Here is a 576,716-nt window from a genome sequence, read left to right on the forward strand (position 1 = left end):
TTCTGCATATTTCGACCCAGAGGGCAGAACGATTGGTCTAAAATCTGCTTAGTTGGGGTTGGGGATTTAGCTCAGTGGTAGAGCGCTTGCCTAGCAAACGCAAGGCCCTGGGTTCGGTCCTCAGCTCCGAGAAAAAAACAAAAAAACAAAAAAGAAAAAAAAAACCCAAAATCTGCTTAGTTGATGACTAATTTCCATCCACTACGGTGTGATTCTAGGTATAAAAAAGGACATTTACGTCTTTCAGAGTCTTCCGCTCAGCCCTTCAGACTATTACCACAGTTAATAAGGGTACTGACAAACTGGCTGAATTTACCTTCAAATGTCATTATAAAAACAGAACGATGGCTAAAACTAAAAATATTTTTTCTCGAAAGTATGTTGAGCAAATCAATTGTTTTCGCTTTTTAAGTAAACTGTTTTGCTGAATTGGATTTCATGGCACATTTACACAGAACCTCTACAAGCACACATCAGATTGAGGAAAGGCCCCGGGTTGTAGCAATGCGACTGGAGAATTGGATTGGAAATTTACAAGAAAAGTGTTTAGGCCTTTAAGGCCCCTTTTGACTCCACATATCCACACAAATATCCTAATTCTATACCGTATTCGGTTAAAAGCCACTAATTCAAAACAGAGAGGAAGGCCACCAGGTGTGTTATCTCTACAGTCAGTACTTCAGAGATAGGCTCAATAAAAGGAAGAAACGTGAAAGTGTGTGTGTGTCCTCAAGACATCACAAGATAATGACCATAATTCAACAATTCTGCCTCTGGAAATAAACCCAAACAAACTGAAAAGAGAGATTCAGACATACTTAAATGTTCATGCTTGAAGCAGGCACTATTCATTTTCCATACTAAGGTTATTACTGAGGAACAAACATAATACATACATATAGGGAAATATTATTCACCCTTTAAAAATAAAAATCTGGCACATGATACTAAGTAAATTGTCACAAAATGACAACCATTCGCCTTTATGAGATATCAGTGTTGTTGAAATAATAATGATAATGATAATAATAATAATAATAATAATAATAATAATAAAAACAAAGGGCCAGTATGATGGCTCACAAGGTAAAGGCACTTACCACCAAGCCGGATGACCTGGCTTCAACCCAGAGCTCACATGGCAAAAAAGCAGAGAATTGACTCCTACAAGTTGTCCTCTGATTCACACACACACACACACACACACACACACACACACACACACACACGAAAGAGAGAAAGTAGAAGGGTGCTCACCAGGAGCTTGATGAAGAGGAGAAGACTTTAACTGTTTCGTTATAGAGTTTCCAAGGTGAAAAGAGGCCCAGATATTAGTTGTATGATAATATGAATATGCTTAACTAAACTGTGAACAAACCTGATTAATGGCAAACTTAATAGTAGGTGTGCACACAATTAAATTTTTTTAATTTTATTTTAAAAAAAAAAAGAAAAGAAAAAGATCTCCATAAACTGACATAAAAGCAGTTTGCAAAGAAATGGCAAGTAACATTTCTCTGGCTTCGGGAAACTTACTCATCAATAGGCTCTCTAGCAAGACTTGGTGTCAGATCACAGCACGCAGGAAACAGACAGGAGAGCAGCACAAGTTCAAGGCCAGCCAAGACTGTATAGTCAAGTTTCCATAGGTAAAGTCACACTGTGCAGAGGAACCTTCGAATAAACCTTGCTCATCATTTTCCTACCTGTATACTCACCTTCCAGTTTCCCACCATTAGATCCTACTTTCAATTCCTATCGATTCTCCATAAATTGACTGTTCCCTATTGAAGACGGTCTGTAAGCCAGCACTCTAAGTCACTGCTTAGTGGGACGGGGACTGTGCCCTGTGCCTTCCTCTTGCTAATCCGTCTTCTGTTAGGTCTGTCCCTACTGCAAATGTATAAGCATTGAGGAACTTGTATTTCTGCCCTAACAAGATGTATGGTTTTTTTCCTATATTATTTTTTAAATTCTATTTTATCTATATGAGTGTTTTGCTTGCATGTATGTCTACGCTTCAAAGGAGGCCAAAAAAGACGTCAGACAATTGTTAGCCTCCAAGTGGGTGCTAAAAAAAAATCAAATGTTAGTCCTCTGAAAGAGCAGTCAGTGCTCTTAACCTCTGATTTATCTCTCCAGCCCCTGTATTGTGTTTCTTTTTAATTAAAATGTAGTTTGGAGAATGGGGCTGGAACTTGCTTTGTAGACCAGGCTGGCCTCAAAGTCATAATAATCCCCCAGCCTCCTGAATGTTCTAATTGCAACTAAATGCCACCGGGCTGACTCAAAATGTTTTAAAGCAAAACTTTCAATGACAAAAAGTTACATAGTACAGCAAATGTACTTCAACAAAGGCCTTGTAAAGGTGCCTTTGGAGAGCACCCTAAACATCAATCACCATTTATCTTACAAAGTACCAGAAAAAAGAAAAAACCCTGAGGTGATTACTGTGTTAGTCACTGAACTATTACTGTGAAGAGACAACATGGCCAAGGCAACTTTTATAGAAAGAAGGATTTAATCGGGACTGGCTGACAGTTTCAGAGGTTTAGTCCATATCATTGCGGTGGGGAAGGTATGGCAGCATCCAGGTGGGCACTGGAGCAGTACCTAAGAACTACATCCTAATCCACAGGCAGGAACACACACACACACACACACACACACACACACACACACATACACACACACACACACACACACACACACACACACACACACAAAACAGCACTGTGCCTGCCATGGGCTTTTGAAACTCCAAAGTTTTGAAACTGCCGCTCCAAATATATGAGCCTATGGAAATCATTCTTATTCAAACCACCGCACTTACTCTTAGTTTTAGCAACAGGGTGGCCTTACCTGAATATTCACATTGTATATTTTATAATGATTTTAAATTAAGTAAATGTTTATTTCCATGACTATGACTATAGCTGTAAGTTAAACCAATTTTTTTTCATATTTTCCATCACTACATTTTTAAATGTGTGCACACATGCGCACACACACACACACAATATGAACTTTCTCTGAGGGCAAGTGAAATAGGGCACCAACAATGACTAAAGCAAGGAAAGGATTCTACTCAGGAGAAGCTTAGAAAACCACTGAGTATAGTCGAGATTTTTTTTTAAAGTATGAGCAATGCTGGTCAGCTCCACCACTGAAGAAAAACAAAATGTTTCTCTCAGCTTCTCAGGAACACCTCCCCTGTCGTGAGACTGGGCTGTTCTCTTTGAGTGACAGAAAATCTAGCCAATAGACTCAGGAGGGCTTGATATTGATGCAAAGGTGGCAGAAAACCAACAAACACTGGGGCTGTCAAAGTCAGAGGCCACCATTGAGTTCCTGTCCCACAGACCCTACCAAGGAAACCCAGTCAGACTGAAACAGTGGACAAGTGAGTGCAGAAGTGGAGCACTTCACTGAATTCCCAGTAAGGAGGCAGAGGTCCTGAGAGCAATGTAAAGAGGGTAAGCCAGAGCTGTCCAAGGGTGGGCCGCCATTGTCCAGCTTTTTGCCTGTTTGTTTGTTTGTTTGTTTGTTTGTTTGTTTTAAAGGGGAGAGGGCTTTCCCCATTGATACATCTACAGTGCAACTCTACTTACAGGGTTCGGGAAAAATTACATGACAATTTAGATAAGGGCACCAGCAATGACTAAAGTAAGAAAAGGATTCTACCCTCTCTTCAGTGTCAGGGACCAGATTCGGGATCTTGTGTATGCTGGACAAGCACTCTTCACATTGACCTGCATCTCTGGCCAGTTTCCCCGTATTTTGGATAAGCAATCAGGAAACTGTAAAGGAAAAACCATGGAGGAGAAAATCACAATTTCTATTTACCTTCCCTGGAACAGTGTTGCAGAAAAACAACAAAGAAACAGAACAAAACAACAAAACAAAAACAAAACCCAAGAAGTAGAAGAGGTAGAAGAAAGATTGTACAAGCCACCAGATCAGGACATGGACTTCAGGATCAGGTTTTCTGGAGATGGAAGGGAAGTTGGGCCCATGAAATCTCAAGGATGTGGTTGCTTGAAAAAGACCTGCATAATGACACCAGCAGACATCCACCATAGATGGGGAAATTCCACAAGACCCTGCCAATAGAGGCAGGAAATGAATGGCCGCTAAGAAAGGGAGGAGAATCAGCTTTCTTTAGGAACAAGCCCCTCAATAGGTCATCCAATCCCACATGGTCAGCCCTAAACACATGGGCAATACTAAGCAGAAGCAGTAAATCACATGCACTTATAAATAAGTGAGTAAGTAAATAAATAAATCTCTTTTAAAACGATTTCACACACTTCTGACACTTATCTCACAATTACACAGTCGCATATGTCCTGGCTGTTTGGTTGTTTTTCTGTGACATTGTTCCAGGAAAGGTAAGTGGCTCCTGGGATCTTGCCCTGTCTGGTTTTTCCTTTACTGGTTTCTGATTCCTTATTTAAAATATAAGAAAATTGACTGGAGAAGCAACCCAGTTAGAGTGCTTGCCTAGCCTGCACTAGATCCTGAGTCCAGTCCCCAACACTGAATAGCAGTAGACATCATGGTGCACACCTGTAATCCCAGAACTCAGAAGATGAAGGCAGGGATGGCAGGACTACAAGACCAGCCTCGAGTGCATAGCAAGGGCAGGAACGGCTAAAGCTACTCAAGACCTTGTCTCAAAAAACAAAACAAAAACAATTTTAAAAATGTTAAAAAAACATAAGGTAACAGATTTACGAACCCTAGTTCCCCCACCCAAATCTTCAGAATAACATCTATACTCACAAAAACACAAGGGTCCCCACCCATCATTTGTTTTCTGTGATTTTTGTAACCAACTGCCAACTGAAGTCCAAAACTATTAATATTTGTCTTGACTCTTCCAGATAGTAAAACCATGGAAATTTATTTCAGTACATCGTTATAGTTGTTCTATTTGACTAGTAATTGTTGTTGACCTTTTACTGTGCCTAATCTATGTGTTACACTAGATCAGAGCTCCAAATGTATAAGGTAAGCATGCTATATATGGAGTAGTACAACATGGATCATGAACTTGAAAGAATTAAAGTTGTCCAGTGGTTCTCATGTGCCACGAGATAGGCCCAGATGCCAATGGAGGACCGATTTCATGCAGCTCAAACCCGACAACTTACGTCACAGACAGGACAGTCCCACACGTTTTCTGGTTGTTATTTCATTTTTTTTCTGTAAAATTATAACACTGTTATAGGAAGAGAGAGAAACAAGGTGGTGATGTCACACGCCTTTAATCCCAGCACTCGGGGCAAAGCAGGCAAGTCTCTGAGTTTGAGCCCAGCCTGGTGTACAAAGCTAGTTCCAGGACAGCCAGGGCCACAGAGAAACCCTGTCTGGAAACAAGCAAACAAACAAACAAAAGAAAAAGGAAAACATCTTCTATTAGAACTTATTGAATTAATCAAGGTTCTCTATAGGAACAGATCTGATAGAATAATATATATATATATATATATATATATATATATATATATATATATATGGGAATTGATTAGCTTTGCTTACAGAATATAGTCCAGGTAGTCCAGCAACTTTCATTTTTAAATTATTATATGATCTAAAATTTTTTGTATTAAGGAAAAGTGAATTGAAAGGTACCTACACAGTAATAACTTTCCGTGCGCTCAGAGAAGCCAGAGGCACTCAAGACTTCCACTTGTTTTCCAAGTAAAAATAAAGGCATTTATTCTATTTCCCCTTCCCGTTAAGTTGTGTCTCCAGGATTATTTAGAGAACAGATTCTCTAAAATAAATTCAAACGGATACTAATCATTGAATCCAATTATATTAAGAACCTAATTCATATCAGTTCATGTTTACTGTCACTAAGACTGAACCATAGCAAAACTCTGTAATATTAACATATGAGAAGACATTCATATGATCCACGTGACTTTAACTCATATGAGCTATAAGTAATATTAATATGCTTAACAAAGCTCTCTCCAGTTGCTAGTGCTATATAAAAACTTATGGGGGGTATCAGCATCAGCAGGGTGACAGTAGCCCAGAGCAACCCCTAACAGCCTAAGAATCCCCCCACCTTAGGGACAATCAGATAATGCTGGATACTTGACTTCCCTCAAAAAATGTTCCAGGAATTTTTTCTCCAGTGAGATTCTGGATTTAGCCAGAGTAAAGTCAAGTTAGTGAGTTTATCAAGTATTTAGGTAGTGTCATGTAGGAGATGAACAGAATACTAACCAAAGACATCGGTTCAGATTTCCTGAGAGACAGTTGTCCTTGGGTGTCTTACACACACACACACACACACACACACACACACACACACACACACACACACACATTCACATATATAATCAAAGGGTGTAATTTACAAGGCTAAAAATTAATCAAAGCTTAAAATTTTAGAATGTTTAAAGTTAAGTGAAAATATATGAGTCGGAATGTTATTTATCTATTTTTATTTTGTGCCATGGGTGTTTTGGCTGACTGTATGTATATAAACCACACGCATACGGTGCCTGAAGAAGACAGAAGGGGATGTCAGGTCACCCAGAACTGGGGTACAGACAGTTGTTAGGGTGCTGACTGGGAACTGATCTGGGTCCTCTGAAAAGACAGGGAGTGCTGTTAACTGCTGAACCATCTCTTCTGTTCTCATACTTATGTTTTATATTATTTTTTCTTGTGTAAATGAAATTGTAAGGTGGTCTTATGAGGTTTAAACTTAGAGATGAGAAAGAAGGACTAATACAGTAAAACTCGAGCTTTCAAAAATTCTGGCTCTAAATAGACATGGTTCATTGTTGTGTTCAACACCCTTGTTAGAAACACCTTTAGGAAAACACACGTTCTCTCTGTTGTCTCTCTTGATGTTTCTTACTCTCAGCAGGAAAAGTAAACTAGATTCCAGGGGAGGGGCATTCTTCCTTTCTCATGTCTTCTCGCCTTTTCATCCTCACGTCTCCCACACCTAAGAATTCTAATATTGTAAAAAGTGCTTGAAAACTCTTCTCCTAATCATGTTCAACTTCTACACTCTCCTCGGCGTGGAAACGCCGCTCACAGTTTAGTTCGCTCCTGGCCAGCAGGTGGCAGCAGAAGATTAAGTGCCGCTCTCCCCTTGGGTTTGGATTCTATTTGCCACGGAGCACTTGGTGTGTTGGTGAGCTGACCTGTCTTGTCCTTCTACATCATTGAACCTCTGAGATGTTTGCAGTTAGTACTCTTCACATCGTCTACATAGTTTGAACTGGTTTTTTCCACATATCTTTTTTTTTTTTTTTTAACAGCACTCAGGAGATGCCACACATAGCTGTGTTGGTTACATACGCGATCTCTAAGCATCTCCCAACTTATTTTCCAGGGGATGAAGCTCATCTGAGCAGGTGATAGAGCTCAGTCCGCAGAGAGCTTGCCTAGCTTTCATGAGGCTGTGGGTTCAAGCCCCAGCATTACACACAACTGGGTGTGAGGTGCATGCTTGTAACTACAGCATGGGAAGCTAGGGAGGCAAGAAGTTCAGGGTCATCCTTGGCTTCATAAGAAGATTGAGACAAGCCTGGAAAGCATGAGAGACCCTGTCTCAAAGAAAGTAAGTAAGTAAACAAGCAAACAAAGCAAAAGCCTGCAATCTAAGAAGGATTGAATGATATTCAAGAGGATCAGCCACCTTATAAGTGAAGACTCACACCGCGGGGACCATACATCGAGAGAAGCTTTTAAATGTCCTTTGGATAAATTGCTGGAGACCCCTGTAGGCTATCGCGAGACAAAGGACGCATTAAAGGTACCAATAGCATCGAAGGTTGGTAGAGATGGACAACGACAGGCTCCATTCACCGCCGAGATGCTACAGTGTTACAGCTATTCTAGAAGACAGGCTCTTAGAAACCTACATAGTCTCAGAACATACAATCCGGCCATCGCACTGTACCCAACAGATTCGCAAGCTGATGTCTGCACAAACACCCACAAACGTTTAGAGTCATTGTTACAAGTCGAATCTGAAATGTCCCACAGACTCACATGCTGAAGGCTTGGCCCTCAGCAAGTAATATTATGAATTAATTAATTAATTAATTAAAAATATTTAATAATATTATCAAACTCAGAGGTTATGGAAAAACTTAAAGGCCTAGCCGAAAGACGTCCGTAACTCCAGGCAGGAAGGGGAGATTTTGGAACCATCTTGTCTCTGCCCCTTCCTTCTGTCTGCTTCACAGCCTTTCTGAGGTAAGCAACCTCCTCTGTGTAAAGTCCTGCCACCATGACAGTCTGCCTCACATCAGGCCGAATTACTAGATACAGATACTTTGGAATGAAACTTCTCAAACCGTAAATTAAATAAATTTTTCTCCTTTTAGAGAGTTTCTTTCTGACATTTATAACAGTGACCACCCCCACCCACTCCCCAAAGTAGCAGGTACATTTTTCATATAACCTATAGTAGGTTAGAATAGAGATTGAGAGCACAGACATCCTCATCATGATTGATGCTAAGTAATCCTATCAAATGATTATAGTATGGTATAAACCAACCTTTGAATCTGCACAGAAAACCAACAAACAACACAAAATACTCTTCTCATGTAAGACCATTTACCCTTAGCACCAGTTGGTTCGGGACCAGCTGAATAAATAGTTCAGTGGGTGAAGATGCCCACTGAGCAGACCAAGTCTGAGTTCAATCCTTGGGACCTGCTTGTAACCACTGAGCCTTCCCTCCAGCCCCCATAATTAATCCACTATCAACAGGATTCTGAAGTAGGCATCTGACAGGCAAACTGACACACTTTGAACAAAGAAAGAATTAATAACTTTCTTAAAATATAAATTAGGTCTGCCCTGGGCAAAAATGGGACACTCTGTCTCTACTTAAATCACTACAATGACTATTATAGTAAGTCTAGTGACATTGTTTCAAATAACAAAATGTCAATTTTTTAAGTAGAGTTTGAATGCATGAACTCTATCCTCTATCAAAATCCCACAGTGAAATTAAACCTCAAATCATGAAGTATTTCATCTTATTACTTAATGTAGATGATAAGACCCTAAATCTTAAAATTATATTTAAAATGCCAAAGAGTCCCTCCTCTTAGTTTAACTTGACATGGGTTGCTAAGCTGGACTGAACATAATTATATCCTAGGACAGACCTAAATTAGTGCACCCAACACCATCTGCTTTAGCCGCCTCCCCACAGCCTGGCAATTATGCACTTTCCTCTATCTCAAACTTTCCTGTTTTTAGTAGATTTGTCCCTTTGCTTTTTCTTTTTATAGGAGACTAATACAATTAAAGCACAAGTTACCCTGATGGGCTGTTATAACCCTGCCATTCCCCTCTCCTACAAAAGGAAGAGGCAGGTGTATTAAAACCATTTGCATATGCAGAGTGAATTAGGAATTATATAATCCTACCACACTGTAACTTTGTCATCCACACGGTGAGATCTTTATGAGCATGCTCAGTAAGTCATTTGCCTGAACAATTAAACATCCTTAATGGAAAGTCTTGTAATAGTCATCTGAAAGAGTTTTAAGGGATCTGCACATAACCAGGGGTGATTTTGAACAAATATATGCAACATATTTATAGATTGATATAGATATATAAATATATAGAGATCTATATATGTGATCTATATACAATGACTGTATATATGATATATATGTATATATCCTATCTATCCATCCATCATCTATGCATGGGAGACAGCTGCATGAACTGGCACCCGGAGACAGCATAAAACTGCCTGTAAGTCCCTGAGGGCAGGCCGGAGGGAATGCCTGATTGCTAACACAGTCACTTTTTACTACCTATCTTACCACCAGCCCTGGACCTCTTCTCTCTTACTTTTCCTTAATATCTGTCCTTGTTCTCCAGCCTATTGTCCACTCAGGAGTTAAAGTGATCTGGTTAAAGTCCAAGCTATATTAGTTCACTCCTCTACTCAGAATTCTCTCAGGCTCATGGTTCTACACAGCATAAAAGGGAAAGTCCTTACTGTTGACTTTTGAGTGGGGTGGGAGAGGGTCCAAGTGAATGCTGACACTGATTCTCCGGGACTGAGTTTATTAGAAGAGTTGTTAATGCTGTGGACTGAGAGGTAAAGCTGAAACAGTGTAGCAGGGCTCCCAAGGAAAGCGGAGGCCCCACCACCAGGAATAGGTGGTGCATGTCAGTTCTCTGAAGAGAGTCGACGTGGCAGGAATGGGGTCTGTACTTACACCTTTTGAGGATGGGAAGGAGGTTTACCGCAAGAGTCAGAGCCAGGGTAGACTCCCTGATCCAACACCCCTTTCCCCTGGGCTCTTTCTAGGCAGGGAAGAGGGTGGGGAGCAGGGTATGCATGGAATAAATGGCCTTTGAGATTAACCAGCTTCCCAGGTGTGGAGCCCTGTCCACAATGTGGCCGTAGGGCTTCAGTCAGTACCTGGGAGGTGGAAGCCTGCTGTGCACCAGCTGCTAGAGTCTGTCTACCTTTGCTTTCTTACACTGAGGACCTGTAAAGCCTCACACAGTCTGCTGGCACACTTTTACCCCTCTAAAGACAGTGTGCCCCTGGGAAGCAGGCTCTAAAAATAAGGTGATGAAAGTCTCAAGCAATAGCCAACCTTATTCAGAGTGTAAGAGTCTATACTCTTAGGGTTAAGAGTAGTCGCCCGTGCCTGGTTGGAGATTTAGCTCAGTGGTAGAGTGCATGCCTAGGAAGCGCAAGGCCCTGGGTTCTATCCCCAGCTCCAGAAACAAACAAACAAACAAAAAAAAAAAAAAGAGGAGTCGCCCGAGTTAGGTGTACAACCACAAGGTCAAGCAGCACGTGGCAAAAAACACATTTTTCCATATGGGTATATAAGCAACAGCAGCTAAAGTAAACTCACTCCTATCTGCTATACCCAGGAGGAAGGAGTGTAGAAACACATTCCAAGAACAGTTCTATGTTTTGAAGAAACTTAGGTCACAACACTCTTGTTGGAATTTTTTGACAGGCTCTCGAAATACTCAAGAGCGCCACTCTTAACTGTGTTCTGACAGCATGCCATCTCCCTGACCTCATTTTCCAGTCCCCCTCACTCCCAGTCTCTGCCCAGCCACACCACCATCTATGCCCATTCTTGAACTTGCCCTGAGCACGCATGCAGTCAGCTGTTTGCATTTGCTGCTCCTTCTGAAGCTGGTATGGTTCAAATATTTTCCCCATAATCACCTTTCACAAAGGCTTTTGACCCTCCCACTGTCATCCTGACTTTACATATTCTTCTGACATATTTTAATTGCTTTGTCCCTAGAATATAACATACCTATAAATTTCCTCAAAGTTCTATTGGCTTCCTGGGAGAAGGAATCCATTGCTGGTTTACTCTTTGCTGCTATATGCCAGGGCCTATGGAGCAGATGAAACACACTGAGTGCTTATTGATGCTTTTTTCCCCCAAAGATTGATTGATTTATTGATTTATTGATTTATTGATTTATTTTATGTAAGTACACGGTCGCTATCTTCAGACACATCAGAAGAGGACATCAGATCCCATTACAGATGGTTATGAGCCACCATGTGGTTGCTGGGAATTGAACTCAGGACCTCTGAAAGAGCAGTCAGTGCTCTTAACCACTGAGTCATCTCTCCAGCCCTTCTTTATGCTTCTTAAGTAGATGTTGAGTGAATCAGCATAGGATCCAAGAAACACGCTAAGGGGCACTAGAGCAAACGGAATGAATGCCTAGTCAATCCAAGTCAAAGTTTCTTAGATGCCTCCTCACTTTGGTTCTCAGAGCCCAGTGACCAATCAGATCTAGACCCAAAGGCCTGCTCCTGGGCAAAGACCAGAGCTCAGGTGCCGTGGTCACTGCTGAAAAGGGTCTCAGACATTTTCATCTGATTTCATAAAGGAGCCAAAGTCCTATGGGGAATGTCCTTCATCACTGCTTTGTGCCCCTGTGTCAGTGCAGGTGATCCGTCTGCCCCTCACAGTGAAACAGCTAAGATGGCCCTTCTGACAGGGGCTGCCTTCACTGTAACATCCCTACCCTTTGGGCTTTGTCTTCCTGTCACCTTAATGCTGAATTGAGGGAGACCTGAATTCTCTGATGACCAGACACTTTTATTCTGCACTATAATAGCTGCAGGATTCCTCAGGACATTTTAGTAGGCTGATAAAAATAAATCAAATCTCCCAAAAGCAATATGATATAACTATTTCTAAAATTTATTTGATCATTAATGCCATCTCTCTGAGTCTCTTTATTACAGAACAGAAATGCCTCTTGGAAAATTCTGTAGCACATAATCATATACTATATTCCAACATTGCCTATATTACTGTAATAAACTTTTATGCATCCATTACACAAATGTGAGCTCTCTTCTCCCTATTTAAAGCTGACTAGAATCTTGATTTCTCCTTTAAGTTTCTCTTGGTCAAGCCAAGAAAGAAGATAAGAAGATTGGGCAGCACTCACAGAAATATTTATGGGTGCCTGGGTGGGCAGGGGTGGAATAGCTTTATTGTGATGTGACTCAGTGTCATACAATTTATTCATTTTAAAGCACACAACTCATGAGTTTGAATGTTTTTTAATGACTTTGGGTGACTTTGATTATTAATGCCATTTCTCTGAGCCCCTTTATTGCAGAACGATTACCGAAATTCACATTTCGATAATCACCGCTACAATCAATCTTAGAACATTTCCGTCAGCTCTAGAAAAAAACCTCAAACCCTTCAGCCAGTACCTCCTCATATCATCATATTTCCTAGGCCTGAAACAAGCATTCGTCTTTCTATTTTGGAATATTTGCGTGTTCTTCATATTCCATGTCAATAGAATAATGCACTATACGGCCCTCTATGGCTGGTTTCTTTCATAAAGATCTCCATTCACCTGGATATCACCCGTTCATTCTTGTGGACAAGCAACATGCTCTTGTACTGACTAGCCACCTCTTGTTGCTCTCTTCTTCAACTGATGGACATCGGGGCCTTTTTTTCCTCTTTGTAATTAAGTATATGAAAATTCCCAAATGAGTGTTTATTTGGGTGTTGAAGACAGGATTCTGTGGAAAAACAGACCCTCCAGAATGTCTGTGTATGATAACAGAGGTTTCATTAGATTGGCTTATACTGTCTGCATACTAGGGATGCTGAGAACCCAGCCTCTGCCCAGTCTTCTCTCAACCCTTGTCTGGTGCTGAAAGCCTGGACACTCCCAGAGGAGTTGGAGTCTGATGTTAGTAGAGATGGCAGGAGCATCAAGAGGTGCAATGGCTCAGACAAAAGGCATTGAAGGCAAGCCAGCACAAGTCAGTGTTCTTTTAAACCACTTTATGTATGGACCACTCTTGTAGAAGATGCTACCCACTTTGAGGGTGAAGTCTTTTTCCTTAGTTTCCTTTCTTGATACACACACTGTGACCATATGCAGTGTGTGTGTGTATGTGTGTGTGTGTGTGTGTGTGTGTGTGTGTGTGTGTGTGTGTGTGCGCGCGCATGCCCTCACTGTCTCCTAGGTGATTCTAAATCCCATTATAGTGCTTTACTTCTCTTGCAATATATGCTTAGTTCCATAGTATTAGAAGACAAATTGAGTTCATTTTCCTGCTTAAACATCTTCTTGATACACTTGTAATAGAATCCAAATCCTTACCAAAACTTGTGCAAAGCATCACTGCTTAATAAAAGCCTGTTAGACTGTTAGCTTAGGCAGGAACTAGGAGGTGGGAGTTCCATCAGAGAGATTAGAAATCTGGGGTAGAGTCAGGTGGGGGAGGGAATCACCCCCAAACTCTGGGGAAAACAGTCCAATGAGACCGAAAGCGAGGTAAGCAGCCATGTGGTAACCAGCGTGACTCGGGCTAGTTTAAACGGGATAATTGAGTATAAGCTAGCAGAGTGAGCCAGAGCCATGGGCCTAGGCATTTATTCATATGTAAGAAGTCTCAAGTCGCAGCGGGAAAAGCCTGCAATTACAAAAGCTTTCCGGATGTGCTCATCCTCATCTTGGCTCTATCTAGTTCCCCTCTGGCAATGCCCACCAAGCTTGTTGCTGTTGGCTTCTGAACTGTTTCTTGTTCTCGCTCTTCTTTAAAAGTACAGTTGGGTAAGTCTCTGATCAAATGGACTTCAGTCCCAAAGTCACCGTGCTGGTTAGTTTTTATGTCGACTTGACACACTCTAGTATCATTTGGGAGATCCATAGGGCATTTTCTTGATTGAAATGGGAGGGCACAACTTACTGCGGGTGGTATCAGTCGCAGGCAGGTAGGTGACCCTAGGTGATATATGAAAACAAGCTGTCCATGCTAAGGGGGACAAGCCAGTGAGCAGCAATTGCTGTGTTTGAACCTACTTCTTCCAGGAAAGCTTAACCTCCTAAATGTTCTACAGCTTCCCGAATCGCACCACGAGCCAAGGAGCAAGTGTGCAATACACGAGTCTGTGGTGTGCATTTTAGACTCAAGTCATAATAAGGTATATACATGGACAGTATGGTCATTCTGTTTTTAGTGCCTCACGTTCAATAGCGAATATACTTTAAATTCCCAAAAAGCACGTGTAAGGGTTCCTTTCCTCCCCATATTCTCTCCTGTTTTTCAGTTCTGATTCTTTGATGGGAGCTATTTTGTTGAGAATCAGATACAATTTTATTGTAGTTTTATGTGTTTCTCTCATCCATACTTTCTTGAATCCAGGTAAATATTAAGAGATAAAAGGAGACTCCTTTCCTTAACCCACTTTTATTACCGGATTTACTCAAGGCTCATTTACTCAACATACAGCATACCTCATTGTGGGGACATGGACTGTGTCAGGAAGCTTGGTGAGGTTAAGTGGGTTCAGAGACCCCATCATACAGGCACCCATCTGAGATACTAGGTGCCTCCCTGCTCCCTATCAGTTTCCTGGCCTGGAAACATCATACTCCACACATTGATCACATAGCCCATAGCAGTGTTCTCCATGCTAATGAGGTATCTAGAGGCCCTGAGGATTTAGCCAATAAGCTTCCATCCTCAGACATTCCTTCTTGCAAAAGGTATTTAATCTCTGGTCCATCCTGGGGAGTTAGTATGCACCCATTTTCCACGATGAGCAATCAGTAAACAGTTTGGAACCAAGGACTGTCTCATCAAGAACCACCATGGAGAGTTTAAAGAAAGCCTTCGTCTACAGAACCATGCTGTCTAAGTCTCTCACAGAAAGCCCTCTCCACTCCCAATCACCACTGTGCTAAGGACAATTGCTGAAGAGCTAAGCCTGAGTTCCCCAACCCTCCCCTCCCCCTTGCACAAGGCTCCTCAGCCTACAGACCCAACTCCATTCCCAACTCCCCTTGACCCAGCGGTGTCTGGATGTCCAGGAGTTTGGGAGCTCCTAGCCCAGGGCTCCTCATTGCAGGCCCATGGACCCCCAACTCTCCCTTCCTAACTCCTCTGTGTGGTTTCCAGCTGCAACTGGACACCGGGAGTCAGGAACCTCAGCTTTGGCCTCCCACGTCTTAGGCTGCATTTTCCCACCCCATGTGGTACATCAGCACTTCTCTCAAGCCCATCACCCAACCATGGGCACAGGATAAATGCAGTCTAACACCTCCTGTTTTGTCTGCCCGAGTGACATTTCCACACCCCAGCAGCAGGGTGAAAGGCAGGATCACTCTTCATTCTCTGTGACGTATTTCAAACATAAAGGCAGCTCATGCCTGGAAAGCCCATGAAATGTGGTAAAGCAGCTGACATAAAATGTACAAACAAAACAAGCCAATAAACCAATCTCAGAGTTGTTAAGTTTGGGTCAGTGTCATGTTGAAGATTTGTAAAAGGAGACAGAACTCCATTCAGGCATAGTAAAATATTGATTATACTAGAACCAATTACAGCCTCAGCTATCAGTAAGAATAAAGAACATTTAAGTATTGCCATAATCTACTTCCTTTCATGTACAATTTATATAGTGTTCTTTTCTTTCAGTCATATTATAGGAGAAAGTTCTGAATGTTTGTCACTTTAAGTTTTAGAATCTATTACACTGGATATTGTCAGACATTTATTTACTGAGAACAACAAAAATTGTATTACACTAGGTATAACATAAAACATGCGTGTGGGTTGAGCACCACACTAACATGGAGTTTGTTTGCTGCTTGTTCTCTTGCTAAAGTTCATACTTGGCCAGGGACAGCATCAAACCATACACTACAGTAACTGCTTCTGTTTGTGGAACATGAGCAGTGTGGTTTATTTACAGTGGCTACCGGGGCTGGTAACTATACTGTGGAATAGGTCACCATGATGCCTAGAAATGACACATCAGTAATTAGATATACCAGGGCTCTTACAGTCAAGAATCCTGGTCCAGGTGGATAATGGAGATGGAGGGAGGTAAAAAAATAAGTCTATCCACTATTCAAGGTGAACCAAGCAAGCTCATCCCTGTGTTTGGCAATGATCTGAGCAGTAAACTTTATAGCATATACACGAGAATTATGAGATAGTATGCTTTAAGAGACACGTTCAGGAATCACACCAGTGACTGCTTTCTTTGGGGCATGTTGCTGGCCAGCATTCCATTCACATGACTTCTCCCCTGACAACCTAGAAACAGAACCAGAGCTGTTAACCATTTCATACCACAGTTGGAGGAAAGCAGGACAGAAGAAAGTGCTTACTTACAAAGAGGCTGCCGCGCACTATAACCTGATGACTTGTGTGGATCAAAGTAGACATAAACCAATTCTCTGGACACCTGAGCAAGCACAGCTTACAACCATGGTGGTTATACGAAAATCTCAGGTGTGCAGTCTCAATATTGGATTGGAAACACCCAACCAAGTTGTCGTCATGATTGTGCTGTGGGAAAGCTGAGGGAAAGGAGAGCTTCCTGGGATATCTGCCACTAAATGGAGAACAAGCCATAAACCAACACAGATGGGGCTCTAAGAGCAGGCAGAGTGGACAAAAGAAAAACAAAACAGAAAGCAATATCAGCTACGACAAAAGCTGAAGTGAAGGCTGCAGAGATGGCTAAGCGGTTAAGAGCACTGACCGTTCTTCCAGAGGTCCTGAGTTCAAATCCCAGCAACCACATGGTGGCTCACAACCATCTCTAATGGGAATTCGATGCCTTCTTCTGGTGTATCTGAAGACGGCAGACAGTGTACTCACATATATAAAATAAATAAATAAATCTTTAGTAAAAAAACTGGAGTGAAAAAGTTCAACCCACAATACCATAGTCGTCAAGGGAACTTCAGCATGGAGCTATGATACAGAGTATCATATGTCAGGAGGAAAGTTACACAGTATCTGTTTTTATGAGCTATGTTGTGAAGTGGGAGGAGTTCAAGTCTCAAGAATCCAAGTATAACTAGCATGCTAATAGTAAAGTACATGGATCTAAGTCAAGGTTTCTAAGGTATCTGATGGCCTCATGGCATGATGTGGCTCGGGCAATCCCATGTGGCTTCTCCGCAGGCTTGAACATGAGTTGGTCTCATCAGGAGAAGAGAGAACCATCAGGCCTGGTGGCTTCTGGCCTGGCAGGTGTGACTCTAAAGGAATAGGTTTTCCTAGTTTTCAAGAGAGAAGACAGTGTCCCAGACAAAAAAGATCAGCCATCTTTATTGCACAAACGCACTTGTCTACTCTTTGCTTTTACTATGAAATTGAAGAGTGGACCAAAGGCCATGTGCATGCTGTGCACAGTAGGCAAGCACTCTAGCACTGAGCTACATCCCCAACACTTTTTGTACTGGGGGCGGGGGCGCTGTAAGGGTTCAGACAATGTCTCTCTCTGTAGTTCTGGCTGTTCAGGAGCTCACTGTATTGGTTAGCCTGGCCTTGAACTCCAACATCCTTCAAGATACATCCGATGTTAACACCATTTGTGTCTGTATAGAATGTTTAACTGTCTGCTTGCTTTGGATTTTTTTTTCTTTATTTCTATTTTTTTGAAACAGAATCTTCAGAGGCTTCTGGAAAGAGAATCTGAGAGGTTTTTGTTTGTCTAAAATGACTCCATTCCCTCTAACATTTTGTTAGATTGTATAAGAGAAATGGAATTCTGGCTGGGAGACCATCTTCCCTTGGACACTTGAACACGGTGCTCCCCAGGCTTCCCAGAGGCCTTTGAGAGACGCACCTCCACTTTGCTCCCATTCTTTGTAACTGACACAATTATCTGTGTCACTCTTCTTTCCTCGTTACCATTAGACTGTGACCTTGCAGAATAATCCCATCTTCCCATGAATTGTTTTCATCCATTGTGGTGATTCCATTAGCCAGGAAATAATTGTCCTTAAATTTATTTTAGGTTGTTCCTTGGGTAATTTCTTGTCCATATTTATCTGTTTTCCAAATTCCTTTTGACATTTTGTTCTGGTTTATGGATAATTTCATCTTTCAACCCTTCGTTGAATTTATCTTACACATTATTTTCCAAATTTTCACTCACTTGTCTTATAAATGTTCCTTTTCTTTGCTTTTAAGTTGTATTTATATTTACTTTTTTATATAGCCAAGGATGCCCTGGACCTCCTGATCTTCCTGACTCCACCTCCAAGGGCTGGAATTACAGTCATACACCACTAGATATGGTCCATTTTCAAACTTTGGAACAGAGTCTTACTATATCGACCAGGTTAACTTCAATTCATGGCAGTCCTCTAGCTTCAGACTCCATAGTGTTGAGATTACTGGCATGGGCCACTACATCCAGCCAAATGTTTTTGTCTTGGTTTTTGTCTAATTCCAGCTTCCTGGACACACTTTAAAATATTAATGCTATTCTGAAACAGTCTTATTGTACAGCCCAAGCTGGCCTTGGACTTGCAGTCTTCCAGTTTTTCAAGTGCTAAAATTTTAAGGTGTGTTAGCATTCAATTTTTTTAATTAGGATTTTATATGCAGAAACATGCATGTAAAAATACATATAAAACACAAATTCTGTTCTATTTGCCTCTCTCAAATCTGCATTTCTTTCCTCTATAATTATCAAAAATCTCTGTCTTTCTTGTTAAAGAATGGACTTAAGCCTGGAAACTTTGGTGGTCCTTCTCATTTGTAAGAACATGGATTAGACAATGAACTAAATGAGGCACAGGTACACACAGAGACAGGAGAGTGGGAGGCGAGTATCTGAAAAGAAGAAGGGATTCAGCATGAGATGGAGGTGGGCCAGAGAGAACAATGAAGGTGAATCTAGTAAAAAAAAAAATACATTACATACATGCATTAATCTGTCGAAAGTCACACTGTCCCTCATTAAATGTGTGCAATTAAGTCTCAACCAAAGTAAAAGTGAATGCACAGCTTTTAAAATTTTTAATAAACTGACTCATTCACGGGAGGGGTACACACATGTTCATGGAGGTCAGAGGACAACTGGAAAGAATCAGTTCTCTCCCTTTCCCATGTGCAACTACAGGATCAAACTCAGATCTGACTCAGGCACAGACGGTACACACATGGGCAAAACACTCATACCATTGAAATAAATAAATCCTTATTAAAAACAACAACAACAACCACACACACACACACACACACACACACACACACACACACACACACACACAAAAACAATTTGGCCCGGAGAACTTGAGCTGTGCTTATCAACTGTTGGGCTCTGATGTGGATTAGTGACAGAGCTCCTAAACTCGCTTTGTTGACTTGGAGCTGAAAAACATGCTCTCCTGAAGGCTGTCCTCTGCATCTTGGATGTTTAGCAGCATCCCAGCCTCTGCTCCTTAGAGGATAGTTGCAAGCTTCATCTGTGACTGCAAACACGGTCTCCAGTCACTGCCAGTTATCTAAGGTGTCTCTTTTCAGAACCACTGTCCTAGACTGGTCTGGGTAAGGTTTGGGTGGGCTCCAACCGTCTGCCATTTTCCTTTCTCCCAGGGGTGGGGGGAGGGCAGCTTCTCTTGCTTTCCTGCAGATCTCCTGCCTGGAGATGATTGCCCGGGTTCCAGAAGAAGTTCGAGTCCTCCACAACTGTATGCTTACTTTGCACCGTCACCCTGCTCATTTTATTACACTTTTGTTTAGTGTGCATGACCATGTGCGTGCGTGCGTGTGTGTGTGTGTGTGTGTGTGTGTGTGTGTGGTGTGTATGTGTGTGTGTGTGTGTGTGTGTTTGTGTGTGTGTGTGTGTTCTTACATGGGAGTGTGTGTATGTACTCATGGAGGTCAGGAATCAGTTCTCTCGTTCCGTGTGGCTCCTGGGGGCATCAGGCTGCACAGCAGTCTTTGTGGATTTCTGTCATGTTGAGTTCTAAAAAGCTATGCCATTTTAGAAACATTGTAAGTTTTAGTAAGATAACCAGGCTTTTTGACAACATAGGGGAAAAAAAGTACTCCAACATTTTTCTATAACCTAGTTGGTGTGAAAAACTGTGTGTCATCATGCTATTGCAGACTTCCGGTGAAGTCCGCCAGAGGCTGGGGCAACCAGAAAGGGAACCTGAGGCACAAGTGTTTCTGATTATCTAGGACACAGGTTGTTGCTGTTATCAATGCTGCCCACTGCTGAACTTCTCTTTGTGTGTGAGCCTTTCCTTCAGTATCTGATGCTGCTTTCACTGAATGCTCTTTATCAGAGATTTGTGCTAGTAGAAACAGGCCTTAAAAAAAAAAAAAAAAACAGCTATACAGAAAGACAGAAGTACTATCAGTGGGATTGCCTGCCTTCAAAGACTTTAGCTCAGCAGTGTGTTTCCAGTTCCATAAGTGCGTTTCATTATTCACTGCGTGTTAAACTGAGCTGCCAGCTCCCCACCCACAATAGCAAAACAAGAGTGGATTAGCAGAAGGCAAGAAGTGGAGTGGAGATTGTTATATGGAATGTTACATGTCATTGAAGTTTGAATTCACATCGTTTTCTGCTTCAGGGTGGCAGACACCCAGCAAGTGAGGCCCTTCTCAAACTTTCCAAAGGAATCTAAGAGAGCCAGTCAACCAGACTTGCTCAAGTCTGAAAGCGTTGATGCTGCCATTCTGGCATACAATGCCTTCCCTACTGCTCCAGCCCTGGCTTTCAAAACATGACTGAACAGGAAGGATCTGGAAACAGCTCTCCACGGGCCTACATGCCAATATAAATGCTGCGCCCAGAAAGCACGCTAGACGGGTGTGTTGGTTCTTAGGGAGGTTTACCTTTAACAACAGTGCCAAGCACACCATGGGAACATCTCCAACATGCCAGTCCTACCTCAAGCGAAAGACTTTGGTGATGAGTCAATGAACATATGTTGGCCTATTGGCCTGGTACGGCCTATAACCACGATGACAGCACACTTGGTGCTAGGAACAAATTGATACAGCCACGAGTGGAGAAGCCAGATGTTATTGAACAGACTCTTCAAGTTTGTGGCCTGGAGTTTTGGAGCATAGGACTTTGAACTTCCATATTTTCACTTCAGTGGTAATCCCACAGAATTAATATTAACATTGTTCTAGACACGTCTGTGGCTGGGATAAAATAGTTTAACCAGAATTAACTTTGGGGGATGAAAGAATTTATCTGGCCTACACTTTCAGGTTACAGTCGATCACTGAGGGAAGTCAGGGCAGAAACAAAAGGCAGAAGCTTGAAGACAAAAACCTTGGAGAAATGCTGCTTGCTGCTTACTTACAGGCTCAGAGTTTGTTGGCTTTTGTCCTGTGTTCTTTTTTGATGTGGATGTGTCTGCATGAGTTTACATACATCTGTGTGTGGGTTCCTGCAAAGCCAGAGCATATTGGACCCCTGGAACTGGAATTATAGGAAGTTGTGACTGAGTGGTATGGAGGCTAAGAACCAAGCCTGAGTCCTCTGCAAAAGCAATAAGCGTGCAAAACCACTGTGCCTCCTAAGATAGGTCTCTCATCCATCACAGGACCACCTGCCTATGGACGATGTGGCCTGCAGTGGGCTGGGCCTCCATCATTCTGCCAGCAAGCTTTGGCCTTGTTCCAATTAAATAATGATTATTTTGTTAGGGGTTGGTTTTATTGGTAGTTTTGAAACTTTTGTTCCATGGACTCTAAATTGATTTTTATTGAGAGGACTACTGTTTTAACTAATTTATCCTTTTAGTTTTTTTTTTTAAATCTGTGATTGGAGCCAGAGGGAGTGGTTAAGAGCACTGACTGTTCTTCCTGAGGTCCTGAGTTTGATTCCCAGCAAACACATGGTGGTTCACAACCATCTATCTATAATAATGGGATCCAATGTTCTCTTCTGGTGTGTCTGAAGATAGTGACAGTGTACTCACATACATTAAATAAATATATCTTTTTTAAAAAAATGTGATTATCTCTTTAAAACGTTTTAGATGTTTTGTAATTCTTTGCTCTGAAGAGAAATGTGTTTTGTACCAAAGAAACTTTCTTGTATTAATTAAATTTTCTATTTTTGTGATAAAACAGCATGGCCCAGATCTACTTATGGAAGAAAGACTTTATTTCAGCTTGTGGTTTCAGAGGAATTAGAGCCCATCTTGGTGGGGAGGCACGGCAGCGTACAGAAGGCAATTTGATGGAGCAGGAAGCTAATAATTCCATCTCAATCATAAGTATAAAATAGAGGCACACAGTGGAAGTCGGGCAAAGTTATGAGCTCTCCATGCCTGCCCTTGGTTATGGACTTCCTTCTGCAAGGCTGTGTCTCCTTAACCATCCAACCAGCACACTAACCGGGGTCAAGTGCTTCCATATCCACAACCATGGGCGAGTTTCTCATTTAAACCACTCTTTCTGAAACATTATATTTTAAAATATTCCTTTTCTCACCCTTCCTTCTTTCTTTTGAAAGTTCTTATTAGATAACCAGTGGCCGTTTTCCTGTGTGTGTCTCTATATCTATTTCTATCTCTGTCTCAGACAGGATCTCATGTAACACATGTTGCTTTAATTCACTATGTAGCTAAGGATGACCTCAGATTCCTGATCCCTCTGCCTCCTCCACCCAAGTGCTAGCATTCAGAGGTGTGCTACCATAGCCAGTTCCTCAATATGAGCTGTCATAGTTCCCTTTCTTAAATTTCCCTTTGAAATTCACCTTCTAAATATACCTCCTTGATGTGTGTAATTTAGGCCATGAATACAGGATTTAAGGAGTTAAGTTTTAAAATGTCAGTTGTAGTTTTCAATTTTATCTTTAGAAAACTCTGAAAGTGACCCTTGGGTAGTTTTTTTTATTTTCCTGTGATTTCTTATCTCCAGCTCCTTTAAGCACACTTGTTTTATGGGGCAATAATCTGTAGGTCTCTGGAGGGAGAGCCTACATAAACCTGCCTGCTGTTGGACCTCTTATCTTACACCTGGTGGATTACTTCCTGCTGCGTTTGTCATTTTTGCAGTTTGCGCTCAGCCTCCGTGGGAATCATTCTCTTTCCGCATACCTTTAGATATGGGAGCCCTCCTTAGCAGCTCCCTTGGTATTTGATTTTTGCATCCTCTGTGCTGTTGGGCTGTTTTATGTCAGGTTTGGGTTGGGATGGATCTTCCTGGGCCATGCAGAAATTACCAAATCTATCTGTTCTTAAGTTGGTAGTTCAGACATCAGCTCTGCCGTGAGGAAAATGTAGAGTTTTTATTTCTTGGAGAAATAGATTGTTCCCCTCCCAAAGCCCAAGACCGGAGCAAGTCTCACTGAAGCCTTTGCATGTGACAGGCCAGAGAGATTTCCCAGTCTCTCCCTCACACGTTTCTATGACTCTTGCCCACACTTATGCCTCAAAACCTTATTTTTACTTTCAAAGCCTGTAGTTGCCTCTGCTCACCAAGGCTGCTGCAGGTTAAGCTCGTGAGTTTACCACATGGCACGTGGCATCCAGATCTTTTTTCCATTGTTGACGTCTGGCATTTCCCGTTTCTCCATACAACCATGCATATATATAATGCAGCCCGTGTAGTTCTGTTTTAGCTCGCCCTCCAGGGTTTGCAAGAGAGGATTCTGTGCTAGCTAGCCCTCACTGTTGGAACTAGATGTCCATCGATGAACTTTTTGACTTGAAGCTGCTTTTAGGTAACACGTTTTATAATAGAAACAACTGGTTTGTATGCAAAATAGTGCATGTGTTTAGTTCTTTAGCCGAACTGAATTTCTCTTTGTATTGTGTTAATTCAAAGTTCAAGGCCATTTCATAGGGAAAAGACCACAGTTTCACAGGAAAGTGGATCACCGAGGCGTTGGTTGGCAGTGTGAAGGCCAGATAATGCAGGCGAGCCCTAGGCTGCCGTGCCAGAGGACGCAAATGTAACTCGGGACTGATGGATCGGTCCGTTCCCAGTGGAGGCTTAAAGTCTACATGAATGAGACATTTACAATCAGCGAGAACAGAGACCAGCAGTTCGAGAAGCACTGAGTCATCGCAGAGTAAATTCTGTGACAGGCAGGTTGTCATCGGGGGACAGATGTGCTACACTCAAGCTCACCTCTGTATGTGGAAACTCCAACACCGTATGGGTTAAATAAGTGATCAAGAAATTTCTTAAGACTGACTTTTATTCATTTGCATTGTGTTAATGGATACAGCATCGATAGAATATTTTATTAATGCAATGATTGGTGATATCATTATTTTATTGTCATTATTGTTATTGTTATTATCATCATCATTTTTATTAAGTAGAATCAGAAAATTTTGACATTCGAGGCTGGACTTGGCTAAACCTGAGCTACAGGAAACTCTATCAAAATTTTAAAAAAGACAAACCCTCCAAGGGTTGGGGAGGTAGCTTACTCAATAATGCATTTGTCACGCAAGGCTGTGTAGACTGGAGTTCAGTTCAGATCCTCAGTATCCACGTAAATACTCAGTGGGTGTGGAGGCCCTCCTGTAGTTCCAGGCCTCAGGAGACAAGAGAAAGGAGCTAGTTAGACTAGATGAATCTCAAGCTCTGGGTTCAAGTAAGGGGCCGTGCTTCAACATAGAAAGCGGGAACTGACTAAGGGAGACGCCTGTAGCAAGCTCCCACATCCACAGGCATTTGCACATACATTATGTCCTCCCCACACATGGGAATACCACACATGCATTTGCACATACATTATGTGCCCCCCCCCACGGGAACACCAAACACATAAACTTGCAAAAATAGTTTGTATGTTTTATTTTTTTTTTCTTTTCATCAGTAAAACAATATCCTCTGTCAGGAGCCCTCTAGGAGAGGTGAAGGCCAGCAGATGATTTTCCTGGTGATGGCCCAGTGCATGATCTGCAGTGGACGAGCTCTAAGAAGCAAGGTCCCAAGAGATTCATCTCAGGATTGCTTCTTGCAACTGGATATGCCTTTTCCTACCGTTATTATACAGCCTAATGATTCCTGGGCATTACCCCACCCTACTGATCAGATTTCCTGCAGATCAACAGAAAGATGAACTTTCATGAATTAATGATGTTTATATTAATTAATGATTTTATAGAATTCCTGACGAGATTCAAATAGTTTTAGGAAGAACGTTTTTAAGAGATGGTTTTAGTTGTTTTGCCAGAAAGAGACAATAAAGTTAGAGTCAAGAATAGAATGTTCTCCCTCCTCATAAATCGTAAGTAAAGGATGCATACTGAAGAGTACAGTGAGCTTTCACAATTACACTAAAAAGGGAAATAGTCCTGGGACAAATTTGTGATCAAGCAAAAACACTCTAGGTCAAGTCCAAGGACGAAGCCACAGGTGTGCACTATGATAAAGTGAGGTCAAGAGAGGTCTGGGAAACAGTTGCTTTGACCTTATAATGAAACACTGCTTTAAACCTACTATTAGCATCCTTCTGTAACTCTCTGTGTAACATTTTATCTGTGAAGGATTCTTCTAAAGAACTTTTGTCTTAGAAAATATAGAAAGAAAAAAAAAGAAAATATAGAAAGGCCAGAGAAAAGAAATAAGGTGGTGACATACATCCACCAAATGTATATCTGTTCATATACATACGTGTGTAGGCATGTGGATGTATGTAAGTATGCAAGAACACTTGTGGAGTTGATGAGACAAATGGTCAGGCCTGGGCTGACTCTGTGTGTGTGTGTGTGTGTGTGTGTGTGTGTGTGTGTGTGTGTGTGTGTGTGTGTATGGTGTGTGAGAGAGAGACAGACAGAGAGACAGACAGAAAGTCAGAGAGAGACAGAGAGAGCCTGTGCGTATTGCCTGCGTAAAAGATTTAAATTCTTTTCCTCTCTTCTGGTTCACAAAGAGTTTCCAAGCTCTGAGCCTCTCACCTGGCCAGTGAGGGGCTCCTGGCTGGCTTGCCAGAGAAAGGAGCCCTAACAATAAATCTTTTACTTAATTCCCTGCTGCTAAACAACATGTGTTAATCACCAGAAACCAGTGTTGATTAAAGCACAGGGAGTTAAGAGTGAGAGACCAGTGCTTATGAAAGCACAGAGAGTTTCAGGGTAAGAAACCAGCACGTGTTAAAGCACAGTAGTAAGAGGAAAGGAAACCAGCACTTAATAGAGCACAAATAGTAAGATTCTAAGGCCAAGGTTCATTCAGTCTTCAGCCTTCATCCGGTTCTGTGTTCCCCCTCAGCTCCTTCCCTAAAGGCTGGGCAGCCCCTGGAAACCCTCTAGTTTGTTACTTATGTTGATAAACTGTGGAATTTTTTTCTTTTTAATTTTCTTTAATATAATTTTTAAATTTTAAAAAATTGCTCACGGTTAATACATGAATCGTGAGCTTATGAGTAACCTTATGTTTATACTTTTTTTTGAAGTGGCATTTAAATGAAGGTAAGTCACCATTAAAGAGACCCACGTAAGAAAAAACAGTTATTACTAGAGTAGGAGGCAGGAAACTGGCATTGTTGTCCTCTACTTTCTATACATTGAGACATATAGAATTACTGTATGACCTCTTATAGTAATTGCTTTTGCTTAGCTGTGATTAAAAATACCTGAAAGAACGACTTTTAAAAAGAAAGGTTTACACTGCTCACACTTTCAGACGGTTCAGTCAGGTCTGCTGAGCCCACGCACTTGAGCCGTCTGTCACCTTGACAGAGTATGGCTACAGAGAGGTAAAGAGCCTGAAGGTATGGCATATGGCAGCTTATTCAACTAATCACTTTGGTTTTAAGCCTCTCCCCTGGCTTCTACACTTATGTTGTCTACTAAAACAAGAACCTACAAGTAGCTATGTAAATGTAGTGGGTACTTTCCTCTCCCTGACCCAAAGCTGTGTAAGCGTCCATTGCCCGAGTGTCCAAGGCTCTTTATTCATGATCTACAGAAGCAGAGAGCAGGGAGAGGACCGGGGACCAGATATAACCTCCAAAATTACACCTCCGCTGACCTGGTTCTTCTAGCGAGGCCCAAAATTCTAGAGTTTCCACCACCTCCCAAAATAGCCTGTCTATCTTGGAACTCACGATGTAGATCAGGCCGGCCTTGAATGTACAGAGAACCACCTGCCTGAGTGCTGGGATTAAAGGTGTATGTTGTCAGCGCTAAAAATCTTAAAAAAGAAGAAAAAATAATTAAAAGCTGTAAGATATAAAATATCCATACACAAATCCATAGGCACATGTATAAAATGTATAAAGCCTTACTCAGAAAGTGCGGACACACAAAAGGCAATTGGAGGCACACAAAGGAAGAAACAGGAAGGCTGTTCCTTTTTCTATGGATCACAAAGGATTAAGAAGCACCACCAGATGTGGTGAGTCACATCTGTAATCCCAGCACTCAGGAGACTGGGAGAGGATGGTTGTCTAGAGCCGGGTCAATCTTGAACTCAATAGTGAGTTCCAGATAAGCCTGGACTACAGCGTAACCAAAAAGGGGGCGTGGGGTTGGGATTAAGGCCTGCTCAGCAAGGTGAGCCAGCCATATTTGCACAGGACAGTATTTGTATTCAGTAGTGTCCAAGGTGACACAAAATTCAATCCAGAGTCCCAGGTTTGGGGCTAATGAAATTTTCTCAAGAACCAGCCTTGGGCAGTCATGAGAATTAGGTAGCACGAGATTTGATTTCTCAAGGGGTTGATGCTGCCATGAGTCATATTTATTATAAGGTGACTACTGTCATGTTGGTGATGCTGCCTATTTTTTTATTTATATGGGACTATGAAGAAAAATGAAGTAGGTTTCACAGTATAAACAATTTTGAAATTTTAAATCTTTTTATAAGGTCTCTCTGCTTGATTCTAAATAAGGTTTGAGTTGTAGGATTGAGATTAACTTTCTCAGAAACTCCAATGTAAGCTGGACAAGATGACTCCTCAGGCAGACAAATACATGATGAAACTCTTTTCCACTCAGGATGCATGTGTCTCGTGTATTTTAGAACATTCTAAGAAAATAAATGTGTTTAAGAGAAATATTTCTTAATGTTAGGAGGGCCCTTTCTTCTAAAACTTAGATAACTAAAAATGAGTATACCATTGTGCATACATACTAACACCTCTAATCCTTAAACAGATGCTCCACACTTAGTCTTCAAATACAACTGGAATTCTTTTTGTGTGACAGAGACATGGTCTATTTACATAGCTCTGGCTGACTTGGAACTCACTATGTAGACCAGGCTGGCCTTGAACTCATAGATACATTTGCCTTGCCTTTGCCTCCCATGTGCTAGGATTAATATGTCGCCTTACCCCATCTACCCCTGAGTTTCTAAAAGTTTGTTGTCATATATGTGTGTATGTATGTAGTATGTATGTATATATGTATGTATGTATATTACTCTAAAAATGTACACATAGTCCATCAGGGTTGGAGAGATGTCTCGGTGGTTGAGAGGGTTTCCTATGCTTCCAGATGGTTCAAGTTCAGTTCAAGCACCCACATGAGTGGCTCATAACCACTATAACTCTACCTTCAAGGGGATCTGACACTCTGTTCTTACAAAGGGAAGAGGAAAGAGGTGTCAAACAGCTTATGGCATTCCCCAACTGGCTAGAACCATACAATCATGCTCTTATAAGCATCCAGTTTACGTGGCTTCCATTTCAGCTGACTTTTACATTTACCCAGAATTCTGCTGTAAAGTCATTAGCTCTTCGTTAACCAGATCCAACCCCAAGACTTTTCATCAGATCTATACCTCTGGTATTGAAACAAAACACACAAAGGAAAAGAATAAAGGCCTTGCCCCATCTACACCCTCACAGGGTGACTCAGTTTTCATGCCTACATATGACAGCTGCACTCTGCAGCCTAGTAAGACCGCATCACCAGGTAGAGCTTCCACTTCTCACTAACCACGGAAGTAGTCTCGCTCTGATTCCAAGTCACCTTCCCTCTTCTGTTCACTTCCTATTGGCATTCTCTCTCTCTCTCTCTCTCTCTCTCTCTCTCTCTCTCTCTCTCTCTCTCCTCCCTTCCCCCTCCCCCATACCCAACTATGAAGATCCGCCAACACCCAGTATTCTTAGAGTGTATAGGGGGGCATTGAACTGGGACACAAAAAGTTTTCCTTCTTTCAAACGTAATGGTCTTAGTGGTGTCCTTCTCTTAACCTTGCTTAAAACAGAAAAGCAGAGGACTGGTTAAAAAACTCAAGGGGCTTAAAATAGTGTGTAGAAATAAATAAATAAATAAACAAACAAACAAACAAACCTTCAAAGTAGTTTTAACAAACTTGGGGTACTTTTCCTAATCCTGGACATTTACTCTGATGGTAAAATGCAGAAGCCCTGGGGACTAGCTGAGGATTTTTGATGCCAAATTAGGAGTGCATTTTGGTTTAGATCAATCAAATGTCATTGTAAGAAAGATCCTGTTTAAACCCCCTAACCTAGCCAACTTACCCTTTTGTTTTTTGTCCCTTCAACAACATGTGGAGTTTTAAAGGGCAGACAAGTATCCTGGGCTACTGGGATAGCATTATGTTGCTTGGATACTTAAAGGTAGAGATACTCTCTCTTACTATTGCTAATTCAGCCAGGTACACCACTCACGCTCTGGAATGTAGTCACCTGGCTGTCACGGTGAAGATGTTGACCACAGCAAAGAGGAAGCAATCTTTCAGGAGAAACCAGGATGCATCCTTCTACTTAGTCAACACACACACAAAACTGGGTGATGACTCACACAATACCAATGAAGCAATGGGTAGACAATAGGATTTAAAGTTAAACAGAAAATGTGAGTCACCTCGGTCATGCTTTAGTTTGAATATCTAGGTTGTTTTGCTTCTTGGTTAAATAGTGGGTAGCAATTCTTGCCTACAGAAGAAAACAGAAGACACAAATTATCTGGTTTTTAAACTTAGATGCTCTTTATTCACACACACACACACACACACACACACACACACACACACACACACATCTGTAGTTTCAAGGCTATGGAGGAAATGAAGTGACTTGTTTTATGGTTTCTTTATCCCCCCCTCTCCTTTTTAACACATTTCTAGGAGTTATTCCTATACAGGACTAGCCTCTGAGCTCAACTGCCACCATCTTCACCAGCCCTCTGTGCCAGTCTGCAAAATATCATCACAGCTGGGCTGGTTGGCTATTGATGTTACCTCTTTTTTTTTTTTTTTTTTTTTTTGGTTCTTTTTTTCGGAGCTGGGGACCGAACCCAGGGCCTTGCGCTTCCTAGGTAAGTGCTCTACCACTGAGCTAAATCCCCAGCCCCTTGATGTTACCTCTTAAAGGGTATGGAGGGCTGCGGAAGGAAGGATGGGAAGGCCAGGGATACCCAACACTCTTTCCAACAAGTTGTACGCAGTTGTGCCGTGATTGCACATGGCCTCTGTGAAGGGATAGAGTATATAGGAGAGAAAAGGCTAGGAGACAGGGCTCCTTATACATAGCCATGGAGCAGTCATCATCCAAGCTGAGTACAGACCTTCCAGTATGGGTGAAGGTCACTAATGCTCCTGCTCATAGCCCCTCATCCATTGTTTGGTAAGTTTAACATTGGTTCCTCAGGGTGAGGTGTGATATAATCATGTCTCACTTTGCAGTTTGGACCTTAGGAGGACGGGTAAACATTCTTTTGTTTTCTATCAGGGAAAGAATTTAGCAAAAGTTATATAATCACTCAACTGCACATTCCTCAAGTAACAGGCCCTAAATCATTGCGAATAGCTACTAGAAGGGAAAAGAATTGAATTTTTACTGTAGGAAAACATCTCGTACAAACAGCATAGCAACCGTTCTTGAGGTAGTATGAATTGTTACCTCTTAGGAAATACAGTTGAAAAAGCATGGTCACAATAGTAAAAGAACCACAAAGTAACAACAACAGCAACAACAAGAATGATGTAACCATGATTGATAAACAATACTTTCCCCTATCACTTTAACAGGAAACGGGTTGCTCTTTTTGACAGTTAACCCTTTCACCCTCTGTGTAGATACAAGCATGGTGAAAGCTCTCTTTACCTTAGTCGTGATGGCTTCCCATAGTATCTTCCACACAATGGGTGTGTAGCACAGATTTGACACATGAATAGCTGAAGGCATTAATGAGTTTCTCAACTTTGAAAAGCCAGACTTCTTAGAGGTCTTCTGAACAGAGTTCTTAAACTGTTTTGACACCCTTCTCTAACACTCCTGTTAAAAGCAGCTGTTTCTCAGCCTACCTGTTGACCTTGAAGGTTGTCAAGTAAACAGTGCTCACAGACACACCCCACAGGCATGACCTAGACTAGACTCTTGCATCGCATTCTAGTCATTTTTGTAGAGGTGCTGCTCTGTAAGACTCTGTGTGGAGTAAGAATAAAACATAAAGCAAATTCCTTCCCTCATCAATGATGACAATAATGTCTTTTATCATTATTAGTCCAGTCACCACAGTGCCTGGTAGATTTGCTATATAAAGAGCAACTTCAAAGAAACCATGCAGCAAAAAAAAAAAAAAAATTAGGCTATGCATACTCTGTTGTAAGTTAACTTCTCCAGTACAATAATAATTCACTTGGTATGTCTGACTGTGTGTGCACGTAACACCCCCAATATTGGCACCAACATCACATCTTAAATTGTGCTCTTTACAAGCTAAACCCTGTGTGCTCATCTTAATCTTATTTGTGTTAAGGGCCTATATTTCTCAGTCCAGAAGTGGAAAGACCTTTAGTTTGCCCTGATAACTTATCCAAGAAGGAATAGCTTGGCCTCTCTGAACTATGAGCTCAGAGGTTTCTGTAACTTATGAATTTTCTTAGTCTAGACACTTCTCGAACCATCGAGTAACTCTTCACCATATTACTGAACCACTCATGAAAAATGACAGGTTTGTTGGCTGGCCTGTGTCTTTCCAATGATGTCAGGAAATAATGTTCTTGAAGGACCACCATTGACTCAGAATCTCAGAAAGTGTTTTTTAAGGAATAGTTATCCTGTCCCTCTGGGGCTTCTTGGGCATTTTTAATGCACCTGCTGGGAGACAGGGCAAAACTGGTACAGTGGAAACATGGGATATTCAGACACCTAATTCAGCATCAATATGGCCTAAGTAACTAGAGCTGGCAAATACAACAGTTTCATGTCTGGTTGAGGTGGCCTGAGGAAAGCCACCTACCATTTAACACAAAAGACTATAACGTAAAAGAAGTATATGAAAGGAAGAGATTTTCATTATTGAATTCTTGTTAATAAATATAACTTTGGTTCAATAGTATTCAATAATAGTGAATAAATACATTTCATTGTTTTTGTATATTGGAGTGAGGAATCCACAGTCATGGGAACTTCTGGGGATCTGTCCAAAGAACGTTCTTTCCCATAGATACGTGCCCATCCATGTGCACTGCTGCTGTATTCACATGGCAAGAAAATGGAGTCAGTCTACATGTCTATCAACTGAAGAATGGGTAACAAAAATGGGGTACATATACTCAGTGGAATTTTACTCCACTGTAAATAAAAATGAAATCAGGATATTTGTAGGAAACAATGCAACTGGAAAATATATTATAAATATATTTATCTTAGTCAGGGTTCCTATTCACACACAAAACATCATGACCAAGAAGCAAGTTGGGGAGGAAAGGGTTTATTCAGCTTACACTTCCACATGGCTGTTCATCACCAAAGGAAGTCAGGACTGGAACTCAAGCAGGCCAGGAAGCAGGAGCTGATGCAGAGGCCATGGAGGGATGCTGCTTACTGACTTGCTTCCCCTGGCTTGCTCAGCTTGCTCTCTTATAGAACCCAAGGATACCAGCCCAGGGACAACACCACCCACAATGGGCTGGGTCCTTCCCCCTTGATCACTAGTTGAGAAAATGCCTTACAGCTGGGTCTCTTGGAGGCATTTCCTCAATGGAGGCTCCTTTCTCTGTGATAACTTCAGCTTATGTCAAGTTGACACACAAAACCAGCCAGTACAATATTATAAAGCAAGGTAATGAAGAAAGACGAGTATAGCCAGCCTACAATTTCAGCTCCAGGAAAGAAGGCTAAAGTGAGGGCAAGCTCACTTAGCCAGACTAGATGTTTCATTGAGCTCTGTGTCTGACTGAAAGATCCTGTCTCAATGAATGAGGTGGAGTAATTAAGGAAGATAACCAGTGGCAACCTCAAGCCTCCACAGAAAGTGTACACACGTACATATGCACCTGCACACATCCACATACATGCAAACGTGCGCACACACGCATGCTCACATATACCACATGCTAGAGTCATAACTTTGCTACTTCCTAGAAGCATGCTGGCACATTTGTTTTTAGCTATTTTATTGGGTTCTTATACCTCTAACTAGCTTCCAACCCTTATTCCTCCCTAATCCCTTCCATCCACCCAACGCTAGGTAGAGAAGAAAGAAGGTTACAGGGGGAAGGGGAATAGACCTCCGCAGGCCACTTCCTGCTGACTAGGGGCATTGCATTCTTTGGGTTAAGTCCAATCTTCATCATCAAAATATCTCCAACTTTTCACTAATGCAGCAACAGGAGCAGCAACCTACCCTGACCCTCTCAGGACCCTCTCCTTTAGACCCTCTCCAGAATCTCCAGATTTAAACCATCTGAAGCTAACAAAAATCATGCCCCTGCTGGGGCACGAGGCAAATCATAATCACCTGCTGTGAGGCAGCCACTTATCCCATACCTGGGGTTAAAAACATATTCCACAACATAACTGAATTTTTAAAGGAACCAAAACTCTCACTGAAGGATCTTTGACTATCTAGAATAACACAAGAATCCCTGACACAAATACACAGGTCCCGCTGTCACTGGAGCCGAGAATTGTTCGTTTGTTTTTTTTTTTTTTAAACATTAGCTACATTTTTACGAGCCCTAGAAAAATAGAAATTAAGAATCAGATTTTGCTTCTTGAGTCAAGAGTCTCAGTATAAGCATTCAGTTCAGGAATCACATTGTAAAAGAGCTAAGGAAGAATGTAAAAGAACTAAAAATAATGTTCTAATTCTAAACTCACGAAATGCTAATGGAATGAGCACACAAAGCTATGATTTTTAGAAACGATTGTGGGGGAAGCAGTTGGGTGCCACGGAAAGTGAGTATGGCTTTTAAAAAAGAAATAAAATTAAGGTCACATTGAATTCATCCACGAACTGCCTTTGTCACTTTAAGCAAGAAGCTAGATGCTTCTAAAATTGTTTCTTCATCGAGAGGAAAGCAATGAAATACAGTATTATTCTCTCTAAATTTCAATATTATGTAAGGGTCATTGTTCTCTCATCTGTAAGTAAAAGAAGAAACATTAGCAGGGCTGGGGATGCAGCACCACTGAGAGAGAGCTTGCCTAGAATGCAGGAGTGCCTGGGACTGGTTCCCACAGCCCTGTAAACGCCTGCAAGATTCACAGGCCCAGGAGCTGGAGTGACACTCTGTAATCTAGGACCCAGAAATCAGAGATGGGAGGATGAAATGTTCACGGTCATCCTTGGCTACACAGTGACTTCAAGACCAGCTGGGTTTACCTGAGACCCTGTTTTAAGAAAGAAACTAAAGGATTGCCAATTGCACACAATGTTTTCCTGTAATATAGAATTTGTATTCTATATTTCTTCTTCTTTAAGATGGGGTTTAAGATAGACAAGATTATAGGGTTGTGTCTCCTTGTCCCCCTCTGATATCCCATACTTATTGAAAGAGCTATGTAAACATATTTAAAAGGTAAAAGAAAAAATCTTAGAAAAATACAATGTTAATATTCCTCAAATATGGCATAGTGACTTTGGACTCTGTCACAGTATCCTTACCTCTATGAGCCTCTATGTCATCGAGAACATTGATGATATTCATTTCTTTTGTGTGTGTGTCCACATGTATATATGTGCCTTACAGGTGCATGAGTAGGCATGTGCACATGTGTATGTGTGCACATAGAAGCGAGAGGTCAATCTCAGATGTTATTCTCTAAAGCACTCTCAACTTTCTTTTTTGAGACAGAGTCTCTCACCGGGACCTGGGACCCACCAATAGTCTAGGCTCCTTACCAGAGAGTCCCAAGGACCTGTTTATCTTCCAGCACTGAGATTATAAACATGTATTGCCACAGCATGTTTCTAGGGATTGGACTTAGGTCCTCACCGAGAGAGCGACACAATCCTGTTGATGCTCATTTCTTAAAAGACATAAGTGCAAGTGCCTTCAAGATTTTCTTACAAGTCCTGTTTTGATGTTGTAACTTTCATGCCATGAGGAGCAAGGACCAAGCAGTGACAATTTGCATGAGTTGCCTGTGGAAGGAACTATGCTATATCATCCATGATATGACATACTCTGAATTCAGAGATGTTAGGTATGGAAAAAGTACGTCTTAGCACCATGAAGTTTGAGTAACACTTGAACTGTCAAAAGCCTACTGGAAGGAATAACAAAATATATTAGGAGGTTTAATAATATACTAGCATACACAAGCAAATAGCCACTATATTACAGGAAACAGGAATGCCAAGCTCCTGGTCTGACTCCTCTCCACGGTACCAGAACATTCTGAACTAAGTTATTAAAAACTTTGAGTCTTTACTACCCTCAAGGTTAGTATTTAAATCTAAAGTATTGCCAAACAGAATATCAGTTCCATTCTTTCAGCCCCTCCCTCCAAAATAACATACCACAAAAAAAAAAGAAAGAAAGAAAAGAAAAAAAACCCTCATGGTTCTGTCATGCAAAAGCTGGGCAACACCATTGCTATGTGACCCTCTCTTCCTTTCCTGCTTCCCAACTTCCCTTCCCTGCTGTCACGGATATTGTTCCCTGCTCATACACCATGACAGCAAGATGGCCCCAGACCTATTGTAAGTAGCCTTATTTAGAGAGCCAGGTTAGGCAAATTGCAGAGAGCTGCTATCAATTAAAAAATTAAAAATTTCTTTTGAAAGTGAATACAGAATAGCCACAAGAAACCTTCTGGATTTTATTAGCTGACTTGGGTGTTCGGTAAGGAGTCTGAGGATTCATCAGCTGTAGAAAGAGATGGGAAGAGATTCCCCTCTGAGCTTCTCTATAGAGAACAAGGCAATGGTCACAGCCTGAGCTTGCTTTGCTCCCTCCACTTAGGAGGTCATATCTTCAGTATAAATCCCCCAGCGGGCTCTAACTTTTCATACAGGCCTTGCAGCAAACTTGGATCAGGGCTTGGAGTGGAAATATTCTGAAAATACCTGCTAACGGGAGCAGGGTGGTAGGTGGGGTCTAGACAAGGGTCACACACCAGGTAGGTCAGGCAAGGCAAGGTCAATTAGGTCAAGGTTTCTCAATCTCGCATTACTGTCATTTTGGATGGAATAATTTCTTTTTTGCAGGGAGGGCTCCCTGAACATTAAAGGAAATTTATTATCATCACTGGCATCTGTGAAACTAGATGCTAGCAGTGACCATGGGCCATACCCTCACCACCATCCTATAGTTAATGACCATTGAAAATGTCTCTGGACATTACCAAGAGGTCCCCGAGGAAGGGCACAAAGCTATCCCAAGTAAGACCCACTTGATAACATCAGCAAAGGTCATGAGTCTGAATGAGGAGGATTAATTCAGGCAGGAATAGCTCTCAGAAGTAGCTCTGGACTCGTTCGTTCTCCTCTCTCTCTCTTGCATTTATCCTCTTATTCATTCCTTCTTCCCCTCCCCCTTCCCCGTCTCCCTTTTTCTCATATTGAAGACATGACTTTGGTATACAATGAGTAGTCCTTTGAAACAGAAGTTTTTGCAATCTGTGCTCGAGCAATTTTAACATATTTTTTATACTTCTGTGTGTATACGTTTGCATGCATGTGTGGAGGCCAAAGGTCAACCTCAGATGTTGCTCCTCGGTGCCCGCCACCTTGTTCCTTGAGACAGGTTTCTCATTAGACCAGTGAGTCCCAGGGATCCACCAGTCTCAGCTTCCCTAGTGCTGGGATTATAAGTGTGCACTGCCACATGTGCACTGCCACAGCTGGCTTTCTCCCGTGAGGGCTGGAGATCCAACTCAGGTCATCATGCTTGCCTGGCAAGCTCTTAACAGACTGAGCTATCTCCCCAGTCACCCCAATCCTCTTCGTTCCTGGAGAAAAGGTGCAAGAAGGAGGACCCTCTCCCTTGTCTACTCGCCAAGTGTGTATTCAACCGCAGAGAGAAAGAGTACCAAAGAACAGCTAAGTTTGACTGGGGAATTGAACATTCCTGATTCTAGGTATTAGCTTATACTGAATTTTCATGTTTAAGAATCTAGTGAGCACAAGCATATTTTTCATTTTGTGATATAGCATTGTGAAGTGATAAGCTATTGTTTTAGGAAGAAAACTGGAACATGAAAACCTTGGCAGTGGTTACAACCCTCTGTGTTCATAAGCCCTGTCTTGCTGTCAAATGCAGGTGCTACCACTGCTGCTCACTCTAGTTCAGGAAGCCTGCGTGAACCCAGTGGCTTGTTCTCTTAGCATGAACTCACTTGACTCTGGTCTTCAGATAACCCTTCCGATAACCCTACAGATAATACCACTACAGAACAGAGATTAAAATATTAGTATGAAACTAGATAAACGTGCGTGATTTGCCAGCAATAACAGATTACAACTTTCTTCGCTGAAGATAAGGTTTTTAAAAAAACTTGGTCTTCAAGGGAGAACTCAAAAAAATAATAGGGCAGACTCCTAGGGCTATAGATATGTCTCTAGATTTGATTTAAGGGAGGTAGCTGGCAGGTGTCTCAGTTCTTGTTTGATGCAACTCTGGGTGGAGGTATGAAAGATTAGTGAAGGGGAGGGATTCCTCACACCACACGGATAAATCATCGTGTGAGGAAAGTGGGTAATTGCTTGGCGTTTGGGTCATTATACATGCAAATTAGAGGAGGGTATATATATGAGCCAAAGGAAGCAAAACAATTGTTAGCATATTGAGCCACCATGCCGGTCACACCGTCGTTGCCAGCTGCCAGCATGTAAGTACCAGCAATGGCATGGGTTTCGGTTGTTGGATGCTGACATCTGCCTATGGAAGCAGCAGTTTTCTTTGGAGGGTGCTTTGAACGCTAAATGAGGGGAAGTGATTTTTTTTTTCTGGTTGATTCCATATTTCCCCTACACACACACACACACACACACACACACACACACACCACACCATTTATTGTAAAGCCAAATAAGTTTAAAAAAAATAATTCTTATTCCTAAATTCTTGGGGTTTCTTTTGGTTGTGATTTTTATTTTTTCTTTAAAAATATTATTATTGAAATTTTAATACTCAGTGTTAATATCGACTGTTCCCAGCATGGGACTGTGGGGTTTTTTTTCCCTACAACTTCTTTCGGCTCTTCCGAGAATGTGAATGACATCTGGATGGAGACAGGAAGAAGGAGAAATTTCTGGAATCTTCAGGTTTACGTAGTCTTTCATGTTTGTGTTGTGTCTGTTGTCTGATGCAGCTGTCACCAATTCAGGGGATTTCTGCTTTTATTTCTAGTTCTCGTCTACTTCTGAGACTTAGTGGCTCAGAGTCCCGGGTAGGCACCGCTTATGATCACTGTGGTCTGTGAGGATGAATAGCGATATTCTCCAGGATTTTTAAACTTGAAAAATAAACCTATGAGTGGACCCAAAGCACTGGATTTGGGTCAGAGAATATGAATCTGATAAGAAATGATTATGCTAGGGACTCTGCATCACAGACTCGAGGAAGAACCGCCGGTGCCAGGAAGAGCTCTAGGTTCAACAACGAAGACCTTGTACGGTTGAGTTGTGCAGAAGGCTGTTGCCAGGCGGAGGTGAATCATGGGAGGAAGGGCGGGGAAAGGCTTGAGACACAAATGAGTCTCAGTTGAGTGTGTGGTATGAAAACTGCCACCACGGGATTAACACCAAGGGCTTTTTAAAAATATCTAGATAAAGCCTGAGTTTAAAAATTTCTGGAAAAAAAAATCAACGAGCAACGACAGTGACACTAATAAAAGACATTAGGAAAGTGGGATAAATCAGTGAAGAGCAGACACAGAGGGATCCATGAAAGATGTTAACGACGATGAACCAAGTCTCGGAAGGGGATGTAGAAAGACAGTGGGGAAGACTGGAGAGCACAAAACCCGGAGCCCGCGAGCAGAGATGACTGTCCTGATGTACCTGAGTGTTGGTGAAAACACTCCCCTCCTTTACTCTGCTGTCTCCCAGTCAGAGGAACCACTCTACTGGGACTACCTGGAGGACCTCGCAGCAGGGTGATCAATTCACCCCGGAAACCATACCTGAAAGCCATAGGCAGTGAAAGTTTCTTGACCTGGAAATCCTTGGGAGCATGCGTCACTATCACACCCCTTTCCTCCTAGAATTGGGGAGGGGGGGTGATGGACCCAGTATCTTCCTCCCAGAAATCATTTATCGTCTTCTGAGACCTTCATCTTCTCTTGCTATCTCACCCCTTGTTGTCTGTCCCATTGACAAGCTAAGAAGCTCATCCTGTTTCTCTAACTTGTCTGTTTTATGATTTCTAAAATTCACTTCATTATATAAAGATTTCCCATACATTTAAAGGCCTTTGTTTGAGATTTTTTTCTTCTTCATTTAGTCTCAAACTGATTTTGCCCTGATTTTGTGAGTTTCCTCTTTTATTTTACCACAGAGAGTGGTGGCTTCTCGTATTACTGACCCTTGATACAGGGGTCTCAAGACCCTCGAGGACTGGCATTCTCCTAGTCCTTCGTGTGCAGGCCCGCGCTCGCGCACGTGCGCACGCGCGCGCGCGCGCACACACACACACACACCTTTCCTAGCCAATACATTGTTTCAGTAATTTGTTCTTAACCCTAAAGTCCTCTTCTCAACAGCCCCGCCCTCCATCAATAAACCAGGACTCAGAGCAGAGGTGAGTTCAGACCTCATTAGGGAAATCTGAGTTTTGATTTTCATACTCAAGATCAATATAGGAAACACAAGATTAGAAATGATGCAGGATAAACTGGAAAAAAAGATTTCTTTAATTAGCAAAAAGATTTAGCTCCATCTTTCTTGATCAAAAATAAGTGTCTTTCCAAAAAAAAAAAAAAAAAAAAATCTAACACAGATTGACTGCTCCCAGAATGTCCCTTCTGCTCTGACCACCAGGTACACCTGTGATGTTTCTTCTCTCATAAATAAGGCCTGATAGCCTTCCCAGCATCCTTCTGGGAGCCCAGCCATCTTCTCCCTCCTTTCTCTGAAATCTGTTGTATCTGTGCCTCTTAGAACCAGCCTTCGCTTCTTCCAGGTCAACCCAGGAGGATGCCTTGCTCCTTGAGGCTATCAGGGCTTCTGAGGAGCTGCCCTCCACCCATCTGTGGAAATCCGACCTGTGACAGCACTCAGACTCACGTGGGGCAAGCAGGCTGTAATTGAGAGCAGACAGCTGTGTCTTGCAAGTGTTTCCAGTGCTGTGCCTTGACACTGACCTGATGAACTGAGCCCGTGCTTCATGTTTTGGGGAGACTGGATAAATAACTGTAGTGTCTGACGTACTGAGGTTGTATTGGACTATTCTCTACACTGCCTGGTGGATAAGGTTTATAAGTTTATGAACAGGGACAAAAATGGTCAAATGCAATCAAAACAACTTTTATAGAGTATACTTATAATTGTTCATTTTTTAAGTAAAATATTCAATAACATTTAATATAATCACAGTGTTGTACAATTACCACTTCTGCCTACTTCCAAAAAAATTAACTACCCCCAAATGAAAACCATGTACACATGGAAACTGATTTACATACTTGTAATATCTGTTACATTTCTATTTTTTTAATCCTACAGATCCAATATAATCCATTTTAAATTAAAGATATTTTCACTGAAATAAGAATATGATGAGTGTTACAGGAGAAAACCACTGTATTTCTAGAAAACTACCAGATAACCTAAATATATATAGAAGACACTCTTCAAAAAAGGATCTGTAGCCAATAAAGGTAAAAAAAAATTGCTGTAAATGATCAAGGCAAGAATTTGGGGGAAATTAAAGTAAAAACAGAATTAAACAAAAGAAAACAAAAACAACTAGAGAGCAGTGCCCGTCATGGGCCGAGTGAGTGTCTGTGGAATGAAAGGATGAACAAAGTGCATCCAATAGCAGAAATGGAGGATAAGGGCTGGAGAGATGGCTCAGCAGTTAAGAGCACTGAGGTCCTGAGTTCAATTCCCAGCAACCACATGGTGGCTCACAATCATCTGTAATGGGGTCTGATGCCCTCTTCTGTGTGTCTGAAGATAGCTACAGTGTACTCATATAAATAAAAATAAGTAAATCTTGAAAGAAAGAAAGAAAGAAAGAAAGAAAGAAAAAAAGGAAGAAAGAAAGAAAGAAAGAAAGAAAGAAAGGAAGGAAGGAAGGAAGAAAGAAATGGAGGATAAATGGCTGCCTGAGAAATGGTGGGGGATATGGGTGGTGTTTCATTCAGAAATGTGATAAATTTTCCCATGAGGGAAAAGGTTTTTTTTATGCCCCTTTTTAAAATTGGACTTTTTAAAAATTTATTTACATTTCAAATGTTATTCCTTTTCTTAGTTTCAGTCCATAAACCCCCTACCCCATCCCCCTCCCCATTTTTCTATGAGGGTGTCCCCCCACCCATCTACCCACCCCTTTCCACCTCCTTACCCTGACATTCCCCTACACTGGGGGGGGGGTCCAGCCTTGGCAGGACCACGGGCTTCTCCTCCCATTGGTGCCCAACAAGGTATCCTCTGCTACATATGCAGTTGGAGCCATGGGACTGTCCATGTGTACTCTTTGGATGATGGTTTAGTCCCTGGGAGCTCTGGTTGGTTGGTATTGTTGTTCTTATGGGGTTGCTAACCCCTTAAGTTCCTTCAATCATTTCTCTAACTCCTCCATTAGGGACCCTGTTCTCAGTTCAATGGTTGACTGCGAGCATTCATCTCTGAATTTGTCAGGCTCTGGCTGAGCCTCTCAGGAGACAGCTCTATCAGGCTCCTGTCAGCATGCACCTCTTGGCATCCCCAATAGTGTCTGGGTTTGGTGGCTGTATGAGTATGGGCTGGATCCCCAGGTGGGACAGTCTCTGAATGGCCTTTCCTTCAGGCTCTGCTTCAAACTTTGTCTCCATATCGCCTCCTATCAATATTTTTGTTGAGGGAAAAGATTTTAAGTGGTTCATTGGGTCCTTACAGTTGACTACCCCTTAGAAACAAACAGGCAAGAAACATAGAGACCTATGATTCTGTGCTCAAATATTTATACAAATGGGACAATGATTGAAGCTTTTGTAACTTTTGTTATTATCGTATCTAAAGACTAGAGATAGAATATAATTTTTAATTGGCTTTTTAAAATCAGTCTTTTATGATAACATTTGTTGTTGTTGTTGTTGTTGTTGAGCTTCTTTCTGTAGCCTCAACCCCTCCACCCCGCCTCCTCCTTCCTGCCCTCTTCCTCCTCAATTGTTTACCTCCTGATTTCATGTAACATGCACAGCACAACTTTGAAGGGAAAAGGACTGAATGAATTTCAGTACTTGAGACCAGAAGTAGAAGGACCTGTTTTGCTGTATAAATCATTGTTAATAAGTTTGGACTGTGCTCCATGTGGCTGTAAATTCATGTGACTGTTTCTGAGTCAATCTTGGGAAAACCATTCCTAGTTTGTATCTCTTAATGTGTTAGCCGCAATTTTCTTCCTAGTGACTATTAGTTGAAATATGTTATTAATTTTCAAGTTTGGTCAACTCCTGGACCAGAAGAATGTCTGGAATGACACATATCACCATGTAACTATTGGAAGTGTAACAACATTAATTAAAGCACTGACATATTTTCATCAACATAATAATTAGCTTAATAGGGTTTAGCAAACTCTAGAAATTCATCTATTTCAGTTCATTTGTGCTTAAAATGTCCATCAGGGGCTGGCAAGATGACTCAATAGATAAAGGTGCTTGCTGCCAAGCCCGATGACCTGAGCTCAGTCTCCAGGCATACACCATAGAAGGAGAGAACCAGCACACACAAGTTGTCCTCTGACATCCACGTGAGTGCTATGGGGCTAGCATGCTCACACATACAGATATGTAGCCATGCACACAATAATACATACAAACATATACATGCATGTTTTGAAAGTGAACAGGGTCATAGAAATGGCTCAGCCTGTAAAAGTGTTTGCCATGCAAGCCTGGTAACCAGAATTCAATTCCTAGATCTCACGGTGGAGGAAAAGAATAAATTCCAAAAAGTGTCCTCCAGCTCCAAGGGATCTGACGCCTTCCTCCTTCATCCACAACATGTGCATGCAGATGATGCACATGAACTCATGCAGGCATGCATAATACATACATACATACATACATACATACATACATACATACATACATACACACATCAAAAAATAAGTAAACACTATTAAAATTAACACTTACATGAGGCATTCTAAGTCAGGGACAGCAAGTGCATACAGAATACATTTTGTGCATCAGGAATATCCTGCTCCCTAAGGAAGCCCACACACCCCATATTACTGGTCATTCTGTGGATCCCCAAGCTCAGCTTTAGAGCCTACACTGTTTGTGTCATCCAAATTGTCTCTTGGCAGTGAACCACAGACAATTTGAAACAACCTATTTAACAAAGGAATGGGTGATGTGAAGATTAGACATTTGTACACTTCGGGTGTTATTTGAAGCTTGCCTCATGAGTCAAAATAAATGGGGAATAAAAGAAGCAAGAGGCTAAAAGCACAGTTCTTAGAATTCTTCCAGGTTACATTCTAGAGGCCATGATCAATAAAGGCAGACCTGGGCTCAGTCCTGATGATGAACTTAAGATCAAGAAACCCAATTGTCCAATCCTATTTCATGGAAATAGGAATTTGTCTACACGAATCCCACAGTACTAAAGAACCCCAACCTTGGTTCTGTACAGGTCTCATTGAGTGAACAATAAGTGTATTTAGTTTAAGACCCGGGCTCTTAAACAAAAAAGTTTAGTGTTCATGTACACTAATTTAGGAATCACAGATAAGGCTGTAGTGTGTTCAGTTGGTAGAACATTATCCAGCATGCTGGAAGCTCTGGGTTTGATCCTCAGCACCACACAAATGCGGTGTGAAAGCACACACCTGCAGTCCTAGAACCTGGGGAATGGAGGCATGGAGTTCAGGAAACCCAAGATTGTCTTGAGCCACAAAGAATTTGGGACCAATCTACATAAGACACTACTAAAGAAAAAAAAAGTCACAGGGAGGAAAAAACCTCCACATTTGATGAGCTGCAGGTGGCATTTTAACTAATTGCAATGATCCCGATAATTGGGGGTTGAAAATAAACTGTTCAGACCAGTGAGGAGACCACAGATGTGGAAAGAAAACCATATCCAATTTCACTTCTCTCTTCCTGGGTGAACATTTCTTTGATGAGAAAAAGAGCCTGAGTTCTAGTCCCCTCCACCTCTGTTTCTCCGTGTGTAGTATGGAAACAGTGTGGCTTCCCCTCTCTTCCCACTAGCTGTATACATTCCAAGTTGTTACCTCATGAACTCAGGGCAAAAGTAAGCTTTAAACAGCAAGCTGGGTTGGCTACCTAGACCTCCAAAGTCTTCCTGAGAGCAAGCTTGGCATTTTCCCCTCTACTCCATCACTGTAGGGGAGAGGGCCTCTAGCTTGCCCTGCTCTCTTTTTTCTTTTTCTTCTTCTTTTTCTCTCTTTTATTGGATATTTTCTTTATTTACATTTCAAATGTTATCCCCTTTCCAAGTTTCCCCTTCAGAAACCCCCTATCCCAACCCCTCTCCCCCTGCTTCTGTGAGGGTGCTCTCACCCCACCCATCCACTCTCTCCCTCATCCTCACCCTGGCATTCCTCTACACTAGGTCATCAAGCCTTCACAGACCAAAGTCTTCTCCTCCCATTGATGCCCCACAAGGCCATCCTCTGCTACATAAGCAGCTGGAGCCATCAGTTGCTCCATGTGTACTCTTTGATTGGCAGTTTAGTCTCTGGGAGTTCTGGGATATCTGGTTGTTTTTTCTATGGGGTTGCAAACCCCTTCAGTTCCTCCAGTCCTTTCTCTAATTCCTCCACTGGGAACCCCATGAATAGATACTCCAACATCTAATGAAAGATTTATTTGCATGATGTAACCTGATGTGCACACAAAGTTAACAAGCAGCTTTTAACAGTCTTCTAATAAGACATAGAAGCAGGCACAGTCTCCAGAAGGAACAATGTTCAAATAACAAATACCACAGGATGATAGCTAGGTACTAGGCACTATGAAATCAATAATTTTAATGCTGAGTGGGAATGATAATTCATGACTCTAATCTCAGATTGGGACAGAAAGGTTGCTTGCTATAAGTTCAAGGCTGGTTTGGGATGCATAGCAAAGCATTGCTATAAAAATCGGTTTCTGTAAAACACTTTACAGCTCCCTGAAAGGGGCAATTGAGATGGCTCAGCCTATAAAGGTGCTTGCTACCCATATACCATGGCATGTTCATGCATGCACATGTGCCCACATGTGTGCACATGCACATATTAAAACATTACAATAGAGTGCTCTCTACAAAGTTTGAAAACATTTTAAATCCAGCTAATCTGGGAACTCTACAGAGATTTTTCAGTTGTGATATAAAAAGGCTTTATTGGCTGGGTGGTGGTGGTATATGCCTTTAATCCCAGCATTTGGGAGGCAGAGGCAGGCAGATCTCTGAGTTCAAGTTCAGCATGGTTTGCAGAGCAAGTTCAGTGACATCCAGGGCTACAAAGAGAAATCCACCCAGCTCAAAGAAAGAAAGAAAGAAAGAAAGAAAGAAAGAAAGAAAGAAAGAAAGAAAGAAAAAAAGAAAGAAGGGAGGGAGGGAGGAGAGAGAAAGAAAGAAAGAAAGAAAGAAAGAAAGAAAGAAAGAAAGAAAGAAAGGAGGGAGGGAGGAGAGAGAAAGAAAGGAAGAAAGAAAGAAGGGAGGGAGGGAGGAGAGAGAAAGAAAGAAAGAAAGAAAGAAAGGAAGAAAGGAAGAAAGGTTTTATCATGCCTATCTTGACTGTTCTACACATGTGTTCAAATATGATTATAGCTACAGCTATGTACGGTTTTGGTACTGCATTAAACACATTAAACATAATATTTTTTATCTAGTTTTAAAATTTGATTGCTTTTTCCCCATCAAAATGAGAGAATACCCAACTATTCTTGCAGACTCTCTTTAAACTGCACAGTGAGGAAAATAAAACTTCCGGTTTAGTTTGAGCCACTACTAGATTAGAGGTAAGTGGTATGTTAACAGCAATGGTGCAGTTAATTAGAGTCTGCACTGTGCATGGGGAAAGGAAAATGGAACATTCCATCTCCCACACTGCACACACAGAGATAACACAGACACACACACACCCACATACAGCACTGTAGAGAATGTCAGGGTGATAGTCAAATATGGGAACCGTCTTTACACACACACCCACGTACAGCACCTCAGAGAACTTCAGAGTGATTTTCAAACATGAGAACAGCCCTTAGTTAGGCAAGATTATACCACCTTTTTCTTCTACAGTGTTTGTATCATACTGTGATTTCTATTTAAAACAATATTAACCAAATATCACAAATGATTTAGGGTGAGTTCTTCTTCTCAGAAGTGGAAACTCCTTCTGCTTGGAAGCAGAGAAAACATGTCGTCTAGGTATTCTTCCTCATCCCAGTATGGGCAAGCTGTGGGAACAGAGTGAGGGACAGTAGAATGGAATCCAATAGGCCACCTGCCTGGAGAGAATTGTTCTCTCCCCACCCCTTTTCTCTCCCTGTTTCTTTTTCCTATCCCTTCTCTCCTCCTCTCTCCTTACACATACATCATCAGATTCATTCTGCATCCTGAGCTGGGCTCCATCATCCCCTTACCTGACAGATGAGGAGGCAGAGCCAGCCCAGTCACACATCGAGAGTTAGAACACAGGACTCCCAACTCCAAGCCCATGCCCTTAAGACATGATCTAATCTCTGGGGCCTAGTCTTCTTGCCTTATCAGACCCACATGCATGTCTGCAGTCTTCTTTAATGTCTGTTTACCAAGGTCTATAAACAGCCCAGAGGATGCCCGTCTCTCTCCTGCCTAGGTGTCTAGATGTTTCCCTCTTCTTAAAAAACCCTTCTGGCTGTCTCAAGGCTGTACTCAGACACCCTTCATGTGACTGCTTTCAGAGTGGGCTTTCTCATTACTCCATGTAAGGTGTGTCCTCACCTCCTCACAGGACCTCCTCTGTCATTTTGCATTGGTAGTCTTCTAATCACACTTAGAAAATATATTGCCTGTCTTTTCCTCCAGAAATGCAGACTCAGAGGATAGTTTGGTTTTGTAATTCTATGTTTTGGGATCCTGGCATAGAACTCGACACAGAGCAGTTGAGGCCTTTAGTCCCTAAACCACAATATCTGGGGCAGTAGATTATTTCTTACACGAAGGTTTCAAAGATTCCAGGGACAGTACCTGTTTACTCCTTACCGACATTTTATTCAAACATGTGTCCCTTTGAGGATAGTCACTTACTGGTTTTGTGCAAGTCTGGCTTCTTATCCTTTAGTTTTGACTCAAATGGCACCTTGTCATTGTCATCCAGCCTCTCTCTCCCACCCCTACACTCCCTGTTTATTTGGATCACAGTTCTTTTCACACTCTAAACTTATATTGGCTTCTTCTCCTCTTCTTTCTTCTCTTTTCATTTCACCTCTCCCCATTAGAAAGTAAATAATGTTCTTGGGGACAAGAATATCTTTTCTGGCTTGGTGATGGTGGCCCACACCTTTAATTCTAGCACTTGAGAGAAAAAGAGGCAGATAGAACTCTGAGTTCAAGGCCAACCTAGTCTACGGTGTGAATTCTAGGACAGTCAGAGCTACACAGCAAAACTGTCTCTCAAAAAAAAAAAAAAAAAAAAAAGGAGGAAAAGGAGGGAAAGGGGGAAAGGAAGAGGAGGAAGAAGAAGATCTTTGCTGCAGAATTTCCAAAATGTTTCCTAACAGACATTCATAAATATTTGCTCACTGATCCAACTCTGGCCACTTACACGTTTCTTCTTTGTTCTAATTGTTTAGCTGTTTTAATAGTTTGCTATTGTTTGTATGTTTGAGACAGTGTCTCACGTAGCCCCCAGGCTAGATTCAGACTTGCTATGCAGCTGAGCCTAGCTTTGAACTCCTGATCCTTCTGCCTCAGCTTCCTGTTTGCTGGGATTACAAGCATATATAGCCACACCTAGCAGTTCTAATAATTTCAAAGTGGATTTCTTTGTTTTTCTAAGTTCATAAAATCCATGTCTAATCAATTCCCCCCCTGAGAGTTATAACTTACTGCTTTTCTTTTTACTATAGTAACTAGTAGAACCATGATAGTATGAGACTATACAGGTAATACTGTATCTCTTTGCTTTGTCATTAATTAATCACTACTATGACATTGCTAATAGATGAAACAAACTAATCCTCATCACACAAAGCAAATTCCTTGTAAGACTACTTTACTGAGCTTTTTCTTTGGCTGGGCAGTTAGTTGGGGTTGTTTTGTTTTGCTTTGTGCTGTTTTTGGACAAAATCTTGCTAAGTAGTCCAAGCTAACATCAAATTCATGATCCTCCTGTCTCAGTCTCCCAAGTTCTGAGGCTTGAGGCATGTTCTACCACACTTGGTAGTAAGGATGATGAATATAATGAAGATAGGTTAGTTTTAGCCAAAAAAGCCATCTTGGATTTTAGAAAGAGCTTTTGATCATAGAGTTTTCTTCTGATTTCTTGACGGGGTAATTCTGCAATTTTGTTAATATTGAAATATGATTGTGGTGAAAGGATTCATATAACCCAAGCTGTCTTTGAACTCCAGCTCTTCCGGTACCTTCCAACAGCTAGGGTTATAGGCATGTGCCCCATATCTGGCTGAAATAATCTTGTATTTCTGGAATAAATTCTATTAGTAATGTATTTAAGCATTTCTGTCTTCTTTTGTTTTCTGGCATTTTGGGATTTTCTGAACATCTGTGGTCACTAGGGTGATGGTGACATGTTTATTGGGTTTTTGTCTGTTTATTGAGCTGACCTTTTTCACGTTCTGCTCTCATGGTAACAATGGGCTCGTGAAATACACGGAGGTATGATACTTTTCTGGGTGTTTGTACAAATCTCAAAAATCTATTGCCCTCCTCCTCCACCTTTTGAATGTGATGATGAGGGCTGAGCTTCGAACCACAGGGAAAAGCATGTGCTACTCAGCCTTGGGTTTTGTCAGGTTCCTCGTGTTTTGTTTTGGGGAATGATGCCAGATAGGATTTGTTGTAAATGTTGTGGTTTGATTATGCTTGCCCCAGGGAGGGGCACTATTAGGAGGTGCGGCTTTGTTGGAAGAAGTGTGTCACTGTGGGGTGGGCTTGGAGACCCTCCTCCTGGTGCCCAGAAGACGATCTGCTCCTGGATTCCTTTGGGTGAGGATGAAGAGCACTCGGCTCCTCCTGCACCACGCCTGTCCAGATGCCGCCATGCTCCCCACTATGATAATAATGGACTGAACCTCAGAACCTGTTAGCAGCACCAAGTAAATGTTGTCCTCATCTTGTTCCGAAAGCAAACAGGGCAAGACTGGCTCCCATGTGGCTAGGAGGAGGTTCTGAAAACCCTCCCCCACAGTGACACACTTTCTCCAACAATGCCACATCTATTCCGACAAGGCCATACCTCCTAATAATGCCACTCCCTGGGTCAAACCACCATAGATATAGACACCAACTCTATTAAACCCTGACATGAGTGAGCCAGAGTCTCCCTATCTTTACTTCGTCTGGTGCTTTGGGTTCCCAAATCATATACTTATGCCATTTGTCACATCAAGACTCAGAACTTCGTTTTTTTTTTGTTTTTGTTTTTTTCAGAGCTGGGGACCGAACCCAGGGCCTTGTGCTTGCTAGGCAAGCGCTCTACCACTGAGCTAAATCCCCAACCCTTCAGAACTTCTTTAAAGGCCCCAAAGTCCTTATGACTCCCTTATGAAGTTCAGATTACTCAAGGGTCCAAGATATTGCATTGTCCTAGGGAAGACTACAGAGCTACGCAAGGGACACTATATATTGTAGGACACTTTCACATAATGTCACTTCTAAAAGTCCAAACAAAATAATTATATGAATAACTAATATACTCAAATAGCTAATAGAGTTTCAATCTTTTGTGCATTCTTACACTTACACACGATAAACATTATCTAAGGAACACCCCATCATTTTTCTGAGGGGATTTCTAGGGTTGTAGTTTCACTGAGCCTCTATACCTAAGCAGTACTTGTGCTTCCCAGGGTAGGTAGAGGAATAAGCTATCTGATTGGAACAGTAAGAACATGACTTCTTTTATGCATGCTTTTTATGGGGTGATGCTCCTCCATTAGAAAGCCGGTAGCACCCGGTAGTCACTATCTCCGTCACACAACCAAAGATGTCTGCTTGCAATGCAAGCCTTGCTTTGGATTTCCTCCTCAAGGCAGATTTGGAAGCACGGGCAGAAAGAAAAAAAAATCAACCTGCAGAACTAAGCCTCATTCTTACAGTAAACCTCAGCAATAATCGTAAACCCAAGACTTACGTCTCCATCGGTGACAGTTCATTGATTATCATCTTGTGTGGGTTTAGCACCACAGCAGAAACAAACACCTGGATGGATCTGTGAGGCCATTTCTGTGGCACAAAGTCCAGGCTGAATAAGACAGAGAGATCAAGCAGAGCACCAGCATGCGTTTCTGAGTTTCCTGACTGTGGATGCAATGTGGCCAGGCTCTGATAGCCAACAGCTAGGGACACTCTTAGCTGCACATCTTCCATGTTTTGACAGGCCCCGCACTCTGAGCCAAAGGGAACCCTTCCTTCCTCAGTTGCTTTTCTCAGGCTTTTTGTCCCAGCTGCAAGAAAACTAACACAACTACAGGGTTCCCACATTACGGTTTCAAATTCTTCTCAGCTCAACAAATGAGTGTTGCTTCCACAGCCAACAGGCTTTCACGTGTTCTTTACATGGTGTGTTTCTCTGTGTCCAAAGAGATTATTCATGGAGGCCATTTCTTAAATATAAGCTGTGTGGGTTTCTCTGCTTGTTGCTTTATTTGTGTTGCCATTGACGTTTTTACAGAAATCCTGTGTGACTGGTTCTGCTATGATCTTCATTTCATAAGTCAGAAGAGGAGCAAAGGTTTAGACAGTTTTGAATATTTTTCATGGAATCGTACTCCATTCATACAGGTTTAGGACTGAGCCTCAGGTGGGACTGAAATGGAATCACTTTCTATCTAGGATTGTAAAATCAATTGCCAAACAGAACAGCCAAACCTGGAGTGAACGATCGTACAGGCTCTTCTCTGAGCTTTACATCCCCTCATTACTAATAAAGGCCTGTCCCCAACATCTTATTTTCAAGCTGACATGTATTTGCTTGTTAAACTGAGAGCTGCCACCAAGCACACCCCATAATCTGCTGTAGAAAGAGATTGTCCCGGGAGAAGAGCCCAAGTAGGTAAGAAAGATATAACAGTGAGAAAGCTATCCCTGACCCCAGAGTTGCTTCTCAATGGCCCACCAGAGTCCAAAGTGGCTTCCAAGGCAAAAGTTGAGACATTCAATTAAATGATATGATCTGCCTTTCTCTTGGCTAAGTAATTATCAAGAATCCTTCTGCTGGAATTTGGCCAACAACCTGGAGAAGGTAGACTATGGGAGGTTCCTGAAGTTTTTTTTTTTTTTCCTCTTTGCAACTGTTAGTATTAAAATTCATACTGATGAATATCTGTTTAGCTGAAAGGCTGGGCAGGGGTTGCCAAGGGTTACCAGATGCTAAGATTGCATACAGATGGCTGAATAAGAAATAGTTTTACTTTGGAATGCTGTGGTCCTAATCCCAGTGAAAGCATTCTACGCATCCTGTGTGGTTTGCGGGATTGACCCCCCATCCCCAAAAGTTCTCCATGTAAAATATCAGGATAAAAGTTCCCCAATAGTGCTCCCTACAGTGCCATGACGGAGGATGAAGCATGACTCGGTGTTAATGATGGGGTTGGTCACTGAAGCCTTCAGCCCAGTCTTACTCACTGTGCACCCTTTGCCGTGTCCATACTGTTTAGTCTCAAGGCTTTTGCAACCAGGTTTAAGTTCATGACTTCTCTCTCCCTTCTCCAGGTGTCCAGTCCTTGCTGGATATTGCCCTGTAGATGAGTGGCAGGTACTTAATCTCTGTATATGCCTTTCATCCTCTGTCCACCCTTCCTTGTCTCTAGCCAACAGAGTCATCTTCCAAAAGTTCAGTTCCAACTATGTCATTGTCCCCCTCAAAACCTGAGCTGGCCCCTTGCTGTTCATATAGTAAAGAGTAGACTCCTTAGGACAACACTCACAATAAAACTCAGCCCGTTTTATTCTCCTTGTGCTTTTGAATGTGCTGATCCAGTGCTCCTAAACCTTTCCTTACTGTTCCTCCAGGAAGTCTTTTTAAAATTAATCCCCCTTCCTGAAATGTTATCTACCTATGTGCTGTATGCATGTCTTTGCTTTATATATAAAAAGTAACCCCCACAGGCATTGGAAATGTATGCTCTAGGGTGAGTGTGGTGGTGCAGGCCTACAATCCCAGGACTCATAGAGCAGAGACAGGAGCTTCAGACATTTAGGGGGCCATGCTTGGCTACAAACATCAGCTACAAGGATTTTGAGACCACCTAGGGCTACATAAAACCTTGTCTCAAAAATAGGTAGGTAATAGGTAGGTAGGTACATAGGTAGATGATAGATAAATAGATAGATAGATAGATAGATAGATAATAAACAATAGATAAAATGAAATAAATTATATTTTAGCCAAGCAGATCAAGTACCTACTAGTTCTCGTATATGCCTCTGTACTTTTTAGCTTCAAATTTGTGCTCATCATGGCCACTGATCAAAGGAACCAAACGGATATGGGAAGACCCCAACGGCGCTTTTCTGTGATCTAGCCCACTGTTGTTCTCCTTGCCTAGCATAGACTCATGTGTCTTCTCCCACCTCCCGCTGTTTTCTTCTTGCTCAAATCTTCTTCTTCATACTTCATCCCAAACTTCACTGACCCACTTAGCTATACCTAATTTCTTTTGTCTACTCCATGGCACTTTTATACTTTCATTATTTTTAATAAATGTATGGGTGTGTGTACATGAGTACAGGTGCCCAAGGAAATCAGAGGCATCGGATGCCCCTGAGGCTGGGATTGCAATTGGTTATGAGCTTCCCAACATGGGGACTGGGAACTGGAGCCAGGCTCTGTAAGAATGGCAAGTACTTTTAACTTCCAAAGCAGTTTTCAAGCCCAGAGACTTCTTTTTATTAAGTAATTATATCTCTATCCATGCTAAGCCCCTCACTGGATTACGAGAAAAGGACTATGCTATTTAGTGTGTATACAATGACTTCATGGAACAGGTTCCAGAATAGGTTAGCTGCAGTCCAGTTCTCCACTAAAGTCAGAGAAAGTCAGTCTGTATACCTCATAAAGGAACGTGCAAGAATAAAGAAATGGAGGATAAAGGCTGGAGAGATGGCTTAGAGGTTAAGAGCACTGGCTGCTCTTCCAGAGGTCCTGAGTTCAATTCCCAGTAACCACATGGTGGCTGGCAGCCATCTGTAATGGGATCCGACACCCTCTTCTGGTGTGTCTGAAGACAGCTACAGTGCACTTATACAAATAAAATAAATATTTTAAAAATGTAAAAAAAAGAATAATTGAACAGTGTGTACATGACAGACTTCCAAACTGCCATCATTAACATGGCGACAATCTATGAAGGCATTCTGTGTAGTTCAATACTGACATGTAGAGTGGATCCCCACTTCTTGCAGATAATAGACACCCACAAAAAGTTATTTCAAAGGCTGTCTCTTCAGACATGCCATGAATGGTAATTAAGATAAGACAAGGGACCAGAGGCAAAAGCAGCCATGTTTTACTTTATGGTTTTGACCGTTTTCCCTTTATTTACCATGAAAAGGTGGTATTTGTGGACATACCTCGTAAATACCAGTGGCCATCATAATCACATCAGGAAGAACTAAATGAAGGGTCTTAGGGCACGTGTGTCCATCAGACAAATTGTTTTTATGTAGAAAGCAAGTTTTCTGGAAAGACATTCATCGTTTTTAAATCTTTGGAAATACCTGACTTTATTATGTCGTGGAATAATTGGCTTTCTAGGAAAAAAGCACTTTCTGTGGTTGCACAGGATTGTGATTTGCCTTCTAAAATGCTGTAAGTGGGGCTTTTTGTTTGTCGGCTTTTCAATGTCTGAGAGCGACTTTCTATGAGACAATGGGACTGTGTGTGGGAGGGAGATGGCAAGTTTGGCAAATAATTCATTTCCAAGGGTAGCCTAATGCCAGCCCCTCTGTGAGTCCCTCTGAGACAAAGTGAGTTTAGGCTTCCCTGGTCTTTTAAATAAGGTAACACTTCTACGGACTCGAAAGCTCCTACCAGTTTTCCTGTTCTCGATCTTTGACAGGATTAGTCGTGAATCTTTTTCCTTCTCAGTCTTTCTTCCAGCCAAGCCAAATTCTTCCCGCAAACAGCAACAGCCAAGCAAATACTTTGGGGTTAACACTTAAGGGTAAGCCTCTCTTAGAGACAGAATTATGTAGGCTTGTTTGCTTAACAAGTCACATAGAGAGTGGGAAGGGAGAGGGGAAGAGAAGCTGCAAAGCCCGCCCCGCCCCCCAAACGCGATTGGCTCCTTGTCTGCATTTAGTCACTCACTTTGCATCTCGGTTGGACAAGTTGAGAGAAACATGTCATTAAGGTGTTGTCAAAAGGAGCCCTGTATGTGTGGGCTGGTCCCGAGGTTTGTGGTTTTAGCTTTTCAAAGGCGCGGAGCTATTATGGGCTATGGGATCAAGTTCGGGGAAAACTAGTCTTTATTATCTTGAAAAATGGCTTTGTAACAGGAGGCGCCAAGGAGCTTAAGTACACATAGCTCGCACACGGGAGAGAAAATGAAGAAAGTTCCTCAAGGGTTTGATTTTAGTTTCCTAAACGAGGAAGAAGCCAGGAAGATCCTCCAGGTACTGGAAAGAAATGAGGAACTCCGGAGGGCAGAGAAGGACAGGATCAGGTACGAAGCGAACTCCGAACTCCTCCTCTTGGGCTGGGCCTGCATCTTGTTAGTTTCCCAGGGAACCGAGGGACACCTGCTGGGACCCTGTGCAGGTGCTGCTTGGGGTGGGAAAAGGGAGCCTACGTAGTTCCTCTGGGTTTCCAGATGCCTCCTGGGGCCTCTCTCCAGGCTCTCCATCCCCAGCGAGGTTGGCGGCGAGTCCAGAACTCCGCAGGGAGGTGGGAGAAAGTAGCTTCTTCTTTGCATTTCTCTGTGCGTGGTCCCCGCTGTTCAGGACACCTGGGCTAACCTCTGCTGGGAGGGGTTCAGGCTCCGGTGCGTCACAGGCTACTCGGGATAAGGTCGGACCGTTTTTGGGCACGTGAGTTTTTGTACGGCACTCCCTAGAACTGGATCTTGGCAGCAGCTCCCTCCAAGCCAGAGGCCCAGGGCCCGAGAGAGATCGGGAACTTGCCAGAGGTCCTGTGTGTGAATGGACTTAAGACAACGTGGGGTTGGCTGTGGTGTGGTGCTGTAAGGAGGAGTTTCTACGGGATCTAGCCAATGGCCTTATTAATAAATGCAATGTTGTAGGTGAGAGAGGAATGGAGGAATAAAAAACTAGCAAATTGAGTCCAGAAGTAATTCTTGGGAGCATAAGTTGACTTTTTTTTCCCCTGCCGGAGCACGGGCCCACAGACCTATTCAAGTCTTCTGCAGTGAAGTGTGGGAGGAAATCCAAGATATCACGCAGCCCACAGTGCATGGCATAAGCTGGAGTTTAGAGAGCTGCCTTGAAGTCATTCTGGTTCCCAATTCCAATCAGCCCCTCCCACCTCCACCCTTCCCTCCCTCACCCCTAAAGAAACCCTTCCAAGGACAAACTTCCAATTATGGGACCCTCTTAGTCTTTGCAGAGACAGAAGGCACCAGACACAAGCCTCCCCCCTTCGCTCTTTCTCCTATATGACTCTCTCGGGAGGGCGGGGGCAATGGCGGTTAAAGTTTGAGAATGGAGAGTTCATCACACTCTGCTTTTTAAACTCAGGCTCAGTCCCCTCCAATCACATAAAAAGCCGCTCACTCCGAAAGCACTGGGTTCACCCTCACCCGTGAGTGCCGGTACATATGCACATTGGCCACACAGGGTGTCCCCACCCATTCAAAGATGAACATAGAAAACCTACGGCTGACTTCGAAGCATATGCAACTCGGACGCTCCCAAACTGTAGTGCTCAGAATAGGATGTTCCTTGTCCTGTAAAGGTGGCCATTATGTATGAGGGGACAGCAGGGCAGAATTAGGAAACAGTGAGAGGGAGGAGGGCTCACACTTAGGGATCAACTTGAACCTTTTAAAATTATAGTCCTCAGTGAGAATGGATGTGCTTTGGGGGTTCGGGGGTGACCCCTTCTCAGAGAAGAAGGGGGTGGTTGTGGGAAGAGCTTGGAGAGGAGGGCTGATATTGGGGCGTAAAGTGAATAAGTAGCTCCAATGTACAATCTGTTGGCACACGGTATTTATACAAGCTGCAGTCTTAGAAAGTGATACGACTTATTTTAAATTCCTTCAAGGGAATTTCTTCTGTACTGTATTAGACTTACATAAAATATGACAACTGAAGGAAAATAGATAAAGGGTATAGAGGACCTCTTTATGCTTTTACTATTGTGTATATATTGTATGTGTGTGGTGCATGTGTGTGAAATATATACACATGTGTATGCATGTGGACAGTCATGGAAGCCAAAGGAAGACAGCTAGCGCCTTACTCTATCCTTCTCTGTCTTATTCCTTTGAAACATTCCTTGAGCTAGGCAGACTGGTGGCCAACAGTCCCCAGCAGTTCTCCTGCCCTTTACCTCACAGCTCTGGGTTATAAGCGTCTGCCACAGCTGCCTTTTTCTATCCAGTGATGTCAAGATACAACCTCGAATTGTGTCTTGGGTCTATGCACACATGGCAAATGGTGAAAGCTTAGGTGTCAGGAAGACTAGAGCACATCTTGTGAGTTCATGGTGCTCGTGTCCTGAATGAAGCACTCGAAGAAGAGCCACATTGCCAAAGCAAAAGCAAATATTATAACTGATAAACTACTAAAGTAATCATCCAGTTTAAAACCTCACCCCCTGGTGCGTAAAAGCACTTTAGGGAAAGTGGGTGACTGGACCAAATGCCCAAAGTAACGACCCTGGCTCCTTCGTTTTCTTGGTTACTTCCTGGCTCCCACCGTTGAATACCCACATCTTCCCAGGATTGCCCCCCTGCTTCAGGACTGTGTTCATTCATCTCTGACGCTGACACTGGCTTGCAGAAATGGCCCAGGGTAGCACACGAGCCAGCTGCCTCTTCCGCTCATTATCTTGTAAAGTATGATCATTATATTTTCCAAATAAAATCTCACGGTGCATGACTTATGCAATCCCAGACTGTAACTTCAGAAACAGTTCAAAGGGCCTTTCTGGGAGATGCTAGGGCCTATGTAGCTCCTTAGAACCAGCTTCTTGAAGTAGGGCTCCCTTGGGTAAGACAGTAAGGCACTACTAGATAAAGGCACTTGGCGAGGTAGCTGAGAGATATGATAAACTATATTTATGATAGAATTGAAATATCAACAAGACAACTAAAAACAATTCCTATGTTAGAAAAAAAGGTGACTATTACATGGGGCCAACAATGTCAATGTGAGTGCCGTAGGAATAGTTGAAGTCCTAATGTAGGAGACAGAACTCCCCAAGAGTTCTTAATCATGTAGGGACAGGGACGTCTCCTGATCTTCATCAGTACTCAACCTCTTTGCCTTCAGTTTTTAGGGGAGGATTTACATTTAATATAATAATGTTTCTAACCCATAAGAAGTTCATTCAAATTTTAATCACCAAGATTCAAGTTGGTAAATAGGCAAAAAATCAATCACACTTGAATATAGGTAAGCAGTAAACAAAAAATGGGGCAATGTTGAGTCACAATAATAATGGAAAATTAATTTTGAGATGCCCTTGGCATGCATGTTGTTAGTGACTTAAGTAGATTTCAAACTTCCCCTAAAAGGTTTGTTTTTATTATTTTTAATTGTCTGTATATACATATTTTTGTGTGGGCATTTGCATGTGACTGCAGGTACCCATAGAAACCAAAAGAGGGGATGGAATCCTCCAGAGATGGAGTTATGGGTGGTTGTAAGTGACCTGACGTGGGTGCTGGGAACCACGGTTGGGTTCTCTGCAAAGGCAATGTGCATTCTTGACTGCTGAGCCATCTGTCCAGCCAATGCTAAACCTCACAGTGATCAAGAGCACGATTTGCATACACCTGGCCTTTGACCCAGTTATCCACTTCCTAGACATGTGTTAGTAGGAGGCTTACCTAAGAGGAGATCGCTGGGGCAGCCTTTATTAGGTACTACCTCTTATATAGCTATGGTAGTTACTGTCCTAATAATAACAGCTAACATTTACTAGGCACCTACTGTATACTGATCATTGTCCTAAACGTGCTGTACAGAGTAGATGAATATCCCAAGGAGCGTGCTAGGCACCTTTTAGTTTCCATTTCACAGAGAAGGAAACTTACATATAAAAGTTGACTGTCTTGGTAAGTAGTAGAAGCAGAATTCAAATCTAATCTATCTTAAAATTATTTTGCCTGTCAACATTGAGCAGTAGTCACAGCAATTTCTTGGGTCAAGTATTATGACATTTAACATGGTCAAGAAACTTGCCCAGGGTATTATAGTTCACAACATACGAATCTAATGTGAGCCAAGATCAATTTGGCTCTAAAAAACTTTTCTCTTTCCCACATTGAATGTATACACATTTATCTCTACATATTTACATCTGCATGGACTTTTATGTGGTTGCTTTTATTTTCATCCTAAATCTGGCCAAGCAGAAATCTTTATTTTTATAAAGCTAACAGTAGGGGCTGGAGAGTTGATTCAGTAATGAGCACTGGCTTTTTCTGAAGAAGATCTGAGTTCACTTCCTTACATCCACATGGTGGCTCACAGACAGGTTACTCCAGTTTCAGGGTATCTGACACCTCCTTCTGATTTCCACAGGCAAGGCACGCCTCGCTAATAATACCTCCAAGGATCCAGGTTCAGTGAGAGACCTTGCCGATAGATAGATAGATAGATAGATAGATAGATAGATAGATAGATAGATAGATACATACATACATACATACATACATACATACATACATACATAGACAGATAAATAGATAGGCAGAGGAGGGATTAAGGAAAACAGTTAACTTCAGCATGTATATCCACTTATTTATAAAAACATACATACACATTAAAATGCATATTGTGCATTTAAAATCAGTATCTTACATTTATTTATTTATTTATTCATTTATTTATTTATATTTATTTATTTGTGGTGGTGTTGGTGGTGGTGGTAGCATGTGCATGCTACAGTACATGTGTGGAAGTTAGAGGAAATGCACAGAAGTTGTTTCTCAGTCCACCATGTTGGTCTTAGAGATCAAACTCCAGTGGTCAGACTTGTGGGCAGACACCTTTACTCAATGAGCTATCTCTGTCCCTATATTCATTTAATTTTTTTACAATTGTTTGTCTACATGTGTGGTGTGGTGTGTGTATTCGTGTGTGCACTTGTGTGCGTGGGTTGTGTGTGCCCTCATCCTAGTACTTACATGAAAGTCAGGCAACAACTTGAAGGAGTTGGTTCTCTCCAGGAGCTCGAACTCGAACTCGGACTGTCAGGCTTGGGGGCACGTGTGATTTCTAGCTGAGCCTTCTTGCTGACCGTATATATGCATGCATTTCACAGGGCTATACTCCTAACTGTTGAAAGGGTTTCCTTGGGGTTGGGGATTTAGCTCAGTGGTAGAGCGCTTTCCTAGCCAGCGAAAGGCCCTGGGTTCAGTCCCCAGCTCTGGGGGGAAAAAAAAGAAAGCGTTTCCTCTTAGGAATAATATTTAATGGGAGGTTAACCTTCTCGTTACTATTTAATTTGTTACAGTTACAGGTTCTTTAAAAACTAATTGCTTTGTTTCGGTAATAAAGCAATGCAGACTTTGATTATTTTTGCCTTAATGTATTTTTATTAATTATTTATTATTTTATTATTTATTATCTGTTTATTTACTTTACATGTAGTATATGCGTATGGGTGTATGCCCTCCGCAGTGGGAATGTGGAAGTCACGTCACAACTCTTTGCACTTCTATCTTGCTTTTGAGGTCTCCCTTGTCATTCCTGCTGTGGGACAGCCCAGGCTAGCTGCAAGCACTGCTCTCTCTGCCTCTCATTTCCATGGCAGTGCCTGCCTGCTGAGCACACAGTCTGGCCTCTCTGTGGGTGCCGTCCTTACTTGAACGGCTTGTAGCCACTGAGCCATTTTCCCAGCCGTGTTTCTTTTTGAGACTAGCTGGGAACACACTACATTGCTTACTTAGGCTAGCCTTGAACTTTTGGCCATCCTCCTGTCTGAGACTCCTGGGTGCTAGGATGGGAGACATGAGCTCTGCTCGCAGGCTGTAAATACTTTCTTTTAAAGGAATGTCTAGTAACCTGTCTGCCCTTGTCACTGTCTCTGTAGTATTATGGAGAAGTGTTGATTCCTGGTGGTCAAGGATTATTTTGGGTGGAGTTGGACACTTGGTAGTCAGTCCATGCCTAGCTACACCAATGGAACCACCGTGTAAAGAATACAAAGTAAGGGGGAGAGAGATGTGGGCAACCACATGGAAACAGAAAGTCAGATTGAGGCTAGTCTAAAAATATTTTCTCATTCCCACAGATGATCTTAAAAACCAAGAAATGAACGTCAAGGCATGGGGGGGGGGCAGTCAGGCTAGGTCAGTATGAGCCTGTTTCCCTTTTTACTCTCTGCAGGGGTGGTGATGGTGAGACTGTGCCTTCCACACCCAGGGGAGAAATCTACCGCAGTCACACACGCGAGTGCGTGTGCAGTAAGTTGCTGCCCAGGCTGTGAATTTGAGAAGCACAGCTCATCTCCTCCCACTCCTGCCTTCCAGAATCTTTCCTTGTTGACACTGCCAGTGGCCCTGCTTTAAAGGCTGTACTTCAGTCAATTAGCACATCATAGTAGTCCGCTTCCCCAAGCCCTGTGTTAGGCTTCTAATGGTGGAAGAATTGGAGGGCTGTTGTGACCAAAGACCCCACCGCCAAAAGACGATTGTGATTTTTTTTTTAATATTAGCATTGACTTTGCCTTAATTTAGCTTTTAGAAAGCACACTCAACAGTAGTTGAAGGAATAGGGGGATGGGAAAAGACTAACGGAGGCATGTGACCTACTCTGGCTGCTACTCTCCCATCCCTCATCACGCTGGGTTTACTTTTAAATCTATGTTTATTATTTACATGAAAACGGAGTCTATAACCCTTGAGAGTGTCTTCCTCAACTCAGAAAGGTGCCATACAGATGTCGCCAGTTGTTGTATACACCAGGAATCCGTTCCTTTGCAGGGCTGAGTACTACTCCACTGCATACATGTACCATAGGTGATTACTTCACCCACTGAGGAACATTTTAGATTATTTCCAGATTTGGGTGACCTTGAATAGAAGTCCTACAAACATTTATACACACTATTGTATGAACATAAGTGTTTATAAGGAACGTTCTTGCCAGAGTCTGTTTTTGAATTCAAATAGTATTTGCAAAGTTATTTTCCCTAATGGCTGTAATATATTGTATTCCTATTAGTAGAATATGAGAGTTTTGTCTTAGTTACTCAGGCTACTATAATAAAATAGTACAGTATAGATAATCTATAAGCACAAGAAGTTTATGTTCACAGTTCTGAACAGTTCTGGGAAGTCTAATATTGATTATTAAATGTTTTCACTATTTTTATTTTACCCTATTTTATAAGCATGTGATATTATCATATTCTATTTTGCATTTCCTAATGACTAATAATAAACACGTTCATGTGGTTGTCCACCTTCCATGTATCCTCTTTGATGTCTCTTTAAATTTCTGCATATTTTTAATTGAATTGTTTGTTTTCTTACTGTTGTGGTTTTTTTTTTCTTTATGTATTCTGGACACTATCGTGGTGTAATACACTTTTACAAGCATTTTCTCCCAGATGTAGCTCCCCTCATAGTATCTTTGTAGAACAACAACAAAGTCATTTTTATGACATCCGATATACAAAGGTTTCTCTTGTGAATTATGCTTTTGGTAACAGTCTGAGAGCTCTCTGCCAAACGCAAGAGCACAGAATTTTTCCCCTACTCTTTAAAGGGCTTTTCTTTTGAGTTTTATGTCTTGGATAAATATTTTCATGCATAGTATGCAGTTTAGTTTGGGCCCTATCTTCTTTCCTAGCTATGGATGCCCAGTTATCCCAGTGTATCTCTTAGAAAGAAATTCCTCCTTCACTGACTTGCTTCTTTGCCTATATAAAAGTATATTTTGGGATGTGTTTCTTGACTCTGTCCTACTTTATTGTCTATATGCTATTTCCTCAATAAATACTACATGTGTTTGGTTCCCATGAATTTATAGTAAATTTTAACATCAAAATTATAAAAATAGGGGCTGGAGAGACGGCTCAGTGGTTAAGAGCACTCAGTGCTTTCAGAGTTCCAGAGCTCAATTCCCAGCAACCACATGGTGACTCACAACCATCTGTAATGAGATCTGATGCCCCCTTCTGGAGTGTCTGAAGACAGTGACGGTGTATACATAAAATCTTTTTTTTAAAAATTAGAAAAATAACTATTTGCCTGTTATTTAGTTCCTTTACTTTTCTGTGTCAGAGTTTTAGATTTACCTCATGTTATTAGTACAACAATGAGGATCTTGTGTCCCAACACTCTGCTAAACTCATGTAGAGGTGGTTTTATTTCCTCTTGTCTGGCAGGTATGTCTTTCATCCTTCTTGCCTAATGTTAGTTAAAACTTCCAACATGGAGCTGGAGAGATGGCTCATCAGTTAAGAGCATTCACTGGCTGCTCTTCCAGAGGACCTCGGTCCAGTTCCCAGCACCCACATTGCAGCTCACAACTGTCTGTAATGCCTGTTCTAGAGTATTATGCGCGGGCACACACACACACACACACACACACACACACACACACACACACTTCCAACATGGCATTGAACAGGGCTGAAAAGGTACACATCCTTGCCTTGACTCAGAACTGCCAGTCTTCTGGTGTTACGTGTGGTATTGCTTAATGATTTTCTGATGGATGCTCTGATTTAATTTCTTGCTGCTAAGGCTTTTGATCAAATGCTTTAGAGACACCACTTAATGCGCTCATGTGGTTTTGCATCTTTAGACCTGATACAGTGTTTACAGAAACCACTTCTAAAATACCAAATCAACATTGCTATTGCAGAATGAACTTTTTTTAAAACGTACGCTGGTCTGACCTGGGTTTCTCAGTGTGGCCTTGGAGAGAGGACTATTACATAGATAGTTGACTGAAAAGGGGATCACTGAGGTGCATCCTACTGTAATGAGGCTGATATCCTCATTTAGAATAATCTGGACACAAGGGGCAGGCATAAGAGAAAGCCATGTGCAGACTGCCATTATAGTTAAACAAGGAATGAATGGTCAGGACGGGGGATGGTCCTTTGGAGGAAGCAGGACCCTGTCCTACTTTGACCTTGACCTCCAGAACTGTAGGGTCATAACCCATGTGCAGCCACACAGTTTCTTTATTGACACTTTATTGCAGGGCTTTCTTACCACCAGGCCAGCACTCAGGCACACTCTCAAGGCACCCCATTGGCCATAGTTAAAATGTGGTTTGATAATGTTTCCTTAGAGGTTTTGGCGTCTGGATTGGTGAAAGATACTGATAAACTAATATATGTCTCTTGTCGCTTTGCTTTGTTTTTGAGACAGTCTTATGTATCGCCCAATCTATCCTCATATGTTGTAGCCCAGGCTGGCCTGAAACTCCTGGTCCTCTTGACTTGTCATCCGAGCATTGGGATTGCCGATGAGCCGCTATGCCATGCTTCTGGGTTTTGTCTGTTTAAACGTTGAGTAAGTCTCGCTGTGTTACAGATTCTCTTCTGTTCCTGTGAGGGGTGGTGTAGCTTCTTCTGTAAACAGTTGGTAAAAGGCCCTGGTACTAGAGTTTTGTTTTCTGTAAGTTTTAAATAATAAATTCAATTTCTTTAATGATACCCGGCTTTTCCAGACAGGTTACCCTGCATAAGTTGTGTAGTTGATGGTTTCAAAGAAATAAGTCCATTTCGCTTCTATTTTCATATTGATGTGTACGAGATTCTTGTATCGTGTTTCTGACAGGCTACCTTAATAGCGTCATCTTTTTGACATGCAACTTCTATCACGATGTGGGTGCACTTATTTAGGTCCACCATGCTGTTTCCTCTTCATTATTTTTATACTCTCCTGCCTGCAACATTAAACTATTTAAATATTTCTTTATTATTTTAATATTTAAAATTATTAATTATTACTTATTTAACATATTTATTATGTGGAGAAGGGTATGCACATGGGCCATAGCACACAATGTGGAGGTCAGAGGATGATTTGACTGAGGTGGTTCTCTCCCTTTACCACTCGGTTCCCAAGGATCAAACTCATGCCCTCAGGTGTCAAGTGCCTCTGTAGCTGAGCTTCTCACTGCCCCCTTACAGCTGCTTTAAGCATTTTTTTCAAATTTGTTTACTGAAGATTTTGCTGTTTATGTGTTTATATGTTTTGGTGGTTGTTCTGGTAATACACACACACACACACACACACACACACATCTTTTCACAGGTAACTTATAAATCACTATTTAACATGAAATGTAGGCAATCACTATTACAGAGGTCAGTTTACCCCCTTATGTCTGTTTTACGTGGTGTTTGCTTGATGTATTAGAACTATGTATAGTGGAAATCCTATCAAGTGATGGTATGATTTTTGCTTTTAGCGTTCAAATATACTTTATGGAGCTCATTAAAATATTAATTTATTTCATAGTTCCTTCTGTCTGTGAGTTTGTACCTATTGATTTAACAACCTAGCATCTAACTACATCTCCGTACCCATCCACCCACCTATCCATCCGTCCAGATTGAAGGTCAGCCAGATGGCTTTGCCCTACACTGCTAAGTGTTGTTCGAGATTCACTCCCAGCCCATGGGTCAAAACTATAAAAGGGAACTGTGTCTTTACTCAGTGTATGCATGCATTTTCTTATCAATATTCTCTGAACAATGCATTAAAACCGTCATATTTTATAGCATTGCATTGCATTTGGTGTTAGGTTTTTTTTTAATTCCCTCATGATTTTCATAGTACTTTATACAGATAGGAGTGCTCATGTGTGCATTTGCTCTTTATTCCTGGGCTCCTGGCATCTATGCAGATAGCCTGCTGATGACAAATGCTGCTTCACTTCTTTTGCCAGTGTCTTTCGCCCTGGTTCCTGGGGGATGTTTCACTGGGCAGGGCATTGGAGTGAGCTATTCTTTTCCCTTGGCACTTTACTGAGTCACCCCTGAGATGTTTCTCTCTATGCTGTCTTCCTTATACATCATGTTATTTCATTGAAATAAGGCCTCATTTAGCCTAGGCTAGCCTTGAACTAATTATGAGGCTAATGCTGGCCTCGAAGGCCTGTTTGATTCTCCTGACTCTGCCTCCCAAACCTGGGGTTACAGGCATGTGCCACCATGCCTGGGGTCTCTTCATACCTTTTAGCTCCCTAGAGCCCTTTCTCAGTCCTCCATCTTCCGGTAAGATGCGGGGGGCGGGAGGGGGGTATCAAACCCAGATAGGGGAGTTGCCATACAGTCTCAGAACCACAGCTCCTCTAGTCAAAACAGTTTCCTACCCTTAGTGTTTTAGCAGTGTGCATGTTTGCTGTCCCTGCCTTTGCTCCCAGGAGACCCTTTTCCTGCACCTCCCCTTTTCCTACACTTTATATCCAAATTAGAGGCACCTTCTGGATATCCCTGGCTTATTCCAGTTCCTCCTCTAGGAGTCAGTTGGAATCCAGCTGAAAAACAGAAGGTATTCTGTGTGTCAGGTAGAATGGAGCACAGTGAATTGGCCATGTATCCACAGAGAGAACCAGCAAAACAAATGAGGGACAGTGATGGCCAGCCAGAGGAGGGCAGTGCAAGGAGCCTGTAGCACAGAAGCTGCAGAAGCCATAGCATTCTGGAAAGCAGTTCTTCTCAAGTAGTGGGAAGGAAAAGACCATTGAATGTAGGTTTTCTTGTGTTGGCCAAGTTCAAGCTAGCAATAGTTATAAACAATCAGCTTGCAAAATCCCCAATATTTAATAATGAGAGCCCGTCTAAAACTCACTGTTTAGAGACAAAAAGGGGACTTGCTGGTGTTCTCCAAGCCTCTAGCTCCTTCAAGAGAAGCAGGAACTATGGCATGTGTGATCAGGGGTTTGAAGATGGCAGGGTCATTTGCAGAAGTTCTCCATAGTAAGTCAATTGAGGAAAGGGAGCAAACCTTTGACTTTCCTCTTTCCTCCAAACCCACCGGTTCCTGCAGGATTACAGTAGGAAGCAGAGGGGCAGGTTATGAGAGCCTGGGAAGTGTAGCCTGCAGGTGTCCACTCCCAGTAGTGTGTCTATCCCTCTTTCCCTGCCATGGCTGTCCCATCCTTTGCCCTTTGTTCTTTCTTTACACTCTGCAATTTGGGAGATTCCTATCCTATTGTGGCTTCCCCTACCTGCTCCCTGCCTTGCTCCCTTCTGGGAGGAGCATTCCCTTCCCAGAAAGGGACTGTGACCAGGTACTGTCAGACATGCGAAAGTCATCGTCTTTGAGCGTAGACTCGGGGTACCTTAGGTACTGGAGGTTCTTGGGGCTGAAACTGAAAACTGAAGGACTTGAAACTGGGAGACTTCCAGGCACAGGCTGCTCAGAGCCCATTCCCACTCTTCCCAGGGTGCCTTTGACTCTGAGTATCTTCTGACTGGCTGATCCTCCTTGGCTCAGATTCTGGGTGAGGGACATAACCAAGCCCGTTACTTACACCCACGATAGGCTGCCCTAAGCGAGGACAGGCACCCACTCTGAGGTACCCCCTGTATGAAGCTTCATGTTGGGCTGTCTAAGCAGATACTGCAGACCACTGGGTTCAGCTGAAATGATGCAGTGCCGCTGTGGTGGGCACGAGACTCACCTGCCTTCTCCACTTACACGCAACTCCTCCTCTGTGTGTCTGTTCCAAGGCCATCAACACGTCTGCTGAGTATGGTTCACATCTGTGATGACGTGTCTTCAGCTGTGGTGAGTCTTAGCTGTGGCTGAAGTGAAAATGATTTACGAAACTCTCAAAACTACCAACCTCAGGATTCTCTCTCTCTCTCTCTCTCTCTCTCTCTCTCTCTCCTTTTCTTCCTTATTTAATATCTGAGGTTCTAGGATTCAGGTCCCTGCTCAGTCCCTATTTGCCATGGATGTGAATTTGAGTTCATGAGGAAGCCTCAGAGTCTTGAATGTAAATTTTTATCAGGGAGGCTAGGGCTCCAAGAAGCCTACTGGAAGCTTCAAGGACCCAGTACGCCGCATGGGCTGGGCTTCTATTAGGAACAGCTCCACACAAGCATCAAACACATTTACAAGAAATAGAGGGTTTGATTATAGACCACCAGGGAGCACAAAGACAAAGGGATAGGGATAGAAAGAGGTGGAACTATAGGCAGCCCACGCGTCCCATGAAACACACATTCCAGCACCTGAGCTGGGAAGCCTGCTTCCCAGACCCTTCCTCCTGTCCTTAGTGTGCCGAGGCTCAGCCTGCTCCTAGGTGCCGAATGTGCCTTTCTCTCAGACACTGCTGTCTGCAGCGTCCTTTATCCTTTGGCGATTTTATTCACGTATACAAGATATTCTATCCACCCCCCACGCCACCTCCTCCTGGACACATGCCAAAACGGGCCCCTCCCACATGAATGCCCCCGCCCCCACCCCAGCACCCACTGAGTCTAGGTAGCACCGCCTGCTGGAGCGTTGACTGATCTTGTCGGTTTGATCTTGTGCAAGTCTTATGCAGATAACCACAGCGGCAGTGTGCCTGTCAGTTCAGCAGACATGTTGTGTCTGTAAGGTAGTATTCACAGCACATTTTCCCATACTCTTACACTTGCTTCCCCGTTTCGGCAGTGTTCCGTTAGCCTTTGAGGGGGTGATGCACGTGTCATTGTGTGGCTGTGCACTTGCTTATTCTCAGCTCTTTGTTAATCCGTGCTACGGCACACGGCAGTAAAGGCCTCCCTGGCCAGGGTTGAGGGCAGCACTAATCTTTGATTATAGCCATACATATTTAGAAGGCAGTTTCTAACATGTCCATTTAGCAAATTACCGTTACAGCAGTAGCTAACCCCCTGGGCCTGTGACCTATTGACCATGGAGCACTGATCAGATTTACGGTGCATCCAGGTATGTGGAGCATCCTTTTGAAAGCTCCTCAGGTGACACTAATGTATACTGAGGGATCTGACAGGTCCCCGGTCACTTGGTTCATGTACTTCATCTGTCCGGTCTTTCCTACACTCCACTCCTTTGTGTGAGTTTGAGAGACTGGTAATATTTCAGGAAATCCTGTTCTAGGGAGGAAAAAGTCTGGGGTCCTGCCATGGACCTGTTGAAAGGGCTGTGCCTAATGCAACATAGTGAAATTGGTGTTTGGTATTTTTTCATTTTAAAGTTTCCTGACAGGATCAAAGTTACCTTCTGCCCCAAAAGCCGCTTAGTCAGGCAACTGGAAGAATCACCTTTTGCTTTCACTGTTTTTATCTCACAGATCCCCTTCCTCCTGAGCTCAGGCTGCTGTACACACAGAGGCTGGAATGGCCACAAGCTGCTTAGGTTCTGGCCTTAAGAACTGACTTCCTTAAGCCCCACTACAGGGTGTGGTCGTTCTTCACCTTGACTGTTGAAAGTTTGAGCTCAGTACCTATTTCTTACACGGCTGCCATTGTATCCTGTGGCTCTCTTCTCCCGAATGCCATGAAGATGTAAAAACTGAGTATATATTTATATATGTGGAGGTCGTTTTAACTTGTTAGCGGGATTGTAATGTCTGTACTTGAGCTTGCACTTACGTTGTGCCTTTTCCTGGGGTGGATGAATATCTATTCATCCTAATTAAAGCACTAGCAAATGTCAAATAAATAACCCCAGCAAGGTTGAGCTTAGCAGACTGGGGAGTTAGCAGGACTAGGGGTGAGGGATTAGCTACAGAGTGTGGGTTTCTGAAGGCAGCTGCAACACTGAGAAGCTCACACCAGAACGAGTGATCCCCAGAACCTCCGAATGGCTCGCTTCGCAAGAGGTCAGTCTCCTTTCTTGGGTAGTGGTTACTGTTTATATAACCTTAGGGAGGCAACTTGCTGTCTTGTAAGTTTTAGGAGCTTCCTGGGCTTATGAAGTTCATTTACTTCCAGAGTCTTCAAAGACATTTGTAGAGCCATTTGGAAGACAAGGCTATACAATTTAGAAGTTCCTCTGTAAGACTAAGAGGCAAGATCTCTGCTTGCTAAGAGTTGTCCCTGAGTAGCTGTTGGCACTTTAGTCCTTGATGTATAAAAAGAAAAACTCCTATATGCATGGGAAGTGGTTGGAAATGGCCCTGTTCTCCACTGGGAAGTGTGTAAGCAAGAATATGGCTACCCCTTCAATGTCATCAGGCAGTCTCCCTACCCACTCACCACTGTTCAGTCTTTTTTTTTTTTTTTTTTTTGGTTCTTTTTTTCGGAGCTGGGGACTGAACCCAGGGCCTTGCGCTTCCTAGGCAAGCGCTCTACCACTGAGCTAAATCCCCAACCCCTGTTCAGTCTTAACTACAGATACAGCACTGGCTCCAGAGAAGGTAACTGGAAAGGCCAATAAATTAGGTCATGTCTATCCACAGCTGTTTAATTACCTAGCCTCTGCCATCCAGGCAGATACCTTTAAACATTTATGAGTAACATATCCCCTCCAAGCTGTCTCTTCCTTCAAAGCCACCTTCTCCAGGTTCTGCTGAGGTCCACTTCTAGCTCTCTGCACATCACCACCCCAGCGTTCTTCTTACTTTCTCATATGTTGACATTTAACACGTTTTCTATGCTACTGAGTTTTCTGAGGGGAGTCCTCTGGGATAATCCAATCCATGAATGTATTGTGTGTACATGTGTGTGCATGTGTGGATGCATTTTTGTGGAGGTCAGAAGTCGACATCAGAAACTTTCACCAGTTGCTTTCCACCTTATGTTTTTCAGTGAGCCTGGAGCTTGTCCACTTAGCTAGACTGGCTGGCCAGGTTGCTTTGGGGGTTCCTGCCTCTATCCTCCAAGCACTGGGGTCACTGGGGATGCCATGCCTGCCTGGCATTTGCCTGCGTTCTGGGAAGTCAAACTCTGGCCTCGCTGCCTGCATGGAAAATGCTTTTCTAGCTGAACTATCTCCCTAGCCCATGTAAGTTTTTATTAAAACAATTTCCACATATCTAAAAACCAATTTGTAAGTATTATAAATACTACAATTTCCAAACAATCAATGACCCTTCAAAATAGAGATGATTTTCATTTGTGTTTCTCCTTTCTCTCTCTCTCTCTCTCTCTCTCTCTCTCTCTCTCTCTCTCTCTCTCTCTCTCTCTCTCTCTCTTTGTGTGTGTGTGTGTGTGTGTGTGTGTGTGTGTGTGTGTGTGTGTTTTATTGAAGGTCAGAGACTAACGAGGATAAGGAACTGTTTCTCAGGAGTCATTTGCTTGGTTTTGAGACAGTCTCTTGCTGGCTGGGATCTGAGTAGACTGTCTCTGCCTCCCCAGGACCAAGATTACCAGTGTGTGCCACTGTGTCTGGCTTTTAAAAGATGGGTTCTGGGGAGTCAAATTTGGTTCCTCATGGGTGTAAGGCAAGCATGCTACTGATGGAGCTGTCATCTGAATCCCGGGGATGGTTTTATGACACAAGTGGTACCAATGTCTTTTGTCTCCTGCTCACTTCGGCTCCACTTCTTTGGTACTGCAGGCACCCACTGGTCACAGTCCCCTCACATGAACACTGTACCTCCATAAGTAGGTCAGGTCAGGAGGTGACCCAGAGCCTGGCTACTTCTTTACCTTGGATATTTTCTTCCTGGGAAGCAGGAGTTTGGGAGTGTAATTCAGGCAGCCATCAGCATTACAACTTCACTTCCTTTCAGAGCTGACAAGTTTGACTAGCACCTCTATCTGGTTGTTACAGCAATTATCTTTGGAACCTGTCACAGATTCAGGGTTCAGGTTCCTCCTGTTAGTGCTTCAGTGCACCAAGGACAGGTTGGGGAGCTCTGTCCCTCTCTTTCATGACAGCACCACGGGATGGATGTGCATCGGAATTTAGCAGCACTGCAGCAGCAAGCATTTACTCTGTGGTAGGTCTATCTGAGCCCTTGCTGGGCCGAGTTGCAAAGATACAAAAATCCCCTCTAAAATCTTTCAACCTGGTGAGGATTTAAGTGCCATATAGTCAGCAATCAATATCCATGGGGGACTGATGCCAGCACCTACCTACCATAGGGGATTGGTGCCAGCACCTACCTACCATGGGGGATTGGTGCCAGCACCTACCGTCAGATGTCAAAATCCACAGATACTGAAGTCCCCTATTTATGTATATGAGTACACTGTAGCTGTCCTCAGACACATCAGAAGAGGGCATCAGATCCCATTACAGATGGTTGTAAGCCGCTATGTCATTGCTGGAAATTGAACTCAGGACCTCTGGAAGAGCAACCAGTGTGAAGTCCCCTATTTAAAATGATGTGGGGCTGGAGAGGTGGCTTAGTGGTTAAGAGCACTAATTGCTTTCCAGTGGTGCTGAGTTCAATTCCCAGCAACCACATCTAATGGGATCAGCGACAGTGTGCCCATATTCATAAAATAAATAAATAAATCCTTAAAAAAAACAAAAATAAAATGATGTACATAAGCATTTATCTACAATATGTGGCCACTCTACCACTGTAAGTCCTCTTTGGATACTTATAATAATATTTAACCCGATTTAAATGCTATGAAAATCATTATACTCTACTCTCTAGAGAATAATGACTAAAAAGCATCTGAGTTTCATACATATTTAAAAATTTATTTTTCAAATATTGTTAATTGATGGTTTTTGTATCCCTGGGTGTAGAACCCAGGAATGGTGAGGGCCAACCATACTCACTCCTATGTGGTAAATGATGAGGCAGTTATGTCTAGGAGCCCTGATGTCATTGAATACCGCACTGGAGGAGATGATGATTGGGCTGAGTCTGGAGAGAGCTGAGGGCTGGGTAGAGGTGGAAAGGGTCCTGGACATACAATGTGTAATGTTGGCAAGACTAGGCTTTGTGGAAAACCACAGTGAGATGCAGCCAGAATTCACAGGCCAGACCACCAGGATACGAAGTAAGAGGCAACCATGAGAGTTAGGACACAGAGGAGGATCATGGGAGGCCCCTGTGCCAGGCCAAACCCTGGGCTTGATAAAGCAGAAGGTGAGGGGGAGCCCGGACACAGTCAGAACAGCAGAGTAGTGAAGTCGGCCTTTCCTTGTGGGTAGTTAGCGCTGCGTCACGCCTGGATTAAGAAATTTTCTGTATAAAAGTTTAATGCCTTCTAAAGTTCCTGTGTCAGGAATTTATGTGTCAGTGCTGTAATGCTGGGAGGTGGAACCCTGTAGAGGTGACTGGGTCATAAGGGTTATGTTCATCTAAATAGACTGTCATCATTGCAGGAGCGAGAGAAATGGAGTAGAAAAGCAAGTTTGGGGCATGGGAGCTCAGTGGGGAGAGTGCTTGAAGCCCTGGGTTCCATCCCATCCCAGCACCACAAAACCCAGGCACATGACAGAGAGGGAGAGAGAGAGAGAGAGAGAGAGAGAGAGAGAGAGAGAGAGAGAGAGAACAGCACACATAATGCTCATTATCAGAAGATAGATGTGTGAAACCCAGTAATTCAAGGTCATCCTTGGTAACACAGAAGTTGATGTCAGCCTGGGATACATGGTCCTTATCTCACACACGCTTCTTTGTTTTGAATGCTCTCTCATGCTCTTTTGCCCTCTACCATGGGATGACATGGCACAAGGGTCCCTGCTAGAAGCTGATGCCCTGCACTTGGACTTCCCAGCCGCAAAAAGTATGAGAAATAAAGCACTCTGCTATAGCAACATAAAATGGATAGAAGTCTTGGTTAGGAACTGAATGAAGAGGAGAGATTCAAGAAATATTAGAAGCTCAAATCGCAGGACTTGGTGTTTCACTGGCTAAGGAGGACAGAAAAAGATCATGCATTGTCTTAGTTAGGGTTCCATTGCTGTGAAGAGACACCATGACCAAGGCAACTCATAAAGGCAAAAAATTTAATTGGGGCTGGCTTACAGGTTCAGAGGTTCAGTCCATGATCATCGTGGCGGGAAGCATAGCAGTGTGCAGGCAGACATGGTGCTGGAGGAGCTGAGATTTCCACATCTTGATCCGAAGGCAGCAAGAAGCCTGTCTCCTGTAGGCAGCCAGGAGGCAGCTCTGGCTCCATATTAGGCAGAGCTTAGGCACAGGAGACTTCTAAGCCCATCCCCACAGTGACACACTTATTCTAACAAGGCCACACCTCCTGATAGTACCATTCCCTCAAACACATGAGTCTATGGAAGCCAAACCTATTCAAACCACTACATGGATAATCGAAGGTTTGGGGCTTTGACAAAGTTTTGGTGTCCAGCTCACTGTTTACATTGAATGTTTAGTCCAAATAGACTGCACACTTGAGTCTAAGAATGGCCAAGAGAACTGTATTCCAAAGGTTATCTCTCTGAAATATCACTTCTTGGCAGTTAAGATCCGGTCTCAGACCTGTGACTAGGCCTGGAGATGAGGGTAAGAGTGAACCCATATCCAGGCAGTGGAAGGAACCCATATCTGGCAAGGAAGCCTGGAACTGTTCCCCAGTTCCAGATGGCCTGGTGAAGGACTTGAGAGGAAGAAGCGGAAAGCAGACACCCAACAGTAGAGAAGGGACGGAAGCTATCACAAGTACCAGCTGTGGTGAACAGCCTGTCAAACAGTGGGTGGCCAGCCAGTCGGAGGAAGACACAGGTCTCTTCATTTCCTCCCCTTTGTCTTTGGACTTCAGTCAGAAACTTATTTCTCTCTAACCAAAACTAATTAAGACCAACTAATTGACAGAGCTCCCCTCCTTCCATATAAAACAAGCCAAAACGCCCAGGACTCTTTATTCCAGCCCCTTGCCCTCCCTAATAAGCAACAAGCTTCCGCTTGAGCAGCTTTCTCCGTCCCTTTACAGATAGGATGGACAGAAGTGCAGTTCATTTCCAGAGAGTGGGAGACCCCCCCACTTCAGTACACCCTGCTCCCTGGCATGGAGCACTATATGGATATCACTTTCGAAACTCACACAGAGTCACTGAAGAGAGAGGCAAAGCGGTCAGTCTGTGTGGGCACCAGCAGCAGACAGGTAAACTGCTATTCATCCGTGTGAAAGCCCCAGAGCACTCAGGCTGTGACTCGAGACTTAGCTCAAACGTATTAAATGCACACGTGAGGGGTCAAAGCAACACGTCTAAGAACGAGGTCCAGCAGACATGGTGAAGAGATGCCTACTTCAAGTTCTTAGCATGCGCGTTTGCTTAACTTAGCCCCAGTGTTTTATGGAGTCAGGATGAGCGGCATTTTTACTCCTATTAAAATATGAGGTCCTTGATAAATATTTTGAGGACCTATATTTATATAAGGTATGAAACCTAATATTGTTAACGCAAAATCCAGGGTCCAAGAAATGTATACTGTATTTGGAAGACAGACCATAAAATTTTAAGTAATTTTTCCTTGTTTGTTTCCTTGTCTCATTCTGTAACCCAGGCTGTCCTAGAGCTCACTGCATATCCCAGGCTACTTGTAAAAGTCTGATGATGCTCTGCCCTTTGACAATGTATATACTACTGGACCGATGTGACTGGCAAGTAGGACAGACTGTGGTGATGTAGGGCCTGGGACACAGAGAGCCACAGATAGGAACTAAGTTTATAAGAAAAGGATCTGCAAAGCGGCTGGCCGTGCGGGCTCAGCTCCGGTGTGGATATATAGAATGTGGCTGGAGAAAATGATTACTAATTATGGCTCGTTGCTCTTCCACTGAATGGAATATCACACTTACCCAATTTTAGTTCATAGTTGGAATATGTAATCTTCAGAAAAAACTAGTCATGTTCCTATCAGAAACTGAAACCCTAAACGGAAGACTTCATGATTGTTCTGTGTGAACTGCTGTCTCCTCCTCTCCAGAGCCTCTGCTCTACCTGACTCTCTCTCCTCTCAGCTTCCCTGCACTCCACCCACCTTCAGTAACTATTACTAAATGTTCAATAATTTTCAACCAGCTGACACATAAAGAATGAATGGATTGTTTCATTTTATGTTTCAACTCTGTAAATTTTAAATAGAAAAGAAATTCAATAACCTCTGACAAACTTCGCATATGTTAAAGGTTTTGTAGCATCTTCCTCCAATTTCTGGCTTTCTGTTGAATCAGTTGCTCTAGAAAGCAATTTCGCAGAATGCTGACGATTTCCTATGAGTGAGTGGTTGACAGGGCACAAGAAGAAAACTTGTCCCTGCTACTCCCCTACATTAGAAGTCTCCAGAAGTTTTCCATGACCTTTCTGTTGAACCTTCTTTAGTACCTCATTAAGTAGCCAAGAAAATTTAAGAGTTTGGAGAAATCTTATGTATAGCCTAATAACTTGTGAAAATATTAATAGATAATGACACGTTTGGACAGCTTTTGGAAGCAGGGCTAGCAAAATGAAAACTATAGACATCCTGTCACAAACAAAGCAAATCAATCCCAAACCATCTCCCCTTTCTTTTCTTCCACTTCAACTGCTCTCTGTGGGGATGGCAGCCTTTACCTACAGCCACTAAAATACTTTCTTCCAATCACTGTGAATGAGCATCACAGCTGGCAACCACAGGCAGCTTCAGATGCTTTTTCTAACCGAGTTCAAACCCCAGTAAGACCGGTTCTGTCTTGAAAGAGTCATCTTTGTATTAGCAAGAGTGAATCCTACCTTCCTTTGTGACCCTAAACCAAGAGTCTCGGCTTTCTATTATGCACGGCAGGTTCCACCAATAGATACTAAATTTCTCAGTGTCTTCATACCATCGTTACAAATATTAAAGCTTGTTATGGTTGAAGTGGCTTTTCTCCCTAGTCAAAAAGACATTTTTAAAAATTTTAGCTAGGTGCCAGCACTGAGTCAGGTCATGGAACAAAGGAATTCATAAAAAGGGCATCGCAAGCAAAAAGAGAAACTTGGAAGGTAGCCCAGAGGGCATGACGAAGTCTTTAGAATGGTTGGCAAACAGGGTTTAAATGAGAGGAAGGGTAAACAAGTTCAGATAAGTAAAAGCGGGGCTGGGTACAAAGACTGGAGTCCCAGAGGTGAGGAGAAAAAAACGAGACAGAAGTTATTTGATCAGTCCAAGTAACAAAGGGATTAGTGCCGGGCCCATGAGTGCCCCAGCACCTCGATGCAGCCTCCTCCCATCAGCTCAGACAGTTACTCCCACACTAGTCTGGGACAACGAGCTGGAAAGAGATGGCCATCTTGTTTGGTGAGAGTATCTGATAGTATCGTCTGCAGAGCTGGACCACACGAAGCCTTCCTTCATACTTAGCAGAGGAGCCTGAACAGGAAGAGGCAAAGAAACATAAAAAGTAAGCGGACCGGATGTGACATTCAGCACGGGTCTGTGACATGCTCCAGGGCTAGGGCATGGATACTTGGACCCACCCACGAACTACTCAGCAAATATCCGGTGTTGCCAACCCCACTGTGTGTTCTCTTGGTGCTTTATCTGGAACATCAAAGGACCAATATTATCAATGGCACTTGGATTAAAATAGCAAGCATAGGTCTTGAACAGAGGCGCCATAACAGAGACTCTTGAATAGACGGCTGAAGGAAGACTCAGACCCAAGAGCTCTCGAAATAATGTTCAACTCTTTGATAAGGCAATACCGAAGGACAGACAAACTCTGTCTTTGGGTTTATCTGATAAGCAAAAATTAAAAGAGTGTAACAGCTGGTGGGCTAGAGAGGATTTAAGAGCATTTGCTGTTCTTGCAGAGGACTTCGGTTCCCAGTACCCATGTGGCCGCTCACAACTGTCTGTAGCTCCAGTTCAGAGAATCTGATCTCTGGTCTCTGTGGGTACTAAATACACAAGTGCACAGATATACATGCAAGCAAAACACCCACACGAATTAATTTTTAAAATGGGACAATGATAACTAAGATGGGAAAAGGGCCCTTGCATGGAGACAGACTTGATATAATCTTTCTCCACAGTAATTTGATGATGTGTTTCATAAGCAACTAAAATAAGTCCCTTCTTTGACTTGCCACATCTACTTCAAAGAAAGTTATTCTGAGAAAATCATGAGAAATGTGCACAAAACCAGTTTTAAACTATGATCATGTCAACATCGTAGCTGTGAAAAATTAAAAAATGACTCATGTATCTGACTATAAGACAGATGTAATGGTAGAATATTGACACAGTTTAACAATGTTCTTAACTATAATGCTAAATGGAATTGTAGATATACTGCAGTATTTACAGTGTGAGAACTTTTTTTTAGCACAAAAGTAGCACATTAAGCAAGTAGGGAAACAATATAATCAGAAAAGCATCTTTTGTTTTACCTCCTGTGATCCTTTCAAAAGTTACTGAACTAAGATCAGCAGCGCTGCCATGACCTCTCTCCTTATGTGTTGCTTATGGCTGGGTGATTTACTTGTCAAGTTTAGGTGACAAGGAACGAGGTTTCCCATAAGTGGTAGGTGGCCCATTGTTTACCTTACAATGGGAAGTGAGGAGACAGCCTGGGCCCCTGTGCAGCCAGCCCTCAGGAACTTAAAGTTGACAGTGCTGTCTCTGGCACCAGTCAGTGAGGTGAGAGTCCCAGGTCTGGGGTTCAGAGTTTCTCCTCTGCTTCTCCTTGTTTGCACCCATTTCCATGACTGGTTTCCTTCTCACACCATCTGTCTCTGCCCCTTAAGTAGCATTGCCGTCTCTATGTGGTACAGCTCAATGCTGCTCCTTGTGTTTCTCTCAGCCTCTTATCGCTTTAGCTAGTTTTAATTGTCATGGTTTCAAGACATGGTGTGGCATGCTTAAACTGATGTCGCTCACCAGAGTGGAGTGTATCAGCTGCATGGCGTTCTTGCTCCGGTTTAGCTCTTGAGTGAAGCACAACTTGCTAGTATGGTTCATTAAGTTCAGGAATGTCAAAAATTTGGGATCCTGTAACTCACAGCATAACAGTACAGCATAGCAATCATCCCACTTCTGTACCGATGTTTCCCAACACACCTTGGACTGCCTATGGTAGCCTTTAGTCTTAGGCAGATCCTCCTGACTGCATTAATTCTGTGGCTAGGCTATGTTTTGTGATGTTGATAAAGAGAATAGATAGAACAATTATTTTTTTTTTAAATTGCTATCATATTTTTATTATTTTGAGGGATGTTTGTGTATATGCCACGACATGTGTGGAGGTCAGAGGAAAACTTGCAGGAGCCTGTTCTCTACTTTAACCATGTAAGTTCCAGGGATGGAACTCAAGTCCTAAGTCTTGATGACGAGTGCCTTTAGCTGTTGAGCCATCTCAGCAGCCGCAGAATGATTTGAAACAAACCAAAACAAAAGGTTGGGACAATCAGGTGGCTCAGATATTTTCTTCTGGGCCAGATATTACTTTATTCTAGAAGAAAGAGCAGGAGGAGGAGGAGGAGAAGGAAGAGGAGGAGGGGGGGAGGAGGAGGAGGAAAGGAGAAGAGGAAGAGAAGGAGAAGGAAGAAGAAAAAAGGAGGAAAAGAAGGAGGAATAGGAGGAAAAGAAAAGAAGGAAGAAGAGGAAGAGGAGGTAGAAGAGAAAGAAGGAAGGAAAGAAAGGAAAAGAAAAAGGAAGAGTGAACTAATTCAAAGCTGAAGAGATGTTAACACATTAGCCACACCCATTTGCAGGTGCCAAGTGAACATCTATTCTTACTGCTGCTTCTCTTCGCTAAAATACGCTTGGCGTTGACTTTTTAATTCTTGAGAAATGGGTTGGTTGCTTACACATTAAGAGAGATTATTCTGCACCTATTCACATCAAAGACATATTAGATTACAGTGCTCTGTACGCCACCAGGATTACAGTGTCATTTGTACTATTCAACAATGTCCACTCAACGCCTTTCTCCGAAGACCCTCTGAGACTCTATGAACACGTATTTAATACACCCTGAAGAAGGAGCCCAACGTCTATCTCTGAGATTCTGAACGAATTTGTATACTAGCATCTAGCCAGGGGTTGTGGCACACACCTTCAGTCACAGCACTCACTGGGCAGGGTCAGGTAGATCTTCTGAGTTTAAGGCTAGCCTGGTCTACAAAGCCAGTTCTAGAACAGCCGGGACTGCTTGAAGAAGTTCTGTCTCACTAAGTAAAAACAAAAGCAAAACCAAAAATAGATAACAGCATCCAAAAGCTAAAATCAAGTCAAATAACCACAGTGATGTTACCAGGAAAAAAAAAGTCTTTTAAAAAATATTAATATGAGGGTCTCTGTTTTGTGAGTCTGTGAGGTGCTCAGTGGGTGAACGCACCTGCTGCTGCTGAACCTAACAGCCTGAGCTCAATCTCTGGAACCCACATGGTAGAAGGAGAGAACGACTCTATGAAGTTGTCCTCTGACCTGCAAGAGCACACTGTGGCATGCACGCACCCCAACAGCTACATAGGCCTACCCCACACACTCAGGCTTTCATACACTTCCAAAGACAAGTTACGTAATTTACATGCACTTGTATTCCTAGCACTATTACTTCATTTTACTTCAAGTACAGATTTTATTTTAAGGTTAAAATAAGATTTTATTCCAGCACTGTTTCATGGAAAGATGATTTAGTTTTTTAAAAAAAATTGTAACTATAACTAAAAAGAAACCTTAAAGTCTCATGGATAAAATAACAAGTGGAATAAATTATCAGCAAAGTGATAACTATAAGGATCACATCTTATCTTTAAAAAAGCTCAAAGCGGGGAATACATTCAAAGTTGCACTCTGGGTAGTTTCAGAGGATTCTCAATACCAGGTCCAACACCTGGTTCAAACCTTGTTTGTCACTGGATTTAAAAAAAAAATCTGTGTAACCACAACACAGATCTCTGTGAGGCTGCTTCTAGAGAGCACGCGAAAAAAGACAGCAATCATTTTAGTAAAGCTTCCTTCAGAGCCTGAGCTCTTCCTGAAAATGCCCTGCACACTACTCCCAACCCATGAGCTCTAATGGCCCCCCAAAGCTCTCTGCCAGTGACTCCTGCCATGGACTGTGATTGCATGACTTGCATTGTCCCTCATAGGAACCCAGAGAGCCATCTCTTCATGGCAGTGACACAGGCTGCTTTCTTCACAGTCCTAGAGGAGATGCTCAGTGGGACATCTTCCTCCTGGCTTGCGTGCTTGATCTGTGTCTGAGGGCAGCTTGGGAAAAGGAGACATCACACATCTCATATGAGATGCTAAAAGTGAAGCTAATGCCAGGCAGGCTACAGACAGTGTCCTAACACCTTTAGGATTCACACAGTACAGAGCCAAAGTGGTTTGAATATGGTAACCATGCGTCTTTATCACAAGATGAGAGGTGAACTCTGCCTAGACCCAGAATGAGTCTAGGAGAAGGCGGGCTTTTTGCTGGCTTGTGAAACCGCCTCGCTCTGTCTTCTTTTTCTGGCAGGATGTGTCTAAGAATAAGCATTGCATTATATATGGGAGCGAGGGAACATGGCTTTCCTTCTTGTTGCTGTAAAGGAAGGCGGGATGCTGTGGATGTGCACAGGTGGTTATAGCCTGTTACCTAACTGTATACGTACCAGTACAGGGGATGTGGTCAGAATTTAAGATGTAGTTGTCTTTGGAGAACAGCCACAGATAACAAATAATAAAGGAATCCAAGGGGTTGAGATCATGCACTCTGCCTGAGTCCTTTATGTGCATCCCTAGAATCCCAACACTCAGCTTGTGAGTCTTAGTGGAGGCGTCAGAGCAACCGTATAAAGGGAAGTAAGAGGGACGACAGCTAACAACTTTAGTTCCTAGTTCCCTTGTATTCCTCTGCTGATTAGTCAATAACACTCATTCACTGCCTGCAGGCTGTGCGAGAGATCTTGCCTTTGGCTTGGGGAACTGACAGTCTATGAGGAGAGTCAGTCAACACGAAAAAGGTTTAGAGACTCTGCAGAGTGGTTTAATTCTGGGCAAGCATCGAGTAGCTCAGGCTCCAGGGTTTCTATAGCAAACTGGACATCATCTACCCACTTAACAAAAGAGGTTTGAAGTTAGTCAAAGGGTTACTTACTTCACTCATCCTTTTACAACCTTGAGTGGCTTATCTTTCAGTTTTATTTCCCTCTAGCATCGGGATCTGTGGTTATCCAGGGGGTTAGCTTCAGGATACCCCCACACACACTTATATACCAAAATCAGAGACACTAAAGTCCCATATGTAGAATGCCATGCTATTTGTATATATCCTGCAAAAATCCCTCCAGTTATCTTTAGATTACTGAGAATAACTAATACAATGCAAATGGTATGTAAATACAAAATGCAAATGATATGCAAATATACAACAAAAATGACATGTAAATACCCACTGTGCTACCTTGCTCAGGGACTAAAGGCCAAATGACACCTGCACAGGGGAAGCCCAGCAGCATTGTTCTTACATCCTTACCTCCCGTTGGTTGAAGTCAAGGATAAGGGCACCATGGCTATAAAGGACTGGCTGTGTTATAGCACCTCCCTCCCTGGACTCCCATGGTGACATGAGTGTCTATGTGGACCCAACGTGGCAGTTGTCACTTACCATAAGCTTAATATTTCAGCTCCTTTTGGGGTAGCAAGGTGATGTTACTGTGTATAAGTTCTCAGGGTATTGAGTTGCATTATGAAGAAATAACACAAAATTGTGCCTTCGTCTACCCTCAGGCCCTTGTCCGTGGGAAACAGTGCTGTCTTTTAGTTGTTTCATTTAAATTGTGTGTTTGATCCAGAGAGAAACCCCAAAGAGAAAGGACAAGAAAATGAAAGAACAGTGGATACCAGAGAATGGTGTGAAGATTTGTCTAGAATACAGAGGCCCAAAGAAGATACGGGGTTGAGATCTCAGATAGAGCTAAATGTGGACTAATTCAGCACATTCTCTCATGAAGGTTGCCCTCCCAGACCTTTGTAAATGTTTGCATAGAGTCACAGCAAGGAAACTGGCCATGCAGTCTCGGGTTCAACATTTCACACATGAGGATCAGCTTCAGAGAACAGAGCTGTTCCCACATTCATGTCCCCTCCTTTGTCCTCCACTTACCAAGAGCTTACTGAGTCTGCCTGTGTCAGGCATCATCCAGAAAACAAAACAAAAAAAGGCCTGGATCTCATGGGCTGCATTTTGTGAGGACAGAAGAAGACACTAAATGAAGCAAATAAATGAAGATTGATGCAGTTTAAACACATACACACACACACACACACACACACACACACACACACCACACATCAAGAAACTTGAGAGACAGTGACTGCAGTAGGAGATGGAATGGTTAGTTTTAAAAAGCTAAGGAAGGGAAGCTAAGGAAGGGCTCTACAAGGTTGTGAAGTTTTACCAAAGTCGTAAATGAATGCCTGTGCAACAAAGTGGGGTGGGGGAGGGCGTAGACAGCTAGTGTAGTGCCCAATGGGAGCTAGCTTAGCTCCCTAGAGGAAAGAAAAGAGACCAAATGCAAAGAAGAAAGGAAGACTTTATGACTAAGAGTGTTCAAATTGGCAGAGGGCCAGTAACATACAGCTTCAAAGACTACAGGGTTCAAGTCTGTATGGTTGGCAGGGTAAGAAACTATGGAAAGATTTGACCGGAGGAGTGGTCTGAAATAGCCACATGAGGAACTTTTCCTTGTTGCCCTGACAAAGTCCTTGCCAAAAGCACCTTAAGGAAGGATAGGTTTATCTTGGCTCACTGCTGGATGATGTGGTCTGTTGAAGGGGGAAGGGAGGGCATCATGACAGCAGGAGTGTGAGTGACGCAGCTGGTCTCATTGCATCCACAGTCACCGAGCAGAGAGAGATGGATACTGATCTCCCCCCCCCCCCGCCCCTTTCTCCTTGTCATTCATGGACCCATCCCACCCATGCGATGGCTCAGTTGATGAAATGTTTGCTGTCAAAGCAGAAAATAGGGTGAGATCCCCAGTACCTGGGTAAAAAGTCAGGTATGGCCACTTACCTCTATAAACCCAGCATTGAGGAAGTAGAGACAGGAGGCTCCCCGGAGTTCACTGGCCAGTCAGACTAGCTGAATAAGTGAGATCAAGATTCAACGAGAAACCCTTTCTCAATAAATAGGATAGAGGGCAAAGACACCAGCTATTCACCCCCATCCTCCTATGCTGTAGGCACTTCCTATGCCCAGCATAGATCTGTATACACCAACTTACTTCGTTCTCACAGAACCTCAGGAAACATCATCTATCTCATCCTCATTTTATAGATGGAAAAACGTAAGCACAGAGATTGAATTGTTGGGGTCCAGGAGTCACCACACACCCACTCAGACTCTGGGTCTCAGTTAAACAGGGCTGAGTATTGAACTCACACCCCAAGATTGTTCAACCAGGGCAGTAGCTTAGACTCGGGAACTGAAAGTCATGACTACAAACGCTGTCCAGGGTTAGTTTATGTAAGGAAAAAGCCATAATGAGCTCATAAGATACAGAGGCGGGGGCGGGGGGATGTGCTGAGGGTGGGACGCCTTTTTCCAAGTTTCTTCCATAGTTTAGATAGAACAGTTCAAGCTGACCTCTATCTTGCTTGGCTGTGGATGAAGACTATGGTTGGGGAGTTTCCAAGAAGAAGAAAAAGAAGCCTCAGTACATAACAGGGTGTGTGGGCAGTTTGACCCTGCTCTGAGTGAATCTGTTTTTCTGTGTTGATGACTGACAGGCATGGAACAAAATGGTTACAGTTATAAAATGGTTACAGTTGATAAAGGTTGGCTCAGTGTTCAATCCAATTAGTATGAATCTCCTCTGGCAGTTGGTGATGGCTTTCACATGGTTCTCTCCATATGCACTCTCCTTCTCAAAAGACATCAGCTGAAGTTGTTTGTTTGTTTGTTCATTTATTTATTTGTTTACACTGAGGTTCCCATGGCACAAAAGGGAGAAGACAGAAGTTGCGAGATCTTTTTTGAGGCCTGGCCTTAGAAGTCTCCAGTTTTACATCTGCCATATTCTGTTCGTCTAAATAAGCACTGGGCCTGCCCAGAGGCCAGAGCGCTGTGGAAGAGCCCCCAGCCCTTGATAGGAAGAGTGAGAGAGTCACAGAAAACATGCATTTCCCCCTTTCAGGCAGGAGTGGAATATAGAGGCAAACAGTCCTACAAATGAAAAAATAAAAGTCAAGAAAGTTAAATATGTGACCCTGGTCATCCATGTAGAACTGACCCAGGCCCTGTGGTCTTTCTACAATCTAAAAAGTCTAGCCATGTGTGGGGGCACAGGCCTTTAATCCCAGCACTGGGAACCAGAGGAGGCTGGATCTCTGTGAGTCCAGGGCCAGTCTGTTCTATATAGTGAGTTCCAAGACAGCCAAAGTTAGGTAGAGAGACTGTCTTAAAGGAAACAAAGAATCAAGGAGGAAAGCAGGGAAGGAAGGGAGGGAGGGAAGGAAGGAGGGAGGGAGAGAGGGAGGGAGGGAGGGAGGGAGGAGGGAGGGAGGGAGGGAGGGAAAGAAGGAAAGAAGCAAGAAGGTAAGGAAGGAAGGAGGCAAGGAAAATGACTAGGAAGGGTCAACATGATAGTCACCGTTCAAGGATGCAAACTACAGAAAAACTAAAATTAACTCAGGAAGAGGAACCTTAGGAGATGTGGCATGGTTAGGAGTGCCAGCATGGAGTCATAAGCAGCAGGGACAGCGTGACCCAAAGACACTTGGGTTTGGAACTAAGGGTTGGACCAGCAAGAAAAGACCCGATCTAATGTTGTCTGGTTGATCACCCTGAGGGTGAAACAAATTAGAAGTGTAGACAGCAGTCCCCTGTGATATGTTGAGTCAGGCAGGGCTAATTAAGCAGACAAGCTGTGTCCTAGTAATTTACCTCGATGTGTGTCATTTCTAACCCTGGGGTTCTTCTGATTGGCTTAAGTGGACGGTTCGCCCTGATTGGTAGCCTGGGTATATGACAAAGCAAAGCAGGACCTGAGTCTCCTGTGGGCTGCTCAGGAATTCCACTGAGTTCTGCTCACAAAGGCTCCACGAGAACAACCAGCTGAAGTAGAAGTTTCCGTCCTGTTTAGAGTGCCCCTGAGCCCTCCCTTTTATGTTCAGGGTTTCTTCTTACCTGTTCACGGTGTGTTACTTGGTATTGTATGTTTGAGGTAAACGCATAACTTCAGACCACGTTGACTGAGTGGATGCTGTGTTCTTTTCAGTCAGCTGCCATGGTGTGCAAATTACACTTCACTGCCTACAAACTCTTCCCTCGTCAAGACTGGGGAGGCTAGCTCCAGGTCCTCAGCAAGTTTAGCCTTTCAGCCCAGGCTTAGTCTCTTTACTTCCACTGCCTTTGTTCCAAATGCCAGAGCTAATGTCCTTTTTGTAACAGTGAACACAGTGCCATCTTTGACAACCTGACCCTTGAACTTCCTGGCTCCTGACCATGCATGTTCAGCCAGCTGTCCTGTTGCCAGCCCCAATCACCCTCGCATACGTGTGCTTCATTTAAATGTCTCTGCATTGTTCTGAATCACGGCATTACTGCAGACGTAGATATCACTGCTTCCTGAATTTTATTTCTTATTGTCTTCAGGAAACAAGTATAGTTTTATCATAAATATGAAGTATACCTGCTTCAGCCCTGGCTAGAATTGTAGTTTTATGACCCAGCACCCAAAGTTTAATCAAAATAAAAGTCAAAACTCTATTTTAAATAACTTAGAACACATAAGGAAAATCAGGACTTTTTAAAATGTCTGATTCCAAATAAAAGGTCTTAAATCATAAAATCACAGAAAAGCATCCAACTGCCAAAACACAGAGTGTAATCATGTCACTGCTTAGAAATGGGGCACATACTAATTGAATAGGAAACAAAAAATGTCAAAGCAAAATTTAATTACTGACAATTATAAATGAGGAATCTTTAAAACATTACACAAGGAAAATAAGAATAGTTGAAATAATTATCTGTAGTTTTCTAAGGAAGTCTTGTACCTTGTAGCTTAATTAGTGACCTTTGAAAGACATTTTGGTTTTATGTATAAAGAATCACAAAAATGCTTTGACTCTTTAACCTAATCATTCTATTTCTGTCTGAGACGCTGGAAAGGTAGAAACTGTATGTTAATTACGTCGGTGTTTACTAGAGGAAGGCTCAGTGGCTTGTCTCAAGGGGATGGAAAATATATTATCTTGAATATTTAGTGATTTCTCTGAAAATAAGCAATGTTACAAGTGGGGTGTGTGTGTGTGTGTGTGTGTGTGGGTGGGTGGGTGTGTGTGTGTATCTAAGCACCAAGACACATGTGGAAGTCAGAGAATAATTTGTGAGAGTGTTTTTCACCTTCTCTACCATGTGGGTTATGGGAACTGAACTCCAGTTATTAGATTTGGTGACAAGTGTTTTTTCCTGCTGAGCTATCTCATAAAATGTTGTTTTACTGTTAAATATGCTTGATCTCTATAAATTGCATCTTCTATATCTTATACCAGTAAGAAATCTAAGGGTCTTCCTTGACATGTACTTTTAACCCCAAAATCATTCCATCTCTCTAAAAATTCTATTTTTCTTCAGCTCCACCATTACCAACCTGGTTGAAATAAATAGCTTCTTCTTCTTTACTCTATAGGTGCTCTGACTGGTCTTTAGTCCCATGCTGGAATCTAGTCTCTGCCTGCAGTTAATGCAAATCCAATGTCACACACACACACACACACACACACACACACACACACACACACACACACACACACCCCATTGCTTCAAATGCCTACCACTTTACCTGACCCCAAATGCCACACAAAACTGTAGCTGGTTCTCTAGACTCTCCTCTCATTGCCATACTCTACCTAGGCAGTTATCTACAGCTGATAACCTTCTGCCTAGGATGCTGTTTTCTGCCTAGGACACTGCCTACAGTTGACACTCCTCTGCCTAGGATGCTCCCTACAAGAACCTTACCTCATCCTCCTTACTACTCTATCATCTCAGGGAATCTTCTTCATTGCTTCCCTAGAGCATGTCCCCTTTTCACACTCTCTTGTGACCTCTTTCCTTTTTTCTTATTTATGACTCAGACATACATAAACGTCCTTAACCCCAGAGGAATTTAAATTCCATGAGAACGGGGAATTGACTTGTTCACGGTTCTTTACTGAGAGTTCAAATGTGTACTAAATGCCTAAGTTGCACACACCACTGTTGCTTAGCTAAACTGTGTCTCTGGGATTCTTGTGGCTTTCTCCTTCAGTTACCTGAGGAGGAGCCATCCTACTGTAGTAGTCCAGTGTTGACACAGAAGGAGGCCATCTCCCAGTGTATATCTGATAGACTTACCATAACTATGTAAAAACACAGAGAAAAGCCACGACAGCAGCAAAAACTGTTAGAATTATAAAAATGTAACTTCTCTCAAAATGATAGAGTAATAAAAATTCACAATTAAACATAAAGAAATCACTCGTTTAATTCACTGTAATTATAGATTACATGTAACAAAAGGGCTAACTGTTGACATAGTAGTTATAATTATTCTACTGTAAAAAATTAGATGTTTCTATTTTCCTCTAGTGTATCCAAATGGCTGTGTCATTTTCACATAGCTGTAATCATAGATTAAATTCTATGTTTTGTTTCATGCTGTATTTATTTTCTTGAGATTCTACATTTGCCTACATAATTGTAGTTAGCAACTACATGGTATTCATTTACATCAGCGTACTTGAGTGGAATAGAATTCAGAGTGTATATGTATTCATGGAGAAATATAGATTAGGAACTTCACTGGCCACAATATGGTGATGGTCATGGCATACTTGACACGGGACTGGCTGTGATTATATTCTTTACAAGAGCATTCACATGGCACCATGCCTACACGGAGAAAAATCCCTCTATCTAGGTTTATGCAGGGAACCCTAAGTCATGTAGCTTCTGAAATAAGACAGATATGCTTGGCGTGGAGGGGGGCACTGGGTTTGGGGAAAACTACAATTAGAGATGGCTCTGAGAAAATGGAACTGACAGACTTATGAGGGGCATTTTAAGTGGAATGCCGATATTGGTTAGAAGCAGATCCTGGGGGTGTCTTTATTCCGTTAGTGCCAGAGACGGCAGTAGAGTCAGGACTGACTGAACAGTAACAGGAAGTGACAATAGTAAGAAAAGAGGCACCGCTGCAAATCTGTAGGCTGAACATAATGACGCTGCTGCCTAATGCTTTTCAAAATGCAAGTCTGGGCAGGACCCTGGCTTCTCTAATACTTTTTATAAAACAGCAGTATCGTAGCCCCAAGCAGGAGCGAGTTACAGCCCTCTTGGTTCATTGGTTTTAACTCCAAAGTGGCCAGTTGGCCATCATCTTGCTTGCCATCTTCTTAGCAATACAAAACCCCAACACTAGAGCCAGACACAGTGGCTCAAGTCTATGATCCTAGCACTTAGAAACGGAAGCAAAATGTTTGCTGTGAGTTCAAAGCTCCATAGCAAGACCTCATAACAAGACATAATACAACGTGCACAGAGAGAGAGACACACACACACAACACACACAACACACACACACACAACACACACAACACACACACAACACACACACACAGCACACACAACACACACACAAAACACACACACACAACACACACACACACACACACACACACACACACAAAACACACACACACACATTCATCCCAACCACCCTAACACCTCTGTTTTGCAGAGGACCTTGGACAAAGGGTTACGGTTATCGAACTTGAAATAGTTCCCCAAACACTAGAAATCCCCAAATTTGGAAACCAACAAGCCCAACATTTTTGTCAGTGCTAAACCACCTGCTTTCAAGATTGGCTGTGCTCACCCAGGGTACCTCTCTTTGTGTTAAGCACCTATTACTTCCAGAGTGTTCTTGAGAGACAGTTAACCTTGGAGAGGAATTAGTTAAGGACTTAAAACAGCTGTTCTTTGGAAATACAGATGAGTAAGGAAAAGCAGGGGAAAGAAGCCATGCTAGGAGTTCAGGTATAGAATCTCGAAAGTATAACCAGGTGCAGACATTTGCTTTCCGGATGGTACTTTCATCCATCTCCAAGTTGACCATCCTCAATGCCCTGATCGCTAACACCGTTCTCATTCATGGTCTCTTGTTTCTTTGCATTAAACAAGTTTCATCATCTAAAGCCATGGACTACGGTAACAATCCACACGTTAGCTTTAGCCGCTGACCACTAAACGGAGGAGTACGGGTCCCATCTGTTACATTCCCCACAGCCTACACGGGACCTCAATAAGCATTTAGTTGATTAATGTTGCCCAATAAACACTTATGTATTAATGAATAAGCGAGTGAGTAATCAGAACCAGAATATTCCGGTTTCTACCTGTCATTAGGACATCTATCATTTAGTTGTTTTATTAGACCAGGTCTTAACACATTGCTCAACTGGGTTTCTTGTCATTGACTCTGTGGTTATTTTAACAACCAGAAGAAACCTTTTAGGTTGTCATGATATTCAGAAGACTACACCATATACAGAAGGACATGTGGAAATACGTACACCATGATCAAAAAGGGTTCCAACTGTGACGACTTCTCCTCAGGTTGTTCGCCTAGACCACCTCTCTAGAATCCCAAGCTTAGCTCATTACATGAGTCTGCTCCAATTAGGGATGGATTTGAGTGGCGCATTGATATTTTTGTTTTATTTCAGCAAACTTCAAAAGACAAAGAGGGATATCAGGTGGCTTCAAGGAGCAACTGGTGAATGGTTTGAAGAAATTCAAAGAAAGAAGTTTTGCAATGAAACAGATGTTAACCAGATGTTAAGACCACCACTTACATATAGGCTACAGAAGGGGATGGCAAAAAATGGTGAGAAAGAAGATAAATTTTGCTTTAAATTATCTTATCCTTGCTTTGTGGTATATCATCATAGACAATGGATCCATGCATCTGCAATCTAACCAATTTATGGCTAAGGACTGTTATAAGGGTCTAACATTTGATATGATGGCATATACTGTACAGAGTTTAGGTGAATGACAAGATGCCAGATTCAGCTCTCTGTGATTATGGTCAAATTATTTCTTGATAAACTTCAATATGGTTACCTCTGAGGATTCAATAAAATTATGTATGTTAAGAATTAGCCTAAGGGGTGTTGGGGATTTAGCTCAGTGGTAGAGCGCTTGCCTAGGAAGCGCAAGGCCCTGGGTTCGGTCCCCAGCTCCGAAAAAAAGAACCACACAAAAAAAAAAAAAAAAAAAAAAAAAGAATTAGCCTAAGGACCAAGGACACCACTCTGCAGGTAAAACATTTACTGCACTAGTGTAAGGATCTAAATTCAAATCCCCAGAACCAATACACACACACACACACACACACACACACACACACACACACACACACACACACATATATATATATATATATATATATATATATATATATATATAAAACGGTGTCTATAATCTCAGCTCTCCTGTGGGAAAAGAGGGAACAGGGACAGGAGAAGCCTCAGGAACCTCTGAACTGACTAACCTGTCACACAATATAGCAGCAAAATACCAAGAGAGGGTAGAAGGGCAAAGACTTATCAATTAAGGTTCCCCCTGACCTCCACAACCAATACATGAAAAATTTCAAATAAAAAGAATTAACATGAGATGGTTGCGATGGCCTCTGCCTTTAATCCCAGCACTCAAGAGGCCGAGGCAAGAGGATTGTCACAACTTTCAGGCCCCTCTGAGCTACAGAATGAGGCCTTGCCCAGCCCTATCCCACCCCCACCCCCCTAAAAAGAAAGAAAGGTAGAGAATTAACCAGGCTCATAGTAAGCAGTTACCTCAATGGGAAGATGATGAAGAGGAAGAGGCTGAAGAAGAGAAGGCTGTGGGTTTCATAGCTGAAAGAAGAAAGCTGACACCACCCTGGAATTTCAGCAGTCTCCAGAGTAGGCTGTAGTGAGAGCCTGCGGTAGTTAGTTAGTGAGAGCCTGCCGTAGTTAGTTAGTGAGAGCCTGCGGTAGTTAGTTACTGAGAGCCTGCTGTAGTTAGTGAGTGAGAGCTTGCAGTAGTTAGTTAGTGAGAGCCTGCTGTACTTAGTGAGTGAGAGCCTGCTGTAGTTAGTTAGTGAGAGCCTGCTGTAGTTAGTTAGTGAGAGCCTGCTGTACTTAGTGAGTGAGAGCCTGCGGTAGTTAGTTAGTGAGAGCCTGATGTAGTTAGTTAGTGAGAGCCTGCTGTAGTTAGTTAGTGAGAGCCTGCCGTAGTTAGTGAGTGCACACATGGCTGTCATTGTCAGCCTGTTACTTGACTTCACCCAATTTGAATGAGGGTCATGAAACCTGTTTCCACAGGATAACTGTGGGTGTGGCAAACATTCAGAAACAGTAAGCTCTAAATTAACCCCTGTTACCAAACTAGTCTTGTGGACTACTTTTGCATTTGCTGACATTAGTAACATCCTGAAACGGGCAACAATATTTCTGAATGTATAGATGGATGATAAAATCTCCAACTCTCATAATGAACCAATCAATCTAAAGGAACAAATTGGATTTTAGTTGTATGATAGGTGTGTGGTAGTGTTCTGTGGTTAATCCCAGCCCCAACCCAAAACTCACATTTTTAGGTTGAGCACGTGTATGCCATGGTGGCTTTGCCTTATCTTAAACTATAACATTTATAATTATTCACACATTCACAATATTATTCACAAAAGGATTATGGCATTATGGCCTTATATGTTGATGGGCCTTCAATTTAAAATTGCAAGCTCTTATATAAAGTTATATATTATATAAGTGTTAGATAAATATATCATATATACATATTACATGCGTACATGTAGAAGTCACATATATATATATATGTATACGCACACACACACACACACACACACACACACACACACATACTCATATATACATCACCTACCACACCAGAATAGATTTTGGAAATAAAATAAGAAGCACTCTCAATGGTTTTATTTCCCTTTTATTTACTTTCTTTGGGGGAAAAAAGTTACATGAAAATTCTCCAAAGTTTCAAAGAACTGAAATTTTCTAAAACATACTTGGAACAGCAAGATATGAAATGAGTGTGTCCCCTGACTTCTAGCTTGGATGTTGGACATCCGTGAAGAGCTGGCACTGTGCAAGGAATCCTATACAGACTATGGCCCACCACACGTCCTGAAAAACACCCTGCTTGTCCCTGAAGCTTTCTTTTCGCAGCCCAGCAGAACCACTGGAGCACAGAGCCCTGCGAAGCACCCCTGGCTTCCCTTCATTTGATGAAATATGAGGTGCTAACTACTTAAGGACTTCAGAAGGAGAGGGAGACAGCAGCGACACCTTCCTTCTTTCACAAAGATTAATCAGAAAGCCAAGCACAGCAGCAGATGCCTATCACCCCAGTACAGAGGCAGGAAGATTGCAAGTTTGACATCGGCCTGCTCCCCCCGCCCCCACCAGACTGAGCTTTATAATAATAAATTATCTCAAATTTAAAATGACCCAAAAGTCCATTAACTTGATTTTTAAAAAATGGTCTCAGGTAGCACAGTGGGCCTAAAATTTAATGTGTGCCTTGAGCTTTTCGCCTGCCAGCCTCCACCTCCCAAGTGCTGCGATTATAGGCAGGCGCCACTCTATCAGGGATGGGGACAGATGCAAGGTCTCTGTGTCTGTGTAGGCAAGCATGCCGCAAACTTCCGGTCTGCTCGTCTGCAAGCTTTTAACGATGCTTTTTTTTTTTTTTTAAAGATCCGATGGAATTACAAACATCAAGATCTAAAAACCTAATAAACCAAAAACCATCTGTTTCTTCCCGAATGAGCTTTCGGTCATCCTTCGCTTCACTGTTCTCATTCAGAAGATCTGGGAAGGAGTCGCAGAGACCAAGCAGGTGAGTTTAACTCAGGTCATGTGACAGCTTCCTAGGTTTTCTAGTACTGCAGCGAATAGCCTGTTTGGTGTTCAGAATGTTCAATGTTGTTCTTAGAACTGAAGCCTGGGTAGTCCCAAACACTTGGGGACATTTCTTAGAGACTGTGAAACTTGGCTCAGCTGAAGGTCAACTTTTAAGCAACTGCTAACACCCCTCATGGTGAACCTGGAGAATCACGGGTTAAAGGTTGGGAAAGAGTTATTGACAGTTGTTCTGCTGAGCCTGGAGCAGAGTCTGTGCCTTGGCTAGGAATTTAAATTTAAATCACTGCTTTTCAGTGACTGTGATTTTGTCCATAAGTAGACCTGATGTAGAAAGATGAGAAGAAAATAAGTGTCAGGTGAGTAAACGAAGGGAGAAAAATCAACTCCCGAACAGAAAGGAAAATGAATCTGAATTTCAGAAATGCTAGTGCCACTGTTCTTGAGTGGTTGCCCAGAATTTCCATCTAAGGAGAGGGAGGGGCCGCAGGCATCGGTGGGGACGTTCTGGTTGAAGGGCTGCAGAAATTGGTCCCCCTCCACTCCGAATGTCATTGTGTTGTTTTGTGACAAATGAGCGGCGGCTGAGCTGACTCCTGAGTATTTTCCGCATGTTTTTCTGGTTGCGAAGCTTCCCACCCTCTTAAGGTGTTGGCTTGGCACGTGATGTGTTCCCTCTCTGGCGAACCATTAAGATTGAGTTGCGGCGCTAAATCAAAGGTGTTGGAGGTCACTGTCCCTGAAAAACAAGCTGCAGCAAGCAGCTGCTGGGGCTGTGACGAGGCTCTGGGACTTCACCAGAGCTCCGCGAGCGCCTGGACGGTTTCCTTTCGGCTTTCACCTGATGGAAAGAGCTGAGCAAAATGTAGATCTGTGGGACTAAACTTACCAGACCCTGCCAGGGATACTCTTCGTCGGTGAGTGGCTTTTTAAAAAGCAAAACAAAACATTTGGGGCAATAGTAATTCTGTTGTTTGGAAGATTTAAAACTGAAAAAATACTTCGTGGTTGCTAGGAAGCATTCTTTTGAAGAAAATGAGAAGTTGATTGCCAGCAGATGGGAGATAAAGGATTTCACTGTGATTTGTATCTTAGGGAACTGTATTTTTTTTAAAGGGAGAGTTTCATAGAGCAGAAGGAGATGGTTTAGGAAACCGGAGAAAGTGGGAAAAACGTGTTTACTCCATAGGCAGTTTTTTTGGTTTTTTTTTTTTTTTTTTTCCAAGCTCTGACTGCAAGAGTTGATCAACAACTAGAAAAGATCTAAAGATCTGGGATCTTCATTCTTGGTATGTGCTTTGGCCAGAGGGCAAACAGAAAACTTGCAAATTCTGTTAGGCAGATGTCCTTCTCAGATACCAAACTCGTAAGGCAACTGACAGGGAGACAGAACACAGCCTGAGATACGCAGCCAACGTCATTACTTCAGTGCTGCCCAGACATCGCCAGCTTTAAATACATCTTTCTTTTAAAAACAGTCATTTTTCTATCGCTGTCCATATAAGAAAGAGAGAAAGACAGAGAGACGGCATGCATGCACCATGGCGTGCATGTGGTGACGGTCAGTGGACAACTTCCAGGAACTAGATCTGTCCTACTGTGTGGGATGAGGATCAAACTCTGTCAGCAGCCTTGGCAACAAGCACTTTTACCCAACAAACCATTTTAGCAACCCCAAGTACATCTCATTTTCAAACTTTAAATGATAATATTTAATATTTGTCTTAACAAGATCATTAAGCATGTCTTTTATTTATTTACTTGCTTTTTTTTTTTTTTGAGACAAGGATATATACTGTAACCTAGGCTGTCCTGGAACTCAGGTAGCCCAGGTTAGCTCACACTGATTCTTCTCCTGTCTCTACCTTGACAAATATTTGTTCTAGCAGGTCAGAATATAGTGAAGGATATACACTAGTGTTTATTCCTACAAGGTCTCACAGGATCATGCAAAATGAGTAAGCTATTTTATTTTTAAATTTGAACTTGACCTCAATGTTTGGATAGAAATCTAAATGTGAGGGAACAAACATTTTTTATGTTGGGAGTGGGAAGTGTCATACCAGACAGCTAATAAGAGTTCATGGCCTCTCTAATCCCATGTAGCCTTTAACTTTAACAGTTCTGATCTTTAAAATACAAAACACGTTTAAAACACGTTCTAACACAGAAGCTGTTTCTTGTCTGAGCTCTGGGGAGGGACTGACAGATCTGGGAAGGCAGTTAGTTACCCAGCACAGAGCACTTTTAGGTTCCTACTTTCTCAAGCCATCACGGGCTTGCAAGGGCTTGACTGTCATACTTGGTGCCCTGGAGAGTAAGTCAGCAAAGCAACTTAAAAAAAAAAAAAATCCCACTTTAACGAATCATTTTAATTCCTTCTAGTATAGTTTTTGCTACAATGTTAATTTTTAAATCAGTATAGTTTTCAGTTTATTTATTTTCACCTTTTCCTTTATCAAATCTTATTTGTGGTTATTGTAACAGATATTTGAATATCAGGCCCAAAAGCCAACATGGTAGTTATTCATATGGCCATAAGATAAGCATGAATAATACAGAAGTGTTCACGCCTCTGGCAGATAGTCCAGAATAGCGCATCTTGACTTCACTTTCCAGAGCAGTGTTTGGAGGAAAAGTAACCAGGTCAGACAAAGGCAAAAATAAAACACCAAACTTTATATGCAAAAGATGAGACTCTTGATAAATTCTTCTCCTCTGTTTTCTCCTCCTCTTCCTCTTCCTCCTCCTCCTTTTCATCCTCCCTCTCCTCTCCTTGGTTTGATTTTTGAAGCATGGTCTCTCTATGTAGTCCTGATGTCCTAGAATTTGTTATGTAGATCAGGCTAGCCTCAAACTCAAAGAGATCTTCCTGCTTCTAAATGCTGAGATTAAATGTGTATGTCACCACTCCGGGATTATTTTCTTCTTTTAAGCTCTGGGGGCTTGGGGATTTAGCTCAATGGTAGAGCGCTTGCCTAGTAAGCACAAGGCCCTGGGTTCGGTTCTCAGCTCCAAAAAAAAAAAAAAGCTCTGGGTATTTGTTTGTTTTGTTCTGGTTTTGAGATGAGATCTTTTTGTAGAGACCAGGTTAGTCTCAAATTCACTATGTAGCCCAAACTGACCATACACTCCCAATTCTTCAGCCTCCTGGGTTCTGCGATTATAAAATGTATCCCATCATGCTCAGCCCTGTGCTTTGGCTTTCCCTCAGAAATGACACATTGGGGAGTAAACAAATCTTCTCAGAAAATAAAACAGGGAGGGGATTTCATAGTTTAGCAAGATATCCTTGTTTTACTTTAAGGCCCAACCAATAAAATTAGAATAGTCTCCCTCCCGATTCTCAACCCTGATCCAAAACTACAGCAGGATATGGCGAGAAGCCTTGAAAGAGAGAAATCTAGATTCATGTAACTCTTACTAAAGTATAGCGTGGCTGTCCAAGTTTGTTATTATTCATTAGTGGTATCTATTCCTTCATATGCATAGCATATGAATCAGGCATAGGTATTTATGTACAAGAAAAATAAGGTAGCTAAAGGGTTTTGTACCATCTGTGGTTTCCAATAGCCACAAGGGATCTTAGAATGTATCCCCCACACAAGGATAAAAGAAACTACAGTGTATGGGGTGTTGGTCATGGTGGTAGTATATATTGTCTTTTCTTGTTTTGCTTTGTTGAGAGTGAGTTGCACACTGTGGCCCAGTCTGACCTGGAATCCATTGCAATCTTACTACCTGAGCCTCCTCAGTACTGAGGTTCCAGATGTGAGCAGCCAGGCCTGGCAGTACGCGCGTGGAATCATGAAGTTTTGGTTTATTTCTTTCAGTGAACCAAATTTAAAAAAAAAATCCATGAGAACACAGTGATCTCATACATTATAAAAAGTCAACACAGTTTCCATTTCTGCCTCAGACATGCCTCTTCCTCCAAAACTCACTGCCCCAGATCTCCCATTATGACTTTCATGTTACTTGGAAAGGATTGAGCTGACCCAAACCCTCAGGAAGAAAGAAACACATGTGTACCTTTTATTTATTGCTATCCAGTATACTCAAGACAGTCTAATGTAATGCATGCAGCTCTTGTCAACACTTTCCTGTAGGTGGGGTTTCCCAGGTCATGTTTTAAGGTAGCCATTGTATAGGACCTGTGGTGCTCAGCCCACACCACAGTTTCAGGGCCTCTGCTGGCCCACGGGCTCCCTCCATAGAGTTTAGTAAGTGTCTGTGGTATACACCCTGGGCGCTCTGGCCTTCAGAATAGCATCCTTAGCTATTCCTTTCTTGGTCCAGATTCCCAGTTACAGAAATGACTCCCTCATTACCATGATGAGGCAATATGTTCCAGCATGCTCCACCAGGAAGTCACGCCTTCAGGGAGCCACCAACCCTCGTCCACCCACCATCTGAAAGCCACAGCCATATGCTCCTCCTGGTTTTGGCAATTTCAGAAACGTTGGGTTTTTTTTTCCATTGCTCTTTTTCTGTGGTAGTCCCCAAATGGAAACACAGGGGAACATGTTTGCAAAGCTCGTGAATAATGTGTACAGTTAAAGCCTCCTTTCCTTAGCGAATTCCCATAGCGTATGACATACTGGTGACTACACCCAGCATGGTTACACGTGGACTGATAACTGTGACTTTGGGATGAGAATTGAAGCCCACTCTTCTGTTCCTTAAGGATGATTTAATTCCCTTCAGAGGTGAGGAGCCTTAGTGGATCCACCTAACCACTTCTCAGACATGCCCAAATTTGCCTGATCCATAGGGCGTACACAGTTTGGGCCGTTCAGCTGCGAACTCTCTTACGTAAGCAGAAAAGTCAAACACTACTTTGGAAAGTTAAAAGGCACAATTGTATTTTCCCTGAATTTATATTCCCTGTGCCTCTTACCCCCTCTTCCCTTCTTCCCCTCCCCATTTTCTAGTTGAAAAGTCTGAGCTGGAATAGAAGACTCTAAGTCCCTTAGCAGAGGACTCAGAGTAAAGGACACATCTCCGCCTTAGGCTGGGCTCCCTCTGTGGCGGTAGGTGTGGTGCAAAAAGATGAGCAGTTGGAAGAAGCAAGTTGTGGGGAGAGTCTCAGTGTCAAACTGGGCAGCCAGTGGCTTCCAGTTGATCTGATTATGAAGTCTATGTCGCACGAACAGTTTTACACAAAGAGAAGGTCAGATCCTGGCTTTGGAATCTGATTTAGGTGGCGCAAGGCTGGGAACAGGGAACTTTATTTTTTATTTCTCCAGGATAATTGGGAAACCCTGTAGCTCCTTCAGAGAAAGCTAATGGCCGTAACAATTCCCGTCAAGGGTGAGAACAGGTAATAGATAGCTTTACTTTTGTGTACTGTCAAGCTTCTAACAAAGTCCCAGCCAGGGTCAGACAGTGCATTGAGGAAAAGTGTGGACTTAACGCCAAGTCTTCTCCAGGAGGACTCTGTAATCTGATTGGCCCAGACCTCAGAACTGTTTGGTTTTGTTCCTTTGTTTTTGCTTTTGTTTGTTTTGGTTTTTGCTTGCTTGGTTTGGTATGGTTTTCCAGACAGGGTTTCTCTATGTAGCTGTGTAGCCCTCCCTGGCTGTCCTGAAACTCACTCTGTAGACCAGGCTGGCTTCACACTCAGAAATCTACCCGCCTTTGACTCCTGAGTGCAAAGATTAAAGGCATACACCACTGAATCTGTTCTTTATTTCGGCTTCCAGCAAATAACAGTCAAGGGTCTTAAGGAAGTTGTGTCCCTTTGAATTCACACAGGGATCTCATACGGCCTAGCAGTAACCTAGGTAACAGCAGATACCTAGGATGTATCACATGGTGAGCATCTGATGACCAAGGATCTTCCCTCCAAGGGAACCAAGAGAAGAAGTTCTTAACATAAACTAGAGGATCCAGGAAGCTTCCTGGAGGAAGAGGACCAAGTTAGGTGACTAAAAGACCAGAGGCTGTACCAAGCAAGGATGTGGGTAGCCAGAAAAAAGGAGAAAAAAACAAAAATAGGAGAAAGATTAGATTAGAATCAGTAGCAGGAATGCTGGCATGGTGGTACATACCTCTAATCCCCTTTCAGTTTAGCCTCAGCTGCATAGTGAGTGTTTTAGTTAGGGTTTCCATTACTGTGAAGAGACACCATGACTATGGCAACTCCTATAAGGATAACATTTAATTGGGGCCAGCTTACAGGTTCAGAGGTTCAGTACATTATCATCAAGGTAGGAGCATGGCAGCACCCAGGCAGGCATGGTGCTGGGAGAGCTGAGAGTTCTACATCTTCATCTAAAGGCTGCTAGAAAACTGTCTTCCAGGCAGCTAGAAAGAGGGTCTAAAGCCAATACCCACAGTGACACACCTACTCCAACAAGGCTACACTTCCTAATAGTGCCATTCCCCGGGCCAAGCATATACAAACCATCACAGTGAATGTGTGACCAGCTTGGGCTACTTAAGACCTTTGTCTCTAAAAAGCAAAACAAAATAAAAATGAGAGTGAAAAAAGACCAAAGGAGAAGGAGATTTATAATATATAATCTTAGTTACCAACTTGACTGGATTTAGAATCATCTAGGAGACAAACCCCAGGGTGTCTCTTTAACCATGAGCCAATAAACCCTTAAGTGTCTTTCTGCTGGGTATTGGTCACAACAAAAAGAAGTCTCTACATTCCTGGGATGGCGAATGTGAAAACGAACAGCTCTATACAGGTTTGAGTGGAATCATGACACCATAGCAGTTGGGTGTGTTGGGTGAGGAAGAAGAAGTGAAGGTGGTGTTTCTTCTATTCTGCCTTGGGGAGCTAGGTGAACGGAGTTGGACAGCGGAGGAAGAGTGAGTATGTGAAGTGGAATGACCCCCTTCATTCATTTACCTAACCAGACTACACAAGACCAACACTGGCAGTGCTCACCTTCACACGCTTCATTTCTGTGAGATCAAGACAAAGTCAGAGGCCAAGAAGAGTGGCCACAGTGGAGAAGACCTATATGGTGTGGTTAAACTCCACATCTGGGAGACAGGGAGACACCTTTCTAGAGAAAGTCTGGTTCAGTCTTCTGGAGTGAGTGATAGCTACATGATCCTTAGAGTGTAAGACAACTGTCCAGGCCCAGGAATGGTGGAAAAATGCTTCAGGCAAAGAATGGTATGTGCAGAAGCTCAGGTGTCTGTCAAATTTCCTCTGACTGAAGGGACATAAGGAAGTAGGGTGTGACACCACACAGCACGTAGAGACTAGGTCGTATAGGGCTTCACAAATGCAGGAATTAACCACATCTTTCACTGGAAAGGGAAGAGGGCACAGTTCAGTCTGTCCTGACCACTCAAGCTTAGGTACAGAGGATAGTTTGGAGCAAGCTTGGAGACACCAGGGCAGTGAAGGGCTACTGCACTGAAAGGGTATAGTGAGTGCGGGTAGATGATTCCAGAGAGAATCCTGAGCTTGAGTCAATGGGGTTTGTGACCAGGCTGGAGAGACAAGAAGTCCATGGTTAACCTTTGGGCTCCGGACTGCCTGTGAGCCCATAGATGAATCTTCTCAGGGGTCAAAGGGTTAGAAAAGAATATTCTTGTATTCTTGAGTCCTGCCCTTCCTTTTGCATGGGTATTTCAGAATGGCATCTGCAAAGGTGTGGAAAGGCGAGAATAATTGAGGTGGAATTAAGTTGACAGGTTCAGAGATGCCTAGGAGAGCTGAAAGATAAGGTTGGGTGGGTGAGGTGCTTAAGAGGTTCACCAGGTAAAGGAAGAGCCCTGGGCTAGTGAGGTGTTTCAACAGGTAAGGACACTTGCCACCAAACCTGATGACCCAAGTGTGATCCCCAGGACCCATGTGATGGAAAGAGGACAAACAACTGCTAATTGTCCTTTGACCTCTACATGTACACATGTGTAGATGTGCTTGAACATACACTAACTAAATAACTAAATATATAAATGTAATAACAAAAATATTCTTTTAAAGAAAAGCTTTGTATCATGTTGAGATTCTGAACAATTCCTTTCAGGAATTTTTAGACAAGGGTCACAGTGATAGAATTTGAATCTTACAAAGATCTCTCTGTTGTTGGCATGAAGGGTGGAGGGGATTCCAGAAGAGAGAAGGTGGATATCAGGCAGGATGGTTGAAATGGGAGGAAGGAGAGTATTTGGGTGAGATTTCTCAGCAATTACATCATCAGGGACTTGGCAATAAATGCAGAAGATGAGCTATTCTTGCCAAGGCTAGAGGGCTTTTTCCAACATATCCTTCATGACATTGATGGTGCTTGTGAAAGGCCTGAGGGGCCTGCAGTAGGTGCAGAGATGTGGGCCTCCAGGCAGCTGGAAGTTCCCCTCTTACAAAGTGAATGGTATCGGGCACAGCTGAGCATGCCAGGCGACTATGTATCCTACTCTGTACACCTGTACTTGATGGGTCTGTGATACAGACACCCTCTGTCCCTTCAGCCCTCTTCCCCACTTATTCAGCCTTCTCAGCATGCTGCCCTGGTTGCACTGACTCTAAACCAGATAGGAGACCAGGTGAGGTAGTGACAGCTTAGCTGTTGGGATGTAGTGAGGGCTGTAACCAATAGAGTTATAAAAAGAACTGACACAACCTGACTTGTTCCCTTGGCTCAAGGCTAACCGAATTGCTTGCCAGTCTCCACCCAACCTGGTAACATTCCTATTTCTAAGCCTTTGTTTTGGGAGTAGGGCATTCATTCATTCATTCATTCATTTGTTATTTATTTTTAAGTTTATTTATTTATTTTATGTATTTATGGGTACTCTGCCTTCATATATGTTTGTGCACCATGTGTGTGCCTGGTGCCATGGAGGCCAGAAGAAGGTGCTAGATCTCCTGACTAATAGTTGTGAGCCACCATGTGGGTACTGGGAACCGAACCTGGGTCCTCTGAAGAGCACCAGTGCTCCTGTTAGCATCTTTCCAGCCCTTTATTGTTTGCTTGTTTGCTTGCTTGCAAGTCAGGGTTTCACTACCCAGGCCTGGCTGACCTGGACCTTGCTATGTAGATCAGTCTGGCCTCTAGTGTGCGTGATCCTCCACTTCCTCCTGAAGGCTAGGAGTGCAGGCGTACACCATGCTCCCAGCTTTGGCTCACCCTGCCCTTTCACCTCCATGACAGTTCTCTGCCACCTTCCCCCTGCTGCACTCATTTCTACTCCATACTGTTGACGCACTTACTCACCACTCTTATTTTCCTTTTCAAGGCTAAAGTGGGATCTCAGCTCTCTATGATCCCTTTGGTTAACAGCACTCCGTCTCAGTCGTATTTGTTTTCTTCAAAGATTTCAAAACAATACTGGTTTGTGTGCACAGTTCGTAGGAGGAACACAGCTTCAACAAGTGTAGACAGAGGAAGAATAAACGTGGGGAGACCTAACACACTCCTGTAATCTTGGGAGGTGGAGGCAGGATTGTGGCAGGTTCAAGGCCTGGCCGATTTTCACAATGAGTTCAGGCTAGATGGAGCTGCATAGCAAGACTGACTCACAAGGCCAAGTGAATAAATTAAACAATGCATACACCCCTAGTCCAAAAATCCTCACGTTTTGCCAGTCCGACTTGGCCATGGCAGGGACAGTATGGCATGGCTCCCACCACTGGAGCAGGAAAAGAGCCAGCAGGGCATGGGGCTCCATGAGTGTCCATGGTTGCTGTGGATGTAAGGCTTGTTTATAATATATATATATCTTCATGTTCTTCCTTCAGGAAATATTCTCCCCGCCAAGGTTATTGGGGAGAGTCCTCTCTGCCAAGGTTAATGACTCCATGATAATCAGAAACAGAATGAGTTTGGGAGGTGAAGGAGTATCTAATGTCTCAGCAAAATGGTAAATGCTGAGACCTTCAGGACAGCCCTCAAGGCTCTGAAAACCTGAACTCAAAATATATAATTTCTCAGCTATGCAAAATGTAACAATGCAACATGAATTATATGAGGGGCTTCATAGATCTAAAAGAACAGAGGCAGCTGCACTGTGAACCAGCTTGTCAGCAAGATACAGGGAAACCGGTTCCTGAGTCCAAGGTCACCCTGAGAAAGTACATTTAGATCCCTGCATGGTTGGAATGGTAATCTCAGGACAGCATCCCACCCAGCTAAGTTTACAAAAGCAGGCAAATCACTGAATTCATTTGCAATGTTAAAAAAAGGGGGGGGGGGAAACACTTGATATCCAAATACTAAGAGTCAGGGGCCTAAGATCATGGAATGCTGATTTGTGGGGTGGTCAAGAAGGAACCTGGACTTTTGGTCTGCTTGAGATGAACTAGCAGAGAGTGATAGCTGTTCTACTTTTAGGAGAGCTGAGCTGTCTGGAGATCTCTGGAGAGCAAACACAGCCAGTGAATTTTTTTTCTAACAGGATTTCTGTCCTTGGTTGGAAATCCCAAGAATTAAGAGTTAACACAGCTCTTTTAGAATTCTTTTTCTAGAAAATCCAAGATTTTTTTCATAGCAGTTTTTCTGGTCAGAAAATCCATGAGCTATCCAGAGAGCTTTTTTGAATTTTTTTTTCTAGCAAGAGAGGGCTGTATTGAGCAGAAAGCTGTCTTGAGCAGACTACAGAGCCAAGAGCTATCTACAAAGAGCTGTCTAGGAAGCCATCTTGAGCAGAGCACAGGCCATCAGCTTGCACCCACCATTTGAATTCAAGTTGTTTGTTTTGCTGCTCTCAAACACCCCTTCTTCCAGGACCCCTGAGAGTCAAGTAATTCTGACAAGTAAGCAATCCTGACTTGTGTTTAACATGCAGAGTGTTATCAGTAGGACTAATATTTAAGGATAGCATGAAAAACTATCCATGACTTAATTCAATTTCTGTTCGAAATTTCTGTTTGAGATCAACTATAAAACAGCTATGGATATCTTTAGACTATAAACTCTCTCAGCTTTTAGGGTCAACTTTCATGAACCATATAGATGAAGGACAGCCGTTGCCACTCTTGACTGCTCCAGTCCTCAGTCCCAACTTGTGTAGCTCTTGATCCCCACACTGCTGCTATGTGGAGGAGGTAGCCTGCTTTCACAAAGAGCTGTGACTCATTACAAGTCTACAAACCCTGAATTAGGATCCGGAAGAGGACACATTGGCATAGGATTATAGATGGATGAGCTGACATCTACGCCTTTTTATTTTCGTGCTTATTTATTCTGTGTAAATGTTGGGGTACATGCATACCACAGTGTATGTACAGAGGTCAGAGCACGATTTGCAGGAGCTGGTTCTCTCTTCCCACCATGTAGGCTCTCAGGATCCAGCTCCAGTTGGCAGGATGGGTGACAGGTTCCTTTGCCTGATAAACCATGTCGCCAGCCACATCTCAACTTTGGACTTAGAAATGGTAAAGTGTTCTCCTTATTGTGGAACTGAGAAGAGCTGTATAAACAGTGAGAACACACTTGCTCACCTCTGAATAATGTCACCCCAAACTGGGGTCTTTATGAACAAAAGCACCCAGAAGCAATGTTGCTGAGGGTTGTTTTTTAAATGGTTCTTATAAATTTAATTAATTCTGGCCCTGATGTAATTGTTCTTTAAAATGTAAATACCAAGACACAGAAATGTTTCCATTTACAGAGAAAGCCAGTGCTCTCTGCTGGTTAAGGATAAGGATAATTCAGGCAGCCCCTTACCCAGTTTCTGCTCTTCATGCTCACTGCTTCTTGAGCTGTGCTTCCCAACTTTCCTGTACTTTACTTTACCATCTGTGAAATGGGAACACCCGTGATCTCTGCCTCGAAGGTGTGGGGGTATCTGCGTGAGAGCAGTGCCAGCCACACAATAAACGTCGTGCTCAAATGCAAATCCACTTGGGTGGCAAAAATATTAATACCAGTTCTAAACAGTTGCAGGAAAGTTTTCCTGAAACGTTGCTCGGTGATACACTAACCAAGAGGCGTCCTCCTGTGGAGCATTAGAAATACATCTCATTCTTCTTGATATTGTCATGTAACGGTAAACGTGCTATTGGCTATGTAAATGGTAAATGTGCCAATGTGCCATCAGCCTCTTCAAAGAAATGATTTCAACTTCTCTCTGCAGGTGCGATGAGCATGTAAGACCTCCAGCATCTGTGAGGGGAACAGCCTCGGTAAGTAGCTGGAGGACCACAGGGGACTCCGAACACCTTCCATCTGTGTCACTAGCCCTGGCGGCCCCTCTTCAGATTTACATTAGAAGTTCAGACTTCTTCCAGAGCATCCAAGGTCTCTGGACCGTAGATTTCCAGCTGGCTCTGGCAAAGAAAGGCTCATAGTCTAGCCTCTGCAGGAAGAGGTAGCCATTGTATCCCCACCACACTAAAGCTGGCACCTCTGCTATCAGCCACTGTCACTGTCACTCCCAGTGATGGGGGAAGAGGCATGGGGCAGCCATAGCCACACTTCCACCAAGTGGATTTTAACTGGATTTTTTCTGAGTAAAGACATCTTTTTATTTCAAGTGGAAACCACTGAAGTATGAGGTATGTGCAGCTGGAGAAAGAGCTTCAGCACGCATGGCCCTCATTCACCAAAAGCAGAAATTTCATTATTTTTATTTAAATTACTTTATGCATATATTTGTTTTTGCTGCATTTGCAAGCTGGTTATCTGGGCACCACTTGCAAGCAGTGCCCTCAGAAGCCAGAGCCACCATGGGGTGGGAGGGACACTGGTGATCATCCTGGGTGCTCTTAACCACTGAGCCATCTCTCCAGTTCCAAAGGTTAAAATTTCAGTTTTCCACTGTTTAGGACTATGTTCCCATAGTCTTCAAGGTTGAGAATCAAACCTTTTCTATTTCCGCTTTTTTTGAGGTCGTCTGTTTTGTGTATGCCTACAACTTTCTACATAGGTTATGATTTGTAAATAAAAGGTAGGCTTTTGAGGGGGCCACTGAGAGGGTAGGAAGAGGGCAGAAGCAGTTTTGGCTTTACCGTAGCCTGAGCACTGGCTTGCCCACTCCCTACCAAAAGTGTGGATTGAGTTGTGAGGAATGTACCCCAGCAGAGGTCCTCTGCGTAAAAAAGTGGACTCATCTCCCAGGTAATGATATTTTTTCTGGATAAATATACTGAATATTTGGGGCTACGGAGAGAGCTCTGTCAATACAGCTTTTGTCTTCCAAGCCTAAGAACATGAGTGTTATCTGCAGAACTCACAAAAAAAAAAAAAAAAAACCCTGGGTGCCAGGGAGTTGGCTTAACAGGTGAAGCATGAAGCACTTGCCATTCAAGCCTGATAACCTAAATTTGGATTCCCCAGAACCCAGGTAAACGCCAGACAGTGTAACACAAAAACCACGAATGGCTGTGATCCCAGCACACCCCTTCCTGGGAGATAGGAGGCAAAGATAAGACAATTATCAACCGCTCACTCAGAAACTCCTGGGTCAGCTAGTCTGAAACAACAAGGGAGTGAACAAGAGAGACCCTGTCCCAAACAGATAGCAGCTGGGGACACTCAGGGTTGTCACTGTAGCATTTGTTCTCCCATGCTCACTCAGAACCAGATGTGGTGTGTGCACTGGTCATCCCACGGCTATGGAGGTAGAGCTGAGTGGATCCCTGGGGCACGCTGGCCAGCCAGCCTTCTCTACTTGACAAGTTCCAGAGCAGGAAGAGAACCAAGCTTAAGAGGGTGGCGGAATCTATCTAAAAAATTTAAAAGTGGACAGCGACTAAGGCATAATGTCCTCCGTATCCATGTACACACAGACACCTGCACATACTTGAATACACACACACAGATAACAACACTGAATCTCTTTCTCACCGCGAAATGCTTCAGTCCCAGCTTGGCACAGCACCGATAACTTCCGTCCTCCAACAATAAATCACCATACGTGTCACTCATATTTCATCTCATAACCCAGATTTAAAAACATCTAAGGACTAAGATACTATCACTGTCTCCACTTTAAAGAGGAGAAAAGTAAGGTTCAGAGAATTTCAAAAGCATGCTCATCGTCATACTGGGGAATCCCAGGGTCAAAGTAGAAAAGCCACGATTGAAATGTCTGAAACGCCACAGCTCAAAGTCAGTTCCCCCACTGGCCAACCCTGGTGACAGACCCCAGTGCGCTGCTATGGGCAGTGAGTGACTCCACCTCAGCCATGACTGAAGTGGTGCACGCTCTGCCTCAGTTTCCATTTCCTAAGAAGACAAGGCCAGGGTTCAAGACGCCTCTGTGCTCCTGATTTTCCTGGAGTAGCGTTCGAGCAGTCTCCATTGCTTATGAGTCTAGGGATGTGAAGGAGTCACAAACGTCATAGAAAAAGCAATGCAGGCGCCTGTATTATGAAGTGGCGGGGGTAACACGGCATTCTTGGGTTTGGTGCTCCAGTCTGAGGACCAGCAGATATTTTCCCTTGGTACTCCTACCAGCAGCGGTGGCGTACTCCTGGAGGTGGTACAGTGGAGGAAGAGACGAGAAGATCTGCGAGTCTACAGAGCAAGTTCCACGGTGGGAAGTTACACAGAGAAACCCTGTCTTGAAAAAGAAAAACAAAATCACTCTGGTTGCCATTTTGAATGAGCTGTGAGCATGTAAGGGACTTGCCAGTGAGCCTGTGAGAGGGGCTCCCACTCCCATCAGTGACCAGAAGAAAAACAATGGAAAGATCCCCCTAAGGCCAGAGCTGTGTGTGGCAGCCTGGGAGCTGGTGTTGATGCCACAGGGATTCTTGGCCAAATCCGAGGTGATGAGTTTCCCATCACTAAACTGTCAGGAATGATACAGGAGGATGTTAATATTTTGCGTGAGGTTTACTGCATGATTGAATGACCCTCCTCTGACTAGAGATGACAGTCACTAATTAAACATCTGCACGATTAAAGAAATGAATCATTTCAGAAACCCCAAATGCTTTTGGTGCTAGATGGAAACTTAAGAGATCACCGAGTCCTCAGACTCCACCATGGATATGAACCATGCTCTGTGAGGATGGCGGCCAGTATACTGAAGGACTTGTAACAGCCTCACCTCTGCCTAAAGGATGCCAGGATCTCTCCTCCATTCATTTGTGATAGAGATTGCCAGATGTTCCTGGTGGAACATGGAGCCGCCAGTTGAGAACAGTTCACTGACAAGAGAAGAATCTAAAGTTAAAGTCCCCCTTCACGGACAGAGATGTCGCTCAGTTGCTAGAGTGCTTGCCTGAGTTCAACAAGGCAGGCCTGGACTGTATGAGACCATATCTCAACACACACACACACACACACACACACACACACACACACACTCACACACACTCTCTCTCACACACACACACACACTCACACACACTCACACACACACTCTCACACACACACACACACTCTCTCACACACACACACTCACACACACACACTCACACACACACTCTCACACACACACACACACTCTCTCACACACACACTCACACACACACTCTCTCACACACACACACTCTCACACACACACATTCACACTCACACACACACTCTCTCTCACACACACACACACACACTCACACACACACACACGCTCTCTCTCTCTCACACACACACACCCTCTCTCTCTTTCTCTCTCTCTCTCTCACACACACACACGCTCTCTCTTTCACACACACACACACACACACACACACACCCTCTCTCTCTCTCTTTCTCTCTCTCTCTCACACACACACACACACTCACACACACACACTTGTATATGCATGCACCAGACAAACCCACTGTGTGGTGATACATGCCTATAATTATATCACATAGGAGGATCAGAAGTTCACAGCAGCCTCTGCTATAGCAAGTTCAAGGCTAGACCAAACTACATGAGATCCCATCTCAGGAAAGAGAAAAAAATACAAAGAAATCTGATCTGGGCCAGCTAGTTGCTCTTACTTTCCCTGAACTTAGCTTACTACAGCCAGCATTGTGTCAGGAGGGACACACCTCCAAAGTGGGACTTACCAAGTAGATAGCATCTCTCATTTCTCTCTGCCTATCCCTGCCTGGTATAGCCTGTGTGTCCGGAACCAGAAAGCAGAAATGAATACGTGATGTTAAGCCACAGGGCCCAGAAGACATTGCTGAATTTGATTTCTGCCAGAGATCAGGCACAGAACAAATCTGGGAGCACCTGAAAATGTAATTTGTTGACTTTACCAAGGCATTTGATCGTATCAGGCACCGTGGGTTCCCGCTCCCTCAGCCACCCTGCAGGTTTGGCCACCTTAGGAAGTTCTCAAATGTTCGAAGGTTCTCTCCTCCATCGTCTGACAGGAGCTGTGTTTGTTTAGTTATGTCAACACTGCAGACTGTATCAGGAGAGGGCATTGGAGTTGTGTAAAAGGCCTTGTTTATTCAGCGGCTTTTATGTTCACTTCCTGAAAGCCAGCACCTGAAAACTCCGGTCTCATACAGTGTCCTACTGGGCATCTGCCTAGTTCATGAGGTCTCAGATGTTCTCCAGAAAATTCTCTAAAACCCCAAAGAACAGCAACAGTAGGCAGGGAGGCCTTGCTAAGGCCCAACTTGTTCTCAGTGGCTCCCAGCTCTTAAGTCAGTCAATCTTCTCAGCAGCCCAGACAGGAAGTACTGCTTTGCTATTGTCCTTAGTGTCATTTTACCAACAAAGTCACTACAGCACAAGAACGTTAAGTAATTCAGGCAGAGACGTGCAGACCAGTGGTTCTCAACCTTCCTAACGCTGCAACACTTTTTTTTTCTTTTTTCTTTTTTTCGGAGCTGGGGACCGAACCCAGGGCCTTGCACTTGCTAGGCAAGCGCTCTACCACTGAGCTAAATCCCCAACCCACGCTGCAACCCTTTAATATAGACCCTCATGTTGTGGTGACCCCCGACCACAAAATTATTTTCATTGCTACTTCATAACTAATTTTGCTACTGTTATGAATCATAATATAACCATCTAATATGCAAAATATATTATTGATGTTTGATACCCATCCCAAGGGATCACGACCCTCAAGTTGAGAACTGCTAGGGTAGACATCCCTGGGAAGAGTCAGGTCCCCATATGTAGCGTTTATAAATAACCACTATGCTAACCTCCCTCCAGCAGTCTTTTCAGGGTCCTAATAGAGAACAGTTCTTCTTTTTTTTCCCTCAAGACAGGATTTATCTGTGCATTCCTGATGTCCTAGAATTCATTCTGTAAACAAGGTTGGCCTCAAACTCAGAGATCTGCCTGCTTCTGCCTCCTGAAAATGGAAAACATTTTCATTAACTCAGTTATGTTACAATTTTTACTTGTAACCTTTCCTCTGTGATTTTCTGTCTTGGGGTGTCTTAAGTCAGATCATAACTAACATGCAGGGGTTGGGGATTTAGCTCAGTGGTAGAGCGCTTGCCTAGCAAGCGCAAGGCCCTGGGTTCGGTCCTCAGCTCTGACAAAAAAACAAAAAACAAAAAAAACAAAACAAAACAAAAAAAAACTAACATGCAAAGTGTCACTCCTCACAGAAGGGCAGGGCGTGTTTAAGGCAAAGTTCCTTCTTCCAGATGGGTTGTCTTGTAGATGTATGCATTAGCCAAAGTTCCGGTGGAAAGATGAGGGTTTGAGATCAGGTCAGATGGGTGTGAATGGCCACCATCGCTATATGCCACTCATGTGATATCAGTATGACACTTATCTGAAACTTGGTTCTATCTCCAAAATGTGGGTGATAAATCCTTAACTAGGCCACAGATTTGTTCTAAGAATATGAGGAGAAAAGATGTAAGTGTGGCATTTTAAAAGTAACTGAAGGCAGCAAGATGGTTGAGAGGTTTACAAAACAAGGGTACCTGCCACGAAACCCAAAGACCTCGGTTTTACCCCTGGAGCCCACATGGTAGCAAGTTGTCCTCTGACCTCCACATACACATATCCTCAAATAAATAGTTTTCTGTCTAATTGTTTTTACCTGTATGTATGTCTGTACACCACATGTACCCACAGAGATAAGGTGTTGGATCTCCAGGAACTGAAATTTAAGACAGTTATTAGCAGCCATGTGGGTGTTGGGAATTGAACCCAGGTCTTTGAAGGAATAACCAGTGCTGCTAACCACCGAGTCACTCTCCAGCCCTATAATATCTTTTTAAATGAGTGAGTAATTTTTAAAATATAATATGTTGATAGCAAACGAGTAAACAAAACAGCAACAACAAAAGCAGATGTATTAGCTGGGCTACGGAGATGGCTCAGTGGGAAAGCACACTTGCTGTGCAAGCATGAGGACCTGAGTTCAAATCCTCAGCTCCTACATAAGAGTCAGCTTACAAATGAAAGACCCCCAGAGTGGGGAGACCCTCTCTCAAGTCTCGGGATGACACGACCCCCCAAGAACTCACACAAGACCGTCCTTGTTGTAATCACATGAGGTTTATCGATAGCAACCAGTGCACTGGGGTCGAGACTCGTATCCCACGCAGGGGCAGTGGAGTTCGACCCCGAGAGGCTGGGAGAAGAGGTATTTAAAGAGAGAAACCACAACCCGAGGGGTCAGGGATGGCGCATTGGAAAGTGTGTAGAATAACAGTGAAAAATCACAAGGAAGAACTCTCTGTCCCCCAAGATTGTTTCCTAGGAGAAGCTGTCTCCTACTTCTCAGATTGTTTAACTTCATGGTCTGCTAGTTCCTAGGAGAAGTTGTTTCCTGCTTCTCAAGATTGTTCTCTAAGATTTATGGTCAGCTAGTTTCTGGGAGAAAGCTGTTGAGCTGGCCAATGTAATTATCCATTCTATAGCCCTAGAAGAGGCTTCTTGGAACATACAATTCTGGGGCCTAACCTGTTTTTTTTTTCTGCTCTAAATTTTGTGTCTAGGGGGGCAACTTTAAAACTTTTACCTTTCACAAAGACAGGTGGTAGTGGCACTCAGGCGGCAGAGGCAGGCAGATCTCTGAGTTTGAGGCTAGCCTAGTCTACAGAGGGAGTTCCAGGATAGCCAGGGCTACACAGAGAAATCCTGTCTCAAGTAACCAAAAACTAAAAAAAGGAGCCAGATTACATCCCTGCAACCCAGCACTGGGAGATGGAAACAAGGATTATGGGAGCCCACCAGCCAGCCAGTTTGAAAATGATGACCTTCAGGTACAGTGAGAGACCCTATCAAGAGAATAATGTGGTATGTGATAGAGGAAGACAAGAAAGACATCCTCCTCTGACTTTGGTATATGCACACAGGGTGCATACATCTGCACACACACACACATAACAGGTACACCCCATACTCCCACTTCCACACATGAATTTTTAAAACTGGTTTAGAGAAGTCCAGAAGGAGAAACTATTACTATAGCAGGAGAATTTGGCATTAATCAGCCCCTGTAGAGTGTGTATTATATTGATTTTCACAATGCAAATAAGAAGGCACTGCTTTCTTGTTCCCTTTGGAAGTTTGCCATCTCTAGGACCTGACCATCTGTTTTTGAATCCTTTGTTTCCTTAAAAAGAAGAGAGAGATCTTTGGTAGATAGAAAGGAGAGAGAAAGCTAATAGCAGAGCAAAAATAAAAATAATTCAAACTTTGGACATGATGCTGTAATGTGCAATTTTATGTAAATATAATATTGTACAATGTAATGTTATTACAAATGTAATATGCAATATTATGATGCATGTAAATGCAACAACAAAAGAGTATAAAAAGCATGGTGGGAATGCCTTCTGCTTGGGAGGGTTGAGGACAGGTTCCTGTGGAGAAAGTAGTAATACAGGACCTGGACTTTGAAGAATGAACAGCCATTGACAATGACCAGCCTCAGTTTAGAGAGGAGTTCCTGAGAAAGGGATGTTTGGGAGTGGCAACAGAAACACTTGAAGTCAAATGTGGGTACAAGCTGACAGCTCTGTGTTCTGCTTGAGCTGGCTCTCCAGACAGCTCTATAGATAGCTCAGCTCTTGCAGACCGAAGCCCAGTCTTTTATTTACATATAAATTCAAATCATTCTCCTGGTTCCCTTTTGATTATCTCATGAATCAGCATTTTATGACCTTAACCTCTTGAGACATCCAGTACATATTTTTAATATCGCAAATGAAGTCAGATATCTGCCCACCTTTGTAAGCACAAACAATAAGTTTAGCTGGGTGGGTTCTCATTCTGAAATTACCATTCCCACCACACCTGGATTTAAACTCTCTCTGCCCCAGGCTGACCTTGAACTCAGGGATGTACCTGCCTTTGTATCTTTCTGATGAGCTGGCTCATTAGTGCAGCTGCCTTTGTTCTTTTAGGTCCATGAAGACCCCTCATACAATTCATAGTGCCTCCCTATATTTTGCATAGTTGAGAAATTATACATTCTTGAACCCATGTTTTCAGAGTTTTTTCCTACAGCCTTAAGGGCTGTCTTGAAAGTCACAGCACTTAATCATTTGCTGAAGAACACATTTTCATTTCCCAGACTTGGGCTGTTTCTAATAACATGGATTTATTAAGAGGGAGAGCACTCCTCAAAGGAGGAACATTAAAATATGTACATTATTATATAAACAAGCCCCATGCCTACAGCAACTATCAACACTTGTGGAGAACTCAGGTCCCGCTGGATCTGCTCCAGGGGCAGGAAACTATGTCACAATGTCCCTTCCACTGGTTATACAGGACACAGCAAACCATTTCAGAAAGAAAATATTGAGAAAGGGCAAAAAATCAGGGACAAAGGTCTAGAAGTCTATGATATTTTAGGCATTGTTTATGTCATACCTTGGAGCACAAGGAATCTGTACTGAGAAGGAAAGGCTTACACCGAAGTTGGGAAAGGGCCTTTATATGATTTTAATGCAAAGGCATTTAAACCTCATTTTCCAAGCCAGGAATGGGAAAAAGACTTCTTGTTTTATGGTGACTCTGTAGCATGGAGGGGAAGAGTGAGCCTCAAATGAGGATCAATATCTGATCTGGGTCACAAAGCACTGAGGCGTCTCTCTCATGATGCCATGAGGCCTGTGTTTAGCTGAAGAAAACCCCTGTTACCTGGATACAGTATTCTGATAGACCAAGAACTGTGGGATTCTGCTAGGAGCAGTGAGATTCAGTATGAGTTCTAAAATCGAACATACTGAGGATGAATCCTCTCTCCACTTCCAGCAGGGTCTAAGCAAATGGCCTGGCCTCTTGAAACTTTAGTTTCCTGAAGGTGGGGATGATATAAATACCAACTTCCTGGGATTGATAAAATACTCAAAGTCTTTAACATAACAACTTTAATAATCTGCATTAACTTGCTTCTGGTAAGAAAACAATTCTTGATCATAGCTCACATGCTGCTTAAATAAAAGGGTCTGTAGAGCAGTGGTAATGCTCCGTCTTTACACCTGGTACCAGCCCCAGACCAGCTGTAGAGCTAAAGCTCATGTTAGTAAAGTCATGTTTGGTTTTTGTTTGTTTGTTGTTGTTAGCCATGCGGTTCACATAGCTCTGTGTCAGAAGCATCCTGGATATGTTGGGTGTATAGGATTGGTCTTAAGAGAGCCTGGGTCCCTAGATAGAGGGACCTTTCAACCTACAGATACTCATCTCTCACTTGGTCCCTCAATGCATGAATTTTTCATTTCATTATGTTTTCTATGCAAAATTGTGATGCAGGAGGAGGCCACAGGCATTTACTCTGGTGTGCACGGAGGAAATCTGAAGTGTGTTTGGGTGTTAAGTGCAGCCCAGTGGGGACACATGCCTTTAACTAAATCCCAGCACTCAGGAGGCAGAGGCAGGTAGAGCTCTGCAATTTCAAGTCCTGCCTGGTTTACAGAGGGAGTTCCAGGGTAGTCAGGGCTACACAGAGAAACCCTATCTCAAAAAAACAGAGAGAGACAGAGACAGAGACAGACAAGCAGGCAGGCAGGTAGACAGAGAGAATCATGATTGGTGACTTTTATCTAGTAAGTTCTTTCTGAACCAACTACCAAAACTACAGGTTTTGGAATGATGGATTTTATAACATCTATAACAAGTTGTTAATAAAATGGAGAAATGAGCCAGTGTTGTAGACTGAGACAGGAAAATTTGCTGTGACATTGAGGTCAGCCTGGTGGGCTATCTAGTGAGTTCCAAGTCAGCCTGGGCTACAAAGTAAGATCCTGTATCAAAACAACAAAACAAAAATAGAAAACAGAAGAGAACAGAAGAGAAAACAGAAGAGTGTGGAAGAGAAGCCTCTTCGTAGTCCAAGGATAAAAGAACTAACTTTAAACAATTTTTTTCAAGTGATTAACTCTCAGTTTTCATATCTCTAATGGTTATCTATAATCAAAGTTCTATTTGTTTACCTTAGATTTTTATATTTGTGTGACAGATTATATTCAACAATGAATAAATGATCATGGGAATATTGTTTCTTCATTGATAAGCCTCCTTTGTGAGTATTCACTTATGCCCATAGGGCTACAAACACAAGTCAATGAAATCTGGGCAGGCTTCTGGGGGAAAACAAGGGGGGGTGTGGGGGGTGTAAAGGGATCTGGACTCTTAGCCAGGGCCTTGGCAAGGTTAGACCTCTGGCCTCTGACTTTATAGATAAGATGTGATATGAGGTAGAAGGGAGACACTAGGGAGCCAAGTACTCAAAGGCACAGACAAGACTGGGTAGCAAAGTGACCTACAAATAAAGGGAAAAGGACCAGAGCTGCCAGCCTTGCTCAGGAGTCAAACCCTGGCAGGGTGAGCCGAGGCAGGAGGCAGGACTGACAGCCAGTTGGACAAAAGGTATACAGGAGGAGTTGTGGCACTGTAAAGGGAAGACGGGTGTGGTAATCCCCCCAAGGTTATAAACCAACTCGAGCTTGAAAGTATGACAGTGATTGGGTTTGATATCAACATGAACACTTGCTAGGTTTTGTTTTTAACAGAATACAACTTCAGTTTTATATCTGCCTCCTAAATCCTTTAAAAATAATAGTAGTTTTAAAAGATATGCAAGATCTTACCTTTCAGTGCTTTGTTTCAGAATTATTAAATCTACTCACAGCGGTGTGTGTGAGGGTTCTCTCTTCTTCCTCCTCTAGAAATGTAATTTGCTTTTTTTTTTTTCTTTTTTTCGGAGCTGGGGACCAAACCCAGGGCCTTGGGCTTGCTAGGCAAGCGCTCTACCACTGAGCTAAATCCCCAACCTGTAACTTGCTTTCAAAGTCTTCATAAGTGTGCTAGGCTCTGGTATGACGCGTCCACTGGTTTCTTTTTCCTGTCCTCTCCTTGCCTCTGCCCTCTGGTCCCTCTCCTCCTTTCTCTTTTCATGTCACGTGTATTTGATCACCCTCCTTGTGTTTCTATCAATCAGAATGACCTCTAGATAGAAACACTCTCCTTTTTGAAGCCCTCTGAGCTCACAAAACTCAAGGTTCACTTGGATAGCTGCTAAGATACTCTTAATAGAAAATGCAAAGTCAGGAAATCCAAAGTCCTAGCCATTAGCACCATGTAGACAATATTCCCAACTTGAGAAAGGAAACTCTCTTCTACCATAAGGCTGTTTAATTCTGAAGGAGTCACAGCGTCTCCCTGAACATTGTTATTATAAGAATTAACATACATTGAATTATGTGTAAGGGCTTGTACATGAGAGAGAGAGAGAGAGAGAGAGAGAGAGAGAGAGAGAGAGAGTGTGTGTGTGTGTGTGTATGTGTCTGTGTGTGTGAAGGTATATATAGGGGAATGTACATGAGTGTGCATAGGAGCATGTGTAAATTGAGGGTATGCCTAGGTGGGCATATGTAGGGGAATGTGAAGATGAGATGAGGATGTGTATAAGGGAACATGCATATGAAAATGTGTGTAGGGTTATGTGTGTGTGAATAGATATAGAGAGATGATAGATGATAGATGATAGATAGATGATAGATGATAGATAGATAGATAGATGATAGATAGAGAGAGAGATGATAGATAGATAGATAGATAGATAGATAGATAGATAGATAGATAGATGATAGAGATGATAGATAGATAGATAGATAGATAGATAGATAGATAGATAGATAGATAGATAGATATGATAGATAGAGAGAGAGAGGGAGAGAGAGATGATAGATAGATAGATAGATAGATAGATAGATAGATAGATAGATAGATAGAGGGAGAGAGAGATGATAGATAGATAGGTAGATAGATAGATAGATAGATAGATAGATAGATAGATAGATGATAGATAGATATGGAAGCATGCATATGAGGCTTTGTGTAGGTGTTCATGGTCCACTGTAAACAGCAAAATAAGGAAACAGTAAACAGAGAAACAAATGTTGGGAAAATTGATCAGTAATTCTTAAGCTAGCTGGAGAGATGGCTCAGTGGTTAAGAGCACTAGCTGCTCTTCCAGAGGTCCTGAGTTCAATTCCCAGCAACTACATGGTGGCTCACAACCATCTGTAATGGGATCTGATGCCCTCTTCTGCTGTATCTGAAGACAGCTACAGTGGACTCACATACATAAAATTCTTAAGCTAGAACCTTTGACCTTTTGGGAGAACACGTGAGTATTTTAGCTAGAGAAGATGTAAACTGATCTTTTTTTGTTGTCGTCGTTGTTTTAAAATTGACAGGCAAAACTGTATACTTCACCTGTTGGGAGTCAACCAGTTGCCAGTGTGTTTGTTCCTAAGGCAGCCATCATGAGGGAGGAGAGCGGCATGCCCCCACCCTGGGACGCTTCCCTGCTGGAGAGGGAGTTTTTCCAAGGTAAGCTCATACACCAGCTCTCCCTGGGAACTCCGGGAGGGAACTAAAGAGAGGCAAATGCTAACTGTAGTTTGTACTACATGCTCTTAACAAATCAAAGCCTGAACTCACTGCCTTCATCTGAGGAGGATTCCATTCTATGTTATAAACCCAGATCTTGAATCTTATGGTTACATATAAATCTAAGCCAATAATCTGAGATCAAAGAATGACAGACCTATGGGCTGGTAATAATGTTTAATATTTTACCTTGGGTTAAAAAGAAATGCATCTATAAAGCTTGCTCTTCAAAGTCTATTCCTGATTAGGGCATAAATGCATTGTGATAAAATCTTGCAGTCATTAAACCATTCACTGAACTGACTTAGATTCCAGAAGTACATAATATACAGGAATCTTATAATTGATGCCATAGTTCAACTTCCATGTGCTATTCTGGATCACAATTGGCCTGGCCACTAGGAAAGTTAAGTCAGTAGCCATTCAACAGCTTTACCGTGAGGAAACCTATTCAGCTTGCAGTGAAGTGGAACCAGTGGTAGTCACTCACGAGAGCGTAGGCTCGGCTCTGTCTAGGAACACCCTGGGACAAGATGGAAAGGGACCTGGGGAAAACCTAATCCAAATGAAGCTTTTGTTTGAAGAGGAATGATTCTGGCATACATCTCTGAAAATAAGGTAGGAGACAGTGCACTAATTTCTCTAGCCTCTTGAGTAGTAAGAAAAGCAGCCCTATTAATGTGACATTCTGAACATCTTTGAGTTGGTGAATTTTGTTATGAGTAGGAGTCCAGGTGTCCATGATCTCTTGTGTGTTTTCTATTCTATATGTGTTTTGTAGTTAACATGGGCTTTAATATGTAGAGGGGCATAGACAGCTCAAAGATAGATTTTTACCATTTGTTTTAAAGACAGATTTCATTAAGTCTGTAGAGTTTTCTTTTATTTTTATCTTTTTTCCCTCCCTTATAATCTGGCATAGTTTGGTAATTTTATTGTGAATTGTTTCAGTGACTAGAAATCAAGTGGCTTTTCATTGAAAATCCCTTCCTCATGTGATCTTAGTGATCAAGATAAGCTGTTGCTGGAGTTGTCAGCTCAGGAGACTTACAGAGAGCAAAAGAGAAAAGACGCCTTTAGTGCCTGCCCAGATGTGACTGGCACATTGCTTGTATGTCCCTATATGACACTGTATGTACTCGGATGCTGACATGTTCTGCTTTCCATGATTCATTAGTTAAAAAAAAAAAACACTAACTAGCAAGTGATATAACTAAAGAGGGTCGTTAACCCAAGGAAAGATTTCTGTCAGCACTTTGAATATTACTTATTTCTGTTTCCTGTCTGATTTTTATTAGGGAGTATTTCACCAATAAATGCATAATTGATTTGTATTTATCATAAAATATCTACACTGATATGTCTGTTATAAGGCAAAGTCTTAGGAAAAATCTAAACACCTTAAAGAGAGTGCAGTTATAATACTTTAACGGAGGAAAATGTTTTCTATGATTAAATACAATGCAAAACAATGCCAGTGTTAAGCCTGAAAATTTCAAAAAGACCAAATTCACGACCGTGCAATTAAAGCAAGCTGTATTTTGAAGTGTACTTGGGACAGGTCAGCCAGCTGTTTTACCCCAAGACAACAGCCTCTGCTGGCCTCTTGAAGTCCCTTTTATAGGAGAGATAAGGTATTCAGAGGTGAGAGAGAGCTGTTATACACTGTTAGAAAAATACAATGAAAGAGAAGGATCATGGGTAAGGATGTACATCGTGTGAATGGGATTGCAAGCAGTTTAGTGAGATCTAAGAAACAGGGACTATTAACTACAAATAGAAACCTTAACTTGCTAGGACTTAACACAGGACAAACAGAAACCTTAACCCGCACAGGACAGACAAGAACTTCTTACAGATAGATACCTTAACTTGAAAGAATTTAACACAGGACAACCAGGAACCTATTCTTAACTATCTTAATTGCAAACAGAACCCTCAACCTGCAAGATACATTGCTCTGGTTTTGGTCTCCCATCAGCTTGCAAGATACATTGTTTCTGTTTTGGTCTCCCATCAGCTTGCAAGGTGCATTGCTCTTGCTTTGCTCTCTCAGCCAGCAGCAACTTGAATGATGAATGGTGGCTTATCTAAAGTTGCAGACTAAGGTACTTTTGGTACCCTGGGTCTGAGATTGGCCTCCATCCTTCATGTTGTAAGGAGATCATTGGGCCCTGGTTGGATAGCACCCTCTCGGAGACTTTGCTCATAAGATAAATGTCAGCACTGGTTCACAACAGCAGCTTTCCCTCCTAATAAAGCTGTACATCGTTTGCGTGGCTCAAGCCGTTGTATAATGAGACCCAGGAGACAGTGACTGGGTCCAAATCCCTGCACTAAGTGACCAGGGCCTTATCTCAATTTCTTCAGTATCTTCACTTATAAAACAAAAATAGTAAAAGTGCCATCCCTGTAAAGTTTATATACGTATTTACTAGTTAATGTTCTGTGCCTGGCACATGGGAAGTGCTATATTACAGTATTTTTCTTGAAAAATAAGTCTATAGTTAACATATCATCTGATAATATTGTATAGAACTTTAAATTCCGCATATCATCCAAATTTGTCCAACTAAGTGTTTATACATTAAATGGTACTGCTTTTGTCTGCAATGCTATTTTCTGAACAGAATAGCTGAGAAATCGCATACCGTGCACAGACTTATTTGTATTACAGTCTCATGATGTGAATAAAGGTTGAACTATTACCGTAACCTTGTGATGAAAGGAGAGACGTGAATTAATAATCCTCGGCTCGCCTACTCTTCAATGGCACACATTGCGATCTACATTATTCTCTTCTGTCATTAGTCCATGTCGCGCAGAGTAAGCAGACCTTAGATACACAGAGAGGACCTGGTTAAAACTGATTAGGAAAAATGTAACTTTGTGTGTATGTATGCACACATGGGTGTGTGTGTGAAGGTTTGTGTGAAGGCAAATGTGTGTGTTTGTGTTTATGAGTATGTGTGTGTGTGTGTTCATTTGCATGTGGAGGCCATACTCAGGAGATTTTCACCTTGTGTTTGTGTGTATGTGTTCATATATGTGTGGGTGAGCATGTGAGTGAGTTATTGTGTGTGTGGTGGCCAGAGATCATTATTGAGTGTTTTCTAATTGGCTCTCTACCATTTTATTCATGTATGTATGTATGATTGTATGTATGGTATGTATGAGTGGTGTGTGTGCTTGTTTGTGTCTGTGGGGTGCACATGAGAGTGCACAAAGCTCACCCCTAGTGACACACTTCCTCCAACCAAGCCACACCTCCTAATAGTGCCTCCCTGGAGGCTTATGGGGGCCATTTTCATTTAAACTGCCACATTGACTCACTGAGCTCTCTACCTTTCAGAAATCATTTTCTATATAGTATATATATATATATATATATATGTGTGTGTGTGTGTGTGTGTGTGTGTGTGTGTGTGTGTGTGTGCACGAGTATAGACGTGAGTGTGCCGTGGTGCTCATGAGGTCAAAGGTCAACTCTCAGGAGTCTTTTGCCACCTCCCACCTTATAAAGCAGGGTTGCTCCCACTGTGCAGTATCTTCCATGGCGCCCAGCTGACAAGAGCTCTTACCTATCTCGTCTCCACTTCCCCTCTTGCTGTAGGAGTCCTGGGGATGAATGCCACCATACCCAGCTTGTTTATATGTGTTCTAGGGATTGAGGTCATCAGGCTGGCATGACTGCTGAGCCATCATCCCAACTTCTGCCTTAGTTTTTGTGGCTGGTATCTCTCTCTGAACCTGGAGCTCACCAATTTGGCTAGACTGGTTGTCTACTGAATTACAGGAATCCCTTATCTCTGCCTCCCCGGGAATAGGATTACAGGTCCAGGTCACCACACCTAGCCTTTTACATGGGTACTCAGGATCTAAATTCAAGTGTTCCTGTTTATGTAGCAATCAATCTGACTGACTGAGCTGACACTCTGATCTCTATCTTGTTGTTTGAGCCGAGGTCTTCCTGGAATCAAGAGATTCCATTTAGGCTTGGGTGGCTGGCCAGCAACCTCCAAGGTTGCTTGTCTGCTCCCACTTGTCTGCTCTCCGCTCCCCCACTGCCGAGATTGCAAACTCATGGCATTCTTCTGGCTTCTTTCTGGGGAGTGAATCCAGGTCTTCATGCTTGTACAGCAAACATTTTACTGACTGAGTCATCTCCTTGCCCCAGAATAGAGCTTTATAGCCTTAAAGATATGATGAGAAAAGAAAGAAAATTGCATTACAGTCTTGTAAAAGTCATGTTATCATTTAAACATAGTCAAGATTCATGTCATACTAGCCAGGCACACTCCTTTAATCCTAGCAGCTGAGGGGCAGAGACAGACAGATCTGAGTTTGAGGCCAGCCTGGTCTACAGAGTGAGTTCCAGGACAGCCAGGGCTACACAGAGAAACCCTGTCTTGAAAAAATCAAAGTGGAAAAAAAATTAATGTTATATTTATAATAACAAAATATGAGTCTCAGAAGGGGATTTTAATGACAGCTAATTGTTATAAAACTACAAAATCATATACAAAAACTAATTCACCGGGGGTTGGGGATTTAGCTCAGTGGTAGAGCGCTTGCCTAGCAAGCACAAGGCCCTGGGTTCAGTCCCCAGCTCCGAAAAACAAAACAAAACAAAACAAAACTAATTCACCTTCTCCTTTAGTTTTAGATGACTTGGACAGCAAGCTGGCTGAGGAACAATCTACAGGCTCAATGAATGCCAGAATTCCATTCAACTACGGGTCAAGAACACAGTTCAAGCTGTCTCACAGGACCAGGCAAGATCATGGCACAGGAAGGCATCAAAACTACCATAGCGAAACTTCCAATATGTCTATCTATGACATCCTAAGACCTGGGACCCCTAGAGAAGGCTTTAAAACCTTTTCTCCTAGGACCAAGACAATTTATGATATGTATAGGACCAGGGAGCCCAGGGTCTTGAAGGAAGACTTCACACTAAAGAATGCATTTGGTAGCGCATCTCTGTGCTTCGACAGCCGGCAGAGATCAGCGTCACCTGTCACAGGGCGTTTTACTGCAAGGAGTTTACACTTCCCAGCCAACACTCAGAACAAGACTAGTTTTACGCCAGTGAGACACCAGCAAAGCCCCAAAAGGACTCCTTTATCATCCATCATATGGAATAGGCCAGATGCTTCTAGACACGGGCAGGATCAGGAAGAGTCCCTGGGGATACCAGCACCCATGGACATTGACCCTGCTGAGCAATATGTCTCTCCTAGGTACTTTCAGGAAAATAGGAGGTATGAGGTGTGCCATTCACAGAACGCCTACCAAAGCTACCCTTTTAATGTCCCCGTGGATAACGCAATGAGTCCTGACGCATTGGAGAACTCAGAGAATATGCCATTCTACCGTCAGAACAACCTGTTTGCAAGGTCTTTCTTTAGCAGTACCTTCAGACAGAGTAGAGAACAGAGATTTGGACAGAATTCTTTTTGGAGCCGACAGGAAGAACATTCTTCCTGGTCTGACTTTCCCCAGAGCAGGAAGCCATTCCCTTGTTCTGACAAGGACTTTGAGATGATTTCTGTTGACGCAAACAGGGTGCCATCTGTTTACAGCCATGGTGTCCCTTCTCAGCACTGGAGGCCACGTTCTCCCGGCTGTGGAACATACGTTTTCAGAGGTCAAGAAGATGCACATTGCTGGCGATCTGAGTTTCGAACATGCCCACTGGAGAACATGGACACCTCACATGTTAATGAGAACCAGTTTCCACCCCATTTGGTCACACCGGATGGGTTTTCTGTAGCTGACTCAAGCTGCCCCGTCCAGTCGTCTGGGCTGGACTCTCAGCAGGGTTACTTCCCTGTTGAAGAGGCTGCAGATGAGGACCCTCGTTTGTTTGGCAAGACTCAGAATCCAGTTTCTTCATTCAGAACTCCCTTCCCCCTGAGTCCCGATGACAGAAGGGAGTCTCGGAGTTCCAGCTTCCAGAATTCCACAGCTACTTTGCAGAAAATAATCCCCAATAAACCAGATTCGCTTCCAATGAGAAACTGTGTAGACGTTCCTGTGGCTTGTAGCCATTCTGCTGAATCACTGTCTCATACTGAAACCCAGCCCAACGTCCCAGTCACAGAAACGCACAGTGAGAAAGACATGGATGTGTCTATTTCAGAGGATGAACAGCTGAACAAGATGGGACAGAAGAACAGGCCAACTGGGTTACCCCAATCTGTTTCACGGACAGTGATCTCTAATGACGTACCTGATTTCCAAAATGCCCCCTCCCAGGACTCAACCCCAAACGACAGGTATGGTTTTAATGCACCTGCCACAGAACATTCCAGAAGATCACCCAGGCTCTTTTCCAGGAAAGGTACTTCCCAAGTTCATACAACACAAAGAGATCAAAGCGATGAACTGAGCAAAAGTAAATGTTTTTCTGGGGGCAGGAGACTTGACTCAGCAGCTTCCCTGCCTTTCATCCAAGAAAGTGGAACATCTCTTCCCAGCCCAAATCAAGGTTGTCACCAGAAAACCGGAGGTGATGAAGACAGTTCAAGCACCATTAAAAATAGCCATTGGTGCTTTGAACCCATCACTAACCAAAATTCACAGCCTCCAGAGGAGACTATTTTAGATCTTGGACGACAGCAAGGTCCTTCCACTCATTCCACTGATGGCAGCAAGCTGGCCGCTGGGCACAGCGTCTCACGAGATCCCTTGCATGTGTCATCAGATGCACCCCAAGATTCTTTCCTTAATGCTCTTCTGGTGCCTTCCACTGCAGTGTTCTCCAGGAGCCTTTCAGACCAGGATTCAGGTCAAGAACAAAGAGAAGAAAAAGCTACCAAAAGCCAAAATAATCAGCTGGCTGTCAATCCTACGGACAACCAAGAGAGTCACGATGGCCCTGCACTTCTGCATGATGCTGTTCACTGCCACCCGTACTCTCCCCTCAGGAGCGGGAGGGGGAAGGGAAGAGTAAGGCGCCGTGTATCCTGCATTGAGAAGTTAACCAAGACAGAGAGTAGAGAGGCACCCACAAGAGAAGGCAGTGGCTGTGCTGAGGACCAAAGCGGCAGCAAATCTCCTGAGCTCAACACAGTCTACTGCACCCTGCCAAGAAAACCTGCCAGCTTTCTCCTACACAGCGGACAGCGGGAAAGTAAGGCTGCTTCCGTTAGGAATGGGCCACTTCCCTTCCAAATAAAGAATAAGGCGGATGTTCCCACTGAAGAGAGCACATCTGACAAACCCCGTCCTCCTGAGTCAGCGAGTGATGCTGCAAATTCAGTCATGGGGACACCCAAAGCCACCAAGAGGATGACAGATATGAAAGCCATTAGATCGGCCTCCGTTAGGAAAGGACCACTCCCTTTCCTCATCCAGAGGGCGGTATCATGTCCTTCGGGGGAACCATGTACCTTGGCTGAAAAGTCCCCAGTCCTGGACATGGATGCTTCTGTAATACCCAGGCCTGGAGGGAGAATCTTTAACTCTCTGGAAGATGACTCATCATTTAGAGAGAGCGCTTTCTTCGAAAAGGAACTCGTTCAAGAACACACGGGGAAGAACAGTGAGCCTCCAGCCCCCAGAATGAGCTCGTTTACCGTTTTAGACAAAAACTCTGAACCTTTTTGTGCTGTTGGATCAGGAAGGGGGAGTGGGAGGGCGTTGCACAAGTTTAAGACAACTAGCGTGTTTTCTGTCTCTGGCAATGAAGAGAACATAAAGTGTCTTGAGGTGGTTTCGATATATTATACTCTACCCAGGAAACCTAGCAAAAAGTTCTGCAGCCTCCTTCAGCAGTATGCACAGGGTGCCGGTTCCCTTAGCGATGCTTTTCAGGAAGAGACTAAAGGGTCTCCTAATGCTGTAGAAATCGGTGAGCTGAATTGTCCTACACAGAGGCTCTCAGGAACACCTCCACCACAAGACCTAAAGATGCAGGTTGACAGCCCTGAGAGTGAGACTGTCTCCCAGTTGACAGACAGGGAGGCTTCCAAATCTACGTTAGAGGAAATGGCTTCTGTGGAACCGGATGTTTCTCTTCATAGAAAAGAGCCTAAAATCGAAGCGATTTCCCCAAGAAATGTATCTAAGACAACTGTAGATGATTCGCTAAACAGGGGAAAAAGAGGGAAGGAACTGGTAAGACAAATCCTACAGACCCCATCACTGCTTCAGGAAAAAGATGCTGGAGAAGAAAAGACCAAGAGTCATCAACAGCCTTCGAAAGGAGGAAGCAGTGACCCCTCTGGTCTCCCATCCCACTCAGAAGGTAATGTTGAAAATTCCCAAACTAGAAGAGATTCAGGAACGTGTGCCCGTGGCTTGACCACTATCTCAACAGGAAATGGATGGTATGCTTGGAGAGATCACGTGGCTGCAGCTGTAGGTGACCGTTCTAGTAGGTCACAGCCTAGGGAAACCAGTGGGACAACTGGGTCAGACTGCCAAAACCTGACCGACAAAATGCTCTCTGACTCAGAGAGCCAAGCCTTTGCTCTAAGGCCAGCATTGCATAAGCAGCAGCTTGCTGAAGAGGCTCAGACTGGGGGAGCAGGTCTGCAGTCGGAACCCAGGCAGGCAGAAAGTCAGGAAATGAATACAGCAGAGATGAGGAAGGTTGAAGATGGAGAACAAATGTTGTCACGGGATCAAACTTTACTTCCTGGAGGAAATCTTAAAAATAAAACCAACACGGATGACCTAGAGACAGGAGACAGATACTCAGGTAAACACAGATTGGCAGCCATATCTAAAACAAGCAAAAAGATCCCAGCTAAGGATTTAAGTTCTAGAAAACATGTAGCTACGATCTTCTCCCGAAGTGAAAGAGGATCTGGCTTTAGGAGGTTATCTCTTTGTAGACCAGAGGGCAACCCACTGTCCCCTGAACCTACTGTAAAACCCTCAGAGCCCACAGACAAAAGCAGCGTGAGGACCGTGGACAAATCTGAGAGCCTTCTCCAGGCGGCCACAGTATCCAGCCCTGGACCTCCTGGTCAGTCCCGCAGTCAAAAGTCTGCTAACATTTTGCAACCGCATCTGAATGGGTCACACGGTGTCTTAGAAACACCCCCAAAGAGCGAGGACTCTAAAGCACAGATTGCAGGAGAATTGGTAGCCCCAGCCAGCCCCTCGGGGAAAAGCTCTGGCCTTCAGCAGAGGTTAAGTCCTCCTTCCCCCCTAGAGGCTACACAGAAACCTACAGTGAGCTCCCACTGTCAGCTGTTGCGGCACACGAGTGCCCCATCCCCAGACTCAGAACCCGAGCCACACCTCTACAGGTCAAAGAGTTTAAGAAACTTCAACGTGCAAAGGGACCTGTTGTGTACAAGCCCTCCTCCCAAAGCCAGGGGACGCCACTTCTCTGAAAACACTTCCATTGACAATGCCCTGAGCCAACTGTCCCTCGAAGATGGCTCCTTCCCCAACAGCGGGTACAGTCGAAGATTCAAATCTTTTTCTGAGCTTCCTGCCTCTTACGAAAGTGAAAGTTGGTCTTCATATAACAATCAGACACGAGGTCCCAAGTCCACCTCATCCATTTCCAGGCCGATTGACTATGGAATTTTTGGGAAAGAGCAGCAGTTGGCTTTCTTGGAGAATGTCAAGCGCTCACTCACACAGGGAAGATTATGGAAGCCAAGTTTCCTCAAGAACCCTGGCTTCCTCAAGGATGAGGTTCTTAATGCTGCACAGTCAGAGCTGCTAAATTCTCCTGAAGGTCAGGCTCCGGAGGACGGCTTATTGCCAAGTGAACCACTTAATATCTACAGGGATGACCCAGTGGACCCACTGGACTCAGACTGGGACACAGACACCACCACAGATGATGAGTACTACCTGGATGAAAATGATAAAGAGTCAGAACTATGAGACTTTTGTGAGAAACTGCACAATATAACCCTTTCACGTTTTGCTTTTTACCAAAACCTTACCGTGGAAATTAGTCCAATAATTATAGACAGGTCAAAGAGATCTGGTTTGGGTAGTGTCCGAATCTTTTCTGTTCCATTTGTTTTCCCTTCTGAATTCTAAGAACAGTGCTCACTGTTCTTGAAGGGTTTTGTGTGTGTGTTTTTACTGCTATGTTTTTCCTGGTGTGTTTGAACTTTGCCTTCCTTGTCTCTTCCCCCAGCCTTATCTCTAAGCCACTTTCCAATGTTAGCACAATTGTCCTCATCATAACTTCTCTTACCTCTAATAGTTTGGGGACGTGTTCGACCTTGTAAACTTGTTCATTACCCAGCACAGATGCAAAACTGAATTTCCTCTCTCTGTCCACAGCCTGAATTGAAGATATGAAAATATGACATAGGGAAGGCAATAGTGGGGTAAAATGCTGTCACTGTGTGTGCATATGTTTATGCAGTGTCTACAGAGGCTAGAAGAGGACATTAGAGCCCCTGGAATGGGAGGAGCATATGGTTGTTAGAGGTCACATGGGCGCTGGGAGCCACAGCTGGGTGTCCTCTGCGGGAGCTGCAAGTGCTCTTAGCCACCGAGTTCTCTCCAGCCATAAGACACACGGGCATCCCTGTTATGCCCTATTGTGTGGGCATCCTTGCACTTCTGTAGTGGACACATTTGAGGACACGTTAGGTTATAAATGAAGGGTGAGTCCTATTAGTGCCTACAGGGATTTCTCTGAGACAGTTTGTGGTGACTGGCTGAATTTTTAAGGGCTAAGTTTTCACGCTTAATGCTTGGGTGAACCCCAGATGACACGAGCAGTGTGGCTTGGCCACAGAGACATGGCTGACAGATGGAAACAAGCAGACAGTTCTTTATCGGGCCAGCGTTATTGCTGCTCTCTCCACACTGACTTTTCCCATCTCCCCCAACCCCCGCCTGTGCATTTCTCATTTCCTTATTTATAGCCCAGCCTTGGGCTTTGTAAACTTTTCTCACATAATTTATTTATAGCCCAGGCTCTATAGTTTAGGGATTTTTACATGATGTCAGATATATACATATATAAAATAGGTATGCAAATAATTCACTGATAACTCAAATTTATTTTAAAAGTTTTCTGGCTTACACACAAATTTACCATTTGTTTAAGGTAAAAACAGACATACACCAATGAGTTAGTTATATCCGTTTGTCTAACACAGTCTAAGGACATACTCAGGTTACCCACACACTGGGAAATAAAGGAGACTTTTAAAAGCCTTTGTTGTCTGTAATTGCATTCCTATATGAGCAGAAATCTTCGCGTGCACAGTAAAAACAGTACAGTTCATAACAGAAGATCAGATCTCGTCCTGCCCCTTCCTCTTCCTCTTGTCCTGCACTCTTTCCTCTTCTTCCTCCTCCTGCCAGCACAAGGTGCATGCTGGGTGTTTGAGTCAAGGCTGCAGTGAGGTCATATCATGCACATGGGTAAACACAGCCAGGCTTCATTAAGTATTTAATTTAGGATTGATTTTTTTGTTTGGTACACATTCAGAGACCTTTTATTGTTGTTTGTTTGTTTTTTTTCTCAACCCTACATTAATTCTGTGAAGAGCCACTGTTTACAATGGTTTGGGCTAAGACTTTCTTGGTGGGGAATTCAGTGGGAACCTTGGATGAGTCCTTAAAATTCCAGTCAGATGTGATGGAACCGCTTGGCTTCTCTGTTGATCCACCCGTCAAACCCTCAGGCACATTTAACTCTGCCCTCCGAATGTACCATAAATCACTTGTGATACCCATTGCTACCTGGCTTCCTGCCTCTTTAGTTGCTACGTAGAGTATCTGGGGGCTTTCTCGCCTTGTAATTCAAGGCGAAAGTCTATGGATGAGGGTGGTCTAGACCTGCAGGCAGCATGGGATGCCTGATCTCAGCACAGGACTGGATTTTGTCTTGTTTTACAGGTGTTTCTGACGTGCTTTTACTTCCCACTGTTCATCCAGAGAAACTAAAGCTGAGGGCAGCTATTGGCAAATGTATAGAGATTTGGCACTAACACAAACACAAGGAAGATCAATCTGTTATTACTGCCCTCATAATTGTTGTCTGGCCCAGGCTAGTTTTACATTGGTCCCATAAAACTCAAAACTAGTGAAGGTGAGGTCACTCACAGGGAAACCTTTCCTTAAACCTGTCCACTCTAACTCTGAGCTCCAGACAAAGCTCAAAACGATGCCTAATAGAACCTTAAACTGTTTTGAGCGGATCCAAACTTGAATAGGAAGGAGTAAAATTCAACTTCTTGCCTAATGGTGTGTGTTTGTACAGATAATGGTGTGTGTTTGTACATATGCCTTTCCTCTGTTGCTATTTGATTATTTAAGTAAAACTCTCATGTATTACGACTTTTTGTGTGTAATTTTAATATATTCAGAAATATTTAACATCAAGATCTTTGTTGGTTTTTAGGCAACCACCATGAGACACTATCTCAATAAATATTTTGAGCCTACAGGAGTCTAGAAAAGGTGACCAGAAGTTAGCTTGCTTTTCAACAAGGGGAGGCTGAGAAAGGGAAGTCAGAGTAAGAAAGGACGAATGCTCTCAGGGCTGAGGCTCTCTGTGCCAGAATCTCCTGTCCATAGTGAAAGCTGCCCTCAGCCACTGCTTGTCTGCACTGTGTCAGGACTGCCTGCTTGTCAGGCTGAGGGATCGGGAAAGCAGGAATTTCACCAAAATAGAATAGCACCTCTACTGTGTTACAGTTTTACGAAGCACTTCGTTGAAGAAGTATAGAGAATTTCTTTGTGTTGTATGTAATGTGTAAAGTGCTGCTTTCTGATGCACATAGTCATGGTAACTTCATTTAATATTATATATTTTCTCAAATATATAATCACTATTAAACTTTCTTGTAAATGGAGTAAAACGCTAACTAATCAATACGAATAAGTGCCTAGGAAATTATTAGCTTGCTTAAACATCAGGATAACACGACTGTATACATTGTGTTGTTAACTCTGTTTAAAATGGAGTTTAATAAGATTATTTTACTCTGTAGATGCTCACTTCTGAATGGTTTACTCTTACTTCATTAATACATTGATCTCAACAAAACACTAATTGCTACTAACATGAATTTGGTTAAGGACAAGCTCAGTAGAGAAAACTATTTTGTATAGGAAATAAAGATGAGTCACAAGGGTGCTAAAAGAAGCCTCTCGGGGTGTGGAAAAGATGAGATTCAAATGGAAATTCATGTCTCTGCTAAAACGTGTCCCCGCATTGGATGCCGGTATGTTCAAACAGGCCTCGGTGCTTGGAGTTTACTGTATAGTGGAGCTATAGAATGTCCTATCTAAATGTACAGTATAAATATGTAAATATTTTACTTTGCAAGTTTGTATTACTACTTAAAGGTTTTTTTTGTGTGTGACTGATAATTCTATTCCGAAACAATAAAGCCACAATAAGCACTTTGTCAAAACTGTCAAATAACCCTTTTATGGTTTCCTCAGATCTGTTCCCAAGGTGTGGAATACGGAATAGACAGTGAAATATTAAGACAATACTTTTGTGGAAGTAAAGAACGTAAACAGATGCACTGTATCCTTTGTTGGTTTTTCCTGGGTTTGTGCTTCTGAAGACAGAACCCACATGGTAGGCAACTCTATCGATAGACAAGTCACAGACTCAACTCCAGGATACCGTTAGCCCTCCATTTACCACCCTCAGATTATTTTAAAAATCTTTGTGTGTATAAGTGTTTTGCCTGTTTGTGCACCACGTACATGCCTAGTATCCACAGAGGCCAGAAGAGGGCATCAGATCTTGAAGGACTGGAGTTACAGATGGTTGTGAGCCACCATGTGGTTGCTGGCAATAAAACCTGGGTCCTCTGGAAGAGCAGCCAGTGCTCTTAACCACTGAGCCATCTCTCCAGCCCCTTCAAAGATGATTTTTTTTTAAAGTATGAAATTTCCCAGGAAAATTACAAAGCTAGTAAGGGGAAATGTGCCCGATCTTTCTGACAGCTATTCAAAACAAAAGGGGCGGCTTGGAGACATCAGAGTGCCTGGCCTAACATGGCTTCCTGGAGGTTCTCAGGTATAGCAAAGAGGTGGCAGTGGGCTTGAATTGGGGACCAGCTCATTCAGTAGCACCAAGGATTATTCTTTGCGGCTTGAGACATTCACTTAACGGCCCTTCTAATTACTGTTCACTGGGTGACTGGTTGCAGTCTTAGAAGTCAATTGCTTAATCCCCCACCCCCACCCAATAGGTGTCATTTCAAGTGTTATAGACTTTCTTAGGCCGTCTTTCACTATTACCTAGAGCCAGATAACTCTCGGTTCACTTCTCTGTGAGAAGAAAATTTAAGTTCAATTTTGCCAGAGTGTGAATAAAACATGTTCTACACAGGTTTTGTGTGTGTGTGTGTGTGTGTGTGTGTGTGTGTGTGTGTGTGTGTGTGTTGGTATTTATTTATTTATAAATGCTAACTGGAGCAGAGCAGGCATTCCATCAAAGCATGCAAGCGACTCCAGGAGACAAATCAGTGGGCACTGCTGCCCTGTAGTTTACAAGGGACTTGTCCCCGGTTCTGAAGAGTGCCGTCTCTAACTTCAGTGGTGGACGCCAGGTTAACCGGAGACCCCAGCACTGTGGCGTGCACACAGGCATCCGGTGTTTTCTTCCTCCTGGCCTCTATCCTAACCTGTGGGTGGTAATTGGGTTGGTGACCTGGGCCCAAGCTCAAAAAGAAGCCCAATTAAATAAAGCCTGGGACCTGGTTCTGATATGCTCTGGGTTGAGACTTACTGGGAAGGGGCAGAAACCCTCCGTCTGTTCTACAGGATGAGTTCTTCCCGATTTCTCATCCTGGGAAGAACAAATATTTCCTAAAATTTCAATGCTATGCGGATGAAAAGAAGAAAAAATAATTAGCAAGAGTGAACAAACAGGGGCTTGGGGGAGACTGTTCTTCCTGGCTATTGAGGCTCAGGAGTGGGTTGCCCAGGCCACCCAAAGTGGGCAGGGTAGGAAAGGTGGCCAATTCTGCAGAGAAGCTTGCCTACCCTCTCAAGGCAAGGCCCAGACCCTGCCTTCTGCAGCCCAAGTGCTCTACACCATTAAACACTGAAAGACAAGGGACAGAAAGGCAACTCCAATGACTTCAGGGTCGGAGGCTGCCAAGCACAAATAAGTGAAAAAGGTGGGCCTGTGCGTGAACCAAGAATCCCTGTGGAATTCCTCACAGGGAAGCCATTCCTCTCGTTCCACTTGTGGCACTGGAAACCAAACCCTGGTTTGCACTTACTGTAAGCCACATCTCAACCAGTTTCCGGGCTGGGTGTAGTGCACATCTTTGATCCCAATACTTGGGACACGGAGGCAGGTGGATGACAGTGAATTAAAGATTAGTCAGTCTATAGAGAGAGTTCCAGGGCAGCAGGAGTTACACAGTGAAAACCCTATCTCAATCAGTTTTCTCCACAGGGCATGGTGGCTTGGTTTACACACCTTTAATTTCACTGTACTGGAGGAGGATGGGGTGGAAGGATTGCCATCAGTTCAAAACCAGCCTGAGATACAGAGGGAGACTTCCTTCTCAAAAGGAAAAACTCTAAAATATAAAATAAGAATTAAAAAAAAAAAAAGAGGAAGCAATTTAAAAACAAGCAAACCCTGCCTTTCTCTAAACTGGCAAACTAGGAAACTAGTGGAGGGCTGGCGAGCCTGAGGCCTGGGCGCGGTGCACAACGACCCAGTCGGGGTCGGGGCGCGCGCCCGGCCCGCCCGGGGCGGCTCTAGGCAGAGGCCCGCCCCCGGGTGTCCCCTCGATAGGGCTCTCCAGCCCCTCCCTGGCCAGCGGAGCTGAGAGCGGGAGACCATGCTCGGTGTCCGGCGGGCCCTGCTGCTGCCGCCGCTGCAGCTCGCCCTGCTGGTGGCAGCGGGGACCGGGGCGCGCGTGAGCGCACCGCGGAGTCTGGCTTGGGGGCCTGGGCTGCACGCCGACGCCGTTCTGCCCGTGCGCTACTTCTTCCTGCAGTCGGTGGACTCGGACGGCCGGAACTTCACTAGCTCGCCACCAGGTCAGCGCCCGTCGCCGTCCCCGCGCGTCCCTGTCCACACGCGTGGCTATCTCCCCACTGTGGGTGTCGCCTTCTCTCCCCTCCTATCGGCGTCCCATCCCTCCTCCCCGACACCCACGGGGGCGGGAGATGCCACTGAGGACCGTTGGGTGATTAACTTCAAAGGCCGGGCCACAGGTTCCGCCCGGTGAAGGAGGTAAGGGTAGGTAGAGTAAATGGCGCCCGTGGGGTCCTGCGGAGCGCGGCGGTGCCGTCACGTGATGCAGATGGCCCTTCCTGGCTTGCAGGGCGCGCTTCCTCCCTGACTCAGCAGCCCACTCATCCCTTGGCGCTCCTAGGCCCGCAGTGCAGAACACGCGAATCTGTGGAACTTTATAGAAACGGGAAGGGAAGGGCTTGTCCTGAATCTCAGCAGGGTCCTCCTCCCACATCTGACTGTTTCTCTGGACTTGTCCAGCTGGTTTCTAGTTGTCGCCAGGCAGGATTTGCTAAGTTGTGTCTAAATTTAAGGCTGCTCCCAACTGGCGTCCTGTTTTGCCTGCAAAGAGGCGGAGAAATCCATGGCGTCCTCCACAGAGCAAACGGGAATTTCATGTTCTTGGAGGTCACTGTGTATTTGGTAGTCCTGGAGTGAAAAGAGGATGGCAGCGTCTGCCTGTCAGAAAACTTAGACTCTACTGAGAAAATAGATAATGCAACCCGCCTATCAGGGCAGAGCGCGGTTGGTTGCCACAGTTGGATTTCTGCAGCTTGGTGTAAACATTGAAGAACTGCCAATAGGCCCAGGGAAGTCTGGGAAGCTTCAGGAGTGTGGGTTTGGAAAGGGGTTTCTAGACTGACTCGTAGCCCTGCAAAAGCAGAGGGTGTGAGGGTCAAGTGTTCAGAACAGGAGCCTGTGGAACATGGTTCGGATTTAAACCCTATCACAGTGCCTCTGCAATTCTGTAATACATAAATGAACCCAGACATGCACTCCTGTGGTTACAGCAAGAGAGTAAGGATTTTCCCTCCTAATTTTAAGTTTTTCCCCAAATATAATTTCCTGCAAAGATTATGTGTGTGTGTGTGTGTGTGTGTGTGTGTGTGTGTGTGTACCACTTGTGAGCTGGTGCCCATAGAGACTAAAAGAGGGCACTCACTGGCTCTGTTATAGCTAGAGTTCTAGACACTTATGAGCTGCCTAATATAGTTGCTGAGAACATGTGTCCCCTGGAAGAGTAGGGAGCACTCTTAACCACCGAGCCATCTCTCTAGCCCAATACATCATAATGTTTTTATAACAAGAAAAAAAAAATCCTAAAAAAGAAATTGCAGTGCATGAGTGGATCCGGAGTGTCCATGGCAGGAAGTCAGACATATTTGGAGGATTACATAGTCCTAGGGCGTATCACTGATCTGATGGGATGCTCTAGTTGGTAATGTTGGGTAGGTGCTTTCCCTCTAACTGCAGAGAGCTTCTGTAAGCTTCCTAAATGGCCACTGAAAGGAAAAGTATCAGCTTGGGACCCCAAGACCAAGTTCTCAGCACAAAGGGGATTTATTTGCCCCAGAGGGACAGAGGGCAGGGAATAAAAGACAAACAGGAGATGGAGGTTGAGGAAGAAGGGGAGGGGAACAAGGGAGAGGGGTCAGGGTTATTTGTCCAGGAGTGGGACAAAGGACTGCTCTGGATAGAGAGGAGACAGACGTGGCTCATAGGCAAATGACAGTCTATAAAGGGATAAGAGGGGCTGGAGAGATGACTCAGCTGTTAAAGGCAAGGCTCATAACCAAAACTATAAAGGTACAAGAAACCCTGTGTTAGGATGAGGTGTTTTAATTGGGCAGGTTCATTAGGTGAGCCAAAGGGGGGTTTCATTGCTGGACACTGATAGCTGGGTCTTGGTGGTCAGCTTCAGGAGGAGGAAGTGGCCATATAAGAGAATAGACCTTGGGGCCTAGCTTTAGGAGTGTAATCCAACATTTTTTTTTAGCAAGGCAGAGGCAATGGGGAGGAAGCCAAGGCCTGCCAGAGCCATCTCCACTGGCCAGAGCCCCTCAGGTCTGCCCTGCCAGAGATTCTCTTCTATGTAAAATTCTGCAGAGCTGTAATTGCTTACTGGCTGTGCTGTCTATGGATAGATACCCCTGGGTTACTTCTTGGAGCTAGGCTTCTTGATCTGTACAGTGTGTGTGTGTGTGTGTGTGTGTGTGTGTGTGTGTGTGTGTGTGTGTGTGTGTGTGTGTGGAGGGGGGGCGCTGTCAATAATTACCTGACACGTCTTACAAGAAGCAGGTAGAGAATGCTTATGAGAGCTGGGTATGATGGAGCAGGCCTGTAATCCAAGCACTTGGGAGGCAAGAACAGGGTTGTGAGTTCTAGGCTAGCCTTGACTATGTAATAAGAACATGATCTAAAAGATAGATAGATAGATAGATAGATAGATAGATAGATAGATAGATAGATAGATAGATAGATGGATGATTGATACTTAGATATGAACATGTGTAGCCCATAGTAAGGACTAAGTAGTCTTTTTATGCTTTTGGTAGTTTTGAAAATTAAGCGCTCAGAATCTCTGAAGTAAGGTTTGACACCACCAGGCTCCTTCTGTGGCACTACTTTCCCATTAGTCACCTTTTCTGAAATCTGCATTTACGGAGAAAAAAAACAGTAATCTGATCTTTGACCCTGTTGCATTGAAAAGGCCATCAGGGCAAATGAGAACTCCTCTTCCTTCTGCCATGAGCGGTTCAGAACCCCATGATCCTCCTTTTCTCTCTTATGTAGCTTACTTACACCTTACTTCTCTGTCAGACCCAATCAGTGCTATTTCCCACTGACTTTCACACTGCTGACTATGCTATCAATGGCCCAGACAACTAAGCACTTAAAGTAAATATGTAGGTGCCGGGACTCGAACCTGGGTCCTCTGGAGGAGTAGCGAGTGCTTTTAACTGCTGAGCCATCCCTCCTCCTCGGGTTGCCTTTCTGATGGCAGCTAGAAGTAAAACAAAGCATTTGGAAATTCAGTTTAAAAAGAAAACATTCACACTCCCTAAAGCACGGGGAACTTTGTAGAAGGGGAAGCAGGGAGTATTTAAGAGCCAGACGGTGGAGGGACTGGCCTCAAAATGTCTAGAGCAGTGATTCTCAGCCTCCCTAATGCCGCGTGCAACCCTCTAATACAGTCCCTCATGTTATGGTGACCCCCGACCATAACATTTTCTCATTGCTGCTTTATAGCTGTAGTTTTGCTACTGTTATGAATCATAATGCAAAGATCTGAAGTGTGACCCCTGTGTAAAAAGTCATTCCACCGGGTTGGGGATTTAGCTCAGTGGTAGAGCGCTTGCCTAGCAACCGCAAGGCCCTGGGTTTGGTCCCCAGCTCCGAAAAAAAGAAAAAAAAAAGTCATTCCACTGCCTGCCACAGGTTGAGAACCACTGCTGTAGACTCAATCTTCGCAACCATGAACTCACAACCATGGTTACTGTACTAGACCCATACAAGACTGGCCCTGTCAACAATCAATCACAGAACTGGGAGGATCTTATGGGGCCCTGTCCCTCACTTCCAAATTATCATTAGGCTCTGGCAGAGGGAGAGTAGCTTGCAGTTGTGCACCCGCTGTATACCCACTGCTGAGCCCACAAGGCTCCTGTGGGTAGTTCAGCCCTGATTAGACCCAGTATTCCTAGCGAATTGTACACAGAATGAATACCCATGAATGTTTAAGAGATTTGTACAAAAGGGGAGGGAATAGACAAGGCTGGGAGGGGGTTGGAGAGAGCAGAGGGTGAGGGTGGTCAGTATGTATTATGTAAAGTGTGAAACGGTCAAAGAACAAATTTAATGAAAAAGGGACATTTTCTCAGAAATGAGGGTCACTAGATATGTCAGTGGCATTAAGTATTTTAAGTGTGTATTTTACAGGGAGAAAGTCGAATTACCACAGGGCCGTCATCTTTAGAGTGTGGACTGTTACTGCCTAAGCTTGAATGTTATTCAGAGGAGAAAAGATCAAGTAGGAGAAATGTTACTTCCTTCAATGAATTAATTTTTCCATCCACTGTTATTGAATGGCTGATGGCTCCCCATGTTAAGTCAAACCCTTGACTTAAGGACGGACCACACATAGCTGCTGTCTGCCAGGATCTTCCAGGCAGAAATGAATGTGGTTTACTGTGAACACTGTGGGCCAAAAGCCGTCTATACGAAGATACCTGTCTGATCATGGGGACATACTGATCAGGAAATGCTAATGCTGTCTGTATTTCTTTTGCTTACAGGCCAAACACAGTTCAAAGTAGTGGTAAAATCCCTTTCGCCTAAAGAGTTGGTCCGTATCTATGTCCCTAAACCTTTGGACAGAAACGATGGAACATTTTTGGTGCGGTACAGGATGCACGAGACTGTCCACGAAGGGCTCAAGATAGAGATCCTTTACGGTGGCGAGCATGTGGCTCAGTCTCCCTACATTTTAAAAGGTTCGTGTCACTGGTCACCTGACCCAAGACCTCTGGGGTGCATGCTTTGCAGAAGGGCTGGAATGGCCTGCAGTCAAATTTGACAGAGTAAACATTGTATATGTATTCCCTCAGATTTTATTTCATTTTGGCATTTAAAAAAATATATCGGGGCTGGAGAGATGGCTCAGCGGTTAAGAGCACCCGGCTGCTCTTCCAAAGGTCATGAGTTCAATTCCCAGCAACCACATGGTGGCTCACAACCATCTGTAACGAGATCTGATGCCCTATTCTGGTGTGTCTGAAGACAGCTACAGTGTACTTATATATAATAAAAAAATATATCATTTTTGGGGAATTGGGGAGCACCGGCTGCTCTTGCCAAGGACCTGGGTTCAGTTCCCAGCATCCACATGGTGGCTCTCAATCATCTGTAATTCCAGTTCCAGGGGATCCAATGTCGTCTTCTGACTAGACATGTGTACATGCAGACAAAATGCACACACAAAACAAACAAATCTCTTGAAAAGTCCTTTTCTGTTTCACTTTGTATAGTTCCCACTGCTTTTTCTTTAAGTTTGTTGATCTTAACTCTTGGTACCATTTTTAATTTTCCTAAGCTTGACCTCTGGGATGTGGTACAGTTAATTGGACATAATTTGATCTTTTCCAGTTATATTTTTATAGTTTGTTAGATGAAATTGAGTCACGTTTAAGCTGGGGTTAATTGCTCTCAACAATTGCGCTCACCCCCAAGTCCAAGGATGAGGAGGCCGTCCAGCCTGCCGGACATAGGCACTTGGCCCAGCCCTGCAGGGATGCTATGCACTGGCCATCCAGTGTTGCTCTGGTGTTCTTCCCTGCACTGGGTGGATTCCACTCACAGATGCTCTGATCGCAGGTGGGGCTGGACACTCATTCCCAGAGTCCTGTGTGCTTCTGGGCTTTCCTGGGTTTAGTTTTCACCCCTCACAGACTCTGTTCCCAGGCTCAGTGACCTGGTTCTCCAGCAAGCTCAGCTCTTCCTCAACTCAGTGAGACTGCTCAGCTCTACACACACTCCCTTCCTGAGCTACAGAAAGTGGCAAGTGGTGTGACCTGTGAGGTTTCCCTTGCTAGTGTCACCTCTAAGACCCACTGTCCTTCACTGCCTCATATCCATAGTCCAGAAACTGTGGGTCCACACGAGAGGACTTGCTCACCAGCTTGAAGTGAACGAGTAAGTCTCTTCCTAGTTGATCTGAAGTAGAAAATTCCAACAAAATGGGGCCTAATGTCATCCCAGCACTGGGGAGGTAAAGACAGGAGGATCTCTGTGTGAGTTAAAGACCAGCCTGGGCTATATGAGACTCTGTTTCCAAAGGTCACAAATAAACCATCAAGAAAATATATTCAAGGGGTTGGGGATTTAGCTCAGTGGTAGAGCACTTGCCTAGCAAGCGCAAGGTCCTGGGTTCAGTCCCCAGCTCCAAAAAAAAGAAAAGAAAAAAAAAAAAAAGAAAATATATTCAAATAGATATGACTATGTCCTGAAACCATGTTAGTTTTGTGTATATTGTTTTCTAAACGTGTCTTCAGAAAAGTCCTCTCTGTTCAGCTGCCCACTTAGGATTACACTGATTGACCCCCTTGGGTTACTCTTTTCTCTGAGATGTGTTGACCAAGGGAGCTTTAGGGACTTTGAGGGAAAGGTCCTCCATTTTTTCAAAACCTTTTTCTACATTTGTATGTCTGAAAATCAAGAAGCTCTCCCTTTCTGTGCTAAAATGAAGTCCTTTTACATTTGTTATGTATACCTCACTAGAAGTGAAGGTATCATCCAAGTGACTGGCGTGCGCTAGTTTGGAAGGGAGCATTCGCTCTGGAGTCTGTCCAAGGTGCCCTGGGTGGGGGATGGGGGGTGGGGGGGTGGGGTCCCTGACAGAATTTCTCTACTACTAATTGGTCTAAGATAGCTTCACCTCTGTCAGTAGTTTTCCGATCTGCCAAGCTGTCACCCAGTGCTCACTCCCTCTTACGTCATGGTGTTTGTTTACTCAGGGTGTCTTTGTGTGTGTGTCCCCTCCCTAGGACCGGTGTACCATGAGTACTGTGACTGCCCAGAAGATGACCCTCAGGCCTGGCAGAAAACTCTGTCTTGTCCAGCCAATGAACCACAGATAGAGCAAGATTTTATTTCCTTCCCCAGCATTAATCTCCAGCAGATGTTGAAGGAGGTCCCCAAAAGATTTGGGGACGAGCGGGGTGCTATTGTTCATTACACAATTCTCAATAACCACATCTACCGGAGATCTCTGGGGAAGTACACAGACTTCAAAATGTTCTCGGATGAAATTTTGCTGTCACTGGCAAGAAAGGTATGGAAATAAATGAACTGCTTGCAGAAATAATATCATTTTGTTGTTGCAACAGTTACATACTTAAAACTATAAAGACTGATGAGAACAGATTTCAGGGCTCAGAAATGTGTCGCGGAGTGCGCACAAGTCTCCTACCTTTGAAGATGGCTGTTTGCCGTAAGAGTTAATTAAGGTGGAATCGCAGCACTCAGATGTATGAGGCTTCAGCATAAGCTGGAATATGAGAGAGAGCCGGAATGCCAGGACAGAGCACAGGCCTTGTTCCCAAGTCTAAAGGTTCTGGTGAGCTCAGTCATGACATTAATGGAGAGATTTGGGCAGCTCTGTAGAAAATAGGCTCAAGTTGGGAGAGACGGCGTGGGATGCCTGGTAAGGAAACTGATGTGGCAAGGACCTGTGCTGAGTGTTGTCGTGGATATGGACACAGGATAGAGGATTCTAGAGGCAAATGTGGAGGAGGGTGTAGTAAGGATGGCCAAGGCTTAGGTTTGACTGCAGACTATTGCATAAGTAGCCGGTGAGGGGTCAAACGCCCACACACTCATACTTTTCTCTAGCTGGCCACGTCTACATTACATTCTAAACGCCACCTCTGGAGACAGGTGGCCAACTTCCAGTTAAGTGAGTTTGTCATATACTGCTCTCACCTAGGGCCTTCTAACAAACAGTAACCAAGAGTCTTTCTTCTCCCTTACCTCAGTGTTTTCAACCGTCGCCTAGATCAGAAGTACTTCCCAGTGCCCACTAGGGGAGATGGCTCAGTTGGTAAAGTGCCTGCTCTGTAAGTGTTAGGACCTGAATCCAGCCCTCAGACCCCACCTGGAAAAGGCCAGTTGTGATGGTGTGTGCTTGTAACCCAGTGCTAGCAAGCAGGGCAGGTGGATCCCTAAGGCTCAGAGCTTAACCTCCTCAGAAAGGTCCAGGCCAGAGAGGGACCATGTCTCAAAAAACAAGGTAGATAGTGTTGAGGAAAACCACCGAAGATTGACCCCTGTCCTCTACCCACAGGTGTGTGCACACGCATACACAGCCAAGAGACTGAGGTATTTGGTGCCTCCCAGCCACTAATCTTTGTGCTTTTGGTTTTATAGGTCACCCTCCCAGATTTAGAATTTTATATTAACCTTGGAGATTGGCCCTTGGAGCATCGAAAAGTCAATGACACCCCGGGCCCTATACCTATCATTTCCTGGTGTGGCTCCTTGGACTCAAGAGACATTATCCTTCCAACATATGATGTCACCCACTCCACACTCGAAGCAATGAGGGGTGTCACAAATGATCTCCTCTCTGTTCAAGGAAACACAGGTAAGTTAAGGTTATTTCTCTAGGGAAAAATCTTAAAAGGTAAAGGGAATGTTCAGTCAGAAAGTCATATGCTTAGTCATTCTTACTTACAAACAATGAAAATGCTTGCCTAGTGTGTGTAAGGGCCCAGGGTCCACTCCCAGCAAGACGAAGTAGGGGAAGCATCCCAAGGCTGGAGGAGGATGCTTAGGATGGTCCCAGTGTGGAAATTAACAGCATACAGCCTGGGTTAATGGTGCCCAAGCCTACATCATTCGTGGATGAAGTTGTCATTTTTAAACATCTTTCAAGTCTACACTTGGTTATACTTACATGAAATTTTACAGCAAAAAATTAAAGGTATTTAAATAATGTGTATACTTGGTAAACTTGTCAGCTAACTAACTCCAGTGCTTTTTATTACTGCTGACACGAGAGGGAGTTCTGAGAAGCACCAGAGGATTGTGGTCATGTCGTACTCTGGGCTTGATGAACCTAGCCTCCATTGCCCTGTGAGGAATTCTCCCGAGTCTTTAGATCTGGAATCCTTCCATTTTGACACAACACCCTTTCCAGGAACTCGCTGGGCTGCACCACACACTTAGCTTTGTCCTTTTTAGCCCCCATGTCTCTTTAATGTCATTCGGGGGACAAGATCAGAGATTTAGGCAAAGTGCCCAAAGGTGAGAAGATATAATAAAAATAAGACGAAGACCTTAGGAAATAAAAGTCGGCCTGCCTTCAGTTTGCTGACAGTGAATTTCGGAAAAGTAGGCTGAGAAGGCTGGATCCCTCCGATTTCTGTCTCAGATGTCTCCGAAGCGCTGACATGTATTTAGCCAACAGCATCATTCTTCAGAGCAATGAGACATTTGTCAAAGACTGGAATTAATTTTCTAAGACATTTCCCCGCTATGAAGAAGACATAACTGGCATGGCTGCTCGTGCCTATGATCCTAGCACTGGGAAGCCTGAGGCAGGAGGATTGTTACCAGTGTGAGATCCTTCTGGGCTACACAGCAAGTCGCAGAGCAGCCAGGGACAGATAGGAAGAGCCTCGTTCAGATTCCCCCACACCCATGTGGGTGCTGTGAGCTACGTAGTTCATTTAATCATATCAAAGGAAAATGTCCTCCCTGTGTTTGAAATTGTGAGTAGCTGAGCTGGAGAGATGGCCAACTGGCTGAGAGCACTTGCTGCTCTTCAGGAGGACCCAGGTTTGAGTCCCAGCACCCACTTGGTGACCCGCAAGCCTGTGTTAACTCCGGTCCCACAGGATCTGCCTTGTCCTCTGGCCTCTGTGGGAACTTCATGCACACGGTGCACACACACAGGAGAGACACATAAAATAAGAATAAGGGGGAAATATGGACTAGAATTCTGCTGGGGTCCCTGAGTTCTGCAGTTTTCTGGTGACCTCCTAAGAACAAAAGACTAACGTGCGTGCTTTGTGAACACGGCAGACAGAAGAAGGTATGGCCTGGGAGTGGGGCTAAGTAGGGAGCCTGGTCTGACAGTATGATGGCTACTTCCTGGTGTTGTACAGCAGGAAGGAGCAGTGCCTGTGAGCTGTCCTCGCTGGTAAGTGGGAGGGGCTGCAGCAAACAGGACGCTCTCAGAAAGTATCTCTGGTAAAACGAGACTGGGGAGAGTGTTTATGTTACGAAGTGAGTTCTCCAGGAGTGTTGACATTTTAAATGATAATAGTGAACTAAAGGTCATTATACTGTCTTATGGTTTCAGATTCTTAATCATAATTTTTTATGGCCTCAAACTTCTAGGGCCTTCCTGGATCAATAAAACAGAGAAAGCTTTCTTCCGAGGTAGAGATAGCCGGGAGGAGAGGCTGCAGTTGGTACTTCTGTCCAAAGAAAATCCACAGCTGCTAGATGCAGGAATTACAGGATATTTCTTTTTCCAAGAGAAAGAAAAAGAGCTTGGAAAAGCCAAGTTGATGGGTTTCTTTGATTTCTTTAAGGTACGAGTCTTCCTATGGCTATGAGTGATATACTGTGTCCAAAGTCTACCAAACAGGTGGTTCCAGCCTCAGTTGCCTCAGTTCTCCAGCTAATGAACCTTCAGACTTTCCTGTCAGATGGACAGAAGCAGAGAACTCTGACAGTCTTGTCTCTGTTAATTTTGTTTACCAAATAATGTAGAATTATATTTAATACTTCGTGTAAGAGTTAACATAAAGTTTGGATATATTTATTGTGGCTTTCCCCCTTTGGTTTAATAAGCTAGGAAGAGAAGTGTCTTTGGTAAATAACGAGCATTCATTTTTATATATGCAAAATAGGAGCCGGAGTTCGGGTCCCGCCTGTAGTCTTTCTTCCGCTGTCTGGTCCCTCATCTCTTAGTGGCTCTGTGTTCTGTGACACCATGTTCCATTAGGCGTGCCGTACTCCTTTACTTTCTTTTGGTATTGATTTTTATATGTATGTGCATGTGAATTTGTATATGTATGTGTATGTGTGATGTGTGCATGTGTGTATGGTGCATACATGCACACACATGTATGTGCTCCACACTCCTTTAGAGTGTTATTATGAGACCCACACCTAACTGGCTGGGAAGCACATGGTATTGATTATTTCAGAAACTATTAAGAACTTAGGGTGTAACCCAGTGCAGGGCTTCTGTTGCATATGGGAGGCATAGATTTGATCTCCAGCATTGAAAAAGAAAGAGAAGGGAAATGGAAGGAAGGGAAGAGGGTGTCACCGTATTTGGAAATGGACCATCTTCATCTCAGAGGGTTTATGGTGAAGAGAACAGAGAATTGTGTTCAGAATATAGGTTCATACATTTCTCTGTATACCAGATTTTTCACTTGTAAAAAAAAAAGCTGCTTCATACTCTAATTAAATTGGACTTCAGGCCCTTGATAAGTGCTTTTGAAATGTTACTCCAATATGCCAACGAAGTAGCTGTGTCTCCAGGTTTCTGTCAACTCTTTTTATTATGCCTCCCTCTCCATCCCCCGCCCCGTGTATGTGTGAGTGAGTGTGTGTGTGTGTGTATGTGTGTGTGTGTGTGTGTGTGTGAGTGTGTGTATGTGTGTATGTGTGTGTGAGTGTGTGTGTGTGTGTGAGTGTATGTGTGTGTGTATGTGTGTATATGTGTGTGTGTGTGTGTGTGTGTGTGTGTGTGTTAAACTTGGGCTATCCTCCACTCACTGAGCCATCTTATATACAGTTTACAAGCTGGTAAGAAGTAAACTCTATTATATGTGAACTCTATTTAAAATGTAGAGATCCTTTCTGTATTGTGGGTTTAGGGTATGAAACAAATGAAATAGTTTATACGTGAAAATTGATAATTGTCCTCACTTCAGAACGTTTAACTTTAGAACTTAGACAATAGTTCTGACGCCTGCTTTGGTCACAGGAGTCTAGACTCTGCTTCACACATGTAACTGAAGTGGCGTGCGCTCCTGTGAGCATGCGGGAGCTGCTAGAGGCTGGCTCTCATATTTATAGAAAAATAAAAAGGGGGTTGGGGATTTAGCTCAGCGGTAGAGCGCTTGCCTAGCACGCGCAAGGCCCTGGGTTCGGTCCCCAGCTCCGAAAAAAAGAAAAAAAAAAGAAAAAAAAGAAAAATAAAAAATAAAAGATAATGAAATGCAAACACAGATGTGAGAAAATGGAAAATAATCCCTCTGTATTTGATTTTAAAATGCTGGTGAGAAACGGAAGTAAAACAAGTATCGTCACGAGGTTCTTTGGTTCAATCTTCTAGTACAAGTACCAAGTGAACGTGGACGGGACGGTGGCAGCTTACAGATATCCATACCTCATGCTGGGCGACAGCCTGGTCCTGAAGCAGGAGTCACCGTACTATGAGCACTTCTATGTGGAACTGAGGCCTTGGAAACACTATGTTCCCATTAAAAGGAACCTCAGTGATTTACTAGAGAAAGTGAAATGGGCCAAGGTACGTTATTTTCTTGGGCAATAGCAAAGTTGTTACTATGGGGATCTGTGTTCCATCAGGACCCAGTGTATCATAATCAAAGCAAATCAAAGAACTAAACTTCCCTGGAAAAAAAAACAAAAAAACAAAGAAACAACAACAACAACAAAAACCCCCAAAATGTGTTCCCTTTAAATAGCAAAAGAACAGACGCCAAGGTTCTCAAGATGGCTGGGCGGTTAAGAGCACTTGCTGCTTTTTTGAAGGACCTTAGTTTGGCTTCCAACACTCATGTTGGAAGCTCACAATGGCCTATAACTCCAGCTTCAGGGAGTCGAGCGCCTCTTCTGGCTTCTGTCTCTGTACTCGTACACAAACCCATGTTACATACACACGTGTACATATATGAGAGAATGAAAAGGCATCAGAAACACTTTGTATACCCTCTGTCAGTACTGTTGAAAGTTAGATTTAAGTCTAGTGTTGGATGTAACACAGCTTTTCTAAAGGAGTCTCTGTTTGCTCTCATATATGCAAAACAAGAACACACAGAATGTAAATTACAGATCAAAAGGGCCAGAGTCGAAAGGCTTTATATATGAAGAGAACTTTCCAGGTAACTCTGATATCTTCCATAGAGAAAGAAAAACCCTCAAGTCCTTCCCCAACACAAGCTATATATAGCATCCCAAGAACAAGTTCCCCATAAAACAGGGATTCCTCTTTTCAAGGAATAATATTTAAAGCTATTGGATATGTTATGAAACTATGAAGATGTATCCTTCCATTATAATATTTTTTCCACTTTTTAACCTTTGAGAAGTAATATCTATTTGTGGACACAGTGAGTCAGAGTCATTGTTCTGGCTTTCCCTAACATCCACAATTGCTAGCAAATGGCTTTTCCTATCAGTTGTGTGCACAAAATAAGTGTTTTCCTGAGTATAATTAGGAATGTTAGCGATTGCTGACCCTACAGCCTGTGAGTACTAACGAGTGAATAGCTTTTTTATTACAGCGTTAGACTCCTTTGTGGCTACTGCTTTTTAACAGGACTTCCTGTCACTGTGTATTTAAATGAAGCTTTAGGAAAAACACATCCTCATTATTTTAACTTTACACATGTGTCAGTGTAGGATCTGTGTACTTAAACAAAGATGCCTTCCAAGACCAGAAGCCTAAGGTCCCCTGGAACTGGACCTGAGAACCACCGAGGTGGGTGCTGGCCCTCTGAAAGGGCAGTACTCACTCTTAACTGCTGAGCCATCTCCCAGCCCAGAGTCTTAGTTGTTGGTTTGGTTTGGTTTTTCAAGACAGTATCTCTGTGGCTGTCCTGGAACTCACTCTGTACCCAAGGCTGGCCTTGAACTCTCAGAGATCTTCAGCCTGGCTGTTAAAAGCCATTTTTTACATGTAAATTTGATTCACTCTATTCTTAAGCGGAGAGGGCCAGGCTGGGGAAGCAGATGACAGACCCTGGGCTTTCTCCAGGGATAGCTAAGAAAGCACTAACAAAGTCACCGAAGAGCTTGTGAGGCTTGGAATCAGGTCCACACACCCATTCTTCCCTGTAACAGACATCTTCTACCTGTATTCCCATGGCCTCCTGTGTAAGTTAGAGCCCACAGTGGCTGAAGTCGCCCATCCCGTTCACACACCTCCCGCTCGCACTTAGCTCTCCTTGTGAGCTGAAGCAGGCACTTTCACTTCCATTTTCTGTCTTTCAGGAAAATGATGAAGAAGCAAAGAGGATTGCGAAAGAAGGGCAGTTAACTGCTAGGGACCTGCTCCAGCCGCCGAGACTTTACTGCTACTATTACAGAGTACTGCAGGTCAGCTCAACCTCTGTCCTGATGGGTCGGGGTCGGGATACCACATGTGGCATGGGCACTTTGTCCTATGCTTACTGGGAGGATCGGGGGAGGCTTCTGGGAAGAAAGAACCAGTGCTGAGGTGCTGTCCTAGAACTAGTTCTGTAGACCAGGCTAGCCTTGAACTCAGCCTTGAGATCCACCTACCTCTGCCTCCCAAATGCTGAGATAAAAGGCGTACACCACCTCCCAGCCACCTCCATACTAACCCGTATTCCCCCACCCCTACTCCAGGGTTTCTCTGTAGCCCTGGCTGTCCTGGAACTCCTTCTATAAACCAGGCTGGCCTCAAATTCACAAATATCCTCCTGCCTCTGCTTCCTGAGTGCTGGGAAAACAGATGGAGGTTTAGAGCTCAAGAGGTTCCTCCCACCTTGTCCGAGTGCACCCCCTGCTGGTAGATCCGTGGAGAAATTCCTTCCTTGCCAGTGGGTAGAATACAGGCAAGTCGTCCCACCCCCGCCCCGCCCCGCCCCGCCCCTACATGCGGGTCTTGCCATCCTTAAATTGGTTCCACCCTCCCTACTAATCTAGCTTTAATATTTTTTAACTTTAATTACATCTTATTTATTTGTTGTGTGAGCTCGGTGGGGAAGCGAGAGCATAGTGCCTGTCGGGGGTCAGAGGATGCTTTACGGAAGTTGGTTCTCTCCTTCCACCTTGTAGGTCTAGGGATTTAACGAGGGCCTGGAGGGGGGGTGGCAAGCAGCTTTACCCATTAAGCCATCTTACCAGCCCTAGCTTTAACTGTAATGGTAGGAGTTTCCACCTCTAACATGTTAATTGGGCTCACTTGGCTACATTATTGTTTGGTCGGCATTAGCTCAATGCTAGGCATATATAACCAAGCGGACACAATGGATGAGTGAAGGGCTTGGCACATAGGGGCATTTCCGGCCAGAGCAGAAGCACATGGCACGGGCCTCCTGCCAAGCTTATGACTCCAGGCCTACAGGGCGGATGGAGGAGGCCACATGTGCGCTCTCTCTGGAGATAATCACCATCTTGGCTTGCCGATGTAAAATTTCAACTATATATTATATATTATTATAAATGTTTTTCAGTGGAATGGAGGATACGTGCCGACTCCGTTTGCTTCAAGTAGGGGCATCCATCTTTTCTAGAGTCATCCCATTTACACAGAAGTGTAAATGAGGATTCTATGACAGACTATGAGATGTTGCACTAGCATTTATAGTACATAGGTTAAAATATAACTATGAAATTAAAATGAGCCAGATCTTTGGTTTGGGTTTGAAACATCATGGCTGAAAGTGGTGGTGTGTGGGAGATTAGACTAGAAAGAAGCACGAATTAAACTTCCTGTTCCTTCCAAACCTATTTCAGAAATATGCGGAGCGCCAGGTCAGCAAGCCCATGATCCGTGATGGAATGGAGCGGGTTCCCCAGCCGGATGACAGCACTTCCGTTTGCCAGTGCCACAGGAAGAGGCCTGAGAGGGAGGAGCTTTAAGGAGACCCAACCGCACACTCCTTTGTATGCCAGCTGCATCTTTAAGACCTGGGAAAGGGGCTAAGCTGTGAAGAAACAGAGAAACCTGTACTCTGGCTCAATGGAAGCCGAGGCAAGAGGTTCTCATTAGTGCAAAGCCTACCTGAGATTTGTGGAGACTTCCTGGCCAGCCCAGACTACCCAGCTGGATTTTATCAAAACACCAGAACAAACAAATGTAGAGGAATGCTAAGCATGTAATCCCGCACTGGAGAGGCTGAGTCAGGAAGATCCTGAGTTTCAGTATTACCAAATGCCTTTGGAACTGCTTGTTTGAGCGCCCTAATAGATAGAAAAAGACTCACAAATCACTGGGAATCTGTCACACTCCCGTGCACTGGCAGTTTTTATCTTTATCAGAGATAAAAAGTCGGTTTCACTTACTTTTACATTCAATTACAAAGGGAAAAGTGTTTGGGGAGGTTTGACTTTCTCCTCCCTGTGTCGTTTCTCCCCATGTAAGCTGTCCCTGATGCATGTCTCCCTTTGGAGGATTGGATAAGGTTAGCTAAGGAACGAGCTGCTAGTATTTAACATGGAGACGGTGGCGGAACATACCACATTGTTTAAATTTTTCCAGCTAAGTTTTTGCCAGGACTAAAGACAGAATTAAGGAGAATTAAGTGTGTGTGGCAACTCACAATCTGGGCTGTACCCCTAGGAAAGACAGCACAGCTCTGGATGTAGATGGTGGCATCCTGTGGGCGTCGATGGACTGGGAATATAAAGTAACAACTATCCACGAGAGATCTTTCATTCTATACCCCCTTCTGAGACTCCTTGAGAATTGTTACAGCCAGACTCAGGGAGCCTCCGGGTCTGGGATTCACTACTAACCCAACGACAGAGGGACAGAGGCAGGGACTCAGTCCTGGATCCACAGACCTCCTCTTTCTGTAGGTTGATAAGCAGCATACTGAAGCTCATATTGTAAATTCATGTCTGATTCCTCAGAGCAGCATCAATCCAAGATGCGGTTCCTGACAGAATACGCTCTCAAACAAGAGCCACCCACACTCCCAGAGTAAAGGTCCTCCCTGAACAGAAATATTCATTGGCTCATATCTGTTCTCCTGAGGACCAGTAAGAACACAAGAATGCGTATCTTTAACTAGATCCTAGAGATGTATCATGGTGCCAGATGTCCCACCACCCATTTAGAAGCTGTCTGTGTAGGGTGAGAGGGCGAGCTGTCCTGAGGCCACCTGGTGCGTCTGAGTTAGACTTACAGAAGTAGGGCTTACGGACATGAGAAGAAAGGCTGCCTCCCTCGCTTCTACCTCTTTAGCCACAGGTCTGGAAAGCAAATGGTAGTTAGAGACACATCAGTTTTTAAGTTGATGTCATTCATCTGAGGCTGAACAGTCCTAGCAGAACTAGGAGAAGAACAGGTTGAGACAAACCGGGCTGTTTCTATTGACTTGTGCGAGCCCCCGAGATCCTCAGGTTGAACAGTCCTACCTTGGAGCATTGCATCAGTGACAGAGTCTTCGACCCACGAACCTGCAGGGGCCACTTTACATCCAAACAAATCTAGATAACTCACTTGACCATGGCCTTTGAAATGAGTTTTACACGGCTTTATGGTTCATTAACTTGAATGTATCTTAGGGAAACAAGCTGAATATAACTTTTGAAAAAGAGAGGGATCTAAGGATATAAAGATGTGTTCATTGAATAAACTGTCAACAATATTTGTGGCTTTAACACTGAGTGGCTGTCACACATCACTTTGTGAGTGCATCACCTAGATAGCTACTGAGGAGCTGAGGAAGGGAGCACCAGCAGTGACAAGAAGAAACCAGTCTTAATTATGCCATAATGGAAGCTTTCCATGACCAAAGGCACGGGACAGAACATGAAGACATTTCCTAAAAGAAAGGGTGGGGTGGGAAGGACTGACTGACAGTGTTGGGAAGAGGACAGAGAGGGGGGTTTTTACATTTGCTTTATAACATTGTATAACATCCAAACTGGTTTTAAACTATGGATATAAATCAAGTTGTAAAATTAAAATGTCAACATGGTGAAAGAATAAATGCACAGAGGAGACTATAAGAAGGGGAAAGAAACAGATTTATGTTTTCCACAATGCCATATTAAGAACCTATGTCTAAAGGCTTGTCCTGTGGTTTTATTATATACTCTTTTTTTAATAAAACACATTTTTCTAATAAGAATTGTCTCCATTGTGTCTTCATGAATAACCGAACTAAAACTGTTGTCATGGCCAATCTGTTCCTATTGGGCAGAAATAGGGGGGATGTTTCACACCACCTGTTTTGTTTTTTAAACTAATTTTCAAAGTTAGCATACAAATTAATGGATTTCATTATGGCATTTTCCTACATATGTCTCATCATACTCTCCTAACCCTGCCCTTTCTGCTTTCTTTCCGGATCCCTCCCACACCAATCATTAATCAAGAAAATGCCCTCACAGACTTGCCTACAGGTTAATCTGATGGAGGCACTTTCCCAATTACGGTTCCCTTTCCCTAGAAGACCCTAGCTTATACCAAGTTGACAAAAGCTAAGCAGCATACAGAGTCCTTCATGGGCTCCCGTGTTAGCTCCCCAGTTAGTGGTGCTGTCTGTGGTGGTTACAGAACCTTTAGGAGATGCAGCCTTGATAGAAGAAGAACATCACTGGGGGCGGGCTTTGAAGGTTTATAGCCTGCGCTGATTCCTGCTCTCCCGGTGTGGTGCATTGTGCAATCAGGCAACCTCTTGCTCCTGAAGCCACAGCAACCCTTTCCTTTCATGATGGCCGCTGGCACCATAAGCAGAAATAAACTTTCTTCCTCACGTTGTTTGTTGCTCTGCCATCTTGCCACAGCAACAGAAAAGTAAGGGGTGTACGTGCTTCTCAAGGAGTCACCATTGTTGTAAACGACTAGGTGGTAAGAAGAAACAAACTTCGGCAGAAACAAACTCCCTAGAGAAGCATGAAAGCTGTTTTCCCACCACACATCGGGTCATCCGCCCAGGTTTCAAGTCGCAATAAGTAAGAAGAGTCCCTGCCACCATGCAAATGACTGCCCGCAGACCGGACCCTGGGGCGGAGCTAAAGGACCATCCACAGGCAATGTTTGCCCGCTCTGCCGGGACTTTAGCATTTGGAGCAATTCACCAAGCAGTCTGAACCAGTTTGGAGTGGCACGGTGCCTCACAAAAGGAGTAATATAAATAAACATTCTGTTTTTACTGGCACTGTGGAATTTCTGCTACTAATGGGAGCTCATGGATTTGGACCTCTGCACTGAGTCCAGCGAGCCAGGTGAGCGTAGAGACCGATAGCAGTTAACCTGATAGTGGTTAACCTGACTGGGCTTGTTGCAAAATCCCTGTGGCTAATTAGCCGGCAAATGAGCTGTAACGGCTGACTGGCTAACGACGAGGCTGCAGATAATCAAGTTCTTTCTGAGGCCCATTCTGTTTCTTATAAATGCTGATGGTCAGTTCACTGGTTGAAGTTCCCAGAACACCGTTTGTCTCTGGTAGATTCCTGGCTACTGAATAACTGAATAGATTTGTTCGGTTTTTCTGCTTCGGCCTGAGTAAACCTTACCGACTTTATTGTTCTGGGGAATTTAAGCAATTTTGGCCTAGTCATCAGGGCCCGGAGGGGAGGCACAGTGGCCCCGAGAAGCTTTAGGTAAATTCTCCACCGGGCACCTTTCCTAACTGCATATGGGCATTATGGGAAAGTTCGGATTCTCAACTTTCTTCCATTTGTGCTTTGAGTGTCTGAGTTTGATGTTTGCTTTTGCAGTGGAAGAACATGGCGGTTCATGCCTTCTAAGAAAATGTCCTACAATTGAGGTATTATTTTTTTAAAGATTTATTTTATTTATTATATAGAACTATACTGTAGCTGTCTTCAGACACACCAGAAGAGGGCATCAGATCCCATTACAGATGGTTGTGAGCCACCATGTGGTTGCTGGGATTTGAACTCAGGACCTCTGGAAGAGCAGTCAGTGCTCTTAACCACTGAGCCATCTCTCCAGCCCCATACAACTGAGGTATTATAACCCCAGACTTTAAGACATGTTTTTTTAAAATGTCAACTGTGACTAACTTAGGGAAAGTTCTAACCACAGCCTACAATCCCCTGCCTAAAAACACCATTTGCAAGGTTGGAGGGGACTTGTGGGGCCCTCCTGATACAATTCCCCATGCAGTTCCAGGAAAGCCAGGGCTACACGGAGAAACCCTGTCTTGAAAAGAAAACACTAATGAAAAAAAATTAATTTTATTTAATATAAACATTTGGACCCAGTTTTACTAGATTAAAAAGCACAAGTATTGAAAGTATCAAAACTTACTCATGCCTGTGTGCTAATACACCCTGTTGAAGTTGGGCCTGGTTCTGACGCTCCCATGCTCCCAGGACTCAAAATATATTTACAAATACCTTGGCCCCATAGCTAGGCCCTTCTCTGACTAGATCATAACTTACATAACCCACACAACCCATTATTTTAACCTACATTCTGCTACCATGAGTCTATCTTCGCACACCTTCCCCGGGCTGATCCCCCCACGTGGCTCTATCCCAGAATCCTTTCTGCCTGCCGGATGTTTCAGGCCATAGGCTTTTTAATTGACCAGTGATGCATCCGTACAATACACAAGATAGTCTCTCTACACATGGCAACAGCTATGTGAAGGAGACCCAAAGCCCATGGCCCTGTTTACAGAAACTGTGATAATGATTTTGAAGGTCTTGACACTCAAACTTTGTCACTGAATTTCCTACAGGGATTTTTTTTTTCTCCCTGTAAAAATGCGTTTTGTATATAAGGAAAATATTTTCCTATAAGTTCATCTTCCTCATAAATTATGTTCCGTGCAAGAACATGGAGGAACGGGGCAGGTCTGAGCATCCTTCATTTCACATGGTTACACTCTGACATTGAGGTAAGGTTGACGTGCAGGATATCCGGCATTCAGGTAAATACATTAAATATGCAGTAAGCTTTCGGGTTCTGTGAAGTCCTCTATTTAAAACCTGTGTCAGGCTAAGGAGCTTACATTTAGAAATAGCATTAGACTGAGGCCTCCTGTCACTTAGGCCTTCAGCAAAGCCGGTCACTTGTTGGAGATCCCTCTGAGCTCCTGTCTCCAGTCTTTTGCCTGGGGGGAGGCGGGGTTAGAGGGGGCGGGGCCTAAGAAGGTTGCTAGGGAAGGAGCTATTAAGTCATTTCCGACTGTGTGGTTACCAAGGAAACAGCGGAGAGCGACAGAGATTGGCAAGTCAAGGGACATGTTCCCGTCCCAGCTCCCTTCTGCTCTGGTGTCTGGTCTGCTCTGGGCCTGTTGAAAGACCTAAACACTCACGGTCTTAGTATGCTACCATCCTCCCCGATGCTCTGTTCCCCAAACCCTTCTCCTGGCGCAGCTGCTCTGGTCTGATGGAAAAGTTTTCCTCTACCTCCCCAGTGCCAACGCCAGCCTCTCCCTAATTCAGGGGCTGCAGCTTTAGGGACATTGCTAACTCACCTCTCGCATCCGGATCCCTCCACCCTGTTAAATGCAGTATGTGGCTTTAGGTTTTCTCCCTAAAGTATTTAGAGATGGAGGGAGCGTTCTAAAGGGTACCCGAGTAGGATTTCGGTTGGTTTCTGTCTTGACCCTCCACATCAAGATGTAGGGGTAAAGAGAAAAACAAAATCGTGAAGACACATTTGTTGAAAAAATAAAATTTAGTAAAGAGGACAGAAGTAAGGGTTCTGAGTTGAAGGAAACCACGGGTCAAGGGTATCCACTTGGCAGGGCTACCTCTGAATCGCAGGACGGGGCTAATGACTTGAGATTGGCTGGCCGTCCTCTCCTAACTGGCAGTTCGTACCTGGTGTGGTAAAGTCCTGACTTGAGCAATGGTTTACTTGTGCTCCTTGTGTCTTAGAATTGAAGTACTTCCCACACGGATGGTTAGAAGCCTGAGAGCAAACGGTTTCTGTCCCTCTACTCAAAAGAATCTTACGTTTCCTTTACCCTCTCCTGCGCCTTTAATTTCTCCTTCTCTAACAACATTTTCACATGTGTTAGTGCCTCATATTTTAAAAAGACAAGCCCTGGTGAATCCAGCCTCATCAGGCTACTGTGCCCCCTGCTTCCACATAACAGTCCAGACCTACTTTGCTAATTCCTCAACAACCTCAGGGGTCTTTTCCTTTCTCTCTCTCTCTCTCTCTCTCTCTCTCTCTCTCTCTCTCTCTCTCTCTCTGTGTGTGTGTGTGTGTGTGTGTGTGTGTGTGTGTGTGTGTGTGTGTGTGTGTCTTCCTCTCCCTACCCCACCTCCCCACCATTTTCCTCACCTGCCATTTAGTACATCACGGAGTGTGGCTGTTCCTCAGGATCATTTCTGCGTTGCTGTGCAATTCTTGAGGATCACACACTATACCTTTAATCTGCACCATTAACGCGTCGCCATATTATCCTTAAATCTTAAGTCAACTAGAAAAAAAATAATAAACACTGATTTAAAACGTTTGACAGTTTTCACAATGCGAACACCCTTAGGGTCAGTCTTACTGCTTCAGGAGTTAGGAGGAGATGGGCAAGGTTAACCCTAGTCTCTTCATTATCATTATTGTTGTTGTTGTTGTTGTTGTTTTCTGATTCTTCCGGAAGTGCCAGGTGAGCACTCTGTCGATGAGCTACAGCCCCAGCCCTTCCTCTCCCCACCACGAAGGTTCAGTCAGTTCAAGCGAAACAGTTAAAACCTAGAGACTTTCTAAACAACAACAACAACAACAACACCACAAAAGCCTTTACGTTTACTTGTGTGTATGTGCGTAGGCATCCAAACTGAGATTGCCACGCTCGAAGAGCAAGAAGTTACTCACTGAGCTTCCTCCCCAACCCAGAATTCATTTTTATCTCCTATGTTAACATAAGAATCAACTCGGCATAAGTCCACACAACACCCTCAGAGCAGCACAACTTGACATCCACCTACCTCTTACATTGCAACTTTCGGAAGCTTTGGGAGCGATGGAGAACTAGAATGTCTTTCTCGATTTCTTTACCACTCTTTACAGTTGGAATAATAATCGTGAAGTACAAATAGTGATTTTTGTTTCACTCCTTAATAGTGCAAGCTTCATGTCACTGCTGGACTGGAGAGGTGTCTCAGAGATTAAATAGCACTGACTGCTCTTCCAGAGGTCCTGAGTTTAAATCCCAGCTCCATGTGGTAGCTCACAACCATCTGTAATGAGATCTGGTGCCCTCTTCTGGCCTGCAAGCAGGATGCTGTATACATAATAAGAGTTCAGACCCCAGCTTGAGCACAGGGTCACTCACAAAAGCCTGTGACTCCAGTTCCAAGAGATATGATGTCCCCTTGCAGTGTCTATGGGCCCTTACACAGCACATGTACACAAAGATTATTCGAAAAGTCCCCTATGCAGCGTACTTGATAGAAAACAGTGTAATAACATCATTCAAATACCAAGTCTTGTTTCATTGCCTGCTTCCACTGAGTTCCAGAGACAGTTTTATAGAGGTGCATATGCAATTACTTCAAGGTTCCCATCTTGCTTACTTTTCTTTTAGAACTTCCAAATGTCTATGAAACGTCCCCAAGATCATTCAAAGCAGGAAATGGCTGCAAGGATCATTCAGAAGGCCTGGAAAACTTTCCTTGTGAGTTTGTTTATCTGACCCCTTGAGAGAGAACTTATATCTCACAGAGCTGGCGTACAGTGTGTGTGCAGTCCAATAGTTCTTTTGCGTATTCACACATGCTTGTGCCACCCTTCAAGTTACACGTTCACTGTCCGGCTTCAACGGTTAAAATTATTTCATCAGGTTCCAAAACACTTACATTCTTTTTTAGTTAAAACAATTTTTCGGTGTGCAAGTATGTAGGTAAGTGTGGACGTGCTTGTACATGCATGCACACAGAGGCCATAAATAAACCTTAGACACTGTTCCGCGGGATGTAGTCTATTTTTGTTTTTGAGATAGGAACCCTCACTAGCCTTTAACTGGACAAGCAGGTCACAGTGATTACCCAACAAGCCTCACTGACCCTCCCATTTCTGGATCCCAGATTATGAGTGTCCCATCATACTGGGTTTTTGTTTTTGTTTTTTGTTTTTTGTTTTGTTTTTTGTTTTTTGACAGGATTTCTCTGGCTGTCCTGGAACTCACTCATAGACCCAACTTTGTAAACTACTCTGTAAATCCATCTGCCTCTGCCTCCCACGTGCTGGGTTTAAGGGTGTGGGCCACCTCCGCCCAGCCACATTCAGCTTTTTCACATGGGTTCTCATGTTTACACAGCAAGCATTTTATGGACTGAGCCATCCCTCTGGCTCTATTAAGTTTCTGAGTGGGGTCAGATGCTTTGATAATAGATGACCCCCTAAATGTATCACTCATTGACCTGTGATAGTCTTTGTTTCTTGACTCAGCCGTCACATCTGTGACAAAGTGGCATATTTGTTCATCTGATATTTGACTACTCTTGAAGATCGTATGGCTTAATGGGATATTTTATCTGGCCTGCTGCAGTTCTCAGTTATTGTGTTCTTAACATGGATAGAACTGGTCTCATAAGTAATTTTCCAAGTATACTTATCAAGTTGGGTGATGGCCGAGAGGTAAAAATGACTTCACTCCTTTTTATAGTAGTAGCAATTCTGTCACTGAAGGACTCCAGCGGGCCTGCATGGCAAACATGGGGCCTGCTGGTTTTGTCCTTTCTGCTTCCCTCTCCCTTGCTCAACCATTAGATTAATTCCTAGCTGTCCACCAAGGTCTGCTTCCTTCTTTGACTGCTTTGTTCTGCCTGACTCATTCCTGAGCCTGATCCCCAAGGTCCAACAAGGTCAAAGCATCGGGGTTTTAACTATCCTAATTAAGATGCCCAACCAGAACTGACCAATTCAACCTAGCTCATCCTAACACAGACCTCCCCTTTCTCCTCCTTAAAATGAACACTGGCAAAGCTCTTTGCTGCTGTTTCTGCCAGATGCAGAGTCAGCCACCCTGAATCTTTGCCTTTGTTTAGTGTTGGAAGTGATGTTTAGGTATGATACACGCCTTATCTGGGGTCCACAGGGGCGCACCCTGCAGTGTATTGGTCCCTTCAGTTACTGGCCCAGTGGTTTTTTGCCAGGTTATAAAGCTGTTTCCAGCCCACAAGACCACCATCAGATCAATCAAATCTTGCAAATCTACCTTTGCCTCTTGAAAAGCTATAAACCCTGTGCTTCCAGTTGTTTTAAACTTCCACTCTCTATAAATGCCACATCCGCTCCTCCTACCCCCTTCTTTTTGTGTCTTCTCTGGTGGCTGAAATTTCTTACAAGTTACAGGCCGAGTATTGTTTGGTCTTATCTTTTAAATCTGCTTATCAACTCTGAATCTTATAATTGGAGAATCTAGTCTGTTTACAGCAAAGGTTATTAATGGTAAGTAAAGACTCCCGGTGTTTGCTTGTTTGTTTTGGTCATTTTCTTGGATATTTTTCATTATTATTATTTTTTTTTGGTTCTTTTTTTTGGAGCTGGGGACCGAACCCAGGGCCTTGCGCTTCCTAGGCAAGCGCTCTACCACTGAGCTAAATCCCCAACCCTGATATTTTTCATTATTTTATTGATGGTTTATGGTTATTCGATGGTGATTGATTCTTCATTTCCCTTTGGTCCACAGGCTCTAGCTGAGTTTATGCCTCCGTGTGCTGTCAGGACACTAGCTATCCTTCATTCACCTTGGAGTTTAGACAAATTTTCACTTAACCATCAGTCTGTCGCCTCGAGGATCTTATTCATTTCCTCGTGATCATTATTTGACATTTGTCAAGTATTTTGGGCCTATTGATCCTGCAGATCTCTGGAGCCAATACATTGCTGTGTCCTTTTTTGCAAGACCTCTCTTGTGCTCCTGCACTAAGATTTGCACACCCGGTATCCCCATTAATTTAATAGAGTAGCCTCTTAATGAGTAGTCTGCTCCAGAAGATGGGTCTAGCAGCATCAATATAGTGTACAACATTGGCTTTGTTTCCACTGAGCACCACAGCTACTTCTTTGTGGTGTCTTTAACTATAAGGGATGACTTTGGGCACAGTGCACACAAGGGACAGCCTACTAGCTACTTCTAAAAACACTCACTGTCTGGGGGCCAACAAGAGTGGAGGCAGTAGTGGTACAGGTAGCTATGGCATGAACAGCAGTAGGAGTGGGTACTCAGGGTATGGCTACACTGTGGAGAGAACGGCAGCCTCTCTCAGATGATGGGCTTTCCCCCAGTTACAGTTATGCCCTGCTTCTAGCAAAGCCTACTTGATGTGGGTGTTCCAGCTGGGCTGAGGGGCCTGAAGAGCACCATGACAGGCTTTCCACTACCTCAGTGTCAGTGCCCACAGGGGTGGGGTAGCTGGAGCCAAGGCATTTCTTTCTGCCATTCCCGGGATAGGGCAGCAGCTGGAGCCCCTCTAGCGAGCATATGTGCCACACTCTGGGCCTCAGAATGCAAGCACACAGACCGCCTGTTTCTTGAGGTCCCTGCTCTCTCTTCCCGTTCATCAAAACTCTATCCTTTCCGATGCAGAGCATCCAACTAGCAAAGCACACAGTGAGTCTTCAAGGGCAGGCAGCATTTTCAAGGAAGCTGCCCTACAAGCCAGTGGAGTAGGTGTCTGTGGAGGGGAGGAGTGTGCAGGGATTTCTCACCCCTAGAACACTTCACATTTACACAGCAGGAAATGTCTCCAGATGCCACTAGCTATAGCAGCCTGTGTAGTCACCTGGAGACAGTGAAGTCCTTGTCTAAAACTCATCTACTATTACAGAGTTCTGGTTGCTTATCTACCTAGACCACCAGCCTGGGAGAGCTGTGAGGCTGTGAGGCTGCCTGCATCCTAGCTGACAAGATCCGTAGGGACTCTTCTGTCCACCCTCTCCCGCAGGAGGAGGGGAAGCTTCCTTCTGTGGATGTGGAGCTGGGGTGGGAGCTTCAGAAATGTTTTTCTTTCTACACTGTTATCCCAAACCTCTGTATTTCTTCCCTCCCTCCCTCCCTCCCTCCCTCCCTCCCTCCCTCCCTCCCTCCCTCCCTCCCTCTGTCCTTCTTGATTCATTCCTCTCACTTAGCACTTAAGCATCCCTTGAAGTCACTCACCTCAGAATGAGGCTATGCCTGCTAATTTGCTTCTTTTCAGAATTGGTAGATGCTAGGCTGTACCTAGCACCCCCTCCTTCCTTGAGAAGTTTTGATGTCAGGGTAGCACCAGGCTCCTAAACAGAGCTGGAGAGAGAGTTTATGGCTGAGATTTTTTGCCTGCAAAAGTGTTGATTGCCTCAGCCAAACCACATGGGCGAGGAGTTTTTGTTTTCCCTAAACGGTGTTCAGTTTGAAGCTCCATTTCTCTCGTCCTGCGGAACTACTCCCATCTGTGTTTCTGTGCAGTGGTGTGAACAGCTAATAAATGCTAGCAGCACAGCTCAATGGGCAAAGGCAACTGCCACCAGCTGGTGACCTGAGTTCTATCACTGGGCCCCACATGGTAGAAATGTTGTCCTCTGATCTCTAGTCGTGTACTGAGGCAAATAAATAAATGTAAAAAAACTTTCAAAATGATACTCTTAGAAAAGCAGAGAATCTAGTTTTAACCATAAAAATCTGGGTTTCAATCTTTAGAATGTTTCCGTGTTCCAGCATTTTAAAAGTCTGATTGACTTACGAAGACAAGGGGAGCCTCGCCAGATAGTGAAGTACATTAACCCTAAAGAGGTAAGACTTATTTATGACTAACACAGCATCTTCTTATCAGTTCAATGTTCCCTTGTTTGCTTCTTAACAAACTTTTGTTGATCTATTGAGTACATATTGAAAACTCTGAAAGCACAGATATATACTTAAATGACTTGCCCCAAAGCAAACACCACCAAACTATTCCCTAGTTCACTGCCAATCACTTACAACCCAAGCCCTTCCATCCAATCTAGACATGTTCATTTTGACTTCAGCATTGTGCATTAGTTTCTACTTTGGAAGCATGTCTTGAGGTGCTGTCCCCGTTGGCTTTTCTGTTGTTGTTGATGTTGTTTTTGTTTTTTATCAACTTGACATTAAGCTCAAGTCATTATGGAAGAGGCAAATCTGTAGGGCATTTTCTTGATAATGATTGTTCTGATGATGACTGACCTGGGTCAGCCTTGAGTGCAAGAGGTCCTTGATTGTATATGAAAGCAGGTTGAGCAGCCATGGTGAGCAAGCCAGTAAGCAGCATCCCTCCATGGCCTCTGCTTCAGCTCCTGCCTCCAGGTGCTTTATAAGAGGAGGGGAAACCTAAGCTATCATCCTCACTCTCTTGTCATATGATGTCCTCAAAGAAGGAAGGTCCTTTGTAGATGCTGACACCACAGCCTCCAGAACTATAAGGAAAAGACTTAACCGTCACCAGTGTTTTGTTACAGTGACAGAAAGTCAACCGACACACACCAGAACCTCTTCTGCTCCATTCCTGAGCATTCAACCAGAGAAACTCAATAATCCACCAAAAGACAGGAAATGCCCATAGTACTCACAGCAGCTCTGTTAAAAGCTGCCATGACGAACTACTAGTAGCAATGAGAAACAAACCACACATCTACATGGATGGGTCTTACACTTTATCAAAACTGAAAGTGAACAAAAAGCCAGGCACCCAAATAGTATACAAGGTATGGTTCCTTTTGTGTGAAGTTTGAAAGCTGGCAACATTAATCTATGAAGATAGAGATTTTAAAGATACCCATCTGGGGGGGTTGGGGATTTAGCTCAGTGGTAAAAAAAAAAAAAGATACCCATCTGGGAAGGTCACAGGACTGTGATGCTGAAAGTGTTTATGGTTTTTATATGCCTTACAGAGCCACAGAATATCCAAACATTTCACAGAACTACACACTTAAAACCTGTCTGTGCCTGATGATGGTGGTTCATACCTTTAATTCCAGCCCTGGGGAGGCAGAGGCAGGCAGATTCCTAAGTTCAAGGACAGCCAGGGCTATACAGAGAAACCCTGTCTTGAAAAAAACAAAACCAAAAGAATTGTTCAAAATTTAGTGACAATGTATGAATGAACAACATCACCATTCAAATATAAAAGTTTATGCAGAATTTTATACTTCATATTTAATTTATAAAGGTTTTAGACAGGAGAAAATTATTCTGAAATATGACAAGATTTTCAAACTATAATACCTAGTTTCTAATCTAACCTAATATAAAGGAGATAGTTATGAATTGTATCCAGATAAGGGGGGGGTCAAGGGTTCCCCCATTTCTTTTTAGAAAAAAAGACTTGAAAGATTTATTATACACAATTCTCACAGAAATTTGGATCTTTTTTGACTTAGCAAAAGCTAGTTACGAAAGATCCATCTAGTGTTGAGCTTGAGTGGACCAATTATATTTTTTCCTGACTTTACTTACAAGGTAATATTTTATATGTAAGTCATATGTTTGAGGACTTACTCTTTCTGATTTACAGATAGCAAGTCACTTAGGGTTTGGTTTATTTTATTTTTCATTATTATTTTGATACAGGCTCTCTTTCTAGTCCTGGCTGTCCTGGAGTTCACTGTGTAGACCATGCTGGCTTTGAACTCTCAGAGATCCACCTGCTTCTGCCTTTGGAGTGCTGGGACTAAAGGCGTGTGACATCATAGGATTGTATTTATATGTTGCACAGACAGGAGAGTTAGGTAGTACTTTTCCAGCTATCCTAAGTGCTGTCCATTAAGTCCTTAGCTCGCAGAGTACTTTATGATTTCAGGGCTGGAGAAATGGCTCATCAGTTAGAGCTCCTCCTGCTCTCCCAGAGAACCCAAGTTCCACTCCCAGCATCCATGCTGGGCAGCTCACAACAGCCTGTAACTCCAGCTTCCATGGACACCTGCACTCATGTGCACCCATAATTAAAAATAAAAATGTTTTATGATTTAAATCTAATTACTTGAAGCATATTCATCTGACCTGTTGCATGAACAGTAAATATCAGTTCGATAGAATCGATAGAATGGGAGACAGCCAAATGGCGCTCGTGGGATGCTGAAGGGACATTCTCCTATTTTCCTACAGGCAGAGCTCCTAGATGCTGCTGCTGGCGTCCAAGTCCGATTCAGACTGGGCGGGGTGAGTATGCACGAATTCTCATTTGATAGGTTTGCTTTTCTCTTTTCTTGAAAATACAATGTATTCCTCACATAATTTGTCTTATGAATCATTATATAAACACTATCTATATATCATTATAGATTATATATATTATCTATATCACAGTATAGATATATGACATGACTTTATGTAATATAGCACATAGTTTCCTGTATTCTTTCCTGTTTCTCCCCTCCCCTCCCATCAAGAGACTTCCTGTCTCTCATTAGAAAACGAAGAGACCTCTAAGGGATGATGATATGATGTATGATATATGATGTGATAAAATAAAAACTAACACACCAGAACTGGACAAAATGAACAGAAGGAAAAGAACCCAAGAGAAGGCACAAGAATCAGAGACCCACTTGTTCGCACACTCAGGAATTCCATAAAACGACTAAATCGGAAGCCATCGTTTATGTGGAGAGGACCTGGTGCAGACCCCTGCAGCCCGCACCGCTGCCTCAGTCTCTGAGCTTTGCCCATGCTGATTTAGAGGGGTTGTTTTCTCGGTGTCCTCCATCCCTCTGGCTCTTAGATTCTTCCCACCTCCTCTTCCACAGACTTCCTTGAGGCACAAGAGGAGGGATTTGGTGCAGGCAAAGCTGCTCTGAAGACAGTTGAACCAGGCATCGATCTATGCATATAGCCGGATGTCATTAGGAGTCATTTTATTGTAACTTTTGTTTTGAATCGGTAGTATTTGGTTTACCCTCGGTCCCCGGACTATTTAGAGTCAAGTGCTTTCGGGTATGGGTTCCATCCAATGGAGTGGGCCTTAAGTCAAAGAAGATGCTGCCTGGCTACTCCTGAAAACTTTGTGCCACCATTGCCCTAGCATGTCTCGTAGGCAGGACAGCATCGTGGATCAAAGGTTTGGCACTGTGTTGGTGTTTACGTTTCTCTGTTGGAAGTGTGCAGAGCTCCTTCCTGTAACAAAGACGCTAGAACTTCAGGGTAGGCTCTGCGTAGGCACCAGCTTGACTTCCTCAGGTTTGGTGAGTTGTGTAGGCGTTCTCCTCAGCAGTGGGGGCTTTTTGTCAGTTTGTGGAGAGCGACCCTTAGCAACATCCTGGATTGTTTGGGGGGGGGGATTCCCATGGGACAGCTTTGTCCAATAACGCAGCTACATAAAACCCAGTCCTGGGACAGGATGCTTCATCTGTTGGCAGAGATGGCCAGATGAGACTCTGTCTTCCCCATGGTTTGGTGATGTCATTTAGATCGCCTTCACATATGCGTGTCTTAGGGTTTTGCTGTGAAGAGACACCATGACCAATGTTATTCTTATAAAGGAAAACGTGTAATCACAGCTGGCTTAGTTTTAGAGGTTCAGTCCCTTATCATCATGGCAGGAAGCATGGTGGCATGCAGCAGACACGGCGCTAGAGAAGGAGCTGAGAGTTCTGCATCCTGATCTGAAGACAGCAGAAGGAGACTATGTCACACTGGTGTAACTTGAGCATGTGTGACCTAAAAACTCTGCCTCCACAGTGATGCCCTTCCTCCAACAAGGCCACACCTCCTAATAGTGCCAGTCCCTATTGTCAAGCATTCAAACATGTGAATCTATGGGGGTCATAGCTAATCAAACCACCACATGTCTATTTTAGGAAGCCTCTACTGTTATTAGGATAGAATTAAATTACTCTTTAATTTTAGCTGTCTCTCCCCATATTCCTTCCTTACTCCCCTCTCCCATTCTATCTATAACTATTTTCTTTCCTGCTCTAACAAGATCTGTCCCCTCTTGTCCCTTACTCTATAGCTAACCTATGTGGTTCTACAGATTGTAGCTTGGTTATTGTTGGTGTAATAGCCACATATAAACAAATACATGTCATATTTGTATTTCTGAGTCTAGGATTCCTAAATTGGGACATTTTTTCTAGTTCTCTTCATTGACCTGTACATTTCATGATTCTATTGTTCTGTAATGGCTACGTAATAATAATGCAAGGCGTAAATGTGCTGCATTTTCTTTATCCAATCTTGTGTTGAGTGGCATGTAGGTTGTTTCTAATTCCCGGCTATTATAGAGCATCAGGGCACACGGTTGGGCAAGTGACGAAGGATGAAACATTCCTTGGGTTTACACCCAAGTGTGATGGCAGAGCTGGATATTGGGGTGGATCAGTTCCCATCTTCCTGCTTTCCATAGTGGCTGTACAAGTTTGCACTCCCAGCAGCAGATAGGTGTTTCCTCTCCTCTACATCCTCGCCGGCATGGGCTGTGACTTGTTTGATTGATTTTAGCCCTTTTGGCAGGTATAGGTGTAAGGTGAAATCTCAAAGTGGATTTGATTGATATTTTCCTGAGAAGAATGTTAAACATTTGTTTCTTAGCCATTAGAGTTTCCTTTCTTGAGAATTCTGTTTAGATCTGTACCCCATTTTTTAATTGGGCTATTTGTTTTGTTGATATCCAAAATACAAAAAACTAGATGTTAGACCTCTACCAAATGTGAAGTTGGTAAAAATCTTCTCCTGTGTGTAGGCTGCTGCTTTATCTCTCCGAATGGCGGTGTACTTTGTAGTACAGAAGCTTCTCAATTTCATGAGATCCCATTTATTAATTTTTGATCTTAGTGCGTGTGCCAATGGTGTTCTGATCAGAAGTCTCGTGCCAATAAGTTCAAGTCTACGCCCCGCTTTCTTCCTCTTCTATCAGGTTCAGTGATCTGGTTTTATGTTGAGGTCTTTGATCCATTTGGGTTGAGTTTTGTGCAGAGTGATAAATATGGATTTTTTTTTGCATTTTTCTACATACAGATATCCAGTTTGACCAGTACTCTTTGTTGAAGATGCTGTCTTTTTTTTCCAGTGTGTATTTCTTGTTTTTTGCTTGTTTTGTTTTGTCAAAACTCTGGTGTCCATAGGCATTCGGATCTATAACTGTATCACCAATTCCATTCATTGATCAATGCCAGTACCATGCTGTTTTAATTTCTATAACTATAGTATAACTTGAAATCAGGGATAGTGATGTCTCCCAAAGTTCTTTTATTATTCATATTGCTTTATCTATTCTGGGGTCATTTTCATATGAAGGTGAAAATTATCCTTTCAGGATAGGTGAAGTGCGTGTGCCAATGGTGTTCTGATCAGAAGTCTCGTGATAGGCATCTTATTCTTTAGGTTTTCTTCTATGGTTTTGTTGAAAATATTTTCTGTGCCTTTGACCTGTGTTCCTTTTCCTTCATCTCTTCCTATTATTCTTAGAGTTGGCCTTTTCACAGTGCCCCAAATTTTCTGGATTTTGGTGCCAGATGCTTCTTAGACTCAACAATTTTTCTGCCCAAGGTATCCATGTCATTGATGGCCAATGAGTCTCTTTTCTGTTTCTTGTATTCTGTTGGTGAGGCTTACCTCTGAGATTTCAGTTCAAGTTCTTGAAGCTTTCATTTCAAGCTGTGTTTTCTTTATTGATTCTATTTCCACTTTCACATCATGAACTGTTTTATTCATTTCCTAGCACAGTTTGCGTTTTCATAGATTAAAGGGTATTCTCTGTCATTCACAGTGACTGTTTTAAGGTCCTTTGCTTGGGCTTCAGTTATATCCCGTTTCTTAGGACTTGCTGTGGTAGAGTTGCTGGGCTCTAGTAGAGATATTGTTCTGACTATTAATTGTATTTTTATGCTGGTGTCTAAACATCTCGGTTTGGGAAGACTGCAATTTGAGGTGCTGATACCTGGTCTTGTCTTGGGTGGGTGGGTGTTTTGTTTCTTGGTTTCTGTTGCCCTCCCTGGTTCTTAGGAGATTTAGTGGCTGTGTGTTGGCTGATAAGAAAAAATACTGGGATCCTGATAGGTGTGACCACTGAGGGTTCCTGCTAAAGTGTGTTTCTAGGTATTGGGAGCTGACATGTAAGAATGGGTATAGGCTAGGAGGAAGGTGTTAAGGGATCCACAGGAAGGAGGAAACCAGGGTGTTCCACCAAGACCTGCCTAGTCCCCTAGGGCTAAGGGCAGAGAGTGAGGAGAGGCCACAGGAGGAGGCCTGCTACAGAGCCAGGAATGAGACTGGGGGATTGGGCTTGGAGAACGAAGGAGGTGAAGATCTTCAGTGGCCTTCGGGTTCCTAGGAAGTACCTGCTGGAGTTAGGAGCTAGGATAATGTCCCGTGCTATCGTCTCGCCAGCAAGAACGACGCGCGGACACCAGGATCCTTCTGCAGCAATATTGCATCTTGAAGAGGAGAGAGCGAGGCCCAGAATGGCGCTGCTTATATACACCCTAATGTGGCGTGTCCACGCCTGATTGGTTGCTTACCCATGATCTCATAGGCACGCCCCGGAGTGGGCAAAGACCTGGCACGAAGGCACTCTTGCACATGCACACACAGTTAACTTCCTGAAAGGAAGTCGGCTGGCGCGGCGAAGGCTGGCGCCATCTTGTAATGGCAGAGGCTATCCTGGCCTTCCACGTGGGGCGCAGTGGAAGCCAGCGCCATCTAGCGGTGGCGAATGTTATTGCGGCCCTCTACAGGATAAAACTGTGTGTGTGTGTGTGTGTGTGTGTGTGTGTGTGTGTGTGTGTGTGTGGTGGGGAGGGGGTGTTAGGAGGTGAAGATCTATGTGATCCACCTGAGATGGGCTGCAGGAAGGAGGGTCGAAAAGGGAAGGATGCAACAGGTGAAATGTTCCAGAGCTAGGAATGAGACTGGGGGGTTGGATTTAGTGGAGAGGAGGGATAGGCAAAGAGGAAGTTAGCCTACAGTTTCCCTGGCTTGCCCGGGAGTTCCCTGGAGTTGAGGGCTAGGATAAAGCAATGAGTGGGGGAGGGAGGCTAGGAGGGGGGGATCTGTGTTGATCCCCTGGAGAGGGGGCAGTAGGCGTAGGGAGGCCTCTGCAGGTGGTCTGCGGCTGTTAGGATGAGCCTAGAGGATTGGCTTCGGAGGAGGAGAAGAGCTGTAGTCAGTGTAGTTAGCCAGCCTGCTTCCTTGACCGGAGTCGTCATTTGGTACTTTAAAAGCACACTTACATGGAGTTTGAAAGCATTTTTAAAATGTAACCCATTTCCATTATTGCACTACAATGATTCTTTGAACTCTCCCATCTACAGGTTAAATTTCCACCTGAGATATACTATAAAATTTTTACTCACAGACATATCGAAGATCTGTGTGCTAACAGCCCTCGAGATTACACAAAGCTTCCGGCAAGATACGCATCTCATAACAAAGACGATCCACCTCAGGTGGAGGACAACAGTGGCTGGTATCGCCGCATAGAGAACAATGGCTGGAGGCCTGTCTCCAATAGAGTAAGAAGACTGAAACAGTACTTGCTTTCATTTTGTATATTTAGAAGCTCACCTTGAGTTCGAAATTAATCTTGATTTTTAAAAATAAGAAATGTAATTGAAAAAAATCACTTAACTTACCTATTCTGGGGTTGTTTATATAAGGATAATAACTTATCTTTTCATTTATTTAAATTATGTGTGTGTGTGTGTGTGTGTGTGTGTGTGTGTGTGTGTGTGTAAATGATGTGTGTGCAAGCCTGGAAATATGTGCTCCAGTCCTGCCGAGGTCAGAGTACAGCTTTAGGGGTTGGTTCTCTCCTTCCACTGTGGTTCTTAAGCTCATAGCCATGTCACCAGTGGTATTTCACACACTTTCTTACATTTATCTTTAATCGGTGGTAGGTCGTTTCTCTGCCGCAGGTGAAATGAACCAATTGAAGCCAGATTAGATTATATTAAAGGCAGGTTTATTGGGAAGCTGCTCTTGGGTGGGCCAGTTCCCCAAGGACCAAGGCCAGGGAGGTCATCATGTGGAAAGAGGGTGGGCGGGGGAGGAGAGAGAGAGAAGAGAGCATGCAAACTGAGAGAGAAGAGGAGAGAAGAGGAAAAGATGAGAGAGAGAGAGAGAGAGAGAGAGAGAGAGAGAGGCAGAGAGAGACAGAGAGAGAGAGAGAGAAACAGAGAGAGAGAGAGAGAGAGAGAGAGAGAGAGAGAGAGAGAGAGAGAGAGAGGCAGAGAGAGACAGAGAGAGAGAGAGAGGCAGAGAGGCAGAAATGTCTGGATTATAGAGGGGGGAGCCTCTGGGGAAAGGGCAGCCCAGGCTCTGGGCTGGAAAGTTCAGGGTTAGGGCAGGGTTTGCCAGGTAGGGACTGAGGGATGCTGGGAGAACCCGGAAGGCAGGTCTCCTTTGGTTCGCAAAATATGCACCTCCACTCCTTGTCCTGGTCCAACCTTGTCCCAGGTTTGAAACCAGGCCACGATTATTTGCTCTCTGCTGACCATCTGCTGAAAACACAGATGATAGAATGCTCTACATACCAAGTGCTTCAATGTTTCAGATGTTTGACATGACCCAGGCGGGAATACCATCAGTACTTTGTTGCATGTCTGTCACCTGTTAGGCTAGTTCCAGACGGCAAGAGCAGTAATAAGAAGACACACAGTCCTCCCTCACAGAGGCTGCCTGTACCTAGAGATAGTCAAGTAGGCAGGATGCTTTAGCGCAGTGTGGTAAGTGATTAAACAGGGCAAAGGATAGGGAAACACAGCAGCGCTGTCTAGTACTCATGAGGAGAGGGGATATGTTGGAACTGGGAACATAATCAGCTAGGAGGACATAAGACAGGCACTTCTGTTGTGGGTGGATACAAGGCTTGAGGATTAGAGCCGTAAAGCCAGCAGTACTAGGAAGAGGTATGTTCAGGTGAGGTGAGACAGACATGCTTAGAATAGGTTTACTGTCCATTCACTCAAGAACTGAGGGAATACCTCGGAACACACGTAGTTTGTCACTGTTGCTGTAACGTGCTTCTGTGGTGCTCCTAACGTAATTAGAACTACCTCGAAAAGGTCTGTCTTCTCTTCTGATCCTCTCTTGCATATTCCTATCAGCACATTGGTGTTCTTGTCTGGAGAGAGTAGAGTTAACATTGTCATTGTCGTCACAGTCAGTATGTTAACCCTGTAAACACCTTCGCTGCCATAGTTTTGGATGCCAACTGAAAATGAAGTGTTGGAGAGCACAAAGGAAAGCGAATTTCATTTCTCCAAACTGAAGAGAAAGCAAGATCTGGAAAAGAAAAGAAAAATTAAAAAAATTGAGTGGATGAGGCAAATGTAAGTCGATGACTCAGTCTTATTAAAGAAATATAGGGTATTTTTGAGGAAAAAAAAAACCAGAATTGTGTAAGGCTTACAGAACAGTCATAACCATGACATTGTGACTGGTGTAGAAGCAGGGATGACTGCGGTCCAGACCACAGACCTGAGAGACAGACCCATATACACTCTGTGAGTCCATTTTCTTTAAACAAAGCACATGGTTTATTCTCTGCCCACGGCAACTTAGAGGAGGAAGGATTTTATTTCAGCTTGCAGGTTATCGTCCATCACTAAGGGAAATCACTTGGGGTAGAAACCATGGAAGAATGCTGCGGTGCTGGCTTATCCTTAGCTCAGGACCATTGCCCAGAGAATTGAGTGGAGCAGGGCAGTGTGGGTCTTTCTACATCCAGTAACAGTCAAGGCAACCCCCACAGACATATCCAGAGGCCAGTCTGCTTGGGACAATCGCAGGTGATTAGGACTAAGGGATTGCATTTAGAAAAGATACTTGGGGCTGGAGAGATGGCTCAGTGGTTAAGAGCACTGTCTGCTCTTCCAGAGGTTCTGAGTTCAATTCCCAGCAACCACATGGTGGCTCACAACCATCTGTAATGGGATCTGATGCCCTCTTCTGGCCTGCAGGCATGCATGCAGGCAGAAAGCTGTATGATGTATACATGTTTAAAAAAATCATAAAAAAAAAAAGAAAAGATACTCTATAATTTTGACTGGGAAATCAGTTCGCTTACATTCAAGGTTATTACTGGTAAGAATTTACTCCTGACTTTTTCCTAGTGGTTATATGGCCACTGTTTCTTCCTACCTTGTTTATCTTGATGGTTTGGAGGCTTTTCAGTAATCGGAGAATTACACTTTCTTTCAAAGACTGCGAGGGTTCTGGTTTTTTGTCTTTTGTTTTGTTTTGTTTTGTTTTTTTCAGGTCTCCTGGCTTTTACAGGAGATAGAGGTCTTCGCTGAGCTTCTCTTGTAGGTCAGGTCTAGTGCCGAGGTGGTTCCCTTGGCTCCTGCTTGTCTCAGAAAGTCTTTGTCTGACAGAACTCTGTTCATACTGTTGGTCACCTCACGGCAATCCTCACGGTTTTTGTGTGTATCAGATTCTGTCGGGGTCTTGGACCTCCATTCCTGCACAGCTACATCTTCCCACCAATGCTAGACATTTGATTGACAAGGTTCTGTGTCTTTCTACTTTCTGTCATTTTGTAGCAATTCAAAATTTTATACCACTGCCTTGCCTATCGGAGTTTTTCTTCATCCCTCCCAACCCCCTGTCTATAATATTACAAAAGATCTTTCTTTATGTTCATTTTTTTCCCTCCTGGTTTAATGTGATGGTGAAACTGTCAAGGGCACATTTAATTCCAATCCGTGAATTCCTCACTTGAAAAGTTATTCTTTTCATGATCTGTATCTGCTAAAAGTTTCATTTATAAATTTCCCCAATTTCCTTGAATTTTCTGTAATTCTCCTGTATCTCCCAGGTTTCCTTAGATTTGTTACAGCATTTCACTAGTATTTCTTTAGGTCCGTAGTTAGAGTTCTGCTCCCTTGGAAGATTGGTGTTACTTTTTCTCCATACGTCTGTGTCTACACCTGCTGGGTCAGTTGGGCTAGCTTTATGAACTAGCTCTCAGAATTAGAAGCCATCTCCCTAAACTTGTCTCTTTGAACGTTGGCCTGGCAAAGGGCACTGGCTTTCTTCCCTGTTGGCCATAGACATAAACTCCAGCAGTGGAGTCGAAGGAGTCCATTCTTCTCTGCATGTCCTGGTGGGTGGCAGCATGGAGCCACCCGAGTGACTATGTTCGTATACTAGGTTTCCAGCACGTTGACTGCCGTGAGGCCAGGGATGAGGAGCATAGTGGGACTACTATTTCCTCAGGCACTGAGGCTGCAAAGCATCTTTACCTCCTTTTACCACAGATGAAGGTCTTCTTCTCTAGGCATTTCTTATAGCGTGGCCTAGTAATGACAGCAGTCCGGTGCCGCTGCAATATCTGTCTTCTCAATGGATTTCTGGGTCCTGTGTTTTCAATAACGACTACCAATGTCTCTCCCTCTTTGTGTTTGGAGGGAACAATGACCTTGAAGTAGTGCTTAAAATATTACCAGACAGATAGGAAGAGGGTGCGCTGAGTCAAATTTGAATGTCGTCTTCCCAAGTTCCCTAGTTCCTTAGTTCCAAGGTTCTTCTACTCATAATTTGATGTAGATTTTCTTTGTATCATGAAACTTGTGTCAGGTAATTAAGTGACATCTTTCTGGCTAGTGATTAAATCACCTCAGGGATATTCTATCACACTGGCCTTAGTTTAGAAGTATATAGAACAAAAGCTTAATTTATAATTTAAATATATAATATAAACAACAACCCCCCTCAACGGTGTCTACCTCTAATCACTTCCTGTGCTAAATGTGTGTCTCTCGCTTTCCCTGGGTCAGGTACTACCTGGGCAGCCTGGAGGCCAAGGTAACAGACCGTGAGACACTAGTTCTAATCCACAAAGCAACAAAAGGCCTAATCAAGAGTATCGAAGATGGCGGAGTGGACTCTGTGATGGAATGGGAAGTCGATGAGGTGCTGAACTGGACAAACACGCTCAACTTCGATGAGTAAGTGACAGCAGTTCTCAGAGGACAAAGCCCTGTGTTTTTTCTTCCATAAAATCTCTGTTTGTAGGTTGAACCTTAGGGCTCTGAACATAACCTTCAAAAATAGTATTGTCCTCAAGAAAAGGAAAAACTGGTTTTGAGGAAAGAAAATTATAGTAAGGCAGAAGAGTACACTTTAGCAATTATGCCTAACGAATTCTACTTAGTTTTACTTTGGGACTTAGAAACAAGGATAAGACCATAAGATTAATTATGTGAAGAATAGACTCTGGGGGTTGGAGAGATGGCTCAGCGGTTAAGAGCGCTGACTGCTCTTCCAGAGGTCCTGAGTTCAATTCACAGTAACCACATGTGGCTCACAACCATCTGTAGTGGGATCTGGCGCCCTCTGCTGGAAGACAGGTATATTTGCAGGCAGAACAGTGCACATAATAAATAAATCTTAAAAAAAATAAAAGGCTGTCCAAAGGTTCAGTTCCCAGTAACCACATGGTGGCTCACAACCATCTGTAATGTGATCTGATGCCCTCTTCTGGTGTGTCTGAAGGCATCTATAGTGTACTTACATAAAATAAATAAATAAAGCTTAAAAAAAGAATAGCTTCAACTTATATGGCCTAGTCATTTTAGATATTAAAAAACTGTATCAGTAACATAAACAGCCATTAAAAGGTATCATTAGAATTTTGTGCAGTGGGAATTCGGCTGTTCAATACAGTTATCAAGTGAGTGCCAATCAGATGACCAGCATGGTCAATGACCAGTGTTGGCAAGCGCGCTGAGGGTGGCGCCGTCACATCCGGCTGGCAGGATCGTGCAGCGGCTCAGTCACTTTGGAAAATGGCTGATAATTTCTCAAATGTTGCTACATAACCCAGCAATTCCACTCTGAAGCAGGTATAAAGAAAAATGAAAATATACGTCCGCACAAGAACCGCCTGAACGTTTACACAGACATTTTATAATGAGGAACAAACTATGTCCTGGTGTCCATCGGTTGATTAGGCAATTTAAAAGCAGCATGTCCACACAATGTAGTAAGACATGGGAATACTGGTGTGTGCGTGGTGTCAATGACACTGTTAGACACTGTATGTTAGTGGCTCCTCAGGCTGTGGAGTCGGGGTTATAGGATAGCCGTAGGTGAGGGGTGTGGCATGTCCCTTCAGTGTAATGATGTTTGAAAATTGACCATGGCGAGCCGTACACATGCTGTGTACTAACCAGCTCCAGACCATACACATCTCATGAGTGGATGGGAGAGCAAGCAAGTTTCAAGATAGCAAAGCTGTTAAAAATGTCCAACACGTGTTCAGCTACAACAGGAAGTGTGGATATCGCATTGGCAAAGAGAAAAATTAAAAAGAACTGGGAGATGCTAAACAGCGGGAGGTAATGCCTGGGCCATACCGGGGCTGGCCCTGGGAGTGAAGGCGCTAGTGTGAGAACAGGAGAGCCTGCCCCACTTCCTGCTGATGGCCTCGCTGGAGTAGGACAGAGACCTCACCCTGTGGTGCAGATAAGGAGGCTGCTGACTAGCTCAGCCACCACCCAGGCCCAGATCCAGGGCTTTGTGTTGGCTCACCCCAAAAATCTATATTACCTGTGAACATTTGGGGCACGCGAAAGGGCCAGTCCTGCTGATCCAAAGCTGCGGGATCTTATGACACAGGGCGACAGGAAGAGTCCTGGTCGGGATCTAATATCGATGGTGGGGCAGAAGCTAGAGACCTCTAATCAGACCAATGACTCACTGCAATGAACATTTGCAAGTGAAGATGTGTGGACAGAGGGATAGACTGTGGGACACACCATGACACACCAGAGCTTCTACGAGATGTTCTCTATGCCTGGGTGTTCTTGTTTGCTTTCCTTTTCCTCTGAGGGAGAGGAGGTTGCAAGGGTAGAGGGCAGATACGGGGGGATAGGGAGATGAGCGGGACTGAGGTTGCATGATGTGAAACTCACAAAGAATCAATAAAAAGTCGGGGAAAAAGAAGGAGATAAAAAGGGACAGGAAGAATCAAGGTATCGGTCATTGGCAGGACGTAAGAGACAGAGGAGGCCGAGGATGACAAGGGAGAAACTTCCTGTTATTCAGAGGTGTCTTTGTGAGTATGCCCGTGCAGACACTGGTGTGGACGAACCTCTGAGCTGCAGTCTTTTCTGTTAGCTTCTGTGTGCAGTAGGATGCAGACGTACACTCTGCAGTGGTGAGAGTAACCGAAGATCTTTCTTAGATGTTTCCAAACCACATAACTTCTTTCAGTTCATTCCAATTAAGTATAAAAAAGGCAAAGTTTTTAAATGGACTCTGACAAGAAGTGGTGGGTGATTATTGGGAATATGCTAGCAGTGTTTCTGATCACAGACACAAACGGTCTGACACGAGATCAGCATCTCGGCCCCACGGCAGGAATAAGCAGTGGCTTCTGTTGCCTTTTTTATGGCTTCTAGTCCCCCTTTCTGTTATTTTTGATTATAGTTGGTTTAATGACATATTGTGTGGGGGAAATTTGAATATGGTATTTCTCCCTATCAGAAAATTGATAAGTCAGTAATTTCTTGGAAAGGCTTCAAAAAAAAAATCTGGATTATACTTACAGATAAATTTGTTTTAAAAAGGTCCCCTGTTGTTTTATTTTGAGGCAAAGCCTTACTATGTCATCCTGGCTATCCTGAACTTAGAGATCGGCCCGTCTTCAGAGTACTGGAATTAATGAACCACGCCTAGAGGGTTCCATTTAATCTTTTAACTCCATGTCCTGGAGGGTGGCCTTAGAAGAATATAACTTACTAGGAGGTGGTCAAGTCATGAAAATCAAACAGTGAGACTAGTGAAGATGTCATCATTAAGATGTGCTAAGTAATTTATTATTTAGTAGTAAGTCGACTTAATGCCCATATAATATGTTGCAGTTATATCGCAAGTTGGAGAGAAACTGCTACAAGCAACTCTTCAGCTTACCTAAAAGGTAAGCAGTTATTGTTATTTTGTGCATGAGTATTCTGCCTTCATTTAAGTGTGCCACCATGCATGAAGTACATGCGGAGGCCACAAAAGGACATCAGGTCCCCGGAAACTAGAGTAGATAGTAATATGTACTACGACAATGGTTGCTGCAAATTGATGCAGGTCCTCTGGGAAAGCATGGAGTGCTCTTAACCACTGAGCCATCCTTCCAGTCCAAAGTAGGCGACTTTTAGCAATACTCTATAGAAAATCTGTCTGAGTCCAAATGATACTCTTCTTCTCTGCATATATGCCTCTCTAGCATTGAGTTTGGGCTACACCGCTTTGGCTCCCAGCAGGTCACACTTCCAGCCACCCACCTAGGGAATCTTTGGATTCAAGAATAAAAGGTACACACACACACACACACACACACACACACACACACACACACACACACACACCCTGCTTAATTCTAAAATGCCTAGGCTGGTCACTCTTAAACCTTCTGCTGCTACCCCAGGCCCAACTGGGGAAGTGGCCAGTGGCCGCCCACTCAACTTCTTACATGGCTCATTGGCTTTATTTTCTGCAGCTCCTATGCTCATCCACATCCCACCCAATTCGTGCAATCACCTCCTCGTCCTGAGACCCAACCCACGAAACTCTAAGGGTCCCTTTGCCCAGCAATTAGCTGCTGGCATCTTATTGACCAATAATCAAAAGCCAATTGGGGACAAGGACCACTAGCGGTTAGACACCCAGATTCCCAATTGAATCAAAGCACTAAACCAATCTCCAGGGCTGGAGAGATGGCTCAGTGGTTAAGAGCACTGACTACTCTTTCAGAGGCCCTGAGTTCAAATCCCAGCAACCACATGGTGGCTGACAACTATCTGTAATGGGATCTGATGCCCTCTTCTGGTGTGTCTGAAGTCAGCTACACTGTATTCATATATATTAAATAAATAAAATAAGTAAATAAATGAATAAATCTTAAAAAAAAAGAACCAATCTCCAATGTATGTCCATGGAGCTAACCTTTTAGCATCAGGAGTTTTCGTGTATATACATACACAGGTATAAATGACTTGTCATTTGAAAATAGGCTTTCTATATTATTTAAGGTTACATGGTGGGGTCTGGATTAGAGTTCTGGTTCTGCAGTTTACTAACTGTGTGATCTTGAGCAAGCTAAGTGGTTCAACTCTTTCATTTGTAAAGCAAGACTAAATAGGATCTACACCTAGCTCATGGGTTGTTGTGAAACATAAAGCTTCGATTTCTGCTGGGCACTTAACAGAGCTTAGGCTGCTGCCCAACGCACATTTCCCCATCAACAGGAGCCATCGTTTTCATTAGCTTGGTCACCTACTCTCAGCTCACTGCTACCACCCAGGCCCACCACATGGTTGCCTTCATAACGTCTACAATGGTTTCCATGTTGATATTCCTCCAGTCCACTCTACATACAACAGATAATGTGAACTTTTAGCAATGACAATTAAGAATGGACTTGGTTTTTCAAGCAAACATATGAAACAGGCTCCATTACTGGCATTTTCTTAGAAAGATGGCATGATTTGCTCAAGGTTTGTCTGTGTTAGGTAGTTATGCTTTAAACTGAAGCAGGTTAAGAATCCACAGCTGAAACACTGCTGTGGTCGGATGCCTTAAATATACAGCTTTTCACACATGAACTCATGTTGTTGTAAAAATATAAAAAATAAAAAGGTTTAGAACCAGTCCTTCTATTGATGTCATTACAAACTTCTGAGTTGATTACACATGTGAGTTAAGGGCCAAATAGCAAACATATTGCTGAGAGTACTTTCAAAATAATATTAAGATATAAAGACAACAGTCCAGATTGTCTTATATAGGTAGATGGTTTTCAAAAACTTCAGAAATTCACAGCATTTGAGATTTAAAGTTATTTATCTTTTGTTGAGACATATCTGCTCCTAACAGTTCCCCTTTGGCAGATTTAACGAAGAATTTGAACATCTCTACCTCCAGGTGAGGCAATACTTTGTGGCTAGGCAGCCACTGGACAAAACTGCCTGTTTCATCTGCAGACTAATACTGTCCAAAAAAGGACAAATTATGCAGAATAGTTGACTGATAAACTCTGCCAAGACAGGGTGATCAGCCCTTCAAAATGTGCATTTCAAGAGTCTGTCAGTTGATTTTGGGCCAGAAGGCTGAAGACTTGCGCTCACATGTCGCTAACAGGGGACTGTGCTGGTGGAGATTTGTCTCTACAACCTCTCAGTTCTGGAAGCCGTATTAGGCTTCCTTTGTGTATAGATATTTGGTCATTCTCAGATTTCTGACGGGGTTGAAGGCTGATTATAGTCTATAGCCTATCAGGCTGTTTAACTCTGATAAATACATATTTTATTAGATAGTTATCAGATAGTATAGAAGCTAGCCAAGATATAGATTTTAAACCTTTCTTAAGCTGGAATGGATAACTAAATGTTCTGTTTAACTGATATAGTGATGGACTGGGTGTTGAGTATATCATATGTTTTATAAATTGTAGGATGGTAATAAATACTCAATTTATATATAAGTGAAAAGGCTTTTTAACTGGACAAAAAGGGGGAAATGTTGTGGTTTGCCCTGGAGTTATCTGTATTTTGATGCTAATTCCACTGCCCCAAGGACAGCTGCCTAGTCAGCTAGAATACTAGAATACATGCTACCATTCAGGAGCCAGAGAAAGTCAGACACATGGGAGGCAGGGGCAGGCAGATCTCTAAGTTCGCGCCAGCCTGATCAACATAGTTAAGTTCCCAGGACAGCCAGAGCTACATAACAGAGACCCTGTCTCAAAACATGAAAAAAAAAAAAAAGATAGGGCGTTCGTGCACAGGGGTGTGGAGGTATCCAGAGCAGGTCCACAGAGGGAAATGGCCATAGTGAATTACAAAGCATTGTTTCCAAACCTTATACACCATCGCATTTAATTCTCATACAATCAGGCAGGGCCTAACTAGTGGATAAGACCACTTGCTGTGCAAACCTGAGGCACTTTGTAAGGAAGGCCAGGTGCAGCCTGGGAGTGCTCATCGTCTCAGCATTAGGGAGTAGACACATGTGGACCCCAAGAGCTCACTGGTCAGTCATCGTAGCTACTGATCAATGAACAATCCAGTCAAAGGAATAAAATACGCGGTACGGTAGAGAAACTCACCTTCCCTCATCCTCTGGCCTTTATGGGGGTACACACACACACACCATGAAGCAGGCTCTACCACTATCTTTTTTTTTTTTTTTTTTTAGTTCTTTTTTTCGGAGCTGGGGACCGAACCCAGAGCCTTGCGCTTCCTAGGCAAGCGCTCTACCACTGAGCTAAATCCCCAGCCCCGCTCTACCACTATCTTTAATTTTACAGATGAAGACTTGGGCTTACAGAACACAAGTGATTGGCCCAAACTACACAGGCAGTTATTAGTAGGCCATACCTAGAGCTGAGGCCCTGCAGAGACCTATATAGAGACACAGTGGTTAAAGTAGAACAGAGATTGGGGCATTTAGAGTTTCTGTTAAAATACAATAAGGACATGTGCTCAAAGTGTGGACAACGGGACTATAGAGTAAGACGTGTGTGTGTGTGTGTGTGTGTGTGTGTGTGTGTGTGTGTGTGTGTATTTTCATTGTTTGAACCATGGTTTAGCCTTGGCTGTCCTGGAACATGGTTTTTTATCAGGCAGGCCCCAAACTCAGAGATCGATCTGCTTCTGCATCTGAGTGCTGGGACTGAAGGTATTCGCCACCACAGCCAGCAGGGCACTGTTCTAACTATATTTCTCTTTAGATGCCAAGCTTCAACGAATACAGAAGAGCCTACAGAGAAAGATCTATGAGGATGAAACAAAGGAGTCAGAGGAGAAAATATATTATGATGGTGATTTCTATGAAAATGTTTATATAAAACCACTACTTTAACACCTGGTTCCATGTTTGGCAGATAAAGAACCATAAAGAATTTCCTTTTCTCAGCAATGGCCCATCAAGCCCACTTCCCAGTGAAAGCCAAGAGCTACTTATTGTGATTACAACGTATTGTGTACGTATTACTTATAGTTAAGGAATACTGAAGAAATACTACCCTGGACAATGTATAGTTCCTCCTGGCATTCTGAGAAACTGTAGTTGTTTGACAGTTATACTTAAAATAAAGATACTTTTTTGGGGATTAAAAACCTTCAAATAGTTTTGCTCACAGGGTAGCTGCTCAGCGCGGGGCCCACTCATCACCGAACGCTCCAACACGCCATCTCCAAATGGCCCTCACTCATTTGTCTTCCTGAAGTGTCCGCTGAAGTGTTTCAATCTACACGACCATGGAGAATGGTGTATTTCACAGTACGTATACGACATGTACCAACCAACTCAGAGCGGTTGCTGTCTGTCCATCTGGTTGTTTGGCACTTTTGGGTGTGTGGTGCCGCAGTGCATGTAGGGTGCATGAACGTCTTTGGTACTCTGACTTCTCTGGAGACACTCAGAAGTGACACTGCTGAGCCACACACCAGATCCATTCTGCCTGTCCTAATTTGCTTTCCCCTATATTGACACACGCATTGTGTTTGGTGTTTGAGAATGTGCATTGTTTATAGCATGACAGCATCTTGTAGTTTTGATGGCTTAACATTTAAAGTTTTTTAAATGTATTCTTGATACTGACTCTTTTTAGATGAATAGTTGGCAAGTGTTTTTACCTAAAACCTGTAAGCTGTCTCTCCATTCTTATAATTTTGCATGAGCACTTTAGCTGGTACGATTCTCCAATCTGTCACTTTTGAGTTTTCTGTGCATTAAGGGTGCATCAAGAAAGACTTTACTTCACCAGCGTCTTATGTTTCCTGTGTTCCTGGAATAGTTCTGTATCTTACCTTTTAGCTCTTGACTAGTGTCTTATTTCCTGTTTTCCTGGAATAGTTCTGTATCTTACCTTTAGGTCTTGACACATTTGAGTTGATTTTGGTATAGGGTGAGATACAGGGAACCAACTTTTAATCTTCTGCATTAAAATATAGTTTACCAGCACCAATGGAAATAAGGAAATGGTGCCTGGGTCAACATAACCATTTTCTGAAGAATCAGCTCGGTGGGGAATGTAGCTTTATCTCTGGGGCCATAAAGCTCTCGTCATTGTAACCCAAGCATGTCCTTCAATCCTTTCAAGTTTTTTTGTTGTTAGCTAATGGCAGGTTGGTGGGGTCTTTTTGGTAGTTCTATGTGAATTTTTGTGATTTTCTAGTTCTCCAAAAGGATGCTTCTCATATTTTTAAAAGGATTGGACTGAGTCTCCAAACTTCTTTGTCTGGTATAGGAAGCCTTTCCATTTTGGGACTTCTCCATGACTTTCTTCAGTGCTTTGTAATTTCCACAGCAGGGGTCTTTCAGAACCTCAGCTGAACTTCCTCCAAGGTATTCGGTTTCCTTTACAGAAGGTTAGTAGCAGGATGACATTGGGCCTGCATGTAGTCATTTTTGGCTTGACCTATCTGGACGTCAGCTCACACTGCAAACTAGTGAGCCCCAAAATAAGAAGCTTAGGAACAGAGCAAGACAGCCCTGTCCTCAGCAAGGAAGACTATTACTTAACACAGACACTCTTTAATGCAGGTAACAGTGATTTAAAGATTTCTCATTGATAGATCATCCTCTTCTAGAAAAAGAAATATCTATATATCTGAGTACTATTTACCTATAAAAAGAATAAAATCATGTCACCCATCATCAATGGCAAAATGAATCTGAAGGGCATCATGTTAAACAAAAGAAAAGCCAGACATAGTAAAATTAATATTGCATAATATTATGTCATGTGGAAGCAGAGACCTGAGAGGACAAAAGCAGCCATGAGTTATGAAAGAAGACATGGGGGTTGCAGGGAGGAAGATACCTCCCTGAGGAGCAGCAGACATATCAGTATGTTTACACTTACACACACACACACACACACACACACACACACACACACACACACACACACACAAACACACGTACACACCATACCTTAAACAGTAGAATAAAAAGTTAAGGTCTGGAGCAATATTGCAGTGGGGTAGCTATAGAAAACAGCAATGTTCTGTACACTCCCAAAAGCCTGACAGAAGGGCTGCGTAGACTTTTACCATAAAGAAACCATATACCTGGGGCTGGAGAAATGGCATAGTGCTCAAAAGTGCGGACTTCTCTTCTAGAAGACCAAAGTTTGATCCCCAGTACTGACATGACAGCTCGCTGCTATCTAATTCTATTAATCTAACCCCACCCTCTGGCATGTAAGCGCTACACAGACATAAATGCAGGTGAAGGGGTTGGGGATTTAGCTCAGTGGTAGAGCGCTTGCCTAGCAAGCGCAAGGTCCTGGGTTTGGTCCCCAGCTCCGAAAAAAAGAAAAGAGAAAAAAAAAAAATAAATGCAGGCGAAACACACAGACACATCAAACACCCTCGGGAAACTCGAGACGCCCTAATTTTAACATTACACCACTTACACACTTCAACATAGCCCATCAATGAGTACATTTTTAGGATTTTAGGTAAAAAACCAAAAATCTCTCATAGAGCATACAACATCTCATTTCATGTCCTCATTAGGAAGAAAGTCAAATCATCTCTCTCTCTTTTTTTAAAATTACTAGGATTGATGGTGTATACTGTCAATCTCAGGAAATTATACATTGTGGGAAGTAAAAGGTTGAGTTTAAAAACAAAACAAAACTAACAAAAAGAACGGCTCTGCGTTCTGGTTTTATACTTATAAGTACTAGGAACAGAGTCTAAAGGACGCCGTATACCCACGTGTATTATGATGGCATCCTATTGCTGGGACAAAATACATGAGGTAAATAACTTGTAGGACACCATTTGAGTTCTGTAGTGAGACAGTATCATGCCAGGCAGCAATGACACAAAGAGGCACCAGGGTTCCATTTTATGAATTCAAAGAGCATAAGCTGTGCCCTCCCCTAACTTCCTTGCACTGGCCCACCTCCTAATGGCGGTTTCACCTCCAAAGTGTTGAAAGCGTGTGGATGACCTCATCTTAGAAAACCTAACAGTGTGAGCAGGGTGGTGGCACACAGTGTACAATAAGTACAGTAATGGGTTTTTTTTTGTTTTGTTTTTTAAAGATTTATTTTATTATATATAAGTACACTGTAGCTGTCTTCAGATACACCAGAAGAGGGCATCAGATCTCTTTACAGATGGTTGTGAGCCACCCTGTGGTCGCTGGGAATTGAACTCAGGACCTCTGGAAGAGCAGTCAGTGCACTTAACCGCTGTGCCATCTCTCCAGCCCCAGTAATGGTTTTACTCACCGAGAAACTCAGCAGTCAGGTATGAAAAGCGACAGGCACCTGATAAAACACCTTGCGGACGTGGGAAAACGCTGGCCCTTGAGCGTCAGCCATGAGCCACGGGACTGTTCAACCATGACTGCTTCTGTACTGCACCAAGCTGAGGACGCAGCCACACGAGCAGAAGGCGACAAGGTAACAAAATAGTGTTAAATCGGAGGGGAAAAAAACATAGCATAAGCGACTGCTTAAAACAGTGGTTCTCAACCTGTGGGCTGTGACCCTTTCAGGGGTCCCCTGAGACCATGGAAAACAAAGATAATTTACCTGACGGCTCGTTAACAGTAGCAAAAGTACAGTTCTGAAGTAGCAACAAAAGTAACTGTATGGTTGGGGGGGTCACCACCGCATGAGGAACTGTGTTAAAGGTCATAGCATTGGAAGGCTGAGAACCACCGCTCCTAATGAGCCTGCACACCTCTCTAGAAAGAATGAGACTCTCTGGTTACGGGATGAAATGTCAGTGGAAAGTAACAAATTTCAGATAAGGACAGGCTGAAGAGATAGCCTATCAAAACTATGACGGTGTCTAGGAAGAATAAAAGCAAGAGCCGTTCTCCTCCATTACAACTGTAAGAAATGGTAACATTTAGGGAGCTGTAGGGATGAAGGGAAGTCCTTAAGGAGCTTTAACCATCAGTGAAGTGGTGATGACAGCGGGCGATTAGTGACGGAGCAGAATAGCGAGATCATGCAGCCAGGAGAGGAGCAGAAATACTGCGAAGCACTCAGTCACCCTGACTATTCGGCAGAAGGAAAGCACACCAAAAGTGTGAGAGGCTCTGTACCCCTAGTTGTTACAAGCGAAGACACCACCATTTTGTGCCTAACAAAGATTTATTTTTTCAGTTTGAAAATATAAACAAGGCAAAAACCACCTGGTTTAGAGCTTCTGCTTTTGAACAATGCAGTACTAACTATACACTGTTACTCCCCCATACATAAAACCACACGTCCTGTTAGAGCAAAGTATGGGCTTTTATTCCCAGGAATAATTATCATTATATGATATCTTTACCAATTCTGAACCCAATTCTTTGACTACAGTGTATACAAAATTCATTTTGCCAGGAGCTGCACAGAGGAACATGAAACCCTCAAAGGGAAGGAATTTATCTTAAAACATGATAAAATGAAACACCTCATTTAAGATATTAGGATCAGGGTTAGGGATTAGATATTAGGATCTTCAGTTTTTTAGATTTGAGAAAAGTCAACTGGATCACTTTATAAGTGAAAGTAAAGAACACTGTTCATTGGTCTTCCTGTTACAATGTAATTAAGAAAACCACCAGACAGCACACTGGAAAGCAATGTCCTGGACCGGCTGCTGATTGACACTGCAGCATCAGCCGCCCCTCCTGCCTGGACTCTGAGCTCACTGCTGTCTCCCTAGGACCTAGCCCCACGCCTGGCACACACAACACTCAAGTAGTTCATACAACGGACACACGACTGTATAGTCAGCAAATACTTGTACAGTTCTTTATTTTACTAGCACTAAACAAATCTACATAAAATACATTACTAAGGTACAGCTGTAACATTAGAAATTAGAAATGGCATAGGCTCTATTTCATACTGACCTACTTTAAAAGACAGCTATAAACTTTAAGGTGCTCAAAGTTCTTCCTTTTACCATATTTAAATTTGTGATGGGTTGAACATTATGGTGACCTGAGCTTTAGGACCTGACTGGGCACCATTTCAGGGGTACAGGAGCACAGGGCCGGAAGAGGGGCGCTGCCTCCTTCACTGTGGACAGACACGCTGTCTCGCTTCTAGCAGCTTTTCTACTACTTCTTCCTGACTGGTGAGAAACATGTACAATGCCTTCTGTCATTAGGCAGGTAACCTTTCTCCAGATAAACTGTGAGACCATCGTGAATATCACAAAGGCTGTAAGAATCCGAGGTGTTGCTGACAGACATGGCAGGCACTCAGCATAAAGAAAATACCTGACTTTTAATAACCTATAAGTCTACCACTCATTGGCTCCTGGTAACTGGCCATCTCACTCAAGACTGTCAAAATATTTTCTAACTTAATCTCTTTCACCTTTCAATGAGCTGCTTCTAGGTTTATCTGAAAAATTTAATAGAAAGCTGAATAGCTTCTGTTTATGGAATATTATTCAAGGGTAAAGAATGGACCAATTATATTATCCCAACCTCTTCAGTGGATTAACTACAAAACCAAATTAGAAATTCATTTAGCTACCCATCATTAGCTAATTATCTTCCTCTGTCCATGAAGATAGCAACACTCGCTTAAAGGCATTCTAAGTTCATTACATTCACTTGATTTTCTGCAGTCAAGTAGATACCAAACATCCATTTTGTCAGGCAGTACTTACAAAATACAAAAGAAAGTTGAAATGCAGGATAATTTCATAGCAGCTTACCAGTGTATGTGTGTATGTATATATCAACAATACAAATTATTTATACATATATTTAGGTTTGCAAACAGAAAGGAGCGGCAGTAAATGCATCTCCCTTCACACTGCCACCATGACACAGGTGACATTTAAGGGGCATCAATAAAATACTATGCCCACCAGCGTACAGATGACAGAGAACAGGTCTACTGTGGCCTGAAAGACTCTTCTGCTCTTAGAAATCTACACGACTCCTGAGATCTAAAGCCCTGGAGCCAAAAAATGTCAGTAAAACCTCTGAGGATGAGACAAAGCAAACTATCTGAAGACTCCCTCTTACCCCGGGCTACTCAAGATTCTCTGGAGCACAGGGATTAAAGGGTTACCACACCTGGCTTGAAATCAGAACATCGCTTTAGTGTCCCTTCCTAAAAATGCCAAGGACCAGAACTGCGTTCAGCTTTAGACATTTTCATGTTGTGAAGCATGTGTGCAAACAGCAAGTTAAGATTAGCTACAGGCTAATCTGCAAGTCTAAGATGAGCCTAATATGTCAGAAAGTTTTAAACACCAAACGTCTCATCTTTTGGACTTTGGAACAGAGGATCTTTAACCTGTACCACCAGCTTTCAACATGCTCTATTATTTTTTTTCTCTTGAATCTGCAATTCTGGTCTGAATATGGGGCCCCATACAGGTTAGGCACACGCTCTAGCCCAACATTCATTCTAATGTGGGTTTCCCATGATATATTGACAGTATTAAGTACTTCATTACTTAATGCGTGTGACACACACACACTGTCTGGAAAACATGCTTTAACTAAGATTGTTACGATCTTGTCTTAAAGTACACCAAAGTTAAGCTCACTCTGCCACTCCCACTGTTTGCAGTTCGGTGTGCGTGTGGGTGACCACTGTGGTAACACAAGCATGATCTAAGAGTCAGCACAGGGATCTTGAGTAACCATCGCCTCTAACAGAAGACAGCAGGAATGAATACTAATATTTGGGTGGTGATCAATCAAGTAGACAATTGGTTTAAAAGCAGTTGTTCACTTCAGTAATTCCTATCCAAATATGGTGGGTGGCAGGTCCTTTCTGAAGTCCAGCAACTCCTCTACTGAAGGTCACACCCACGCTTTCCACCCTGGGAAGAGTCGGCTGAGGTTTTTGGGGTCCATGGCCTGCTGGATAAGCAGGTTCACCTGTCCGCCCACACTGAGCACGGTGCCCTCCTCCACGCCTTTCAGCTTCTCTTGCAATCTCATCAGGACGCGCTCAGCTACTTTGTTGAAACTCTGGTCAGTATCACTAATGGTAAAAGAAAACGAAGGTTACAATGGGGTACAACTGGCCTAGGAACGAGAAAATCTAAGTAACAACAGGTCCTTCCTGGAGTCCCCCACCTAAGACTTTGTTTGCACTCCTGATCGTCTGCACTGGGGGTGGACTGGAGGTCAGTCTCGTCTTCTGGCCTCTGCTGTAAGTACAAAGCTTTTAAAGGGTTCATAGTCCAATCAAAGAGCGGGTCGTACAAAAGAACCTAGGCAGGAAAGACAAACAATGTACCTGTTAATTATGTGGTTAAAAACAACAGCAACCACATCATGAGGAACCACCAATCACAAGGAACGGTGAATGGGAAACTGTAGGAAAAAGAACAGCTCACTGTGGTTTACCAAGGGCAACACAGAACTGTGTGTGTGCGGCTAGGTAAGGTTTGGGTTCTAAAGTGACACAGGCATTGTAGGTGGAGACAGAAATAATTTCTCAGATGCAGTTCCCTCACTCAGACCGCTGTGGCAAACTGTTCACTGAATCTTCTAAAGGACACTGCTCTGCTCCTGCTATCCCAGGCTTAGTCAGTGCCAGTGAGAGAGGAATGACTCTTAACTCTGCCTGCATAGGGACAGTCATTCACAAAACACCCATGGTCCTCCTGCAGCCCTAGAAATCTGGTTTGCACTCGGTTAGCATTTCTTCGTTAGAAGCAGTGCAGAAGACACTTGTGTGCAGCCAGCCAGCCAGGCCTGTACTCGACTTCCTGTGTGTACTTCCCTGTGCAGGAAACAGCTGAGTTCTCATCTCACATATCCTTACCAGGCTGCAAGTGACGGCTAGAGGCACACAGCTCTCACTTGGGTAGATTAGTATCGTAAGCACTGTAGGTATGGCTTTCTTCCCTCTCTGTCCTGGGTCAACAGGAAATGATGAGCTGGGTTTAAGCGTGTGCAACGCTCTGCAGGCCGCAGCTCCACTCAAGTGAGCTGTCTCAAAGCTGAATAGCAAACAGGCATGGCCACAGCCTCAGCAGCAGACCTTGCCCTTGAGTTATGCTTGCCACTAACAGTGCTGACACCCTGATTTCCATCTCAATTAGCTCTGAGATTTGTAGGGAAAATGATACATGCTGTTGATTTCTCTTCATGGAAACCAATCTCAAAGTAATCCTACACAGGATGCACGCAGACTTACCTGTATGCGTATGCACATAATCATGTGTGTGGTGTGCCTAGAAACCAGAGGTTAATGCCAGGTGCTTTCTTCAATCACCTTTCCTCTTTACTTTTTGAGACAGTATCTATCATTGAATGCAAACTCACTGATTTAGCTAGACCTGCTGGCCAAGAGTCCCAGAGGCCGCCCCACCATGCTAGGTTTTGACATGGGTTCTTGGGATCCAAACTCAGGCCCTCGTGCTTGTGGGGCAAGCACTTTGCCAACTGAGCCATCTTCTCAGGCCCATATGGGATGTCTAAGATGTCAAAGTGCTCATTAGTGTATCAAAGAATAGAGATTACTTAACAATGCTATAATATTGCAAGAAATGTGAGGGGACTAGAATCGTTTCTAACCCCAAACTTGTGATGTATGGAAACGCTCACTGTGCCCCTTTCTGCTGCTGCCTAAGATCACTCCACAGGAAACACAGCAACGAGTGACAGCAAATGAGTGACTTTCTAACAAGGCAGGCTGGTGGCAAAGGAATGCAGACATCCTGTGCACGCTTTACCTCTACAATGGTGAGCAGAGCTTCCTGGGAACTACGCATAACTTCCATTGTTTTTTCACAGCACCTGCAAGGGAAAACACTACAATCGTAGATTCTGCAGGATCCTGTCTGCCAGGATTTCAGCCCTTCTATGCCTATATGTACTTACAAATACAATTCCCCATATCATATGTCAAGGAGCAGAACAGCTGACTGAGACAACATTTAAGAGATGCTCCAGAAATTGATACAAATATATACAAATGCTTATATTGTACGGGTGTGGATGGTTCCTAAGCTCAGCACTTCCAAAGAAGACTACGGAATACTTTGTCTTGATTACTGAGGCGAGTATTAATTTATTTTGACGAGCTGAGATTGTGGACCTTTGCTGGGAGAACTACAAGGACGGCAAAGTCTTTGGCTGGGAGTTATACCAGAACATGGTTCTTTCATACAAAACCATCATCTTTTTAATAACGCCATGAGCATCAACAAAACACCAAAAAGCAGAGTGAGTCAGCTAAGCCTGAGTGGCAGCATAGAGGGAGGCCTCTTGCAGACCACATAGGCCATGCTGGATCAACACCACAGTGGTCAAAGCAACTACAACAACAAAACCAAAAACCTATTAGTACCCATACTAAGGGTCTTTTCCTTACTACTATAAAACACTGTGCACATTTAAATCTAGGAGCTGAATAGTTTTGATAGCAAATATTCCCTCCCTTACCTTCTGAAGACACCTTCCACACCAGTGATACCCATCCCGTCCACGATATCTCTGCTGAGTCTAAAAGGAACTGTCTCTGGAGTGGGAAGGATCTTCCCCTGTTCAAAAGCCACTCCTAAAATAAAAGAGACATGAGGCAAGCAAGTCTGAGAGGCCGAGATACTGTCTCTGCAAGTACGTGCTAAGTCTGTAAAGGCAGCAAACCATTTGTTACTCATGCTCTATTAGTCCCGGGTGAAAAGAATATATATTTTTGCTATATAATTCCACTTTTGCTTTCCCTGAATATCTCAGCTTCATTATCTATGAGAATCACATCAAGTGCAAAAGTAACAGCTTCCTGATACAGGACAGCACATTAAAGGACGATTTTAAAACTGGGTAATGTTTAAAATGTAGAAGACGTGTATCAAACGTTTTAAAACATTTTAAATTAAAAACAGTTTTGAGATACAGACTCACATGCTGATTTTCAGGCAATTACAGATTCACATGTAATTCTAAGAAACAATGCACCTTACAAACTTTCTACCCATTTTTCCCACTACAGTAGAAAACCATGGTACAGCATCACAGCCAGAATATGAACCCTGGTACAACCAAGACACTGACATTCCATCACCGAGAGATCTCTCATACGCTCTTTTTAGCCACACCTACTTTCCTCACAGGGCTTGCCGATCTCTACACATATCTCCATTCATCTAATGACCACTATTGTGCTTAATTCTATAATTGTCATATAAAATGGATGACGTTGCAGCTGCAGTTAATGTTGGACTTCATTATTGCCTACATGGAATGTTTTCCTCCTACGGCTTAAAAGATGCCTTTTCTAGGACCATTTCCTTTGATGTGCTGAAGAGATGGCTTAGCAGCTAAGATAGGCCTCCCCTTGGTTTGTGAGGCTTACTTTTGGTTTTTGTTTTGACACGGGGGGGAGGGGAGTCCCGTTTCATAACCCAGACTGGTCTGAAACGACCTATATAGCCTAAGCTGTCATTGAACTCACAGCAATCCTCCTGCCTCAGCCTTTTAAGTGCTGGGATTATAGTCATGAGCTACAACGCTCACTCTGGTCTAGGTTTTCAGTACTAGAATCCCAAAGCTTCAGTGTGAGATCAGAGCCTGCTCCAGCGACTGTAGCTGTCTCTGGATGAGCTGGACTCGCCCTGACATCCAAACTCCCTTTTTTATATTGAGCCGTCACGGCTCTCCAGAAATCTCACTAATGTTTTCAAATAATGTGCAAAACTCATCACTTTTTAATTGTTTATAATATCTGCCATATTCCTTCGCTAGATGCTTTGGACGTCTGGAAATCCTCCTCCCACTGTCCCACTGACTTCAATGGCACAGCCTACTACAAAAATGTCCTTGAATCCAATCTCCTTGTCACAACAACTCTCGTCCCAACCGTCATCATCTCATGTCCACACTATCATTTTCTCTCTCAACTTCTGGTCCAAGTTGCTCAGAAGATTAACTAAAATTCAAACCCCATGGTCTGCTGGTTAAATAGTTCTCACTTCCTACCATCTAACAGATTAAAGCTCTCTCGCTCACCTTCTCAGTGTACTACCATGCTGTCTCGAGCTACTTAATTACTGCAAAGTTCTCTCTGGCAAGGTTATTAATCACCCCTCCTCGCTAGATCCCTGCCCTCTCAATCACCCGTCCTTCTTGCCTTGAGGACTTGACTGCCACTCAATCTTACAGCGAGATTTACTCATTGTCACAGGTGCCCACAGACACTCCTCTTGCTCACCACGAGTGCTTACGCTTAAAAAAAAAAAAATCCTGGTATATTTTCCTGCTGATGTGTCTTTAATATTCAGATAGACAGTCTTTGGCGACTAAATATTAACGGAAGACACGTATCTTTATTACTCACCCAAATCTATGTGCACAAGTTCTGCTGACTGCTCGTTTATCAGGATATTCTGGACATGCCTATCACCAAGTCCAAGGATGTAACCAACTAGAGGAAAAACCCAAAATCAACCATGTGAAATCTCTAATACATATGCAATTTTTAAGTAGCTTAGACTTTAAAGTTACTTCATGGAAATTATATACAGTGAATAGTGTATAGGGTTTAAGTAAAATCTAGCCAGATACTTTAACGCATTTTGCATTTTACAAATAGATGTGCTGCTAAAAACATTTTCCCTTTCGTCTGCCTGATGGAACTCTGGTGACCAGAAACTGATTGCTACTTTATTCCACCAGGCATAACTGCATCCCTACTTTTTAAGACCGATCATGGCAAGCCTTCAAACACCTTTAACCTGATAGGAGAAAGCATGCAGTGTTACAGAACCACCACTGGGTAGGGAGTAAGGATGCCACCATGTCTGGCTGGCCCTACTGTTAACTGAGCCTGCTTTCCTGTTTATAAACCAAGTCGCTTTAATCCAATTAGAGGTTTTCATGGCAGAAGAGGTTCCTACAAATACTGAGGACCTCGCCCAAACATGCATGCCCTGCCACTCTAGGTACAGCACAGCAGTGGCAAAGGGAACTGCTTTAGTTGCAAATTAACATGAGACGGTCTCCACATGTCTGTCAGTTCTCATGTTCTTGGATTTTGTTAACAGCTTTAACTTTATTCCAGTCTCATAAGGAACGAAAAAGCCAAAACATGAGATTCTATTAAGCAGAACAAATCAGTGGTTTTGTACAGAAGAATAAGAAGTCAAACAGCAATATCAAAGGCTTTATTTCCTAAAAAAAAAAAAATCTCAAAAAATGAGATAAAATAAATCACATTCACTACATTAAAAACTAAACCAAAACTGGTTTTCTTCCTCTACCTCAAAGTAGAATTCTCTCTATAAAGATGGTGCAGGCTAACAGTCTGCTGAACAAACGTGATGCCCCTTGTGAGGACAGTCTGAGTGACAACCATTACTACCACCATCTCCTTGTGAGACAGAAGCAGCTATGTGATCAATACGTAAGATCTACAGGATTACCGATAGACGACGTGGCCACACTACGCGTATACGCCAACCGTTTCTCAAACCAAACAGCTGGATCCAAGAATTTTTCCATGCAGAAGTAACGGAAAACTGGCTCAAAGTTTTGGCAAATAGTCATGAAGGTCTCATACTTCTCTTCAAAAGACTTCTTCTGCACTTCCTTTAAACAGAACATTTTTTCAGTATTATGCTCATGCTATTCAGCTATGCTTTTAGAAGAAACAGCTAATAGGTTATAGGGGCAATAAAAAGTGAAAAAGACACCCTACCCACAAGAAGTTAGCAATCTGGTCAGGAAAGCCTTTAATTCAAGTGATAACTGCATCGGGATCCTCTCAGAGCACTTTTTAACTAAATTCTAATTTGAAGGTTCTTGTAATGTAGATGAATGACATGGGAGATTCTAGAAGTGCTCCTAATAATCTCCCAGTAATCTCAGGTGGAGTCAGAGGACGCAGGCATCAGACTTCTGTCCTCTAGAACCTCTTCATGGAATACTTCCTGAAGCCAAGCTTAGCAGCTTCAGTGGGCTCAGTGTCCATCCATCTGAGGATGGTGTCCTGACCTGGCCCAGACACCTCTGGCTAACGGAGTGACGATTACCACTCCATTCCCGACACAACATCTTCATTTCAATCTTCCAAATCCAAACGTAGCAGCAGCAGCCCACTATCCAGAAGACTGGGAAGAGCACACCTTTCTGTACACTGTGCTTGTTGTTTACTTAATAGAATTTCATGCAGGTATAGATCATGTACTGAGTATACTCCCCCAGCCTGTTTCCTCTCTTTTCTCATTTGTTATCCTCCTCTTTGAATCCTTTGTGTCCCTAAAAAAATTATAGTTCTGCTCTCTTTCATTTTATACATACGTACTTTCTTCTTAAAATCTAGGAACCACAAATTTGAAAAATTATACATCTGTCTGAGCTGGTTTAATTAACTTAGTATTATCTCCAGCTGCACCCGTTTTTTTCCTGCAAACAACGTAACTTTATTCTTCTTTAAGCCTTAAAATTTTCCCATTTTCTTTACTGAATCCTACGGCTTGACACCTAGACTGCTTCTAGTATTTAGATACTACGACAACCCGGAATCCTTCAGGTATACGAGCAGTATAGCTGGGCCATACAGGAGATGTGTCTGTAGGTTTTTGAGAAACCTCCAGGTTAACTTCCACAGTGGCTGGACTGGTTTACATCACCAGCAGCAGCAGTATTTAAGGGCATCTGTGCCAGCATTTGTGTTTTATTACTTACAATGTTTTTTGTGTTCTATTATGCTTCATGTGTATGAAATGTTTTGCCCACATGCCTGTATGTGCAGCGCCATGGGTACCTGTTGGATCCCCTGGAATGCGGTTGAGGATGACTGTAAGCTGCCACGCATGCACTGAGAACTGAAGCCAGGTCCTCTGCAAAAGCATCAGGTACTCTTAACCCCGAAGCCACCTCTCCAGTTTTATTACATTTTTATTTACTCGTGTGTGTGTGTGTGTGTGTGTGTGTGTGTGTGTGTGTGTGATGGTGGTGCTTGGAATGCATGCACCACAGTGCACATGTGTCAGTCAGAGCAGAGCCTGTGGGTCCTGTGATGGGAACTTGGGTGGTCAGGCTTAGCAGTGGAACCTTTTTACCTGCTGAGCCATCATCTCTCCAGGCTCCCTGTCGGTCTGCCTGGGGTAGGAGAGCATCTCAATGTCTGGTGACGTAGAACACTCACTCACACGCTGGCTCAGATTTCATCCTCCTACCTGTTCAGTTCATTAGGCTACTTACTGATTTGCCATTCGTTTTCTTATTTCCTTTTTTAAGTTTCGTTTATTCTAGCTATTACGCTCCTGTCAGGTACAGAGCTGGCAAAGACTTTCCCGATTCTGGAGGCTGCCTTTTCATTTGATGACCTCGCTCCTTTGCTGTAAAGAAGCCTTTAATTCCACATGATCCTGCTTGTTGACTGCTGACTCCACTTCTCAGTGGCTCAAGTCCTATTCAGAAGGACCTTGTGTTTTCCTCACACCTTTCTTTCAGAGTACATTATCAATTTTAATCAACCAAATTCTATCAGTCTTACCTCTTTAATGTATCTCTTATTTACCCACAATTCTTCATTAATTAGCCTCAATTCAAATAATAGCCCTAATCTGTTTTCGCAAAACCACAACATACATCACTGTCAGAATTATCCTCCTAAAATGTAAACTTGAAGCCAGGCAGGGTGGTACATGCTTTTAATTCTAGCACTCAAGAGGCAGAGGCAGGTGGATCTCTGTGAGTTCCAAACCAGCCTGGTCTACATCCTGAGCTCCAGGACAGCCAGGACTAGAGAGACCCTGCCTCGATGCTCCCCTCCCTCTAAGAAGTAAATCTGACATCCTGAGTTTTCACAAGGGTCTTTTTCACCTATAGAATAAACACTTGCAAACATTTTACAGCAAACCTATGCTTTTTGGGTCGATTACAAACTTCAGCCTCAACTATCCCTTCTTAACACCCAAGTTTATGTGGTCTGTAACTACACATGCCTCCCGCCTTCACACTGTTTAAATCCCTTCCCGTTTCACTCACACATACATTCATCTCGGTAAGTTTACATCTTGTTTCCCCCTAGCACATTCAACAGTTTCTCATGAGGTTATGTAGCTTGTATCCTAACACTGGGTGGCTTTGTGAACTACTAAAGAACCCTCCGACTCACCATCATTTTCTTTTGGCACTGATTGGCGCTGAGATCATTTGGCCTGTATCTTTTATGAGCACCTTCTTCGTTGTTAACAAGATATTCACCAATAGGGATGGTTCCTGTGCACCACTCAAGAACACCGCTTCGCTGGGAGAGGGGAACCACCTGAGATGAAATCACAGACCTCCGATCAGAGAGAGACATTAGAGGTGCCGAGGTTCATGTACCATCAGCCAGTGCAGAGGGTTTTCTCAGGATCTACCAACATTTCCACCTTCAGGAGATAAAGCCCTGTGGAGGACTTAAGCTCAAGAAAAGATCTTTCTAGCTTCTGAGACTTCAGAGGAACCACCCACCTCTCACTACCCACAATTCTCTGAGGCCCCTCCTGTTAACGATACTCACAGTACCTGCAATCAGTCCACACGGATTTGCTCCTTTAGTAGGGGATAAACTCTCCTTTCATTCTTTGTTTTCTGAAACAGCATCTCATTATGTAGCCTAGGATCCTTGAACCTGTGACGCTCCTGCCTCAGCCTCTGCTATGTTAGTACGCTTTTGCTACCCAGGAAACTTAGGGAATTTCATCCAGAAAATAATTACTTGTAACTGTGGTCTCAATTTCAACATACTGTCATTATTCAATGGCATGTATTCTTGTTCACAGTCTGATTAATTCAAGAAGAAAAAATATCTCTAAACATAAGTGAGGCACTGAGTCATTTTTGAAAACATGGTATATTATAAATATATAAATGCAAAAAAATAAGCAAATACTATTTTATATGTTAAACAGCTTTGACAAATAAAAGACTTTATGAAATCTGCAGAGGTGAAGCTTCTTTTGTGCCTCTTGCTGTGTTTGCGCCCCCTCCTACCAACGCACTGCTTGCTAATTATCATGCTCATGTAATTTTGTTGTGCTATTTTCAAAGGTATCTATGTAAAAATAGCTGCAAATTTTATTTTCTAATGAATAAATGATTATTGGGGATGTGAGTACCAGCCATATATATGGTCAAAGAACAAGTTTAGCTACAAATTTTAAGTAATGCTTGTTTATCTCAGTGAATCTACAGCATTATCTTCCCCAAGACCCGTACGTTTTGATGTAGTCATGTTGTACAAGACTTCCTTCTTGCCTCCTGCAGGCTGAGACTCTGCCAGCCATGGTGTTTGTAGAGATCCTCACAGTTTCCCTCAGATACTGCTGCAGTCACAGTCTACTGGTGAATATATCAGCCAGGAATGAAATGGCAGGGTGGCAGGATGGCAGGATGGCAGGGTGGCAGGGTGGCAGGATGGCAGGGCAGCAGGGTGGCACCATCTCTAACTTGGTTGAGCAAACGCTGCTAAGGTAGTAACAATCCAAAGTGACTGCTGCAATTTAGACTTAGCAGAAAGCTGTCACTGGATTTTCCAACATGTCTGTCTGAATTCTACTTTTTGCCACTTTCAGGCTAACTGTAGCACACTGTGGTTTTAGTCTGTGTTTTTCAGATGTCTAATGGAATAACATGACCGTTTACTGGTCACTCAAACTTTCCATATGAATTCTGTTCTTTTCTATTTTTGACAATCTTTAAATTCAGTGTAAGAATTGTTGATATAGTCTACATGTAAATAATCTTGTGTTATAGTATTATAATTCGCTTTCACTATAGATCTATGTTTTTATGGCATCTTTATTATTATTATTTTTACTATTATTTAGATATGTAAAACTATTTTATGTTTTGTGTCCCAAAGAATCCTTTAGTTCAAACTCAGGTTCTCATGCTTGTCAGGCAAGCATTTTACCCATGGAGATATCTCCCAAGCCCCATCTATGAAATTTACATAAAATAAATGAAAATAAGGTGTCTAAGCTTTATTCTGACTGAGAGCAGCACCTTTGGCTGAGGCAAGAAGAAGAGGTTATTTTGAAAGCTGAGCTGGGTAAGTAAGAGTTTATGTTCACTGCTGAATTTGAGATGCCTTAGTCCTCTATGCAACTAACCTTACAGGAAGTAGTCCTTCTAAATGGCTATGTGTTAGCTGATGTCATCATTTGAATATGCTTGGCTCAGGAAGTGGCACTACTTGGAGGTGTGGCCTTGTTGGAGCAGTGTGTCACTGTGAGCATGGGCTTAAGATCTTCACCCTAGCTTCCTGGAAGTCAGTCTTCCATTAGCAGCCTTCAGATGAAGATGTAGAACAGCTCTGCCTGCACCGTGCCTGCCTGGATGCTGCCATGTTCCCACCTTGATGATAATGGACTGAACCTCTGAACCTGTAAGGCAGCCTCAATGAAATGTTGTCTGAATGAGACTTGCTTTGGTCACGGTGTCTGTTCACAGCAGTACAACCCTAGCTAAGACAGCTGACCTGTCTATTTTCAGAGTCCAAATCAAAGACAAGCAAGGAGTCACTAAAAGCAGATTAGATTTCCAAAGACAAAGGTATCAGGGCTTAGCCACAATGGACAAGTTTTCCAGTGACAGGAATGGCTTCTGAAAGCCCCTGCTGCTGTGATACTCAGTGGCATTAAGGACATCAACCCCAAATACAAAGCTAATTCTTCAGCTGTCATGTGTACAGTCTGAAAGCCTGAGCCTTAGAACATGAAAGCGTCCTTTTATTGGAGTGGTAGCATGTCTGTACTCAGACAGGAGACAGCTAACACGCACTTCACCCTTGTTCTACAGCTAAGTCAGAGCAGACAGGGGTCAGACTGGAGGCCCTGGGACCAGGGCAGCATCAGCATTGCTTGGTAAGACTCGGTCTCAGGCTCCACTCTAGATCAACTGCTAGAATCCTGAGCACAAGCTCAGCATTCTGTTTCAAGAATCCCTCAAAGCCTGGGGCAGTCAGTGGTTATCCGTGATCCTAGTACTGGGGAAGTACAGACAGGAAGATCAGGAGTTCAAAGTCACCCTCAGCTACAAACTGAGTCTGAGGTCAGTCTGAGCTACAGGAAACCTGACCTTAAACACTTGTACAACGACAAAGATGGGGTAGGTGGGGTGGACAGAAAGGAAGCAGGGCGAGAACAAAGAAAGGGAAGAAGGAACAGAAATCCTATAAGTGGAGATGGCTGCAGAAGCTTGAGTACTAATAATCTGAGCTATATTTAGAAGATAAAAAGACTTTGGGGCTGGAGAATAGTCAGCACTTGTTGCTCTTACGGAGGACCTGGCTTCAGTTCCCAGTGTGTCTATAAGGCAGTTTACAGCCATGTATGTGAGGAAAACACTCATACACATAAAATAAAATAGATCTTAAACAACAACAACACGGCTGTTACAGACTTTTAACTTTGGTTTTAGCATTGAGAATGTCTTAAAAACATCTACTGGGCTGTTAGCATACACACTGGGTTTTAGAAATGTACTGGAAACATTTTATGGCTTATTCAGTTTTACTGGCTTTCTCCAGTCCCATCCCACCACACCTCAGTGCAGGATATTGAACTCTGGGCCTTAGGCCTGCTAGGCAAGCATTCAGTATTCACTTACATTTTTATTGAAATTGTACTGTCATACATTATTTTTAAATAAGCTGATATTTTTCAATGCCATCCCATTTAAGACATTTGTTAGTTTGCCTTTACATGTTATATTTTCCTAATTTTTAAATTCATTCCTGCACTTGTCACCACCACTCCTAGGCAGTTTATTCATGTCACATACTTGTCGGAATGGCCGGCACCTACATATATTGTATATATATTGTATCAAATGTGCAGATGTGTCCCTGAATTTTCAATTGTTAATCGCTGTGCCAGCAGTGACAAGTGCTGGCAGGGTATTTGTTTGGTATTGTCACTTCTGTGGCCCATCACCTGCTTTCTATCAGTAAATGTTTGTCACCCCCTCACCTGCCCCAAAAGAGGCTTCTCCGAGATTACCACGGTAAAAAGCAAGCTGCCATGGGGGAGGTCATGGAAGGTCACATGGCCTTCGATCTGGCAGCACTATTACCGTATGGACTAGGTGCAGTCGGTGGCGCTCGGCTCAGAATGGGTAAGCTGTGGGACCTCTCCCACTATGCTAATAGCTTTTTCTTAGGAGAAAGGAATGTGAATTTTGTTTAAAATAAAGAGCTGGTGGCTGGAGATGGGGCAGACGAAGGCAGAATGTCTTGGCAGAAAGACAGAGGCAGGAGACAGAACCATGGACAAAAATGAAGCAGGAATGTAAAGAAAGAGGGGGTTGGGGTTGGGGGGGGGAGAGAGAGAGAGAGAGAGAGCTCGAGCGAGCGAGCGAGCGAGCAGTGTGAGCCCTTGCCCGCCTTGTGGCAGGGACACACTGGCAGGCAGCTTAAGTCAGAAGCTAGCTGAGAGACTAGCCTGCCCCAGCAAAAAGGTCAACAACCTTAAACTTTACAGGTCTCTCTGTGTCTTTACTATTAAACCTTAAGTGGGACACAAACACCCTGTAATACATACTCCCCTTCCCCCCTTTTGACACAGGGCCATGTACATTTTCTTTGTACCAGTCCAATTTTAGTATCTGTGTGCTGCAGGGAGCACAGTGTCACATACTCTAACTGTTGTGAAGGGAACGCTTTTCCACTCTTTTTAAACAAGTATTAATGCTTAGGTTTACTCCTGGTACATGTTGGGAGTTTCTACAGAAAAGACTTGCAGCATCTACCCTTCTGAAAATAAAAGAAAACAGCTCCTGAGACTGCCCTGACAAGAGCTGGTTCTCGACTAGAAGTGAATTAAATGCTTTTCAGTTTGTTCCTGTTTTCCTGGGGAAAGACAGGTGCAGCAGCCAGAAGTCCTGATACAGCAGTGACAGAGGATGGGGATGGGAAGAGGATGTGAGAACAAAGCCAGAAAGGGACAAACCCAGGGAACCTTCACCTCTTAGGACCAAAGATCGGCTAATGGGATCAGCAGATAGAATAACATGCCTTGAGGATTTCTCAAGTAAACTGTGGAGAAAACGGAAATGGCTTCCGTTTGGTTGGCTGTCCTCTACCAAGCTGCAGCTGCAGTGTCCTCTCACCTAGCATCCGACTTTTGGGAATCTTTCCAATAGGTCGACCCGATTATGAACGAGGCATGCATGTTCACTGCATCTGTTCCAGGCAGAGCATCACTGTGAGTAGTAACGCAAGCCCAGAACGAAACAACCAAAATGAACCATGCACACACAAACGGCAGCATAGTCCCTACAGTAATTACTTACCACAACCAAGGGAGGCTACTTCTGTTGACTGTAGAAAATGTCTAATGGCAGCTGACATTAAATCACACTAAGTTGAAAATTAAAGTTGCACTGTCCACCCACAGAGGGACAATCTACAGCCTCTAAAGCAAAACCAGCGTCGGTCTACGTCCGTACAGCTTGTGAGCAAAGAACGGCTTCGCAGATTTTAAAGTAGGAACACAAGTCACCTTGTATGTGCAGATGGTCAGTTTCCTCTTTCTAGTCTCCGTGTTCCTCTGCAGTAGCATATTGCACATCTGGAAAACCTGCTGCATGACAGCATCTTGCCTCAGGTCATCGCGGCCCTTCAGAGCAACCAGACATAGACAGCCACGTTCACTTTGTTATAAGCACAGAGAGTCAGAGGAGGCAGAGCAAGGCAATCTGAGTTTCTATGCACGTCTTCAGAATCTCTTAAATAATTAATACCTACTGTCACTTTTCGTTTAGAAAAAAAAAATCTATGAAACTGGGAAGCAGACTGATATAAAAGGCCAAGTCTCTCTTAGTTGCTTCTCTAATAACTGAACTCTCTCACCTGAAGGCACAATATAGAACACCTGAATAAAGTAATATTTCATTTCTCTTTTCTGTCTTCAGCAAGACCCCAAAAGCACCCAGGCGAGCAGTGCAAGCAAGGAGTGTGCTACTTCCCAGGAGCAGGTGGCACGGTGTCAGGCTCGGGACATTGAGTAAAGGCCTTAAATCTGTTCTAATCAACACCAAAAGCACCCCCCCCCCCCTTTAACAAGTAAGCTCATGGTGTGTGTATACCTTGATAACATATTTTATCTTGAATCAACTGTGTAAGAACCTGCTAAGCCCAGTAGTGCCGACCTACAGTCTCAGCTTCTCCAGAGCCTGAGGCAAGAGGGTCTTAAATTCGAGCCCCTCCCAGCGAGCTCGGCATGACCCCATTTCAAGTAAAACCTAAAGGAGAACTGGGCTGTAACTCAGTGGCAGCCAACTGGTGAGCTTGAGCAAGGCCCTGGCTCTAACCCGTAAAATCAGGAAACGAGACAAAAATTAGTCTTTCAGAGAAAGACACACAATTTAAAAAAGCAGTTCGGTTCTACAAAACTGTATTTCTACTTCACAAATGTTTTCAACCTGTCCTAATTCAGGATAAAAACTAGATCCGGACAGCCAAATGAGGCAAGGAGAAACCATCCTGACACTGATGGCATCAACCCTCTAAGGACTATAGGAGAAACAGGAAGTCTCACCTTCACAAGCTGTCTCCTTTCCTTGCCATCAGAACCCACACAGTCTATTATTTTTGGTAAATTTAAGCCTCCGGCTAAGCGAAATTCTGTTTTAAATGACTTTATAGTCACCAGCTTTTCATACTCTCCTGTGGGGTCAACCTAATAAAAGGTGACAAATGATTATTATAGGACAGACAAACAATTAACACAGAAGAAAAACAAAGTATTAAGTAGCAAACAGAACCATAAATGACAACATTTATGGTTGTTTAATAAAGTTAGAATAAATGTCACAGATATATGATGATTTTCATTACTTTTGCTTATTGGTGTGTATGAGTGTGCATTTGGGTGACCACACACATGTGCGTCACCATGCTGGTACCAAAGCTGAGCTCTGGTTTAAAGGGTTGGCAGCCAAGTGTCTTTACTTGGTGAGCCATCTTGTCGACCCGGATTTTTAAGATTGTATATAACGTAGTTTACTTTCTTAAACATCTTTTAATAAAACTTCTGCATTTCAAGTCAATTAGATAGTGTTGCTGAAAAAAACTACTGAGAAACTAGGACTCAGTTGTCGTTTGCATATGTTAAATAATCTAGGAAATTATTTAATTCACAAGAACATTGTACAGATTTTTAAAAGTAAAGAGGAAATATTCAGTTAACCAACGCGGCTTCTAGGTGTTAGCCTGCATGGTCAGACCTGGTGACAAAAGCACTGGTTTTGTACGCACTGGAAGCAGAGCTGTGTCATGGACTTAACACCGCAGCTTCTAAGATTAGAATGCGACCTACATCCCGCCCACATGGCAATTCTGGGAATGGAAGATCACTGTGAATAGCTGTCTTGTGTGTGCACAGCAACTTAAAAGTACTGTAGCACCTCTTGCTTTACTGAAGTATACAGTTACTCAGAGCCAATACATCCCGTTGCATACTGAATTATTAAAAACCAAAACGACGATAACAAAAATGACGGAGTGGTGTTGTACACCTGCAAACCAGGGGCAGAATGTTTCATCGCCATGGGCATGAAATGCAGCCACACACTTAAAAAGAATAATAAAGTGAGACACAATGGATGGGCCACAGGTCTAAGTCCCAGGTACTCAGGACATTGAGACTGGATTGTCAAGTTCTAGTCTTGTTTCAATTACAGAGCAGGTTCACAGTCAACTCAGTGAGACCCTGCCGGAAAAACTAAGTCTAAAAAGGCTCCACCAGTACCTAATAGGTTCGGTCACTAGAGTTAAAATAACAATAAAATAAAACAGAAGGAATTCTTGGGAGAAGCCTGTGACTATTTTAAGGCTTAGGCAAAAAAAAAAAAAAAAAAAACCAAAAAAACAAAAAAAAAACAAGAAACATGAAACTATAGTCATTAGCCATTTGGACTGAAAAAAAAAATCTACAAATAATTTAATCTACTAATGTGTAATTTAGTCTGATTAAAAATCAAGAGTTTTAATAGTAAACTACCTTAATTTCCATAGTGGGAACAACAACGTCTTCTAAATTCTTCAGTTTAGTGATTGGCTGGTTGGCTGGAATGCTGATGCCTTCTGCATTAAGAATAAAGGGGTTTTAGTGGCAGCTGTAAATGGAGACTAGCGCTGCAGACCAAGCTGGAGCTGCGGCAACGACTCGTTCACACATACTTCTCTGGTTCCTCCACTGAGAGGCATCCAGGTTCGCCAGGATGATGTAGGCATCGCAGAGCGCCTCCATGTCCTTCACCATTGTACGCCTCGCACTTCTGATTGTATGGATTATTCTGCTTGCAGCCTCTGCTCGATCCTACCATCAACCACAAAGAACAAGAACCACCCAACTGGTAAGCTATACAACGAGAATGTATGCACCCATCTGGATGACGGAAGGACTATAGTTCTTCAGATACAAACAGAACACCCACCCAGTGGGTGAAATGCACACATAAGGACATTCAAGGTTAATGACCTGGGCACTTTTCAAATATCTGTTTTTCTGGGCCCAGAGAGATGGCTCAGTGGTTAAGAGCACTCGCTGCTTTTTCAGAGGACCCAGGTTTGGTTCTCAGAACCTGCATGGCAACCCCAGGTCCAGGGAATCCAAAAACTTCTCCTGGCTTCTGTAGGTGCCGGATATACATACGGTGCAGGCCAACCATTCGTGTACATTAAAAATAAACGAATATATTTTTTTTTAATTCTGGGGTTTGTTGTGCCCACTGCTTCATGAAAATAAAATCAAACTGGCATTTATGCTCTGGGACATGTTTAGGAATTGTTAACCAATTCTGGGTGGCAGCTCCATAATACAGGATACAGAGCAGTACCAGAAACGTGCATCCTTAACGTCTCTGAGAATTAAGACAGGAATGTTCTGGGAAAGAACGACCATCACCACACAAAAGCATTCTTGTATTTAACCCAAATACCTCATCAAGCTGAGAGCTTTCTTTGGGTGCATTCTTGGTTATTCTGCCCCTTCTTGCTGTCTCTGGTTTGCTCAAAAACTCATCTTTGTTTGCATTTGCTAAGGCCAGGATGATGAACAAGGTGTGATGGGGGTGATCCATTGAAATCCTAGAGATGAGCTATCAGAAGATTAATAACTGTTAGTTTCATGCGAATAGAAAAAAATTTAAATATACATTTTTCGTATTACCTATCATCAAATTCAAGTTAATGTCATTATTGTACAGTAAGTAGCGTGTGTATCTGTCTGTGAGAGAGAGCTACAGCTGAATGTCAGACATGAGAGACAAACATCTGCAATGAAAGAGAAAATTTAATACTTTGATTTCTCATTTTTACTAATATAAAAGACAGGTAATTATTACATTTTTGACTTCAAGTCTACTTACATTATTGAGGACTTCATGAAATCCTAGGCCTCCTGTCATTTTGGTCCCCATTCTAGCAGCCAACTGGTACATGAGAGGCAAAAACTTATAGGAGGAAATCTTCATTCCATCTCTCTGCCATTAAAAAAATGCAAAATATAGAAACGTGTGTGTAATATAATCTTACATCTAAGCCAAAATAATGGTTTCTAAAATAATGGTCCTCCACTAAGTACACCCTAGTGGCTGTCAAAACTTTACCAATTAGACAATTTCCCCTACCTGAAAGTCTTTCTAGTGCAAAGCCTAGGTGATAATAAAATTCACCTAGTGATTCAGTGATAATAAAAATACTTAGCCCTCAATCAAACTGTACCCAGAGCTGGTATGCTAACCACCACATCCATTCCAGTGACTCCGAGGAGGACAGATTTGAATCCAAGTCTACTGTGGTCTCAACTCCCAAGAAGTCAGGGGCAACAGACTCAAGTTCCTTTCCCCATATGCCAGAGGCAATTAAGTTTAACACACACACACACACACACACACACACACACACACACACACACACACACACACACACACACAGTGGAACAGATTAGTTTTGTTGATTTTGAGTCTTACCAGTCTTTACATTCTGTAGAAACATTTTATGTATCTACAAACAGAAACTTCAAACTAAATGACAATATATATTTATTTTATGACCACATCTTAAGATTTCTTTTCACAGGCTGGAGAGATGGCTCAGTGGTTAAGAGCACTGACTGCTCTTCCAGAGGTCCTGAGTTCAATTCCCAGCAACCATATGGTGGCTCACAACCATCTGTAATGAGATCTGATGCCTTCTTCTGGTGTGTCTGAAGACAGCTAGAGTGTACTCATATACAATAAATAAATCTTAAAAAAAAAAAAAAAAGATTTTTTTTCACTAAAAACTTACAAGTACTCCTGTATATGCTGTGATTTTTTTTTTATTTGTAAAAGTGCTCTATTGGAAAAAAGAGCCCTCAAAAACACAAACAAAAGCAAGGAAAATTCTTGCTTAGTGTCACATTGTTTTTGTTTCCTCTTCTCCAGTGTAGTTCTATGGACTCCTCTATGTCATCTGCAAAGGTAAAACGCTAAGAGAAGTTCCATTGCCTCCGCACAAACCCATGTCACTTAGAGTTTACAAAGTGCTTATCTGTGGAGCACCAGACCCATTACAAGGGGTACACAGACACTGAGGAGGCCGTGGCCTCCGTTTAAAGTGTATGGGTTAGGTAAGACTTGCCTTCATCATGCCATTGACTTCAGAGACTCCAGAATTTTCCAGCCAGAGGGAGCAGAGTCGGAACACCCACAGATCATGTTCTTCTCCGCTTAGTAAGCAGCTGATGTAGTTCTCAACTGCTTTACACAGGAAGCGTTTACGGTCCTCTTTCAGTGCACGGAGAGCACATTCATCTAGCTCCAGTTCTCTCTGAACCTTTATTGTGTATCTTGCATTTGATAAATTCAAACATAAAAGTCACAAAACTTTACGTAACTATAAAATCGTACATGATATACAACATAAACGAAAACCAAGGCGTTTACTCCAAAAAACCCTAAATATAATATAAAGGAACTAAATGGCTTGTCACACCAGCAATTACTAGGTCTTCCACACACCCACGGACAGAGTAGACTCCAAGTTAGTTCTCTGCTTACTCTAAACACACAAGAACCTAGTGCAGACTTAAAAGTAGCGTGACGACATCAAAGCAGGCAGGTCTTCTATACTTAGTGTGTATCTAGCAAAACAAACTAACATCCATGTACTCTGCCAAGAGCTAAACCAAGACATTAATTATTCGGAGGAAAACACGGCAGTGTATTAACCGACTGCAGTTGTGATTAACCAGGAGAGGATTGAGGAAGCCTGTAAAAATGCTAATTTAGGTGTTCAAAACTGTAATTCAGATGACAAGCTCAAGGCGGTCTTCCTGTAAAACGCCCTTTAGCGTATAAAGTTACCTGTTCGTCTGAATTTTATGCTCCCTTATAAGACCCACTTCTTCCTTGGCTCTTTTTAAGAGAGCTTGCTTGTTTTCGAATTCGGACGACTTCATGTAGTTCTCAATCCTCTGGTACTGCGTATCAGAGAACCGCGCTAATGAGAGGAAGGCCTTCATCTGTCCATTTCTGAGCTCTCGGCTGTCGCCATCATAACTGCCAGCAACCTTCACTGCCTTCAACAACACACAATCCATTAAGACCATGTTTATAAGCATAAATAGAGCTAGACTCGCAGCCCAAGGCAACCCACTCACTTCTAGATGAACGAGAAACTTGATGGTACGGAACCCTTATCAGGTAGCAGTTGCACTGAACTGTCTGAGAATGAAGCTCTTTAGGATGGGAGACAACACATCTTACTTTTCATACTAAACTTCCGGTCTCCCAAATTAGTGACACTAAAGGACAGAGCAGGCGAAACAGGAAGGCTAACGGGGACTCGAGAACTGAAGTCCTGACCCTTACTGTGAGTAGCTGGACTACACACAAATGGCAAAGGTGGCTTCTACGTTTGATAAGATATTCTGTAGAGTAAATGCAGAATAATCAGAAATGGCTTCCTGAATGGTGGGGCTACAGAGTGGACGGAAGACACTCAAAGTTGTTCCTTCCTTGGTGGCATTTGCTTCATTCTGCTCTGGGGATTACAGAGAGCCCCAGCAGGAACTGAAGGAATGAAACCACACTTTCGTTTTCTTTTGAGATGCATGCAGGCTTCATAAGAGGATTAAGCATATTTACAGTAGACAATAACGTTCAGAGCTGCACCAACAACCTACCTTTTCTAGATAGGTCTGCATGATGACTGCAGGATTTTCTAGGCAAGTCTCTGCCAGCCAGTTGCCACAAACCCTCAGACACTCTGCGTGTAGGCCTTTTAGACCTGCTTCATTCTGTATCAAGAAGCAAGAATCTTAAAATGTAGTTCCTTTTCAAGATTACAAAAGTGTCTTCTGTGTAGGTAGAAAAAGACGATGAAAAATATTTTTCCTCATGTTTTTACCATATAAGGAAATACTTCTAAGTATGTGAGCTTATGAAATAACCGCCCTGAACTGTCTAGCTATTACTAACAACTCGCATTTACTGAGTACTTTACAATGCCAGGAAATTTCCAACAGCTTTATGCATATTAACCCATAATTTTCACAGGAATACTATAGATTAGATATATCATTATTACCTACTTGCCAGTGCAAAGACTCAGGTACAAAACCACTGCACATGTTAGGGTCTACACTATTTAGGAAATACTTAAGTAAGTTATACTGTTACCTAGTACTTTGTTATAATTAATAATAACTCATGACCCTACAATGTCCTGCACTGTCCACTGAGTGTGAATATGTTCAGAGCACAAAGAATGACAAATTGTTGTTACTTGTTTTCTACTTTTCTTCTCCCAGACATTTCTAATTCTATTTTTGTTCTTGCTACTTCGAAGTTACAACGTGTATTTCCATTCATTTCCTACATATTATTTTTGACTTCTATAGAATATAAACTGAATGAATATACTTCAAGACAGATTGATAGATTTAGGAAAAAGTTTTCAAGTCTCATTTCTGACATTAATTTTCAAGGTCTCTTTCATATTATTTTGTTTCTGGATCAGTGATTTCAAAGCCTTAATGTGACCAGTACAGACGTATTCTGCAGCAGACATCTTTTGGAGGACATAAAACACCGATGCAGCCAACCACACAGGACACACACCTCTCTAAAGCTGGAGTCCAACTTCTTGATCATTTGCTTGAGGATACTCAGGGCAAGACTCTGCTCCTTCTTTGCCCAAAATACTTGTGCTTCTTCCAAATGCCATTCAGAGATTCCGCAAATAGCTGGATTATATTGCTTAATTTTAAATATTGCTCTTTCAGGGAGCTACAGTGAGAATGCATATGGAAATAAACACGTTACCAGCAAGGCATTCGCTGAGACCCTCACTATTTTACTATTTTTCGGAGACTATCTTTTTTTTTTTTTTCGGAGCTGGGGACCGAACCCAGCCTTGCAGTTGCTAGGCAAGCGCTCTACCACTGAGCCAAATCCCCAATCCCATTTCGGAGACTATCTTAATTAGCTTACTTACTAACCTACAGACCACAAAGTCTAACACAGCTCATGTGGGGGGAAGGGAGATAGAGAGAAGGGGGGAGACGGAGGGAGGGAGGGAGGGAGGGAGGGAGGGAGAGAGAGAGAGAGAGAGAGATCACTGAATTGTTATTATTACATTATAGTAGTTTGGGTATCTATTTTCTTATTTTATAACCAGGAAATTGAGGCTGAGAAACAATAATTATTGCCTTGCCAATGTTTAAACTCAAGTTTTTTGTCTAATTCTACTATGGAAGCTTTGTTTTGTTTTTCCAATCAACACTGGGGTTTGATCCCAGAGCCTTGTATTAGCTATGCAAACAAGCATGCTATCACACATCCACAGACCCAACTCTTTTACACATGTAAGATGGGTCTCACTAGGTTTTTCATGCTGACCATGAACTCATTCTCTTATGCAGGCAGGCTCTGAACTTGGGATCCTCTTGCCTCAACCTCTCAAATTCTCAAATGACTAGGATTGTAAGTCAGGTACAAGCCTTGGTCAACCTAAAATCTTCAATAATTTTATGTACAAAGATTTCCAGTTTTGAAGGATATTTCTTCTTCACATCATTATCATTTCTGGTATCTGAGAAAATAGAGCCCAAGAAGTGAGATAACTTAATTTTACAAGCTTTTTACCTGTGTATTCTTGAAGGTTCGGGCCAGAACAGAGAATTCAACAAGGTGTTTGGTGAGAATGTCCTTAGAGCATCCTCCTTGAGAGTTCTCCATTTCCTTTTGTACCAGGATCTCCAGAATGACTGTGCGGAGAGCCATGAGAGGCTCCTGAAAGCTGAAGTCACTGTCCTTCAGAAGCTGGGAGTGCTTCTGCCACTTCAGGTATACCTCAGAGCGCTCTCTGTCTGTGACTGACCTGAAAGTCAAGTCACATAACTTAACTTAGTTGATCAAAGGGAAAAAAAAAAGAGGTTCTTGGGTCCTGAAACTTAAGACATTGTATAATATATAAAGAACTCTTATAAACTCATGAGCAGCCCTAAATATTTAGAACAGTGCAAAATAGCATGCAGTTACAGATAATGAATGGGCACTTTAAACAGATTTTGTTCAGACCTATCATAAAGATTTGTTCAGACCTATCATAAAGACGAGACGACTCTGCTAGTCCTCCTTGTGGAGAAGGCGGACCCATCTACAAGGAAATCAATTAACTTCATTAATTACCTACAAACACTCACTGAATAGACGACTAGCACTTGAGGACACTTCATCTGCTAACATTCTAAACAGAAACACAGCATCTGCAACTCGTTTATATGAATACTTTGCTTTTCACATGTGTAAGTTATACTATCCCACCTTTCAACACTTGTGTTGAGAGGGGGGAAAAAAGATCCAGCGAGACTAAGAAGATGACGCGGTCAAGATGAGAAATCATCTCAGTTGTTTGGGCATGTTCATCAAAACCAAACTCCTACTTCCTCCGTCACAAACGACCCCAGAACAACAGATCTAAAATATTTTAGACAAAGGAACCTCCATAGACTCTTAAAATATAATGAAGGTGCTGAAGAGCTTTTGATTCCAATATTTAGGTTATACCTGTTGGCATTACAATTTTCTGTTGATAAGTCTAAGAGTGTTTATTACATGCACTTTAATAAATTTATTAATTTTATCTTACAATAAATCTCTCTCTTTCCTCCTGCTGTGTGCCATCAACACAGCATCTCATTCAGGCCAACAGAGAAGCAGCTAATCATGGGCAGAAATCTTTGGAAACCGCAAGCTAAAATAAACCTTTCTTAAAGCAAATAATAAATCATGCCCATTGCATGTTTCCATTGGTGACACAAACAACACACTTCAGGACTGTCAAAACCCACAAGCCACATACCTTGAGAAGAGCTCTCCACTGTTTTCCAGTTCTCCGACTGCCTGCAATCTGCTAAGTGTGGGGTACAGCGAATATACCGATTCAAGGCTGCCTTTGCTCAACTCTTCAACTTCCTTCACCCTAGGGGTAGGAGAGCAGACGGTCTGACGCTAACGTGCCTTCAGGGAGATGGACGTTCCCCTCTGTGGCTCGGCACTACTTGGCATACGCTTGTGGCTGACTGAAAAGACTACGCACACAGACAGACAGATAGACAGCATGAGGGTGAGACAGCAGTGTGACCGGCCTTGGGATTATACACTTCTAAACCTAATGCCCGGTTCTGCCATGTCGGTCTGTCCTTGATCTGCTACTGAATTTTGCCACAGCCATTGTTTTCCACCTCTGGAGTTAAAGAGTCTGTATAGAAAGAGTCTGACGAAGCATCTAGAATACAGTCACGGTAAGGGTAGAAATATTATTTCTGTCGTATGTGATAGGTTATTTCTCTGCTGTTGGTGAATGAGACAATTCAAGCCAGGTTAGATTATACAAAAGGCAGCTTTATCGGGAAGCTGCTCTCTGGTGGCCAAGTTCACTGGTCCCAAGGACCAAGGCCAGAAAAGTCACCATTAGGAAGGGGTGGGTAGGGCAAGGGAGAGAGAGGGAGAGGGAGAGAGGGAGGGAGGGAGAGAATGAGAGAAGGAGAGAGGGAGAGAGGGAGAGAGGGACATGTACGCAGAGAGTGAAGAGGAGGAAAAAAGAAAAAGACCAAAATGTCCGGATTACATAGGGAAGACCCTCTGGGGAAGGGCAGCCCAGCCCCTAGACTGGAAAGTTCAGGATTGGGGGCAAGGTATACCAGGCAGGGACTGAGGGATGCTGGGAGAACAAGGAGGCCACGTCTGCTTTGATGTGTAAAATATGCACCTCAGTCCCCTGTTCTGGAGTCTAAAACCAAACAATAACCAAACAACATGTATAGGATTTATGATGTCAGTGGCGAGTGTTTAAAATATTCATGTTTGGGGGTAGAGAGATGGCTCAGTGGTTAGGCGCACTGGCTGCTCTTAACCAGGGTTCAATTCCTAGCACCTACATGGCAGCTCACAACTATCTGTAACTTCAGTCCCAAGGGATCACAGACGTATACGTAGGCAAAAACAGCACTGCATATAAAAATAAATAAACCTTAAAAAAATTCATGTTTGTTTAACTTGTTACAGCTAATTGCTACACCATGTATGCCTCAGAGAAACCAAGCTTACAAAGCAGAGCTATGATGGTAAGAGAGTGAAGGCCATGAAACTAGAAAGGACAAAGGTTAACTCTTCCAGGACACGTGTACAAAAGAGAATACTATCATGCTTTTCCAGAGGGCGCAGACTGAAGAACTGACGTAGGTCCTCAAGAAAATCTTTCTTGAGAGCAAAGAACGACAAAGAAACGCTTGAACTCAGCCACCAAGTCTTATCCCTTCACTGACGCAAATTCTTATTTAAATCTACTCACATTTTGAGGATAGCAGCCACAGCATCAAATATAAAAACAATCTGTCTTTTTTATAATACCTGGCATGTCGGAGACTGTCATAAAATGTGGAGAATTCTCTGTTTCTTAGGCACTGCAGAGCATTATACAACGATTCGTGGTAACTGGTTCCTTCTAGTTCTTGGCTGCGAGATGATTAAAAAACAAATTTAAAAATGGAAAACTCTGAGATATGCATCTATAACTAACTCAAAGAACAATGTTGAGAACTAAAATTAAGATTTCTCATAAAAGTTTGCAGAGATTAAGAAAAATATGTAGCTGGTGCAGCGGCATATGCCTTTAATTGGTAGGCAGAGAGAGGTGGATCTTAGTGAGCTCAAGGCCAGCCACAGTCACATGGTAAAATCCTAACTCAAAATATAAACAAAGGGGGTTGGGGATTTAGCTCAGTGGTAGAGCGCTTGCCTAGGAAGCGCAAGGCCCTGGGTTCGGTCCTCAGCTCCGCAAAAAAGAACCAAAAAAAAAAATATATAAACAAAGAGAAAAAAAACAAACAAGCCAAAGCAGTAAAAGGCAGTGAGAAGAGGAAAGCATTTTACAGGTCATTTAAATTCTTTAAAAAAAACCAAAAACTTAGAAATTCTAGTTGGTTCTCAATTTTACATTTAAAATAAATATTTAAAATGAGAGCAGTTGAGTGGTGGTGGCGCGAGCCTTTGGTGCCAGCACTCAGGAGGCAGAAGTAGGATCTTCTGGTCTACAGAGCGAATTCCGGGACAGCCAGGGTTACACAGAGAAACTGTCTCAAAACAAACACAGAAAATTCACCTACATATGAATAAATCCGCTTTTTATACCACTCCTAACATGAAATTTGATAAACACTCCAATTTATGAAAACATTTTTCCATTAAAGTAATTAAAATGACTTAATTTTTTAGCATTCTATCAGACTTTTTTATGTAACTATTAAATCCTTTAGTAGTCTAGGTGTTTTGGTTTTCATTTAAAAAATACAATGATTTGAAATACAGGCTACAACTTTTATCTTCTTGGGTAACTTGGTTTGGCAGTACTTTATAAACTGCCTGGTTATCTGTTTGTGGTAGCCCTGGCTGGCTTAGTACTCACTATGTAGTCATGGCTGGCATCGAACCAGAGATCCACCTGCCTGTGACTCCCAGTGCACCACTGCTCCTGGCCTAGCACTACTTTTTAACAGCAGCAACGACAACCACCACCACAAAACATTAACAAAGGTAACTGATTTTATCACCCAGCCAATAGAAATGCTTTTGACTACAATGTAGCAAGAAGTGGTAGGGAGAAGGCCTACACTTGTCTTTAGATTCCTCAATTCAACAATCAATATTTTCACAGGAAAAGGCATTTTTAAAAATTTCTATCTACAAAACACTTGAAGCAGGGGATAGAATTTCTCTGGTGGAAAAAAATAAGAATGAAATTCAACCTTCATTGTGCTAGCTGCCTATTGTATACTAAATATTTAGTCATATGTGCGGCCCATAGTGTCTGTACAATATATTAAAAAACAAAAGCCAGCAGCACTCATAGAGAAAACAACCAAATGCACAGTTTCAGGGTCAGATAGAAGCAGTGGGGAGAGGCTGGTTTGCTCTCACTTGGCAGAAGTGCAGAGGTCCCACTGCATGTTCCTCCACGCCGCCTGGTAATGAAGCTCCTGCAGTTCCCCACACCACTCTCTCCTTTCATGGTCCAATCCTTTCAAGTAGATAGAAAGAATATGGGAGAGCCCCAAGTTCTGCAAGGCCTGAAAGGAAGTTATCACAAAATGAATACATGATCAAATACGTCAGGATAGAGTAGACCAGTGGTCTCAGCCTTTCCTAATCCTGAGACCCTTTAGTACAATTCTTAATGCTATGGTGACCCCGAACCATAAAGTCATTTTCACTGCTACTTCATAACTGCAATTTTGCTGCTGTTATGAATCGTAATTTAAATATCTTGCATGTGACTTCTGTGAAAAGGTCAGCCAGCCCACAAAGGGGGTCGCGACCACAGGTTGAGAACCATTGAACTAGCGAGAAACCCAGCCCCCACCCCCAAATTTTAATTTCAAAAATTTTAATTAACAGTATCACTTAAAACTCTAAAATATTGCTTAGCGTGTATATTTCTCCTCAGAGAATGTTAATGTTTGGTGGAAAGATACCTAAGCCTATTATAGTAAAAGATAGGACAGTTTCCTGGACCAACTCTAAAGCAAACTAGTGCCATGTGAAGCACTACGAGTGTCTCCTGGCAGGCATACTGTACACACTCCAGAAGTGTCTTCTGCTGTTGGGTAATAAAAGTATTATCAACAAACTACAGTGACCTGTGCAGCTTTCCAATGTGTACTGAGGTGCTGGCCTAATGTCTGACAGCCTAACTCCACTGACGACAGCTTTACGGAAGCAGGCACGGATGGCAGTGTACCTGGATGATTCCCGACTGGCGGGTGGAGGAGGAGATGGTGGTCTCAAGGTCGTATGTCACTAAGGCTTTCTCCCACGTTGCTTCATGCTCGTACGTCCTTATTCTGTAAGAGATGACGGTGAAAACATCTTTTGTTTCTGTGCGCATGGAGCTCCTTCGAAAGGCAGAATCACTATCTGAAAGGTGCAACTTACCGGGTAAGGGGTTGTAACACTTTCCCTCCCCCGCAGCCATACAGGCTGTCTGGCTCTCCTATACTTCTGTAGATCTCCAAGAGAAGATCCTGAAAAGAAAAATACCAAAGGCGGACACTTGAAAATAAAAATCAGTTCATGAGTTTTGTAAGCTTTAAATTTTATCATTATCACTCACAACTTATAACAAATAAATGTGCTGTAAAAAGTAAAATACAGTGGTATTCTAATCAACAGCACAGCGGCCTTGCCTCATACAGCAAAATGATTAATCTGCTTTAGAAGCAATGTTCAGGCTGAAGAGAGGCTCAGAGGTTAAAAGCGCTTCTCTTCCACAGGACCCGGGTTTGGTCCCCTACACCCACATGGTGGCTTAACTCCAGTCCTACGGGATCCTACACACTGCTCTGACCTGGGCAGGTGTGCACGTGGTGCACTTATATACCTGTAAACAAAATACTCATATGCATAAAATAATAAATCTAAAAAGTGATACAGTTTCACGAACCGATAATATATGTGTACCAACACGCTCGGTTTTTAATCACATTCAGCAATGATCACAAAACAAAGCAATGGAAAATGAAGTTCTGCAAAGCCTAACTACTGAAACTGGAACAAATGAAGGCTGTAAATTTTCTTCGAAATGCCTATTAGTTTTTAAAATGTGCTACATATAAAGCAGCAATTTAATTACTTAAAATACTTTTTGTGAAATTTACATAGGAAAGCCTAGTGTTAACTTCAATGAAACAAAACAAAACAAAACAAAAAACAGAAAACAAAAAAGAAAAAGAAAAAAGAAAAACCCAGAAGCTACACTTCATAGAAAACCGAGCAAGCGATGTAATTGCCTTGATATTTTTGCTGCGGGAAATATTTCCTAAGTACAAATCCATCAATATTGGTATAGATCTATATGTAATTCTTATTCAAATATTTCTATTCATAGATATGAAATAAAACCTTAAGAATGGAAACACTAAGGATCTAACGGTCCTTGGCATAAGAAAACACTCATGAAAATCAGTACAAAAAGGTGAGACTATATAGTTGCAAAGGAAAAGAGAAACCTTAATATAGAGGGTCACACGGTGAGCACAGGACAGGGCTGAGGAGCCCAGGAGACTCAGCCACAAAGTGCTTGCCACAAAAGTACAAAGTCTAAGTGCAGATCCCAGAACACACACAGCAAGCTCAAGGCAGCTGCCAGCATGTGTGAGTCTGGCTCTGGAGAAGCAGACAGGTAGATCCCTAGAGCTCCCACATCAGCCAGCTTAGCAAAAACCAGTGAGTTCTAGGTTTAATAAGATACCTTGTTTCAAAAAGTAAGATAGTGTTTAAAGACATCTGATGCAGACCTCTGGCCTGCACACACACAAGACATGACTAGACGTGAAGTTAAAGGTTAAGGAGAAAGAAATGAAAGATTATAGTAGACTTAGCAATGTATAGTTCATGGTAAAGGCTAGGCAAGCACCATTTTAATGGAATAAAGGAAAAATGGAGAGAGCAAATGCAGACATCATCGGAAAGTCTGGATGTGGAAGGAAAGGAGACAATGACACCTCAAGAGAACACAGAAGAGAGTGGCTCCTTCCAGATCCAAGGACAGAAACGATTTAAACAGTAAAAGCCTGAAATGTTTATGCTATAGTTCAGAAAGAGCACAGCATAATAAAGTTTCTGAGCAAGAACAAATAACCTGAGATAAAGGGAAAATTTTTTTTATTTTTTAATAAGAGAGATGGTTATGATGAGAGAAGAGACAGGGAGATTAAGACAATTATGGGATGTGGGATGTGGTGGGATTCCTAATTCTGTGGTGGTTTGAATAAGAATGTTCCCCATAGGCTCATGTTTGAATACTTGGTCCCTAGTTGGAAAAATCTGAGAAGGATTAGGAAGTGCAGTCTCGTAGAGGAAGAGTGCTTTGGATGGGTGTCTGTCTGTCTGTCTGTCTGTCTCTCATCCAGAGCTGTACTCTCAGCTGTTCCTGTTGCCATGCCTTTGCTCTGCCATCATGGATGAAACTCTTTAAAACCACCAGCCACAAATCAAACACTTCCTGTTATAGCTGCATTGGTCATGGTGTCATGGTCAGCGATAAAAGCCTCTACTGAAAGTCAGAAAGGGCCACTATGTATGCAGTGCTATAGAAAAGGCAGCAGAGTTGAGATTGGAAACCACTTCTCTACTGAGAGCACAAATTTATAAACATCGTGCTAGGTCCAGTAAGTAGTTTTAGTTTTAAAATCAATCTATCCCTATGAGAAAATAATCGAATATATAAATTATCAGAGCTTCTAATATTTACCTGTAAGCTTATTCCAGTTTCTTCTTTACTTTTTTCACTCAAACTAGAAATAGTTGTACCTTGACTTCCTTCTTCAAATGTTGGACTTCTGGTTATCATAAAAACATCTTTTAATGAGAATATACTATCTAAGAGGTTATAAATACGTTTACTCTATACGTCAACATAAAGAAACTGATTATGGCTGCAGAAAGAACAGCGAGCCATTTATACTTCAACACAGAATATCATTTAGATCTGGGCAAGGAAAAGAAAATGTTGAGACTGTTAATTCTACATGGGAAAATTATTCATAATAATGATATCGTATAAACAGCAGAATTATATGCCAAAGCAGGCTTATTTACATGGAGACAGGCCTGTTTCAAAACAGAAGTTTTGTAATTCAGATCCTAAATCTTCTATCAATGATCTTACCTAAAGTTTAACTTGATAATTGCAGATATATATATATATAGTGAAACCACAAGATTTAATTTAACCCCCAATAAACAGAAAAAAAAGAAAGAAATCTGATGAAAGTAAGTGGGATCAAGTGAAATCTGAAGGTAATAATGTGACTAGAATTCAGATTTATCCATTCTAAGACCTCACCTTTAAGCGTTTATATATTTGGGTGTAATAGTTTATTAAGTGACTCAATTTTGGTATCATCACTGCTACTGTGCCTATAATAATCCAATATATAAATACTTCTAGTATCTTTCTAAAACATGTTTTGTGTTTTCTATAATATTTCCCCACAAAATTGAGTAATTCTTTTGTTTCCTTCTCCCAATGTAGCTTATCTTCCTGATTCCCTCCCCCCCTTTTTTTAATCAACTACCCTTTGGTAACTATACAAACTTATTTTCTTACCAACTGCAGTTTGATAACGTGTACGCACTAATACAATTCAGCACTGTTACTAAGTTGAAAATCTGCAGACCAGTAGTTCTACCAATCAGATATATGTCACTGACAGAACAGGTAACAAACTGTGCTATCTCTCTAGTGTACCACGGGCAGTAAGGAATGACAATGGGCAGCACAGATATTAAAAACCTGGGTGGGAAAGGTGGCATATAAAATGTCTTATAAAACTCAAAAATAGGGAATACTACACTGTGTTTCCCAAATCTCACCTAGACTGGAGGAATGATAAAGACACTGAAGGTCACCTTTACCCCGGGGAGGGTCTCGGGAGGCTGGTACAGAGGGGAGCGCTGAGTAAGAGAACGCTGCTGACCGTACTCTACTTTTGCCTTGTAACCTTCAGGTACAGCTATAACATCCATGTAAAACATCCATGTAGCTCCAATTCATCAAGGCAGCACATGTGTAACACAGTTGCATGTACTTCTATCAGGCATCACTATAGGAACTTGGAATATTAAGACAACTGAGGCTGTAAGTCTGCTCCCTAAGTCTTGTTAATAAGCCTTGCGCTGACAGGGTATTAAACAGACTATGGACATTAACATTGAGATTGCAGTGTCTCAGGAGCATGCTAACAAAACACTGTATCTCAAATACCTTCTATGAAGAATTCTAGCAAACAACCTGGATAGAAAATACTAGCAGCTTGTCTCCTTGACAGCACAGGTAAACTGCTCACCTATTCTATTTACAAACGTGGCGTGCGTACTACCTTAGGCCTCCGGGTCAGCGCCTCTAGCAGAGCCACTGTGGATTTCTGCACTCCTCAATCTCTGTACACCTCATCCATCTGTCCTCCTTTTCATCAGATCTCTGGTGCGGGGGAAAGAACCCCAGAGACCAGCGAAGCAAACGCGGACATACCTGCTTGAGGGCAAGCAGTTCTGCACAAGCTGCTCCATTCAAAAATGCTTTTATTTATACTCACAGAGGACTTAATATTTGCTCCTAATTAATAAAAATACTATTCTATGGACCCACAATACTAAAACTCAAATTGCACTCGGTGCCACACACCTTTCTTCACCGGTTTATAGTGACCATGAATATATTGGTTACATGTTCTATAGTGTCCACATAATGTACATTTGTACTTGCTTTCAACAAAAAAAGCAGAGATCAAACCAGGAGTGAAGAAAATGGTCTAAATCTATGTTAACTAGTCGCGGAACATTGTGGGACCGTGAAAGGTAACGTGGTCCCTAGTTGAGCTAAGGCCAGAAGGTCTAGAGACCCTGAAGGGATGGTAGGAGCTTTGCCTGTTCCTGGATACCAGGCCCTGTCACTAGCCGTAGCTCCCCATAGATGTGTGGCCATCAGTCACATAGTAAGGGCAACGCCCCAAGTCCCTCCACAGGTAGAGGATGTGTAGGCTCAAAACAGATCTTAATGAGGTACCTGAGGGCCTGGAGGTCTTAGCCAATAAGCTTTCTTTCTCAGACATTCCTCCCTGTAAAAGGTATTTAGTCTCAGGCCCACACTGAGAAGTGGGGTACGGTTTTACTCATTCACTTTCCACCATCACAATAAATGCCTTAAAACCATGGACTGCCTCTTTTCATCAGGATCCACCATGGGGATCCATGGAGAAGGCCTTCTCCTACAGAGCCACTGTCTAATGTCCCATAGAAGGCCTCTCTGCACTCCCAGCCACAACTGCCATCAAGTCAAGCCAACCCCTGAGAAGACAAGGACTCATCCAGGTCCTCAGAACCAGACAGCCCCAGTCTTGTCATTGTAGGGAATCCCTGAACCAGCTCCACTGTCCCACAGTTCAGACCATGCTTTCCCACCCGTGGGTGGTGTCCCAGGGTTTCCCTATGGCCCAACACCCACCCAACGACAGCAGTGGGGTAAGCACAGTCAACTCCCTCCTCCTGTCTCCCTGAGCGGCTGTGCTCTGTGGTGGAGTGGAAGCAGGACATGAGAATTCTGGCCCCGCTTTTCCAGTCTAAACAAATATATTACATTCCCAGCCTAATGACACCTACAATTATTAGTAGTAAAAATAATGCATGTAGTGGCATAACTCACATTTGTGATTTCAATTTCTTAGAAAGGCTGAATTACTGGTAAGAAAGTGAGGCTATATATAAACACAAGCACTAGGCTACTTCAGACAGGGATCTGAAAGGAGGTTCATATAATAAAACATGTAACGCAACTTAATACCCTATTTTCTTGGTTATTTTTCATCATGATCTATGATCATATTTATAGCTTCTTATAAGAGTTCTAACTCACTCTGGAGAAATCAAATTGAAGTAGCTAGAAATACATGAAACTTATTTAGTCAAACAACCAAGTGTTGTCTCTATTTAGAAGCTACCTATATGTCTAGAATATATTATACAACTATAATTTCTGTTTTTTTCAGAGAATTAGTTCTTTAAAAAATTATTTTGTGGGCTGGAGAGATGGCTTGGTAGTTAAGAGCACTGACTGCTCTTCCAGAGGTCCTGAGTTCAAATCTCAGCAACCACATGGTGGCTCACAACCATCTATAATGAGATCAGATGCCCTCTTCTGGTGTGTCAGAAGACAGCTACAGTGTACTTATATATAATAAATAAATCTTTTAAAAATTATTTTGCTTTGATACAGAATATCTCTGCCTAAAATGTCTTTTAAATGGAGAGATGGGACAAAATTTCTTCTATACATTTTTACTGAAACAATATCAACACCAATTTAAAAACCAAAATGTCACTGGGTAGTGGTAGCACATACCTTTAATCCCAGCACTACCCAGGCAGAGGCAGGTGGATCTCTGAGTCTGAGGCAAGAATAGTCTACAGTTAGGACAGCTAGGGTAGTTATACAGAGAAACACTGTCTCGAAAAAACATGAAAAAATAAACAAATAAAATCAACCCAATGTCAAAACCCGCTTACCTTTTCTCTTGCTCATCCATGTTTTTCTTATCTGAATAGATCTCTGCATAGAGCAGTGCTGTGAAGTGAGCTGCACAGGATTGAGCCACCTTTGCAACCTCAAGATAATTCAAATCTAGCCAGAAGGCATCCTCGAAAGCTGTTCCTGAGGAAGGCCTGAAGAGGAATTAAACAGGATGCCATGTCATTGCTAACGTAAACAGTGAAAGAAGCACAGGGCGTAATTGATACGCATGGCTAAGATAGCATGGCTGAGGTCCGGCTCTCCGTGGTCTTGGATCATAACCTCTCAGAGAATCTAAAAAAAGTCACTAATCATCATGCCATACCAATCCAGGCTCTGCACCCACCCTTTACATCACTGGCTGCAAAGGACAGCTTCATGGTCACTTTTAAAATAAAAACATTGTTTCTTCTCAGACAGGGAGAAAAAGAACCCAAAAACAAAACCAACAACAAAAACCCCAAAACCATGTGATCATCAACTTGATGGAACTTAGAAAGACCGTGGACACAAGCTTCTGGGTACATGTTGACACAGATTTCTAGACAAAGTCAGCTGATGTGAGAAGACCTACCCTGAATGCAGGTGGCAGCATTTCATGAGCTCAGATTCTGGGCTGAGCGGAAAGGATAAAGTGAGCTCAGCACCAGCATCCAGGGCTCCCTGCTTCCTACAAAAGGACGAAAGCTGCCAGCTGCCTCCTGTTGCTGCCACCATGACTTCTCCAACACGATAAGATGTACACCTCAGACTAAAAGCCAAATAAACCCTCTGCCCTTCAGCTGCTTCTATCAAGTACTGTGTCACCACAAAAAGAAAAGTAATACACATGGCTTTTCTCTTGCAATTTTTCACTCCTACTACCAACATGGACCGTCTTAATTAAAAAATACTCACTGTGGTAATGACATATCAGAACTGGATATTATAGATATTATCCTTTTCAAAACTAACTATATAGACAGATGTAAGACGACACAGTGATTAAATGTCTCTGGAGCAGTCCATGGCTAAGTACAAAGTTAGCTTATCGCCCACTACTAGCTGCATCATCTGTAGCACAGTTCAGTCCGTTCATTCCTATCTGTAAATAACAGAACAGCACATACCACATCTCCTACATGGTTAGCTTTAGTGGAACACTTCCCTAATTGGAAATTCAAGCTCAGAGAAGTAAAACTTTCCCACAGAAAGAGCTGCATGTTTATTGATTGCAGATATATTAATACACTGTCAAGTTTGACTGCCACACACCCCTATTCTTAAAGTCTACTTATTTGAAGCAGGGACTCTGTATTTATTTCAGGCTATGAAGTCTTAATTGTCTGGAACTCTATGTACATCAAGCTGTCTTGGAATTCATAGAGATCTTCCTGCCTCTCCCTGGAGCTAAAGGTATGCATCAACATACTCATGTCCCTTTTCCTGATCCTTAAGAATGAGAAGACAGATGCTCCCTGGCATCAGGTAACATGCTCACACAGCTCAGATCACGCAGCTTTTAACAAAGCATTAAACCTGAACTTAGTCCTGCTCTAGTCACATCTTCTTGGGTAATTTTTTAAAGACTCCCCACCCCTTTAAAGATAGAGTCTTTTTTTTTTTTTTTTTTAAACCATGGCTGTCCTGGAAGTTGCTCTGTAGTCCAGGCTATCCTTGAACTCAGAGATCTGCCTGCCTCTGCCTTCTGAGATTAAAGGTGTACATCACTATACCAGACTTTCAAGATTCATAACAATAATGAAAGGACTCTCTGCTTCCTTGGGAGACAATGTCTTTGTTTTGTAATCCTGGTCTGCCCTTTAACTCACTTTTAACTCCCTTGTCCCCACACGAGTCCAAATTCACAATCCTTCTCCTCAGTCTTCTAAATACTATGATTATAGATGTGCACCATTATGCCCAGCTCAGGAATTTTTATCTTGTACAATTACTATGTGACAACTACAAACAAAAAATGTGAATTTTTAAATGTGTATGTGTGTTCACGCTCATCACGTGCTATGGTGCACATGCAGAGGTCAGACGACAGCGTCTCTCTTGTTACCAGCTGTACAGACCAGCGTCTCTCTTGTTACCAGCTGTACAGACCAGGTTTGTTGACCCACAAGCTTCTGGGGCTTCTCCAGTCTCCGCTTCCTGTAACCTTTTATGGACACTGCGATTAGATGCATATGCTACCAAGTCCAGCTTTTATGCAGGTTCTGGGGATTTAAAATCAGCCATCAGGCTTGTGTGGCACATTAGGTACATAGCAAGCTCTTTACCCATGCAGCCATCTTCCCGGCACTAAAAAATGTTCTCTAAAAAAGAATTTTTGCCTTCTCTGTCTTGCCAACATCAACATCATTCTGCCTCATCAAGTCTGAAACAAATGGGTCCAAGACGAAACTACCTCCCAATACCAGAAAAGGCACTCACAGCTACAGCTAAATGTTTTCTTAGAAGGGGATGTACAATAAGACAAGATAAATCATAAACTTTCAAATCACAGACAATAAATGCAAGAAAAATCTGTTAGTGAAATAGAATGTTAAGAAAGGCATGCATTGTTTACAAGAGAAATGCATTAAGGGTCAAATAATCTATTATTCTTCTAATTCACCACCCCATTCTTTACCAACAACTGTCATTACCATCACACATACCATGAGGCATTAATTACTAGGTGCGTGTCCAAATCATGTATGCTCCTACCCTTGGGGCAGGATTATGGCCAATACATCCTTCACAGGTTGAAAATACTTTAAGTTAAAAAAAATTATGGGGGCTGGGGATTTAGCTCAGTGGTAGAGCGCTTACCTAGGAAGCGCAAGGCCCTGGGTTCGGTCCCCAGCTCCGAAAAAAAGAACCCAAAAAAAAAAAAAAAAAAAAAGAAGCGGAGGTAGGATTACTGTGAGCTCATGGCTAGCTTGGGCTACATTATAAGCGGGATGGGGATTTAGCTCAGTGGTAGAGCGCTTGCCTATCAGGCGCAAGGCCCTGGGTTCGGTCCCCAGCTCCGAAAAATAGAAAAGAAAAAAAAAAACACAAAAAAATTTATCACACAAATTTATCACACCTAGCCTACAGAAAATCATAGCGACACAGTAACTATGGGGGGCACCAATGATGGTTTATCCTCTTCATCAGATGGCTGATAGAGAGCCACAATCTAGCATCTCAACAAAGGAGTGCTGAACATAGTGGGGCAAACCTTTAATTCCAGCACTCAGGAGGCAGATGCATGTGGATCTCTGTGAGTTTAAGGACAGCCAGGGCTACAAAGTGAGAACGAGAAAAAAGGAAAAGAAAAAGATCATGCTATATTGTCACCAGACCAGAACATGACCAGAATTTGAAGTCCAGCTTTCTTTCTCTGAATGCTGCCACAGATTGCTCTAAAGTTGAAGAATCATAAGCTGGACCAGACCATTCTGAGCTGTTTCTCCAGAGTTCTGATAACTCACGAGCAGCACACGTCAGCTGCAAGACCTATCTTGAGCTATTTCTGCACTTCCTTAGTACTCCCTTGAAGGCCCGGGGCAATGGTTCACACCTATAACCCCCGCATTCGTGTGGAGGAACATCAGTAATTCAAGGCCATGCTGAACTACATGGTGAACTGAAGGGTACCTTAGGCTACAGTGACCTGGTCACCAAAACATTCCAATAGAAACAAAGATACTATACTGTACAGTAACTTACCTAAATCAACTTTGTAGTATCACAAGCTTACTGCCAATTTTCATGGTAAGTATAGCACAGAGGAGGAAAGGTTTTATTCTCATAAAAAGAGGATAACAGAGACACCCAACTCTAGCTACTCAACTAGTCTATGAGCAGCCGCAGGACTAAGAACTGCCTGGGAAAACCGTGCCCTCAGTTCCCGTATCTTCCCTGTTGAGGTAAACTAGAGCCTGCATGACCCGGCAGTGTGCTGCTGGGACAGCTGGGACAAAACTGACAGTTCCCATGTTTAACCCAAGGGCCTGCATATGGATTATTAAATTAATAACACACAGAAGCACCATGCCAATCAATTTTAGCAGTCTGAAGCAGTTGTATATACAATAATCAGATTTAAAAAGCAGCCAGAAGGAAGTTCCCAAACCTGAGACACAACTGTTGATGTTACCTCTTTTGCCTTCTCAGGTAGTCGACAACAGCGAGCATGGTTCTTTGTGATTTTTTATCCAAACAGCATCGGAGAAAGTTCTCTGACTCTAACGGAAACAGAAATATCTCTTCTTAGTCTCGTACTGCTGAAAAAGTATTTTCTTGTCTATGTGTCCTTCTACACTGTAAGACTACAATGGGTGGTTTGCCCAACACAAAAACACTTCTTAGTAAATAGAAATCAAATTAATTTTGTGGCATTCCTTTTTATTTCAAAGGAAGCAATATGTATATCGTAAACATAAATGTAAAAATATACTATAAAGAAGTTGCTACAAACTCAGACTTGTTTCTGAAGCAGGTGATCTACTGCTTGAGACGCTTGTAATGCCGTGCTGCTAGGTGCTCAGCACATTTACAACCAGGAACAAATCAAGACTGTTCCTACACGCAGAACTTGTTGACTAGCCTGGAGGCTCTTAACATGGTTGCACAGGGCTGTGAGGGAAAAGGTTTTATTCTGTAGAAGACATGTGAGAGTCACCTCGCCAGGACTAAGAAAAGCCTGAAAGAGAAAGTTAAACCTGAAGCCAAAATATCAAAACACCAGGCAGTCAGGGGAAGAGAGAGAGAGGATGGAGAAGCAGGCAAAGCTAGCAGTGTGGCTGAGAGAGGCAGACTGAACTCGGGTTTTGGTGACAGGTACCCCACCCATAAACCATTATCACATTAACCCATGCTTTAGGATTCTTAATTCAGTAATACCCCAACGTTACATAAGCATGGTCCAGATTGTTTTGATGAACAACTTCTAACCTAGGAGGGCCACAGGAGGGACAACCTTGTTTGCTTTTGCATGGTATTTTTTTTTCAGATAGATTTGTCCTTTTAAAACTTTTAACTAAAATCGTACATATTAATGGGATGCCATTTGACTTTCCAATACAGGAATGTATTTTATAATGTTTTCATCTGATTAAATATATTTATCTCCTCAAAATTTTATTTGTTTACGGTAAGGTCTTTTTTAGGGAAGGTTTTTGAAAATGTGTGTGCGGGTGAATGTAGGTGCCCATGGAGGAAAGGAATGTGAGGTTCCCAGGGAGCTGGAGCTACGGGTGAGCCAGCCCATATGGGGCTGAGAACTGAACTCAGGCTATGTATTTCCCAATACCTCCAAGGTTTGTCTGTCTGTTTTCACATGCAATACGTAATCACAGTCAGCAGTCGCCCCACTCTTCAGCAGAACGTCAGATCCTGTCCTATAACTACAACCCAGTAGTCAACCAACCCCTCTCAACTTCAATGAAACAACATTATCAACTGGGATACATAAAAACAGCAACAAGGAAGTCTCAGGACACCACAGACATTTCAAATGGACACAGTTACTAAAAGCAGAAAACTGGGAAAATTGAATAATCACAATTATGCTGAAGTGACCATAAACACACTAAGGTGGTTTTAATTAAAATGCTATTTCTTGATATGCAACATGTAAATAAATCTGTGCCTAGGTTTATGCTTATGTATATTAAACATGGTAAATTAACAGTATAGAACTGTTTTCTTATCCTCTTAAAATTTCAGTTTGAAGAAGTGATCAACAATGAATCCTCAATTGTGTTTATATGTGCATTTAAACTCTAAGGTAACCGTCCCCCACCATGTGTGACGGTGTAGATGTGGAGGCCAGAGGCTGATACTGAGTATCCTTCCTGATTGCTCTCTCTGTTGACTTTCAACCCAGAGCTCCCTTGTGTTGGCTAGCTTAGCTGGCAAGCTGGCACTAGGGGTCCCTCGTATCCACCTCTGGTGAACTGAAGTGAGAATTGGGCTATCACGGTCACCTGTCTTTTACAGGGGTCTTGGGGATCCAAACTCTTGGCATTTTACCTGCTGAGCCATCCTCCTAACTCCTTAATGTAATTACTTCTGTTAATTAAGAGCATCGGAAATGCGCCTGTGATTCATGCTCTGTAAGGCCCAAGTAAACTCACTTCTTACCATGGAAGTAAAACTGAAAAGAAAAACACGACCTAATTTTTTCTTTAAAGTCATTAAAAAATTGAATGGATATATTCTAAATGTAAAACATGTATAAATATACAAATTACTATTTATATACATATGAATCTAAATGTAGATATCTTTAGTTATGGGAAGGATTATGGATAATTAAAAAAAATTGTACAACTTTTACTGCCTACAAAAATATGCACGATTTGGTGATAAAACGCTGTTAAAGAGTAGTTGGCCAGATGTCTAAAAATATAAAAACTCCATCCCAACTCTGCCATGGTACGACACACGTGGATGAGTCTGTTTACATGTTTTTTCTGTTGTTAAAACAGGAGCGCTGTGTTGTTCACGTCCACACTGCAAGCACAGTGCCTAGTGTGCGGAGTGTACAGAAAGCTGCCCTGTAACTTGCTGAACCATCTTTTTCTAGAGCTGAGATGGGGACAGTATGAACACTAGCAAACAGAATACCTGAATCCGAATTTGCGGGAGTCGCTGAGCGGCTTGCTTGGGAGGAATGTTTAAAACAGTTAGTGAAAAATCCTCGGACGTGTGTAGATAGCAGAGTTCTCCACGACTCATGTGTATCTTGGAGTAAAACATCATGGATCAAGTATGGCAGCACCATCTGACAAAAGTCAGTTTTCACCTAGAACATGGCATACATCCACTCAATTGTTTGAATTAGAGTAACATCATTTACTGAAAAGGTTTACTCCCCTATGTATCAGAAGTTGAAAATTACATGGAACGTCCATGAACTCCAAATAATCTAAACAACAACCAAAAGTGTGCATCAAGTAGTGATTAAAATAAAGAAGAAAGGGCTGAGGAGATGGTTCAGTGGTTAAGAACACTGACTGCTCTTCCAGAGGTCCTGAGTTCAATTCCCAGCAACCACATGGTGGCTCACAACCATCTGTAATGAGATCTGATGCCCTCTTCTGGTGTCTCTGAGGACAGTTACAGTGTACCTATATAAATAAATGAATCTTAAAAATACTTAATAAATAATAAATAAATAAATCTTAAAAAAAAAAGAAGAGAAAAAACAGAAGAAAAACAAGCCATAATACCAAGCAAAGTATTTGAGACCTTGAGAGAGGGTGGCAGGAGCACCAGGTCAGAGTCACCCCTGGTTATGCTGAGTTTGAGATACATAAGCGCCTATCTCAAACAAAGCAACAGCAAAAAGGCAACCATCCTAGGAAGCGCAAGGCCCTGGGTTCGGTCCCCAGCTCCGAAAAAAAGAACCAAAAAAAAAAAAAAAAAAAAAAAAAAAAAAGGCAACCAAACACCAAGACTGACGCCCCAGGGACTAATGCATTAGAAGTGCCTGCTCTCCCAGTGAGTCGCACCTCAGACTCCAAACGCTATTAGCAACTGGAATCGGCTTGCACACTTAGTAGGCTGTACCAGACCTTCCATGTAAAACTAATGACTGCTGCCTACCTTCTCTTCACTCAGAGAGCATACTGAAGAATGTCAAATGACAGTGAAGAAATAGGAGCTGACTTTCAATAACAAATAATTTATAATCTCAATGACTTTAAGCGTCATTACTAATTATTCTAGCACTTTGTAGAATTTAACTAGTACGTTGTCTTCTGAAACATAAAGCCTGCTGCATAGTTCTGGCTAAGCAGAGATAGCCAGTTCAATGGACTTGTAGCAGCTGGATGTGGTGTACACTGCAGGCCCGTGATCTACTCATCACTCAGAGTTCTTTTCAAATATGTAAATCACAATCGGAGACACAGAATTTAAATTAATGGGAAAAGCAAACAAACAAACAAAAAAACCCCATAGGCTCTAAGTCAGATTAATCCTCTTACTTCACACATTGGCTTTAGTAACTGAAGAATTTCGCTTTTTATGCCTCCACTGTCCAAAAAGGCACAAGTCAGAGTCTTTATCCAAATGTCATGGCTTTCACTTTGAGGAACCCACAGATTTACATCATCCAGGCCTTCTAAAGCATCTTCTTTAACAAACTGGGGTAATTCTAAAAACTAGAAGCAGAAAGTCATTTCCTATGACAATTAAATAACCCAGTACAGTTGCTTATTTGCTCCCAATAAAACTAAGTACACTTAAACTACACCTACGGCCTGTGCACACAAAGTAGGTCAGGAAGTAAAGGTACTTGACGCCATCAACCTTCACTGACCAAAGTTGATCCCAGAACATACATGGTCTAAGGAGAGAACTGACTCTGGCAAGTTGTTCTTTTACCTGTGTGTAAGCGCCACGGCATGCACTTGCACACACATACACACAATACACACAATACATACACACACACACACACACACACACACACACAAATGAAAAAAATAAATGTTTAATAAAAATTTAAATCTGGATATAACATTTGCCTTTTAAAAGTGAAACAGATTTGACTAGGAATGGTCGTTCAGGGCCTTAATCCCACTTATTCAAGAGTTGAGGCAAGAGGATTTTAACTTCAAAGCCTGCTTGATATCTTAATAAAATCCTGTCTCAAAATAAAAAGTAAAACAGAGCTAGGGGTATAAGTCAAGGGTCAAGCACAAGGCCCTAAGAATCACTTCCTGCTATAAAAATAAACGAGGGAAGTGGGGAGCACACATGTGAGACAGGGGATTTAAGCGAGGGAGTCAAACTGTAAAGGTATTTCTGCTAGCTCTGTTACTCACTGTCCGCATATTATACAAGTCACAATCTTTGCCTCATCCGGTTCATATGTAAAACTGATTTAAATCTACCACAAAATTCATTTCAAAATAAAATATAATATTTACATGTTAAAAATACAATATTTAGCTGGGAGGTGGTGGCACACACCTTTAATACCAGCACTCAGGAGGCAAAGGCAGGTGGATCTCTGAGTTTAATAAGGCCAGCCTGGTCTACAAAATGAGTTCCAGGACAGCCAGGGCTACACACATAGAGAAACCCTGTCTCCAAACGAACAAAACAAAACAAAACAAAACACCAAAACAACAAAAACCACACCAAACCAAATCAAACCTTAAAAAAAAAAACCCTAAAATTGAAAAACCGCAAAGAAACAAAAAAACCAACCAACCAAAAAATCCTAATACTTTATATTAGGCTATATTAATAACTTCATTAACAGTCTGTATTACTACTAATTTTACTGGGAACCAAAACTGTGACACATTAAAATGATTACTTCAGTGATGGGCATTTCCATTGAACTTTTAAACAGGTAAAAACAACTGCATGTTGCTCTGTCAGTTTCTGAAGAGAGTAATGCTTAGAGACAAGAGATACAAAAGCTCTTAATGATAGTGCAGGCAGCTTTCAATGGGCTTGTCATGATGATTAAACATGCATGAAAGAAGCTTACACGTCTTTATTTTTCCAAAGGTGTAACGCTTGTTGGCTGATCACAGCCCCTGAAGTAATCCTGGATCAATGATGCCTAATACCACAGGGATACTGAGAAAGAGTTTCCCTTAGCCCCAAGTCAGCTCCTCTTTACCTTATCCACTTCAACTTTTCTATTCTGCCTAGGGAAATTAACAAAGCCCTTGAATTCAGTATGTACAGTCTGAATTTGTCCAGCAAGCAGTGTGTTAGTTACTTAAGAGACCTTTTTCCTCGACGCTCTGAAAGGCTGCAGATAGGTCAGCATTGGATCCGCTGATGTCTTATGATTCTCCCAGAAAATATGTCCGGTCTTGGTAGCCAAAATGTTTTTCAAACAGGTAGCAGCAGCTGATCGAATTTTGACACTGGAAAACATACATAATAAATGTATTAATCTGGAATGCTATGCGAATTTGACTGGAACGTTTTAAACCTAATAATCGAAAATTTTAGAAACTTATCTATAATATTATGTAACACTGAAGAAAAAAAGTCAAAGGATTTTTAAAATAGTCTCTGAGTAAACATGAGTTACTAATCAATAACAATTCTCTTCATTCTATACAATATTGACTGTTATACTGACCATAAATTTAAGAAGAACTACTTGAAAATAATTACAATAATAAATACGATTAGGCAAGTCCTAATTCACCTGAGGAAACACACTGACATTTTCTTCAATGACACACATCATTTTTGAGGTGAGGTACAATATCTTACTCCCAATGTTTAAATTATCGCAAAGATGCCTTTTGAAGGTACATACTCGTTTGCACAAATCAGATAGTTGAAAACCATTAGCATCGCAAACCTCTAAATAAAAAGCACAACTCTTTTTTACTAAAACAGCAAACGGAGGGCTACAAGAGACTTGAAAATATATATAGACAAAGAAAATGTTACTGGCCCGAGACTGGAGAAAGGACAGCATCAAAGGACGGTTTAATTCTGTTCAGTTATGCTTGTCTCTCAGACAACTTCTAACCCTGGATTCGTTTTTCCCACATCTACGTCCTTAGCAAACCCTAGTGTCTATACTAAGAATGCATTGGCCCTACTTCTACCCACATCCCTCATGTCCACTATTCGTCTACTGATTCTTTCTCCTCGGTACCACAGCAGTAATTAGCATAACCAGCTACTGTCTCCAATCCTGCCCCTTGGCCACTGTGCTGGTTAATGTTTTTGTCAACTTGATGCAAGCCAGAGTTACCTGAGAAGATGCCTTCATCAGACTGGCCCGCAGAGAAGTCTGAAGGACATGATAGGTGCAGGAGGGCCCAGCCCATCGTGCCGAGTGCTACCGCTAGCTAGGCGATCCTAACGGACTGGCTGACCCACAGAATGAGCAAGGAAGCATTCATCCATCGGCTCTGCTCTAGTTCCTGCCTTCCTGAGTTCCCACTCGATTCCCTCCCAACGGACTGTGAAATACGCCCTTTCCTCTACCAGTTGACTTTTTCTGGCCATGATGCTTAACACAGCAATGTAAAGCAAACCAGAACAGGCACTGGTTTGTCATGTAATGGTTATGCACGATGATGTATCACAATACCACTGTACATAAAAGTTCACGGCACACATCGATGCATACAAAGATCCCACACTACATCAGATAAATTCATATAAAATGATCTTTCTCGGTCGCCCCTGTGCTCTACTCCTGTCCTCTCAGGTTAATTCACTATCACTCAGACCATATGACACTTCCTCAAAGAAGTATGCTCTGAGTAGTTCCTTAGTCAACATCCCCTTTGCATGCTGAAATCCCTTAAACCCCCAATGCTTTCCCCTTTCCTCAGTAGAAGAGAAAAGAGCTGCTGTTGCCTATTATTCTCATGCTTATGTCATGCTAACAGGTCTGTGTATCACTAGACGACAACAACAACGACGACGATGACGTCAGATTACTGGATTCCAAACCATTTTATGATTAAGTTTTCTGTGGAAAAATCTCTTCAGAAAGTCAATAACGGGGCTGGAGAGATGGCTCAGTGGTTAAGAGCACTGACTGCTCTTCCAGAGGTCCTGAGTTAATTCCCAGCAATCACATGGTGGCTCACAACCATCTGTAATGGGACCTGATGACCTCTTCTGGTGTGTCTGAAGACAGCTGTAGTGTACTCACATACATTAAATGAATAAGTCTTTAATTAAAAAAAAGTCAAGAAAGATTAAGCCAGTAGCACACGTTGCGATCTCAGCCCTTAGGAGGCAGACAGCAGAAGGAAGATCAGGAGTTCAGGATCACCAAGTTACAAGTAAGTCCAAGGCCAGCCTGAGTTATATGAGATTCTATCTCAAAATAAGAGAAAGAAATGGATTAAAAATGATAGAAAGATAGGGGAACAAGATAAAAAAAAAAAAGGACAGCAGTAAAATGTTAGTGTAAGAACTTACATGGTAAGTAAACAGATATTCACCATAAACTTCTTCCCCTTAATTATATGTATGAAAATATGTATAACAGAATGTTAGGGAAAAGACCCATGCCAGCCAGTTTAACATAACAAAAACAATGACAAAAATATAGGTTCATTAAATCAGTAATGGAAACATGGTGGGTTAAGAGAGGCAGAAGAGTAAAGCCAAACTACATATGTACTTGTAAGAGATGCCTGGCTCGGAGAAAACCTTTGAACTTTCCCTCCCATGATGTAATGATGGGGGTGGACAAATAAACCAGTCAAGCAAGGATAAATAATGAGGGATCTGGAAATGACTCAGTATTGGAAGGATGTGTAAGGTCCTGGTTTAGGCCCCAGTGCTGTAAACAATAATAATAATTGTAGCAACAACAAATAAGTCAGTAAACAATGAAAAGACGGAAATGCACAACCAACAAACTAAAATACTGAGTGGATCTGAAAACTTTGCTTTGAACAAAGAATACATGAGTAATAAGAAAGTCTATTAGTTTAAACCTTTTGAGGTTACAAAGCTTTTGCTCCATGGATTATTCTAGAAGAATCAAAATAAAGATTAGCTTGGAGGAACAAAGCACTTTGGTTAAAAAAAAAAACACTTAAAATAACATTCCTAACATTTCTGTATTTAACCTTGTTATTATTACGAGGGAGAGGCTGAAGGCGCAGGACACAGCTTGTGGGGGTCGGAAGACAACTTTCAGGCTCTCGCCCTCCCCCTTAGTTTTGGGGATCAAACTCAGGCTGTCAAGCTTGTGAGCTGCCTGCTAAGCCACTCTACCAGTCCATATTTCTGTATTTTAACTGTCTGTGTGGAACCACCTGGCAGCTTACTGATTTATCCTTTAGCTTTACTAGAATTTAAAACAGACAAACTGCATCACCGTCAAGTGTTAGGAATATCAGGAATTTGATCACACAAATTTATAAATGAACGTCATTAAAATGTACAAGACTTTTTTAACGTCGGGACTTGAAAGACGAGAGCATGGCTCCGTGGTTACGAGCACTCATTGTTCTTGCAGAGGACCTGGGTTCCATTCTACATGGTGTTTCACAATCATCCAACTCTAATTCTAGGATATCCAATACGCCCTGCTGAGCTACAGGAGCACCAGGCACGCCTGTGGTGCGCACACATGTATGCACAAAAAACATTTACATGAAAATATGTAAAAAACTTTAGAAAAGAAAAAGAAAGGGTTAAGTGAAGCATGAGTATCATTTTCCCGAAAGCCAGATTTGGTGTCTCTATCAGATGAAAGGCGTCCTCACCACTCACCTGTCCTCCACCAGGGTGTTGTTCAGGGCAGTCAGCATTATCAAGGTCCACTGAAGTTCTCTGTCTTCAGGTAACCCGTAGGCTTTGGTGTACGGCGTATCTTTGCTATGCTGTACAGCTATAGTAGAGAAATCCAGAGGACCGATTTCTCCCAAACACCTGCCGACAGCCTCTGCATACAGGAACCTCATTTTAGTACAATCATAAAAAGAATTAACACTGTTTCATCATGCTTCAGGATTTCAGTGTTTTCTAACATGGGGATTAGAGAAAACTATAGAATACTTTAGAGCAGTAATATACTTTTCACCAGCGATGACAGTTAACAATTATAGTAACAGAATATTAGAAGCAAAAGTATTAACATGTTTGGCACTGTATGAAGTATTGACTTGAAATGTTTAAAAAGAAAATTCAGGATATATATATATATCATTCACTCACTCACTCATTTTAAACACACAACTCAGTGAAAAGTTTAAGCATATGCCGGCATGCCGCCTATGAGCACAGGCAGCTGTGCTTCCCTTCCCCTCTGCACACTTCTCATCTCTGCTCCAGGCTTGCTACCTCGAGCTAGAACTCGCATACAGCACTGAACATAAGCAGTAAAGGGGATAACTTCTCTTTGCTTGCCGTTAGAGGAAAGACTCCGGTCTTCTACCACTAAGTGTGATGATGTGTATTACACATTCAAAACAGCATCACTTTACACTACGTAAGAAAGCTACTGAGGGACCCCGGAGCAGCTCAGGCTTATGTCCAGCAACAGCCAGCAACAAAGATGTTAATCCTGGGCTGGGGTGGATTTGCGGATTCTGGTAAGGTTCAGTTTCTAGATCCGGGAGGTGAATGCACAGTTATTCTGATTGTGTGCAGATCCTTAAAACCAGGTAAATATGATCTATATCTGTGTCTATACATAAGATAGACATAAATAAAGACCAGTCTAAAGGTCAAGCATGGCAGGCGCCCACTGAGAACGGAGGCGGACATGGGAGGTGGACACCGGGGAGCACCAGCAGCTCTTCCCCTTCCCATTCTCGTAGCACTGCTGTCGTATTTTAGTGTGACACTGGTACTTCTTTTAGTAGCACCTCTGGCTAACTTTGGTCATGTGATCTGCCGTTCTAAGACCACCAGATCTAAATGCCTACATCCAGCACGTCAGCAAGTCACCTTAGATTAGATTATGCCTAAATGGCGGCAGTGAGAGACTTAAATGATATTTTTAAAAAAATCCGAGCTTAACCATCCTCCAGCCTCTCTGCTTCTGTTTGCCGTAAACAAAGTAGACATTAAATACTGCCTCAGTCATACTTACAAAGCATTTCAGAAGTTAATTAATTTACAACTCAACTATGCAGAGATTTATGATTTCCGAACGCATTTATAAGGCATTTTATTGTTAACATTTATATAGCATTAATTTTTATTGCTAACTTTATTTTAAATGCCTACTTGAGGAATATAAAAGGCACCTGGCTATCTTGGGTTACCCGAATTGAACAGAAATATTAACTTAGCAAGCCATCCTCATTTTTTCAGTGAATCAAATGAGCAGCTAACGCTTATTCTGACTGTACTGAAGATCGTTCACCTACACCACTTACCTAAAACTTCTCTTTCACCAGTCTGGTTCACTGCCATCTTGGATAGCTGCAACAAGCTGACAACCAGCTTCACCACAATGCCATCTTGTGGGTTATCTGGAAACAGTTTAGGGAAAGGTGCTTCAATTATCACAGGGACAACACATACTTATTTTACACCACTCCCCAAATTAGCACATTTTAAAAGGTTTTAAATCATGAACAGATTTTTAAAAATACACGTAGATAGAATTTCGCTGGGAAATGATTAGGAAGATTAGCCAATCAGATAAAGAAATGTCTTGAACAAGTTGAACAGAAAAAGCTAATGCCTTAGCAAAGTCACAAATAGCTAGAAACATAAGAGACATTCAACACAACAGCTAGAAGAGGCCTTGTTTAAACGACTGTTCCCACACAGTATTCAGAGTTTAGACTCGCACCACCCAGTGGCCTCTCTGTAAAGACAGGAATACAAATGAGGATGGTGGTAAGCAAGAAAAATTCACAAAAGTATCTGAGAAAGAAACAGGAAGCTTCATATGTTAGAATCACTCCTCCAAGGGGGTTGCAGAGACGGCTCATCTGTCAAGAGCAATTGCTGCTCTTGCAGAGGATCCTGGTTCAGTTCCTAGCACCCACACGGCAGCTTACAGCCATGTAACTTGAGCTTCAGCCATGTTAACACCTTCTTCTATGCCCTGAACACCCTTTACGTGCACTGCATTCGCATGGCGCACATAACACACATGCCAGCAAAACACCCATACACATAAAATAGGTATTAAAACAAACAACTGGTACCCTGAGATGCTCTCACAAGATCTAGCATCTGATCTTTATGCTGTTCCAGTTGTCTCCGAAGATCCTTCAGTCCTTCGAGTCTGGTCAGTGGAAGTGGATTATAAGCACTTACTGAGAGAAAATGGTTTATTTCCTAAAAGACCAAATCAACGTAATATTAGCTGAATATATACTGGCTAAGTGTGAAGAATGAAACAATAAAAGAAAAAAGAGTAAGTACTCTCTGTAGACGCTGACCCATAAAACAAACATGGCAGAACTAAAGTTCCTCCCTATACTTGAATTCTGGCAATGTTTTAAGGGTTTAAAAACCAAGAGGTTCTCTTATCTACATCGATGTCAATAGTCTCCAAGACTGCAATGGCAAGCTGAATTGGAAGGAAATGTTACAAGTTTCATTTATTTGGTAGTATATAACTTGTACGCCTTAATCATATTAAATGTTCTCATATGATATAGTCTTAATTGAATGATTTTAAAATTATAACATTTAGAAAAATGATACAGACATAAATAACTAAAATTTATAAAGATCAAAATTCTTAAGATCATCTCTAGAAAAACATTACTGACCCTCAAGGAAACAGATTGCAATTTTGAGATATCAATGAACCCCAGGACCCTCTGCATATTAAAATTAATACTATGTTGTATCATATTCTCTGAATATTCAAATTTATCTTAGTCAGGAAGCTTTGATAGCTATACTTTAAATGCAATGCAAGAAGATGTTTTGAGAGGCTGAAGAGATAGCCCAGTGATTAAAAGAGCTGGCCGCTCCTGCAGGGGGTCTCACAGTCCCCAGAACTTGTCAGGAGGCTCAGAGCCATACACAACTTCAAGGGCAGGGGACTCTGAAACCTTTCGGTTTCCTTGGGCACACGCACATCTAAGTTATATACACACAGATGCATAAATTTAAAATATCTATGTATATTTTAAAAAGATTTGGATTATATTTAAGAAGGTAAACCTCATGTATTAGAGATTTTACTACAACAGAAAAGTATTCTGTCCTTATTATTGAAGCATTAACGTCTTAAAATAATACTCTTGCCTATGTTCTGTAATACAAAATATAAATAAATATTACCTCTAAGAGTGTAAAGGGTCCTCCACTATATTTTATCTTCTGTTGAGTAAGACGCAAATCCTTAAAAACAACATGGTCAGGAAACGGATCCAGAAGCTTAATTGTGACAAAGAGGTTTTTATTGTCTTTGTTATCTATCACCAAGTACTTCAACAGGTCCAATACCTAAATAATTATCAAAGGAAGAGGGAGAAGTCTTAATTATGTTCGAGAGCCAAATCCCATTGTAACTGATAAACAAACAAACCTCTCTCCCCTAGCTCAGAAGACATGTTCTAACGGCACATGTAGTGCCCAGCTCTTATGGTCATGGCTTCAAACGCTCTAAAACACTTACAGTGCTATATAAGCAGGCATTAAAAATCCAGTGTTAATGGAGTGTTTCATAGGCGAGCTCACTGTCATGGTGGGAACTGCTAGCTCTGCTTCTGACTCCACTTCAGTGTAACAGACAAAACAATCAGATTTATTAGATCAAAACGCCTATGGGGTAAGTAACTGATTTCAAAGGTTAATTCACTAAGAATGTCTTCTCCATTTATCAAAAAGCATTTTCACTAAGGTAAACTTAAAGCATTCAGTTCCTAAGAGTATCTTTCACCTCAAACACCCCTTTGTAGATTCACTGGGAAATTACCTGTTCTTGAACCTCCTGATAATCCACAAGGGGTATAAGTGTGCCCACAATAACATGAAGATGGTTTTCTAGGGCGTCTTTACAGTGAGTTACCGCTGTACGGCAAACTCGACTTAATAGGTCACAGCACAGGGAGAAGCTACGTAATGACACGTCAGTGAAATGGGAAGACCTAACGGGAAAAATAAATGAACGAACGAATGAACGAATAACAAGGTCTAAGAAACTGATCTCAAACAAAATTCAAGTTCTTTTTACTCAGTCTCTAATTCTTATAGGGCTTGACAAAAAAGTAAGTTACATGTCTAATATTTCAACGGTTATAATCCAAAAGAGATAAAGGATGTCTGAAAGATACATTATAATTACTACGAAACAAAAACTGTCACAATCCTTCAAAAAAAAAAAAGAGAGAGAGAGATCCAGGAATCACTGCCAGCCAGCAAGCACTGAAGGACGGCACTTTTTGGTAAACAAAAGTCTTATTTATTCTTTTTTTTCCTGCTCTCCACATCCCCAGTACTCCTGATACTCACGTAACCCCGGTAGGGTACTCTCTGAGAGCAGGCAAAGAGCGCCAGGCTTCATTAGACACAGGTAGCACGAAAATCACTGATGAAGAATCTGCTTGGTAACAGCTGGTGTTCAATAATAAATAAACATAATAATAAAAGACAGGAAGGGAGGGAGGAAAGAAAAGGAGAAAGGAACAAAGAAAGGGATAAGGTCAAACAAGGCTGGGGTGACGGCTCAGTGGGTAAGAGTGTTTACTCTGAAAGCATGACAGCCTAAATTCTAATCCGAAGCATCTATATAAACACTCAGGCACGGTTGTTCATGCCCATAGCACAGGACTGGTGGGCCGGGAACCTGGTGGCCAGCTAGATGAGCTGAAATGGCCAGATTCTCAGAGACTCTGTCTCAAGGAAATAGGTGGCAGGAGATTTAGGAAGACATAGTATGTCCCACTCTGGCCTCCATGTGCACATCCAGATATTTAACATGCATGAAGCAGCATTCAATGTCAAAACTTAGGGAGGACCCGGTTCCACATTTAACCACATTATATACTGAAGTGGTAAGATTTTAGCAACCAAAGTTTAGACCATGTAACTAACAAAAAAAGCATGAAGTATTAAAGGGAAGAAAATAGAAACATTTTCTGAAGAATTTCAGGCACTAGGGTTACTAAAAAAAGGAATTCAAAATAATTTTAAAATTTAGAAGTTGAGAGGATAGAGGGTACCAAAGACCCGAGAGAAGTGATGGGAGAATGGGGAAGATCTGCGGGCATGAAGGTACAACTGGGACATTCTGGTGTGCTATAGAAGAGAGTAACTAGAGATAACAACTATGTAGATAAAAAAAGCTACTAGAAAGGATTGCTTTTACCTACAAAATGATGAATATTTTAAAATTTTCACTCATTAAAGACATATAAAAAAAATCACAAACCTTTGGAGATAAGTAAAAAAAAATTGACACAGAAATGGATTTATGAGAAACTATTAAGAGAATATATATGCCTGAGTTCTTGTTATGTAGGAGGCCAACACAGGGGAATTCCTGAACCCAAGTCTTTGAAGGCAACGTGGGCAACACCGCATGACCTCACTACTTTAAAACAACAATGATCAATAATAAGGAAAAAACCCTAACATCAATAGCAAACTTAAATAAGTCAGTAACAAGTAATGAAAAAGTCATCCAACAAAGAAAAGCCCAGGACCAGATGGCTTCACTAAACTGATACTGATTATTCTCAGTTATTCAAAATACTAAAGAGAATTTCTGCCAGTCCATTCCACCAGACCAGAATCAGCCTGATACCCAAATCAGACAAAAACATAAGAGTAAAAAAAAAATTAATATTCCTGACAAGCAAAGATATAAAAAAAAAAAACTACACAAAGTACCAGCAAATCAAACTTGACATTACACCTGAAAGATTACACATAATCAGGTGCGGTTCATCCCAGAAATGCCAGGTCAATTCAACACATCCAAGTCAACAGAAGTGCTAAACCACACGTCAACAGAATTTAAGCAAAAGAGCTGTAATCATCACGACAGGAAAAAACAAAAACCACAAGGTACAATTAGGGAACGAGACATTCTAGTGTGAAAGAAAACAAAAAAACAAAAAAACAACAAAAGACATTTGAAAAGATTTAACATCCCTTCACAGAAAACAATCTGAAGAAAACAGAATTTTAAGAATATACATCAACAAAATACATGCTGCACTTCAGAGTTCACAGCTGACACAGTGAAGAGCAAAGCGAACAGCCTCGCTAGCATTCTGAAAGACAAGCACTGCTTTTCATCGTCTCAAACTGTTGAAAGTCAGCTCATCACTATATACAGCAAACTTAAAGGCACCAGAAAGCAAAATAAATCCAACCAACCAAATAAAAACCCCAAAGTATTAAAACTAATCATTGTATTCAGTAAAGGTGGAGGTTATAAAACCAAAATAAAAGAATCGACAGGATTTCTTCACACTAATAATAAATAAAAGGGAAAAAAAAAACTCATTTATAATAGCTACCAGAAATGTAACCGAAACTAGAACAATGTCTACAAAACAAAAACAAGAAACATAAAATATTAATGAAACCAAGTAAAGCAAAAAGGGAAGAAATCTTTTCACGCATGAATAATTATTAAAGTGCTCACTCTACCTAAAGCGTTCTGTGTAATTTCTAAAGATACTGATGTCTCCTTAGAGAACTAAAATGAATAAATTAGTTAATTAATAAAAAAAATTTCTAAGATTCAAATAGAACACACACACACACGCACACACGCACACACACACACACAACTTCATCTAGCAAAAGCAATTTGAGTGTGATACATCAAGAACATAATGCTCTTTCTGATGACAAACACGTAGTGGCTAAACTAGAATGGGATTAGCATGAACATGCACATACAGATCAATGAAACAGCACTGAGTGTCCGCCTACATCCCGGGAACTGGGAGACAGACGGATTCTGGGAGCTGGCTGGCTGGCTGGCCAGAGCAGCTGTGTTGTGTGCTCTGGTTCCTTCAAGGGACCAGGAGTCAATGAAGGAGGTGAAAAGCAGTGAAGACTCCTGGTGTCAGCTTCAGGACTCCACATGCACTCATACCCTCCCTCCCTCTGCAGGTGCTTGCACACACGAAGGACTGCTAACACATCAGTATGATTTATTACTTACCTTTTGTTGATATAGTGAATCAAAGTATAAATAACATCTCGGAGAACAAAGGCCCAAGCTCCTCCCAAGCCACTCTGTATGTCTTTCAGTAATAAACTAACAAACAGGTGGTATATTTTAAGAATTCTGTGCTTTTTAAAGACATTATTTGTCTCAGCTGCTTGTTCACAAATGGCCAGGAGTATTTTCTGATAGGAATCCTACAAAACAGGCACACATTGAGAAAAAAAATTTTAAAATAAAATATATTTGACTACAACCAACATAGTTTATACTTTATTAAATGATCATTTAGATTATGAGCTTGATATCACATGCAAAATGTTACATTAAAATTGTTAGAGTCCACTTCACTTTTTGGTTTTTGTTTTGTTTTGTGTTTTTTTCCAGACATGGTTTCTCTGTGTATCCCTGGCTATACTGGAACCCACTCTGTAGAAAAGACTGGCTTTGAACTCACAGAGATCTACCTGCCTTGGTCAGCCCAGTGCTGGAATTAAAGGAGTGTGCCACCATGCCTGGCCCATTTTACTTTTTAAAGAGTTGATGAGGAGTTTTGAGAAAGTGAACTGGAACTCAGTATATTATGATGCACAGTAAAGGTGTTCCCTGAGCTAATTATAGAGGCCCTGGCCTAATGTGTAAAACATATTAAACACTGACCAAAATACGAAGATATAATTTGTAAATCAAGTGCTTTCCTTTTTAAATTAGTCAATCAAGTAAAATTTCATGTTCTCCCCAACCCCAAGATACAGATTTTCTACCCAGAAAGGACTTTTTTTTTTTAATAAATTATTATATCAGTAATGCAATGTGTACTTACAGGGATTTTAGAAAGGATTTCTAGAATGCTTTTAAACTTGGTTTTATGACAGCTGCTGATGTAGGCAAATGTTGCCTTAATGACATGTGACGGGAAATATGGTGGATTGGGAGCGGGATCCAAATCCCTAAAGAAGTAGAAGAAAAGAAATGTAGTTATGAAAAAGAAAAATAACTCCCAAGTTATAAAACTGGTTTTCTACTGAAAAACTGATTTTTTTAAATGAAATCACAAACAAAACAATTCAGACATGAATTAGGCATCCTCACATGGACTTAATGTAAGATGATTTGTTTAACATAATTTGTTTATGTAACCTTTTAGGAGGTTAATGGCAGCCCCAGAGTTGGGCCTTACTAGAACTTGCCTTCAGGTCTCATTCAGAGTATTGCAAGACCAACAGTACCTTAAGCCGGGTGACACATCAGAGGAGTAACAGCATTTAAAACATGACTATCAAGTCCGAGCACTTTCTCAGTATTACTACAAAGCTGCATGCATAGCCTAGACTGCATATTTAGACACTGAGTATTTTCAGCAGGGAAGTGCGGCACCCGCCTTGAATCCTAGCATTTGGGAGTCAGAAGCCAGCAGATCTCAAGTTTGAGGCCGGCCTGTTCTAGAAAGGGAGGTCCTGGACAGCAGTGCTACATAGAGAAACCCTGTCTCCCAGAGACAAAACCCAACAAAATTCTTTGGGGACTGGAGAGATGGCTCAGCAGTTAAGAGTGCTGACAGTGTTTCCAGAGGGTCCAGGTTCAATTCCTAGCACCCACAGTGGCCAGCAACTACAACTCCAGTTCCAGGGCCGGGATGGGGAGGGAATGGAAAGGGTTCTAATGTTCTCCATGGCCACTGTGTGCATACATACATGCAGGTAAAACACCCACACATATTTTTAAACCTGTTTTTAAAATGGAGAAATTTCAAGTACCTTACCATCATGCCCCCCACCCCTATCACCAATATTCATATACAACCAACATCTAATTTCACATCTAAATTAAACTGGAAAGCTAGGAATACCACAGAGAAAAGGAGGCAGAGAAAGGCAAGGTGTGGGGAGGGAAGAGAGCCAAGTGAACTACATGAAGAAAAACAGTCTCAAAGGGCATCAGGTGGTTCGACGCTGAGGTACACAGAAGAGTGAAAAGCTGAGAAGTCAACGGGAAGAGCGGCTGCAGCAGGAGGGCCGCAGTGAAGGAGACAGGAAGTAAGGCCACTCGTCAGCGACAGCTAGCTCTCTAAGTATGAGACGGGCATACCCTGAAAAATCGCAGAGGTCGGGGCTTTGACCGGAATCCGAGTCAGCCGTTTCATGCAACGTCATAAGCAGCTCCACCACGATCTCTGGCAAATTACTAATGAATACTTGATCAATCTGTAAGGACGCAAAATTAAAATGGATTGAACGCCTTGTGTATCTGTGACTTTCACAACAGCATGGAGCGTATGGATTGATCCCTTACCTCAGGTCGACCTTTCCATTTTACAGAATCATTTGAATTGACTTTGTATTTAGCGTTAAATTCCTCAAACTGGAAGATCTCCAGGTAGCAAAGTTCCACAGTCTACACTGTTCCTCAATTTGCATTTTATCTTTTATTTGTTCACTAGGTCTTTAAAGATCTTAACTATTAAAAAAAAAAAAATCTTTGTGACGGGCACTAATCCCTTTAGGTGCCACGCACGCTTCTCTCGATACTGAAGCCAGTGCCACCTTTCATCGGTAGTCAGTAAAATGACTCCTCTCTAAGAGGCAGGTTTCTCACCATCTGCTTCTGTTACAGGGAGCCTCGCAAAGGGCAGGAAGTCTTAGGGCTGCCAGCACATACCCAGGACCCCCAACCCTGGGGCTGCAGGTGTGAGCTGCCAGCCAAGTGCACCTTTTATGTGGATGTAGGGATACGGACTCAAGTCGTCATACTTGAGGCCAAAACCTAAGTTTAAGTTTACTTCTTGTGCCAGTACATAGAGGCAGACAAAAACGGAAGCCATACCTGTTTTCCTAGGAAGTCTTCACCTTTAAGAGTATCGTAGACCTCGGTAGCAGTCTCCCTCTTCTGTGCCGAGCTGCTGTCCCCCGTGCCCTCACAGGCAAAGTACGGAAGGATGTGCACAAGCATCTTTGGAAAGCAGTCGATCAGCAGGCTTTTCCAGCACCTCTGAATCTGATTAGCAATGGACTTCACCTCATCAAAGTGCTTTCTAATTACCAAGTGTGGAATCAGAATCTTGTAACAAGATCTGAAAATGGTAAGTTTAAAATTCAGGTTATAAAAATTTTCAAAGTAAAATTTTACATAAAAAAAAAAACAAAACAACAACAACAACAAAAAAAAAAACCCAACCCAAATTGTTTTAATAGTGTTCAAAATATCATTTTAGGTTTTTAAATATTCCTTTTATATTTTAAATTTTTATCTGTTTAAAATTTTATGAATATGGTGTTTGGCCTGCATTTATGTCTATGAACGGCTTTGCATGCCTGGTGCCTCTGAAGGACAGAGGAGGGCACTGGCTCCCTTGGAACAACAGAGAGAATTGTGAGATACGACATGGGTACTGGGAATTGAACAACCTGGGTCCTGTAGAAGAGAAGTCAGTGCTCCTAAATGCTGAGCCATTGCCCCAGCCTCCTAGGTCACCGAATACTCTTATTTTCATTTTATAAGGGGAGAAATTAAAGTAAAATATAAATAATCACGTTTTTAAAAAAAAGTATGACTTTATTCTTCTTCCCCTTTTTCTGAGTCTAAGTATCATTCTGTAGCCTAGACTAGCCTGGAAAGTATTATATAGACCATGCTGACCTCTAAATTCTGGTAATCCTCCTGCCTCTGCCTTTCATGTTCAGGAATTACAGCATGCACCACCATATCCAGCTAGGGAATTTTATTTTTTACACATAATCAATTTGTCTGCTATTGTAAGGTAAGAGTAATTTATAAATTGAAAGAACAAATGTAAGTTACTGCAAACATGAATGGATGACAAGGCCATCAAATGGACATCTATCAGAAAGTGCCACTTCTCTCTTTTTGGGTGACGGGGTCTTCTGTAGTACAAGCTGGCACTGAACTCCCTATGTCGATGGAAATCTCCTTCAACTACTGAGCTTCCTGCAACTATTTACCCTCAGAGTGCTGGGGTCACAGTACTCTCCACGATGCCTGGTTGACAGACAGTGCTGAACCCAGGTTTTGAACGTGCAAGGGGAGCGCTGCACCAACAGAGCCACACCCCAGTCCCCACAGAATCGGTTATTTCCAATGACCTTGGGAATCCCATAATGTTTAAACAGTCTACTGCTAAGCAGTCGGAAAGAACACCAGGCAGGAAATAATTGGCCTGTAGTAATTAGTCTTTTAGTATTTCCCAAAGGTACGATGCTTGTGTTTAGACCAAGATGCATGGCGTGTACATGGCTGACTCAAAGACACACAACTGACAGCCGGTAGTGCTAGCAATCCTAAATTCAAGTGCATCCTTTGCTACATTCTCAACCTGACTTGTTTAAAAACCAGGTTACCCACTACTTGGAGCTAGGGGTGTTAGGTGGGAGGGGGTGCAGCCTACCTATAGAAATCCTCCACGCTCATGTAGTTTAATAACGTAAAAGGAAAGGAAGATAAGCTGTATTTAGCATCTTGAAGGTTCAGCCATTCCAAAACCAAGTAATCTAGATGAGAAGCCATGAAGTCCTCTAAGCACCTACATCCAAACGACTCGGAGACTTTCTCCAAAACCTGCAGAGAAGACACCGTGATGTTCAAGAACATGGGGATAATTATCATTTCACTCCTTGCTGGTGTTTTAAACAGGACTTCAGAGCAGTCACCCGATGTCTTTCTACCTCGACTTCTTCATCAATGAATGACACAAGGATGGTAAATGAGAAAATGGAAAATGTATTTAATAAGACTGGCATAGTGGGCTGGAGAGATGGCTCAGCGGTTAAGAGCACCCGACTGCTCTTCCAGAGGTTATGAGTTCAATTCCCAGCAACCACATGGTGGCTCACAACCATCTGTAAAGAGTTCCAATGCCCTCTTCTGGTGTATCTGAAGACAGCTACAGTGTACTTATATATAATAAATAAATAAATCAAAAAAAAAAAAAAAAAAAAAGACTGGCATAGTATACAGCACATAGAAATCGTGGAATAAACATCAAAGAGTATCCTAATTTTATACTGCTGACTGTATCTCAAAGGAAAGTCTAAGGGAAAAACTATTTTCAGCCTCACACCCACATTTTTACAAAGCACAAAATATGCCACTTGCACAATCAGGTAGTATACTAAAATACTTAAAATACCAATAGGTAAAAAGGTGAGCTCGGTTAAGACCAATTCCCTGCAGATGGGCCTACCATAGCTCTGTGGAACTGGACTGTACAAAGTTAACTGCCCATCGGTCTAGATGCAGCGCATTAAAACCTGCAACAGGGCCCTGTTAAGGCCCCTAAATAACCAGAACAGGGAAGCCTGCCAGAGTCTACAAAACCGGGATGATCATGCTGAAACGACTGAGCCCAGGCCTCTTTGCTAAATGTAACCTACAGGCCAAACTGTTCTCAAGTACATTTTCTGTCCTTGTTAAATCCCAATGTGCTGCTCCACAATCAACAAGGCAAAAGCAATCAAATACCTCCAAATGCTTCCCTCAGTAAACACTGTCTGTGTGGAGACGGACCATTCACCATGGCGTATCCTCAGTAAGTGCTCATGTAATGCTCTTAAGCTAAGAAGTAAGTCACACTGAGTACAAATTAATATACCACTTAAAGAATTATCAAATTTGGCTGTGGAGGGGAATACAGCTCAGTAGTTAAGTACGAGACTCTGGGTTCAAGCCCCAAAACACACACACACACTCTCTCTCTGTCTCTCTCTCCCTCCCTCCCTCTCCCTTTTCTTTCTTCTCTCTCTCTCTCTCTCTCTCTCTCTCTCTCTCTCTCTCTCTCTCTCACACACACACACACACACACACACACAAACACACTCTTTGTCTCTCCCTGTCACACACACACACACACACACACACACACACACACACACACACACGCTTGCTTGTAATATTCTGAGTCTAGAAAATTTGTTTCTGAGTGTCAAATGCCACCTATAAACAATGTGACCGTATCCAGCATACCTTTTTCACAAGATGGGGTTCTAGTCCATTTTCCTTCACAGATTTGCATAAGGCAAACAAAGCCTGCTTTTCACAGATTGGGCTACAGTGCAAGACCACAGCTATCACCGTCAGCAATACGGATTTTCTATTATAAATCTCATCCAGAAGATCAGGGTTCTGAGAATCACATAACTTCAAAAAAACCATAAGAATGTTGACATGAATATCATAAAATCGTAAATCAACCAAGCAAGCTCAAATTCAAGTATTCTCTAACTTCTAAGCAGCCCGCAAAGTTTAAATCCTATAAAAATGAGCGAAGAGAAAAGACTTGAGAAACAAGCTTTTCTATAGTTAACTAAAGCTCCCGTTTCTTAAGATCTAACGGAAACCATGACCAAAGGGAAAAAGATTTTAGCAATGTGTTTATAAAGAACAAACAGCAAAGGAGAACAGAAGTATCCAGAGTTCTTCCACTACAGCTGCTACTCCTTTGAGGATTTTTATTATTAAGACAACCTTGTAGTGTTTTCTTCTTTAAAAATCACCAAGACCTGTATTATGAAAACAAACGAAGTCTTACAAATAGAATGACATGCTTGCAGTTTAATGATAAACAGAGATACACTTATATTTTTAAAATTTATTTTTATGTGTCTGGGCTTTTGGCCTGCATGTATGTCTATGTGCAGTGCCTGTAGAGATCAGAAAAAGGCACGAGAGCCCTAGGAACTGGAGTTACAGGCAGTTGTGAGTGTGGGTGCTGGGAACCATGCCCCTCTCCTCTGGAAGAGCAGTCAGTGCTCTTAACTAAGTCATTTCTCCAGCCGCTATCTTCATTTTGTAACTAGCTGTAATCACTCCACAATCCAAATTTAGCTCACTCTTTGAATAGTAAGGCCAGAGACATACACCATCACACACACACACACACACACACACACACACACACACACACACACACACACACACACACACACACAGAGCATTTTTTCGGTGTGTTTTGTCTTTTTGATTTGAAAGATTTCTTAAAATTTTTCTAAAAAAAACCTTTTAAAGCTTTCCAAAGTATCAAAATCCCCATTAAAGTTGGATTGTCCTCACAAATACAGATAAGTTAAAGCAAAAGTAAATTCTATTACTGGACTCATTCTGACCTATAAACTTCATACAGAAAAATTTTATTCAGAGCATACGGTTGACTTAGACCAGCTTTATAGTGTAAACTATAAATACAAACTCTTGTCTCCAGTGTACTAGAGAAATATGACACAGACCGCCCACATGCGAGAGGACAGAGCAATACATGTCACCACAGTTACCAGTTCTCTGATTCCTGCCTCTGCTATCATGTATGCACTGTTGAAAGATGTCTGCTGAAACTTCAGAGGAAGTGCTTTCAAGCTTCTGGAGGAATCACCTTGTCTCATATCCTGGAATAATCTTTAAAAAAAAAATCAATTTAGTTCAAACCCTACATATCAAAACAAAGCATATTATGGAACAAAAGAAAGCCCCTCCATGGGGTAAGGTATCAGGCCTTGGTTTGAAAGACTACTTTAGCAGTTCAGACTGTCTGCTAATCGTTAATCTATAAGCCAATTTGTTGGGAAAGAAGATTTCAAAGCTTTTTGAACTACTGGTCATCAGATTTGAACATTAAACTCAGGCAGTCAGAAAGATAGATACACTGTCTCTTAACAAACATGGATCACAAGAGTTCACAAACTTATCTGTCAATATGCTATAACATTTAATCAGCCCAACAGTGAGTCACTTAATGCTTCGGTGTTCAGTTTACGTTATCTTTTATGTGGAAAAAGGTTATCAGTGCCTCTTACATATAATACCTACATATTTAATCAACTCTGCAATAAGTTTTGCCCTTGATATTTCTTAGAAATCAAAATTTTACATTTTGTTATTTCTGATTCCTTTATTTTGCTAGCTTTTCTTGAAACAGCCCAACATTAAATGTCTAATAAATCAGGGACCAAAAACACCAACGAATCCTACTTACTGACCGTTCTTGAATTTTTTTAAATTTATGAGAATTTTTTTCCACCATGCTACCACTACACTGAGTTATAAGACACAACAATAATCCTCTCACCTGAGAACTTTAACCTCAGGTCAGTAAGGACTTGAACTCCCACACAGAACCACTGGCAATCTGGATGATGCACTGCGTTCTTACTATGAGGAAGGTGATGACACCTGGCTCAGGGAAGCATGGCTGTCTCAGATGCAAACTGTGGACTCCTTAGTTCTAAAATCATAGACCAGTGACTCTCAACCTTCCTAACGCTGCGACCCTTTAATACAGTTCATCATGTTCACAATGACTCTCAGCCATAAAATTATATTCGTTGGTACCCCATAGCTGTAATTTTGCTATTGTTATGAGCTGTAATGTAAATATTTGTTTTCTGATGGTCTTAGGTGACCCTCAAAGAGGTCATGACACACTGGTTGAGAATCACTAAGATTCAGTGTGTGACTACTTGGACAATTTCATGTCGACCTTCTTTTACGGGTCACTTAGGTCCAAATAATATGTGATTTCCAGCTTTGATGATTTTAAAGCAGCGTATAATTTCTTTTCCAAAACCATTTTTATTTCACCATCAATGAACAACCAACACAGCCAAATATTATTTTAGGTTAAAGAAACAGCAGTGATCATATCATCATCACATGAAGTGAAGAAGCTACCACTTTATTGACTTGCGTGAAGTCAAGGTAATGCCCAAATACTCTACTCCTCCTCAGGTGGCAGGGGTGTAGACACCTATCACTCAAACCGATGGATTACTGGCTCTACCGCACTGAGCAAGTCACCTCTCAAAGCCAGAGTTTTCACTCGTCAATTGGAGAAAATAATGCTATCTAAGCAAAGGAACTGTCAGATTAAAGAAAGACCACAAATCCCAGGGGTCGCGCTGAGGTCAAGAGCTTCTGAAAACAACTCAGTACCTGCTGATCGACCCCGCAGCCAACATCCGAACGTGATGGTGACCGTCAGCAAGAAACTGTGGAAATGCTTCACGTACAGGAAAGTCCTGTCCCTTTACATTAAGAATCGCCCACTTGGAATATGGATCAGCCTGTAGTAAAACAACAATTGAGGTTAAATACAAAGACATTAAGGGAGAAACTCGTGATTAGCATACAGAAGTAAAGGTGGCTTTAATGAAGAACTTTCTAGTAGCACAGTGACTCACCTCAAGCAGTGTTTGAAGACACTTTACTAACGCCATTCTGACAGAGAATATACATTTCTTTTCCTTTGTTAAATGCCTGAAATTAGGTAAGATTTTCAATGTAATAATTATTCAAACAAAAGCAAAGACAAAAAAAAAAAAAAAAACAATGGATATTAACGTTATCACTGGTTATTTCCAAAATTTCCATTTTAAATTAATCCTCATTATGTAGAAGATGCCAGTGTAATTACCCCTCCTAAAATTGAAGCTAAATTTAAAATAAAATCATTTTGCTGTACATTATTTGTTCTGTATCTTGGAACTGACATACTTTGGGCACACATGCAAACTAAAGATAGTTCTAGTTGTTATAGTGTAGATTTAGAGAATCTAAGTTCTATACTGACTTATTAATCAAACAGAATGAGGCATCTAAGTTACATGCAGGTGATCATCTATAAATATTCAGTGTTACTGTTGGGCCGGTGAGATGACTTAAGTGGGTAGAGGCACCTGCTGGACCTCAGTTCAATCCCTGGATGAGAAAACTGGTTCCCACTAGTTACTGTCTGACCTGCTGCCCATGTGCACCGTGGCACTGCTCATGACCTCCCCACACAACATAAATACAACGTTAGAAAGGTGTTTAAAATGTTACTGTGAGACTATGAGTGAAATTAACAGTTTAAGAGCCAATTGGCTTTTAGGATTGTTGCACTTTTTAATCCAACACCTAGATCAAGTTACTATGTGACTCAAATTTACAAGGTCATATGCTAAACACCATAGGAAATAAAAGCCTTATTAAAAACAATGTAGCTTTTCAGGGAATGGAAGACATAGCTGGGTAAATGGCTCAACAGAAAAAGGACTTGCCACGTTGAGTATGAAAACCACAGTGTGGATCTCCAGAACTCATGTAAAGTAAGATGCAGTAGCATCCACGTGTGTAATCTCAAGATGCCTACAGCAAGACGGAAAGCAGCAGCAGAAGAAACTCGTGCAGCCGCAAACATTATACCTGCTTCTAACAGGCACAAACTGAGGGCTGACACCCAAAGTTGTTATTTGACTACTACAGGAGCACAGTGACACACATGTACCCATGCTCATACGAGTGATCATTCACAAACATACTCATTAACAAGACAAATTGTGTATATAATTGTTAAAAGATGCAAAATGTTTTACAAGATAACCAGGAAAAAAACAAAAAAAACAAAAACAACCCACTAGTGTACAGCTTCCATCCAGAGGTAGAAAAGTAACCAGAGAAAGAGACTTATGCCTACCAAAATGCTCCCATCACTGTCAGGAACTGTCCTTGAGCATTCCTTGTGCTCTCTGTGTCCACGCTGCCCTGACCTAGGTTTGTCACTATATGGAGGACATTGCTTAAAATCGTCTTGCAGACATCTTGGTCACGCCGATACAGAGAACATACAAGGCTGTGGCAGAAAAGGTTTAATGTTATAAGCTGGTATCCAAGAACACTGTCAGTTCATAATTCAAAGTGAGCATAACATGTGGCTTTCATTTCTTACGATAATGGCTGCAGAAGTTCAACAACATCTTCCATTGGCAACAAATGCTCTTTTCCAGGGAGATCCTTCAAAAGCACCAAGTACTAAGGTGGTGTAAGAAAAAAGAAAAACCAGCTTTACCCACAGATCACCTACTTTTAAAAGCATATATAAGCAAATTCAAGCATGCACATAGCCGTAAATCTCTAAACACAGCATATAATAAAATTATCTTTAAAATCAAATACTGGATTTAAAATTCAGCACAACGGCCTTGACTCGAATGGTTAAAAATCCTGACCATATATGCCAAGGAGAACATACACTCTCACACCAGGAATATATCCATTATTTGGATAGGTGACTAAGGAGAAGAAACAAGAACATCTATTTCTGGAATTCGATAAATGATGATTAGTGTCTCCACTGCGGCTAAAGATAAGGAATCTGAGACTACACTATGTCTCTACAGTCCCAGAATAATGCCTGCCATGGCAAGTTCAACGATGAAAAACTACTGCATTCTGGGGAGCCAAGACTAATCCTAAGAAGTAAAATATCCTAACATACCTAAACACCATGGCAGCTCTGTAACTTTGTGTTACTGTATACACAGAGAGCTGTGTCACACATAAATATTTATAAAGGTAGTTGTAACTAAGCCATTGATTTCTCAGCCGTTTAAGTCACTCTCTAGTCACACAAAAAAAATCCTAAGAGCTATTTCTCATATCTCTCATGTCATATAAAGAACTTGTTAAAAGCCTCTTTAATGCCTAGCATGTGAGTCACATGTAACGTTACTGAGAATGAAAAATGATTTTAAACATCAAAACCTTACGAAAAGCACAGAACCCCTCCCACTGGTCAGCGGTTAAGAGTTTACCAGGATGTTCATGAAGAGTGAGGCCAAGGGTCCTTACAATGAAACCTATTTTTATTAGAGAATACCTATGCGTGTTCAACACATCCACGACAAGGGTTCTAACACGCGGTTAGGAACTCACCAGGTATGTCTGCTCATTTACCAGAACCAAGGATATGACCTTGAACACACACACCCAGAATATACTCAACAGGCCAGGAGCCATTTCCAACTGTTTACTGGGAGTGAGGTTCCATGTAAGAACTTAGTTTCGTAGAAGGTTACTAAGTGAACAAATATTTGTTTGTGAAAACGTAAGATTCTCATTTTGTCTTATAAAGACAAACAAGGTAGGTGCAAATTTGCACAGAGGAAAAAGAAATAAGCCATAAAGTTATGAACTGGAACTAAGGGTATGCAAAACTCAGACCTCAAATTCCATGTTATAAATTAATTTTTATAGTCAAGATCTATGTTTTGCTGACTGCTAATTGCACTCATGATCTCAGCACTTGGAAGGAAGACTATTTAGTACAGGCTAGCCCGGGCTACACAGGGAGAACCTATCTCAGTGAAGACGTTCCTGTTCCAGCCTATAATAACTCATAAGAATTACACCTAATGATATGCAAATACTTCCGAGTTTTAGTGCTTCAGCATCCATTCTGATTCTTCTCACAGCATGTTAAAAGAAAACACTGAGAAATCTGGGCACAGTAGACAGCGTGGGCCTCTTACTCCATGTACTCAGTGAGACTGCTTCAGCCTGGTCTGAGAACACATACGCACATATGCAGAATATATTAATATATTATACATATTCCTAAAATATTAGGACTGGGCTCAGATTATCTTCCAAAAACTTAATCTCAAGCCTTCCAAGTTACTGTTTCACTCTCACAGATCCAACACGGCAACACCAGACAGAACCCGAAGCTTCTGACTCACCATGTGTAGGTGTAGGGATTTAGTGAGATCGAGTGTGCTAGGATCAAGTAACATTAACAACTTTCTTCTAATATCAGCTCCTCTGAAAGACGCAGTCCGGCTCTGACATGCAGTTACAGAGAGGCACAAGAACCTGAGCATGTCTAAAAGAAGATGATCTTGTCTGGACAGCCAGTCAGCAGTTAGAGGATTCGCGGCACCTAAAAACGAAAGGCGCTTATTAACACCAGGAGAGGGAGGGGCACCGTAGACAGATTCGATCTCAGACGGCTTTCCAGCGTTCCACAGTCCAAATGATCTATTGTCTAGTTTCTCCTAAACTACTGTACATTTGAAGCTCTCCCATGAAGAATAAAATGAGAAACTCATAAATGTGATTTTTAAGATGAGAGTAGCTTAGAATGTGTAGTAAGGAGGAACAGTGAATTTGGTTCAACAAGTAAGGACGCTTGCACACAGCTGACAAAACTGATTTAGAAACCCAGAACCCACAGTGCACAGTTGGAGAGAACTGACTCCTAGAACACTGTCCGCCAATCTCCATGTGTGTGTGCCCACATTAACACACAAGGACACAGAAAAGAATAAAGACAATATATATATTTTTGAGTGCCCAGGCATGGTAGCACACACTCTTAATCTCAGATCATGCGAGGCAGAGGCTGATGGAGCTTCGTGAGTTTATTAGTCAGTCATAGTGAGTTCCAAGACAGAGCTACAGAGTAAAACGCTGTCTCGGGTGTGTGTGTGTGTGTGTGTGTGTGTGTGTGTGTGTGTGTGTGTGTGTGTGTGTGTACTTTTCGGTGAGGGCCCTCATGTGCCAAACGAATCTAAGATGGTGAAGGAAACTCAGAGCAGTAAGTACTTATTTACCAACAGCATTCTGGTTCTCTCCATAATCGTTTGCATCGCTCACAGTACTAGCAGAGTAATCGCTAAATAGATCTGTGGATGATGAACCCTGTGTCTCCATCAGACTTTCACCACCATCACCACCATCACCATCATCATCATCATCTCTCAACGAATGCTCCTCTCCATAGTCAAATGGCTTTTTCGTACAGGATGCCTTTAGAGAGGAGAAACAAAGATGTTTTCAACTTCTTTCAGAGGGACCTTAATTCACCATTTTGTAGGGAAGTGGATATATAAACTGGAATTTGTTTAGATAGTAAGATAATAACAAAACTTTAAAAATAATTTCTCACATGAAAAGCAGTATAGGCCAGCAAGATGGCTCACGGGATAAAGGTTCTTGCTGTCAGGTCTGATGACCGGAATTGAATCCCTGGAACCCACATGTGAGGAAGAGAATCAACTCCAGCAATTGTTCTCTGACTTCCACACGTGCACTGTGACACATGCACACACACATACACACAGAAATAAAGTAAATGTAATAAAAACAAAGTCCAGTAGTCATTCTGTATTGTATTTGCACATTCAAACACCACCATGTGCCCACACACACAGAACAATACTTTGCAACATTTAATAAAAATGTTAAAAGCTAGCACTAGAAGTTGACAGAAGCATGGAAAGAGTATAAATTATTAGAATTTTTATGTAGGGCAATAGCAATAGCTTACATCCAAATCACATCCAAAATCAAAATTAAAGCTGGGCACAAAGGCATGTGCCTGTATTTCTACCTCTTTGGGTACTTGAACCATTTGAGCCTAGAGCTCAAGGCCAGCCTGGGCAGCACAAGCAAACAAACAAATAAGCAAACAAAAAAAAGGTCCTTAAAGGGGCTGGGGATTTAGCTCAGTGGTAGAGCGCTTGCCTAGGAAGCGCAAGGCCCTGTGTTCGGTCCCCAGCTCCGAAAAAAAGAACCAAAAAAAAAAAAAAAAGTCCCTAAAATCATCATACATTCCCTTGAAAAAGCAAGTCCCTCTCTGGAATTTCTCTTGCAACCTTCAAGTACACCAATGTAAGAAGACAAAGCAGAAATGTAGGCGTCTCTGTGGCAGAGCTCTTGGTTAGAAGAGGAAGGCAACTGGAAATGTTAGGTAAGAGCGGATGGGTTTGGCAGGGGTATGTGCCCCTCAACAGACTGCCTGTGAGGCTTAGGCAGGATGACAACTATCCAAAATTCACCGCCAAACTGACAAAAGAAAAAGGCAAGAGCATGTTAAAATGTGTTGTTACTCCTTTAGAGATACACATGTACTACTCCCAAGGAGTGGAAAGCCATGAGTGTACAATAGAGCACAGCAGTGTGGACCTCATAAATAACTATGGTAACAAGGAAAAACTTTGTCATGAAATAAAAAATACTGATGGTACAGAATATCTTTTTCATCCAGTGAACTACAAAAAGTAAACAATAAAATAAAAAAATGCATGTATAACATAAGTCCAGTGTCACAGAAGACAAAGTATAAATACCACAGTCAAAACATGTCCCAAGAAGACAAGGTGTTTCCCCTACTTTGGGATTTTTTTTTCTTACAGGAATAATTTTGGTGGGTATGGTAATGCACAGCTTTAATCCTAGCACTCAGGAGGCAGAGTCAGACCTCTGTGAGTTCAAGGCCAGCCTGGTGTACACAGCAAGTTCTAGGCTAGCCAAGCTGTCTTGAACAGTAAGTTGAATCTTTCAATTATTGAGTAGGAAACTAAAAGACAACTAAACTACCATGCCAGGTACTGATCTTAGGAACAAATCAGGGTGGAGAGATGGCTCAGCGGTTAAGAGCACTGACTGTTCTTCCAAAGGTCCTGAGTTCAACTCCCAGCAACCATGTTGTGGCTCACAACCACCTGTAATGGGATCTGATGCCCTTTTCTGGTGTGTCTGTAGACAGCAATAGTGTACTCATGTGTGTAAAATAAATAAATAAACCTTAAAAAAAAAACAAAAAAAAATCAAATATATGTCCTCCTTAATGCAATAAGCTTATTAAAGGCTACACTTATTGACCAAAAATTCCAACATGCTATATACCATGAGATGCCTATCTATTCACTAGGTATTTCAACAAAAATTTGCAATTTAGGACTGGCAATGTAGGTCAGTGAGTAGAGGTTTTTTCATGCAAGCCCAACATCCTGAGTTCAGTCACTGATCTGAGAAATGACAGATGAGAACCCACTCCCTAGAGCTGTCCTGACTTCTGCACATACTGTAGTACACATGCGCTGGCTGGCTTGTGCTTGCTCAGGTCCCTTCGCTCGCTCGCACGCATGCACGCATGCTTTTACTGCATCTCAGAATCAAAGAAACTTAGTAGTAAAAAAGGCTTCATACTTACCAAGCTTTTACAAATATCTGCAATGTCATTCATGAGCTTGGACGTTAATAATCGCAGGAAAAAGCCAGAGGCTATCTTGTTTAGAGTGTGCTGTGGTTTGAAAGCAGACACAAGCAATGACTAAGCGAGGCGAATACATAGGTTTTGTAATACTACTTTCTGTACCTTGAACGAAATGTAGATAAGGAGTTCAGAACTGAGGCCACGTTATAAGTTAGGATACACTACCATCTTTCTTTTTTAAGAACAGGACTTATTAAGTCCATTTCAAGAGGGCAGTAAAATAGGGAGTAACCAGAACAGCAACTACAGCCTCATCTCTTTCCTTAAGGAAGTATCTTTGTGTTTATGCATCATTAAAGTACCGGCTACTGATCCTAAACGTAACAAGCCATTGGCTGTGAGGCTTATTCTATCATTTCATGTCTTCTATACTTATGTAAGTACAGGTGAGACACTAGAAAACAAAGCTAGATGCTACAGAGATAAAGCGGCCTGTGTACTAGCTCCAGATGCTGTTCCGTTTCCTGGCAGCAGTCTAGCATGGCTTAGCTACCCCAACAGGCAAAATCAAAGCAAGGATGACATACAATGGCACTTTTTCTACCGAATGTTGCCTAAGGTGACAAGGGTTAAAGGAAGGAACATCTGTACTAGTGTCATTTGTCTTTGGTGGCCCTCTACAGAATGAGCTCCGTCCTAGGATGGCGTTAATCATCTCTGTAGCATTCGTCCTCTGTGGTATAGTTGTCATGAGAATAAAAAAATCACATATTGTTAACAATCAATGAAAGTATGCTAGCAATAAAAGACTCACCCCTATATGCATGTGTGTGTATATGTATATATGTATAGGTAATATATATTATATGTAATATATATTATTATTACATATTATGTAATTATATGTAATATGTAATTATATATATATATGTGATGCTAGGAAATTAAAGTTATGAAATTGTTTTATGAGAAACCAATATACTCTGAACTTTTTTATCATTAAATTTAGTTTTAGAAGATCATATAAACTTATAAATGGACCAAAACCACAACACCACTAAATAATATGTCCCATGAACAGGTTATACTATTAAGAAGACACTCTTACCTTGGTATGTCTACACAAGCAACTTGTACACAGATGTATCACACTTCTCAGTGAACCAACTCTGGACTCCTCATTTGTCTTATTTTTAAACAAAGAGATACTTTCCCCTGCACACTGCATCAGAGACTATTTAGAACAGAAGAAAAAAAGACAGATTCCAGTTGAAATAACAACTTAGTGTTTCTATTTTGAAATTTCATTTAAGAACAAAAATTCAATATATTTACAAACTGAATATGAAACTGGGATTTGGGCTGACTTTAGTACTTAAGGGTCCGAGGCCAGCTTGGGGTAAAAGCTGACTCCTGTACAGATAGTTCTGATGCTACAGTCCTGTTCCCCAATTGGATCTTGATCTGTCAGTAAAGAAGCCATTGGCCAATTGCTGGGAGGATAGAATAGGCCGGACTTCCGGATCCCTGGAGGCAAGGAAGAGACACAGGGAGAGGAGTGACAGAGTTGGCCTTGCTTCTGATGGAGAAAAGTTGACCAGATGTGACCGTACAGGCCGCTCGCATGGGCCGCTCATACAGGTGGGTGATCAGGGGAGTGTAGCCGGGACTAGAGCAACTGAAGTTAGGGCAGGTGGGAGGTGCGGAGCTAAGAATTGATAAGGGCACGCTTTTCCAGGCCGGAGATAAGTAGCAACCAGCAACTGTGTCAAAGGGCACGAGGAAATTGAACTGTGTGTTTGTGTCTTTTATGGGCGGATTCAAGGGCAGCTGGGTGGGGGCTGGTAACACGGCCATTTCAGGAGCTTAGGCGGGGTAGCAAAAGCAAGCAAAACAGACTCCCAAGGGAAATAGGGCAAATGGTCATGCAATATGATCACAATGACGAACACCCAAAAAGAAAATGGCAAATCTAAGCTATGTGTGGCAATGAACCTGTAATCTAAGTGCTCGTAGGGTTAATAAGTTCCGGGCCAGGTTGACCCATACAGTAAGACCCAGTCTCAACAAAAATAACAACAACAAAAATCCCACAGACAATCTTAACATTGTTTCCTTTGCAAATCCCAGCACAGATATATTAGTACTGAGAGATGAAGAAAGCTTTAAGCTAGGTGGTGGTGGCTCACACAGCTTTGGTCCCGCCACTCGGGAGGCAGGGGGAAGCACAGAGTTTGTTTCCAAGTTCCAAGACAGTTAGGGTTACACAAAGAAACCCTGTCTCAAAAATGAATGAATGAATGAATGAATGAATGAATGAATGAATGAATGAATGAAGATGAAGTTTTAAGCTTAGAAACTACCCAATCAAGAGCTTTTTATTACAGATCATCTTGGGGGAGAAATTTAAGAGTACAGATAAAATCAATGTGTATAGCTAGACATGGTAGTATAAGCTTTAAATCCCAGAATGTAGGAGGCCCAAGGCAGACACTCTGAGTTTCAGGACAGTTAGGGACCCTACCTCAAGAAACAGTATTCTAATGAAATTTCATTGTGATATGAGATCATTTACCCGATGTATTTATCACTCGCTTGTAAAAACTTCACATTTTAAGGAAGGACACAGTACTTCTTTTAGACTATATAAAAGAAAAGAGTTAATCTATACATATTGAGCACCTAAATACAGAGGACAAAAATGTTTCAGATTTTGGAATATTTACATATGCATAACAGGATATCTTTGAGATATCCCAAATCTAAATATAAAACTTGTTTGTTTCATCAACCCTGTGTTGGTTAGTTCTTTGTTGATTTGACACAAACTAGTCCTATGAGAAGAGGGAACCCTAACTGAGAAACTGGATGATAGGCAAGCCTGTAGGGACATTTTCTTGATTGATCATTGCTATAGAAGGGCCCAGTCCAATGTAGGCAGTGCCATCCATGGGCAGGTCCTGGGGTAAAACACCAAAGTGAGCAAGCCTTGGGGAGCAAGAATTCCTCCACGGCCTCCATTTTCCACCTGCAGGACCCTACCCTGGCTGCCCTCCACGATGCATCATAATTCGGAAGGGTAAACCAAATGAACCTCTCCTCCCCAGGCTGCTCGTGGCCATGGTCTTTATCCCAGCACACAAAGCTAAACAGAGCATCCTACACCCATCTGAGGGTAACCCGTGTCTACATTGACTATGACAGTATGAGGGCAGATGTGGACATTTTCACCTTTATGGTTGTGCTGTAACTAAAATTTCCCAACTCTAAAGTATTTCAGATTTCTTATTTTCAGATTAGGGATATTCAACTTATACAAAAACTTCTTTTACATAATTTGCCCAAGAATTCAATCCATTTAAATGCACCTAAAACTTCATCAGTGTAAATTTTCCTACCTTGGCTTTCTGGAATAATTCTGATTTATATGCTTCGTCTTCAGTTATTACACCCATGTAACAATAGCAGCCAAGAACACCCACCAGAAGACTCGAACACCGGACAAGGGTTTCTGAACTTGTAATCTTAAATCATAAATTTAAAAATACAGTATTAGATATAAATAACCTATGTAGTTTGGAATTACCTCTGGAAGAATAAGTCCCATACATATGAAGAAATAAAAATTCAACAGAGTTAAAGCTGAAATAGTCTGGGTAATACTTTAAAACAAGCAAGAATACCCAGCAGTGGGACACATATTTTAAATCCCAGCACTTGTGAGGTAGAAGCAGGTGGATCTCTTGAGTTCTAAGCATTCTGGTCTACACTGTAAATTTCAGGATAGCCAAGGGTACAACAGAGAGACCATGTCTTGCAAAACCAACCAACCAACCAACCAACCAAAATAAATAAATAAATAAATAAATAAATAAATAAATAGATAGATAAATAAATAGATAAATAAATAAATAAGCAAGCAAGCAAACAGATAGACACATAAATAAATAACATTCAAAGAAAAAAGGGAAAACTAAATTATTTTAGAATGAAACCAGCTATGACTGATGAAGCAGACCATCAGTAAGTGGCAATGACAGAAAAAGAGCCATACTGCTCCTACTTGATTTTTTGGGTCATCTTTTGGGTCATTTTCTAGGGTTGCTTATTTCACTCCTTTGGGAGTTTATAAGTGTTTTTCAACTTTGTCACTTACATAACAGAAAGCTTTGTGGCAGATATAAAGCTTAACAAACTAAGCAACTAAGCATTAAGCAAATTATGGCAAAGGTTGAGATATCTAAACATACGGGTATCCATGGTATAAACAAGATACTAATTAAGTGCCCTTGAAATCGAAATACTACATAGTATGGATTGTTGTTTTTTGGTTTTTCAAGACAGGGTTTCTCTGTGTATCTCCGGATGTCCTGGAACTAGCTTTTAGACCAGACTGACCTAGAACTCAGAAATCTGTCTGCCTCTGTCTCCTGAGTGTTGGCATTAAATGTATGTGACATTACGCCCAAAAACTATGAAACTAATACGTGAAAAATTACTGTGGCTGAACGAATATAAGGCTTCCACATCAAATGTAACATGCGGCTAACTAAATACATGGAATAGGATAGATGCACACCAGGCATGGAGAGAAACGGTGATTTACAAGAGTAGCATCCATGGATTTGTGATGTTACAAAGACGAGTCATTCGACCTCTAACGACTGGGTACCTGCTAGTCCGTTTCATAGCTTTATAATCATTCCACGTGTTTCAAATGCAACAACTAGAGTTTTCTTCTCCTATGACTACAATTTCCCTCCTTTGTATGAACATGTTCATTTCATCATGAAATTCTTAGACTTGCACCAGCACTCCTTCCCACTCTTGTCTACAGAGTTCCCAGAACAAAGTATCTCAAAGTCGCTGTTTTCCCTTCCTCCATGCTAATGTTTCCTACTTGTTGGGCTGTGCCAACATTTACTTACAACCAGGCTTCACGCATCTTTCACTCTCCCATTTTCCTTCCTAAATACTAATAAAAGTTCAAGAATAGACTTTAATTCTTTCTAAGAAATCTCACCTCAGAAGAGTAATTACTTAAAAGCTGTTCTGATAATCCCAGAAGATAATGATCCAGTGATTCCTTGAGATTTTGGTGGACAGAGAAGCCAACACGAGATTGAAATTTTTCTACAGTATCTTCTTTGACAGGAGTTAAAAAATCCATCTTGTCAAAAGTTGTCTGGAGAAACAGTTCTTCCGCTTCTGAGAACGAAGGCTCTTCTGTATCTTCACAGTGCTGCTCACTTCAGGAGTGAGACCAACGATTAATAACCACAATCTATTATCTTTCAACTGATTTGCAACACATTACAAATAAAATCACCAAGAAAGCGTTCACACCACTCAAAGACTGCTGAGGACATTTTTGAGTTAGTCTATCAAATGCTTCTCTTCTTTGGGCTTTTATGGCAAATTGAATTAAGATTAGATGATTTCATTATTAGTAACAGATTTTACTCACAAAAATGTATAAGTTACAGTTCCAAATTCAAGTTCAGCGATATATTTAGACACTAACCCTAGATAACCGAATGTAATCACCAAAAACAACTGCCTTCTTTTCACCTCATTTCCAAAATCAGTGATTTTCTTTCATTTTAAAGAAGTGAGAGACTGGATATCTTCATATCATTAAGCTATTTTCAGTCACAGTGCCAAATGTAGGTCTCTGAGACTATCAACTAAAAGCAAGATTTTAAATATTTTCACGTTAATTATAATTAAGCTTTGTTTTTCAGAATTGGTTCTAGTTACACTGTTCAGGAGGGTCTCCAACTTCTGATTTCAAGATTCTCTTGCCTCAGCTGCCCAGTGTTTGGACCTCAGAACATCATTATATCCACCTTTCCTTAGTTTTTCTTTTGCTCTGCCTTCGATGTAGCTAGTTAGATGGAGTGAGTGAGTGGCTATGTGTGTGGGCACGGGCGTGCGTGTGCACGCCGGATGCACAACTTGTCAAGAGTCAGTTCTTCCTTCCAGCAGTGAGTCTCAGGTCCCAGGGACTGAACTCAGCTTATCAGGTTTGAAGAATGCCTTTACCAGGCTGGAGAGATGGCTCAGTAGTTTAGAGCACTGACGCTCTTCCAGAGGTTATGAGTTCAATTCCCAGTAACCCCACTGTGGTTCACAGCCATCTGTAATGATATCTGATGCCTTATTCTGCTGTGTCTGAAGACAGCTATGGTGTAATCATATAAATAAAATAAAAATTCTTTTACAAAAAAAGAAAAATGCCTTTATCTGCTAAGCAATATCATTGGCACTTTTAAAACAAACAAATTTTACTCAACATACAAACAATGGGTCCCTACTAAAAACTCACTTCACATAAATTTTATGTTCTTAATTTTGCATAACTGTACAGCCTTTTCTCTTAAAACTTGTTAGACATGTTACAATACACATCAATAAAACGGTAACCTTCATCTAAAGCAATAAAATGTAAACTATAATCACTAATAAAAAACTTCTTTCTGATAAGCTATAGGGATATTTCTTCAATCAGACCAATTTTACCTTAATTATTAATAAGATGAGCCCCTACCCTGATAGAATTATCTTTCTAATTAATGCTATATCTTAAAATACCACATATTTTCTTATATAACATACCATTCTGGGGCACTTTGAAAAAACTTCATTGCAGCTTTTGAGTTTTTCATAGTGAGACTTACAAGAATTTTTTCCAGTATGAGATGAGGGAAATTACTAAAAAAGAAAAAGAAAAGCTTCATTTAAAAGACCACATATCATTAAAAAAAACTTTAACATCCATGTATATATAGCTACAAATTAGGATCCTTAAAACTCAGACCCCAATCTAAAAATGCTTTCATCTGTCCTGAATCACTTGTATTGTAAGGAGTTTATTAAAGATGTTAGAACAGTGCTACCGTAGTTCCTAAAACTGCTTAGAATAAATTATACATAATTTTAAAAGGGGGATTTCTTTTTTCAGATTGTCTGTTTATTGTTATGTGTATGTGAATTTCCTTGCATCAATGTCTATGCTTCTTGTGTGCCTGATGCACAAAATGGTCAAAAGAAGGCATCAAGCTACTTTAGGGCCTTAGTTCTAGTTTGTCTTCTCATCATTCATGTAACAAATTTTACCCAGAATACACCCATTATGATTCAGGAGTAGGATGAGATATAGAAAGAAGGGGGTGGTTCTGATGCCAAGGTCCTGCTCCCCAATTGGTTCTTGATCCGTCAGTAAAGAAAGCGGGGGATCAATTGCTGGGCAGAAGGTACAAGAGGGACTTCCAAGTCCCAGAAGGAAAAGGCAGACACAAGGAAGAGGGGGGTGGGGTTTCCCATGCTTTGGAGAAGCCAGCAACTACATGAAGTCTAGGGAAGAGCTGGGTCCTGTGGCCACTGCTACAGGGGGTTGGCCAGGGATGTTTGACAGGGGCTAGGTAGGACTAGCCGCTGAAGTTTAGGGCAGGTGGGAGGAGCAGAGATAAAAATATTAAGGTCGGGGTTGGGGATTTAGCTCAGTGGTAGAGCGCTTGCCTAGCAAGCACAAGGCCCTGGGTTCGGTCCCCAGCTCCGAAAAAAAGAAAAAAAATATTAAGGTCACACTTTCCCAGGCAGGAGATAGCATCACCCAGCTACTGTGTCTTAAGGCAAGTTGAAAAGGAACAAAGGGTGTATGTGCCTTTTGTCCAAGGATTCAAGGGAAGCTGGGTGAGGGCTCGTAGCACAGCTGATTCTGGAGCAAAGATGGATAGAGCATGAAACTACATGCCACAATAGAATGTCACAAAACACACTATAGACCAGGTGTAGTGGCCCATGCCTTTAATCCTAGCACTCAGGAGGCAGGGGAATCCCTATAAGAGGCTAGATTGGTCTTGGTCTATATAGGGAGTTCCAAACCAGACCAGAGTTACATGGTAAGATCATGTAACAAACAAAACAAAAAACACACAGGCAAAAGAAAGAAAAAAGTTCTAAATTTAATGGGAGAAGGACATTTTTGGTATTCTACAATGGGGTAGGTAATCATGATGATTTACTCTGTGTGTGTGCATGTTTTGAAGAAGCCATGGCTTTCAATGTGTTCCTCATAAGTAGATTACATCTACTTAAGAAGATAATATATTAACTGTGGTTTAAACATCGTACAATATATGTGTGTATCGAATATTACATGGCATATGACAACTATGAATACTTTTTATAAATGTTAAATTTTTAAGAAACAATTGTGTGTCTATCCTTCGTGAAAATCTCCCATATACCACAGTGAGATAACTTTTTATTTCAGAAATAATCCGGCACATAGATACAGATGATTTTTAATATTTTGGAGATAACTCCAGGAAATTCTGCACTGTGAGTATAAAATGAAGCTATCGGATCTCAGACGTGTAGCGAGTCTTATAAAGTTAAGCAGGCAAACATGCACAGTGAGAACAGAACAAGAGTGCAGGAGCGTGCCGGAAAGCAGAATTACCTCTGGAGAATGGGAGGCGGCTCTGCGCTGTCTTCCAAGTCGCCCTCTAACTGGTAGAATAAGAGCCACCTCATTATCGACTCCTTCACAGAAAAACTTCTATTTGCGTCACACACACTTTGTTCTGTTCCCATTTTTATTGCATCTGGAACTACACACATGCTAAGCGCCAAAGTCAAGCAGCGAACTGAAGGACTACAGAGAAACACAAGGAGACTGTTAGAGGCCAGCGGTGTTTCTGAAGGGCACACACCTTACCCCTGCTGCTTACCACTAAGCCTGTCATGCACAGGCAACAACGAGGGACAGTTTGTGAAGTAAGCTGTGAAAGGGAGATTACATTTCCCAAACTCTTTTGATGTAAAATTTTTGTCCCGGGGGCTGGAGAGATGGCTCAGAGGTTAAGACCACTGTCTGCTCTTTCAGAGGTCTTGAGTTCAATTCCTAGCAACCACAGTGCGGCTCACAACCATCCATCCTGGGATCTGATGCCCTCTTCTGGTGTGCAGGTGTACAGACAGACAGAGCACTCAGACATAAATACATCTTTACCAAATTGTACAGAGGTACAAGGATGGTTATGAAGGTTGAATAATTATGTGACAGTTAACAATTTAAATTTTATAATCGTATACAAAAAGCTAGTCTTAAAAATAAAAAGGCAGGCCAATGGCTCACATCTTTAAACCTAGCATGTAGGAAGCAGAAGCAGCAGATCTCTTAAGTTTGAGGCCGGCCAATTATGGAAGTTAGCCAAGGCTATGCAGTAAGACCCTAACTCAAAATAAATAAAATTAATTAATTAATTCCTTCACAAAACCTCTCTGTATTATTAAGTATTTTGGGCCAAACAATACAAGCACCCAAAACAGATTTTAACATATCTTTTGCTAAAGTAACAAACTATGAAAATAATCAGGGATATACACTCATGTGTTTATGTAAAATCAAATATAATAGAACCTACCTTGAAGGTTTACAGGCTGAGCCAGTAAATAACTTCCAGAATTCTCTGTCAAGTTCAACTAAACTACCTTGAATAATGGCCCCAAGTAAACCAAAGTTTTCAGTTTGTGTTTGTTCAGAACTTATACCACGAAAGGTAATAGACCAAATTTTAATCCATAGTTTCAATAAATCTGACTTTTGAGAGCTTTCTAGGTTTGATTTCTTGCCTTGACATAAGGCAACTTCGGTAAGGCATCGTAACACATATGGGATGCGTTCTCCACGCCGCTGTTGAGGCAGAAGCTGGTACAGGATCAGTATTAATGGAGACAGCTCACAGTTAGGCAAACTGGAAGGATATTTTGATATTAATCGGGTTGTAATCTGTAGCCTGAAAGGAAAAAGGAAAGGATTATTGTGAACTTTCAATCCTTAATTAAAAACATAAAAGAAAACAAAGATCCAAATACTGTACCTTTCTGTATCCTAACTAAAGAATCATTTTTCACTCTTTTCAATCGTGTTTTCAAGTAAATGGACTGCTGACACTGACTAGGCCCTGCTGCCAATTACAGAAGGAAGAATTACACAGTCTGGCTAGCTACATCTTTACATAAAATCTCAGAAACAACTAAATTTCTCATCTTTTGGCACCAAAAATATTTTATATTAGGAAAAATATAACGTAAACACTTGTCTTTGACACCAATTTATCATTGAATACAATGTTCTTTGAACATTCCAGAATGACAGTTCTCAACCTGTAGGTCACAAGCCCTTTGGGACTTGAACAACCCTTTCACAGGGGTTGCATGTCAGATGTCCTGCATTTCAGTTATAATGTTATGATTCATAACATTATAAAGTAGCAAGGAAAATAATTTTCTATTGGGAGTCACCACAACATGAGAACCATAGTAAAGATTTGCAGCATTAGGAAGGTTGAGAACCACTGCTCAAGTACTACTCAAAACTATGTTATTCATTGCTTCGTGTCTGAGGTGAGGCTCATAAAAGTCATTCTATAATTCTTTTGATTTGTTTGGTGTTTTTTTGTTATTGTTGTTTTGTTTTATGAGGCAGAGTTTCTCTGTGTAGCCCTGGCTGTCCTTGAACTCAGAGATTCACCTGCCTCTGCCTCCCAAGTGATGGGATTAAAGACCTGCACACCTCCACCCGGCTAGTCATTCTTGATTAAATAGACAGATTAAGAATCTAAAGTAGTGGGGCTGGAGAGATGGCTCAGTGGTTAAGAGCACCGACTGCTCTTCCTGAGGTCCTGAGTTCAAATCCCAGCAACCACAAGGTGGCTCACAACCATCTGTAATGGGATCTGATGCCCTCTTCTGGTGTGTCTGAAGGCAGCTACAGTGTACTCATATACAATAAAATAAAATCTTTAAAAAAAAATAATCTATAGTAGTAAAAGATATATACAATCTCAAGAGAAAACAGAAGAAAAAAAAAAAAGTCAATGAAAAGATCTGAATGATCTTCTGTTACAGGTAGACCTAAGCCTACCACGATCATCAGAGAGGTTTCATCCAGCAGCTGACAGGAGCAGAAGCAGAAACCCACAGCCAAACATTGTGTGGAGCTGGGGCCAGTCGGGGAGGGTCATAGGGGCTCAGAGACTGAGGCAATAACCATGGAGCCTGTCTGGGTCTGAGCTAGGGTCCCCTGCGTCTATGTTATGGCTGTGTAGCTTAGTGTTCTTGTCCTAACAGTGGGAGTGGGGTTCTTCTGACTGTCTTGCCTGCTTTGGAACCCTTTTCCTGCTACTGGGTAGCCTTATGTAGCCTTTAGAGAGGGTATTTGCCTAGTCTTATTGTAGGCTGTCATGCTGTGTTTGGATGGTATTTCTGGGAGGCCTGCCCTTTTCTAAAGGGAAATGGGGGAGAGGGGAGGTGGGGAGGGAGGAGGAACTGAGAGGAGTGGAGGGAGGAGAAACTGTAGTCAGGATATACTTCACGAAAGAAGAATAAATTAAAATTAAAAAAACTAAAGTAGAACTGTCAACTACATAAAATTAATGGAAGCTTAAGCAGTAACAAAATCTATATAGCTTTTCCACACAACTCAATTACATATAAATATTCCAGCAACAAGGTGAAAAATATCCTCCCGTCTCCCACTAAAAACCTGTTAAGTCTTGAAGTATCTTCAGGCATGCTGGTTAACATTTCTAGGCTTGGTCCCTTTCAGCATAGAAAACAGGCCTGACTAAATGCAGTCTAATTATCCTAATCAGAGTTAATCTGTGATTATAGAGTTGTGCACATTTAAATATGAATGAAAAAGAAAAAAACAAAAGAGGTAGCCTTGTCTAGCACAGCAGATGAGCCTTTTAGTGACCATCGCAATGTGCTAGAGCAAACACTTCACTCTGCTACTAACAGCTGGTCTGAGAATAGTCAGACAACAGCTCTGGTCAATGAAGGCTTCCCAGGGAAACATGATTTAAAGCACACCAAATGAGAAAATACAACATTTTACCATGGCACAAGATCAAAATCATTCTGTGACTTCTGAAGATAATCTTTTATCACTTCCCAGCCTATGTCTATTTTCCTTCTTTTGCAAGGTACACTGTAGTCAGTGGATTCCCTTTGTGTCGCATAAGACTGAGAAATCTCCACGGATCTGGTATCTGCATTAAAAAGCTGCAAAATGAAAAAAACCACATTTTTATTGCTACAATTTTTTAAATAAATCATTGGGGAAAATATTTCTCAAATGAAAATATAAGGACTCAATTATTAATAAATTATAGAAATATACAGGGGTTGGGGATTTAGCTCAGTGGTAGAGCACTTGCCTAGCAAGCGCAAGGCTCTGGGTTCGGTCCCCAGCTCCGAAAAAAAAAAAAAAACAAAAAACAAAACAAAAAAAAAAAAAAAGAAATATATAAAGATATTAAGAGATAAATATTTTGCATAGCAGTAATGACATTCTAGCAAGTAGGGTACTAAATTTATTTTTGGGGACATTTACCAAAACTTTGAACAGTGTATTTTCAACAGGAGTAAAATTTAATTTAATCAAATAAGACGTAAAAATTAAATTTACATTAACATTTAAGAGAGCAAAATTACTACCAGTATGTCAATCAAATCTGTGGAGAATAAAATACTCATTTATAGTTCCCAATGGAACACTACGTGAATAAAGCCAGGCACAAAAGTCCACATACTTATGATTCTATTTCTATGAAATGTCCAAAGCAGATAAATCACTCAGAGATAACAGAAGTAGATTAGTGGTTAAGAGAAACAGATAAAGATAACCGAAAGCTTGGAGGTCTAAAGTCTCTGTAGGGGATGGGAAAAGGCTTAGGATAGATTTTGGTGATGGTTTCAGAACAAACCAATGGTAATTATTATAAATATTACCAGCGAATTTTATGCTACATGAATACTAATTTTTTTTTTTTCTGAGACACAGTTTCTTTGTGTATCCTTGGCTGTCCTGGAACTAGCTCTGTAGACCAGGCTGGCCTTGAACACACAGATCTCTGCCTGTCTCTGCTTCCCGAGCACTGAGATTAAAGACATTCTCAACCACTGCCCAGTTGATTTTTTTTTTTTTAATTAGGATAGGATTAATTTACCTTCCCTGGAGATGACTGTCATCACTAGCTCTAGACACATGACAAGAGTTATCTTTCAATTAAAAGGGTTAGTTTCAAATATGCATAATTTGAAAATAACTGTTAGGAATATAGAGTAAATTTTATAGGCTTGTCATAATGCAAAGATCCAGCAGGAAGAAAATTAATAGGAAATTTCAAATGTGACAAGAGCTACTAAACCTGGTAACAGACATCTGCCATCAAGTCAATCAAATTTTCCTTGACAGCAATATTACGAGATCCTGAGGAGTATTTCCCTCTGCTTCCTATGTGACTTATCTCATTCACCAGCAGGTCGTATAAGTTGTACAAGATCCTTTTCCATTTCATGGATTCATAAGCACCTGTAACCCAGAAACACAGTGTATTTATATTCAAATTCCACCCACACTGCCAGTTTTCAAAATGGCTCACCTGCTAAGGCACCTCGCACCTCCATATTACCTGCCTAGTCCGACGTCTATTCAGCACTGATGTCCCATTGGGCAATGTCCTTGAAAATTTACTTCCTAATGGTTTTCATCTCAAATTCAGGTAACTGTGGTTGTTATGAATGTCCTTACAGTTCATCTAAACATTTCCCTTTTCTAATGTCTGTGTGATGTCCCCTAAGAAGAGATAACATGCCCTTCTTCCACAAGGGGACCAGCTTCTGTGTGATTTTTATTACGGTTCCGCTAGCACATATACGATGCTCTCCGTTGACAGTGGTTATGTCACCATGCAAGTCACACTCAGTCAATCTACGCCCCTCTTAAAATGCTAACTGGGGCCTGCAGAGTCCGGGAAACACAGTCCTCATGGAAAACTACAGGGCTATTACTTCTCACAAACAAGAGAGCATAAAAAGATATTATCGAAGGCTAAAACTAAGTGAATCTTTCTGGCAGCCTCATAACCCTGTCAAGTTTTCAGTGAACCATAAATATGCAGTTAACTAACCCATTACACCACCCCTTATGGCCTCATCCTTATCCTGGTTAGAGCAGGATGAAAGACAAAAACTGGGAAGTCACAATTCTTTTTTTTTTTTCTATATATCTGAATGTATACACTACACTAAAAAAGCTGATGCACATCCCTACTGGAAAAGAGAGTGGTGTAACAGTTATTCTCCATGATAACCGATGTTAATGGGCCAGACCATCTTAACAAAATCACCACTATGACCCAAGGTGAACTAGACTAAAGGCTAGTACAAGCTTGAATGCAATTATAGACAAGCTATGAGAGTTCATCGACTTGATATCATTCAATCCAGTTTTGGGTTTTTTTTTTGCTTTTTTTTTTTTTTTCCTAGATAGGGTTTATCTGTAGACAGCTGGCTGGATAGCTGGCTATCCTGGAACTCCCTTTGCAGACCAGGATGGCCTCGAACTCAGAAATCTTAACTGCCTCTTCCTCCCAAGTGCCGGGATTAAAGGCGTGCACCAACACTACCTCAATCTACTTCTTAATGAAGAATATTCTTGGTTTAAAATAAAAGGGGACAGGGGATGCAACCAGGGAGAATAAGAGATTCATTACCAGGGCTTTACTGTTGTGTATTTTGCCCCCAGAAAATGAGCCGTGGGTATCATTGAGGCACCCGGTGTGGCCCTTCTACCTCTCGTGTCTTTGCATAAGGTCACTACCCTCTTGGAAACGGAGGAACTGGCTTGGCTATTTTCCTTTCTATTAGAAATAAGAATCGCCATGGAGATAAACAGGCTCCTGCTTTCCCTAGCTTCTTTGGCTCTGCAGTCTACGTCCCCTCTTATTAGGAAGTGGTGGATAAATGGCTGTTGGAGGAAACGTCTCGGACTTGTTTTCCTCTGATACTTTATTGAGTGGGAAGGCAAGATAGAATTACCGCCACTGGTTCAGATCCGAGAGAATGCATGAGAACGTCTCAAGACTAATCACACACTAACCGGAGACACTGCATTCCTCTCCAGATCACTGACGGCACACAGACAGCTTCTATTTCAATTCAAATGGGGAAATTCCCTTATACCTTCCTCAGGCGCTTTGGCTCCCTGTGGATGATGGATGTAAATCTGCAGGTGAATTAGTTCAATAATTACTTCTTTTAAGGAGTCATTAAGTCGATGTTGAGTCCAAATATACAGTAAGGTAGGAAGAATTTCATCTCCTATTTCACACACCCGCTTTCGGAAGTTGACAGCCAAAGTCTTGAGGAAAATGTTAAGGGCTGCTAAGATGTGACTTAAGCCAGGAGAGCTCTTTTCCTGTCTGCAACAGAAAATAAAGTCAACAAGCACACTTGAAAGAATAAAATATAATGTTCAAACAAAATCATATACTGGGTTCTTATCTCTTCAGAAAAACAATCAAAAAACCCCACAACATTACTAACCATTAAAAAAACATTTATTCTCACTTGGGGTTAAGAAATTTTTCCTGTTAAATGTTTCTGCTACTAAACCACTGTCTAAAAATACACGCAGTTTTTTTGTACACCTACAGTTACGTTTTAACATAAACTGAATTTTGCCATACAAATGTGCACCAATGCTTCCAAAATATTTTACCACTTTATTCTTTTTTAAAAATGTGTTTGTTTATTTATTTTTATGTATATGAATTCACTGTCGCTGTCTTCAGATACAGTAGAAGAGAGCATCGGATCCCGTTACAGATGGTTGTGAGCCACCATGTGGTTGCTGGGAATTGAACTCAGGACCTTTGGAAGAGCAGTCAGTGCTCTTAACCACTGAGTCATCTCTTGAGCCCCACTACTTTATTTTTGATATACTACATCTATTCTTAAAATGGAAAGAATGAAATTACTTAAGTGACATCTGACTATCCTTGTTATCAGTTGAGAAAGACCACAGGGCTCAATTTAGTGTCCTTTAGTGTTCACACATTAAGAACATTTGGTTCTAAATGGCCCTTCAAGGAACTACTGGTTCTATAATGTGTCGATGGTTCCTTTTGAAAGACAGTATTTTCTACCCCCACCAATGCAGTGTAGTCTTGTCTCCAAACTGTTGATAGTACTTGCTGTTTATTTCTAGTTAACACAGCTCTTTTAATTACAGTAGCACTAACCTCACTGTGATCTGTCTTGCACGTCTTTGATACCTAACAAGGTTGAATGTGTTCATAAATTGACTGCATATTTACTTTTCTTATTTATTTTCTCATGATGCAGACCAAGATGGCAACAAACGCACAGTCATCCTATGCAGAGCCTCCAGAGTACTGAGTTACAGAAGTTCACCACTACTCTAGGCCTATCTTTTTCAATTAGGGTATTTAAAAACATTTTTAACTAACCTATTTTTTATTGGTTTTTGGGTTTTTTTTGGGGGGGGGATTTCACACAACGTGCCTTGACCCATCTCCCCAGAAAAATGGTTTTTTGTTACCAAGTTTCATGAAGTTGTTATATAATCTGGATGTTAAGTCTTTAGTCAGATCCACAGTGTGTGAGATTCTCTCCCATTTGGCAAGCTGTCTCTTCACTCTGCTCAGTATTTCCTTTCTATGAAGATACTGTAGTTTCTTCTTGCTTCTTTTTTCTTTCGTTTTGGGGGTTTAGTCCCAAAAGATCACTGCTTTTATCTTATAACAAATTTAGTGTGTGTGCACACACATGCACACACAAGTATGCATGAAGAGGCCTAAAGGAGGATGTTGAGTGGCCCAACTGTTCTCCACATTATTGAGAGCTCTTGAAACAAGGTCTCTCCCTCAACCTGGAGCTTACTTGCCATTGTGGAGTAACTCTGGTGGCCAGCAAAACCCAATTATTTTCTGTCTCTAACCTCAACTCCTACTCAGCAAGGCATCAAACTTTGCTCAGTTACACTGGGGTATTTTATTTGGCTGCTAAGGATCCATACTCAGTTCCTCATGCTAGCACAGCAAGTGTTCCTGCCCACTAAGCCACCTCCCAGACCCTTATATCAGTATCTTAAAGTGGTTCATCTGTTTGCTTTCTTCAAGTTTCTCAGTGGCAAAGCTTTGGTCTGTTTTTTGTTTTTGTTTTTTTTTCTTTCTTCATATAGGATGGAAAACAGAGGTCAAGATGCATACAAAAATGAAATATCACAACGAAACATATGACTATCCAGTTATGTATAATAAAAACTTAGTATTCAAGAAAATAGGAATATCCTGATTTGATCACTACCTACTATAACTATACTGAATAATCACATTTTACATCACAAATCTGAGCAACTGAATACCCACTGTTGAAAAGGCAGTCTAATTTAGTCACTAAATCTACAACATGGTCATGGCGAGAAGATCTAACGCAGTTTGATGCAATGGGAAACAAAGTGGTAGGATTACCTGGCATACTGAATAGCCTTGGAAAAAAGATCTAAGAACTTTGAAGGTAATCCATCAGTCTGTGAGCAGCATCCTCTGGTGACAGCATGAATTATTCTAGCCACTAAAACTCTATTAATGTCCTGTGATGGTTTGAGATACAGCCTGATGTACAGGGAAAACAATTCTAAAAATTGAAAAAAGAAAAAAAAAGAATTAGCTAATTATTTTAAAAATCAACTATGTTCAACATCACAATTCAACTTAAATATGCTATAATTCTCCAAGACAAAAGTATTAAAGATAATCTTAAATTTAATAGAATAAATCAATGTTTGTTAATGTATTTAACATACGAACATAAGTAGCACAGTATGAAGGTATCTGTTTTAACAACCAGAACTCAAATAAGCCACTTAATGTCTCCACGCCTATACTGCTTTACCTAGGACTAATCAAATCACTGACTGAGTCCTGGTGTTCTACCAGTGGTGTTTTTTAAATATGTAAAGAAAGTAGTACCCGTTATGAATGGCTTCACAGTTCGCTCTGCTTGTATTTACAACTCATGGATTTTTAATAAAGGACGTTAGGTTCTTGCTCAAAGAAAAAGGGAAGTTTATTCCTTACAGTGATAACAGCAAGCAGAATACTTCCACCTTTGCATTAGGTCCCCAATCTCAACAGCATCGTGAACAGGAATGTTTGACCCAAATGAAAATAGTAGCCCTTTTATATAGAAGTAAGTTAAAGGCGAAGCCATTCTTTGTATCAAGGAAGCCAATGACTCTACCTCTCAGGTTATTCACTACACAATACACCCTTGAAGAAAGTAGTCTAGGTTAAAACAATAACAAGAGTCAGAGATAGGCAGAAAAGTAAAATCCATTGAGAATTGTGCCAGACATAATGAAGAGTAAGCCAGTGGCTTTAGACTTTATTCCCATTAGAAGATAGAGACAGGGAAGAATAACAACTATTTGTATCTTCCTTTTCAATTGTTCACGTCATGCTTCTGCAAAAATAGATAAGTGGCTTAAAATTGGGTATCAAACAACATATATGGCCAATATAAACAAATCAAGCATTTTTAATCATATTATATAATCAGAGTTCATAAAATTATATCAATTATGTCAATATGTTCGCACTGTATCAAATAGTTACACAATGGTAAAAATGTTCACGCACACATTGAAGAGAAGAATCCTTCTCAACAATTTTCTCTTTTATTGACAGATAAGAAAGAGCAAAGGCCAACACTGTCACTGCTTCTCACTAAAGCACATCAAGCTACCTATATGTTACTCAAGGGGAATGATCTAAATTTTCAGAATCCATCATGCCCCCCTAAAGAAGGTGTGTGAAGGACATCACGAAACACCTCAAGAAGTCTCAGAGAGTGCAATCCTGCCTGCTTTTTCTCGTAAGACGCAATGGATGCATTCAGATGACATACTTTCTCCATGAACAGTAAAACTTCTTGTGTGAAGAATGTTCGTGGAGTTTAAAAAACAAAATCTCAAGTATCATCAGAGGTAAGTTTCTAGGGACACTGTATGAGCGAGCAGTTGTGTCAGCGGCCGATGGAGCTGACTGGCACGAAGCTTCAGACCTGTGTTTGCGTCTGTTTAGTGCCCTGACGGACGGAAGTGCAGTGCTGCAGTGCTTTACAGTAGGCCTGGCTCTGGTGGGGCCTTCAGTTACAGAGCTTCCCAGTGGCCCACGGGTCAGGATTTGGGATCAGGATGTAATAACGACTCTCTCAAGTGCGAAGACAGGATGTCAGGAATAGGAAGGAATTCTGTATCATAGCACTGAACAGCCTGCTACCACATCTCTTTTAACATAGAACTCTTGCTTGCAACCTCGGTGACATCTCTGTCTTTTGGGTTCCTCCTTTATTTATGGCTATCACTGTTCTGTGTGCACACCGTAAACAAGCTTGTAGAAAGTGAACGGCACAGTGATATTTAGCTGTTTTTTTTTTTTTTTTTTTTTTTCAGTCACTGGACTGCTGAACAGTTGAAAACGGAGCAGTAATCTTTGAAACCGGTAACTCCAGTTCCAGTGGTAAGCACCTACCATGCACATACGTGTCTTGATACTTTTGAGAGTACAAAGTAAATGAAAAGTAAGAACTGAGCATGGTCGTGTATACCTCTGACTCCAGCTTTGGCACACCAAGGCGGGAGGATTCCAAGCTGAAGGCCAGAACAGGATACACAGCAAGGTGTAAGAGAATTCAGGCTCTGAAACCACAGTGATATGATTTCATCGATGTAATGTTAAACTCTGAGCCATCCGTGCGATTCAGACTCACAGCCTTCAAACCTACCTAGCCACTGCTGCTGAGACACTTCACACCAGTATTTCCTCACAGACAGGATGTCTTTGAGAAGAATGTTGCTGCAGTCAGCTCCGTAAGTTGCGCCATTAGATGAGTCTTTCACTGTATCCATGACGTAATTCAAGAGGTCCTGACATTTTAGCCTGGGTGCTCCTATTTAAAAATCAAACAAAACGGTAAAAATGCATACATCTTAAAAACAGAGAACCCTTCAAGTGCCAACTTCTTTAACCAATTCCACTCAGAAAATTATTATAAAGTTGCTCTCTCATCCAACAGGGTCTGGTAAATTCTATAGGCCCTAAGTAGAAATTCAGCAGGTTGGCTGTTTTGTTAATAAAGTTTAACTGGAACACAGTCATGTTTCTGCATTCACTACATACAGCAAATGACAAGAAAGGAGTATCTGCAACAGAATCTATATGACCCAGAAAGTTAAAAAGGAAAAAAAAAAAAAAAAAAGACATTTGCTAGATGGCTCCATTAAAGATTAAACTTACCAACCTCTAAAAATACAGCAAAAATAATGAATTTTTATACTTGATTCACAATTTGTAGTACTGGACTTAAAAGAACTCTAAGTCTCTGAGCATCTTTATGAATAAATTTATTAAAGTAATCTTGAATTATTCTAATTAGAAATAGCCTAGTAACTCTGAAAAGCAAGATTATTTCCATGACATCTACACAGCATACAAATGGCATACATGTAGAAAAGGCTGAAATTTTAACAACACAATATTTTAGATTCTGAAAATTCAGTGCTAATAAATGTTCTTTTAAAATGGGTTAAGCCACTAAACCTTTTCTTTGTATGTGTATGGGTGTTTTGCCTCCATATATGTCTCAGCACTGCATGTATGTTGTACAGTGCATGCATGAGGTCGAAAGAAGGTTCCAGATTTTCAAGAACTGAATTTATACATGGTTGAGAGCTCCCATGTGGGTACTAAGAATTGAATCCAAGTCTTCTGGAAAGACAGACAGTGTCATCTTCCCCACCCCAAATTTGTATTTTCAAAGATAACAAAATTACATTTAAAAACAAAATTATGCCAGGCACAGTATTACACACCAATAATCCCAATAGTCCTTGGTAAAGACACGATTCTGGCTAAGGTACATTCTTGACTATACGGTAAATGTAGGACTATCTTGAGACACAAGGAAACCCTATCTAAAGAAAATGGGGGGGGGGGATTTAGCTCAGTGGTAGAGCGCTTGCCTAGGAAGCGCAAGGCCCTGGGTTCGGTCCCCAGCTCCGAAAAAAAGAACCAAAAAAAAAAAAAAAAAAAAATGGGGGCAAGGGATTTAAGTTTAAAAGGGTGATCTATCTCTAGGTAATAGCTGGAGTAATGTAAATTGGAGGCTAGCCAAGGCTACAGAAATAAAAGTGTTTTATTTTTATCAAATCATACTGATACCAAAACTAAAGGGTTATCATTTCTTCAATACTGACTTCATTTTGAAATTGAACTACATGTAGACTGCAATTCAATATGCATAAGTGAATTAGGTTAGCGTTTTCTTAATGATGAGAATGGTTATATTCAGAATTATCAGGCACAGTAAGTACTCACTGACATCACAGCACAACAGCTTTCGGTCATGGCTTACAATTTCAGGCATCTGACCCAAGATGCCTCCCACACCTGTGTGATCCTTTCCTGCCATTCCTGGGGTAGCTTTCTCACAATTCTTGATTTTTTTTCCCCTTCTTCATCTTTTTTTTTTTTTTCCTCGGAGCTGGGGACCAAACCCAGGGCCTTGCGCTTGCTAGGCAAACGCTCTACCACTGAGCTAAATCCCCAACCCGATTTTTTTTTTTATATATACATTTGTTGTATTGTCAGAATATTATGGAAAGGAATAACTTACCACAAATGCCCAAGACCAACAACAGACAAGAAATTTAATTTCATAAGTATTAGGATGAAATCTTAACTTTCTGTATTCTTTATCCCAGAACATTCTCTTTCTCTGTCAAATATAATTATTTTAAAATTTATGCTATTTCCTAATTCTCTCAGTAGAGATGAAAATTCAGCGGCACAATATTTGTCTAGCATGCAAAAAACAATGAATACTATACCTACCATTGTAAAAAAAAACAAAAATGAAAATAACAAAATAAAGAAGTAAATAAAAATCTGTTTTATAAGGAGGCTGAGTTATTTATATGCTTAAGAAACCCCGGGAAACCAGTTTGCATGCCTGGTTTCTATTTTCTACACTCTGTGCTTAGTAAAGGATCAGGGACGCTGGCATTACTTTAAGTTCCTTCTTAACGATTCCCACACCCACTAGTTTGTGAATGATTTTCTTCATTCTACTTTGGATACAGTATTTAAAAAGTCTGTTAAAATCTCAGCCTGTGTTTCAATTGCCAGCCACCATTCGGTCCATGCAAATAAATAAATAGAACTGAAGAAGCAAAGCAGAATGACAGTAGCTCTCTAGCTTTACTGTAGGTCTGCTGACACTGCAAAATTCCATTTCTCAAAAAAACAAACCAGTTTTATAGTTTTTTTCCTTTTACTCCTCCCAAATCTTCCCCACCTCCCCTCTTCTCCAGATTCACTTCCTGTCTCTCATTAGAAAAGAACGGGCTTCTAAGAGACAACAATCAAACATGACAAAATAAGGTATAAAACAAAACCCATCATGTCGAGGCTGGACCAGGCAACCTGAAAGAAGGAAGAGAGCCCAAGATCAGACACGAGAATTAGAGACTCACTAGATCACACCCAGGAGTCCCACTAATGTGAAAGCTAGAATATACACACACGGCGGACCTGGTGCAGACCCGTGTCAGCCCTACGCTTGCTGCTTCTGATTCTCTGAGTTCAATTTAAAAGCTATCCTCTAAATAAAACAGTACTTTCTACCTACTTAAATGATCTAGTTTTGGCAATTTTACTTTCTGGTAAACTAACATATTGGTACACTTTTAATTGTGATCTCCATGATTTACTTAGTAACTAAAGGTATCTTTTCACTAGAAGATAAAATTGTAAGCTACAGAATTTTCTGCTGGGCAACAAAACCTGGTGTCTTTCACCAGGAACTACATGTTACAAATTAAGGTCCCAATTCTATAAGCCAACAGAACAGTGTTTGAGTGAATATAAAGCTATCACATGAGCCAAGTCAAGTATAAAACGTTTCCATGTAGCTTTCCTTTCTAAAAACGGAATCTTGAGAGGATGGAAAATTTCTTTAAACAGCTACTCATTAGATTTGTTCTACTATATCATTAGTCAACAGCCTATGTAGTTTTACTAAAAATTTACCACCAACTAGATTTTATAATTACATTTTACGTGTGTATATGCGTAGCTGTGTGCATGATACTCACCGACTGTTAAAGAGTTGGTTCTCTCCTTCCCTCACGTGAGTCCTAGGGACTATACTCAGGTTGTCCGGCTTGGCAGAAGGCCTTTTACTGCTAAGCCATCATAGCAGACCATGGATTTGCCTCATTTTTAACCTAAATTTGCTATCACAAATCCACATCCTTATCTACACAGAATGTACAAAGTCTGAAACTTCTCAACAAACATTTTCTGCTCTAGCTTTCAGTTTTAATATAAAGTCCATTTCTTTGCAAAAGCTTATGAGGATCCTGCATTTCTGCTTCAAAGACATCATTCTTGAGGTCAGCAAGATGGCTCTACTTTATGGTACTTGCAGGCAAGCCTGACTGATGATCTGAGTTCAATTTCGAGTCATGGCGAAAGGAAAGAGCCGACATCTACAAGCTGTCCTTGGACACCCATGAGTACATCATGGCAAATGCACACACGTACAAAAAATAAATGAAACGTAGGAAAAAAACTTTAAAATCCACCTTCAAAATATCATAGGTAGGGACTAAAGGTGCTTCTCAGCAAAGGGGAGCTGACCTAGCACATACAAGGCCCAGGTTTAATCCCAGTACCACACATCTATCTTCACGTACACACACTTAATTAACTATGTAAGTTCAGGATGAGAGATGTGTGATTTATCACTCACGGGGAAAAAAAAAGACTTGATTTTTAATCCCTTTTTTTCTTTAAATGATAGCAAAATATTGAGCTGTAACTGCGTTTTGACCACAAGAGGCAAGTGTTATCTCAGAATCAATAGTGCATGCCATAGGTATGAGGACCTACATTTGATCTCCCAAACCCAAAAGTTGGGCACTGTGGCACGCAGTTGTAATCTTAGCACAGATTAGACGGAAGGATCCCCGGGCCTTGTTGGTCAGCAAACTCAGCCTATTTAGCAACAAGCTCCAGTCCAACAAGAAACTCTTTAACAAAACACACAAGCTGGATGCCGCCCAACTGTCCTCTCATTCACCAGAATACCTGTTGCACCCATATACGTGAGTGAATGAATGAATGAATGAATGAATGAATGAGCGCATAGCCAGCAATGGGGCATGGATTTGCAATCCAGGCACTGAAAAAGATGTGAGGCACCTGGATCATATATCAGAGGCCAACCTGGGCTATACTGAAAGACCCTGCCTCAAAAAACAAAATTGAAACAAATATGCTGTAGACTGTGACAACTACATTATACTACAAGCCTGAGTGCCACTCTCTGAGGAATAACAAACTCAAGAATATCAGGTCAATGAGCTGAAGGAATTAGGGCCATTTACCTCAGAGGAAGAGTACTGAGGAATGCTATGGCTATTTTCAAATATATCAAATGATGTCACATTGAAATCAAATGCTAGGTTTTCTGTGTATAATTTAAGTTAGAGGGACGAGAGACATAGCTTAGTGGTTAAGAGGGTTTGATGCTCTTACAGAGGACCTGGGTTTGGTTCCCAGCACTCACATAAAACTATCCAGTCCCAGAGGATTCTCCTGATTTCTTCAAGAACTGGAATATATGGTATACCTACATACACACAGACAAAACCACTCATCACATAAATAAGCAAACCCTAAAAAGTAGTAGTAGCTGGAGAAACGGCTCAGAGGTTAACAACACTGACTGCTCTTCTAGAGGTCCTGAGTTTAATTCCCAGCAACCATATCACAAAATCTGTAATGGGATCTGATGCCCTCTCCTGGTGTGCTGGAAGAGAGCAACAGTGTGCCCACATACATAAAATAAATAAATCTTTGAAAATAAAGGAGAGCAGTAATCCATGAAGACAGACTTTTAAAAACCCCTTTTACACATTTTTGTTTATTTCCTTTGTGTGCATGCACATGCTCACACATGCTAACACATGCTCACACATGCTCATACATGCACTAAAGCACCCATGCTATGGTCCATGTGTAAAGGTCAGAGTTAGTTTTCCCCACCATTTAGGTTCTGGGGCTCAAACTCAGTTCATCAAGGTTCCTGGCAAAAGTCCCTTTAGCTGCCAAGCCATCTCACCACCTGACAGGATTTATACCTCAAAACTGTTCAGCCTCCAAATGGTTATTGAATCCCTGAGACTGCACTTCTGCTAATATGTAGAGGGACTATAAGAACAGGGGAACTGAAGCATTAATTTTTAACCTGTTCACTTCTGTTATGCTAAATTACTCTAAATTTTGATCCCACTATATTAAAAGCCAGTTTATGTGCTAAGAATTTCAAAAGGTACTTAATTTTTATGCCACTGTTATTAAGATCAAATGTATGTATGCTATGGTAACTACTGAAGCATTTGTGAGTAATGCATAGTGTTGTTTTACTTTTGTTGTTGTTGGTTTTTTTGTTTCTTTGGATTTTATTTTATTTTTATTTTTATTTATTTATTTATTTTTTTTGAGACAGGGTTTCTCTGTGTAGAGATCTCTGGCTGTCCTGGAACTTACTCTACAGACCAGGTTGGCCTCAAACTCAAGAGATCCACCTGCCTCTGCCTCCCAGGTGCTGGGATTACAGGTGAGCACCACCACACCAGGCCAATGTCGCTTACTTTTATTTGCACATTTGATGAAGAATCTGACCAGACTGCTAATCTCTTGCATCTTCTTCTGTCTGGAGGTTTGTGTAGAGGCTGAGACATTTGATTTTGCTGTTCTAAGACTTTCTGTTTCCTTTTGAATGTACTTCTGCAAAAACCTTCAAGAGAAAAAAATCATGTGCTCGTTAATGCTCACACTTTACCATTTCAAACTCTCCTGTTTATCCACCCCCCCGTCCCCCCGTGGCATCTTTTACACCACACTGTTGTACAACAGGCTCAATGAAACCACCTCTGTTCAAAGTCCAGCAAGGCACACAATCAATACCAAGCCTCACTGCAAAGCTCTTAATCTGTACCCTGCACAGTTCTCTTTCACCTTACCTGCTTGCTCAGAATGCTACTGAGGATGTTCAACTCTCCTGACATTATGAGCAGTTTGTTATAATTCCAGGCTTTAAAGGAAGGCTGTGTGGAAGATACGGAAGGCTGGCCAGGATGGATGGAAACCTGGCCTCTCTAATCAGCTTATGAAAACCGATAATAGTAATTATAATACTGCAAGTAAAATAAATGCTCAAAGAGAAAACATGTATTTTTCCATCTTATGTGCATTTAGAACTTTAGTGTCAGGCTGGAGAGATGGCTCAGTGGTTAAGAGCACTGACTGCTCTTCTAGAGGTCCTGAGTTCAATTCCCAGCAACCACCTGGTGGCTTACAACCATCTGTAATGAGATCCGATGCTCTCTTCTGGTGTGTCTGAAGACAGCTACAGTGTACTTATATATAATAAATAAGTCTTAAAAAAAAAGTTTAGTGCCAAGTTAAGAGATAACAAAAAAAACAAACTCATAAGCTTGGCAGTGGTGATCCCTGCCTTTAATCCCCACACTCAAGAGTTCAAGGGCAGTGTGGCTTTATTTTTAGATCCAGAATTTTTAAAAAACCAGTTTTAGCCAGGCATGGTAGTGCACACCTTTGGTCATGGCACCAGGGAAGCAGAGGCAGGCAGATGTCTCTGAGTTCGAGGCTAGCCTGGTCTATAGAGAGAGTTCCAGGACTGCCAGGGCTACATATAGAAACCCTGTCTCAAAAGCCCAACCCCCACCCTTGCCCAAAAGTTTATCTGTAGGTATTCTAAAACAATTTACCATTGTATGAAGGGATAGGAAGGGCTGGAGAGATGGCTCAGCGGTTAAGAGCACTGACTGCTCTTCCAGAGGTCCTGAGTTCAATTCCCAGCAACCACATGGTGGCTCACAACCATCTGTAATGGGATCTGGTGCCCTCTTCTGGTGTCTGAAGATATAGCTACAGTGTATTCATATACATAATAAAGAAATTTAAAAAAAAATTAAAAAAAATTAAAAAAAAAAAAAGGGATAGGAATACCTTCCTTACTACAATTGTTTACTTTGTTTATTTGTAATGAGCCGAACTCCTTATCTTCTTTATCTCTACCACCTTCCCAAGGTTAAAGGTGTTATACACTCTACCAACTTCTGTTAAATTCTACATAAATTTAAAATGTTTGGGGGGCTGAGGAGATGGCTCAATGGTTAAGGATCAAAGTTCAGTCCCCAGACTGCAAGTAGGACAGTTTACAACCTCTATATAACTCTAGTTTAAGGATATCCAATGTTTACTTTTGGACCCCAGGAACCTGCCTGCACACACACTTAACTTACTTGACAAGGACACAAAGACACACAAATAAATAAAGATATTTTTATATTTTCTGCAAAAACCTTTCCCCCCGAAAAGTCTTATGTTTTCAATTGTCAATGAACTTAAGCTTGAAGATGAAATTTCAATATAAAAACGTATCGACTCTGCCACAAACAAGTTGTTAAACTGCTTGAATCTGAAAGTAATCCAATATTTACTTTACCTGTTTTAGTATAATTTAACCCATGAAGTACTTATAATCAGCAAAAATAAAAATGATAAATATATGACTTACTTTTTTTTGTTGTTTTGAGACAAGATCTCTGTTAGCCCTGGTTGTCCTGGAACTCCTGTAGACCAGGCAGGCCTAGAATTCAAAGATCTGTCTACCTCTGCCTCCAGAGTACTGAGATCAAAGGCATGTGCCACTGCCCAGCAATCATAACTTACTTTTGAATCAATTTGAAACAAATTCTTATAATCAAAATGAACAAAATCCTTACTCTGTTGTTTTTGTTTTGTCTGAAGCAGGATTTCACTACATAAACCAGGCAGGACTGGAACTCAGTATGAAAGCCAGGCTGGCCTGCACCTATGCACCTCCTGCCTCAAGAAAGCAGTAGGACAGGAATCCTACAATGCATCTTTCTTAATCTTACAGGATATACATGTAATGCATTCTACTGAAGAAATGACTTAAACGTTCCCGTGTTCTGTATGTTTTAAAAACTCTTGTATAACCACAAAGGGCCAACTTCCTACGTAACAGACAATGATACGCTGTGAACAAAATTGAAGAGTAAAATGGCCTTACAAAACAGAAAAACAATGCAAGAAAAACAAACCCAAAGAGGATACCTGAAAACAGCATCCCAATTCAGATATTTCCCTTGTTTGGAGTCAGAATGCCTATCCAAATGTTGAACTGTTTCAGGATCCTGAATCAGGCGCTTAAATTTATCCACTTCTTTCTGAAAATGAAAATAATAATAATAACAACACACTATGTTAACTATCACACATTTTTTTTTCAAGAAAAACTTCTTCTATAGTGCATTACCCTTCGTTCTGTAGCCCTGTCATGTTCTAACTGCCGGCAGCAGATGAGCAGGTCATTCAGCGCTAGACTCATGGTTTAGGATTTCAGAACGTGCATCCTCACCTGTGAAAAGAAAGAAACATACATACACGATTTCATGTGAGGACTGTGATGTACCAGTAAGTTGTACTTTAGACCTGGATGGAATTATTTTAGACATTAACTATACATTGAAACCTAACTGTACACCCAGAGGCACACTATGATCAAAGGCACAATAATTTTTCTTACATTTCTATAGGACATTTTCTTAAAATACATCAAAATTAGGCTCTAATTCTCATGCGTGCTTTGCTTAGCATGATAATGTATTCTTTTGAATGAAACGAAACATTTCAGTATTATCTCTATAAAAGGAAAACAATGACTGATAACAGCAAACAATATGTTTCACATCTGCAGTGTTTCCGGTCAGGCATGTTAGAGGCATCTGGAAAACAACTGAACTATCCTGACACATGGCCTACCCTCTTGAAGACATCTGGTGATAGTGACCACCAGACAAGTATCAATGCACAGTTCCAAGTTGTAACATATGCCTCAAAGGAAATAAAAATACAGCAGGAAACCAAAGAAGAGAACAGAGTGTGTCCCAGCACATTCCTGTAATCCCATCAACAGTGGGAAGGTTAAGAAAGGAGGATCCGCAGTTTAAAGTCACCTCAGTGAGAGGGTGCCAGAATGAGCTATAGAAGCTCCTGTTTCAAAAGAAAAGAAAAAATTACAACAGTTTAGATAAGCTGTCACGAATATGTATCAAAGGAGAAGTAAGTTAACTCGATATCTGAATAAATTGGTGCCAATTACAGGAAGAACTAAAAAGTGAACATTTTAGGGACAGAGATCAGAAGAGCCAAAAGATTTAGGGAACTGAAAGACACCCAGAACTGTGCTAGCTTGCACAGCACACACACTAAAAATAGAACTGTGCAGAGATGCATAAATTCGTGAAATGTTCCAGGTTAAAAAAACCAAAAGAAAAAACAGGCTGTGGTGGTATTCGCCTTTAAACTTGGCACTCAGGAGGCAGAGGCAGAGAGAATGGCAGAGAGAGAGGCACACAGAGAGAGGCAGAGGCAGGTCTATCTGTTGAATTCAAGGCTAGCCTGGACTAAAGAGTGAGTTCCAGGACAGCCAAGACAACAGAGAAACCCTGTCTTGAAAACAAACAAACAAACAAACAAACCAAACAATGGTGGGTGGCAGAACCAAAGCTACCCAACTAGAGTAAGAGAGCTATCAGGTGAACAAACGGTACTGAGATATTAAAACAGGTAACATAGGTCCAGCTCCCAACATTCAACCGAAAAAGCTTCCTAAGCAAAAGCCCCTGAACTAACTGACAGAATCTTCCATTTGAAGGTTCAGTCAGGTTGATATGTTTTGACAATGATAATTATATCTCACCTTCCCAGATAACCCCACCTCTGGCATGCTAGTCTTGGCTAGTGGTAAAAAGCACTGGGGCTCAGTCAGGTATGGCAGTACTATATTCCCAGCCTGAGGTCCCACAACTGTGAGTTAGGGGCTAGCCTGGGTTGCAAAAGGATGGGTTCTATGGTCAGGTTGTATTGTTCCAATCCAGGTCCATTCAATTAACAGTTATCCAACCTGCAACATGCTGGTTAACCTCACAAATCTGTTTTCCGGATGCTAAATAAGAAAAGGATACCAGTATTTACCTAAGAGAGTTCATTCATCAGGCTGGAGAGATGGTTCAGTGGTTAAGAGCACTGACCGCTCTTCCAGACAGACCAGAGTTCAATTCCCAGCAACCACATAGGGTGGCTCACAACCCTCTGTAATGAGATCTGATGCCCTCTTCTGGTATGATTAAAGACAGCTACAGTGTACTTAAAGATAATAAATAAATAACTTTAAAAAAAAGTTGACAGGAGTTCGTTCATGTTCCTCCCCCCCACACACACACTGAACAAATGTTCAGTATTACTGTCATCCTGTTACTGTCTTCTCTTCCGATCAATTTACAAATCTATTTTCTCCTCTTCTTGCTCTCATCCCTTCCTATGGTTTCAATACACTGGAGACTGCAAAATCCGTTACCACTCAATAACAAAAGCTCGCTACACTTTGTGCCTTTCATGCACTTCCTTTTTTCTTAAAGCTTCCCTACCATCTTGCAGAACAATTTACACCTGGCGAGGTCTAGCGCAAAGTTGATTCTTTCAGGCTCAATTTCCACAGAAACAGTCCTTCCTCGGCTAACACGGTTTTTTTTTTTTTTTTTCCTATCACATTACCGCTCTGAAAGAGTAGTTGTCTAATAATCTGTGCCAGATTGGGGTGGGGAAGGAAGAGCAGGTAAAACATTTTAAAAGGCTCTTAGGGGTTGCCACTTACCTCACTAAAAGACAGCACAGGTAATACAACTGGCAATAAGAATTCGAACTCTCGAGGCTGTGATTTCCTAGCCAGTGCTCTTAACTACGAACAAATGCAAACCTGTAGCTTAAATAGAAATAAACGGTCTGAGACTAAAGTGTGAGATAAAAAAAAAATCTCCTAGGTCGACGAGAACCCTTAAGGTGACAGGAAAGAGAGACGCGTAGAAAGGAAAGCTCAGGCTCATGCCAACTAAGGTCTGCAGAAAGTAGGAGAAGATCATGGCCGTCCAGCAAAGAAGGGGTAAGAGGCGTCCAGAGCCATTCGGAAGCTGAGGAAAGATGGGGTCTGATGAGAATTTTCCCTCACAGAAGCCCGAGCGTTCGTTCCTCGCTCCTACCGTTGCATTCTGGCTGCCAAGGCAAACCCAGGTCGCTTCGCTTTTTCCCGCGTGCACGGATCTAGCAGCTGGTTCTGCAAGCTCGCCTTCCCGCTTCCGGTTCAAAAGCGGCAAGTTGGTACCGCAAGGGTGCCCCACAGGAAGAATTCAGCTTGAGTCGCTGCACCACTGCGCTTGCGCCTAGGGATCACGAGCTTCCCAACTCAAAACACTCGCTCCCCTCAAAACATTCAGCGGGCCTGAGGAAACGCGCCTGCGCACTGCGCACCAATGGCGCTCGACCTCGCTCCGGCAACTCCGCCCAGGGGCCGTCGCTCCCACACCCGGCCACCGGGTCCTCTCTGGCCCCAACCTTCCCCAGACGGAAATGACGACGATTCCAAGGATTACGGAGGCGGGTTTCATTTCGGCGCCTTTCTGTCTCCCGCGGAAGCGATTGGTTGGAGTGGCACGAAAGAGGCGGGACAAATTGCCGCGGGTTCAGCACCGCCAGTGGAACCGGGAGATGCGGCGGCGCCGGGACTGTCGCCGTGTTTGCTCTGAGTTGAGTCTCGTCCCTTCAGGCGGCTCCCTGTGCAGCTCGGATCATGCTGTTACCCTCGGATGTAGCCAGGCTGGTATTGGGTAAGCGCCGGCCCGGGAGGGCGGGTGATCGGACCCGGCTGAGGGGACGGAAAGACTAGGGGCTGGGGGGGAGAGTTGTCCCGGGTGGGGAAGCTTTGAGGAGTGGTCTGCTCGCGTCCAAGTTCAGGCTAGCGGAGAGGCTTGGTCCCTCGGCGGCCTCGGACATTTGAAGCTTCCTTGGTGTGGGGATGTCCCTTTTCACCGTGCTGCGCGATGGGGGCAGCCGAAGAGAGAAGGAAGCTCGGCGTGGAACACCTGGGGCCTGGATTCCGAGGCACAGCCAGGCCCGCTGGGACACCTGAAGGATTGTCGTCTGTGTGATGGACGGGGCTGTGTGTCCCCCCCACCCCACCCCACCCTTTCCCTTGTCAGAGCCGGGACTGATAAAGGGAAAAGGGGGAGAAAACCCCGCTTCCCCGGCCGCCCAGTGTTGTGGACTTTACGACGCCCTTACCCATAACCCGACCTTAGCACTAGGAATTTGGGACACAGGGAGGTCTCCACACTTCTGGCCCACCGTAGAGGCTTGAAACGCCAATTGCATATTTCAGAACGGCAGTGTGTCGTGTTCTTGAGCAGATATTTAGGAGGTACGACAACTGACTTCTGGCTGCACACGTTCTAGCCCTCGTTTTCCTCCATTTTTGAAAAGGGCTTGTTCATAGACCACTGGTCGGTCGGGGAATACTGTCTACGAGAAAGACTGTTTTCGTTGTTTGTCCTTTGAAATAATAAAACGGATTGTACTGCATGGATCAAGAGACTCTTAGGCTCAAAACTGAACAGTGACTTTGAAACATTATTTGCGACATCTTTAAAAGAAAATGGTCAGAGTATGAGGAATCCTTCCATAGTTTCCAAAGCCGTTACGAACATTTGCTTTGTGCCCTATCCAAAAAAATAAAAATTGCACGTTTGGCAGGACATATTTAAGAGGCTCTGAACGGTGAAACTTAAACACTAAAACTAATGTTTTGAATGTTTAATTTTTTTTCTACTTAATCAGACTTGGGTAGTTAACCTAAATTTATACCTGTGATTTTTAAAGTTAGCTTTCTTGTAATTCTTAAATTTATTAGGCTCATAAGAAAACTGATGAAAAGTAGACCCACAGTGTAAATATTTTTTCCCCTGTACGTAGTGTGTAGGTAAGAACTGCGACTTTTAGCAGTCTAATGATCCAAATAAAATTCCTTGATCCAAGCCTCAAAAATGGCTTCTTGAATTTGGCAGTATGAACATTGTAAAAGTAGATAATTAATATGAGTTTTTTTCCGTTTTTTTTTTTCTTCAGATTTTATGGGATGTTTAACAGCAACCCAGATTTCTCTCCATTAGATACCAGTAGGATGTCATTCCTAGCTGTAAGAAAGGGGGTAGGGAGGGGCTTTACACACTTTTACACACTGTCAGCATATCCCCTGAAGAGAAAGCCCTGCCTTGTTAAAACCTTAAGGAAATGACAGGATCTTCCTAATTGGAATAGTTAGGTTTGTGTCCCACTAACACGCTGTAACTTTGTCTCTTAATGCCTGGAAACTCTCGTTAAAAAATCATCTTTGTTATTCAGATTCCGCTTTCAGTGCCTTGAATTCCAACTCGCCTCCCATTCTGTTTTGGAATTGTGATGTCTTTCCATATGCTCTACTTGGAATTCATGTATATTCTTTTGCAAACATTGCTGAAGCATCTCAAAATGGAATCACTTTTGAGCTTGGTATATAAAAAAACCTCTACCCCTACTCTCAATTCTGTGATTTAGTATTATCTTTTTATATATAGGTACTCATCGATATACAGGGTTACTGCTTGCTCTGGTCCTTCTGTGGTACCCCCTTACCATCTTTACCCCCTGTCTTTTGATTGCCTATGGTTTTTGTTGTTTTGTTATGTTCCAAACACTGCCAGTTTTTTAAGCATAAGAGGAAAGGTAATTTCCCTTAGCATTCACTTCTTTATTCTTCTTACCCTTTAATACCAAAACATTTTTCTAAACTCCATCTCACATTGCCCAATGCCCTATGTCACCAAATAAAACCTAGTAAAACCGCTTATTACTTAGTAACCTTACTAATTCACTTTCCTCTAATTCTTCACCTTACTGCAGCACTGAGTAGTCACCTAAATGCACTATTCAACCATAGCCAGCTATTTGTTGCCTCGATGGAATTTGTCAAACTATTGTAGAGACCAAAATACATTGTTTGCTGCCTCTGGGTCATCAGTTTGGCTTTTACTATTATGTCATAGGAAATGCTCTGTGGAACTGATTATACCCAGCCCCATCTTTTCAATATTTGCACTAGGTTGGAGCATACTAAGGTACTTAAGCTTTTCTAAATATTATATATTCCTTTTCCCCTGTATTCCTAATATACTTGTATTAAAGGTTCAAGTCAAGTGTGGTATCAGAAAGTTCTTTCAGTAGCTAAGGTTGGTAATTTCTCAACTGTCCTATTAAAGTAACTTTGTTGGTGGGTAGAGATTTTGCAAAATTGATAATTATAGCAATTGTTAAGCTTATGGTTTAGTAGTATTAATTACTACTCTCTACCTCTAAATTTTCTTTCTTCTTCCTAAACTAAAACTTTCTTATTCAGTATTCTTTATCTTGGATTCAAGCAAGAGTTTTTGCATTCAAGCTTCAGAGTTCTTAGGGACTTCAAAAATAATAAATTCTGTGTGTAAAAGGAGCACTTTCATGATTAAAGGGTTTAGTTTTTGTTTTTGTTTTTTCAATTTAAGTAGGTTAGTTTCTGTATGTGTGGCATCCATTTAGAAAACAGGCACTAAGTTGTACGTTTAATGTGATAGGATTTCATGAGAAACTTGGTTACACAGGTGGTACAAAAGCTTTGTAGCTTATGTGATGAGGGAACTCATAGGTTAGTTAGCACAGCAGGAAGCCATGCTAATCCAGGAGACAAGGCAATATAAAGCAACCCAGAGGCAGCTACGTGGAAGAAGAAACTGAAGACTTGCCTGATCTGTCTAGAGTCAGAGCAAAGATTCTTGAGACAATCAGGGAATAAGGCTTCTTCCTCCTGAATTCCAGTCTGATACAAGCCCTTGCACTTTTGGCGAACTTAGTCAGAAGCTAGCTGACAGGTGAGCAGAGTAACTGCCTGTTTGAAGTCTAGCTTCTTAAATAGAGTCCTAGAAAATAAAGAATTGCTTTAAGGGCAAACAGGACCAGTACCAACATATTCTTAAGAGATCAGGAGCTGGGGCTGGGGATTTAGCTCAGTGGTAGAGCGCTTACCTAGGAAGCGCAAGGCCCTGGGTTCGGTCCCCCAGCTCCGGAAAAAAAGAACCAAAAAAAAAAAAAAAAAAAAAAAAAACAAGTAAAGAGATCAGGAGCTATTGGTTTTATTTTCATTTATATTAAAGACTGATATAATAAACATTCACCAGAATGCAATTGTGATCATCCCGCATCTTGAATAATACCTGCACTCACTGTTGACCCTTGAAGTGTTTCATGTTTATGTTACTTTATTTTTAATCTCTCATGTGTGTGCATGAACCCATACTACATTTTGGGTGTGTGGAGCTCAGAGATATTCGATTTCTTGGAGCTGTATTTGCAGGCAGTTGTAAAACACCTTAAATGGGCACCAGGAATTAAACTCAGATCCTTTGGAAGAGTGATAAACACTCTTGACTGATGAGCCATCTCTCCGGACTGGTTTTCCATGGTTCTTAACCATTTTGTCTTTTCTGTTGAAGCTTGTTAAGTATTCTTAGGTTTTATTCAGTACTCGAACAGGGCATCATCCCCAAACAAATTCCTACATACCTGCTGTCATTACTTTGGGACAGACGTATCACTCCCTTGACCAATAATTCTCCATGAGTAGTAGTAAATTCTTAAGTCTGGATCTTCCCATAAACCAAGCCATTCCTATTTTCTCAATACTTTTAGCTTTTCCTAAGTTAATCTCTTCTAACCCCATGCAAATTATAATTTGTGGGTCAAAGCTATACATCTTATGTTTGTAGATTTAATACTACAAGACACTGTTACTTAGTAAGAACTTATTCCTTACATTTATATTCTTTCAAGGATATGAAAGCATCAGTATTGGGCGATCAGTATGTGAAGGAGATGTTTACAGAAGTAGAGCTTTAGTTCTTGCTTTCTTTAGGATCCTTTTTGTCTTTCCCTAAAATGCCCAAGCTCTTAGAATGTTCCCCAATATATTGATGCCCCTTGATATAGTTAGGATTTTATCTGTCATGTGACTGGTTATGATCAGATGGCCAATCAGATGGTGGATAGGCATTTTTGTAGCACATAACCAGTTAATCTTATAAACAGTGGCATCATTGAACATTTTCAGGTATTTTCTCCATTGGTTTTGAGCGCTTAAGACAAAGTAAAACAGAACTTAACAAATTTAAGCAAGATTAAAGCTCAAATTTTATCAAAGCATATTTTAAGAGTAGAACATAATGTGTCTCAGATATTTCTAGATGGCTATATATTTCTATAACAAAAGAAGTAATATAGCATTCTCACAGAGCCTTTTCTCAAATACACTATGCAAGCTTGCAGTGTATCATGTGATATTATTTTCCCAAGGTATGCTAGCACAATTGGTCATATATTTTACTTGAGAGTGTGGAAAAATTATATTAAATTCTGTCTAAGGCATTGCTTTTCAACCTTCATTTTGTTGTTAGACCCTTTAAGGAGTCTTTGGAATTTTTTTTAACCACCTTTCCCACAAATATTTTTAATGTCACAAACTGTACATCTTATATTAGATATATATCTCTTGTATTGCATAAAAATGAGGTTTTCCTATTTCTCTCAGGAGCAATTTCTATCCTTTTAGGATGATAACACTTCTTAGGAATGTGTGTTCTCCAGGAAGGAAGACTGTTTAGGAGTTCTATTTCATAACGACCACCTGTCACAAGTGTCAAGTGACCGAATACATCTAGGTGATTAATGCTTTTAGAACTCTTTACAACGAAAAAAAAAAAAAAAAAAAACATTTTTAGTGGATCTAAGCCAAATCCAAAACCTGAAGAAAAAATTCCAAGTACCCAGATTCCAAGGTGATTTCTTCAGTGGTTTACTTAATGTTTTAAATTTGTGTTCACAGAATCCTATTGCCACCTCATTCATTCCAAATAATACTTTGGGAAAACTGAGGTATCTTTTTAAGCTGTTTATATTTCACAAACAGGAAACGGCTTTTTTGCAGTTGAATTTTATTATTTTGTGTAAGAGACAAAAACAGCAGCATGTGACAGTGGCTGTGCACATGTGTGGCAGTCAGTCAGAAGATAACTTTCAGGAGATGGCTGCCTCCTTCCGCCATGGACTCCGGGGTTCACACCAAATCATCAGACTCGCGGAGCAGATGCCTTTAGCGGCAGAAGCTATCTTGCCAGGCCAGTTGTATCATTTTAATTCATGTAATTTGCAATATGATTTTCAATGATAGCAATCTTAAAGTAGGGATAATCTGAAATAAAGGGTTTGTTTGGAGGTTTTGCCAGTTTTGGTTTGTTTTCGTTTATTTGTGTGGATTTTTTTGTTTTGGGTTTTTTAAATTTTTCCTAATGCTTCTTATGCTCCAGGAAATATTTGAATATTTATTTGTTTTTCTTCATATAAGTTAGAAGTTAGAAAACCTATTTCACCTATTTGTGGACTACAAGAAGAAAGTGATAAGTTAATTCCTGAGCCATAATGGTTCCTAAGAGAGGACTTGTTTTGTGCTCTTCCCATTTTTAAAACTCATGTGGCGGGGTTGGGGATTTAGCTCAGTGGTAGAGAGCGCAAGGCCCTGGGTTCGGTCCCCAGCTCCGAAAAAAAAAGAAAAAAAAAAACAAAAAAAAAAACAAAAAAAACTCATGTGGCTTTGTAGGCCCTTATGAGGGTTGTGTTTAATTTTATTTATTTGTATGTATCCAACTGTTTTGACTGTGTGTATCTGTACTATATGCACACAGTGCAGAGGATCAGAAGAGGATGTTGAGGCTCCTGGAACTGGAGTTAAAAATGGTTGCTAGTCATAGTCTAGGTGAAGATCTGAGCGCAGTCCTCTGAAAGAGCTGCAGGTGCTCTTGGTCAAGCTCCCACTTTGCTTCTGTTTGTTTGTAGTTAGAACTGAGTATGTGCATGTGTCCAAGTGAGGAGACTTAAAAGTTTAGAATAGGAAGAGGCTTTAGGAACCATTTATTAAAGCTAAGAAAATGTTTCAGTCATTATATTTACCAGCACTGAGATAAATAAAATATACTTAGGCTAGAGAATGTAAGGGGTTGCTTACAGTTATTGCATATTGCAGGAGATTTCCAACTGTAGGCAAAGGGAATATAATAAAGGATTTTTTTTTTTTTTTTTGGTTCTTTTTTTCGGAGCTGGGGACTGAACCCAGGGCCTTGCGCTTCCTAGGTAAGCGCTCTACCACTGAGCTAAATCCCCAGCCCCAATAAAGGATGTTTTATGAGATTAATTTGAAGGGTGGAATGGTCAGAGAGCTACAATAAAATTAGGATGCGACAAGTAAAGCTCCACAGAGTATGTTAGGAGTTTATAGTGGGTTCTTCCCCTGCAGTGTATAATTGACACGCTAAAATTCGGGGGACTTATATTTCTTTCTTTTTTTTTTTTTTTCTATTTTTCGGAGCTGGGGACCGAACCCAGGGACTTATATTTCTAATATGGAATAGGACCACTAATTCCAACAAAAAGCACATACTGATAACAGGCACTCTCAGCTTCCCCATCCTCTGATTACCTGCTTTTATGTGTGAATTTGCTGTTTATGGACATCACACATAATTGAAATACTGTGGCTTTCATGTCTAACTTCATTTAGCATGCTTTCAAGAGTATTCAGGTCATGGTGGGTGTTTCGATTTTTGTCCCAGTGTATATTGGTAAAATCAAGTTCTAGTTTGATTTCTAGGATCTACAAGGTAAATGATATGCAATTTTTTTTACATTTTAAAAGTTGTTTTGCTTTATCAATGGTATCCTTATTAGCATAGAAATTTGAAATGTCGATATTCAGCTTGTCTCTTTCTTTGGTTGCTTGTGTTTCAAGTGCTATACTTGAATATATCAATGTTTAATCATTATATCTTTGTTCAATCCGAGGCCAAAAAAATTACTTCTTTCGTTGTTTCTGTTTTGAAACAGTTTTATAACCTTTGCCTTTACAGCTAGGTATTTGATTTTAGGGGAGTTAATTTTTTAATATAGTGATGTTTGGGGACCAGCTTCATTTTTGCAAGCAGATATCAACTCGTGACAGCATGAGTTACTAAAAGACTATTCTTGCTAGGTGGTGGTGGCTTATACCTTTACTTCCAGAAGACAGAGGCAGAGAGATCTCTTGAATTTGAGTCCAGCCTGATCTACAGAGTGAATTCCAGTACAGCCAGGGAAACACAGAGAAAGTCTGTCTCAAACAAACAAAACTTCTTTTCCTCCAATGAGCTATTTTGATAACTTTAATACAGAGCCAAGTGGTTACCAACCTTTAGCCCTCACTTATGGTTGGAGTTCTTATTGGAATTAATATCAAGAATATCCTTCTGACTTAACACAGTGTAAATAGATCTCTCTTTGATTCGATGAGACATGAAGTGGCTGGTCAGATAAGTGATGCTAATGGAATGTGGATTTGGGTAATCCAGTAAGCATGTGTCTCCATCCGCTCACCTAGTAATCGTGGAAGTCGGAGTAGTGGAGTGCACGTACTCTTTCTTTGCTGGTTTCTTCCCCGTGGCCATTGCTTTATGCTGCAACACAACTACAGAAAGGCTGTAGAACAACAGCATGTTTTGCTGGAGACTCCACTTGGCTTTCCTACATACTCTAGCAATTTTAAGAGCTTCTTACCAAAAGTACAGAGTTTACTGAAAGTGTTCAAACTTCTATTCTTCATTTAGGTTACTTACAACAAGAAAACCTCACATCTACTTGCCAGACTTTTATTTTGGAAAGTTCAAATTTAAAAGAATATGCAGAACACTGTACTGATGAAGGTTTTATTCCAGCCTGCTTACTGGTGAGTTACTTACTCCTTTCAGGAAATGTTCATTACTAACCTACGCAGAAGACTAAAGCAGAGCCTTAACGTGAGCTTTTGAAGGAGGCACCATGTGTGCCATATGTCTGCTGTCCTGATTGGGAACCTAAGATAATTACAGGATCACTTGAGCCCAGGGATTTAGGGACAGCTTGGGCAACATAACAAGACCCCTGTCATTCATCAGCCAAGCCAACTTTGGCAAAAAGCTCCATGGCTTATCACTGTCTAATTCACATAACTGAGAAACAGATTTAGCCAGGTGGTATACATCTATAATGCAGGTTTTAGAAAGCTGAGACGGAATGATTATTATTACTTTTAGACCAGCTTGGGCTACACAGGAAGACCTAATAAAAAAGTTAAATTAAAAGATTACTGTCACCTCTTTTTGTAGGTATACAAATATAAAAAGAATACTCTGGAATTACAGTTTTTCATATGGTACTAGTAGTTGTGTTAAAGATGGCTCCTTAGGGGGTTGGGGATTTAGCTCAGTGGTAGAGCGCTTGCACGCAAGGCCCTGGGTTCAGTCCCCAGCTCCGGGAAAAAAAAAAAAAAGATGGCTTCTTGGTGGAATTTTAACTATTAATGATCATTTTTCTATAAGAAGTCTAAAAGAGTCTACAAAACTGAAGTTTACCAAGGACACGGGATAGAAAATATGCAAGATTCCACTCTGCTTTTACATACCTGCAGTGAAGACAATGGCCAGCCAATATCTGCATTTTATACCTCCCTGAGTTCCAGGGAAGTTGGGCATCTACCCTGCCCCACTTAAATGAGGAAACTTGCAGCTCTGGAAAGTTAACGCCTTCATGTTAAAACCCAGGGCTAGACAGTGGCAGAGCCAATGCAGGATGGTGTGGTCCAGTTAATGGCACCCTTCTCAACACGTCACCCTGCCTTTGTGCTTTCCGTGTTTTTCTATGAAGAGAAAGGAGGGAGGAGAGACTGGGCTTGGTTCTGAAAGCTGCTGCACATACTGCAGACGAGTGGGGTGTGCACAGCACTGTTGTTCCTGGACTCTGAGGCCAGTGGCCTCTGTCTTCACCTAGAAGGAAGGGACAGTTATTTCACTTTTTACAGTACCTAATTATAATAACAACAAACAGAGTGCTTGAGTAATCTAGCAAAACATATGTGTGATGTTTGCTAAGATACACAACTGTCTTTTACTGGAGTTCCTTGGGATCATATTCCCTCGTTTGGCTTTCTTAGATGTTTGTATACCCAAACAAAAATAAAATAAATCTCGAAGAGTCAGAACACTATATATCATTTTAAAGTGTCAAGATTAAGAAAAAAAACTGGAAAACTCACATACCAGAAGAGACTAATGAAACATAATGCTTAAGTATAATCTAGAATTCTAGATTCACATTTCAAGAAAACTTCAAATGCTGAATAAGTTCCAGTACGTTTAGGGCTGATAAAAGGATTCTGTTCTTATAAGATGCCAATACTGTAAGGAACTGAGAATAGGCTACTGAACTTTGAACTGTCTTTAGGCTCTTCATTGAATTTTAAATTCTAAAAACAAAAATCTTGAGAAAAGTTAAATTAAAACTTAAAAAGTACAGAAAGGTAGATACTCATGTCCCTTTTTAAAGACTTTTTTTTTTAATATGTGTATTTGTGCATGTTTGTGTAAGATTATACACACATGAATACAGGAGCTCTCAGATCAGAAGAGGGCATCAGATCTCCTGCAGTTGGAGTGTTTGGGTAGTTGTGAATTGTCCAATGTTAGTGCTGGGAACTGAACTTGGATCTCTGAAAGGGTAGTATGCTCTCTTACCCTCTGGACATCTCTCCAGATAAGTAAACTGAGATGCTAAACATTAAACCAAATCCACAATGTTCTTATAATTCATAGCAATAGATCTTTACTGTGTTACTTTCTCTTAGTATTTTTCTTAGTTTGTTTTCAGAACAGTAGTGAAGATAAGAAATAAAATGGCATGATAAAAAGAGAAGGAGGGGAAAGGGATATTCGGTGACAATGACTTCATTCATCCTTGTACTGAGAGGCCAAAGGGAAGGGATATCTGTCTTTACCAAATCAGTGACTCTCAACCAGTGGATCGCAACACATGGGGAGCTGTCAAACAACCTTTCACAGGAGTTGGCTAAGACCCTCTAGAAACAGCTGTTTACATTTTATTCATAACTAGCAAAATTACGGTTAATAAAGTAGCAATGAAAATAATGTTATGGTAGAGGGTCACTGCAACATGAGGCACTGTATAAAGGCTCACAGTGTTAGGAAGGTTGGATGATATCAGTGGAGATGACTGTTACTATACAGAGGGGAACCATTTCTTTAGCCAATCATTTAGCAATAACTAGTTACTGGTTATTATTAGGGGAAAAACACAGGGAGTGATTACTTAGGTAAATCTCCTGCCTTCTCAAGCCTTATGGTGGGGAAATAGCCTCCATCTGAGCTATATCCCAGTTTCTTTTTACTTCTTTGAGTTGGGATCTTTCTAACTTACTTGAGCTGGTCTTGAACTTTCTCTGTAACTCTGATAGAACGTGAGTTTACAACCCTTGTGCTTTACCTTCCCGAGTACTTAGGAAAACAGGCCTATACCATATGCCTTAATCTCCCAGTACCAAGGAAGCCGTGACCCGCCTGGGATTTATAGTAAGACACACACACAAAAAAAAGAGTGTAGTGTTGAAAGTTGAGCCGGAAATGGAACGTAATTGCCACAGTTATATATATGTCTTCAATATTGTTTAAAATAAAAGTTTTATACTACGTCTGCTGTCAGTTTCTAGGTATTTAAAGAAATTGTTGCAAGCTGTTACTACTTTGAAATCAGAACTCTTGGCTCCCAAATCCTTGCTCTTTTCTAACCTTAAGTGTATGATTATGCTGTTACAACAGAGTACTCGTGAATCGTAGTCCTAAGGAAAGGAAAGGAAAGGTGTGTAGGTATACTGACAGAAACAGGAACAGAAATGTCCTGCTCCTTAGGAAGAAGATCTCATACACTCGTTTTTAAAACTTCATTTTTACATGGTTTACATGGCTTTTAGGTCAGCCAGAACAGGTTCGGTGTGGGTTCTTACTCTTTCTTTTAAACATTATAACAAAGTACTGCCTCCTGGCTGGAAACTGACTCCTGTCACAGTTCAGACAGGCAGAGCTCTGTCCTCAACTGTGCTACACACACCTTTAGTGAATGTTGGTGACCTGCTTCTCTGCCCTTTCTCACAGGAGTTTCTGCAGTCTAGATCTTTCATTGCCATTTATGGTGGGAAAGTGGTAAACTGTATGACTTTGGTAATGCTTAATCTTTTTGTCTTTCAGTCCTTATTTGGAAAAAACTTGACAACAATTTTAAATGAGTATGTAGCTATGAAAGCAAAAGGTAAGAACTTGGATATTGTTGTTTTAAGATACTGTCTCATTAAAAGCCTTGAGAAAACGTAATCTTATTCTGGTAAGATATGTTTTTCTGAGCTGGGTGGTGGTGGTGCACACCTTTAGTCCCAGCCCTCGGAAGGCAGAGGCAGGCAGATCTCTATGAGTTCAAGGCAAATCTGATCTACAGAGTGAGTCCTAGAACAACAGGGCTACACAGAGAAACCCTTTCTTGGGAAGTGAGGGGGGACTATATATTTTATTAGGAAACAATTTATTTCTGCTTATATTGAGTAAAACCAGTTCTAAAATTCCAGATGTTAGCTAACCAACATAAGCCAAAACTCATATTTTAAACTGAAGTAAAGCTTAGCTCTAGGTTATTTATAATTAATTGCTAAAATTCTTTGACCTGGTAATTTAATTTTGGCTTCTGTGTAATATGAGACTAGGCATAGGACTTGGTCAAAAAATTGGCTGATAGTTAAAAACATAAAATAATTCTTCAGATTTCGATAAGTCAGAGGGGAATTACTTATTCTCTTGCTATTGTTCCTATAGTTCATATCAAAACTATTACTGTTTGATTGTCCTAAGAAAATAGCCAGAGGAAAAGTAGCTTTACCTTTTTTGATGATAATTAGATGTGCAAGTATCCTGTTAGCTGCTTTGCGTATCTCAGTGTTTAACTCAATAAAAAGTATTGCTCATAGATGTTTTTAATAAAGATATCAAGGGTTAAGTTAGCACACATAGTAGTTTGTATAACTTTCTGATAATATTGTTTCCCTTTCTCTAATACAAAGAAGATATAAGATTATTAGCCTTAAAAGTTATTTAGATACACTTTCTCATTTGTATTAGATTTGCTTCTCTGTGGTTTAAAAAATAAAGCCACCTCATTATACATCTGCACACTGTTACAAAGGCTTATTTCTCAATTCGCCATGTAACTTCAACAACTTAGAGACAAGGCTTTTTTGTCTTTTCCTGTTATTGTCTGTGTCTTTGTTCACATTGAAAAATGAATTTTTTCAACTGAGTTTATTTCCTCTTATTTAGAAACATCAAATGATGTCCCAACAATAATGTCATCTCTGTGGAAGAAGCTGGACCACACGCTCTCTCAGATCAGGTACTGTGTCCTTAAAGATGTGCTGATTTAGGAATGCAAATACACTTAAGATCTTGTAAAAATTTATCCATGTAACATCCTTTTAACTTCAAAGTTTTCTAGAGAGTAATCGAGGTTTGTATTCTAAATTTGAAATAATTTGGAACAAGTCGAATACTTTTAATTATTTACAAATGAGGGAATTTTAATATATAAAAATTTAATGACATTCTCAACTTTGCATACCAATTTAAAAACAGTTTAGACCTAGATACAAATTCCTTTAGACAACCATTTCTTTGTTACATATTCAGAGAATTGTTGACTTCCTGCCCAATTGATTCTTTCTGGAATTGTCTAGTATTTTCTCATGGTATGAATACTTAAACTGTCTATGTAGTTCACAGTCTTGGGATGCCAGTTTCAGCGTCCTTGAAAAGAGGCCAGCCTTGTTGCCATAAGTTTTGGACATCTCTTATATGATGACAGTATCTCAATGAAAAACCCTTCCTCTCAAAGCTACAAGTGAATATTTCATATAAACTTCAGTAGAGGCCTCATTTTTACCCTCTGGCTAGGCTAATAGCTCCAAGTAGTTTTGTCCTAGCAGTGAACCACATCTTATTTGCTACTTTTGTGATTATATTTCTTACCCTAACTCATTCTTCTGCCCTTGGAAATAATCTACAGAAGATTTTTACAGGGTCTGGAGAGGTGACTCAGTCAGTAATAGTGTCTGCTATACCAACACGAGGAGCTGAGTTTGGCTCCCCAGGACTATGTACAGAACTATATGCATGTAGTACATGCCTATAGATAGCCCCAGGACTATATAAAAAAAGGCTCTTTTTTTTTTTTCTTTTTCTTTTCTTTTCTTTTCTTTTTTTTTTTGGAGCTGGGAACCAAACCCAGGGCCTTTTGCTTGCTAGGCAAGCGCTCTACCACTGAGCCAAATCCCCAACCCTCAGCTCAAGACTCTTAAAGTCACTGAATCTTGAGGGTTTAGTGGGGAGATGTTTGTTTTAGTGGGCTGTTAGCTAAAAATAAGATTCATTTTACACAGGTTTTCTCAAAATTTTTATGTTAAGTTTTGTGGGTCTTGGTGGAGATTTGATGAATTTCACAGGAATCAGACATGGTGTCTATGATTGCTTATTAATACGTTAAAAATAATTATAATAATAAAAAAATAATTATAATTTAGCTTCTACTGTGAATTTTCTATGTGTGCTTTTCTGTATATATTGAGGTTTAACAAAATAATTTCATAGTCATAATGTAACAGCAGGATTCCTTGAACTCTGAGGTTCTAAAGTATTGATATATGAATAACAGTTTTTAGGAAAGTTTCTACCATTACAAAATTGAATTGAGAATGCTATATCTATATGGAGGCTACTTAAACATAGCACGTTTCTGAAGATGGGCCAAGCTATACCTTAATATCAGAACATTCCAGTGCATATTGATTAAATAGGAATTTAATCACCAAAACTATGTTGGAAGAGTATTTATATGGTTCTGTTTTTCTTCTAAAAGAAATCACAGTAGGATACCGCAAAAGACATGTAGACTCTTTATCTCAGGGAAATCACCATTTAACTCATAATTTACTTCAGGTCTGATGGTAACTAAGCCAGAACATACCTCATTGAAAAGTAACTTAAAAATAACTACCGTGTTTTATTTGTTAGGAGCATGCAGAGTTCTCCAGGGTTTGCTGCCCATCAGAGAGGTTGGTATTTAACTTTCATTAATGTTCAGCATTACTTCACCGTCTGTCTCATGAACATTTTAACTAACAATATATGTGTGCTACATCTATATTCTCTTTAAATTGCTCTCTTAGTACATTCATTAGACATGTTCATGTATTAGAGTTGAAGGGGTTTGAGGTGTGGCTTAGTGGTAGAGTGCATGTATAGGTCCCTGGATTTAATCATCAGCAATATAAAACAAAGTTAAATAATCTGCATATGTGCAAATACATAATTTTTGTGTATGTATTTATGCTTTAAAGCATGTCCTACTTTTACTCTTGTATGTCAAGTGGTAGGTAGCATCCTTGATCAATCTATAATTTTGAATATCTTAACTTTGAGGGAACATTATAACATTATAGGTTATGGCAGAATGGGTGTGCTTTGGGGTATGTAAAGTTGTAATGTTTGCATTTCAGTTTATGTTTTTCAAGGCTATCTTTGAATCTATAACTCTAACATGTTATAGTGTATAGGCCATGCAACATAGTGTCTTGGTCAGATTCTGAAACTCCTCTGACACTAAGTTAACTTGGAAATATTCATGTGTTTCAGCTCGAACAAGAAATGGAATTGCAGAAATCAAGCGGCAGCGATGGCTGGCATCTCAAGCAGCTCCCGTTAGCTCAGAGTTGCTGGTTTTACCTTACGCTTCAGGACAGTTCACCACTTCTCCTTTGGCAGCCACACAAACTATCAAACCAACTGGACAGATTTCAACTCCAGTGAGGTCAAATATTGTGGTGGTCAACCATTCACAGACACAAAATACTGTAACTAGTAAGTTTAAGTTTTATTCTTTAAATCCAGCTCATCCAAGAAACCTTGTCTTACTTTTAAAATATGAAACCATGGCCCAAGAGAGGTGAAAGAACTTGTAAAGATAACAGAGAGTTGTTCGGCCACAGAATGTAAGCACAAACCTGGGATTTTTTTTCTCACTGTTATATAAAACTGACTCACCTGTGGAATCCCAGCAGTCAGGAGAATCAGAAATTCAAGTCATGTGATATATGCCTTCAAATAAAAATATTTTTACTTAAAGTCTAGAAGTCATTGTAGCTGAGGTCTACAGTTCTTTCTGTTCTAATCGAAATCTAAACCAACCTTGAACTTGTCTAATTTTCAATTATAGGGTAATAATTGGAAAGACCTGGTTGTAATTTTAAGTAGAATGTACATTATATTCCACCATCTCTTTACTGTGATTGTCAGTGTGTCCTGGAATATATTCCCACTATACCACCATCATTATGTGCTAGATATTCTATATATTCTCAGCTGAGTCTCAGATGTAGAAATAGTTAGAAATTATGTTCTAGTCCAGACCATGCTTGTTGTATATATACTTATTGAAGTGAAAACAGCGTAGCAAGAAGTAGGAAGCTGGTTTAATACTTGCTTTGGGATTAGAAATCAGGGTTCATCTTTTTATTTCTTATCGAGTAATTTTGCCACCCATTAAGATTGCTCATTTCAGGCATAATGGGGTCGCCTTTAATCCCAGCAATGGGGAGACTGAAGCATGTAGGTCTTTGAGTTTGAGGCCAGCAAGGTCTACAGAGAGTTCTAGCTGAGGCTACACAGAGAAACCCTGCCTTGAAAAATAACAACAAAAAGATTGCTCATTTCTGTCTTTCTCCAAATCCTGTCCTATACTAGGAGCATTCAGTTGATTCTTTCTATATTTTTCTTTTTGTTTCCTTTGTATTGTGACAAGTGTCAACCGTAAGTGTGTAGGGACTGGACTGCATTCGTTTTATTATCTTGTATATGCCTTGCTCTGAGTGGTACTCAGAAAATGTTTTCTGAATTTTAATATTCAATAATAGTATCTAATGTTTGTCATCTCATTCCAAGTTTATAAAATTTGTATTTCTTTGGCTTACTGTGTTTTCTTAAGATACAGCTGGAGAATCTTTGAATATCATTCCTGGTCCTCAGGAAAGGAAAACTCAAACCAGTTTAATGTCTCCTGGTAGACGTAAAAGGTAATTACTTTATATAATCAGCACATGGCCAGTAGCCACTTAAAAACAGACAAAAGGGGGTGGAGAGATGGCTCAGCGGTTAAGTGCTCTTCCTGAGGTCCTGAGTTCAATTCCCAGCAACCACATGGTGGCTCACAACCAACTGTAATGGGATCCGATGCCCTCTTCTGGTGTGTCTGAAGACAGCTACAGTGTACTCATATAAATAAAATAAATAAATCTTTAAAAAAAACAGGCAAAAGATAACTTAGTGTATACTTACATTGTAAAAAAATTAATAAGACTAGATTAAGTTCTTGAGACTATTCATTCCAAAATGCATCTTTTCCAGTATTGTGGTTCACTGAATTTGAGTTGTGTCTTTTAATATTGCTTACTGTTCACTAACTTTCTGTAGTGGTGTGCATAATCGTGGTACAGCCTATGAAGGATCTTAACTCATTTGTAGTGTTTTCTTAAATGAATGTAATGTTAGTTTTATGGTACAAAAGAACATATGGAGGTAAATCATGACGGCCTGCTTTTGTATTGTATATGTATATTTTTCCTGGTCTGCTTCAGCCTGTATTTTAAAAAAATACCAGAGGTCAGAGTTCTAAATGGTTTTTCTCTGATTCTTCATCTGCCACCAATAGTTTTTTCTTTTTCTGATTAGAGTTTTTAACTCCTCAATTCAAGATGACTTTATTGTCAGCTTCCTATATTACAAAGCTGTGTAACTTTTAAACCATATAAAATAATAAACATTCATAATAACATTTTAGAAGCTTTGAACTTTTATTATAAAGTTCATGCATATTTAAAACTTTGTTCATAAGCCCACTGGTCCAGGGGATTGCTTCCATCGTTAGCCTGGTGGTAGAGCGTGGAATGTAGCTGGGGAAACACGTGCCCAGCATGGATGAGGTCCTGGAATAAATTCTCATTACCACTAAATAAAGAAGGAAAAGGGATAGAAGTACAAAATTTATACACGTAAGAACACACAGGGAATTTTTGTGTTTTTTGTGGGGGGAACTTGGTTTTTGTTTTGTTTTTTTCATACGTTTTCTTTTTTTTCTTTCTTTCCTTTTCATCTTTTTAGTTTGTTGTTCTTTAATAGAAGTCAGGTTCATTACATCTGAATCCATGTCTGGGAATGCTTTTCTGCTCTTCTGTCTTTGTTCTTATGGAAAGAGAAAAAAATGTGTCTGCTACATGATGATCTCAAAATTTGTATATATATCATCGATCTGTTAAACAGGTACTAAAAGGCAAGGTTTATGGTTTATTTCAGTGAATCACAAAAGAAGAGTCTCCCGTCATCTGGAGCACATTCATCAAGGAATCTTCAGGATCCAAATGCATTTGCAGTAGAAAAAGTAAGTGACCTTCCTAAAATGTGAGTTCAAAATGTTCTCAAACTTGAAAATACTGATGTATGTATTCAAACTAAGTGTATTTATATGTTTGGTATGAATATGAGAGCAGCAGATTGCCTGTTGAGTAGGGAATTGTAACTGGAAAGTAGCAGTTAGAGAACACACATGTGGTAAATGAACCAAGTAAAAATTATTTGTGATTGCCAGTTCCTGCAATTTAGTTGAACATTTTACCTGGATCAGATAATTGAAGACCTTGTGTGACGTAGTACAATAAAAAGTGTATGGATGGTGTGAAAACTAAGTTGGTGAAAGACCTGTGATATTTCTGAATTGCAATATTCAGGCCCAAATGAAGATGGAGGCCCCAGAACTTGGTTTCTTTGCACTGATGATTATCAAAACCAGCCCCTGCTATTGATTTTGTTTTGTGACTTTTTTTAATTATTCATTTAGAGTTGAGGTCGTGTCGTGTAGTCCAGATTGAACTTAAACTCCTGACTTCAGCTTATAATTTTATCTCAGTTCCACAAATTGCTGGGACAAAAGGTGTTGATTTGGGTTTGGTTTGGTTTTCCGTGATTAATGTAATATTCTTTCCTATCTTTTACTAGTCTTGATTTCTTTTTCAGCAAATGGTCATTGAAAATGCAAGAGAGAAAATATTAAGCAACAAATCTCTTCAAGAAAAACTAGCAGAAAACATAAATAAGTTTTTGACTAGGTGAGCTATCTGATTCAAATCTGATTGTTTTTACCTAATCACCCAACTGCACTAACTGTTTTCTTGATTTTTCTTCTGTGTTACAGTGATAGTAATATTGCTCAAGTACCTAAACAGACAGAAAGCAGCCTGACAGAGCCAGAAACGTCAATTGATGAACTCCTAGGACTTCCGGTATGGGTAGATGTGTGTGGGGATATGAGTGTGTGAGAGAGTGTGAGAGAAGTATAATTAGAATGCAGTGGTATTTTGGTTTTATTTTAAAATCATTGCCAAAAAATTACATGTATACAATCTAATTTAAAGTAATTAAAATAGACTGTTCGTTCATCACAGATGTAATCTGTTTCTGAACACATTTGAATAGTAAATACAATGTTTAAGCCAGCAGATATCTTGGCGTCTGTTGGGATTGGAGGAAACAAACACAGACTGAGAGTAGTCTAACTGCGCCTGTCTCCATACTTTGAAAACTCTGTAGACATTAAATACCTTGCCAAAGGGATGTGGCAATGGACTTGACCTAATTTGCCGAAACTTCAGGCTTCTCAGCTCTTACAGCAGTGAACTTACAGCAGATAGATGGCTCCAGAGAGCTCAGCTCTGGAGTTACAGATGATGGACTTGCCTAGCCAGAGAAGAAACAGTTTAGGACTATTGACAACTGTACTGTATACACCATTGGCTACTCTAGAGTATATGAACTCAGAGTAGGAAAACTTAGCAACCTGCAGACTGAGAGACAAGTAAAGCTGAAGTAAAGACAGCTGCCAGATAGAAAACACTTAGCCAGGATGTATTAGGATCAGCATAAACCATAAGATATAGAAGTTCCCAAGAGAGTCCCACCCTGAACCTCTGTACTCATAGATTAAACGGAGTAGATTTTAAAAAGGTAGATTTTTTTAAAGAGTTGCTTCAACTTTTTTTTTTATATCTCCTTCACTGTCTAAGCTCAGCAATTTTCAACATTTCTTTATCTTCATTATTCCTAGAACTCCTTTCAGGAGTCTCTCACCCTTCATATGTGGGAAGTTGATTCTGGGATCCCTGACTTGTGATTACCCCTCGTTTCTGGTCTCGGGATACCTCATCTTAGTATAGTGTCTACTATAACCCTCCAAAGCACAGCAGCTGACAGCAGGCCATCTTTCCTACCGCCTGCTGGCACCATGGAGCACTTACTATCTCACCAAAACCTCCATGCCTTTGAGGCTTTAAAACTGGGCTTGTCTTGTGGATGTGTAGGATTGCTGGTTTCTTTTTCACTCCTGACTTGGCTTCATCTTTGGGCTGGAGCCATGTGCTCATTCCTTTTTACTCTGTCACCTAACAGTTACCTGACCACCCGTCTGCTGTGGGACATTGCTCTGCCACACTGTCTCTTTGGAGTAGAGTCCGATCGTTCTTCTCCTCGCCCTCCTCATTTGCTAGTTTGTAATTCTCTAACCCGGGAGTTAGTCTCTTTAAATAAATAAGCCTGGCATTACAATCAGAAGAAAATGTCTGAAATATTTACATGTAAATGTCAACAATGACAAATGTGAATAAGTTCTCTTGTATTAAACCCATACTAGTTCTATTTTTTTCATGCCTTCATTAATCTACAGAGTGAAATCCACATGTCTGAAGAAGCAATACAAGATATACTGGAGCAGACAGAATCAGACCCAGCCTTTCAGGCACTCTTTGATCTATTTGACTATGGTAAGTATTAGGCATTGAGTTAACAAGGAGATAAATTTTTCTCTACTGACTTGAGTAACTAACTCAGTATTAAGTAACATCACCCAGGGCTTCTGACAAACTGCCTATTTCCTTATAGCAAATGACGGACATGGGAGAGGGGTCTTTATTTTATTTTTACTTAGGAAGTTCAACTACAAAAGTAGAGGTTTTTTTTTTTCTTTTTGGGGTTTGGGTTTTGCTTTTGTTTGTTTGTTTGTTTGTTTGTTTGTTTTTGAGTATTTTGACCAGTCAACATGAGCTGTGGTGAGCCTGTTATAGAACAGGTAAATATAAATGAATCCCCAAAATGCAAAGTATTCAGCATTACAGTCAGAACAGTCAATAGTACCAGTGTTTTCTGGTACTAAAATCTTTCAGAAGATCTTAATAAACATTTAACATTAACAACCAGGTGTTATGTCATGTGCCCATTGTCTTAGTCAAAAGGCTGAGGCAAGAGGGTCAGTTGATCTAAGAACTTCAAAAGTAGCTTCTAAGGCAGCATAGCAAAATCAAAAAAGAAGACAATTTGGTGAGCAGTCCTTGGATTTGTGTTTGTAAGTGGCGTATAAAGGAGCTACTAACATTGTTTAGTAGGTGGGGGGCAACCTACAAAAATCCTCAGGGATGTGGAGGGAGAGGCAGAAATATCAGGGCCATCCATGACTACATAGTGAGTTCAAGGTCAGCCTGGGCTACCTGAGACCCTATCTGGAAAAAAAAAATATGTGATTGAAATAAAAGTTTTAACGTGTATTTAAAGTGGCAATATTTGTGCTTTTTTTTCCTGGTATGGTTATTTAATTATTTTTCTATTATCTTTTTAACAGGTAAAACAAAGAACAATAAAAACATATCACAAAGTGTCTCTAGTCAATCAGTGGAGACTAATCCTAATATAGTCATACCTGAAGAAACTAATCTAACAATTAAAAGTTCTTTTGAAACAGAAGAATCAGGTAAGATTCTTCCAAAATGTTAAAATTAGTCTCAAAATTTAAAAAAGAAAACAAAATATTGTTTAAATTAGAAGTTATTTAAATTATTATAGGTCATTTTTATTCTTAGACTTTTATGTCCATTGAGAAAATTATTGCCAAATCTCTAGTAATTTGATTAAAAATTAATATTTCATATTCATTCTTTCATAGAGCAGTAGACACACAATCTAGTAGTAAGTAGTATTGGTCAAATGGGTAAGTCTGTACCTATTAGTACATTAGTACTAATTTCCTTAGTTCACAAAGTCTAAGTCCTGATGTATTAGAGTTTTTCCAGCATTCTGAGTTGAGTGACTTTCAACATTTGTTTCTGGGAAGTTACACAGTATGTACTGATAGTCGTGGTAATCTCTTTATTCATAGCTTTGCAGTTCCGTCTCTCATGGAGTACCAATGTAGCATAGTTAGTCCATATATAGTAAGCACTTTGGGAATTAAAGAAAAGGAAGAGTCAGTCAGTATCAAAAGATTTAAAATATAGAATGAGTTTTTAAAAGTCTTACTGTTAAATATAGCACAAATGTGGAAAAATACATAATAATGTATATAGTTCTCTGTTATAAAATCAAATGAAGAATTCCCTTGGAATCACCTCTCAAGGAAGAAAAGGAAAGCACAGGAAAGAGACCCCCAGTAACCTCCCCGCTGTACCCTGTGTCTCTGTTCTTCAGAAGTAGCTGTCATCTTTGCTTCTCATACTTTGGTAAACTTTATGCCTTTTTGGTATCACTTCCATTTATTTAGTCAGTCTGCAAGCCATATCTGGTCATTTCTCCTTATCTGTTTTGATTGATTGTTTTTTTGAGATAGGGTTTCTCTGTGTATCCTTGGCTGTCCTTGACTTGACTTTGTAGACCAGGATGGCCTCAGACTCAGAGATCCAGCTGCCTCTGCCTTCTGAGTGCTGGGAGTAGAGGTGTGCATCACCTCGTAATTCCTTACCTGCTTTTAAATGCCTAATGGCTTCCGGTGTTTTCACATCTTGTCTTCAAAACCTAGTTCCGGGTATCTTTGTTTGAATTCATTGTTAATAACAAAGCTCAACCCTCCATTTCTTAGGCTGAACTATAATTGAGCATGTGTTTGCTTGTGTGTTCACATCTAGAAGATTATCCTTCACTTAAGCTTCATCATAAACAAAAGAGAACTCATAATTCTACTTCCTCTGAAAGCCTTGCCAGTGTATTATGAGTTTCCCTCCAGGCTAAGAATGGATTTCAGAGGCCAAGTGCTTATGTAACATAGCCCTCAATTTTGTCTCTAGCATTGCATTTTTAAAAACATCACTTATCCTGTAGCTGTGTGCCTTCATATAATTTTCACACTAATCTCTCCCTGAGTATAGAACCAAGTGGGCTCCATACACAATATGATCTTTACTAGTTATGGTAGTTGCAGACATTTTTTTTGATTTTTTTTTCTTTATGTTTCTTTTTGTATTGTCAGGTTATCTGCATTGTGATTGCTATAAAATTCACTATGGGGATGCTACATCGTTTCCTCTTACATAACTTCATGTGGTACCTCCTTTATAAAGTTTTTATTTTATCTCCCAGTGGCCTTTCTTTTTTATAAACTATTACAGTTTTCACTGTACCTTATCACAGTTTTCAGTTCTGTATTTTCTTTTTTAGCTGTCTTAATTTCTACAAGTTCATTGAGTGACTCATTCATATTTGCATTCTAGAGCCGTGTATATGGTTGTACTCAGTAAATATGTCAAATGTTAAAGTATACACAAAATCGTATTAATTGTGTAAAATGATCTTGGTCTCATCTCACCACAAAAAAAATATATCAGGCAAAAGAAGGTCAGTAGATGTGGCAAAATTGAAAATCCAATCAGCCAGGAGGCTGAAGCAAGAGGATCACTGCAGGCCCAAGGCCATTGTGGGCTCCACACACAGTGAGACCTGTCTTACAAACATCAAAAAAGGAAGAGAGAGGACAAGGTCTAGAGAGGGAGACAACACTATTTCCACTAGTGGTTAGAGCTTAGGACATTTTGTCCCTTGGTAAGTATTGGATATTCTTAAAGTTCTACGTTTTCCTTCTCTGTGGCATCTGTTATCCTAGAAACCTGGGAAACAATTTGACAGTTGTTTACAAAACTGTCTGCAGTTAGAAAAGTAATTAGATTTTTTTTGATACCCAGAGAATGAGAAGTAATTGTACATCAGTCTTAAAATTATTGGTATGCCAAAGATTTGTACATCCTTGGCAAAGTGGGTTGTTCAGGAAAAGTGACTGCTTCAGAAGCTAAGCATACTCAACTTTCCATCACACTGGTGTTTTACAGATGGGCAATCTGGTCAGCCTCCATTTTGTACATCCTATCAAAACGAAGATGTAGTGTTAAATGATCTGAAGAGTGGCAACAACCATGACGTTCTTCCACAGGAGTCCCAGGGAAACTTCTCCCAAATAAGCGCTAACATTCAAAAAACAGCTGTACCTGCTGAACAGAAGTGTGCCCTTGACATTACCTTTGAGTCTGTGTCTAACTTAAGTGATTTTAACCAAAGAGGAAGCGCTACTGAATGTGATGAACATTGTTCTGAGTTATACACCAGTCAGATGCCCACTGACGCTGGAGCGGCTGTGGGTGAAGAGAGTTCTCTGTCTCCAGATTCACTGAACCAGTCTCAGTATCAGCCTGATCAGCCCCGCGTGCCAGTCACTTCATTTGTATCTCTTGGTGGTGAGACCAATGACAAAAACTTAATTCTCTCGGGGAAAAATTCCCAGCTTTTGTCCCAAAGTACTCCACTAACTGGAAAGCCATCTAAAAGTCAATTTTGTGAAAATTCTAATAATATAATAAAAGTAAAAACTAATTCTCATGCTTCTGAGTCACCAGATTCTAGTGACACTCACAGCAGTAAAGATGAAACTAACAGTAAATCACCAGTTGCTGCCCAGACACAACCAGATTGCCAAGATAATTCTCCACTGCAAAGCAGAACATCTCCTGTGATTATTGAAGGTTTAGGTGTAAATGTGACTGAAAAAATAGAAATTAGTATTGAAGAAACATCCCCTTCAGATAAACAGCTACCTAATGATTCAGCTTCTGTTGACTTAAATCCTATGGGAAGCGAGTCAGAGCCACTTCAGTCTGAGAACACTCAAGAGCCTCCTTCTGTGAAAGATGGAGATACTATTTTTCTCTCTTTGAGTGGACATAACGGCTGTGAAGAAGTTGCACTGGTTCCTGGAGAAGGTAATCCTGTAAAAAATAATCATTCACTTTCTTCAGAATCTGGTGGTTCGGTGGGAGTCTCTGCTGAGACCCAAAATACTGATGGCAAAGCTAGCGACCCAGCAGAGGTAGATGCGTCAAGCATTGTCTCTCTCAAAATCATCATTAGTGATGACCCATTTGTTTCCTCAGATGCAGAGCTTAACAGTGCTGTGTCTAGTATCAGTGGAGAAAACTTACCAACGATAATTCTGTCTTCTAAATCTCCTGCCAAAAATGCAGAATTCGTTACATGCCTATCTTCAGAAGAAACTGCAAGTGCTGTTGTATCTGTTGAAGTAGGTGATTCTGGCTCCATGGAGCAGAACCTTTTAGTGCTCAAACCTGAGGAACCCACGGTAAACAGCACTCAGAATGAAGATGGCATTGCTTTTTCAGCCAATGTTGCACCATGTGTTCCTAAGGACGGAGGATTCATACAATTGATGCCTGCTACAAGCACGGCGTTTGGCAATTCAAGTAACATTCTGATAGCTACCTGTATGACTGACCCAACAGCCTTGGGACCAACTGTCAGTCAGTCTAATGTAGTAGTGTTGCCCGGGAGTTCTGCACCTTTGACTGCACAGCCTCCTCCACAGCAGTTACAGACGCCACCTAAGTCTAACAGTGCATTTGCTGTCAGCCAAGCCGTGTCACCAAACTTTTCACAAGGTAACTCGTAAAACCACTGGAGGTGAGCCTGGGGTATAGTTCAGTGGAAAAGCACTTATATAGCATGTGCAAGGCCATGGACTCTATCAGCACTGAACAGAAAAAGATACTTGTATGTGTGTATACTGTATATGTGTGTGCACACCTATTTTGAGCTCCCCTGGATTGTAATCTTAATTTTCTTGTGTGAAGTCACAGACTAGGAAATAATATAGATAGTTCATACGACAGACTACTCGAAATAATTGCTTATGCCTCTTGCCATCCAATTCAGCCAGGATTTGTTTTAGATCTTGTAGGCTCTAGCTTTAATTTGTTTTCTTTGAACAGTTTTAATCTACAGCACTAAGCTGTGAGAAAAGAAAGCCTAATTTATTATATAACTGTATACATACTTAAGCTCAATGTTTCGGGATATTTATTTTTATTATACTTATAGTTTTTAAGAAATTTGTCATTTAGAGAGACTTTCAAGAAAACATTTTATAAAACTCTAATTTCTCACTATCTTCTGCCATTTAAAAATGATTCAAGTCTTTAAAGGGGACTCTTGTGTTCATTGTATGCTGGTTTATAAGCAGTTAGTAATTGACAGACTTAAATCAATTTATGTTTCTCAGAGATAAGAACTTACACATGTTCACTTACATTTCCATGTGCACTAGTTCATAGACATACAGTGAAGTTTGATTAAATGTTATCAACTAAGTATTAAGTTTAGTGAATCTATTTTAAATGAGATAAAGAAGAGATGAGAATTGGTACAGAGTATTCTTGACTTAGAATAATGAGGTAAGACTTAAAGTTAAAGATGTCATTATAACGCCTAGGTGAGTAGAGTGAGACTTGAGACTTAGAGTTAAAGACTCATTATAACGCCTAGGTGAGTAGAGTGAGACTTGAGACTTAGAGTTAAAGACTCATTATAACGCCTAGGTGAGTAGAGTGAGACTTAGAGTTAAAGACGTCATGCCTAGGTGAGTAGCGTGAGCATTCCTGGGTGTTTGGCGAGTTGTCAGCGTGCATGAGAATAAGGTAATCTGATAGGGGCACTTAGTGTGTTAGATGGGAAGAGCTCATTTACAGAGCAGGACTGAATTGCTATTGCTTTACTTCTGGTTAATTCATGAGGACCATGTAGACACTGTAGTTTCCCCCAGTAGTTTACTCTAGTTAAAAAGTATATTTTCTTTTTGACCAATACCTTTAAGGTTTAATACTTTAGGAAAATAGTTTGGGGCTATAAATATTCATTTGGAATTTAAGTTTTCTGATACAAGGTTCAAACGTGAAACTTCATTACTCAGTTTCTAATTACTTTGACCCCTCAGTATGATCTAGCTGTAGAGTCTCCAGCTTGGGAAAGTATTGCTTAATATTTAGATTTACTTTTTCCTGATTTATTAGCTTTGTTGTTGTACTTAAGTCAGTTTTTTAAAAAAAAAGTTTGGCGGGGTTGGGGATTTAGCTCAGTGGTAGAGCGCTTGGGCCCTGGGTTCGGTCCCCAGCTCCAAAAAAAAGAAAAGGAAAAAAAAAGTTTGGCTTAGTTATGGCTACTATTGCTGTGATGAAAAACACCATGACCAAAAGCAACTTGGTAAGGAAACGGTTTATTTCACTCACAGTTCAGTACAGCAGTTCATCATCAAGAGCAGTGAGGACAGGAACTCAAGTTTAGGAAGCTGAAGGCAGGAGCTGATGCAGAAGGCTTAAAGGAATACTGCTTACTACTTATCCCCACCTCTCCCTGGCTTGTACTTCATGACTTGTCAGCCTATTTTCTTAAAAAGTAATAGGATTACCAGCCCAGGAATGGTATCATCCACAGTGGACTGGGTCTTCCCACATCAGTTACTAAGAACATGCACTACAGGCTTACCTACAGCCCATTCTCATGGGGGTGCTTTGTTAATTGAGATTCCTCCTTTTAAGTAACTCTGGCTTGTGTCAAGTTGACATAAAACTACCCAGCAAAATTAACCCCTTGTTGGCTTGCCACACAAATATATCATTGTTAAGCCATAATCTTTCTTTTCTCGTTTTCCACCAACAGTAGATAGACATCAATAGCATTACAATATAAACATTCCAAATTTTAAAAGTCCCACTGTCTCTAAAAATTCAAACATTTAAAAATTCAGTCTTTTGGGGCTGGAGAGATGGCTCAGAGCTTAAGAGCACTGGCTGCTTTTCCAAAGGTCCCTGGTTCAATTTCTAGCACCCACGTGGCAGTTCACAACTACATGTAATTCCAGGGGATCTGCCACTCTCAGTCAGACACACATGCATGCAAAACAACATAAAAATAAATCTTTTTTTAAAATTGTCTTTAAAATGGGCAGTCTCTTAAAATTGAAGGTCTTTCTGTTGTAGTTTCCTGTCAAATCAAACAATAAATTTAAATACTTTCTTCAAGAGAGGAGAACCAGGGCACAGTCACAGTCTGAGCAAAGCAAAACCAAAGTGCCAACAGTATAAGTAATTCAGTGTCCAGTGTCTAAGATTCACTGTCTTCTGGGCTCCTCCAAAGTGGCCCAGAGACTGGGTCCTTCTCTGGCTGTCCTCTGCAGCCCACACAGCTTGTTCTCTTGTACGGCTGGCTCCACTGCTGCACTGCTCCACTGCCGCTGTCCTTGGTGGTTATCCCACGGTGCTGTCAGCTCCAAAACTCTGCAGTCCCCTGCTGCAACTGAGCAGACACTTGTGGGCTCCTGTCAGGGGTTCCAGCTCTGCTATCCAATGCCAAGCCGCAACTGTTCTCCATGACCCTCTCATGCCTTCAAAACCCAGGTGACTTTAAACTACCAAGTTTGGCTACCACCAGGATGCACAACCTTGGTGGTTCTGAAACACAGCTTCTGTATGCTGACCCCAAGGAAACATTTCCAGAAGATTTACTTCACCTCAGTGATGCTAGTCTGTTAATCACAGCTGATTCTTCAGCACCAGCATCAACTGTCCTGGGAGAGCAGAGGTTTTACTTTAGTAGTTCTGGTCTCTTGTTAATCACAGCCAATTCTTCAGCTCCAGTTGACTAGACACTACAGATTCTTCACACAAAAGGCCCAGTAGAGTCTTTGCTTCCCTCTGGGATTTAGGAAACCAGGCTTCCGTTGTCTGCTTTCAACATTCTCATCTTCCAAGCTCCTACAGAATAGCCCACTGAGCTCTCAATTGCTTTTTTTGGCCCAGGGTTCCTAAGTTCTTCCACAGTCCTCCCAAAAACAAACTGGGTGGGTCTTTAGTGTACCCCACTCCTAGTACCAATTTCTGTTTTAGTTGGGTTATTGCTGAGGCAGAAAGGGCTTATCTCACTCAGGTCTGTATTAAAAGCAGTGAGGACAGGAATCTGGAGCTATTGCAGAAATTGTCAGGAAAGAAGATTTGGTCACAGAATTTGTTTCAGAATACTAATTTATTGTTGTCAAAAGATTTATGGAGGAAATCTGATATTAGAATTATTTTTTTAGGATCTGCCATCATAATTGCTTCTCCAGTACAGCCTGTTCTTCAAGGAATGGTGGGGATGATACCTGTGTCTGTAGTTGGACAGAATGGAAATACATTCTCCACTCCTCCTCAGCAGGTAGCATTTATGAACTAAAAATGGTGTGGGGAACCATTTGAAACAGCATAATTAATAGGGGTTTTTCTTTATCTCATTCTTTCTCCTAGGTCCTTCATATGCCTTTAGCAGCACCTGTTTGTAATAGAAGTATCACTCAATTCCCCATTCCTCAAAAATCCCAGAAGGCTCAGGGACTCAGAAACAAGCCTATTACAGGTACTTTTTAAAAAAAGAGTTAAAATCAACTTTGTATCTCAGAAGCAACAACTGAATGTTTTCTTCTTGAATACATTGTACCATCTCTTTACTCTTGTCAAAAACCTGAGTTACTCTTGACAGGTATTTCTCAGTCAAATATTCCTCATTTTCTGTCATCAGTAGTGTCCTACCCTGCTGTCCTTTGGGAGAAGGCGAGATACTTGGTTCTCTAATTCTTCTATATTGGTTAGCTAAGTGATCCCTTCCCCTGTTCATATTAGAATATATTATAACTTGGTACCTAAACATTTCAGGAATTCCCTGTTGTTACAGAATAAAATTGAAGCTCCTGGCCCTGTGTGGTGGCAAATTCTGTATACCTCATCCATGAGAGGCTGAAATAAGACGCTAGACCAGGCCGAACAATTTGAGGCCCTTTATTAAGGAAAAGGAAAAGAAGTGAAGGAATCTCCTTGCCCCACTAAGTATTCCCAGAGGGTCCTAGGGATTTTACTGGAGAATGTTTGTAATAGCTCCTTTCTACCTCCAGTGTGGGCGGTAACTGGGAAGCAAGCGCGCTCGCGCTCTCGCTCTCTCTCTCTCTCTCTCTCTCTCTCTCTCTCTCCCTCCCTCCCTCCCTCCCTCCCTCCCTCCCTCCCTCCCTCCCCCTCTCTCTCTCCTCCCCTCCCCCCCCCACCCCCGTCTCATTTGTTTTTAGTAGGTTTGGATAGGAGCTTTTCAGTATTGTTAATCTTTTTATACAGAATCAGTTCTTTGTGAGATGAATTCCTATGATTTTAGACCCTGGTTTTGCCCTGATCTTTATTCTTTACTGCCTTCTGCTTCTGAGTTTGTCTGTTTGCTGAAACCTTGAGATGCATCATTGTTATGTAGCACTGCTTTCGGGGAGGAACCAGGAAACTAACCACGGTTCAGAGTCTCACTTGTTACCCAGTGAGCTTACTGGACTGATTGACAGAGATTTGAGTGAGAGATAGTAATCAGGAGCAAAAGTGACTGCTGTGTCATTAAGGAAGCCCATCCAAGCCTGGATGACAGCTCACAAAATCTAGAAACCTCGAGTGTACTGTACAACTTAGCTGGTTTGAGGCCCTTCCAGGTAGCTCTGTTGATCTGAGCCTCTTTGAGGCCGGTGGACTAGTTTCTATTTTTTGTAGGTAGCTTCTTCAGTCTTCTGTGCTGGTTTGTGACTGTCTTTTGCAGTCCTTGCTGATCATTTATATATGCCTCTTGGAGCAGAGACTGGTGACTGAATACCCACAGCGACTTCCTGAAGTTATTAATTTGTTTACTACCTGAGCCCTAGGAGCCTCCCTGTAGGATGAGGGTTTTAATATATATATATACACATATATATATATATATATATATATATATATATATATATATATATATATATATACACACACATACACACATACATATATATATATGGATATATCTGTGTATCTATATGTGTGTGTATGTGTGTATATATATATATATATACATGTATTGCTATAAGTAACCATTAGATAATTTGTTTAGTATCTCTCTGATAACCATCATTCAGAAATAATTGTTTAATCTGCAAGTGTCTAATTTCTGAAGTCAACCTTTTAAATTACTGTTTATTATAGAGAAATTACTTACAGTATTGGCTTGGTTGTGAACCAACTTGTGCTTATCTTGTGGAATTTTTATTTATCAACTTTGAGAGGTAATTTACTGATATAGCAATTACAGTTTAGAATTTCAGGGCTTGAAATAGCCTTTCCTGATCTTCTGACATAAGGGTTGTTGACGAGATCTCATGTCATTTTAATATTTCTGCCTCTATGTATGAGTTGCTGTATTTCCCCTACAGTTTTTACTTTGTTTTTTTGTTTTGAAAATTTGGCTACTATAATATTATAAGGGCGATCTTCTCTGGCCACTATTATTTTTAGGTGTTGTTGTTGTTGTTGTTCCCTTTTTCTTTTTAAGATTTGTCTGGTTTGTGTATAAGGCTGTTGTTTTGTGGCCACTGATGTTAAAGGAAGCCACTGTGTTCCCAGAACTAGATGGTTGTGAGCCAGCAAATGAGCCCTAAGTCTTCTGGAAGAACAACCACGTGCTCCCAACCACTGAGCCATCTCCCTATTTTGGGACCCTTAATACTTCTTGGGTTTGGATCTCTTTCTTTGTATAGACCTGGGAAACTCTTGGCTATGACAATGAATACATTGTCTGAACCTAAGGATTTCATCAATTCCTTCTACCCCTATATTCAGGTTTGGTTTCTTGAATATAATCCTTTCTCTTAGAAACTTTGGTTCATGTTTTCTTTCCCCTTTATGTATGCCTATACTACTGCTCAGCCCTAACCCCATGCCTGACATGTACTGCTTTGCTTGCTTTGTGTGCTGACAGTGCTTCCTCCTGTGGCTTTGAGGGTCGTTTCTTTCAGTTTTAAAACTTTTCTGTTGGTCTTTTTATCATCTCAGCTTCCTTCATAAAATTTTGCTTCATTTTTTTTCAAATTACTGATTCTTTTATGCACTCTGGTAACTAATTTTCTTGTCTAAGTCATGGGTCGATTTCCTTTTCTGTGTGCTTGTATGTTTGAGTTCTTTATGTAGTAGTTATCCTGTTTTGAAATGGGATTCTGAAAATTTTTTTAAAAATAAAAGGATGTCAGTATTTAAAAAGTCAGGTGAGAAGGAGCTAGGAGAGGAACAGCAAGAATGATAAGGTATATGGTTAGAGCATGAGGCCCATAGGGGAATATTGTGTGTTAGGTTTTGAGAAAGGAAGGGCCGATACAAATCGTTACGTTACACCTGAACTCTTCCTTTAATTCTTTTATTTTTTGTGCTCATAATTATTTCCCCATCCCTTTCCTCCCTTTCAACCCTTTCATAGCACTCCTTCCTCTTTTCACATCCACAGCTTCTTTTCTCAATAATTTTTTCTATCCTTATGTATGTACATATGTATCCCTAAATAGAATCTGATCAGTCTGTATACTGTCACGCATATGTATTTCATGATCCTTGGTAATTAATAACCAGCTGGTCTACCATTCCCTGGGGAAGACTATTTCTTCTCAGCTTTCCTTAGTTGCCTGTAGTTCTTTTTATTTATTTCCATTAATTTATTTAGTTATTCATTTTACAGCCTGATCACAGCCCCCCCCATACCCGAACTCTTAAAAGTACAGAAGTATAAATTGCAAAAAATAATAACAACAAAAAGGAAATTTAAAAAATTTAAGCCGAAGACTAAAATGCTAAGATTGATGGAGGAGCCCACTTGATCACTTTAGTTCAGTCTAGAAGGATGCTGTAGCAGACTGTACAGCTTCTCCCTGCTGTTGCCCGGGTAGAGATTCAGCTTTAGACCCCTTATCGTAGCTCCATAGCCGTCTCCAGCCTGCTGCTTGGAATCTCTGGCTCCATCAGGATGCTGCCCCATATTCCCTAGTCTGCTCTTTCTGCAGTCCCAGTGTGTGGCTCCTCTGAGTAGTGGCAGAGATGAGGAAGTGGTGAGGGCCTCTTGCCCTTCTCAGGTACCATATCTATGACATGTAGCTTCACTCTGTCCTCTGTGTACCTTAAGTTCATCCTCTGATTGGAGTATTTGTCTCTCCCCAGCTCTTGGTATCTTGTGCTCAGGGTTTTTGATATCAGCATGGTGTGGCTGGATGTACCAGCTGGCTTCCTTGTGGAGAAAAGCCCATCTACTCTATCTCTACTTCATGTGGCTCTTTCTCCATTTGTGATTTATCACTTTGACTTTATTCCAACCAAACTCCAGGTCTCAAAAATACCACTTCTAATTCATTATAGCTCCTTTCCCCAAGGCGCTTTGGTTTTTTTTGTTTTTGTTTTTGTTTTGTTGTTGTTGTTTGTTTTTGTTTTTTGGTTTGTTGAGACAGGGTTTCTCTGTGTAGCCCTGGCTATCCTAAAACTTACCCTGTAGAACAGGCTGGACTTAAACAAACAAAAATCCTCCTGCCTCTGCTTCTGTGCCACAGTCAGGCACTCAGCCCCAAGGTGCTTTCCGAAACAGCTAACCTGTTCTAAGTATAGTTGAATTTCCTTCTCATTTTCTTTGACATTTGCAGATTTAGCCAGCCATGGGCAGAAAAACTTGGAAGAGTTAAAAACTACATTTGTGCCAAATTCCCTTCTCATCGTTTTTTCTCTGAACAGTACAATATTAGCTATTAACATGGTATCTGTATTATATCATATCACTAAACTAGACATGATTAAAGGATATGTACAACTCCATTTTTCTGTAAGGAACCTGGTCATATGCATGCACTATCCATGGGATCTGTTCATTCAGAGACACTGGTAGAGAATTGGTGCAGTAAGTACCATCTGGAGCTTTAGAAGTTGTGGCCCTGAAGGTTGAATTCATGTTTGCCTGAAATTAAAGCAGATCATTGGGTCTGTATCTAGATTTCCTCTATACAGTGGGTGAGTCTATATTGTAAAACAATGTAAGTATTAAAGAAATAAGTATATGAAAGAGTTTGCAAATAAGATGATTTACTCATTGTAATATCATCTGACTCATTCTCTTTCAGAAGAATAAATATATTCTTTCATAAAGAATTTGTAATTTCTAAAAAATTAATTTATAATTCCAGGAAAACAGGTAAATAATTTGACAAGCTTGTCCAGTCTTTCAGAAGCATGTCATACACAAAGGTAAGCATAAAATACGTTGTACCAAAAGTTATTAAAATGCTTAAATGACTGACTTTGGGGAATTGCTAAAAATAAGATGTTTCATTTTTATTTCAGTAGAACTGAAGCTTCTGATAAGAATACAGCCACTGAACTTGGGAAAAAAATGGAAGACACTACAATTCCCCTATCAGCAGAGAGGGTAGCTCCTCCCAGCAGGCCATTTGAAAGTCATAGGCGGGTGCTTTGTTTTGATAGTACTGTTTCTTCTGTTGCAAATACACAGGGGCCACTATATAAAGTGACCTCCCAAAACAAAGAAAAGAAGGAAACATCTTTTCCTCGCCTTGACTCACCCATTCTGTCCTCTACCTTAAAATCACCTACTAATAATGCCATCAAGAGAGAGAGGGAAAAAACTGTGCCCAAGATTTTATCTAAATCAGAAACTGCCTCCAGTCGACACACCACTGTGAAAGAAGTCCAGTCTGAAAAGAAAGTTTCCCCCATAGAAACGACCCTTGAATCTTTCCATAAAGCAACAGCAAACAAGGAGAATGAACTGTGCAGTGATGGGGAAAGGCCGAAGAATCCAGACACCTCAAAACTGCCTGGCGGGCAGCAGAATGGGAGCTTGAAGAATGAAAAAGCCATGGCCTCACTGCAGGAATTGACCAGAAAACAAGCCACACCCTCAAACAATAAAAATGCCACTACTGTAAGTGGGACTGTGAAGGATCAAAAACAAGAGCAGAGTAAACCTGCCGGCTCGTTAACTGGGCTAGAAACTCTGCAGGATGTTCCACTACACAACCCAGCAAATAGGACTGCTGATAGTGACTTGCCGGGACCCCGGACGACTGGCGCAGGAGCAGGAGAAAAGCATAAAGAAGAGCCTACTGACAGTATGAAGGCCCCTGCTAGTAGACGCTGTGGTGAGGAAGGCAGCGTGCCCAGAGCAATGATCCCAGCTGTCACTGCTGACTTGCCTGCCTGCAGCCCAGCCAGTGAAACGGGCAGCGAAAACAGCGTGAGCATGGCTGCCCACACGCTCATGATTCTCTCTAGAGCAGCAATTGCTAGGACTACAGCAACTCCTCTAAAAGATAACACGCAGCAATTTAGAACATCTTCAAGGAGCACTACGAAGAAACGAAAAATTGAGGAATTAGATGAGTGTGAGAGGAACTCCCGCACTTCTAGTAAAAATCTTGCAAATTCATCAGTACCAATGAAAAAGAAGAAAATCAAGGCAAGTTTGAAAGTTTTCATTTCAGTTCCACTCCTGTCCCTTCCTTCAGAGTTTAGAGAGGTCAGAAGTCCTTGCTGCAGCTATATGACTAAATGTATCCTCAGAACCATGCACTTAGTATTGTTTCCTGGTCCCAACAATACAAGTTGTCTCTAAGGACATCCTGAGGACAAGTGAATGTTTCTGTCATGGTATCACCCAGGATTTTTCATGCAGATACAGAAGTGTGGGAAACTACCATTACGTGAATTACCATGGGGAGCACCACGCGTTCTCCATCTCTTCCACAGTCTGTAATGAGTCTGGCAGAGTAGCAGAAAAACTCATGTCCTTGTGTTTTAACCAGGATTGTCTGTAGTAAGGCAGTACAAGGATTGATAAATAAAATGCATTTACTTAAAATTACCGAAAAAATTAAATGGAAAGTATGTGAATGCCGTAGGGGAGAAAGTAAAAGTTAGAGAAGTGGCTTTTAGATTTGGTGTCCTGCAAGCCTGAGTTTGAATGCTGTATGGAGTGTGTGTCATTGCTGTGCCTGCCTATTCATGGCTAATCTGGCCTGTTCTGCCTCATCATTTAACCTAAAATCATAAGTCTCGCCCCGTGGTGTGGTAGTGTGTTATAGACTAATACTTTAAAAGCACCTCCTCTGTGTTAGCATTTGGAGCTCGGTGAGTGAGTGATAATGTGCGTTAGCAGCAGGGTCAGCTGGCAAAGGTGTGTGTCTTCAAGGCTGACCCACTATAGAATTCAATCCTTGAGAGCCAGGTAAAAGCAAAACCACTTCCAGAAACAGTCCTTTGACTTACATACACACATGTGCACGTGCAGAGAGTAAATCAGTGTAGTAAAACAGTATCTGTTGGTAATGCTTTGTAAAATTTACAATTTGACAAAAATGACCACCTTAAAGGAAGCATGTCTCTCTCGTCTCAGCATTCACATGTATATACTCTGGATTTCATTTGTGCCTTTTGCCCTAAACTAACATTGAATTAGGTTAGTAAAACCTCTCTGTCTTTCCCTATAGAAATAGATTGTAGCAAACTCAAAAATGATGCAATTTCATTATAATAAAGAATCTAATGTTTTAGGTGATTTGCTAAGAAAATTATCTGGCCTAGAGTTTATTGTTTTTCCTTCTTTTTTGTTTTTATTTTGACAGAAAAAGAAGCTACCTAGTTCATTTCCAGCAGGAATGGATGTGGACAAGTTCTTGCTATCACTGCATTATGATGAGTGAAGGACACCCTGACATAGAGACCAGTAGCTATTTAAAACTAGTGTCCTTCAGACTGCGCGTAGGAAATGGGATAGAGACAGACTGCAAACATGACCTGCACTTTGACTGTACTGAGGTTTCACTTTATATCTAAGTCATGCTGTTTCTGAAGCAGCTTCCTAGTTTGTAAATAGACTTTCATGGAATATTTGTATTTTAGACAAAAAGAACATACGCAGAAATGTAAGTAAACCCTGTCTGCAAAACTGTATAGCTGTGACACTGTATATTGTACATGTGTACATTGTGTAAAATAGAGCTTAAATCAACCTAACGTTCCCACACTGTCTTGATTGACTTCCTGTGATGCCCGAGGCTTATTCTTCTGGAGTAGTTTCTCATCTCCTTTGGAGGAAGATGATGATTATTCTTATAAATTACCTTCAGCCAATACTAGATAAGCCACTAAGTAAAAAATAATAATGATGACCACCTCAACTGGTTAGTAAAATATCTAATCAGAAAACAACAGTTTGATGATTTCCCCCTAGAGTCAATATTTTATCACCCTAAATAAATTTCAGTAAAATCTATATTTCTGAAGTTTTATACTTTATTCTGATCATCTATCCTCTTTGTTTTAAAGAGATTTTTATAAACCATTTATTAAGTGTTCTGATATTTCACTTACAACTTTTTGAAATTTTTTACAGAACATTAAGTGGTTAGACTATTGAGCCATAAAAATTTGAGTTGTGTAGTAGTCGAGATTTCTTGATTATATGTAAACTTTCCCTAAGCACTGGGAATACAAAGAATTGCACTAATTCATAGACTTTTCATATACTAGTGACCAATGCACATTAATTTAAATCTTGTATGTAAAAGCTTATATGGAGGATTGTCTTCTGGTGTCTTCGAAAGTCATGTCCATCTTAAGATGTAAAAATGAAAATCATAGTTATATTGTAATTTAGTTTACCCTCAAATGGGATATGTAAATAACTGTGTTTATACATAACCTATAGAACCTCGCGTTCTTTAAAGTGTTATAAATAATTACTCTCAAAAGGTCCTTAGGGGAGTGAGAGGTGCCTTCTCTGTTAGACTGACTCATAAACAACAGTCAAGTTGAAAAGCTGGCTTAAACTTTAAAGGAATGACAGAAATTATCATTAATACTTGACCGATTGTGCCTAGATATTGAAGTGTTTTCTTAAGTTCTTACTGCTTAAATATCAGTATATTAAGGTTTTTTTCTACGGGTGTATATTTTATTAAAAAGTCACTTTCTTCAACCATTTTTTGTACTGGGCCTTTAAGAAATAAATCCATCCAACTGTAACAACAAAAAACGTCTTCAATATATAAATTATGTCTTTTTACTTGCTAGATTTTACTGTACAGATTTATATTTTGAGAAATTTTATATGACTATGATATATACCTAAGGGACTAAGCATACAGCTAATGTTTATATAACTCAGCTTGGGTCTATCCTACGGTTAGGTTTGAATAAATATATTTTCATTAACTTTACCAGTTTGGATTTATATTGACAGTCCTATTTAGAAACTTTTGATTAAATTTATTTGTAGCTTAGTTAATTCTCTGTGTTTTTCAGGAATTCATGAACTCCCATCTGTGTGATGCATAATGAGAATCATATATAAATTAACTCATGCTATTTTTAGTCAGTGTCTTTTCTGTAGGTCAGGCTAGCTTTGAATTCATTACATAGTCCAGTGACTTTGAATTCCTAGTCCTCTTCATCTGCCTCCTCTTAAGTGCCAATATTGCAGGCATGCGCCATACACAGAGCTGCTTCAGGGTTCTTGTCAGGTTGCTTTTGTCTTTTTTAATATATGTACGCTGTGGCTGTCTTCAGACACACCAGAAGAGGGTGTTGGATTACATTGCAGATGGTTGCGAGCCACCATGTGGTTGCTGGGAATTGAACTCAGGTCCTCTGGAAGAGCAGTCAGTGCTCTTAACCACTGAGCCGTCTCAGTGTTAGGTTTGTTTGTTTGTTTGTTTGTTTGTTTGTTTGTTTGTTTTTTGAGACAGGGTGGCTATGTAGTCCTGGCTGACCTGTGTAGATGAGACTAGCATCAAACTTACAGACATCCTCCTGCCTCTGCCTTTCAAGTGCTATGGGCTAAAGGCATGCATTACCCATCCTGACCTTCAAGATTCTTACTGAATTAGCCTGAAACCACTAGATAGTAAGTCCAAAGAAAGTTTACAGAAGGATGTCAGGTATTTTTATTTTTCTCTGCCATTTTCTCTTAGGACAAGGGTTTTCACTCAGTCTGGAGCTTGATAGTTGTAAGCTATGCTGCTGGCCAGGAAGTCCCAGTTATCATCCTGCATTTGTTTACCACATCTGAAACAAGGGTACAGGTACACACAGCTATCCCTTTCCTTTTACACGGGCCCTTGAAATCCACATTCAGATCTTCATCTGCTCTGTCTGTATTTTACAGGTTTGCTTGTTTTGGTTTTTTTTGGTTAGGTTAGGTTAGGTTTGGGGATATTTTTGGTGGTGGTGCTGGGATTTTCTTCAGGATAGGGTTTCTGTGTGCAGTCCTGGCTGTCCTGAAACTGGCTCTGTAGATAAAGCTGGCCTAGAACTCAGCAATTCACCAGCTCTGCCTCCCCAGCACTGGGAGTAAACGTATGTGCCACCACACCTGGCTACCACAGTTTCTTAAATAAACTTTCCTTTTCTGTGTTCACGTGCACTTCGTCTTACTGTGATTCAGAATCCTTTATAATTCCAAAGTCAAACACTTGACAACCAATTCTTTGTTCACCTTAGCTTTAAAGCCCATTTCATGGCAAAGCATTGTTAAAGAGTGTGAGGCCTCTCACAGTCTTTTATTTTATTTATGAGAACATTCATAGTTTACTATTAGAATAGTGTCCTCAATTTGTATACTATTTTGAGATATGTGATACATACATTGTGTTACTTTATAGAAACCCAAAACATTCTGAATTATGAAATGCAATTTGTTCAAAAAGTTGATGTGAAGAATTTCAGACTCAGCGTCTACCCGCATACATATGAACTAGTCGACTTTGTGAATAGATTGTGTTCACTGGCTACATCATAACTCTAGCTGTTAGTATTCATGTTTTTTCAAGTATACCTGCTATACTTCCTAATTCAGAATTATTGCTATTTCAAACTAAACCTCTATTAAAATAAATTTTTGAAATATGTTAAGGTTATAGCTTAATTGACACTGAATAATAGCAAATGGAGGTCAAGATGGGGGCACAAGCCTGTAATCCCAGCACTCAAGAGGTTGAGGCAGGAGCATCGCAATGAGCAAATGGTAAAGATCATGAGGTAAGTCTCAGTAAATCTTTTGGGTTTGATTTGATTTTGGGTGTTTGAGAGTGAATCTGAGAAGCTCTGGGTGGCTTGTAGGTCACTGTAGACCAGGCTGGCTTGCCCTCTGTAGAGGGTGTGCTGCTGTGCCTGACACCCGAGGACGCTTTGGATACACCACTCTCCTCATGACTTCTTGCCAAGCTATTTTTAGAGAACTCTGCATTCCGTAGCTGTTTGAATTGTTTTTGGAACTGTGCAGAGATGTTACTTCTTAAGTAATGTAAATTTCTGCTTTGACTGTCTGAAACACCTTGGCTCAGATTTGACATGTTATAAATTGCAGTGTTTTACTGTCACACAAAATTTTCTGCTCTTGTGGAAACACCATGTTTCAATTATGGGGGAAAAAGGCTTAATAACTTTCACTCCTCGGTCTTTTTTTTTTTTTTTTTTTTTTTCGGAGCTGAGGACCGAACCCAGGGCCTTGCGCATGCTAGGCAAGCACTCTACCACTGAGCTAAATCCCTAACCCCTCCTCAGTCTTTAGGTATCAAACTGATAGCTAGTGTAAACATTTTACAGTCATATACAGCACATAAACAGAAAATGCACCAAGAATACATTTCAAGGGATTTAAGACTCTCAACACTCTAAAAACCTGTATCCCTCCTAATGCTCCCAGCCCAAAGGGTCATCACTACCCTGGCTTCTAGAACCTTGGACTCAGCTTCTTGAGGTAATTGTAAGTTTACTAGTGTGGCATATTCATTGTGAGGGTTGCGCATGTTTTATTCAGTCTTAATACTGTACGTAGTTTCACTGTGATTTTAAACAGCGAACCTCATTTTACAAATACTTTGTGTTCCAGTCAGGTCCAATATGGGGCCATGTCTATGTTTGTCTGTGTTTGGGGAATTGCTACACTTTTCAGTCAGGTATATGTTGTTTTAGAAACAAAAACCCCAGCTGTTCCCAATGGAGACTCAGAGGAACGTGCTGAGGTGAAAACCTAATAGTTCAGAGAGGCAGAGAAAGCCCAGTGGACCTTCCTACTCCACCAACGCCCCAGAAGGAAAAAGCCCTTTTCCCTCAAAACCCTTCAACTCAAAGGCTTCCCACCCCTTTCTGTTTTTTGTGTTCACTCCCTGTCAGCTGGTTGCTTGTTCCACCTCTTCACCTAGGTTGACTTTATTTAGCTCTTGGAGTAAAGGTGAGTGCACGGTCTTTTCAGTAAATTACACAGTCTTGGGGCTCAGCGTGTGATCAAATACCCTGCAACTCTACTCTTACACACCCAGTGGCATTGCTGGGTCACAGTGTTGTCCATTCCCAAACAGGTTTAAATTGTCCTGATTGTGGCGATCTGTAACCGCTGTACAGAAACCAGTGCTCACGGTTTCCATGTTAATCATTTTGAAGAGTGAGTATGTTAATATACTCTTTGTTATTGTGGACTACCCATCTCTTTTGTCTACCTTTGTAATGAATTGACTTTTTAAAAATAATTTTTCAGTTTTCTTTCTGTATTCTAGATACAGGTTCAAAATTGAGTATGTTTCATCTCATGTCAATATTTCTGTATTTCAAGTTTTCTTTATTGTCCTGTTTTAAGAAATCATCCGTCTGGAATTGATGTCCCCTGTGGATATCCTGTTAACCCAGTGCCATTTACTAAGAGATTGCATTGCAGGAGCTTTAGAGACCTCCAAAAACACGAGTCTGAACAAGTCAGACGTACTTCACGCCCGAATTCTGCATCAATAGCCTGCCATTGTTTCTGCACAAGTCCATGGCACAGATTTCCTCCTGGCTGTGCCAGTCAGTTTTGGTCTTTTACAGCCAGTGGACGCCTGGATCTTGTACTTCTTTCTGCTTCTGTGGGCAACACCAGTTCCACTTTGCTAACATGTGGTCTATACTACCTGATGCCAAACAGTCAGATCAGCACTGAGCTGTGTAAGAGCCTGCAACAGTCCAGGTATCCAGGGAGAGCAGCGAGGCTGATTCCAGGATGGATATAGAAGGCCAAACGTGCACTCAGAGGAAGGCCTGAGGTGGGGGTCTCATTCCTGGGAAGGGAATGACTCTTCAGAAAAGTTAGGGATCCCTTTGGCAAAATAGGGTACATAGAGATTTATCTATATATGTGAACTAAATCATATAGTATTTTAATGTCAGAAACTGGAACCGGGTTAAGGTTTCTTGGGGTTTTATGTGTTTTGTTTTTGAGAAAGTACCTTTAAATGGCCAGTTAGGTCTTTGGTCATGATGCCGATTAGTCCTTGGTGAACTTAGAAGTGTGCTCGTCTCGGTGTGCCATGGGACAAGCATGTGTGGTGCAAGCCTGTAACTCCATCAGTTGGGCCGTGAAGGCCGGAAGAACAGTAGTTGACGGTCTTCCTTGGGTACATGGTAAGTTCAAGGTCCGTCTGGACTACATTAAATTCTGTCTCAAAAATATTACCTAATAGCATTTAGAAGTTTTTTTCTATACTTAAGAGGATGCCACTTTCATTTAAATACTTCATATCCTAGAGCAGTGGTTCTCAACCTGTGGATCGTGGCCCTTTCGGAGGCCACATATCAGATATCTTGCATATCAGACATTAACATTACAATTCATAACTAACAAAATCACAGTTAATGAATTATCAACAAAACAGTTTTATGGTTGGAGGTCATCACATCAGGAGCTGTACTAAGAGTCACAGCTTTAGGAAGATTGAGAACCACTGGCCAAGGGAGCCTTAAGCTTAAGTTTATCTAGTGTCCCTAAAGAGCAAAGAGGGAGACAGCTGTGGTCCTGAGTAGTCCCAGGTGACGCTGCTGTTGTACGTCAGGGTTAAGTTACAAGTCATGCACTTGGCTTGCATAATTTCTTCTTAAAAAACAACACATTCAGTGGTTTCCTTCCACCATGTGTGCTCTGAAAATCAAACCCAGGTCACCAGGTTTTGCAGGGAGCACACTTAAGTGGAGAGCTATCTCAGTGACCCCGTTTGCACAATTTAAAAGGGACTGCAATGTTCCCAGTATATTTTTGCTGTAGACATTCTAATCCTATGAACCCCTATGATCACTGGCCTTTGGGAGTAGGGCTCTGTTTACTTCCCATTTGAAGGGGTTAGTGATAATAGTTTAAAGTGTGAGTTACTGGTAACAACTAGCTGAACATTCTGGAACGTTTTACCTAGGTCAGATAAAAATCTTAGATTGACTTACATGAAGCCTGAGTATGCATTGCACACCCAATAAGAATCCAGTCTCTCTTGAATACTTTCCTTTCAGTTCTTACTGGCAGAACTTTTTGAGGTTAGGAGCAAGAAAGTTCTTGATATATAGCAATAAAACAAGAGGTCATCCTTACTGAAATGGGAAATGCTGCCTAAGACTCTTCGATGCCACTTCCCCCGTGCTGGTTGTCTCTGGCCTGCACTTGTTAAGAATCTGAGACTTGGAGCAGGAGCACTCCGCCTGACCTCTAGCTACCCTGCAAACGGACAGAGCAAGAAATAATGGGAGCAGCAGTGAAGCCAAACGCATATTTGAGGAGAGGTCTCTAGTTGGCCATTGGTCTTGTGTGAACTGCCTGGGGAGTGTCGAGAAAGAGCCCTGTTTGAAGCTTGTTGTAGCCGTTAGTTAGGCAAGGCTGGCCCCAGGCATTGCTGTGACTTAGCAAGACTAGAACTGAGGTAAGGGCATGTCTGTTGTGTCTTACGTCTTCATTCTTAACCATTTGTATCTGACTATGGTTTTGTGCACATGTCCAAAGGAGGCCATCAGTTCCCATGGAGCTGGAATTAGAGCTGGGAGCCACCGAGTATGGGTGCTGGAAACTGAACTTGGGTCCTTTGGAAGAACAGTACATACTCCTTGCTTCCAGGAATGAGCCAGAAGCATTTCTCTAGCACCATCCTCATATTTTGAGATCTGTTCATTTACTGAGCCAAAGCCCACTAATAACCTAGACTGGTTGGCCAGCAAACTCCAGGGTCCACCTGCCTAGCTATTTAGCCTTTCTTGCCCTGTGCTAGTGTTAGACAAATGTGCCATCCTCAGCTTTGATACAGATGCTGGAGATCTGAGATCTGAGATCAGGTCCTCATGCTTGTGTGACAGGCACTTTACTGAGAGATTTGCTGAGCCCCCAAATTTAGTTCTGATTTGCATCTCTCTGATGGCTAAGGACAGTGAACATTTTCATATTTACAAACCATTTCCGCTTCTGCACAAATAGATTGGGTTATTTGGTGTGGGTTTCCCCCTTTGGTTATTAATTTTTTGTTCCTTATATATCATGAATATTAATAGTCTATCAGTTGAATAGTAAATATTTCATTCTGTAGACTGTCTTTCCATTCTGTTAACTTTACTGTGCTGAACTCTGACTTTTGTGCGGTCCCATTTCTCCGTCTGCTGGAATCCTAGTCAGTACTTGTTCCGTTTCTGAATTGAAAACTATCTCCCCTTGTTTCCTGTAGTGGTCTCAAGGTTTCAGGTCATAAATTAATGTCTTTGATCCATTTTAGACTGATTTTTGTATGAGGTGAATGTAAAAGTAATTGGGGGTTTCTTATGTCTCTTTTGCTCAGTGTGTTTCTGTGCCAGCTCCAGCCCATTTTAGCTCCCAAAGAACTGACAGTGAAACATGGCGTTTTATTAACACGCTTCAGCTCAGCAGTTTCTGGGCCATTCTAATCGGCAAGGCTGCCTGGTTCCCAGCCGTGTGGCCCTTTACCTTCCGTCTGAGTCTTGGCTGGCTCCCTCTAGTCCATGTATGTTCTCATGACTTTGTGGTGAACCTTCCTGGTCCATCCACATGTGTAACTTGAATTTTTTCAAAGCCTATTTTTAATGATGGCTCTTAAATGCTTTAAGCTCCCTTTTAGCCCACCACCCACTAGGGGTAGTGGAAAAGAAAGGATGGCAGGGGACTGTTTAGAAAGGTTCTTTGGAGCAGCTCCTGTCTGGAAACCGGCAGTTCAGTCCACAGGTTGTCATAAGCAGCTCTCTACTCTCAACACTTCACAGATACCCAGCAGTTGGGCTCCATAGAGTCAGGTTAGCAAGCAGCGATGGCACTACCTAGCAGAGACAGCCAGGCCTTAGCCTCGGCTCAAGTAAGCAAGCAGGAAGGACCCAGAGGGACGCCAGAAGTCCTTGGCTGTGCCTCTCTCAGGGAACCAGAGATCAGTGAAGACTTGAGACCTGCAAACGTTACACAGCTGGCTCTATAAGCAAGCCCAGGCAAACCTCCGTCACTGCCCCTTGGGCCTGTTGCTATTCTTCCAAACATCACAGGTCCTCTACAGCGCTTGCCTCAGCTCGTGCATCTGTCTCAGCTGATGTCACTCTGCCAATCAGCCAGACTCCGGTGAAGTGGCCAGAAACTGCAGCACACCACCAGAAGTTCTTTGGTGCTTTTCTCTCTATCGAGTCCCAACAAATGCAGTTCAATTATGCAGTGTAAGGCTGACCAGTATAAGCGTGTTGTTAGCAAAGAATCCATCACGTCCTTTAGCAGAACATCTTGTCACCTGTGTCCACTTCAGCTAAGTGTTTGCTGCAGCAAAACACCAACCAACCAACGTTTCAAAGAACCTTGAAGCTTCTACTTTATCATGGCCTCTCCACTTTCTTCTTGTGATTCCTTTTTTCCCCTTTCTTCATCTCTTTCTGGGAGTCCCTAAATAGAATTGGAAGTCCTACCCTATTCTCTTCTACCCAGCTAACTGGTAACAGCTCTTTATTAACCAATCATCATCTAAACATACAGTGCACAAAACCATCCCCCACAGGTGAGTAGAGTTTAGTTTTATTCTTTTGTGTGAGGACATCAGTTTCCCAGCATCACTTGTTCTGGATGCCTCTCCTTTTCAACAGCTGCTGAGAATTAGCCACAGCTGTGAGCTTATTTCTGAGTTTTGTATTCTGAAGTTCTGTGTTCTTGAATCCCTCCCTTGGATGTTATGTATTGATGAGTGGCAATACGCTTACATAATACTGTTTGGTTTTGTTCAGTGAATGACAAAAATAAAAAGGAAAGGAAAGGACATGACTGCTCCTAGGTGTGGTGGAGGAGAAACTTCATTGTAGATATGAGAGCAGAGCTAGAGTTAAAGCTGGGAGAGTACAGAGTACACATGATCAGCCAGCATAGACAAGATCATACTTAGCTGGGCCATGTTGGGGGAGGGGGAGGGAGAGAGGGGAACCAGGTGAAGCAGCCAGAAGGCAAAAGGTACAAAAAATGGCAGGAAACCAAAATACCTGCATTATATAGAGACAAGCCTCTGGGCGAAGAGTATGCCAGCTATACTCCTGTAACAGATTGGAACTGAGGGATGCTGGGAGAACCAAGAGGCCAGGGCTTTGGTATGTGAAAAGGGCTCCTCGGTCATCAGGGTTTGAAGCTTCACATTTAGTATTATGAAGTTGAATATATGAACATTCATAACGTATATACTTTCATTTCTTCTCCTTTCGCCTTCCTTCCTCTACTCCACCTCCCTCCCTGCTTCTGTTTGTGTAGTCAGGGGTAGAACCCAGGGCTTCGGGGCCAACACCACCAACTGAGCTACATTTCCAACCCTCTTCTGTCTTGGTGGATCATTCCTTCATTCTTTGTCTTACCTGACAGCTGTCTTGAAATCTAGCTTTTATCATGGATGGATAAGGCTATACCTGCTTGCTTTTAGCTTCTACTTTGAGAGCATATGGTTTCCTGTTCTGCCACTTTTAGTCTGAGTCTTTGCCAATGCGGTCTCTTGTAAGACACTTTTTTGGTTCTTTCAGGACAGCATTTTTTCTCTGTTGGAACTCATTATATAGACCAGGCTGGATACACACACACACACACTCACTCTCTCTCTCTCTCTCTCTCTCTCTCTCTCTCTCTCTCTCTCTCTCTCTCTCTCAGATCCTCCTCCTGCCTCTTCCTCTGAACTGCTGGAATTAAAAGACATGCACCACCACACCTAGTGGATTGTGGTTTTAAGATAGTATTTTCAAATTTTATGTTGAGTCCATTAAAAATTTGGGCTGAGGGTTTTTTTAATTATAATAATTTTGTTGATTCTCTGACTGTGTTAAATACTATTTTTGTCTTCCTTACTCATTATTCTATAGCTCTACTGGTTTGCTGAGTTAGGTGTGGTCTGGTTTTTGGTTCCTCTCGTGGGATTTACTCTTTGACTCATGTGACTGTTTCTTCCTGCTGTTTGGAGGGCTCCTCTGAAGAGCGTCTCTCCTGGCCTGGTGGCATGGCTGTAGCTCATGCTCATTTGGGAGATTAGCCATCTTTAAATTTTCATTTCTATTCACATAACTTTATTTGAAACCAATTTTGACTGTCCAAGGATTAAAGTTCAAAACCAAACAGAACATAAACATCCAGTGTGCGCTCTGGTGGCAGACAGAAGTCCGTGGATGTTAGGTTATTTGGGGGCTTGAGAGAGTCAGGCTTTGTTGCTGCTGTTGTGATGATCTTTGGTGTATTTACACATAAAATGCTGGAACTTTTACTCTGCCGTCATCAGGAGAGAACCTGTTTCAAACTCTCTCCGAGGATGGCTTCCTTTACTTGCAAGTGGAGGGGGAAGAAAGCGTGGTATTTCACTTCTCCGATTTCTGTTCGTAGTACAGTGTGCAAGTCCTCCCTGCTGTACGTCACCCTCTATGGGTCCTGGAATCAAATGCTCTTTTTTTTTTATTTGTTTTTTTTTCCCCCCAGAGTTTCTACTACTCTGTGTAGTCTTGGCTGTCAGGGCACTAGCTCTGTGGACCAGGCTAACTTTAAACTCAGAAAGATGCACTTGCCTCTGTCTCCAAGTGCTGGGATTAAAGCCATGCACCACACAGGTAGCAACAAGTGCTCTTAACGGCTGAGCCATGCCTCTAGTACCTACAGTGTATTTCAAATAGTAGAGTATCCGACTGTTTACCAAAAAATATTAAAGGAGGAGAAATTTTTATTTGCAATTTCAATGGGTTTTTGGATGTGATTTTTAAAAATTTTTAGTAGAAAATAATAAAAAATGAAATAGCTTATCCTGAATATAATCTGGCCCAAGGGGTAGTTCACTTCAGCGGGTCACGTGGAACTGTCTCCTAAAACAAGATGTCTACAGCTTCTCAATCAGCACGGCGGAAGCCCCTCCTCCTCCATTGCAAATACTAGCCAGACCGAATTCTCCTTGCTTCAAGGCATGAGCCAAGTGAACAACAATCCGAGCTCCAGACATCCTAGGAGTAAGAAAACATTTGGTTCTTTAATCTAGAACAGAATTTAGGACCAACCAGAAAAGTTCCTATTCCAAGTCAACATCCTGAAAATCCAGTACTTGCGGGTAAGTACTTTTAAGTTTACACATGAATTTCAGGAAGAGGATTACAGCTCTTATAAAATCCTGAGCTTCAGTTTCTTTATCCAACGCTGTTAGTGTCCTGGACAGTTTTATACCAACGTGACCCAAGCTATAATCATCTAAGAAGAGAGAGCCTCGATTGAGAAAATGTCTCCATAAGATCAGGCTATACAAAAGCCTGTAGGACATTTTCTTAGTTTCTAATGGAGGAGGGCCTGGCCCATTGTGGGTGGTGGTGCCATCCCTAGGCTGGTGGTCCTGGGTTCTGTAGAAAGCAGGCTGCGAGCCAGTAAGCAACACTCCTCTGTGGCTCCTGCCTCCAGATTCCTGCCTTGTTTGAGTTCCTGACCTCAATTCCTTCAGCAGTAGACTACCATGTGAAAATATAACCCAAATAAGCACTTTTCCTCTCAAATTTGATTTTGTTCATGGTGTTTCATAACCTAAGGCAGTTAGGTTTCAAGCCACAGATGTACTAAGTCTGTGTTCACTGCCGGATATTATCTCAGAAATACTGTTTATCTTAAAGCTGGACAGAAAGGAAAACTGCTAATCAAACAACAGGAGTGGTGGTGAAGTATCTTATAGAAATACAAAGGTAGCCATTAGTCTGACTCGAATTGCTTGTTAGGGCACTCACCCGATTGGATGGCCCAGAGAAACAGCTCCTCCATGGACATTTACTTTTTGAGGGTCAATCTCCAGCATTTTAATGTTGGCTAGTACAACCACACTGAATGCTTCATTTACTTCCCACATGGCAATGTCTTCTTTTTTCAGTCCTGCATATTTAAGAACCTAAAAATAAATTTCAGAATGGTTATCCAGATATTTAGCAATCAAAACTTACTTTCATTATTTTCTAGAGATTTTATAATTGTGGTTTATATTTCTCCTTTTAAGTAGTTACTTGCTGGAGCTGGAGAGATGGCCCAGTGGTTAAGAGCACTGACTGCTCTTCTAGAGGTCCTGAGTTCAAATCCCAGCTCTAGATGGTGGCTCACAACCATCTGTAACAGGATCTGATGCCCTCTTCTGGTGTGTCTGAAGACTGCTACAGTGTACTCATATATATGTATATCTTATAATAAGTAGTTACTTGCTTAAATAGGAAGGGTTTTTCTTTTTTAAAGGATTTATTCTTCAGAATTTGCTTTTGTGTATTAAAATAAGAATTTTGTTTGCAAGTACATTGTAGTGTAATACAGACTCCACCAGTGTTTGACAAGGTACATTCTCTCTGTGAAAATATACCCTGCAGTATGTCCTTAAGATCTACCTTGCTGGCTATGTTATTTATATTCTGTATTCTTGAAGAGTTTTGTCTGTTCCCACACGCCTCCTCAATTTCTTTAGAAGTTACATGATGATTATCTCAGGCACAAATATCACAGGTCTTCTTGTGAAATCTTTGATCATGCTTGGTTTTGCTAAGCATCTTGAGGGGGATTCTTGTGCTAATGATTATCCTCATAATAATACCATTTTAAAATAATGCCAAAGTCGTCCTTGTTTAGAACACTTACCATTAGCTGCTAACCCAGTGCATTCACTTTCGAAGGTGTCTGTTCCTATGTGCAGGTCTGCCACCTTGAATTGTGTCTGACCCTTCTCTACTCTTACATTTACCTTCTTTATCTTTATCTCTCACACATCAACTCTAGTTGGATAGGGTGGTGTATACCTCTAATCCTAACACTCAGGAGGCTGAGGTAGGAGGATCTCAAGTTCAATACCAGCCCAGAAATCAAAGCAAGAATTTGGCATACAAACAAAAGGTCAAGTTGAGGCTATCCCTTGTAAGCATACATTTGTTGAACACACCTCAGGTCCCTGTGAGTGGCTTCCCAAGGACTTGGTTACGTTTGCCTTTGGAAGCACAGACAACAATGTCGGTTCACTGAGTCTGGCTTACTCTTTACTGCAAACTACACAGTCCATGGTTCTTTCAGCATAGAGAACCCTCTGCAAGCAGCTGCTTACTCTGTCGTCTAGACTGGCACCTTTACCACTCCAGGGATGGGCACTGTATGTGTTTACAAGGGATCCAGCTATCCACTTCTCTCCATTCTGATGAAGATGGAGTCTGAGGTTTCCTGTCAGTTACTATTTTCTGAAGTGGAAAGAATAACAACTCATCCTGCTTCTGCAAATGGACATTTAAAATGCAGACCCTGCAATCTGGTACCAGAAGCTCTATAGTGAGTACAGCCCCTCCCTTGTTCTTACCTTAGGTACAGCATATGCAGGTGCGAGTGGGAAATCAATGGGGTCTACAGCAGCATCAGCAAATGCTGCAAAAACAGTAACCGTGTTACACATACCACGAGGTTCCATCCTTGGAGATTCAAAATCCAAGCCAGCAAATGCACGCTGCCTAGTCTCTGTGCCATGTAGGACTTGTATTTGCTCGTTTTTATTTTTTTAAGGTAGGGTGTCTGTATGTAGCCCTGCTGTGCTTTAAACTCACTTTGAAGAGCAGGGCAGCCTTAGCCTCATAGTCAGGAGACTTACTGCCCCTACCTTTTGAGGGCTAGGATTAAAGATTTGTGCCAACACACCCAGCTGCACATTGCTCCTTTTGTAAGAGTCTATTCTGAGTATGATTACATTAGTTTAACTTTATTATTTCATGTACGTTTTCATGTGTGTCTGTGCACCGCACGTGCTGGTGCTTGAGGAGGGGGTAAGCCAACTCCCCAGCTGGATCATGGCAACTATTTCAAAGGAAAACGTTTAGTCGGGCCTGGCTTAGAGTTTAGTCCGTCATCGCGGTGAGAAGCAGGGGAGTATCTCAGCAGACATGGTGCTAGAGAGCAGAGCAGAGGAGAGGAGAGCAGAGGAGAGGAGAGGAGAGCAGAGGAGAGGAGAGCAGAGGAGAGCAGAGCAGAGGAGAGGAGAGGAGAGCAGAGCAGAGGAGAGCAGAGCAGAGCTCTACATTCCACATCAGTAGGCAGCAGGAAGGCAACCGAACCACTGGGCCTGCTTTGCGCTTCTAAGACCTCAAGTGGTGCACTTCCTCCAACGCAGCCACACCTCCAACACGGCCACACCTCCAACACGGCCACACCCACTAAAACTGCCATGCCCTATGGGCTTATGGGGGCCATTTTTATTCAAACCACCATAGGTTGTTCAACCCCCAAATGGCCTGTGGTCATGGCATCTCTTCACAGGAATAAAAACCTTAACTAATAAAGGTGGTGACCTACACGTTGAAAACCACTAGCCTGGGACAGTTGAGAGCTGTTCTTCCAGAGCAGCCAAGTGCAGTCCTCAGCAGCACACCAGGCACCTTACAACTGTGTAACCACAGCCTTCACAGCAGTATTGCCTATTAGGTGCCCATTCCCACATGCAGTCACACACAAACACATGAGTGTTAAAATACAGAAAGATCCAGTTTGGTGGTATAACTCAGACATAGAATCCATAAGTTTGTTAGTTCAATCCCAAGTACCACAAATGTAAATAAAAGCCCATGACAGAAGCTAGAATAAAATTATGCTAAATGTATTATAAAGCAAATTGTATTTAAGTCCTTACAAAGAAGGCACAGCACATTTTAAAGGTGAGAAATACAGGTAGGCAAGATGGCTCACTGAGTATACACATGTCTACAGTTCAATCGTAAAACCCATGTAAAGGTGGAGGGAAAAAACCAACTCCAGACATGTCCTCTGACCACCACGTGCACATTATACGTAAAGACAATAACTTTTTTTTGTTTTTTTTCTAGACTCCCAATTCCATATTTTTATTCCAGTTGGCTGTATCTTTTGGTAAACCATAACTTTTCCCTTTCCCTACTCATACAGGATAGATAACGGGAGTTTTTGTTTTTAAATAATAATTTAATTATGTAAGTACACTGTAGTTATCTTCAGACACTCCAGAAGAGGGCATCAGATCTCATTACAGATGGTTGTGAGCCACCATGTGGTTGCTGAGAATTGAACTCAGGACCTCTGGAAGAGCAGTCAGTGCTCTTAACCACTGAGCCATCGGTTCTCCAGCCCCTAAATAACACTGTTTAAAGAAAGCTTTTGTGTGTATGTGGGAGTAGGCTCGTGCCTGCCTTGGCACCTGTGGCAGTCAGAGGACAGTGTGTGGGAGTGAGCTCTCTTACGTCTTTCACATAGGTTACCAGGGTCTGACTCAGGCCATCAGGGTTAGCAGGGGCACCTTCACCCACTGAGATACCTTACCAGTCCTAAAGTCATTATATAAAGCAGATTCTTAATAAAGATATTAAAGGAGCTTCTACCAATCAAAACAGATATGGCCAACTCCATTACTACCTGCCACCAAAGAAAGACACTGTTCCAAAACTAGAGATGGGATGTAATTGAGAAAAGCACATTGGGCCTCTAGAGACAAGAACACACATTCACACAATTTGTATTTTAGTTAAAGACAGAGGCCTGGGTGAGCACATGCCTTTAATCCCAGCATGTGGGAGGCAGTGTCTGTGGAGGCCAGCCTGGTCTACAGAGTTCTAGGACAGCCAGGACTGTTCGAAAAGAAAAGAAAAGGGGGTTGGGATAGACAAGGTCAAGACAGGCTTGGTGGCCCAGGCCTATAATTCCACCTTGGAAGCTGTGGCAGACATAACAAGATCAAAGCCAGCCTGGGCTACAAGACTGAATTCAGGCCAGCCTATACAACTGAGTCCTTGTTCCAAAAGGAGAGCTAGAGGTATCTAGCTCAGACAGAATACTTGCTTAGCATGTGTGCACTGGCTAGTTTTATATCAGCCTCACATGAGCTAGCCTCTAGCCAAATGTTAGATGGAGTTCAGGGAATCCTGAGGAAGAGGGGGAGGAAGGTTACAGGAGCCAGAGGGGTCAAGGACACCACAGAAACATGTCCCATAGAATCAACTAAGCAGGCTCATAGAGGCTCATAGAGACTGAACCTACATCAGGGAGCCTGTAGAGGGCAGCACTAAGTCCTCTGCATATGGGTTATGTAGCTTGGTCTTTGTGAAACTCCTAACTCGGCATGGGTTTTCTCTTGACTCTTGCCTCCTTCTTTATCCTCCCACTGGGTAGTCTCAACCTGCCTGGATACCAGGGCATATGTCCCGCCTTATTGTACCATTATGCCATGTTTGTTTGATGTCCGTGGGAGGTCTGCTCTTTTCTGAAGGGAAACAAAAATAATAGATGGGGGAGAGGAAGGGGAAACTGCAGTAGGGGTTTAATACACACAAATTAATAATAATAATAATAATAATAATAATAATAATAATAATAATAAAAGTACCTCCATAATACCATAATATCAGGCTATAGAGCAGGCCTCTAGGGCACTTTCTTAATTGATGATTTGGGGGAGGGCCCAGCCCACTATGGGTCATGCCATCCCTGATCTGGTAGTCCTGGGTTCTGTAAGAAAGCAGGCTGAGCAAGCCTGCAGATCCCTGCCCCATCTGAGCTCCTGTCCTGACGTCCTTTGGTGGTGAACTGTGATGTGGCAGCATAAGCTGAATGCACTCTTTCTTCTCCGGGTTACTTTGGTCATGGTGTGCCATCCTCAGCATTAGGAACCTGGACTAAAACCCCGGATTCTCAATACCAGGGGAAAGAGGAGAAACGAGGGGAGAACATTTACCTGCGATTCGTGCCAGTGGCTTAACCTTGAGCCGCTGGGCTGCCTCTGCAGTCATGAGAACCACAGCAGCTGCTCCATCGTTCAGTGTGCTGGCGTTAGCAGCTGTTACTGTGCCTGAGATCAACAAAAATCAAGTCACGCATCCACTTCACTGAGTCCATCCTGCTCTGTCCCACAAATACTCAAACGCTGTCTGCGTTATCAAGTGAACAGACATGCTGTAGACAGCCTTGGAGAGGATTTCTGCCCGAGGAAACACGCACAAAGCGAGCTCCGCAGTCAATGTCTCCACAGTGAGTGCAGGGTGGGAGTTCAGACACACGGTGGCACTGGGCCAATGTTTCTTCTCAGCAGCTCATCACAGCCAAACTCTAGCACCCTCAATGTATTCTCCATATCTGTGTCAGGACCAGGCATTCTCTACAGTCACTGGAGGCTGAATGTCGGTGAGCACTACAACATTCAGCTATAGACTTTACACCAGCTGTCTGTGTATACAAACTCAGAGAGGCTATTTTAACACTGACAGTGTAACAGTCTACCTTGTAACAGTCTACTAAAACTATACTTTTTTTTTTTTGAAACAGGGTCTTTCTATATAATGTTGGCTAACCTGGAACTCACAGAAATCCACCTGCCTCTGCCTCCCAAGAGCTGGAATCAAAGTTGTGTATCACCGTATCAGCTTAACATGTACTTTTTGTTTGTTTTGGTGTTTTCTTTTTTGGCTTTCTCTGTACAACCTTGAGTGTCCTAGAACTCACTCTGTACACCAGGCTGGCCCCAAACTCAGAAATCTTGCCTTTGCCTGCCACTAACTGGATTAAAGGTGTGGCCCACCACCACCTGGCAACACATACTTTTATACTATAAATTTTGATGAGAATGACCAGAAAGATGACTGATGATTTCTCTATTGGAACTGAGCAATTCTATCAAGAAAGGAAAAACTAATTGCAGAGTATCACAGTTGCACACAGTCAACCTTGTAGAGCTCATATTTTCTCAAAGTTTAAAGTTCCAAACCACTTAGAAATTTGGAAGCTAGGCATGTCATTCAGTAGAAGAGTATTTGCCTAATATTTGAGCTTCTAAGTTTGATCCCCAGGAAACCCTCCCAAAAGGAAATTCAGAACACAGACTATTTGTCCCAACATTAAAGATTAACACATGCGCTCTTCCTGTAAGCGGCCAGAGGTGACCTGTGAAGATGGTTCGCAACTCCCTTGACCCAGAAAACCCCACGAAATCATGCAAATCAAGAGGCTCAAACCTTCATGTTCACTTTAAGAACACCCGGGAAACTGCCCAGGCCATCGAGGGTATGCATATCCGAAAAGCCACCAAACATCTGAAGGATGTCACTTTAAAGAAGCAGTATGTGCCATTCCGGAGGTATAATGGTGGAGTTGGTAGGTGCGCCCAGGCCAAACACTGGGGCTGGACACAGGGACGGTGGCCAAAAGAGAGTGCTGAATTTTTGCTGCACATGCTTAAAAATGCAGAGTGATGCTAAACTTAAGGGTTTAGACGTAGATTCTCTGGTCATTGAACACATCCAGGTGAACACGGCTCCTAAGATGGCGCGGACAAACCTACAGAGCTCATGGTCGGGTTAACCCATCCATGAGCTGCTCCTGCCACACTGAGATGATCCTCACTGAGAAGGAACAGATTGTTCCAAAGCCAGAAGAGGAGGCTGCACAGAAGAAAAAGATATCCCAGAAGAAACCGAAGAAACAAAAACTCATGGCATGGGAATAAATTCAGCATAAATAAATGCGGATAAAGTTAAAAAAAAAAAAAGATTAACACATGCTAATGCTAAGCCAGGTACTAAATACTGGTAAACACAACCGTCAGCAGAAGACTCAAGGAACCTAACATGTAAGTTTGTATTCTCAATTCGCAAACTATGGAGATGCCTGCCTATAGAAAACAATTCTCTAGCCGTGTTATAGAGTCTTCTCCCTAGGACTTAATATTCTGAAGATATAAACTGTTAAGAATAAAGTACTCTAAAAATGTGAAGTGACATCTAGATGTTTTATACAATACCTTTGATTAAATCGCTAGGCCGGGACTAAAGAGAGATGGTTCAGCAGTTAGGAGCACTGGCTGCTCTTAGAGGATCACACTTTGGTTCCCTGCAGCAAACGGCAGCGTACAGTTCCAGTTCCTTAGGTTAGATGCCATTTTCTTACCTCCATGCATACCAGGCACGGAGTGATACACAGACATACATGCAGGCCAAACAGTCACACATAGATTAATCTTTTAAAAACCTGTTCATGTCACCTCAGGTTCTCCTGTCTGATCTCTCCCTCTTACCGTTTTCTTTCTGGAACACTGTCTTGAGCTTTGGCACTTTACTGAAGTCAACTCGCTTGTACTCTTCATCTTCCTTCACCACCACGTCTGGTTTACCTAAAATTGAAAAGCAATCCCAGTCAAGACACCAACTCAGGAAGAAGCTTACCCCACGCCATTCCAAGCGAGCCTCGGATGTGAAGCCTACACCAACAACTCCATTATTTCCCAGCCTTCTCTCTGTCTCTCTCTCTGTCTCTCTCTCTCTGTTTCTCTCTGTCTGTCTCCCCCCCCTCTCTGTCTCTGTCTCTTTTTCTCTGTCTCTCTCTGTGTCTCTGTCTCTGTCTCTGTCTCTCTCTCTCTCTCTCTCTCTCTCTCTCTCTCTCTCTCTTCTTTTGAGACAGGGTCCCTATGTATTCCTGGAACTCTACAAGGCTGTCCATGTAGACTAGGCTGTCTTTGGATACACAGAGATCCCCCTGCCTCTGTCTCCCAAATTAAAATGCTGTGGTTAAAGGCAAGTGTCCACACCCAGTCTTCCCAACTCTCGTCTGTGGTCATAGACCTCACAGTGTGCACTCCACAGGCAGATGCTCGACCAGCGCTGCATGAGCTAGTTATCCGTAGCCCAGGCACAGTGATCATTCTGGAAAGCAGCCTGGCCTAAGTAGTCACTATGGACCATGGATCTCTGCCAGTGATGCTGGTGAGAGGGCCCCTTTCTTTGACTCTGAGCAGTGCAGCACATGTAACTCCAAAGGCAGACAGCATTAGTCCTTCATTTCTGGGAGGTAACCCTAAGAGTCCTCTAATATAAATCCCTTTTAAAAAAATACTTGTTAGGGTCAATAAGATAGCTCAGCAGACAAAAGTGCTTGCCACACAAGCTTAGAAATTTGAGTTCAATCCCCAGAATCCATGTAAAAGTAGGAGAAAAAAAGCCAACTAATTCTACAAAGTTATCCTCTGGCCTCCACATGAATGCCATGGAGCACATGTATACACATACATGTACAAATACACGTAAGCAGGGTTGCATAGACAGCTCAGTGGTAAAGACCTACACTAATCTTCCAGAGTTTGGTCCTCAGCACCCACGTCAGGTGACTCACAACTGCCTATAAACTCTAGTTCCAGGGGACCCAATACCTCTGGCCTCTTCAGCCACCTGCACCAGTGTGCATATGACCCACACACAAAATGTACGACTTTAATTCCAGCACTCGGGAGGCAGAGACAGTAGGATCTGTGTGAATTCAAGGACAGCATTGTCTACAGAGTGAGTTCCTGGACAGCCAGGAACACAGAGAAACCCTACCTTGAAAAACCAAGATAAGGCTCTCTTGATCTCTGCGTCCGCTTACTTATCACCCACAATTCCCTCTTCTTTCTCTCTCCTCCAGCCAAGCAAGATGTCCAAAGGAAAGAAAGCCAAGGGGAAGAAGGTGGCCCTGACCCCCGCAGTGGTCAAGAAACAGGAGGCCAAAAAGGTGGTCAATCCTTTATTTGAGAAGAGGCCTAAGAACTTCAGCACTGGGCAGGACACCCAGCCCAAAAGAGATCTTACACGCTTCATCAAATGGCCCCGCTACATCAGGCTGCAGTGGCGAAGAGCCATCCTCTATAAGCAGCTCACAGTACCTCCTGCCATTAACCAGTTCACCCAGGCCCAGCAAACAGCGCAGGCAAACAGCGACTCAGCTGCTTAGGCTCGCCCACAAGTACAGGCCAGAGACAAAGCAGGAGAAGCAAAGGCTGCTGGCCGGCGCTGAGAAGAAAGCTGCTGACAAAGGGGACTAAGAGACCACCTGTCCTTCGAGCAGGGGTCAATACAGTCACCACCTTGGTGGAGAACAAGAAGGCTCAGCTGGTGGTGATTGCCTATGACATAGACCCCATTGAGCTGGTGGTTGTCCTGCCTGCCCTGTGTTGAAATTTGGGGGTGCCCTACTGTATCATCAAGGGAAAGGCCAGGCTGGGGCGCCTGGTCCACAGGGAGACAGGCACCACTGTTGCCTTCACACAGGTAAACTCAGAAGACAAGGGTGCTCTGGCTAAGCTGGTGGAAGCTGTTAGGACCAATTATAATGACAGATATGACAAGATCTGCCACAACTGGGGAGGCAACATTCTGGGTCCTAAGTCTGTGGCTCGCGTTGCCAAGCTGGAACAGGCAAAGGCTAAAGAACTCGCCACCAAACTGGGTTAAATGTACACTAAGTTTCCGTACATAAATATAATCACAAAATTATCTTCCATAGAAAAACCAAGACAAATAAATTAACCAAACATATAAAATACATAATCTAATGTGCTATTAGTCACATATATGAAAGAATTAAAATAACTATTGTTTCTCAATTAAAAACAGTAAGCACACCAGCTTTCTATCAAGCCTGATGAGCTGTTCAATCCCCGCAACACGCGTGGTGAGAAAGAACCAACTCCTGCAGGCTGTCCTGTGGCTTCCACGCACACAGCACTGCACACACAGGCCAAGCGAACACAAAACACACAAACACGTGGGCGCTGAGACCTGCATGAACTGTTACTTCTAACCTGTGACTCTTCCTTTACTAACTGTAAGCAAAACCGTTAATGTGTTCACCTCAGATGAACAGAGATGATACTCATTTAAAATGGAAACATGGGCTGCAGAGATGGCTCGGTTAAGAGCACTGACTGCTCTTCCAGAGGACCCGGGTTCAATTCCCAGCAACCACATAGCAGCTCACACCTGTCTGTAACTCGAGTTCTAGAGGATCCAGCATCCTCTCACAGACACGCATGCAGGCAGAACACCAATACACGTACAATAAAAATATTGTTTTAAAAACAATGGAAACATCAATTCTATAACACAGATCTATTACTCTAACCAAGAAAAAGAAATGAGTGAGAGTGTGAAGTGTGTTTTGGAAATGCGTCTACCTTTCACTGAGATGGTGATGGGCGTAATCTCATTTGCAAACTTCCCTGCATCCCACGCCTCTTTACTTCGGGTGTAAGAGCCGATGGCGTACTTATCCTGCTCCTCCCGCGAGATACTCAGCTTCTTCGCGGTGTTCTCAGCACAATTGCCCTAAGAAGTTTGGAAAAACGACCTTTGCATAACACTCAGTGCTTGGGAGTTCAACTTCATTTCTCTACATTGCTTTCCTCCATTCTGGGTAACTCCTCTTATCGTCAGATGGTTTCAGGAAACAGAGTTGCCACCGTAGGAGGAAATACCTCACTTAGGCGTGGGGCAGTTACAGTTAATCCACGCTGAGGAAATGGACATAGTAAAATAAATATTTTTATAAAGTTGACTAAAACATTTATAGAACCCACCCTAGAACTCAGTATTTAAAATATATATGTTCTGAAAAGCCAAGGGTTAGTATTAAACGGCACTCCCTATTAAAGCAGCACTTGGGGCCAGCAAGTGAGAACCCACACTGCTCTTCCAGGGTACCTGAGTTAGATTCTCTGGTCAGGTCCCTCAACCCACCCACTGTAGCTCCTGAGGATCTAACACTATGGATAACAACACACATAAATGGGTTTTTTAATTAGTATTTACCATATGAATTTTATTGTAGACATCGGTTAGCCCGTCTTTCACAATCAGGTCTTCAAGTTTTACCCCACCGTATGGTGTTGCTCCTCTGCTCATTACGTACGGGACATTTGACATGCTCTCCATTCCGCCTGCCACCATCACATCCTGCTCAGAACACAGCAAAGCCAAGGTAAGCATTGCGATCCATGCCACTGCGCACACAGCTGTCAGCAACAGTCCATGAATGCCACTGTCCACACACACACTGTCAGCAACAGTCCATGAATGCCACTGCGCACACAGCTGTCAGCAACAGTCCATGAATGCCACTGTCCACACACACAGCTGTCGGCAACAGTCCATGAATGCCACTGTCCACACAGCTGTCGGCAACAGTCCATGAATGCCACTGTCCACACACACACTGTCAGCAACAGTCCATGAATGCCACTGTCCACACACACACTGTCAGCAACAGTCCATGAATGCCACTGTCCACACACACACTGTCAGCAACAGTCCATGAATGCCACTGTCCACACACACACTGTCAGCAACAGTCCATGAATGCCACTGTCCACACACACTGTCGGCAACAGTCCATGAATGCCACTGTCCACACACACTGTCAGCAACAGTCCATGAATACCACTGTCCACACACACACTGTCGGCAACAGTCCATGAATGCCACTGTCCACACACACACTGTCGGCAACAGTCCATGAATGCCACTGTCCACACACAGCTGTCGGCAACAGTCCATGAATACCACTGTCCACACAGCTGTCCACAAAGGAGTGTTTAACGTGGCTTTTCAGTCACATAGTTAATGCCCTCTTTATCATTTTTTTCTGATGAGAAAAAAGTGGTTTATAATGTTCCATGACAGTTAAGATTAAAATTAGAAGCTGGGTATAGTGGTACACATCTATAATCTAGCACTTGGAAGACTGAAGCAGGAGCGTCAGGAGTTCAAGGTCATTGTCAGCTATAGAGAGGGTTTGAAGCTATCCTGGAGTACATGAGAAGCTGTCTCAGAAAACACAAATCAGACAAAGAAAAGGTAAGAATTGGACAATTTGCAAGGCCCTGGGTTCGGTCCCCAGCTCCGAAAAAAAGAACCAAAAAAAAAAAAAAAAAAAAAGAATTGGACAATTTGACTGCACCTAACTTTGGAAAGTGGAGCTGGTAGGTTTTGGAAAACAATTGACAACTTCCAAGAATACAACAATTCTTCAGGTTTTTGGTTTTTGGGGTTTTCTTTTTTAGGATTTTTCAAAGCTGTCTAGTTCACTGCTCTATTCTTATAAATCCTAAGTACACACTAGAGTATGTTTAGATACTGTTATATATAGTTTTAGATAGAGAGAGTTAGGTATACAGTTATAATACATCAAGTAGGGCACTGAAGTTAAATAACCTGCCCAAGGTTTCCCTGCTTTTAATAGAGAATATTCAAACTGGTGGTACACTAAGAGTCGGAGGGAAGTGTGAGAAAATGCTTTTCCCTTTTCCACCTTCTAGAGCTGTGAGGTCTCTAGGGTTTGCATACACTGCTCAGTGATGAGGTTCCTGTCACGGTAGCTCAGACCTCAGTGTACTCTTTTCTCCTCTGAAAGAGAACATAAATGTGTGGTTCTTTCCTGTTTCCATCTTCTGTGTGTTATGTGCATGATTGTTCTGCCTGTATTGTGTGTCTGTGTACCATGTACCAGGTACACATTTGGCCTAACCCCCACAGAGGCCAGACGAGGGCGCCAATGCCCTGAAACTGTAGTAGAGAGATGAGCTATACATGGGTGCTGGGAACTGGACCCAGTCCTGTGGAGGAAGAGCCAGTGCTCTGGACCACTGAGCCATCTCTCCAGCCTCTAAGTGTGTGTCTTGGTGTTTGTAAGAAGTGGCGTGAAAGCATGCCTCACTTATTCTCCGCTTGGTTGTGATACACAGTGGTAGGTACAACATCCAGGAAGGGAGGCGATCTAATAAAGACCTCTGTCTTTCTCACCCCGCCCTGGGACTTTGTGTCTGTGGCTGTTTCCATGTCCTTCTCTCTGAAAACTGATGAAGTGCTAGCTCTTAAAGCCAGACACGGGCAGAAAACAGCCTCAATGTCACAGCATAGTCCAGAGCAGCCTCTCTCTTCCTCACCTAGGTAAAGATAAGATTTGAACCAACAGACCTCAAACTTGCATTCTCCTGCTCTATCTCATAAATGCTAAAATTGGGCATGTGTTTAACTGAAAAGAATCTCAGGGCTGGAGTTCAGTTCTAACACCCACACCAGACGTCTCATAACCACCTGTAACTCTAGCCCCAGGGGATCCAACATCCTCTTGTAGTCGCCAGAGGACCTGTTCACAAGTGGCATTTGATTACACAAACACTCACACATTTTAAAAAATAAAGGGTTCCAGACTATGATGGTACACGCCTTTTTAAACCCCAGCACTTGGGAGGCAGAGGTAGGTGGATCTCTGTGGGTTTGAGGCCAGCCTGGTCTACAGAGTAAGTTCCAGGACAGCCAAAGCTACCCAGAAACTCTGTCTCAAAAAGTCAAAGAAAACCCAGGCTGGGCACACGGTCAATGGTTAAGAGCTCCTGATGCTCTTCCAAGGACCCAGGTCAATTCACAGCACCCAGATGGTGGTTTGGAACCACTCAACAAGATATTCAACATTCTTTCCTGATCTCCGTGTGCACCAGGCATGTGTGTGTTGCACAAACATACATGCAAGGCAAAATACTCATAAACAAATACTGTTTAAAAGGAGGCGGGGTTAGAAGTGTGGCCCTGCAGGTAAAAGTACATGTTGCTCTTTCCTGGGACCTGAGGTTGATTTTCTGCACCCACATGGTGAGTCACGGCTCTAACTCCACTTCCAGAGGAGCCAGTGCCCTCTTCCGGCCTCTAAACACCAGGCATGCATATGATGCCCTAACACACGCAGGTAAAACACTCAGAGATACATACAACAGGGATAAAGAACAGATCTCACCACTGCAACAGAAATGTGCTTAGACACTTAGCATTTTAGAATGTGGAGTTCTTCCAAGTGACGGACAAAGCGAGGGGCTCCTTACCTGGTGTCCACACATAAGACTTTGAGAGGCCATCATGATGGCTTTCATTCCTGAGGCACACACCTTGTTTACTGTGGTGCACGGAGTGGCAATGGGTAGACCTAAAGCAACATAAATCACATTTAGAAAAGCAGAAACCACCACAGAATTAAACAGACCTCGTGACTATGATCTGCAAATTTTATTTCTATAAGAGCTATGCATTTACTGATTTAGCTGACCAGGACATTTTCAAGGTCATTAAGTACAAAAGCAAGTGTGTGTTTCCATACCTGCACCCAGTGTAGCTTGCCTGGTCGGGGCCTGTCCTTCTCCCCCTTGGATGACGTTGCCCATGTAGACCTCCTTCACTTCTTCTTTTGGAATCCCTTTTAAAACAGCGAAAGGGATTGTCCTGGGTTTATTCAACTCATTTTTTTTTCTTTTTAACATTTCATTTGCTTTTATTTTATATTTACCGGTGTTTTGCCTATATGTATGCCTGTGTGTCATGTGCACGCAGTGCCCAGAGAGGCCAGAAGAGGGCATCGGCTCACGTGGAACTAAAGTTTAGGACAGCTGTGAGCTGCCATGTGGACACTGAACCAAGTCCAGCCCCGGTATTGAGCTTAATAATCAAGATTACCAAGCACATATCATGACATAGAAATAATTTCCTCTTCCTCTTAGTTTTAGGTTTCATTTCTATGTATCTATGACAAGGCATTTAGATATGTAAGAACCACGTAATTTCTAAGAGGAATATATTCAGTAAATGCAAAACAGTTATGTGTCATCCAATCATTTGCCCCCTCAATTCCGAAACAGTGCAGCCACTGACCTGCCTTTTCAATGGCTCCCTGAATTGCAATAGTACCAAGCTTGGTGGCTGGCTGAGAGGCAAGGCTGCCCAGGAAGGATCCAATGGGAGTTCGTGTAGCACTCACTATAACCACATCCTGGCAAGACACAAAAGGTAAACATCAACATAGGCATACTCAAATTCTCTTTCATTCAATACACACTTGTACCCAGACAACTTACAAATAATTATTCAGCAAGTGTTAAAATAATATTGGAGCAGGTGGGAAACACCATGACACACCACAATTTAAGACACCACGGAAAGACAGGGCAAGAGTGAGCTCAGTGACAGAGCGCTTGTCCAGCATGCACAAGGCCCTGCATTCAATCCATAGATTTACAGAGGGTGGGGGAGCGGGTGTGGATACAATGGAGAGGCTCAGGGAGGTGAAGGAAGAAATTAAGGCAAATTCTAAAGCAGACATAAAAATCCTTCCCAGCTCTCTCCGGGATGTTTAATGCCAGAAGCTTAAGTTTCAATCCTGCTCGGTCAAAGTCATAAAATCTCAGGCAGTCAAGGTGACTCAGCAGGAAAGATTTGCAATGATCCCTGGACAACCTGAGAGCTTGATCCCAGGAAAAATGTCCACATGTGCACACTCGAGAGTGTGTGTTACACACACATATAAGCCCCAAATAACTTTGTTTTGGGAGGGATTGTTTTCTTGACATGTAACTCTGGCCACGTGGGACTTGCTATCTAGATCTGAGTAGTCATGAAATCAGAGATGGCCTAACTCTGCCTCCTGGGTGCTGGGGGTAAAGGTTTACACCCAGCAATAATAAAGTTTTAAAAACTTTTAAAAGTGGTAACTTTATAATATATAAAAAAAAAAAAACTGCTTTGACAAACAACACTGAGGCTGAAGAAATAGCTCAATGGTTAAGAATGTACACTGTATAAACCCGAGAAACAAGAATCAAATCACAGCACCTCTGTAACAAGCACGGTGCCTCACAAATACCTGGGACTCCAACTACGTGAGGTCCCCACACAGAGCACACAGACACACACACAGAGTGTGTAGATATGTGAATGCTATATATATGTGGGGGGCAGGGGCCCTTAGAGGCTAAGAGGAGGCCAGAAGAGAGTGTCAGGTCCCTTGGAATTCAGGTACATGTGGTTAAGAATGGCCTAACTTGGTTACTGGGAACTAAGTACAGGTCCTCTAGAGAGCTGCAAATGCTCTTAGCCATCTCTTCAGTACCATTAACCTTTTAAACTAAAAAACAAACAACACAGACCAAAAGCTCCTTTACTAAAGCACGAAGTCCGGGCTAGCAATGCATATGTGTAGGCTACATGAACAGTATCAGTTAGGACATAGCCAGAGCCGTAATCTCCTTAACTACAAAATAAGGAGCAGGTAAGTCCTTGTCAGTGCCATGACACACATTCTCCTCGTGTTTGGTTCCTACAATCTCCTACAAAGCAAGATGGAAAGACTTGATGTCATTTTGGGAACCTACAGACAAAGGCAGAAATCAGTAACTAGGAAATGAAGTCAAGGCCTTTTGGGTTAACCCCTAGGCAGTCAGTTCCTCTCTTGTCAAGGCTCTTGGGTCCACTGCAGTGTACTACCTACCATATAATGTGGGTCCCTTATCATAAAGGGAGAGAGCGCCACAGTTCTGGAGGGAAACTGTTTCATGGTGTATTATAGAGAATTATTCACAGGCTGAATGGACCACCTCTGTGGGAACGCAGGAACTTAGTACACGAATGGTCAGCTTTCCTGACCACTGCATAAGCATTAATCTTCAAATACATTCAAGGCAAAAATGTGTGCAACTGGGTTTGATTTGTCCGCTTGTGGCAGGGCTGGTGATCCTCAAGCCAAGCCTCTGGCCTCCCCCTCCCAAGAGCTCATGCTACAAGCCTGCGCCCCCTGCATAGCCACACGTGTGTCTCTGATGGCAATACTCGCTTAAATTCTTCAAGGTGTAATTTAAACTTTACTTACATTCAAAGTGGGTTTGGATGCATAACTTCGTCCCAGGCATCTTACTTCCTGTAAGGCAAATGTTTATGTTATAATATTTAAAAATTCATCCATTAATTTTATACTTAGCAATAATACAATCAAGGAGATTTTCTTCATTTGTAAACTTTTATTTCCAAGTTTTCCACAGTCTGCATACGCCGCTCTTATAAATCATAAAGAAAATAGTTATGACCAACATTTCCTTTCTTTTGTTGTTTTTTTTTTTTTTGTTTTTTCTTTTTCTAGACAGGGTTTCTCTGTGTAACCCTGGCTGTCCTAGAACTCACACTGTAGACCCGGGTTGGTCTCACACTGAGAGACGTACCTGCTTCTGCCTCCTGAGGGGTGGGATTAAAGGCGTGTGACATCACTGCCCAGCTTAAATATTACTTTTCTAGCAAGCTGTTCATTGGAAACATGCACTTTAACTTTTGGAGAACTGTCATTTGGCTGTGGGTGTTTTGTCTGCATGTGTGTCTGTGTACGGCATTTATGCTGTGGACATCAGATACTCCAGGACTGGACATAGAGGGTTGTATAGGTGGTATTAGGTGGGTAGTAGGAATTGAACCAGTTCCTCTGCAAGAACAGCCAGAAAAACCACAGGGCCGTCTTTCTAGCCCCTAAAACTTCTTAAGTAAATATAAAACAACGACAAAGACACAGGGGCTGAAGAGACGGCTCAGTGGTTAGGAGCATTGACTGTTCTCCCAGAGGTTCTGAGTTCAAATCCCAGCTCCACATGGTGGCTCACAACCATCTGTAATGAGATCTGATGCCCTCTTCTGGTGTGTCTGAAGGCAGTTACAGTGTACTCATATACATTATATAAATAAAATAATTCTTAAAAAAAACCCCAAAGATCCTTACTTATAAAGTAGACAGGTTGTGAGGTGTTGAAGCATCTTTTAGGAAAATGCCCAGGTATAGCTGGGTCTTGAGGTAGAACTGTTGCCAATATTCTGAGAAAACTCCAAATTAATTTTCAAAATGTTTACACTGGTTTGCACTCCCACCAGCAGTGGAGGAGTGCTCCCCTTGCTCCACGTCCTTGCCCCATGTACTCTCTCTTGAGTTTTTGACCTTAGCCATGCTGATGATGTAAGACGGTACCTTGTGGTTGCTTTGATTTGCATTTCCCTGATGACTAAGAAACATTTCTTTAGCTGTTCCTCAGCCATTCGAGATTCTTCTATTGAGAACTGTTTGGTTCCATACCCCATGTTTTAGCTGGGTTATTTGGGTCGTTGGTATTTGGACCTCCCTGCTCATAAACAGCAGATGAGCAGCTTGACCTTCATGTGGGTCCTGAACAACTGAAACAGGGCTATCCCAAAAGCTGTGGCCTGTACGTGGGATATGAGAGGCATTCTTCTAGCTATGCTGCCTTGTCTGGCCACAGGGGGAGAGGATGCGCCTAGCCTCACAGAGACCTGAAGTGCCAGGACAGAAGGCATAACCAGGAGGGCCCTCATCTTCTCAGAGGTGAAGGGGAAGGGGAATGGGAGAAAGATTTGTGTGTGTGTTGAGGGGGGGATGACCGGGAGGGGACCAGTGAGCAGGACATAAAATGAATAAGTAAAACAAAATAAAATTAAACTTATAAAAATAAATACTTAATAAAATATAGTGGTTTTGTTTTGAGGGTTTTTGTTTGTTTGTGTTGCTGTGGTTTGAGACAGAATTTCATGTGAACCAGGCTGGCTTCAAACTTACTATATGCTGAATTTCTGATTCTCTTGCCTCTCTACCTCCCCAGTGTTGAGATTACAGAATTGAACTACCACTCTTGATTTCTTTGGAGATGGGTCAAACCCCGGGCTTTGCACACACCAGTCACTCTAGGGGCTGAACTGCATTTCTAGCCTTGGGCTGCGTCTTTGAGAAAACTTTGTAAAGCCCAGGCTGACCTCAAACTCACAGAGACCCAAAGCAGCCTTGAATGCACACTCCTCCTGCCTTAGCTTATGGGATGATTTCATTACACAGGTGAAGACAGGTACGGGATAGAAAGAGGCCTGTCATTGGACAGGAGAAGGAAGGATGGGCAGGAGAAAAGTTTGAGAGAAGGGGAGGAGACTGGGACGGAAAGGCCTAGAGAAGAAAAGGGAGCAGAGAAGCCGCTGAGGGAGAGAACATGGAAGATTCCACTCTGTGTATTTACAGGTTGTTATGAATATTCTTAAGGGATGGATGTGTACAGGGCTTTGTATGTCTAGGTAGGTATTTAACTTATCAATTGAGTCAGAGGTTATTGTGCTGTGTGTTCTTTCCTATGGTGATTTAAGTGTAAGGAGTGTGGGTGGCTGGGCTGGGCCGCCGCAGAGTTGGGATGTGTGTTGCTGGCAAGATATCTACCAGAAATCTTGGGGCACTGCGATGCCAGATCCAGAAGGGGTAAAAGACAGTCAGTCTTTTTATAATTTTACAACATTAGCTTCCTGAAAAAAAAACTATAATTTAAGTTCTTTTTTTGGGGGGCTGGAGAGATGGCTCAGCGGTTAAGAGCACCCGACTGCTCTTTTTTTTAAAGATTTATTTATTTATTATCTATAAGTACACTGTAGCTGTCTTCAGACACACCAGAAGAAGGTACCAGATCTCATTACAGATGGTTGTGAGCCACCATGTGGTTGCTGGGAATTGAACTCAGGACCTCTGGAAGAGCAGTCGGGTGCTCTTAACCGCTGAGCCACCTCTCCAGCCCAATTTAAGTTCTTAATCATGTAATATTAAAAGTTTCACACAAAATATTGTTTAATTTTTAAAAATGTTTTAAAAGATTTTTATTTTTATTTATATGAGTACACTGTAGCTGTCTTTAAACACACCAGAAAAGGGCATCAGATCCCATTACAGATGATTGTGAGCCACCATGTGGTTGCTGGGAATTGAACTCAGGACCTCTGGAGAGCAATCAGTGCTCTTAACCACTGAGCCGTCTCTCCAGCCCCTGTTAAGTATTTTTTATTTTTTATTTTTTTTTAAAGATTTATTTATTTATCATATACAAGTACACTGTAGCTGTCTTCAGATACACTAGAAGAGGGCATCGGATTCCATTACAGATGGTTGTGAGCCACCATGTGGTTGCTGGGAATTGAACTCATGACCTCTGGAAGAGCAGTCGGTGCTCTTAACCGCTGAGCCATCTCTCCAGCCCCCTAAGTATTTTTTAAAGTAGGCAGAAGACAGTGGTTAAGAGACCTTGCTACTCTTTCATAGGACCTAGGCTGGGTCCCACACACACACACACACACACACACACACACACACACACACGCTCACTCACACAAATATTTTTTAAAGCCTGCAAGACAGAACATCTATTTTAAAAACAATTTAAGGAAAACTTGCTGTTAACTCCCCAAGCCCTTCCAACAGGAGCCTCTTGATTGACACAAGGCAAACATACATCATGCAACATGGCCTAAATTGCCAGATAATTCTTACATAAGGGGGGGGGGGGCGCTGGAAGTGTAGCTCAGTGGTACAGTGAAGGCTTGGCGTGTGTGTGGTTCTGGTTCCCTCTGCACTACACTCAGAACAGAAGGGGAAACACCTTAACTCTTTCCACACTATTTGTAGAAACGAATGTCAACAGAGGGAGTTCTGAAAATGTAGGGCAGGGTTCAAACCCCGCCTGTTCTGCAGCTGGGCTGTGAGGTCAGCAAGCCTGACTTTCACAGTCTGCTGTGCATATTCAGATCAGACCGCAGCTGGCAGCAGTTACAGTGTGCAGTGAAAGCTCATGAAGACCCAAGAACTTGGATTTTTCACAGACTAAACCCTTTGTCCTGCCTGAACATATATATCTAAACTTTCCAGCTGACTCATGATGAGGGCCCGGAGCCAGTCAGCACCACAGCCAACAGCAGGTAAAGGCAGAGGCTAGAGCCCAGAGGGAGAAGAACTAGTAGAGAATGAAAGGTACAGCACAAGCATACTCTAGAACCAGGACGGTGGCACACTGCAAGAGGCAGGAGGGTCCTTGGTTAGTATTTTCTCCTTAGAGCCTAGCACGGCCAGCTGCACATGTTTCCTGTCTGTGACTGTCCAAGGATTTATCTATTACATCTCTTCAAACATTTCCCTTTCTGAACGCAGGGTGCAGCTTAGTGGCAGTGTGTGTAATTAGTATAGGCAAGAACCTGGGTCTAATCCCAGTACCACCCCAGACTAATTCCTTTAGCTGAGGTAAAGTGGGGCTGTGTCCCTCTTTTCTTGCAGGTGTCTGGCTCATTTTCACTGAAGGGTCCGTCCCCGTGTGTCTACTGTGGCTCTTGTGCCATATTCACCCTCTCCTATATCCTTCCTCTCTTCCTTGTGGATCATTCATAAGCATATAACTGCACCCCAACTCCTCTTGCCTGCAACATTTAACTGAACACACAGCCCACACACTGTGAACTTTGCCATCTCTCGTGGCCTGCAATGTCTCCTTGGTCTTGCTTCCTGTTACCTTTGCCACTTTACCACTGTTGGCTCTAAACCAGGTCAATACTGTCTGGAACAAAAACAAATAAATGCTTCAGATACTGCATGGTCGTCTGGGTCCCTGTAAGATCCGACTACTACGGTTATCAATGCTGGGTTAAGGAATTTATTGCCTACACATAAAAGCAGCCCTGTTTAATAGATGGTTTTCTCTCTAAGCACATGCAAAGCCAGTTTTATGAAACATACTCATATATAGTCATATGTGTGGATATTTTACCCAGGCGTGGATGTGGCTCTAATCACCAGCCTGGGGGAGAGAAAACAATGGACACCTTTATGGAATGGGACGGAGGCTGGTACTATCCCTGTCTCTACTTTTAAAAGATCTATTTATCATCTACCCATCCATCCACCCCGTGCACCAGACCCCAGCAATGGGCAAAGTGGGTGCTGGTGTTGTTCTTCTGTCAGTCAGGGGACGGCAGAGCGGATGGCATCCTTCGTTCATCCTAGCCTGATGCCTGGCTTGGTGGCCAAAGCTGTTTAATGTCTAGGACTCAGAAAATCAAATCAAAACAAATCAAATCAAGTCCAGGCAGCACAGACAGAGACCTGTGGACTACCAGGCCACCCACAGACCTGCCCTCCAGCTCACGGCCATAGGCACCTGCTTGCTGCCATACCACATGGCATGAATGGAGGATGTCACCCAGGGGCACACCAGCCTCGTGGGCATCCAGTGGCAGCCAATACAAAATGTGGGAGTATGTGGCGGTCAGATGGGGAGAGAAACACAACTGCAGCAGCTTGAGCATTTTGAAGAGAAACAGAACTGGAGACTCGGGTGTGGAGATAAGAAGCCTGCTGTGAGTGGCCGGCCCCACCACATGGGGCCACGGCGAGGTCCTGGCCCAAGGTGCTTCTGAGGGACATGTATGAGTTGTGGCTATGCAGTGGCAGGGGTTGGTGTTATTGTCCATGACTCATATGACCACTAGAGAACATGGGCTGTCCCTGGTTGGGACAGTCACCAGGGACCCTGTATGTCCAAGGGCTGTGCATAACTGGTCCTGCCCCTCACTGGATGCTGTACTCTGGAGAACCTGCCCCATCTATCACCAGCAGTACACTCAGGAGAGCGGGCCCTGAACCTCGCCTTGGCAGCACAATGGAGCTGACTCTGGTGTGTGTGTGTGTGTGTGTGTGTGTGTGTGTGAGAGAGAGAGAGAGAGAGAGAGACAGACAGACAGACAGAGAGACAGAGACAGAGAGACAGAGACAGAGAGACAGAGAGACAGAGAGACAGAGAGACAGACAAACAGAAAGTGCATTCATCGTGGCATACATTAAGTCACTGGGAGTTAGTGCCTACCTTCCAAACTGTCTGAGGTAGACAGAGCCTCTCTTGTCCCTGCCACTGTGGCAGGCAGTTCTCCCGTCTCCATCCCCCATGTCACTGCAGGAGCGCTGGGATTACAGAGGTGGATCACTCAGTGTGAGTCCAGGGGTCTGAACCAGGGCTGTCACTCTCTCCCCTCTCTCCCACTGAGCCATCCCTCTGCCCCAGCTGGTCTGTTTTTATTCTTCATGTCAAAACTCAAATGACAAACCCTACAAGGTTTTCTTTAATTACTTTATTTAAAGTTGGGCTACTAAGCATGATGGCACACGCCTGTAATTCCAGCATTAGCGAAGCAGAGGCAGGAGAATCCTGAGCTCAAGGATAGCCGGGACTCTATAACAAGTCCTAGGGTAGCCTGACCCTATTTCTAGATAATATATAACAAATCTGACCTCTACTTTTTTAGCTCTTTCTTATGTTGGCACCATCAATTCCTCCCTCAGAATGAATGACAGGATACTGTTTACTTGTTTTGGTGAGGGTCGCAGGTGCTAACCAGGTCTGAGAACAAAGTCTGATGTTTACTAACAGGGCTGAAAAACATGTTCCCAGTGATGCTTTAAGAAAGCAGCAAACAGGGCTGGAGAGATGGCTCAGTGGTTAGAGCACTGACTGCTCTTCCAGAGGTCCTGAGTTCAATTCCCAGCAACCACACGGTGGCTCACAACCATCTGTAAAAAGATCCGATGTCCTTTTCTGGTGTATCTGAAGACAGCTACAGTGTACTTATATATAATAAATGAATAAATCTTTAAGGAAAGAAAGAAAGAAAGAGAGAAAGAAAAAAAGAAAGAAAGAAAGCAAGCAAACAAGAAGCAGCAAACAAGAAGCCCAGAGTAGCTGCAGCCCATCTATCTGACACGGTCAAAAAGCCTCTCTGGAATTGCCATAGAACTGAAAAGCAGAGTCAGCCTTAGGGAGAACTAGGCATTTGAGGCACAGGGCAACGGCCAGCCCATTGTGGAGAACAGGCAGCATATACTAAACCCAGGAAGAGAGGACAGGGCAGGGCTGAGAGCAGAGCTCCATGGAAGGATGCTTGCTGAGGCCCTAATGTCACTCCTTGGGTGCCTTAGGGTTTCTATTGCTTTGAGAAAACATCATGACCAAAAGCAAGCTGGGGAGGAAACGGTTTAATCAGCTTACACCTCCACATTGCTGTTCATCACCAAAGGAAGTCAGGACAGGAACTTAAACAGGACAGGAACCTGATGGCAGGAGCTGATGCAGAGGCCATGGAAGGGTGCTGCTTACTGGCCTGCTCCCTTGGCTTGCTCAGCCTGCTTTCTTATGGAACACAGGGCTACCAACCCAGGGATGAAACCACCCACAGTAGGCTGGGCCCTCCTCCACTGATCACTAATTGAGAAAATATCTCATGAAGGCATTTCCTCACCCAAGGCTCCTTTCTCTTTGATGACTTTAACTTGTGTCTGGCTGACACAAAACCAGACAGACATGCTGGGTGACATGCAGGAGTAGGCACATGAACTGAGGCTTCGCACACAGCTGCAGACATGGATCCTGCCCCAGCCGCTTTCCTAAGAAAGCTCTAGCCACAGCAGGCAAGAGTAGAAGGTGGGGAAGGGGGCAGGCAACATTGAGCGTGGCTACTGTTAGGAGGTACAGAAGGGCTCGACACAGGATCCGGAATACCTTAAAGTCAGGAGCACCCATGGGTACTGTTGGTCTCCTGTCACAAACAGGAGTCTAAAGCCCTGGCAGCCTGGCAGATCCAGCATCTGAAGTCACAAACCAGGGAAAGGCTGTCAAGTCCTCTAGGGCCTCTCCTTTTGGCATTTAGACTATTATAAATCTCTAGCTTACTAAAAGAATAACAGCCCTCAGGAACCGGAGGTACTTCTCCTCCCAGAGCACGGCATCTCTTGTTGGGCAGTGATCATTTACTTCACTGGTCAGGTCAGTCAACAGTAACCCTAATTTTTTTTTCTCCTTTGTAGGTATAGGTATAATCAGACACAGAAAAAAAATTACAGGCAAATCCTGTATGTTAAAATAATTGTAAGCCCTGCCCAACATGCTAGGCACTCCTAGCATCTCAGGATGTGGAGGAAAAAGATCAGGAATCCAAGGCCAGCATGGGCTACACAAGATTTGAGTTAAAAACCCAGACAGCTGGATGGTGATGGTTGCGCCTTTAGTCCCAGCACTCAGGAGGCAGAAGCAGGTCAGTATCAAAGTTTGAGACCAGCCTGGTCTACAGAGTGAATTCCAGGTCAAGGATTCAAAGAGGAAACCAGTCTGAAAAAAAAAAATCAAAAACAGACAGATAACAGGTAAAGATAACAGATAAAGTCCCATAACGGTTTGTTGACCATAGAGAGGCTTTGTGTGCTTGAAAGCGAAGGTTAAAGAGCCCACACAATGGGTGAAAGGTCAATTTCTATTCCACAATATGGCACAGAATATGAAAAATTCTTTTCAGAAAGATTTCTATGGTTACATAAGTGACTGCTTAATTTAATTAAAGGGACATCCAATCATTCATTTCTAAAGTTCAAAAGAGTGAACTGGACTGGAGAACTTGGATTCAGTCCCAAGCATGATGTGGCACCTGACTGTTAATTCCGGAACTCAAGATGCATTCTGGAGACCATCTTAGAGTAATACCCAACATAAAGGGGAGAGGGTGCATGGCACATGCTATATGACCTATAGTTAGTAAAAAGAGCCCAGAACACAAGCAACTAGACTGTATAAAAATTAATGCTGGGAAGAGACAGATTTAAGTCCCTGGGACCCAGAGAAGAAGACTATAAAGAAGGCCCCAAATCCAGGACTCAGAGGAAACTCATTGATAAATTGCTTTTGATATTGTGCAGAAATCCCTCCTTCAGACTGGAGTTCTATACTTTGATCAATTTTATTCTGGTTGCACTGCTTTGAGACCATCTCACTATGCAGCCCAGGGTAGCCTCAAATCACAATCCTCCTGCCTCAGCTTCTTCAGTGTGGGATTGCATATAGATGGACTCCACCACACCAGTTCAGACTCACTTTTCCCATGCAGAAGATAATTTGCACTTGGTTATAAAATCCTCAGTGTAAACTAAGAAGGCTCTGCACACTTTTGCTCGCACAGCTTGAGTACTTGGCTTATCTGATTAATTCACCTAGGAACCTCCATTCAGCATCACAGTTAACTTAATTTCACTGTAATTTCTCCAGCTGTCCCAGCGGAAACTTACGAACTGATCAAGAACTCCTCTGGGCATTATGGCCTGCACTTTCAATCCCAGATAATCCAGAGGCTGAGGTAGGGAGTGAGAAGTTCAAAGCCAGATGGCCTAGACTATAAAACCAGTAGAAAGAGAGTAATAGTGGGGGATGGGGGAACGAAAGGGGGAGCAGGTAAGAGAAGGGAGGGGAAGAGAAGGAAGGATTAGAAGGAAAAAGGCACATGAGTCTTTATTAGGAACACTTATTTTATGGGTGAGGTACTGCCCATCTCTAGACGAGAAAATAAACTAGCCTTCTGGCTTTCCTATTACTGCAATCACCCAGGATTTATTTTTTTTTTTTTTATCTTCCTGAGACTGGGTGTCTCCACATTGCCCACGTGGGTTGAAACCCTTGATCTCAAGCTTTTCTTGCCCTGGCCTGTAGAGTTGCTGGAACTGGAGACACCAGCAACTCAAGTAAGGTTCATTTTATAGTTTGTTTCCCCTCAGCTTCCAGCCCCCTGCTCTCTTTCAGCTCCTATTGCCAGAACTATCCAGTTCAGGGAGCCCTGCTCATTACAGAAACAAAAAGTGGGCAAAGGTAACTGCAGACTCTTAAAGACTGGCAAACGCTATCTGGAATGCCACCTTTGGAAAGTACCAGGTGTTCACGGAACACAAGAGAGGCACTCACTCCAAATACCATTTATTTCCTATACCGTCTCAGTAACCAGCTTGTTAGTTTTAAAACAATCTTTTGATTGTCATGTAGTGACAATCATTAAGCCCTGAGCCCTCATTAAGACCAATAATTAAACCAAAGGTTGCCAGGTGGTAGCGCATGCCTTTAATCCCAGCACTCTAGAGGCGGAGGAAGGATAATGAGTTCGAGGCCAGGCTGGTCTAGAGAGAGATAGGGAGTTCTAGGACAGCCAGGGTTACACAGAAAAACCTGTATCAAAAATACAAACCAGGGCTGGAGAGATAGCTCAGCCGTTAAAAGGCTAGGCTCACAACCAAAAAAAAAAAAAAAAAAAAAAAAAAAACCAAACAAACAAACATATAAAAATACAAGGAAAAGAAAACCACAAGGTCACTGGTATGCTTTAAACGTCTCAGAAACTCCTTAGGCCTGCAGACTCATCTCTCTGCAGCCTGGGATCGCGCCGGGCCAGACCCACGCCTTACTGCACAGCCGGTGCGGTGCGGTGTGCGACAGCAGCAAAGACAGACTGGTGGACACACGACTACGCGGCCACTAGACACCCGAGGCGCTCTTGCAGAGCACTGTGGCCCGCGAGGACGGACCTCTCAGGCGGGGAGCGGGCTCCCCAGAATCCAGTCCACCCCCGGAATTGAACCTGCTCACCTGCAGCAGCCCGCGGAGCAGAGGCCTGCGGACGACGCCGTGTAGAACCGCCAGGGCAGCCATGGAGACCGGAAAAGCTTGTCAAGGGCAGAGAGACGCGCAGCTGCTTCCACTTCCCACAGCAGACCCCACGACGTCGTGGCGGGCACCGCCCCGGCCCTCTCCTCCAATAGCAGTCAGAGATCGCTGCTCTCAGCGGCGATTGGCCCGTAGCCAGGGGCGGGGCCTGGCGCTTGGCAGGAGGACAGAGGAGAGGCTCTCCTGGACAAAAATGGACTAATGACCACGAGGCTTGACACCTGGCTGGTGCAGCCTAAACCGCTTTTAAGCTCTTGATGCCTGTTGTTTCCATACAGTCCCAGACTTTCCATTCACTCTGCTGCGCCTGACCGTGTGACTGTATCTATCCAGACAAAGGATTTTGGTAAACGTATCCAGCAATTCCAGTTACATTTATTTATAATACAAATAAACCAATTACTATGTTAAGAGAATTTTGAAGTTGTTTTTCTGTAGGATGCTAAGTAAAATACATATTACTATCTAAACTTCACTGAGTAATAAGATTACATAACTTTCAGAGAAACTCCCTGTAGGCTGCGTGTGGTAGGACACACTCAGGAAAGAGGTAGGTGGAGCGCTATGAGTTCGAGGCCAGCCTGGTCCACATAGCGAGTCCCCAAATCACTAAAACCACAAACGGAGACCTTGTCTCCAAAAAATTAAAACGAAACAAAAACCCTCTATGCATTAACTGATATTAGTTAAATGATAATTTTCCTATTTGTGGAACCCATTGCTAAGGTTAGTTGGGCGGTTGTTTTGTTTGGGTTTTGTTTGGTTAGTTTTTAAATAGGGTCCCACTGTGTAGTCTGGCTATGCTAGGATTCACTATGTAGATCAGGATGGCCTTAAATTCAGAGATCTGTCTGTCTTTGCCTCCCTAGTGCTGGGATTAAAAGCACTATACCTAGCCCATTAGCTGACTTTTAATCTTCAGTTGGGGCTAGCAGATCTGACTTGTAACATTAATTTTCTTTTATGTGAAACAAAAGGTACCACAACATACACATTGAACAATTTACTTCAAGTTAACCTGTTTTATGTAATTGTGTAGCTCTCCGCCTTTTTTTTAAACTTTTTTTTAAAAAAAGGTTTATCTGATGTATTTTAGTACAGTGTTGCTGTCCTCAGACACACCAGAAGAGGGCATCAGGTCCCATTACAGGTGGTTGTGAACCACCATGTGCTTGCTGGGATTTGAACTCAGGACCTCTGGAAGAGCAGTCCAGTGCTCTTAACCGCTGAGCCATCTCTCCGGCCCCATCTCTGCTGTTTTTTGTTTGGTGGTTTTGTTTTGTTTGTTTTGTGAGACAGGGTCGATCCTTGCACTTGGAGCTCACTAGAATGGCTGGCTAACAAGCCGTTGTCTCTGCTCCTTCTCTTCCAACCCCTTCCGTGTCACTCGGAATACAATCGAGGGCCACCATGCCTAGCTTTTTATATGGGTGTTGGTTTAAATTCTCAATTGTGAAGCATGCAGTTTGCACACTGAGTCATCTTCCCAGACCCTTTTGGTGTAAAGTGTGTGTATGTGTATGTGCACGTTCTTTCATGTATTATGTGCATACAGGTGCCTGAAGAGGGCATTAGAGGGTGTCAAGACCCCTGGAACTGAAGTTATAGGTAGTTGGGAACTGTCAGGTGTGTTTTAAGAACTAAACACAGATCCTTTCTAAAAGCTGCTAGTAATTTTAACTGCTGAGACATAAGTCCCACTTATTTTGTTTTTAAAGTCAGTCTCATGCAGCCTAGGAGTACCCACTAGGTGGTCAAAGATGACCCTGAGTTTATATTCCTCCCGCCTCCACCTTTAGATTGCTGGGGATACAGTTGGTATTGGACCCAGGGCTTCATGTAATCTAGGGAGTACTCTACTAAGCTACATATTCACTATGAAGCCTATGGTTCCCTTGGGTGGTGGGGGTGTGCTTTCCTCATTAAGATACTCTTATCAAAACACCTTAGATGACTGCCAAAGCTTTGGAATGGGCTTGTATAAGAAGTCTACACATCTCCAACATGGTTTTTGTTTTACCTTGTAGTTTTGGAGTTTTTGTTTTGGAGTGTATGTAACTGCCAAAGAAGGGATGAATGTCCCACAGCAGGAACGTGGAGATCAGAAAAAAACTTGCTGGATGGAGAATGTGCTCTTTTCATAACAGTACCTGGGATCAAACTCAGGTTGCAGGATTGGCAGCAAGCTTCACCCACTAAGCCATCTGTCCTGGGCATGGTGGTGAATACCTTTTTTTTTTTTTTTTTTTGTTCTTTTTTTCGGAGCTGGGGACCGAACCCAGGGCCTTGCGCTTAAGCGCTCTACCACTGAGCTAAATCCCCAGCCCCGGTGAATACCTTTAATTGCAGCATTTGGGAGACAAAGACAGGTCGATCTGAGTTTGAAGACAGCCTGGTCTACAATGCCAGTCCCAGGACAGCTAGGGCTACACGGACACGATGACCCAATCCTTACTACTTCAATCTCATTGTTAGGTTTGTCCTTTGATTTTGCTTTAACAGGTCATAGCTGTCTATAGACTTACTTTTTTTTCTAGATTTTCTAATTTGATGGAATAGAAGCTATCAAAATAGTCCTGACACTAGTGTTTATTGTAATATTTCTTTTCACCTTTAATTTTATTTTTTTTTGTATGTTTTTCTCTTTTGGCTAATTCAGCTGGAGGTTGTCATTTTTGTTTTTTTCAAAAGGCATTGGACCTTTGTTCTCCTTTGTTTCTACTTATTCTTTTTTTTTTTTTTTTGGTCTTTTCCTGAGACAAGGTTTTGTTGCATAGCCCTAATTGGCCTGGAACTCACTGAGACCAGGCTAGCCTAGACCTTGAAGTGATATTACTGCCTCAGCCTCCCCTGTCCTGGCAGTCTAGACATGTAACACCTGTCTAGCTTCTTCATTTGATTTCTGCCCTGATTTTTGTGATTTTGACATTGTTATTTTTCTAAGACCTTGAAGCTAACCATTTGAGACCTATGTGATTTTTAAAAACAGATATGTATAAGTGTTTTGCCTGCATGCATCTGTCCTCCAAATGTATGTCTGGTGGCCGTGAGGAAGGACAAGGGCTTGGGATCCTTGAAAACTGGAGTTACAGATAGTTGTGAGCCACCAGGTAGGCACTGGGGATGAAGCCCAGGACCTATGACAAGGCAGCAAATGCTCTTACCTGTTCAGCCACAAGCCCCTCAAAATTTTGTGAAAACGAAGCAAAAACTTAAGGCAGATGTTGCAGCACATACATTTTTATCCCAGCACTAGGGAGGCAGGGTGAGCTCCAGAACAACCAGGACTAAACTAACAGATTAGCATCTTAGTCCAGCACACTAAGTATTACCAGGATTCCGTTGTCTGGCGAAAGGTGTTTATTTCATGCAAGTTCTTTCATGCTAGAAATGTCTATCCTAAACACACCCAGCTGTTTCAATCTTCAATGCCTCTAAACTCCATTCTTGTCTGTATGAGTCTGGGCTCTTTACCAGGGAGTTAACTTTCTAATGCAGCTCTCTGTAAAGCCTGTTTCCTTTGGTGGTGGGGTGTACTTTCCTCATTAAGATACTCTAGCAAAATGCCTTGGGTTCGAATGCCAAAGCTTTGGAATGCACTTGTAGAAGAAGGCCTAAAATCTAATCATAATTATTAATCTTAATTTTTGATCTTGGCTCAGGTTAAATACTTTTTTTGTAGCTTCAATTCCCAGTCACCCCTATTCCTCAACTCCCACAATTCTAGTGAAGGCAAAAGTTTGAGCCTTTAGAAAGCCATGTGTTCATTCACCCAACTGTCATGTCTTGCTGCTGGTCTTCATGGTGGCTAAAATGTGCTACTCTATCCCAACACATAACAAGATGTTCTTCACTGAGGCAGTCTCCCTGTGCCTGTCCATGTTAGTCCTGAGCTGGGCCTGAACCATCCACTACCACATCTTCCCAAGCAGCTGGATGACAAGCAGCAGCCCTACCCGACGGAAACAATTTTCACTGATGTTAAAGACAGGCTAGCCCTGACTGGCCTGCAACTGGTCAGTACACCAGGCTGATCTTGAACTCAGAGATCCTCTGCCCCTGTCTCTAGAATGCTAGGATTGAAGGTACATGATACTGCCCTGGCTTGCCAAAAATTTTTAACTGTTGTAAAATTTTTATGGTAGAACATCAAGATTTTCTGGATAGATGAAATGTTTTATATTACACTTTTATTTTGCAAGAAAATAAATTATACAACTTAAAAAATAAAATCCAAAAATTAAGCAGTTCATCAAAATATTTCAGCCTACTGCATACAGAAACTGCTACCATGGAAAACTGTACAGTGTCATCTCAGTATGGAGTGGTGCACATTCAAAACTGTACAGGTCAGGACGAGAGACTACACCTCAGGAACTCCAGACCACACATAGTGTAGATGACAGGAACGCTCTCAAACAATGTTTCTCTCATAACTGTGACCTTGGGAAAACTTGTGGCAGCATCCCAGTCATTCACACAAAGACAGAAGAGCCAGCTTGAGTTTATGACAGCAAACTTTCTGTAGACTTAGCAAATATATCACCAGATTGAATTGAAAAATGTGCCCTTGCAGCAGAGCTAATGATACCAGTCAATCTAATGGAGTTTAAAAAATAAGAATGATTAACAGTTCACTTTTTTGGTGACTTTAATATTTGTGCACAGAGTAAGAGCTTTCAATGAACAGGCTGGTAAACTCAGGGATCTCCTCCAATAACTGCAAAAATTGGGAGACTTCAGAATTTAGTTGAAGATTCTTATAAAATTATTAGAATGAGGGCCTCATGTTTGTCTAACTGTACACATCGATGAGTCTATCCTTTCCACTGGGCGAATTTGTTCCGTCTCCTTACTATGGCTGTGAGATGGTGACAGGTTAGCATTTACAGACAGTGCCACCTAAGATAGAGAGAAGTACTCAAACCTCTGAGCAAGCCACATCATTCATTTAAAAATGCCTCTCTGGTGTTGAGTGGGAAGCTGGGCTTTCCCTCCCCTCACCTGTGACGTGTTTGGCCCTGCTCAGATAGCAAGAATATAAAGTCTGCAGGGAAGAGAGATCAGATAGGGAACACTGTGTCAGTGGTTCTGGACCTTCAGAAAACTCTTGCTGTGTAAGATCTGTTTCAGGATTTTTTAAAATTTTCAAATCTATTCATAAAACATTTAAAGAAAATCTCAACAATGGTATAGGCACCTTGTCAACTAAATAGTTTTGATAAACACCAAAACGTAGTTACACTTTTGTATATATATACTTTAAAAAAAGGATGAAAACTGTTAAGTCTGTGGTATTTACTGCTGCTCATTCCCCAAAATACAATTAGGACATAATTAACTATTAAAAAATTTATAAAAATTTAATAAAAAACTTTGCTATGGATTTAGTGTTACCCACTTTGCATTAAGTTTGCCTTTATAAATCAAAACATCGCAGCTCTCATTCTTAAATGACCAAAGCGATTAGAAATTTCAAAGATGTTCTAAGAAAAATTATGGTTTAAAATGACAAATCTTAAACATTAAGAAATGGCCTAAAATTTTTCCCTTGATTGTTTCTTCCTTTGGCATTCTGGTATTGGGAGAGGAAAATTTGCCAACACCAAGCTATTAAACAGAAGGGCCACAGTCGTTATAAAACTATCCCTCTGAATCTGGATGTACCATCATCCACGCGGTACGGCAGCAAGCACTGAGTTTGCTCTTCACTCCTGCTCCACATCACCTCAGAGCTGCAGGGCAGACGGGAAGCACACATGCACTCCAGCTTCCTATGAGTTTCAGAACAGATATTCGACTATAATTATCAAAACCTTAAACATCTAACATATACTTTATTTCCTTCCAGCAAGGAGCTCCCAAGCTGAGCAGCAGGCGAACCCACAGCCCACTGTGGTGATGTAATACTGTATGCTTCAACACTCCGTGTTCTACTGTATGCTTCAACACTCGTGTTCTACTGTATGCTTCTCAACACTCCATGTTCTGTCAGCTTCAGAACCAGACTTCAAAATACTACTTAACATCAAAAGTTCTAAAATTTGCAAGAAAACTTGAAACGTGCACCACAATGAGTAAAAATCCACAGGGAGCCATCTTTCCTGCTGGGGAATAATTCTCTTCAGTTGCTTGAGTCCTCAGTTTCCAACTTCCCACTGCTCTGTCTGTGAGGTCCTGAGTCACCGCTCTGGATTAACGAGAGGAGCAAGGTAGGTGTTGCCCTCTAAACATTTTAAAAATGTTTATTTTTAAAATATATAAATATATATGTACATATTTGGCAAGGTTACTGCTCACGTTAGGACTAGCAACTCTTGAGTGCTTTGCAGGTTGCAGGTCGTAATCTTACCTTTCTTCCTGCTAAGTGGCGGGTAATTATTACTTTTAAATAGAGAATGTCTTTCCAGAAAACTGAGGTGGTAAATTCCTAATCACAACACTTTCAATCACCAAATAATTCTATGCTACAGGTTAAGAAAGCAATTCTCTCACTGTACTGTATCAGAATATTTCTGCATTGTTTTCAACAAATTTAGGTACAGTATAGTAAATATTAGGTGTATAAGTATTAAGTGTATTAGTAACACACTTAACATGTTTACTTCGGGATTCTGATTTCTGTAATCAGTGATGTACCTAAACCCATAAATTTTTAACTGAAACAACATTGACTATAAACTTCATGTTTTCAAAACAAGCTCTCCAGCCATACAAAGTCTAAAAAGAAAATCCCACATCTTCATGTTTAACAACAAATGACTAAACAGCACTCTCCTGCTCAGTGAAAATCAGCATTTGTAAGGTAGAAATATTTAATACCAGTTTCCGTTACCATTAAGATCCAGTCACTAAAGTGAAAGCAGTGTTTGACAAACAGCTCAACACTGGCACACTGTCTTCTCAAGTGTGCCTGCCCTTGCCCAACAGTGTTGACAATTCACTCTGCATCAAAAGAAGCTGAGTGCTGCCTCTAGCTTTAATTGCATTAAAAAAAAAAAAACCCAAAAATAACAAACCAACAAAAAACCCCAGCATTTCTCAGTGCATGAGTATCTGAAAATCCTTCCTTGTGCAAGTATATTCCTTTAAAGAGGAAAGGGGGATAAAAGAAGCAAAAGGAACCCCACCCTCACCCTTCCAAAATGTTATTTCTCTGGGTGGGTAAAAATTGAATTGACTTTGAAAGTTCATAATGGGCTCTTCATGAATGCAATTTTCTCCACAAAACAGCATGCTGTTAAAGAGTGTGCAACATGAAGGGATTGCCATCATGCTGACTAATGTGACTGGCAAAATATAGTCGCTTTGTAAGGTAAGGCAGAGTTTAATATTTATGTAATCAAAGTCCAAATAAACCTTCCTCCAGCTCAGCCTGGGACAACCTTCTGCCCAGGTCTCCAGATGTGTAGCTGCGGCAGGCTGGATTCAGCTACGCCATGTATATGAAGGTGTTGATGTCGGCCTCATCCCTCCTGATGTACTTGTGCTCGATCAGCCATTCGATTTGCTCTTTTATCATTTTCTTCTGTGGTAAGAACATGTTTTTCAAAATTTCTACTAATTCAGTCTGCAGCTGAGCATTGCTAATTTTCTTCCTCATTTTCATTATTTGTATGATGGCTTCCTAAGAGGAAAAGGGAAAAGGAAAGTACATGAATACATTCAACTAGTTTGAGCAAAGCAAATCAGTAACATTTCCTATGTTATCTCCTAACACCAGCCACACTGTACGGCCCCTAGCTATTCACCTGGAGACTTAATCAGCAGCTACAATTTTTTTCCCCTTGCACTTATTACAAAGATTTTGAAAGTAAAGGAAGCCAAAATTAACCTATAATCTCTACTGTTTTATAAAAATTAATATGCATTTGAATGCTTGACTCCCTGTATGACTTTGTACCACATACATGTCTGGTGCCTGAAAAGGCGGAATAGTCATGAGCAAATCTGTGGGTGCTGTTAACATAGCTCAGTGGATAAAGGTGCTTGTTGCACCATCTTAATGCACGATGACCTGAGTTCAACCCCTAGGACCAACAAAGTGGAAAAATAGTATCAAATCTTGAAAAGTTGTGTTCTAACTTATACATACACATATGATCACACACACATACAAATAAATGCAATAAGACACAGGACTCCACCTACACAAATTTGCCTCTAATATTAGGGTGTCTCTTTGTATAACAGGAGAACCATGAATGTCTAGTCTTAAAAATCTGTAAACACCTGGGTTCGGTCCCCAGCTTCGAAAAAAAGAACCAAAAAAAAAAAAAAAAAATCTGTAAACACTACTCTCTATATTAACTAGACTAATAATACAGTGATAGCAATATTTACCACAGATCCTGTCTTTACTTCTATTGATTTAATTCATGTTTCTGACATTTAAATGTTTCTAAAGAAATCAACATATTCCACCTAAGTCAATTTTATCAATATGGTCTTAGTGATTTTTAAACTACATAGAAGTTGGCAATGACATTACCTGAAAACTAGACTTCCTGTAATCATTATTAAAGTTTAGCTTCCCTTAGGCAACAAGGTGGCTCAGTGGATACTACAATTTTGTATAAAGGAAATAGAAGAGATGCAGTTGGTTCTCTGTATCTGTGTGCTCCACACTACAGACTGACTGAGCAGCAGAATCATGAGCTGATTATGGTGGCCTTTAATCCCAGTCAGATCTGAGTCCACAGAGTGAGTTCCAGGACAACCTGGGCTACACAGAGAAACCCTGTCTCAAAAACGAAACCAAACCAACAAAACAACCAACCACAAAAATGTAATTAGGCTTATGAGAGCTGCGTCTGTATTAAGCACACAAACTTAAACCACAGAGCATGGGGACTAGTCACACAGCACTTATACTGTATTAGGTGCTATGATGACCTAGAGATTACTTAAATATATGGTATAAAATATGTAGGGGCGTATTCAGGCACTACACATTCTATACAAGAACTGTGAGCACTGAGATTCTGGGACGTGCAGGAAACCCTTGGACTTTTTCCTGTGGACAACGTATTAACACCTGACAGCAACAATGCAAACACACTCGGGAACCCGCAGGTTCAGCAGGGTAAAATCCCTTCCACTTTTCAGCTCTCCTGTACAGGCATGACAGTCTGTCATTGATACTACATGATCTGCGATGCATCCAGTTACAAGCTTTCATACATTGTTTTTACAAGACGCTTTTAACTGTTATCATTGCACATCATTACATGTTACATGTTTACAAGCACACGCCAGAGCAGGAGTGTGGAAGTCAGAAGGCTTTCTAACAGCAGCTCTCTCTCCATCTGGTGGTTGGCTGGTTGGTATTCTTGAGGCAGGGTTTGTTTCTCTGTGTGGCCCTGGCTGTCGTGGAATTCACTCTATACATCTGTAAATGGCCTTCTGGGATTAAACTAAGATCACCAGGTTTCTGTTACCTGATGAGTCAGTCATCTTGTCCAATGATACCAGGCTTTTGATCAGATTATAAATAGGGCTTTATGTCAAAAATATAAAGGAAAACAAAAACAGTAAGTCTGTCCATCTAGGAATGTGAAGATTGTAGGACCATGAAAACTTTTAATCTTTCTTCGTGCTTCAAACTGTATGGCATTCACCAAAATTTCAAATAATACTAAATAAAAACTGTAAAAGTACAACCAAAAAAGCAGCCCTGTTAAAAGACTTTTTTTCTTTAATTAAAATAACCATCAGTTTGCAATTCATTAGAAGTTTTAAGAACTTGTTTGTTGTGTACACATGCACATGTGCCCATAGGAGAGCGCCTCTCGCTCTCTTCTACATGCGAAGGTTGGAAGACAACTGTGGACTTGAGTCGGTTTCTTCCTTACATCAAGTGAACTGCTGGGACTGAACTCAGGTTGTCAATTACACCACCTACCGCACGATCTCGCCAGCTCTGTTTCCCTGTATGTTGTATTCATTTCCGGGTAGTGGAGACGAGGAGAACGACCTCGCTAAGGAGCCTCTCTCCTTCTGACAGCGCAAGCTGTCAGCTTGCTGTCAAATATCTACGAACTGAGCCACCTTACCTTTCTAGTAATAAATATTTTTACCATGTTCAGAAGCCATCATAATCCTAATTTTAACACATTTTTCAAAGGAAAATATACCAGATAATGTTTCTTAGTTCTAAATAAAAAACATTTCCTAAGGGCACATTACATTTCAGAATTCAATATAGTTTTAAATACTTCAGTTCTGCAAGTTCTCAGCTGTGGCTGAGATACATGTACTCAGTAGGGTATCAAAAAGAGACATAAATAAAAACCAAGGTTTTATCCAAACAATACATCAGAACTTATTACAAACCTCCAATCCAAAAGAGCATTTCTGGTAGCAGAGAGAATTAACTAATTTAATTTTTAATTACTAATAAAATGAGCATTAGCTCTTATTTATGAATAAATGACTTTCGTGTTTTTTATCCACTGTTGGAAGGGTTTTGTTTGGTGTTTTGGAGGCAGGCTCTCCCTAGACAGCTCTGGCTGCCCCGAATCCTCTATAGGTCAGGCCTTAAACTCAGAGATCAGTCTGCCTCAAATTCCACAGAGTGAGGTTAAAAGAATATGTCATGGGCTGGAGAGATGGCTCAGAGGTTAAGAGCACCGACTGCTCTTCCAGAGGTCCTGAGTTCAATTCCCAGCAACCACATGGTGGCTCACAACCATATGTAATGGGATCTGATGCCCTCTTCTGGTGTATCTGAAGAGAGCTACAGTGTACTTGTATATGATAAATAAATAAATCTTTAAAAAAAGAAAATGTCACTATGCCCCATTCTGAATACTCGTTTTTTTTGTTTTTGTCTTTTTAAAGAAGCTTGAAAATTTTGGTCATTCTTTTTTTCCCCCCTACGTGGAGAAGTTTAATGAGAGAAGAGGAGAGGAGAGGAGAGGAAAGGTTGGCCATGGGACACGTGGAGGGAAGGGGGTGGGGGGTGGAGAGAGAAGGGACAGGAATAGAGGGGAAGAGAGCAGAGAAGCAAAGAACAAAGAACAAGAGAGAAAATTTGGTGGATGCTTCACTCCTTTAAAAGGGGAGCAAAAATATCCATAGGAGGGAATAGGGAGGCAAAGTTTAGAGCAGAGACAGAAGGAACAGCCATTCAGAGCCTGCCCCAAATGTGGCCCATACATATACAGTCACCACACTAGATAAGATGGATGAAGCAAAGAAGTGCATGCTGACAGGAACCAGATATAGATGTCTCCTGAGAACATGACAGCCAGAACATGTCAAATACAGAGGCGAATGCTAGCAGCAAACCACTGAACTGAGAATGGGATCCCTGTTGGAGGAGTTAGAAAAAGGACTGAAAGAGCTGAAGGGGCTTAAGACCCCATATGAACAACAATGCCAACCAACCAGAGCTTCCAGGGACTAAACCACTACCGAAAGAGTATACCTGGACTGACCCATGGCTCCAACTGCATATGTAGCAGAGAATAGCCTAGTAAGGGCACCAGTGGAAGGGGAAGCCCTTGATCCAGGCAAGGTTGGACCCCCAGTGTAGGGGAATGTCAGGGGGGAGGGCAGTAAGGGGGGGTGAATAAGGAGGGGAACACTCATATAGAAGGGAAAGGGGAGGGGTTGGGGGCTGAAGGACAGGAAACCGGGAAAGGGAATTAACACTGGAAATACCCAATGTAATAAAAATTGAAAAAAAAAGAGGGAAGTTGAACATTTTTTCTCCCTATACCAACCTGGGTTCTTAATATTCTTAGTTGAACTATTCCTTCATTTTCTTCTTCTCTCATCCGTTCTGTAGTGAGCTGCAAGCGTCCAATCAAATTGATTTTTCCCCTTTTCTGTACTTTTGCATTTTTTCTACAAAAAAAATCAAAAATGTTAAACATTTACTGCAGCACAATGTCTGAAGTTTTAGAAGCATCGTTAGACATTATCACTCAGAACTGTAGGAAAGTGAAGTGATAGCATGCAGCTTTACTCTGAGCAGTCCCTATGCCTATCACGGTGGCCCTGGTCTACAGTCACCTGCAATCCTAGTGAGGGAAGCTGCCCAGAAGGATCTTGATTGCTTTGAGGCTAGGCTATCTGTTGCAAACAAAATTTTTTTAAAAAAATGTGATCCTTCAAACAAGACCTAGCCTCTGATGACTAGGGACCAGATCCCTCAAAACATTAATTTCACTGCCACGAGAATAATAATTAAAGCAAAAGCAAAAAGGTTTTATACAGCATTATCTGATTGAATCTTCAGATAAACAGCTCTGCCTACATAAAGCTGTTTTACCCACTCCCTCTCTCTTTTGGTCTTTACTTTCAATTAAAAAATAAAATGGCATGTCTCCATCTGTGCCTAGAGCTGGGGCTGTCTCACAGCCCTCAGACCCAAAACCAGCCCAGAGACACCTGGTCTGCCATGAGCGCTTGCACTCCTATGCCCACAGGTGGGACTCCACTTTCTTTTCTACTAGCTATCCACAGAGAGACTCACCGGGAGCAAACAGGACATGGGAGCAACGGGGCGACCTGCCATAGGACCCTTCTGGTCTTCATCTGTGCCCAGAGATAAGGCTGTCCCATAGCCCTCCACACCCAAAAATGCCCAAAGACAGCTGGTCTCCATGGAGTGCTCTCACTCCTAAGATTACAGACTCACATGCTCAAAGGCTCACAGGCCCACAGGAAGGACAAGCTCCAGTTAACAGCAGAGATAACCAGATAGCAAGAGGCAAGCACAGAAAACCCAAGCAACAGAAACCGAGACTACCTGGCATCATCACAAACCAGCTCTCCCACCACAGCAAACACTGAATATCCCAACACACCAGCATAAAGAAGCCTACAGAACTCCAAACAGATTGGACCAGAAAAGAAACTCCTCCCGTCACATAATAGTCAAAACACCAAATGCACAAAACAAAGAAAGAATATTGAAAGCAGCAAGGGAAAAAGGTGAAGTAACATATAAAGGCAGATCTATCAGAATGACATCAGACTTCTCACCAGAGACTACAAAAGCCAGAAGATCCTGGGCAGATGTCATACAGACCCTAACAGAACAGAAAGACCAGCCCAGGCTACTGTATCCAGCAAAACTCTCAATTACCATAGATGGAGAAACCAAGATACTCCATGACAAAATCAAATTTACACAATATCCTTCCACAAATCCAGCCCTACAAAGGGTAACAGATGGAAAACTCCAACACAAGGAGGGAAACTCTGCCCTAGAAAAAGCAAGAAAGTGATCTCCTTGCAACGAACCCAAAAGAAGAGAGACACACAAACATGATTTCACCTCTAACAACAAAAATAATAGGAAAAAACAATCACTATTACTTAATATCTCTTAACATCAATGGACTCAATTCCCCAATAAAAAGACATAGACTAACAGACTGGATATGCACCTCACTGACAAGACAGACACGACCTCAGAGTAAAAGGCTGGAAAAAGGTTTTCCAAGCAAACAGTCCCAAGAAACAAGCTGGGTAGCCATTCTAATACGGAATAAAATCCATTTCCAACCAAAAGTTATCAAAAAAGATAAGAGGACACTTCATACTCAAAGGGAAAAATCTGCCAAGATGACCTCTCAATTCTGAACATCTATGCTCCAAATACAAGGACACCCACATTCATAAAAGAAACTTTACTAAAGCTCATAGCATACATTGCACCTCACACAATAATAGTGGGAGACTTCAACACCCCACACTCATCAATGGACAGATCATGGAAACAAATTAAACAGAGACACAGTGACAGATATCTTTATTCTAAAACAAAAGATTATACCTTCTTCTTGGCACTTCGTGGAACGTTCTCCAAAATTGACCATAAATTCAGTGACAAAACAGGCCTCCACAGATACAAGAAGATTGAAAAAAATCCCATGCATCCTATCAGATCACCACGGACTAAGGCTGGTTTTCAATATCAAGAAAGACAGAAAGTCCACATACACATGAAAGTTGAACAACGCTCTACTCAATGACAATATGGTTAGGGAAGAAATAAAGAAATTAAAGACTTTTTAGAATTGAATGAAAATGAAGGCACAACATACCCAAACTTATGGAATGCAATGAAAACAGTGCTAAGAAAAAAATTCATAGCTCTGAGTGCCTCCAAAAGAAACTGGAGAGAACATATACCAAGTGTGACAGCACACCTGAACTCTAGAGTGCTAGAACAAAAAGAACCAAATACACCCGAGAGTAGAAGAAATTAGGAAATAATCAAATTTATAGGGGAAATCAACCAAGTACAAACAAAAAGAACTATACAAAGAATCAACAAAACCAGGTGCTGGTTCTTTGAGGAAAAACAAGATAGATAACCCTTAACAGACTAACCAGAGGGCAGAGACCAACTCTTCTGCTCCAAGCCACCTGCATGGAAGCTTTAGGATACACAAACCCAGGAGCAACTCGCTGTTCCCAGATCTGCTAAAAGAAAACAATTCTAGAGGAGTGCTGACATACAGGCTTAGAGGAGGGTCAAGCCACTGTCAGAGACAGAAAGACAACTAACACCAGAGACAACGTGATGGTGAGAGACAAGAACAGGAACCTAAACTACAGAAACCAAGAATACTTGTCATCATCAGAGCCCAGTTCTCCCACAAAAGCAATTACTGGATATCTAAACACACCAGAAAAGCAAGAGTATCCAAATTAACAAAATCAGAAATGAAAAGGGAGACATAACAGAAACTGAGGAAATTCAAAAAATTAATCAGCCTACTACAAAAGCCTATGGGGTATAGATCTAAACAAAGAATTCTCAACTGAAGAATAATGAATGGCCTTGAAGCACCTAAAGAAATGTTTGGGATAGAGAGATGGCTCAGTGGTTAAGAGCATTGACTGCTCTTCCAGAGGTCCTGAGTTCAAATTCCAGCAACCACATGGTGGCTCACAACCATCTGTTATGAGATTTGATACCTCTTCTGGTGTGTCTGAAGACTGCTACAGTGTACTTATATATAATAAATAAAAAGAATATTCAACATCCTTAGTCATCAGGGAAATACAAATCAAAACCCTGAGATTCCACCTCACACCAGTCAGACTGTCTAAGATCAAAAACTCAGGTGACAGCAGATGCTGGTGAGGATGTGGAGAAAGAGGAACACTCCTCCATTGTTGGTGGGATTGCTAGCTGGTACAACCATTCTGGAAATCAGTCTGGAGGTTCCTCAGAACACTGGACATAGTACTACCTGAGGACTCATACCACTCCTGTGTATACACCCAAAAAGATGCTCCAACATATAAGAACACATACTCCACCATGTTCATCGCAGCCTTATTTATAATAGCCAGAAGCTGGAAAGAACCCAGATGCCCTTCAACAGAGGAATGGATGGATACAGAAAATGTGGTGCATCTACACAATGGCGTACTACTCAGCTATTAAAATTAATGACTTCATGAAATTCATAGGCAAATGGGTGGAACTAGAAAATATCATCCTGAGTGAGGTAACCCAGTCACAAAAGAACACTCATGGTATGCACTCACTGAGAAGTGGATATTAGCCCAAAAGCTCAGATTACCCAAGATATAATCCACAGACCACATGAAGCTCAAGAAGGACGAACTAAGTGAAGATGCTTCATTCTTTTTCAGAAGGGAGAACAAAATACTCACAGGACATAGGGACAAAGAGTGGAGCAAGTACTGAAGAAAAGGTCATCCAGAGACTGCCCCACCTGGGACCCATCCCATATGCATCCACCAAACTCAGTCACTATTGCTGATGCCAAGAAGGGCTTGCTGACAGGAACCTGATATGGATGTCTCCTGAGAGGCTCTACCAGAGCCCTACTGATACAGATGAGAAAGCTTGTAGCTAACCATCGGACTGAGCACCGGGACCCCAGTGGAGGAGTTAAACACAGACTCAAGGCACTGAAGGGGTTTGCAACCCCATAGGAAGAACAACAACATCTACCAACCAGACCCCAGCAGAACTCCCAGGGACTAAATCACCAACCAGTGAGTACACATGAGGGATCCATTACTCCAGCCGCATATGTAACAGAGGATGTCATTGTCCAGCCTCAATAGGAGGAAAAGCCCTTGGTCCTCTGAAGGCTCATTTCTCTAATGTAGGGGAATGCCAGGGTGTTGAGGTGGGAGTGGGTACATCCTCATAGAAGCAGGGAGAGGGGGGAAAGGGGATAACACTTGAAATGTAAATACATAAAATATCCAAGAAAAATAAAATTAAAGGAAAGAAAAAAAGACAACAAATTTAGTGGTACTATTTAATTACTGTTTTAAACATAAGACAAATAATCAGTTTAATAAATAAAAGCACTGAACCTAAACATAGTACTTTTCATTTTAAATCAAGCATCATGAGCTTACTTACATTAAACTAAAGTCCTGGTTGACTGAGAAGAGGGTGCCTTCTGTAAAATCTTTGGGTGAATTGACTTGAGGGTCATACAATAAAACTTGCCGTTTGAGCTTGGGAAAAGCTACTAAAGACTATGGAGAAAAGAAAACAATTAACACCGTAAGTTATAAGGAGTGATAGGCTCAACTCTCCCACACAGGCAAGAATGACTTATAGACGAAAGACAATAGACAACCCAATCTCATGCAGTCAATTATGTATGTACAAATGTACAAAGTCACAATCCAAACTTGTATATAGTACCTCCCAGCATGTGACAATGTAAATGCAAAATAAAGAGGGTAAAGGAAAGAAAGAGCTGGCTCAGAGAAAGCAATATATGTTCTCTTACTACATATAGGAACACAAGCAATTAGGGCCAGTATACAGGACTACAGAAAACTACCAGTTAATAATACGTACGTAGTTTGTCCACTGGAAACAGTTTATTTTGGAGTTCATATCAGAGTCAGAATTCAATGCACTTATAATCAAGAATATCATTAGCACAGTTTATAAACTGAGAACTAACTCATTTATTTGGTAATAAAAGTCTTTGAGCATACTTCCATTATAAAAATTAACTGTAGAGCTAGAGAGATGGCTCAGCTGTTAAGGGCACTGACTGCTCTTCCAGAGGTCCTGGGTTCAATTCCCAGCAACTACATGGTGGCTCACAAACATCTGCAATGAGATCCAATGCTCTCTCTTCAGGTGTGTCTGAGGAGAGCAAAGTGAACTCACATACATAAAATAAATAAATCTTAAACAAAAGAAAAGATTAACTGTACTGTGTGTTGTTGGGACTCCTTAAATACATTTAACACCAACTCAACCTCTGCCTCTTCTCTTCCTCTTTCCTGTTATACTTTGGTAATTAGCCTCTTTTCAAAGTTTTTTAATAAATTCCTCCAATATTGTGCATTTTTGCATTGAAAGTCATATTTAGAGTGTCATGAATTTAAGATATTTACAGTGGCTATGTATGTAGTTCAGTGGTAGAGTGTATGCCTAATGTGTACAAGGCTCCAGATTTAACTCTCAGCACCAAAACTCCAATTTTTAGGAGCCATCTACATATCCCCAGCTATATGACACATTTTAAAAACAAAGCCAAACAGAAAATAAAACAAACCCATAAAGTCCTTCTAAGTTCAGCATCAGGGAGTTCCGTTGCAAGTTTTAGATTCTCAAAGCTGATTTTCTCTCTAGGTCTTTGGTTCCATGCAAACAACACAGCCAACTGAAACGTGGTTACTTCCAAATCGTACTGACCTACTTCGTTTTTAAATGTTATCTGAAACAGAGAATGGGCTTCAGTAAGTAACTCATTTGTGCATGAAGCGTACTCCAATACCTAGTACATGCACATATGATACCATAGGAAAAATGAGATTGCTAGTCTTTTTTCAAGACCCATTCTTTCCTACTCATAGGTAATAATCTTTGCATACATAAAATCCATCTCCCAGGTTTCCCCGCAGCTCAATGTGGTCATTGACTTCATCCTGTCCAATGTGTTTGAAGTAGAAATGATGAGGAAAATGTTTATTAGTTGCCTTAAAAGAAGGTTCTTCTTTCCCTTCTGTTTTGCAGGAAGACAGAGGGTTGGGGATCAGATTGGATGATTCTACAGTCAAGTGCATTTGTTTCGTAAGCACTGCACTGATGAACACTACATTCCTGAAAACTAGGGTCAAAGCCACTACTCTTGTTCTTACCTTTTTGTTTTGTTTTTTTAATTGATTTTACATGTGAGGATGCTTGCTTGCATATATGCCTATGTACCACATACGTGTAGTGCCTATAGAGGCCAAAAAGGGCGTCAAATCCATTTTGGATCAAAGTTATAAATATGTGAACGGCCATGTGGTTGCCTGGAATTGAATCCAGGTTCTCTGGAAAAGCATTGTTCCCAAACAATGAAACATCTCTCCAGCTCTTAAGTAACTCTTTCTACTAACACCCAAACTGACAGTCCATCTACTTACAATTCCATTTGACATGAGATGGTGCCAATGTAATTTTCTACCACTATGATTTTTTTTGTAAAATTCTTCTACTTCAGGTATCAAATCCTCCAGTTCAGTAGGAAGTGAGACAAAGACTTTCTCAGAGCTTCTAGACCAAGCACCAGCATTCAAAATCTTTATATTAACTGAATCAGCTGCAGATAAGAAAATCAGACATTATAAATATTTTGAGACAAGTTAAAATTTGGTGAAAAATCTTGCTTATGTAATTATAAATAATACCTGGTAATGCCAACTTATTATTTTTATGCATTTCTTTAAAAGCTTGGTTCAAGTCTTCAGATACTTTTATGTCCTGAAACATTCTAGCAAGTTTGTTCACATAATCTGCTGGCATACCAACTTCCTATGAAAATCAAACACAGACAGAGAATAATTATATATAGTTAATACTATTCCATGACTCATAGAAAATAAACAGTAGTTTTGTACTCTTTGCTTTGTTCAATTCCAGTATGCATGGATTTCAGTTACCACAATGTGAATGAAATCCACTCCAACTCACCTACTGTTGACACCCTGTCAACTACTGTTGACACTATGAAATACTGCATGGACTGCAACCCACGCCTTTAACTCCTCAGTCCACAGTCGGGAAACAATGGCAGAAGATGTCATGGGGACAGCTCAGTCATAGCATGTCTAAGGGTCTTTGGGCTTGGCCACTAACTAGTAAGAACAAACACATTTATTCAGGATGACCTTGACAGATTAGAGGATATGGTCCTCTAAGCCTCTACTTCCTTAATTTACATTATGAACTACCTCTTCCAGCTTCTTAAAACACTACAACAGTTACTATTTATTTGCAAAAATCTCTATAGTTGAGCGTTTATTACCAAAGACATGGTAAAAAGGTTGCTGTTTTGTCCTGGATACCACTAAAGTAAAATCAGTTAAAACTGAGGGTGGGGGGAAATGAAAGTACAACAGTAAAAAGAAAGCAGGATTAAAATTAAGAAAATTGACATTGTTAGAAACTGCTATTTATATATTTGACTATATATCCTTATAAAATGAATCTGCCTGGCATTAATTATAATACAAAACAATTATTTTAGCATGCATATGAATAATATGCTGTATCAATAAAAGAAACAAACAAACGAACAAAAACCACGTTAGGCAAATGAGATAACGCATCAGGTAACGTTCTGAGGAAGAAAGAGGAGACTCCAGAGGAGACTCCTGGCCTACTACCCTTTGAGCTTGTTAAATCTCAAATCCAGACCAGTAAAGACGCCATTTAACATATCAAAGCAGAACTTAGCCTCTGAGTTCTTCTAGCATCCCTCAGCCCCTACTGTTTTCAGGGTATGGAGGGCACGTCCTGCCCCCTATTGCAGACATTTGGGTTACCCTCCCCCACATTTTGTACCTTTGGCCTCCTGGCTGCTACACCTGGCACCTCTATCTCCCTTCTCTTCCCTCTCATTGGACTCAGGGTCATGACCACTTTGGACTCTCCCAGATATGTCTGCCTCTGGCTTTGTCTCCCTTTTGTCTACAAGAAACTTTGACCTCCAAAATACCCAGCAGCAGTTACATCCTTTGCTTTTACTTTCTTCTTCTTCTTTCATTCATCTTTTGTAGAAACCACAGAAACGGCTTAAATGACTTCCCTGGCCAAGGAACTCAGCACTCTTAACCAAGCTGCAGATCTGACTGTCCTACGGGATATAAGGGATGGATGCGCTTTTGCCACCCGCCCAATTCAAGTCTCTTCAGCTGCTTCTTCCCCTACCTTACCTCCCTACTATGCCTTTTGGCATTAGCAAGTCTATTTGATCAGATACTTGCACGTCTCTAGCTGTTTTCTCTTCTTCTAGCACTAACCTGGGACAAAACACTGAGCTGCCTGTTTAACGGACTCTTCCGCCTGCCCTCTACCACACCACCGATACGACCTTTAAAACTGCTGTACTTACTCTTAGCCACTCCACCATGTTTTCTTCAATCTCGCTATCAGCAGAGATGTCCAATATGAGACGTCGGGTAAGATGAGCTTTGTGATACCTCATAAAAACATCTTTGTTTTGTACATATTTAAGTACCAAGAGCTGCAGAGAAGACAAAGTTACTTTAAATTCTTACATATTCAGCAGTTCTTTCATGTAGACCTTTATGTATCCCCAACAGCAAAGATGAAATTTACAAAGACAGATACACAGGCCTATTAGATTACTCATCTCTGAGAAACCAATTCAACAGCAAATCTGTTCTACAGCAAATTTTATTTCTATTCATTCATTCGTTTTTGAGATAGAGTATGCATGTCCTGGAACTCATTACATACACCAGGCTGACCAGAGATCCACCTACCTCTGCCTGAGTGTTAGAATTAAAGCTGTGCAGGAATATGTCTAGCTACATACTTGAGACTTTAACCAACTAATTTTTAGTTCCTACTAATCCAAATTTTTCGGACTGTATATAAACTGGATGACACCTTATGGGAAAACCAGTAGTAATTTCTCAACACATCTTAATCCCTTCTTTTGTGACACCAATCATCTCCCTAGGCCTTTCTGCTTGTACTTACTTGTGTGATGTTTTTCTCATTTCACCTACCTCTCTGCATTCCTGGGCTTAAATAATGTTCCTAACAACCAACCAGGAGGACCCAAGGAACTGGAAAGATGGCTCAGCAGTTAAGAGCACTGGTTCTCTTCCAGAGGACCCAACTCCAATTCCTAGACCCATGCGGCGCTTCACAACTGTCTGTGACTGCAGGTCAGGGAACAGGACACCCTCACACAGAAACGCAGATAAGCAAAACACCAAGGCACAGAAAAGCATATATTCATGTAGTCTCAGTTGTCTGTTTCTCACACCCACACAAACAAAAAACTTCACTTATTTTTTGTTAATAGAAACTGACTTTAATCAACTAATTCATCAAGAAAGAAGCCAGGAGGGGGAGGGGGTTGGGACGGGGACTCTAGAAAATCCCAGAGAAATGGGATGTGAGAGGCTTCCAGGACTCAGTGGGGATGACCCAACAGTGGGAAGAGGGAACCTGAAGAGACCACCTCCAGTAGACAGACAGAACCTCCAGGGGAGGGGGCCAACCACCTTCAAAATTTTTGACCCAGAATTGATCCTGATTAAAAGAAATACAGGGACAAAATAAAATAAAGCAGAGATTGAAAAGGAAATCCAGTGACAAGCCCAACTTGGGATCCATCCCATGGGTGGGCTCCAAAACCTGACACTATTACTAGTGCTATGTTGTGCTTGCAGACAGGAGCCTAGCATGGCTGCCCTCTGAGAGGCTCTACCAGCAGCTGAGATAGATGCAGGTACTTAAAGCCAACCACTGGACTGCAGTGGGACCTCTATTGAAGATTTAGGGGAAGGACTAAAGGAGCTGAAGGGGATGGCAGCTCCTCGGAAGATGAACAGTATCAACTAACTCAGAATCCTGGGAGCTCCAGAGACTAAGCCACCAACCAAAGTATACACATGAGCTGGTCTGTAGCCCCCAGCAACAATGGAGAGAACCATTCTTAAAAGCAGGGCTGGAGATGTAATTAAATAGTACAGTGCCTGTTTAGCATGTACAGGCCCCAAGTCCATCTCTAATACCACAAACAGGTAAGCAAGGCATCCACATGCAGGAAAAGGCACACATACACAACACAATTAGGAATAAATGATATTTTCTTTTCAGAAAAATTTTGAATAAAAATTTTTAGGAATTACTAGGTATCTTATGAAGGGTGTTACACTACAAAACTTTATTTTTTCTTAAATATTTATTTATATTTTATATATGTGAGTACACTGTCTCAGTCCTCAGACACACCAGAAGAGGGCATCGGATCCCATTACAGATGGTTGAGTCACCATGTGATTGCTGGGAATTAACTCAGGACCTCTGGAAGAGCAGTCAGTGCTCTTAACCGCTGAGCCGTCCCTCCAGCCCCACTGTAAAACTTTATGTTTACGGATAATACATTTCTATCTGTGTGGAACCTGTATGTGTGTTATGGAGGCCGAGGTTGACATCTACCACCATCTTCTATCTCTCTGCACCTTATTTTTTTAAATGTATTTTATGTGTATGAGTATTCCTCCATATAGAGCCTGCGGAAGTCAGAAGAGGATGTCAGGGCTTTTAGAAGGTGGTTGTGAAAACTTGGTGCTGCAGATCATCTCTCTAGTCCACCTTAAGTTTTGAGACAGAGTTTTCCACTGAACCTAGAGCTCACTGGTTCAGCAAGACTGGTTCGTCAGTGAGCCCTGTACTCTACCTGTCTCTGGCACCACATGCTCACCCCCAGTGCTGGGCCACAGCTGCACACCCCCACACAATGCTTCTGGTGTTTTTATGTGAGTATGGGGGCCCAAATTCAAGTCCTCCTGCTTATATAGCAAGTACTTTACTCCACTGAGCTATCAATGTAAGTTTAATTAAGAACATGAAATATAGCAAACCATCTACTTTCCCTTCTCAGAAGGACGATATTGTCCTGGAAAGATAATCATTCTCCTTACTGGCACAACTACAACTCTTACACAGTGTTCCTGTGCCCCATTTCAATGTTCACACGTATCTTCATACCTTGGCTAGGTATGCCTCAAAGCATACCTGCTATTTCCTCCCCGCTTAGACTTGGGAACTGAGCATGCTACAGGACTATGCCCTCCTTGACTTGTTCTCCTATATGAATGTGTACAGGTCCCCGTGTAACATCGCAATGCCTCCTTTGTTGGAGGACATTGATTTGGATACAAATGTTCTCCTTACCTACTGCAAAAAATAAATCTTTACTAGAAAAGAAACAAAAATATACTCACCACTTCTTTAAGCTTTGCTTCAATCTCTTCAGAGGTTAGTTTTTTGCTTAATGGTGTTTTCCTTAATAACATGTCACAGTAATTAGCAAGCAACTCAGGGCACTTTGACTCAGGCTGAGTTTTCAACCCCACTCTAGAAAAGAGAAAGTGGCTGTCTTTACTGCAATACTACATTACCTGAATCTACCTGGAAAATGATTTTTCTTTGTCTCCACAGCACTGGTAATGGAGAGTTGGCAACGGCACTGTGTGTGATGAGGACACAAACCAGGACTTATGCTAACGTCTGCATGGGAAGAGGCAATCCCTTTAATCCAAGTATGAACTGAGCTGGCTCAACCTGTGCTGCAGCTGTGCCACAGGTCTCTTCCTGCATGCACCGCATCCCGGCTTTCTCAGCGTAAGCAAGGCCTACCTTCAACCACCTATTTCCTCCTCACAAGTGAGTGCCTAAGTCTGGATGCTACTACTACTTTACTCTTAGTTGTAAGTTAATCTTGATTGCCAACCTGATTTCACTCAGAAACACCTGTGTTAGTAGAGCATCCTGATGGGTGTGTCTGTGAGGGTGTTTCCAGTTAGGATTCGTCACTTCTATCATCTGTTATGGATTCGAAGAGACTACTGGCCATGGCCTCATTCAGGAAGTAGGTCAACAGGTCAGGTGTAGGCGTGGGCATCCTTCAAGGTTGGTTGTATCATTCCTGGCCCATTCCTGGTGTCAATATTTCCTATCAGCCGTGATGTAAGCAGCTGTTACACCCTCCCTGCCATAATGAGCTGACACAACACAATAAATCCTTGCTCCTTTCAAATTATTTAATTTTTAAGATTTACCTTTTATTTTTTCTTTGTTTGCTTGCTTATTTATTTTTATTTTTAAACAGGGTTTCTCTGTATAACCTTGGCTGTCCTGGAACTCATTGTGCAGAGTAGGCTGGCTCAAAATCAAGTAATCTTCCTGCCTCTGACTCTACAGTGCTCAAATTAAAGGAGTGCTCTTTTATTATTTTGAAGATAGGATCTATAAAGTCTAGATTGGTCTCAAACTCAAGATACCTCTCCCACTGTACTCTAAGGAGTGCTAAATTAAAGAACATACCACACACCAAATTTCTATGAAATACTAATTTTCAGCTGTAAACTGTAAGAAGGGATGCTGTACCTAAGTCAGATTTATTAGTGGTCCAAATTCTTAAAGATTTATTTATTTATGTAAGTGAATCTGTATGTACAACTGCATGGCAGAAGAGGACACCAGATTCCGGGACAGATGACTGCGAGCTACCATGTGGTGGCTAAAAACTGAACTCAGGACCTCTGGAAGAGCAGACTGTGATCTTAACCACTGAGCCATCTCTCCAGCCCCCTAGTAGTCAAATTCTAGTTTACATTATAAATTTTACTTAGTATGAACCAGTTCACTTTATGAAGAGACTTGTTTTCCTTTTAACTTATGGTTTAAATTTAGTATATAAAAGTAATGAGTTCGTTCATCTTAATTGATCCTCTTTGTGTGTGTGGTAGGTAAGTGGTAGTCAAAGAACACTTTACAGGAGACGGCTCTCACCTACCATGTGGGTCTCCAGGACTGAACTCCGACTGTCGGCTCTCCATCAGCTGAACTGGTCTGTGGGCTCACTCACTAGTGGACTTTATGTTGTTCCCTCCCTTCTCCAGCCAGCCTCTCTCCTGCCCTCATGGTGTGTGCATCCCTTACCAAGTCACCTGCCTGCTTCCTCGTGAGCTGGAGACCACACTTGGGTATCACACTTGCTAGACAAAACATGCCACCAAAGAGACCATGTGTTAAAAATGGTAACTCAAAGTTTACATTAAAACTGATTTCCTTTTCATATCTATCATGATGGAAAAGTCATTTTCTATGCTTTCAGATAGTAAACTTTTAGTGACTATAAAAGAAAACCAGGCAGAGATTCTAAAGACTCGGAACAAAAGTTATTTCCTAATCTTTTTATTTTTAAGATTTATTTATTTTTTAAGGTGAGTGCACTGTCGCTGTCTTCAGACACACCAGAAGAGGGCATCAGACCCCATTACAGATGGTTGTGAGCCACCATGTGGTTGCTGAGAATTGAACTCAGGACCTCTGGAAGAGCAGTCAGTGCTCTTAACCGCTGAGCCAACCCTCCAGCCCCCAAAAGTATATTCTAACTTCCAAAACAGTATCTTGGTACAAGGAGATTAAAAACAAAAAATCTAAGTTGAAAATTTTTAATAGCAACAGGTAGTAAAAATTTTAAAGTAATAACAAAAGGCAAACAGAGTAAGGTATGTAACATGGCATTTTTGAGCCGGAAACAGGAGGTTTTATAGACAAAAGGTTCTCAGAAGTCAGAGATGAAGCCAGTTGTGGTGACACATGACTTTAATCTAAACACAGGTAGAGGAATAAGGTTTTATGTAGCCAAGCCAGCCTGATCTACGTAAGTTATAGGCTAGCCAGGGTTATATAGCGAGATAAATAAAAAAGGATATGAAACTTAGAGGTGCCTCAGTGGTTACGAGCACTGGCTGCTCTTCCAAAGGACCCAGATTTGGTTGTTAGCACCCACACGGAGGCTTACAAATAGCTTTAACTCTAGTTCTGTGAGCCCTGAGGCCATCTTCTGACTTACATGGATACCAGGCACACATTCTCTCTTCTCTCTTCTCTCTTCTCTTCTCTTCTCTTCTCTTCTCTTCTCTTCTCCTCTCCTCTCCTCTCCTCTCCTCTCCTCTCCTCTCCTCTCCTCTCCTCCCCCCCCCTCTCTCTCAACAAAGGATGTAGCTCAGTTGGTCAATAGAATATTTACTTAGTACACAGAAAGCCTTGGACTCAAGTCCCAGCACTGAATAAGCCAGGCACCACAACGCAGTGACTCTTTAATACCAGCACTCAAAAGTAGAGACAGGAAAATTAGGACTCTTTTAAGATCCTCTTTGGCTACATAGGGGGTTTGAAACCATCCAACGCTAGATGTCTCAAAAACTAAATAAAACAATAACAATTAAACTTAAAAGCCGGACCAACTAAAACCCAACAGGGAAATAGCGCTCCATGCTCATCCAGTAGCCCCGTAATGTGCAATAGTTCTCCAAACTTGAATATTTTTAAAAATAAAAATTTAAAGGCTTACCCTTTTTGCTTCAAAGGCAATTCAAGTTTAAATATGGTAGCATCATTAACAACTGCTTTATACGCCTATAAAAAAACCAATTAGAAATGGAATAAGATTTAATATTTAAAATATAGAAACTACATGTTCAATGATCTGAATCAGGTATTTTTCTCAGATTATTTATTTTTTGTTGTGCTGGCACTACATGAAGACTGTAAAAGTACACACACTACTACTGAGTTTTAGCTCCACCTGAATTTTAATTTTAATGGTATAACTCACCTCAGTACATTGTTTCTTTTTTTTTCTGCCTCAGTAATTTTTTTTTAAGATTTATTTATTAGATATGAATACACTGTAGCTTGTCTTCAGACATGCCAAAAGAGGGCATCAGATCTCATTCCAGATGGTTGTGAGCCACCATGTGGTTGCTGGGATTTGAACTCAGGACCTCTGGAAGAGCAGTCAGTGCTCTTAACCATTGAGCCATCTCTCCAGCCTGTGCCTCAGTAATTTTTTAAAATAAAACTTTATTGTTATTGGGGTAGAGGTAGGCACAAGATGTACCATGTGCATGTGTGCTGTGGTGTGGCGCTCTCCTCTTTTAAGTGTTCTAGAGAAAAGACATCATGACAAGAGACTCATCCTCTAAGCTACCTCATTGATTCCCCTCCCAGAAGACTGCTTCAAACATTCCAGCACATTCCTTGTCACAGTGTAACTACCACTATTCTATCTTGCAGTATTCTCAAGTGAGAATACTCAACTTGAGTAGCCTTCCTTGCCCTTGCTCAGCTTCCTAAACATTTTGATCTACCTCCTATCTCCTAAAACTGCTAGCATTTGCTTTCCAGTGTCCATCTTCAACAAATGTTCTCCCATTTCACGGAAAACACTGTGACAGTCAAAGAAGATGCGATGCTAATGTTCCTATGGGTCACAAAGACAACTAACTTTAAAGGAACTCTCACAGGGGCTCCACCAGAGGACAGAGGTGATAAACAGGTAAAGGCAGTGGCTGCTAAGCCTGATGCTGTCATTACTCAAATACAGTTCAGCATTCACACCTTACCTACCCCACCACCAAAACAAATAAATAACATATATTTTAAAAAAAGGATCAGCCAGAGGGTGGTGGGCCCATTCTTTTAATCCCAACACTCAGAGGCAGAGGCAGGTGGGTTCCTGAGTTCCAGACCAGCCTGTAACAGTCAGCCATGGCTACCCAAAAAAACCCTGTCAAACCAGACTATAAAAAAAAGAGAGGAAGGGAGGGAAGGTGGGAGGGGAGGGGGAAGAAGAAGGAGGGGACAAGGGATTGGCTCTGCTCAGGATGAGCTGTGGAGAGCAGCAGTGTAGCAAGGCGAGTCTAAAAGGGAGAATGAATAAAACTCCAACCAGCAGGAATAATATCCTTGGAAAAACTAAGAAGGGAAACGCTTCCTGGTTGAATCCTAGTTCACAATGATACAAAAAGAAAGACTAAACCAAATTAATAAATATAGCTGCTGTACTCTACAGAAAACCCGAGTTCCCACAGTCTTAGTTCTCAACTTAGCAGTATGATGCCACCAATCATTAAGTCCACTGTAACAGTATCAGCTTTTATACAAAATGTCCACAAAGAGAAATGTCACCTTATCTCTTGCAGTAAGGAAACGAGGATCATCCTGAAAAGCTTCTTTGACCAGTTTACTGAATCTATTGAACAGTGTAAGTAATTGTTCCACATACTTCTCAGAGTCCTGGAAACAAAATGTTTTTCATATTAGCTTTTATTTAAAAAGGAAATACTATTCTAATAAAAGTCTAAGGTTTAAACTTGGAGAAAATTCTGTTCTTAAAGTAAGTGTGCAGGTTGTCACCGACTGCTACCGTGCTGCTTCAGTCACTAGTGTAGACGTGACTTTGGATGTGTACGTGGTGACACTGCCACTGCAGAGACTTACAGTGGTGATGGTTTCAGCAGCTGCCACCATGTCTGCTAGACCAGCACTTATGATGTGCTCCTCCAGATCCTTCAACATGGGCTCGATCCCACCAGGAACTTTGTCCATCAGTGAAAACATCAAATGTAACTCTGGAAGACATGACACACTCATGGAACTATTTTATCCAGAAGAATACATTTCTTTCTTGATTAATGTCTGTGGCCTCTGTATTTTATGAGAGGGTCTCACTATGTAGCCCTAGCTGGCCTCAAACTCACAAGGTGTGGAGTACTAATGGCAGCTATGTTTTCAGTCATAAGATGCTGAAAAAACCTGGGAGTTTGAAATATGTTATTAGTATCCTGTAGCTATAATTAGTCTACAGTTTAAAAGAGAAGTTTTGTTGCTTTTGGGTTTTTTTTTTTTTTTTTTTTTGGAGCTGGGGACCGAACCCAGGGCCTTGCGCTTGCCCAAGCGCTCTACCGCTGAGCTAAATCCTCAACCCGGGTTTTTTTGTTTGTTTGTTTGTTTGTTTGTTTTCCAGATAGGGTTCCTCCATGCAGCCCTGGTTGTCCAAGAACTCACTCTATAGTCCAAGCTGGCCTCAAACTCGAATCCGCCTGTATCTGCCTCTTGCATTTTCCAATTAAAGATGCGTGGCAGCACTGCTGGGCAGGATACACATTACTGACATGTCATGGTTAAAGTTTTACACTAAAAATTATTTTCATAGTACTGGTGTGTGTGAGCACATAAGTGCAAACCCTAAACATGTCAAAGTCAGACGACAATCTGGGAGTCTTCCTTGCACTACCTGTGCTTTGGAGGTGGGCTCAGGTCATCAGGCTTACTGAACCATCTTTATGCTGTTTTCCAAAACGATGCTCCAAATGTCTACACAACTCAGATGCTCAGTTCTAGTCTACACTGTAGGTCTGCAACTTTTTCTAGCCTTTAAAAGCACAGTTCAACTTCCAAGGAAAAAAAGACAAAAGCCTCCCCAAACAATGTGTTGTTATCTATATACAGAAGGAAATGCACCTCCATCGACAAGAATGACCCAAGAGCAATCAATTAGGTGATGTGCTTAAGATATTCTCTTAAAAGGTTCTGTCTTTGTGAGATTTTACCTACTTTCAGTTTCATTTCGCTTGATCATGCCTTGACATTCTGCTAAAATAGTCTCTTTAAATGAGGTCACCAGTGCGTTCACACAGCATTCCATGAGCTGAAACACAGCAAAAACAGTAGCAGCTGCTATAAGCCTTACAGCACACGAATGAGTCAAATCAAACCGCTGAACAGAAGAAAGAAAGTACATTGAAAGTAGACTTTATCTGCCTTTATGCGGGGTTGCTGTTAATGGATCAGTACGCCACACTACTTTACCAAACTAAGGAAAACACAGAACTTAGGTTACAAACAAAACAAAATGTGGCTAACTTCTCTTACCTGGTGAAATCTGTATTATAATTTTAATTCTACACATAATCCAAAAATATATGAACATTCAAAAATAATACACACATGGTTAACAGCCTCTTATCCAATATGGTAGAAGTTCTGCCCCTATCACCTGCTGAGTGATGTCACTCTACCTCAGACCCAAGTACACTCAGTCAACATCCTCCCTTTAAACACTAATTAATTTTATGCTATTGGTATTAGTGTTTTGCCTGTGTGCATGGCTGGTGCCATCAGAGGCATGAGAGCCCCTGGAACTGAAGTCAGAGCTGGTTGTGAACTGCCTGTGAAGGCGCTCTGCAAGAACCAACAGTCCTCTTCTTAACAGTTGAGCCTTCGCGCTAGACCCACACCCAACATTTACCTACCACAGTGGACCAATGAAAACCAGGTTAAGTTTAACCATATGAAGAAACAAACATTCTGGATTGAACAAATAAGCTTAAGTTCCAGTCACTTGAATGTCTTCTGCTTCAGTAAATTTTGCACATAAACATGTTGTTATTGGCAATCCAGAATTTTTAAATTCCAAAAAATCTAGCCTGTCATGTTTCACAATGTTTTAAAGACAGGTTTTAAATGCAATACTATTTTTTAAAATGTTACAGAGCAGTAATTCCACATACAGTAGCAAACCCCTAAATCCCAGCACTTGGGAATCTTAGGCAGATGAATTTCTATGAATTCAAGACAGCCAGTTCTACAGAGTTTAAGACCCCATCTCCAAAACCAAGAAAGTCATAAAACAGTACAAAAAGTGAAACAAAATCAAAATATATCACACTTCGAAACAATGATCATTATTTCATAAAACTTTTGTTGTAGATATATACAAATAAATTACAGACATACATATAAATATATATATGCTCCTTTATGTATGAAGCTACCTAAACATAAGTGTATTCCTTACTGTGGTTCACAAGAGCTAAATGGGAGGTCAAACTGAAAGAACAAGACAATCACACAGAACTTCCTAACTGCCTCAACGAAAGGAATTGTGTAGACGAGGCAGTTTCCAGTTTAAAACATTCAAATATTTCTATAAGTATCTTGTTTTACTTCTTTATGTGTATGGGTGTTTTGCCTGTATGTATATCAGAGCACCACTCCCATTCCTGGTGCACAAGGAGGCTAAAAGAGCATGAGAATCCCTGGAATTGAAGTTATAAATGGGAGCAATCTGCCTTGTGAGTTCAGGAAGTAAGCCTAGGTCCTCTGAAAGAGCAACCATCTCTCCAATCCTCACAAGTAGTCAGCAGCCTTATAAAGCATCTTCTTAATATATGGAGACATGGGCCAAGTAGGGATGGTGGTGTGTGTCTGTGACCCCAGAACATGGGAGATGGGAGGGGTCAATCAAGACTCATGGCCATCCTCAACTACACAGGAAGTTAAGAGACAGCACGTGCTAAGTGAGTCTTAGTGTTAGTCTCAGGAAGTGAGAGAGGTCAAACTACAACACTAAACAGCTAATTCACAAGCATTGGTGCTACACTGGAAAAATAGGACTGATTTTTTGACATCCAATTTCTCTTGTTATACTAAGAGAACATGCTTATTCTTGGAGTACAAGTTCAATAAAGAAACACCAGTCCTTTTTTTTCTTTCCTTTTTTTTTTTTTTAATGAAACAGGTTTTCCCTGTATAGCCTTGGAACTCCCTCTGCAAACCAGGCTGCCCTACAACTCAGAGACTCACCTACCTGTCTCCTGAGTGCTGAGATTAAAGGCATGCACCACAACATCTATCTTTGATGAGCCTGTAACCCTTCTGTGAACCTAATTATATACCCACAGTTATGTGTATCACTCAAAAAACAGAAGAATACATGAAAGAAGTTCAGTTGATAAATAAGCACATCAGTGAAATATCTCCATCCTTGCTACACTCAGGAAACTTCACAAGGACAGGACTGGGCTTTATCCACAGCTACAGTCTCAGTCTCGCACACAGCTGCTGGTGGGTAAAGGACAAAACAGATTCCAACTTCTGTTCCACTCTGTACGACTACTTTTAATAATAGTGAGTCTGACATATAAGCAAAGGCCAGACTAGAATTGGAAGGGCCTTGAATTAGAAATAGGAATCAATGATTTTTTGGGTTTTGGACCCAGGTCTGCGTAGCCCTGGCAGTCCTGGGACTTACTATATAGACCAGGCTGACCTGATCACAGACATCTATCTGCCTTTGCATGGCAAATACTCTTCAGATTAAATAAAGATAAAGATAAAGATGGTTTAGATAAAGAAGGATTCAGAGTGATATATTTGAAAAATTGGTATGAACTTACAAAAGAAAGCAACAATAAATATACCTAGCTTCATCCATAATTTAATTTTTAAAAAAGATTTATTTTATGAGTAAGAATTTATATATGTGTACTGAATGCATGCCTGGTGTTTGTGAAAAGATAGCATCAAACTCCATACTGAAGATACAGAACTGTGAGCTGCACTGTGGGTGCTGACAGCAAAATCTGTGTCGTCTGCTAAAGCAATAAGCGCTGTTATTCACAAGTCACCTCTCTGTACCACAGTGAGTTTTAGTTTTAACCTGCACTTTATGTGTACAGGTGTTGTGACTGCAGGCTTTCGGTAGGTTGGTAGGAGGGCCAAAAGAGGATGCTGGTGTTGGGATTCCCTACTGACAGCTGTGAGACACCACGTGGGTGGTGAGACTCAAACCCAGGAACTAGTGCTCTGGACTGCTGAACATCCCTCCAGCACCAACTCAATGTTTAAATGTACATAAAGTCTTTTAAAATGTATCACACTGGGAAACTGAAGATTATAAACCAATAAAATTTAGGTCTGTACAGATAGATTAGAATAAGAACTATAACAATTCAAAAGTCAGTTTGGAATTAAATAGTAGTTTGTATATAAGTAATACTCTTTCTTCAGCAGTCTCTTTTCCAGGAGATTCTATCCCAAAACAGTGTGAAGTGTGAGGAAAGATGTATCTGTAGTTGTGTTTACAAAACTAGGCATTAAGGGTATCCCAGCAAACTCTTCCTAAAAGAAACTTTAACAATGAAAAAAATGGCTCCCAATAGAAAATATTACAGTGTATTTCTATTGTAATTCTACAATAGTATTGAGTCAGTATGCATGTGCAATATCATAAACTTCTTTTAAACATGCCAGAGTACAGGAAGAAAGAGATTAGGGAGGGAAGGAAAGAGGAAGAGAAATGAAGCAAATGAGTAAGATAAAATGAAACAACTGGGGGGCTGGAGAAATGGCTTGGTGGTCTATAGCACTGCCTGCTCTTCAGAGGTCCTGAGTTCAATTCCCAGCAACGATATGGTTGGTAGTTCACAACCATCTATAATGGGATCCAATGCCCCCTGCAGGTGTATCTTAAGACAGCAACAGTGTACTCATATAAATAAAAATAAGAAAAAAAAATGGAATGAAATGCCGCATTTAAAAAAAAATGAGACTGGCATTTGCTATGCTACTATTTCTCAGTAAATCTGATGAGAAGGACCTGGCTCACTGGCAGAGTGCTTATCTAGCATGTACAAGGGGTATGGTTTGATAGTCAGCAGTATTAGAAAAAAGAAACAAAATAAAATGTATGTGTGGGGCTTTGGAAATGCTATGAGGCCTAGTAACTATAAGGTAGAGAGAAGCAAGCCCTGCAAGCTGTCCTTCTGAGCTCCAGATCATGCCGTGGCACACGTGCTCCTATACACGCACACACTTAAAATAAACATAATGACAGGAATTAAACTCAAAGTTCTCTTACCCCTAAGATTATGGTACAGACCCTATCTATTCAGAAATCATTTAGAAAAACATTTTCACCAGGCAAAAAGAAGAAACTCTAATTTCCTTTCTTGCTTCAAAAATGAGTCGCATCCTATACCAAAAAAGTCCATTTCTTGAAAAGAAACCATGTAAACATTTTTTTAACATTCCTTCTATACTATTTATCAAAATACTGCACTTCCTATGTGAAAACATCTGGAATGGACGGATGTTCAACCACCTCTTTCACCTCAGATTCCCCTTCTGTCTCCATTTGCAAGCTTCCATGAAGTAAAAAACCCTTATTGTCAAATGCCACCAGCTCCTCCTGATTTGTTTCCCAGAGAGCAGTAATCTATCCCCAGGGCTCTGCAAGGTGGAAGACCAGGACTATTCAAGGCTGCCATGAGCAAGCTAGCACTTAGAAAGGAAGGAACACACCCACCGATTCCCCTTCCCATGGGATCTCCACGCTGGTCTTGGTCGTTGTAAAAAAGGAAGAGTACACTGAAGCTGGCCTTGCAGCAATGCAGTCTGGTGTAGAGCAGCAGGCCAGATTCAAAAACTCCTGGGCACTTTGCAAAATAGAGAATCAAAAATGCCCTTGGGCAGTTGTATTGACAGAAAAGAGAGAGAGAGAGAGAGAGAGAGAGAGAGAGAGAGAGAGGGAGAGGGAGAGAGGGAGAGGGAGAGAGGGAGAGGGGGAGAGGGAGAGAGAGGGAGGGAAAACGAACACATTCACAGTTCATGAAGATGAAAGATGAGAGAAGGCTACGTGATAGGGCACCTTTTCTTTTAGTGGGATTCAATTAATTGCACAATTAATTCTACTCCACTGAAATTCAATGAAGGCAACAAAACAGATTTGGTTATTATTAGTTATATAAATTTGTAAATATTTACTTTGCCTCAGCTGTAAAATAAGAGTTAAGCTAAAAGTTACCTACATTATATTTAAATTTTTGGAATTATATTTTTACTTGGGGAGGGGACAGCACGTGTGGAGGTCAGAGGACAACTTGCAGGTACTGAGGACTGAACGTAAGTGGGTAGTACTCTGGGTGGTGTGCAGTGCTCTACTTCTGAGCTATCTTCTGGCCCAGGATTCTATTTTAACACTATCATCAAAGTCCTTGACCAAACAAGGACATCTGCAATGTATTCAGAAGTTTACTCATTTTCTATATGACAAGCTATTCTCAAAGTTGATTTCTCTTGGCTTCTTTGGCTTGGTTAAGATCTTTTCCTTCACTGTAACTAGTGGCATCTGCTTCATTTCTAAACAATCCCTCATCCTCCTCTTTTTGTCTCCTCCTTCTCATCATCCTGGTGTCCTCCTCATTTTGTTTTGTGTGGCTATTTTGGGTGACAGAAATCAAATCCAAGGCCCTTAACATACTGAAATACTGAAGGCTAAGGTATATTTAACAATTTATAAATTACAACATATTTGCCTGTTCAATTTGTTTTGGTGTGTGTGTGTGTGTGTGTGTGTGTGTGTGTGTGTGTGTGTGTGTGTGTGTGTACATTATAATAAATGTGTGGAAATCAGAGGACAGCTTTCAGAAGTCAGTTCTCAAGCTGCTTAGCAATTCTCTTGCCTGTCTGCCATCTTGCCTTAGGAGTGGTGGGATTACAAATGTGTGCCACTGCATCTGGCATTTGACATGGGTTTAGGAAATTGAACCCAGATCATGGGGCTTTCATTTTTAACTCATAAGTCACTTCCGTGGAGCTTTTGTTATTTTTAAAATGTTTTATACTTAGTTGCTCTGTAGCAGCACAATTCAGTTGCATAGCAAGCACAGTACCCAAGGAGTAACTTCTCCTGGCCAGAGAGCAATTCTGATCATGGCGTTCCTGTTTAAAAAACATCCTATGACCCTGTCTTCCGAGTATGTCCAAGCCTAGCTACAAATTTCTGTAAAATTTTCTATAAACAACTGCTAAATTAGTTCTCAACTTCTCACCCTTTCTTTCCCAGTATCAAAATTACTTTATGAGTAAAATCCACACATACTATGAGTGATGAGCAAACAGCCTTCTGCAAGAGAAGACGTGCTATAAGACTGTACTCAGTGTCTATTCCAGCAAATAATAAAGTCAGCCTCAATACCAATCAACATAGAAGAACTTTTTAGCTATGTATAGAACATGTGATTTTGATATAAATAATAGATATTTAAGGAGGAGGACTAATGCTGAAATATTGTATATACATTGAATGCGGTAAAGGCCAGAATGCAGAATAAGATATCTTTGCAGATGTACTTTTCTCAACTGGGAAGAGTATTATAACCAGTTACCAATACTAGTTAAAGACATACAATGAGCAGTGTGGGAGGCTGGAGAGATGGCTCAGCAGTTATGAGCCCTGTCTGCTCTTTCAGAGAATTCAGGTTCAATTCCCAACATCTACTTGTTGACTTACAACATTCCAGATATCTGAGACCATCTGGCCTTCAAAGATACCAGACACAGACAGTGCATACACACATACAAGTAGGCAAACCACTCAATAAGTGAAATAAAATTAAAACTAAGAGCAATAACAAAAGTGGTTCATCTGCCGTCCCTGTGCTGCTTGACTTTAGACAGTTCCAGGAAGTACACGATCACATTACTTACTGCTTCAACAGAGTTACATTCTCGTCTTGTTTCTAAGTATCGGAGTGCTCTTTTTTCTTCTTCTTTTAATTTAGCATCTGCCTGTCCAGAAGCAAAATAGCAATCATTTTAAGACTATCAGCAAACTAGTCAAAATTACAAAATGTACTGAATTCTAACTTACATATTTCATGTAATTCTGTACACCATTTTGCTGTAAATATGAGGGTGCCTGAGTTCTATAAAATCTCTCTGTTGAGTCCAAATATGCCTTCTCAAAATTATCCCTATAGATCTGAAGCTTGTCCTCAGGATTAGAACAAAGATTAACTGAAAGACAGAAAATAAAGTTACTTTTATCATTTTTGAGTATTTCAAGAATGACATGAATAGCATACTGAGGTGTGGTGATATGAGTCAAAAGTTCCAAAGATCATAGCACAAAGCAGTAAGCTAACAAATATTATAGTCATGTGGAATATTTTATTTTTTAAAAGAAAAGAGACTGCCTTCTGAACTGATGGTTGTAACTGAATCTGCAGGAATAAACAAGGATTTGCATAGTCAGGATAAGAAAATCAATACCCAGAAACATGAAAGCTCAAGTGTACTGACTAAGCTGCCTAGGAGAATGGAAGTGAAGAATAGCTGTGGAGACTCAACTCTGAATTTAGCATGAGATACCCCTAAGCAGAAGTCTGGTGTTGATGGTTCACAGGCAAAGATACTCGCTGTCAAGCCTGAGAGGTTGAATTTAATCCCTGAGTTACACATGGCAGAAAGAACTGAAGTCTGCACACGCATACAGCATGGCATACACGTGTCCACACACAAATAGATAAAAACAAAATAAAGTGGAAAAAAGGGGGTTAAGGATATAGTTTATTAGCAGAGCTTAGACATAGCACATATCAGGCGCTAGGTTTAATTTCCAGTACTGGAAAAAAAAAATTAACTGTAAGAGGATGATTTCAAAAGTCTGGGTGTAGAATTTAAAGAGGTCTAGACCAACAGCAAATGAAATAAAAAGAACACTTTCAATGATAATAGTAAAGAAAGTCTAAAGACTTTAATTAAAACAATCAAAATAGGATAAAAACAATTAAAAAATAACTAAAAGTTCGCTTACTCCAACAAATACATCTACTGAAGTTTACTTTGTGTTAGGCATACTAATTCAGTGAAATGAAGCATCAGTAAGACCTTTGAGAAGTAGGAAGGGTGAAATGAGGCACGCGGATGAGCTTGAAGGTTAGGAAGCGCTCTCTAAGTCAGAGGAGACAAGGTATTTGAGTAAACAGGATGAAGCATTATTAGAATCTGAGAAGGCAGAGAATCTGCACAGAAACCTAACTTCTGAAAACATCTATATAAAACAACGTTTCCTTTTAGGAGTTGTAGGTTGCAATGTATAGTTCTCTGGTTTAGGATACCAGAGAGTAGTTAACCAAGAAGTTAATAAAGAGAAAATATGAAAAATACATTTGAATTTAGCAGTTTTCTCTGACACAGAGTCAATATCATTTGTATAATGTTGAAACTAAAAAGTGTATGGCACAGGAAGAAGGTGGGAGTCTGACCAAATCATAATATCCTAAGATTTGCAGAATGGAAATGCGATTATAAGAGTTGAGAACATACCATAGGACTCTCGCACTCCTATGACCAGCTGGGAATCAAAAGCTTCCCCTAATCTCTCAGCATGCACCAGCTTCATTGCACTATCCTGGAGTCTGTTCTTTATATTCGAAAAAATCGACTCATTCCACGTATCAAGCATGAGCTAGGAAGTAAGAAAATACAGCATCATTTGCAGTGATTAACATCTCAAGTACCATACACACAAGGTTCAGGACAAATGGAGAAAAGGAAATCCTACTACTGTATCAGCAGTGTTGGGTCCTTTAGGAAGTCACATTTTATTAGCCAATAGTAAAGAACTAGGGCCAACATGATGACACACCTTTAATCTGAGCACTCAGAGGCAGGAGTTTGAGGCCAGCTTGGTCTACATAGTGAGCTTCAGGATAGCAGGAATATACAGAGACTTTATCTCAAAAAACCCCAAAAAACAAAAAAAACTTTTTCTTCAGAATACAATTTGGTTTCTAGCTCTATTTATTTCCTTTCCCACATGCAAAATACTAAGAGGCAAATTTCTAGTGGTTCTAAGACGCTCACATGCATGTCTGTGCTAGTTGCAATAAAAATGTATACATCTTCCACCACATGATTATCAAAGTTATAGAAATAAAGAATACACACTGGCAACCAAGACCAATGCTCCAAGTCGCTCTGTTGGTAACAGGGAGAGCGGTGACAACAGTTAATTCTGTGACTCTCACAACATACCCTGGACTGCACCGTGTGTTTCCACAGATAATTAATGCAACACCAACAGTCCTGAAGTAGGAATACCACTTCTCTTTCTATGGTGAGAGTTGGGGCCTAGCAGGCAACACTAACATGTCCACATCTGAACCCAACAAATATCATCCCAGAAACAATGCTCACATAAACCAGTAAGCCTCACAGTAAATTTAAAAAAAATAGAAAAAAAAAAAAAAAGGAATAACAAAAAAACCAAGAGGGTAAGATTATGGGCTTGCATCTTCAAAGGCTTTTTCCCTTTAAAAAGAAATGTTTCAATTTGTAGCAAATTCTAGCACTGAAATACCATGTATATCTAATGTTATAGTATCTTGCATAAAGCAAATTTCAAGAGTAGGATGGGATGGTAACACCCAGACAATTCTGGTATTGATCTTCTAACCTAACCATCACAGCAGGGTTTTTGTAATTCAAATGGCAGGTTTTGTTTTTCACCTTTTGCTGAGGCTGAGCTCAGTGGTAGAGCTTATGCAGCATGTATGCGCTCACACGCTTCCATTCATTTCTCACTAGTAGGTAGGTAATTGGTAAATAGGTATAGATATTTAAAAAAAATAATTTATAGTTGAAAGAAACCTTGTGACAAACATGACTAGACTAACTATAAAGATGACAGCTGCTTAGCACAATTAAAGTTAGAAGAAATGAGTATTCAAAGAAAAAATGAGTAATTAATTCACAAGAAGATAAAGTATAAAGAAATAGCACAAAAGATACTGAAGATAAAACTGGAAAAAGCCAAAAAGGAAAATTGAGGTTATGTTTGAAAACACTTATAGTTTAAGAGAACATACAAAGATAAAGAATGCTGAAGCTAAAATGTATGAGTGCAAGAAAAAGTTTCATAAAAAACAAACCTAACAGCTATAAAGAGACTGCATGCGGGCTGGAGGGATGGCTCAGCGGTTAAGAGCACTGACTGTTCTTCCTGAGGTCCTGAGTTCAATTCCCAGCAACCACATGGTGGCTCACAACCATCTGTAATGGGATCTGATGCCCTCTTCTGGTGTGTCTGCAGCGACAGTGTATATAGAATAAATAAATCTTTAAAAAAAAGGGTCTGCCTGTGATTAGCAAGACCTACATAAATCATAATGAACACCTTCCTAAAGACATTTAGGGCATTAAGAGACATCAGGAAACAATGGGGTAAGACACATACCTTTCGAACAATACTGTCTTCCATATTTGATTTTTTATTGCTGCTTTGTTTACCCAATAAAGTCACCTCTAGTTGACAAAAAGGTTTTGGTAAAATATCGCACTGGGTGAAGAATTTTCGCCATTCAACAATATATGCCTTTAGCAAAGCTGTGTCATCTTGATGGCTCAGTACGCGCTGAAAAACAAAACTGTATCAGCTTGGAATGAACCTAAATGCTTTGATGAATAAGGACAGTATGCAGTCAAGCGACAATTTTAAAACATGATTTGTTGTACAAATACTATATTTAAGAGAAACCAAGCACATGTCCTAATAAATATTCTGTACATAAATGTTCATAGCCACATTGTCTAAAACAATCAAAAGTAGGAAATGTAAACCAGGCATGAAAACATTTACTATCCCAAGTAAAGACTGCTCATAAAAGATCAATCAGTTTATGAAACCCAAGAGCAGACAAACTCAGAGGTAGAAAATTCACGTGTAATGGTGAACAGGGTTTGAGAAGTAACAGGGAGTGTTTGCCTGTTAACAGTACAATGTTTCTTCAGAGGGTGGTGAAAATACTCTACAGTTAGTGGTTGAGGCTACTAACCCTCTCCAGCATATACTTGAGGGAAGTGTTTTGTTTCTAAGTTTTTGTTTGTCTTCCTCACTCCCTTTTTGAGCCAGGGTACCCCTGAGCTGGCCTGGAGCTCATACATGAGGCAGTTGGCTTCCAACACAGCCACCAGCCTGCCTCTGCCTCCTGAGTACTGGGATTAAAAAGGTATGCCCTACTGCAGCCAGTTAAAAGTAAATCTTATGACAGGTAAAGTATTTCTCTTTGCAGGGATGGAATTGGTGCTGAAGTTATACCTAGAGCTTAAACATGCTATCTTAGACTTCACTTAAAGGTGGTCCTCGATTTTCCCACTGCTCACACTGGGCTGATTTTGTGACCAGCTTTAACCACACAGAATGTTGCCATTACAAGCCTAGACCTGATGAAATCTTGTAGGTCCCACAAACACCTTTCTAGGATGTTTTCCTTAGGAATATGAGATAATTTTTCCAAGAGGAAATCAGCCCTGAGTAATACATATTTAATTATGCTCACTTGGACCACCTGACCCTTGCAGACCCAACTACCAATGCATTAATGAGCTTGAGTGAAATTAATTGAGGCAAGCCCACATTACTAAACCAGACAACAATGAACAAATAAATTAGTTGTGTTGGGTTGGCTGATACAGTTCAAGCATAGATTGCTTGCCTAGTATGTGTGAGACCATGGGTTCCCCAGAACTGAAAAAATAAGCCAGTAAAATAAAATGGTTAGGTACTCTTTAAAATAAAATCAGGCTTGCAAATGGCTCAGCATCAAAGGTACTTGCTGTCAAATCTGACAACCTGAAACAAACATATTAGAAAAAGGAGACTGACTCCCATGGGGTGTCCAATGACTGCCACAGGCATACCATGGTAGACAAGTGTGTGCATACACAAAAAACAAATAACTAAAACTGTAAAAACCAGTTTAAAGAAAAAAATATATCTTTTCCTAATAATTTCTCATGTCCTATCTACTTTTCTTTTGGCTTGTTTTTCAAGACATATATATTATATACATATTACATATATAATCTATATTAATAATCTGATTCTTTATGATCCTACTTCCAGAAATTAAAGTGTAAACTTTGTTAATTTGAAATAAACATTATGTACTTTTACCCAAAATCATTAACAAAGAAGCTGATGTTTTCTAGGGCACAAATTAAATTGTGGTACTTGAAGCATTTAATTTTCTAAGACTTTAAAATAGTTTCTATGGGTAGTTCTAGCTGTCCTGGAACTAGCTTTGCAGAGCAGGCTGGCCTCAGAGAGATCCACCTGTCTCTGCTTCCCAAATGCTAGGATTAAAGGTACACCAAACTATCACCCAAACTCCTAACCCCAGACAGACAGAGTTTTCATTAAAGTAATTTCCTATGAGATAAATTATCATTTAAAATTTCTAAGGCAGATCCTTGGAAGGTCAAGTTTGAGGCCAGTCTGGTCTACAGAGTGAGTTTCAGAACAACAGTAAAACCCTGTCTCATAAAGCCAAAACAGACAAACAACAACAACAACAATCAATCAATCAATCAATCAATCAATCACTGGAGAATAAGAAGTTCTGGTCTTGTACTTTTCAGATTCATTTATCTATGAAGAAAAGTAATCTGCTCTTCAGTTGCTTCTCAAACATTAGTGATACCACGTTTACTCAGAAACAACACACTATCTTTGAAGTTATCTTTTTCCCCCCAAAAAGATGGTGTTAATAAGAACTTAACCAAAATAATACTTATTATGTAATTAATTAAATGCCTAAGTAAGATTTGTCTTCATTTCATTAATACTAAAAACTTAGCAAAACCTGAGTGCTGACTTCAGCTCAGTCGCAGCGACACAAAATGTAACTCTAGGGATTTTACAATCTTGAAAGAGAAGTATCTGAACTTGAAGGAAAGTTACTTCCCACTTGAGGTGGCCTTAGTCATGAGGAAAAAGAATCTGACCGTGAGCTCTATCTACCACTGCAATAACCTACAGTCTCCCCTCAGGCAGCATCTGTTCTGCTGAGAGCCCTCCAGCAACTGGGTATATTCTTGACTAACCCTCCCAAGTACTAAGGCTCGAACACCTGCCAACGTGCATAGTTTCTGCGGTGCTGAAATTTGAGCTCGGATTCTTACATGCTGGTGGTGTACCAACTGAAGTATGTGTCCTGCCCTTCTTCTAGAATAATTGAGGATAATGTTCTTTTGACAGAAATATGGGAAAGCTAATGACAATCATGTCATTTCAAAATATAACAGATATGTCTGTCACAAGTTCTTGTGAAGGCACTTGTTATGGGAAAGTCTGGCAACCTGAGTTCCATCTCTGCAGCACACACACACAGGAAGAAAGAACGAACCACTTCAAAGCTGTCCTGATCCCCACATGAACACGGCAGCTCATACTTCATATACATACATACATACATACATACATACATACATACATACATACACACAATCACAAATGAATAAATATAAGTATTTTTAAAAGTTATTATGTATTTTTAAATTACTTCAGGAACTTGTCTTCAAAATCATAAAATAATATAGCTTCATATATTGTGCATGTTCATGTATGAGCAGGTATTCATGAATACACATAAACATACATGTGTAGGCCAGAAGAGGTTTGGAGGTTTTGTTCCTTAGGTGCCACCTACTTTAATTTTCCTTCTCTCTTTCTCTCTCTCTCCTAGTTCTCACTGGGCATGGTAGCACACATGTTTAATCCAGTACCAGCAAAGGCAGGTGGAGCTCTGAGTCCAAGGTAAGCCTGATCTATGTAGTGTGTACCAGGACAGCCAGGGCTATGCAGAGAAACTCTTGTCTCAATAAACAAAAGAAAACCAAAAAGTAGTTCTCACTGGCCTGGTAGGATGGGGATCTAAGTGTCTCCACTTACGCAGTGGTCACATTACAAATAAATGCCATCGTGAACAGATTATCATTATTATATTCATTTATTTATGTGCAGGGACGGGTATCTCCCCACAGCATACATATAGAGGTAAGAGGACAACTTTTACCTTGTAGGTCTACCATGTGGGCCCCAGATATTAAACTCAAGTGTTGTCAGGTTTGATGGCAAGTACCTTAATTCACTGAGCCATCTCACTGGCCCACATTTGGCTTTTTCAAACTCCTATCCTTGTGCCTGCAAGCCAAATTCTTTACCAAGTGGGCCATCTCCCCAGTCAGATATGCAATTTCAATATTTATTTTTAATTATGTGTAGTTGTGTATGTACCTGATGTGAGTGAAAGTGTCCATATGAATTAGAGATACTGGACCCCTGGAGGCAAAGTTACAGGCAGTTATGAGTGTCTGATATGGGTGCTAGGAATCAAACTGCAGTCCTCTGTGAAAGCAGTGTATGTTCTTAACCACTGCCTCTCTAGCACCAGATACTAAGTTTTTAAAGCAATCCAAGGGGGCTAGGTATGGTGGCATATACATTTAACCCTAGCACTAAGGGAGTAGATCTTCCAGTGTGAGACCAGCCTGGTCTCCAAAGTGAGTTCCAGGACTGCCAGAGCTACAGTGAGACCCTGTCTCAAAAACCAACCAACGAAAACATACAAAGCAGTCTGAGGATGAGGCTGTGGCTCACTGATCCAGGCCATGCTTACTTATCAGCCAAGTGTCTAAGGCTCTGGAACTGACATCCAGCACTAACAAGAAAAAAATTAAAGTTAACATGGAAAATATGCAGAACTTACTGCCTGTGCTTGCTTAATAAATTCAAGGATATCTTCTTTTAAAGCCTGATGAATTTTTGATGAGCCTTTATCATCCCAGAGACAGACAGCATGTACATCCCTGTAAAAATAAAGCAGACCAGGAGTGAAACAGGCACACAGAGAAGCATTCTCCTTAAGTCCTACGTTAGTACAGTTTCCACAAACCACTCTTTGGAACTAAGCACTCTTTGGAAGGTATCTCGAAGGTAACTTTCTATTATTTCCATTGTTGCTGCTTTCCCTTTTGTTTTTGTTTTGTTTTGTTTTTTTGCTTTTGCTTTTTTGTTGTTTGTTTAGACAGGGTTTCTCTGTCTAGTCCCTACGGTCATAGAACTTGCTCTTGTAGACCAGGCTAGCCTCAAGCTCATAGAGAACCACCTACCTGCCTCCCCAGTGCTGGCATTAAAGATGTGCATCATCACCCCCTAGCTGTTCTCTTTCTTAATTCTCTATTAGTTGTACAGACACTTATTACAAGCCAGGTGGTGGTAGCACAAGCCTCTAATACCAGCACTCAGGAAGCAGGAGCAGGTGAATCTGAGTTCGAGGCTAGCCTGATCTACAAAGGGAGTTCCAAGACAACCAGAGCTACACAGAGAAATACTGTGTTGAAAGACAAAACATAAAACCGAAATCATTACAAAAGTATGACCCTGTCTCCTAATCTCTATCTCCAAAGTTAATTGCTATAATTTCTCTGTTACCCAGGGGTGTGGTGCATGCCTGCAGTCCCAACACTGGGAGGCAGAGAGAGGAGGACCCAGAAAACTTGCAGTCAGCCAATTGAGTCAACATGGTGAGCTCCAAGTTTAGTAGGTAAAAGACTTTGTTTACTCCCTTCTACCTTGTTTACTCCCTTCTATACCAATGCATGCATCTCTCTGTCTCTCTCATACACACACACACACACACACACACACACACACACACACACACACACACACACAAACACACACACCCCATTTCTGGGGGTCCCCATGTTTGCACTACAAAAACTGTGTCTACTGAATCCTTTCCCTAGCCCCTGACTATACTTTGATCGTAATTTTTCCCAGCTCAACTACATGGTAATTGATCTTAAAAGGTTTTGAGTATGTACTAATATTTAATGTGTCTATGATATAACTTAGTATCTTTTTCTATTGCAACATAAACCTATTCTTAAAAGTTGTGAAGTTTGGGGATTTCAACCTGATCAACTCATAAACATTATGTTTTTCTAGTTGCTTGTAATGCTGTATTTCTATTTAAAAGAACACTTTTGTTCTCACAGCTCTGAAAAAATGAAAAAATTGATATAAAACCTGGAAAGATGAAAGTTCAGGTAAAAAGAACGCTCATTAAGCTGTACTTTTTCAAAACTACTGCTGAAAAATTTCTCTTCTTCAATGCAAATGGTTAGAGTTGATTTCTAAGCTGCTGTGATTGCTTTCCATTCAGACGAAATCATACCTACTGGCATTGCCTAGGACACAGCTGAGACAATTCCTAGTTCTTTCTGCACATGCCTTGCAGAAAATTTTGCAAATTTTGCTCACCTCAAAATTTCAGTGTGACAGGTAAGCAAACTGAAACTAACACAGGAACAGTCACCTGATGCCAAGGCCTGGGTTGAATTAGCTGGCTGAACTGGGAAGCCCAACGTGGATAGCTTCCCAACACTGGCTTTGCTTGCTAACAAAACTGTGTCTTCTGGAATTAAACAGGCTTGTGTCCAATGCCCTGACCCTAGATACTACAGACTATAGTCCTGGAAGCTTTAGGCTCTGTGCCTACATTAATGTTTCAGCCTTAACTATGTTCCTGTTCCCACCTTCCCCAACCCAGTACTGGGGTTAAACCAGGGTCCTGTCCATGTTAAGCAAGTATTCTACCACTAGAACAAAAGTTAGTTTTAAAAAAGGGGGTGGGGTTGGGGATGCTACAGAATGGCTCAGTGATTAGGAAGACCTGTTTGTTACTCTCCTAGGACTGGGTTTCAGTTCCCATCAGTCACATGGAGGCTTACAACTCTTCAAGCCATCTAGCATACTCTTCTGGCCTCCTCAGGAAGCAGGCATGCACACTATGTACTTGTATATATGTAGGCAAAACACTCATGCATAATAAATTAAATTAGCAGTTCACACAGAAACTGAAGAAGAAAACCACTGGCTTTCTAAGGTAAACCTTGTGGATAATAAGTTGTTTAAATCTGCTACACTGCCTCAGACACTGTTTTCTAGACATCTGGCCAAGGACTAAGCAGCAACAAAACAGATCTGAGATTCAATTCCTTAGAAAAATCTGTTTGTAAGGCTAGCCTTAGTCTGGAATCTGAGAACTGCCAGTTTCCCACATCTAAATAAACCTTCCCGGAAATGATAACACTGGTTCATGTATCTAAACTGTTAATACAAACATCCTGAATTTATACTAACTCTTCCTAGGAGTCCAGAGTTTGACTATATAGCCACTTCATTAACTCTTTTTGTTTTTTTTTTGTTTTTTTTTCCAGAGCTGGGGACCAAACCCAGGGCCTTGCGCTCGCTAGGCAAGCACTCTACCGCTGAGCTAAATCCCCAACCCCCTTCATTAACTCTTAATAACATATCACATGTTGTCAACACCTTGCTGCTGAAGAAATTAAATGTCCCATGACTGGAGAGACGTCTCAGCAGTCAAGAGCACTTGTTATTTTTACAGAGGAGCTAAGGCCATTTTCTAGCTAGCATCCACATGGTGGCTCACAAACTCCATTTCCAGGGGATCCAAGACTCTCTTCTGTCCTCCATCAGTACCAAGTATACATATAGCACATACACATACATGCGAGCAAAATACTTATACGTATAAAATGAGATAAACAAATCTAAGAAAAAAATGTAATGCCCCAGGTGAATCCACTGGAAAAGGACTTTTGGAAATTTGTGCTTTTAATCTCCTCCTTAAATCTTCCAATTTCAGCCCTTTTGCCTTTTCCCTGTATGATTAGGTTTGTAAGGTCAGAGAACCTAGACTCTGTCTTGGGAATCTCCAAGACAGCCAGTAACAATACACAGGTTTTCTTACCACTTAAACTCTTACTGTCAATCCAGTATGTAAAGCCACCAAAACCCGCTTTGTTAACAAACAGAATTACTGGATTACTTACGAAAACAGATCAAACCACTGCTGCTTTGTTACAGATTCCTGGCGTAAAAGCTTCAAAACAATTGGACGCATGAAATCCCACTTGTCTTCAAACTGGAGAGAACCTTTATTCTTAAAAATAAAAAAGATAAAATATGGTTTAATTTTAAAGTAATTAAATATAAAAGTCTTACATACATTTCTCTAAAAATATATATTTCCTAAGGAAAAATAAAGAGATCAAATTTAGAACAAATACCTTTCTAAAACAGAGTTCTTATAGGCTTAATTTTATAGCAGGGAATCAAAGATAACTATAAACACAAATCAGAAATTTGTGGAATTATAGGTCAGAATCACAGCCTGTACATGAGTCCCTGGGGTCATCCTAGGAGGAGGGGAAGAAAGAGACTGCAAAGACTAAAACCTAGTGCACAACAGCATACAGGGAAGAATTTGTTATAAAGAGTGTGGCCTTTCCTCTTGGTTCCTTCTGGTAGATACTCCCCGGACAACTGGAATGTCTACCTAATATGAACCTTAGGTCCTGTGTAAGGGACAAGATAATAAATGTGGTTTTGGTAGGGGACTGGCAGAGTCAACATGGTCTCAATATTGGGGCTGGCCAATTTAAAAGACTAACAATGTAATTGAGAGAAGGGCTTTGTGTCAATGTAGAGTCCAAAGTATCCATGGACATAAACATTCTTATCTTTGTGAAGAAATTCCACACAAATTGCCAGGGAAAAAGTTAGATTAGCTTCCTTAGGCATAATTCATGTATATTGTCATACACTGACCAGAGGGAGGACAACAGAAGCTGTACCTCGGGCCTCCTAGACTCCATCCTATAGGCCTCTCTCTTAAGCTGATCTTGAACTGAGTGCTGCAGCCATATAACAAATAACAGTAATTATGCCAGCCTGCAGTAAAGCCTGAGTCTTTCTGCTGTTGAAGATGAATGGATATCTTACAGAGAGACTTAATCCTCTAATTTCGTAGCTGTATTACATTCTTCACACTGCAAAGCTGTCAGCTGAAGAGATAGCTCAGCAGTTAAGAGCTCTTGTTGCCCTTGCAAAGACCTGGGTTTAATCCTAGACCCACGCTAACACATGACTCTCTGCAACTCCACTTCTACGAGATCTGACGCCCTCTTCAGGCTTCCAGGGACACCAACCATGCACACAGTGCACATACACGCATGTAAAATACTTATGTCCATGGAAGTATCATTTTTAAAAAATCAGGAGGAAGGGAAGCTGGGTGAGGTGGCACCCACCTCCCAGAATTTACGAGACAGAAGCAGGTGAAGGTCTGAGTTCAAGGTCAGCCTGCTCCACATAGTGAGTTCTAGAACAAGCCATAGCTACAAAGACCGGGTTCAAAAGAAACAAAATAAAACAACGCTATAAATCCACAAAAGCCCACCAGGCAGTAGTACACTCACCTTTAATCCCACTGTACTTTTGTGGAGTTTTTGTTTTTTTTGTTTTTTGTTTTTTTTTTTTCCAAGACAGGGTTTCTCTGTGTAGACCAGGCTGGCCTCAAAGTCCGAGAGCTATCCACCTCTGCCTCCCAATGGCTGGGTTTAAAGGGATGGGCCATTACCACCTGGCTTACTTCTAATTCTTAATATATCACGTTACATAAATAATTATCAAGTGACAAAGAAAATATCTGTATACCTGTAAAAGTCTAAAATTTTAAGTACTTTTGATCCACTGTTGGTTAAAATCAATGCTAAAAGAAAATGCCTCATCTAACAAGCTAATAAAATCTTGGCATCAAATTTGAGAGCAACACGAGACACAAAGGAAACATATATAAAGATTTAAATGAGCATTATCATACTGAACATTAGTCCATCCTAAGCATTTTGTCCTACGAACAGTATCTTATTAGGAGAAAAACAAATTAGTCACAGCACCAAACAGAAAGAAGGAGCAACTTCCTATGTACCAGCCAAGAGCTTAGCTCCTATTCTAGCTAAATGTATTCATATGACTTGTTCTGGCCAATAAAGTTCATTTCTTTTCTTTTTTGACTCCCCATTTGTTTTCTAGTAGAGCAGCACTAAATATTTTATGAAACTCCTGATTTGTTTTTATATACTTTACTTAAATTATATTAATTTTTATGTCTTCCAATGTGGGTACATGAGTGCCATGGCGTACATGTGGAGGTCAGAGGACAATTTCTGAATTTAGGTTCTCTTCTACCTTGAGAGTTGCAGAGGACTGAAGTTATCAGGCTTGGCAACAAAAGTTTTATTAGCTGGTCTGACTTGTCAGACCACACAAATGTTTTTAAGGATACTGCTTAGTCCAATCATTTATTGCTGGATTTTTTTTTGTTGTTGTTCTATTTGCTGACCTTTATTTTGGAGTAGCGGTGGCCATCCTGGAATTTGCTCTGTAGACCAGTCTGGCCTTGAAACTCACAAGAGACCTGCCTGTCTCTGCCTCCCAGTGCTGGGATTAAAGGTGTAAGCCACCACCGCTTATCATAGATTCTTAACCCAATCATATACTGCATGAAATCTGCAAACCTCCTGAATTATACTTCAGAAACCATTTTCAACATATCCTCTGACAACCTACATCAAATCTTCTGGTGTAGTAACTTTACCTAAGATTCCTAAACCTACCACAGACCTACTGAACCCACTAGAATTCAGAATCAGCATGCTTATCAAATGATAAATTCATGTAGTTGTGAGTCAGTCTATGGCACCAAAACTTATGAACTACTAACCACCATCATATAAAACTAAAAGGAAGTGATGTTTCTTACACTCACTTACAAAGGTTACCCTAAGTTAGTCTGTTGCTCCAAGTGCCTACTGCTATCGCTTAGTAGTATTATATGTAATATATACGTATATATACTATATAATAAAGACACCTGAGAGATGTGCCAACATTAGCTGAGCCTTTTTCCCTTCACCAACTACAGAATTTAAGTGAGCCAGGCACAGTGGCATAGAACATTAAACAGCACTCAGGTGGCAGATGCCCGAACTGAGTTCCAGGTCAGCCTGATCTATAAAGTAAATTCCAGGACAATGAAAGCTACACAGTTAGACCCTGTCTAAACAGAAGAACTTAGGTAAATTGAAAGGTTAATTTTTGTTCTCCTTATGGAGCTAGCTAATGAGTTTAGCCAGATTTGTGATCCTAAATTATACATTATGTAAGGCTAACTTTATGCCTGGCTATCTATTATTTTTTTCTACTGCTACTATTCTCCTGTAGCTTCATTTCTCCTTCTAAAAAAATATATTTTATATTTTATGTATGTGTGTGTCTGTATGTGTGTATGTATGTGCATGTGTGTAGCTGCTGTAAGATACCAGGTGAGTGCTGGGAACAGAACCCAGGTATCTAACAAAACAACCAGTGATCTTTTTTTTTTTTCCTTTTCTTTTTTTCGGAGCTGGACCGAACCCAGGGCCTTGCACTTGTTAGGCAAGTGCAGTACCACTGAGCTAAATCCCCAACCCCACAACCAGTGATCTTAACTGCTGAGTGATCTCTCCAACCACTATCCCTCCCTCTTTTTGAGACAAGGTTTCACTATATACCTCAGATGGTCTAGAATTTTCCATCAAGACCTGGCTGGCATCAAACTCAGAGATCCACCTATGCACCCAGTGCATTCCATTATACTCCCTCCTCTCTCTGCCCTTCCTTCCTGAAAGGGGTATACAAATAAATTATAGAAGGACTCTTACAACTTCCTGGCTCTAGCAGAATAGATTCATAATCTCTTAATACTTTTTCATTTCAACTAAGTCATTCTACACAGGCACTTTCGGCAATTATAAAATTAAGCAATGTAAGTCTTACAATTAACATTCAAGAAGCTACAGAGTATTATTGCATGATGGCTCAGTTGGTACATACTTGCCTTACGAAAATGAGAAGACATGAGTTCAAGCTTCCAGAACCCTTATTTAAAAAAAAAAAAAAAAAAAAAAAAGGCTGAGCACTGGGAGTCAGATCTTTGTGAGTTTGAGGCCAGCCTTGTCAACAAAGCCAGTCCAAGACAGCCAGGGCTCTATTTCTCAGAGAAACCCTGTCTCAAAATAAATAAACAAGCAAATAAATAAACTCCCAAAGCAAAAAACGGAGTATGGTGGCATTTCTGTGTAATGTCAGTGCAAGTAACCAGTAGTAGGAGCATCCCTGAGATGCCCTCCCAGCCAATCTTGGTTAACTGGCAAATTCTAGGCAAGTGAGAGCAGAGCCACTGTCAAAAAACACAGTGGACGGCTCTTGGGGAATGACACTTGAAGTTGACTCTGGCTTCCACATTCAAACATATGCATGTGCACATATTTGCATATGCAAACACAGTATCCAGTCTTCAAATTTCAGCTCCAATTCTTTCTTCCTAGCTTTCTTTAATCATCCCATCAAAAATATTTCTCAATATGTAAAGGCACAAATAGCACATAGTAACATCTCTGAAACTTCTGCCTTAAGAGAAAAACATCAGTAAAATTGTCTTGAATATGACAAATTTCCATAGAGCATGGGCATTATTATATATGTCTTGGTATTCCTTAGGGTACCCTTGCCTGTTGGTGTCTAATAAACAACTTTAAGGATGAAGAAATTTGGGCTGGAGAGACGGCTCAGCGGTTAAGAGCACTGACTGCTCTTCCAGAGGTCCTGAGTTCAATTCTCAGCAACCACATGGTGGCTCACAACCATCTGTAATGGGATCTGATCCCGTCTTCTAGTGTGTCTGAAGATAGTGAATGCGTATTTATATGTAATAAATAAATCTTGAAAAAAAATAAGAATGAGAAATTGGAGGTAGAGAGATGGCTCAGTGGTTAAGAGCACTGATCACTCTTGCAGAGGTCCTGAGTTCAATTCAGTAACGGGGATCTGAAGACCTCTTCTGGTGTGTCTGAAGACAGAGACAATGTATTCACATACATAAAATAAAGAAAGAAATCTTTAAAAAATGAATGCAATGGGTTTCATAAAATTTTAGCTTTATCAAAAAAAAATTAATTCTAGACATTTAGAATTGCTTGTATGGGGGCTGGGGATTTAGCTCAGTGGTAGAGCGCTTACCTAGGAAGCGCAAGGCCCTGGGTTCGGTCCCCAGCTCCGAAAAAAAAAAAAAAAAAAAAAAGAATTGCTTGTATGTCCTTTTATTTTCCTTATTTCCAAATGCTGAAAGTTTGCACAGAGAAAAAACTGGGCCTTCTATCTCAGTTTCTTTCTTCATTTTTTTTTCTTTTTTTTTTTCTTTTTTTTCTTTTCCGGAGCTGGGGACCAAACCCAGAGCTTAGCAAGCGCTCTACCGCTGAGCTAAATCACCAACCCCTCTATCTCAGTTTCTTGTTAAAAGATCCAACTGAGGTGGTTTCAAATGACTGGCTTCATGGACCACATAGCTAAGCAAGAAGTGATAGGGTCAGAACCTTATTTTGGTCTAGAGATCAGATTAGCACTAAAAGATAAAACTATAAAAGAGGTATTAAGAAAGAGCTGAAGATTGAATCCGGAGAAATAATTTGGATGTCAGTGATTGGGGAAAACAGTAAAAATAAGGAGAGAAAAAGAGAAACAGCAGAGAATAAGAAATGATACCAGACAAGAGAATGAACCTTATCAAGAAGAATCTGGCTTGGCGATATGGATATTACTACTGTTCAGGCTCTTAACATCTGACAGTTTCAAGGTAACTGGATGGATCAATTAAGGGGAAAGAGGGCTACAAAGGGCTCACGGGCAAAGTCTTAGCAGAGTACAGGTTTATACAAGAGATACAAACATTCTTATGCTTAGACAAGGGAAAAGAAGAGAGCAGCAGGAGGGAGACATATCACCAATTCCTGGAGGACACTGCAGGCTAAACACAATAGGTGCAGGGCAACCTGAAAAAGAGCTACGGCAATATGGAGACACCAGCAAGACATAAGGTAGTGAGTGACCAAGGGAAATAATTGCTAGTTAGTGTTCTAGGAACTAAGAGGAGTGAAAACATTTGAACAATTGCCATCTGGAGTAGGAGAATCAACTGAACTTGAAGAAAATGAGCACCCTGAGCTCAGATGACAATTACAAAAGAAAAAGAACAGGTAGAATTAAGTATCAGAAGTAATCCAAATTAGGAGATGAAACGGTACTATAAGAAGTTTGCTAGAGATGTTCTACAGCTAGAATGTGTAAGGAAAAGAAAAAAGATAAAGTTCCCACGTGAAAAGGAGTCAGACTTAACCAGTTGACAACTGTATGTTAAAATGCACTACGCACATCTTTCTATACTCAAAAGATTGCCAAGATCCAATGACAAGTTCACTTGATCATGATCCCAAATAAAATAAAATACTAATATGAAATGACTTAGTCAGGGTTTCTAATTCCTGCACAAACATCATGACCAGGAAGCAGGTTGGGGAGGGAAGGGTTTATTCAGCTTACTTCCACATTGCTGTTCATCACCAAAGAAGTCAGGACTGGAACTCAAGCAGGTCAGGAGCAGGAGCTGATGCAGAAGCCATAGAAGGATGTTTCTTACTGGTTTGCTTCCCCTGGCTTGTTCAGCTTGCTCTCTTATAGAACCGAAGACCACCCAGGGACAGCACCACCCACAATGGGCTGGGTCCTCCCACCTTGACCAATAGTTGAGAAAATGCCTTACAGCTGGGTTTCATGAAGGCATTTCCACAACTGAGACTCCTTTTCTGTGATAACTCCAGCTTGTGTCAAGTTGACAGAAAACCAGCCAGTACATGAAAACAGGTCTTATTGCATCATACTCTTAGAAATCTCATAAAGAACGTTTCTAATCTTACTTTCTCAAAGAGTACCAGCTATTTCTCTGAATTCTGTCAACTATAAAAACAAAACAAAGAACCCACCCCCAAACAAATAAAACAAAACAAAAATACCACCTTGCTTCAAGTCACAAGTAAACGGGGATTTACCCCCTTGAAGCGATCTGGCTCATAATTCAGTGTGTTTCAGGTACAGTTGGTAGATCTGGTCATGACTCAAACTGGTCTTATCTGGCCTACATTTTCCCTTTCTGACTGATGGACATGACAATTTTCTCTTTGGTAAGATCTACTTGCAAAAGTCCAAGGCATTTCTCTAATAAGTCAATATACTAATCCAACCAAAAAATATGCTAATTTGGCCACTCCCCAGTAAATCCTATATCTACTCAAGGTGTAACAGCTCTGCTTTATCTCATAAATTACATCATAGATGGACCCTGGCAGGTCCTCACATATTCCAAAGACAAACTTCAGCCTCCCCATTTTATTATTCAAAATGTATTTGGAATTCCTCCCTCAAAAGTTCCAATGACTCAAATAGGTAAATGTAGATTGATAACAGAATCAAATGTCTGTTTATTATGTCCTTCATATTACAACAGTACTAGCTACCTAATATCAGACTATAGGCCAGGCCTGGTGGGGAATACCTGAATCCCAGCCCTCTACAAACCTCTCTGAGCTAAGCTGGTCTAAATAGTTGAGTACTGAGGCCAGCCAAAGCTACAAAGTTCTGCCTCAAAAATAAATACTGTTCATTTAGGACATCTGCTTCTTCTCACAGTCATTATCTCACAAAATCATCTTTTTGAAAATTCATATTTGGCATCTGACTTCACTGAGTCAGTTACAAGTTTTCCAATGTATTGTTACGAAGTTACAGTACTTTTTCTTTCTGGTTTTGAGACAGGCTCTAATGACAGCCCTGGCTGGCCTGGATTCAGAGATCAGCCTGCCTAGCTTCGAGAATGTGGGAATAAAGGTGTGTGCTATCTGAATGCAGAGCTTTAAAAATCCTAGTGATCTTTAATCCTAGCCCAGTCAGGTAGGCTTTTCCATTTTATGTGTATAAACTACAGATAAAGATTTATAATTTCCTCAAGATAACAAACACTAGTGACTGGAATACTGTGTTTATTTTCCTAAAGGTCCTACGGAGAATATTGACTTTCCTAAGGACTTGGGATGGAAATTGTAGGTTGTACCTCATAGTTAGCCAAGTAATGAACAGGTCAAAAGTTTACAAAGAACCAGGTACCCAATTATTTCTTAAACACAATTCAAGAAATAACATAAAACACTGCTTATGTAGGTGTGAGTACATTAGTATGGGTCTTGAGAGCATCCTAAGCGAAAGCACAGGACTACAGGAGGTGTCCAGAGAGATGCTCCGAGGATGAAGTGCTTATTGTATGAGTCTCCTGACAACCAGAGTTTCATCTCCAGAACCTACCTAAGGATAGAGGGAGAGAACTGACACACAGAGCTGTCCTCTGATCTCTAACAACCATACAGTACACTCCCACATATACACACACTAAGCAAATTAAGGTTGGAGTGGGAGTGACCATGATGAACGTACACTATATGCATGTATGAAATTCTCAAAACATTAATAAAATACATTAAGACCAAAAACCCCCAAAACCCTAGGGGCCAGTAAGCCGGACAACCTCAGTTTGAGCTCCAGAACCCAGACAGAATGGGAAAACTCCCAAAAGTTGTTCTTTTAGCCAATCAGTGATGCTTGCCTTTAATCCTAGCACTCGGGAGGCAGAGGCAAGTGATCCTATTGAGGCCAACCTGGTCTTCAGGGTGAGATCCAGGTCAGTCAGGGCTACACAGAAAAACCCTACCTTGAAAAACAAAAGACAAAAAAATTGTTTTTTTGACCTCTATTGGCATGTCTGCACTCATGTACACATTAGAAAATTTGAAAAACATAACCGTGTAGAGTAAATCTTTCCTGCGAATTAGTCTATAATGTAGCCTCAGCTGGTCTCAACTCACTACATAACCTAGTCTGGGCTAGGTCCTCCTGCCTCAGTGACCCACATCATACTGGGAATGACCAATACCACCAGGCCCAGTTTCAAATGGTTCTTCTAGTGCTTTAGCGTACTGATATTAAGTGCCAGTCGCTGTTTTTAGGCATTTTACATAGTTCATCTCTCAAAAGTACTACCAAAAATGGAGGAAGAAACTTGGTCAAAGAAGTTGTTAAGGTTAGGGAACTAGCTCAAAGTCATACAGCTGTTAGACAGAAATTCAACCCATGGCTTGCTGCATGGTGGCACAAGCCTTTAATTTCATTATTGGGAGTGGGGAGGGTCAGCAGAGGATCTCAGAGATCAAGGCCACCCTGGTCTACAGAATCCAAGGACAGCCAAGGCTACACAGAGAAACCCTGTCTCAAAAACCCAAGAGATAGAAATTCAGGAAGACCTTTTAAGGAACCCCTCAAGTGGTGTTGCAGGCCTTCAATCTCAGTGCAGACAAAGGATTTCTGTGAGTTCGAGGCCAGTTGGGCTACATCGAAAGTTCTGGCCAAGATGGGGTCAATGAGACCCCTTTTAGGGGAGAGGAGCCTTTTCTATTATTATTATTATTCATTCACACAGCCTGAGAACATATGTTTATGTCCCCTCAGGTCATCACTAGCCCCATTTCAGCTAGTGCTTTAGGACAGAATTCTTACTAAAAACACAAACTTGACTCATGTCTTTATCATAGTCCTCATTTTTTATCAATCTGCCTGCCCTGAGCCTCTCCTGGTATTTAAAAACTTCTCAATGCTTTCTTTAATGAAAACTCTTCTACACTCTAAAAGAATGGTAGAACTTTATCGGATGCCACCTGATGTCCTACATGGGAGGTCGGGGCTGGGAGACAGTTCCTCAAGGAAAAAAAAGAAAGAAAGAAAGAAAGAAAGAAAGAAAGAAAGAAAGAAAGAAAGAAAGAAGGAAGGAAAGAAAGAAGAGAGGTGGAAATAGGAAGTCAAGCGTGAGAGAACTGAAGGGAAGGTGTAACATTCAGAAAAGGGAGAAAGGGGGTGAAGTGGTAGGCACTGCTGTCTGGCTCGCATTTCCTGCAGACCAGAGTGTGAACAGAAATTAAAAAATGGGGTTGGGAGTTAAGCCACTGAAACCTGCTAGGTAGCATTTTGTTGGGATTTTTTTTCCCTGTTATGTCTTTGACACTCCATCCAGAAGAAACGGACCCCAAGAGTCACAATGGCGGGTTGGTGCGGGCCCAGCAACACTGCTCTCGCTTCCAGCCTGGGTTGATCCCCTGAAAGCATCGCTCCGAGTCAGTCAATCAGCCGGCGGGAGGAACCACCAGATCCTCTGGACCCCGAGGCCAGGGCCCGGCGTCCGTGTGCTCGGGCAACAGCCACCCCGGCTCCCGTTCCGGTGGACAACCCCGAAACACTCTCACATCTCGCTGCTCACACGGAGCCCGGTCCTTCCCCAGGAGCTGAACGCGTCGGTCACCGAGCAGAAGCCGGGCTGCAGTCAGGGGCTTACCTTTAACAGATTAGACGTCGCCATGTTCTCAACTTGGACTCTCGCGAGACGCGGCGAGACTTGGCGGCTCTCGGGGCCAGGCCTCCTCGAGAGGCCGGGGTTCCCAGCAGGACCCCGCAGGCCGCAGCGAGGGATGCAGGGGACGCCGGAGCGGCGTGCCGTCAGCGCTGAGCTCGTCCCAGGCACCCGTGCTTCCTCGGGCTTTCCCGCTACATGGTCACCCCGGCCTGCCCACGCGAGAGAGCGCATGCAAACGCTTAAAGAGACGCGAGCGGCGAATGGTGGGAAGGGACAGGGAGCCGACCTGACCGGGAAGAGGTAGTATCGACTTCCCCGGGCCTCCCCAACTCGTCTTCGGTTCTGCCTCTGGGGTTGCACCCGCCCCGGCCGCCAGCAACGACTTTAGCTCGGCTTAGGGCCCGCACCTCAGGTTCCGTGGCGGTGTCACGTGACGCGGCGGGCGGGGGCGTGCTCGGGAGCAACCCAGGCGATAGCAAGCCACTGGGTCCCGAGGCCGCGCGGAGGGTGGGAGTGCGCCCTCTGCTGGCTGGAGCCGGAGCAGCCCTCACGCGCTCGCCCCAGATCGGGATTGCTATTCAGAGCTCTGGATTAGATTAGCCTGGAAGGCTTTTTACTGCTGTCCTCCGCAAATGCTGACATGGAGAAGGCGCCCGGTATATTATTTGTTTGGTGACTGATGCACAAACCTGCTGTTATTCCGCTAAAAAAAGAATGCCCGGCTTGTTCAAGAAGTGATTATTAATCTTGGACTCCTTAAGACATATCCTAGAGCACCCTACAGTATTTTCTCCAAATTGCATCGCTTCAGATCACAAATCTCTGATCAAGGGAAGACAATATAATTTATACAGGGTTATCTCCGTTTAGCTGTAATTTAATGCATTACGCAAGTTCCTAGCACTGTTCTTTTTGGGTTTTGTTTGTTTGTTTCTTTGGTTGGTTGGTTTTTGACAGAATTTCTCTATATAGCCCTGGCTATACTGGAGGTGCCTCGGCTCCCAAGTGCTGGAATTAAAGGTGTGGGAAACCACCACCTGGTGTCAAACTTGTTTCTTTGAAACTCATCTCTCACTGTTCCACAATTTTAATCCCAGTACTCAAAGCAGAGGCAGGAGGATCTCTGTAAGATTGAGGGCAACCTGATCTACAGAGCAAGCTCCAGGACAGCCAGGGCTACAAAAAAACCAAAAGCTTCTCAAACATTGCTAATACATTGTTCATCTTAATCTGAGGTGCTAATTAGAAAAGCAGACTTTCAGGCTCTACTCTGAAGGATTTTATTTCATATATTAAGCCTGAAATCTCCTTTTGCCCCAAGCATTCCAGGTAGCTTTGTTTGAAGCGGTCTTTCTATGTTATTCTTGGAAGGCCAAGAATTCTCTATGTAGACCAGGTTGACCTAGAACTCACAGAGATCTGCCTTTCTCTGCCTCCAGAATGACTGGTAGAATTATAGGTATGTGCTCCCCTCCGAAATGGCCAAAATTTCCTTATCTCTGCTTCGGGCAGGGTGTGGTGGAACATACCTTTAATTTCAGCACTCTGACTTCCAGACCAATTAGCGCCACACAATGCTTAAAATGAGTTAAGATCTACTTCTCAGACCTTGAATGCTTTACTTGACCACAATGAGCCTTAGTTCTCTTGTTGGTGAAATTAGTATTAAAACATCTAAATCACAGCGCTTTTGCAAAAATTAAATATAAAGACTGGCGAAATGGCCCAGTTTTAGAGCACTGGTACTCTGGCACTTAGGGGGCTCTGTGTATAGGCATCAGGCATACACTTGGTGTGCAAATCTACATGCTGGCAAAAATTCATCCACATAAAATTCTAAAAAGTTAAAGACTAAATATGACAGTCTGGAGAGATTGCTCAATGGTTAAAAGCATTGACTACTCTTTTCCAGAGGTCCTGTGTTCAATTCCCAGCAACTACATAGTGGCTCACAACCATCTATAATGAGATCTGATGCCCTCTTCTCATGTGTCTGAAGAGAGTGACAATGTACTCATATACATAAAATAATAAATCTTTAAAAAAGATTAAATATGACATTGATATAAAAACAGTGTATAATTTATACATATAGACAGTGTAATTAGAGGTAAAGTGTATAATTCTTACTATATGTAAGACATGATTCTATACATTTTTGGTTTTGTTCTGTTGTTTTTTGAGACAGAAGTTTCTCCGTGTAGCTGTCCTGGAACTCGCTCTTTAAAAAGGCTGCCCTGAACTCAGAGATCTGCCTGCCTCTGCCTCTGAGCGCTGGGATTACAGAGTGTGCCAGCTGATTCCATGCCTTTTAATAGATTAATATACTGAATGCTGGAATCTATCACTCATAGTGGAAACCTTAAGTATTAATTAAACTTCATGAAGAGAACAGTGAAGAAGGAAACAAAACAAAGGATGCAAAAATAGAAGGGGAATAGTCCGGAGAGATGACTCTGGGGCAAAGAACATACCTGCTGTCTGAGAAGGTCCCTGAGTTCTGTTCCCAACACCCACATTTGGTGGTTCACAACCATAACGCCAGTTCTGTGGGGATCTCATGCTTCTGGCCTCCGAGGGCCTCTGTATTCACATAGATATACACAGAGAGATACCCACACAACACACATGTACGTCAGTTAATTTTGACATGCTGTGACTAGCTCAAAGGCTGAGCATTCCTAAACCTTCCCCTGCTAGCAAACACTCCCCTCTGGTACTCCTGAAACTCCTAACCCTTCCCGTGCTACCAAGGCAGCCGGTGGCCACTCACTCAGATACTTACGAGGCAGTCTGGCCCTGTTCTCTGGTTGCTCTTACATTCTGTCCTCTTTCTTTTCATCTTGTCTGGTTCCTACCCCTTTCAAAACTCAAGGTCTTGTGACCCTCTGCCCAGCCATTGGCTGTATAGAAGTTCTTTATTACCAATCAGAGCCAGCTGGGGGCAGGCTTTCTTCAGCCTACGTGTGGAACATTGCAAACAGGTTTTTTGGGTAACACAATTACCAAGAGAACACTAGTCAAAACAGTTTTTAACCTTTGAGCTTTAAGATTTGCTTCCTGAGTCTCGTTAACCTCCCTCCTCCCTTTAGGAAGAAACGTTTCAGTAAAGAAGTAGCTACACAACCCGCCCTCCCTTCCTCTGGCTTATGTCCTTTCCATCCTCACTTCTGTGATGCTCTCTGAGCTTATGCAGTTTGGGGGAGCACTGTGGGTGCCTGACTGTTTTCTTCTCTGGGAAGCTGAGCACCTAGCCACTGCCACAGCAACAGTTCTTCTCAGGAGGCCAACTAACTGGTTAATGAGTCTCTGCAGTACACTGAGGGAAAAAAAATCCCTCCAGGATAGCCTAAGCTGACAGCGGCAGTAATTATGTGTATAATCACAAATGTTTAAAAGGCAATTTACTAGGCACACAATACCCACTTAACAGTGAAGTAGCAGTTGCTTCTCCACTGAGGCCTAAGACCTCCCCAGCCACTGGCTTTTTGTCCCGGTTTACAGCACTGTGTGTAAGTTTTCTCTTGTGGAACAGACCCAAAGTCCAATCCTAAAATTAGTTGTTTACACTCCCAACAGTCATGCCACTGTGCACCAAGGAACGAGTATCATTTCTCAGTGTAAGACCCTTATCAGGGCTGGAGAGATGGCTCAGCAGTTAAGAGCACTGACTGCTCTTCCAGAGGTCCTGAGTTCAATTCCCAGCAACCACATGGTAGCTCACAGCCATCTGTAATGGCATCCGATGCCCTCCTCTGTTGTCTGTTGACAGCTACAGTGTACTCACATACATAAATAATTCTTTTAAAAAAAAATCCTTATCAAGGGCTGGGCCGTGGTAGCACACCCTTTTAATTCCAGAACTTGGGAGGCAGAGGCAAGGTTTGAGGCAAACCTGGTCTACAGTGAGAGTTCCAGCATAGCCAGGGCTACACAAAGAAACCCTATTTCAAAAAAACAAACATACAAACAAAAAAAGCCATACCAAGCAAGACTCTTGTTGCTAAGACAATCCTTCCCCAGCAGCCTGCATATTGCATTGAGGTATGAAAACTAGGAGGGAGTTCTGTGCTCATTCTCAGGCTGATAAATACCATAAACAAGGACTTAAAACAGCCTTAAGGTTTGGTTGGGGAGATCCTTGAGGGGACCTCCCTGTCCAACAACTCATGGGGAGGAAGCCCACCCTTGACCTTGGATATTTGGCCCTAACCCGTCCTGACTGTGACTGCAGTGTCAGTACAGTCTGAAACAATCCTATGGTTTATATTAATTCTGTCCAAAGGGCATAACTCATTTGGCAGAGTCCTTGCTCAACATGCACATAAAACAGGCAGAGAGGTGCTGCCGACCTAGTCCTAGCACTTAGGAGGATCAGAAGGGCAGAAACTCAGGGTCATCCTCAGCTACATAGCGAGTTCTAGACCAACCTGGGCTAAGTAAGCCCAGTCACAAAACAAACAAACCCAGACAACAAGGTTAGTGTGACAGTTAATTTTGCTTGACAGCATTTAGAATCACTATGAAAACAAACCCTGGCTTATCTGTGAGGGATTTTCTAGATTAGGTTAATTGTCATGAGGAGATCCACACTAACTGGGGATCCTACCCTGAAGAAAAAGGAAGGGAGAAAAAAGTAGGATTTGTTGCTCTTTCCTTCCAGTGTGACCATCTGTTTTGCACTCTGGCAGCCATCTTGCCTTTCTTACTGTTCGATCTCAGAGAAACCTAGGGATAATTCTCAGGTAGTAATGTGACTCATCCAAGCTCCCCTCCTCCAACCTAAACCTCTCCAGCCCAGTAGCTGGACTTCCCTTCCCAAAGCTTCTGATCCCTATGTAAGAGCCATTTTAGCTATAAGCACTCTAGGTCTCTTGGTTCCAATGCACTCTCTTGGTCACTTTGGCCTCCTCTTCCCTCTCTTCTCTTCCTCTCCCCTCCCCTCCCCTCCCCTTCCCTCTCCTCTAATAGCTAAGTTCAGTCTGCTGTCCATGCTCAGTCTAGACTCTGCCAGATGCCTCTGGCTGTCTTCTCTCACATATCTATATAAAAACCTCAGCCATAAGTAGGAGTGGTCATGTCCTCATTTTCATTTACTTACTATGATGGTGGGTTGTACTTTGAACTGTGAGTCAAAATAACCATTCCTTGATTTGCTTTTGTTTGGCTGTTTTGTCACAGTGATTTGAAAAGGAACTGGGGTGGGTTGACTACAATGGCATGATAGATCCTACCCCATCCAGCCCTCCATAATCTACAGTAATTTTCCATGAGTCCTTCAGCCTCCTCTTGCTGAGGTGCCACTGCTTTGTTACTGATGGGCCACTATACATCTCCTCAACTGATGGTCTCTAGGGCAGGCTTGGCTGCTTGACTTGGCTCAAGCCCAAGGAAGACTGGGGTTCTCTTCTCTTTCTCAGCCTTCCTAATACTGGGACCACAGATATGCCACTGCTCACAGCCACACATGTGGATTTCTCTCTTTTGTTTGGCTTGTTGTTTGTTTGTTTGGTTGGTTGGTTGGTTGGTTTGGTTATTCAAGACAGGGTTTCTCTGTGTAGTCTTGACCTGGAACTCAAACTATACATCTGGCTGACCTTGAACTCAGAGATTCGTGTGGGGTGCTGGGATTAAAGGCATATTCTGCCACCACCCAGCCAAAGGTCAAAAGAGGGCATTGGATCTCCTGGAACCAGAGTTACAGATGGTTATTAGACACCATATAGGTGCTGGGAATTGAGCCTAGGTAGTCTGCAAGAGCAGCCAGTGCTTTTAACAGCTGAGCCCTTCTCTTATGTTTGTTTTGTTCTTTAAAAAATGTAAGCTAGCTATGGTAGTGTATGCCTTTTATCCCAGCACTTAGAAGGCAAGGAAGGAAGATCTTTGAGTAGTTTGAGGCTAGACTGATCTACCTAGCAGTTCCTGGATAGACAGAACTACATAGAGAGACCCTGTATGTATGTACATCTGTGCACCATGTCTATGCAGTGCCTGTGGAGACCAGAAAAGGGTGTCAGATCCCCTAGAACTGGAATTCCAGATGTTTGGGGGCCTCCATGTGAGTGTTAGGAACTGAACCCGGGTCTCCTGCAAGAACAGCAAGTACTCTCTCTCCAGCCAGCATTTGGATCATGACCTTACTTTCTTACTCACATTCAGTAAGAGAGGAAGACAGAAACACTACCTTGGAAGCACCTGGCAATGCAGAAGACAGACAGCAAGGCAGGCTGAAGGTCCTTTTTTTTTTTTTTAAGATTTATTTATTATATATAAGTACACTGTTGCTGTCTTCATGCACACCAGAAGAGAGCATCAGATCTCATTACAGATGGTTGTGAGCCACCACGTGGTTGCTGGGATTTGAACTCAGGATCTCTAGAAGAATAGACAGTGCTCTTAACCACTGGGTCATCTAACACAGGCTGAAGATTCTGTTGATTGCTTTCCTTCCTTGAAGTCAACATCATCAGTTCATAGGATGAGGTGAAATTTTATGCAGAAAGGAGAAAAGAAGATAGCACATTACTATGTTCAGTGGTGGGAGAGTAAAAGGACTACACACATGCACCATGATTCCTGGGCAGCCATACATGCCATCCTGCAACTATTTTGCCAGAACTTTAATTTTTAATTTAATTTTTTATTTAATGTATGTGAGTACATTGTCTCTGTCTTCAGATACACCAGAAGAGGGCATTGGATCCCATTATAGATGGTTGTGGGCATGTGGTTGTTGGGAATTGAACTCAGGGCCTCTGAAAGAGCAGTCAGTGCTCTTAACTCCTGAGCCACCTCTTCAACCATATTGTCTGTGTTTAACAAAGGCAAACAGACCTCTGAATTCTTTTGCCATGTTAAAAAAACCAAAGAAAGTGTGCTTGCTGTCTCTTAAGAGTCAAGGGGATGGGTCATGGATGCTGATTCAAAGGAAACCTGAGTAAAGGACTGGATGGATATGTAAAATAAAAGACTGGACTTAGGACCTGCAAGAGAAGAGCTATCCAGAGAAGATTTTAGAATAACAACGGAGAGCTGTCTGGAGACCCCAGAGAAATCAGAAAGAGAAAAAGCAACCTGGAAAGCTGTCTTGAGCAGAATGTAGGCCTCCGATTTGGACCATGATTTGACTTCAAGTTGTTTGTTTTCTCCACTCCCAGACACCCCTTCTCTCAGAATCCCTCTCTAAGCCGAGGGTGGTTCTTGGCAGACCTAAGGGTTGTTGAAATGAGAGAAGTCCAGCTGGAAAGACAGGAGACAACCATTGGAGGGTGAGAGGGATGTAGGCTGTTAGTAGTAATAACCATTGTAGTGCCAAAGGCTAAGCTATAATCAAGGGGGAGGACACTGAACAACAGATCTGGGAACTGAAAAGCCAGGCATCCAGATACTTTGTTGGCCAGTCATATGGGGTAGGCCTAATTCTAATTTCAACAGCCACTGTGGTAAACATTTTATGTGATCAAATTCCCTGTGACAAAATCCCACCTGACAGGCACACTTCTTTGCACTTCAATTTCAGGATTTTCTCTAAAGATCCAGAATCACACAAGTGTCACAGACAAGTTCAGTAAAGCCTAAGGAAGCAAATATTTTCAGGACCAATCCTCAAACAGTAGGGTAACAAGCCAGTGGATAATGCCCCAGTCCCTAGTCTTTGGTATACAATTCTGTGGAATTCTCAGAATGATTACCAGAGTACCCACCAGGTTTGGTTCTTTTTGTTCATGATACTGACCTTTGTAGCTCACCTCTAAGGGCACTAACTCTTCCTCCCTAACTTACTCGTCTACTCCTTTGCTCCTGCCACCTGACTTAGCTCCCAAATACACCACTTGTACATAAACCTCTTGTCTCAAACACTACCTTAAAAGGAAAACAAGACAAAACAAAAACAAACAGACAAAAAAACCAAACCCTTTTACTGGGAAGACAACTGAGTAGCTAAAAGCTTTTGTCACAGAAGCCTGATCACCTAAGTTTGGATCCCTGGAACCTACATAAAAGTTGGACATGATAATACATGTCTGTAATACTACTGCTTCTTGAGCAAACAGGTCCAAGGCCAGCTAGCCTGGAGTGGGAAGCACACGAGCTAAACAAGACAGGCCTGCGGCAAGCAAGGTGGAAGGAGAAGACGGCTGTCAAGGCTGTCCTCTGACCTCCACAGAAGCACAATGGCACCCTGCACCCACATTACACACACACATACCGACCTCAGCAAGAAAAAAATCTATTGAAACCTTAGCACATTGGTGACCTAACTACACAGATATTGAAGTCATTAAGAATTATCATAACGTGGAATTTGTTAGAGACAATGATAATGGTGTCTGCACCTAATTCCATTAGGAATGAATACAAATGATCTAGAAGGGCCTGTACATGATGGTGAAATAGGAGTTCCTGGATAGTTATCCCACATGCACAAGATCAAGGGGAAACTGAAAAACAAGGTTTTTTTAAGAGACAATGATGAGCATTGATCTAGGTGTGATGACACATGCCTATAATCTTATCACTTGGGAAACTGAGGCAGAAGGATCCCAGGGTTGAGGCAGGGCTATCAGTCTGAGCTACATAGGAAAACCTCATCCCAAACCAAACAAAATGATGTGTTGACTAACGTATTTTTTTTGTTTTAATAAATTTATTTTTTTAAGATTTTATTTTATTGTATATGAGTACACTGTAGCTGCCTTCAGATGCACCAGAAGAGGGCATCAGATCTCATTACAGATGGTTGTGAGCCACCATGTGGTTGCTGGGATTTGAACGCAGGACCTCAGGAAGAGCAGTCGGTGCTCTTAACCACTGAGCCATCTCTCCAGCCCCTCTAATGTTGTATTTTAAAGTACAGAGACGGGGTCGGGGATTTAGCTCAGTGGTAGAGCGCTTGCCTAGGAAGCGCAAGGCCCTGGGTTCGGTCCCCGGCTCTGAAAAAAAGAACCAAAAAAACAACAACAACAACAAAAAAACTTAAAGTACAGACACAGGGGGATTGTGTTGTATGGGGATCTGGGGAAAAGGGGTGCCTCAGTGGGTCAATGTTGAGGCATCTCTTACCCCTGAGGGACCAGCCACACTATGGTATTGAAGAATTAAAATTTCAAAAAGTTAGGACATGCCTGAGAGGGTGTTAGAGATAGGACCTGCCGGACCAGCTATCAGCCCCAAGGACATTGACCATCTGTAGCCACCCCCTCCCCTTCCTTCACCCCCCTGAGTGAGATGAGCCACCCTGCCTGCCTGCAGAGCTGCTAGAGAGCACGTACTCCTTGCTGATGTAATTTCGCGCCGAAGGTAACTGTGCACCATTTGAATTGACCAATCATGTGTAACCGCGCGAATGCCCCTATATAACCCCCCGAGTTTGGAAGCTCGGGGTCAATTCCTCTGTCTCCTGTATGGGATACCTATCAACCCGGGATCCTGCTAATAGGGATCTCGTTAATAAAAGCTACCTCCTGCTGTTACATCAAGATGGCTACTCGTGATTCCTTGGGGCACCCCATCCCACGATTGGAGTGAGAGACGCGGCTCCCCGTTTACGCTCTTTCAGTATAATATAGAATAGAGTTTATTTAGGGCATGGAGAGGGGAGTTAAGAGGGCAGTAGGGCAGAGAGATTGAGAGGGGGTGGGGGGGAGAGGAGTAGAGGCCGGCCATGAGCATGTGGAAAGAAGGGGGAAGGGGAATGGAGAAAGAAGGGACAAAGGGACAAGAGCAAGAGCAAGAGAGTGAGAAGAGGGCAAGCAACCCCTTTTATAGTGTCAAGCATGTCTGGCTGTTGCCAGGTAACTGTGGGGGTGGAGCTTAGAGTGCTAATACAAAATAGTTTTATTTTTGTTTTTTACCAGAAGAGGGAAAGATAATATGATCTGAAAGTGGTACTGGAGAGCAAAGAGGTCCCGGGAACAACTTTAAGCTTGGTGCTAAAAAGACATAGAGCAGTGCTATGGAGATAACCAGACTCCACTTAGTTTGCAGATACCAGCCGTAGGAGTGGAGCATGGGAGATGGTATTGAAGGGAGATGCTTTCCAATGTTCTGAGGGAAACCTCATCTCCTTTGGAAAGTGGCATAAGGCTATGGACATTACAAGTTGGGCATTTTGTCTTACCTGTGCTGGAGGATGGCTAGGGCCCAGGGATAGTGGATGTTAACGTGGAGCTGACCACTTACTTTGTGGCTAAAAAGTAACTGTTGGATAGTCAGCAATTCTTTCATGGCTCTTCATGAACTAATGTTAACCAATAATATTTATGAGGGAAGCAATCTTCAAATGCTGAAATATTAGAAAAATGTTTAAAGGTTCCAAATATTACAAAAACAGATAACCAGAGTATCACAACCTGAAACCCACTGACCATTGTATGGTTTTTGGAACAAACATATTTCACCTGACCTTTCGTGTTTACCAACTTGGCAGCCTTTGAACTTTCTTGGAGGCTAATTATCTTCCAGCAGAGTGTGGGTGATTGACAGAATTGGGGCTCCAGTTTGTGACTGGATGCCTATTCTGACTGAAGGATGGTTTCAGGAGAAAAATATCGAAGAAAGAGACAAAGGGCTCTAGATGTGAATCTTACCTTGAAGAGCAAATTCTTCTCTTCCAAACCTAATTCTTCCCTTCTTCCCTGAGGCTGCCTCACCCAAAACTAGCTCCTCTAGGCCTCTTCTCTAAAGATGGCCAGCTCCTGCCTCATTCTCCAGATATCTCCCAACTCTCTGAGAGGATCCCTGCCTTCAGGATCATCGGTGTCCACAAGGGCAAAAGGAGCACAGAGGAGGAAAGTGAGGGGTTCAGAAACCCTGTGAATATGTTCGTTAACACACCAGGACCAGCTGCAGGGAGGCAGATCAACTTTACCTGGAATGATTCAACGCTTATATTGGGGGAACATCCAGAATGGGCTTAGGGTATTGAAATGCCTGCCCCATTAGCATGGGAAAGCATTTCAAGCATTTCAGGAATCTCACTGGGTAGCAGAAGAGGTTCTGTATGAGAAAGGAAGTTGAACCTATATTCTGAGGCTAGGCGATATTCTGCAGGTAGAGATGGGGGAGGCGAGATTAAACTCCTTAGACAAGGTCAGAGAAGGGGATGGAGTCCTGTTATTTTTGCTGAGCTCAGAAAGCTATCTGGTCAATGATAGACTTTGACCTTAATTAGCAGAATTTTCCCACAACTCTTCTGTTAGGAGAGGAGTGATAAACCTGGAGATTGTCCTGGATTTTCTGATGTTTCTGTTTATTTACCCTCTAGACCCCTTTGGTTCATTGTCCCTTTCGGGTTTACTCCATCTCAAGTAGCTACAGACAAGTCAAGAATCTTAGGGCTGTTCTTCAACCTGGCACTCTGGTTCCCCTAGTGGCCACGGGTCTGCTTACAGCAATTGAGATGGAGAATGTTCCAAATGCTATTTCAGCTGTAACAATTGTGGTATAACAATTAACTTCAATGACAAGAGCTGCTGTCTCACCCGGACTGGATCCAGGAAGAGGACAAATTCAAAGAAACACAAGGCAAGTACTTCTTGTTTTGCTGGGTAGGGTGGGTGTTGAGACAGCGCCTCTCTGCATAGTTCTGATTGTCCTGTAATTGTGTAATTGTTTGATTCAAGTTCCCAAGTGCTAGGAGTAAAGAAGTACCTGACTTCCCAGCATCTCTAATGCTTGTTTTCTTATACACAATTGCATAACTAATTATCTACTTTTTCTTACCAGAAAACTTCAAACAAGTTTAGCTAGTCTAATTAGCAAATAGAAAAACAAAAGATAGAGCAGAGTATAGTGGCAGATCTCCAGGAGTTCAAGGCCAACCTGGTCTTCAAAGCCAGTCTAGGACAGCCAGGGCTGTTACACAGAGAAACACTGTCTTGAAGGGCGGGGGGGAGGGGGCAGGAAAAGAAAAGATAAAAGAAAAGGAAAGGAAAAGAAAAGAAAAAGAATATGAAAATTGTTTTTAAATTCTCAAAGGTTTCAAAAATAAGAATAAGCCAAATGAAAGTAATTTTACTAATGGGATTTAAAAGATTTTGTTTTAACCACAGAGAACTCAATTTCTTCTTTTTTAAAAAAGATTTATTTTGAGCTGGAGAGATGGCTCAGTGGTTAAGAGTACTGACTGCTGGGGTTGGAAATTTAGCTCAGCAGTAGAGCGCTTGCCTAGCGAGCGAAAGGCCCTGGGTTCAGTCCCCAGCTCCAAAAAAAAAAAAAAAAGAGTACTGACTGCTCTTCCAGAGGTCCTGAGTTCAATTCCCAGCAACCACTTGGTGGCTCACAACCATCTGTAATGAGATCTGATGCCCTCTTCTGGTGTGTCTGAGGACAGCTACAGTGTACTTACATATAATAAATAAATAAATAAATCTTAAAAAAAAAGATTTAAGTACACTGTAGCTGTCCTCAGACACACCAGAAGAGGGCATCAGATCTCATTACAGATGGTTGTGAGCCACCAAGTGGTTGCTGGGAATTGAACTCAGGACCTCTGGAAGAGCAGTCAGTGCTCTTAACTGCTGAGCCATCTCTCCAGACCCCTCAATTTCTTTTAAAATTTATTTTATTATATCATTTTGTGTGTGGGCGGGTGTTACCTGTTAGATATCTGTGCAGTACATGTGTGCAATGACTCCAGGGTCATAAAAGGGTATCAGATCCTTTGGGACTATTGTTACAAATGGTTATGAACTACCAGGGATTAAACTTAGGTCCTCTGCAAGAGCATCCAGTGCTCTTAACCACCCAGCTATTGCTCCAACTCTCAGAATTTAATCTGTTTTTAAAAGATGTGTTTGTCTATTTGTTTATTTAATGTAATAATAAGTACACTGTACTTATTTATTTTATGTAATGTAATAATAAGTACACTGTAGCTGTTTTCAGACACACCAGAAGAAGGCATCAGATCCCATTACAGATGGTTATGAACCACCATGTTGTTGCTGGGAATTGAAATCATGACCTCTGGAAAAGTAGCCAGTGCTCTTAACTGCTGAGCCATCTCTCCAGACCCAAACTCAATTTCTTAATAAAATTATATCTAAAGTTAGTTTTACTAGAACATTTTTATTGTGCACAAGTATAATAGTAAAGTGCGATGATTGTGGTCTCTCTCTTTTTTAAAGATTTATTTATTTTTATGTATGTGTGTACCCTATCACTCTCTTTAGACACACCAGAAGAGGACATCGAATCCTATTACAGATGGTTGTGAGTCAACATGTGCTTGCTCAGCCCCTCTGGAAGAGCAGTCAGTGCTCTTAAACACTGAGCCATTTCTCCAGCCCACCACCACCTCCTCTTCTTCCTCCTCTTCTTCCTCTTCTTCCTCTCCTTCCTCCTCCTCCTCTTCCTCCTCCTCCTCCTCTTTTAACTTAATAAGCTACTTACCTGTCTTAAGGTTACTATTGCTGTTTTGAAACTTGGGAGGGAAGTATTTCACTTACATGTTTTGAGTCACACAGTCCATTGAGGGAAGCCAAGGCAGGAACTCAGAACAAGTGGGAACCTGGAGGCAGGAGCTGATGAAAAGGCATGGAAGAGTGTGCTTACAGGCTTACTCCTTATGTTTTGCTCAGCCTGCTTTCTTATAGAATCCAGGACCACCAGCCTAGGAGTATCTGTACCCACAATGAGCTTGGCTCCCTCACATCACTAATTTAAAAAGTGCACAACAGGCTTGCCTATGGTGATATCTTATAGAAGCATTTCCTTCCTCTCTGATGACTCTAGCTTGGGTCAAGTTGACTTCAAACTAGCCAGAACATTACTTATACAATTTATACAATTAAAACATGGTCAGGTTTCATAAGTCTAGGCAAGGAGATCACATTAATACCCAAATATTGCTACCTTCTCTACTGGTTCTCCCTGCTCCCGAGGTTCTCTCTATGTAGCCTTGTCTACATAGAGCCTGGAACTCACCCTGTAGACTAGGCTAGACTCGAGCTCACAGAGACCTATCTGCCTTTGCCTCCTAAGTGCAGGACTAAAGGCATGTGTCACCTTATGTGTCACCATAGCTGGCTCCTCTAATAGTTTTAAGACAGGATCCCACTATGTAGTCCTGGTTTGTAAATTTTCTGTCTCTCCACGCTGGAATTATAGGTGTGTACTAGCACATTCAGCTCCCCTATGTATATATGTGTTTGTATAGCTCAGTGCATGTTTATGTGGAAGTCAAGGGACAAGTTCCAAGAGTGTTCTCTTCTTCACAGTGTGGGTTCCTAGGATTGAACTCATAGTGTAGTGATTAGCAGCCAGTACTTTTCCCCACTGAGTCATCTCACAGGCCCCTCCTTTCTGTACTATTCTTTCAGTCTTCCAAGCCTACTTCATTGAAACAGGATCAGTTCTGAGACAGTTTGAGACTCCTGCTTCATTAAGCTCCATTTAGTTGGTTCCCTGTATACAATCTATTAATGATTTCAGAAAGTGTTAATTGTACATGCTAATTATGAAGCAATTGAGAACAAACATAACAGAAAAAAAATAGGGCTTAAGGCATTTACACTGTAGCTGCAATGGGCATTATATCTTGAAAGGGTCATTTCTCCCTGTCTCCTGTCTTTTAAACTTTTTCTCCATCACAGGTGGAGTAAGCTGCAGAAGTACAAATTCCCCTTCAACGTCTGTGGTTTAGAAGGGAATCAGGTCAGACCAGCAGGAACATCTTGTCACATTTACCCTTGATATGATTTCTCCAAACTTAACCTGTATATTTATTAAAATTCCAATAAATTACTTTTTTTAAGTTGGCAAACTAATTTAAAAATATTTTCAGGAGGGACTGGAGTCAACAGTTAATAGTACTGTTGCTCTTTCAGAGGACCAGGTTCAGTTCCCAGCACCTACATGGTTCACAGCCAACTCTATGTAGTTCCAGGGGATCCAATGGCATTCATATGTGCATGCAGGAAACACATTAGCATAATTTTTAAAGTACTCAGGAGATATATCGGGAGGACAGTAAAAATCATCTTTAAACAAGAACAACATCTTTAAGCAGAACAACCCAAAGAGTTTTATACCTTTAATCTCCCAAGAAGCAGGTGGATCCCTCTCAAACAAAACAAAAGACAGTTCTAAGACTGCAGCTGACAGGGCCTAGGAATTGTGCCTGCCACTGTTTTCCTGTTTTGTCTTGTTTTAATTTTTGATTTTTTGTTCTTAGGTAATGTTTTTGGTTTGTGTTTTGTTTTGAAACTGTCTCTCTAGTAGTCCTGGGTGTCCTGGAACTCACTATATAGACAGGCTTGCCTCAAATTCACAGAGGTCTGCCTGCCTCTGCCTCCCAAGTGCTGGAATGAAAAGCTTATACCACAGGGGCTGGGGGCTGGGGACTTAGCTCAGCGGTAGAGCGCTTGCCTAGCAAACGCAAGGCCCCGGGTTCGGTCCCCAGCTCCGAAAAAAAGAACCAAAAAAAAAAAGCTTATACCATTATGTCCTGCTTTGCAGTGTTTTGTTGTTTTTTTTTTTTTTTAAAGACTTATTTATTTTATATATATGAGTACACTGTTGCTGTCTTCAGACACCAGAAGGGGGCATCCGAGCCCATTACAGATGGTTGTGAGCCACCATGTTGTGGCTAGAAATTGAACTCAGGGCCTCTGGAAGAGCAGTCAGTGCTCTTAACCACTGAGCTAGCTCTTCAGCCCTTGCCACTGGTTTTTTAAAGAAACTTGGTCAGAAGGCCAAGGAAAAAGCAGTTGGGGGGGGTGTTAGTAAGGGAGATATTCTTGATTTGGGAGCATTTTCAGGAATATTAGATTTAATACTCTGGCAAGAATCCTGGAAGATAGTGCCAACTTTTTTCTAGGATGACCTCTGGAAGGCAGAGAATGCTGTCCATGTTAACTGCTGTTGGAATGCTAGACCTGCCATGACCATAGAATAAAGGCTTAACAGGCCTGCCCAGAAAATTAAGCATACTAAATGGATGTACTATGTAAAGTGACAGGCTCTCCCTCAGAAAGGGCAGTAGAAACTATCCTAATAAAAGGACATTTGTCTCTCTCTCCAAAAAGCTCACTTCTTGCAGCTCACTTATGCAGGCCAAAGCTGGTGATAGGAGAGGTCATGCAGGCTTCCTGGTAGGAACAGCAACAGTAGGACTATATTAATATAGTTTGTGACAACACTTAATGACCACATGATTTCAGTCATAATGTGTGTCAAGTTCAGGGGGCAGGCAGGTGTTGCTTTTGTGCAACTTCATAAAAAAGTGATTAGACATGGTTCCTTGATGGTTAACGTTTAAAATTGAACACTGGGCTGTGCGTTGGTGGTACATACCTTTAGAACCAGCACTTGAGAAGCAGAGGCAGGAGGATCTATTTGTTTTTCTAGGTTTTGGGGTGGCTTATTTAATGTGTCAACTTTGCTGAGCCCATGACATTACTGATTATTCTAGAAGTGCATGTGCAAGTATACTTGGAGGATATTAACTTTTCTTTTCCTATTTTATGGATCTCTACATAGCCCTGACCTTTTGGAACTCACTATATAGACTAGGCTCACATAGCTCTGCCTGCCTCTTCCTCCGAGTGCTGGGCTTAAAGGCATGTGCCACCACGCCAGCAGCAGAGGTTAACATTTAAAAGTGTAGACTTTGAGTAAAGCATCTCAGCCTTCATAACGTGGGTCAGTGTCATCTAATCAATTGAAGGGCTAAATAGAAGGAAGAAGCTGGTCTGCTCTGAGCAACATGGAATCCTCCAGAAGACTGCCTTTAACATCATTGTCAGTATTGACCGTTTTCACTGTTTCTGGGCAGACAGATGGCCTTTGAAGTCCAACTGCAGCAGTGGTTCTTTTGAGTCTCCAGCCTGAATATTTTGGAACTGACAGTCTCCACAAGAGAGGTTCAAATTGGCGGTGTAACAAATACAACACAATAATATCTTCACCTATTAGCTTAATATTGATTCTGTTTCTTTGAGTAACCCTGGTTTACTAATGTCCTGGTTGTAAAATAGGAAGCTAGCCAAATGGTTTGTTTTATACAGTCAAAAGAAATGAAGACTGTGTGATCAGGAATATGCTTTCAGCTTTCTGTATCCATAACAAAACATTTGACTAATTAACTTGTTAAACTGTTTATTTCGGTCCATAGTTTTGAAGACTTCTGTCATAGTCTTCATTATTTTAAACCAGGTACCATTAAAATATAGATCAAGTTTATACCATACTTCACTTTTCTTGTCATTTTGGAAAAAATACCAAGAGATGGTGACAGAAAAACATGTATCCTCCCATGGAATGTATATACTAAAGCGAAATATGTGGAACTCACATTTAAAAGGCATAATTCAATACCATAACCATGTTAGTAGTCATTGAATGGCACAGTTACAACAGTATGTTAGGCACTATTTTAATAGAGACAAAATTTTTACCAAGAGAGATAGCAAGGTACATTTGTTTGTAATGAATCTTTAAAGGACTCTTTCTTTCTTTACCATCACTGTGTGCAGCAAGTGATCGAGAGTGTGTTGTGATTGATCGGATTGCCACGGCTCAGGGCTCTGGTCTAGTTAGAGAAGTATGGTCTGCTGTTATAGAAGTGTCGGATCGCATAGCACTTCATCCATGTTCAAAAGAATAGTATTGTCCCTTAGTTCACAGGTGAAGATTGGTTGCCCAGGAAAACATTGGTGCAAGCATTTGAGGTTCATTAAGGTCCTGAAGCATGAATGTATCAACTGTGAGATTTGTAAGAGTAGCTTTGTTTGGGCGTCTGTTTTACTGTTGACTGAGAAGGGATTTTGCTCTATAGCAGTGACCCTGCTGTCTCTGGATGATAGCAGTGCAACACCACACCTGGCCCTGTTACTTTACTATTTTAAAGTACAAAAGATCAACTCTGAGTGATTTCCCCCTAGAGGTGATGATGTTCCCTTTGCTTTTCCAACTTAAGTCCTTCTGGGCAACTATGAGGAAACCATATGGATCCAAATGGATCTTTAGTCTTGCTTATATCCTTTTTATTTGATCAGATCTAAGGAATTATGCAAATTCAGAGCACTCTGAAGTTTTGGAAGTTCTTGGAAGTTCTGCTCTTCATTAAACTAAGGGCCATAAAAAAACAAACATCATTCTTAAAATGCATTTTTTTTAAAAAGATTTATTTTATTTATAGATGGTTGTGAACCACCATGTGGTTACTAGGAATTGAACTCAGGACCTCTGGAAGAGCAGTCAGTGCTCTTAACCACTTAGCCATCTCTCCAGCCCCTTAAAATGTTTTCACTAATCCAGATTCTGTTTTTCAGTGGTGTAAAGAAAACTCATGAAGTACTTCAGGTTTCCAGGCTCAGAAACTCTCTTTTACTTGCTCCTATGAAGATGCAGAAAACATAAACGTCACCTTGAAAAGCATCCTGACCACTTGAACATTGTGTCTAAGCTTACACATAGTAACCATCACATCATTACATGTTCTCAGAGTGTTAGCACTGAGGGTGAGCAGTGTCAACCAGGCACACATTTCTTGTACACCAAGTAGATTTTTGTTCATTCATAAAATTATAATATTTGGTAATTAGCTACATCTATTGGTATTAAATTTATATAATATTAAATAAATTTAAATGTAATATTAATATAAAGTAAGGAATGTCTATTTTTTAAAAGATTTATTTATTTATTTTATGTATATGAGTACACTGTCACTGTCTTCAGACACACCAGAAGAGGGCATTGGCTCCCAATACAGATGGGTGTGAGCCACCATGTAGTTGCTGGGAATTGAACTCAGAACCTCTGGAAGAGCAGCCAGTGCTTTTAATCGCTGAGCTATCTCTCCAGCCCAAGGTATGTCTATTTTTAAAGACAGGGTCTCACCATGTAACTCTGGCCAACATGAAACTTGCTCTGTAGACCAGGCTGGCTTCAAATTCAGAGAGATCTGCCTAACCTCTGCCTCCTGAGTGCTAGGGATTAAAGGTGTGTGTCTGACTTCTAAGGAACCTGGGCAAAATATTTTTGTCTACAGTAAAACTTTGTTTTGGCATGATAGTCCACATCCTTTATAACAATATATTAAAAAGGTCAGTTATATACACATATACATACAGACATATGTATATGTGTGTGTATGTATAGATAGATGATAGATAGATAGATAGATAGATAGATAGATAGATAGATAGATAGATAGATAGATAGATTGATTTGGGGATAAGGGTATACACTCTGGCAGCCTTAAATCTTTAGTTTTTACTTACTAATAGGGTCTCTCTGCATAGCCCCTGGCTGTCCTAGTATTCACATCATGGACCAGGCTGGCCTCAAACTCACAGAAATCTGTGTGCCTCTACCTCCAGAGTGTGTGTTAGCATGCCCAGATTTCACACACTGATAATACCTCCTCATAGGAGGAGGGAAAGACCTCCTCCATAAAGTAAAATCAACGGCGCCCCATTTATCCTTTTACTTTCATCAAACACACACACACACACACACACACACACACACACACACACACACACACACACACACACACACACACCACATACACCCTGATAACCAAAGAGTTGAGAGACACAGAGTTGTAGAACTTGCTTGTGCAAGTATCAACTGTTGGAGTCCCCTTCTTCCCATCTGTTCTTCCAGCTTCTATTCTGAGTATGGAACACATCCTATCCTTCAGACAAGACTTTAGTCTTTATCCAGCATTAATATAAAAGGTGTCCACAGAAAATGAAATCACACTTTCAATCGCAGTTTTTTAGCTTGACAAGTAGACCCAGGTAACTGTACTTGAAACCGTTAGATATTCTGCATTTTAAGTCACTCCATTTTAGATGTGATGGAATTCAAAATTGTTACAGTAAAAATAGACTTGTGTGGGGAGGGCCAGTTTGCATTCATTCCCACAAAACAGCCTTGGGACATAAAAATATTGACAATATAAATATCCAAAACTTTCATAGTGACATAATTGATGTTCTTTTCTTCATGAGTACTATTAAAAATACACAAATCTAGAAAATGTACAAGTGTTTATATTTTAAAATACAATTAAATACCTACTTCAAAATTGCACAAAATACTTTCAGACACGATTTTTTGGTTGAATTAATTTTCCCAGGGCTTTCTTGTCTGTTGTTTGCACTTTAGAGAAACACTAATTCAACAGCAGCTCAAGGTAGAAGGACAGCAGGCAAACACCAGCCAAGAGCTCCCCTGGGCCCATGAAAACACACTGTCTTCTAGTATCTTCACACATAAATAAAAAGAAAGAACTCAAGAAAATTCTTACCCACTGTAAACATAATGATATGTCCAGAACCAGCATAACACTTGTATTATGCTTTCTTTTTTTTTAAAGATTTATTTATTTATTTCATGTATGTGAGTACACTGTCACTGTCTTCAGATACACTGGAGGAGGTCATTGGATCCCCATTACAGATGGTTGTGAGCCACCATGTGGTTGCTGAGAATTGAACTCAGGACCTCTGGAAGAGCAGTCAGTGCTCTTAACCACTGAGCCATCTCTCCAGCCCCTGTATTATGCTTTCTGCACTCAAATCTTTAACACCATCTGCTTGATTCTCAGAATAACTCTATAGAATTAAATAAATGAGTCTGGTAGGCTCATTTTATAAACCAGAAAAAAGCAGGCAAAGGTAGCTTAGAGATATGTTCTCTGATTCTTTCCTTAGTGTTCTTTATACAAACCACTTTGCTTTTCACACACATTAAGTCATTATGGCTTAAGCATAAGAGCCTTACAGTGTCAAAAATGCCAGGTTCATTGGGTAATTAGATATACTTCGCAATGTATAGCATAGAACAGATAGACATATTATAAAACACTGTGATAAAATGTCCTTTCCATGCCTATTCAAGCAGTAAGTTAAAACTTTTAATCCCAGCACACAGAGGCAGAAGCAGGCAGATCTCTAAAGTTAACATCCAGCCTAGTCTACATCCCATTCTGAGTTTGAGGTCCACAAGGGCTCCCAGAGTGAGACCCAGTCTCAAACCTCATGCTGACATATTAAGGAGCTGGGCATGGTGTCATGTACCCAGCACTGGGGAGACTGAGGCAAGTGGATCTGAGCTATATAGCAAAACTATCTGTAAAGAAGAAAAACAATATTTTTAAAAAGAATTGAACATTATTTTATTCACGTAACTGAGTATTTTATCTTCCCTTCTACTAATGAGTTTGTATAATGAATTCTGAATGCTAAATCGAGTTTAACACCATTTTTCTTGTTCAGAACATCTTATCCACACTTTTACTGGAAATGGGATAATTTGGAAATTTGAAAAAAAATACTGTGTATGTATATTGATAATTTTGAAAGTAGTTCAAGGTAAACTGTAATTTTCTTTGAAAATGTCAATATATAAGCATTGTTAAATTTGGACAATGTACAATAACGTCAAAGTATTTGATATTGAGTGATCCTTTTATTTCCTTTGAAAATTTAGATACCTTATCAAATGTAAAGATTCTAGGAGCAATAAATCTAGGAACAAAAAGGGAATATAAAACTTACTTTATTATGTTCCAAGAATGGCAACTCTGCTATTTTAAAAAGAAAATGTGTATTTTAGTTCTAGCCAATATTTCTTTAAAAATTATTTATTATATATAAGTACACTGTAGCTATCTTCAGACACACCAGAAAAGGGCATCAGATCCTATTACAGATCATTGTGAGCCACCATGTGGTAGCTGGGATTTGAACTCAGGATCTCTGGAAGAGCAGTCAGTGGCTCTTAACCACTGAGCTATCTCTCCAGCCCCTAGTCAATATTTCTAAGACTGCTTTTAAGTACTTTGCTTTTTTCCTGCTCTAGTTTTGATACTGGGGATTGAATCTAGGTTTTCAGAACTAAAGAAACATTCTACCACTGAGCCACAGCCACAGCCTTCGGGTTGTACCTTATGCATTTTAAACATTATTTATTATGGCCCTGTACTTGCTCATGTGTATTTGTATGTGCATGTGTATGACAGCATGCACATGGGAGTCAGGGGACAACTTCAAGGGAAGCGGGTTCTTTCCTTCTACCACAGTGGCTCCAGGAATGAATGAAACTCAAGTCTACAGATCTGGTGGCAAGCTTCCTTACCCAGTGAATCACCTCATTGGCCCTTCAAGTGCACTTTGTTTTCAATACTAGTTAACCCAGGAGAAAATGAATCCTGATACATTCTTTTCAGCTGAATTACATGTGTACGAGAAAACCTATTTTCAACTGTCAAGAGGGATGATTAATACCGACACATCTGGGCACTAAGGTCAGCTATACCCTAACAAAGTGAGAAGGGATGTAACTTTGTAGACCCTGGTTTCAAGAAAAAAGTTGTCTCCTTTTCCTCCTAACTTAGCAGACTACCCAGTCTGTTGGTGTTAAGTGGACACAGCGTTGTGTCCACCAGCTTATGAAATGGGTCTGGATGTTGGTAGATGTTCACTCCTTTTGTCATTCTGCTGTCAATGTTGACATCTATCCAGAGCAACATGGTCTGTCTGTGGTAGTTCTTCGACAGGTTGAAGTCAACAGAAGCACTGTTTTCTAGGCTTCACTGCTTCCTCAGAAGAATGCACAGTATTTGGAACGAAACCACTTTTAACCCCTTCCCATCCATCCTGAATACAAATGTCTCCTTTTTTAATAAGTTCATATATGTCTCTTGCCAAGATTGTAAAGGACTCTTCAACATTCGTGGCATCCTTTGCTGAGGTTTCTATGTACTTCATTCCACAGTCCTTTGACAGTTTCTCAGCTTCCTCCCTTGAAACCTGACGTTGTGAAGCTAGATCACATTTATGTCCCACCAGTAGAAATACAATCTGAAAAGGCTGCACATGCATTTTTGCTTCTTCTAGCCAATCTTTCACATGTTCAAAAGACCGTCGGTTAGTAATGTCAAACACTAAAAATCCTCCAACTGAGTTGCGGTAATAGGATCGAGTTATTGATCTGAAAAACAGGAAAGATATGTAAGGACAATGCTCTTCTTCCCTCCTTTGAATAACGAAACACAAAATCAAATTTGAAGACACCTTAATGTCATTTAACTAGAATATATAAACCCAATATGAAGTATCATAAGTGAATGAAAATATTCTAGTTAACACGTATGCCTATTTCATATGCTGACAGAATATTAAAATAACATTTTTAGATATATAAGAACTTATCCAGTATATGGTCTTATGGTATCTTATGAGGTTTTATTTTTAAGTATTTGGTAGAAGAGTTAATATAAAATTGAGTTTAGATCATATAGACAAATAGAAAACTAGGGATGTAACTCAGCAGAGTGCCTAGCATGCAGGAAGTCCTGAGTTCAATCCCTAGCACCAAATGTAATACAAATGGTGGCACACTCCTGTAATCCCTTCTCAGGAGGTGAGGGTAGAGGGATGAGAAGTTCAAGACTGGGCTGAGAAGCTAACTTAGTTGGTAAAGTGCTTGCCAAGAAAGCATGAACATCTGAGTTTGGTCCCTAGAACTCATGTTTTTTTTTTTTTTTTTTTTTAAAGTGTGTGTGGTGGCTCAAAATTGTAATCCTAGCACTTGGGAGTCAGGGACAGGCAGACCTCTGGGACTTGCTGTCCAGGCAGCTAGTATATTTGGATGAGTTCTAGGCCAGTGAGTGAGAAACAGGACTCAAAAACCACAAGGTAGAGACACCAGGCAGTGGCCCATGCCTTTAGCCTTGGAGGCAGAGTTCAAGGCCAGTCTGCTCTAGAACAGTCGGCTACACAAAGAAAACCAGTCTCAAAAACAAACAAAAACACCCTAAAGAAAACCACCCCCCAACACACACACATACCTGAGATTGACCTCAGGTCTCCACACTCACTACACACATTTGCATGAGCCCCCGCACACACACATAAACAAGTATATATGTATACAACACATTCACACACACACACACACACACACACACACACACACACACACACACACAAATGTCTTCTTTGTCTACCTACATAATGAGTTTGAGACCAGACTGAAATACTTGAGGCAGACAGAACAGAACAAAACAAAACAAGACAAACAAAAAAACCAAACACAAAACAGCAGAAAGGATGCAAAGAGAGAACTTGTAGGATACTAAATCAGATCTTAAAATATCTCCTATGGGCGGGTGGGGAAAAAAATCTCTCCTATCCTGTAATTCAGTAAGGCTCTTATGTCTTTCACACTCCCATTTCTCCTTCAATAATTGAAGAAATGAGAAGCCTTCTCTGCCATTGATTCCTTTCTCATATAATTCCACTGAACTGTTAGCACACTGCTATTATATTTACACCAATTCATATATGTGATGACTGAATATGTAAGTATGTCTGACTCAGTTCATAGTTCCTTGAAGGTCAAACATATTTTATACATGTATCTTACATCATATTGGCTGGTAAATCCTAGATGTCACAAAATGTTTGCTGTGTGGGACTAACTAGTTAAGATGGCAATGGGAAGTGCCAAATGCCAAGGAACTCCTGAGGGTCAGGGTCCAAGCTGTCAGTGCTCCACACTAAACTCATCTACTTGTCCAAGACCAGAGACCTCTATGATGGTACAGTGGGATCCTATATCCTTGTCTTCTGCATTATTCTCATCCCTGAAGCCACAGTAGTTCAGTGACTCAACAGTACGTGTGCCTTTGCTTCTACGGCAGGGGCTTTTGGTTAATAAGTACTAGTCTAGCACTCATGAGGCCCCAGGTTCAAGACCTAACACTCCTAGGAAAAACAAAACAAATTTGCTTTCTGAATGCAGAGAAAGTGTCTACCCTCCCCCCTTTATTCACTACCTCCCAGTTTTTCCTCAAAATTCTTAACATATTCCCAAGTGACTCCCCTCCTCACTCCTGTACTTTCATCCATCTTTCTTTTTTTTTTTTTAAGATTTATTCATTTATTATATATAAGTACACTGTAGCTGTCTTCAGATACACCAGAAGAGGGCACCGGATCTCTTTACAGATGGTTGTGAGCCACCATGTGGTTGCTGGGAATTGAACTCATGACCTCTGGAAGAGCAGTCGGGTGCTCTTAACCGCTGAGCCATCTCTCCAGCCCCATCTTTCTTTTTTCATAATATTTTCATTAATAATTTTAGAATTTCACATCATGCACACCAATCACACTCACTTCCTAGTCTTTCTAGGTCCATTCCCCACCTTTATGACCCACCCCCTTAAAAAAAGAAAAAAGCCACAAATTTAATTTATGTTGCCTATACACTCACTGGAGCATGGTCAAACTCCAGTAACCAGCCCCTTAAAGAAAACTAGGTTTTTCTGCCAACCCACCAGAAGCCCAGGATTGTGGAGAGCTACACTTCAGCATCCTTACTACTATTTCTTAAGAGTTCTCTTCTATGGTTTCCTGTCTAGGTTGTTACAGTTCTTTGTTGTAGGGATGGGTCACTGAAGCCTTCTACATCCCTCAGTCTCACCTGTGAGTCTGCAGTCAGGCATCCTACTATAAAAATGGCTTCCTTGCCCTTTATAGTAAGGGGAGCGCAGACCTCAGATATCCATATGGTCTTCGGAGTCAGCATATACTTACTCAGCATGGTCTCTGGTGGCAGTACAGACCACGGGGTATCAACACGGCCCTCTGCTGTAGCACCAACCACAGACGCCATCATGGCCAAGGACATCAACATGGTCTCTAGAGCTACACTGGCCAAGGACACTGATATGCTCCACAGCAGCAGCTCATCACAGGGACATCAACATGGCCTCCTCAGGTGGCAGCACAGGCCACCCACATCAACATGCCCTCTGGCAGCAAGATCCATAGATATCAACGTGGCTTCAGGCCATAGACATGTGCATGGCCTTCAGTGGTAACACAGGCCACGGACATCAACATAGTCCTCAGATTCTGTAGGAGCACAGATGAAGACCTGGCCCCCTTGGCACACCAGACATCTGCATGGCCCTTAGTGGTAACATTAGCTTTCTCGCACACTTGTCATTGCCTTCATGTCTCTAGTTCTGTCTCTTTCCATGCACACACACCACTCCGTTCCCCCATCTTTCCCACCTCTCCATTGCATATTCATTCGTTGTAGCATTAGAAACTGCAGTGTGTCACAAAGTTTTTGTTTTCTTCTCTAACAGTTTCACATGCAAATATTCATTGCATCAGTCTGGTTCAGGCGTCTGGTTTCTGACATACTATAAATACTGGACCATAACTGAGACTTAGATATTCTGTTGTTGCCCAGAGTCGAGGTGATTTTATGGCTAAGCTGGTTGGGGGATTGGGGAGGGCAGGTTCTGTGCAAGTTCCAGGCTGCCACATGCCTCCCTGCCTAAGCCACATCCTAGGATAGGCCCTATCCAGTGATGATATCTGGTTCTGCAGGACCAGCTCCTCCACCTGCTCCAGCAGCTCACAGATGGATAGATGTTAGGGTGGACCTACTCAAAGCATTGGGTCTGGGTCCAGATGGCAGCAGAGTTGGTCAGTCCTCATGGGGCTTCTGCCAGCCACGAGGGGCTTCCTCTGCCATCTTTCTATCTTTAAGACGTAGTTTTCCAAGTCTAGGACAGCCTAGAACTATGCAGCCCAGCTGCTTCCTAATTCAGCCTCCTGAGTGCTGGGATTGTAGACATGCACCATCATGCCAGACTCTGGCTAGGCCTCAGGAAGATTCCGACCCAACCCCTCCCCCAGTTATTCCCTCTAATCCCTGCTGTAAACAAATCCTCTGCTCCTTTGAAACTGAGGCCATCTGCTAGCATCTGTCAGTTCTGGGGCAATCTCTACAGAGATTTTAGCACTTGACTTTTTCTCTGTCTCAAGTCCTGTCATTCTGCTGATATCCACAGCTACTCTGGTGAGCTATTCAACAGTACCTGTTCCTAGATTTTCTCATCTGTAATGGCCTAGGTTTGGGGACCAGTGAGATGAGTGGAGGTGCTCGCTGCCATGCCTGATGACCTGAGTTCAGTCTCAGGGCCCACATGGTGGAAGGAGAGAGCTTACTCTTGCAAGCTGTCTTTTGTCATATGTATGACCTCATCCAAAATGAGAAAATGTAAAAACAATTTTAACTGCAATTCGTGCCGAGGAGGTGGTTCAGCAGTCCATCATTGAAGTCACTATGAATTAATTATACCCAGTCCCAAGTGGGCCCTCAGTGGTGCCAAGGAACACTGCTGGGACTCTTGCATGGCTTCCTCCTATACCCCTCCTTTCCACTCGCTCTGTGCACGCTACTGGATTGCTACCTGAGAGGCATGAAGGGCCATGTCTGTTTTGTTTACTGTTGAATACCCACTGCTCTTCAAGTGCACAGGACAGAATGAGCTTCCAGTATCTTTGTGAATGAATGAATGAATGAATGAATCAATGGATGGCTGATCTGGTCAGGGTCACCAACACAGCTGATGAGGAAAGAAGAGACATGACAGAATAATGAAAGTCAGGATAAAGAGATAAGAGCAGTACAAAAATGTTGTCTAACATGCCATCCATTAGTAGTTTGACCTCATGTTTTACATAACAGCATTTGCTATCACTATCTGGAGAGGCGAATTAACATATAGTAGTCAGTGATCTCAGTAAAGTTTTTTGTGGGAACTGACTCTTAAGCTGAAGACATGTAGATGAGACCAAAGAAAGTGAGTTGTAGTAGCTTTTAAAATTAATTAGCTGGGCATGATAGTATGCACCTTTAAAGACACCACTTGGGAAGCAGAGGCAAGTAGATCTCTGTGAATTTGGGGCCAACCAGGGATACATAGTGACATCCTATCTCAAAAAAATCATCATCGTCATTGTAGCCGTCATTATCATCATCATAACCATCACTGTATATGTATGATGTATTCGTGTGGACTTGCTACAGCATGCATGTGAAGGCCAGAGCACAAATATAAGGATTCAATTCTTTCCTTCTATCCTTCTCTGGTGTCTTAGGGTTTCATTGCTATGAAGAGACACCATGACTGAGGCAACTCTTATAAAGGCTAACATTTAACTGGGCCTGGCTTATACTTTCAGAGGTTCGGTCCTTTGTCACCACAGTGGGAAGCATGGCAGCATGCATACAGACATGGTGCTGGAAGAGCCAAGAGTTCTACATCTTGATCCACAGGCAGCAGAAATGAACTGTCCTCGGCAAGCAGCTAGGAGGAGGCTCTCTTCCACACTGGGAGGAGCCTGAGCATAAGGAAGCCTCAAAGCCCACCCACACAGTGATACCCTTCCTCCAATAAGGCCACACTTCCTCCAATAAGGCCACACCTCCTAATATTGTCACTGCCTATGACCAAGCATTCAAACACATGAATCTCTGGGGGGGCCAAACCTATTCAAACCACCACATATGAGTTCTGGGATTAAACTCAGGTTACCAGGCTTATACACCACCTTATAGTTGTAGTTGTATATCTTATGCCCGTGCCAAGAAGAAAGATAGGTTTTTTTTAATCTTAGAAGAAATTTTTATAGAATAATATACTTCTCTGACCCATAAGTGTGAGACCCAAAAGGTACTACCTTTAACAGGTGAAGTACCTTCACTTGGTCTATGCCAGCAGTTCTCAACCTGTTGTCATAACCCCTTTGGGGGGTCAAACAACTTTCACAGGGGTCAACTAGGATCACAATGGAAGGAAATTTACAGTTATTAAATAGCAACAACAATAATTTTGTGGTTGGGGGATCACAACATGAAGAACTGTATTAAAGGATTGTAGTAGCATTAGGAGGGTTGAAAACCACTGATATATGCTATAATGAAAGCAACTTTGCCATCTAAGCCATCAGATCTCATGGTGTCAGCCTCAAGTGTACACAGCAGAATGAGATGTTCTATTAAGCCCAGGGAAGACTCCAATGAACACTCATAGGAGTGACATTTTATACCAGAGACATGCTCTTTGTCAAAGCTTATTACACCTTTGAAATAGTTCCTGGCTCATAACCTGGCTTGAAAGAGACTCAATGCCCATCTATAGACTACCAAATGACTGTGCAACTTGGACGCTCACTGTGAGCAGGATATTCTTTGATTAACCAGGCTTGAGCTTTGTCACTAGACAGACAGACAGACAGACAGGAGGGAAGGAGGGAGGGAAGGAAGGAGGGAGGAAGGGAAGGAGAGGAGAGGAGAGGAGAGGGGAGAGAGAGAGAGAGAGAGAGAGAGAGAGAGAGAGAGAGAGAGAGAGAGATCAAGTTAGCACCAGTCAGCTCCACTTCTTTGGTGAGCTTAAAGATAAGTGGAAAAGGGAAACTCCCATTCAGAAAGCTTCTGTGACTCCACGCATGGTCTACTCTTTCTAGAGGACAGATGTGGCATAAGATCCACAGCAACTCATTAGTACAGGCTAAGGGGTTGTCATATTAGACACAAACGCCACGATCAGAGCATTGGTTATAAAGATGTTTGAGGGATGTGTTGATGAACATGTAGTGAACCCTTGTAGCTTATATGAAAGCTCACCAAAAGGCTCCTCCATAGAGGAATCTTGATAATCAGCAAAACAAAATATTCTGTCCTGCCATTGTCAGTAAAGATTTTCACTCTAGTTTGAATGAAAAGTGGCCTTGGGAGCTGTGCCAGGGTTTGAGGACTTCCCCTTATCCAGGTTGGCCTGGGCCATCCCTGTTTGCTACCCACATCTCCAGCAGCCACTGATGTGAGAAGTTGGGCAGTCTCACTGTATAGGATTTACTCTGGAATCAGGACATCTTAGCAACCATCCATGAAATCACAGAATGCCTCGTTCCTTGCCATGGTATTATATATAGGGCACTGGTTAAAGCATTCGGCTAATCGTGGTGACGACGGAAAGGGGGCTAATGTCAACAATGGGATTCCAAGAGCTTGTCACTATCCCTTGAGAGGCAACTGCTCCTGTACAACCTTGGAAAGGTTCATGAAGATTTAGATAATGCCATGCCAGAGGATATCACCTTGCAAGACTCTGGCATGATCCTTCAGAATGTAGAAATTCTAAACTAATGAACAGTACAAGAAGTAGGTTTTTTTTCTCTCCACAAGTCAAAGTTGTTGTATGGGAAGGTATGGATGACGGGTGAGTGAGGGAGACTTTCTCTTTCTCAATTGCATTTAATGAGTCACTAAATCTTTTTTTATTTTCAATCTCTTTTTCGCTTTTTGATAGTGACTCACACTGTAGCAGACTAGGCCTCGAACTCTAGGCAATTCCTCTGCCATCTCCTCCCAGGAGCAGGGGTTATGAGTTACCATGTTTGGCATGTGAGTCACTGAATACTGTGAATGCTTTTAATTCTTTTAAATTTTGCTGATAAAGAAGTTTTTGCAGTCAGATGAGGAATGCTTTCACTAGAGAACACTGTAATGCTTCTACTGAATTAGCCCAGGCTGTCAACTGGCTCCTCGGGTCCTGTTATGGCAGTGGGTGAGCAGTCCAGGAGAGCACGCAGCACCATCATGTGGGGACTATAGGCTTCCTGTGGTTCTTTCTGCTCAGAGCTCACAGGATCCACTGGTTCTTCTAAACTTGCTTCTCCAGCTTAGGAACAATCTCATCCATTCTATCAAGGCAGTCTGAACAGTGGTTAGAGCATCTTTCACTTGTTTCCTATTATGTGTGGAGGTGGGGCTTGTGGGTAATGTGCACATGAATGCATATGCTCACAGAGGTCAGAGGTGTCAGATCTCCCTGGAGATGAGGTTATAGGCACTTGTAAGCTGCTTGATGCAGGTGCTGGGAATTGAACTCAGGTTCTTAGGAAGAGCAGTATGTGCTCTAAACCACTGAGACATCTTTCCATCTCCTCTCTCTCTGCCTCCCTCTCCCTCTCCCTCTCCCTCTCCCTCTCCCTCTCCCTCTCCTCCTCCTACTCCCTCTCCTCTATGCTAGTCAGCCAGACTGTCACCCTGACAAATACCTGAGAAAAGACATTTAAGGGGAGAAATTTTTTTCTCTCATGGTCTCAGAGCCTTATGCCCAAAGTTCCTTGACCCCACTGTGTGGTAAGGGAAAAGCATCACAGGAGACAGGGTGTGGAGGAGCAGAACTGCTCACCTAAGGATTGTAGGGACAAAGAAGGAGAGGAGAGGGAGATGAGAGAACTGTAGAGATAGAGGAAAGTGATAGGCAGAGGGGGATGGAGAGAGAGAAAGAACACACCCATTCCAGGGACAAGCATCTTTCAGTGACATTTCTCTCAATCACTCATCACTTCTTCACATCACCATCAAACTATGACAGCATCAGGGGATCAATCTATTCATTAGGTTAGGATTCAGTCTCCCAAGCCCACCAGCTGGCAAACAAGTCCCTTTCATACAAGCTTTGGGGGACATCTCAAATCCAAGTTGTCACACATCTTTAATTTTCAAGTGTATAGTACAGTATTGTTAATTTTAAGGACAATGTTCTCAGATCTTCAGGTCTCTAAATCTAGATCTCTCTTGATCACTCTATTTTCTGCTTCCTTAGGTTTGACAAGTTAAATGCTTCTAGAACCATGCGTTACATAGCTTCTGACATCTCTCCAGCTCTTTCCAACATTCACTGTATAGCCCAGGCTGGCCTCAAAGCTGGCTTTAGCTTTCCAGTGCTGAGATTATAGGTGTATGCTACCATGCTCAACATGGCTACTAGAGTTTTAGGTGCTGAATTTTCTTTCTTTCTCTTTTCTCCAGAGATAATGTATACATGAGTAATTGCTAGCAGCCTCAGAGTCCACTTGGATTTATAAAGACTTACTTAATGTTTGATTAATGTAACAAACTGGGAGTGGACTTCTATGGGGAATTTGGAGTCTTTTGGCACAAAGAACAATTATTAAGGTTCTAAAAATATATAAACGATATCTCAAACAGCTCCCTCATTTTTTGGCAAGCCATGAAAAGAAGATGATGTTGCTGTATGGAGGACAACACTCCACAGGCCCTGGAGTGCTTGGATTTATAGCAGTGTCATATATAAATATTTAAATGCAAGTGGCAAGATTATATAGTGTTTGCATGTCATCATGAACTTTGCTGGATGGACCTCAGGCTCTTTAAAACACTGGGCATCTGCCGACTTGGGTTAAGTGAATCAGATGCTCCTCCTGGAAATGCCCATCTTGTGGCTTTGCCAACTGTAAAATAGGCATTTAGAAGACAAAAGTGCTTTGATGCTGAAGACCGTTGGCAGCTAGCAGTCCACAGATGCATTAGCCTCTTTCCCAGCCAGGGCGGTGTGTTCTGACTGCCCTTGTGGGAATAAGCAATGTGCTGCCATCACTCGCTTGCCCCTTTTGCCTTGTAATGCTGATCCTTAGGACTGCTTACAACGAAAGTCTGCCCTCGAGTTTTAGCAGGGCTCAGTGCCTGCCCTTGCCTGGGATTCTGAAACTCAACACTTTGAAGTTAGGCTAGTCTTTCTTCACGCAAACATTAATAATTCTGGCATCTTCCCAATTAAAAAAAATAGGTTGTGGTTACAAAGGTTCCAAGAGATACTGAGAAGGGACTGATAGGCTCCATTTTCCCTTTGAATATGTCATTCAATCCACTCCCCTGTGGACACGTTTTATTTCTCTTTCACGATACATCCTCATTTGGTAATAGTGTTGCTCTTGCCATCCCCAGTATTCTAGTTGCTGTTTTTTGTTCTTATTCTCCATAGCAATGAATACATTCATTTTCAGCTTATTTGATTATAGCTCAACTCCCCTCCCCATTAGAAAATGAGGTCCACAGAGCTAGTCATGGTGGTGTATGCCTATAATCCCAAGACTGAGAGGGTGAGGCAGGAGAATCATGAGTTCGAAGCCAGCTTTGGCTATGTACAACAAATGGCATAAACAAATGCATGCCATTTTATATGAATGCTGAAGCTTTGAACTCAGGTTCTCATGCTGAGACAGCAAGCTCTCCCATCACTGAGCCAGCTCCCTAATCCAGTGCTTCTGGTATCTTCTGCAGAAAAGTAATGCCTGACTTCTCAGAATATTTTTTTATATAATAAAATGGATTATCAGAAACAATTAAATACTACCCATAGATAGCAGTTCATAGAGATCTGTAACTTCAATCCCAGGGCATCTGACTCCTTCTTCTGGCCTCCATGGGCACTTCACATATGTGGTACACAGACATACATGGGGGCAGGGGGTTGGGGGAGACACACAGAGAGAGACACAGAGAGAGACAGACAGACTGACTTTTTATGCAAGCCAGCTAGCTATGAGCTATAGTATCATGGACAAGTCAAAGATTCTCTACACATTAATTATCTTACTTAGAAAATGGCACTTGGGAGGAGGAGGCAGGAGGAGCAGGAGTTCAAGGTTTTAAGGGAATTTTAAGGGAATGACTACAAAGTCAGTTGGAATCAGCCTAGATTTTATGAGACCATTTTTCATCAAAAATAAATATATTTAGTTTCATTAAAAAATAAACCTGCTAATAGTGCATTGAAAACTATTTCATGGAAAAGTAGTGGGCAAAACCTATAATCTGAGAATCTATAATCTTTCTTCATATGCTTTCTTTTACAGCTAGGGTAGTTCTTGGGAGGCCACCCCCTGTCTCCCCCACCCCTGCAGCATTCTCTCCTAGTTTCATAGAAGAGGTTTCAGTTTGGGTCACGGACTTCTGTATATCTGAGGCGCGCATCTATGTTTGAAGCTATACTTCAGCCTTATCTACATGACCCATATCACACTAATGTATATGTATCCTGTAAGTGTATCCTGTATCTGTGAAAAGGGGATGCACTGGGAAGGGCTAATCAGAAGAAAGTAATGCAGTGGGAAATGCTTCCTTTGCAAGCACGAGGACCTGAATTTGGGTCCACAGCACCCATGTTTAAAAAAAAAAAAAAAAAAAAAAAAAAAAGGCTGGCACAGCAGCATGCACCTGAAACCCCAGCACTGAGGAAGTGGAGACCTGGAGTTCACTGACCCTTACTGTCTACAACCTTCTGCTAAGTTAATTGGCCAGCTAACTCATTAGTAGGTCTGCTATTGCTTCCCATTAAAAAAAAAAAAAGCCTCTGCTGCTTCTTTATACTCCTTGGTAAATAGTTATTCCTGAGGGGGCTGGCGAGATGGCTCAGTGGTTAAGAGCACTGACTGCTCTTCCAGAGGTCCTGAGTTCAATTCCCAGCAACCACATGGTGGCTCAGAACCATCTGTAATGGGATCTGATGCCTTCTTCTGGTGTGTCTGAAGACAGCTACAGTGTATTTATACATAATAAATAAATTAATCTTTAAAACAAACAAACAGTTATTCCTGATTGCATGGTTTGAAAGAGCCCAGTAAATTGACCAATTTAACAACAACAACAACAACAACAACAACAACAACAACAACAACAACAACACCACATCTCTTTGTGGCAGTATTTCTTAGCAGCTTTCTTTCTTCTGTGCTAGGATCAAGCCGAGAGCCTAGGGAATGGCAAAGAAGAACTCTGTCACTGAGCCACATACAGCTTTAGTCCTTAGTATTTTGAGACTAAGTCTTACTAGGTAGCCTGTGCTGGCTTCAAACTTACAGTCCTGCCTCTGCCTCCCAGATGCTTAGGTCACCATCATACCTGGCTTCCTAGATGCTCTGATATGGGGTTTTAAAGGAACGTTAAAGTTATAGAGATTTCTAAACACATTTGATTATCCAGGTCATCCTTTGAAAAGAATCACCAGGGTTCAGGCACATCTTGAGAGGATGTTGAAGAAGGCATCAGCCCCTGAGCATTATAATTAGTGCCTATAATTGTACTACCCAAAAGATCAGACAATATGAAAAAAAAGTGGCCAAATTTGGCTTGAAATCCACAAGTCTCATGGTGCATGTGTGGATTCAATATTGCTACAAGGTTTTTTCACCATATATATTAGACCGCTTTCTGCTACTGTGACAAGATATGAGACTAGATACAGTATAAAGAAAAGCAGTTCTGGGGTTGGGGATTTAGCTCAGTGGTAGAGCGCTTGCCTAGGAAGCGCAAGGCCCTGGGTTCGGTCCCCAGCTCCGGAAAAAAAAAAAAAAAGAAAAGCAGTTCACCTAGCAGCATGACACTGGGTTTTGTGAGGTCCCTCTGGCTGCATAACATCAGGGTAGGTGACATCCTTGTGGTTGCATGTTTGAGAGGAAGATATCACATAGCAAGACAAGGTGCCAGAAAGCCAAAAGGGGCCGGACTCAATCTTTTGACATTACCTTTTTTTTTTTTTTTCTTTTCTTTTTTTTCGGAGCTGGGGACCAAACCCAGAGCCTTGTGCTTGCCAGGCAAGTGCTCTACCACTGAGCTAAATCCCCATCCCCTGACTCAATCTTTTGAAAGAACTTATTTTCATGAAACTATTTGGGGTTCCATGAGAAATTACTTTTTAAAAATTCTCTATCCTAAATTTTTCTTTTAAAATTTTGTTTCATGAATTTATTTATGGGGGAAGGCACCTCCTTACCCACATGGAGGTCAGAGGACAACTTGCTCCAAGAGCCAATGCTCTCTTTATACCATGAAATGACTTGATCCTTCCTAAGGATGATGTAGCCAATGACCCAATAATTTTACTCTATATCCCCCTACATTTTGAGTCCTAACACCTCTTACCTTTTACGGATTACATGGTGAATTTGTTTGAGACTAGTGGTGTCAACACATGAAAGATGAACATTAGCACTTTATATTACATAAATGTATTTTACGGAAAAAAATCAAAATCTATATTCTTCTACTTAATACCTTTCCATATTTTTAGCGCTTCCTTTACTTATTAACAGGAATGAGATGGGGCACACCTTTAATAAGAGCCCTGGGGACAAAGGCAGCAGGCTGTCTGAGTCCAAGGCCAACCTGCTCTATAGTGGGTTCTCAGAGCTACAAAGAGAGAGAGAGACGACAACAACAATAACAATAACCAAACAGTCAAAAACCTAGCCAAACAAATATTGCATTAAACATGGTTTTTATTTCTTTTACTGCTCAACTTTCCCCAATATATTAAAAATTATAGGTTTGGAGAGATGGCTCAACAGTTAAGAACACTGGCTGCTCTTCCAGAGGTCCTGAGTTCAATTCCCAGCAACCACATGGTGGCTCACATCCATCTGTAATGGGATCTGATGCCCTCCTTCTGAAGACAGCTACAGTGTACTTATATAAAATAAATAATACAAAAATTTATATATATACATATATATACATATATATACATATATATAAAGTGGTGATGGTCAGTTCCCCTGTAACATTCATAATTCTAAACTCTCCTTTCCCACTTCCTAGATATATAGTGGCGCTTTTTCTCATTGAACTAAGGTTCTTCATGGAATCCTAAGTATTGTATCAAATTAAATCAATATCCTATTTTATTCTTTTTTTTTTTTTAAGAAAGAGTCTCACTATGTAGCATTTGGTTGGCCTGCTGCTCTGTGTTGACAAGACTGCCTTGTAAGTCACAGACTTGTTTGCCTCTGCTTCCAAAATGCTGGGATTCAAGGCTTGTACTACCATACCCAGCAATGTTCTCTTTTGAGACGAAGTCTGGTTGTGTAGCCTGGGTTGGCCTTGAACTTATGATCCTCCTGCTTCAACCTCTGAATGATGGGCAAGTGTCACCATGGCCAGCAGCTCTTTTTCCTTTTCTGTTATGCTGGTAGTTAAAACCCACCAGAGTGTTAATTTAAATACTGTGGGGCTGGAGAGATGGCTTAGCAGGTAAGGGGACTGACTGCTCTTCCAGAGGTCCTGAGTTCAATTCCCAGCAACCACATGGTAGCTCACAACCATCTGTAATGAGATCTGATGCCCCCTTCTGGTATGTCTGAAGACAGCTAGAGTGTACTCATATACATTAAATAAATAAATCTTTTTTTAAAAATGTAAATACTGTAAAGTAAAACTGATGGTGATAATTACCCACTGGTCACTTCTTTGTTCTGTAATATATTTCAAACTGCATCATGAGCCCTCTAGGGTAAATTCCTTTTTCCTTTATGTCTAATCACCAGTAAACCTAATACAATACTTCTCACAAATTCGTCAGGTTATGACTGTAATGACAGACATGTGTCTTCAAGTACCCTTGAAGGTAATAAAACATGCCAGGAGACCCATGATTCAAAGATAATATCTGCATTTTGTAGAAGATGACTTAACAGTAATTGTTCAGAATGCCGTTTTAGGTGAGGCGTTCTGCTAAATGCTAGAAAGGCAACTATTGTAGGTAGCTACTGAAATATGTATTTATGAATATATCATTGGTAAAGAGCCAAAAAAAACCCAGAGTATGACTCATCATAAATGTTCTCTAACTGTCCTTGCATTATTGGGTGGTTTTAATAATGTATAAATAAAAGGAATTGCTATTTAGATTCTTCTCAAAGGCATTACAAAACCCTCAATTAGCAAAGATTTACATTCTAATAAATTAATTATCGTTTACCTTCCTGCCAATAGGGTGAGGAATTACTTTTAAGTAAACAATTGGACAGAAGAAGATTTTACTATCTTTAAAGGGTACAGCAAATTCTCTTATTAAATGCTTTTTTCCCCTGACCCTGAATTATCTTGGAAGTTCATCTCTGAGTAAGATCACAAACGGAAGAGTCTGTAACGGTTCTCAAGAGTGGTTGAACCAGGAGTCTTAGAAATCATAAAGACGTTTTCATCTCACAGATGAAGCACAAGTTTATTTTTTTAAAGAGTTTCTTATATAATGTATATGAGTACACTGTAGCTGTTTCAGACACAATAGAAGAGGGCATCAGATCCCATTACAGATGGTTGTGAGCCACCATGCCGTTGCTGGGATTTGAACTCAGGACCTCTGGAAGAGCAGGTACTACTCTTAACCTCTGAGCCACCTCTCCATCCCAAAGCACAAGTTTAAAAAACAAAGCAACACTTTCAATCGAAGGAGGCAGATTGAAAAGGAAAGGAAAATGTCTTCATGGAATTCTAAACAGTCGCTGACCTTTAACACCTCTCTGAAAGCTGGTCTTATCGCTTCTCTACATCACAAAAGACAACTTATATACAAGCAAGAGAGGTGGGTAGGTACCCTTGTTTTCTCTGTGGATCAGTGGAATCACAGTGTCAGACCCAGGAATGCAAACCAAAAAAAACAAAACAAACAACTAAAAAAACAACCAAAACAAACAAACAAAACAAACCAACCCACTTTTTTTTTTTTTTTTTGAGATCACAGAGATCTGCCTGCCTCTGCCTCCAGAGGGCTGGGATTAAAGTCTTGTTCTATCACAATCTGGCTGGAAGTCAAAATTTTGAATGTTGAACATTCTACACATGTAGGCTGACTTCTCTTTGAATGGATATTAGCTGAGTGAGGGGAAGCCATATTTGTGAAGTTCCTTAATGGAGTTCTTTATTTCACAAGCAAAGTACTTGCTAAGAGATATAAAAATGCTTGCCTACAAGATTTCCAATTGATCATGTGATTTTTTAAAAACTGGAAATACGCTTTAAATGCGATTTAATCTCAACTATCCAAGGAATTCGGTTTCATTTATCTTCTTTTTCTGTAAGGCCAGTGGGCTTTATACAATCTTTCAAGTTCCCCAGTAAACATCCAGAACTAGACTATTTACTTAAGACTGACTCTCTCCATTTAGAAAAGTACTTTCTTCTGTCACACACCAGAACGTTATGAACCCATCAATGAAATAAAGGAAAGGTTGCAGACAACCCTCCGTATTATCTTTTTCACAGCAAAGCGCCAAAGATGACGAACTTCAAAAAGCAACTTCACCCTTTAAACACAAACACACACCCTTAGTTGTGTCAGTGACTCTGATGTTGCATTTAGTTGTTTTCCAAGACCTACTCCCGAGGGTCATGGCCCAGAATTTTCTGATGACCACACTCGGTGCTGTCAGATGTTCAAACCATTACCGCATGCATCTCGCTGTAAACCGTTCTGAGGCAGCTCTGACTGTAACCTCGGCTGGAAATCTGCTTGCTGAAAACTAAAGATTTTTCACAGACTTAGGAACCCCACTTGGCATATTTCCCGGGCCCGAAAGAGCCTTGGTCAAGGCTGGAGAGGAGGTGCTAGGAGGAAGGTGGTTGAGTAAGGGTGTGTGTGCGCAGCGAGCGAAGTCGAGTTTGGGGAGAAGGCAACGGTGGAGCCAAAGGGACCCAAACGCCAAGAGAAGCAGACAGAGCTGGGGAAGACCGGCGACCCTGGTTCGGACAGGAAAGAAGACAGAAAGGGGGCGCAGGAAATCCGCACTAAATAAAGAAGAAACTGCGGAGGAGGAAGTCGCCCCTGGAAGGGGAGGAGCGAAGGGGAAGCGAGCACCGAGCACTAGCACTTTCGAGAGCCTGTGGCGCGTTCCTCCCTACCTGAATCGCTCCTGCCCCGCCGTGTCCCAAAGCTGCAGCTTGATCCTCTTGCCTGGCTCAATCTCCAGGAGGCGCGAGAAGAAGTCCACGCCGACTGTGGGGTCGCAGGCCGGGGAGCGCAGCCCTGGGAAGCGGCCTTGGGTGAAGCGGTGCAGAAGGCACGACTTGCCTACCGTGGAGTCACCGATCACGATGAGGCGGAACTGGTAGATCCAAATAGCCTCCATCGCTTACGTGCCCAGTGCGCTCAGGAGCAAGTTCTGCCGAAGGAACTGTCCCTTCAGCACCTACGAGGCGCGCGCCCGCCGGCTTCCAGCATCTTCCTGCGGCTGCGGCCGCCGCCTGGTAGCCGCCCTCTGGGGAGGGAGGGGCGGGACCGCGGGCAAGGGGCGTGGACTTGTTCTGCTTGGGGCGGGGCTTGGGTGTGAGGGCGGGGCCACGAGTTGGAGAGACCGCCGGTAGGGGTGTGATGATGGGCCCCAACTGTAAGGAGCTGGAGCTGACGTCTTAGGAGCGGGTCACTGGTCATACGGGGGCGGGGCCCCTAACTAGAGACCGTAGCTTCGGCCTAGGGGATGGGGAAACTAGGAGAACTAGGACAACCGCAGCGTATTCCAGTCCGGATCTTGCAGGAAGTGGACCAGGAAGTGGGTGTGGCGAAAGAACATGACGGCAATGGCAACCAATGAAAATGTACTTAAGGGTTAAACGCCAGAAAGGTCAGCCAATGGGAAGGGAGAGTCATCTTTCACGCATCTACGAAAGTTCCGCAGACTAAGACCCTGATCTTGGAAGTTGGTCAGGCGCTGAACAGGCTTCTATATGGGGATTCATGGTGTTCGGGTTCTCAGAAGATTCCAGTTGGCAGTTTCCTCTGAAGAAAACAGATTTGCAGAACTAGTTCTGATAGTTTCTGTGAAGGACTGCCTGTGGCTGTTTTCCATAACATTTTCAGCATTAGAGAAGAGAATTCTAGCCCTATGCTTTGTGGGGCCCTCCGGCCTAAGAAAAACTTAAAATGTTGAGAAGCTAGTACAAGTCATCGCTATTCTCGGTCTTAGCTGCTCTCTGCTTGCATATGACCAATGATCTAATAAACAAAACGAAATTTAAATTTTGGTGAGACCTTACTGTGTTCTCATCTCTTCCCTCAAATTTGATAAGGAAGAAGAGAATTTCTCTTCTGGACTGGGATGTAGCTCAGTTAGTAGAGTTGCCTAGGAACATGAAGACCTGGGTTCAGTTCCCAACTCCATACAAGCCAAATATGGGGGCCCATGGTTATAATTCCACCTCGTGGGGCACGAGGATCAGAAGTTTAAGTTTATCCTCAGCTACAGAGTTACAGAACGATTTAGCTTTTAAAAGTCAAATCAAAGTTCGACAACTTTAAGGTGTGCATTTATAAAACCAACGTTTGTGATAAGAGCTGTATAGCTCAGTGCTAGCACTCTTCCCAGCTTGCATGAAACCCTAGGTTTGATCTTCAATACTGAAAATTTTTTGCCAACCATTTCATTTTTTTCTTGCAACATCTATCACACTCATCCTTACTTCCTTTCTTTGTTTTAGAAGAAGAAGTATGACTTTCAGAGAAGTATTCTTTTTCTGTTATGCATCTTTACCACCCCCCCCATTAGTTGATCTTTATTTTATGTGGTATGTATCTGACTGTCTCCCTTCTACAATTGTTTCTTCTTTCTCTCTCTTTCTCTCTCTCTCTTTCTTCCTTCCTTCCTTTCTTTCTTTCTCTTTCTTTCTTTCTCCTCCCTTTCTTTCTTTCTTCCTTTCTTTCTCCTTCCTATGTTACTTATTTATTTATTATCTTTGTTTTGTCGAGACAGGGTTGTGTGTGTGTGTTGTGTGTGTGTGTGTGTGTGTGTGTAGTCCTGGCTATCCTGGAACTTGCACTGTCGACCAGGCTAGCCTTGAACTCACAAAGATCCACCTACCTCTGCCTCCCTAGTGCTGGGATTAAAAGAGTGCACCACCACCACCACCACCACCACCACGACCACCACCCAGCTCGACTATTGTTTCTGCTCCTTGACCTGCAAACCTACTTGAGTGTTCACAGTCCTAAAGCTAATTAATCAGAGCCCCTTCTGTGATGGTCCTTTGCTTCCAACATCGTGTTCATTTTCACGTATCCAAAAGAGCACTCTACCCTCATTTCTTGTCCACAAGACTATCTTTAACAAGCCTTCATACACTTTCTATGCCGCAGACTCTCATGCAACAATTACTTCAGGTAACTCTGCCTGAGACCCCCTAATTATCAGATTCAATCACCTGTCCTCATCATCCTTATCTCTGACCACATCATTCTCCCTGACCTCTCAGGACTCCTCCATTAAGGGGAACCAAGTGACAGTTATATCAAAACACTTGGGGTTGGGGATTTAGCTCAGTGGTAGAGCACTTGCCTAGCAAGCGCAAGGCCCTGGATTCAGTCCCCAGGTCTGAAAAAAAAGAAAAAAGAAAAAAAATTTCAAAACACTTAATTGTTTATGTATTATTTTGTCCATATGTGCACGCAGAAGCCTGTTCTCTCCTGTGGGATCTAGGAATTGAAGTCAGGCTCTCAGATTTGCAGAGCAAATCTTTACCCATTAAGCATTCAATTGGCCCTCAGTATGGCTTCCTCTTTTAAAATTTTCTAGAAGCTCTTGATACATTAAACTAAAGTACTTAGATTAACTTAGTCATAAATTTGCTGTCAAACTGAAGTTTTTCCACAGTGACCAGCTGAGAATTTGAAGATAGACCACCGAGGGATTATGTGAAGTGCTTGGAACCTCCCATTTCTCACAGGGACAGCTTAAGCTGGAGCCAAAGCTCTGACTAGAACTGGTTCTGGATCTCATCGAACTACCTAGTGTTTGACACAGAGCTTGTCTAGAGTTTACTAAACAGAGAAACCAAAAATAATTCCATAAAATAAAGCTAGTTTAGAATATGTGTTCGTGTTCTTTGCAATACTCATAAAAAGTATAGTTGTTTTCTGGATAGGATTTTCTTTTCTTTCTTTCTTTTAAAAACTGTTTATTGGGCTGGAGAGATGGCTCAGTGGTTAAAAGCACTGACTGCTCTTCTAGAGTTCAAGTCCCAGCAACCACATGGTGGCTCATGACCATCTGTAAATGAGATCTGATGTCTTCTTTTGGTGTGTATGAAGACAGCTACAGTCTACTCATATATAATAAAGAAGTAAATCTTTTAAAATTTGTTTATTAAGCTTGGCAGTAGTGACACACATCTTTACCCCCAGCACTTGGGAGGCAGAGGCAGTTATGTCTCTGAGTTTGAGGCCAACCTGGGCTACAGAGAGAGTTCCAGACAGAGGAACCCTATATTTAAAAACCAATTTGTTTATCTATCTATCTATCTATCTATCTATCTATCTATCTATCTATCTATCTATTGATCGATCAACAGGATCTCACTACGTTTCCCTTCTTTGTTGAGAAATCTATGTTTAGCTCTGTACCCCATTTTTTAATTAGGTTATTTGGGTAGTTGGTATATAACTTTCTGATTTCTTTATTTACCTCGGATATTAATCCTCTGTCAGATGTAGGGTTGATGGGAAAGGATGTGCCTGGTCCTGTAGTGAGTTGATGTGTCAGGGGGTGGTGATACCCAGGGGGTCCCTACCCTTTCCAGGAGGAGAATGTGTATCAGATATAAAGTGAATAAATAAATTAATGAAAAAAATGAAAAACTAACTTGCACATACCTGTAATCCTAACACTTGTAAGGTCAAAGCAAGAGGATTAACACAAGCAGCAGGCTAGTCTAAGCTACATTGAAAAGCTATGGCCCCAAAACAAAAGACAAAGAAAGAATTAAGCCCCTACAGCCTGTGCTTGTGACGGCCTTCGCCATCTCTCAGGTGGGCTGGTGTTCTGTTCCACTCCCATCTCCTGTCATTGTTGTTGTGGGTTTTTGTTTTGTTTTTTGTTTTTTTTCTGAGACAGGATTTCTCTGTGTAGCCCTGACTGTCCTGGAACTCCTTCTGTAGACCAGGCTGGCCTCAAACTCAGGGATATCCACCTGCTGGGATTAAAGGCATGCAGCACCAAGCCAGCCCAAATCTAATGTGATCCGATAACCATCTAGGCATTTGGATGATCTGAACAAATATGAGGAAGAGGGAATCCTGAATTGGTAATCAAATCTATAACAATATTGAAAAATAAATATGTCACCATCATCCTGGACTCTCAGGATGACTGCCTCATGAGTTGTAGGAAGAATTCACGGTTCATTTCCATGCCTGCAGCAGTAAACTGAAAGAATCTTGCCTACTGCGAGGGGAAGAACCGATAAGGATGATAGCTGACTCGTAAGAGGGATCTTAGTAGGTGTACATGCCAGCAAATGCTCCGCACTTAGTGGGTGTACATGCCAGCAAATGCTCTGCACTTAGTGGGTGTACATGCCAGCAAATGCTTTGCACTTAGTGGGTGTACATGCCAGCAAATGCTTCGCACTTCTTCAGACAGGATATTAAAGTGAATCTTGGAGCTTTGATGAGAGCTGTATATGTGCGTGGCTGCTGAACCTCCTATTGTGTCTCAGGAAAGCCACTGCTTTAAGTAGTGAGTTTTTCAATTAATGTTTCAGGCTATGATATAAATTGAAGTGTTTTATCATGGTGTCTTTATCGCTCCCTTCTAGCTGGTTCTTTCCTTCCCTCCACAGTTAGCGCCCCTTTGTGCATTCCTATTATGTGAATTTCTGAATTTCGTTATGTGAAGTCTGTTACACTGCCCCCACCTCCTTTAAGATCTGTTCCTCGATCATGATCCTCCCTCTAGTTTCTTTCAATCTCTCTCTCGCTCTCTCTTTCCCTCCTCACGATTTTAAAGCCAAGTTCCACATATGAGAAAATTTGTTTTATTTATTTTTACTCATTAGTAAATAAGTAAATAAATGAAATAAGTAAAACACTCATTTTATTTTTTCATGGTTTTATTTAAATACATGTATATTTATTTTATTTTTAAAATAGATTTATTTATTTACACTCCAAATGTTGCCCCCCCCCCGGCCCCCCCCTCCAAGAGTTACTTCACCCCATCCTCCCTCTCCCAGCGCATCTTTTTCCTGCAACTGTCATGACTTCATTGTTCTTTCTGGCTGTGTAGACTTCCACTGTGCGTGTACCCCACATTTACTCTCTCCATTCATCGGCTGGTGGATATCTAGACTGGTTCCACTTTCTGGCTACTGTGAAAAGTGCAGCAATCAACGTGAATCTCCAAGTGTGTCTACTGTGTGCGTAGAGTCCTTTAGGTGTGTGCTGGCTAGTCTATGTCAACTTGACCCAAGTTAGAGTCATTTGAGAGGAAGGAAGGAACTTCAACCAGAAAAATAGATCCGTAAGACCTAATCACAGGTGAGCCCGTAGGGCGTTTTCCTAATTAGTGACTGACGTGGGGGGGCCATTTTAGGTAGGAGCACTCCTAGGCTGGTAGTCATGGGGGCTGTAAGAAAGACAGCTGAGCAAGTCGTGTGGAGCTGTACTGCTCTATGGCCTCTGGGCCAGCCCCTGCCTAGGGCTCATGCACTGACTGTCCTCAGTGATGGGCTGTGATGTGGAAGAGTAAGAAAAGCACTCTTCAAGTTGCTTTCGGTCGTGGCGTTCCAACACAACTACAGAAACACTAAGACGGGATGGATCTGTCTGCCTGCCTGTCTATAGATAGATATGACAGGATACACACACACACAGAGGGAGGGAGAGAGGTAGCTTGTAGTGTCTTCAGTTCCCCGCCCCCGAGGATCCCCCATACTAACATCCTCTGATCCTTTATCTCAAACTCTAAGCAAACTCTAGCCTTGAGATTGATTTTTTCCACCAGGGTTGAACCCTCTCACTGGCCCTCACCCTGATTTGTAAATCATGTGCATGATTATAAATAGAGAACTTAGTGCCTGTGGAGAGTAAGGAAGAATGAGACTATAAGGCAAACCTTGGTAGATTGAAGGTGGGCCAATAGACAGAAGCACTTGGCTTGGAGAGACGGCTCAGCGATTAAGAGTACTGATTGCTCTTCCCAAGGTCCTGAGTTCAATTCCCAGCCACCACAGGGTGGCTCACAACCATCTGAAGTGGATTCTGGTGCCCTCTTCTGGTGTGTCTGAGAACAGCTACAGTGTACTCATAAATAAAAGAAATCTTAAAAAAAAAAAAAAAAAAGACAGAAGCACTTGATGACATTTGGGCACCAAGGCAGCTAAGCAAAGGAGTTGAACAGACTGCTAGGAGGATGAGATATTTGACCTGTCACTTAGGAAGTGGGACAGTTTCTAGCGATGACTGTACTTTAATATATGTGACCTTATGTGGGTGTCTCACGTGGTCCTGATGGAAAGTATCTATGAAGGTAAGAAAGTGAAGACATAGAAAGACCAGTGAGTTTGACTTATTTTTAATGTGTATAAAATCCCCTTAGTATAGGATAGTGGCGTCCAGCAAGAATGGCTGAGGAAGGATGTGGCCCAGCCTTCGTCTGGTTTGGTCCTTCCTAGGGATATCTCTAAGCAGAAACAAGGGGAATGAACGATTCCAGCACACATCCATAAGTATTACTTACGTCTTATTTGGACAAAGATTGTACATTAAATGTTATCTCAATGCCAGGAGTGCAGTTAAAGGCAGAGAAATACGATTTGGCTTGCGATAAGACAGGTAACCTCGCTTAAAGATGGAAATGCCTTAGAAAGGATGAAAGCAGATTTAAGGAAATACATCATTCCAGGATGAAAAAGTCTCTTTGACCGCAGTGTTGTATACAATGGAGCCTAATTTAGTAGCTTTATCCAGGATAAGTTTAAGTCATGTATGACTACATTAATATTCCGGCCACTCAAACTGAGATACACGTAGTTAACCCAGCCAGTAAATATGTAGGAATGCCTTTCAAATATAATTTTTTGAATTATAAATGTAATGTATATTTTATACAATATTTCTTGAGAGAATTTCACACAACATATTTTGACCATATTTACACCTCACTGCCCTCTAGTTCCTCTCAGATTCACCCCGCCCTCCACACTCTTTGTGTCCTCTCTCTATCCCTCCCTCTAGATGATATCATAGCAATTATCTTAATCCCCTGGTTCTTACAGTCTTTCCACCCCTCTTTTGCAATGTTCCCCGAGCCTTAAGTGTAGGGATTGAATTGTAAATGTATTAACTAGGGCAGGCATCCCAAGAATGTTCAGATTCAGAATTTTTTTTGTATTTGTTTTTTAAGAGACTTTTATTATTTTTTTAAAAATACTCATCTATTTTATATGAGTACACTGTCACTGTCTTCAGACACACCAGAAGAGGGCATCAGATCCCATTACAGATGGTTGTGAGCCACCATGTGGCTGCTGGGAATTGAACTCAGGACCTCTGGAAGAGCAGTTGGTGCTCTTAACCCCTGAGCCATCTCCCCAGCCCCAAAACTTCTATTCTTATTTTAGGTATGTGAATGTTATGTCTGAATGTTTATCTGTGCGCCACACGTGTGCAGTGCCCAAGGAATCCAGAAGATGGCGATCTAGAGTGATGGTGTGGCTGCTAGGGATTGAAACAGGGTCCTCCAGAGAAGCAGACAGAGCTCTTAATCTCTGAGTCATTTCTCCAACCATAAACGCATTTCTCACCTGAAAATAGAGGTTGGCTTCTGTGACGGCTATTTTGGGGTGTCACTTTGACTGTATCTGGAATTAACTAAGCCCAAGTTACTGGGTACACTGGTGAGGGATTTTTCTTCATTGGATGATTTGAGGTGGGAAGACCCACATTAAATCCAGATCATTTGAGGTGGGAAGACCCACATTAAATCTGGGCCACACTTTCTGGTAGCAATCTATATAAAGGACTTGGGAAAAGGAAGCTCTTGCTTTTTGCCTCCTTGCCCTCATTCTCTCTTGCAAGTTCATTCCCCCACTGATATTAGAGCCTAGTTCTTCAAGATTCTGATGTATGCTTAAGACCAGCTGAGTCATTCAGCCTTGTGAACCAAACAATTGTTGGATTCTTGAACTTTCTCTCAGGAGATAGCCATTTGTCAGACTACCCAGACCGGGGGAGATACACACACACACACACACACACACACACACACACACACACACACATTCTATAATATATATTCGATCAGTTCTGTTTTGCTAGAGAACTCTGACTAATACAGATTGTCAGATAACTAGGTACAATGTTATCAGGTTCTCAGGACATGGGGTCTGGACCTCTCTTTAGTAAGCAAAAGCCTATAAAACCAAGAACTAACATTACTGGTCAGCAGAATGAGACTTCAGTCATCTCTCTGACCCTGGAAGAAGACGTGACCTCAGAACTTCTTGGAAGTTTGTTAATAACTATGCAAGCTCAATTCCGGGATCCCCAAATGTTATAAGATTGCTAGATAGCAAAAGACTTTCTATGTTTGATCCATACCTATGGCTCCTATAGGAGTCTTTCTGATAAAGAACTTATGATTGTGATAAGACTTAGCATTTCCTATCTGTAAAAATCAAATGAAGTGTGTCTTCCAATCACCCAGATAGGACAAAGTCCTTCAGGAAGAACTTCTTGTTCCAGCCACTTAAGGAACAGTATAAAGCCTGCCATCATCATGGTCCTTGTGGTGGTGGTGATGATGACAATGACGATGAGAACGATGATGATGATGATTTTTTAAAGACATTTTTGAGAAAACTAGGAGCTAACACTGAGATGTTGGCAAGGCAAAATTTTTATTTCTTTATGTCTGGGCTAGATTTAACTCTCCTCAGGAGCAGGAGAATGAAACATCCCAGACCAGAGACAGAAAGGCCTTTTTATGGCAAGCAAATGATTAGGAAAGCAGAATTTTGAAGTTATTTTTATGATCATGGAAAAGGTACATCTTATGGGTTTATGGTCAGATAGTTAACATACCGTGAAACATTTTGTTGTCAGTCAATTCTCAGGAAAGTGGAAAGAATTTACAATATTTAATTCACAACATTATTGAAAAGAACAAATAAAAGTAATCCAAGTTGACCTCTAGCTAAGGACACGATCAAAGTCTAACATTGTTTAACTAAAAAGAAAAATGAAGTCAGCTATCCCTTAACAACAGTGCCTCATGTAGCTCAGGCTGGCTTTTAACTCACTGTGTAGCTGAGGATATCCCTAGACTCCTTATCCTTCTATTTCTATCCTCTCAAGTGCTAAAATTACAGGTCTGCAGCACCATGCTTGGCCGTAATAGTTAATTTTGTTGGTTACCCTAATGGGATTTAGAATCACTTAGGAGACGCCCTGAGCATGGTTGTGAGGGCTGTTTCCATAGGTGTTTAACCAAGGTGGGTAAGTCTCCCTCTTTGTTGGCAGTATGGCTTGGGGGTCCCAGATTGAATGCAAAGGAGAAAGTAGGGGCTGGAGAGGTTGCTCCATGGTTAAGAATTGCAAAGGGAATTTTAATCTAACAGGGCTGCTCTGTCGAGGGATCACACCCAGAGACCTTCTAGTCTGTGTGATCCAGCTGGAATGCAGACACACCACACACCTTTAATCCCTCTGACTGGAATGCAGACACACCTTTAGTACACAATCTTTAACCCCAAGTAATGAAGGGAAAGTTAGTTTGTGGAAGGAAGCAGTGATGTGTGGGATGATCATACAGGTGAGGCAGATACAGGATAGAAAAAGGCCTGTCATTGGACGAGAGGGGAGGATGGGCAGGAGAAAAGTTTGAGGGAAGGAGGGGAGACTGAAAAGGAAAGGACAAGAGAGGGGAAGGCAGAGAAGCTGCTGAGAGACAATATGGCAGCTGATGTTAAGATTCCATACTGTACCTTTACAGGTTGTTATGAATGTTCTTAAGGGATGGATGTGTACAGGGCTTTGTATGTTTAGGTGGGCAATTACAGATTATCAATTCGATCAAAGGTTATTGTGTTGTGTGTTCTTTCTTGTGCAGATTTAAGTGTAAGAGAGTGTGCGGCAACTAGTCTGGGCCACCACGGAGTTGGGATGTGTGTTTCTGGCATGGAAACCTGCCTTGGGAACTAGATAGGTAGAGAGATTGCTGCCAGGCTCAGAGAGAGGCCATGGGCAGTGTGATTTGGGATGGAGCAAAGCAGGTGAGAGGCTTCGCTGACTGAGATGAAGATGTCTACCAGATATCTTGGGGCACTGCAGTGTCGGACTTAAAGTGGGTAAAAAGACTGCATTATTTTTTAAGAGCAGCACAGAGTGAGTCAGGGAGGAAGGGCAGTCCAGGGGGTGCAGTTTGGTTGAGCTCAGTTCAGTTCAGAGCAGTCAGAGGCAGTTTTTTTGAAGCAGAGCAATTCAGTGAGAAGCCAGTTTGAATCAGTCAGCTTAGAGGGGAGTTTGAACTGGAAGAGCTGAATTAAACCAGCCAGCCAGAGTTAAGAAAGAGCTAGAAAGAGTGGGTTTATTCAGCAGCAAGTCTCCAAGACAAAGATTAAGTCTGGTAAAGTAAACTTACTTTTACAAAGAATACAAACTATCCTTACAGAGAACCTGAGTTTGGGAGTCAGCACTCGTGTTGGAGTGCTCAGGAACACCTGTAACTTCAGCTCCAGGAACTCTCAAGAGCCTTTCGTGGTCTCCAAGGATGTCTGCACTCGAGTGCACAAACTTCCCCAAACCCCACACACATATACACATGATTGTTAAAAACTCATAAGAGTAAATCTTTAAAGGGGAGAATAAAGTGAGTGTAGCACCAGCATTTATCTTTCTGTGCTTCCCAAATGTGTTACGTGTAACCAGCTATGTCACATTCCTGCCACCATGCCTCCCTCCTATAATGGACTGTACTCTCTGACACGAGCCAAAATAAGCCTGACTTCCCTTAAGTCTTGTTTTGAAACCAGGCATTTTGTCAACAGCAGTGAAAAATGTAACTAACACAATCCCTTTAGCCCTTGTCCATTCTCACCCTTGACAGAACTTTATATTCCTCTGTAATAAGTCTTATCTATTTTTCCTATCTTTTTAAAAAAGATTTTTATTTTATGTATGTAAGTACACTGTAGCTGTCTTCAGACACACCAGATAGGGCATCAGATCCCATTATAAATGGTTGTGAGCCACCATGTGGTAGGAATTGAACTCGGGACATCTGGAAGAGCAGTTCATGCTCTTAAACACTGAGCCATCTCTCCTGCCCCCTTCTCCTATATTTTACACTGTTTTGTGTCTCCTCTGAAGATATTTGACTTGAGATTACAAGCACCAGGGGGCCAGTGGGAGACTAGTGAAATATCCCTGTGACAAATTCAGTGATCATAAAAAAATTAATACTATTAATCAATTCACCTTTAAGATTTGTTTGTTGGGGGTTGGGGATTTAGCTCAGCGGTAGAGCGCTTGCCTAGCAAACGCAAGGCCCTGGGTTTGGTTCCCAGCTCCGAAAAAAAGAAAAAAAAAGATTTGTTTGTTGGGGCTGGAGAGATGGCTCCGGTGGTTAAGAGCACTGACTGTTCTTCCACAGGTCCTGAGTTCAAATCCCAGCAGCCACGTGGTGGCTCACAATCACCTGTAATAAGATCTGATACCCTCTTCTGGTGTGTCTGAAGTCAGCTACAGTGTACTTATATATAATAAATAAAAAATCTTTAAAAAATCTTTTGTTTGTTACTAAGTAGTTATTTTTCTTTAAAAAGTATTTTAATTAATTACTTAATTAATTTTTTATGTGCACAAGTGTTTGGATGTCAGTGAATCACATGCTTGCAGTATATAGACAAGCTCGAAGTGGGCATTGGATTATCTGGAACTAGAGTTTAGATGGCTGTGAGCAGCCATGTTGGCGCTCAGAACTGAACTAGGGTCCTCTGGTCCTCTGCAAGAGCAACCCGTGTTCTCAACCACTGAGCTGTCTCTCCACTCCCAGGTCCTGTCTTGCTGCTGCTGCTGCTGCTGCTGCTTTTGTTACTTTGTAGGCAGAATCCAAAGCCAGGATTATGTCACGAAGGAATGATTTTTAAAAAAGGAGAGACAAAGGCAGGTCTCTTCTCTGCTCCACAGGAGTGTTGTATGATCTGTCAGTACACTTCTCCTACCTGCAAGAGCCTTGTTCCTGAATAAAGCAATACAGATGCCCATTGTGAGCTGAGAAAGTGCTTGACTCTGTAGTAATCATGGAGATGAAATGTAAATCAATGGTGCCCAGTTTTTACCTATCACGCTGACAGTTTTGCTGAGGGCGATGAACTTGGTGATTGATCACCCTCCCTTTCCCCCTTACCTCACTTTTCCCATCACTGGAAATTAAATAACTCGAAGCTTAAGGTATAAATCATCAGAGCGGATTTCATGACCATTAAAGGGAGCCATTTTGTTGGGATTCCTAAACTGTGAAGGGAGAGGCAAATTTGACTCTGGTTCCAAACCTAGAGTTTTACAAAGATGTTAAAAATCGGTGTTATTGAGGGGAGGAACGAGGCAGCATTGGCTGTCTTCCAATACCTTCCTTCTCCGTCCTGCTTATTCATTTGCAAAATCTTCAAGAAATTCTGTTATAAATGGCAAGATTCAATATTAGCAGAATTCCTTACAAACCCAAGGGGTCAAGTATCTGTAAAACACACACATTCTACCCTTAAAAAGGAAAAAACTTCTAAAAAGTAAAAAGCAGAAAACTGCTCCCTCTTGCTATTACCTTATTTTCTTTAAATTTGACCCAATGGGAAACCTATTACTTGAGATTCCCGGCATTTTCAGGATGGTCAGCCCTCTATGAAGCCCTAGTCCCATCCGATATGGCATAAAGAACCAGACCCCAGAGCACCAGGATGAAAAATTTCAAGCATTCTTTTTAAAACAATTGCCTGGAATCTCAGGACAAGGGCTAACAGAAGGAATTGTTGATGCCTTACAAGGTAGGGACCCTTGTTCCTGGTGGCAAATACCATGCATGATGCTCTTGTGTCTAGCACTGCACTTACACGTCTTCTCGTGCTTCTAATAGGATGTCGGTGGCTCTAAACGAGAAAGAGTGCTTGAGAACACTCAGCTCTGCCTACTGCACCAGTTGTTCATGCTTTAAAAAATAAAAAAAGGGGAGACATAGGAACATGGTCAAAAGAATGGCCCGTGGTGAACAATGCTTTGTAGAACTGCGAGAGAAACTCCAGGGAAAAAAGGCAGAGGGCTTTTCTACCTCAAGGGCATCTTGTCCCTTGGGTTGTTCTCTCCTTCGACAAACATTTACATTCAATTTGTAAGATATGTTTATTCTTGTTGGATGCCACCACATAGGTCTACAACCCAATTTGGTGAGAGAACATGCTGAGTGCTGCCCGCATCGTACCCTGAGTCTGGATATCTTGCTTTCGTGCTTTTTCCCACACATAAGCCATAGCACGTGCCAGGCGGTTGTGCTTACGCTGGTCCGTCCTGAGAAGGTCCTGGGAAAAGGCTGCTCTGTTAATATTTACTGTGTGATTACTAACACTTATCTCCATGTAGTTATGATCACGATTTTCTGAAGTCAAACAACCTTCCTTGGATCCTTGCTTTCTTTGTTTCACTCATGTATAAAAGCACACTGAAACTGAAATAGAGGTGTCTGCAGCATTAGACTGAGGTCTGCCACATTCTTCAAGGTCCTCAAATCCCTGCTCTCACAGACATCTGGGTCTCACTGTCTGCAGAAGTCAACAGTGTTTTTCTTTGAATTGTAAGACTACAGTACCTAACAATGCTTTTATTCTTGTTAATACTGGACCAGGCTGGCCCTGAACTCAGAGATCCACTGGCCTCTTCCTCCCAAGTGCTGGGATTAAAGGTGAGCACCACCACCAGGGAGAAATGTAGATCTTTACCACTTCTGACTAACACTTACGGGAAAATAGAAGAACAAGTATTTGCATTTTACTTCTGGCCCCTTTTATTCTGATTTTTAAAAACGTTTTGTGTGTATGTGTGTGTGTGTGTGTGTGTGTGTGTGTGTGTGAGAGAGAGAGAGAGAGAGAGAGAGAGAGAGAGAGAGAGAGAGAGAGAGAATACTGTGATACTGTGAATTTATGAACTCGGGTATGTGAACAGGGTACATGTGCTTGTGTGTGCACATGTGTGTGCTCTCTCTGCCTAACCTGCCTAACCCTTTGGGGCAGGATCTCTGGGGTTCACAGCTTAGCTAGGTTGGAAAACATCAAGCCCAAGAAGTTCCTCTGTCTTTGGTTACTTCAGAGTAAAGAATATAGTCTGTGGTGGTTTGAATAGGTGTGGCCCCCATAGTGTTTGAAATATTTTCTTTTATGAAAGTTGCCATGATCATGGTGTCTCTTCACAGCAATGGAAACTCTAACTAATTATGACACAAGTTGGCATTATGGACTGGGGTACTGCTGTAATAGATCTGACCATGCTTTGTTTGGAGGAACATGGATTTTAGAAATTTGGGTTGGGGAGCAGTTGGACACTTTAAGTGGGGCTTAATGGTCCATTTTAGGAGGAATATGGAAGACACTTGTACTGAGGGTGATTTGAACTGTGGGGCCTGGTTTCAGAGGAGAAGTTTAGTATGTTGCCTATAGACGGTTCTTGTGATATATTGATTTTTGCTTTTGTTTTTGTTGTTACTGTTTTTTTTTGTTTGTTTGTCTGTTTGTTTTTGTTTTTTGGAGACAGGGTTTTTCTATGGGAACGTTTGAAGTTGGGCTAAATGTATTTTGCATTTGTTATGGCTACAAGCCTATGGGGGTCATGGAGTAGAATGTGATGGCTTGACTAGGTCTGGCCCCCATAGACTCATGTGTTTGAATGCTTGGCTCGTAGGAAGTGTGGATCTGTTGGAGTAGCTGTGGCCTTGTTGGAGGAAGTGTGTCACTGTGGGGGTAGTCTTTGATATCTGTTAAGCTTAAACTACACCCAGGGTGGCACCCAGTCTCCTGCTGCTGCCTGCCTGCGGATCAAGATGTAGAACTCTCAGGTCCTTCTCCAGCACCACTTTGGCCTGGAAACTGCCATGCTTCCCACAATGATGGCAATGGGCTAAACCTTTGAAACCGGAAGTCAGTCCTAATTAAATGTTTTCCTTCATAAGAGTTACTTTGGTCATGGCGTCTCTACAGCACTGAAACCCAAAGTAGTACCCGAGTGTTTGTTTATAGGAGTTTCTGGCTTATTACATGGGGGCTGGGATATGAACTCTGGTCCTCATGGTTGTGGAGCCAGTACTCTTCACCACTGAGTCATGTTTTCAGGTCTTAGCTTTTATTTCTAACATTTCTACTTTGTATCCTAAAAAGCTAAAAATGAAGTGATTTTGGGGTTTCTTTCTTTCTTTTTTATGTCCGTGGATTTTTTTCCAAATGTGTGCCTGATGCTCACAGAGACCAGAAAAGGGCATTGGATCCCCTCAAACTGGAGTAACAGATGGTTCTGAGCCGCCATGTGGTGTTGGAATTGAACCCAGGTCCTCTAGAAGAGCAACCAGTGCTCCTAACCACCGAGCCCCTTTTCCTGCCCCAAATAAGTATTTCTTATATCATCTAAAAATTACCATTAACAGCTACGGTTCAAATATGAGAAACACAGGCTAAAAAAAGAACTTACAGCTGGGCCGTGGTGGAGGAAGCTTTTAATTCCAGCACTCAGGAGACAGAGGCAGGCAGATCTCTGAGTTTGAGGCCAGCCTGCTCTATAGAGTTCCAGGACAACCAAGGCTACACAGAGAAACCCCCTGTCTTGAAAAGGCAAAACCAAAACCAAAACCAAAAAACAACCAACAAACAAAACAACATTAAAACCAAAAACACCTTACAAATAATTTCCTAAATGGTCACATAAGCTGAGGATCTGTTGGGTTACCTTTGGCTCCCAAGTGTGTGAATGTGGATAACAAATGCTTAAAAGGAATAGGCGATTTACCTTCTCTTTGCTATTGCTGCTTGGATACACATGGAGGCTATACAGTTTAATGGGTAGAACCCAACGCTGACCATCAGCGGGACATTTAGAGACAGGATATGTAGGCTAAGTGTATGATAATGACCACTGGAATAAACTAATTCGTTTATGTCTTTGCTTCTTCATACATAAAATAATGTTTTGTAAATTAATTTAAAAAATCCTCAAGTTTCTATTAATCGAAAACAAGGCATCACTTCTAAGTGGCAGATATTTTAAACACTTTGCTGCGCCATCCAGCCAAGTCTGGTTTGAAATGATCATTTAACTATGGGGCACATTGTACGATTTCTATAAGCTCTCTAACTTAGCATCTTCTTGTATAAAATGAAGATAATATTTAACATATGGTAAGTGCTTAACAATGATGATGATTTAATTCTTTATTTTATTTATTTTTATTTACTTATTTTCTATATGTGAGTACACTGTCGCTGTCTTCAGACACACCAGAAGAGGGCATCAGATCCCGTTAGAGGTGGTTGTGAGCCACCATGTGGTTGCTGGGATTTGAACTCAGGGCCTCTGGAAGAGCAGTCAGTGCTCTTACCCACTGAGTCATCTCTCCAGCCCTAATTCTTTATTTTTAATTAATTAATGTATGTATCTGCTTGAGGGTTATTTTTTTTCTCTCTTTCTTTTTTTTCTTTCTTTTTTTTTCAGAGCTGGGGACCGAACCCAGGGCCTTGTGCTTGCTAGGCAAGCGCTCTACCACTGAGCCAAATTCCCAACCCCTGCTTGAGGGATTATTGAGACAAGATCTTTTTATGTGATTTAGCTTGGCCTTGAACTCACGATAATCCTTCCTCAGCTCCTTAGTGTGTGGGGATCACAGCGTAAGCCACAACATCCACCCCCTGTTGCTTGTTTTCTTTGGTGATTCTATGTCTGCCTTTCTGTGCTGTCCATAAGAACCGAAGGTCAGGATTTCATTAACCTATATAGACAACACTAATAACTAATCACATTATAAGGCGGAACCAAGCTGAAACCATTCGAATAAAACCTTCATTTTGAATAGTTGTCAAATTGAAAGACCCCAGCTTAGCAGCAGTAACGCCATTTTGCAAGGCTGTACTTAAGATGACTGGTTCAGGGAAAGGTTAGAACACTGAGTACACAGCGGCTGCCAAGCAAGATATGTTTGGTTGAAGGCCTGGCAACAGGACGACTTCGGTTGAACACCTGACAATGAAAAAAAGCCCCGGGAGAGGTCCCACACTCTGGTGGGGGGCCGAGTCAGTTGTTATGTTCCAAGAAGGTAGCTAAGAAACTTGCCCCCGAGCTGAACTCTTGGGGGGCCGAGTCAGCCGTTATGTTTCAGGAAGGTAGCTAGGAAACTTGCCCCCGGGCTAAACCCTTGCCATATTAGAATCCACCAATTATATCCCTGTAACCATGCATCTGCTTCTGTATGCTTGCTTCTGCTCCCCAAAATCCTATAAAAGCCCATCCTTGGTTCCGTGGGGTGCGCCAGTCCCCCGAGTGACTGAAGCGCCCGCAGGTGCCTGTGCCTGTGTATCCCGACAATAAACCAAATCCTCTTGCTGATTGCATCCTGTGGTGTCTCAGTCTGGTCTTTAGAGTTGGAGGGTCTCCATCCCGAGGGAAAGTTCTCCCTGAGAGCTTTTCAAAATAAAGTTTAAGTTCCCAAGACCCCTTTAGGTAATTGACATCCTGCCTGGCAGAAAGACATGTACATGACACGTACAAGATCCTGCTTGGTAAGTTGAGACACGAATGCTAGGCAAGTTGCCCCCACTACAGTTGAATAACCCAACCCATGGGAATGGGATAAGTGAACCACAAAGACATGTTCCCAAGGAAGTCCCTTAGCCCTAAATCCTGATTGGTGGGATAACTGGGCACAGATCCTGGCTTGGGGTCACAGTTCAGCTCCCAAGTCTGTTGTTCTGCAGCCCTGGATGATCAGTAGTGGCCTGAGTACAATATGTTTTTGTTATCTACTTAAATACTTACTAAGATGAATATTCAAAGATTCAGTCAGCTTGAGTCCGCTGTTGTGCTGGACTAGTCAGTCTTTGCCGCCCAATTCAAACAAAGATCTTGCTTTGCTGGACTTTTGTGATTGCTTGGGTTGTTTTGGATTTTCAGACCCTAAGAACACATGCGTGTATCTCCACTCACGTAATCTTTTCAGCATTCTTTTGAGTCTAGGTTTGCCTTACCTCCAAATCTAATGCTGTGTTGTTGTTGTTGTTGTTGTTTTAACCATACCACTTACTGCACCCCTCCCGACCATTCCCTCCCACAATCCTTTCCCCATCACCTCTGCCCTTTTCCTCTGAGCGGGTGGGGGCCTCCCTGGGTATCCCCCCAACCCTGGCACTTCAAGTCTCTGTGAGACTAGGCACTTCCTCTCCCACTTAGACCAGACAAGGCAGCTCAGCTAGTGCAGCATGTCCCACGTTCAGGCAACAGCTTTTGGGACAGCCCCTGTTCCAGTTGTTCAGGACCCACTTGGAGGTCACGCCGCACATCTGCTTCACATGTGTGGGGAGGCCTAGGCCATGTATGTTCTTTGGATGGTGATTCAGACTTTGAGAACCCCAAGGGTCCAGGGTAGTCTTCCTGTGGAGTTCCTGTCCCCTTTGGGGACCACAATCCTTCCTCCTATTCCATAAGACTCCCTGAGATCCATCCATGGCTGTGGGTGTCTGTATCTGTCTGAGTCAGCTGCTGGACAACATGGACCTGCCTGTATGGTTTAGGAGACTAATGGAGGTGGTGGAGAGGCAGCAGGAGAATGGAAGTCCCCCTGGGATGGCAGGCTCAGCCTTCAGGTTTTAATGTCAACTTTTAAAATTCTTCTAGGACTGGAGAGATGGATCAGCGGTTAAGAGCACTGACCACTCTTCCAAAGGTCCTGAGTTCAACTCCCAGCAACCACATGGTGCCTCATCTGTAATGGGCTCTGATGCCCTCTTCTGGTGTGTCTGAAGATTGTGAGCGATGGGACAGTGTACTCATATACATAAATAAATAAATCTTAAAATTCTTCTAATAACTTGGTGGCTCCATAAAAGTTAACCAACATGGTAGATCTATAGTTATACATAGTGGTAGGCAAGAGCTTACCCACAACAGACTCAGGCTTGTACAAGGCAATAATTTCAAACATAATTATTGCTTGAAATAATATAGAGATGGTACCAATTAAATCAGAATTCTGAGACCCAACAGATGAATGGATTTGAGAATTATCTGTAAATGTGCCAAGTGAATTATTAGAAGCCATTTATATATTTTTGTTTGTTCGCTCAAGTCAGTGTCTCTCTGTGAAACTCAAAGAGACTTTAAACTTGGCAATCCTCATATTTCACCATCCCAAATGCTGGGTTCACAGGCCTTTGCCTCCGTGCTGGGCCATATATTATATCTGAATGCTTGGCTCTGGTTGATCTCACAGTACTAAAACCACCAAATACAGGAATCAAGTGACTAATTAATCAAAAATTTTTTATTATTTGTTTATTTACCTATTTATTTATTTGAGACTCGGTTTCCCTATATAGCCCTGGCTGTCCTGGCACTCACTCTATAGACCAGACTGACCTTGAAGTCTGAGATCTGCCTGCCTCTGTCTCCCGAGTGCTGGGATTAAAGGTATGTGTAACCACTGCCCAGCTCCAATTGTATTTTATTTTTCACTGTATGTGCATGTGTGTGGTTGTATATATATATATATATATATATATATATATATATATATATATATGAGTGTATGTATGTGTGAGTGCAGTTGCCTTCAGAGCCCAGAAGAAGGTGCTAGACTCCCTGGAGCTGACGTTGTGAGCAATGCAACTTGGGTGCTAGGAACAGAATTCAGGTGCTCTGAAAAGGCAGTCTGAGCTCTTGGCTAACCACTGAACCATCTCTACGGCTCTGATTAAATTAACATTTATAGATGCAATTATTCGATTGGTTCAGGTCACAATTGCAGGTGATTTATCTATTGCACATTATTTTATATTAGTCTTCCTAGAAATTCTCTATTCATTGATTGAACTATTAGTGAATGAATACCTTTCATCTCACTTAGATGAGCTAAGTGCATTTAATTGGAAAACACTGAAACATTTACCTATCTCTGCCTCCTTATGTATGTTTCTGTCGACAGAGTTCCCTTATAAGACCACTCATGGTTGCATACACACATGTAAACAGTTCTGTTAAGGTCTGGGACACACTGAGCACTCAGACACCAGTCTCAGATGTGATGAAAATTTATTGAGTGCTTGATTCAGATTGATAGATCAGGACCACCAAAAAAAAAAAAAAAAAAAAAAAGGCTGGAACTCGAGAGCCTAATTGTGGTGTCAGTCTGTTCTCAGGGCAGGCTTTTTATAGGAAAAACCAGGTTCAAGAGCTTAAAAGGCAGGGAGGGATCTCTACAGCATTCTTGGCTAACTAGACAAAATAGTATCATCTAACCGTTAATCTGATTGGTCCTAGGTGAAGTAAGAGAGTGATAGACAGAAGGTGAACAGGGGAATTCCAGAACGCTGAGGTAACACAGCAGAAGTAACACAATCATAACTTCATGGCCTATTAATAAAACTCTTTACTGTCAGTTCAAGTGATAACTCTTAAAAGGGGATGAATTTAATTTCACCTTATTAGCAACATGGAGTCTAAATAAGAAATGGCCAAAGTGTATCAGACCGTACACTCTTCCGAGGCTGAGGCAGGAGGAATTCCAAGTTTGAGACCTCGACTCAGCTAATCAAAGAGAAAAAGATTCTTGAGATCACTCTTGCCTTTTCACTGTTGTTTAAATATCTTGGGTCTGTGAGGCCGCTCAGTGGGCAAAGGTACTCGCTGCCAGGCCTGACGACCTGAGATAGAGTCCTGGGATCTACATGGTGGAAGGAGCGAACAGAGAAGTTATCCACCGATGGCCACACAAATAATAATTGTTAACAATGCTTCCCCCCTTGATTAATACCAAGGGACAGACTCTAAAATAATAGAGCATTACCATTCATGCCACACTTCCATTTGCTTGCCATCCTTCTCACTGTGACATCCTTTAAATGTGTCGGCATCCAAAATGGCCTTCCTCCTTCTTATGCTATATTAAGGGAATTTTTCTCAAGTTGGTTCTGGTCTATTCCTTTTTTTTTTTTCGGAGCTGGGGACCGAACCCAGGGCCTTGTGCTCGCTAGGCAAGCGCTCTACTGCTGAGCTAAATCCCCAACCCACCGGTTCTGGTCTATTCTCATTCATTTCTTTCTTTCCAATTTTTAAAAAAGAATTATTTATATGAATACACTGTCACTGTCTTCAGACATCAGAGGCATCAGATCCCAGTACAGATGGTTGTGAGCCACCATGTGGTTGCTGGGAATTGAACTCAGGACCTCTGGAAGAGCGGTAAGTGCTCTTAACCACTGAGCCCTCTCTCCAGCCCTACATTCTTCTTAAAAATTTTTATTTACTTTTATTTTAGCGCATTTGTGTTTTGTCAGGTCCCTTGGAAGTGGAGTTACCATGGGTATGAGCCACCATGTGGTTGCTGGGATTAAACCCAAGTCCTCTGGAAGAGCAGCCAGTGCTCTTAACTGCTGAGCCATCTCTCCAGCCCCCTTTACTTGCATTTTTAGGGGACATAGTAATTTCATTGTTTTAGCCACCCTATTTAAAAAAGTATTTATTTCTTATGTATACATCATACAGCTTTCTACCTGCATGTATGCCTGCAGGCCAGAAGAGGGCACTACATTTGATTATAGATGGCACCGTGTGGTTGCTCGGAATTGAACTCGGGACCTCTGGAAGAGCAGACAGGGCTCTTAACCTCTGAGCCACGTCTCCAGCATTAGCCACTCTTTCTAAGTAGGTTATTTAGCTTTTGTTGTTGTTGTTGTTGTGACAAAATATCTGATATAAATTTAAAGAATGAAAGGTTAATTCTGGCTCAGGTTTCACGGACTTCGATCCACCATTGGCTGACTGTGTTGGGCCACAGTAAAGCTGGATGTTAGCACAGGAGATTACGGTAGAGTAAGGATGCTTGCCCAATGGTGACCAGGACACAGAGGACTAGGAAGAGGCCAGCTTATCTTTCCAGGACATACCTTCAGTGACCTACTTCTGCCTTTTGGCTTTCCACCACCTCCCAATAACATGATCAGATTACAAACCCACAAAGGGATTATACTATTGATTAGGCCAGAGGCCCATTAACTGATAACCAAACCTTTAATGTACTGTTTGGGGTGCACTTAATGGCTGAGCTGTAACACTAGGTGAAAGAACCCCAGTTCTTCTTCTCCAGTATTCTTTACTCTATGTCTTTTTTTAAAATATTTATTTATTATATTTATATGAGTACACTGTCGCTATCTTCAGCCGCACCAGAAGAGGACATCAGACCTCATTAGAGATGGTTGTAAACCACCATGTGGTTGCTGGGATTTGAACTCAGGACCTCTGGAAGAACAGTCGGTGCTCTTAACCACTGAGCCATCTCTCCAGCCCTTTTCTTTATGTCTTAATGATCTTAGACACACCCCCTGCAAGCCTAGCTGCTTCTTGAAATGCAACATCCTTGAAATTCCACTTGTTCTTTACAGGCTGACATGGCTTGACTTCCTCTGTCTATAGTCTCATCATTTTCTCATCCACTCACTCCCAAAGTCTTCAGAATAAGTACACTATATTCTTTTCCCCTCCCTCCCTCCCTCCCTCCCTCCCTCCCTCCCTCCCTCCCTCCCTCCCTCCCTCCCTCCTTCCCTCCCTCCCTCTCTCTCATTTTTTCTCTCTTATACATGCTGTAAACCTTCAGTCTTCTTATTATAATAAAGAAAACAAACCCAAATGTTGAGGTTATTCACCTCCTCCTCCTCCTCCTCCTCCTCCTCCTCCTCCTCCTCCTCCTCCTCGCCAAGCCTCACGCTAGGTCTACAGATTGTGAAGCCACTTCCTTGTTTTGGTTTCTTCTCTGTGCTCCTGCTTCTATCACACAAGTGGGCCCTGATCGACACTGAAATGCCTTTTCCGCTTGTTTTTCTACCAGGTACAACTCTAAGTTCTTTTCTGTTCAAAGCAAAGACTCAAACTTCTAAACTACTGACCACTCTCTGCAGAATGAAACCCAGATTCTTTGACTCATAATTTGAGGCCCTCGGCAATCTGGCCCACATCTAACCTTGCTTATCTCCTGTTTCCTACCACTGAGCCCTGATCTCTCGGTCAGGGGGTTTTGCTTAATCAGCAGTTAAAACAATGCTTTAATTCTCAGGAAAAGGGCTGAGGGGCTTTGAATGTGATGTCACGCATATTCTCAGACCCTGGGGAGGTTTAGGAGGCAATGAACTTCCTGGAGGAAGTATGTCCTGCCGGACAGACTTTGCTCACTGTGTTTCATCACAGCAATAAAAAAAGGAACTAAGACGGGGCCACTTCCATGTATATCCCAGCCCGGGGATGATTGAACTCACAGCTCTCTCACATATTTTTAACTCTGTGTGTCACTTACAGCACTTCATATTAATACTTGCCAGCCATCTTACAATACACGTGCTTTAGTAAATCTCTAATTTATTCTGTGTGTATCTGGTATATGAGTGTGTGTGTGTGTGTATACATGTGTGTGCAGGTTCACACGTGTCTTAGTTAGGGTTTTACTGCTGTGAACAGACACCATGACCAAGGGAAGTCTTATGAAGGACAACATTTAATTGGGGCTGGTTTACAGGTTCAGAGGTTCAGTCCATTATCATCAAGGTGGGAACATGGCAGCATCCAGGCAGGCGTGGTGCGGGAGGAGCTGAGGGTTCTACATCTTCCTCTGAAGGTTGCTAGCAGAATGCTGGCTTTCAAGCAGTTAGGACAAAGGTCTTAAAGTCCATACCCACAGTGACACACCTACTTCAACAAGGCCACACCTACTCCAACAGGGCCACACCTTCTAATAGTGCCACTCCCTGGGCCGAGCATCTACAAACCATCACAACCTGCTTGTAGGTATGTGTGAAGACAAGACATTGGCGTTAAACATCAAGTGTCTTCGATTACTCCCTACTTTACTTTGTGTGTTTGTTTGGCTTTTCAAGACACAGTTTTTCTATGTGGCCCTGGCTGTCCTAGAGCTCGCTCTGTAGACCAGGCTGGCCTCAAACTCAGAGATCTGCTTGCCTCAGCCTCCCGTTTTCTGGGATTAAAGACACATGACACCACTGTCCAGTTTACTTTTTGAGAGGGGCTCTTTCGCTCAACCTGGAGCTCACTGATTGGCTAGACTGGCTGGCCCCTGAGCCACTGAGCCTCTCCTATCTCTACCACCCAGTGGTAGGCTCATAGGCGTACATTCCTTTTGCATTTGCGGTTGGTCTAACCATGGGCTTTCATGCTTTCTGGGCAAATGCTATAGACTGAGCTATCCATCCAGCCTGTAAATTGCTATTATAATTTTATTTGCTAAGAAGTTATTTTTTATTTTTTAATTAATAAAAATGAAAATTAATAAAAATATTGTATTAGTTTTCATTATGTTTGTGTGCATAATTTTTGTACATGAGTGCAGAAGCCATTAGAGGCATTGGCTTGCCCTGGAGCTGGAACTACAAGTGGTTATGAGCCTCCTGACGTGGGTGCAGGGACAAAAACTCAGCTCCTCCATGGAGCAGTGTGGGCTCTTAGCCATGAGCCATTTCTCCAGCCCAATCTCCTGATACTAAGAACACATATAGAGTTCTCTATTAATATATTTAGTAGCTGGATTGTAACTCAGTGGTTATATGTGCAAAGCTTGGATTCAATACACAAGACCAATTTAGAAAAAGGAAAAAAATACATATATGAGTGTTTTGAGGTAATGAGCGATATATTAAACTAAAATTCAGACATAAGTTCTGTGAAAATATGACTTGGGGTGCTTACAACTTGTGGAAATTTCAAGTTTCATAGACAGCTTTTAAAACAATATTTTTTTGTTTTCATTTTACACGAGTGGCTTTCCTGATTGCATGTATGTGCACCATGTGCATGCCCGCTAAAAGCAGTGTCGGGTTCCTTAGAACTGACGATAGTGAGCCATCGCACAAGTGCTGTGCATTGAACCTGGGTCCTCTAGAAGAACAGCTAATTCTCCTAACAAGTGTTGGAAGATGGCACTTCGGAGCCCAGAGAGAGAGAGAGGTCTCAGGCGGGGACCAGGTCGTCACCATCGGGACATCAATGAAGGAGGTCGTCTCAGGTGAGATGAAGAAGGTAGGTAATGGGCAGCATGGCTGGGAAGTAGGCCAGGCCAGCAGGGCTGGGCTAGGATGGCTCAGATCTGTCCTGCTATAGTTCCTGAAGCTTTTAGTAAATATAAAAGTCTCCATGTTGTTATTTTGAGCAAAGGAGGGCATAGAAAAGCCCCTACTTTGCCAAGTATGCCGTCTCTCCAGCTCCTTATAAATGACTTTTAAGTTCTTATTTGTTGATTTAAGTTTGCTTTCCAACCAATCTTCTCTCTCTCCCTCTCTCTCTCTCTCTCTCTCTCTCTCTCTCTCTCTCTCTCTCTCTCTCTCTGTGTGTGTGTGTGTGTGTGTGTGTGTGTGTGTCTGTCTCTCTGCTGTCTCTCTGTGTGTATGTATGTATGTATGCATGTATGTATGTATGTATGTATGTATGTATGTGAGGTTGAACATGGGTTTGTCATGAGATGCCTTTATCAGCTAAGCCATGTCACTGGCTCACGATGTGTATTTTATGGACAGATGGACAGGGCAGTAAGGATGATGTTATCTAACACATATGAATTCAATGTTTAACTGCTTTTTTTTCCTCTTCGAAGAAAACTGGTAGATCAAAGTCTGAAAATAAAATACATTAAACCTCAGAATATTCTTAGCTGATTTATTTTGACAAGTGTTTAAATTATTTAGCCATCCTAAATTTATTTGCAGTTAATTATTTATAATAACACACAGGAGTGCATTAGTAAATGCCTTGAAGAGTGTTTGGTAAAGGTGGGCTCTAATAATCCTGTGGCCCTGCCATTTAATTTTTGCTGACAAGTGGGCTGAGCTGCTTGAGGATAATTGTAAGGACGTTAAAGGATCAATCGTACGGGATTGATACAGGCTGACACTGCATTTGCCTTTCGAATTCTTTGTTTTGCTACTACGGTTTCCCAATACTTCTCAAAACTGCCAGTCGTTCAATAAGTTCCAGTTTGTAACTTAAAATATCATCCTTCTGTGCACTTAGGGCCGTGCGTGCCCCAGCCTTTCGAGCGCTTGCCTCCTAATAGCAGCACTTTGGAATGATGCTCTGTCACATCCCAAAACTCCAGACATTTTTTCCTTTTACTTGTGCCTGGAAAATCTTCAAACCACTTACGTGTTTGTACAGTGATGTAATAACATCCAGTGAGGATTTCAAATATGCACCAACCCTGGGCGACTGAGACCGGCTGGCTTCCCCACGAATGTTGCCCTTTGCTTTCCCCTCTTTGACGTTTTTCAGTAGAAGCCATTGAGTGTATTCCTCTTCTCTGAGGAAGAGTTTAGTAAGGAAAGTTACATTAAGGCCTTCCCAGAATCTGTTGGCCTCAAGAAGAAAACTAAAAATACATTCATTATCTCTGAGGGTGGACAACATCCAGCAGGAATGGCCACTCTGAGATGATGCATTGCTAATAAACACTGGGACCAATTCTGAGGCTGGTTAAAAAAAAAGAAACTAAAAACAAAAAACTAAAGAACCCCAGAAAGTTAAATCTTTAACACAGGAGGCTGAGGCAAGAGGACTTATGTGACCTGGAGGGCAGCCTAAGCCTTAGAGTGAAGCTTTGTCTCAATAAACAAATAAAACTCCCACAAAAGAAAGTGAGGGAGCCATTGTGTATTGTGGCTATAAAGATCCCCAGGAGCTGGAGAGATGGCTTATTGGTTAAAAGCACTGGCTTGCTTACAGAAGGCCAGGGTTCAATTCCCAGCACTTACCTGGCAGCTGAACTCCAGCTCCAGGGGATTTGACTCTCTCACACAGACATACACACAGGCAAAACACCAATGCACATAAAGTAAGAGTAGGTAAATCATGTTTAAAAAATGACCCCAGTATCGAGAAAATCGGTTCTACTGCAGTGGGGCCCCTGTGTTTCAGTTATACCAGCATCCAGCTTAGTACTCGCTTTCTCTCCCATGTTCCCCCAGCAATCATTCCTTCCTCCCATGGTCAGAGAGCTCAATGTTAGATCCCCACACCTTTTTGTATGATTCCCACTTTTTCCTCCTCCACTTCCTCCTCTTCCTCTATGGACATTTTAGAAAACATTTTCAAAAGTAAGATGGTTCGCATATGGAGCAAAAGCTCTAAAATCAAGATGAGGATGCTGCAAGGCATTAGCTTTCACGTCTCTTCAGAGTTAAATTTTACATACTACACTTTCACTTTCCTTCTTATTTGACTTTTAGAAGTGGACATAGCGTGAGGCAAGTGGACAGGACACGAGTCGTTTCCAGTACCCCCAGAAATCTCTTTCATGCCTTCCTGAGTTTATAACATCATCATTTCCCAGGTCTGCTACAGCAGTGTTTCATGAAGTAAGCGATGTACAATGACAGAACCTTGTTCATTTGTTTGTTTAGTGGATCTGGAGGCTCATGTTTAAAACCACTGGAGGGACATTTCTCTTGTCCTTTCTCCCAGATACTGTGCTTGCACATGCTCACACACGTTCATGCGTGCACACATGTTTGCCCACTTTCTTGGAGGATGTACAGAGAAGCCGCAGCCCAGAGGAAGCCCATGCTAGAGTAAAGGAATTCAGATCCCTCTCCCTCTGCCTTCTGACCATAGATGAATTGTGCCAGCCTCCCCATTCCTGCTGCCACACCTTCCTCACCACGGCAGAATGCTCCCTCCAACAGTCTGCTGTTTTGTTTGTTTGTTTTTCAAGACAGGGTCTCTCTGCCTTGGTAGCTCTGTCAGTTCTGTCAGGCAGCTCTAGCTGTCCTGGAACTCACTCTAGATCAGGCTGGCCTCAAACTCACCGACATCCTCCTGCCTCTGCCTCCTGAGTGCCAGGCTCAAAGTTCTGCATTTTAAGTCTCATTGCTGAACTTCCTTCCCTCATAATCATTATAAACCAGCTCTGCTGTTTACCTCAGTCCCAACTCCAAGGCTGTCCCCGTGGAATGCCCTCTTCTCATGGTGCTCTTGGGGGTAGGGGGGAGATGATGGCAGCATTTTCTGTTGCCCCGGTGATTGCCAGATTTTTGGCTTTGTTGGCATTATGTTCACACTGGGGATAAAGAATGGGACAGACAGACAGACAGACAAAATGAGAGAATTCAGAATATTGTCGTACAAGAAATAGTTGTCTCTGTTGTCTGTCTGTCTTTGCACTGAGTGAACTGGGAGTTTTCAAATGATAGGAAGTTTTGCAAACTCTGTAAAGTCATCTGAAGCAGGGATGCTGACAGCGCTTGTGAAACCTACATCCAGCCAGTAGACACCCAGAGCCATACTGTGAGTCAGCAATGGGCCATAGGTTGCAGAGCGCTTATGGCCTCTCTAGGAGCCCAAAGTCTGAGCACACTTCTAAACTATCAGGATGGTTTTGTCTTTGGAGCCTTTGCAGTCACTCAAAAGCCATCAGACATGATGAGAAGGCAACTGTCTCATCCATGACCAACCTTCCCCTTCCTTCTTCCTTTTCCTCTTCTTCCTCTTCCTCCTCCTTTTTCTACTTCTTCTTTTCCAATATAATATATTGATTCTTTAGGGATTTCACATCATACACCATTATCACATCTACTTCCCGGTCTTTCCCTATTCAGGTCCCCCCATACCCTTGTGACCTCCTCTCCGGCAGAAAAAAGTTCAATTTGTGTTATCTGTATACTCAGTGGAGTGTGTTCAAACTCTTTGTGGCCTGCCCCTTAAATAGAGCTGAGTCCTTTCCCCGAGGCAGCTCGGCTGGAAGCTGTCTCTTGTGTAGATGACACTTTCGCCTCCTATCACAGATTTTAAGAATTCTCTTAAATGACTTCCTATTTTGGGGAGATGGAGTGGGGTGGAGGTAGGGGTGGTTTCAGAAGTCTTCCGTGTCCATCTTTTTCAGCCACAGTTATTGACATCACTGTCAATGTAGCTTATTTTGCTCTTTGCCTTCTAAGAGAACATGGGGTCATGGGCTTCCACATGGGTCCTGGTGTCAGTGTAGACCACAAACAGGGCTCCCAGTTACAGTAGGGACACAAGCCCAGATAAGGACCTCTGATACAGAGAGACCGTGGACATCTGCCCAGCCTTCAGTGGCCACACAGGCTGTCGACATGAACACAAACCTGGCCTCATTAAGACCATGGACCTTATGGTGGTTTGAATAGGAATGGCCTCCCATAGATAGACTCATGTGTTTGAGTGCTTGGCTTATATGGAGAGGCGCTATTAGGAGGTGTGGCCTTGTTGGAGTGGGTGTGGCCTAGTTAGAGAAAGTGTGCCACTGTGGAAGTGGGCCTTGGAGGTCAGATATGCTCAAGCTATGCCCAGTGTAGAACACAGTCTCCTTTTTCTGCCTGCAGATCAAGAGGTGCTCCTCCAGCACCATGTCTGCCTGCACAGTGCCATGCTTCCCACCAAGATGATAATGGACTAAATCTCTAAATGTATAGGCCAGCCCCAATTAAAAGTTTTCCTTTATAAGAGTTGCCATGGTCATGGTGTCTTTTCACAGCAATAAAACCCAAACTAAGACAGACCCAGACATGGCACTCGGCAGCAGCCTGCACCGTACATCACTACAGTCTCAGATAGTAGCGCAGGCCACTCACACCAGTATGGTCTCCGGGGGTGGGGGATCATGGCCCACAACATCAACACAGATTCAAACCATGGCCCAGGCCATGAACATGTGCATGTCATCAGGTCAGGTGGCAACATGGACATCGGACAGCAAGCCGGATCTTGGCTGCATCTGAGCCATTGAACCACATGTAGTCCTCAGTGGCATCGCGGGATACATTGGTCCTTCAAGGAGGTCCAATCTAGAAAATGGGCCGTTTCTCATCTCAAACCTCTGCCATTACCCAGAACTAAGGAAATCCCACAGCCAGGAAACTTGTTTGGGGGCTGAGACTGCATCTGCTTAAGCCCTGGGCTGCTGCACACCATCCTGTCAAAAACAAAACAAAACAAAACAAAACAAAACAGGGCTGGAGAGATGGCTCAGCGGTTAAGAGCACTGACTGCTCTTCCAGAGGTCCTGAGTTCAATTCCCAGCAACCACATGGTGGCTCACAACCATCTGTAATGGGATCTGATGCCCTCTTCTGGTGTGTCTGAAGACAGATACAGTGTACTTACATATAATAAATAAATAAATCTTAAAAACAAAACAAAACAAAAAAACAAAACAAAACAAAACAAAACTGGGCAACGACGTGATCCAGGGTGGACCTCAGCCCTCTCTCCGGCGGATCACTGCGATCAGGATCACAGCACTAGTCCCATCTTTCTCCACAGCGCACGCGCAGCTCCAACTCCTTCATGACTTCGGTCTCTAAAGAGGCAAGGTGAGTTGGGAGTCGTTTCTGGCCTGCTCAGCTGGCTTCTACCCAACCTGCCCTTTCTAACATGTCTCCTCAGAATTCCTCTTCACATACAACTGCCAAAGTTTCAGGCCCTTCCAATCCTGTATCTGCTGTGACACAATCTAGAATCACCCGAGAAGAGACTATCAACGAGGGATGGGCTGACTTTCAACAGGGACCATCTGTAGGAATTGTCTTGATTGCATTGACGTGGGAAGGCCCCGCCTAAAAGTGGGCAGCACCAGTCTCTGGTTTCTTGGGTTCCGGACCTGAATTCACTGAATTCTACCACAGCAACTGAATGAAACAAAGACAAGAACCTTTTCAGTCTTGCTACAGAAGTCTCCCCCGATTTCAGCAGCGCCGAGCAATTTATAATTCATTCAGTCTTCCAGGGCAAGCAGCCGGCTGGCCTCGGGTGACTTTTCTGTGCAATAACATCATGCCTTAGAAACCACACAGCAGATGCTACCTCCAATAGTAGTTTATTGAACCTGAATCTCCTGATATGGCAAAACACATGTTTAGAAGCTCCCTTTGGCAGGGGAAGAGGAGGTGAAGGTTGGGTCATGTCTCTGCCAGCTTCTTTCTATTCATTACAAGAGTGGCAACCTATAAGGCCCCACGCTACTGTGGCTGATAACACAACCTAGAGGAAAGACTACACCATGGAGTCCTTGCATGGGCAACTATGCTTTCATGTGCTACCTTTTGGCTAGTCGACAGCCAGAAAATCCCAGCAATCCTCCCGTCACTGCCCTACTTGCTTGGGGTATGCTCTGGTCTGGGCTCATACACAGCTTTCTTTCAGGGTGCTAGGATCTGAACACTGGTCTTTGTGTCTGTCTAGTAAGCACTCTCGCCCACTAAGTCATCCTTTTAGCCCAGAACTGGTTCTTAACTCGTCTCTATTACCGGAATATAAACAGATAATGATAACTCTTTGTTCTTTGAATTTGTGACAAAGAGTAGTAACCTAGTCTATTTCTGTAATCTTTGAAAAGTTAAGATAATGTCTGTTGCATTTCCTGAATACGTGGGAAGAAAGAATACATCTAAAAATATAGTGGTGTCATTGAAAGCCTGGGGGTTGCGGTCAATGGTTGTTCTTAGCACTCTAGATTTACACTGAGCATGATGCACTACACGTAACTGATGTTAAAAGGGAATGGTCTTGGTCTAAATGCAGTGTAATCCACCTTTTGGAGTCCTTCAGGTATACTTTTTACTTTTCCAATGCTGTGATCATGCCATGACCAAGGCGACCTAGAAAAGAAAGAGTTTAGGCCTTATGGACTTAGGGTTTCTGAGGGCTAACGTCCCTAATGGCGGAATGAAGGTCTGGTGTACAGAACAGCTAAGGGCACACATCTTGATCTGCAAGCAGAAGGCAGAGAGGAACACTGGGAATGGTATGGGTCTTCTGAAGTCTCAAAGCCCACCCTCCAGTGACATGCCTTCTCCAACAAGGCCACACTCGCCAATCCTTCACAGACATTTCCACCAACAGGAGACCACGTATTCAAACCTCTCTGGGAGCCAGTCTCATTTACACACCAGGGAATGCCCCAGAGACAGAACTGCAGTTTGTGTTCATCAGAAATGAAAAAGGGGTAAACCCTGTATATAAGTACTTAGGAAGTAGCCACAGTAAATTTTTTAATTAAAATTTTATGTGTATGAGCACTTCTCCTGCATGTATGTATATGCACTACATGTATTTCTGGTGCCCTTGGAGGCCAGAAGTGTTGCAGTAGTCCATTAATGCTCAAATCACCCCGACAGTGGCAGCACAAGCTCCTTGCTACCCGCCTCAATACTCTGGATTCCCGAATGAAACACACACGCACACACGCACGCACGCACGCACGCACGCACGCACGCACACGCATGTACACACACGTACGTGCACACGCGTGCGCGCGCACGCAAGCACACACGCACGCGCGCGCGCGCGCGCGCACACACACACACACACACACACACACACACACACACACATACACACACACCCTTATATTTAATATGCCTTAATCAGTTCAATGGCTGGGCCACTCCCAAACTTCCACGTTGCTAACGCCTCCCCTCAGATACTCCTGAGATATTACTTACTAAAAATCTATATTCCATCATTGCTACCCAGTGGGGGGCACCCCCTGCAGTCCCCTCTTCACTGACTCTTACAGGATTGGTGCTCTCTCTTTTGCAGATCTCAAGCCTGATCTTATCCTTTCCCAGCATGGCGATTCTCCTTTCTTCTTGCCTGTGAGTCCTAAAGTCCCGCCTCTGTCTCCCTGCCCAGCCATTGGCCACCGCCAACATTATTTACCAACCAGAACCAACTGGAGGCAGGGACCCTCAGTGTCTTATGTATGGATTCTCCTGCAATTTTGGGAACCCAGTTGGCATAATACAAGCGTTAAAGCAAACCCACAACGCGAAGAGTGTGTAGGATCTCCAGATGCTGGGGTTGCGGATGGTTTTAAGATGCCATGGGAGTGCTGGGAACCAAACTCTGCTCTTAACCACTGAGACATCTCTCTAACTCCTAAGAAGACATTTTAAATGGTAAACAGTTCAGTAGGATATCTGCTTGGACACTGCATTATTTAATGATTGAAGTGTGATTTAAAAAACCTGTAAGTATCTGGTGAAATAAATTTCCTTTTTTATTATATTTCTAATTATGTATATGTGTTTACCAGTAAAGGCCAGAAGAGGGCATCCGATCCCATGAAATTTGAGTTGTAGGCCTTTATGAGCCCATTTGACTGGGTGCTGGGCCCCAAACTTAAATCCTCTGCAAAAACACTAGAGCTGTTTCCAGCTCCTAAGTATCTGCCCGGAATAAAGCATACAGCAGAAGAGAGAGGTTAGGCATCTTGTAAAATTATCCATGTGGGGCTGAAGAGATGTCTCTGTGATTAAGGGCACTTCCAGAAGACCTAGGGTTCAATTCCCAGCAGCCACATGGTGGTTAACGCCAGTTCTAGAGTATTTGATGCCCTCTCCTGGACTCTGCAAGGCATTCATTGCATGTATATGGGACATAAGACTTACATGCAGGTAAAACACCTGTACACATTATATAAAAATAAATTGTTGCAAGGTAAATTCTTCAGAGGACACATGGACTCTTTTTAAATTAAATTAAATTAAATTTGTTTTACTTATTTGCATCCCACTCACTGCCCCCTCCCAGTCTCCCCCTTCCATAATCCTTCTGCCCTCCCCTTCTCCTCTGAGCAGATAGTGCTCCCCCCCACCCCCGCTTCCCGTCTCTTTACCCTAGCACGTCAAGTCTCTGTGAGACTAGGTGCTTCCTCTCCCATTGAGATCAAGGCAGCCCAGCTAGAAGAACCTATCCCACAGACAGGCAACAGCTTTTGGGATAGCCCCCACCTCAGTTGTTCTAGACCCACATGAAGACCAAGACGCACATCTGCTACGTTTGTGTGGGGAGGCCTAGGTCCAGCTCTTTGTGTAGTTTAGTTTCTGAGAGCCCCAAAAATCCAGGCTAGTTGACCCTGTTGGTACATGAACTTTCAAAACCAATAGAAAATCAGTCTTTTTTTCACCAGCTGCAGGGCTACACAGGAAACATAGCTAAACCTTGTAGTCACAATCTTTACTATTTCTGGTTTTTTTTTTATGAACGAAAGCCACGTTTGATTGACAGTTAGCAATTAGCAATAAGCAGAGCTACAGAAGCCAAAGAGCAAGGTTAGTGCGCTGTGGACTTTCCCAGAGCTGTGGACTGTGACGGTCTCTGTCGTTGCTTTGTCGGTGTTGGGGTCTGCATGCTGGGCTCTTAGGTCAGAGTGGCGCCTTGGCGTCAGTTGGCGTCAGTTGTGCTACAGTCTGGGACCTGTTACAGAATATTTTAAAAACTGCCTAAGTTGTCATGGATAACAAGTTAATCAAAGAACAATGAAATACTTTATAAGAACAAAACGTAAAGCGGTGTTTTTAATATAGCAATATTTCTTGATATTGTTTTAAAACTGATAATAGAATTAGCTGGGAAAAAAAAGTTGGGATAGCCACGGTTGTAAGGCCAGACAGATCTATTGTTAGATCAGACAATAAAGAAAAACAATGGCTAAACTTAAAATCAAAAGCCTCTTCAGGGATTGGGGATTTGGCTCAGTGGTAGAGCGCTTGCCTAGCAAGCGCAAGGCCCTGGGCTCGGTCCCCAGCTCCGGGGGCGGGGGGATGGCAAAAGCCTCTTCAGATGATTTTCTGTCCCATTAAAAACTGTTTATTACCTTTTTAGGTTAGCATGTAAAGTAGTAAGCTTCGTCATGGCCTCTTGCACGTGCATCCCTAAACTCTTATTTACTGATTACTATTTTGTCCACGTCGGTTTTCTTTTTCTTTTTCGTTTCACTGTTTATCTCGGAAGTTGTGTGCCCTTAGGAAGAGGTGTTCAGACCACATCTGGGAAAGAAGAGAAGTCTTTTAGGGCAGTGGGTGGGCAAGAAGGGGCGATAGATGGAGTGGGGCTAGGCAAAAGGCATGAACAGTGTGCAGGAAACTCTAGTGTCTTCTCTTTAGATAGTAAGGCGGTCTGGACTTTTGTTTGCTTGTTTATTTGATTTGTTTGTTTTCGAGACAGGATCTTTCTGTGTGGTCCTGCTTGTCCTGGAGCTCACTCTATAGACCAGGCTGGCCTCGAACTCAGAGATCTGTCTGCCACTGGGATCAACGGCATGCACCACTGCCATCAGGTGCTCATTTGGTCTTATGTACAACCCCTTTTCTTTTTCTGAGCTAAGCTGTAAGTACTTCAAGGATGAAATCAAAATGCTTTAGTTTTCTGTCCCCTTTGCCACATGGCCTGGGATCCTTAGCATAGTAGGTATTCTAAAAATGTCTACAGAGGGAGGAATTACTAGGTGAAGGTGCCTTGAATCCATAGCTTGAACACTAGAGATCAGCACATCTGGAATTGTAGAATGCACGACATTTGCACTCAACCAATGCCTGGCTGGTTGACTTTGGATCATTCTACCCTAAGCCGAGTGTGTCGATGTAAGCTCTCTACAGAGTTGCCATCTAAGCACAGAGAGCTATTGATTCCCTGCTAATGACAAATAATTCTGACATTTCCAGTTGTTTGGTACGTTGTGTATTTTGGGCATTCAAATCAAAGCCAGGTTGGCACTGACAAGGATACTTAGAACCCTAAAGGTGAAGATGAGGAAACTTAGCTGGAGTAAAAGAGCCGTTAGTCTCTGAGGGCTTCAGTGGTACCTGCAATAAATGGATTTTATAGGATGTTACAAATCAGACTCTTCGCAACAAGGCAATGAAAGGGAGGACTTCTTTACAGATTATATTTAGAAAGTTCTCCTTAAATTTATGAAAAATATCTTTTTATAATACCTTGGTCCTAGAATAAAAGTCTTTTTTTTACTTTTGCTATTTATTTATGTATGTATTTATTTATTTATTTATTAACTGTTACAAAAGGTAAAGCTGAATATTGTGGTGTTTTGATAAAGATGATGAGGGTTCATCTTCACTGCCAACTTGATTGGATTTGGAATCACCCAGGAGACACACTTATGGGTGTGTGGTGGGTGTGTCCCAGAGAGGTGGAACTGAGGGGAGACCCACCTTGGCTGGGGTCTTGGACTTAATCAAAGTGGAGAAAAGAGGGAATAAGCTGAACCCCAGCACTTACCTTTCTCGGCTTCCTGACAGTGGACACCATGTGACCAGTCAGCTCATGGTCCCACAGCCATCCCTCTTACCATGATAGACTACATCTCATCTTAAACCAGCCGAGAGACTTCCTCCCTGTAGATTGCTGTAGAGAAATGACAGATGGCTGATACATGTCCTCTGCTCAAAGCAGGTGAGACATTTATTTCCTCAACAATTATCATTTCTTTATGGTGAAACTGTTGCAACACGTTCATCCAACTTTCATCTACCCACAGACTTATCATTATTGTTGGTGTAACGGAGGTTAGACATGGCAGCTCATGCCTGCTGGGCAAGCACTCCTCCATTGTGCTAGCACTCTTCTAGCTTTCAGACTAGTTGCTCTTATCTGTAGTCAGTATCCGTGGTAAAAAACACATTAGAATTTCTTGGTCCCACCAGACCATACTTTATACATCCAAGAAATATGTATTATATTTTAAATATTTAAATATTATGTGTTATACTTCATACATATTTAGAACCTTCCCCCATTTCTTTCTCATAACTACTTTACCTCATCTTTGGAAACCTATACCATTCTCAACTTGTAGGGATCAACTCTTGACTTCAGAGGTGAGTGGGGATTACGTGGAACCTGTCATTCTGTGTTGGGCTTACTTCATATAATATAATCACCTCCAGATCTATGCATGTTGGTGCAAATAACAGGACTTTTTCTAGGGCTAGAGTAGAATTTGACTGTGTATGTGCACCCATTTCCTCCACCCATCATCCATCCATCCATCCATCCATCCATCCATCCATCCATCCATCCATCCATCCACAACACGTGGCTTGTCTCCATTTTCTGGCTGTTATGAATTGTGCTGTCTCAACACAGAAGTATGAATTTCTCTTTGACATAATGATTGTATTTCTTCTAAATATTTCCTGTAATAGGGTCACTGGGTCATTTAGAAGTCCTCTCTAATTTTGGAGGAAATTCTCTGGTAATTTGCGGTAAAACCTGTGCTTTTTTACAGTCTGATCCAGAGTGTGTCAATAGCTGCTCTTCTTCCAGGGCTAGGGGGTATCTCACTGTGGCTTCCACTCGCATTTCCCTAATGACTAGCAATGCTGCTCCTTCTCCTACACTTGTTCCAGTCTGAGTGCACCCTCTTGGAAAATGCCTAATTAAATCCACTGCCAACCTTCAAGTGGAATTACTTAGTTTCTTGGCTCCCGAGCTTTCAAAATGCATTCTGTGCCCCAGGAGTCAGGTGTATACTTTACAGCTGTTCTTTTGTCTTGTGGGTCGTCTCTGCATCCTGTTGATTTTCTTTATGTTTTTGGCAGGAACTTTTAGTTTACTGCAATTCCATTTGTCTATTTTTAGTATCTTCTGCTTTTGGGGTCTCGTAAAAATTTTTTTTCCATCCTATTTCATTGTTCCAAAGCATAACTCCTATTATGTTTTTCTTATAATAAGAGATAGACTAGGCTGGCCTCATACTTGCTGACATCCTCCTGCCTCTGCACCTGATTACTGAGATTGCAGGTGTGAGCAATTATGCATGGTTTCCATGCCTATTCTTAGCATCTTTGCTAAAATTCAACTGGGAAAACATAGGTAGCTTTCGGGTGAGTCCTAGGCAGAGGCAAGAGCGTCACTGTTTCAAGGCTGTTCCGTGACGGACTTTTCTTGGGGATGGGCAACACATAACATCCACTCATGCTATACAGGGAACCCAGGATGGACCAAAATACATCGAAATCCAGTTTGGTGAACTAATGGGTTTTTACTGGGATAAAAACTAACAGGACCATGGGCTAGGATTATTGATGAAAACCAAAGCAAAACAGCTCCCACCTCAAAAGAATGAATGAGACACTTTATTCTGGAGCCAAATATGAGTGACCATGGTCTTCCCCAATAGAGTGTTCCAATACGGTAGCAATTTCGTAATAGCAGAACAAAGAAAGCTATGCACTAAGACACTTTTTAAGTACATTGGTGGGTATATCCAACAGGTGGGTTGCAGCACATCAGGGAATACTGTGCCGTAGGCTTTAGAAGCATTCTGACAGCACACTTAGATTGGTGGACATCAAGGGGGCCTGTTCATACATTCCAGAGGATTTTTATGTTAGTCATAGGATGTTAGGTCTGACACAGGGATGGACGAGGAATGGCTACTTAGAAGGCTAAAGCCAGCCCAAGATAAATCATGATTAGTCTCTGGACCTGGAACCTTCCAACCTCTCCACATCGCTGATGTTCTATTGATCAGTCCACCAACCTTTGCAGACACATGTTATTTTCAGGAATTCTTGTTACAGATTCCCCTGTTGGCCAAGTATCACAGTGTGTGTGTGTGTGTGTGTGTGTGTGTGTGTGTGTGTGTGTGTGTGTGTGTTTCTTTTCTTTTTTTTCGGAGCTGGGGACCGAACCCAGGGCCTTGCGCTTGCTAGGCAAGCACTCTACCACTGAGCTAAATCCCCAACCCAGGCCAGTTTTGATTAATAAGTCTTTAATGCTATTGCCATCGGTGGCTTATACCTTTTGTACAATTTGGATAGGAAGGGACAACCCCAAACCTCAGGGTGCTCCATTTATGAGTCAATACCGTAGAGGTTACTCCTGGGTCTGCAGTCGTGTGGCTGTGTCATGGGGCTTCTCCGGGCCTTCCAGCTGAGGTGTTTATACAGTGTATAAACAGTGGTGTTTATAGCACCTGGAATTTAAGTCTGCAAAGTTTCTCTGTGAGTTGGAGACTAGGTGGTTGGTAGATATGGTCCGGTCCCATATTTTGGGGTACCCAGCCACATGCGCAGGGCAGTTGATCAGCCATGCAGGTTATACTGCAACAGGAAGCACAGGCAGCTGCAATAGCTTAACAGTTACATCCAGGAATTTGTTATAAGTTATCATCTTTAAAAAAAGATTTTGTTTATTTACTTCATTAATATCAGTGCATTGTATTTGCCTTCAGACACACCAGAAGAGGGCATTGGATCCCATGGTTCTGAGTCACCATGTGGTTGCTGGGAGTTGAACTCAGGAACTCTGAAAAAACAGTCAGTGCTCTTAACCGATAAGTGGTCTCTCCAGCCCCATAAGTTATTATCTTTAATATCAACAGCAACACAGTAGTCTAATTTGATGGACACAGTTAGAATTCTTCCCTTTTCCTTTTTTAAAAAAATTTATTTATATATGTGAGTACACTGTTGCTATCTTTAGACACATTAGAAGAGGACATCGGATCCCATTACAAAGGTTGTGAGCCACCATGTGGTTGCTGGGAATTGAACTCAGGACCTCTGGAAGAGCCGTCAGTGCTCTTAACCTCTGAGCCAACTCTCCAGCCCTCTTCCCTTTTCCTTAATGGGAAAACTTTTTATTTCTTTGAAGATAAGTGTTGTGGCCCTAAAATAGAGATACCCAACAAAGGGATTTCCATTAAGCAGATTTAATTTAAATCGCTGTTGAGTCCAAAACCTGGAAACTTTCTTTACCCAAATTATATGAAACAGTAAGGGAAATCTTTCTTGGAAGTAGTGAGAGATTGAATCTTTCCAAGCACGAGGACTTGGTTCAAGTAAGGATGGGAAGTTTAGAAGCAAACAGGTTTAGCTTAATAGCATAGGGGTTTAATATGGGGATGGGGAGGGGGAGCTGGTGAGAGTGCAAATTGGTGCAGCCACTACAGAAGTCAGAATGGAGAATTGTAAAAAGCTAAAATTAGATCTAGTGCATGACCCAGCTCTGTCACTCCTTGGCAATTCTCCCAAAGTACTTAACATCGTACTCCACAAGAATTTACTCAGCCATGTCCATTGTTGTCTATTAACAATAGGCAGGGAATAGAAAAAGCTTAAATGTCCTACAACCAGTAAATGGATAATGAAAATATTATATATATATATGTATATATATATATACACTATGGAATATTAATCTGTAAAGAAAAATGAAACCATGCAGGTGAATGGGTAGAACTAGAAAAGATCATATTGATTGAGGTAACTGAGACCCAGAAAGACAAATGTCACATGCTCTCTCTCACTGGAGGCTCTTGGCTCCAAATCTTCAGATGTGAGCACACAGGCTGTAGTTACTACAGAAAATAGGAGAGTAAGACAGGACCCCTGACAGTAGAGGGGCGTGGAGAACAATAGAGTGGGAATTAGCAGGGTACAAGGATCTGATCAGGGAAATGGGAAAAGGTTGGACTTCTTGGGAAGGGAGATGGACGCAAATACAGAAGGTGGAAGAAAGTAAAGCTATCTGATGGGGAAAGGGAGGCTGCTTAGAGAAATGGGAGGAGAAGGAGGAAGACGGTAAAGACAGGAAAAAGAGGAATGGAAGTAAAATAACAATATGGATGGCTGAAAAAACAATAGGAATCATGATACTTAACTAAAAAGAAAGGAAAGAAAGAATCCTACAATACTTACAATTCAATGTATAAACATACAGATATAGTTTTAGTGAACTGTTGTCTCTGACCTGACAACATTTCCTCCAGGAGCCAAAGGGCAGATGGATAGCATGCAGTAATTCTGAGATTTGTTGACTATTTCAAACACATTGGCTAAAGGAAGCCATAAATCTACCATTGCCCCCATCGAATGGCATAGTTACATGCTACTCCAAATGCACTGTGGCTGGCTGTATAGATTTTGGTTTTTTTATTTTTTGTTAGATGGCTTACTCTGGTTGAGGTTCTGAATCTAGCCATCTGAGCAGATTGAGTCCAAGGCAAGTGGGCACATTCTTAATTATATCAAGAGTAGGGTTAACCGTATATCCTGCCTAAAACACCCCTGTCTTGTGTATAAGAACTGTCAGTAAATAAAATCAATTCTGCATTTTTGATAGATGTGTCCAATATGTCTCTTCTAAGGGCAACAAGTCTGTGGCTTATTTGAGTATAGTCATGTTCAGTCTCCTCTAGTTCACACGGTAAAGGGCATAGGAGACCACAGGACTGAGAGAGTCACACTGTGGAAAGCCGGGATGATGAATGCAGATGTGTGTTTCAGGACGTCAGGCTACTTGCTGAGCAATGCTGGGTGTGATGGGGAGTTAACGAGGGCTCTACAGAATGAGGCACATAAATGGTGAGAGGAGAGCCTAAGGTGACTTCCACTGGTTTTAGTACAGCAGCAGAGGCACTCATACAGGGCAGTGGCCTCTGGCTACTGGATCTAATTCCTGACTGAAGTACCACAAGCGTCTGTGCCTTTCCCCATGTTTCTGAGTCAGCATGCCCAGTGCATTCATTTCCTTTTCATGAATGAACAGGATGAAGGGAGGATTATTGTCTGGTTGTCCTTGGGCAGGGCCCTGATTTCAAGCTATCTTCGGTTCTTGTACTGCCTCTTCCTCTAGGCCTAGTTATCTGGTAGCTGTTTGGTTTGTGTTTCTTATATAGTGGCTAGGAAATTAAGGGATAGTTAAGAATTCGTTTTCAATAGTAGCTAGTTAGTCCTAAGTCTCCTCTTAATTGTTTGTTTGACTTGGGGGTAAGAGAACTCCTCAGCATAGAAATATGGTCAGGAGTTTTGAGCAGTCTTGACACATCACTGTATGACAAAGGCATCTAACTTCCTGCTTGCAAATTGAATTTTTGTCTTTTGATACTTTATGACCCCTTTTAGCTGGTGGCTGTAAAAAGATCATAGGAGAGAGAACACAATAGTAGATCATCCACATATTGTATTAAGGCAGACTTATAAAAAATTGTATATCTTATAAATCAAATTTGAGAATTTGAGAGAAATATCGGCTTTCGGTGCATCCTGTGGCATCACAGTTCAAGCACATTGCCATTCCTTGAGTGTGGGCAAGCAGGTTGCCTTTAGAGGGCTCAACAGTCCTCTAAAGATGTGGGAATCGGGCAGGACTGGTTGTTGAGGGATTACTTGCTTATTTGTGGCCTGGAGACCCTGCACAAATCTGTGACTTCTTCCACCTGACTTTTTCATGAGTAATGTTGAGACATGACAAGGACTGGTGTGGGGATATTAAATCCCTTCCTGGGTATTCTTCCATGGGTTTGGTTTCCAGTAAGGCTTTTTGCCTTAAAGAGTGTTGTTTTATATTGTGTAAGGGCCTGCTTTTGTCTGTGGCTATCTCAGCTGGAGCAGCTGATTTTATTTGTTCTGTGCCTGTTGAGGACTTTGCCTATAATTCCCCTGGTACTTACAGGAGGAAACTGTCAGTTCCCTCTTGTTGGGTCTTCTGACTTTTTGACAAGGGGCATGGAGACAATGGTGGTGAGGCTAGAGGTTCTGAGTGTCACCAAAGTTTATGATTATCTCTCCCTGTTACAAGATGAAAACATGTGTTTCTAAAAAGTCATCCTAATGAGAATACATGGGCTCAGTTCACCAGTGTGAAATGTGATACAGTCTGGATAGACGGCTCGAGGTTAAGAGCACCAATTGCTTTTCCAGGGGACCCATCTTCAATTATTTCTCAGCACCCATATGGCACCTCGCACCGTCCATCTTGGCTGTAGTTCCAGGGGATCTTATACCCTCTTCTGGTTTCCACAGGCACTGCCTATATGTGTTACACAGACTTAAATGTAGGCAAAACATCCATACATACAAAATAAAATTTAAAAAAGAAAATGAAAAAAATGTGGTGTCCTATAGTTTCTCCCAAATGTAATTTTATAGAATTTGTCTTAAAGGCAGTAATGGGTAGTTAGAATTTTATTTTACTTTGAGGAAGTATTTAACCATGACATAGTGTAGCTCAGTAATGACCAGCACCTTTATTTCCTTTTGGTTAGTAATTTATCTGTAATTTTGTGTGTTTGTTTGTTTTGTTTTAGTAAGGAGAAGAGAAGCTCTGGAGTCCCTCAGAGCAGCTCTATTGTAGCCTGGTTTTTCTTTCAAGGCTGCTCTGTTTGGGAGAGCACCCACTTCAGTTTCATACCATCACTTTTGAAATGGCCAAGTTTTCCACAATAGTTGCAGTTGACTCTGAAGTTTTTGTTTTAAGAAGGAAGGAGTTAGTATTTCTCTGTCTGGAAGCTCAAGTGATTTACATGTAAACATGTCATAGCTTGGCTAGGGATGTCTTTTCACACACACACACACACACACACACACACACACACACACACACACACACACATGCTGGTCTACTAAAGTTAAAAAGTGTCTCAGCTGGATTATTCTGTTTGACCAAAGTGGCTATATCTTCTTGACCTTACAGAGATGCAGAATTTAACTTGTGAGCCTCAAAGTTATCAGGGGAGTACTTCAGTGCTGTTTAAATGTTTTGCTTTGTTTAGAATCTGACACAAATGTCAGGTACAGGTTCCCCTGGTCCTATCTCATACTGCTGTAGTTTGTTTGGCCTCATCAATACTTTGTGGAGATAATTTTGGTATCATAGCAGAGGAAGCTCCCTAATTCCTAGATGGTATTTTTTTTATCAGCATCTTATTAAAGTCCTTAAGGGGTTTCTCCATTCTGCCAAGCAAAACCATTCCTTGCTTTGCTTCCTGAAGCCAATAATTGAAGCAACTGGTCAGAAAGCTCAGTTTCATGTCAATAGGGTGACCTGAAATTCTTTAATAAAACCCAGAGGGCTCTACGATCAGTCACAGAACACCATAACCAAAGATGTTATATCATATTTTGTCCAGGGAGTACAAACAGTATCTGGGTTCTCTCTCCCCACTGAGTTATATCTTAAAAGGAGTCATAATTTTTTTCTCTTAGTATATAGAATTTTGTTCCCCTTGGGAATAGGGCAGAGGGAAAAATGGAAAGGCAAGGGAGCTGGATTCCTCCTGATAGAGGAGGCAAGGGGTTAGGTGGGAGCATTGGGCTGAGAAGAGTTAAGTCCTTCAGCATGCATCTCTAGTTCGAGCACACTTTATGACATTTTTTATTAACCTCTTATCCTTCAGTGTCTGTCCTTAATTCTGATAGTTTCCAAAAGCCCCTTTTTTCATCTTCTGTAAGCTCTCAATTTTACCATGCTTGTAAATTCCTGTTAAAATATCTTGCCTATTCGTAACTTTTGCTTTATTGCTGGGAGCGTCTAGCTCTGCATGTAAAATATCAATTTTGGAACAGCAAATGCTGTAGGTTGAAGGAACTGGAAAGCTAAGTCATCTTTGGTTAGATCTTTTCTCAAGTACATGTAAGTTGAATGTGTGTAACGACTGTACGTTAAGTTGCCTGGAGGAGTAAGTAGACAATAGTTTATCTTCAAACATTTTCTCCCCTTTGGACGTCTTCTTACTGGTTTTCTTTCTCCTGACAAATCACAGGCCTCTGTAGGGGAACTCATGCTTCAGATCAGGTTTCTGTGCTGCTTTGGGGTGGAGCTTCTCAGCTTTTACTGGAGACCATCGACTCCCACTGGGTCTCAGGGTTACCCTCCATGTCTGTGGAAATGTGAGAGGTCTCAAGACAGTGGATGATCTAACCCTTATATGTGACTTCTCTGGACAAGCTAATAAAGTTTCTTTTGACCCAGGAACAAGATATATTTGTTGTTTCCCAAAGACATCATCGAAAGGTAGGGGGAGTTCTCCCAGACATCTCTATTGAGATGTTGGTTTGGAGGGAACAAATGCCTCCTATATTTAATGTTTGAAGGATCAAGCATTCGAAAATATTTTTAAAGATTTATTTCTTTTCATTTTATGTGTATGAGTGTTTTGCTGCGTGTATGATGTATACCTGTGTTCCACATGTGTGACAAGAGCCTGCAGAACTCAGAAGATTTATGGATGGCTGGGAACCTCCATGTGATGGCTGGGAACTGAACCTGGTCCTCTGCAAGAACTGCAAATTCTCTTAAGCACTAAGTCACCTCTCCAGCTCCACTCAGAATATTCTTTTTTTTTTCTATTCTTTTTTTTTTGGAGCTGGGGATCGAACCCAGGGCCTTGCGCTTGCTAGGCAAGCGCTCTACCACTGAGCCAAATCCCCAACCCCTCACTCAGAATATTCTTAAGATGAAGGTTACACGTTCACAATATGGAGGAGAAGCCAGAGAAAAATGCAGAACTGGTTATTGGAGGAGTGTCAGGAGCCAAGTGTGAAATAGGTAATAAACCAGGGGTTATTTCCCAAGGTGAACAGAACCACGTCAAACCAAGCTGACAACAAACCAATCAGAAACCAAAATGCTTCTGAAGCCCACAAAGCTTACTGCTTTAAAGCAAACATGTTGAATGCAAATAGTATCCTAAGAACTTCAGGTCGGAATAAATCAAGAAGGTCTGAACCCTAAGAAAAGACTCACTAGTTTTTCTTTTGTGAGACAGGGTCTCTCTATGTAGTCCTGTCTATACTCACTGTGTAGACCAGGCTGGCCTTGAGATCTGTCCGCCTCTGCATCCCAATCGCTGGTGAGGCAATGCTGGATTGTAGACAGCAAGAGGCATCCTGTCCTGGTACCAATCCAGTGGAGGGCACACTTTGGGAACCAAGAACTACACTTGATCTTAGCCAAAAGGCCGAGAAGCGATGGGGAACCAAGAACTATTGATGAAAGAAAAGCATCTCTCCATAAACGAATAAAGACTTTTTTTTTTTTTGGTCTGGAGCCAAACATGAGTGACCATAGCTTAGGAATAAAGACTTAGGTCTTCCTCAATACAGTGCTCCAGTATGGTAGCAAGTTCATGGAATATTCATAGTAGCAGAACGCGAAAGCTATGCACTAAGATACTTTTCAAATACATTGGTGGGCATATCTGGTAGGTGTATTTGCTGGTAGGAACAGCAAATCAGGGAAACCTCTGCTATAGGCCTTAGACGCATTCTGACAGCATACTTAGCCTCTTGGTTGGTGGACACTGGAGAGTCTATTCATATTTTTTTTAATGCCATTTACAGGACGTCAGAACTGAAGCAGGAATGGGCAAGAAACGGCTACTTAGGACAAAAGCTAGCCCAAGACAGCTTGAAATTAGGCTATGGATCTGCAATATTCCAACCTCTCCACATCCCTGCTGGTCCACTAATCAGTCAGTCAACCTCTGCAGACACAGCTCATTCCCAGGGGTTACTTATAGGAACAGAGGTGACTCAAAGCAGCTGTATTACTGAAAAGCCCACCTTAATACACTGGAAGACTCAGAAAGGCTGTTACCTCAGAGCTCTCTACACAGCCTCCCAGTAGCTGGAAAGGCTCAGGAAATCTCTTGGCAAGCTCTGTCGGAGTCCTTTCCCCAGCGGTGTTTATTCATTTTACAAAGCCTGGCATGAGAGAATCTTTCAAAATCCCACTTTCCCAGACAGGTGAGATTTTCTTTGTCTTCTGGGTTCCCTTTCTCTCCTGGAGCGAAGTCTTCAATTAGGTGGAAACTGAAGGGGCCCTGGCCAGCTCCAGCACTGTGAGCATAACTCTGGCAGGCTCTGCCCTTCTCCCCCATTCCCTCTGCCTTGCTAAACCCCCCTAGATTACACTCCTAAAGCTAGCCCCCAAGGTCTATTCCCTTATATGGCCACTTCCTCCTCCTAAAGCTGACAACAAAGGTCCAGCTATTAAAGTATTAAAGTCTAGCAATCAAAACCCCGCTTTGGCTCACCTAATTAACATACCCAATTAAAACTAAGCACCTCATCCTAATATGGAGCTTCCCCTTGTTCCTTTATAAACTGGATAGACATCCTTTCTATCCAGAGGCAGTCCTTTGTCCCCCTCCTTTGGGACACACACCCCTCCTCTCTCCCTTGTTCCCTTCCCTTTCTTCTCTTCATAGTCTTTTGTCTTTGTCCCTTATCCTGTTCCTCTGTCCCTCTGGGGCAAATAAATCTCCTTTGTGCTGAGAACTTGGTCTTGGGGGTGGGGGTCTTGAGCCAATACTTTCTCCTTTCAGAAGCTGCTGTTCAACAGAGGCCAGCCTGGCCAGGTGTGTCAGTCCACATCTTCAATCCTAGCATTTAAGTGGGAAGCAGAGAGATTAGACTGATGGATCTCTGGGAGTTCGAGGCCAGCCTAGTCTACAGAATGAGTTCCAGGATAGCCAAGGCCACAAGGAGAAACCCTGTCTAGGAAAAACAAACAAACAAATGAACAAATAAATAACAAAAACAAAGACCAGTCTTGGCTACTTAGAGAGAGCCCCCATTTCAAAAGGAGGGTGGACGCCTATGTGGTTTAGTGGAACAGTGCTTGGCCCGGGGTCCTGAGCTCCATTTCCAGCACTACAACTACAAAAACTCTGGTTTCGAAAGAGTTTTCTGGTGGTCTTTTGTCAGAAGTCCTTGATCACGTGCTTTGACTTGCAGGCTCTTGCCTGGGGCTGAGGAGGACGCTGCCAAGTAAGTAGACCAAAGGCCTTGAAGTCACCAGGTTGTGAAGAAGTTCAAATTAATCCTCAAAGAGAGGTCACAAGGAGACCTCCTAAATTAAGCAGATGGAGAGAGAGTTGTTGAGTAGGAACTAGATGTTCTGTCCCTCGATTCCCACTCCTGCCTCCAGCTACTTTCTAGCTGTGAAAGCAAGAGACCATTCCAGCCAGAATTGTCCAACTCATACCTTCCTCAAACTCTGGACCTACAGAAACCACAAGAGATAATAAAATGATTGCTTGAAACCACAGGGATGTGGGCTGATTTGATACACACAGTAGATAATATCAGGCACACGGAAGGTGTTTACTAAATGGTAGTTTTTTAATTGTTATTTGAACTTCTAATAAGCGAGTTTATTATAGGGAAAAAGAAGCCCCAACACCTAATTGTCCCCCAGTAAATTTCCTTTGGCGGAAAAACTTGTGGATTCATGCCCACAGATGGACTCAATATATTTTAGTCCCGATACTGAAATAATGCAGGCTGATCAATACTCCTCAGCGAGGGATGAGCCCATTGTGGAGCAAAGCTAGGAAGTCCTACTTTCTGGGGAGGACCCCGTGTGTAGAGAACACATGCCATATAACTTCATGTACTGCTTGGTTGTACTTCTTGTCCTTATTTTCTCTTTGGAGTATAATGTTGAACCTGACACATCGAAAAATGCTTTAATTGAATATTTTCACATTTCAAAATTAGTAATATGACCCCCCAAAATAAAGATAGATAACGACAATCTCTCTTCACTTATTTCCCTAGCTCCATTCCTGACCGTGCCCATGATTTAACCAATTTTCAATTTCCTGGCATGTGTTCTCCCACACGTTAGCCCTCTCCTCTCTTTTTTAAGACAGAGTCTCGCTATGTAGTGCTGGCTGACCTGGAATTCACTAGTAGGCCAGGGGATTGCAGGCTTGCTCTACTCTGGGTGGTTCCAGTTTTTTTTTCCATTTTCCTTTTGAGCTGGAGGCTCAGGATGATGATGCCCAGGCTGGACCCAGACTCTTGGGTGTGAGGCAACTTCCTGTCCCAGTCTTGCAGGTGCTGAGCTGATAAGGCTCCATCAGCACGCCTGCTCTTCTGGTTCTCGTAAACAGAAGCAAGCGTAAATATGTGTGAATCATGCATATGCAGATACAAAGATAGTAATGTCTTTGGTGGCTTTCAGTAATGGATTCGTGTAGCATGGTTCTCTGAAGCCTGCTTGCTTCACTTGACAGCAGGTCACAATCTTTTCAAAGTAGCCTATGTCTCCCTGGCTGGCTGCTGTCGTAAGTCGTCATTGATTTGTCACTTAAAGTAGGGTAATTTTATTTATTCCCTTCAATGTTCTGGAGGCCAGAGGTCCAAGATCAGTTTTACCTTATTATGTTGAAGCCTAAGGTTGTCAAGGCTGTTTCTTCTGGAGGTTCTGAGCCCGTAGCAGCTACCTGTATGGCTCTCAGACATACTTTCCTTGTCTTTAAAGTGTGTCACTCCCAGTCCCATTATGTAATTTCTGTTGGTGAGAATCTCCTCCTCCCTCTGTAAGGACACTTCCTTTAGGGCCCACTGGATAATCCAGGATCACTTTCCCATCTCAGGATGCTGCCCTTCATTAAACTTACAAAGTCCCCATTGCTGTGTAAGACAACTACCCTTGGTTCTACAGATTCAGCCTGTATTTGGGGGCTGGAGACATCATTGAGTATGGCACAGCTGAACTTTTTTCTTGTTTGTTTGTTTTTGATTTATTTATTTTTTATATAAGTACACTGTAGCTGTCTTCAGACACACCAGAAGAGGGCATCAGATCTCATTACAGATGGTTGTGAGCCACCATGTGGTTGCTGGGATTTGAACTCTGGACCTGTGGAAGAGCAGTCAGTGTTCTTAACCACGGAGCCATCTCTCCAGCCTCCTGAACTTTTTTCTTAAAAGATCTATTTTATTTTAAAATTTTATATGTGTGGCATTTTGTCTGCAAGTGTGTCTGTGTGCCACGTGAGTGACTGGTACCCCTGCATAGCCTGAGACTGCAGTCATAGTTGTGAATTGACTCGCGGGTGCTGGAAATTGAACTCAGGTCCTCTGGAAGAGCAGCTGGTACTCTAATCCACTGAGCCATCTCTCTAGCCTCATATCTTTTGGTTTTTCTTTTGTTTGTTTTGTGGCAGGGTCTCAGTATATAGCTCTGGCTGTCCTGGAACTCACCATATTTGAGTTTCTTGTAGGATGGACTACTACTTCCAAGGTCTGCCAGCCTCTGTCTCCTGAGTGCTGGGATGAAAAGGCTTGCACCACCATGACCAGCTGCATGTGAACTTTTAATCTTAGCATACACTAAAGGACTATTTGATACATGCTTGCTATTGCTTGTTTCATATTTGAAGAATAGACCCTGAAGACGAGAATGGCTTGGAACTCAATAGGTAACAGACTTCTCAAATTCAGGCAATCTTTCTGCCTTGATCTCATGAATCTTGGGATTATAGGTGTGCTGTACCAAATCCATCTTATTTTTTGTTTGCTTGGAACAGATTTCCATAGTCAAGACTGTCCTCAGACTTCCTACGGAGCAGAGGATGGCCTTGAACTTTTGCACTTCTGCTCCCATCACCCAAGTTCTGGGATCGCAAGCATAAACTGCCATGTCCAGCTTTACTGATCTCTCTCTCTCTCTCGCTCTCGCTCTCGCTCTCTCCTCTCTCTTATTGTTTGATTTCTTTTGGTAATTTTTTCTTTACATTTTTGAAGTTTTTCCTTTGCTTACCATTCATTCTTCCACCATTTTTGGGAGGTGGGGGCAGGTCTTGGTGAGGTAGATTGAACGTAGAAGTCCCAGACACACTTAGTTCATTCTAAGTGCCTGCTTTCCTAACCACGAGACACCTCTCTGGCCTTATTTTAAGCTTATGTGCATTGCTAAAGCTCATAACTTTCTGTATAATCATACAGAAACCAAACACGTCTTATACTCAGGAGAGGCTGTGCTTTTGTATGTCAATTTGACACAAGCTGGAGTTATCACAGAGAAAGGAGCCTCCCTTGAGGAAATGCCTTCAAGAAAAATCCAGCTGTAAGGCATTTTCTCAACTAGTGACCAAGGGAGGAGGGTCCAGTCCATTGTGGGTGGTGCCATCCCTGGACTGGTAGTCCTGAGTTCTACAGGAGAGCAAGCTGAGCAAGCCAGGGGGAACAATCCAGTAAGCAGGACCCCTCCATGGCTCTACATCACCTCCTGCCTCCAAGTTCCTGCCCTGTTTGAGTTCCTGTCCTGGCTTCCTTTGGTGATGAACAGCAATGTGGAAGTGTAAGCTGAATAAATCATTTCCTCCCCAACTAGCTTCTTGGTCATGATGTTTTGTGCAGGAATACAAACCCTGTCTAAGACAGAGGCTTTGTCAGGGGAATCATTACAAGAATTACTTCAGCAGGGGGCTGGAGAGGTGGCTCAGTGGTTAAGAGCATTGACTGCTCTTCCAGAGGTCCTGAGTTCAAATCCCAGCAACCACATGGTGGCTCATAACCATCTGTAATGAGATCTGATGCCCTCTTCTGGTGTGTCTGAAGACAGCTAAAGTGTACTTCTATATAATAAATAAATCTTAAAAAAAAGAGAGAGAGAGTTACTTCAGCAGGGAGGTGGGGGGCAATCCCAAGACTTCAGGGAGCTGGTTTGATTGACAGTAGATGGAGAAGGTTTTAGCTGAAAGTGGCCTGTTTTTAGGAGTGGCTCTTGTGGAAAGCTGACATGGATAGTGAAAGTTCAGAGGCCTGGGGCTAGAAGACAAAATTCAAGTTCATCAAAGCTAGGGGTGCTGATAATTGCATAAATACAGCACTTTGGACCATGGGGTAGGAGGACCATGATTCCTAGGCCAGCCTGGGTAACAGTCTATTTCTAGATAAATTAAAAACAGCAACAGCATGGTGATGGGGGTGTATGACTTTAATCCCACCACTCAGGAGGCAGAGGCAGCCAGAGCTCTGAGTTCAAGGCCAGCCTGGTCTAAGAGTTCCAAGACAGCCAGGAATATAGTATAGAGAAACCCTGTCTCATAAAACCAACCCAACCAACCACCACCACTACCACCACTACCACCACCACCATCACTACCACCACCACCACCACCACCATCACCACCACCACCACCACCACCACCACCACCACCACCACCACCACCATCATCACCACCATCATCACCACCACCACCACTACCACCAACCCCATCAATTAATTAAAACTTGGTTAATAAGTATTTTGTTCTAATTGGTCAGTGGGAATGAGTGGTTCAGTCTCATGAAGAAAAGAATGGGAGTCTGAGAGGTCGTTTGCCGGTCTTACATAATCACACGAGGAGGCGTGTGTGCTGTGCCAAGAACATAGATGAAAACAGGGTTCAGGTGAAAAATACCACATTGTCCTTTTTCTTTTTCTTGAGAGGGGTTCTCTGTGTTGCTCTCTAGCTATCTTAGAACTCACTATGTAGACCAGGCTGGCATCAACGCAGAGAGATCCACTGCCTGTGCTTTCCGAGTACTGAGATTAAAGGCCTAAGCCACAGTGTCCAAAACTTCCACACTGCCAATCTGTTGAGTTTAATGGGTGTTGTTTATAAGTCCTCCCCACCCTCCTGAGACAGGGCGTCGTGTGTCTCAGACTGACTCTGAACCCTCCACGTAGCTAAGGATGACATTGAACTCTTCTGCCTCCACAGTGCTGGGTTACAGGCATGAGTGACATGGTTCTCTCCAATCCTGGTGACTGAACCAAGATCCTCACACATGCTAGGTAAGCACTCTCCCCACCGAGACACATCTCAAGCCTCTACGTGGGCATCTAATGCTCTCAGAAGGCTCATCAAGGTGTCCCATGATATTCAGTCTTCTTTGGTCATCTAGTTTTGAGTTTCACTCTCATCTTGGACAATCTACACAGACACATCTATCTATCTGGGTAAATCTATCTGTGTAATTATATCTTTGTGTGTCTGGAGATGAACCCAGGGCCCTAAGCCAGCTGAGCTCGCTCGCTACTATTGACCTCAGCAATCGCTACAACATGTATTTTATTATATTTTAATAAGAATATTTATTTTAAAAATTACAAAAATAATTTCAGTCTCAGCTTATATCCAACTCACTTTATATCCAATTGATTCATCCTGTTTATTTTCCCCAAGCATTTATAAAGAAATTTAATTAAGTCCCTTTAAAGTTAGAAAAAATAGCCAGCGATATTGGCAAATGCCTTTAGTCCTAGCACTTGGGAGGCAGAAGCAGGCGGATTTCTGTGGGTTTGAGGCTAGCCTGGTCTACAGAGTGAGGTCCAGGACAGCTAGGGTTATTTAAGATCTCCAGACCCTGTCTCAAAACAAAACAAATAAATCTTCAAAATAAATAAATAAAATTAGACAAGTACTCCCAACAATCATTTCGGTTAGGCACGATTGTGCATGCCCCAACCCTTGGGAGGAGGAGGCAGAAGGACTGCCCTAAATTGGAGGCCAGCCTGGGCTACATAGTTGAGTTTCATCTAGCATAGCTTATGGAGTGAGGTTTTGTCTCAAAAAGGCAAAAATAAGCAGAAACAATTAAACTTTACAGCGCTTGTAGTTGGCAAACCTAAGGCCCATTTAGCTACATTTTTCAAAACCTATTCCCTTTTTTAATAAACATTTTTTTGTTATATTGATTCGATTGATTGTGTTTGTGTGTGCCATTGCTTAAATGTGGAGTTCAACTTGGTAGGGATCTGTTCTCGGCATCCACCATGTGGGCTCCAGGAACTGAACCCTGGCGTCAGCTACCTTTATGGGCTGAGTCACACACCCCTACCCCCACCTCGTGTTTTTGCTTTCATTTTAGCTCAGGCTAACCTAGAACTCACACTATTCTAGCTAGCCTCGAACTTAAGGCAATGCTCCTGCTTCAGCCTCCTAGGAGCTGTGATTAAAAGCATGAGTTACCAGCTGGTTAAAAATCTGTTTTTTCGGGGTTGGGGATTTAGCTCAGTGGTAGAGCACTTGCCTAGCAAGCGCAAGGCCCTGGGTTCGGTCTCCAGCTCAGAAAAAAAAAAAGTCAAAAAAAAAATCTGGTTTTTCTTAGTGTCTTCTACAAAACTACCTGGTCTTCTGTATCCACACACAGTCTTCTAGAATTTACCATTTACAGCGTTCCTTTATCCAGTAAAGGAGGAGGCTGGGGTCAGGGTGAGGAGGTGGGGATCGGTCCCAACACCTTTTCTTTTGTGTGCCTGGTCTCTTTCAGGAAAAAAGCTTAATCAGCACTACAGATTTGCTTCTGTCAGCAAGAACCAGGAACTTTCCCATCCATTTTTTTTTTTTTTTAATTCCCTCTCGTTCCTTCTAGGTCTATCCAAGCACCAGAAGGCGTGGCCCGGGTCAAGGCCAGGACAGCGCTGTGGGTGGCGAGGCAACCCAGCACCTCTGCAAGGCTTGCCTCGGCCTTCACCACAGAGACACACTTCCCCGATCTTCCTTTTGCAAGGAAAAGAAACCACAGCTTTTCTTCAGTTCTTTTAAGGGAGGAGGAGGGAGACCGGGACACAGGCGGGGTCAGTGGTTCTTCCAGTTAGCAAAGTTCAAGAGGGCACTAACTCGCTGTCTGTACCGACATCCTGGAAACCAGCCAAGAACATCTCTTATCCGGTTACCTATAGGTTGCTGATTTCAAACAAGGAACCATAAAACCCTGAAATGCGCCGGGCGTGATAGCCCCGACCTGTAAGTTCCAGTTCTCTGGAAGCTGAGGCAGGAGGACTGCTGAGAGTTCGCGGTTATCCTTGGCTATATCGAGAGTTCCAGGATAGTCCAGGCTACAGAGTGAGACCTTAGGTCACACAAACTAACCAAATCAACTCCACCCACAGGGGGTGGGGGAGGAAGAAGCCCAACCCTCTCATCTTAAATTTACATTAAGCCCTACTCAGCTCTGACACTAGCGGGGAAAACAGACCCGCCCTTTCTCCTCCAGCTTCCCAAAGGTGCCAGGTGGCGATCTGCAAAAGCATTGTCTGGCTTTAAGGGCTTGACAGTTAACGATTTGTCGCAAGAGCTGGGCGGAGGAGTACCGGGACCTAGGCGAGCGTACTAGCGAGCGCAGCAGGAGAGCAAGGCAGGGCGCGAGCCGAGTCCGCGCTATCCTCACAGGCACCGCCTCCTGTCTTCCGGGCCCCAGCACTTCTCCGGGTTCCGGACACGCGAGGCTCGTAGGGACCCCATGGAGGCTGAGTCGCCCGCTAGCACGAGGGCCAGTGAGCCCCGGGCGCTGGGGACGGTGGGCAGTATCGGCAGCCAACTGAGCAGGATCCGAGGCAAACTCTTCACCTGGTGAGTGCAGCGCGCGGAACGGGCCTGGGTGGCGGGGCCCCAGGCAGGACCCGCTGGCTACCCGCGCGCACGTGTCTGCGGAGCGGAGGCAGCGGCTCCTCGACCTCGGTTCCTTGCGCTCTCAAGGCACCCAAGGGGTCGCATTTCACCTGGGTGCTCCCACCCCCCAAACCGTGGCAATGCTGGTTTTTCAGAGAGTACGCGGGGAATTCATCAGATTGGCATTGTGAGAGAGGTCCCCCGTTTCCCTGTGACAGGGTGGGAGTCACCGTGGATGCAGTGGAGGGGCGCTGCCCAACCTAGCGCTTGGCAGGTGGAAGTGTTGCCCTTCCTGGCTCGGTGCCCGCATTCCTTCAGATCGGGATCCGTGCCCACCTAGCCTGGTGATCGCCTCCAACTGGAGTTCACTCAAGTGAGAAAGCTGGGTTAAGTTTTGTGCTGTTGCGAACCCGGAGACAGTGTCTGCCGGGTTTTGGGGCCTGAGCGAGGCGACATGGCCACCTCCGGGATCTGGTCCAGGGAAGCAGGTGGCTGATGTCACTGTGCTCTGTTGAGCTGTAGGTAGAGATGTTCTTAAAGAGTTGGCAGCGACTCTGGGGAAAGCTTTCTGTGATCACTGGGCGACTTGAATTCTGGAGATACCAAAGGCTAACATCCAAATAATGATATCCATTTACTGAACATTTACTTCGTGCCAGGCACTGCGCTTAGCCATTTATGTAGACAATATCACCGCATCTTCTTCGCTTTAGTATATGGCGCTATTGTTAGACCCACTTTCCAGGTGCGGAAACATAAGGCTAAGCAATTCACTTGGGGATAGTGAGAATGCCAGGATTACAGGCATGTGCCACCATCGACCTTGGGCAATGGATTTCAATTGAAAGATTTTGAAAGCTATGTCCTTGAAAAGCATCTCACCTTCAGAGCTGATCAATAAATGTGTATACATGCATTTTTTTTGTCGTAAATAAGCATAGTTTTAAATAGATGCTCAGTTCAGAGGGGCAAATGACCCAAATTGCTCATTCTCCGACAGCTGTGTAATGTCATTATAATTCGGCAGTAATTGATTAGCAGGGAGATGATACAGTGGCATAACCCAAGATGCAAACTTGGAATTCAAATCTTTAAGAGAGCTGATTTGGACGAGCCACAGAACTCTGCGTTCACGATTGGTACTGAGGGTCATTGCAGTACCACAACACAGTGAGAGCATTCATGCTCCACCTGGGTCAGACCTATGGGTTCAGTTCTCAACAATAGCAAACACACACACACACACACACACACACACACACACACACACACACACACACACACACACACACGCAGGCGCTCACGCACGCGTGCGGGCGCGCGCAGGTGAGAAGGCAAGATGGCTCAGTGGTTAATGGCCCCTGCCACCAAACCTGAGTTCAATACCCAGAACCTAAATGTGAGACGGAAGGAGAACCAACTTCCCCAAATTGTCCTCTGATCTACAGGCGTGTGCTGCAGCATGCATGTCCACACACATACATATACACGGATGTACAAAATAAATAAGTGCAAAAAAAAAGTATCAGCAGGCTTCTATACCACCCTCCCCACAACCTGCTTACCCTGTAGGGCTTCGAGTGGATTCATTGGCTGACCTCACAGCCTGGCCCATTTCAGAGTCCTGCACAGACAAGTTACCACCGTCCGCGCTCTCCACTCCGTGGTAATGGGAACATGTGGTAACTGAGGAGGTGCCAGTGACCCTAGGCTGGGGTAGAATCCAGCGGATAGCTCAGCAAGAAGTGAGGACGAGCAAAGATGGCTTTCTCTTCATCCGTAGTGTTTTTCGGAGAGTATGTTTTATAACGCATTTCAGATTTCTTCTCCCTTGAGGTGAGGTTTATTGTGCACCTCCCTCCCTGTGGGACTTTTCCTATCTTCTCTGTGTGGTGGTGGTTTGTGGGTATCTTACATACCCTCGGAGGGTACTGCTTAGCATCACTTAAGGTCACTTGTGCAGTCCGCAGAACCCCTAGCATGGGGACAGCTAAAAGATGATAACGTTCTTCCCTTACTGCTTTTCTTTGCTTATAAACCATTTGTTTTTCCTAATCCCAAAATTGCACGCCGGAAAAGTGAACCAAGCTCACAATATTTCTGGACTCTTGAGCATAAGCATAAACACTCTTCGCTCTTATTCTGTCTTTAGTTTTCCCATACCCCCTTTTCATAAGTGTCTCTCTGTTGTCCTCAGCTGGCTGCAAACTCTTGTGCTAAAACGATCCTCTTGCCTTATCTTCCTGAGTGCTTGGGTTTGCTGGTGTGTGCATCTGTTTCCTGAGATGAAATTCTCCTCCACACTCTGATTGCTTCCCTACGTTCATCTTTATTCCGAGGGCCACAGATCTGCAACTTTCTTTCTTGTTGCTGTTTTCCAGGGTCTCAAGTAGACCACGCAGACTTTTAAGTTTCTGTGTTATCTGAAGCTAGCCTTGAACTCCTAACCTTCCTGGCCAAGGAACCATGGGGAATGGAGAGAAGATAGGATATAGAAAAATAGTTTGTAGCTTCCTAGAGACAACACCCCCCCCCTTCTCTTTTTTCACCAAAAGAAACAGGAATACCTTGTTTGACAAGTGGGTTCCAAATGCAGGGAAAAGTTAGGGGCCTAGAGCAGGTCATTTCCTTTATGTGAAGTGTACATTCTAGGTGACCCTAACTCTTGACATACCCACCCCCTTCAGGGTATGAAGTGTGAATACCATGCGGCTAGACTGATATGGTGGTGTGCGCCTGCAGTGTCAGCACTCAGTAGGCGGAGTGGAAAGTTCAAAGGCATCCTGGGTGGTCAAGGCCAACCATAGTGATACCCTGTCTCAATGAAGAAGAGGATATAAACATTGTTTCCTTCTTTCAAGCTTTCCCTGGTCTTGAATCAATGGAATGAGGTGTAGTTCCTCTTCTCTCTTAAAGCCTGAAGGTGTTAATGGCGCTTTAGCACTACAATTTATAAGCATTTCATGTCTGTGCACTTTTGAATGAGCTTAAGGCTTCCAATAGACACCCAGAGCAGCAAATGAAAAAGACGAGGAGGAGCAAGAGGATGACGATGATAGTGGTGGTGATGATGATGAGGAGGAGGCGGAGGAGGAGGACGAGGAAAAAGAAAAAGGTATCAGATCGTTTGATTACTCATTCCACAAGTTCAGCGAGCACTTTACTGTCTGAAGCAATCAGGGCGGTAGACCACAAATATCCTCAAATAGACTCTGCTCCTCGCTGGACTTCTGTTGGATATTGCTCTCAAGTCAAGTGATACACTTTAATTAAAGCCAGGGGTTTCCAGAAGTGCCCGATGACACACACTTACTATTTGTACACTATCACATAGTGTATATTCTGGAACGGAGACCTTCATTTATTCATGTTTCAAAACACACATTCCTCACGATGGCCAACTTTCTATCTCTAGCAGAAAACTTTAATATTTCATGAGCTTATCATTTCCCTTAGCGAATAGATGATAAGCTACTGAGGGCATAGCTTTTCATTGTATTTTCGTGCCACGGTGCTGGTCTGGTTTTATTTTGTTTTGTTTCACTCAGCACACCTTAAATATTTGTAGTGGTGGCAGTAGGAATGACTTAGTTTCTGTTTTCAAGAGGGCTCATAATGAAATTGCGTTAAGAGTTGTGGTAACTACCAGTCGTTGTAAGTGCAAAGTTCTGCAGTGGTGCTGGGCTGCAGTAGTGAACAGAGCTGCCTTCCAAAGGTCACCGTATGAAGGAGGGCGAAGGTCAGGCAGCTGAGAAACTTGAATCCTCCAGGTGTGAAAGAGGTAGCCAGGTTTGGAGGACTATTGAGTATTTGGCTTAATGGGTGGCAAGGAAATTAGCTTGAAGAAGGCATGGGCTGGAGGAGGGGCGAGCAGTAGTAAGTAGTCCATCAGTCTACAGGAGCAGTCCTTGTCACTGTCAGTGCAGAGCACTCCTCTTCAGTCTATAGGAATAACCTGATTTTCCTACAGACTGGTGGATGTTTTGTGTAAATGTATACCTGTGTGGAACATGCCTTCTTGGTCAGATGAGGGCATTGGGTCCCCATGGACTGTAATTCCAGTCATCTGTGAGCCGCCATGTGGGCGCCAAGGACTGAACCTGTGTCTTCTGGAAGAACAGTCAGTGCTTTCAATTGCTGATCCATCTTCCTAGACCAATGAAGGGTGCATTACTTATATGGCATTACTTATAGGAATTTTAGGAAATGAGACATTTATGTGCCTTGTGCTGTGGGGACCTGGGTAATCCTTTATCCTACCTGTCTCTGTAAATTCTTCCAGCCCCATTTCTACTGTGCAATTAATTACTATCTGCTTCCCCTAGACTTACAAGTCAGGAGTAATGTCAAGTCCACGGTTACATACTTTATTATAGCACATTTTGGACTGAATAATTTCTCACTGGGAACAGCTGTGAATCCTGGCCTCTGCCAACACAACACCCTTGCCCCTCAACATATACCCCATATTACAATCAAAAGTATCTCCAAGCACGTCAGATGTTTGTTTTTAACTGCCTCATATATTTATGCTCCACGGTGCCCAAAAACTTCCCATTTCCACCCGTAGAACACAGGTCTGTGCTGAGGGTTGTCTTGTTTTCTTCTTGAGTGCTGAAGAAGAACCAATGGCCAGGCGACAGTAGACAGGGGCTCGAGGAGGCCTAGAACCCTGCCTGGGCCATAGCTCACAGCTGAGTGCTTTGATGGGTGTTGCACCTGTTTGACCTGATTCACAACTTGCTCAGTACTGCAGGGATTTGTCGAAGGACAGGAAGTCAGTGACGGTGTCTGTGTGGTACATTGGAGAGGAGAGAGTAGACTTTAAAAGCTCTCTTCCAAGAGGCTTTACATGGGCCTCTGGCCAGGATCTCTCCCCAGAATAGTTCTGGACAACCTCTGGGCTCATCCTCTTCTCTTTGCCCTTTTTTCCCAGGTTGACTTGAAAGCAGAGAAGATGGCTGTCAGAGTTTATTCTTTGACAAACTTATTCTTGACAACCCTTCTAGAATATTCCTTCAGGCCATCTTTCCTTCAGCCCTTCACAGCCATTACTTTAATTGAAACCTTTCTCATCTGTCATCCAGACTCTTACAGCTTCCATTCATGGTCTCATTCATCTTCTCCACCAGTCACCTCACTACACAGGAATCAGAGAGATGTCCAATAAAACAAGAGGGTAGCAATAGCCTTCATCCACCGAGAATTCCCTGTTTACATTTCATCGGCCCCAGGACACACCCGCACAGTTTGGCTTCTCACTGGACGGGATAGATGAGTAACTTGCTTGGATCACATAATTGGCGAGTGGCAGAGAGAGAAGGAGTTGCAGTTGATTCTAAAGTGAAACCTGCTTTACTAGTTCCGAAACCTCACCGTATCATACTTGAAGGCAGGGCTTTAGGATGCTGCCCTTCACCTGTACCAATGATGTACAAACCAAAAGATATCCTGCAAGTCCCTAGAGGTTGCTCAGATGTTACCCTGGGGTGCAAGTGAAGAAGGGGACCTGGTAGGTTTCTTAGGTGGTCTCTGGCATCCACAGATACATTGCTATTGCTATTTATAGAGTTGGGATTTCATGCTAGTTGTTTGACTTATTAACAGCATTATTCCAGGCTAGGTGGCTTAGAAAGAACGAGAATTCATTTCTCAGAGCTCTGGAAAGTGGGATGTCTAAGACTGAGGCTCTTGCAGATTTGGTGTATGGTGAAGGCATATTTACCTCCTCGTGGATGGCCATCTTCCCATGATGCCTTTGCACATCAGAAGCGGTGACAGAGCAAATGGTGACAGAGCAAACTGGAGTCTCTCTTTTGCACATCGGTCCCAGTCATAAAGATGAACTCTGTCTTAATTACTTTACTTATTGTGATAAACACTTTGATCAAAAGACACTTGGGGAGGAAAGGGCTCATTTCATTTTATAAGTCACAATCTGTTATAGAAGGAAGCCAGGGGACGAACCCCGGGTGGGAACTGAAGCAGAGGCCACTGAGGAATACTGCTTACTGGTTTGCTCCCTATGGCTTAGTCAGCTCGCTTTCTTATATAGCTCAGGACCGCCTGCCCAGGGGAGGTACCATTCGAAGTGGTTTGGCTTTCTCATATCAATCATTAATTGAGAAAATGCCCACACACATGTGCCTATTGGTCAGTCTGATGGGGGCAGTTCTTCATTTGAGGTTCCCTGTTTTCATCATCTCTGGTGACTCAAGTTTAGTCAAATTGACAAAAACTAACCAGCACACACTCTCATGATCTAAGCAACTCCACAAGATGGCGGCACGTCCAAAGCTGAGCCTTTACATGCTGCCATCTTGTGGATGAGATTCTTTTTTTTTTTTAATTTTATTTTTCTTGGATATTTTATGTCTTTACATTTCAAATATTATCCCCTTGCCCCCCTTCTCCGATACCTCCCCTTCTCCCCCCCACCCCCACTTCTATGAGGATGCTTCCATTCCCACCCACCCCAACCTCAATGCCCTGGCATTACCCTACATTGGGGAAACAAGCCTTCACAGGACCAAGGGTTTTTCCTCCTATTGATGCTGGACAATGCCATCCTCTGCTACATATGTGGCTAGAGTCATGGATCCCACTATGTGTACTCATTGGTTGGTGGTTTTGTCCCTGGGAGCTGTAGTTGGTTGATATTGTTGTTCTTCCTATGTGGTTGCAAAACCCTTCAGCTCCTTCAGTCTTTTCTGTAACTCCTCCATTGGGGTCCCCCTGTTCAGTCCAATGGTTAGCTGCAAGCATCCTCATCGGTATCAGTAGGGCTCTGTCAGAGCCTTTCAGGAGACACCCATATCTGGCTCCTGTCAGCAAGCACTTCTTGGCCTCAGCAATAGTGACTGGGTTTGGTGGCTGCAAATGGGATGGATCCCCAGGTGGGGCAGTCTCTGGGTGGCCTTTCCTTCAGTACCTGCTCTGGGTAACAACATTTCATCTCTGTGTTTGAAGAAAGCTGCAGCTAATACAAGTCTGAGAACCACGGGTTCCTCCACTCACATCCTCGCTCCTCCATTTCTCCCTTCTTCCACTTTACCTGCACATAGCAGTTAATTTCAGTGTTCTAAATGATGTTAAAATGTACAGACTTTGAACTTTCCCTTTACAGCTGCTTCTATGTGTGCTGTTCGCAGACATTATTAGACAGTGCAGCCTTCACCTTCGTCCAAATTCCAAACAAAAGCTATCCCCTGCCTTCTGAGCCCTGGCAGCACCCAGTTCTTTCTTTTCCCTTTACTCTTCCCTCTTTCCTTTAAAAGTATGTATGTATGTATGTATGTATGTATGTATGTATGTATGTATGTATGTATCTATCTATCTATCTATCTATCTATCTATGTATCTGTCATCTATCATCTATCTATCTATCTACCTACCTACCTATTCTCTCCCCGCCTCCTCTGTGTGTGTGTGTGTGTGTGTGCGTGTGTGTGCGCGCACGCGCGCTTAGTTAGCTGAAGGTGTATAGAGGTCAGAGGACAGCTCAGGAATCATTTCCTTCTGCTGTGTGGATTCTGAGTATTAAACTCCGACGGTAAGGCTTGGCAGGAAGCACCTTTCCCTGCTGAGCCACACTGTCAAGCCCAATCTACTTCGTCTATGGGTCTGACTTGTCTAGAAGCCTCCTAGTGATGGGCTGGACTCACATGGCATTTGTCTCTTTCTGAGGGCTTAGGCCTCTCCATGCAAAGTACAAGGGCCCCCTCTCGCCTGCCCACTTCCCATTCCTGGATCATCGATCAGAATGATGCTCACTTTCGAGGCAGAGACACGCCATCCTTTGTCCTTTGGTTCCCCCCTCAGTGCTGTTGCTATCTGCCTTCTTATGGAGGAGGCTTAAGGATGGAGTTTCGTAGACGGCACTAGGATGGTAGCTGTGACCTCCTCCCACCCGCCCTCCCCCACATCTTCGTTGGATACCCTCTTCTCTACCTGTAAGGTACGTGTTCCCATCCTCACTGGTTTACGGTTGAAAGCTCGACGATAGTTATCACCGGCCCGGGAGAGTCCTTTAGGGCAGAGGCTGTAGCTCGTCTTGGAACGCCTGGAGTTCTTTGCCCTTGGCACAAATCCAAAATGGAAGTGGTTCTTCCCATTTTTTGGAGATAGGAGAGATCTATGGGAACAATAAAGCCCCATTTTAAAAGGCAGAATACTTGTTATCTTTGGCAGTTTCATACGTGTGAATGATGTACCTTGATTATATGCACGATCGACTCCTTCCTAGAAATTCCCTGCTCCTCCCTTCCTCCTTCACATCCCGTCTGCTTTTGTTATTAGTAACCCTCCGGGTCCTTCAGGTGCTGCCTGTTGGAATGCTGACTGATCGTTGTTGAGTTGATGTCACATGGGTAACTGTAGATGTATTGAGTTCATGAGCTCAGCAGCCATATCGTGTTCTGAAGGCAGCATTTCCCCCATTCTCCTGTTCCTGCATCTTTCCATCCCTTTGCCAAGATGCCCTGAGCCTGAAGGATGGGACTGATATAGATGTCCTATTAGGGCTGAGTCCTCCATGGACACTTGTTCACAGCTCTTTGACTAGTTATGAGTCTCTCAGTTAACTGCTAACCACTACAGAGAGAAGCTTCTCTAGCCAAGGTTGAGGGCAGCACATATCAGCCGGGGTACAAGAATTGTACCAGTTTAGAAGGCAGTTTGACAATTGTGCTGGTAAACAAAATGACAGGAGTAGGTTCTTCTTGGGGCCAGTGACCTCCCCAGCTATGGACTCTTGACTAGGTTTATAGTACCAGACACGAATTCCTTCCTGTGGAGCTAGCCTCAAGTTCAGTGTAAAAGGAGTTGCCAACCCCCTTACTGTTCATGCTTCTGTTCCGTCAATGCACACATCGTGCCTTGCAGGTTGGAATTGTAGTGTCGAGGGTTGGCTGAATGGGTACCACGGGTGTCTCTTCTCCCTCCCCACCACAGACTGCACACATAGCACACACCCCCTGGCACAATGAAAAGGAGTCGCCAGAGAAGGTCATCAGGTCTGTTCCAGCTTGATTTCACTGTCTTACAACCAAAGTGGATCGTGTCTTCATCAATAGGCTCTCACCGTCATCTCGTTCTCCTGGGTAACCAAGATCAATGGTGGTAGCATATGTTGTTTAGAGGGCCTGTGGGGTTTCCTGATCAGTAACACATAGGAAGGTATCCCAACCTCGGTACTGAGATTTTCACTTAATAGCCCATCTTCTGGGGGAATCATTGCCTACTATGTGTGGTTCTCCCCCTTTAATTAGATGTGTTAAGATGTGAGAGCTGGGACTGAAGTAAGAGTAGGCTCTTTCTGAAGGGCAGCTTACAGAATGTTTGGAAGGAGAGGCTACATGGGCAGAGGAGTTGCCATCCCTGGAAACCGTTTTGATACATGCTCTGGTAAGCTCATTAAACAGCCACTAGGGCTGTAGCTGAGTGCATAAAGCACTGGCCTAGCACACCAAAGGACCTGGGTTCAATTCCCCAGCACTTCCTAAACTGGGAGGGTGGCATGCAGCTCTTTTCAGTTCAAGGTCATTCCAGCCTCTGCCAGCTCCTGGCCCACCAGGGCTTCATGAGACCATGTCTCAAAACAGCCACAACTGATCAAACAGCTCCCTTTATCCCCACCCCTCGTGACAAAAGCTAGAAAATTTCCTTCTGTTACTGAGATCATTACAGAACTTATTTCAAGCAAGTTGATTTTCCTGAAAGCTTCAAGCTTGTTCTTCTACTTAAAAGGTGCGACTGAATGGCGCTTCCTTGTGTCTCTCACTCTGGTAGTTTTTCTGTGCATAATATCTGGCAGCTATTCTTCAATATTGAGTTGGCGGGTACGAGACAACTCTCCAGGGTGAACCAATTCATGTAATTACCTAGCGGGACCATCTGGTGTTAACCTTAGAGATTCTGGTAAAACCAAAAACCAAAAACTCAAACCAAAATTTTATTTAAAATTCTTAGCTGGCCATTATGGTATACTTTTGTAGTTTCATCACTGAGAGACTGAGGCAGGAGGATTGCTGTGAGTTCAAGGCCAGCTTCAGTGAGTTTCAGGACAGTTGGGGACACACAGTAAGACCCCACTTCATACAAAACAACACAAAAAGAAAATAAATCAAAACAGTTTGTTTTTTTCAGGAAAGTTCACTTACTTCTTTGGTGTGTATGTATGTGTCTGTGCGTGTGTGTGTACAGATGTATGTGCTTTTATACCCAGAGGTCAGAGGACAGTGTCTTCCTCTTCCATATTCTACCCGTTCCTTTGAGGCAGAATCTCTCTCCCTGAGCCCAGGGCTCAAGTTTTCTTGGCTTGGAACCCAGGAAGCCCTAATAATCCCCGTCTCCATGCCCTTTGGAGCTGGGGTTTTAGGAACCCCATCTTGTTCCATGGGCGCTAGGATCTGAACTCTGGTCCTGACGGTTGTGTAGCACGTTCTCTTAACCACAAAGCCATGCTTCTAGCCCCAAGAGATCAATTAAATTCTTCACTGCACATTTAAGACCCAAGAACACTCCCATCTCCACACACAAAGCACACTCAGCCTGGCGCCACCTCGGTTCTTGTGGGTTTTACTACTCTGCAGAGTAACAAGAATGTGCCCTGGGGCACTAAGTGAACTCTTTCTCTTATGTCCTCTAACTCTCACTCCCACATTGTCCCATGTGACTTTTTTCTGTCTTATCAAGCATATCTCTGGAAACGTGTGTTCTTTTAAAATTAGTTTTTGACTATTAAACCCTCCAGGACCCACTGAACAGCTTTGTACCTTAGAACTGCTAGAAACAGGCCACACATGAACACTTTAATAGTTTTGATTTTTGTTTGATTTTTTTTTGATACAGAATTTCTCTGCCTTTAGAATGATGGAATTAAAGGTGTGACTTTTATTATAATGGATTATATAGGTGTGTGACATTGTACCCAGCAGCTCCTGGCTTTCACGTAGGCTAGCAAACACAGGTGAAAGCAGGCACAGCCAAGCATGGCTGTGTACTGTGGAGTAACCACAGTATTTCATGGCTTCAGCTCTGTGTAGTTCTTCTGCTAACTTTCTCTCCTTGTGACTTGGGGTGGCCTGGATTAATTTTGAACCACGTGTTTTTTTTTAAAGATTTACTTATTTACTTTAATATTTACTTATATTATATATGTGTGTACACTGTAGCTGTCTTCAGACACACCAGAGGAGAGCATCAGATCCCATTACAGATGGTTGTGAGCCACCATGTGGTTGCTGGGATTTGAACTCAGGACCTCTGGAAGAGCAGTCAGTGCTCTTAGCCACTGAGCTAGTTCTCCAGTCCTGAACCGCTTGTCCTACTGAACTTCCTGAATTCTTAAAGAAGTCCCTCGTTTATACTTTTAGTTTTAGTTTTTAGAGACAGGGTCTCTCATACCCGTTTCAACCCCTCAACCTCCTGTTTCTGCCTCCTGCGTTGTGGTACCTCAGCTCTGAATACTGGAGACTAAACCTAGAGACTTTTGAATACTAGGCAAACAGTCTTCTCCTGATCTATATATTTTGCTTCTGGGAAATTTCTGTATTAACTTCCCCAGTTGAACATGGGGAAACTGAGGCAAAGGGAGCATTAGTAATTCTGTCTAATGGGAACAGTCACACTGCAACCTGGAACCAGCGGCGTTTTCCCCATTCAGGCAATTTGACCCAACCTTCTATGCTGTTAGCCTTTTATGCTTTCGCATAGCTTGTGAGAGGGATAGTAAAAGCAAGCAAGCAATCCACCCACTCCAAACAGACAAATGCCTCTGGCACTCTCCCACTGAGGCGGTTGTATCTCCAGGCGTGCCTGATAGCACATAACCGCCTCAGTTATGAACATCTCATTTCCCCCCTTGAATCATATTAAACTCCGATCGCTCAAAGCAGATTAATCTTTTTAAAAAAGATTTATTTATTATATATAAGGACACTGTAGCTGTCTTCATGCACACCAGAGGAGAGCATCAGATCCCATTACAGATGGTTGTGAGCCACCATGTGGTTGCTGGGATTTGAACTCAGGTCCTCTGGAAGAGCAGTCAGTGCTCTTAACCACTGAGTCATCTCTCCAGCCCAGGATTAATCTTTTTAAGTTTAACTTTTTATTGATTCTTTGTGAATTTCACCTCATGCACCCCAATCTCACTCATCTCCCCATCGCTTCATACCCGCCGCCGCCACCCTTGCAACCTTCCCCACCAAAAGAAAAGACAATCTTGTTGTGGAAGCTGTATTGTGTCACAGTGTGTCACACAGTGTATCCTTTTATCCTCATTCTTTACTTGCAAATGTCCATTGCAAGGAGTCATTGGTCTGTTTCAAGGCCTCTGGCTTCTGCTACACTATCAGTACTGAATCCTCACCAGGACTCTTTTTGGATACCCTGTTGCCCTGTGTCATGGAGTTCCTTTGGATCTGTAGGACCAGCCCCTTTATGCACTCCAGCAGTTCAAAGATGGGGTAGCTGTTGGGGCAGGCTAACTCAAAGCCCTGGATTTAGGCCTGGGTGGGCAGCTGAACTGGTCAGCCTGTTAACTCTCCCAGGGTGAGCTCTCCAGCACTGCCTGAGCTAGCTCATCCAATGTAGAGCAGCAGGGGAGCAGAGCCAGCTCTCACACCCTGGGGACTGGCTCGACCAGTGCCCATGCCAGCAGGGCTAGCGCTCTCTGGAGTGCAGGAGAGGTGAGGGGCTGGGCCAGCTCTTCCACTCTCATGACCTGAGGGCCAGCTCTCCTGCTTACCATGCTCACATGCAACCCTGCAACCAGGATGAGCTGTGGTTGCACACACTCACAGTGCAGTTGGTGAGGGGTGGGGCCAGCTCTGCACAGCCCTCAGACATCAACATGGTCCCAGGCAGCCCATGGCTTTTGGTGGCCTTTGGTGGCAACAGCCTCTGCTGCTGCAGGACCACAGACCCAGACATGGCAACATGGACAGAACCTCGCCATGGCCTTAGGTGTCAGTGCTGGACACTCACATCAGGCTGTTCTTCACTAACCTTGAGTCTCCAGTTCCATGCATCCTTCTGCCTCTCTTTCTCGCCACCATCTCGCCACCATTTACTTGCACATCTTAGTGGTACCCAGAGTCTCTGGATGTCTGGGATCATCTCAGGAGTGCTGTGACTCACCATGCCGTGCTGGGGGAACGGGTTATCTCTAGCGTGATCTGGGCCACATAGCGCTGGTTGTCATGGGCTTGCTCTGCCTGCCTAGACTAAGTAGCACGGGGCTGTGGGTCATCTTGGGCCTGGTCTGCCATCTTGGGCTCCATGGCATCAGGCAGGGTCCTCTCAGGCTTTCTCTGTCCACCTAGGCCATGTGGCAATTGCCTGGGAGTAGAAAACAGATTAATCCTAATTCTTGGTCCATGTGTTGGCACATGAATGGCTCTACTAATTTTTTAATGTAACACATTCCCATGAATTCACTACTAGCTCAAACTAGAATCTATGTACACCTAGAAGTCATTCCCCTCCATCTATTTATCTGTTTGACTACAGATAACTACAGGTGGCCATCACCTGGGTCTTCCTTTTGCTACATCTTTGCTTTCATATAATATATGTATATATATAACATGAAAGACTATATATCATCTATTGTGTGTGTGTGTGTGTGTGTGTGTGTGTGTGTGTGTGTGTGTGTGTGTTTTAGGTAGTTTTGTATCTGTATGACTTTCTTTTCCCTCCATCCCCCATTCCTCCTCCGGCAATCTCTCTTTGTGAAAGGGTATGTAACCTTGGCTGTCCTGTAGCTCCCTATGTAAACCTGGCCGGCATCTAATTCCCAGCGACCTGCCTGCCTTTGCCTCCTGAGTACTTGTATTAAAGACATGTTCTACCACACTCAGCATTTCTTTCATTTAGTCTGGGTCTCAGTTATTTCAGGATGGCCTTGTGTTCCGTATATGACCAAATATGACTTTCAACTCCTTCTTCATTCTCCTGTCTGCGCCTCTCCAGTGTTGTGGATTTACAGCTGTTTACTATAATGGGACATATCTGTATGTGTGTCCAAAAGACTATTTTATTTTATGTGTGTGTTTATATTTTGCCTGCATTCGTATCTGTGTGCCAAATAGATCAGATGAGGGTGTCAGATCCCCTGAAACCAAGTTGCTGCGTGGGTGCTGGGAACTGTGGGTGTTCTGACAGAGAAGCAAGGGCTCTTAACTATTGAACTATTTCTCCAGCCCCTATTTTAATTTTATCCCCCTTCTTCTCCCCCCCCTCTCTGTGTGTGTGTGTGTGTGTGTGTGTGTGTGTGTGTGTGTGTGTGTTCAGGTGCCCTCTCAGAGGTCAGAAGAGGGGTCAGTTTCAGGAGTTTGAGTTACAGGCAGTTATGAGCTGGAGCTGAACTCGGATCCTTCTTCACAGGAGTAGCAAGCACTTTTACCTGCTGAGCGATCTCCGCAGTCTTTACTAAACCTTTTCAACTCATTAAAAAGCATACAATGCAATAAGTTGAAATTCGTTCTGTGGGTGCCAGGCAATATTCACAATTACTCAAATAATACTCTTTCCTCTGAATACACCACACGTCATTCTTTCCTTGGCTCATTCTTGCATTCGCTCTGTCAGTAGGTTTTGGGATATTTCCCAGGGTTTTGTTCTTGTGAACAGGACTTCTAGGAATATCCTTCCATGCATTCCTATAGGATGGTGACACAGCTTAGTGGTATATAATGCCCAGAGTCCTGGGTTTGATCCCAGTGCTGCAGAACAAACCAAATGTTTGCAAAAGCTTCTTTAAATATGCAGATATACACTCATCTAGGTAAGAAATTGCTGGTCTGCAGGCCGTACGATGTGAACTTTGTAGAGCAGTATTGAACTGTTTTCCGAAGTTACACTGATTTACACCCTACCAGCCACAGGTGAGATCCGGGTGGACCGAGGTCCTTTCTAACACTTGATGTCAGACTTGGCATTTTCAACAGCTACATAAATGTAAGTCTCTTAACTCACATATATTTGATTACTAATGGTATTTGTGTGTGTGTGTGTGTGTGTGTGTGTGTGTGTGTGTGTGTGTGTGTATGAGAGAGAGAGAGAGAGAGAGAGAGAGAGAGAGAGAGAGAGAGAGAGAGAGAGACTATCTGTCTGCTTTGCATTCACATAAGAGTGCATTTTGAGGCACCTTGGTTATCATTCCTCTCACAGGCTTGGAATTCAGCAAGTGGGGTAGATGGCTGGGCACGAAGCCTCAGGGATCTGTCTGTTTTCCAACTCCCCAGCACCAGCATGAGCCACGACATCTGGCTTAGGGTTGTTTTGTTTGTTTGTTGTTTGTTTTAATATGGATTTTAAGGATTGAACTCATGTCCTTGTGCTTTCAAGGTAAAGCACTTATCATGCTGCCTGAACCGTTTCCTCAGACTGATTCTTTTTATTTGAGAATAAAATAAAAAGGGTCTCACTTTTTAGGTCAGGCTAGTCTGGAATTTCATACGTAGGCCTGGCTGACTTCAAGCTCACAACAATTATCCTGCCTGTTGATGAAGTAGATTCTGGATTTGTTTATTTGTTGTCTGTATTTCAACTTCTGTAGAGTCTGGTGGTTTTCCTTTTCTGCACAGTATTCTTCTTATTTAGCTTCTAATCCCATTCATTCATTCATTTACACACACACACACACACACACACACACACACACACTCTTTAGCATATGCACTTAAATTTTTATTTATTTATGCATGGTATTTGTGAACATATATGCACATGTGTGTGTGGTGTGTATCTGTACATACACACAGAAGCCCAAAGAAAGTGTAGATGCCTTGGAGCTGGGGTTATAAGCATTTGCAGGATGCCCGGCTTGATACATTGTATGTACTGGAGTCACAACTCTGTACAGTAGTCAGGGGTCATCACAGCTGTACAGTAAATGCTTTTAATGACTGAGATGTCTTTTTAGCCCTGACATAATGCATTCCATGTGTTGTAGAGGTGTCTATCACTGAAAAGTCTGTGTGTGTGTGTGTGTGTGTGTGTGTGTGTGTGTGTGTGTATGTGTGTATGCGTGCACGCGCCCACACATCAGCTTTCCGTTGATGCTCTTTTCCTTCTTGTCTGTTAGTAGAAGTTCTCTTAAAAGGATTGAGAACACTGGGGTGAGTGGACTTGCGGGATCAGTGCCAAATGAACATGACTTAAGGGACGAGTGTGAAGGAGTTTTTCTAGTTTGAAGCTGGTGGGTGTGGAAAGGTTGATTAAGGCCCAGTGACTCACAGGAAATCTCCCCAGTGCCTCCCAGTTCTCTCACTGGGCCCTGTCCCAGGAACTCCAAGATCCGGTTCTCACCTCTGCTGTCCTCAGACGCCTGGCTGGCATTTGATGAGCATGGTAGATGGGTTCTTAGGGAAAGCCAGCTCACCACTGGCATGGGAGAAATAATACATTGCTTTGCAGAGTCAAGGAGGGCCGCACTGCCAAACCACAGCCAGGCCATAGAGGCAGCTGCAGCCAGGAACCCAAACCACACTGGAGCTCCGGCTCCATGCCCCACCTTCACTGTGGGCTTCTTGCTTCAAACTTCAGGCTAGATGATTGTCTTTATTTGAAGATTGCATTCTACAGTGTAAACCACACCAACCAACCAGAGGGGGAAAATGACTTTTGTTTTGCTAATCTACAAGCAGGTAAAATTAGATATTGGAAAAAAATAGCCTTTCAAAAACTTTTAATTAAGCCTTGCTTGGCAAGCTGCGCTAAGAGCTACACTTTTTATGGGCTGTGGCTTCCTGACTGCCTTTTGAGAACAGGGTTGGTCTGTCTTCAGTTCTTCTGCCAGATGAGGGGGCAGAGGCGGCCTTGTGGGTTGCCTCTGGGCCGGAAACTCTTAGAGGTCAGGCTTGAAAGAACAGTGTAGATGTTACCCCAGGTTAGCCCCGTGCTTCTTCATCCTGCCCTCAGGGCCAAGCCATCTTTTCAGGATAGGTTTTATGCGTTGTCTCTTATTTGCTACAAAATACCACGCATCGAAGTATTTGTTAAACGTGTCCACGGTGGGCCGCGCTTCAATACCCATTGTTAGAGATGTGGGATCACTCATAACAGCTGATCCTTGGGTCAGCATCATATTCTATTATGATTATCAAGGGTTAGTGTGCAGAGTTGGAAAACACAGACTTTGATTTTCTGGCTTGGACTGAAAGTCAGTCTCTCATCTCTGTGTAACTGGGCCTATAATCTCTATCTTGCGAGAGTTTTGGTAAGACTGAGGTGACACAGAAGGGTGTTTAATGTGATATCCGGCCCACTGGTGTTTCATTACGACACCTCACATCTATTTGGACATGAAGGCTACTGTTTTATTCTTTTTGAATCATCAGGGTCAGGGGTAGTGCTTTTCGGTACAGCCTCACATCTCTGCCTCATTGTGGACAAACAGGAGCAGTCACAGGACCTGACCCGATAGGCTGTTGGGTCACAAGTGAAGTAGACCTATACCACCCTTAGACAAGTGCTCTGCAGTGTGCGCTCCGTACATCGGAGCAGTCTTAATGTCTGTCTTTATTGTCATGGCTAGGTGTTTAATGTGACTCCAGATATGGGGAAGCAGTCAGAATTATCCATGACAACGTCTGCATGTGTAGACCCAGGAACACAGACAAAAGGCATACAACGTAGAAAATGGGACTGTAAAGAGTATAACCAAAAAGTAGGTATTTATAGGTTGACGTTCTGGTTCTGGGCCTTTCCCTTTTTATTTTTCTCTTTTAGTGAGTGTGTGTGTGTGTGTGTGTGTGTGTGTGTGTAAGCCAGGGGACAAGCCACAGTTGTCAGTTCTCTCTCCTACCATGCAGATCCCAGGGCAGATTTCAGGGCAAGCGCCTTTACTCACTGAGCCATCTTGCAGCCCCCATCTTTTTCCTTACCTCTGTTCTTCTTCATGATTGCATCTTCTGCACCAGTCAGAATGGAAAAAAAACAAAACAAAACAAAAAACAAACAAACAAACAAACAAAAAACAAAGACAGACTCCAATATCATCTTTGGACTTTAATGTTTGTATTTTGATCTTTGACACAGGAACTTGGCTAGACAACGTTTGATGATGTGAGCTTTGCAAGGGAAAAGTCTACTCTTCCTGTTGTGTGAAAATCCAGGGAGCTAATACATGTGGGACCTCAGCACCGTGACTGTCACTTCCCCTGGGATCTTTTACTGTACAGGAGCAGAGAAACTACTAACGGCGCCCTCTATATTTTTGACTATCCGAGGCTCACACAGAACTTATTGTGTAAGAAGAAACCAGCAGATTTACAAGTTTAATTTTGTTTGTATAAAACTGTTTTCTCAGTTTTTAGCTTGAAGGCCTGGTTTTTATTCCCCCCGGCCCTGGCAAGTGCTGGGTGTTTTAATCCAAAGTGGCTCCTGATTGGCTTTGCCCGCAGCTATTTAATAGACACTTTATTTGATGTGATTATCTTTCTCCTAAGCAAATTACTAAGAGCAATGGAAGCAGCTCTAGCAGTGCGACTCTGTTTCAAATCGGCTCACACAAAGCTAGTTCTGTTACTTTACCTGTTCCTGTCCTAACAAACTGCCTCGCCTCTCAAGTGCTTCCATTAAAGGCTTGTGCCACTGTGCCTAGCCTGTAGTCAGGCTTTAAGATTACGGCTTATAAAATGATCGTGTCTCTGTTATTTCATCTTCATTAAGTCTAATGGCCAAAGCGACACTACTTTATTACCTTTCTGTTCTGTGGCTCAGAAGGCCAACCAACAGAAGCCTCATTGGGCCAAAATTATTAGTACTGGTAGAGCTGTACCCTTTCACAGAAGCTCTAGTTGGGAATCAAGTCCTTTGTTGCCAGCTTCTAGAAGTCACCTGAACTTCTTGTCTCTGGTTCTTTCTCATCCTCAAAGCCAGAGTCTCTGGTCTTTCTGACCATAGATGAGAAAGGATCTTCCATATTGGGCCTTCCTGGATAATGAACCAGGACAATGTCCCCTGGCTCAAGGCTCTTTTTTTGTTTTGATTTTTGAGACAGGGACTTTCTGTTTAGCCTTGGCTGTCCTGGAACTCTGTAGACCAGGCTGGCTGCAAACTCATAGAGACCTGCCTGCCTCTGTCTCCCGAGTGCTGGGATTAAAGGCATGTGTCACCACTGCCTGGTTTAGCTCTAAATTCTTAACCTGTGTCCTGTTTACATGTTTGAGGAAAGAATGTGGGTCTTGTGGAATGGCCTTTATTTCCCTCCTGCATTTGATTTGGTCACAGGACCAAAAAGGATACAATGAAACAAGTAGCTTTAAGGGCAGGTTACAGACCTAAAAACCCAACATTTTGGCTGCTGAAGCAGGCGATTAATCAATTGTGTAAGGTCAACCGGGGTTACCAGTGAGTTGTGGGGGCAGCTTGTACAGTCTGCATTTGGTGAAAATGTAGCAATAATTGGCACCAGGGCAGTCTTCCTCAGTCCTCTTCACTTACTTAGCTTTCCACACATACTCATTCTTTGTAATCACCAGTCCCAACTGCCACTGACTGGTTTCCATTTGTGCCATGGGCTTGAAAGAAGCTCGATTCCCTTGGGTGAGTTACTCTTCCACACTTGTGCTGGAGAATGTGCTCCCTTTTAGTGGGAAGATGCTTCCCATGGCATTTCTCTCCATCCCTTGTGTCGGCGCCTGTGCCGCCAGTGTGTGAATATCAGGCGTAGGTCTGCGGGATTGAAAGAAAACATGTACACGGGTCACCCGTTTTCAGCGAGTGCCACCAAGGCTTTACTGAGATCTCCTTATATACTCAAGGCAAAAGCCGTGGAAAACAACAAGGCAGGTGAAAATCCCCAACCAGGAAAACAGGAAAAGTCTGTGTGGTGAAAAGTTCCGGGCCCCAGTCAGGGGCATAAACAACTTCTTAAACAACAACAAGTTGGAAGACTCAAGTAGGGAGGAAGGGTGCCATGGAAAATCCCAGCCCCAAATCAGGGGCTAAGAGCAGCTGCCAAGGGTGTAAACAACTTCTTGCTATAGCAGGCTAAAAGGCTCAGCGAGGCGGGAGGGAAACACCAAGGTAGGGCCCAACACCCTTGTATGCATGTGTATTTGTATGTGTGTGTGTGTGTGTGTGTGTGTGTGTGTGTGTGTGTGTGTGTGTGTGTGTATGTGTGTGTGCTGGTGCAAATGTATGTGCATATGTGTGTGTGGTGTGGAGGCCAAAGAACAAGCTTGAGTATTGTTCCTCAGGAAGGTTATCCTGGTGGTGAGCCACCATGTGGGTGTGGGAAGCCAAACCCATATCCTCTGTAGGAATAACGGGTGCTTTTTGTCTGTCCATCCACCCGTTCATCCACTAATCCATCCATCCATCCATCCATCCATCCATCCATCCATCCATCCATCCATCCATCCATCCATTCATTTAGTTTTTTGAGACAGAGTTTCTCTGTGTGTTTCACTCTGTAGACCAGGCTGGCCTCAAACTCACAGAGATCAGTGTACCTCTGCCTCCTGAATGCTGGGATAAAAAACTTGTGCCACCATCGCCCAGCACAACAAGAACACTGAGACATCTCTGGCCCCTTTTTTGAAAGGTTGTCTCTTGCTGTGACCTGGGGCTAATTGACTGAGCTGGGCCAGCCTAAGGGACCTGTTTGCCTTTGCCTTCCTTGTGCTGGGGTTACAAATATGTGTCACCATGCCCAACTCTTTACATGTCTTCTGGGGATTGGGCTCAGGTCCTCATGCCCTGACCTACCTCCTCATCCCTGATAGCTCTTCTCTTGACCTAAGTGACTTTTTATTCTTTGAGTCTATGAAATCCTTCTCTAGCTGTCCGTCTCTTTAAGCACGTCCACCCCACTCTCTGTAGTTTTTTTTCTGTCCTTCATTGCTGTGTTGTGAAGCCATGAGGACAGAGGCTCTACCTCCCTCTGTCTTTGTTTTCAGAGTGACATATTGTCAAGACCCCTCTGGGTCCTAAGACTGTTGCTATCTGGCATCATTCAAGAGTGCAGTACAAGTCACTGTGGGGATCAGGAGGTGGCTCAGCAGTTAAACCATAGCTGTGCAAGCAGGAAGACCAGCGTTCAGATTCCTAGAAGCCCTGTACTGGCCGGCTGGGCATGGCGCTAGCCTGAAAAACCACAATAAGAGAGATTTGAGGCTGCTTGGCAAATCCTCAGTGGTAGCGCTTTCTTCCTGAACCTTCGTTCTCCTCTTACAGTCAGGGCCCGTGCGTGGGTGGAAATACCACTCAGCTGAAGTGTTTTTTTATCTTTTAAGGATTTTGACTCTTGACTTTGTGGCAGAAAAGAATTTTAGGATGAGTGAGAAGAAGCACGGTTGAAGCTTATGAAATGGGTTTTTAAAGCATTAAGGGAAAGACAGGCATTTGGGAAGAAAGTAAGACACACCAGGGAGATGGGCATGGGGCTTCTCAAGGGGCGCCAACCAAGTGATCTCGTCTCTGTATTTCATCTTCATGAACTTCCCAGGGTTTCTACAAACTCTCCTTCACCAACCCTTTGGCCATCTCATGGGTCATCACTTGGATAGAAAAGGCAGGATAATATTTTCTTGCTTCCTCTCATTTACAGTTTTTAAGTAATGAATCTTTCCAGGGCCAAGCAGTGCCCCTTTGAAAGTTGGTGCTTGCTGTTATGTCCAGATTCAGACATTTATGTGTCTCAGCTCCCTGCTACATCCTTCCTGTACCGGCATCTGCTTTTGGTCCACTGCAGCATCCTTGCTGTGCCAATAAGTGTTTTGGCCCACTGAGGTACTCTTACTGTGACTAGAATGTTTTGTTCTGTCAGCTGCATCTCAGGCCTCTTTTTTTTTTTTAAAGACTTATTTATTTAATGTATATGGATACACTGTAGCTGTCTTCAGACACACCAGAAGAGGGCATCAGATTTCATTACAGATGGTTGTGAGCCACCATGTGGTTGCTGGGATTTGAACTCAGGACCTCTGGAAGAGCAGTCAGTGCTCTTAACCACTGAGCCATCTCTCCAGCCCCAGACCTCTTGTGTTTTGCTGTGATGAGATGGCCCAGACCCGTTTTGATAACTTCCCACCCCAGTTCTGAAATCCACCACCTTCCCAACATCCTTATACCTTAGCATTTAACTCTGAAGAAATAGAGAATCTCAAGGCTCTGGCAATTACACAGAAGTGCTAGGTGGTTTATATCCCATTAAAAATTGAAAGGTGCGGCTAGAGCTGTGCTCATCAACACCATAGCTGAGCTCTCAAGGAAGCAAAAGTCATCGAGGCTGCTATTCCGCGTGTGCTGGTTGCCTTTCTGGCTGCTGGGACAAAATGCCTGATGGAGCACGGGGAGGAGGTTCGTATGGCTCACAGTTTGAGGGTATCATGGCACGGAAGGATTGCTGGCATGAGCAGGAGCTGGCACAGTCGCAGGGCACCTAGAGTTAAGAAGCAGAGCCATGCACTCGGGCTTCGTGCTCACACTCTCCCTTTATTCAGTCTACCGGATGGTGCGATCTGTGCTCCAAGAGGACCTGCCTTCTTCCACAAAACCTTTCTGAAAAAACAAAACAAAACAAACTCTCTTGTACACACCCAAAGGTGTGTTTTCATGCTAACTCTAAACTCATTTTCATTGGCAAAGATCAGCCATCAGTCATGCTGTGTGGAGAAAAATCTACTTGAGTTAATTGAGCTCAATTATTATTAAATAATTCATTAATTAATATTAAATTAAATATAATTTAAGTGCTCTGGAAATGGAACTGGGTAGCCTATTGTGAAGTGTGGAACCCTGGTATTCACACTTCAGGTTCGCGCTGGGGTTAATGAGTGAGTATTCCTCTACAGGTAGTAGGCAAACTAGGTGTTTGAATCTCCCCAAAGAAACTACATAGACACCTTTCAGCTTTCAAGCCTGAAAACCTGTCTTCAGCTGACAACGTGCGACTTGGCACCACAGATTTATTGAGACATGGAGGGGAGCCGTGGATGACAGTCAAACGATGTGCTTTATTGGTCCTTTGGACCTCTTTTAAAAGAAATCAAACGAGGAGGAGAGACTAATTGAGCAGTTGCCTCCTGTTTCTCCAGGAGATGCTTCAGTAGAACTCACTGATGTTTATGCCACCCTAGAATATGGTTAAGTTGCTCTGAGCAGAGTTTTTGGCTATACTCTTATTTATTTTTTAGCCTCTGATGATTTGGAAATATACACATAAGTGACGGATGTCTGGTCCAACTTGGAGCTATTCTAAAGAGCAGCTGGACACGGGGTGGTGGGCGTTTTGCACGCATGCCAGGGTAGGGTGGCGGTCATTATGAGAAGTGTCGGAGACTGGTCATTGTGTCTGTCTCTTATGTATGTTCTACAGAATTTGTCTTTGAATTAGGCACAATACCAAGTGCTGGCCTCTTTTGAATTTCCCTTGAAGTTTATCAGGAAGTAGCCTATCCTCTCTTCCTGTGGGAACTTTCTCCAGGAAGTCCCGGTCCTTGGTGTTTGGTCTAGATCCTCACAGAAACAGAAACTTGGGGATGTTCAACAAAGGCAAACATCCCTTAGGCACCCTCAGTGTAGCAGACATTGCGCTGATTATGACGGCTACAGTGTCTTCCTGCTCTTGGAGCTTAGGGTTTTGGAGTGTGAGCCGCAGCGAGTGTGTGGGGTACTATAGATAAGGGGTTCAGCAAAGAATCTGGACTGGGAATATTTATATATGAAAATAATTCTAGGTGCCTCGGGCTTGGGGCAGTTGACTGACTGAGGCAGAAAGAACGTTACAAGCTGGAGGAAGGGGCAAAGTGTTGTGGAACAGCTGCTGCCTTCCAGGCATAACACGGATCTTACACTCGTGAACTCGTAGCAGCCATGATTAACTTGAATTATGAATTCACGAGACCTCAACGTGCTTGGGCCTATTAGCACATTATGGAAGTGGGAAGACTCCTAAGGCTCTAACCTACCTTGGAGAGCTGAAGGCAGTTAATGGTTGCTAGGGAAAGGAGACATATTTTCATCGGCAGGACAGCTACTGGCAAGTTATCTGCCTATGCTCCTGTAATTAACCCTAATTAAGTTATTTCACACACACACACACACACACACACACACACACACACACACACACACACACACCATAGAGGAAGATGACTGATTCGGAGGAGGAAGGTGTTAAGGGGGTTAATATATGGTAATAAAAACTTTAAAAGAATTTACTGCGTGAATAAAAGAAAATATAATTTTATTTAAAGCAATGCACTGCTGTATTTTGGTGTTTTGGAGTGGAAAAATACTAAGCTATGTACTTTAGAGTTTTCTGGACGAAAGAAGAGAGGGGAATAACGTGCCTTTTCTTATTTTTTAAGTTCTCAAATTCACAGAAATATGCAAACAGAAGGGAGGCAGAGAGTAAAATACTCATCCTGTTTTCTGTCTTTCCACTCCTGCCCGAGGTCATGGGCTCTTGGAGACCCTGCTCCCACAGCAAGCAGGCAGAAACTGGGAAGTCCACCTTGTAGGCTGTGGACATCCTGCTCTTTGAAGTTCACTTCAGTGGAAGTTCTGTGTGAAAAGACCAGCAGGATATAATCCACAGCGGGATGCATGTTGTTTCCAGAAGCTTCCTTTAGCTGTTTTGTATGGTGTGCAGTCTGACTAGGCCCCTTTGGTAAAATGCCTGTGGTGCCTGAGATGGTTCTGAAGCCCTTCCATTATTTCCTTTTCTTTCTTAAACCTCTCCCTCCTTTCCCCTGCCCCTCTCCCTCCACCTCCCTCCAGTTCCCCTCCCTCCCTTTACCTCAGCCACCCTCCTTCCCCTCCCTCTAGCCCTCCTGACTCCAGCTCCCCTCCCCCTACCTCCCTCCAGCCCCCCTCCCCCATCCATTATAGATGAGGTCATTAGGATTTGGAGCCAGGAGAAGTTCGTTGTTGCTGTAATTTTAAGTCTCCGCATTCAATTTGGATCTCTCTTTCTGTCTCTCTCCCTCTCCCTCTCCCTCTCCCTCTCCCTCTCCCTCTCCCTCTCCCTCTCTCTCTCTCTCTCTCTCTCTCTCTCTCTCTCTCTCTCTCTCTCTCTCTCTGTCATACTTCACTGTTGGGGGATGGCTTGCTTAACTGTGCTGCTGTAGACTAATGAGTGGGCTGTAGGAATTCAGCAATGTGTGAACAGGGCTCAGCATCTCCATTTCTTACGCTCACCTCTTTCACATGTATCATTGCTATCGAGATCATTATGGGATGTGGACCATGGTCTGGGTTTGATTAGCTTCTCAGGGCTTGATTGCATTTTCTGTGCTTTCTAGTGTGAATACCCAACTTTTGCCAGTTTCGCTCAAGGAAGGGGTGTGATGAGAAGAGAGAGGCCAGGCTTGGGTGGGACTTTGAATAAGTTGGGCTCTCATGTTAGGGCAGAGGGGACCCACTTAAGGCCTTAGCCAGGGAGTGATTCCATTAGATCAGAATTTAGAAAGGGGCTGTTTTAGTGTGGAGGCAGGATTTGGGGAGAGAGATCAGTAAGGAAAGGGTAGCTAGCTACCTCCCAAACCACAGAGTCCCTTGCAGGAAGGAACTCTACAGGCCACACCCACAGAACCCCAGTAGTCAATATTAAAAGAAAAAAACTCTTGGGGGCTGGTGAGAGGGCTCACTGGATAAAGGTGCTTGATGTTAAATTAAGTGACTTGAATTCTGTCTCCAGCCCCATATGGTAGGAGTGAATAGATTCCTGCAAGTTACTCCCTGGCCTCCACAGATGTTTGAGTGAGCGTGCAGGCACACAGTAAATAAATGCAATAACATATTTAAAAATTCTTCCATGTTTTTATGGTATGTCTATGGCTGCATTTTTTTTAAACGTTTAAGCCTTTGATATTTGTGTGATTTTTGATTCTTACTCTTTTCGACCCGTCTTCCGAAAATGACAGACACATCCTGCCCTCCATTGCTGCCTGCTTCCCAAGCTCTTTCCCCATCCCCTTTCCCTCCCCTTTTTTTTACTTATTTATTTATTTAGACAGTCTCACTTCGTAGCACAGGCTGACCTCGAACTCACATTGTAGCTTAAACTGTCCTTGAACTTGTAAGTGGTCCTCCTTCCTCAGTCTCCTATTTCAGATATGTATTTCTTTATTGTGAGTGTGTATGGGGGGGGGTAATGGCTACGGTGTGCGTGTTGAGATCAGAGGACAACTCTCGGGGTCTGTTCTCTCTTTCTCCCATGTGGGGCTTGGGAATTGAACTCAAGTCATCAGGCTTGGTAGCAAGCACCTTAATATGCAGAGCCATTTTGCTGACACTTCCTCATTTTTTCTTTAAAAAAAGAATAATTTATTTAGCCTCTCTTCCTCCGCTCCCTCTCTCGCTCTGTATGTGTGTGTGTAGGCACACATATATGATACACTCCCACCCCACCCCAGTAGTACACGGAGAGCTAAGTAAACAAAATGATCTTTTAATGAATGGCTATTGAATGGAAGAGTGAGTCTTCTTGGAAATGGGTGGTATGAGATAGATAAAAGAATAAAAATAAAATATTTCAAACTATATTAACTCAACCCTTGTGCTCATGAGGTAAGCAATACCCTGAAATCGAGAGGCTTGGGATATGTTTGAGCTGGTGGAATGTCTGCCTAGCATGGATGCAGCTCTGGGTTCTGTTTGTAGCACGTCATAAACTGGGTGTGGTGGTACGTGACCTTAAGTAGCCTTAGGAAAGTGGAGGCAGGTAGATCACGAGTTCAAAGTCATTATCCACTGCGTGGCAAGTACAAGCCCCGCCTGGGTCACATGACTGTGCCTCTAAATTAAATGAATAAATTAGTGGTCCAGTGGGTAAAGTGCAGATGTCCAGAAACCACGGAGAGCTGGTAGTGGACATCTGCAATCCCAGTGGTTCTGCAGGAGATGAGAGAATCTCGGAAGCTTGTAGACCGCTGGAGTACACATCGGTGAACCAAACCAACCCTGTTCACAGAGTTGAAACAGGAAGACGGAAACCCAGGGTTGTCCTCTGAACCCCACACATGAATGTACAAACACATCTACATACAGACACAGGACACATACACGTTGTACACATATGCATGAATGATAAGGCATAATTATTTAGAATAATTATTAGAATAAAACAGAATAATTCCTATTTCCACAGTAATTCATGTTGCGTTGATAGCAGAAAGTGTGTGTATGTGTGAATTGCAGGTTCTTCCAAGTCAATCTGAGTTCCTTCTTATTTTCTAGGGATATTTTGAAGACCATAGCCCTGGGCCAGATGCTGTCCTTGTGTATTTGTGGCACAGCCATCACCAGCCAGTATTTGGCAGAAAAGTACAGAGTGAACACGCCCATGCTTCAGAGTTTCATCAATTACTGCTTGCTCTTCCTGTTTTACACCGTGATGCTGGCGTTTCAATCTGGTATGTCAAACGGGGGACTCACTGGTCCATCCATTTCGTGTTTTTCTCTTTTTAAAACCCTTTCTGCATGTGTAAGTGTGGCGTGTATGTGTATACATGTATGTATGTATGTGTATATTTGAGTATGTGTGTATATATGTGTGTGTATGTGTGTGTGCACATGGTATGTATGTGTGCATATATGTGGTACGTGTGTGTATGTATATGTATGTGTGCATATGTGTGTATATGTATGTATATGTATATGTGTGTGTGCATGTGGTATGTGTATATGGTGTGCGTGTATGTGTATGTGGTGAGAGTGTGCATGTGGTATGTGTATATGGTGTGCGTGTATGTGTATGTGGTGTGTGCGCATGTGTGTATGTGGTATGTATATGTGATGTGTGTATGTGGTATGTGTATGTGATGTGTATGTATGTGGTATGTGTATGTGGTGTGTGTATGTGATGTGTGTATGTGGTATGTATGTATGTGTGTGTGTTGTGTGTGTATGTGGTGTGTATATGTGTGTGTGTGTGTGTGTGTGTGTGTGTGTAACTTAAACCAACTAGGAGGGTGCAGTATTTCCATTTCTATCATTTAAAACTACTAATATGTTTGTTACCTGCTAAGGGAGTCAGTTCCTGTGATGCTAGATTAATAACTCCCTCCCTCCCTCCCTCCCTCCCTCCCTTCCTCCTTCCCTTCCTCCCGTGCTTCTAGGGATTGAGTTTACAGTGTTGTTCCCAATCCTCTCTTTACATCTTTGAAGATTTATTTGTTGCATGTCCTGTGTCCACGTGAGTCTCGGTGTACATGTGTGTTGAGGCATGCATAGAGGCTAGACGAACGCATCGGCTATTCTTTTGCAATACTCTCCTGGTTTTGAGGCAGGGTTCCTCCCTGAACTTAGATCTATGTTTTCAAGCCTGAGCGACCCTCCCGACTCCACCTACCTTGGAGTTGGGGTCACATGCATGTGTGCAGGATGCCGCCTCTTCTCTGGTTCTGAGATCTGAACTCTCCCCATGATTGTGAGCACTGAGCCATCTCTCTAGCCCTTTGTCAAGCTTTAAAACGTTGTTGTAAACACCTTAACCAAGTGGTTCTTGAATCTTTAACCTTCCTGCCTCAGCCTCCTGAGTAGTTGGGATTATAGCCAGCAGACCTGCCTATAACATTGTCACTATTGATTGTCATCACTGCTGTAGGAAATAGAAGCCAGTAGTGAGAACGGAGAAATACATTGAGGTACCTTAGCTGGCAAGGTCTCCAGGGTGGTATCTGGGGTTTGGCAGAAGTAGCTGACTTGTGAGAGCTGAACCCTGCTTTCCTTTGGAGGCACTGCCTTCAGGAAGACCATGTGATTCACAGACACATCAGTGTGGTCCCTTGAGGCCATGGCTGTCCTGTGCTTTTCTGTCATGCATTGAGGACCGGCTCTGGATTTTCAGGATGTTCTTGGTGGCTGGAATTTTATGATGTAGGAATCTTTCTGGAATAAACACACCAACACCAGCTGGAGAGGAAGCCAGGAGACGTTACCCGTGGACCGAAGACAGGACAGCTCCTGAAGGGCTTCAGTGCTGGGTCCAGTTGGTATTCTCATTTTGTGCTAGGTGGGGCTGGCAAGTAAGCATAACTTTACATAAGCCTGCCAGGCAGTCAATGGGTTGGGAAGGTCAACAGCCCATTGTTTCAGCCATTTCTCGAGATCAAGGTAGCAGGAGAAGTCTTTTCTACCTTATTTTATTCTACTACAGTTACTTGGTTAATGTTCTTGATCTTAGCCAAAATGCCAAGAAGTGATAGCCATGTGGTTACTATGTGAATTTCATTTCTGAGGTAAAATATCTGACAAAGGTAACTTAAGGAAGCAAAGGTTTGTTTTGCCTCTTAGATCCTTTCCTTCCTCCCTCCCTCCCTTCCTCCCTCCCTCCCTCCCTCCCTCCCTTCCTCCTTCCCTTCTTCTCTCCTCCCTCCTTCCCTCCATCCCTCCCTCCCTCCCTCCCTTCCTTCCTTTTGTTCATTTCTGTTCTCAATCATACAGCCCTGGCTGGTTTGGAGCTCCTTTGCGTAGACGAAACTGGCTTCAAACTCATAGAGACTCACCCTGCTCTACCCACTGACTGCTGGGATTGGATTGTACCACTGTGCCCTGCCATTTCTTTGTAGATCATCTTACCACAAAGCCTCCCCAACATATGTGCCAGTTCTTGATCTCTTGTGAATCCAGAAATGAGTCAATCCTATTTAATTTAAAACAAAAGAACTGTGGTGTGTACAGTGGTTAAAAAACATTCATTTAGGGCTGGAGAGATGGCTCAGGGGTTAAGAGCACTGACTGCTCTTCCAGAGGTCCTGAGTTCAATTTCAAGCAACCACATGGTGGCTCACAACCATCTGTGATGGGATCCGATGCCCTCTCCTGGTGTGTCTGAAGAGAGCGATAGTGTACTCATATATATAAAATAAATTGATATATCTTTAAAAAAATCATTTAAGGCTTTCCTCAAGCTTATTGCTGGCTCGAATTTCACTTGAAAATATGTCTTTTTTTAAAGAATGAGCTTGCTATGTTTTCTTTAAAGAAACTCATGCTAGGGGGTTTTGATAAGCAATTATTAGATTGTCAAAAACATTTTCTTTTCCAGAATAGTCTGTGACTTGCCAGAAATGGCTTTAGTCATGCCCATAGATGGGTATATTGTTTATTATTATTGCTTGAGACAGGGACTTATGTCTCAGGCTGGCTGTTAACTTCCTACATAGCCATGGCTAACTTTGAACTGCTGGCCCTCCCATCACTACCTCCTGATTACAGCTGTGTATCACTGTGCCAGGTCTCTGTGGTGCTGGGGATGGAACCTAGGACTCTGCATGCTAGGCAGTCACCCTATCAACTGAGCCCCATCCCCGGTCCTGAATATTGTATTCGTGTCCCACTTCTTTTCTCCCTGGTGTTCTCCTTGCATAACTGTGTAGTCTTCAGCTTCCTGCTAGGCAGTCCTGGTGGTGATGACACAGATGTCTAGCCTCTGGGTCACTGAAATTAGGATTTGAAATCCATAGCAGACCCTTGTTTTAACTCTCTGGTCTACAGATTGATGTGTGTCGTGTCATGCCTTGTCATGTCATGTCATATCAAGTGACTTCTACTCACTCAGCTTTCTTTCAACCAGGCAGTGATAACCTTCTGGAGATTTTGAGAAGAAAATGGTGGAAGTATACTCTCCTGGGGCTTGCCGATGTGGAAGCCAATTATCTGATCGTCAGAGCGTACCAGTACACGACTCTGACCAGTGTCCAGGTGAGAGAGGGTTTGGATGTTTTTTGGCTTCTATGCTTTCTAGAAGAGGACATGTACTTGTATAAGTTTATCTAGTTTTATCGGGAAGCTGTGCATTCGAAGAAGTCCTGAACACAGGTGGGTGATAGGTGCTTCCCAGTCACTGACAATGTACACACATCAACCACTTTCGAGGTTTCTTACACTAGAGCAGATCCGAACACTGCTGAGCAAAATGAGCATAAATATTTAGCTTGCGCTCGCTGTTGTGATGTCGACAGGAATTCGACATCACATTGGACGTGAACACAGAAGTAAGTGTGGCTCTGTACTGCAGACATGGAGGTTTGCAAGTCAAGCAGGACAGAGAGACCCTCTGAAGGAGCCTGCTGGACACACCAGGGAGAGGTGTTGACAACGGGGAAACTCTTGTCCCTGTTTCTTCACAGATTTACTGTAAAATTATTACCATTGTTACTGTGTGTGCGAGTGTGCCATGGCACCGTGTGGAGGCCAGGAGACATCTGTATGCACTCACTTCTTTTCTTCCACCTTTATATGGGTTCCAAGGATTGAACTCGGGGCCCCCAAGCTTACCCAGCAAGCCTTCACCCACTGAGCCATCTCACCAGCCCATGACTGGCTTTATTCTTTCTGGGTTGAAAGGAAAATATTATGTCTGCACTTTGTATTGTGGAGAAAGACAGAGACCAATTGTCTTAGTGTTAGCGAATGAGGAGACGTGCCACGGTCCTGATTAACACGTGTTAACGTGTTACTTAACATCAAAATGTTCTGTGAATGGAGATGAAAGTGAGCCAGATGAGACCTGAGGGTTTAATGATTCTGTAACTCTTTTGTTTCTCAACAAAAGGTCTTGCTATATATCCCTGGATAGCCTGGTATCCACTATGCACTGAGCTCACAATCCTACTACTTCAGCCACCTAGTCTCCCACCTCCTCCATTCCCCAAAACTAGGATTACAGGTAGGAGCCACTGTGCCTGGTTTCTATAGCTTTTTAAACATTTTTGAGACAGGGTCTTGTGTATTCCAGGTTGGTCTCCATTGTAGCTGAGAATGAACCTGAACTTCTGGTCTTCCTGCCTCCACCTCCCAAGGGCTGTGACTACAGGTATACAATGCCACATTGGTTCTGTGCAACACTCGCTAGGGACTGAACACAGGTTTTAGGCTTGTGAGGTAAACACCCACCCTGACCCTCCTCTTTCAACTTTTTTAAAGTTAAATTTTATTTTATGTATTTTGGTGTTTTTAATTGTGTGTGTGTGTGTGTGTGTGTGTGTGTGTGTGTGTGTGAATCTTTTGCCTGCATGCGTAGCCATGTACCATGTAGTTTGCCTCATGCCCTCAGAGGTCAGAAGAGGGTGTCAAACTCCCTGGAAATGGAGTTACAGACAGTTGTGAGCCTTCATGTGGATGCAGGGATGTGGGTCCTCTGCAAGAACAGCAACTACTCAACTTCGAAGCCATCTCTCTTGCCCTGTGTATGACCATTTTGCCTGTGTGTGTGTATGTGTGTGTGTGTATTTCTGTAACACATGTGTGTACCTGGTGGTCAAAAAAGGGCACCAGATGCCCTGTAATTGGAGTTACAGGATTTTGTGAGCCATGCAAATGCTGGGAATTGAACTCTGGTCTGGTCCTCTTGAACCATTTAGTATTCTTAACCACTGAGCTCTCTAGTTTTTTCTTGTAACTTGTTGAGGTTTCATTTTTCTCACTATCCTAACACAGATATATTCTTTAGATCTTCAAATTCTAGAAACTATCAATAAATTGAGGTGAAACAAAACATGTTTTACTTTGAAAAGGCAAGGCTTGGTGAAAACCGGTGTTTTCCAATGTGAGCACAGACTAAACGATTGTGCCTCTACTCTGGTCAAACTCATTTTTATACCCATGCTATCCAAGGGTATGTAGTACTCTGTTCACTGTGATAATATGATAATTTAAAAACTTATATTAAATGAAACTGTTGGAACGTAAAGTATCAAAACAAACACACAAGCAAACAAACAGACCTCCACCCCAAGGAAACATTCAGAAAGGCAGTTCCTGTAGATACACGGCCCAAGGTAACACGTGTCAGACAAGGAGTGGTGGCATTTCAGAGAGGGTGGAACCTGAGGTCACTAGATCTGGTCCCGGCATTTTGGGTTTTGGCTCAGAGACTGGCTGGCTGGGGATTACTCAGTGGTAGAGTTGGAGATGAAGCCTATGCAGTTCTTCCCATGACATAAGCAAGTCTCTGAAGGTCATGCTCCCTCCAGGGTTCTAAAAGATAGACTAGCTTTGACAGTGTTAAGCTATAATGGCTGGACTCCACTGGTGTCTTCCAGGACATTGTTTAGTGGTTTGATGTTCAGTCAAGGAAGCTCAGGGAGACTAAAGAGTAACTAACATGGCAGGCCCATGACTACTGGTGAAATGCTGGCCTCCAGTGATGGCTTTGCTGGGAAAACAAGCAGTGAACTGCTTTAGTTGCGATCCTACAGACTGCTGGGGGCTTAAGGCTTTGTCTGTCTTGTCCATGACTTAACAGACAGGGAGGAAACCAGGAGCAAACTTAAAACCCCACAGACTGATCGTAGACAACTTCAGGAATGTAATTAGTGTGTGGCGTGCATTTACATATTAGTTCTGTACGTACTTCAGTGCATCAAGAATGAGCCTTCAGGAGTTGCAGAGATGGCTCGGGGGTTAAGAATGCTTGCTGCCCTTGCAGCTAACGGGAGTTGTTCCCAGCATGCACATCAGTGGCTCACAATTGCCTGCAACTCCAGCTCCAGGAGATTCAACATGCTCTTCTGGCCTACACATCCACCCCCAAATTAAAAATGTTTTCCAATGTATTTTGTCCTTGAATACACAACACACACACACACACACACACACACACACACACACACACACACACACACACACTGTCAAATTAAGAACCGAGTAACTGAATTCTCTCTTCTTCCTTATCTTGCCATTGATTTTGGATTTGCCATAGTTTGAATAGCCCTCATCCCTGTTTGATAAGAAAAGCAGTTATGGGGGTACAAGCATCTTATGGACCTCAAATGATGGAGGAACATATGCTAAAAATGAACGGGAATCTGCTGGCAGCAAGCATGGTAGAACTGAACTCTCTATCAGGGAGATGATGTCTGTTTGTTGCCTCACTGTAACCTGTACTTGGTAGCACTTTGCTCAGTTACAATTAAATATTGGACTTTGTGACTCCTAATTTCCTGTCTGTCCAGTCTAGTCTGTGCTCCTCAGGTTAGGGCTCCTATCTTGTTCAACTTTATATTTCAGTTCCTCTTATGACGTACCGACCCATGGCCCTGTGCTTGCCAGGCAAATACTTAAGCTGCACACCCAAACCCTCTTACAGAGTCCTGGACACTGGATATATCTAATAAATATCTGCTGGCGGTGTAAATGGATGTATTGGAAGGAAACTCTGCCTTCTGTATTTAAAGATAAACACAGAGGGGAGAAGCAGAGGCCCCAGGGTAAAATGAACAGATTCAGCCTTGAGTGGCTTTGTTTTGAGGAAGATCTGATGTATCCCAGGCTGGTCTAGACTTTGCTGTGTAGCCAAAGATGACCTTGAACTCCTAGTCCTCCTGCCTCTACCCCTAAAGTACTGTTTTATATCAAACTAGAGTCCAAACACAGGGCTTTGTGACTTCTAGGCAAACACCCTATTAATTGAGCTGCATCCCCAGCCTGATCTTTAACCATATGATTTGGGGCAACTAATCTCTCGATAGCCTTTGTGTGCACATCTAAAACCTGGCTTGCAGTCCCAGTCTCACAGAGGGACTGTGCAAACAAGTCAGCTCAGGTAAGCGCTTGCATTCAGGGCCATCAGTAACAAGCGTTCCCTGGGTGCTTTCTCTTGTTAGTACTCATGCTGCTGAAATGGTTGAGGCTGCATGCTTTTCTTCCCCCGCAGCTCTTGGATTGCTTTGGGATCCCTGTGTTGATGGCTCTCTCCTGGTTTATTCTCCGGGCAAGATACAAAGTGATCCACTTCATTGCCGTGTTTGTCTGTCTGCTGGGTGTAGGGACCATGGTTGGCGCAGACATATTAGCCGGGCGAGAGGATAATTCAGGTGAGACTGTGTCACTTGCTCCACCACGGGAGTGTCTTTGCTCGTGTTTTCAGGTTAGTCTGTCAGTTACTGGGACAGAACTCAGCATGAATCCATGCTGCGAGCAAGTGTGTGCCTGCTGGGCTGACCCCTTCCTCAGTGAGGTGAGCTGGCTTCCTCAGCACTTGGTACTTCCGGTTTCCGGTAGCACTCTCCCAGTTGCTGCTAAATGTTTGGTGGTCGTTTTCTTGTTTAACTGCATTTTCCCGTTTAAATATGTTTAAGGATTTATTTTTAATATATTTGTAGAAATCATCTTTTTCTTAAATCGTTTTGGATGTGTTGTTCCGAAACCCTCTGTTCTTGAGCTAGCTCTCTTTTTTCTCCCCTTTATGGCATTCTTTTGTTTCTTTTTCTCCCTTCCTTTTTGTTTCTTCTCTTTCCCATCTCTTTCCCATCTCTTTCCTTCTTCCTTCCTTTCCATCCTTCCTTCTCTCCCTCCCTTCCTCCCTCTCCCCTTTCTTCCTTTCCTTGAACTCAAAAACTCAAAACCCTCCTTCCTCAGCTCCCCCACCCCCGCCCCACCCCCACTGCTGTGGGAGGACATCCGCAGCTCCACTCGGACTGGAAACCTTGGTTTTTATTGTTTGTTTATTTTGTTTTGTTGTGTTGTTTTGAGACAAGATTTTTTTTTCTTTTTTTCTGTATATCCCTGGCTGTCCTGGAACTCAACTCCACAGACCAGGCTGACCTGGAAATCAAAGAATTCTGCCTGCCTCTGCCTCCAAGTACTGGGGTTAAAGGTGGCTGCCATCACTGCCTGACTGGAATATAGATGTTAAACTAGGTCCGAATTCACCAGATCTCCAAGATAACTTTAATATCTCCTTGGATCAAGATAGAACCACTTTTTTTTTTTTAACCGAACATCTTTTCCCATATTTCTAAACAAATTCCCTGCAGTTCATTCTATGAATTCTCCATGTCTTTAAACGGCTTTCTTTCATGATGGTATACGGTACCATCTTCCACTCTGTCGGTCGGCCTCCCAGGGAGTAAAAATGTGAAAAGGATGGCAGTGTTGTTTGTGCCAGACAGGAAGGGCAAGAGCCTTTAAACATACAGAAACTAGGAGTCAATAAAGTTTTATTCAAATGAGCAGTGTTTTGTAACTCCTCGCTTACCTGTTGGCAACACATTTCTTTTTGTGTCTTGTCCTGTAGGGAGTGACGTTCTTATCGGTGACATCCTGGTCCTGCTTGGGGCTTCCCTGTACGCTGTGTCTAATGTGTGTGAAGAGTACATCGTGAAGAAGCTGAGCAGACAGGAATTTTTAGGAATGGTGGGACTATTTGGAACAATCATCAGTGGCATTCAGCTGTAAGAATCTAAAATTATTCACAAAACCAAAACCAACGAATGTGGGGCCAGGGGGCAGGACAGTCAGGGAGGGGAATTACTTATAGCAAAGTGTGATGACATATATGTGTAGTACGTCAAAATGCCTCAGGATGCTTGCTGCCTAGCCTGATGACCTAACTTCAATTCCTGGGACCAACATGATAGAAGAAACTCCTGCAAGTGGTCTTCTCCCCTCCACGCCACATTGTGGCAGGTGCGCGCGCGCACACACACACACACACACACACACACACACACACACACACAAATATAATGCCAATAAAATAGCAAAATAAAGACCATTACTTAACATGCAGACTTACTTTTATTTTTTTTTAATTAGTAATAAGGGCTGGAGAAATGTCTCAGCAGTTGAGATCTCTTGTTGCTTTGCCAGAGGACCTAGGAGGATTGGTTCTCAGCACCCACCTGACAGCTCACAACCATTGTAACTCCATTTCCGAGGGGTCTAACTTTTTCTTCTGACCTCAAGGGCAGCATACATAGCACAGAGACATATATGCAGGCTGAAGACTCATACACATAAATTAAAAATAAACAAATCTAAAATAATTAATGAGAAAATATTTGGTAGATGATTACCCTCTCCAACTAATATTTGTTTAACCCCAAATCACATTTGAAATTAATAACTTGATAAAATCTAATAGAGGACCTTAATTTTGTTTGGTTTTGAGACACGGTTCTACACTGTAGCTTAGGTTAGAGTTCATGGCAATCCTTCTGCTTCAGCCTAATGAGTTCTGGGATTACCAGCATGAGCCACATGCCTATCTAGATATTTTTATATTGTTTTTGTCTGTTTGTTTGTTTTCGGAGACATGCTTCTCTGTGTAGCCTTGACTGTGCTGGAACTCGATCTGTAGACCAGGCTGGTCTCACACTCACAGAGTCACCTGCCTCTGCTTTCCGAGTGCTGCACAAAGGCAGGCACCACCACCGCCCGGTTGATATTTTTTATTCTAAGAAAAAAATTTAAAGCTCAACATAACTCTTTATCTTGGCCAAATTACAGCTTCTAAACTTTCTACAAAATAAGAGAAATTAACACGTGAGTCTTTACCCGGCTTCTTGTTTTGATCTTAGATTGATTGTGGAATATAAAGACATTGCCCGGATTCAATGGGACTGGAAAATTGGTAGGTACCTAACAGACAGCGTTTTAAGTCTGCATTCTGTCCTTTAACTGACGAAAATGCACGCCAATTCAGCCATATTTTCATATCTTCGGGAATTCATACCTTTGACGACAGCCTGCTCTGAGCATTGGTGGGCCAGCCTCTGTCTTAATCTTCATCTGAAGAAGTAGGGTTTCTTTCCTAGGAATTCTGAATAAAACCAAGACTCACCTTTGTCACACTAGCTATCAAGCAAGTAAGCCCACATCTTAGGTCCTTGAACTCTTAGAGGTTACCACAGGCTTCCTGTATGTTGTGAAGCATTAACGTCAAGTGATGGATGGTCGTATAATCACCTTCTGCCCACTGTTGTTGCTCCACTCCTGATATCCTTGGACATTTGTGGGGATAATGCAGAAGGTGCTAGGGGAGTTAAGAAAGGTTTGAACCTTAATGATCAGTAAGAAGTAGTTAAATAGTACACAAATGTTGCTGAAGATTGTATGCTATGATGAGATAATGCAGGGAAATTTAAATATCTTAGATATCCCAAAAGTGCATGCCTCTCTGCTTTGTGTGTGTGTGTGTGTGTGTGTGTGTGTGTGTGTGTGTGTGTGTGTGTGTAGCATAGGACGGGGTTTTAAAAAGTGCTTATAAAACAGACACATTGCTACTGCTGTCAACATCTACACGGTCAGCACTGATCTAAAGTAGAGAATAATATTGTTCTTTCTTGGAACATGTAGAGCAATGGGCTAAATAAAATGTAGTGGGCCTGATGTCTATCCTCGATGTCCTAAAAATACTTTATTGTGAATCCAATCATACGTACCACAGCAACTGGCCAGTCAAATAAAAGCACACAAGGCCAGTGAGGAATTTTGTTTTGACATGCGATATTGACCTGGCTTTGGTTGAACTTTTATATCACAGCCAGCCTTTTGTCTCGGTGAATGATGCGGGTTGATGGCTGCTGGCCTGCTGACCATCTAACTCCCTGTCGGATTTGCACAGCATGTTATTTTACGATTACCATTTTCCAGAAAGCTTTGTAGTCTCTTTAGAGACGGCCGACTGGTAAAGAGAAGCTTTGCAGGGAACCAGGGAGTTTTTTTGTGGCATTCGAACCTAAGCACCTTGTCTCCTGATGTCTCTTCCTGACTTGAGCCGTTCCGTTTCTTCACAGCCCTGCTGTTTGTGGCGTTCGCCCTCTGTATGTTCTGCCTGTACAGCTTCATGCCATTGGTGATGAAAGTCACTAGTGCCACTTCAGTCAACCTGGGCATCCTGACGGCTGACCTCTACAGCCTTTTCTTTGGGCTTTTCCTATTCGAGTATAAGGTAAGAAAATAGATTGTGTTCAAATAAGAAGACACAAGAAAACTTAAGACGAGTTTGCCCATTTATTTGCGACATGCTCAGGTACCCTAGGCTAGCCTGAGATTCACTGTGCAGCTAATGATGATCTTCAACTTCTGTTCTGTCATGGTTGGTTTATGTTGAAGATGGGACCAATGGGCAAGTATTCTCCCAACTGAGATACACCCCCAACACACTCCCCACCCCTCTCACTTTTCAAGACAGGTTCTCTGCAAAGCTCTTGCTGTCTTGGAACTAGCTCTGTAGACCAGGTTGGCCTTGAACTCATAGAGATCTTCCTGCCTCTGCTTCCTGCACACCACTATGCTTGGCTACAACAAGTTTCTATAAGACTCTGGATCTCAAAAAGAAAAAAAAAACAAAAAAAAAACCAAAACCCTTTAACCTTACCAGACAGGCCCCAGACAGGCCTCACCCATTCTGTAACTGTTTATAGCTTAGAAATTGGTCTGAAAGAGAATCGCCCTTCTGAGACTTTCCAAAGTGATTAAATACAGTGGGTTTCATCTCTTTTTGTACATAAAAGGTCTGAGGTAGCTGATGAAGGGCAGGAGGGTTGGGCCTGTTATTATGCATGTGTGGCTAGAATAGTTCCATCTTTAGTGGTAATTTTTTTTTTCTGAGACAAGCCTAGACTAGCCTCAAACTCACTGTGTGAAAGAGGATGGCCTTGAACTCAGGATCCTCTTGCCTTTACTTTCTGTGTGGTAGGAGTGCAGACCTGGTTACCTTCTGGATACCCAAACAGGAACCCTTGGGGCTGATGTATTCTCTTCCTAGGAGCCAGGAACCCACAAGGCTTATCTGAAGTATTGGTACATGAAGCTCGCTGGGTTCTCAGAAATGTCTGCGTATCTTGTGTAAACCTTTTTACCACCCAAGGTGAGGTGGGCCAGGAGCCTGATCTCTCTGAATACTTGCTGGTGAAGGAATCTCTCAATTAACACCAGCGAAATATTTATTGGCTATTGATAGCGTCGCATAAAAACGTTAAAGTGAATCAGAGGAGTGGTTTTTATGATAGGCACAGGGTTTTTTTTAACCCTTTGAGATCAAAATATAATCACAATATTTCTCTTTTCTCTTTCCTCCCTTCAAACCCTTGCAGAGATCTTATCCCTCTCCCCTCAAATCTATAGCCTCCTCTTTCCTTAACTGTCCGTGTGTGCATACATGTATATTCCTATGAGAACTGTTAAGGGCAAACACATTTCTCCCAAGGGAGTTGGCACTGAGGCTGCACATGGCCCTCTTGGGGACAAGGCTGCTTTGTATTGGGATTCCAACTTAGAGAAGTGGCTATCTGTGACCTTCCTCACCTGTTTAACCTTCTCTCTATATTTAAAAGAATCATTATTATATTACATTTATTTATTTGTGTGTGAGCACATATTTGTGGCATGGCTTATCTGAAGACCTGAATAACTTTTGGGGATCTACTCTCTCTTTCCATCATGTGGGTCTCGAGGACTGAATTCAGGCTGTTAGCATCCGTGCTGTAGTGACTACCTGCCGAGCCTTCTCGCTGGCCCTACTTTTCCTATTTTTTTTAACCAACCATATCACCATTAGTGATTTAACTTTTTATTTTCTTCTCTAAGTAAAATAATGTCCAGGAGGAGATAAAGCTAAAGGGATAAAACCTTATAGTTTGAGGTACACTTGTCCATACTTATTATATTTTGAATCATAACATACTTTTCCCACAAACCCCAAACCTTTCAGCCTAGGATCTTAATACTTTATCATCAAGTGCTCCTGAGGTTAACATGAAGAAGTGTGTTTCTGTGTCCTATGGTCGGGGGTATGACCTCACACTGCTCTTCTCAGAATGGGAGCACGCTGTCCATGACTACCCTTCCAGAGCTTTTGTTAATGGTCCTTTGTACCGGCATGTCTGGCAGCTGACTTTGATATCATATTTTATTGGTTTTGGTCAAAGGCCATTTGAAGACTCAGAGAGCAAAGGGCAGCTCTACCACGATCCTCAGAGTTTCAGATGTGCTTTGTGTAGGCGCGAGAGTGCGCACGTGTGTGTGTGCGTGTGTGCGTGTGTGCGTGCGTGTGCGTGTGTACGTGTGTGTGTATGTGTGTGTGTGCGTGCGTGTGTGCACGCACGCCGAGGTCAGAAGAGGACAAAGGACTGGTCTTCTCTTCTCAAACTCTGCCCCGGGTGGTCATTTTCAGTCTCAGGAAGAATAGGTTAAAGGAATTGGAGAGATCCACCTGCTCTTCCAAAGGCTCCAGATTCAGTTCCCAGCACTCAAGGGTGACTCAGAACTGGCTGTGCCTCCATATATACAGACAAACACACAGGCAAAACACAGTACACATAAAATAAAGTGAAGGAAAAAGAAAGGGTGAGCAGATGAGGGATTAGGAGCTCCTCCATCCTGTGGTGCCTCTGTTAACATGGGCCCTTTCCGTCTCGGTCCTTCTGGAGAAGGGAAGCAGATGCCTCCTATGGGAACTGTTCTCTATAGTGTCCTTGCTCTGGTCAGCCCACTGGACTTCAGATTCCTCCAGAATAGTGTCCTGACCCTCTGCATTTGCTCAGTTATTGTGGGGGTATTATTATTTTGTTATTATTATTATTGTTGTTGTTGTTGTTGTTATTGTGAGAATTACCTACAGAGATACGACAGTTTGTTAAACCTAGTGAGATGAATTTCAGTGGATAATGTAGGCCCAGAAGATGCCAAGCAGATGGTGGAGAATAGAACCATAAGCTGGGCTCTCTCACAGTGTCCACACTTGCCAGTTAATTATTCCATTTTGTAAGACAGCTTTTTTTTTTTTTTTTTTTTTTGGTTCTTTTTTTCGGAGCTGGGGATCGAACCCAGGGCCTTGCGCTTCCTAGGTAAGCGCTCTACCACTGAGCTAAATCCCCAGCCCCGTAAGACAGCTTTTTGGATGGGCCCCCATAAGTGGATTGCTATAGAGAAGGCAAAGAGATTCCACCCACAGACCCAAGGATCTGGTCAGGGACGTAGCTCAGTTGGTGCTCATTGGCCTAACATGTCTGAAGCTTTATATTCCTAGCACTGTACGAACCGGATGTGGTGGCCCACAGTTGTAATCCCAGCACTTGGGAGGTAGAAGAAATAGGAGGATCAGACATAAAAGGTCAGCCTTGACTACCCAGTGAGTTTGCGATCTGGCTGGGCTACCTGAGACCCTGACACAAACAAACAAAAGCCAAGGGTCCCGTTCACTGCCAAGCCAGGTTCTATAGTCTGAGCCCAGTACTTACCAGTGTGTAGGAGAGGGTTAGGGTGTTGACATCTCCATTGATGACTTCCAGGAAGAGACTGTGAAGGTAGATCTCGGCTGACAACAGGCCACAGCACCTTGCTTGTGAGGGAGTGTGACTAACTGCCTGTTTCCTCTTCACAGTTCTCAGGACTCTACATCCTGTCATTCACAGTCATCATGGTAGGCTTCATCTTGTACTGTTCCACCCCAACACGCACAGCAGAGCCAGCAGAAAGCAGCGTACCCCCCGTCACCAGCATCGGGATCGACAATCTGGGACTGAAGCTTGAGGAGAGTGGTCTCTCAGAGACCCACTCTGCAGTCTTGTAGCTGGACAAGCCACAGACTCCAGCGAGCATGCCACCGGGAGAGAGTAGAGCCTGCCACTGCCAAGGGCCTATCTGAGGGGACATCAGCCTCAGAGGGAAAGCCCACTGTATTGGATTACATCAGTGGTTAGATGGTAGAAAGGAACGCTGATCAGTGATTCCAAACTAGAAATACCAAAGCAGAGCAGAGAGTCCGAGGGCAGTGTTTCTGTGTGTTGAGTGCCAGTTCTTGTCACCGTCAGAGAGACCAGTGCAAGGCCCCTTGCTGGGGTCTCAGAGACACATATAAGAAGAGAAGGAAGGATGGGGGACCTGCTTCAGGGCTGTTTAGGTAGTTAGGAGTTGGGACAGTCTGGGATGGTTGTGCAATAAGATTCCTCTGTTGGAAGCCTCACATTTTTGTTCTGCGGGGGCAGTCACTATAAGTATGAGCCTTATGGAATTTAGACACCCACTGGCTGCTTCCTTGGTGGCAGGTGGTGCGGAAAATGGGCGTGGCAGCACTCGAGAACTCCCAAGATAAACTGTGACTACTTTGAAAGCAGCTAATGAGTACAGGAATCCTCTCCCAGTTGTGTTCTTTGATGTCTTATAACAAGTCCCGCCCGTCTGTCCTCTTTCTCCTCCCTAGCCACGTTTGCTCCTGTGTTCTGAGTTCCAGAACAAACTGCTCTCAACGCCTGTTACATTGGGCATCCCACATTCAGCCCCACACTACATCCTGAAAGTTCTCCCAAGCAAATACACTCCTGTTACCCTTTTAAAAATGTCCCTGGTGCCCAGGAATAGTCATCCCCATTGTCCTTACCTCGCTAAGCCACAGTTTAGAGAATTTACCTGCTGCAAGTTCTCCTAGCAGGACAAGAGCTTGAGAAGTTGGTTGCTGTCTCTGGTTGGGAAAAAAAAAAGCATTATCATTAAAATGGAAACAAAATGCTAATCATTTCCCATGGAAGAAAGGAGCAGTGAGCAGTGGTTCCAAACCAGAAACACTAAAGTAGGTCGGTGCTGGGCTTCTGGAATCCTGACTGAGAGGAGAGTGTCTTCCTTGTTTACACCAGTTTATGATGCTCGTGGGTTTCTGACACTTCCGCAGCACGGCGTGAACATGCAGCTTCAGCATAATGTCAGCCACCAGGATGTCACCTTTAGAAAACTCTATGTAAATGGTTTTTGTATTGGTATAATAAAGAAATTTGGGGTAAGTGTTCATATTATTAAAAGACTTTAAACTCATGGAAATAGAGTCACACAGTGTATATTGGTTTGAGATTAACCCCGGTTCCCTGTGGAGCTCTATCCGAGTGTTTGATTCCTGTTTTTGTCTTTGAGCAAGCGCGTGTGTGTGTGCATGCCTGCGTGCATGTGATGTATGTATGTATGTATGTATGTATGTATGTATGTATGTATGCATGCATTCACATATGTGTGGGTGTGGGCATGCACACGCCTCAGATCTTAAATGGAGATCTGAGGACAGCAGAGAGTATCATTTCTTACCTTCTCCCTTGTTTGAGGCAGAGTCTCTTTGCTGTCCCCTGAAGGGTAGCTTCAGGCTAGCTGACCCACAAGCTTCTGGGACACCGTCAGTCTCCCCTCAGTTAACGCTGGCATTATGGAATCTCCTTCATTCATTGCCTGGCTCTGCATAGATTCTGGGGATTAGAACTCACTCCTCACACTTGTGTGGCAAGCGCCTTACCCACTGAGCCATCTCCTCAGCCCCTGTTTTTTGTGAGACTGCCCTACTGTATGACCCAGGCTGGTTTTGAACTTCTGATCCTCCTGCCTCAGACTCCTGAGTGCCAGGGTTACAGCTGTGCAGCGCCATTCTGCTTCCCCCTGGAGATATTACACAGCTTGGTGCATTCACGTTCTCCTTCCTATGCAGCTTTTCAGAATCAGGTGAGGCAAGGCAGACATGACCTATCTGCTTGGGGGCTACGCTGGGTCCGAGTGTGCACATGTGTCCTTTGCAGCAATCAACAGTTTGTATTTTTGAATGACCATGCTGAGTGTAAAATGTTTCGGAATGAAATAGTCTCTCATTCTCCACGAGCCATTTAAACTGCCCTTTCAGTTTGGGTTTTTGTTTTTTACCTGCATCAATGCCAGGTAGGCCACATTTCCAAAGGTTCTAGAACCTCTCAAAACCCATTCAAACCCCAACGCCTAATGAACAATATGAAGGAATTGCTCGTTGGCTCCCCCGTGTGGATACACTATGTAACTGGATGTGGCAACAATTTAGAGAAGGGCTGATGCAATCGTTATTGCTGTGTTTGGATGGGCAGATAACATTTCTCCCCCCTGATACCAAGGTATCTGACAGCCAACTGATATATATATTTAATCAGTGGTGTTTCTAGGGGGTGGCCCCAGGACTACTTGTGCTAGCAATCTCATTTTTTATTGCTTCCATATTGTTTGTTAAGGGAATTTTAAACTGGGGGGTGGGAGAGAGAAGATGGAGACAGGGGTGTGTGTAAAGGTGGGTATACATTTGTGTGCAGACCTGTTTGCCCATGTGCCTCCATGTGAGCAGACCCCAGAGGCTGATATTAGGTTGTATTGCTTTCCACCTTAGTTTTTGAAACAGCCTCCCCCTCCCTCTCTCTCTCTCTCTCTCTCTCTCTCTCTCTCTCTCTCTCTCCTTCCCTCCCTCCCTCCCTCCCTCCCTCCCTCCCTCCCTCCCTCCCTCCCTCCCTCTCCCCTTGGAACACTGTTTCATTTTGCTGGTCAGTCAGCCCCAGGACTGATGTGCCTGTCCCTGCCTCCCGGACCTGAGGTTACAGATAATTGTGACAAAGCCCAACTTTTATGTGGGAGTTCCAAATCCCAACCCGGGTTCTAATGTTTTCACTTTACCGGCTGAGCCATCTCACTAGTCTGATGGATTTTGGCTTCGTTTTAGACAGGGTCACCCTATGTAGTGATGGCTGGCCATTAGCTCACAGAGGTCCACATGTGCCTCCCCATGTGCTGGGAACCAGGATATGAACTACCTTAACCGGCTAGTGTTTGTTTTAATGGGCATATTATCAGGACTTCACTCAGAAAGGATTGTCCCAGGGTAACTGTTGTGGGGTGGGGTCGTGGAAGAATTGAGACACATTTCACTCATACGGAGACGGATGGATAAGGGGCAAATGGAATCCAGTTTTAACCTGTAGCCAGCATCAAGGTCAGCATCAAAGCCAGCATCAAGGCCCCAGTCAGTAGGCAACAGGGGAGAAAGAAGGCCTGGTCCTGAGGAGACACTGAGCCATTCACCCTGTGAGAGCCGCTGGGAAGATTTCTGTGGAAAAGCCTGGCTTGAGAGCATCCTTTTCTCTGCAGTAGCAGAGCCTGCCATTTAAGGAAGCTTTAATGTAAACATTTGTCTCCTCAAGGTCTTCTGTATGGCCAGGCACGACTCTGTTTTCTATCATAATTATGGTGATGTGCCATTTCATCCACGCGGAATCACTTAGTTTCTGGGCATAGCCTCAACCCTCACAATATATCAATAAAAGGGAAAATTCAGCAGAGAGCCACTTAGCTGATTAAAAAGCAAGAGGTTTATGAGGAAATTAGGTAATGCTGAGCACACAGCGCTCCAGAAGTCACATAGAAAGTGTTTTCAGAAGTCTGACCATGTATATAAACGGCACATCAGAGGATGGAGCCCCATCAGATTTAATACCACAAGGCTTTGTCCCCCGGTGTGAAGATCTTCACCATGTAATTTATTCCTTGGTTAAAACAATGCTGTCTTGTAACAACTTTAATTCAAAGCACAGATAATCATGGGGATGGGAATATCGGTTAAAAGGATGGTGAGTACAGAGATAAAATAAAAGGCTGTTTGAACGTTGATTGCCTCTAGCTGGCCATCCACACACATCTGGGTCTAACTGGCCATCCACACACATCTGGATGTTTTCAAATGCTCTTCGCTTAGTCATACAAGACACGGCTTACGGATGTGTAGGGCTGGTGTGCACAGTTCCCTTGTGAAGTTCCACCTTCTCTGACCTTCGGGTATTCATTTTGTTTGCTCAGAGACTGCACTTTTCCATGGCTACTCCACATACCTTGGGTATACATACACACATGTGTAAGTATGTGTATCTGTGCGTCTATATTAGTCAGGGCTCTCCACAGTCACAGAGCGTATGGAATGAACATACATGAACGGAGTTTATCCAAAGGACGCACAGGCGAATCTAGTAGTTGCTCAGTCCCATGAGTCTGGGCGGCTCAGCGGGTCTTCTGTATAATCTAATCTGGGTGGCTCAGCGGGTCTTCTGTATAATCTAATCTGGGTGGCTCAGCGGGTCTTCTATATAATCTGGAACCTGGAGATCTGTAGGCTCGAACAAATGTGCTGGCAAAGTGAGTGCAAGCAGCCAAAGAAGGACAAACCAAACCCACCTTCCATTGTCCTTAGGTAGGGCCTCCAGAAGAAGGTACGGCTCAGCTAAAGGTGAGCCTAAGATCTGGATTAAAGGCGTGTGCCAATCTGGATCAAAAGTGTGAGTCATCCCACATCAAGATCTGAATCAAAAGCTGTGTCTTCCAGCCTCAAGATCCAGGTCACAAGTGTGGCCCCCCATTTCTGAATTGTAGTTCCTTCCAGATATAGTCAAGTTGACAACCAGGAATAGCCATCACATGTGTATACTGTAACACACACACACACACACACACACACACACACACACACACACACACGTTGTTGTAAAAATATAAAATATAAAGCAGTCTTTTATCCTGTTCTAGATCTGCGGTGCCCCAAGATATCTGGTAGATATCTTAATTCTCAGTCAGCAAAGTGTCTCACCCACTCTGCTCCATCCCATACGACACTGCCAAAGGCCTCTCCCTGAGCCTGGCAGCAATCCCTCTACCTACCTATCTAGTTCCCAAAGGCAGGTTTCCATGCCAGAAACACACATCCCAACTCTGTGGCGGCCCAGCCCAGCCGCCCCACACTCCCTTACACTTAAATCTACACATGAAAGAACACACAACACAATAACCTTTGATCCAATTGATAAGCTATAATTGCCCACCTAAACATACAAAGCCCTGTACACATCCATCCCTTAAAAACATTCATAACAAACTGTAAAGGTGCAGCGTGGAGTCTTAACGTCAGCTGCCATATTGTCCCTGGCTACTCTCTCCCTCCTTCTCTTCCATTCCTGTATCCTCTTCCTTCAAACTTTTCTCCCGCCCATCTTTTCTTCTCGTCCAATGACAGGCCTCATTCTATCTTGTACCTGCCTCATCTGTGGCATCATCTCACACACACATATTTAAACTCTTCCCGGCACTGAGGCTTGAACCTGGAGCAGTTAAGCAGGGCACTATTCTAGACTGGGCTACGGTCTACAGGGCTTTCAAAAGTTTGATGCATTTATTACAGTTTAGGAAAAGTGGGCATTCTGTGAAAATGCTGAATTGGGGTCTACCTTCTGCTCTGCATTGTTAATTCACCTAATCAGCAATTCAAGTGCATCTGTTATTCTCTTAATTGTAATTAGAAGATCTGTGGGCAGAGATGGTGTCTACAGCAGCTGGAATGTTTGAAACCCAATCCCTGCTGCAACGGTGTTTGAAGGTAGGTGGGGTCTTGGGAGGTGTGAGGGCAGAGTTCTGGATGGGACTGGTGCCTTTATAGAGGGCTCTGGAGAGGTGCCTTCCTCCTTATGCCTGGTGAGAAATAGTGAGAAACTGGCCATTTAAACACCAGGAAACAGGCTCTCACCGGACACCCAATCCTTAGTCTTGGCGACTGTGAGAAATCAACTTCTCTTGTTTTAAACCACCCAGTCCTGGATAACATCAGCTGTAACAACCAGGATGGACAGAGGCACACCTTGGGCTATATCAAATGGTGAGGAAACTAGGAACAAGCTCTTTAATACTTACATAGCAGCAAATTAAGGCTTCAAGCCCCTCCCCAAGAGAAAAACACTCCTCAAAACAACAACAACAACAACAACAAAAACAGGCTCAACATAAACACTCTGTTTGTTGTCTCTCTTGGCTTTTCCTCTGTTCTGTCAGGTCCTCAACTTGTGAAAGGCTAGCTTTTATTTGGCTACACAACAATCATTCTGTGACTTAGGGAACCGAAAGGTGATTCATTATTCAGGACATCGTCTGATGACAGCACCCCTTACGCATACATTGATCTCTCCAAAGACCGTTCAGTCTCAGGATCAGCTAAAACAGGGCAGAGTAAAGAATTTTAGCAGCTACTCAGTAAAGAGACACTTGCTATTCTAGTGTGGAAAAAGGAAATCCTAGTTTAGTAGGTTCTATTTCTTTCTTTTTTTTTTAAGATTTATTTATTTTATGTATGTGAGTACACTGCCGCTGTCTTCAGACACACCAGAAGAGGGCATCAGATCCCATTACAGAGGGTTCTGAGCCACCATGTGGTTGCTGGGAATTGAACTCAGGACCTCTGGAAGAGCAGTCAGTGCTCTTAATCGCTGAGTCGTCTCTCCAGCCCTTTATTTCTTATTATTAGAGTAAAATTTATGTTTTTGAGAAATGATAAATAAAAGAGAAATTATAACCACCAGTGTTGACATATGCTGGTGAGATGACAGTATTTGGATGTGAGAATCTGTGAATCTAAGCAGAGGTAAAACATTTTACAGGCAGCTTGATGGGTAGGAGATTTGTTCTTTCATTGAAACCTAATGAAAGCTGAGTGTGGTCCTGCACACATGTAACCCCGGTTCTGGGAGGCTGAGGCACAGGTATGTGAATGAGGAGCCAGCCTGGGATAGATGAATGGTAAGAATTTGTCTTTGTTTCTTTTCCTGTTGCTGTGATACAATATCATGAGGAAAGCCATTTATGGGAGAAAGAGCTTATTCTCATGGCTCGTGGGTACAGTCCATCATGGCAGAGAAGGCAAGGTGGTGGGAGCATGAAGCAGCTGCCACATCACAAACAATCAGAAAGCAGACAGGGATGAGTGCTTGCTGCTCCTTGGCTCCTTTCTCCATTTCTATAGTCCAAGGTCCTAGCCAGGGGAATGGTACCACTCACAGTGGGTGGATTTCCCCTCTCAATTAATGCAATCAAGCCCGGAGGCTCCCAGACAATTCTAGATTCTATCAAGTTGACAGCATAGTCCTTGTCTTAGAAATTAAAAAAAAAAAGTTGAATGGGCTGAGATCTCCCCCTGCAACCCCAGTGTTTAAAAATATGGAGTCTCACACATCTCAGGCTGAGATGCTCCTGAGAATTACCTTGATACTGCCTCCACTTCCCAAATGCTATGATGAGCCACTGTGGGCAACCGTACCTGGCTTTATGGGGTGCTGGGAATTTCACCCTGGGTTCCATGAGTACAAGGCAAGCACTCCTTCATCTGGGTAACATACCCAGCCCTCTCATAGTTTTCATTGCCACTGAAGTCCCATGTGTCTGGCAATGTACTAAATCTTTTAAAGTGTGTACTAAATCTTTTAAGCTTTACAATTTCTTAAGGATTTTACGTTATTATATCCCCGTTGACAAATGAGAAAGCTGGGGTTATAACAGTCATCTGGATTAGACTCCACTATCCTAACAAACAATTCCAAATACCTTATTATTTTAAAATATCACTGGCTTAATTTTTGGCCCCACTGTCATCCCATTGTGAGCCTTCTTCAGGTTATCCCCTCTCTGGAACACAGGCCAGTGCAGTTGCCATGGGGTAAGATAAGGAAGCATGAGAACTCCACCCTGGTTCTTACATACCACCCAGGATGGACAAGTTCCACTTTTTACCTTTCACCGACCAAAGGAAACCAAATGTGCTGTCCGAGTTTAATAGGGGTACAGAATGTAAGTCCCACTATGTGCTTTGATGTGGTGGGGGAGGAGTAAGAGGCATTTCTGTGTATACTCCCACCGTAAGGCTTAAAGAAGTAAAACAATTCTGCCAAGCTCAGGCCTTCCTCTCCTCAGTACCCAACCTGTATAATCGTTAGTTGGCCAGTGGTACCACAAGCCCTTAGTCCCGGTACTCAGGAGGCAGAGGCAGACAGATCTCTGAGTTCGAGGCCAGTCTGGTCTATACCGAAAGTTCCAGTACAGTCAGGGTTACACAGTGAAACCCTGTCTCACACTTGGGAGTGTGAGCCACATAGTCTGTTTCTCCAAACAATCAAGCAAACAAACAAGCAAAAAAAAAAAACCCCAACCAACCAAACAAACAACCCTCCAAATGTCCTCACTCAGATACACAGGTGCCTCATTAGAAAGAAGGGAATCTGAACTCGAGAGCCAAATTTGCTGCATCTTCTTAGTTAAATAGTGTCCACATATCCCTCGAGAGTGCTAGGCTTGGTAGGACCTGAACCTGTTAAAGGGTAATCTTAATTCCTAGGAACCTGACAAACAAGCTCTGACTCTGAGACCTGGGAGGCAGCTTGGGGTGGTAAAGGTCTTCAAGCCATAAGGTGGGAGTTTGGATCCCAGCAACCGAGTAAAAGCTGCGTGAGAAGGATGGCCCACTTGTAACTCGGGGAAGCAGAGAGGTGGAGATGGGATCATCAAGACCAGGCTGGCTCGCCAGCCAGTGTGTCAGCTCCAGGCTCAGTGAGAGTCCCTGCTTCAGTAAACAAAGTGGACAGCAATGGAGGAAGACGCTGGACATCCACCTCTGGTTTATGCACACATGTGCCTGTGCATTCGCCTCACATAAGCATACATGAACACATACGTGCACGACACACATACGTATGCACAGAGCTCTGAGCGTTAGATTCCGGCTGCTTCTCATAAACCTTAGTGGCTATTGAAAATACCAGACGTCATCACATATGTGCTCCTGTATTAAATCCTGTGACTTTCTCACGGAAAGATTTAAAATAAAGGAGTGAGCTGGAATTCACAGACTGAATTCAGGCTTCCACTAAAGACCTCTTCTGGTTTTCTGGCCCAGTCTAGAGGCTGCGCAACCCTGACTCCGCCCCCTGCTGGTGAGTCAGGGGTAAGAGACGATTTGTTCCAGTCAATTCCCTGGCAAGCGAGGAAAAAGTAAATGCTGAGCGCTGCGAGGCGCTGCTCTTTTGGAACTCTCTGGAGCTACTGCGCTCTGTGCGTGGCAGCTCAGGCTCCTGATTTGGCACCGCATCCCTTCCACACACCTCGGTTATTTCAAGGCTCACAGTCTTGTCACCTCCCTTGTTATCTTGAGATAACCAGTTGTTTCGGTGTCAACAGCAGAGAAGGAGATCCAAAAATAAAGGAAGCCAAGAGTATTAAATATAAACCACTCCTTAAATCAGGGGCATGTTTCTATTGCATTTATTTTACTAATCAATTATCTGTAACTCATGGTCTTTATGAGTAAAGAGTTCTCCATAGGGGCACCCATCTTCCCTGGAACCTTTGCAAAATTCAGAGGGCTTTTTGTCAAACTTCTGTATCAACGGCTTGGCAAGTCACTCCCCAGGATGCCATATCACCATGGAAAAGCTTTCCACGGAGGATGACGCCATTACTTTTTGGGCTGAGACTGCGCAGCTACGCATCTGCTCAGATTTCCTCCGGTCTTTTGCCAGAGAGCAAACGATCTAACCTACTGAAGTTTGCCTGGGTATTTTGTAGACCCTAATATTTAGTGAACCTCTCTAAGCCCTGGGGTCTTGTTATGTAGCCCAGGCTGTCCCTGATCTTCCTACTTCCTCCTTTGGAATTCTGGGATTATAGTTGTACACCATCTTTTTTTTTTTTTTTTTTTTTTTGGTTCTTTTTTTCGGAGCTGGGGATTGAACCCAGGGCCTTGCGCTTCCTAGGCAAGCGCTCTACCACTGAGCTAAATCCCCAACCCCGTACACCATCTTTTTAAGTTGTGCATCTTAACCTTTTAATTTGTGCATAATTTAGACTATTTTTTTAAGGTGTCAGCTGGACTCTGACAGCAAGGAATGATTTGAGGGTCCACGGCCCAGAGTTACTAACGCCATTTGCTGCCCAGGGATCCTGCTTTTAGCAGCTCAGTCGATTATAAAACACTCAATTCTCAAACAGAGAACAATCCCCACTCCCCTCCGTGCCAAGCTCTCCAGCCTGCCACAGGAACGCAACCATATTGAGTGTTATAAAGACAACATACATTTTTCAGAAGAGATATTTCCAGGGGGTGGTAGTGTGTCCATAACCACATCACGATCTGGTGCGGAGACCATGTTTAATGACTTTAAGCTAACTTATTCCAAAGGGGATATGTTTTCAGTTATGTAGGGCAGCTGTCTGGTGCTTTCCTTACAGGAAAAGGAAAATGCTACAAATTTCTTAGCTGCAAGGTCATTTTACTACATTATCAGGCAAACTCACTCTTAAGAACAAAAACCTATCAAATTTGAAAACTATAGTAGTTTCTCTTTAAAAGCATGATGCCAGGAGTCTCTTTTCCGGTAAAAATGAATAATTATTTGTGCTTTATTGCCATAGCAATAACATTTCCTGCCAAGAGTTTAATTTCAAATTTTGGCTCAGTGGAAGTATCAGGGTTTTTGCAGTTGTGTGTGTGTGTGTGTGTGTGTGTGTGTGTGTGTGTGTGTGTATTTACCTCCATTTTGAGAGACATTCTGTCCTATTGTCTTCTGTTTTCGTGTTAGTTTATGTGTTCTGTCTTTCAGCATGATCAGTTTCTGCCTCCTAGCCATTGTCCAGACTGTAGTAAGGGCTTTGAAACTGATGGATAGGTTTTCCCCACCCAATTCTTTCCATACTTACGGAATCTGCTGCGGATGAAGCCCAAGGTCACAACACTCACCTAGCATACACAAAGCCCTGGTCTTGGTTCCCAGGACACCACACACGCGCATGCGCACGCACACGCATGAACGCGCATGTGCACATGCACGACATGCGCAAGCGCTCACACACGCATGCATGCGCAGTCTATCTACTTGAAGAATTCATGCGCATGAGATAAATTTCCCAAATCTCACCTTCATATTCATTTCCTCGTGTCGAAGACTCCTCTTCAGTGGCTTATTCATACTCCATTTACACTTTGTCTCCTCAGAAGTAGCTTATTTCTTACCTCTATTTTGATTACAATTCCCATCCTAAAACCAGGCCCCCAAACTCTCCCTCTCCCTGTGTCACCGCACATTCCCGGAGCAGGGAAATGAACCCCCTATCACATGCATAAACTTACCGAGGGCACAGAGACAGGACACGGCACACAGCTGCTCCCCTCCAGTGTATTCCTCCACTTCCTCGCATTCTGATAGGCCAGACTCTGTTCGCGGAGCCGAGGATGTAGATCAGTGATAGAACAAAGTTCTTTGTTTCTACCACTGCAAAGTCAAACCAAACCAAGATTTTCTCATAAGCATCAGACTGCAGACAGCCATTACCTAATGCTGAGCTAAAGGTGGGACACAATTTCCTTGGGCCTGTACAAATGATGGTGGTTGTCAGTACCACGGTGGCCTTTTAGTAACAAGAATTGTTTAACCATAACAGCGCCAAGGAAGAAGCGACTGAAGAGTCCATCAACGGGGAAATGGATAAATAAGACAAATTCACAAATGGAATGTTATTCAGTCACAAAATGGAATTCATTTCTGATTCGTATAGATTATAAATAAATCTCAGTCTGCTTCGTGAAAGAATCCCTAATTCATTTACACACAGTTCGATGGGAATAGAAATCAGAGTCAGGCTCGAAACAGTCCTTGGGAAGGGGTAGAGCAGTTTTTCCTGGATGAGGAAGCAGATTGTGTCTTTCCCCAGGTACTGGTTACAGGGTGGTCCAGTGGCTTTTCCCACTTCGTTCTAAGGGGGACTCACACCCTAGATCAGTGTTATTCCACTGGCTGTACCCCAGGCTTCGGGGGTTTTCCCTAACGCTATAGACTCCATCTGTTTGAACATTCATTCTTTTCATATCCCCTGCCCCAGGCAGCCTTTCAACCTTTACCTTCTATTGCCTGGCAAGCCTTCCTCTGAGGCTTTCTGCAATTGTAAACCATAGAAGAGAAGCTAAACAGAATGGGTTGTTACCTGGTCTGAGGGTGCACAGCATACAGTGTCCAATCCTCCAAGGACTGGGAGTTCACACCAAAACAAAGGGGGAAATGCGAATCTTCCCTTGTGGGAGGAGAACCCTGTACTCTGAACAGCACTTTAAACAGGAAACAACCCGATGCCAGGAGGTGCGATTCTTTAAAACTAGGTAAAAACAGGTAAGACTCCAGTGGAAAGGGCTCAGCTGGCTCTGGTTGGTGTTGGACAGAGAGAGGCCATGGAAGTCCAGTGAGCATGATTTCCCACTTGCGATTGCCCAAACTGTGGGTGAATGAGATTAGGCTGTTTTAAGCCACCGGGGTTCGGGTAGTGTTTTCCATTAGATGATGAATGCACTATCTGTGGCCAATATACTCTTGCAAGTTGGACGATGAAGCTAGGAAGTAATAAAATATCCCTAAATCCCACAACTGGAGATAATGATCACTGATAACTGTTTCTTGATCTCTATCCGTCTGTCCACCCACCCATCCATCCACCTATTTTTGGTATGAGGCCCTGGAGGTTCATAATATACTTGTCGAGTGCTCTACTTCTGAACCGTATTCTCAGCTCTGTGTCAGGTGTTTTGTTTTTGTTTTATGCATACACACATATGAAAAGGTTGGCACACACACACACAATCTGTGTGTACGGATTCAAAAGTACATACTGCTTTGTAACTTACTTTTTTTATTTCCCCACTCAAAATACGTCACAGATGCCTTTTCCCCCAAGGCAAAGAAGTTTGATCTTTCTCTTCTAGGGTTAAACAGCTTCCCCGTCACCGGTTAAGCTGAGGTTTGAGAAGTGAGGGCACTGAACACTTGGTGGCAGCATTGAGACAAAGATTTTGGAAAATAACCGAAAGCCTCCAGGGACTTTGTTCAGCTGAATCCTGTCATTGCCTTCCTGATATTTAATAACCGGCAAAAGAACATGTGTGTTATTAGGGCTGCATTTCTCCAGTGGCTCCCGGTTTCCTCAAATTGGGGGCTGAACCATTCCCTGCCAAGATGGAAAGATTTGTTAAGATCGGATTCATGTTTGCTTCCGTATCCGGTTGTGAGACTGAATTTGTGCTCCTAGGAAGGAGGAAGCTGCTTGGTATCTCCTTCACCCTCTTTCCAATATCACGTCAGACACAGAGGAGAAGGGCTGACATTTTTCACGCCTCTCCACTCAGACAATTGGGTCTGATTCTTGCCGGTTCCTGCTCCCTGCCAGCAGAAAGGTCTGGAAGATTTGGCTCCCTGTGGCTCAGGCACTCTGTAGGTCGTGCTTCCAGTCCGATCTGGGATTCCAGTGTCCTCTGGAAAGTCTCCTGGGAGGGTATACTCCACACAGCACCACTGGGTTCCCAGAGGCAGCTGGGTAAAGCCCAAACCTTCCCCAGGTTAGATTACTCAATTTTTATTGAAGGCTTTCTCTCCAACCCTTTATTGCCACACAAGGACAAAGAAGGCCCTGGAATTTTAGTAACTGGAGGAAGAGCATGTTTTTTTAAAATAAATTTGTATTTTTTTAAAGGTGCTATATTCTCTCAGGCTGGGCTACAGGTGCCTCACAACCCATGTGCAAAACTTGTGTTTGTGTAGTGCAGTATACAAGGGAGAAAGCCAGAGGCAAACCTGGTCCTGCTAACTGGTCTTGCATCTTGGTCAAACCCCACAGTTTCACTTGATGTAATTGTCCTCTTGGAGGCTTGCTGGTGAGTAAGTGCATCTCTTCTAGTTCAGAACTCTAGAACTGTTACTCTAGAGCTGTCTGGTACAACTCAGCTGCTCTGGTTCAAAATTCATCTCCAAGATGGCTGATTCAGCTTGATTCTGTTGGCCCTTCACTGAATTGTTCTGGCTGGCCAGTCCATACTGGACCCTGAAATACACCTTGCTTTAATTGGTCAATCATGGATTTGGTCTATTCTCCTTGCAGTTCTCAGGTTTACCAGTTAATTCTAAGAAACCACAGCTCCTGGTCCCCCTCTAGACTTAACATATGAGTGCTGGGATCCTCCCGGCACTATTTTCTATATTTAAAACAAAAAGAAATTTAGTAATTTTGATCCGTTCCTTACATCTATCTAGTCGATGTCACTTGTAAGGTGCCCATCCTGCATGAACACCTTATTCAGGCTTCCATTACACTCTTCGTGAACCATGTGTTAATTACCAGCCCTCTCATGCAATTGTTACTGCTGTTGTTACATAGTGAGTTCCAGGCCAGCTAGGGCTACAGAGTGGGGACTCTGTCTCACAGAACAAACAGAAAGAAAAAGAAAATGTATGATTTAACCTTTTTTAAAAATTCAACACTATGTCCCAGGAGTATTTCTCAGCAAAATAAAATGGAGACCTTTACAATTTCTTTTTGTAGCTGTATATTACCCCCATTGTGTGGCTCCGTCATGGTCTATTTGAATGGGGCTTATGAGGTGGTTTGGCAGGTAAAAGCACCTGCTGTCAGGACTAACAGCTTGAGTTTGATACCAAGGACCCACGTAGTAGGAGAAAATTGATTTCTGTAAGTTGTCCTCTGACCTCCACACATGTGCAATGGCATGTACAAACCCCGCCCCCACACATTTTTCAAAATGTAACCAATGGTCCCTCAAAGATAGATGTTTGGAGTCCTAACGGTATTTCAGGGCAGTGAATACCTCTGTTGCTTCCAGCATCATGTAGGTCTTGGCTAGAGCAGAAGGCATATATGGTATTAAACAAAATAGATATAAAGACGTAACACCAGCCTTTTTCAGCGTGCTTACCAATTAGGAGAGATGAAAATGTTTGGCGAGACATCTAAACTCAGGGTCAGCTTCCAAGAACATACACTACTCTTTCCTCAGCCAGTGAGAGCAAACGTAAAAATAATACAGAAACTAATTTCCTGTCAACAACAGCAGTAACAATTGCATGAGAGGGCTGGCAATTAACACACGGTTCACGAAGAGTGTAATGGAAGCCTGAACAAGGCGTTCTTCATGCAGGATGGGCACCTTACAAGTGGCATCGACTGGATAGATGTAAGGAACAGATCAAAATTATACCAAAGGTACAAACACAACACCATGAATTTCTAAAGCTATAAGTAATGTTAGGAAATACGTTATGTAGGGTGACTTTGGGGGAAAGGGAGGAAAGAGGAGATCATAATGAGAGAGATGTGTGTGGCCTGATCACGGCAATATGCTAAGAATTAAGATGCTGCTTAACATAACTCCTCAACTAAATTAGAACAAAGCAAAACAAAGCCTCATTAACACATCTCTGCAAATCCACAGGGCCCAGGCTTGTTTTACACCTGGCAGGCAGAGGTTACATAAATGGATCATTAAAAGTTGCACGGCTCGCTGAGAAGCCCTTGGACAGCCTTCCCAGGCATGTAAGTACTTTGTTGAAGTGAATTCAACAATTTGTAAAACCCAGGCCTCCAGGCTCTAGCTGAAATGTGGTGCCCGGGACATCCTGCCTCCTTCTGAGACCTGATCCTAGGAAGCTCACGGTCTGCTCACATGGGAAGAGGTTAGAAAAAGAATAGTTTTTCATTATCAGATGGTGAATGTCCCACCCTCACAGGATTTGAAGTGGGAAGCCACTACTAGTGACCTTATGCCACAGAGGTTCACAGAATACTTATGCCTGCTACGATATTCTAACCCTCCCCCTCAGGGTGGAACGACAGTGTTTATAGTGCGCATGCTTCTAAAGAGGGCCGTGTTCCAATGGGCTCACTCCATTTCTCTCAAATACTGAGCTCTGACACTGTGGTCAAAACAAAGGTGTCCAGGGGAACAGTGTTCCTTTGACTCATCAAATGCTATTTATAGAAGGAGTATGTTAAGTAGTAATCCTGTCCAGTCTTCTATCTGACACTTAGCAAGACTCCATTAGTCGTCTGAATATGATTGAATAGCCTTTGTCTGAACACCCTATTATTCCAGCCAGAGGGGCTATCGTTTTTCATTCATCAACACATTCACCATCTCAACATTTATTTATTTACCCATTTATTTGTTTTTTTTTGTTTTCATTATTATTTACTTCAGAAACAAAAAAGCAAAATATTTTAGACTATTTAATCCACCTTGCGGGAGATCTGATCATCATACTATGAACCACAGAGACTATATCCTGGAAAATCTTGTCTATTGTTGTGGTATGGTCAGTCCTAGCACACACCTTTAATCCAAAGAGCTTTCTGTAAACAGGATTAAATAAAGTCAACCATAGTTCAAGAGGCAGAGCAAGGAGCCAGTTGACAAGGAGTGAACTTGGGGGGAAAACAGAGAGTGTGAGGAAGTCAGGAGGAAGGCTAGAGAGACACACAGGAAGTAGAAAGGCGGGACATTCTGTTTGAAAGGTTTTTTTCTTTTAAGACAGCATGGAGAAGGAGAGCTAGTGTTTTTTTCCTTCTGGGACATTCATTGAGGTGGAAGGTCAGTTGGGTGCTTTCTCTGCCTCTCTGAGCTAGTCCAGTTTCACCCCAGCATCTGGCTTCCAAGTCTTCATTTGGTAAAATCAAACAGTTGGGATTTTGTTTTAAAAACAAACAAACAAACAACCCTTCATATATTTATTTTTTTGGGGGTGGGTTAAGGAAAAAGAACCTTACAAATTTGAAGTCCCTATGCTTCTCCCATTTCTTTCCTCATGGTGACCACTATCATGAATGTATATTAGACCGTTCCTTTCCTGTCTGCTTCATATGAGTACTAATGCCATGTAGTTCTTTTGTAAAGCCCGAGTCTTGCTATGCACCCCTGGCTGACTATTAACTCACAGTATTCCTCTTGTCTCTTCCTCTTGGGTGTTATGATTGCAGATATGTGCCACCACACTGGGATATACTTATTTTTTAAGTTATAGAAATGGCATTTTGGTCCTTGTGCTTTTCGTTTTGGTGAAAAGTAGTCCATTAGTGACTCTCCTGGTATACTCCGTTTACACATGTGTGAGTTCCTTTATGTGCGTTTACATATGAGGGAGTGGAATCCTTGCTAGAACATAGGGCACTTTTAGCTGTGCTAGAAACTGATTGATTCTCTCCCGAAGCGAAGGTCTTTGTTTGCCCATCAATACTTCAACTGTTAGATTTGTAAACGCCTATAAATCTGGTAAGGTAAAAGGTTGTCTCATTGTTTTATTGTGAATATCAATTAACAATGATCATTTTCATGTGTCTTTGACAATTATAGTTGATTGTTTTGTGAGTTGCCTGCTTATATCTGTTGTCTGTTTTATTTTTTTTGGACTGAGTTTTTAATCTTCTTGTTGAGTTTCTATTCCTTGAACACTGGAAACACACACACACACACACACACACACACACACACCTCATGCCACATTACTATTTTTCCCAGTCTGAGTATTATATATCTTTAATAGTTTGAATCTGCCCTATGCATCCTAAGCAAGCTCTACCACAGAGCTACCTCTCCATCCCTTTTAAAACTGTTTTATTTCATGACAAGATCTCCCTAAACTGCCTGCGCTGACCTTGACCTCAGTCAAAGCTGAAGCATCTTCAACTTGAAGTCCACTTGCCTCAAGCCATGTAAGGTACTGGAATTGCAAGCCCTTGTCATCAAGACCAGCTTACGGCTTGACTTTTAGCTCTGTTTATAGATGTCTACTTTTACACTGAAAGTCTAGAAACAGTTTACACATTTAGACAGTTCAAACAAACATTTCTTTCTAAACATTTGTTACAAGGCTGACCTATAGCCCAGTATCAAATGAAGGCTAAGCAAACTATCATCATCCTAGTGTCCCCTGGGGCTTCTGGCAAATGACTCCCTCAGCACAAATGTTCTTGTAGCTGGGCTGTGGGGAGAGCGGTGGTCAGGCCCTATCAGGTGTCAGAGTGCTCTCACTTTCTGGAAGGAGTTTTGGAAGAGGAGTCATCTCCTGCTGGCTCTGCTCCTGCTGATGTGACTTCTGGTAGCTAG

General features: G+C 42.4%; 9 protein-coding genes, 7 long non-coding RNA genes and 1 other non-coding gene across 53 annotated transcripts; 9 read left to right on the forward strand and 8 right to left on the reverse strand.

Moving 5' to 3' along the window:
* Positions 1–15,785: 15,785 nt before the first annotated feature.
* Positions 15,786–17,293, reverse strand: LOC148004135 (uncharacterized). The gene is made up of 4 exons (XR_015627661.1): positions 17,240–17,293; positions 17,055–17,147; positions 16,682–16,869; positions 15,786–16,603 (listed from the first exon to the last, which is right to left on the reverse strand). It is a non-coding gene; the product is annotated as an uncharacterized LOC148004135 (long non-coding RNA).
* Positions 17,294–55,200: 37,907 nt separating this feature from the next.
* Positions 55,201–131,863, forward strand: Exph5 (exophilin 5). Of its 2 annotated transcripts, NM_001427285.1 has the most exon segments (6): positions 55,201–55,466; positions 90,472–90,632; positions 93,526–93,667; positions 105,739–105,787; positions 118,188–118,323; positions 123,044–131,758. In NM_001427285.1, coding segments are annotated over 6 exon segments (5,805 nt in total). In that variant the 5' UTR covers positions 55,201–55,347; the 3' UTR covers positions 128,242–131,758.
* LOC148004136 (uncharacterized) lies at positions 73,773–86,192 on the reverse strand. 2 transcript variants are annotated; one of them, XR_015627675.1, is made up of 5 exons: positions 85,886–86,192; positions 83,771–83,839; positions 79,817–79,931; positions 78,640–78,750; positions 73,773–77,127 (listed from the first exon to the last, which is right to left on the reverse strand). It is a non-coding gene; the product is annotated as an uncharacterized LOC148004136 (long non-coding RNA). The 2 variants fall into 2 exon arrangements; XR_015627676.1 differs by lacking the exon at positions 83,771–83,839 and having other exon boundaries at positions 75,829–77,127; positions 85,886–86,176.
* Positions 104,822–122,576, reverse strand: LOC120094158 (uncharacterized). Of its 6 annotated transcripts, XR_015627670.1 has the most exons (6): positions 121,965–122,576; positions 121,093–121,219; positions 108,661–108,760; positions 107,451–108,168; positions 107,178–107,329; positions 104,822–105,767 (listed from the first exon to the last, which is right to left on the reverse strand). It is a non-coding gene; the product is annotated as an uncharacterized LOC120094158 (long non-coding RNA). The 6 variants fall into 6 exon arrangements; XR_015627673.1 differs by lacking the exon at positions 107,178–107,329 and having other exon boundaries at positions 107,451–108,164; XR_015627669.1 differs by lacking the exon at positions 107,178–107,329.
* Positions 131,864–134,133: 2,270 nt separating the features above from the next.
* On the forward strand, positions 134,134–151,929 carry Poglut3 (protein O-glucosyltransferase 3). Of its 2 annotated transcripts, NM_001025123.3 has the most exon segments (8): positions 134,149–134,358; positions 138,631–138,828; positions 140,878–141,164; positions 142,259–142,475; positions 144,236–144,432; positions 146,196–146,390; positions 148,097–148,201; positions 149,588–151,929. In NM_001025123.3, coding segments are annotated over 8 exon segments (1,527 nt in total). In that variant the 5' UTR covers positions 134,149–134,156; the 3' UTR covers positions 149,714–151,929.
* Positions 151,930–152,465: 536 nt separating this feature from the next.
* C8h11orf65 (similar to human chromosome 11 open reading frame 65) lies at positions 152,466–180,788 on the forward strand. 5 transcript variants are annotated; one of them, NM_001024265.1, is given in 10 exon segments: positions 152,891–153,031; positions 153,527–153,576; positions 157,321–157,410; positions 161,416–161,508; positions 163,840–163,893; positions 168,984–169,184; positions 170,872–171,002; positions 173,451–173,621; positions 176,541–176,596; positions 180,401–180,788. In NM_001024265.1, coding segments are annotated over 8 exon segments (918 nt in total). In that variant the 5' UTR covers positions 152,891–153,031; positions 153,527–153,576; positions 157,321–157,329; the 3' UTR covers positions 180,532–180,788.
* A 3,991-nt stretch (positions 180,789–184,779) lies between these two features.
* Positions 184,780–288,752, reverse strand: Atm (ATM serine/threonine kinase). Of its 6 annotated transcripts, XM_087560990.1 has the most exons (64): positions 288,650–288,752; positions 288,268–288,375; positions 285,868–285,969; positions 285,666–285,778; positions 283,151–283,296; positions 277,216–277,380; positions 274,899–275,064; positions 272,587–272,825; positions 270,771–270,934; positions 269,456–269,622; positions 266,979–267,350; positions 266,012–266,206; positions 264,163–264,258; positions 262,568–262,793; positions 260,943–261,068; positions 258,653–258,778; positions 257,542–257,631; positions 255,158–255,353; positions 254,285–254,484; positions 252,493–252,575; positions 252,241–252,396; positions 250,967–251,042; positions 250,719–250,849; positions 249,065–249,185; positions 247,761–247,934; positions 246,187–246,356; positions 244,608–244,854; positions 243,873–243,988; positions 242,608–242,734; positions 241,782–241,981; positions 238,575–238,746; positions 237,938–238,102; positions 236,845–236,977; positions 236,062–236,157; positions 234,449–234,620; positions 230,961–231,102; positions 229,195–229,371; positions 227,831–228,008; positions 225,357–225,444; positions 221,236–221,391; positions 217,424–217,511; positions 215,107–215,195; positions 214,913–215,015; positions 214,093–214,241; positions 212,527–212,631; positions 210,977–211,096; positions 209,758–209,992; positions 208,732–208,899; positions 207,795–207,908; positions 206,974–207,188; positions 206,249–206,456; positions 204,994–205,107; positions 204,565–204,723; positions 203,804–203,942; positions 203,625–203,707; positions 202,161–202,301; positions 201,123–201,239; positions 195,749–195,898; positions 193,047–193,212; positions 191,963–192,049; positions 190,069–190,183; positions 189,357–189,420; positions 187,750–187,886; positions 184,780–187,654 (listed from the first exon to the last, which is right to left on the reverse strand). In XM_087560990.1, the coding sequence occupies exons 3-64, from the start codon at positions 285,937–285,939 to the stop codon at positions 187,471–187,473; spliced, it is 9,189 nt and encodes a 3,062-aa protein (XP_087417116.1). In that variant the 5' UTR covers positions 285,940–285,969; positions 288,268–288,375; positions 288,650–288,752; the 3' UTR covers positions 184,780–187,470.
* On the forward strand, positions 259,048–286,611 carry LOC120094159 (uncharacterized). Of its 7 annotated transcripts, none has more exons than XR_015627666.1 (6): positions 259,048–259,185; positions 276,117–276,415; positions 276,884–276,950; positions 277,051–277,300; positions 283,006–283,116; positions 285,339–286,611. It is a non-coding gene; the product is annotated as an uncharacterized LOC120094159 (long non-coding RNA). The 7 variants fall into 7 exon arrangements; XR_015627663.1 differs by lacking the exon at positions 285,339–286,611 and adding an exon at positions 283,593–283,729; XR_015627667.1 differs by lacking the exon at positions 277,051–277,300 and having other exon boundaries at positions 283,002–283,116.
* A 379-nt stretch (positions 288,753–289,131) lies between the features above and the next one.
* On the forward strand, positions 289,132–326,768 carry Npat (nuclear protein, co-activator of histone transcription). Of its 7 annotated transcripts, none has more exons than NM_001434410.1 (19): positions 289,132–289,273; positions 297,194–297,312; positions 300,659–300,719; positions 301,775–301,847; positions 303,521–303,561; positions 304,142–304,366; positions 305,490–305,577; positions 306,854–306,938; positions 307,571–307,662; positions 307,749–307,836; positions 309,273–309,369; positions 310,221–310,349; positions 312,691–313,614; positions 313,786–314,307; positions 317,778–317,893; positions 317,983–318,091; positions 322,716–322,776; positions 322,873–324,007; positions 325,173–326,768. In NM_001434410.1, exons 1-19 carry the CDS (start codon positions 289,237–289,239, stop codon positions 325,248–325,250), a joined length of 4,080 nt encoding a protein of 1,359 aa, NP_001421339.1. In that variant the 5' UTR covers positions 289,132–289,236; the 3' UTR covers positions 325,251–326,768. The 7 variants fall into 7 exon arrangements, with proteins under 7 accessions (NP_001421339.1, NP_001421340.1, NP_001421338.1 ...); XM_087561959.1 differs by having other exon boundaries at positions 289,141–289,273; positions 322,876–324,007; NM_001434411.1 differs by having other exon boundaries at positions 289,132–290,990; positions 312,691–314,307.
* Positions 321,922–324,359, reverse strand: LOC148004137 (uncharacterized). The gene is made up of 2 exons (XR_015627677.1): positions 324,261–324,359; positions 321,922–322,489 (listed from the first exon to the last, which is right to left on the reverse strand). It is a non-coding gene; the product is annotated as an uncharacterized LOC148004137 (long non-coding RNA).
* Positions 326,769–335,872: 9,104 nt separating the features above from the next.
* Positions 335,873–364,869, reverse strand: Acat1 (acetyl-CoA acetyltransferase 1). Of its 2 annotated transcripts, NM_017075.2 has the most exon segments (12): positions 335,873–336,816; positions 337,579–337,736; positions 339,168–339,232; positions 342,555–342,668; positions 344,886–344,981; positions 347,796–347,946; positions 348,430–348,573; positions 351,495–351,595; positions 351,767–351,862; positions 352,315–352,432; positions 354,305–354,352; positions 364,719–364,869. In NM_017075.2, coding segments are annotated over 12 exon segments (1,275 nt in total). In that variant the 5' UTR covers positions 364,782–364,869; the 3' UTR covers positions 335,873–336,695.
* Positions 364,870–368,969: 4,100 nt separating this feature from the next.
* Positions 368,970–422,689, reverse strand: Cul5 (cullin 5). Of its 2 annotated transcripts, NM_022683.1 has the most exon segments (19): positions 372,011–372,423; positions 376,526–376,649; positions 381,175–381,293; positions 382,337–382,498; positions 383,193–383,368; positions 383,457–383,580; positions 385,163–385,294; positions 388,038–388,170; positions 391,178–391,242; positions 392,797–392,904; positions 393,109–393,239; positions 394,225–394,318; positions 400,942–401,022; positions 401,105–401,250; positions 402,562–402,703; positions 404,474–404,650; positions 408,786–408,885; positions 411,940–412,049; positions 422,253–422,419. In NM_022683.1, coding segments are annotated over 19 exon segments (2,343 nt in total). In that variant the 5' UTR covers positions 422,277–422,419; the 3' UTR covers positions 372,011–372,228.
* Positions 372,166–437,037, forward strand: LOC120094160 (uncharacterized). 5 transcript variants are annotated; one of them, XR_015627679.1, is made up of 9 exons: positions 372,166–372,329; positions 388,255–388,479; positions 392,811–392,872; positions 407,763–407,833; positions 409,515–409,622; positions 410,080–410,130; positions 433,643–433,796; positions 435,446–435,485; positions 436,868–437,037. It is a non-coding gene; the product is annotated as an uncharacterized LOC120094160 (long non-coding RNA). The 5 variants fall into 5 exon arrangements; XR_015627681.1 differs by having other exon boundaries at positions 409,515–409,602; XR_015627682.1 differs by lacking the exon at positions 410,080–410,130 and having other exon boundaries at positions 409,515–409,602.
* Positions 398,753–398,881, forward strand: LOC120094468 (small nucleolar RNA SNORA61). Its single transcript, XR_015628307.1, has one exon. It is a non-coding gene; the product is annotated as a small nucleolar RNA SNORA61 (small nucleolar RNA).
* A 7,264-nt stretch (positions 437,038–444,301) lies between the features above and the next one.
* Rab39a (RAB39A, member RAS oncogene family) lies at positions 444,302–461,932 on the reverse strand. Its single transcript, NM_001108148.3, has 2 exons — positions 461,595–461,932; positions 444,302–445,226 (listed from the first exon to the last, which is right to left on the reverse strand). Exons 1-2 carry the CDS (start codon positions 461,819–461,821, stop codon positions 444,800–444,802), a joined length of 654 nt encoding a protein of 217 aa, NP_001101618.1. The 5' UTR covers positions 461,822–461,932; the 3' UTR covers positions 444,302–444,799.
* A 22,529-nt stretch (positions 461,933–484,461) lies between these two features.
* LOC148004138 (uncharacterized) lies at positions 484,462–495,262 on the forward strand. The gene is made up of 3 exons (XR_015627683.1): positions 484,462–484,579; positions 486,515–486,774; positions 494,305–495,262. It is a non-coding gene; the product is annotated as an uncharacterized LOC148004138 (long non-coding RNA).
* Positions 495,263–516,075: 20,813 nt separating this feature from the next.
* Slc35f2 (solute carrier family 35, member F2) lies at positions 516,076–559,981 on the forward strand. Of its 2 annotated transcripts, NM_001395734.1 has the most exon segments (8): positions 516,076–516,433; positions 543,674–543,849; positions 547,014–547,141; positions 551,097–551,256; positions 552,459–552,615; positions 553,744–553,796; positions 554,962–555,116; positions 558,552–559,981. In NM_001395734.1, coding segments are annotated over 8 exon segments (1,128 nt in total). In that variant the 5' UTR covers positions 516,076–516,323; the 3' UTR covers positions 558,741–559,981.
* Positions 559,982–576,716: the final 16,735 nt, after the last annotated feature.

This window comes from Rattus norvegicus, chromosome 8 (genome assembly GCF_021556685.1).
Source record: "Rattus norvegicus strain SHRSP/BbbUtx chromosome 8, alternate assembly SHRSP_T2T, whole genome shotgun sequence".
NCBI classification, from domain to species: domain Eukaryota; kingdom Metazoa; phylum Chordata; class Mammalia; order Rodentia; family Muridae; genus Rattus; species Rattus norvegicus.

What these genes read in the sequence shown, in the direction of transcription:
- Exph5 (XM_087561953.1), top strand. Translation starts at nt 118,257, where the DNA reads ATGAGGGAGGAGAGCGGCATGCCCCCACCCTGGGACGCTTCCCTGCTG. An exon ending in GGAGAGGGAGTTTTTCCAAG is followed by an intron (nt 118,324 to 123,043) that starts GTAAGCTCATAC and finishes CTTCTCCTTTAG; the next exon opens with TTTTAGATGACTTGGACAGC.
- C8h11orf65 (XM_087561954.1), top strand. Translation starts at nt 152,995, where the DNA reads ATGGATTTGGACCTCTGCACTGAGTCCAGCGAGCCAG. An exon ending in CACTGAGTCCAGCGAGCCAG is followed by an intron (nt 153,032 to 153,526) that starts GTGAGCGTAGAG and finishes TTGCTTTTGCAG; the next exon opens with TGGAAGAACATGGCGGTTCA. An exon ending in GAAAATGTCCTACAATTGAG is followed by an intron (nt 153,577 to 161,415) that starts GTATTATTTTTT and finishes TTCAATCTTTAG; the next exon opens with AATGTTTCCGTGTTCCAGCA.
- Atm (XM_087560989.1), bottom strand. Translation starts at nt 285,939, where the DNA reads ATGAGTCTAGCGCTGAATGACCTGCTCATCTGCTGCCGGCAGTTAGAA. An exon ending in TCTTGTGAGAGCATCTCAGG is followed by an intron (nt 236,158 to 236,844) that starts GTACCAGTTGTT and finishes AACTGTTTCCAG; the next exon opens with ATAACCCACAAGATGGCATT. An exon ending in TCAGAGCGTCGAGGAAAAAG is followed by an intron (nt 229,372 to 230,960) that starts GTCTCTTAAGTA and finishes TTCTGCTTCTAG; the next exon opens with TTTTTAGAATTACCCCAGTT.
- Npat (NM_001434409.1), top strand. Translation starts at nt 289,237, where the DNA reads ATGCTGTTACCCTCGGATGTAGCCAGGCTGGTATTGG. An exon ending in ATGAACTCCTAGGACTTCCG is followed by an intron (nt 307,837 to 309,272) that starts GTATGGGTAGAT and finishes ATTAATCTACAG; the next exon opens with AGTGAAATCCACATGTCTGA. An exon ending in GAAGCATGTCATACACAAAG is followed by an intron (nt 322,777 to 322,872) that starts GTAAGCATAAAA and finishes TTTTTATTTCAG; the next exon opens with TAGAACTGAAGCTTCTGATA.
- Cul5 (XM_087563581.1), bottom strand. Translation starts at nt 422,501, where the DNA reads ATGCGCTCTCTCGCGTGGGCAGGCCGGGGTGACCATGTAGCGGGAAAG. An exon ending in CAAGCGAAATGAAACTGAAA is followed by an intron (nt 393,240 to 394,224) that starts GTAGGTAAAATC and finishes CATGTCTTCCAG; the next exon opens with AGTTACATTTGATGTTTTCA. An exon ending in ACATGGTGGAGTGGCTAAGA is followed by an intron (nt 383,581 to 385,162) that starts GTAAGTACAGCA and finishes TGATTTTCATAG; the next exon opens with GAAGTTGGTATGCCAGCAGA.
- Rab39a (NM_001108148.3), bottom strand. Translation starts at nt 461,821, where the DNA reads ATGGAGGCTATTTGGATCTACCAGTTCCGCCTCATCGTGATCGGTGAC. An exon ending in GCGGGGCAGGAGCGATTCAG is followed by an intron (nt 445,227 to 461,594) that starts GTAGGGAGGAAC and finishes CCTGTTTTTCAG; the next exon opens with ATCAATAACTCGATCCTATT.